We start from the raw sequence: 455,119 nt of genomic DNA, 5'->3' as shown, positions 1-455,119 counted from the left end.
GGGCAAGGAGAGAGTGGAGAACAACATGCAGAAGGGAATTAACAGACTTGCTGTGGTCAGCTGAAGCTGTGGTCCAAATTGAAGACAAATCCTTAAATCTTCATATTGGTGCTTTAATCAGAAATAGATCTGGATTGGCTTATACCAAGGGATGCTCTGCTTATATGTGTGCACATGCACGTGTAGAGCTAGATTATTTATAGGGATTTTGATTGTGAACGAGTGTGAAATTTATGTTCATATTTAAGTCAGACTCATTGTTGCATGAAATAATAGTTGGAAATCATTGAAACCCACATTTTTGCAATTTAATTAAGACAAATTCCTCCCTTGTTAACATTCTAACTTTCCACTTTCCTAGTTTCTGACATGTTTGATGCAGTCACACCTTTGGATATGAGTCAGTAATCTGAAAAGACTTTTCAGCTTATTTCTCTGTCTGTCTCTCTCTGCCTCTAACTCTTTCTATCTCTCTCTCTCTCTCTCTCTCTCTGTCTCTTTGTCTGTCTGTCTCTCTCCACCTCTCTCTCTACCTCTCTGTCTCTCTGTCTCTCTCGGCGTCACCCTCTCTGTATGTCTTGGCCTTTCCCTCTCTGTCTCTTTCTCTCTATCTCCTTCTTTTCTCTCTGTGTATCTATCTCTTAGCCCCTCTCTCTCTGACTCTATTTCACTCTAACTCCATCTTTCACTTCCTCTTATTTTTAACTTTACTTTTATCTCTCACTGGCAAATAGAGGAAATCAATATCAAACTCACTCTCTTATCCTATGAGATTTGATAGCTATGTTCTCAGCTTAGTTGCATGTAAAACCTTCTGATATGATTACAGCTTTTACAAGACAACTTGTCAAATTTGATTGACCTCAATCCCAACCAAGTAAAGGAAGCTGAGTTGAGGCCTTGTCTATTTAATGATCTGTTGGAACGTGAAGGCAAGTACGTGATTTATCAGCTTACCCAACGATCTGCGCCTCTCACTCTGCAGTTATCTCTCAGTGCCGTGCAAGAAAATCAACCTAGAGCTTTGTGCTGATATTCATGGAACAGTACAGGCCCTTCAGCTCCCAATGTTGCGCCAACCTTTTAACCTTCTCGAAGACCAATCTAACCCATCCTTCCTACATTCCCTCCATTCTCTCAATCATTCACTGGCCTTTCTAAGAGTCTCTTAAATGTCCTTAATGTATCTGCTTTTGCCAGGACCCCTGGCACTCCCCACTCTCTGTAAAGAACTTATCTCTGAATTCCCCCCTGTGCTTTCCTCCAATCTTGTTAAAAATATGCCCTCTTGTATTAGTCATTTCCACTCTGGAAAAAAATCTCTGGCTATCTACTCAATCCATGCCCATTATCATCTTGCTTACTTCTATCAAGTCACCTCTCATCCTCTTTCCTCATAAGATATAAAGCCACAGCAGTCAGAAGGGAAAGGGGGGTGGGGGAGGAGAGGCGAGCTGTAGTGATAGAAAATTTGTTGGTTAGAGAAACAGTAAGGAGGTTTTGTGGACAAAAATGATTCCCGGACAGTGTGTTGCTTCCTGGACGCCAGGGTCAGGGACGCCTTGGATTGAGTTCTCTACATTCTTAAGCATGAGAGTGAGCAGCTACAGTTTGTGGTCCACATCGTGACCAATAACATAGGTAGGAAGTGAGTTCAGGAGGTTAGATGCTAAGTTTCGATCAAGAATCAAAAGGCCGTGCATGGTCGGACTAATGATCTGAGCTGCGTGTATTTCAATGCAGGGAGTATTGTAAGAAAGGGGGATGAGCTTAGAGTATGGATCAACACATGGAATTATTAGTGAGACTGGGTTGCAGAATGGGCAGGACCAGCCACTCAGTGTTCCACAGTTCCATTGTTTAAGATATGATAGAACAGGGGTGTTTAAAGGGGGAGGGGTGGCATTCCTAATCAGGGAAAATGTCACAGCAGTGCTTAGTCAGGACAGACTGGAGAACTTATCTAGTGAGGTCTTATGGGTGGAACAGTGGAATAAAAAAGGTAAAAATCACATTAATGGGACGATATTAAAGACCAGCCAACAGTCTGTGGGATTTAGAGGAGAAAATTGTAAGGCAGACTGTTTCAAGAAACATAAGACAGTGATAGTAAGTGATTTTAACTTTTCACTTATTAACTGGAACTTCCATACTGCAAAAGACTAGATGGCATAGTTTGTCAAATGTGTTTAGGGAAGTCTCCTTTATCATTACATAGAAGTCCCAACTAGAGAGAGTGTGCTACTAGATCTTCTATTGGGTCTCCTATTAGAGCAGGTGACAGAAGTTTGTGTAGGGAAATACTTTGCATCCAGTGATCATAATGCCATTAGTTTCAGGAATATTATGGAAAAGGTTAGGTTTGGTCCTTGGGTTAAGATTCTAAAGTAGAGAAAGATCAATTTTGATGGTATCAGAAAGGATCTGTCAAGTGTGGATTGGAACAGGCTGTTTTCTGGCAAAGTTTTACTCAGTAAGTGGGAGGTCTTCAAAATATTTGAGAGTACAGAACTTATACGTTCCTGGCAGAATAAAAGCCAAGAATAGCAGGTTTATGGAACCTTGGTTTTTGAGAGATATTGAGGCCCTGGTTAAGAAAAAAAGGAGGTTCATAAAGCAGGAAGGAGTAAAAGAGGTACTTGCATAAACAAAATGAAAGAGAACACTTAAGAAGGAAGTGAGGAAGACTAATAGAAGACATGAGGTTGCTCCAGCAGGCAAGGTGAAGGACATTCCTAATGGCTTCTTTTGTTGTTGTTGAGTGCCATTGACCCTATGGATAGTGTAGTTGTTGCTAGGGTTTATGTGACAAGATACACAAGTAGATTGCCAGCCTTTCTTCCGTGCAGATACCGCGGCCGCCCAGGTTTGGACCCAGCTGGATTTGAGATCATGATCATCCGGCTTGGAGACCAGTGTGCTGATGCTACCACATGGCCCCACCTGCCCAACGGCTTCTACACATATATTAGGAGCAAAAGGATTCTAAGGGACAAAATTGGTTCTCTGGAAGATCAAAGTGTATGGAGCTGAAAGAGATGGGGGATATCTGAAGTGTATTTCTTTGAATCTGTATTTACTCAGGAGGTGGACACAGAGTCTATGGAAGTGAGGCAATGAAGCAGCGAAATCATTGTCCCTAAGCAGATTACAGAGGAGGAGAAGGTCTTGAGGCCGAGTAGGGTGGATAAGTCCCCAGGGCCTGAAAAGATGTTCCCTGGGACCAACAGGAGGCTAGTGCAGACACTTCAGAGACCCTAGCAGAAATAGTTAAAGCATCCTTGGCCACAGGTGAAGTGTCGGAGGATTGGAGGATAGTTAATGTTGTTCGTTATTGAAGAAAGGTTCTAAGAATAAACTAGGAAATTATAGACACAAAATAATCTGCAGATACTGTGATCAAAGCAGCACTTTCAGTACGCTGGATGAACTCAGCAGGTCGGGCAGCATCAGTTAGAAATGATGAGCCGACGTTTCGGGCCGAAACCCTTCGTCAGGACTGAAGAATGAAAGATGAGGAAGGATTTGAAGAATGCTTGTAGTTTCAGTTGAAAGACCAGTAATTTGAAAGACAAAGGGGTGGGGGAGGGGAAGCATTGACCTTTCAGGGATTTCATAGCCCTGAAAACAATGGGTAGTAGAAGAAGGGGACGGAACCATGAGGCAGCTGGGGGAGGGGGTAGAGTGAAATAGGGATAAAGGAAGGGAGAGGGAGGGAATTACCAGAAGTTGGAGAATTCTATGTTCATACCAAGAGGCTGGAGACTACCTAGACGGTATATGAGGTGTTGCTCCTCCAACCTGAGTTTAGCATCATTATGGCAGTAGAAGAGGCCATGTATGGACATATCTGAATGGGAATGGGAAGCAGAGTTGAAGTGGGTGGCTACTGGGAGATCCTGTCTGTTGTGGCGGACGGAGTGGAGGTGCTTGACGAAGCGGTCCCCCAATCTGCGTCAGGTTTCACTGATGTAGAGGAGGCCGCACCGGGAGCACCGGATGCAATAGATGAACCCAACAGACTCACAAGTGAAGTGTTGTCTCACCTGGAAGGACTGTTTGGGGCCCTGAATGGTTGCAAGAGATGAGGTGTAGGGACAGGTGTAGCACTTATGCTTACAGGGATAAGTGCCGGGTGGGAGATCAGTGAGGATGGACATGCGGATACATGTGCTGCACCCATGCTGAGCTCGTCAATTTCATCGACTTTACTTCAAACTTCCACCCAGCCCTCAAATTCACTTCCTCTATCTCGGACACTTCTCTCGCCTTTCTCGATGTCTCCGTCTCCATCTCTGGAGACAGACTGTCCACTGACATCTTCTATAAGCCCACTGACTCTCATAACTACCTCGACTATACCTCTTCCCACCCCGCCACATGCAAAAATGCCATTCCCTATTCCCAGTTCCTCCGTCTCCACCGCATCTGCTCCCAGGATGAGGTTTTCTGTTCCAGGACATCTCAAATATCCTCTTTCTTTAAGGATCGTGGTTTCCCTTCTACCGTCATCAATGATGCCCTCACCCGCATCTCCTCCATTTCCCACACTTCGGCCCTCACCCCATCCTCCCACAACCACAACAGGGACAGAGTTCCCCTTGTCCTCACCTACCACCCCACCAGCCTCCGGATCCAGCACATTATCCTCTGCAACTTCCGCCACCTTCAACAGGACCCCACCACTAAGCACATCTTTCCCTCTCCACCCCTCTCCGCTTTCCACAGGGATCGGTCCCTCCGCGACTCCCTTATCCACAAGTCCATCACAAATGATCTCCCACCCGGCACTTATCTCTGTAAGCATAAGTGCTAGACCTGTCCCTACACCTCATCTCTTGCAACCATTCAGGGCCCCAAACAGTCCTTCCAGGTGAGACAACACTTCACTTGTGAGTCTGTTGGGGTCATCTATTGCATCTGGTGCTCCTGGTGTGGCCTCCTCTACATCGGTGAAACCTGACGCAGATTGGGGGACCGCTTCGTCGAGCACCTCCACTCCGTCCGCCACAACAGGCAGGATCTCCCGGTAGCCACCCACTTCAACTCTGCTTCCCATTCCCATTCAGATATGTCCAAATATGGCCTCCTCTACTGCCATGATGAGGCTAAACTAAGGTTGGAGGAGCAACACTTCATATACCGTCTAGGTAGTCTCCAGCCCCTTGGTATGAACATAGAATTCTCCAACTTCTAGTAATTCCCTCCCCCTCCCTTCCTCTATCCCTATTTCACTCTACCCCCTCCCCCAGCTGCCTCATGGTTCCGCCCCCTTCTTCTACTACCCATTGTTTTCAGGGCTATGAAATCCCTGAAAGGTCAATGCTTTCCCTCCCCCACCCCTTTGTCTTTCAAATTACTGGTCTTTCAACTGAAGCTGCAAGCATTCTTCAAATCCTTCCCCATCTTTCATTCTTCAGTCCTGATGAAGGGTTCCGGCCCGAAAATAATAATAATAATAATAATAATAATAATAATAATCTTCCAGAAATAGTAGGGGACAGAGGGTCCAGTGAGATGGAGGAACTGAGGGAAATACATGTTAGTAGGGAAGTGGTGTTAGGTAAATTGAAGAGATTGAAGGCAGATAAATCCCCAGGGCCAGATGGTCTGCATCCTAGAATGCCTAAGGAAGTAGCCCAAGAAATAGTGGATGCATTAGTGATAATTTTTCAAAACTCGTTAGATTCTGGACTAGTTCCTGAGGATTGGAGGATGGCTAATGTAACTCCACCTTTTAAAAAAAGAGGGAGAGAGAAACCGGGGAATTATAGACCGGTTAGCCTAACGTCGGTGGTGGGGAAACTGCTGGAGTCAGTTATCAAGGATGTGATAACAGCACATTTGGAAAGCGGTGAAATGATCGGACAAAGTCAGCATGGATTTGTGAAAGGAAAATCATGTCTGACGAATCTCATAGAATTTTTTGAGGATGTAACTAGTAGAGTGGATAGGGGAGAACCAGTGGATGTGGTATATTTGGATTTTCAAAAGGCTTTTGACAAGGTCCCACACAGGAGATTAGTGTGCAAACTTAAAGCACACGGTATTGGGGGTAAGGTGTGGGTGGAGAATTGGTTAGCAGACAGGAAGCAAAGAGTGGGAATAAACGGGACCTTTTCAGAATGGCAGGCGGTGACTAGTGGGGTACCGCAAGGCTCAGTGCTGGGACCCCAGTTGTTTACAATATATATTAATGACTTGGATGAGGGAATTAAATGCAGCATCTCCAAGTTTGCGGATGACACGAAGCTGGGTGGCAGTGTTAGCTGTGAGGAGGATGCTAAGAGGATGCAGGGTGACTTGGATAGGTTGGGTGAGTGGGCAAATTCATGGCAGATGCAATTTAATGTGGATAAATGTGAAGTTATCCGCTTTGGTGGCAAAAATGGGAAAACAGATTATTATCTGAATGGTGGCCGATTAGGAAAAGGGGAGGTGCAACGAGACCTGGGTGTCATTATACACCAGTCATTGAAAGTGGGCATGTAGGTACAGCAGGCGGTGAAAAAGGCGAATGGTATGCTGGCATTTATAGCGAGAGGATTCAAGTACAGGAGCAGGGAGGTACTACTGCAGTTGTACAAGGCCTTGGTGAGACCACACCTGGAGTATTGTGTGCAGTTTTGGTTCCCTAATCTGAGGAAAGACATCCTTGCCATAGAGGGAGTACAAAGAAGGTTCACCAGATTGATTCCTGGGATGGCAGGACTTTCATATGAAGAAAGACTGGATGAACTGGGCTTGTACTCATTGGAATTTAGAAGATTGAGGGGGGATCTGATTGAAACGTATAAGATCCTAAAGGGATTGGACAGGCTAGATGCAGGAAGATTGTTCCCGATGTTGGGGAAGTCCAGAACGAGGGGCCACAGTTTGAGGCTGGAGGGGAAGCCTTTTAGGACCGGGATTAGGAAAAACTTCTTCACACAGAGAGTGGTGAATCTGTGGAATTCTCTGCCACAGGAAACAGTTGAGGCCAGTTCATTGGCTATATTTAAGAGGGAGATAGATATGGCCCTTGTGGCTACGGGGGTCAGGGGGTATGCAGGGAAGGCTGGGGCGGGGTTCTGAGTTGAATGATCAGCCATGATCATAATAAATGGCGGTGCAGGCTCGAAGGGCCGAATGGCCTACTCCTGCACCTATTTTCTATGTTTCTATGTTTCTATGAAACGTTGGCTCATCGTTTCTAACTGATGCTGCTCGACCTGCTGAGTTCATCTAGGAAATTATTCTGGTGGGCCTGACATCAGTAGTGCAAAAGGTATATGAGTATTTGGATAGACACGGACTGAATAGGAATAGTTTGTGTGGCTTTGTGTGTGGTAGGTCATGTGTAACTAATCTTATGGAATTTTTTGAGGAAGTTAACAAGAAATTTGATGAAGTCAAGGCAGTAGATGTTGTCTACATAGACTTTAGCAAGGCAGTTTACCAGGTCCCATATGGGAGGTTGGTCAAGAGGATTGAATCGTTTGGCATTCAAGATGAGGTAGTAAATTGGACTAGACATTGGCTTTGTGAGAGAAGCCAGAGAGGTAGTACATGGTTGCCTCTCTGACTGGAAGTCAATAACTAGTGGTGTGCCACAGTGGTCGGTGATGGATCCATTGCTGTTTGTCATCTATATCAACAACGTGGATGATAATGTGGTAACGTGGATCAGCATATTTGTGATTGACACTAAGATTGGGGGTGTAGTGGACTGTAAAGGTGTGTGCAACAGATCTGGACCACCCAGAAAAATGGGCTGAAAAATGGCAGGTGGAATTTAATGCAGACAAGAGTGAGGTGTTGCACTTTGGGAGGATCAGCCTGGGAAGGTCTTGCACAGTGAATGTTAGAGCACTGAGAAGTGCAGTAGAACATAGGGATCTGGGAATACAGATAAATAAATCCTTGAAAGTGGCATCACAGGCAGATTGGTTCATAAAGAAATCTTTTGGCACGTTAGCCTTCATAAATCAAAGTATTGAGTACAGGAGTTGGGATGTTATGTTGAAATTGTATAAGACTTTAGAGAGACCTAATTTGGAGTACTGTGTCCAATTTTGGTCACCTGCCTACAGAAAGATGTAAATAAGATTGAAAGAGTCAGAGAAAATTCAAGATTCAATGTACATTTATTATCAAAGTATGCAAGCAGTGTACAACCCTGAAATTCATCTTCCCCACAGACAGTCACGAAACAGAGAAGAACCCGTTCAAAGAACAACATCAAACATCAGGTCCCTCTCCCACCCTCTGTGCAAAAAAAACATGCAAATGGCACCCAAAAAAAGCAAAACGCAGAATCTAAAACACAAAACCAAAATTCAGTTTAGCTCATTTTCTGCAGGCTGTCCCAATTCAAAAACTGTTCAAAAGTAGTAATAAAAAAGAGTGAATACATCATAAACCTGAATTAGAGTCCAAATCTACACTCCGCATCTATTAAACCTTGCTCTGGCACCATCGACAGCATCAAGAGAGAGAGAGAGATCACTTGAACATATCAAGCAAGAGGGAGGGAGAGACCATCTTCTCTGGCAGCAGCAAGCGAGAGGGCGCTGAACACTCGTTTGCCTTCAATCTTCCTTGGTGCTTTAATTGGCAGGATTGGCGAGAGATCGAGTCAGTCATAGGCTCACGCCCCATCTCCTGGCTTCCCGTCCTTCCTGCTGCATGTTTTAGTCACAGTCTTGTGGATCACTCTTGGACACAGCAGAGCGTCAGGTCGTCTGATTGACCCGAAATTACTGCCAGGACGTAGGTTACAGGCTCTAACAGTAGCAGAACCACAAAAAGCAGATGTAAAAGAAGTGAAAGGAATGGCTTTGTGACCCATCTTGTTCATTGGTGCTATCTTCCATTGCTCATTTACAAGGATATTGCTGAGATTTGAGGACCTGAGGTATATGTTTGCCTATAAATGGTTGAGTAGTTTGGGACTTTATTCTCTAGAGAGTAGAATTTAAGAAGAGATTTAATTGAGCTATACAGCATTCTGAGGGGTATAGACAGGATAAATACAAGCAGGCTTTTTTCATTGAGTTCCGGTGAGACTACAGCTAGAGTTCATGGGTTAAGGTGAAATGTTGAAAGGGACATGAGGAGGATCTTCTTCATTCAGAGGGTTGTGAGAGTGTGGAACAAGTCACCAGTGGAGGTGATGGATGCAGGATTGATTCCAATATTTAAGAGAAATTTGGATAAGTACATCAATGGAGGGTTATGGAAAGCTATGGGTGCAGTTCAATGGGACTGGCAGATTAATAGTTTGGCACAGACTAGGTGGCTTAAAGGGCCTGTTTCTGTGCTGTAGAATTCTATAACTCTATGGCATATCCTCTAGTCCAGGCAGCATCCTGAGAAATTTCCTCTGCAGCCTCTCGAGAGCTTCCACATCCGTCCTATAATGAGGTAACCAGAACCGAACATAATACTCCAAATGTGGTCTAACCAGGGTCTTATGGAGCCGTTACATTACCTCATGGAACGTAGCTTGAATACTCACCCTTTTGTTGCAGGAGTAAGGGGTGTACCCATTGAATCACAAATAAGTCACTTGGCACGGGCTCTTGGTCCTCTGCCCAAATCTACCTCACATAATTGCCACAAATACCGTAGAATTTATATAAAAGTGATTGGTAAATCACCAGTGCCTTGGAGGTGGATGAAGTTTTTCTGAGTCTGGCATGGAAAGGTTCAGAAACCAATATCTAGTAAAACAGTATCATTCCATCTCACTCCAGCTATGGGAATACTGGAACTGCTGGCACTTCCCAATCCCCTTCTTGTCAGCAGTCTTTCCTTGAAGCAAACTCCCTTTGGTTTGCCTTGCTGTTGCCACGTATACCATGATACAGTTAAAAGTTTGCAGTTTGCAGTGTTCTGATTAGGCCACATTTGGAATATTGGTTGCCTCATAAAAGGAAGGATGTGGAAGCTTTCGAGAGGGTGCAGAGGAGATTTACCAGGATGCTGCCTGGACTAGTGGGCATGTCGGATGAGGATAGGTTGAGCGAGCTGGGGCTTTCCTCTTTGGAGTAAAGGAGGATGAGCAATGACTTGATGGAGGTGTACATGATTATAAAAGACATTGACAGTGGACAGTCAAAGACATTTTCTAAGGGCAGAAATGACTAATATGAAGGGGCATCATTTTAAGGTGGCTGGAGATAAGTTCCTTACACCGAGAGTGGTGGTGGGTGCATGGAAGGCCCTGCCAGGGGTGCTGATAAATGCAGACACATTAGGCCCATTTAAGAAACTCTTGGATAGACACATGGATGATTCAGATTTTTTATTGTCATTCTTCAGTACATGACTGTAAAGGAGATCAAAATTATTGTTACTTTGGGTCTGATGCAGCATAAAAAACAGTAAGCATAAAAAGAACAACTAAAAACAAAAAACACGATAAATGTAGATATAAAAACAATCCAATAAAACACAATGTACAGATGACTGTTTGAGTGTGGCCGTATACACATAAGATTAACTCATAAACATAGTCTGATTATCAGTACATAAAGTGACACTAGGTGCATGGGATATGACGGGTGTTGAGGGGCTGTGGAGAGGAGTGACTCGTGTATGTATTGGTGTTGGGTTAATAGCTGGAGATGTTGATCAGCCTGATGGATCATCGATTTTATTTTTTTTGTTGTGCACTGCCACTTAGAGGTAACAGTTTCCCTTTATTAATCCCAACTGGTCCTAGAACTGTATTGATAGTTGGCCATCATATCCAACAGTGACAGGAAACCTATGTGGGACAGCTTTGAAAGTGGAAAAAGCCATAGCACGGGGTTTGGAGGTCTGGGTATAGTAGTACAAACACATGTCACAACTGGGGTCTTCCTTGGCTGCATGACCATGGAGACTTCAGTGCCTTGTCAAGCCTTTCAATCTCCACAGAGTGTTGCAGTGCTGCCTTCCCGGTCATTGGATCTCGTCGTAAATCTCATGCACCCAGTCTGATGGGGCTGACTTTGCATGCCAGGACAGGCATATCCCTATCTCATTAGGGTATGAGGCCCACTGGCTACCCTCACCTGGTTTAGCCCGCCTATCAAAGTTATGTACTGGGGGATGGCCACTGATGCATGCAAACAGCTACTTGGAGCCACAAGTGAGAGTGGGGTCTCCAGATGGGACCAAAGGTTCTGCTGCCCCAGAATGGATATGATAAGATCCTGAGCCCCTTTACCAAAATGCCACCCTTCCTACCCTTCCCTGAACACACCATTCACCCCAGAATTGAATTAAACCCATCAATTAAATCATTCTCAATAAGACCATAAGACATAGAAGCAGACTCCATTTGGTCCATCAAGCCTGCTCCACCATTAATCATGGCTGATTTATTATCCCTCTTAACCCCATTCTTCTGCCTTCTCCCGTAACCTATCACACCCTTACTAATCACCTTATTATACCCAATGAATTGCCCTCCACACACGCGGGAGGAGAAGATGACAGCGTGCCGCGCGTGCTCAGCCCTCCAGTGAAAAATGATATCATATCTGTTAAATAGGGGCCGTGGACAATTCCAATTTGATGGATAATGGACGTGAAAGCACAGAGGAACATCTGGAGAAATTTCGGAAACGCCCGTTCGCTGCTGTCGTTTCTGTGTGGTCGGGAATCTTTCGGAGGGTAGGCCTCAAAATCCCCGGCCTTGCCTGCTTTTGGCGACCGAGAAGGAGGTCGAATCGTTCGGACAGAGATGGCGCTCAGTACTCGGTGTCGGAGAGCTGATCAGTGCTCGAAGTTTTCGGATGACTCTGAGTCGGATTGTGGTCAGCATGGTAGGGAGAGTTTTTCTTCCTTCTCCTGCCTGCGTGAGATGTGGGACATTTGAGAAACTTCGGACTTTACTGTGCTCATGGACTTCTTCATCAAGTTATGGTATTGTGCACTGTTGTAACTATATGTTATAATTATGTGGTTTTGTCAGTTTTTTCAGTCTTGGTTTGTCCTGTGCTTTGTGATATCACACCGGAGGAAATATTGTATCATTTCTTAATATATGAATTACTAAATGACAATAAAAGAGGACTACGTGTCTTCATAATCCTTCATAATCCTATCAATGCAATAAATTCCACAGACACCATCTATGGCTAAAGAAAGTCCTCCTCATCTTTGTTCTGAAGGGACATCCTTCTATTCTGAGGCTGCGCCCTCTGGTCCTAGACTCTGCCACAATAGGAAACATCCTCTCCACATTCACTTTCAATATTCTTACGTTCAAGGGAAACATGCTCCCTGCACAGTGCCAGCAATGTAAATAAATGTGGTTTGTCAGGCAGAATTAATGATGCTTCAGACTTCCCTTTGGGAGGGGTTGATGCAGAATTAAGTTTGGCTGCAGTAGTATTGTGCTGGGTGGAACATTGAGCCTCTATTGTGTACTGCTTTTGATACAGGTGAAAGCCACAAATAGGTGCTGATATTGAAAAGACTGATATATACTGTTAATTACATTGTTTAAATTGTCACTATATTTTGAATCATATTTCAACAATTATTCATTTGGCATGTGTTACCTGTGGAGTGCTGGGAATTTATTTTAAACATGTTTACAATTTCATTCCCTTTTTTGCATTGAGTTTGGCATAGGCTCTTGGTGCTTTCTCTGAGGTTTATTTGCATGGTGCTACCTGCCGTTACTTATTTACACAGCTCCAGGCAGTTTCCTTGCTGTAATTAAAGTTATTGCAAAAGTAACATAAATAATTACATAATACGACTGCACAGGGTCGGAAAAAACTACGGAAGGATGCAAATTCAGCTAGCTCCATCACGGACACTTGACTCCCCAGCAGAGAGGATATCTTTAAAAGGCAAAGCCTCAAAAAAGGTGTCACCCAGGGCATGCCTTCTTCTCATTACTATCATCAGGGAGGTGGTACAGGAGCCTGAAGACGCACAGTCAATATCTTAGGGCCAGCTTCTCCCCCTGTGCCATCACATTTCAGAATGGGGAATGAACCACCAACCTATGAATTACCTCACTATATCTGCTCTCTTTTTGTATTTCTTATTTAAATTAATTATATATGTTTATATATTATGCATTTTTGTGTATTATCTTTGTGTCACATGTTGACCAGTTTTAAGTGGATTTATTTAAGATATGAATTAGAAATCTTGTGTCCTGTTGAATGCTGCAGGTAGGCGGAGATGCAATGTATGTGGGTTGCTTTGCACTGCAAAAATTAGGTTTACTTGAAACTATTCCGTGAGGTCAGGGTGTTAAATATGTGGAGCAGAAGCAGAAAAATGTAGATCATATGTGATCTAATAAAATACCAAGGCATGATTGGAGATTCTTCATTCTCTTTTGCCAGTCCACCAATTTCATTGATTTCTATCTGGTCAGCATAATTGAATCAGATACTGTGAAGGACCCGCCATCAGAGAGGCTCACAGAAGCACGATATGGACCCAGTAGATTGGTTGGTAACTAAACATAAAGATAAGCTCTATTTGTCATATGTACATCAAAACATACAATGAAATGCATTGTTTGTGTCAACAGCCAGCACAGTCTGCATATGTCTTGGGGAAAACCTACAAGTATTGCTATGCTTTCAGCATCAACATAGCATGGCCACAAATTACTAAACCTTAATGGTCTGTAAGTCTTTGCAATGTGGGAGGAAACCACAGCACCCTGAGAAAACCCTCGCTGTCACAGACAGAGTGTACAAACTCCTTCCAGACAGCAGCATCTTTGAACTCCGATCACTGGTACTGTAAAGCAATATGCTAACCACAATGCCACTGTGCCTCCCTGTAGCTCCAATTTCAAATGTCCCTTGCAAATTTCCTGATGAGGGTCCCACCTTCATGATGATAAACTGATAAGAGTCCCACCTTCATGATGATAACCTGAGGAGGGTCCCATCTTCATGATGATAAACTGATGAGAATTCCACCTTCATGATGATAAACTGATGAGAATTCCACCTTCCTGATGATAAACTGATGAGGGTCCCACCTTCCTGATGATAAACTGATGAGGGTCCCACCTTCATGATGATAAACTGATGAGAATTCCACCTTCATGATGATAAACTGATGAGAATTCCACCTTCCTGATGATAAACTGATGAGGGTCCCACCTTCCTGATGATAAACTGATGAGGGTCCCACCTTCATGATGATAAACTGATGAGGGTAATATAGAGTGTATCCTCTGGAGGCACTGAGGAAAACATTCTTGAAACCACACAGTAGAAAGTTAACTTGTGTTTGATAAAGGTTGAGTCAAAGGGGAAAAAGTATTGAGCAAGATAGATTTAAAAGGAGTTGAGAGAGGTTGCTAATGTAAAACATCTAAGAAAGGAAAGATAGTATATGTATGTATTGAGAAGGGAAATGACAGGATATTAAAAATGTAAAAGGACCTAGAGCCAGTGGACTGAGGATCTGAGAGAATTAGTGGAGGTAGAGGAAGCTACATGGTAACAAGTGATGGCCTCATCACTGGAAGGAATTAAAGTTCAGGATACTAGAGCATTCAAAGTAAAAATGAAGGGTGGGAAGGGAGGGGTGCTGAATGCTCCCTTGTTCATGTTGTTGACATATCCTTCATCCAGTTTTCTGACGTATGTGAAGACTAATGGAAGTTCTCCGGTGGAATTTTGTTCTTTTGTACAGTACTTAATTTGATCCTGCCCTATCCTAATGACAGGGTTGGACATCAGTTAGCTAATAAGTTTGTTGTATACAGGTACTGAATATGAATACTTGAGAGCAGAGACAAAGTTGCCTTTTGATATTTTTGGTATGTTTACAATGTCATGCGCATCATTTTTGGCAGTGAATGGTTGAGTGTCTTTGTGAAGTAATTTCCTCATATCTACTGCTGTCAAAACATGTCATATGTTCCTAATCCAATAATATTCCACATGCTAGACTGCGGTCTCAAATAGTGTTGAATGCCCTCTGCTATGAAGGCTCACATTCAAAAGAATTTTCCTTGTAATGTACAAGGAGAATGTAAAATGAGAAACTGAAGATGAATCTTCCAGAATCAGAATCAGCTTTAATATCACCGGCATGTGAGGTGAAATTTGTTTACATAGCAGCAACAGTTCAATGGAATACATGGCCGGCTGCTGGCACAATGGCATGAACGCCAGACTCCGGAGCGAAGGCTCCCGAGTTCAAATCCAAGTCAGGCCACTCCCCCCCACCGAGCACGCTTTCCATCCGTGCGGGGTTGAGCGTCGAGCTAGCCACTCAGCCTCGTAAAAAAAAAAGGGTCGAGTCAGGAACATTCATATCTTGACCTGGTTAATCCTAAAGGAGACCAATCCTGACACCATGTGCCAGACAAGAATGGCTGACTGTCTGGTGCGACACGCAAAAAAAAAGGAATACATAATGTAGCAGAGAAAAAAATATAATAATAAATTTTTTAAAATACATAAATAAGCAAGTAAATCAATTACGTATATTGAATAGATTCAAAAAAACGTGCAAAAACAGAAATACTGTATATTTAAAAAGAAGTGAGGTAGTGTCCAAAGATCCAATGTCCATTTAGGAATTGGATGGCAGAGGGGAAAAAACTTGTCCTGAATCGCTGAGTGAGTGCCTTCAGGCTTCTGTACCTCCTACCTGATGGTAACAGTGAGAAAAGGGCATGCCCTGGGTGCTGGAACTCCTTAATAATGGACGCTGCCTTTCTGAGACACCGCTCCCTGAAGATGTCCTGGGTACTTTGTAGGATAGTACCCAAGATAGAGCTGACTAGATTTACAACCTTCTGCAGTAGCCCCTCCACACCAGACAGTGATATAGCCTGTCAGAATGCTCTCCATGGTACAACTATAGAAGTTTTTGGGTGTATTTGTTGACATGCCAAATCTCTTCAAACTCCTAACGAAATATAGCTGCTGTCTTGCCTTCTTTATAACTACATCGATATTTTGGAACCAGGTTAGATCCTCAGAGATCTTGACACCCAGGAACTTGAAGCTGCTCACCCTCTCCACTTCTGATCCCTCTGTGAGGATTGGTATGTGTTCCTTTGTCTTACTCTCCCGGAAGTGGACAATTAGCTCTTTCGTCTTACTGACACTGAGTGCCAGGTTGTTGCTGGGGTATTACTCCACTAGTTGGCATATCTCACTCTTGCATGCCCTTTCGTCACCATCTGAGATTCTACCAACAATATTTGTTTCATCAGCAAATTTATAGATGGTATTTGAGGTATGCCTAGCTACACAGTCATGTGTATATAGAGATTAGAGCAGTGGGCTAAGCACACACCCCTGAGGTGCGCCAGTATTGATCGTCAGCAAGGAGGATATTTTATCACCAATCCGCACAGATTGTGGTCTTCTGGTTAGGAAGTTGAGGATCCAATTGCAGGGAAGGAGGTACAGAGGCCCAGGTTCTGCAACTTCTCAATCAAGATTGTGGGAATGATGGTATTAAATGGTGAGCTATATTCGATGAACAGCATTCTGATGTAGGTGTTTGTGTTGTCTAGGTGGTCTAATGCCAAGTGGAAAGCCATTGAGATTGCGTCTGCCATTGACCTATTATGGCAATAGGCATATTGCAATGGGTCCAGGTCTTCGCTGAGGCAGGAGTTATTCATGACCAACCTCTCAAAGCATTTCATCACTGTTGATGTGAGGACTACTGGGTGATAGAGGTGTTTAATTTTCCTGCTGCATGATAGAGTTGTCTAATTCTCCAACTAGAAATTGTTTCACTAATACTGCACATTTGTATGGTTGACCATTTCATCACGAAGGTGAGACTCTCATCGGGTTATCGTCATCAAGGTGTGACCCTCATCAGGTTATCGTCATCAAGGGGTGACCTTCAGCAGGTTATCATGATGAAGGTCAGACCCTCATCAGGTTATTGCCATCAAGGTGGGACTCCCATCAGGTTATCACCGTGAAACCTCACTGCTTTGTCTCCTTATTTCTAGTTAGTGCAAACAATCGGCAAGGTGGACAATTATTCAACATTGAATCCTTCACCAGGGGACCTCAGACAACCTCGCCTATTGGATAGAAACATAGAAAACCAATAGGACAATACAGGCCCTTTGACCCACAATGCTGTGCCGAACATGTACTTACTTTAGAAATTACCGAGGGTTACCCATAGCCCTCTATCTTTTTCTGAAAGGATATTTGGAGGAGAAGCCTGCAAGTGTTGCCATGCTTCTGGCATCAACGTGGCATGCCCACAATACACTAAGCTGGACCCCTACATTTTTGGAGTGTAAGAGGAAACCCACACGATCACAGGGAGAATGTAGGAACTCCTCACAGACGGTGGTGGGAATTGAACCTTGATCGCTGGTGCCATAAAGCATTAACCCGTACTTTTTAGGATGTGGGAGGATGTAGAACACAGAATAGTTCCACGCAGGAACATTTGGCACCCAGCATTTTCCTGAGCTAATTAAGCTAATGCCACTTAATCCCTTCTATCTTTATATGCTTCATATGCCTCCATTCTCCACATATTCATGTGCCAGTCGAAGAACCTCTTAAATGCCTCTATAATGTCTGCCTCCACCAACATCACTGACAGTGCATTCCAAGCACTCACCATCCTCTCTGTTAAACACTAATTTGCCTCATACATCTCCTTTAACCTTCCCACAGTCACATTAAATCCACATCCTCTAATATTAATCATTTCAATCCAAGGAAAGATTATAAGCTGTTGCTTTTATCTATACCTCTCAAAATATTATAGAATTCTATCAGCTCTCTCTTGAACCACTGCTGTAGAGAAGGCAGTTCTAGTTTTTACAACCTCTCCTCATAGAACTTGAGAAATAAGAGAGCTCTTGGCCTTCCCACCCTCCTGGCTGAACTTGGCCCCTCTCACCTTGAGGAACCATGAGTTCTGTATCGTCTGAGTACTCCACTGAATGGGGATAGCAATAATCATACTTTATATCTAGTAACAAAAACTTGTTTTCTCTGTCTGAATCAGCAACTGTCAGTTTTGCTGCAGATCATCCATCTGTGCTCTTCACTCCAACTTTCTCTCTCTATCTGATACTTTAAGTACAGTGAATTTTGGTTAATTGCACCATCAGTTAATTGGGCAGTTGCTTATTTGGGACAACTCTTAAACAACTAAAAATAATTGAGAAAATAGCTGGGATTTCCTTCATTTATTTAGGATGCTATGCAGCTGAATTGGGGTGAGAGCCTATTTCCAAAAGTGTTCTGTCTGGGGTCATTCGCATGCACTTGTACGGCTGTTATACATTCTTAGGACAGTGATTTTTGTCACTGATAGTTGGTGAGAAATAAGCAGTAAGACAATGCAGAACTGTTTTGCTCAGTGCAGTTTCAGGCATTCAGACTTAGAAATGCTAGGAGCTGCCGGGAGTGAAATTAAAATGCTTTGACTACTTCAACAAGTTAGAAAATACAATCAATTTGAAGGTATTGGCAATCATTTTAAAAGTTACATTGAAAATGAAGAATTGGAGGATGCAATCATCGATAGCATTGTTTGAAGACAGTTCATTATCTACACTAGAATTCTGCACTGATTTTGTTCATTGACAGTCAATCAAAAGAACACAGCCATGTACAGGTACACTGAATGAATTCCTTTGTTGATAACTAATAGGAACTAATGCACAGTTTTATAATGCTGCAGTAGTATTGGTAATTTTCTAATTTATTCTATATTTCATTTTGAGGAAGTGTCTGTGGAAAAAGAAACAGTTAATGGTCTGGTCAAAGACGCTTCATTAGAATTAGTTTGTGTTAAATTGGATACAGCTGAAGGAATGGCACCAGGATTGTCATGGTAATAAGCTATTAGTGGTAGGTTAATGAGGGCAGTTTGAGAGAAAAGGAGAATATAGTATAGAGAGGCTCAGAGAGAAACAGATCACATATGAGGGGATATATAAAAGCAGTGAAACAGAGGGCTGTAGGAAATACAATGGATTCCAGTTAATTGGGACACATCAGGACCAGGACATTTTGGCTTATTTAACCAGCTGCTCCAATTAGCCAGTTTCATGGAAATAGAGAAAAAAGCATTAAAAAGACAAACTACTGTTTAACTGAGTAAAATAAATATGTATTTAAATGAAATACAAACAAATTAGAACACTACTAATACTACTACAATCCTGTAAAACTGTATTTGCTCCTTACAGTTATTGACAGGAATTTCTAGTATACGCTGCTGTGTTTTCATTGACTGTAAATGAACAAAAGCAGAGCAGACACCAGTGTAGATAATGGACTACCTTTATACAATGCTGAAATTTGATGGAAATCGTTAAAAATGTATAAAAAAGACAAACTAAGTTTGAACTAAGTGACAAAATTACATATTCAAATGACAAAGCAATGAGATCTTATGAAGAATAAATAAATAAATATGCAACAAATATTGAGAACATGAGATGAAGAATCCTTTAAGGTGAGTCCATAGGTTGGGGGTACATTTCAGTGGTGGGGTGAGTGAAGTTATCCCCTGTGGTTCAGGAGCCTGATGGTTGAGGGGTAATAATCTGCTGGTGTGGGTCCTGAGGCTCCTGTACCTTCCTGTTAGCACCATCAAAAAAAGAGCATGGCCTGGCTGGTGGGAATCCTTCACAGCACGCTGTGTAGATGTTCTCGGTAGTGGGGAGGATTTTCCATTCAAGGGCATTGGTGTTTCCATACCGGTCTGTGATGCAAGCAGACAATATGCTCTCCACCACATGTCTATAGAAGATTGTCAAATGTTTAGAAGTCATGCTGAATCCTCACAAACTTCTAAGGAGATAGAGGTGCCGCTGTGGTTTCTTCTTAATTGTACTTAGGTTCTGGGCCCAGGACAGATCTCTGAAATGTCTGAAGAATTTAAAGTTTTTTACCCTCTCTACTTCTGATCCCCTAATGAAAACTGGCTGATGACCTCCTGTTCCTCCCCTTGTAGTGAATAATCAGCTGCTTGGCCTTGTTGACATTAGGTGAGATATTGTTGTTGTGGCACCACTCAGACAGATTTTCAATCTCCCTCCTATTAGCTGATTCGTCACCACCTTTGATTCAGCCTATGACAGTGGTGTCGTCAGTACACGTGACTATAGCATTGGAGCTGTGCTTAGCCACACAGTCATAAGTATAAAGTGAGCAGGGGGCTAAGCACACAGCCTTGTGGTGTACCTGTGCTGATGGTAATTGTGGAGGAGATGCTTTTGCCAGGAGGAGGGAGGAGAAGATGGTGACGTGACGCAGCGCGCGTAGCCATTCTGAATGATATCGTATCTGTGAAGTAGGATGCCGTGCACAATCCTGATTTGATAGAGGCAGACGTGAAGAAGCACGGAGGAACATCTGGAGAAACTTCTGAAATGCCTGCTTTGCTGCCGTTGCTACTGTGCGATCGAGAATCTCCGGAGGGAAGGCCCCAAGTCCTTGGCTTTGCCTATTGCCTGTTGCCAGGGCCGGGGTCAAAGAGCTCGGCAGAGATGGTGCTCGGTGCTCGGTGTCAGGGAGCTGGTCGGAGGCTCGGAGTTTTCGGACGGACTCAGAGTCGGACTGTGGTCGGATGCTTCCGGGATGCTGCATCGGCAAGTTTGTGGCGCTGGAGGTTTACCGTCTGCGTGAGATGATGGGACTTTCGAGAGACTTTGAGATTTTACTGTGCCCATGGTCTGTTCTTATCAAATTACAGTATTGCTTTGCACTGTTGTAACTATATGTTATAATTATGTGGTTTTTGTCAGTTTTTCAGTCTTGGTTTGTCATGTGTTTTCTGTGATATCATTCTGGAAAAACATTGTATCACTTCTTAATGCATGCATTACTAAATGACAATAAAAGAGGACTGCGTGTCCTCATAATCTAATCTAATCCAAACTGACTAGTGAGGAATCTTGCAAATGAAGAAATCTTGAAGCTTATTGATTAGTTTTGAAGGGATGATGGTATTGAATGCTGGGCAGTAGTTGCTGATGAACGTCTGAATGCATGATTCTTTGCTGTCTAGATCTTCCAGTGTTGAGTGAAAAGCATCTGCTGTGGACTTATTGTGCTGATAGGAAAATTGGAGCAGATCCAAATTGTTTTTCAAGCATGAGCTGATATGTTTCATCACTAACCTCTCAAAGTACATTATCACAATGGATGTAAGTGCCTCTGGACAATAGTCATTGAAGTAGGTTACCACTCACAAACAATGGAAAATTTGCAGATGCTGGAAATCCAAACAACACACTCAAACTGCCGCAGCAACTCTGCATCCATGAAAAAGAGTATACAGTGATGTTTGCAGATGAGACCCTTCATCAGTACTGGAGAAAAAAGATGAGATGTGGAGGGAGGGGAGGAAGAAATACAAGATAGCGTAGGATAGGTGAAACCGGGAGGGGTGGGGGGAATGGTGAAGTAAAGAGCTGGGAAGTCAATTGGTGAAAGAGATAGAGGGCAGAAGGCCATGGAGAAAAGGGAAGGGACAGAGCAATAGAGGGAGGTGATGAGCAGGTAAGAAGATAAGGTGGGATAAGTGGGTCACCCAGGGACCACTCTTTATAATTCTACCCTCCATTCCCATTCCGTCATGTCAGTCCATGGCCTTCTCTATTGCCTCGATGAGGCCACACTCAGGTTGGAGGACCAACACCTTATATTCTGTCTGGGTAACCTTCAACCTGATGGCATGAACATTGATTTCTCTAACTTCTGGCATTGCTCCCCCTACTCACCATTCCCCATTCTTCCCTTTCTTCCATGGCCTTCTGTCCTCTCCCATCAGATTCCTCCTTCTCCAGCCCTTTATCTCTTTCACCAATCAACTTCTCAGTTCTTTACTTCAACCCCCAACCCCCCCACCCCCCACCCCACAAGTTTCACCAATCAATTACTACCTTGTATTTCTTCCTCCTTGCACTGACTTCTTATCTTTGTCTCCAGTTCTGATAAAGGGTCTCGTCGGCCCAAAATGTTAACTGTTTGCTCTTCTCGATAGATGCTGCCTGGTCTGCTGAGTTCCTCCAGCATTTTGTGTGTGAGGCAGGTTACCAGGTTCTTCTTAGGCATCAGTATATTTGAAGTCTGTTCTAGCCTATCGATCAGCACAGGTCTTTAGTACTTGGCCAGGTACCCCATCTGGGCTGAATGCTTTCTGTGCAGTCACCCTCCTGAAAGATGCTGTCATGTCAGTGTCACCGGGAGCTGTGGGAGTCCATTAAGTTTCCTCCATGTTATGACAGTCAAAGCAAGCATAGAAACAATTGAGAATTGTGTCAGATACACAAGTTGAATCATTAGACCTAGAGGATTATGAAGCAAGGCCGCACAAAATTGCATCACCTCTATTTCCTTCCATAAGTATATCAGAATGAGCATTGTACAGAAGAGTTTTCCCAGGCTACTGCCTGGATTTGAGGATATGAACTAGAAGTAGAGGTTGGACAAATTCGGAGTTGTTTTCTCTGGAGTGTTAGATACTCAGGGTTGACCAGATAGAATTTTATAAAATTTTGAGAGACACTGATAGTGAAGACAGTCAGAATAATTTTCCCAGGTTAGGAATGTCAAATACTAGGCAACATACAATTAAAGTGAGGGGGGAAAGATTAAGGCAAATGTGTAGGGCAAGTTCTTTTTACACAGGGATTGGTAGGTGCCTGGAATGGAGGTGCCAAGGATAGTAGTGAAAGCAGACACACGAAGAGGATGTTAGATAGACATATGTATATGTTAGGAGGAAGGGTAGGTATTGTTGAAGGGGCTTGGACAGATTAGGTGAATGGGCAAAGAAATGGCAGGTGGAATACAACATAGGGAAGTCTATGGTCATGCATTTTGGTAGAAGGAAAGCAGGCGTGATTTTTTCTAAATGGGGTGCGATTTTGGAAATTGGAGGTTCAAAAAAGGTTCAAAGGTTCATTTTATTGTCAAAGTATGCATGTACTGTATAATACAATTCTGATATTTGTCTACTCCAGATAGCAATTAACTACAGAAAGACCATGGGGGTTGTTGAAGGAAAAGACATCAACTCTCCTCTCCCTAACTGGTACGAGAAAGAAAAGAAACGAAACTCACAGACCCCCAAGTGCCCCCCTTGCCCACAACAAAAACCAGCCACAATAACAATCAACAATCCCCTACACATAACAATCCCCAACCCCCTCACTCGCAGGAAAGGACAGTGACAGTAGCACCAAACACCCAAATCCTCCTCTTCACAAAATATTAACAGGTCACCCACCCGCCAATTGTCCACAAGAAAGAAAACACCGAAGAACTGAAGGAAACCAATATAAAGTCCAATAGTCGTAGAATATGGGTGCAAAATGTCTTGAAAGTTTTAGTTCAGGATTCATTAAAGGTTAATTTGCAGGTTGGGTTGGTAGTAAGGAAGGCAAATGCAATATTGGCATTAATTTTAGAAGAACTAGAATATAAATGCAAGGATGTAATGCTGAGGCTTTATGAAGTATTGGTCAAACTGCACGGAATATTTTAAGTAGCTTGGTCCTTGTATCTAAAACAGAATATGCTAGCATTGGAGAGGGTCGAGAGGAGGTTTACGAGATGATTCTGGGAATGAAAATCCCTGAAAGTTGCCTCACAGGTGGATAGGGTAGTTAAGAAAGCTTATGGGGTGTTAACTTTCATAAGTCGAGGGATAGAGTTTAAGAGTCGTGATGTAATGATGCAGCTCTATAAAACTCTAGTTAGGCCACACTTGGAGTACAGTGTCCATTTCTGGTCACCTCACTATAGGAAGGATATGGAAGCATTGGAAAGGGTACAGAGGAGATTTACCAGGATGCTGCCTGATTTGGAAAGTATGCATTATGATCAGAGATTAAAGGAGCTAGGGCTTTACTCTTTGGAGAGAAGGAGGATGAGAGGAGACACGATAGAGGTGTACAAGATAATAAGAGGAATAGATAAAGTGGATAGCCAGCGCCTCTTCCCCAGGGCACCACTGCTCAATACAAAAGGACATGGCTTTAAGGTAAGGGGTGGGAAGTTCAAGGGGGATATTAGAGGAAGGTTTTTTTACTCAGAGAGTGGTTGGTGCGTGGAATGCACTGCCTGAGTCGGTGGTGGAGGCAGATACACTCGTGAAGTTTAAGAGACTACTAGACAGGTATATGGAGGAATTTAAGGTGGGGGGTTATAATGGGAGTTAGTGTTTAAGGGTCGGCACAACATTGTGGGCCGAAGGGCCTGTACTGTGCTGTACTATTCTATGTTTGTTCTATGTCTATGTCTTCTAAACGTATGAGAAGGATTTGATGGCTCTGGGCCTCTGCTTACCTGAGTTTAGAAGAATGTGGAAGATCTCAAGTATTGAAATGCCTGGATGACATGGGGAGGGTGTTTCCTATTATGGAAGAGTGTATGACCAGAGCCCACAGCCTCACAATAGAATGACATTTGTTTTGAACAGAGATGAGGAGGAATTTCTTTAGCCAGAGTGTGGTATATAGTATAGGCATCTGTTAGTCTCATGAGACCACAGATTTGCGCCTTGGAAAGTTTCCAGGGCGCAGGCCTGGGCAAGGTTGTATGGAAAACCAGCAGTTGCCCATGCTGCAAGTCTCCCCTCTCCACGCCACTGATGTTGTCCAAGGGAAGGGCACTAGGGCCGATACAGCTTGGCACCGGTGTCGTCGCAGAGCAATGTGTGGTTAAGTGCCTTGGTCAAGGACACACACGCTGCCTCAGTCAAGGCTCGAACTAGCAACCTTCAGATCACTAGACAAACGCCTTAACCACTTGGCCACGCACCAACGAGCCAGAGTGTAGTAAACCTGTGGAATTCATTGTCATAGATGGCCATGGAGGCCATGTCATTGTGTATATTTAAAGTGAAGATTGAAAATTTCTTAGTGAGAGTGTCAAAAGTTATGGGGTGAAGGCAGGAGAATGGGGTTGTGAGTGAAAATAAATCAGCCATGATCAAATGGCAGAGAAGACTCGATGGGCCAAATGGCCTAATTTAGCTCCTATGTCTTATGGTCTAATATGCAAGGAATGGAGAGATAGGAATCATGTATGAGCAAAAGAGATTTAGTTTAATTTGGCATCATGCCCAGCAAGAAGAACCTGTTCATATCCTGTCCTGTTCTATCTGGTTATCCTCATTCTGCAATATTGAAAGCTGGTGTTGGTGGCGAGCTCCACGTCCCTGGACTAGGCAAAGGAGGGAAATCCTGTTCAGGCTAGCACAGTTTTTAAGGGCTGCTGCCTCACATCTCCAACAACTTGGCTTCAATCCTGGGTACTGATAGTGTTCCACATTTTCCCTGTGTCTGTGTGGATTTTCCAGTCTTGTTGATGGGCAGCTGGGTTAACGAATGGTCCACTATAGATTGCCCCTAGTGCAAGTGGGTGACAGAGGAATCAGGAAACATTGATGCCAAGGGCAAGAGAAAGGGAAGATTTTACAGGGAAGTAAGTGGGTGAATGGGTCTGGCATGATTCTTATCAGGGCCAGCATAGACTCAATTGGCCATATGGACTCTTTATGTGTAAGAAGAAAAGTTTGGGCAACAGGTGTATCCCAATGCGGGTTGATAAGGGCAATGGTATTGGCAGTAATCCTGCTCCCCACAGCCTGGAATTGCACATATTGTAAACTGTTGGCTGTATAATAGTTTTCAAAAGGAGTGGTCAAAGCTTCAAGTAGCAGCTTTTGATGGGTTAACATCTGACATTGTCTCCATTGGCCATTTTGATGGGGAACATGGGAGCAGGAGTTATCCAAACCTGTAACTCCTGTTCAGTACTATTATTGAAGACGTACAATCTGATGTCAAGTCCCTTTATCCTTTGGTTAATAAAGATCTACCAACCCCAGATTTAAAATTTACTGTTCATCCAACATCAAAAAATTACAAATTTCTACCACCCTTCAATTACATTCATGAAAAGTGTAGCTTTCATTCTTATTTTTTTATTGAGATACAGTGTGGAATAAACCCTTTGACCTGCACTGCTCAGTGACTCATGTAATTAACCCTAGCCTAATCATGGGACATTTTATAATGACTAATTGACCTATTAACCACTACATCTTTGGACTGTGGGAGAAAACTGGAAGACAGCCACATACTCCATGGGGAGGATGTGCAGAGTTCTTACAGAGAATGCTGGGGTTGGCTTTGAACTCTGACACCCTGAGCTGTCATAGCTTCACGCTAAATGCTATGTTACTGTGGTGCATGTCTACTTGCTTTAGATTCCCCAAGCAACAGTACCTTCTCCCTACCCCCTCAATCTCTCAACATCTTAACAGCTCAATACAGTTTGAAATTTGTCTCACTGGGCAGTAATATAAACAACAATGACTAGAATCTGCAAGCACAGTGTACATTAAAGAGATGAGCTAGTGTTTATTTGGTTTTCCTTTATCCACAGGAACTCTGTGTTTTTCACTCCACTGTCAGGTGCACCAAACATAAATGACAAATACACTCAAGAACCTTTCTTTCCGTAGATTTACAATTATTTACATGTAACAGAATATATGTTCACTGACATTTGACCCAAGTTTAATAAAGTTATTAAAAATAAACTTGCTTCCTTTTAAAAAAAAACAAATATTAGAAGCTGGGTTAAGTGACATCACAGAATATATTATATACCATTACTGGGAGAAATGCACCAAGTGACGGAATTGTTGATGCACATTTTGCCAGGACACAATTCAGGTTTTTTTTTAATATTCTTTTAATAAAAGTAACAGCACAAACAACAAAAAGTTTCATTAAAAAAACACAACCAACTTTAACAAATTATACAACCTTTTGTTCCAAAGCTATTTATGACAGTGAAAGAGCCGTCTGGGTGTAGACCATTCTTACCTATTAATGGATTTAATATAAAATACAATGGAAGTAAAAAAATTATTCAGATGAGACTGGATTATTGTTAAAGAATCTCTGTATTGACCTGAATTGAGGCATGATAATGTTACAGAGTCTGTACACTTGCAGGTGCTAATATCTCCAATAGCTATATTTCTGATTAGAAATTCTTGGCGTATTATCTTTTGTATGTTGCCTTCCAGAACAGTATGCAGGATGTGGGAGACGATTTTAAACAGAACAGAAGTGCCAGTATGGACTATCAGATACAAAGGCTTGTTCCTGAGCCATGCAATGTTGTGATTGTGCATAATCCAGCTTCAGAAATTTTAGAGAACATCATTCATGCTCTGTGACATGTTTCAAAAAGAATTGTGCTTTTATATTCACTGCATGGCAGGTAGAGGGAAGTTTTTTTTTGATATTATCTCTGTTCCCTTTTAGAGATTTCTGCTCATAACTCATTTTTTAAGCCTTTGGATTTGAACTTTACTATGTGGTAGAGACATGGGCTTTAACATCCTGGCAGAAAGGCCACAGGCTAAACATCAACTCCATTCTCTCGTACCCGACTTGAACTTCTTCTGTATCTCTGACGGGATTGTGGCAGCGATGCTGGAAATTCTGGAATTCCAACCCATTTGGTGTAGCAACACAGGAGTGATGGGTTGGGAGGGGGTGAGGAAAATGGATGCTGAGATCTCCATGCTTGAAGGAAAAGTCTCGGGCAATATTATGATGACAGCAGCTGTAAAGAGTCTATAACAGCTCATGTCAGGCTAAGTTTGAGTGTTTGAGCACAGCACTGGGTGACTGAAGGTCTTATTCCCCAAGAAAAGGCATCAAAGGTGCCTGCAGGAGAGGGATAACAAATCAGCCATGATGGAATGACACAGCATATTTGATGGGCCGAATAGTCCAATTCTACTCCTATGTCTTATGGTAGATATTAATTTAATTTGCTGCCTGGGCTAAAGGGAATTTCTTATGAGGAGTGGTTGAGCGAGTTAGGGCTTTTCTCTTTGGAGCAAAGGAAGATTAGAGATCACTCGATAGAGATGTACAAGATGATCAGAGGCATAAATCGAGAGGATAGCCAGAGACTTTCTTCCGGGGTAGAATGGCTAATACAAGGAGAGATAATTTTAAGGTGATTGGAGGAAAGTATTTTGGGGATGTTAAAGGTAAGCTCAGATAGTAGTAGAGGCAGCTACGTTAGGGACATGTAAGAAATCCTCAGACAGGCAAATGTGTGTTAGAGAAATGGAGGCCTATGTATGAGGGAAGGGTTAGAGTAGGACCTTAGAGTAGATTAAAAGGTTGACACAACATCGTGGGCCAAAGGGAATTACTGTGCTGTAATATTCTATGTTCTATACTATGTTTGAATTTTGATTTGCCTTAAGAAAAGAGAGCAGTTGGACTATTAAAAGTTTTGGTTGTTGGAATGGTAAAGGGGGAAAAAGTGATAAACTGATGCTCAAATGCATTGTTACCGATTGAAGGTGCATCCATTTTGTCCACATTAATGCAATCTCCCTTGAACCCATTTGAACCCTGGAGCTTAGGGTCCATGCTCATCTCCAGCAAATATTCCAGAAACACAGGATAAAGCAACAACTGGTTAGTGTACAACCAAAATACTTTACAATGCCTTCAAGTTATGGAACAATTCAGGAGAATACTGCTCCCATATTAAGTACCTATATATCATACATAATGTCATGGGGACTTTGTGGTAAGTACAAGGAAGTTGAATTATCATACTATATACAGCCTACAATAAATACTGTCTGTTGTAAGGGTAGTTATACTTTATATTAAAGAAATTCTAATTTCTGAGAGCTTCATGTTTGCTGGAGAGGGGACGTGTGATGATTTCTGCGGTTTCGCGGTTTTTTCTGTTCTCTGACGGGCTTTGCTTTGAGCGGTTTGTTCAGGTTTTCCCTCTGGATGTTGGCTGGCCGCTGCCAATAGTCCTCGCAGTACTGGTTGATGAGTCCCATTTCCGGCTGGCTCAGTAGCTGGAGCAGGTCCTTATATCCCGGGTTTGGGCTCCTGGAGGTTCCAGGACTGCCAGCTTGTAGGTTGGCGACACCTGGTGAGAGCCCACCCTGTGAGAGCACAGCATTGACTGTGTCATTGTTGAGGACTCGGAGGTGCACTCGTGCCAGGACATGCTTGAAATTGTTCTCTGTGGCCGTGCATTGATACATCCCGGCATCTGTCATTTGCAGGGATCGGAGGAGAAGACCTTGGTCTGTCCTGAGGAGCCGCTCGTCTGTTTTAATCTGGGGAGCAATCAGAACCAGCAGGGTTGGGGTGGGGGGGGGAGAAGAAAAACAGTGTCAATGAAGGTTACTGCGGCTTGAAGTGTTCCTTCACTGAAAACCTTATTGAAAAATAACAAACTCAACTCTTTTATAGAACAAAGAACAGTATGGCACAGTAACTGGCCATTCAGCCTACAGTATTAAAATGAGAATCAGAATCAGGTTTACTATCACAGACGTACACTCTGGTCACTTCATCAGGTACACCCGTACACCTGCTCATTAATCAGATACACCTGTATACCTGCTCATTCATCAGATACACCTGTATACCTGCTCATTAATCAGATACACCTGTATACCTGCGTATTAATCAGATATACCTGTATACCTGTGCATTAATCAGATACACCTGTATACCTGCTCATTAATCAGATACACCTGCTCATTAATGCAAATATCTAATCAGCCAGTCACGTGGCAGTAACTCAATGCATGAAAACATGCAGACATGGTCAAGTGGTTCAGTGTACTCTTCAGACCAAACGTACGGAAGAAATGTGATCTAACTGATTTTGACCATGAAATGGTTGTTGGTGTCAGACGGGGTGGTTTGAGTATTTCAGAAACTACTGTTTTCCACGGATTTTCATGCATAATAGTCTCTCGAATTTACAGAGAATGGTGCAAAAAAACAAAAAACTTCCAGTGAGTGGCAGTTCCGAGGGCGAAAATGAGAGTAGTCAGGAAGATGACAGTAGCTCAGATAACCACGTATTACAACAGTGGTGTGCAGAAGAGCATCTCAGAATGCATGTGTTAACCCTTGAAGTGGACGGCTACAGCAGAAGACCACAGCAAGTTCCACTCCTGTACCTAATAACATCGCCATTGAGTGTATATCATGGAGTTTGTTCTTTTGTGGCAGCAGTATAGTGCAAGACATTAAAAATACTGTAAGTTGCAATAAAAAATAAAATAAATAGGAAAAGATGGAGTGATGGAGAGTTAATCGACTGTTCAGATATGAGATGGCAGAGGATGGATACCAACTGAAGTTAAATCTCTTCTGCCTGCATCTAATCCATATCCCACTGTTACCTGCATGTTAATGTGTCTGTCTAATGGCCACTTAAATGTTTGTTTCCATCACCAACCCTGCTAGTCCACTCCAAGTATTACCACTGTGTGTGTTTAAACACAAAATTTCCCCAGCCCAATTCCTTAAAGATTACCCCCCTCACATGCCATTGAGACTTAACCTACCCAAAACCCTGGTGATAAACATTGTTCCATTTTTATTTGAATTTTAAAATACATTTATTATTGGTTGTTCTATTAGGACCTGAAATGGTCTGTCTACTTGTGCCCAGTCTTTCGGTTAGTGTAGCTTGTAGTTAGAGTATTGGATGGTTACATATTTTAAAATTTTATTTATGTTATTTTTTATTTAGAGACACACAGCAAAACAGACCCTTCTGGCCCTTCAAGCTGTGTTGCCCAGCAACCCATTGATTTACCCTAGCCCAGGGGTCCCCAACCTTTTTTGCACTGTGTACCGGCTGATCGGGGGTGTGGGGGGTGGTAGGGTTGCCAATGGACAAGAGTAGCAGTCAAATACGTTGTGTTTACCCCAAGAAAGACTACAATGACCATGAAGCCTTGAGCGGGCACCAGTGCGCATGCGTGTACCTGCCGATTTTTTTTCTGCAAATCCTTTTTGGCATTCAGTGGAGGTGGTGGTGTTGGGGTGTTAATCACGACCGGAATATAGGTGATAAGTGGCTAATACACTCAATTTCATTTCTAAAAGGGTTTATCTAACGAATTTAATATTAAACACACAGTGCATATTTTCCTCGTATGAATATAGTGATAAGTCAATTATCAGGGGAGGACGGGGAGCTTGAAGTAAGTGTTGAATGAACTTCCAGTAGAAGTGATAGAGGCAGGTTCAATATTATCATTTAAAGAAAAATTGGATAGGTATATGGACAGGAAAGGAATGGAGGGTTATGGGCTGGGTGCAGGTCGGTGGGACTAGGTGATAGTAGCGTTGGGCATGGACTAGAAGGGCCTGTTTCCGTGCTGTAATTGTTATATGGTTATATAAGTAAGTCAATAGCATCATAACATTTTAAGTAACGTTTGGATATTAAACACAGCACATATTTTCTCCGTATGAACATATAAAATCATTGCAACACACCAATAGTGCTGAATCAGTGGGAGCCCTGGGATTGTTTTCCTGCAACAAGACGGTTCTATCGAGGGGACAGCGATACTCGAAAGGTGTTCCTTATGTCCATTCTATTCCGCAATTTAGTTTTCACTGCATTCATTGCAGAAAACTCCGCTTCGCAGAAAAATGTTGGAAATGAAAGCAACGTTTTCAGTGTTTTTGTGGCTATCTCAGGATACTAAGCCTTGACTTTGATCCAGAATGCTGGCAGAGATGTTATGTCAAACATACTTTTCAGTCTGCCGTCAGTTGCAAGCTCAAGGAGTTGATTTCCTTCCCGCGCTGACCTGGATGACGCATGGGTAATGACCTTGCATGCGTTCCAGTTCAACAGTGGCCGTGACAGGGAATGAGGAAAGGTGCAGCTGACTCATATCGCCAAATCATATCGTTTCCTCACGGCTTGGTAGCCCATGCTTCACGGCCCGGTGGTTGGGGACCGCTGCCCTAGCCTAATCACAGGACGATTTACAATGTCTAATCAGTATTCCTTTGGACTGTGGAAACTGGAGCACCTGGAGGAAACCCATTCACACATGGGAAGGAATGTACAAACTTGCTTCCAGCGGACGTTGGAATTGAACTCCGAACCCAGACACCCGAGTTGTAATAGCGTTGTGCTAACCACTGTGCTACCATGGCGCCCCGTTGTACAGTCAGCCCGGTCTGGACACCCAGCCTGAAGTCTATTCCATCGTCCAATCAGCCCTGTCTGGACACCCAGCCTGAAGTCTATTCCATCGTCCAATCAGCCCTGTCTGGACACCCAGCCTGAAGTCTATTCCATCATCTAGTAAGATTCTGGATAGAGAAGGATCCTCTCCATATAGCATGGTCATGTACACTTTCTGACACATGGGACAATAACCATAGATCTTCCAACTACTTTGTAACTCATTAGTGGATCCCACAGTAGAATGACTAGCATCTTCAGTCTCTGCAAGTGTGGGCAACTGATGTATTGTGGTCATATTCACAAACTCAGATTATCAGTATGTGTAACAGCAGCTGGAAAAATGAACCCCAGTAGAAAAAAATGAACGCTGGTCCTCTGAGATAAGTCTGTGCTGCTGAAATGGACAGCAATACCCAATGCACTCCACACCATGGTAACAAATTTCAAGGCACATGCCGGTGATAAAAAAAACCTGATTCTGATTCTAATAACGTAGCCTGGGGTTTTGGAATTTGATGTTCAATTCTGAAGTCATCCATAAGGAGTTCACACATCCTCCGTCAGGGTTTTCTCCTGGTGCTCGGGTTTCCTCCCACAGTCCAAAGATGTACCAGTAGTAGGTTAATCGGTCATTGTGAATTGTCCTGTGATCAGGATAGGGTTAAATCAGGGGTTGCTGCGTGGCACAGTTTGAAGTGCGTGTTCCACACAGTATTTCTAAATAAAAAAATAAGAAAATATCCCTATATTACAAGTCTAGCTTCAAGTGATAGATAGGATAGCTGAGCCACTTATTGGGTAATAATGTATGGACTTGCTAACCTGTGTAATAGTATTCATTAGGAACTTGGGGGGGAGGCAAGTGTTGTCTGTAAATTAGCCACTCCAAGTATAGCTTCCATATACTGTAGGAAGCACCACTTTGAACTCCAGTTCCCCTTCAGATAGCATCAGTATAATTATAGCCCTCTTGCAAATAGCTCACAATCATTACTGCCCTCCTTCTGATAGTTAACTGCCATTACTGGCCTCTTCAATCCCATCAATGTGCCTTTCGAGACAGTCCGGTTTCCAATAATTGAGTGTCGTTAGATAGCCCTGGCTGGCTGGAAACTGCCATGGACTTTCTATATAAAATGCTTCCTCGGCTTTAGTTAACCCCTCCAGTTAATGAACAGGAGTACTACTATAAATACAGGCGATCCTGAAAATGCTGGAAATCCAAAGCACCACACAAAAAAAATGCTGGTGGAACTCAGCAGATCAGGCAGCACCTATGGAAATGAATAGACAGTTGTTGTTTTGGGCTGACACCCTTCATCAGGACTGGATTGGAGGGGGTCCAGAATAAAGAGGTGGGAGGAGAGAAGGAGGACTAGCCAGAAGGTGATAGGCATGTGAGGAGAAGAGGTAAGTGGCCAGAGTGTGAAATAGAAGAATGGGGGAGGGGTGGGGGTGGGAAGAAAAGAAGAAACAAAAAAAGAAGAGAAGTACTGCCAGACTAATATGTCTCTGCAGCTGCCTGCTGGGGCAAGACGCTGGATTGGCCATTGACAAAGAAAAAATCACTTTTAAACTCAGCTCAAACCCTCTTGTCCCACTACCACAGCTGACTGGTTTTCAGCATAGACTCAGATCTCAGATTCATATTGATTTATTTATCACATGTACATTGAAACACACAGTGAAATGTGTCATTTGTGTTAACAACAAATGCAATCTAATGATGTGCTGGGGGCAGCCCGAAAGTGTCACCACACATTCTGGTGCCAACATACTATGCCCACAACATTACACGGGGGCAGTAAATATCTGGTACGTACTGCCAGAGGAGTGTGAAGGGTCAAATACAATCACTACAATCAATAGGCAAAGTGCAGAATGTGTATAAGAGGCATAGAGTGGGCAGCCAGGTATCTTCTCCCAGGGTTGAAATGGCTGATATAAGGGAGTATAATGTTAAGGTGATTGGAGAAAAGTATAGGTGTATGTCAGAAACACAAGAGATACTGCAGATGCTGGAAATCCAGAGTAACACATAAAAAATGCTGGGGGAGCAAAGCAGTAAGGCAGCATCTATGGAGGGGAATAAACAGTTGACTTTTTGGGCTAAGACACTTATTCAGAACTGATGAAGGTTCTCAGCCCAAAACGTTGACTGTTTATTCTCCTCTATTAATTCTGCCAGACCTGTTGACTTCCGTAGAACCATAGAACCATAGAGCCACAGAAGCTACAGCACAGAAACAGGCCTTTTGGCCCTTCCTGGCTGTGCCGAACCATTTTCTGCCTAGTCCCACTGACCTGCACACGGACCATATCCCTCCATACACCTCCCATCCATGTATCTGTCCAATTTATTCTTAAATGTTAAAAAAGAACCCGCATTTACCACCTCGTCTGGCAGCTCATTCCATACTCCCACCACTCTCTGTGTGAAGAAGACCCCCCCTAATGTTCCCTTTAAACTTTTCCCCCCTCACCCTTAATCCATGTCCTCTGGTTTTTTTCTCCCCTTGCCTCAGTGGAAAAAGCCTGCTTGCATTCACTCTATCTATACCCATCATAATTTTATATACCTCTATCAAATCTCCCCTCATTCTTCTATGCTCCAGGGAATAAAGTCCTAACCTATTCAACCTTTCTCTGTAACTGAGTTTCTCAAATCCCGGCAACAACCTTGTAAACCTTCTCTGCACTCTTTCAACCTTATTTATATCCTTCCTGTAATTTGGTGACCAAAATTGAACACAATACTCCAGATTCGGCCTCACCAATGCCTTATACAACCTCATCATAACATTCCAGCTCTTATCCTCAATACCTCGATTAATAGCTTAGTACCAAAAGCTCTCTTTACGACCCTATCTACCTGTGATGCCACTTTTAGGGAATTTTGTATCTGTATTCCCAGATCCCTCTGTTCCACTGCACTCCTCAGTGCCTTACCATTAACCCTGTATGTTCTACCTTGGTTTGTCCTTCCAACGTGCAATACCTCACACTTGTCTGCATTAAACTCCATCTGCCATTTTACAGCCCATTTTTCCAGCTGGTCCAAGTCCCTCTGCAGTCTCTGAAAACCTTCCTTGCTGTCTACTACACCTCCAATCTTTGTATCATCAGCAAATTTGCTGATCCAATTTACCACATTATCATCCAGATCATTGATATAGATGACAAATAACAATGGACCCAGCACTGATCCCTGTGGCACACCGCTAGTCACAGGCCGCCACTCGGAGAAGCAATTCTCAACTACCACTCTTTGGCTTCTTCCATTGAGCCAATGTCTGATCCAATTTACCACCTCTCCATGTATACCTAGCGAATGAATATTCCTAACTAACCTCCCATGCGGGACCTTGTCAAAGGCGTTACTGAAGTCCATGTAGACAATATCCACTGCCTTCCCTTCATCCACTTTCCTGGTAACCTCCTCGAAAAACTCCAATAGATTGGTCAAACATGACCTGCCACGCACAAGGCCATGTTGACTCTCCCTAATAAGCCCCTGTCTATCCAAATGCTTGTAGATTCTGTATCTTAGTACTCCCTCCAATAACTTACCTACTACCGACGTTAAACTTACCGGCCTATAATTTCCCGGATTACTTTTCGATCATTTTTTAAACAACGGAACAACATGAGCCACTCTCCAATCCTCCGGCACCTCACCTACAGCATTTTGTGGGAAGGGAAGATATCCGGGGTGCATGTTTTACATGTGAGATTGATGGGTAACTCCCGGACATGATCGAAAGGAAAGTATCCTCAATTCCAAAGTAATGATGTTTTAGCTTTGATCTATGGTATCCATAGCCAGCTCTGGGTCAGTAGTTAAGTGCTCTCAGGGCTTGGTCATAGAGGGTTGTGAGATCAAGTCCCCTTTAAGAAATATGAGCAGAGGGTCTAGTGAAAGATTGCAGTCTGCTGGAGGTACTTTCTGTGGGAGACATTAAACCTGCAAATGTCTTGGCCAATAATTATCCTTCAAGGGAAACATAATTTTTAGTTTATTGGAGGAAAGTATAGGGGGAGATGTCAGAAGTAGCTTTTTTTTTGCACAGACAGTGATGGGCACATGGAATGCCCTGTCAGGGCAGGTAAAGGCTGATACATTAGGAGCATTTAAGAGATTCACAGATAGGATGGATGAGTGAAAAATGGAGGGCTGTGCGGGAGGGAAGGGTTAGATTGACCTTGAAATAGGTTAAAAGATCTGCACAACATTGTGGACCGAAATGTTCTTTTTTTCTGTGATGAGGTTCTAATGAGTTCAGATAGGTTTAATATAGGTGTCTGTAGAGGTCATCTTGGGTTTGATGGGCCAAATGGCCCATTCCTGTTCTTTAAGACCCTATTGCCATGTCTCTAATGGATTGAATTCAAGAGCAGGGAGGTTATGCTGCAACTATACAGGGTACTGGTGAGGCCGCACCTGGAGTACTGTGTGCAGTTCTGGTCTCCGTACTTGGGGAAGGATATACTGGCTTTGGACGCTGTGCAGAGGAGGTTCACCAGGTTGATTCCAGGGATGAAGGGGTTAACCTATGAGGAGAGATTGAGTCGCCTGGGACTATACTCTCTGGAGTTCAGAAGAATGAGAGGGGATCTTATAGAAGTATACAAAATTTTGATAGGAATAGATAAGATAGAAGTAGGAAAGTTGTTTCCATTGGTAGGTGAGACTAGAACAAGGGGACATTGCCTCAAGATTCAGGGAAGAAAATTTAGGATGGAGATGAGGAGAAACTGTTTTTCCCAGAGAGCGGTGAATCTGTGGAATTCTCTGCCCAGGGAAGCAGCTGAGGCTTCTTCACTAAATATATTTATGATACAGTTAGATAGGTTTTTACATAGTAGGGGAATTAAGGGTTATGGGGAAAAGGCAAGTCGATGGAGCTAAGTTTACGGACAGATCAACCATAATCTTATTGAGTGGCGGGCCAGCCTCGATGGGCAGGTTGGCCGACTCCTGCTCCTATTTCTTATGTTCTTATGTTCTAATGTCTATTGCTGTGGATAGTACAATGTGAGAAGCTGCTATGAATGAGTTAAACTTTGAGCAATGATTGCTGCCAAACCTGGCAACTTAAGCCGAAAGAAAACTGAAAACTTCCCACTTATGCAAGATCCTTCCTGCTAGTGTGGTACATAGCCCCACTCTTGGTTAAGGGGAATGATAAGCACCACCCTTTCCATGTGAAAGGAAGCGACCCAGCCCCAGTACTGAGGTGAATCACTTCCTACCAAGCTGATGGACAAAAGTGGACAGCTTGGCCTGAGATGCTTTCACATCTGAGCAGGAGCCCTGCGTCAGCTGGGGAAGTCCTCTTTCCTGCCACAGGCAAAGGTTTGTGAGGGCAGCTCCTGTTTTGTAGAGTTTAGAAGAATGGAGATTTTTAAAAATCCATTTTCAGCATGTGGATGTCAGCAACGTTGACAGTTATTGTCGACTCCCAATTGCCCCTGTACTGAGCAGGTAGTTGAGAGTCAACCCCATTAATAGGTCTAGAGCCACATAATAGATCACACCAGTCAAGGCCAACAGATTTCCTTTCCTGAAAGTCATTAGTGAACTTTTTTTTAGATGGTTATTCTTACTAGGATTAGCTTTTTCTTAAAAAAAATCCCATGTTTATTTCGTAGGTCTTTATGGTGGGACTTGAGCTCAAATCACTGGAGTTAGCCACTGATAATACTTCCATAGCTATCTCATCCAAACATCCGTCCACCCTTTTTGCTGTAGGAATCTATCCCAATCTCCCAGTTGCCTTGTCTCTGTTATAACTGCGCTGATGATAAGAATTTCTACATCTTTATATACCTTCATTTTTCTTTAGATATGACTTTCTCTCTAACTCAAGTAGACAGTGCACTCAGATGAATCTCTGTTTCCTGCAGTTCTGTTCTAGCCAGAAGACAGATAGAGTTTCCTTGCCCTGAACTTCTACGACACAGCTTCCACATTCAAATGATTATCCTCCATTATTTGGCACCTATAGCAGAATTACACCTGCAAACATATCCTCTCCCCACCCCTTCCCAAACACCGATATAGTTCTCCATTTTTCTTTCATCCATGTGACCATCTAGGAGTCTCTTAAATGTCCTTAATGTATCTGCCTCACCCCTGGCCGCGCATTCTACACACCCTGCAATCTCTGAGTAAATCTGAGTAAAAAAAACTACCTCTGACATCCACCCTCCCCTCCAATCATCTTAAGATTATGCCATCTTTGGCTGTCCGTTTGATCCAGGCTTGTATACCTCTATCAAGTCATCTGTCATCTTTCTCTCCAAAGAGAAAAGCCCTGGCTTGCTCAACCTTTCCTCATAAGACTGCTCTCCAATCAGGTAGCATCCTCCGCAGACAAAACAAGTAATGTACGACACAATTTCTAGGGATAGGAATAGCACCTCATTCTCTGGTTGGATACACTGCACCCCTCTGCACCTAGTACTGCATTTCAAGTAATCACCCTGTTCTCTTCTCCCCATGAATAAGATACTATTGCTCTTTTTTGGTTCTTTCTTTTAGTTTCTGTCTCTGCTGCTTGTCCCTGCAACACATTTCCTCACTTAATCACTTATTAGCCCTTGACCCAAAATGATATCTTTGTTTCTCTTCGCATTGATGTTCTTTGACCAGCTGAGCGCAGTCAACATTTTCTGTTTAAAGATTTGAGTCTCCCCCTAAGGGGTCTGATACCCCTTTTTAGAGTTATGCCCCCTTGTTCTGTACTCAATCCTCCAGAGGAGATAAATTCTCAAAACAGTGATGAAGAAATTGCCTCTTTGTAACAAGCAACTGTATAACTTATTGTATGTCAAACAAGCTCTGCTTTGCAACTTAAGTCAGGATCAGTATAAAGTATTTATGATTTGTATTGTGTTCTGCCTCATTCTCTGTGTGGACCACATCAGGAGTTCTCTCCATTCTTCAGAATCATATTGTTACAAAAGGATACAAACATAAGGCAAAGCATAGAACCTCTTTCTGTTGTGAAGCCAAGTCTGAAAGAATGCTGGATAGATCTCTTTAAAATTGTGGATGTCAGATGTAGTGATGAAATGAAAAAATTAGTGTCATCAATGGGAGTCAAAGTGGGTGACAAATCAGTTGCTTCCCCCAAGCCATCAGGCTGATCAACACCTCCACCCATTAACCAACCCCACCACCACTACTTTATCTTTTCCTCACACAAACACGAGGAATTCTGCAGATGCTGGAAATTCAAGCAACACACATCAAAGTTGCTGGTGAATGCAGCAGGCCAGGCAGCATCTCTAGGAAGAGGTACTGTTGACATTTTGGGCCGAGACCCTTCGTCAGGACCCTCCGTCCTGACGAAAGGTCTCAGCCTGAAACGTCGACTGTACCTCTTCCTAGAGATGCTTCCTGGCCTGCTGCATTCACCAGCAACTTTGATGTGTGTTGCTTTATCTTTTCCTGTCAGACTCACTTTATGTACAGACATTCCTGTAGCTAGCATTACGTTATGTACATATAATCGGTATATTTGTACAAGTTCATCTTATGTATTTATATTTATTGTATTTTTAAATTGTGTTTTATGCTTATTGTGTCTTTTTTACACTGCGTTGGATCTGGAATAACAATTATTTTGTTCTCCTTTACAGTTGTGTATTGGAAATGACATTAAACAATCTTAAATCCTGAATCTTGAAAAAAGGACCGTCGACCATCACCAATAAACCTAATGAGGACTAATCTAAGGGGACACACTACAGAAAGTTGGTGTTAGGGTTAAGGTTGAAGCAGAGAGGCATTCAATGTTGATAAACACACGAGGGAGAAGGATATGTTGATAAGTCAAAGGAAGAGAAAGCTGAAGCTGAGCATTGATCAATAGGGACGAATGGCTTATTTCTATAAAATTCTTCTTCTTCTTCTGACTTTTAATGGGCAGTTGGCAGTCCAACTTATAGGTGCATTACCGCCACCAACGGGACTGGAGCATGGTGCAGAGAGTTGGGAAATAAAACTTCTACTAGTTCTTTATCAAATGAAAACTAAATTACCCCGAAAAGCCCTACATATTGTAAATAATGAAAGATAATATTGTGAATTAAATTAAAGTCACTCCCATAACCTAGTAAAGTTTTTAAAATGAAAAATGTCAACCCACAAAGCTAGTACTGCAGCCTGCATCTGCTTTCTTTCAACCTTGTATGCTTCACATTGTAAAAGAATATGTTCAACTGTTCCATAATGATGGCAGCACCTACACACCCCAAAGTGCTGTTTTCCATCAAGATATAAGGAATAATTAAGCATAGTATGCCCAATTCTATGAGTCAATATAATTCCTTCCCTTCTTGTCTTACCCCCTTCTCCCATCAATCCAACAGTTTGATGTATTCTGTACGGGTGTCTCCCCTTGTGTCCATTATCTCACAAGTGTTGCCACAATCCCCTAATTCTTAGCCCCAACAACCCCTTAGCTTCTGATTTGCTAAGTGGAAGGTCTATATCCAACTTTTAACAGAATTTTTTGGTCAAACTATCAACCCCTTCGTTCCCCTCAACACCTCTATGTGCAGGGACCCATAAGAAGAGACATGTAGACCAATACTATGAATATGAAATAAAGATTGAAGAGCTTCCTGCAGTAAATCTGACCTACTGCTAGAATGACCTGTTTTAAGACTAGTTAAAACTGAAAAAGAATCAGAACAAATTATAACTTTGCAAAGACAGATTTCCTCCACCCACTGCAAGCCCAAGATGATGGCAACCAATTCTGCTGTATACGCTGATAAATAGTTAGTAAGACAGTTCTTTATTGTTACCTGTAATTCAGGCACAAAAACACCCATACCGACATTCCCCGTTAAAGTATCTTTAGGTCTATCAGTAAAAATGGTTAACATGTCACAATAATTTTTCTTAACATACTGATGAACCAACAGACTCCTGGGCATATCAGAATCCTTTGATTTCATTGAATCACACAAACTAAAATCAACTAAAGCCATTGGAAAAAACCATGGTGGGATTACTGAAAAAGCACCAGTGGGACAAATTGCATAATCCAGTAAACCCATATTCCTTGCCTGATGAGAACCCAGCCATCCAAAGCTAAAAACACTCTTCTTGTCTTCCAACACTCTTTTAACAGGTGATCATTCCTCTGCCCCCTCAAGTTAACCCAATATGTTAACAACAACTTCAACCTCCGTAACTCTAAGAGTAATTGTCCTATTTCAACCAGTAAAGCTGAAACAGGGGACAACCTTGTCACACCACAACATGACAATGAATCAGCTGTTATGCACACCACCTATTAGATTTACCTCTTTCTTCCGGTCACTCCCATGTCGCTGGAGCACCCACTTGATGCTGGCTTGGGGAGATTTGGGCTGGCACTCCAGGAATGTGCTGCTCCCTTCCACACCATACTGCTCTGTCTCTGCTGTTTTCCTGTTGGCTGTCAACATACCGAAAGAATATTAGGACTCAAAGTGATACCATCCCACTTCACTAGAATGCGCATGGCTACTATTCCATAGTGTAGACACACAACATGCAACATACATAGCTACATGTCTCTGTGCTTTTCAGCTTGAAAAAGATCCATAACTATATCCATCTTAGCAAAGCTTTTTGACAAAGTTTTACATGGCAGAATTATTTAAAAACAATGGTCTTATTTTGTTGCTGAATCAGACAATTCAGCCCATTGAGTACCCGAATGAGTACTGAAGAGCTGTGCTGATCAACTGGCTGGAATATTCACTGAGATCTTTAACCTCTTGCTTCAGCAGTCTCAGGTACCCACTTGCTACCAGCTGGCTTCAATTATACTGAAGAACATGCTAACCTGCCTCAGTGACTATCGTCTAGGAGCACTAACATCCGCTGAGTGAAGTGCTTTGAGAGGTTGGTAATGAAACATATCAACTCCTGCATGAGAAGCTACTTGGATCTGTTCCAATTTGCCTACTGTCAGAACAAGTCAACAGCAGATGTCATTTCATTGGCTCTTCACTCAGCCCTGGAACAGCTGGACAGCGAAGATGCATACATCAGGATGCTCTTCATTGACTGCAGCTCTACATTCATCCCCTCAAAACTAATCAGTAATCTCCAAGACCTAACCTTCTTATGCAAATAGATCCTTGATTTCTTCACTTGTAGACCTCAGTCATTTTGGATTGGCAATAACATCTCCTCCACAATCACCAACAGCACAGGTGAACCACAAGGCTGTGTATTTAGCTCCCTGCTCTATTCGCTTTATACTTATGACTGTGAGGCTAAGCACAGCTCCAATGCCATATTTAAGTTTGCTGATGACACTACAGACACAGGCCGAATCAAAGGTGGTGACAAATCAGCATATCGGAGGGAGGTTGAAAATTTGTCTGAGTGGTGTCACAACAACAACCTCTCAAAGTCAGCAAGACCAAGGAGCTAATTATTGACTACAGGAGGAGGAAACCAGAGGTCCATGATCCAGTCCTTATTAGGTGATCAGAGGTGGAGAGGGTCAGCAACTTTAAATTCCTTGGTGCTTCATTTCAGAAGATCTACCTTGGGCTCAGCATGTACATGCCATTATGAAGAAAGCATGGCAGTGCCTCTACTTTCTTAGAAGTTTGTGAAGTTTTGGGATGTCATCTAAAGCTTTGGCAGACTTCTATAGATGTGCAGTGGAAAGTATACTGACTTGTTGAAACACAGTCTGGTATAGAAACACCAATGCCCTTGAACAGAAAAGCCAACATAAAGTAGTGGACATAGCCCAATCCATCATTTGTAAAGCCCCCTCCACCATTGAGCACATCTACAAGGAGCATTGTTGCAGGAAAGTAGCATCCATCACCGAGGACTCTTCCCACCCAGGCCATGCTCTCTTCTCATTGCTGCCATCAGGAAGGAGGTACAGGAGCCTCAGGACTCATATCAGCAGGGCCAGGAACCATTACTACCACTTGAACAGCAGGCCCTTGAACCAGAGGGGATAACTTTACTCAATTTCACTCACTCCGTCACTGAACTGTTCCCACAACCTTTAGACTTACTTTCAAGGACTCTTCATTTCACGTTCTTAATATTTATTGCGTTTTTTAAATTATTATAATTTTGTATTTGCACAGTTTGTTGTTGTTTACACATTGGTTGTTTGCCATATTGTGTGTGTTTTTTTCATTGATTCTATTATTTTTCTTTGTATCTACTATGAATGCCCCCAAGAATTTCAGGGTTGTATCTGGTGACATGTATGTAGTTTGATAATAAATTGACTTTGAGTCTGCTTTTCTATTCCACCTTACTAATCAATGTTCTGGATTAGTCAGGGTGTCAAAGTGTATGGGGAGAAGGCAGGAGAATGCGGTTGAGCAGGATAGCTTAGTCCTGTGGAATCTCACCTGCAACAGCCTCCCAGCTAAAAAAAATCTCACCAGTCATTATTGTGGGACTATCTACTGATTTTAAGGCTTTTCAAATGGAGCGAATTGTGGACAATTGGCAGATTCCCTGCACAGTTCAGAGATAGAAGCTCAATGCATCCAGCATTGTCAAAGACCCCACCCATCCCTCCCACAATCTCTGTGACCACCTGCCATCCGGAGGTATCACAGCACAAGAACCAGAACTGTAGGGCTGAGGAACAGCTTCTTCCCTCAGACTGTCGGACTGTTTAACTCCCTGCTGCCACCCCAGTACACGTGTACACCCTGTCTGAATGCCCTCCCACGCCCACAGACACACTCATCCTGCACTGGTCATCTTTTATTACTGCTGTTTCACATACTTATATGACTGCTTTTATTATAATTGAGTCAGTTACATTATACTGTCATACATAAGGTGTGAGGTGCATGTTTACGTTAATCTGTCGACCTTCAGACCAGACCAGTCAGGGCCTTGTGTTAATGTTATTTTGTGACTGTACCTGCTGATCATTACTATAGGTGCTGTGTGAGACTGTGGCCCAGAGGAACACTGTTTCACTTAGCTCTACACATGTGTCTGGTCGATTGACAATAAACTTGAACTTGAATTTGAGATGAAAATGTGCACATCTTTAAATCTACTAGCATGCTCGAATCCTACCTGTACATTACCTTTAAGTGGGTAATATTTCCTCGTGTTAAAGGTGCTATATTACTGGTTCCAGCACTTGATGTCACTAGTGTCTCAATGTAGCAGGTAGTCGTCTTCTGGGACCTAATCAACTCTCCAGGTTACATGCATTCCTCTCATTCACCTTTTGCTCTCACTAACAGCCGAAACAATGCTTACTTCGCAGAAAGGTCTCAACACTTACCATTAGAATTGTAACCTCGGCATTGTCGGATTGGATTGCCATGCCGTACATCTTGTCTTCGGCTTCGTCTGTCAAGGACAAAAAGAAACACGTTCTAGCAAAAGCCACAAAAAATCCGTTTGCAGATCTTAATTTATTATTGTTTCAAGTTAAAATTGTAATTGGCGACCTTTGATATACCCAGAGTCTGCATTAAAACATCCACAGATGGATTAAATCCCTCTATAGATCAGTGAACCTGCATTTCTAGGCCTTTTTTTCTTTCCTCTCATTTTGCACTCTGGTGCTGCTTAATTAGGTATCTCCTGCACCTAATAAAGTGTCCGCTAAGTGTACGTTCATTCTCTTCTGCTGCTGTCGTCCATCCACTTCAAGGTTCAACATGTGTGTTCTTCTTGAGATGTTCTTCTGCACCCATTGTCGTGTCGCGTGAGTTACTGTCACATTCCTGTCAGCTTAAACCAGTCTGCTCATTAACAAGGTATTTTCACTCACAGAACTGTCACTCACTGGATGTTTTCTGTCTTTTGCACCATTCTCTACAAATTCGAGAGACTGGTGTGCATGAAAATCCTGGGAGATCAGCAATTTCTGAGATACTCAAACCACCCCGTCTAATTCCAGTCAAAGTCACTTAGATCACATTTCTATCCCAGTCTGATGTTTGGTCTGAACAACAACTGAACCTCTTGACCATGTCTGTGTGCTTTTACGCATTCAGTTGCTGCCACATGATTGACTGATAAGATATTTTCATTAACGAGCAGGAGTACAGGTGGATCTAATAAAGTGCTGACTGATTTATTGGTGTCTCGAAATTTTAACTTTGGCTTTTTTTGGTAAAGGAAGGAAAAACAGAAATTGCATTTACAAGTGCAGTAAAATGCAAATGATGGTCACACCAAGCCTTGCACAGATGTTCTTGGCTGAATAAACTATTCTGAGTGTTAGAGTGGATTCTTTGGGGTAGATGATTTGTTTACACTTAAATGACTTTGGCCACCAGACTTCTATTTTAACTGTTTGACAAAGGACTGTGGATTGAATCCACCACAATGGGCTTCCTAAAAGGTGTGAATACCAGACGCTTCTGGCACCATAGTTTGACGAGATGCTGTCGTTTCAAAGACAGTATTATCTATACATTATAAATATTAATTGTCTTCTACATTAGCACGTAAAATGCCAAATAAATATATTGTAGATTGGATTGAACTAAAGGCTGTGGATACCAACCCAGACATGTTGGCCTTGGAAGGAAAGGATGAAATCTGAAGGTGTGATGTTTGTATGTAGCTTCAAAAGGAAGCATCGTCTAAGTATTGTCTATCACTTTTTAAGTAGCGATTGCCTTTGTGCTTAGCGTATAAATATCGAGCCCATATTGAGCTAGCAGAGCTTTCTGCGGAAAGCGTCTCTGTACGTAAGATGCCTGCTGTACCTTGTTGTGTCGAATAAAGAAGCTGCTTTGTATCTACCAGTGACTGTCTCTCCGGTGACTTCATCCACGCTACAACACTGAGCAGAATTAGGCCACTTGGGCCATTAAGACTGCTCTGCCATTCAAGTTTTCTTCTCAACTCCATTCTCCTGCCTTCTCCCCATAATCTTTGATGCCTCAACTAATAAAGAACATATAAACATCCACTTTAAATGTACTCATTGACTTGGCCTCTACAGCTGCTCCAGCAATGAATTCCACAGATTCATCACCTTCAGGCTAAAGAAACTCCTCCTTATTTCTGTTCCAAAGGGATGTCCTATTTTGAAATTGTGCCCCCTGGTGCTGGATTCTCCCACTATTGCAAACATAGTCTCCACATCAATGAGATCTACCCCACCCCCTTTCTTCTAAAGTCCAGTGAGTACAGAACAGGGCAATCAAGTGATCTTCATATGTTAACCCTTTTATTCCTGGAATAATTCTTGTGAACCTCCTCTGGATGCTTTCTAATGCCAGCAAATCCTTTCTAAGAAAACTGCTTACAGTCGGATCAATATTTAATAGCTTTTATTTATTTATGTATTGTTACATTGTGGAGTGGACCCCTCCATACCTTCGACCCACACCACCCAGCAACCCCCAATGTAACCCTAGCCTAATCATGAGACAACTTACAATGACCTATTAACCTACCAACCACTACATCATTGAATTCTGGAGAATTGAGTTCATAAGAGTGAAGATTGCAGAACTGAAGGTGCTGTATTTAAATACATGTAGCATTCAGAATAATGTCGATGAACTCGTGGTACAATTACAGATTGGTTGGTATGACATTATGGGCATCTCTGAGTCGTGGCTGAAAGAAGGCCATAGTTAGGAACTTAACATTAAAGAATAAATCTTATATCGCAAGGAGAGGCAGGAAGGCACAGGAGGTTACATGCCTCTATTGGTAAGATATGGAATTACATATTTAGAAAGAGGTGACATAGGGTCAGAGAATGTTGAATCTTTGTGGGAGGAATTAAGAAACTGCAAGGGTAAAAAAACCATTATGGGATCATATATAGGCCTCCAAATAGTGGCCAAGATGTGGGGTTGAGATTGCAAAGGGAGCTGGAAAGGGCATGTAATAAGGGTATTGTCACAATTGCAATGGAGGACTTCAAAATACAAGAGGTTTGGGAAAACCAAGTTGGTGTTGGATAGCAAAAGAGGGAATAATTTGTTGAATGCCTATGAGATGGCTTTTTAGAGCAGTTTGTGTTTGAGCTTTCAAAGAGAAAGGTTATCTTAGATTGGGTGTTGTGTAATAAACCAGATTTTATTAGTTGGCTTAACGTAAAAGAACACTTAGGAGGCAGTAATCATAATATGATTGAATTCATACTGCAGTTTGAGAGGGAGAATCATAAGTCACATGTATCAGTATCACAATGGAATAAAGGGAATTGCAGAGGCATGAGAGTGCAGCTTGCCCAGGTGGATTGGATGAGGATACTGGTGGGAAAGAGAAGTAGTTGAAGTTTCTGGGAATAGTTCACAAGGTGCAGGATAGATATGTCCCACAGAAGAAGAAGTTCTCAAATGGCAGGGTTAGGCAACTGTGACTGACAAGGGAAGTTGAAGATTGCATAAAAGCCAAAGAAAGGGCATATTAGGTAGCAAAAGTGAGTGGGAAGTTGGATGGTTGGGAAGCTTTTAAAATCCAACAAAACGCAACTAAAAAAACTATAACATTGGAAAAGATGAAATATGAGGGAAAACTAGCTGATAATATAAAGCAGGATACTAAAAGTTTTATCAGTTATATAAAAAATAAAAGGGAGGCAAGAGTTGATATTGGACCACTGGAAAATGATGCTGGTGAAGTAGTAATGGAGGACAAAGAAATGGAAGATGAATTTAATAAGTACTCTGCTTCAGTCTTAACTGTGGAAGACACTTGCTGCATGCCGGAGGTCCCTGAGTGTCAGGGGGCAGGAGTGAGTGCCATTGCTATTACAAAGGAAAAAGTGCTAGGCCATCTCAAAGGTCTAAAGGTGGATAGGTCACCTGGACCAGATGAACCACATCCCAGAGTCCTGAGAGAGGTTGCTGAAGAGATAATGGATGCATTGATCATGATCTTTCAAGAATCATTTGATTCTGGCATAGTCCCAGAGGACTGGAAAATTGCAAATACCACTTCACTCTTTAAGAAGGGAGGAAGGCAAAAGTAAGGAAATTATAGGCCAGTTAGTCTAACCTCAGAGATTAGGAAAGTGTTGGAGCCCATTATTAAAGTGAGATTGTGGGGTACTTGGAGACTAATGATAAAATACATCAAAGTCAGCATGATTTCTGTAAAGGGAAATCCTGCCTAATCAATCTGTTAAAATTCTTTGAGGAAATAACAAGGGAGAGGGAGTGAATGTCATATCATTAGATTTTCAGAAGGCATTTGATAAGGTGCCTCACATGACGCTGCTTAACAAGATAAAATCCTATGATGTTACAGGAAAGATACTGGCATGGATAGAGGAATGGGTGACAGGCAGGAGGAAGCTAGTGGGAACAAAAGGTGCCTTTTCTGGCTGGGTGCCAGTAACTAGTGCTGTTCCTCAAGGGTCAGTATTGGGACTGCTGCTTTTCACATTATTTGTCAATGATTTAAATAGCGCAATTGATGGTTCTGTGGCAACGTTTGTGGATGAAACAAAGATAGGTGGAGGGGTAGTATTGCTGAGGAAGCAATGCAATTTCTGCAGGACATAGACAAATTGGAAGAATGGGCAAAAAAGTAGCGGATGAAATATAGTCACAAATAAGAGAAAATCTGCAGATGCTGGGAATCCAAGCAACACATGCACAGCATCTATGGAAAAAAGTACGGTCAACATTTTGTGCTGAGACCCTTCAGCAGGACTGGAGAAAAAGAAGACAAGACTGAATTTAAAAGGTGGGAGGGGAGGGTGTGACGGGATCCTGAATTATCCCTATGAACTGTGCTTTTAAAAAGAGAGAGCGAGAGCTGTACAACACAAACACCTTGTTATTAGAGAGAGAGGCAAAGGCTGCTTTGAGATGGTGTTATGGTTTCTCTGCAGCATGTTTACACTTTTGCAAGGACACCGCCAGCTTCTGTGTTCTTACAGAGAGAGAAGGGAGGAGCTACTTGGACAGCTGGTGTTCAGCGTGGTGAGATAAATAGAAGGTCAGCTGGTAGACACATGGACACATGATCTTGGACACTGGATGAGCTTTGTTGTGCCCACAGAAAGGTGGGGTTTTAGAGGATCGATCAGAGGATCCGATCAGTGGCTCTCGCAGTGTGGAAAAGGTGTGACCGGTGGGAAGTTATCAGAGTGTCCAGCCCTCGCCTGGGTTGATAGCTTTGTCATAGAAAACAGTCCCCTTGTTGTGGTCACATTCGGTGACTTCTAAAGGATTTCAGAGGACAACGGGAAGATCGACAGCATCAGCTCACCTGAAGAACTAAACATCTCTCTCTCTCTCCATCACTACTTAACTAAGTACCACGGACTGAACTGAACTTTACTCATCACCGTAAGACTGTATCTATTTACCCCTAGGCTTGAAGAAGTTTGGTTTCTATATTTCCATACTTATATACATATAATCTTTGCTAACCTGTTTGATATACCTGAATTTATATTACTGTATTGCGTAATTACTAATAAATAGTATTAGTTAATAGCAATACCAGTCCTCAAAGTGTTTTCTATTTCTGCTGACTCTTTAACCCGTCACGGGGTACGTGACAAGGGAGAAACACAAGGTGATAGGTGAAACTGGGAGGGGAAGGGCTGGGAATTTGAATGGTGAAAGAGATACAGGGCTGGTGAAGGGGGATCTAATAGGAGAGGACAGAAGGCCATGGAAGAAAGCAAAACGGGGAGGAGGAGCACCATAGGGAGGCGATGGGCACTCAAGGAGATATGGTGAGAGAGGCAAAAGGGGATGGAGACTGGTAAAGGAGAGGGTGGTGGGGGGGGCCTTAATGGAAGTTCGGGAAATTGATGTTCATGTCATCAGGTTGGAGGCTACCCAGATGGAATATAAAGTGTTGTTCCTCCAACCTGAGTGCGGCCTCATCGCGACAGTAGAAGAGACCATGCATAGACATACCAGAGTGGAATTAAAATGAGTGGCCACTGGGAGATCCTGCTTTCTCTGGCAGATGGAGCATAGGTACTTGGAGAAGCAGTCTCCCAATCTACGTCCGATCTCACCGATATACAGGAGGCCACACCAGGAGCATCAGACACAGTATATGACTCCAACAGACTCACAGAAAGGACTGTTTGTGGCCCTGAGTGGTAGAGAGGGAGGAGGTGTAGCACTTGTTCTGCTTGCAAGGTTAAGTGCCAGGAGGGAGATCAGTGGGGAGGGGGAGGGGATGAATGGACAAGGGAGTTGTGTGGGGAGTTATCCCTGCGGAAAGCAGAAAGTTTGGGATGGAGAGGTAGGGAAAGATGTGCTTGGTGGTGGTATCGCATGAAAGTCGGCCTGTGAGACAGCAGGAGAGTTTAAAAAGCGAGCAGATTAATGGAGCGGGGGATGTAGTAGTGGGAGACAGAGTAGGATGGCTTTGGCTCGAGAGGCTTCAGCAAGCAGAGGCTGAGGATGAGCTTGTTCCTAGTGAGGTGAGGCCGGGTAAGCTCCTTTAATTAACCTAATTAACTTAGAAGTAGGTAATGGATGCAGAAGTTAGGGCAGTCGAGTGCTCCGTTTGCAGTATGTGCGAAGTTAGGGTGAGCACAATTGTTCCTGATGACTACACCTGTAAAAGGTGCATCCAGCTGCAGCTCCTGACAAACCGAGTTAGGGAACCAGAGCTGGATGAACTTCGGATCATTCGGGAGGCAGAGGCAGAGGCAGAAATAAATGGGAGTTACAGGGAGATAGTCACTCCTAAGAGTCAGGAGACAGGTAACTGGGTGACTGTCAGGAGAGGGAAGGGGAATAGACAGAATGAGCAGAGCACCCCTGTGGCCGTTCTCATCAATAGTAAGTATACTGTTTTGGATACTGTTGGTGGGGACGACCTACCAGGGACAAGTTGCAGTGGTCGTGTCTCTGGCATTGAGACTGGACCCTCAGCTCAGAAGGGAAGGAGGGAAAAGAGGAGAGCAGTAGTGATAGGGGATTCGATAGTTAGGGGGACAGATAGGAAGTTCTGTGGGAGTGATCGAAAATCCCGGATGGTCTGTTGCCTCCCTGGTGCCAGGGTCCGCAATATCTCTGATCAAGTTCTCGGTATTCTCAGGAGGGAGGGTGAGCAGCCAGATGTTGTGGTCCATGTAGGGACCAATGACGTGGATAAGAAGGAGGAGGAGGTCCTGCAAAGAGAGTTTAGGGAGTTAGGTGCAAGTTGAAGGACAGGACCTCCAGGGTTGCAATCTCAGGATTGCTACCTGTGCCACGTGCTAGTGAGGCTAGAAATAGGAAGATAATGCAGCTAAATACGTGGCTAAGGAGTTGGTGCAGGAGGGAGGGCTTCATCTTTCTGGACAATTGGGCCTTGTTCCAGGGAAGGTGGGACCTGTTCTGACGGGACGGGATGCAACTGAACTGGAGGGGGACTAACATCCTTGTGGGAAGGTTTGCTAGTGCTGCTCCAGGGGGTTTAAACTAGATTTGCAGGGAGAGGGGAACCAGAGTGTTAGAGCAGGTAGTGAGGTGGAGGAAGATAAAGGTTCATGCAAGAACTGCAAGTATAGTGCATGGAGTAAAGCCAGATCTAACATATAAAGAGGCTTTGAGGAAAGAGAAGCAGAATAAAGGGTGTAAAGGTAGTAAGGTAGAAGGGATAAAGTGCGTGTACTTCAATGCAAGAAGCATCAGGAACAAAGGTGATGAACTGAGAGCTTGGATACATACATGGAATTATGATGTAGTGGCCATTACAGAGACTTGGCTGGCACCAGGGCAGGAAAGGATTCTCAACATTCCTGGATTTCAGTGCTTTAAAAGCGATTGGGGGGGGGGGAGGTGGGGAGGGGAGGAGGGGTGACATTACTGGTCAGGGATAATATTACAGCTACAGAAAGGGTGGATAATGCAGCAGGATCCTCTTTTGAGTCAGTATGGGTGGAAGTCAGGAACAAGAAGGGAGCAGTTACTCTATTGTGAGTATTCTATAGGCCCCCTGGTAGCAGCAGAGATACCGAGGAGCAGATTGGGAGGCAGATTTTGGAAGGATGCAAAAATAACAGGGTTGTTATCATGGGTGACTTTAACCGTCCTTAATATTGATTGGCAGCTGATTAGTTCCAATGGTTTAGATGGGGCAGAGTTTGTTAAGTGTGTCCAGGATGGATTCCTGTCACAATATGTTGACAGGCCAGCGAGGGGGAATGCCATACTAGATCTAGTTTTAGGTAACGAACCGGGTCAGGTCACAGATCTCTCAGTAGTTGAGCATCTGGGGGACAGTGACCGCTGCTCCCTGACCTCTAGCATTATCATGGAAAAGGATAGAATCAGAGAGGGCAGGAAAATTTTGAATTGGGGAAGGGCAAATTATGAGACGATAAGGCTAGAACTTGCGGGTGTGAATTGGGATGATGTTTTTGCAGGGAAGTGCTCCACGAGGCAAGGGAAGAGATTGCTGAGCCTCTGGCAAGGATCTTCATGTCCTCGTTGTCCACAGGAATGGTACCGGAGGATTGGAGGGAGGTGAATGTTGTCCCCTTGTTCAAAAAAGGTAATAGGGATAGTCCAGGCAATTATAGACCAGTGATCCTTACGCCTGTGGTGTGAAAGCTGTTGGAAAAGATTCTTAGAGGTAGGATCTATGGGCATTTAGAGAATCATGGTCTGATCAGGGACAGTCAGCATGGCTTTGTGAAGGGCAGATGGTGTCTCACAAGCCTGATAGAGTTCTTTGAGGAGGTGACCAGGCATATAGATGAGGGTAGTGTAGTGGATGTGATCTATATGGATTTTAGGAATGCATTTGACAAGGTTCCACATGGTAGGCTTATTCAGAAAGTCAGAAGACATGGGATCCAGGGAAATTTGGCCAGGTGGATTCAGAATTGGCTCGCCTGCAGAAAGCAGAAGGTCGTGGTGGAGGGAGTACATTCTGATTGGAGGGTTGTGACTAATGGTGACCCACAAGGATCGGTTCTGGGACCTATGCTTTTCGTGATTTTTATTAACGACCTGGATGTGGGGGTAGGAGGGTGGGTTGGTAAATTTGCAGATGACACAAAGGTTGGTGGTGTTGTAGATAGTGTAGAGGATTGTCAGAGATTGCAGAGAGACATTGATAGGATGCAGAAGTAGGTCGTGATACACTTTGGAAAGACAAACTCCAAGGCAGAGTACAAAGTAAATGGCAGGATACTTGGTAGTGTGGAGGAGCAGAGAGATCTGGGGGTACATGTCCATAGATCCCTGAAAATTGCCTCACAGGTAGATAGGTATGTGGTGTTGGCTTTCATAAGTTGAGGGATAGAGTTTAAGAGTCGCGGGGTAATGATGCAGCTCTGTAAAACTCTGGTTAGGCCACACTTGGAGTACTGTGTCCAGTTCTGGTCACCTCACTATAGGAAGGATGTGGAAGCATTGGAAAGGGTACAGAGGAGATTTACCAGGATGCTGCCTAGTTTAGAAAGTATGCATTATGATCAGAGATTAAGGGAGCTAGGGCTTTACTCTTTGGAGAGAAGGAGGATGAGAGGAGACATGATAGAGGTGTACAAGATAATAAGAGGAATAGATAGAGTGGATAGCCAGCGCCTCTTCCCCAGGGCACCACTGCTCAATACAAGAGGACATGGCTTTAGGGTAAGGGGTGGGAAGTTCAAGGGGGATATTAGAGGAAGGTTTTTTACTCAGAGAGTGGTTGGTGCGTGGAATGCACTGCCTGAGTCAGTGGTGGAGGCAGATACACTCGTGAAGTTTAAGAGACTACTAGACAGGTATATGGAGGAATTTAAGGTGGGGGGTTATAATGGGAGTTAGTGTTTAAGGGTCGGCACAACATTGTGGGCCGAAGGGCCTGTACTGTGCTGTACTATTCTATGTTCTATGTTTCTATCCCATTGGAGAGGGTGAAAGTTGCAAACAATTATTTGCTGGACGTGGAGGCAGATGGGTGGTAGGTGAGGACAAGAGGAACTCTACTCCTGATAGAGTGGCAAGAGGATGGGATGAGAGCAGACATGTATGAAAAGGAAGAGATACGGTTGACAGCAGCGTTGATGGTGGAGGAAGGGAGCCCCTTTCTTTGAAAAAGAAGGATATCTCCTTCATTCTGGAATGAAAAGCCTCATCCTGAGAGCAGATGTGGTGGAGATGGAGGAACTGAGAGAAGGAATGGTGTTTTTGCAAGTAACAGGGTGGGAAAAGCTCTAATCCAGTTGCCGTGAGAGTCAGTGGGTTTATAATAGACATTAGTAGATAAACTGCCTCCAGAGATAGAGACAGAGAAATCAAGAAAGAGGAGGGAGGTACAGAGTTGAGAAATGCACGATAATGCATTTTGATAAAAGGAACAATAGTGCAGACTATTATCTAAATGGGGAGAAAATTAAAACATCAGAGGTGCAAAGGGATTTAGGAGTTCTTATGCAAGATTCTCAGAAAGTTAATTCGCAGGTTCAGTCTGTGGTAAAGAAGGCAAATACAATGTTAACATTTCTTTCAAGGGGAATAGAAAATAAAAGCAAGGAGATAATGCTGAAGCTTTACAAGACATTAGTCAGGCCACACTTAGAGTATTGTCCTGACGAAACAATACTCGAAACGTGAACTGTACCTCTTCCTAGAGATGCTGCCTGGCCTGCTGCATTCACCAGCAACTTTTATGTGTGTTGCTTAGAGTATTGTTAACAGTTTTGGGCCCCTTATCTCATTCAGAAAGGATGTATTGTCATTGGAGAGAGTCCAGAGGAGGTTCAGGAGGATGATTCTGGGAAGGAAGGGGTTAACATATGAGGAGCATTTGGCAGCTTTGGACCTGTACTCAGTGAAATTTAGAAAAAATGTGTGGAGATCTCTTTGAAACCTACTGAATGTTAAAAGGACGAGATAAGCTAGATATGGACAGGATGTTTCCTATAGTGGGGGTATCCAGAATTAGAGGACACAGCCTTGAAACTGAGGGGCATTGAGTTAGCATTAAAACTCGCTACACCAGTGGCACAATAGAAATCCGATCAATTTGCAGCATTAAAAAAATAATCACAGCTCCACTGTGCTTTTTGCAATGACCTCAAACTGTCTTTTTTTCACTATGCTCCTGTCAGGGGAGTGAATTTCCCTTTATTTACTATATGGGAACCTTCATCAGTGGGTTTCAGTTAGACTGACGAGTAAAATTATGCATTAGATCTCACTGCTCGCTGTGACAATGTTACTGTTGGGAAAGAATTTTAATAAATTCAAGATTCTAGATTATTTAATGCAATTTCCTGCAGACAAATGTAAAGAAAACAAAGTAATTGTTACTATAGATCTGATTCAACACAAAAAACACAAAAATAATTTGAAAAACACGATAAATATAAATAAAGATATCTTCTATAATTGATTGTTTATATATCCATAAAGTGAGTCTAGGGCATACATAACACAGAAACATAGAAAACCTACGGCAGAATACAGGCCCTTCGACCCACAAAGCTGTGCCGAACATGTACTTACTTTAGAAATTACCTAGGGTTACCCATAGCCCTCTATTTTTCTAAGCTCCATTTACCTATCCAGGAGTCTCTTAAAAAACCCTATTATATCCACCTCCACCACAGTTGCTGGCAGCCCATTCCACACACTCACCACTCTCTCTGTAAAAAACTTACCCCTGACATCCCCTCTGTACCCACTTCCAAACACCTTAAAACTGTGCCCTCTCCTGTTAGCCATTTCAGCCCTGGGAAAAAGACTCTGATTATCCACACGATCAATGCCTCCCGTCATCTTATACACCTCTATCAGGTCATCTCTCATCTTCCGCTGCTCCAAGGAGAAAAGACTAAGTTCACTTAAACTATTCTTATAAGGCACGCTCCCCAATCCAGGCAACATCCTTGTAAATCTCCTCTGCACCCTTTCTACATCCTTCCTGTAGTGAGGCAACCAGAACTGAGCACAGTAGTGACAGAGACCAGGGTCCTATGTAGCTGTAACATTACCTCTCGGCTCTTAAACTCAAACCCATGGTTGATGAAGGCCAATGGACCGTATGCCTTCTTAACCACACTGTCAACCTGCACAGCAGCTTTGAGTGTCCTATGGACACGGACCCCAAGATCCCTCTGATCCTCCACAATGCCAAGAATCTTACCATTAATACTATATATTCTGCCATCACATTTGACCTACTAAAATGAACCATCTCACACTTACCTGGGCTGAACTCCATCTGCCACTTCTTAGCACAGACATGAGGAAATCTGCAGATGCTGGAAATTCAAGCAACACACTCAAAAAATGCTGGTGAACGCAGCAGGCCAGGATGCTTCGTCCTGACGAAGGGTCTCGGCCCGAAACGTCGACTGTACCTCTTCCTATAGATGCTGCCTGGCCTACTGCGTTCACCAGCAATTTTTATGTGTGTTGTCTATAATCGCCAACATCCTTTTCCATAGTGAATACTGAATCAAAGCATTCATTAAGTAACTCCGCTACCTCGTCCGGTTCCATACACACTTTTCCAGTGTCACACTTGATTGGTCCTATTCTCTCACGTCTTATCCTCTTGCTCTTCACATGTAGAATGCCTTGGAGTTTTCATTAATCCTGCTCACCAAGGTCTTCTCATGGCCCCTTCTGGCTCTCCTAATTTCATTCTTAAGCTTCTTCCTGTTAGCTTTATAATCTTCTAGATCTCCATCATTACCTAGTTTTTTTAACCTTTCATAAGCTTTTCTTTTCTTCTTGACTAGATTTTCAACAGCCTTTGTACACCGTAGTTCCTGTACCCTACCGTCCTTTCCATGTCTCATTGGAATGTACCTATACAGAACATTATGCAAATATCCCCTGAACATTTGCCACATTTCTGCCGTACATTTCCCTGAGAACATCTGTTCTCAATTTATGCTTCCAAGGCGACTGATGGAAAATAATAAAGTAGTGGTGGAGTTAGTGGGTGGAGGTGTTGATCAGTCTTATTGCTTGGGGAAAGTAACTGTGTTTGAGTCTGGTGGTCTTGGTGTGGATGCTATGTAGCCTCCTCCCTGATGGGAATGGGACAAGGTCCATGAGCAAAGTATGTGGGATTCTTCCAGCACCTTTTGTATATATTTTTGCATATATAATAATTTTGTATTTGAATTCACTGGCAGGAAAATCAGCCAAAATTGCTTGGTATTGTGAGCCAGTAGTGCCAAACGAATGGAAATGAAGTTCACATTTCTACTGAGTGATATGAATAGAATCAACTTATTAGTAGCTGTAACATGGACTTGGGTTATTGCTGTCTTATTCATGACCTGTTAGTAGGTAAAAGAAAGTGTGGGACAAAAGAGGGCAATTTAATTCCTGCTGAGGAAGCAATGTGATTGCAGCAGGACTTTGACAAATTGGAAGAATGGGCAAAAAAGTGGCAGATGGAATACAGTGTTGGGAAATGTATGATAATGCATTTTGGTAAAAGGAACAACAGTCAGACAATTAACTAAATGGGGAGAAAATTCAAACATCAGAGGTGCAAAGGGACTTAGAAGTCCTCATGCAAGATTCCCAGAAGGCTAATTCACAAGTTCAGAATGTGGCAAATGCAACGTTGGCATTTATTTCAAGAGGAATAGAATATAAAAGCATGGAGATAATGCTGAAGCTTTATAATTAATCATTAGCATTAATCAGGCTGCACAGTTTTGGGCCTATTATCTCAGAAATGATGTATTGTCATTGGAGAGAGTCCAGAGGAGGTTCACGAGGATGATTCTGGGAATGAAGGGGTTAACAAATGAGGAGCTTTTGACTTGTACTCACTGGAATTTAGAAGAATGTGTGGAGACCTCATTGAAACCTACCGAATGTTGAAAGGACTAGATAAGCTGAATGTGGAGAGGATGTTTCCCATGGTGGGAGTATCCAGAACTAGAGGGCACAGCCTCAAAATCGAGGGGCGGCCTTTGAGAACAGAGGTAAGGAGGAATTCTTTTAGCTGAAGTGTGGTGAATCTGTGGAGTGCTTTGCCACAGAGTGTGACGGAGGCCAAGTCTGTGGGTATACTTAAAGCAAAATTTGATAGTTCCCTGATTGTTCGGAGCATCAAAGAATATAGTGAGAAGGGAGGTGTATGGGGTAGAAGGAGATCTGGGATCAGCCATGGTGAAAAGGTAGAGTGGACTCCATGAACTCAATGGCCTCATTCTGCTCTTTATGGTCTTATTGCTGCTCTCAGAGCTCAGAAATACGTTGCCCCATTTTCTGTACTTCTCCCAACTTATGAATCTCCTGAGATAAACTTCTATATATGCGATTCTGTAGTTGAAAACCACTCATTATAAGTGACATAGATCAACTATATCTCAGTGGTTGTGGGTAGCTTCTGACACAGAGTGCCTGTCTCATAACAGCCATGCAATTTCTAAATAAATTACATATGTGAGATGTTTTAATTTGGAAAACATTCAGTAGCCTAGGCTATCAAACTGGGTTGGAGACACAATAAAATAACCACACAATTCAAAATATCTTTCTATGATTAAAAAAATTGCTTTAAGTTGTTTCATTTAAGTGAAACAACCTAAAACACAAGACAGCAGAAAATAATTAAATGTGTTTAAGTTTGATTAAATAAAGCTTACAAATTACATGAAAATTTTTTGTCATGGCCATTTCTTTCCATTGGTGTCACTGAACATGCCAAGTCTGATCTGTCGCAGGGTCAGCTGTAAGATTTTCCAGCTTATATTTTTCAAGATTCACACAAAGTTTCACGATTGAACGCCTTCAGGCATGCATGGAGAGTAAATTGTCAGGGAAGATAATCTCAGTGGCCATTTCATTAGGTACCATTGAGTGTATGTTCGTGGTCTCCTACCACTACACTTCAATGTTTGACATGTTGTGTATTTCAGAGATGCTCTTCTGCACACCACTGTTGTAATAATCATATAATATAACCATATAACAATTACAGCAAGGAAACAGGCCATCTTGGCCCTTCTATTCCATGCCGAACTCTCACTCTCACCTAGTCCCACCGATCCGCACTTAGCCCATAGCCCTCGATTCCTTTCCTGTCCATATAGCTGTCCAATTTAACTTCAAATGACAATATCGAACCTGCCTCAACCACTTCTGCTGGAAGCTCGTTCCACACAGCCACCACTCTCTGAGTAAAGAAGTTCCCCCTCATGTTACCCCTAAACTTTTGCCCTTTAACTCTCAACTCATGTCCTCTTGTTTGAATCTCCCCCATTCTCAATGGAAAAACCCTATCCACGTCAACTCTATCTATCTTCCTCATAAATTTAAATACCTCTGTCAAGTCCCCCCTCAACCTTCTACATTCCAAAGAATAAAGACCCAACTTGTTCAACCTTTCTCTGTAACTTAGGTGATGAAACCCAGGTAACATTCTAGCAAATCTTCTCTGTACTCTCTCTATTTTGTTGACATTTTTCCTACAATTTGGTGACCAAAACTGTACATAGTACTCCAAATTTGGCCTCACCAATGCCTTGTACAATTTCAACATTACATCCCAACTCCTATACTCAATGCTCTGATTTATAAAGGCCAGCATACCAAAAGCTTTCTTCACCACCCTATCCATGTGAGATTCCACCTTCAGGGAACTATGCACCATTATTCCTAGATCCCTCTGTTCTACTGCATTCTTCAATGCCCTACCATTTACCATGTATGTCCTATTTTGATTAGTCCTTCCAAAATGTAGCATCTCACATTTTTCAGCATTAAACTCCATCTGCCATCTTTCAGTCCACTCTTCTAACTGGCCTAAATCTCTCAGCAAGCTTTGAAAGCCGACTTCATTATCTACATTATCTTAGTATCTTCTGCATACTTACTCATCCAATTTACCATCCCATCATCCACATCATTAATGTATGTGACAAACATTGGACCCAGTACAGATCCCTGAGGCACACCACTAGTCACCGGCCTCCAATCTGACACCCAGTTATCCATCACTACTCTCTGGCGTCTCCTATCCAGCCACTGCTGAATCCATTTTACGACTTCAATATTAATATCTAACGATTGAACCTTCCTAACTAACCTTCCGTGTGGAACCTTGTCAAAGGCCTTTCTGAAGTCCATATAGACAACATCCACTGCTTTAACCTCATCAACTTTCCTAGTAACCTCTTCAAAAAATTCAATAAGATTTGTCAAACATGATCTTCCAGGCACAAATCCATGATGACTGTTCCTAATCAGACACTGTCTATCCAGATAATTATGTATACCATCTCTAAGAATACTTTCCATCAATTTACCCACCGCTGACGTCAAACTCACAAGCCGATAATTGCTAAGTTTACTCTTAGAACCCTTTTTAAACAATGGAACAACATGAGCAATACACCAGTCCTCCGGCACCATCCCCGTTTCTAATGACATTTGAAATATTTCTGTCAGAGCCCCTGCTATTTCCACACTAACTTCCCTCAACGTCCTAGGGAATATCCTGTCAGGACTCAGACTTATCCACTTTTATATTCCTTAAAAGCACCAGTACTTCATCTTCTTTAATCACCGCAGTTTCCATAACTTCCCTACCTGTTTCCCTTATCTTACACAATTCAATATCCTTCTCCTTCTTGAATACTGAAGAAAAGAAATTGTTCAGAATCTCCCCCATTTCTTTTGGCTCCACACATAGCCGTCCACGCTGATTCTCTAAGGGACCAATTTTATCCCTCACTGTCCTTTTGTAATTAATATAACTGTAGGGAAACCCTTTGGATTTATTTTCACCTTACTTGCCAAAGCAACCTTGTATATTCTTTTAGCTTTTCTAATTTCTTTCTTAAGATTCTGTTTTCATTCTTTATATTCCTCGAGCACCTCATTTACTCCCTGCTGCCTATATTTATTGTAGATCTCTCTCTTTTACCGAACCAAGTTTCCAATATCCCTTGAAAACCACGGCTCTCTCAAACTTTTAACCTTTCCTTTCACCCTAATAGGAACATAAAGTTTCTGTACCCTCAAAATTTCACCTCTAAATGACCTCCATTTCTCTATTACATCCTTCCCATAAAACAAATTGTTGCAATCCACTCCTTCTAAATCCTTTCGTATCTCTTCAAAGTTAACCTTTCTTCAAACAAAAATCTCAACCCTGGGTCCAGACCTATCCTTCTCCATAATTATATTGAAACTAATAACATTGTGATCACTGGACCCGAAGTGCTCCCCAACATAAACCTCCGTCACCTGACCTATCTCATTCCCCAATAGGAGATCCAACACTGCCTCTTCTCTAGTTGGTACCTCGATATATTGCTGCAAAAAACTATCCTGCACACATTTTACAAACTCCAAACCATCCAGCCCTTTTACAGTATAGGCTTCCCAGTCTATGTGAGGAAAATTAAAATCTCCCACAATCACAACCTTGTGCTTACTACAAATATCTGCTATCTCCTTACAAATTTGCTCCTCCAATTCTCACTCCCCATTTGGTGGTCTATAATACACCTCAATAAGTGTTACTACACCTTTCCCATTCCTTAATTCCACCCAAATAGCCTCCCTAGACGAGCCCTCTAATCTATCCTGCCAGAGCACCGCTGTAATATTTTCTTTGACAAGCAATGCAACACCTCCCCCTTTTGTCCCTCCGATTCTATCACACCTGAAGCAATTAAATCCAGGAATATTTAGTTGCCAATCACACCCCTCCTGTAACCATTTTTCACTAATAGCTACCACATCATACTTCCAGGTATCAATCCATGCTTTAAGCTCATCCACCTTTCTTATAATACTTCTAGCATTAAAATAAATGCATTTAAGAAATTTTCCACCTCTTACTCTCTGTTTATCACTAACGGTGCAAACAACTTTACTATTTTCTTTTTCTTCCTTTTCCCCAACATCTGTTCCTACACTCTGGTTCCCCTCCCCCCTCGTGTCTAGTTTAAATCCACTGGAGCCTCTCTAGCAAACCTACCTGCAAGAATATTTGTCCCCCTCCAGTTCAGATGTAAACCGCCCTGCCGGAACAGGTCCCACCTTCCCTGGAAAACTGCCCAATTATCTATAAATCTGAAGCCCTCCCTCCTGCACCATGTCTTCAGCCACGTGTTGATCTGCTCTACCTTACTATTTCTAAACCTGCCTGCACCCGCCTGTGTGGTTATTTGAGTTACTGTCACCTTCCTGTGAGCTTGAACCAGTCTGGCCATTCCCCTCTAACCTTTTTCATTCACAGGGTATTTTTGCCCACAAAGCTACCACCTACTGGACTTTTTTTGTTTTTTGCACCATTCTCTGTAAACTCTAGAGATGATTCTGTGCGAAAATCCCAGGAGATCAGCAGTTTCTGAGATAGTCAAACCAACCCGCCTGGCACCAACAATCATTCCATGGTCAAAGTCACTTAGATCACATTTCTTCCCCAGTCTGATGTTTGTCTGATAATATATTTAACTTTGAACTTTGAAGTTTGAGGAGGTGGATTCGATTGCTTTTCCTGGCACCCACAGCAATTTCATATTAAGAGTGTTTGGCATCAAGTTTATAGTTTAAGGGCGTATAAGTTGTAAAGACCAAGAAAGAATCAAGATTGTTAAGCCAAAAAATGGGATAGGAGTGGGAGGAAAGGATGAATAAAACTCTGGAGGAACTCAGCAGGTCAGGCAGCATCCATGGAGAGGAATGAACAGTTAACGTTTCAGGCTGAGACCCTTCATCAGGACTGGAATGGAAGGGGGAGAATCCACAATAAGAAGGTGGGAAGGTAGGTGATAGGTGTCCTGAATCCCAAAACACGGACTGTTTTTCTCTCTGCATAGATGCTCCCTGACCTGTTGATCTCCTCCAGCGTTTTGCGTGTGTTGCTTCAGATTTCCAGCATCTGCAGAACTCTCCACACCCCTGCCCACCTCTACTTCATCATTTCCTGTCAGTCACCTTATGTACAGACTGTGCCTAGCGTCAATTTGTTGATATACAGCCAATCTGTGGATATGATCTATCTTAAGCATTTATGTTTATTGTAATGTTCTTTATTTTATTGAGTTTTTTTGTGTTGCATTGGATCCGGAGTAATAATTATTTTGTTTTCCTTTACACTTGTGCACTGGAAATTGCATTAAACAGTCTTGAATCTTGAATCTTCCCCACCCAACTCCCACCCCTCCATGTGCGGTGGTGGTACGAGTTCATCTTGTGCTCCCTCGCCACAGCACCAAGCTTCAGTGCATCCCTCAGCCTGTACTCCGGCAGCTTGGACTGGGCCGGTCTGTAGCATTCCCTTACAGACATCAGTGGAGAACCAACAGATTTCAAGTAGTCCAAAGTTGATGATCTTCTAAGCACCACTTCATGCCTGTCTCTTTGTGTGACCCCAGGAACAGCCCATAGCTGTTTCTGTTACGCTGCTGCTGAGGATGAACTGGAACATGGGTCCTTGCATCGGTTTCCACACCCTCTTCGCAAATCCACAATCTGCTTTGAGGTGGGGAAGGGAGTTCTTTTTCCTTGTAATTCATACGTTCTCTGAGGCGACCACAACCTTGTCGTGGTTTAGAGGTTTGTGTGCTTCAATGACCTGGAGAGCTATGCTGGCTGGAGTCAGGGCTTTAAGCTTTGACTCTTGGTATGGTCAGCCATGTCAAACAGGTCAAAGGGTAGAGGTCAGACTAAGAGTGGTCCACCAGTCGTCCAGGTTCAGGGGTCCAGCTCAGGACTACCAACCCTGACTGGTGAAAACAAAATTGTTATTTAAACAGCAATGAAGATTCCTTCTGTGTGGCCGAGGGCAGACAGAGAACGAGGAGCTTCATTGCTGCCCTAAACACCAGTGGCATAACAGTTAATTAATGAAGCAATGTAATAATTCACCCATGGAGCCAACACTAGGCTCTTTGTGGCTGGTATAGGTGTTGACAAATCCACAACCCACTTTAGCCCACGGAGAGACCCTCAGCCTCTTACCTTTTGGATGATGCCAGGTATCTGGAACAAGCCTTGCCATCCCAGGCACAGTATGGGTCCCTGGCAAGGCAGCAGTCAGCACATGCCTCTCCATAGACATCACAGCGGTGTAGGGTGACCTGGGTAATGCCTAAAGCAGAGCCAATGTACAGCTGTTGCTGTAAAAGAATAAAAAAAAGTAAGACTTAAGTCTCTGAAGAGGTTTAAGATTAGAGCAAGAAGGAGAGATGCTTCATAAATCTCCTATCCTATCCTAGCCCATCAGATTATTCACTTTAAGGCACAATAGAACACAGACATAAATTTAACATGTGGAAGAACTAATCAAACATGCATGATGTGCTCCACACTCAAGATGCTGAAGAAACTCAGCAAGTCCGACAGCATCTAAGGAAGTGTCCCTGATGAAGGTTGTCAGTCTGAAATGATGACTATTTATTCCAGTCAATAGATGCTGCTTGACTTAGAACATAGAACATCATTTAGAACAGTGGAGCAGAGTACAGGCCTTCTCTCTCCACATACCTACCACTCTGTGTAAAAAATGTACCCCTCATATTCCCCCTTATACTTTCTTTCAAGCACCCTAAAATTATGTCCCCTCATAATAGCCATTTCTGCTCTGGGTAAAACTGTCTGGCTGTCTAGTTGATCTTAGTCTCTTATCATCTTGTACACTTCTATCAATTCACTTCTCATCCTCCTTCACTACAAAGAGAAAAGTCTTAGCTCCTCAATCTATTCCCATAAATATGCTCTTAAAACCAGGAAGCATCTTCATAAAACCACTCTTCCATGTCTCCTGATTTTCTGAATGAGCCTACCATGGGGAATCTTGTCAAATGCCTTACCAAAAACCATATCACCACATTGACTACTCTACCTTCATCAATTTGTTTGTTACTTCCTCAAAGAATTTAATGAAGCTCATGTGACATGACCTGCGCCTCGCAAAGACATGCTAACTATCGCTAATCAGACTAGGCTTCTCCAAATGCTTGTAAATCCTGTCCCTAAGAATCCCCTCCAGTAATATTCCCACTACTGACGTAGCAATCACTGGTTTATAATTCCCAGCATTATCTTGTTCCCTTTTTTGAACAAAGGAATAACATTTGACACCCTCCAATCTTCTGGTATTACTCCTGTAGCCAGTGAGCATCAGAGATCATTGCCAAAGGTGCTGATTCTTTGCCCTCTCTCTTGGTTGCTAAGCTCCTCCAGCATATTTTGCGTGTTGCTAAGACTTCCAGCATCAGACAAATTTTTTTGTGTTTATGCCGAATGTGCTAGTGCTAATGCCTGTCACTGTATATCATGAACTCATTGGGAAATGTGCCTCTGAATCAGATGGTATGGCTTCAGAACCCCTCAAGAGACATCCATTTCCCAAACCCCAGGCTGATGCTTTCAAGCACTGCAGGAACTATAGAGGGAAGTAGATCCTTCATGTCAACCTGAGATTTTTTTCTGCTTGGTATCTGATCAGAAATACAGTGCTTCTGACAGAGCCACACTCCTCCTGAACAGTTCTGAAAAAAGGGCCAGCAATATCATGAAGGGTCTCACACACCCTGCTCATGGACAGTTGGACCTACTCTCATCAGGGAGGAGGCTACGAAGCGTCCACACCAGGACCACCAGACACAAAAGCAGTTACTTTCCCCAAGCAGTAAAGCTGATCAACATCTCCACCCACTAACTCAGCCATCCACACCTCCAACCAACATTACTTTATTATTTCCTGTCAGTCCCCTAATATACAGATACTCTTGTGCCCAGAGTCACATTATGTATGTACATAAAATCAATGTATATAAGCTATCTTATGTATTTATATTTATTGTGTGTGCGTTTATTTTAATGCTCCTTTACATTTGTATACTGGAAATGACATTGAACAATGTTGAACTATACGTGGAACTGTAGTGAGCTGTTTAGACCCATCAGCTTCACTATTCAATAAAAATGCAATAGGACTTCTGGTTCAGTGCTTTCTTAGCTTATCCCATTATTCAGTGAATAAGAATTTAAATTCTCTAAGCTTTATTAAAGAACATTTCAAGTTTTTGTTCCATTATTTAAAGCATGGAACTAATTCTTTAATTTGATTTTCTTCCATTAAACTGTACCACAATTTGAGAATTTAGGAATCAAACAAGTAACTGAGGAGTCCTCACCCTTTTGGAGGAGATCTTCATTGTCTTTACTTGGGTTGGCATCTGAAAGATTCAACACAGCAACTTATCAACACATGACAGACGCACAAAAGGTAAGCACAACCCCACTGGTTCAATTCAATTGCAACTTTAATTATGATTTTTATCTCTTCTAGTGCCTGTTGTAGTTAGGAAGATAAGTAACCTTGATTAACCTTCTTTCTCCCTGCTCCTGCTGGGATTTGGTATAAGGGAAAAGTATTGCAGGGACAAGGTGTCTATGACTCACTAAGTCTCTACTGAACATCACCACCCATTGAGACTAATCCTCCATTAATGTTCCCACATTCTCATCAGCTCTGAACTGTGTTTCTACCATCAGGGGAGAGGTATAAGAACTTGAAGACCCACACTCAACATTATAAGAACAGCTTCTTCCCCTCCTTTACAGCTTCATTTTTATTCCTCTTTTACTCTATTTATTTACAGTATTTATGTAACTTATGGTAATTTTTATGACATACACTGCACTGCTGTCACAAAACAATAAATTTGTTTCTATAAAATTTCCCAATTCTAATTCTGATTCTTATTTATGTATTTAGAGATAAGGGGTGGAACAGGCTCTTCCAGTCTCACAAGCCGCATCGCCAGCAACCCACCTCTTTAACCCTAGCCTAATCACAGGAAAATTTACAATGACCAATTAACCTACAAACTGGTACATCTTTGGACTGTGGGAGGAAACCGGAGCATTCCAGCCTCTTTTAAAATGCAGCAACTGTACTTCTGGCTAAGATCAAGAAAGTTAACAATGACCTTGAAGACCTCGACCTCTTCAAGAATAAGTTCCTCAGTCTCCATGTCATCTTTGGGCAACACGATCACTTTCTGCACTGTTCCCCGATCTGCAAAGGGAAAAGCAAATAGGAGGCTGTATGAGTTGCAGTGAAGGATTTCACCATTTCCTGTAAGCTCACTTGGGATATTATTGGGATGTTGGAAACTCAAGAAGGCAGCATCCATCATTACGAACCCTCACCATCCAGGACTTGCCCTCTTCTCATTGCTACCATCAAGGAAGAGGTACAGAACCCTGAAGATCCACAGTTAGCATTTCAGGAATAGCCTCTTCCCTCTGCTATCAGATTTCCAGATGTTCCATGAACACTTCAACACTACCTCGCTAGTTTTTTTTTTGCACAAATTATTTCATTATTTGTTGATCAATTGTTAGTTATAGTAATCTGCTGTGCCTGGACAGCCATAAAGCAACAATTTTCAAGATACTCCAATAATTTCTCCACCCTCCTCCCACCTTCTTATTCTGGCTTCTGCTTCCTTCCTTCCCAATGCCAATGAAGAATCACAGCCTGAAATGTCCTCTATTTATCCACCTGCATAGATGCTGCCTGACCTAATGAGTTTCTCCAGCATTTTATATGTATTGCTCTAGATTTACAGAATCTGCAGAATTTCTTGTGTTTAAAATTGCATGACTATTGTCAGTAACAACAAACCTAATTCTGATTTTGAATCGGAGAGCCATCAGACTTTCCAGCTCAGGGCATGCAATGGAGATTATGTGAAAGTCACAGGAGAATATACAATACTGACTATTGTCTATGACATAGAAGGTGGTTTTGATTTGACAAATCAGGTGGATGGCAAGCAATTCAGCTGCTGTTGTCAATATTCAGAGGAAATAAGGAACCCCCAGTTTAACAACATTCTGGGGGGGCACTACACTCTACATAAACTGCTTTGGCTTAAGGAGGAAACTTTGAGACATCTTCTCCAGAGGAACTATAAATAAGGAATTAAAATTGTTTATGAGGTTCTTGTCCCAAGAATATATTAAAGAATGTTTAGTCACAGTTCAGTTATTCTGAAATCAGTCCACGGTCATTTTGGACCAATATGGAGCGCAGTTGTGGCTGTTTTCTGAGACCTGTTTCTACTTATTTTAATGGAGCCATGTTCTGAATGGAATGCAGTTTGTAGTTGTTATTATCTTGTATGTTTAGTTCAAGCAATTGATGGAGAATTTCTACTCCGGTGTGGTTTAACACTCAGAGAACAGGGCTTCAAATCATCTCAGTCAAATATTAGTCTATGATATGCATCTTTAGTGGGGATTGATGGTTTGAGATTTCACTAAACTTTATGAGACAAGGTACTTTCTGATGAGGTCATCTTCCCCCTTCGCCTCAGTTTGACCTGAAGGTCTATTTTTGCTCCTTTTTGTAAATCAATATAGCCCCAATACAATTGTTTGCGATTTTCAGCGGCCTTTCATGTGACAATGTGTTCCGACACAGCAGACTATTTCTAATTTAATGATTTTAATACAATCTTGTTCTAGATTACCCTCTCAAGGAAACACTTTTACATTATTGACTATCCTATGCCCTACCTACAGCCTCCCATGTAACCTGGATAGGAAAGAGTTAGCTTTCCAAGTCGGTTCCATTACCTGTGCCAAGGAAAAGCACCTCATATCGTCCATCGGCGGCATCCACCTGGTCCACAGTGATGGTGGTGAATTCGTAGGCCACGTTAGTTCTGACCACTAGAGGGCGCTTGTGCACTGGGTAGATGGCATTGTACATGGTGGGATGGTTCCTCATGAAGTTAATCACTTCATCAGGGTAGTCTTTCGTAGATTTCATCGAGGGTGTGAAGGTGCCTCCAGGACACTGCAAAACATGATTGAAAGGAAAAATCCTCAGTACGAAAGTAGCAATGTTTTGATCTATACTATCCATACCTAGTACTGGGTCAGTAGGTAAGTGCTCTCAGGGTTTGGTCATAGAGGGCTGTGAGATCAAGTCCTCCTCTAGAAATATGAGCACATGGTCTGCAAAATAGTGCAGCATGTTGGAAGTGCTTTCTGAGGGAGACATTAAACTTGCAAATGTCTTGGCTAGAGTAACACACAAAATGCTGGAGGAACTCTGTGGCTCAGGCAGCATCTATGCAGAGAAGTAAACAGTCTAGGTTCTGGGCTGAGACCCTTCATTAGGTCCTAGGAAGGGTCATGAGTCCTAATGAAGGGTTTCGTCCCAAAATATTGACTGATAATTTCTCTCCATAGATGCTGGCTGACCTGCTGAGTTTCTCCAGCACTGTGTGTGTGTTATTCTGGATTTTCAGCATCTGATGAATCTCTTGTGAGTTTTGGTGAAAATTTATCCTTCAAGGGGGCATAATCTTAAGAAAGTATAGGGGGGATGTTAAAGGTAGATTTCTTACATAGAGAGTAGTGGGTGTGAGGAACGCGTTTGCTGAGGTGCTGGTAGAGACAGATACATTAGGGACATTGAATTGCATCTTAGATAGGCATATGGATGGCAGGGTCATTGGGAAAGAAAGAGTTAGATGGATCTTAGTGTGGGATAAAAAGTCAGCATAAAACCATGGGCCAAAGAGCCTGTACTGTACAGTAAACTTCTATGTTCTATTTTCTCAATGGAGGGACTGATGTCCATGAATTGGTGAATGGGGGAACTGATGTTCATGAGTTGGTGAATGGAGGGACTGATTTCCATGAATTGGTGAATGGTGGAACTGATGTCCATGAGTTGGTGAATGGAGGAACTGATGTCCATAAGTTGGTGAATGGAGGGACTGATGTCCATGAATTGGTGAATGGAGGAACTGATGTCCATGAGTTGGTGAATGGAGGGACTGATGTCCATGAGTTGGTGAATGGAGGAACTGATGTCCATGAGTTGGTGAATGGACGAATTTTGGTGATAATATCTAGGAATACTGAACTGGCATTGAGGAGTTTTAGTTGTTAAAGGGGAACCATTTAAAAGGCAGTTTATTGCATGTATCACTCTGTTTCATTATAAGAGATTGAAAAGGTTTGGTTTGTCACCAAAGACTCTAGCAAATCTCTACAGATGTACAGTGGAGGGCATTCTGACTGGCTGCATCACTGCCTGCCATGAAAGCTCAAATGCACAGGTTTGGAAAAATCTGTAGAGGATGAAGACTCAGCCAGCTGCATCATGGGAACGAGCCTCCACACCATCGAGAGCACCTTCAAAAGGTGATGCCTCAGGAAGGAGCATCTGTCATTAATGACCGTCACCATCAAGGGCATCCCCTCTTCTCATCAGAGGGGAAGTACAGGAGCCAGAAGACACACGCTCAATGTTTTAGGAACAGTGTCTTCCTTGCCACCATCAAAGTTCTGAATGGTCCATGAACCCATGAACACTACCTTGCTATTTTGTTCTCATTTGGCAGTATTTATTAATTATATATTTTATATTGTAAATTGTAGAAATTTTTTAAAATATACATTATTTATTGATTAGCTTATTTAGAGATACAATGTGGAATCGGCCCTTCTGGCCCTTTGAGCCGTACTGCCCAGCAACCCCTGACCACCCCGGTTTGACCCTAACCTAATCATGGGACAGTTTACACTGACCAATTAACCTACTGATCAGTATGTCTTTACACTGTGGGAGGAAACCGGAGGACCCAGAGAAATCCACGCATTCCACGGGGAGGATGTACGAGGTCTCCACACAGACAACACTGGGACTGATCTCCGAGCTCTGGCACCCCCAGCTGTAACAGCATCATGGTAACTGCTATGTTACCATGTGCCCTATATTGTGCCACAAAACAACACAAATATTCACAATGAACCTGATCCCGATTATAATTGAATGAGGTGTGAAAGGTCAGTATGAGTACATTTATTTGTCCTCAACATCAATATAAAATATTCTCAATCAATGCCAGAAAGGATACTCAAATTCCAATCTCAGTGATCTGAAGGAACAACATATCTGACACTGTAGAGTCACACCTGCTGAGTCTGGGTTTAGACACTACACACTCATTCTCTTAGGAAAGAAAGAAAGGCACTTCCAGAATGTGCCAATAAAGATAGAAAGTGTACAGTGGAGAGTCACAAGGATGTCGGCGGGACTTGAGGATCTGAATATATGGGAAAAGGTTGAATAAGTTAGGACTTTATTTCCTGGGGTGTAGGAAAAGGGGAAGAAATCTGATAGATGTATACAAAATTATGGGACATATAGATAGAGTTAATGTAAGCAGGCTTTTTCCTCTGAGGTTGTGTGAGACTAGAACTAGAGGTCATAGGTTAAGGGTGAAAGGTGAAATATCTAAGGGGGATCTGATGGGGTACTTCTTTACTCAGAGGGAGGTGTGAGTGTGGAACCATCTGCCGTGGAAGAGATGAATGCAGGTTTGATTGTAACATTTAAGAGAATTTTGGTTAAGTACATGGATGGGAAAGGTATCAGGGGTTATGGACCAAGTGTGGGTTCATCGGACTAGGCAGAATAACAGTTTGTCACAAACTAGATGAGACAAAGGGCCTGGTTCTACGCTGTAGTGCTCTTTGACTCTATGTTACAAGATGCTTTTAGGCCAGCAAAGGGCTTCTGGTGTACTATTACTCCAGTACTTGCCACAATAAAGTACTGCTAGCCACAGTAGCATAGTGGTTAGCATAAAGCTAATACAGCTTGGGACATTGGAACTGGGAGTTCAATCTGAGTATCCTCTATAAGAAAGTTTGTACATTCTTCCTCTGTGTGTGTAGGTTTCCTCTGGGTGCTCTGGTTTCCTCCCACAGTCCAAAGACGTACTGGTTGGCAGGTTAATTAGTCATTGTAAATCGTCCCGTGTTTAGGTTAGGGTTGAAATTGGGATTGTTGGAGGTTTGCTGGGATGGAACAGCTTGAAGGACTGGAAGGGTCTGTTCTGCACTGTATCTCTACGTAAGTAAATCTGGTTGCTGATGCTACTAATGGTGCAGGGGTTTAGCACAGCAGGTGCTCAGAGGGGTGTGGAGTCCTGAAGAAGGAAAGGTAATAACCGCTAGTTAAAACTTGGAAGCAAGAGGATGTTATTTAACTTTCAATTGGTCCTCCTATTAGAGGCAGTTTTCCCTCACTGAAAGGGTGCAGAGATTTACCATGATGCTGCCTGCACTGCAGAGCAAGATCGAGCGAGCTGGGGCTTTTCTCCTTCGACTGAAGAAGGTCGAGAGATGACCTGATGGAAGTGTACATGATAATAAATACCTCAGAGACCCCCAAACACCCCAAGTTAATAAATACCATAGATAGAGTGGACAGACAGAGAATTTTCCTTAGGAGATAAATGGCTAATACCAGGGGCCATAATTTTAAAGTGATTGGAGAGAAATATAAGGCGATGTCAGATGTACGTTCTTACACAGAGAATGCCCAAGAGCGGCGGTAGAGGTAGAAACATTAGGCGCATTTAAGAGACTCTTAGAATGGCACATGGATAATAGCAAAATGGAGGGCTATGTAGGAGGGAAGGATTACATAGATTTTAGAGGGGGTTAAAAGGTTGGCACAACATGACGGGATGAAGGGCCTGCGCTGTGGTATAGTGTTCTATTCTATAACTGCTACCTGGATTCTTCAGTAAATGCCCTCTTTCAGGGAGTGTGAACACCCTGGCTGTGAATTGTGCAGCGGGGAGGAAGCTATGGAGACGATGTTACAGAAAGAAAGGAGTTCCAGAGCATCAGTGGAGGGCAACAATTCTGTGCTGCCAGAAAATTGATTCTTTCTCCTCCAGACTGGCAGGTGGAGCATTATCACGAACCCTAAAGGGTAAATGACCATTTTGTATTTGATTTACAACCTTCCTGCACCCAGAGAAAGATCAGCCCATTACTCACGGTTCCGGGCCTGGGGTACGGTATTTTCCCGGTGTAAGGCATCCACTGGTAATTTGGTCCTTCCTTGTGGGCAAAGGGCCCGTTGAAGACTGTGCGGATGTCCGTCATAGAGTAGACACACACGGCTGACCCTTTAAAGACCGATCTGTTGACACAAAAAGAAACGGGCACCAAAATACCCAGTAAGAGAACAGAATCAGTTCAAGTTTTTAACAAGAGGAGTAAAGTTTCTGAAATGATCCCGGGAGTGTGTAGGATTAACACAGCAGCCATTACCATAAGCAAGGAATTTTGCATCAATATGCTGGTGCAGAAAGATCACATTAAAGGACTAGATTCAGATTATACAGGATTGCAATTCACCCGATTATCCCGATGGCACAGCATGGTAATGTAGCATTTATTGCAATCAGTGATCCCTGATTGGGATTCAAATCCCACCACTACCTGTAAGGAGTTTATATATTCTCCCTGTGACCGCGTGGGTTTCTTCCAGCTTCCTCCTACATTCCAAAGACATATGGTTAGGGTTAGGGCTAGTAAGTTATGGGCATGCTTTGTTGGTGCCAGAAGCATGGAAACTCGCTGATTTGATTGGACACAAACAACATACTTCACTGTATGTTTCAATGTTTAGATGTGACAAATCAAGCTAATCTTTGATATTTAGCCATGAGGAGTGACTCCCACTTCCTGCAATTTCACTGTAAGTATATCTCAGAGCTTTACTCTCTGATATATCTCTTAACAAATATATATTTGCTTTATATTTATATATATATATCCTGATTCAACCCTGGGCTAATCACGTGACCAATCACAATGACAATGTGGGAGGAAACTGGAGCACCTGGAGATTTGAGGATGTCAGGGTTGTACTCTGAACTCTGACGCCCCAGACTATAATACCGTTATGCTAACTGCTACACTACCATGGTGCCCTGTCAGAGCTTCCTGCTCTGGTTCTGCACTCAGGTCAGGAGTTTAGCACTGGAGGACCTGTGCCATTGAGGTAGGACACACATTGGTGTGACTGTCCCCAAAAGCAACATGATAGGACTCTGGAGCAGGCTGGCTTTCATACAACATGTCCCCGCTGAGGTGGCAATTGGTTCATCTTTCTTTTCCAGATGCAGTGCAGCACAGAATTGCAGACTATTGTGCATGTCTGGAAAATAATACTCTCCAGAGTTTACATGGATTGGAAGAGATCTCATTCAATTGTGCACAACTCTCTGGGGGCTTGTCAGGGCAGGCATTGTGACAATGCTTTCCCCAGTGAGGTAGTTTAGAACTAGGAGGCACAGGCTCGGAGTTAAAGGTTGAGCTGAGAATGAATATCATCTCTCAATGTGCTGTTAACCTTTGATGCTTTGTACCCCAGGGAACACATTAAGATTCAAGGCCTAGATAGATTTCTGGACAATTAGGAATTGAAGGGTTACAGGGACTGAATAGGAGAGTGGAGCGGACTTTGAGATCATATTGGCCATGACCATATTACATGGCTATGTGACCTATTTAATATCCAATTTTGTTTTGTATATTCTTACAATTGTATGATAGAATCGTAAAACACAGAACTTCATCTACCAATCAATACTGACCATCAATGCCCTTCTCCTTCCCATTCTCCCATTGTCTACTCTCATTTCCTATTAGGTTTCTTCTTCAGTCCTTTACCTTCTCCATCTGTCACCTCCCAGCTTCTCACTTCACCACCCTCCCCCACCCACCCATCTCCCCCCTCACCTGGCTTTACCTATCACCTGCCAGCTTGAACTCCTTCACATCCCTCCTCCTGCTTGTTCTGGATTCTTCCCTCTTCCTTTCCAGTCCTGATGAAGGGTCTCGACCTGAAATGTTGACTGTTTATTCCTCTCCATAGATACTGCCTAACCTGCTGAGTTCTTCCAGCATTTTGTGTGTGTTGTTTTGGATTTCCAGCATCTGCAGAATCTCCTGTATCTCCATTCTGACCCCATTCTGACCAGTTTTCACAAGATAAATATTCTTGATATCTCCCCAATCATATGGGGGTGGTGGTGGGGGGGAATAAACAGTGATGTTTTGGGTTAAGACCCATCATTGGGATTCCCCTCCATAGGTACTGCCTGACCTGCTAAGTTCCTCCAGCATTTTATGTGTTCAAATGCATTTAATTACCATTCAACCATGCATTAATATAGCTGAAAGAAACAGTGCCCCTCTGGTACCAAGGTGAAACACACATTACCAACTGCACACTGCACATAGCACATAGCACATACGGTTACAATTTCAGAAAAACATACAATCAGAACGAAAAAAATGCATAGGCCCAGTCCCTGAGAGGCTTGACTGTAGACCCAGTCCAGCTTGTTCTTCTGCTGAGTGAACACTGTCCATCAAGTACCCATTTACACCGATTCTACACTAATCCTATTGTTTAATTCTCCCCACAACCCGTCAACCCTTCTACCAGTCACCCGCACACTGGGGGCATTTTACAGTAGCCAATTGACCATATGTGCTGTACTATGTGCTGCTGGTAATGTGTGGTGCATCTTAGCCCCGGAGGAACACTGTTTCATTATACTTGAATGATAATTAAACTTGTACTTGCCTATTAAACTTCTTAGACACACCGACTTGCACATAGTTGGGACACGACCCCAAGCGCCCGAGGGAAACCCACCCGGTCACAGGGAGAAAGTACAATCATCATACGGACGGTGGGGTGGGCAGGATTGAACTTTCGTCGTTGGAGCTGAAAGGTGGCTGTGTCACTCCAATGGGGCTGTCTGTGAGGAGAACCGCTTGCTGACAGGGCAGGACTGTTAGTTCACAGCAGTGTCAGAATCAGGTTTAATATCACTGGCATATGTTATGAAACTTGCTGTTTTGGGGCAGCAGTACATTGCAATATATAATATTAAAAAAACTATAAAATACAGTAAGAAATATATATAAGAATTAAATTAAATGATAGTGCAAAAAGAGAGCAAAAAATATTCAGGAAGTGTTCATGGGTTCATTGTCCAGTCAGAAATCTCTTGGTGGTGGCAAAGAAGCTGTTCCTGAACAGCCCTGAGTGTGTCTTCTGACTCCTGTACCTCCTCCCTGATGGTGGCAATGAGAAGAGGGCATGTCCCGTGTGATGGGGATCCTTGATGATGAATTCTGCCTTTTTGAGGCACTTCCTTTTGAAGGTGTCCTGGATGCCGGGCAGGCTAGTGCCCATAGTGCCCATGATGGAACTGGCTGAGTTTACAGCCTTCTGCAACTCTTTCCAACCTTGTGCCCCTCCATACCAGGTGGTGATGTCACCAGTTAGAATGCTCTCCACAGTGCCAGCACAGTGCTGCTAAGTGTAGTCTAGCATGGGCACAATTAACAATGGGACAGGGCTCAATGCTCTGAATATTCGTCAGAAGAATTAGGATGGAGTTACTTGGGTGAGGGAGCATTATCCCAAACAGCTCATTCTGAAATAGTTACAATAAGATTAATAATGGGGCACCACGGTAGGGCTATTTCAGCTTGGGGTGTCAGAGTAGTTCAATCCCAGCCTTTTCTGTAAGCAGTCTGTCTGTAATCCTCCCCATAGGATGCTTGGGTTTTCTCCTGGTGCTCTGGTTTCCTCCCACAATCCGATTAGTAAATTAATTGGTCATTATAAGTTGTCCTGCGATTAGGCTAGGGTTAAATTGGGGTTTGATGGGGGTTGCTGGGCAACATGGCTCGAAGGGCAAGAGGGCCTACTTCATGCTGTAACTCTAAATAAATAAACAAACAAATAAATAAATAAATAAATCTACCCAAAATGGCTTCTTCTTCAACCCTTAATTGAACACATAGGAATGCAGAATTTGGCTAAATCTTTTCTCCCGGGTGCCTGTGATTATAGGGCAATATTTGTAGAGCAAATGTATTAATTTTCTGCTTTGCAGTATCAGCATTACTTTCTTCCTCTTCCCAGACTTGGCCTCCTTGTACCTACCCAGAGGCTGAGAACACGGCGTAGATGATCGGATTCTTTGCATCGTGGGTCTGCTGCACAAAGATGTCCTCTGGTGAGAGAGCAGAGAAGAAGTGTTAATTAGCTCTCAACTCCAGGCCGTCTGAAGCTGGACAGTGTATTTTTGGTCAAATTTCTGAGACATTCTACTCAATGACAATCTATTGATTGACACTGAATATTACCCCATCCCACCTGTGGTAAGGTTAACCTTAATGCTTCGCATCCCAATTCATTAAGTGAAGGAAGTTTTGATAGATTGGCAGCAAAATTCAATGGCAGCGTAGCGGTTAGCGTAACAGTATTACAGTGCTCGTGACTCAGGGTCATTTCCCACTGCTGTCTGTATGGAGTTTGTATGTTCTCCCTGTGACTGCATGGGTTTCCTCCAAGTGCTCCAGTTTCCTCACACACCCCAAAGATGTACGATTAATAGGGAAATTTGCCATATCTGTATAATTGGGTGGCTTGGAACCGCCGGGCTGGAAGGGCCTATTACCATGCTGTATCTCTGGGAAAAAAAAATTAAAGTTATCCAGCAACTCTAAAGCAACACACACAAAACTGCTGGAGGAACAGGTCAGGCAGCATCCATGGAAATGAATAGACAGTCGACATTTTGGGCTGAGACCCTTCTTCAGGACACTATAAAGGTGGTTTTCACATTCCCAAGGAGAAATGGTAGGAAATTAGCTGAGATACATGATCATTGCTAGTTATTGTGGTTTTACAGGAATTGTCTGAGACTCACCATCTGTTTTTCCATCCTCTTTTCTAATTGCCTGTCAAGTTTGCAGTCCCAAGTCTGTGACCTTTTGCCTCACTGTCTTTTCTGTGCTGTCATCAGAGTATTGCCAGCATTGTTAGTGCTGCAGGTTATTTTAGTGCCTTAAAGGTGTTATGTTGATGACTAGGCTCCTTCAGTGGTCCCAGTAATAACAGTGTGTTCCTTTAGCAGTAGACAGCTGCTCATATGATTATGCGCTACTTTCTTGGGATCCCTCTGCCTTTGCATAGATTCTTTACTTGAAACATTTGTCCAAATGAACAAGCTTGGTTATCTCAGAGAAAAAAAGCTAATAATAAATAAAATAACAATAAGCAATAAACAAAATGGATGCATCATGGCTTTATATGGCAGCCAGTCTGCTTGTGACCGCAAGACACTGCAGAGATTTGTGGAAACAGCTCACAGCACATTACAGGAACTACTATGGACTGCATTAATACTTCTCACTGCCTCAGTATACCACCAGTATAATCAAAAACCTCACCAACCCCAGGCATTCTTTCTTCTCTCCTCTCCCGTCAGGCAGAAGATGCAAAAGCCTGAAAGCACCTAATGCCAGGCTCAAGGAATGCTCCTGTGCTGCTGATATCAATCTCTTGATCTGATACGGTGGACTCCTGGCCTCACAATCTATCTCAGTATGATCTTGTACTTTATTGTTTACCTGCGCTGCACTTTCTCTGTAGTTGTTATTCTTATGTGTTCCTTTAAACTTCTCACCTTTCACCCTTAAACTTCTCACCTTTCACCCTTAACCCATGACCTCCGGCTGTAGTCTTACCCAACAAGTAGAAAGAGACTGCTTGCGTTTACCCAATCTACAGTACCTATTAAAACTATTCACCCCCCCCCCCCCGCCCCCGGGAAGTTTTTATGTTTTATTGTTTTACAACTTTGAATCATAGTGGATTTAATTTGGCTTTTTTGTCACTGATCAACAGAAAAAGACTCTTTTGTGTCAAAATGAAAACAGATTTCTACAAAGTGATCTAAATTAATTACAAATATAAACCACAAAATAATTGATTACTTAAGTATTCACCACCCTCCTCCCTTTAATGTGGCACACCAAATCATCACTGCTGCAGCCAATTGGTTTTAGAAGTCATATAATTACATATTGTGTACAGTTCTTGTCACTGAATTATGGGAAAGATGTCAATAAAATTGAGAGAGTACAGAGAAGATTTATTAGAATGTGACCTGGGTTTCATCTCCTGAGTTACAGAAAAAGGTTGAACAAGTTGGGTCTTTATTCTTCGGATCGTAGAAGGTTGAGGGGGGACTTGATAGAGGTATTTAAAATTATGAGGGAGATAGAGAGAGTTGACGTGGATAGGCTTTTTCCATTGAGAGTAGGGGAGATTCAAACAAGAGGACATGAGTTGAGAGTTAAAGAGCAAAAGTTTAGGGGTAACATGGGGGGGGAGCTTCTTCACTCAGAGAGTGGTAGCTGTGTGGATTGAGCTTCCATAGAAGTGGTTGAGGCAGGTTCGATGTTGTCATTTAAAGTTAAATTGGACAGCTATATGGACAGGAAAGGAATGGAGGGTTATGGGCTGAGTGCAGGTCAGTGGGTAGGTGAGAATAAGAGTTCGGCACGGACTAGAAGGGCCGAGATGGTCTGTTTCCGTGCTGTAATTGTTATATGGTTATATAATCAGTTAAATGGAGATCTGTTTTTGGAGGGCTGTGGGCAGTCAAGGTGTTTCAATTGATTGTAGTAAAAATACACCTGTATCTGGAAGGTCCAACTGCTGGTGAGTCAGTATCCTGGCAAAAACTACACCATAAGGACAAAAGAACACTCCAAGCAACACTCCGCCCAGACCAGTCTGCTTGATAATGCCAGCCTTTCAGCCAGAATTGGGTGTGACTGGAAGAGGTAGCAGCAGGTATGCCTTAGGCCAGGATAATACCATAGTTCATAGGAGCAGAATTAGGTAATTTGGCCCATTGAGTCTGCTCTACCATTCCATCATGGCTGATTTATGATCCCTCTCAGCCCATCCCCCTGATTCTCCCGATATCCTTCCTCACCCTGACTAATCAAGAACTTATCAACCTCCATTTTAAATATATTCAATGACATGACATCCACAGCAACTTATGGAAATGAATTCCACAGATTCACTACCCTCTGGGTAAAGAAATTCCTCCTCATCTCTGTTGTAAAAGGATGTCCTTCTATTCTGAAGCTCTGACCCCTGGTCCTACACTCCCCCACTACAGGAAACAACCTCTCCTCATTTGGTCAATCTAGGCCTTTCAATATTCAATAAGTTTCTAAACTCCAGTGTGTACAGGCCTAGAGCCATCAAAAGGTCCTGATAAATTAACCCTGTCATTCCCAGGATCATTCTCATAAACTTCCTCTGAACCCTCTCCAATGCCAGCACATCTTTCAGTACGGAGGCTCAATGCTATATACTGACTCAGACTGTGAACAGTTAGAGACTGTTAGCAAAGTGTGACAGAATCTCTGACGAGAGAGTTCAAAGAAGATGTCAACACTCAAACCTGATTATCTTGACCTAAATACATTAGATTAGTAGCTTACTCGTCCACTACTTTTCCTCCTGCCTGTACCTCCTCATTTAGACTGCATATCTTTGGCTTTAATGTGTTTGCAATGCTGTGTAACTGTGTATCAAGCTGGAGTATAACAAGGGAAAGTGAGACTTCTCTTTCAGTATTTTAACTATTCAAAGGCAGCCCATTACTTTAAAATAAATGTCTCCTTAATGGTTATTGGGTCTCCAGAGTCACATAAACTATTCAAAATACTCAGAAAAAAAGGTTGCTGATAGGTTTATTGATCTTACATAACAATTCTTTGTTTGAGCTCCCCGTAACTCCCAGGACACAGAATTAATGAGTCAGGAACGTGGACTGAGCCAAAAATCTTGAAGGGCTTTGCTGTGTGGTTGGTGAGAAATTAGAGCTAATCAGGATTGCACGGTGATGTGTATGTCAACATGGAGTAGAGAGTGAGTTTGTAAATCTGGCAGGAGCAAAGAATGTTGGGAATGGCGAGGGTGGAGCACCATGTGAGGGGTGTGGGACAGGTGGCAGAGAAGGAGTGCCAGGGGCAGGGGTGTGGTGTGGGTTCTGACACACCCAGCCCTGAGATACCAGATACCATCATTCGATTCCAAACAATTGGCTTATTGAAAATTATAGAATGTTTCTATGGTGCTTCCCATTCCGTCTCCTCTCTCTTCCCCTCTTCCCAACCTTGATTCCCCTCTCTCTACCCCATTCCCACAATAGACACCCATATCAGAATCAGGTTTATCATCACTCATATATGTCATGAAATGTTGTCTTTTTTTAAGGCACTAGTACAACGCAAAACATGAAATTACTACTGGACAGTTGTAGACACCCTAGTTATGTACAGTACTATATTGAAGATCCAGGCACAAACTCATTGGGTGTGTAACTACTCGTAAGTTATACAGAGTACAGAAACAGCACTTTCAACCCAACTGTCAGTGTTGTTTATCTTGCAGGCAAGTGTTAATTCTGAACTCACCTGCCTGTCGTGTTCCTTCACACCACATCAACTATCTTTTATTTATTGATTTCGAGATACACTGCAGAATAGACCCTTCTGGCCCTTCAGCAGTGCTGCTCAGCTACCCCCGAGTTAACCCTAACCTAATCACGGGGCAACTTACAATGACCAATTAACCTACTAACCAGTACATCTTTGGATTGCAGGAGGAAAAGGGAGTTATAGAATAACTTTTTGAGATATGGAATGGATAATGATTTATAGTATTAGAAATGTTGCCTTGCTAGTTTTCTGTAGTTTGAGTTGCTTCTTGACTTCTATATTCCATCCATCCTGTTGTAAAGCAATCATTATAATACTCGTGGCCATATCTACTTCAGGAGATATATTTAATGTGATCAAATTATTAAACTCACTACTTTTCACTTGACTCTGAGAGAGAAATAGTAATGTTATACTGTATTTTTAACAAAATGTATCTCCTCACACTTGCATCCAACTTCCAGCATTGTTTATTTTGTCCTTTCCGTTAGAAAAACAGTAGCAACTTCAGGACAGGAATAAGTATCCTCTGAATATGCTTCAATATCAAGTTCAAGTTCAGTTCAAGTTTATCATCATTCAATTGTACACGTGTATGGGACAACCTTCCTCCAGACTAAGGTGCACAGCTCACACACGTAACACAGTATTACCACTAGTAAATTAACAAATAGTAAGGCACATTTGTGACAGAAATTAAAAAGTAAACTGTATAATGCTACTGGCGCTTCATGCATGATGAGACTTGGGTAGTCACAGGGTGTTCACTTGCATATGCCCCTGAATGTATTTTGTTCATAAAACCTATCATGCTCAGACTTTATAGGAATGATTGACAAAGAAGCTATTATTATTTGTTAATTTCAACCATCTGATAGCTCTTTTTAGAGTAGACATGTTTATTATTTGTAGGGTTTGGCTCTGAACTTAAGTCTATGGCTTCTGGTCTGAAACTCCACAAACAGCTGAAATCCAGCCACTCTGTTTACAGTTTCTATTGCCCCTTAGAATAAGGTACAAAGCCTCTTATTTCAGCACATCTGCATATTTGGACACCTGTGTGACTCTGTCCCTACGTCTGATTCATTGATGTTCACAATGAACAGAAGCCATCCTACAGCAAACCTCATGGGACACTGCTGCCCACATTTAACCAACTGGAAATGATTTCCAAGCATTCGCAAAGGAAAATGCAAAGATTGTCTCTTCTGCATGGTTCAAATGTTTCCACTTTTCCAGTTACAGCCATGAATGTGTCAGATGTTGTTACTTTAAATCTGACTTTGGAAACATTTTGCTCTCTATAAATGACCTTGGCTGCGTTTATTGAAAAGGTGCTTCAGTTATGATGTTGTAGGACATTGGACTGTATCTATAATAAAAGAGTTAGCTTTATTTGTCATACGTACATTAAAACAGATAGTGAAATGTATCGTTTGTGTCGAGGAAGTGCAGGGGATAACCGGCAAGTGCCGCTATGCTTTTGGCGCCAACATAGCATGCCCACAACTTCTTAATCCTAACAAACCTCTTTGGAATGTCAGATGAAACCAATGGTCTCGGAAGAAACTCACGCAGTCACGAGGAGAAGGTACAGACTCCTTACAGACTGCATTGAACACCAATCTTAATAAGCAGCTGGCTATTGCTTAAAAAAGTTACGGTATCCACTGTGTCATCCCAAAAAGTTATATTTCCCTTCTCAACCAGGCAGAACAATGGTGGGGTGTGCAGGGGAGTGGACTGGGAGGGAAGATCAGTAGCAATTCACTAAGGGCTATCTTCATGCATCTTGGAATTATTCTATACAGAAAATACTGTAATATAAGGAACCACTATATTAGAACATAGAACATAGCACAGGAAAAGGCCCTTTGGCCCGCAATGTTGTGCTGAAACAATTAAATTAGCAATCAAATAGCTAACTAAACTAATTTCTTCTGCCTACACAACCATATCCTTCCATTTTCCTCATTCATGTGTCTATCTAAATGTCTTTTAAAAGTCCCTAATGTATCTGCCTCTACCACCACCAAAGGCATCGCATTGCAGACACTCACAACTAACTGTGTAAAAAACTTGTCCGTCACATCTCTGTGAAATTAACCCCCCTCACCTGAAAAGCATATCCTCTGGTATTAGACATTTCAACCCTGGAAAAACAATATTGCCTGCCTACTCTATAAAACAAAACTATTCTGTGATGTACTCCAGTCCCAGACCATTAAGAATTTTAAAATCAAGTAGGAAAACTAAAATCAATTCTAAAAGATTCAGGAATACAAAGCAGAGTAGCTAGTACAGGAATGATATGTTCCTCCATCCTGGTTTTGGTTAAAGGTCTAGCAGTGGTGTTCTAAATGAGTAGAAATTTGTCTGCAGATTGTTAGCGAGATGCCTTTTTTGAACTGCCCATATATGGAAGATGATTTTTTTTACTTGTTCTGAAACATTACCCTTGGTTCTAGGTTGAGATCTCAACTCTTCTGATGTACAGAATCTCTTCCCTAATCTGACTCTACATGAGCAGGGGTTTGCTGACACTCAGCTATTGCACCTGCTTTTAGCTCCTTCGCCGGGCCGGATTTGCATGGCCACAGAATGGAGCTATAATGTCTGGAAGGAAGAAAGACACTTCGCATTCTTTAGTCACAAGAAAAAACCGAAGATGCTGAAGACCTGGAGCAGTGCACAAAAGAATACTGGAAGAACTCAGCAAGTCAGGCAGCATCTATCTATGGAGGTGAGTAAACAGTCGACACATTGCGCCAAGACCCTTCATCCCTCTGTAGTGTTGCCTGACCTGCTGTGTTCCTTCAGCACTATTCCTGTGTTGCATTTTTTTAATTGGTTGTTTTTATAGAATGCTTTGCATGATAAAAATCTTCCTATAGTTTTCAGAAGATGTGAAACTACTTAAAACATTTTAATAATTCCAATTTTACCTTATTTTTTTGTTTTATTTCTAAATGATTGAAATGTTTAAAAGCAAACTGACATTGGCAGTGTGTCGGAAGAGCTCTATGGGAGGGATTAGCTATGGTGCACCTTCCTGCCTGTATTACATCACCGGCACTACCTTAAACCCTGACTCCCAGCTGAAATGGTAGCTCCTTTACTTCTGCTTCAACATGTAGTGACTTTATATTTCAGAAAGAGGCTTGTATAGAGATTGTGACTGACAGCACAATGCAGTACTGAGGGAGTCCTGAACTACTGGAGGTGCTGTGCGTCAGATGATCATATATACTGTATAATGTTACCTTTTGAATATTATTGGGATAATTTCACTCACCCCATCACTGAAGTGTTTATACAACCCATGGATGCACTTTCAAGGACTCGTCATCTCACGTTCTCGATATTTATTGCTTACTTATCAATTATTATTATTGTTTCTTTTTTCCCTTTTTTTTGTATTTGCAGAGTTTATGTCTTGTGTATACTGGTTGTCTGCCTGTCCTGTTGGGTGCAGTCTTTCATTGATTATATTGTGTTTCATGTATTTCCTGTGAATGCCTGCGAGAAATAAATCTCAGGGTTGTATATGGTGAGATATATATATATATATATACTTTGATAATAAATTTACTTTGAACTTTGAACTTTTGAAAAAGAAGAAGAGTCCAGCCTTCCCTCTACAGTATGTAATTGTCTATACTTTTCGCTTCCACGGTAAAGTAGCCAGTATAATCAAAGGCTTCACCCACTCACTGCAGATGTTCTTTCTTTCTCCCTTATTCATCAGGCAGAAGATCCAAAAGCCTGAAAGCAGGTACCACCAGGCTCAAGGACAAATTCTATACCACTCTTACCAGTCTCTTGAATCTTTCTTGTGGCCCTCCGTTGGTCGAGGCCAAAAATGGATGTTCCATCCTTGCTATCTATGTACAAGCCAGTACGCAAGCCAGGGCAATATGATATGGAGTGCGGGCTGGCTACCCCTCTCAATGCAGCTGGTGAATCCAAAGGAACAGCATAAACCGATATAGTTTGGCACCCAGCAGTGTCGCAGGAGGTGCCAGTTAGCATTAAACTCAATGTAGGATTGCCTTAGGGATTCCAGCTTCAGATTTTCCCTTGGGGCTTACTCCTGAAGACTTCCCCATGACTGTGTATAGCCGCAAGGCAACAGAGATTTGAGATCAGAGTTTTCCTTCTCCTAGATGAGCTGCCAACCACAGCTGATGAGCCCCATCTGCCTAAAGTGACTGGTTTTAAGGCACCAGGAACCTGCCTTCACCCCTTCTTCTGTCAGTAGTAACAGTTCTGCTGGGCTTAGTAGCTAAACTGTCCTTGAAAGCCTACCTCGTGAATAGACTCTAGCCTCACAATCTACCCCATATGAATTTACACCTTATAGTTTACCTGCACCCACTTTCTCTGTAACTGGTACACTTAATTCTTTATTGCTATTGTCTTCTCTTGTTCCATCTCCACGCACTGTAATGATTTGAACTTTATGAACAGTACACAAGATAAGCTTTTCACTGTATCTTGGTACATGTGACAATAATAAACCAATTCCATTCTATTTCTAGCAGGTTGTCTTTACAATGTAATGAAGCCTCAAAACTCAGTGTTAAACAGATTATCGGACTATATTTACATTGCTGCTTGTGGCTTGCTCTATAGAAATTGGCAGCCAGATTTTCTACAGCAGAAAATACATTTTAAAAGTAACTAGCATTAATGCCATTGCTATAATTAGTCACAGCGCTAAGCAGTATTGCATCCGTATTGTACTGTCTCAGTACTTTTATATTTGTGTGCTGTAGCACTTTTCTTATTCGCAGTTATTTTGTAAATAACACTATTCTTTGCATTTCAGGTCAGATGCTAAATGCATTTCATTGGCTTTGTATCTGTACTTGGCACAATGACAATAAAGTTGGATCTAATCTAATCTAATCTAATATATTCAGATGCAAAAGGCCCTGTATAATTTATTATTTCCTCAGCAAACACTCACATATTTGCTTTTCATCATGTGTGTTACTTATTCTCGCCTTAGTGTGTACCCTGATCAAGTTTTTTATCCTATTTTCTTCACTGTTTTGATAAGTAACACCATGAAAGTGTAATGACTTGAAACTGACTGGAAATTAGAAAAGACTAGTTTCACTCCGCAGCAGCCCAGCTGAGCCGGGGAGCTCAGTTTAGGGAAGCTGCAGGGGAAAGCACTCTAGCCAGTGGTCACACCATGGCATAATTGTACTCGGCTGTCTTGGCTCAAGTGACCAAAATATTCTCAATTGACAATATTCTCTAACTTAAGTGTCTTGTTAGGGGAGATTTTTCTTTGAGACTTGGAATCGTTTCAACAGGCTAAATAAATTTCTGTTGTGCAGTATATTCAAAACGATGCCAGAAAAGGGCCAGTAACATCATGAAGGATCCCACCCACCCTGTTCATGGACTGTTTATCCCACACTCATCAGGGAGGAGGCTATGTAGCTTTCATGCCAGGACCACCAGACTCAAAAAGAATTACTTTCCCCAAGCAGTAAGAATCTTCAACACCTCCACCCACTAATCCAACCCACATCACCCCCAATCATGACTACTTTATCATTTCCTATCAGAGTCACCCTATGTACAGATACTCCGGTGCCCAGCATTACTTTATTCTTTATGGGTTTTTTTGGTTTTTTAAAAATTATTATTGTGTTCTTTATATTATTGTGTTTTTTTTTGTTCTCCATCAAATTCATGGTAACAACTATTTCATTCTCTTTTACGCTTGTGTGCTGGAAATGACATTAAACAATCTTGCACCATGAGTCTTGAATCCTGAAACTTCTGTTGCTCCATTCAATTCCGAGTTGACGTATACTGAGGAGCCAGGCTTATTTGTTAACCATAGTGAATTTTTTACAGATGCTGCTGTAAACCACATCAGCTCATTGTCCAGGAATTTACTTTCCTTCTCCTTTACCCATCCCAGGATAACCATCAACACCAGGACTGGAAAATTCTCAACTTATTTTTTGGATACTGTAATGAATAAATACTTCTATGAAGAATACATTTCTTGGTGCAAAGGGCCAGGCCCATAAACAATGGAAATCATTTCCCTCTCATTTTCTTATAAACATTTATTTTATTGTTCTCTCTGTTCACTTCAGTTTTCGGAGTTCTGGATGAAATAGCGCGGTTTCAGTGTGCCTCAGGTCTGACACTACTGCCAATGATGCTCCTAAGCATCTGGTCTTCACAATTGAAACATAATATTCTAAGTGCACAAATTAACACATAGAACGCTAGTGTGGAAGTTGTAGTAAGGCAAGGGTTAAAGATAACATCCAGGCGAGGATAGCCTGGGCCAGTTGTAGTCCAGTGAGACCCTTGAAGTGAAACTGCTGGAGCCAACCTGCTTACTGCAGATGAGATAGGTGCAAATGAATATGGCAGAGAGCAATCAACCTAGAAGAACAGAGTTTTCCTTTACACAGTTGGGGGGGGGGTGCAGACAGACAAGGTAGGAATAATGGAAGGATGTGGAGTATCTTATATATAGAGTCTCTATATATGGGCCTCTATTGTGGACTGAGAGTGGCAAGGGGGCGGGGGAGGGGAATCATGGTTTGGGACAAGGGGAAGGGAGAGGGGAGGGAGTGGGAAGCATCAGAGATGCATTCTGTAATGATCAATAAACCATTTGTTTGGAATCAAATGACCCTGCCTGGTGTCTCATTTCTAGGTCTGCCTGCACCCGCGCCACCCCCAGCACCTGTCCCACACCCTTCCAGCAGCGCTCCACCCTCACCATTCCTAATATCCTTTGCTCCCATCAAGATTTACAAACTCACTCTCCACTCCATGTTGACAAAGACAGTACTGTGCAAAAGTCTTAGCACCCAGCTATATATATGTGCCTAAGACTTTTGCACAGTATGGTACAATTTATGGATGGTCAATGGAAGAGATTGCTGAGCCTCTGGCTAGGATCTTTATGTCCTCATTGTCCACGGGAATGGTACCGGAGGATTGGAGGGAGGTGAATGTTGTTCCCTTGTTCAAAAAAGGTAGTAGGGATAGTCCGGGTAATTATAGACAAGTGAGTCTTATGTCTGTGGTGGGAAAGCTGTTGGAAAAGATTCCTAGAGATAGAATCTATAGGCATTTAGAGAATCATGGTCTGATCAGGGGCAGTCAGCATGGCTTTGTGAAGGGCAGATCGTGTCTAACAAGCCTGATAGAGTTCTTTGAGGAGGTGACCAGGCATATAGATGAGGGTAGTGTAGTGGATATAATCTACATGGATTTTAGTAGGGCATTTCACAAGGTTCCACACGGTAGGCTTATTCAGAAAGTCAGAAGGCATGGGGTCCAGGGAAGTTTAGCCAGGTGGATTCAGAATTGGCTTGCCTGCAGAAAGCACAGGGTTGTGGTGGAGGGAGTACATTCGGATTGGAGGGTTGTGGCTAGTGGTGTCCCACAAGGATCTGTTCTGGGACCTCTATTTTTCGTGATTTTTATTAACGACCTGGATGTGGGGGTAGAAGGGTGGGTTGGCAAGTTTGCAGACGACACAAAGGTTGGTGGTGTTGTAGATAGTGTAGAGGATTGTCAAAGATTGCAGACAGACATTGATAGGATGCAGAAGTGGGCTGAGAAGTGGCAGGTGGAGTTCAACACAGAGAAGTCTGAGGTGGTACACTTTGGAAGGACAAACTCCAAGGCAGAGTACAAAGTAAATGCCAGGATACTTGGTAGTGTGGAGGAGCAGAGGGATCTCGGGGTACATATCCACGGATCCCTGAAAGTTTCCTCACAGGTAGATAGGGTAGTTAAGAAAGCTTATGGGGTATTAGCTTTCATAAGTCGAGGGATAGAGTTTAAGAGTCGCGAGATAATGATGCAGCTCTATAAAACTCTGGTTAGGCCACACTTGGAGTATTGTGTCCAGTTCTGGTCACCTCACTGTAGGAAGGACGTGGAAGCATTGGAAAGAGTACAGAGGAGATTTACCAGGATGCTGCCTGGTTTAGAAAGTATGCATTATGATCAGAGATTAAGGGAGCTAGGGCTTTACTCTCTGGAGAGAAGGAGAATGAGAGGAGACATGATAGAGGTGTACAAGATAATAAGAGGAATAGATAGAGTGGATAGCCAGCGCCTCTTTCCCAGGGCACCACTGCTCAATACAAGAGGACATGGCTTTAAGGTAAGGGGTGGGAAGTTCAAGGGGGATATTAGAGGAAGGTTTTTTTACTCAGAGAGTGGTTGGTGCGTGGAATGCACTGCCTGAGTCAGTGGTGGAGGCGGATACACAAGTGAACTTTAAGAGACTACTAGACAGGTATATGGAGGAATTTAAGGTGGGGGGGTTATATGGGAGGCAGGGTTTGAGGGTTGGCACAACATTGTGGGCTGAAGGGCAACATTGTGGGCTGAAGGGCCACATTGTGCTGTACTATTCTATGTTCTATGTTCTGTGTTCTACTATCTGTAACTGATAAGTCAGTCCTGGATAAAAAATAGCACTTTTCTGTTCTGGCTTCAGAATAGTGTGGTGATAAGGGTCACACTGTTATCATTGCGCTCAAGAAATTAAAATATGTTTGGGCCGTAAAAGTGTGTGTATGCTGTACCCAGTTATTTTAGTTATTTTACGTTACTATTAGTGAAGATACTAGCAGTTAGATGAAGTGCCAGCTCTAAGTATTTTCAGTGACCTTACCTTTCTCTCAGAATCAGCAGTGTTCAAGCCCTGTTTTAGAAGATATAGGTAGATAATCCATTACAGTACCAAGCAAATGTTGTTCTGATGTGCTGCCATTAGAAAGGTTCCAGAGGAGGTTCACAAGAATGATCCCAAGAATGGCAAGATTAATGTATGAGGAATGTTTGATAATTCTTGGCCTATACTCTCTGGAGTTTAGATGAATGAGGGGGAATCTCACTCAAACCTATTGTATATTAAAAGACCTATATAGAGTGGATGTGGAGAAGATGTTTCCAATGGTAGGGGAGTCTAGGTCCAGAGGGAACAGGCTCAGAATGGAGGGACATTTACTTTAGAACAGAAATGAGGATGATTTTCTTTGGTCAGAAGGTGGTAAAGCAGAGGTTGATAGGTTCTTGATCAGTAAGAGCATCAAAGATTACAGGGAGAAGACAAGACAATGGGGTTGAGAGGGATAATAAATCAGCCATGATGGAATGGTGGAGCAGACCCAATGTGGCCCAGTTATGCTCCTACATCTTACAGTCTTATGTCCCATATAGGATACTATCTACTCTCTCAAGATGCTGGAAAAGATTTTATGTCACTACTTCAAGACTTTTTCCCTCATGTCCTGCTCAATAATTATTATAAAACCAATATCCCTACTCCCCAAATAAAGGCTATATGAAATCTCATGTTGCTTCATATGGGGAATATTGAAATACCCATCAGGCCTGTCAGTATCCATGAAGAAGGAAATAAGAGTCAGTTGTAATGAAAGGTCATTGACCTGAAATATTAACTGTTTTCTTCTCTTTATAATTGTTTCCTGACCCCTGACTCCTTGAGTATATGCTTTATCTTGGATTTCTAGCATCTACCGTATTATATTTTTGCGTTGCAGTTAGCATCTAGCCCCACAAAGAGAATACTTGTGGAGAAGACTTGATGGGCTGAGTAGCCTGATTCTGCTCCTATGTTTTATACTAAGGAGATTATGCGGTGCATTACAGTATGTTAATTAGCTAACCCTTAATAACAATTCAAAAAGACCTCATTGACTGTAAAGCACTGTTGGGATATTCTGAGATTATGAAGGGCAGGATATAAATAGAATTCTTTTCTTTTTACTTTATATAACACTAATCTTCAGGAATAATCTTACTCTTCAAGACAGTAAGGTAGAAGGGCTGAAATGTGTGTACCTCAATGCAAGAAGCATCAGGAACAAAGGTGATGAACTGAATGCTCAGATACATACATGGAATTATGATGTAGTGGCCATTACAGAGACTTGGCTGGCACCAGGGCAGGAATGGATTCTCAATATTCCTGGATTTCAGTGCTTTAAAAGGGATAGAAAGGGTGGAAAAAGGGGAGGAGGGGTGGTATTACTGGTCAGGGATACCATTACAGCTACAGAAAGGGTGGGTAATGTAGCAGGATCCTCTTTTGAGTCAATATGGGTGGAAGTCAGAAACAGGAGGGGAGCAGTTACTCTACTGGGGGTATTCTATAGGCCCCCTGGTAGCAGCTGAGATACAGAGGAGCAGATTGGGAGGCAGATTTTGGAAAGGTGCAAAAATAACAGGGTTGTTATCATGGGTGACTTTAACTTCCCTAATATTGATTGGCACCTGATTAGTTCCAAGAGTTTAGATGGGGCAGAATTTGTTAAGTGTGTCCAGGAAGGATTCCTGTCACAGTATGTGGACAGGGCGACCGGGGGAATGCCATACTAGATCCAGTACTAGGTAATGAACCGGGTCAGGTCACAGATCTCTCAGTGGGTGAGCATCTGGGGGACAGTGACCACCACTCCCTGGCCTTTATAATTATCATGGAAAAGGATAGAATCAAAGAGGATAGGAAAATTTTTAATTGGGGAAAGGCAAATTATGAGGCTATAAGGCTAGAACTTGCGGGTGTGAATTGGGATGATGTTTTTGCAGGGAAATGTACTATGGACATGTGGTCGATGTTTAGAGATCTCTGGCGGGATGTAAGGGATAAATTTGTCCCAGTGAGGAAGATAAAGAATGGTAGGGTGAAGGAACCATGGGTGACAAGTGAGGTGGAAAATCTAGTCAGGAGGAAGAAGGCAGCATACATGAGGTTTAGGAAGCAAGGATCAGATGGGTCTATTGAGGAATATAGGGAAGCAAGAAAGGAGCTTAAGAAGGGGCTGAGAAGAGCAAGAAGGGGGCATGAGAAGGCCTTGGTGAGTAGGGTAAAGGAAAACCCCAAGGCATTCTTCAATTATGTGAAGAAAAAAAGGATGACAGGAGTGAAGGTAGGACCGATTAGAGATAAAGGTGGGAAGATGCGTCTGGAGGCTGTGGAAGTGAGCGAGGTCCTCAATGAATACTTCTCTTCAGTATTCACCAATGAGAGGGAACTTGATGATGGTGAGGACAATATAAGTAAGGTTGATGTTCTGGAGCATGTTGATGGAGAGGAGGTGTTGGAGTTGTTAAAATACATTAGGACAGATAAGTCCCCGGGGCCTGATGGAATATTCCCCAGGCTGCTCCACGAGGCAAGAGAAGAGATTGCTGAGCCTCTGGCTAGGATCTTTATGTCCTCGTTGTCCACGGGAATGGTACCGGAGGATTGGAGGGAGGCGAATGTTGTTCCCTTGTTCAAAAAAGGTAGTAGGGATAGTCCAGGTAATTATAGACCAGTGAGCCTTACGTCTGTGGTGGGAAAGCTGTTGGAAAAGATTCTTAGAGATAGGATCTATAGGCATTTAGAGAATCATGGTCTGATCAGGGACAGTCAGCATGGCTTTGTGAAGGGCAGATCGTGTCTAACAAGCCTGATAGAGTTCTTTGAGGAGGTGACCAGGCATATAGATGAGGGTAGTGCAGTGGATGTGATCTATATGGATTTTAGTAAGGCATTTGACAAGGTTCCACATGGTAGGCTTATTCAGAAAGTTAGAAGGCATGGGATCCAGGGAAGTTTGGCCAGGTGGATTCAGAATTGGCTTGCCTGCAGAAGGCAGAGGGTGGTGGTGGAGGGAGTACATTCAGATTGGAGGATTGTGACTAGTGGCGTCCCACAAGGATCTGTTCTGGGACCTCTACTTTTCGTGATTTTTATTAACAACCTGGATGTGGGGGTAGAAGGGTGGGTTGACAAGTTTGCAGACGACACAAAGGTTGGTGGTGTTGTAGATAGTGTAGAGGATTGTCAAAGATTGCAGACAGACATTGATAGGATGCAGAAGTGGGCTGAGAAGTGGCAGATGGAGTTCAACCCAGAGAAGTGTGAGGTGGTACGCTTTGGAAGGGCAAACTCCAAGGCAGAGTACAAAGTAAATGCCAGGATACTTGGTAGTGTGGGGGAGCAGAGGGATCTCGGGGTACATGTCCACAGATCCCTGAAAGTTGCCTCACAGGTGGATAGGGTAGTTAAGAAAGCTTATGGGGTGTTAGCTTTCATAAGTCGAGGGATAGAGTTTAAGAGTTGCAATGTAATGATTTAGCTCTATAAAACTCTGGTTAGGCCACACTTGGAGTATTGTGTCCAGTTCTGGTCACCTCACTATAGGAAGGATGTGGAAGCATTGGAAAGGGTACAGAGGAGATTTACCAGGATGCTGCCTGGTTTAGAAAGTATGCATTATGATCAGAGATTAAGGGAGCTAGGGTTTTACTCTTTGGAGAGAAGGAGGATGAGAGGAGACATGATAGAAGTGTACAAGATAATAAGAGGAATAGATAGAGTGGATAGCCAGCGCCTCTTTCCCAGGGCACCACTGCTCAATACAAGAGGACATGGCTTTAAGGTAAGGAGTGGGAAGTTCAAGGGGGATATTAGAGGAAGGTTTTTTACTCAGAGAGTGGTTGATGCGTGGAATGCACTGCCTGAGTCACTGGTGGAGGCAGATACATTAGTGAAGTTTAAGAGACTACTAGGCAGGTATATGGAGGAATCTAAGGTGGGGGCTTATATGGGAGGCAGGGTTTGAGGGACGGCACAACATTGTGGGCCGAAGGGCCTGTACTGTGCTGTACTGTTCTATGTTCTAATATTTTCTCATCCATTGCCATTGTATAGATTGTCACTAAGTCCTATTTTTTCATCATTCATTTCTATATGAATCTTGCCACATCAAGCACAATACTGGACTATAACATTCTGTAACAAAGTGTATTCTTAGTGATTACAATTTGAAGGCGCAAACACGAAGAATTCTGCAGATGCTGGAAATTCAAGCAACACACATCAAAGTTGCTGGTGAACACAGCAGGCCAGGCAGCATCTCTAGGAAGAGGTACAGTCGACGTTTCGGGCTGAGACCCTCTGTGAAGGTTTGACCTAGTAACAGCAGTTAATCCCTCGCTAACTATTGGTTTTGATTTGAACTCTAATCACAGAGGAATGAAATTCAGGCTTTGTTTAATGTTTTTCCTGATTCTGTTTTGTCTCTGTCATTGACAAAGCAATCAAATGAGGTGGAGGACAAAAATCTGCAGATTCGTTAATTTTTATCTGCATTTACAGTATGTACAAATTCTGATCCAAGCAGAACAATTCTTGGCAAAGCAGCATGCACTGACAAGGGCCCAATAACATATGACATACAGGCTTATTTTCCAGTAATAAATCAAGAACTCACCTTTGACACGATCAAATAACATGTGCAGACGCAATGTCTAAAGTAAGAAATCAAATTCTTCAGCTAGCCTCAAATTTGACGGGGATTAGTTCTTTTTCTGAATATCTGCTGTTTTTGTATTCCATTTGAGTTTAAACAGGACTTATTCCAAGTGTCTAAGCATGAAAATAGGAGAAACAGATCAGGCAGTTCCTCCTTAGTATGGTAGTTGGTACTTCTGTGTCCTCCCCGTGAAATGCATGGGTTTTCTACGGGTGCTCGGGTTTCCTCTCATCTTCCAACATTATTGGTTAGCAGGTTAATTGGTCACATGGGTATAATTGGGGTGCGGGCTCATTTGGCTGGCAGGGCCTGTTACCAAGCTGCCAGTGAAAAGACAGAAGATCTTATGACGTGAAGGAAATTTTGTATTCTCGGAGAGCTTATTTTCTTTAACACATCAGGTTTGTGGTGATGGGGTTGACTTGGCAGCTATCCTACCTCACAGTCAGGAAGAACAAACATCATCAACTGCAATGTCGCTGGTCACTGCCGGTCTCCATAGCAGGCAGGTAGGACCAGAAAGACCTGCATTTACATAGCACCTTTGACAACCTCAGGATCTCACAGAAGTCCAGTGGAAGGACATTTGCTGCTGTTGTGATGTCCATAATGGGGACAGTCTTGCCTTTGTAGATCCCAGCATTGTGAAATTGGCTAGATTTGAAGGATTAATATTGACTAAGACACCCCTACCACCCATCTCCATAACCTGTTCAGAGTTTTGAAAATATCATGAAGGTACAAGAACAGAAGGTGATGATAGCCACATCTGTGATATATGAGCATAATTTTTTTTTGCAAACTGTGGATTAATTTAGTTTTAAAACCAGCACCTCCTTATGTGCCTGCTAAAACTGAATGCCGATGGAAGTGTTGAGATGTGGGGTTGCTTCAATTTTCAACATGCAGCACCCATTCATTCCAGTGCAATAGAAAGGACAGGCTCAACATTCATGCTGCCTGATGTTGGAATGAGGGAGCTTCAACAATGCCCACTGCGAAGTAATGCCATTAGCACTGAAAGTTTGGATAGAACTGTTAGTGGTTTGCTTTTGAGGCAGGCTGCAATAAATCTCCAATACATGGCTGCTACATCTTGCACTGCATAACGATTTTTATTTTTGTTTTATTTTTTATTTAAACATAGAGCACGGAATAGGACTTTCAGTCCTTTGAGAAGCCCAGTAACCCCCAATTTTAACGCAAGCCTAATCATGTGACAATTTATAATGACAAATTAACGTACTAACCAGTACACCTTTGGACTTTGGCAGCAAACCAGAGGACCCAGACAAAACTCATACATTCCATGTTGAGGATGTACTAACTCCTTAAAGATGATTTTCGAACTGAACTCCAAATCCTGACATCTTGAACTGTAACAGCGTCATGCTAATTACCTCCCTACTGTGTCACCTAATTGCAAAGACACATTTATTTTAGAATCAGGCTGCTGTTTATGGACTACAATTTAGTGTTTAACACAATCATTCCTACAGTTCTAATCAAAAAGCTCCAAGACCTGAGCCTCTGTACCTCCCTCAACAACTGGATTCTTGACTTTCTTAACGGAAGACTGCGGATCAGAAATAACACCTCCACCTCACTGATAATCAACATGACACACCTCGAGGTTGTGTGCTTAGCCCACTGCTTGACTCCCTCTACACCCATGACTGTGCGGCTAGGTACAGCTCAAATACCATCTATAAACTTGCTGATGACACCACTATTGATGGCAGAATCTCAGATGGTGATGAGAGGACATACAGGAGCAAGATATATCAGCTAGTTGAGTGGTGTTGCAGCAACTTTGTACTTGGTCAGTAAGATCAAAGATTGATTGTGGGCTTCAGGAAGGGCAAGCTGAGGGAACACACATCAGTCCTCACTGATGGATCAGAAGTGGAAAGGGTGGGCAATTTCAAGATCCTGGGTGTCAACATCTCTGAGGATCTATCCTGGGCTCCGCATATCAAAGCAATTACAAAGAAGGCATATCAGTAGCTATATTTCATTTGGAGTTTGAGGAGATTTGGCACGTCACCAAAGATGCTCGCAAATTTCTACAGATGTACTGTGGAGAGCATTCTAACTGGCTGTATCACTGTCTGGTGTGGAGGGCCCACTACACAGGATCAAAAAAGTTGTGAACTCAGACAGCTCCATCATGGGTACTAGCAACTCCCCCCCACTCCCCAGCATCCAGGACATCTTCAAGGAGCGATGCCTCAATAAGGTGATATCCATCACTAAGGACCCATTACCAAGGACATGTCCTCTTCTCATTGCTACCAACAGGGAGGAGGTACAGGAGCCTGAAGACACATACTCAATGATTCAGGAAGAGCTTCTTCCCCTCCGCCATCTGATTTCTGAATGGGCATTGAACCCACGAATACTACCCCACTACTTTTTTAAAATCTCTTTTTGCAGCAGAATTTGACACCCAGCACCCTATGCTAACACACCATGTCCAATATAACTTTAAATCAAGAGAGCCTAAGAGTCAAGCAGTACCGAAACAGGCCCTTTGGCCCATCACATCTATGCTGACCATCATGCCTATCTATACCAATTCCATATCCCTCTAAGTTCCTGTCAAGATGTATCTTCAATTCTGTTATTGTTCTTGCCTCCATCATCTCCTCTGGCAGTTCATTCTAGGGTGCAAAGTATTCTCATTCGGTACCACATAGGTATCAGTTTGGGGTATTTGAAGAATTCAACACCTTGAGAGTTTCTGACAAATCTGTGCTTGTCTTTAAAGTTTCATATAAAGTGTTGGTTTGATTCACTATTAGTGCGGATCTTATGTTGCATTAGGATGCATCTGTGGCTGCCAAAATAGGGTATTTCTTTGTCCCCCATTACTAACTCTCCAGCATCATTTTCCAGGTGTTTGATATCCACTCTTGCCTCTCTTTTATTCTTTATATATCTGAAAAATATTTTTGTATTGATTTTGATTTTCTTACCTTCATATTTCATGTTTTCTATCCTTATGGCTTTTTTTAGATGCTTTCTGTTGGGTTTTGAAAACTTCCCAATCCTCTAACTTCCCATTATTTTTTGCTATACGTATTATATGTGCTCCTTTTTTCCTTTTATGCTGTCTTTGACTTCCCCTGTCAGCCACAGTTACCTCATGATGGAAAGCTTTGAAACAGGCCTTTCAGCACACTATGTTAATGCAGACTATCAGTACCCATCTCTCTTAATCCCATTACTCAGATCCTGAATGGCAACAATTTCTTTCCTCCCATAGATGGTGCTCAACCAGCTAAGTTCCTCTAGCGCTTTGTGTGTTGCCTTTTATGAACTGGCAGTTCATCAGCTCCCCTCGACATTTATCTATTTATTTAGAGGACCCCTTGTAGCCCTTTGAGCTGTGCTGCATAACCACCCACTGACTTAACCCTGGTCTAATCATGGGACAATTTACAATGACCAATTAACCTACTAACTGGTCCACCTTTGGACTGTGGGTGGAACCACGTGTGTACATGGGAAGGATTGCACGAACTTGCATACAGAGGATATCGGAACTGAATTCCGAACTCTGACACCCTGTGTTGTAATCGCATCACACAGACTGCTAAGCTACTGTAGTGCTTTTGTCAGCCACAATTAAATGTTATGAGAGCATCTGCCTCTGCTATTTCCTCAGCTATGCACTCCAGATTCCAACCACTCTCTGGATAAAAGTATTCCTCCTCAAATCCCCATAGCTACGCCATCTTGTTTTGGATATGTCTACTTTGCAGAAATGTTTCCTACTATCTATGCCCCTCATAATTCTGTGTACCTCTATCACAATCCCACTCAGAACTCCTGCCCAAAGGCAAAGAAACACATTTAATTCAGCAGCAAACAGTCTGCTGGCAGCATTCAGCGTATCAAGCAGAATCTGTGAGTGGAAAGGAATTGTGGACGTTCGGGGTCAAAACTCTGCACCAGAGGACTCAAAACATTTGTGGTTGGTTTAGGTCTGCGGACAGTGGTGAGGGAAGACAAGAGGAAAGTGTCTCAAGAGGGTGGGGTATGCATGGAATGAGCTGCCAGTGGATGTGGTGAATGCAGGTTCAATTGCAACACTTAAGGGAAGTTTTGATAGAAACATGGATGGGAGGGACATGGAGGGATATGGCCTGAGTACAGGTAGGTGCTACCAGGCAGAAGACCAGTTCAGCATGGACTAGATAGCTGAAAGGCGTGCTTCTGTGGTATGGTACTCTGTGACTCTATGTCAATAATTTGACAGATAAGTACTAGCACCTTTTGAATACATCCTGTAGAACTGAAGGACAAGCAGATTTGACAGGACTGAAACCAAAAAGAACAAAAAATAGATTTGGCCTGAGCCAGCCAACACCCAAGGACTTTTGTGACCCATTAATTACCAGCATCTCAATTCTCATAGATAATAGCAGTAATTGGTGACACATTACAAAATCTATACATTTGGTTTTATTAATGCCTGCAACAGAAAGTTAATCTTGCATAGCAAATGTGGTTCCAATATTTAAATAAATTACAATTTTTACACTACTGTGGCGCTTAAGAGAATAAAGAGCATCTGGGAACACTATTTTGGTAAAATGCATATTTTCCTCTTAGTATTGCCATGTGTGTATTTTGCTTAGTTGGAAGTGTATGAAGTAAATTTAGGATAATCTCTTCTGGCCACTGAAATTCACAGCAAAATATTCCAATCCCTGCAATTTAATAAATAAATCTGAATATGAATCTGAATCAGAATCTTTGTTAGTCACTGGGATTAAGATTAGCTTTATTTATCACATGTACATCGAAACACACAGAGAAATGCATCATTTACACCAACAACCAACACAGTTCGAGGATGTGTAGGGAACAGCCCACATATGTCGCCATACATAGCACGCGCACAATTTACTAACTGTAACCAATATGTGTGAGGAAACCAGAGTACCTGGTGGAAATCCACGTGGTGACGGGGAAATTGTACAAATTTCTTACAGACGGCAGAGGAAGTTTAACACTGATTACTGGTACTGTAAAGCATTGTACTAGCTTCTAAGCAACTATGCCACCTTCTCTGCTAATGTGTTGTCTACTACTCCATCATACCATCCTGCTGCAGTCATTTTGGTTCAAGAGATTTGGTACCACCATTTCGATGCCAATTCCAACAGGAATTGAATTTCTATAAAGGAGACCAAGACAAGTTTATGTTTTGTACTAGAATCCACCAGGAATTTAGTGTCTGGATTTTAATCCAGTGGAATATTCAGACTTTGTGCTGGACAGGAGCTTATGTTCTGTCACAAACACAAGAAAAGCTGCAGATGCTGGAAATCCAGAACAACACACAAAATACTGGAGGAACTCAACAGGTCAGGCAGCATCTATGGAAATGAATAAACAGTCAAAAGATCCTTCATCAGGACTGAAAAAAAGTTCGAGAAGTCAGGGTTAAAAGGAGGGGGGAAGATTCCAATAGAGTTTCTATAATGGGTTTGATATTTTTATGGGATTGCAAAAAAACATTCTGCGTTACACACACTGGAGGAACTCAGCAGGCCAGGCAGCATCTATGGAAAAAAGTACAATCATCATTTTGGGCCAAAACCCTTTGGTAGGACTGGAGAAAAAAAAAGCTGAGCAGCTGGGATTACAGAGGGGGAGCAGTGGGAGAGGGTTTCACTGAACTCCGGTCAAAGGGAAGATTTAAAAAGGGAAGGCGGACACCCCTGCTAAAACCTGGAGGAAAACACACAGAGGATGCAGAGGGGGATCACAAAGGCGAGGAAAGAGGACCGGGTCGAGACAACAGAGACTCATGGAGAAGAGGAGTTCAGTGGGTAATAAAATGGATGAGTTGATGGCGCTAGCCAGGAGTCAGAAAACATTTCGGGAGTGCAGTGTTATGTGTTCTACTGAAACAGGGCTGCACGAGGACACACCCGACCAAAACTTTTCCATGGAGGGCTTCCAGACCGTTCGGGTTGACCGGAAGTGCACTGAGAGCGGTAAGCGTAAAGAAGTTGGGGGCTTGTTGTTCTGGTTAACAACGGATGGTGCAATCCGGGTCATATTACGATCGAGGAACGTGTTTGTAGACCGGATATTGAACTTTTTGCTGTTGGACTCCGGCCATATTCCACCGAGATACAACACTGGGCGTCATGGGAGGTTGTTCCTGCTTGTGGCCATCGAACTTTGCAGCTCCTCCCGTGGAGGGTCAGACACCCTGAGCCAATAGGCTGGTCCTGGACTTATTTCCATCTGGCATAGTTTGCATATTGTTGTTTGATTGTTTGTGGTTTTTGTATTGCTATATATATGCTCTATTCTTGGTTGGTGCAGCTGTAATGAAACCCAATTTCCCTCGGGATCAATAAAGTACATCTATCTATCTATCTAAACTTCTTCAGGGTAGGCATCCCTGGAAGAGACTTCACAGAGTAGTAATCAAATCACAAACAAGAGAAAATCTGCAGATGCTAGAAATCCGAGCAACACACACAAAATGCTGGAGGAACTCTACAGGTCAGGTAGCATATATGGAAAAAATACAGTCGATGTTGGCTTTGCCTTCCTTTGATAAGATTCCTTTTATAAGATGGTGCTGGAAGATCACAGTGAGTAACTCTACAACTCATGTTCTCAATATTATTTATCTATAATTATAATTTCATTATTTTTGTATTTCTACAATTTGTCTTAATTTGCACATTCATTGCTTGTCCATCTTTGTTGTGTGCAGTTTTTCATTGATCCCATTGTGTTTTTTTGTATCTACTGTGAACGTCTGGAGGAAAAGATTCTCACGGTTGTAGATGGTGACATATATGTACTTTAATAATAAATTTACTTCGAATTTTGAATCCCAATGTATATATCTCTTGTTTATTCTGTAACCCCAGTGATTATATTCTATACAAACCAGGAAAATTGAAGAGTGTGCAGGGATCACAGTGGGGTTTACACTAGATTGTGAGGCTTCCTGCAATGGACTATCTATCTCTGTTCTTCCTGACTTGGAAATCTCCACAATCAAGACCAGGAGGTGGAAAATCAGAGTGATAATGCGCACCCTACGTTCCATTAGGTTTCTACGCTACAGCACGCTCAGAAGTTTAATGTTATCACAAACAAGAGATAATCCGCAGATGCTGGAAATCTGAGCAACACACAAAAGATGCTGGAGGAACTCAGCAGCCAGGCAGCATCAAAGCAGAAAAGAAAAGGGTCCTGCTGAAGAGTTTTGGCCTGAAACGTCGACGGTACACTTTTCCATAGATGCTGCCTGGCCTGTTGAGTTCCTTCAGCATTTTGTGTTTGTTGCTAAGTTAAATATTATCATCAGTTTTATGGATAATAACAGCAGAGAGAAAGCAAGATTGCAAATATGCTTCTATTCATTTATTTACAGATACATCGCAGAACAGACCATTCTGATCCATTGGGCTGCACCACCCAGCAACCTATCTTTTTAACCCTAACCTAATCGCGGGACAATTTACAATGAACAATTAACCTACTAACTAGTACGTCTTTGGAATGTGGGAGGAAACCAGAGCACTTGGAGAAAACACATGGTTTACAGGAAGAATGTGCAAACTCCTCACTGGGATTGATCTTAGAATTCTGGATTGGTCCAAACTTTAATAGTGTTGTGCTAACTGCTACACTGCTATGGTGCTCTATTTAGATGATACTTTACTTACTCCGTTGAGTGCCTCAACTTAATTCTTGATAAAGTATGAATTGTCTTTTCTGCTTAAGTAAATTGGTTTGGCTCAGCATTACAGGCCGAAGGGCCTGTTCCTGTGCTATACTGGTTTATGTTTTATGTAAGGATTGCATAGGGAAAACAACTTTAGCCACTTATCATTAAAAATTTCCTTTACCAATACAAAGCAATCTCTAGACAATCATGTGACCTTAAGCAGAGTGGTACCTGTTGCTTATCAAGACTTGGAGGTCTTTTAATTCCTCTACAAGTTTTCAGTGGCTTAGATGGCCCAGCCAGTGAGAAGGTTGAGCAGGGGATGGGTGCTACACAGGGCTGGTTGGGATGGCAGAAATGGGCCTGTCTAAACAGTGAGACTGAGAGCTGTAGACAAACATAGTACAGCTGACCCACTCGCACTACAAAAATAAAATCGAATACTTCCTGTCAACATGACAGCTAATGAGATCCTTCATTAGGGGTATTCTGGTTACCAAACGGAAGACGAACATGCAGTCACTGAGAGCTATCAGGAGGCCCCTCTGAGCAGTATCATCACAAAGCCCAACATATGCATCACTCCTCGACACCTCAGTGGTTGGCACAAGGCCCAGACAGACTAATGGTTTTCTCTTTAACAAGCAAGCTGTCAATGGCATCCGGTCACTAACTAATCCTCAGGGTAACACAATGTAGTTTTCTAAGGAGAAATTAAAAGTGGATGGCTGATTTTGTGGAAGTAAGTTGTTGAGTTCGGCTGCCCGTAAATCATCAACTGTTTTTAAATGCTTTGCTCTTAGATTTATTAAAAGGTTTTAGTGTTCCTTAGGGGGTGGGGTGGGGGAAGGGGAATCTTTTGATACTTGCCAGGAGGTCACGATGATTCCTGTTCCTTTCTTTGTAATGAGTAGCAACTTCTTTCTTTCCCGCCCACTGACATTTTGATGCCATTAATTGTGTTGATTTGCAGATGGTTCGGAACCTGTACCACTCTGTAACGCTTTTCTCAACTTCCCCCAGTTACAGGAAACTGACCCGTGCAGCTTAATTTATTTATCTCCTGTTTCCAAGTGGCTTGTCACGCTCCAGGAGGAGATTTTGTTAACCTCTATTCTAGTTAGTTTCACATACCTAACAGAATATAAAACCATTTACACTGCTATTTCAATGATCTTCAATGGCCCAAAGTATTTTGCTTCCAATCAAGAACTTGTGGACTCTTGTCAGTTTTGTGATATAGGAAATGTGGCAATGGATTAATAAGGTATGGCAATGATAGGATAATCTGCTTGCAATAATGATAGTTTCGGGTTAACTGCAGTGTTGTGCATTCTTACTGTCCTTTAGAAGGTGGACAAGCCCTGGCTTAATAACTCCTCCAGAGGAGAGGATGCCTGACAGTGTGACATTCCCGGGATATTGCAGTGCTCAGGCAGCCTAAATTTCCTTATCTAAAGCCACAAATTCAGCCTTGAGTGAACTTCTGCAGTGGAGGACATTAGCTATAGCATCAGGGTAACAGTGTTGGTCAGTGCCCGTACTAAATCACGCCACCTTGTTGGATTATTATCCCCATTTCATCTAAACAGCACAGTCATATTTGTGAACACCTTTCAGAGAATAGCAAGTCTCTGTAGACTGGCAATGTGCCTGCCAGTGACAACATTTGGCACTACAACCCAATGTCCTGATTGCTTCAGTGCTGTAATGCTCCACTCTATGGCTCCAAGTCTTGTTACTCTTAAACTTCTGGTGAGGCATATTAAAAAGAGACCATATTCTTTAACACGGTCCAGCTGAGTTATGAATTTCAAAAGCAAGTGATCAAATCCAGATATGAAACAGAAGCATAGCAATGTGAAATGTGCCACAGGCCCTCACTGTAAATCTACAATCTCAGTTTATTGGCATTCAACTATATATGTGTATACCACCAAACGAAACCACATTCCTCAGGACCAAGGTGCATAACACAGTGCAGATCATTCACACACATAACACATAAAGTAATATTAGCACAAGTAAATTAATGAATAATAAGGTGCATTTACAAGTTGTAAAGTAAACAGCATAACACTAGTAGTGCTTCATACGTGATGAGACAGTATGAAGAGATTTAATAGTGGTGACGGGGAGTTCAGTCTTACAACCTGGGCCTGGGGCAGGAAGCTGCTTCCCATTGTCCTAATGCTGCGGTACCTCCTGACTGATGGTGGGGGTGGGGGTCAAAGAAATGACTGGATGGTTGGGTGGGAACATAGACAATTCTAAGGGCTCTGCCTACGCAGCACTCCTGAATAATATCTCAAATTTACTTGTAGTTTAATCACATACTAATAGATTCCCCAAACTTGAGAGTGGATGGTTTTAACACAAGAGTGCTTTCACTGGTCCATATATGTTTGATCTTTCAGGGAATCTTCACTAGAGCATAAAAACAGTTGCTTTGGCCCATCTTGTCTATCCCAGTCTGGTTTTCTGTCTAGGCCTTTCAACCTGAACCCAGACTATACCCTCCATACTACACTCATCCATGTACCTGGCCAATCTTCTCTTAAATATTATAATTGAACCCACACCGACCACTTCCATTGGCAGCTCGTTCCACATTCGCACCACCATCTGAGTGCTAATAAATCAGCCATGAAGGAATGGTGGAGCAGACTCGATGGGCCAAATTCTGCTCCTGTGTCTTAAGGCCTTGGTGATCTGAAGGGCCTCTGTACTATATAACTTGATAATGATGAATCCTAATCCAGTGTCTGTTTGCAAATCCCCTTTCTGCCACTAGATGCTGCTGCAACAAGAGCACTAATGGCATCTTCCATTTCTGCTGCACCTTTAACCCAATAAAGTGAACCATGATGCTTGTTCATCTGTGACTGGTAATTTGCAACACTTACGCAGTTCATCAAAGTGTGTTTCAATTCCATCGGGTCCTGGGACTGAGCAGATGAGTCGAGCTTTGAGGAACGTGCTCCATTTATTGACAAGGCAGCAGTGACCCCCGTCATCGTTCTGTAAGAGAAATAGATTTAGGTGGCACAAATCTAATGAGTTTAATTTTTACTGTCCACATGGTGACTGTTTAGAATGGCAATGGACTTCCTGAATAATCATAGCAATCATTCTTTATTTCCTACTATGAGACCCATGCTTAAGATCATAAGAAATAAGAGCAGAATTAGGCTATTCGGCCCATCAAATCTGCTGCCATTCCATCATGGCTGATTTATTAAACCCCCTCAACACCATTCTCTGCCTTCTTGCTGTATCCTTTGACACTCTGACTAATCAAGATCCTATTGACCTCCACTTCAAATATACCCAATGACTTGGCCTTCACAGACATCTGTGGTAATGAATTCCACAGATTCACCACCCTCTGGCTAAAGAAATTCTTCCTCCTCTATGTTCTAAATGGTCATCTCCCTATTCTGAGACTGTGCCATCTGGTCCTAGACTCCCTCACTATACTCTCCACATCCACTCCATTATTACTTTCAATATTTGATAGGTTTTAGCGAGATCCTCCCTCAGTCTTCTAAATTTAACTTAACTCAATCAGTACATTTTTGCAATCTGTATCAGTAAAAGAACAAATAAAATGGGTTTATAGAAATAGCTTTGGTTTTATCTGGGAATAATCTGTTTGCATTTTGACACTGTTTTCACTCTTTCTGTGGTTGCTCACAATTTTGCGGAGTTTCAACTGCACACGTACCAGGCAGATCCTTCCTATCCGTGAATGGATCGCTGAACTCCCAGAGTCACTTGACTTCTCCCGGAAGAAGAAGTAGAGTTTATCGTCATTTCTCTCGCCACTGTCTGGGATCAACTGGGCATGAATAAACGTTGGATCTGAAGCGGGTAGAAGATGGAGGCACACAATGAATATTCATTCACAAATATCTTGCACTTCAGAGTACCCTGCCCTCTAGTCATCAACTGTGGCTCAACGGGTAGTGAGCTTTGTAGACAAGTGGTTTGCTGGCATCTACTGTCGATATTCACTTCTGAGCCATAACCACCTGTGATCAGTAGAAGTGACTGAACTGACTCTCAGGTGAAGACTGAATGTCTTTAGAAAGAGATGGGAGGTGTGTGCGGTGAAGTGAAGTTGTAGATAAAAATAAAGAAATTGAAGGAATTTTCAGTAATTTCAAACCTGAAAGCTTCCAGTTATTTGGTCAATTCTCTTAAATCACAAATCTAATGGGAAGCGGGGAGAGAGAAAATGAAATGGGGGCAAGATTCAGAGGAAGGAAATCAATGAAGAAAAAAAGTATGGACAAAAATTACATTAATAGAGTAATGGGATTTAGACAGGAATACCCAGAAAAATGAACGTAGAGTGGAATGAAGGGGAGAATGGGCAGGCAGAAATATAAAACTGTAAGAAAGAGAAGGACTGGAGTGGGACAAAGAGAGAGACGGGTAACGATGCAGGCTGAATGATAGACCAAGTTAGAAACTCAAGAGAACATATTCCCTGTCTGACGCATCTGACAGCAGTGACCCTCCCTACTCATTAATGTGTCTACTCTGCATGTTGAGGTTCTGTAGGGAACCTGGTTGAGACTCACTAGATAATTAGCCTCTAGTGTGTTTAACAAACGTGGAGGAGGTAGGAGAGAAGCTGCTGTTCTGCATGAGACTCTTAGAGTCCCAACCTGGGGAAGAATTTGGTACCTGGATTACATTCTCAGAAGAAACGTTTGTGGGGATTTACAGCTGAGGAATTTGCTTTTCTTTCTGAAGAGTGGTTAGAAGAAGATGAAACATGAAGAGACCAACTCAAGGAATTATGACAAAGTTTTGGTTGGTAGGTGAAGATAGCCAGTGTGGCAGGGGAACAGATCTAGTATCAGCCATTGCTGCTACTACACCTTCTGGCAAAGTATTCATAAATCCCTTTGTAATTGTTACTAGAGTGGTTCTTTCAATCACTCAAGGGCTGTGGCCTGACTGGTGTTTATTACCCATGAGATGATGATTTTGCTAGGTCACTTCAGAGGGCAGTTAAGAGTCAACTATGCAGGTCTAGATTCACACGTAGGGCCTGACTAAGCTAGGATGACAGATTTCCGTCCTTAAGGGGAAGTGAACCAGACATTTCATTTTTTAAAAATATAGATGCCATTACCACTCCAGGTCTTTTAGATGGCATTTTGTTTTCTGCCTTACTGGATTGATTTGTTGTGCAGGGACTTAAACCTCTCTCTCAGTAATTTGTGACTTTGTATAATTACAGTAATGACTATTTTGTAAAGATGAATATTAGCTTTATTTGTCACTAGTGCATTGAAATATTGAAACATACAATGAAAAGTGTCTTTTGCATAAGACCAATACAGTCCGAGGATGTGCTGAGAGCAGCCCACAAGTACTGCCATGCTTCTGGCGTCACAGCTTACTAACCATAACCTGTATGCCTTTGGCATATGGGAGGAAACCAGCACAGTCATGGGGAGAATATACAAAATCCTTACAGACAGTGGTGAGAATTGAACCTGGGTCACTGGCGCAGTAAAGCGTTATGCTAACAGCTATGCTACCATACCACCCCTTTAATGGTCAAAATCTGTTACTTTATTCTGGTCATATATACTCCACATAAAATTTGAATATGTATAGAACTGTGCAAAAACCTTAGGCATTCTAGCTATATATGTCTAAGACTTTTTATATTAAAATACGTATGATCACCTCTTGCTTGTAACAGTAGATAAAATTGAAGTAACTAAGATTGATTTTCTAATTCTTTCCTCAACTTAAATCATTTCTGATATAAGGGTCCTTGAAAAGTTAGTTGGGAACACCTAAACCAGAGAATACCAGCCTAATGTTGATATGATGTATTTTTATTTCATTACAGGAACTGTTTACTTCTGTTTACAGCAACTGATACTTGAAATCTTTTCACTTTTAACCAGTAACAATACATAACTCAGTAATCTTGACATGACTTTAAATTGACACAAGCAACCCTAGAACTGTGCCTATTTACACAGCTGCGCAAGGCTGGTATATTGTGCCAGTTATTTCCTGCTGTTGGACTTCATTTCGATCTTTATAACATTTTGCATGTAAAGGTTCCTGGAGCTGATGCTGGGAGTAATTTTAAGCTCCCTGTCTACCAACTCCACCATACCTCTCCATCATGGCAGCAAAAGTTGGACAAGATGTCAGTCAAGTCAGTCTTTCCTCTAACAGAGTGAGGTTTAAATTATCCCTTAGGCTCCTACAAAGGTCAAGAAAATCTACAGAGCGTTTGGCCGTACTTAATAATAACTTTATTTAGAGATCTTTTTTCATACAGCTGGATGTAGTTCAAGGTGCTTTACTTGGATAAAAGTACAAACATGAAAATAAAAGACAAAAAGATGTTGGTTAAAAGCAATGTTAAGTAAAAACGTTTGTAAATCGGTTTTGAGCTGGCATTTATAAGCGTAAACTGAGTCTGCATCACTTATAGTTTAAGGTATTGAATTCCACAGTTTAAGAGCGTAGTTCAAAAAAGCTGACCTGCCAATTATCTTTTGAGGAAGATCGTTTAAATTTAAGAGACTGGCTGAAGATGACCTGGGAGCTCAAGCAGGATTATAAAATGAAAACTATTCTGTGATGTATTCTGGTCCTAGACCATTAGAAGCTTTAAAAATAAGTAAGAGAACTTTAATTATAAAAGCTACAGGAAACCAATGCAGAGTAGCTAGCATAGGAATGATAAAGACCTATGTCCCACACTCACAATATGCATTTAATAATTCCAGATTGCCTTTGGCTTCTCTAATTATTCCAGAGGATTATTGCAGGAATTAATTACTTTGTGCTTGATTAAGTGTTTCCTGATGTAAATCCTTATCTGCCTTTTTATCACTTGGTACCAGCTGCAGGCATTGGTCATGGTTCAGTATAACTCAAGATTGACCTCGGCCACTCCTTAATTGTGGCAAGGGTGATGAAGTGTGCTGGTTTGCTTGGCAACTACCCTTACTCTAGAGGAGAGACGGCTCATACCACTGGTTTAACATTCAACTAGCAAAAGGGGATATTATCCCAATAGTTTTCACAAGGTTCTCTCCTTTCATGACGTACACACAGTCCAAACACACTAAATGAACTCAGCTTCTTGTTTGACTTTCTTCAAGCAATTTAAATTGGCTTCAGGCTTCCCAATGCCCTACTCTGGGATAATGGATAATGTGAAGAAAAAGAATTTCAGGATGTATATTGTATACATTTCTCTGACATTAAATGTACCATTGAAACCTTGGAAACATATGGTTCAGAACAAACACTGTGATGTTGAAAAGGCAGTGATCTGGGAATGCTAGTGATGTAGAATAAGCAGAGATTTGGGATAGTTTGTATTGAAGGAAAGGGATCAAACTAAATATTAGCCAATTCTGAATTACTGGACAAAATAGGGATTGAAACAAAAATTGACATTTAAATAACTTAGTGAGATATGTATAGCAATGTTACCAGGTGTTGAGTAGTACACAAAGTATTAAGAACATTATGCAAAATGTATCACTGTCTATTGCTCACTGTTGTATAATAACCATAAATAATGTATTATTTCTTTAAATCCATCTAGCTGCTGCCCCAGAGAATTCATAAGTCTGTAAGACATACCAGCAAACTTTAGCCATTTGGCCCTTTAAGTCTGCTCTGCTATTTCATCATGGCATATATAATCCTTTTCAATCCCATTTTCCTGCCTTCTCCTGTAACCTCTGACATCTTGACTAATCAAGAACCTATCAACCTCTGCTTTAGATATACTGAATGACTTGGTCTCCACAGCCATCTGTGGCAATGAATTCCACAGACTCACTGCTCTATGGCTAAAGAAATTCCTCCTCATCTCTGTTCTAAATGGATGTCCCTCTATTCTGAGGCTATGCCCTCTGGTCCTAGACTTCCCCACTACAAGAAATATCCTCTCTACATCCACTTGATCTAGGCCTTTAAGTATTCAGTAGGTTTCGATGAGATCACCCCTCATTCTAAATTTGTGCAAGTACAGGCCCAGAGCCATCAAATTCTCCTCATAAGTTAATCCTTTCCAGTGCAAATTTATTGAAGTGCATTGTTTACCATGACCAACTTGAAAATAGAGTCAACTGAAATGGACTTTGATATAATCTAATAAATTTATTATAAGGTTATATCAAAGACCATTTTAGTTGACTCTTTGGCAGTTGTGTTTGTGTGTATGTATTCAACGTACTACATAGAGCAGAACAGGATTTAGCGTTACTTGATATACAGCTATTTCTTATATAAGTTCTGTTGGGTGCAGTCTTTCATTGATTCTATTGTGTTCCTTGTACTTACTGTGAATGCCCGCAAGAAAATGCATCTCAGAGTTGCACATGGTGACATACATGTACTTTGATAATAAATTTACTTTGAACTTTCAATGTGCAGTTCCCTATTCAGCTAGGTGAGGGTTACCTTAAAATCTGAGCTCATTTGTGTTTAAAACATTGGCCAATCTCCAGTTGACTCTCAGTTTTCTTTGTGAATGTCAAGCATTTCCAGATTTCCCTTTGCCTTCTGTAAACGTGACCCTTTCCTGCTTATTCTGCATGCATGGAAACAAGTGGAAGGTGGGGTTTTGTTCACTGTGAGAGGCAATGTAATCATACCCTGTACAGGGTGAGTGACAGGGGTAACACCTTTTCCGCAGCTCATACCCTGGAAACAAGCTTCCTGCCCTGAAAGACTGATAACATTTCTATGCATGTTACTGTAAGGGAGTAATAATCAGCCATTATTTCACAAAGAAAGAAAGACTGATTTGTCCAGTCATCATGTTCAGCCTGGGGTAACAACCATCTCCACAACTGGGATGTGAAATTAGTTCATTTAGTTGTTTTTAGTGTGGTTTATAGAAGTGGCATGTCTTATCTTGCCAGTGCAAGCACTTTTAGATGACGTGTAGGCTTTTGGCTACAGATAGCAGACTTCATGTAGTTACAGTTCAATAGCTCATCCTTATCTGCAGTTTACTGGTGATATCTCAATGGAAAACCTACAAAAAGTATTGGATACAGCCCAGTCCATCACATGTAAAGCCCTTCTCACCACTGAGCACATCCACAGAAAGTACTTTTGTAGGAAAGCAGCATCCATCATCAAGGACCCCACCACACAGATCATGCTCTCTTCTCACTGCTGTCATCAGGAGAAAGGTACAGGAGCCTCAAGACTCACACCACCAGGTTCAAGAACAGTTGTTACCCCTCAACCATCAGCGTCTTTAACCAGAGGGGATAACCTTACTCAACTTCACTTGCCCCATCACTGAAATGTTCCCACAAACTATGGACTTTCTTTCAAATACTCTTCATCTCATGTTCTCGATATTTATTGATTATTTGTTTATTTATTTTTTCTTCTTGCATTTGCAGTTTTGTTGTCTTTTTGCACACAAGTTAAATGCCCAAACTGGTGCAAATCTTAGGCATCCTAGCTATATGTATGTGCAAAAGACTTTTGCACAGTACTGTAAATAGTTACATATGTCTACTTTGATAATAAATTTATTTGAACTTTTGAAGTTTGAAGTGGAAATCTGTCACGGAGTTACCAAAACTCTGTCATGTAAGTCAAAGAGACTCATAAAACAAGCAAACCTTGCAAAGGAAGTAACAAGTTTTATTAGAAAATCCTGGAGTAACTCTGCAGGGCAGGCAGCACCTGTGTCCAAAGTAAGAGTTAATACTTAGATGGAGGCACAAGAGACTGCAGATACTGGAACCTGGAGTGACAAACAATCTGCTGGTGGAACTTGGCAGGGTGAGCTGCACCACAGAAGCTGTTCGACCCACTGAGTTTCTTGAACACATTGTCTGTTAACCCAGGCTCCAACATCTGCAGTCTCCTGTATTACTCAACTGCAAAATCTCTGTGTGCCAACTCTGAAGGTTTTCTCCCAGTCCTGAGGCAGGGTTTTGAACAGAAACAACAACAATTCCTTTCCTCTTGTAGATGCTGCTTGACCAACTGAGAGATTCATTGTTGCTCTTGTTATTTCAGATCTATGATCTTGAGGACTGACTATATTGATGAGGATCATTAACCTAAAGCTTTATTTCTTTTTCTCTATCCTTGTATTCTGCCTGAACTGTTGATCAACTCCAAGAGTTTTTGTTGTTATTTCAGATTTTCTGTATCTACAATTATTTCTTTTTTGAGAATTAGCACATTAATGCATAATATTTGGTAGGAAGAGAAATGGGGTCTTTGGGCAGTTCATCTCTCTCCTGGGAAACAGCAAGATTAGCCTTACTTGTCACATGTACATCAAAGAATATACTGTAGTGAAATGTGTTATTTGTGTTAATGACCAACACAGTCTGGGGATTACGCTGGTGCCAACACAGCATGCCCACAAGTCACTAACCCTGACTCTAATGTCTTTAGACTGGAACACCTGAAGGAAGCCCACACAGTCACAGGGAGGACATCCAAACTCCTTACAGACAGAGATTGGAATTGAACCCTAAGCAAGAGAAATTCTGCTGCCGCTGGAAATCCAAGCAATACACATAAAATGCTGGAGGAGCTCAGTAGGCCAGGCAGCATCTATGGAAAAGAGTAAACAATCTGAAGGGTCTTGGCCCGAAACGTCGACTGTTTACTCTTTTCCATAGATGCTGAGTTCCTGCAACATTTTGTGTATGGTGCTGGGTATTGAGCCCTGATCGGTGATCACTGGTGATGTAATGTGATTCTGCACAAGTCTATCAGCAAATAACCCTACGCTGGTGGACAAAATGGGAACTATATACACAGTAAGCATCCATTATCTGAAGAATAGTGGAACTATGCATATAAAAATTGCCTTTATCTCAGTTATGTCCATTATCCTTGGAACACAATCAGAATCAGGTTTAATATCACTGGCATATGTCATGAAATTTGTTAACTTTGCTGCAGCAGTATAATGCAATACATGATAATATGTGGAAAAATACATAAGTAAATCAATTACAGTAAGTATATATATATTATATATATATAATATATATATATACACACACACATATTAAACAGTTAAATTAAAATTAGTGCAAAAGCAGAAACAAGAAAAGTGAAGTTGTGTTCATGGGTTTAATGTCCATTTAGGAATCGGATGGCAGAGGGGAAGAAGCTATTCCTGAACCACTGAGTGTGTGCCTTCAGGCTTCTGTACATCCTACCTGACGGTAACAATGAGAAATGGGCATGCCCTGGGTGCTGGGGGTCCTTAATAATAGATGCCGCCTTTCTGAGACATTGCTCCCTGAAGATGACTTGGTTACTAAGGAGGCTAGTACCCAAGATGGAGCTGACTAATTTTACAACTTTCCACAGCTTCTTTTGATCCTGTGCAGTAGCCCCCCACCCATCCCATACCAGACAGTAATGCAGCCTATCAGAATGCTTTCCATGGTACATCCGTAGAAGCTTTTGAGTGTCTTAGGTGATGAAACACCCAGGAACTTCAAATTGCTCACTCTCTCCACTTCTGATCCCTCTGTGAGGATTGGTTTGTGATGCAATGAAACAACACCAATCCTTTTCTTTTCTGTCTATTTACTACTTTAATATGATTACGTATGGCATGATCTATCGAGGCTGCATACAAAACAAAACCTTTTCACTGCTTCCCCATATGTGTGACCATACTGGACCAATACAATAAAATGTGCAGAAAATATAACCCTTCTTTGGGGAATATATTGAGACAACACACTCAGTAAATAATCCTTCCCTTGGGTATACACTGGAATGACACACACAAAGAAATCCTTCCTTTGGGCATACATTAGAACAATGCACACAGTAAATGACTGTTTTCCTGGGATGAAATGCAATACCTAGAGATAGTAACCCTTTTACTGGTGATACAGTGTATGAATACCCACAGTAAATAACCCATCTACTGAGATTATGGTTCTAGAATGCATACAATAAATGACCTTCCTCTGGGGACACAGGGACATAATGCTCACAGTGAATGGTTATTACCCTGGAAATTCATTGCAACTCTAGGGAGACGATGGCATGGTAGTGTAGCAGTTAGCATGTTGCTTTGTGGTGCCAGGCGTGATCACCAATTGGGGTTCGATTCCCACCGCCGCCTGTATGGAATTTGTGCATCCTCCCCATGACCTCATGGGATTTGTCCAGTGCTCTGGTTTCCTCCCACATTCTAAAGATGTACAGTTAAAGGTAGTATGGTATGCTTTGTTGCTGACATTTGCAGGCTGACACAAACAATGCATTTCACTATATGTTTCAACGTACATATGACAAATAAAGCTAATCTTTATAAAGCCAATTTGAGATTGTTAGATAGGCATGTGCGAGTGAAGCATTAGATTGATCTTGGAGTAGGCTGAAATACTGTCACAACATTGTGGGCTGTAGGGCCTGAATTGTGCTGTACTGTTCTGCGTTCTATGTGATACGTTCTATGTTCTGTGTTCCATGTTCTGTGTGCTGCGTTCTGTGTTCTATACTCTGCTCTATGTTCTGCGTTCTGTGCTCTATACCCACAGTAAATAATCCATATCTCAGGTATAAGGTGCAATGATTATACAGTGACGAATACTTTGAGAATACAATGGAGCAAGATAACCCTCATCTGGCAAGCACAGTCTATTGTCGTCCACAGTAATTAGCTCTTCCCCTGTGGATACAATGGAAATACGAGGGGCGAGAGTTGGACTGCATGTGCATGTAATGAGAGCTGTATAACTCATAACTCATAACTACTTTAGGCCATGAACTTATCAATCACCCGTGCTGTGGACATTTTCTGGAGGTCCAAGATCCGTATGCTCCATGACAGCTGGACTAAGTGTGTAAATGTAGGAGGGAACTATGTTTAAAAGTAAATGTGCTAGGTTTTCTAAAATTGACTCCTTCTACCTTAGGTCACAAACTTATCAATCACCCCTTGTATGTGCAAAATTAATAATGCTTCCTGTCTGGAAATATGATGGTTGGTTAGATGATGTAAACTGCACAAAAAAACCTGTGGGGGAGTGTTTTTAAATCAGTTAGACTGCTCCAGTTTCTCTATCTCTGACATAATAATCTCAGTGATGATAGATGCTCAATATCCTCTCTGCACAACAACACACCCAATAGGTCTGGGGTGTTGGATCCTGCTTTCTTTTGTTATACTTCAGGTTCTGAGGACAACACTGTCAGATGTCTTGGCGACTCACCATTTAACCAACGGGAATTGTACTGGTCAGTCCTCATGGCTGTTTGCTGGCCCATTGTGCGAAAGATGGCTGCGTCCGTTCCCATGAAGTCAATGTAGACACCTGCGTAGAGCTCACCGTCTGCCAGGAAGCAAAAGAATATTAGACTGAGAGTGAGAAGGGGTGTATGACAGAGGAATTAAGGTGATAAAAGCACTGATGTAATCATAATGCTTCGTAAGGCATTGATCAAACTCATTCGGAGTATTGTGAACAGTTTCGCACCCCATATCGAAGAAAGGATGCGTTGGCATTGGTCCAGAGGAGAATGAAAGGGTTAATGTATAAGGAGCTTTTGATGGCTCTGAGCCTGTACTTGCTGGAGTTTAGAAGAATGAGGGGGGAATCTCATTGAACCCTATTGAATATTGAAGGACCTAGATGGAGTGGATGTGGAGCAGATGTTTCCAAAAGTGGGGAAGAGGACAAAAATAGGACCACAGGACACAGCCTCAGAATAGAAAGGCATCCATTTAGAACTGAGATGAGGAGAAATTTATTTAACAGGATGGTGGTGAATCAGTGGAATGCATTGCCACAGATGGCTGTGGAGGCCAAGAAATTGTGTATATTTAAAGCAGACGGTGATGAGTTCTTGATTAGTAAGGGCATTAAAGGTTACGGGGAGAAGTCAGGATAATGGGATCGAGAGGGAGAATAAATCATTCCAATGTGGAAGGACAGAGAAAACCCAATAGGTCCAATGGCCTAATTCTACTCCTATGTGTTAGGGAGATCTGGTGCAGTATGCCAACCACCATAATCCCTGCATACAAGCTGTAATGTTCAGTAAAATGATTTATGGAATAAGTGGCTGTGGATACAATTACAGTCAATTCTAAAGCAATCTGCTTAATAAGTACATAGTAAAGTGCAAAAATGAATAGTTCTTCAATCATCCTTTGTCTCTCTGATTGTGTGAAATAGATTGAAATAAACTACAGTCTGGTATCAAATTACTCTGCCTTCCAAGCACAACCACAATGACTTTGACACATATTTTTAGAGGAAACACTAGAGACTGGCTTATCACATCATACTTTTAACTCCGGAATTTGGGTTTTAACCATTCCTGAGCAGGTGGGGATCATGTCTGCTCCTTTTTAGCTGATTCAGAATGAAATTAACTTGGGCAGCTGGAACACAGTCAATACCTTCATCAGGTAGGTTTGCCGAGCAGAACAAATAATCTGCTGTGTCCTGCTGGACAATCCTGTCAAGGTGTCCTCGCTCAGACTGAGCTGAAACAAGCTGAGCCTGGGACTTGGGGGATATCCACTGAAGTCAAAGTTTGCTGAGAAAATCTATAATGATGTTGCTGGGACTATAGTTCTTGAGTTATCGTGGAAGATTGAATAAGTTCGGACTTCATTCCCTGAAGCATAGGAGAATGAGGGGAAATCTTAAAGAGGTATATAACGTTACGATGGGCATAGATAGCGGCTCTTTCCTCTGCGGTTGGCTGAAGCCAGAACTAGAGGTCATCAGTTTAGGGTGAAGAGTGAAATATTTAAGGGGAATGGGGGAACTTCTTCATTCAGAGGGCGATGAGAGAGTGGAACAAGCTTCCCGTGGAAGAGGTGCACGTGGGCTCGGTTGTAACATTTAAGAGGAGTTTGGGCAGGTACATGAATGAGAGAGGAATGGAGTGCTTTGGTCTGGGTGTGCATAGATGGGACTAGGCAGAAAAAATGGTCAGTGGAAACTAGTTGGGGTGAAGGGCCTGTTTCTGTGCTGTAGTACCCTATGACCCTATTAAAAGGGAAAAATGCCAGAAACACACAGCAAGTCAGGAAAAATCCATGGGGGAGAAAACTGGGTGGGACAGTGGCACAACTAGTAAAGTAGCCTATAGTACCAGTGAACTCAGTTCAATCCTAACTTCTGGTGTTGTCTCTCTCGGGTTTGGATATTCTCCGTGTGACTGCCAGGGATTTCTCTGGATGCCCCAGTTTTCTCCCACATCCCAAAGATGTGTGGCTTGATAGGTTAACTGGTCACAGTAAATTCCCTGTAGTTGTAAGTGTGTGGTAAGGACCTGAGAGGCTTTGATGGGGAATATGAGGAGAATAAAATGGGATCAGTGTAATTAACTGCTTGGTGGTTAGCAAGGATTCTATAGGACTCTGACTCTAGGCTTCTGATAAAGGTTCCTGTATCAGAAATATACTTCTGGTAAAGGATCTTTTATCAGAACAAGAAAGATGAGAAAACCATTATGTTTTATGCTATATGTTAGAGGGAAAGGGTGAATAGAAAAGAGAGTTCTATGACAGGACACAGATCAAATCTGTTCAAGTAATGATAACTTCAAATGATGACTTTTAGAAGAGAAAAGTAAAAAAGGAATGAATAGAAAGTGAAATAATCTGTAAACAAAGGCCGATAAACTCAAACAGTTGAATGCGGTACGGGATCCCAAGAGTTGCAACGTGTCTAGTCAGAGGATTAGGTACTGTTCCATGAGTTTACATAGGGAGATGTTATTAAAACATAGGAGGTCAAAGATGGAGAAACCAAAGCCAGAATGGATGTGACGGGCAACTGGAATCTCAGGGTCCTCTGTACAGTCCGCAAAGATGCTCCTGATTTTCAATTAACTGCTATTTTAATTCTCTTTCTGAATGCCCAATCAATCTGAACTCTCCGCCTCTGGGTCTTGCACTCAAGAAGCAGTTCCCCATCATCCATCTGGGCATGTTGCAGCCTCAATATTGAATCCATCAGTTGCAATTATATTTTTTCCAGTACATTTTAGTTTCTGTTTATTCCTTTGTTTTTTTTCCCTCCAATTCTGTCAGGATTTAGAGTAATGTTTATCGTGACAACTTTGGTCTGCACCTTATCACAGAGCTCTCTGATCTCTTGACCCCTCCCTTTCTCTGCAACTTAAACACACACTTGTTTTCTCCTGTTCAAGTTCTTTTGAAAGGTCATTGACCTGAAACATTGACACTCATTTCTCTTTCTTGACCTGCCGAGTGCTTTTGACATTTTCTGTTTTTGTTTCAGATTTTCCAGAGTCCACGGTTTTTACGCTTCAGGTCCTGGAGGAATTGCTTGAGTGGAGGCAAAAAAAAATAGGAGCGTTCCATAGCTCTGACATCTCAAACTGTTTAATTCATGAGTGTCCAACAAGCAGGACAGGTTTACCTTGAGGAAATAATCTATAGAAACCAGAAAATGTGCAGGAGGTCAGTCAATATATCAGTCTAAGTACCTTTGAAGCCCACTTGCCTTTTCTTCTGTCTTTCCAGATACTAGCAAAGCTGATACATACATTGAGCATTTCCTGTTTTAAATCAGTTACGATCTTAATAAATGTGGTATAAGCATGGGGTATTCAGCTCAATCCTTCATGGAGTGGCTGATGACAGCCACCAGATGATCAATCAATTGAACAATTGAAGACAAGAAACCTTTGTTGCATAGTGGTTCTGATGAACTTTTGGGAGATGGGCTGTGGAAGCTTCCCAGGGAGTTCAGGAAATCGTTACATCGGTGGTGTCAGAATAAGCTCATGCTGCCAGTTCGTCTTCCTGTTTCAACTGATCTTAGCAGGACTGGGTACAATTACTGTCTGTGCCCCATAACCACAACAAAAATAGTGGGAGGAGGTTGTGGGCCAAACTGTCAGCAGTAATTGCTGGGGTGTGTGAGTGTGTGTGTGTGTGTGTGTGTGTGTGTGTGTGTGTGTGTGAGTGTGTGTGTGGTGTGTGTGTGTGTGTGTGTGTGTGTGTGTGTGTGTGTGTGTGTGTGTGTGTGTGTGTGAGAGAGAGAGAGAGAGAGAGAGACAGATCCCCCCCACACTACTCATGGACTGTTTGTCTAAGCCCATCAGGGAGGAGCCTACGTAACATCTACACCAAGACTACCAGACTCAAAAACAGTTACTACCCCAAACAGAGAGACTGATCAATATCTCCACCCACTAAATCAACCATGACTTTATTTCCTGTCAGTCATCTCATGTACAGCCCAGCATCAGTTTATGGACAGATACAGTGGATGCCAGGGTAGTGTGGCGGTTAGCATAACACGATTACAGCTTGGGGCTGTTGGCATTCAGAGTTCAATTCCAATGTCATCTGTACGTCCTCCCCGTGGAATATGTGGGTTTTCTTTGCGTTCTCTGGTTTCCGCTCACAGACGGAAGACATACCGGTTGGTAGGTTGATTGGTCATTGTAAATTTTCCTGTGATTAAGCTAGGATTAAATCAGGGGTTGCTGGGGCAGTGTGTCTTGAAGGGCCGGAAGAATCAATTCCACGCTGTATATCAATAAATAAATAAACAATCATTCAATGTACATAAGCTATCTTGTGTATTTATATTTATTGTGTGTTTTTTTATAAATGTGTTCCTTATCTTTTGTGTGTTTTTTTATGCTGCATTGGATCAAAGTAACAATTATTTTGTTCTCCTTCTATTTGTGTACAGGAAATGACATTGAATAATCTTCAGTGGCTGGTTAAGGCTGGTGTGGTGCAGGGCAGGAGGAAGTGGGAGTGGGGAGGGCAATAAGACAAATCAATAGAATTTAAAATACAAGCCAGAGCACACATCTGGAACAGCAATCTTCTTTCAATGCAAATTCCAGTCTGCATTCCAGGTGCTCATTGGTGAGTGGGCCTTAATCATGGACAATGACATTAGTTAAGCAAAAGTGCCTCAAATCACTCAAGCAAACACAGACAATTACACGATCATTTCTGTGACTGACATACCAATACAATTGCTTTCAATCTGTCCGCTGACAGTAACTCTTGCTGAAGGCTGTTTCAATGATCCATGGAATTCAGTTATTTACAGGCAGGATAACATTCATGCCCACCCACTGTGTACTGCATCCCCCTCTCCCTTTAACTTCTCTCCTTGCTTCCTTCCTCTTCTAGTCTGGACTCGTCAATGTACTGAGGAAGAGTAGAAAGAGACTCACTAATTAATGATGACACACTGTTGAGCTTGGGGTCATAGGAACACTTGCCCTTGCCGGATTCAACTTTTCCTGGCTCCAGATGGAAGATGTAATCCTGAGAAAGTGATGGAAAAGCAGAGACAGACAGACATAGAAGGGGGGGGGGGAGAAAGAAAGAAGAGGGAAAGAAAATATTTGTTAAAAACCTCTTTTAATCAACACTATAGACACCTTCATGTCTTACAAGAGACTTATCCATTTTTGATACAAGGGGTAAGATTGAGCTGAACCACGCACTGCATATAAACCAGGAGAAAATAAAAGAATTGAAATGCATCATTTATAGAGGAAACATGGTCTGGTGCCTATAAAAGTGAGGGACTATCACGGTAGGGTAGCAGTTAGCGTGATGCGATGACGCCTTGGGGCATCAGAGTTTGGAGTTCAGTTCTGATGGTGTCTTTAAGGATGCATGGGTTTCATACCAGTTAGTAGATTAATTGGTCATTGTAAATTGTCTCATGATTAGGCTAGGGTTAAATCAGGGCTGCTGTGTGGCACAGCTCGAACAGCTGGAAGGTCATATTCCATGCTGTAGCTCAATAAAAATAAATAAATATACTTCTTCATACTCTTTTAATAGCACAGGTACCCCTCAATGTGTGTGCACGTGGCCAAGTGGTTAGGGCGTTCGACTAGCGATCTGAAAGTCATGAGCTCGAGCCCCAGCCGAGGCAACGTGTGTTGTGTCCTTGAGCAAGGCACTTAATCACACAGTGCTCTGCGACGACACTGGTGCCAAGCTGTATGGGTCCTAATGCCCTTCCTTTGGACAACATCAGTGTCGTGGAGAGTGGAGACTTGCAGCATGGGCAACTGCTGGTCTTCCATACAACCTTGCCCAGGCCTGCGCCCTGGAGAGTGAAGAACTTCCAGGCGCAGATCCATGGTCTCGCAAGACTAACGGATGCCTTTACTTTACACTTCAATAAACTTTGTGAATTAGTGCTTCATAGATGCAGTGCTGTGAGGCAGTAGCGGTCGAAAATTTAGACACATGGGTCAATGCATCTAATTTGTTGCCCACATGTACTCCCCGCCCCCAATTGGATCTAAAATGGTAGGACATGGAACCGGGTGTGCTAACCCATATGAATGGGTTCTCAGTATATGAGATTTTTATGCAGACATGGATTCTGGGAAAATTTGCTGATTAAATTATCTGAAATTAATGTACTTTACTCAAACAATATTAACATCCATTGTACAAAAGCTAGTAAATATGGCTTATCAACAGAGAACCCTGATTAACAATGTCCTGCATAGACAGCTATTTACAATGGATAGTGCACACTCGGTACCTCCTGTACTGAATAAAGTGGCCACTGAGTGTACGTTCCTGGTTTTCTGCTGATGTGGCCATCTACTTCAAGGCGTGATGTATTGTGCATTCACAGATGCTCTTCTGCACACCACTATAATAACATGTGGTTATGTGAGTTTACTGTTGCTTTCCTGTCAGTTTGAACCAGTCTGGACATTCTCCTCTGACATCTCTCATTAACAAGGCATTTTCACCCAAAGAACTGTCACTATTTGATGTTTCTTTGTTTTTCGCATCATTGCCTGTAAACTCTAAAGATTGTTGTGTGTGAAAATACAAGGAGATCGGCAGTTTCTGAGATAGACAGACCACCCCATATGGCACCAACAATCATTCCATGATCAAAATCATTTAGTTAACATTTCTTCCCCATTCTGATGTTCGGTTTGACAAACAACTGAACTTCTAGATTATGTCTGCATGCTTTTATGCATTGAGTTGCTGCCTCATGATTGACAGATTAGATATCCACAGTAACAAGCATGTGTACAAGTGTATCTAATAAAGTGGTCACTGAGGGTATGTTGCAATTGGCTCTGTTACCATAGAGAAAATGTGAAAAGAATTATTTGATGTCTTCCTCTAATTTATTAGATGCTTTCATAAACACTTATTGATTAGGAAGCTGTATATTTTCTCTCAAAATTGAATTTTATCCTTTCTTTGTGGAGTAACTGTGAACTGCAAACACCTTCTTGCAACCCTGTAAGGATTTGTTAAATTGGCCCAAAAACATATTAAGAGCTTATGGCAGTTTGCATGCTAGATTATGAACTAAAATGCAACCTATGCAATTCTGCATAAAAAGTTTGCAATGACCTCATACCTGCCTGCTAATCATCAGGAAGAGTGTTATACCTTAAAGCACATCAGCCCAAGGCAGCTACAGAATAGTTACAGAAAAAGGCTGCTATGTATGTGAAGAAAAACATTGGGGAAGATGGAATAAGGTAATTGTTTGCATGTGTGGGATCTCACCCGAACGTCTGCCCAGATTGAGTCCTGTGTCATGAGTGGCTTCACACCATTGTATGGTGCAGTATAATTGCAGGGATAGAGACCACAATGCTGAATGCTCAAATGATCTGTTATTTTTAACTTTTTTACTTCATAAATTTTTTTGTTTTCAAGGGGCTGTGAATAGGGCAATCCAGTTCTGGGGATTCCTTTATCATGAGCTTTAAATCCTGAGGCTGGTCAAGTGCAATATTGGGTTTCAGCTGAAGTCTCTTTTCCCATCTCAGTGCTACAGGCTTCTGTTTCTCTTGGAATGATGAACAGAGGTAGAAGGTTGCACCTAAAATCTCCAATTCATGTCAACAATGGAGAGAACATACAGTATATGACTTTGAGCATCCTTTTTTGCATGCATGACTCCGGGAAAACATGAAATGTGGTAAGTGAATTGTATAGAGAAATGTCCAGACTAATTTGCAGAGACATGATTTCATCTTCAAATGATTGCTAGCATGATCTTTGCATTTACATGGGATTTTCAAACAAAGAAAAGGTACTAATGTGTGAAACTCTGAGTTTTTTTTTATCTTTAATTGTATATCTGATTGTCCACAGGAAAAAAAATCAGTAGGGTACACCAGAGTAGCACCACCTCAAGAGACAAACATTGGAAAAGAGGGATTAGAACTATTGTATGATAATGCATGGGCTATGCCCCATTTCAAATGGTAAAGAGTTGTGTTTAAAATTATTTTGTTAGTATTACACTTGTTAGATCCTGCATAAAATAAGTTTTAAACAAATATCAGCTCACATCAGATTGTAGTTGTCAGAATACACTGGGTCTGACCTGAGAAAATATGTTTGACAAGAAAGAGAAGAAAGAAAAAACATGTTGTATATCCCCAGGAATTCTAAGGTTCTGGAGATATAGAAATGTTTTGATAGTGTGATTTGGATTTATATTCCCTGGTAATTTCATGATGAGATTGGTTCTGTAGTGCTTTGGTATTTGTTTAAGGAGGGTGTTGTACAGGATTCCTCGAGTTTATTATAGCTGGAGGTAGGGGGTTGGTGGAGATAAGTTCTCACTACCTATTAAATGCTCCCAATGGCGTGCGTCTCAAGTGGCCTCTGACAATGAAGCCTAGCTCCTGGCCTTCACGTGTGGCTTCGGTACTAAGCCTGGCGGAATCATTTCGACTGACAGGAGAAGGGGCAAATGTGGGTTCCTGATGCCTTCAAACCAGCCGCTTTGAGCAGATGGGGCTCATCAGCCATGGTTGTCAGCTCACCTAGGAGAAGGAAAACTCTGATCTCAGACCTCCACTGCCTTGAAGCAATACCCACTCATGAGGAAAGCTAAAGGAGTAAACCCTGAGGAGAACTCTGGAATTGGAGTCCCTGCACTGAGTTCAATGCTGGCATCTCCTGCGAACACTCTGGTTCCAGACTGTATCAATCTCTGCCATTCCTTTGGATTCATCAGCTGCATAGAGAGCGGGAGCCTGTTAAATGGGCAACAGCTTGCTCTTCATACTGCCCTGGCTTGCATATGATGCTGGGACACAATATCATGGTCAACCCCAACCAATGGAGGGCCTCTCTATATCCAATATCACAGATTACAATAGTCTCCTTAAACTTGTAGTTACATCAAGCAGTTCACACTCAAGTTCAGATCTGATCTAAAGTGACATAACATAACATAGAGCTGCCAATGGAGAGAGATATTAGCATGCTGGTGTTCCTGTTGCTTTTTTAACTGTAACATGTCATTTATCATTGGGAAATAATATTCCCCAAACTTCTCATATAGTGATTGTGAACCTGTTTCAGTATTTGTCAAGTATAAACAGTTGAAACTCCATCCACACTTATTGTGCAAAACTTCTGACATCTTATACAGTTATCGTTATGACATCTGATTGGGGTGTAGAATTGTTATTTTTCTTGAAGTTTAACTTTGCAATGCATGCTGGTATTTTTATATAATCCCCCATATGAATATAATTGTTCAGTAAATTTTCCAGTAATTGTGGTATAGTTGCTGACATATTTTTCTAGAAATTTTTTAGCTTGAATTGCTAGTATCACACTACTTGAATCTGGCTGTTCTGTAGTTTAATTGTTATTATTAGAATTACTGTTATCTCTAGTCTGGTCTGTCCATTGTTCTCTTTGCCCTTGTAACATTTAATAAAATAATTGGAAGCAAGAAGTTTGTGTTTCATTCTTGACTTCCGAAGTACCTTTGGATTACAAAAGTATCAGGATCCAACAGGGGAGAACATTTGGATGGCAAAAGATTTCGTTCCTTCCTTCTACTGCTGGGAAAACTGAATCCACTGAGCATCCTATAGGGTAGAGAATTCCAATGATTTACAGACATTGAAATTCTACAGAGATGGATGTAAAGAAATCCATCCTTTACTGGTTCCTAACTGCAAGACATTTATTCAGCTAACAAATTGATTAGAACATGCTCAAGTATGTTCTCAGATGGTTATTGGGGTCTGGTATGTAAACACTTATACTCTTGAAAGGAAAACCCTACAAAAAGTAATAGATACACCCAGACCATCAGGGGAAAAGCCCTCCCCACCATTGAGCACATCTACAAGGACCGCTGCACTAGGAAAGAAGTATTTATTATCAATTACCCCCACCACCCAGGACATGCCCTCTTCTTGCTGCTGCCATCAGGAAAGAGGTACAGGAGCCTCAGGCCCCACACCACCAGATTCAGGAACAGTTATTACCCTTCAACCATCGGGCCTTTGAACTAGAGGGGAAAACTTTGCTAACCCCAGTACTGAACTGATTCCACAAACTATAAAGGCTCTTCATCTCAAGTTCTCAATATTTATTGCTTATTGATTTATTATTATTATTTGAGTGTTTTTTTCTGTTTTGTATTTGCACAGTTTGTTGTCTTTTGCACACTGGTTGTTTGTCCATCTTTGCTGTGTCTGGTTTTTCATTGGAGTCATCGAGTTATGAGTAAAGCACAGAACCAGACTCTTAAACTCATCTAATCCATGCCCAAACCATTTAAACTGCCTACTCCATCAACCTACACTGAGACCATTGCCAAACTTCACACTTGTCTGCATTAAATTCCATCTGACATTTGTTAGCCCATTTTTCTGGCTGGTGTAGGTCCCTATGATAGTCGTCCTCACTGTCCACTACACCTCAAATCTTGGTGTCATCTGTAAATTTGCTGATTCAGTTAACCACATAATCATCCAGATCATTGATATCATTGACAAACAGCAAAGGATCCAGCACTGATCCCTGTGGCACACCAGTAGACACAGGCCTCCAGTCAGAGGAGCAACCCTCTGCCACTACTATCAGGCTTCTCCCACAGAGCCAATGTCTGATCCATTTTACTACCTCATTTTGAATGCTGAGTGACTGATCCTTTTTGACCGGCCTCCTATGTGGGACCTTGTCAAATGCCTTACTAAAGTCCATGTAGACAACATCCGCTCCTAACCTTTATCCACTTTTCTTGTAACTTCCTCCAAGAACTCTGTAAGATCGGTTAGACATGACCAAACATGCATGAAGCCATGTTGACTATCCTTAATCAGCCCATGTCTATCCAAAAACTCATATATCTGGTCCCATAGAATAGCCTCCAATGACTTTTGCATAAATGATGACAGAATCACCAGCCTATAATCTCCTGGTTTCTGTTTACAGCCTTTTTAAAACAGTTTTAAACATTATGCTAGGTTCTATTAAACAATGAATCTATTGTGTTTCTTTGTTCTTACTGTGAATGTCCACAAGAAAATAAATCTTTGAGTAGTATAAGGTGACACGTATGTGCTTTCATAATAAATTTACTTGGAACTTTTGAACTTTTAATTTTGAAATAGCAAACACATTTCACCGGATGGCTTGCATCTGATGGTTTAGCAGGTGGTGGTCACTCACTGGCTTCACTTTTTGGATAGTGACTTCTACACACTCACTTTTGTAGATACTCGCAGTTGAGGGATTGTACCAAGCTAATGGGACTGTAGTGCTGAATGCCAAACCTCACATATGCTAGATGCTGTAATCACCATTTTTCCTCAAGTACTTGGCAAGAAGGCAAAGCCTCAGCTGCTAGAGAGCGCACTGCTGTTGTATAAAAGCCAGCATTGCTTCACTTCTCAGCCAAAGCCTCTGGGCCTGCAGTTCCCTTGTGTGCCCACTGTTGGCAGCACTGGACACAGAGATCTTCACTGGTAAAAATCATGGCCCAAGTCTGCTGAAAGATGCAGGATTTTGAGATAATTCATTGACAGGAGTGCAAAGATAATACCACCCTTGTCTTGTGGGCTGTGCATTTTAAAGACCGAGGGCTTGGAATTCTGTGGGAGTGTCACAGGTCCACTCTATAAGCACCTAGTAAAGGAAGGGTATGTCGCATCTGAGTTTCTCTTGTTAGCTGACGATTTTCCTCCACGCCTCTCTGACGTAGTGAGGATTCGCGTACGAGGCAAGTTACAGCAGTGGTTTGCCATTGCCTTCTGCCGGGTGAGCTTCCAAAGAGATCACCAGCTCGTCACTCAGCACGGATGGAAAGCGTGCAGGGGAGCCGGCTGGCTGGATTCGAACCCGGGACCTTTTGTCCCGAAGTCCGACGCTGATGCCACTAGAGTGTGGAAAGAGATATGGCTGGGGAAGAGTATTCTATAATCCAGTAATAGGTGTATTTTCCTCCCCTCCCAGCTAGAATAGAGGTGAAAATGATTTGGCAATATTTGGCAATTTATACAACAAATTGATTGTCCACGATTGATATTGACATTAGTTACTGATAATTATGGAAATTCACTCCAGTAAGCCTTTGTGTACCTTGCATCTTCATCTATCTATTGTTATACTGTACACACGTGGGGGCGGAGGGGGGAGTGTATTAACACCTCACACCTGGCCAGTATGTTACAGTTTAGGAATGCCTGTGTTACCATCTGCACAAACATGGTCCACAACAAGCATAAGTTATTTTCAGGTAAGGCAGCCACTGCTAACCAGGAAGAATCCATTTTATCTTCTAATTGGCCTTATGAATCATCCATTTCCACAGCTGCCTTTCCCAACCTTTACTCCCAAGGAATTCTCTGTCTCCCAGTGCAAAGGACAGTAAACATAGAACATAGAATAGTACAGCATAGCACAGGCCCTTCGGCCCACAATGTTGTGCCGACCCTCAAACCCTGCTTCCTATATAACCCCCCACCTTAAATTCCTCCATATACCTGTCTAGTAGTCTCTTAAATATTTCTAGTGTATCTGCCTCCACCACTGACTCAGGCAGTGCATTCCACTCTCTGAGTAAAAAACCTTCCTCTAATATCCCCCTTGAACTTCCCACCCCTTACCTTAAAACCATGTCCTCTTGTATTGAGCAGTGGTGCCCTGGGGAAGAGGTGCTGGCTGTCCACTCTATCTATTCCTCTTAATATCCTGTATACTTCTATCATGTCTCCTCTCATCCTTCTTGTCTTCAAAGAGTAAAGCCCTAGCTCCCTTAATCTCTGATCATAATGCATACTCGCTAAATCAGGCAGCATCCTGGTAAATCTCCTCTGTACCCTTTCCATTGCTTCCACATCCTTCCTATAGTGAGGTGACCAGAACTGGACACAGTACTCCAAGTGTGGCCTAACCAGAGTTTTATAGAGCTGCATCATTATCTTACACTGGCTCCTTCTTCCTGAAATATTAGTTCCTGAATAGTGTTCTGCACTGGTATCAGAAGGCCTCTCATGGCCAACAGCTGTACAGACAGGAACTCAAAAGGACTGGCCTTGTTTCAATTCTACCTGGAAATGCAAGGCACTGGAAAGAAATGATCTGCTGTCAGGTGAGAGATGAGCGCCACAGTAGCGCAGCAGTTAGAGCAATTCTTTTACAGCTTGACACATTGGAATTCGGAGTTCAAATCCCAGTGTTCTTTGTAAAGAGTCTGTACGTCCTCCCCATGGAACTTGTGCGTTTTTCCGGGTGCTCCAGTTTCCTCCCAGTCCAAAGGCATACTGGGTGGGTTAAATGGTCATTGTAAATTGTCCTGTGACTAGGTTAGTGCTAAATCAGGTATCATTAAATCAATCAATCAATCAATAATGGCCATATCTGAGAGGTTAGTTTGCTCTTGTACCTATTGGAATTTGAGCACTCAGGTATTGATGCGACATGTGTTGACGGAAATGTTTGGGCAGGTTGAAGTGAAGAAGATAAATTAAGAAGTTTGGCTCATATAAACTCTCTAAGAATGGAAGTGATGCTTCTGAGTTTGGGGCATTGAGGAATATTTCATTTGTACCACAGTCATAAATAACAAGTCTGTGAATCAGCCTTAATGGGCCACCATCACTGGAAGCCAGAACTAAGCCAGGCACTTTTTTATTTTTATTTAGATACACAGTGTGAATATGCCCTTCCATCTCTTCAAGCTGTGCTGCCCAGCAACCCCCCGACAAACCCAATTTAACCCTAACCTAATCACGGGATAGTCTACACTGACCAATTAACCTCAGGCATAGGAGCAGAATGAGGGCACTTGGCCCATTGAGCCTGCTCCACGATATCACCACGGTTGATTTATTTTCCCTCTCAACCCCATTCCCCTGGATTCTCCCCGTAACTTTTGATGCCCTTACTAATCAAGAACCCATTACCTTCTGTATTGCACAGTAGTATAGTGATTAGCACAACACTTTATAGTACCAGCGACTCAGGTTCAATTCCCGCCACTGTCTGTAAGGAATTTGTACATTCTTCTTGTGTCTCTTCTGTGTGTACAGGTCTCTCCCACAGTCCAAAGACATACTGGATGGTACGTTAATTGGTCATTGTAAGTTTACCCGTGATCAGGCTAGGGTTAAATGCGGGGTTGCTGGGTAGCATTGCTCGAAGGGCTGATCGAGGCTATTCTGCACTGTATCTCAATAAACAAACAAACAAATAAATAAATAAGCCCAATGATTTGTCCTCCACAGTCATCTGTGGCAATGAATTGTTTTAAGAGATTCCTTCTCATCTCATTCTAAATTGACATCTGAGGCTGAGGTTGTGCCCCCAGTCCTAGACTTTTGCACTATAGGAAACATCCTCTGCACATCCACTCTATCTAGGCCTTTCAATATTTGATAGGTTGCTTTGAGATTCTATAGGTTTCAATGTGATTCGACAGGCTTCAATGAGATTCGGTAGATATAAATGAGATTCAATGAGTTTCAATGTGATTTGATAGATTTCAATGAGATTCAATAAGTTTCTATGAGCTTTGATAGGTTTCATTGAAATTCAATCAATTTCAATGCGGTTCTATAGGTTTCAATGAGATTCAAATGGTTTCAATATGATTTGATGGGTTTCTATGTGAGTCGATAGGTTTCAATGAGATTCGATAGTTTTCCTGTCAAAGGGCCTTGGCTCAAAACGCTACTGTACTCTTTTCCATAGATGCTGCCTGGCCTGCTAAGTTCCTCCAGCATTTTGTTTGTATTGCTTCAATAAGACTCAATGGGTTTCTATGAGATGAGCCGCCTTGGCGAGCAGGGTAAAGGAAAACCCCAAGGCATTCTTCAATTATGTGAAGAAAAAAGGATGACAGGAGTGAAGGTAGGACCGATTAGAGATAAAGGTGGGAAGATGTGCCTGGAGGCTGTGGAAGTGAGCGAGGTCCTCAATGAATACTTCTCTTCGGTATTCACCAATGAGAGGGAACTTGATAATGGTGAGGACAATATGAATGAGGTTGATGTTCTGGAGCATGTTGATATTAAGGGAGAGGAGGTGTTGGAGTTGTTAAAATACATTAAGACAGATAAGCCCCCGGGACCTGACGGAATATTCCCCAGGCTGCTCCACAAGGCGAGAGAAGAGATTGCTGAGCCTCTGGCTAGGATCTTTATGTCCTCGTTGTCCACGGGAATGGTACTGGAGGACTGGAAGGAGGCGAATGTTATCCCCTTGTTCAAAAAAGGTAGTAGGGATAGTCCAGGTAATTATAGACCAGTGAGCCTTACGTCTGTGGTGGGAAAGCTGTTGGAAAAGATTCTTAGAGATAGGATCTATAGACATTTAGAGAATCATGGTCTGATCAGGGACAGTCAGCATGACTTTGTGAAGGGCAGATCGTGCCTAACAAGCCTGATAGAGTTCTTTGAGGAGGTGACCAGGCATATAGATGAGGGTAGTGCAGTGGATGTGATCTATATGGATTTTAGTAAGGCATTTGACAAGGTTCCACACGGTAGGCTTATTCAGAAAGTTAGAAGGCATGGGATCCAGGGAAGTTTGGCCAGGTGGATTCAGAATTGGCTTGCCTGCAGAAGGCAGAGGGTGGTGGTGGAGGGAGTACATTCAGATTGGAGGATTGTGACTAGTGGTGTCCCACAAGGATCTGTTTTGGGACCTCTACTTTTCGTGATTTTTATTAACGACCTGGATGTGGGGGTAGAAGGGTGGGTTGGCAAGTTTGCATGATGACACAAAGGTTGATGGTGTTGTAGATAGTGTAGAGGATTGTCAAAGATTACAGAGAGACATCGATAGGATACAGAAGTGGGCTGAGAAGTGGCAGGTAGAGTTCAACCCGGATAAGTGTGAGGTGGTACACTTTGGAAGGGCAAACTCCAAGGCAGAGTACAAAGTAAATGCCAGGATACTTGGTAGTGTGGAGGAGCAGAGGGATCTCGGGGTACATGTCCACAGATCCCTGAAAGTTGCCTCACAGGTGGATAGGGTAGTTAAGACAGCTTACGGGGTGTTAGCTTTCATAAGTCGAGGGATAGAGTTTAAGAGTCGCGATGTAATGATGCAGCTCTATAAAACTCTGGTTAGGCCACACTTGGAGTACTGTGTCCAGTTCTGGTCACCTCACTATAGGAAGGATGTGGAAGCATTGGAAAGGGTACAGAGGAGATTTACCAGGATGCTGCCTGGTTTAGAAAGTATGCATTATGATCAGAGATTAAGGGAGCTAGGGTTTTACTCTTTGGAGAGAAGGAGGATGAGAGGAGACATGATAGAGGTGTACAAGATAATAAGAGGAATAGATAGAATGGACAGCCAGCGCCTCTTCCCCAGGGCACCACTGCTCAATACAAGAGGACGTGGCTTTAAGGTAAGGAGTGGAAAGTTCAAGGGGGATATTAGAGGAAGGTTTTTTACTCAGAGAGTGGAATGCATTGCCTGAGTCAGTGGTGGAGGCAGATACACTAGTGAAATTTAAGAGACTACTAGACAGGTATATGGAGGAATTTAAGGTGGGGGCTTATATGGGAGGCAGGGTTTGAGAGTCGGCACAACATTGTGGACTGAAGGGCCTGTACTGTGCTGTACTATTCTATGTTCTATGTTTCTATGAAATTTGATAGATTTCAATGAGATTCAATAGGTTTCAATGTGATTCAATGGGTTCCTACAAGATTGGATAGGTTTCTATGAGATTTGATGGATTTTAATGTGATTCAATGGGTTTCTATGAGATTTTATAGATTTCTGTGAGCTTTGATAGGTTTCAATCCCTTGAGTGAACTGAAGTAGTTTGAACACAGTGAAACCATTGGTTTCTTATTCTACTGGATTATTGACAGATTGACAGTGTTCTTTCCAAAAGGAGTTTCACAATCAGATTTATAAATGATGTGACATTTGGTAGTAAAGCCATAAAATTACTATAAATTACAAAAAATAAAGACATAGTGTAAAACTAAGGGTTTAATGAGGTAGTGTTTAAGGGACCATTTATAAATCTGATTGGTGAAGATGTAGTTGTTTCTGAATTGTTGTGTGTGGATCATCAGGCTCCTGTACTTCCTTACTGACAGTTATAATGAGAAGAAGGTATGCCAGGTGAGGGTCTTTCTTTTCTATGTAATGATGGTAATGAAGGGACAGGTATTGCCTTGCTTGCAGCTACTTACCTCTGCCTTGCGCCCTCTGTTGACGTAGGTGCAGATAGGATGATAAGCTCCGGTCCCACAGACATAGAGGTGTGTACGGTTCCAAGGCTCAATGAGGCAGATGAAATTTGCACATTCACCCTGACATAATCAAAATAGAACATCATTAGCATTCCCCACATAACCATTTAAAAATATATTTTAAAAGGACATTTGAAAGGTGCTTTGAGAGGTTGGACAGAGCATACATTAACTCCAGACTCCCAGATAACCTTGAACCACTTCAATTCGCCTCCACCGAAACAGGTCTATGGTGGACGCCATCTTCCTGGTCCCACACTCATCTCTGGACATCTGGATAGCAAAGACGCCAATGTCAATGTAACTCTGTCTTCAATACAATAATTCCAAGCAAACCTATCTCCAAAATTCTAAACTTGGGAGTCAAAACCTCCTTTTGCAACTAGATTCTGACTTTCTGACCAACACGTAACACTCAGTAAGGATAAGCAGCAACACCTCCACCATGATTATCCTCAACATTGATGTTCCACAAGGCTGAATCCTCAGCACCTTACTCTGCTCCCTATAGACTCACAATCATGTGGCCATTTTCTTCTCTAACACCATCTTCAAGTTTGCAGATTATACCATGGCATTGGGCTGTATCTCAAATAATGATGAGTCAGAGTAGAGAAAGAGGATAGAGAGCTTAGTGACATGGTGTCATAACAACAACCTTTTCCCAAATGTCAGTGAAACAAAATAACTATTCATTGACTTCAGGAAAGTGGGGTAGCAGAGATAATTAATGAATACTTTGCTTCACTATTCACTACAGAAAAGGATCTTAGCAATTGTGGGGATGACTTACAGTGGATTGAAAAGCTTGAGCATGTAGATATTAAGAAAGAGGATGTGCTGGAGCTTTTGGAAAGCATCAAGTTGGATAAGTCTCCAGGACCGGATGAGATGTACCCCAGGCTACTGTGGGAGGTGAGGGAGGAGATTGCTGAGCCTCTGGCAATGATCTTTGCATCATCAATGGGGACGGGAGAGGTTCCGGAGCATTAGAGGGTTGCAGATGTTGTTCCCTTATTCAAGAAAGGGAGTAGAGATAGCCCAGGAAATTACAGACCAGTGAGTCTTACTTCAGTGGTTGGTGAGTTGATGGAAAAAATCCTGAGAGGCAGGATTTATGAACATTTGGAGAGGCATAATATGATTAGGAATAGTCAGCATGGCTTTGTTAAAGGCAGGTCGTACCTTACGAACCTGATTAAATTTTTTGAGGATGTGACTAAACACATTGATGAAGGTAGAGCAGTAGGTGAAGTGTATATGGATTTCAGCAAGGCATTTGATAAGGTACCCCATGCAAGGCTTATTGAGAAAGTAAGGAGGCATGGGATCCAGGGGACCTTGCTTTGTGGATCCAGAATTGGCTTGCAAGGAGTGGTTGTAGATGGGGCATATTCTGCATGGGGGTCGGTGACCAGTGGTGTGCCTCAGGGCTCTGGTCTGAGATCCCTTCTCTTTGTGATTTTTATAAATGATGTGGATGAGGAAGTGGAAGGATGGGTTAGCAAATTTGCTGATGACAGAAAGGTTGGGGTGTTGTGGATCGTGTGGAGAGCTGTCAAAAGTTACAGTGGGACATTGATGGGATAGAATATAGAACAGTACAGCACAGTACAGGTCCTTCGGCCCACAATGTTGTGCCGAACATCAAACCCTGCCTCCCATATAACCCCCCACCTTAAATTCCTCCATATACCTGTCTAGTAGTCTCTTAAATTTCACTAGTGTATCTGCCTCCACCACTGACTCAGGCAGTGCATTCCACGCACCAACGACTCTATGAGTGAAAAACCTTCTTCTAATATCCCCCTTGAACTTCCCACCCCCTACCTTAAAGCCATGTCCTCTTGTATTGAGCAGTGGTGCCCTGGGGAAGAGGCGCTGGCTACCCACTCTATCTATTCCTCTTAATATCTTGTACACTTCTATCATGTCTCCTCTCATCTTCCTTCCCTAGCTCCCTTAATCTCTGATCATAATCCATACTCTCTAAAACTGGGCTGAGAAGTGGCAGTTGGAGTTCAACCCAGGTAAGTGTGAGATGGTTCAATTTGGTAGGTCAAATACTGTATGATGGCAGAATCTAGTATTAATGGTCAGACTCTTGGCAGTGTGGAGGATCAGAGGGATCTTGGGGTCCATAGGACACTCAAAGCTGCTGGGCAGGTTGACTCTGTGGTTAAGAAGGCATACGGTGCATTGGCCTTCATCAACTGTGGGATTGAGTTTAAGAGCTGAGAGGTAATGTTACACCTTTATAGGACCCTGATCAATCCCCACTTGGGGTACTGCGCTCAGTTACGGTCACCTAACTACAGGAAGGATGTTGAAACTATAGAAAGGGTGCAGAGGAGATATACAAGGATGTTGCCTGGATTGGAGAGTATGCCTTATGAGAATAGGTTGAGTGAACTAGGCCTTTTCTCCTTGGAGCACCAGAGGATGAGAGGTGACCTGATAGAGGTGTATAAGGTGATGAGAGGCATTGATCAAGTGGCTAGTTAGAGGCTTTTTCCCAGGGCTGAAATGGCTAACATGAGAGTGCACAGTTTTAAGGTGCTTGGAAGCAGGTACAGAGGAGATATCGGGGTAAGTTTTTTATGCAGAGAGTGGTGAGTGTGTGGAATGGGCTGCCGGCAACGTGGTGGAGGCGGATGTGATAGGGTCTTTTAAGAGACTCCTGGAACGGTACATGGAGCTTAGAAAAATAGAGGGCTATGGGTAACCCTAGATAATTTCTGAAGTAAGGACATGTTCGACACAGCATTGTGGGCTGAAGGGGCTGAATTGTGCTGTAGGTTTTCTATGTTTCTATACTTCTAACATTAATGATGCTTAGGCCATGAGGGTTGAGAGCTTCATGTTCCGAGGAATGAACATCACCAACTGCCTGTTCTGACCAAGGAAGTTCATCAGTGTTCTACTTCCTCATGAGGCTAAAGAGATTTGGCAAGTTTGCTTTGACTCTCACTAATTTTTATTGATGTACCATAGAAAACATCCTATCTAAATGCATCATGGCTTGGTATGGCCACTGCTCTGCCCATGGCAGCAAGAAACTGCAGAGTTATGGATACAGTACATTATGGAAACTAGCCTCCCCTCTGTGGACTCTGTCTACACTTCCTGCTGTCTTGGTAAAGCAGCCAGCATAATCAAAGACATCACTCACTTTGGACACTCTCTCTTCTCCCCCTCCCCATTGGGCAGAAGAATCAAAAGCCTGAAAGCATGTTTCACCAAGCTCAAGGACAACTTCTATCCCACTGTTATAAGACTATTGAATTGACTCTCCAGGATGATGAGATGGACTCTCGATTCCACCATCTACTTTGTTGTGACCTCTGCATGCACTGCACTTTCTCTGCACTGTAACAACTTATTCTGTGCAGTTATTCTTTTAACTGTTGTTAAAGAGTTTACCCTTGTAATGAATTGATACAGTATGTGTGGATGGAATGCAAAACATTTTTACCGTACCTCACTACATATGAAAATAAAGTTCAAAAATCAAAGTAAATTTATTATCAAAGTATGTAAATGTCATCATATACAACCCTGAGATTTGTTTTCTTGCTGGCATACACAATAAATCCAAGAACCATAATAGAATCAGTGAACGACTGCGCCCAAAAGGATGGACAAACAACCAATTTGCAGCAAACTGTGCAAATACAAAAGAGAAAAAAGTAGTAAATAAATAAACAATAATATCAAGAACATAAGATGAAGAGTCCTTGAAAGTGAGTCCACAGATTGTGGGAACATTTCAGTGATGGGGCGAATGAAATTGAAGGAAGTTATCCCCACTGATTTAAGAACCTAATGGTTGAGGGGTAATAATTGTTCTTGAACCTGGAGGTGTGAGTCCTGAGGCTCCTGTATCTTCCTGATGGCAGCAGTGAGAAGAGAGTATGAATTGGGTGGTGGGGACCTTTGATGACGGATGCTGTTTTCCTGCAACAGAGCTCCTCATAGACATGCTCAATGGTGTGGAGGGCCTCTTCCTACAATGGACTGTGCTGTATCCACTATTTTTTATAGGATTTCCATTTTGTTGATGCTTCCATACAAGGCTGTGATGCAACCAGTCAATATACTCTCCACTACACATCTATAGATGTTGGTACTGTAAAGTATTAGATGTCATACAGAGTCTTCGCAAACTTCTAAGAAAGTAGAGACTCTGCTGTGACTTCCTCCTAATTGCACCGACATGCAGGGCCCAGGACAGGTCCTCTGAATTGATAATAGCAAGGAATTTAAAGTTGCTGACACTCTCCACCTGTGGTTCCCCAGACGAGGACTTGCCTGTGGACCTGTTGTTTCCTCCTCCTGAAGTCAATAATCTGTTGCTTAGTCTTGCTGACAATCTCCCTGATTCATCAGCATCTTTGATCTGGCCAACGTCAGTGGTATTGTCAGCAAACTTAAATATGACATTGGAGCTGTGCTTAGCCACACAATCATAAGTGTAAAGTGAGTAGAGCAGGGGACTAGGCACACAGACTTGTGGTACACCTGTGCTGATGGAGAGAGTAGAGGAGATGTCGTTGCCAATCTGAACTGACTGGGGTCTGCAAGTAAGGAAATCGAGTATCCAATTGCACAATGAGGTATTGAGGCCAAGGTCTTGATGCTTATTGATTAGTTTTGAGGGGATAGTGGTATTGAATGCCAAGCTGTAGTCAATAAAAGAATGTCCAGATGAATGCATCTTTGCTATCCAGATCTTCTGAGGTTGAGCAAAGAGCCAATGAGATGGCATCTAATTTAAATTAGTAAATTAAACTAATTTACCAATTTATGAATTAGTATTGAGGGCAGGATGGAGAAAGCGATGCTGGTTGTGAAAAGACCAATCCCTTGAGCCTCAGTTTCTGAAACATGATCTATAATGTCAAATTCATCAATGGAAAAGAAATAAAATTGCAGATGCTGGATTCTGAAACAAAGCTGGAAGATTGAAGCCAATGAAGCAGCACTGGTGGAAGGAGAAAGTAGTGAGTACTTCAACTCCATCATCCTTCATTGACTCAAATTTTCATTTAGTTTTCCTTTCCACTGATGCTGCTTGACTGGCTGAGTTATAGAATCATAGAAAAGTACCCGAAGCAGGCCCTTTGGCCCATCTAGTCCATGCTGAACCATTTAAACTGCCTAGTCTCATCAACTTGCACCCTGATCATAAATATAGATAATATTTTTCTGGTTGCCAAATACCATTCTTCACTTTGTCAGCAATAGTCACACTGCAAGGAACATATTAAGTGCTAACAAAGCATATATAAATGATTAACTGGGTAATACATTGTGCCTCCGTCAATTGTAGCAAAACTAGCTATTAATAACAAAAACTCAGGATGTAAATGTCTGATTTTGAAAAATTCTCAGTGGTTCAAGTTACAGGTTTGGTTATTTTTCCTGCAAGCTACTTGTCAGCTCTGTTAGTCTTGAGGGATGAGTGTATGGAGGGGAGGAGACATGAGAGTGCATGGACCAGTTCCAACGGTTAAAGCTTTCTTTGTTTTTGCACTGAACCTCTCCATGGTGGTGAGCCGCAGAGAGCTGTGTTACCCGAGAAGTGGAGCATTGTAGAAGAACATAAGAAATACGAGCAGAAGGTCATTTTCAGAACCTTCAGCATTTAACAAGATTCTGACTGATCCTAGGCAGGCTGCCTCTATGGAAGAAATGAACAGTCGACGTTTTGGGCCAAGACCCAAAACGACGACTGTTCATTCCTTCTCATAGGTGCTGCCTGTTCTGCTGAGTTCCTACAGCATTTTGTATGTGTTACTCCGGATTTCCAGCATCTGCAGAATCCCTTTTGTTTATGATGCCAGACTTTACTACATTCTCCTGCCCAAATACCATTTATTGAAAATGTCTCAGGCTTTATGATACTCAATGACTATATCTCCACAGTTTTCTGGATTAGAGGTAATCTGAGTATCAATGCTACTCCTCACCTCAGTGAACTTGAACCACAGCAAGATGGAGAAGAGTACCACAATCCTCTGGGGCACTGGATTGTCTGACACACAATCACTGGCAACTGGTCTCTGACCAGAAGTTATTCCAGGTTCTTAACTCTATAAGATGACAGATCAGCTGCAGCCATGATGTAAGAACACCATAATTAGCCGGTGCAGTGGCAAAGCTTTTTGGGCCAAAATTGACATGGCTCTGTGTCAACCGGTTTTCTCTTACGCAGTTAACAAATTTGCCTGTGTTACGTCTGTACTCTTCTATGTCCTATGTCCTAAATGCCACTTAAAGCTAGTGATTTTATTCAATACACCACTTCCTCTAGCATCACATTGTTGCCATTTAAAATACATTCCTCTTACATTCCCTTTAAATACAAAATAACCCACTCAAAATGTTGGAGGAACTCAGCAGGTCAGGGAGCATCTATAGAGAAGAATAAATAGTGGCATTTCAGGCAGAGACTCTTCATCAAGACTGGAAAGCTGGGAAAGTAAGGTGTGGGGAGGGGAAAAGGTACAAGTTAAAAGGTGATAAATGAAGCCAGGTGGGTGGGGAAATGAAGTTAGAAAGAAACTAAGAGGTGAAAGGTGGAAAAAGTAAAGAGCTGAAGAAGGTGGAATCTGATAGGAAAAGAAAGTAGACCATAGGAGAAAGGGAGGGAGGAACACCAGGGCGGAGATGATAGGCAGGAGTGGAGAAGAGGTAATAAGGGGAAACCAGAGTGAAGAATGGAAGAAGAGGGAAGGGGGGCAAAATTACTGGAAGTTAAATCTTTAAAACTTCTTTCTTTCCCTTTAAAACAATGCTCTTTTGTTTTTTGACACCCTTTGGTTTCCTTACTGGGCTTGGCATTGATTTTTGCCTTTGCTCCTGTGAGACGCCTTGCGACATTTTACCTCATAAACTGATCTACATAAGTACACCTTACGGCTGAGGAGTGTGACTGGCTGACAGGCAATTGAATTTACCAGGTGATATCATGTGTGCACAGATGACTGGCTGAAGATGGCTCTACAAACTTTCCCATGCATAAACACCAAGTCTGAATCCATTCTTCAGCTTCCCTGTCTTAATTCATAATAAACTACTACTTTGCTAGAGAGAAAATAAATATTTATTTCCAGCCAACAGAAACAATTTTTGTAAATCTGGAAACATTCATGAATGCAATGAGAGAACCTTGATAACCTGTACATATCCTATACAATTATTTGTACTTATCAAGATGTCTTTTAGATGTCTACTCTCCTCTTCTTCGGCCCTTTGTCATTTCCTCCTATCACTTCCAAGCTTCTTACTTCAATCCCCCTCCCCCACCCACCTGGCTTCACCTATCACCTTCTAGCTTGCACTTCTTTCCTCCCCACACCTCCTTACACTGGCACCTTCCACCTTCCTTTCCAGTCATGAAGAAGGGTCTCAGCCCAAAACATTGTCGACTGTTTATTCATTTTCATAGATACTGCCTGACCTACTGAGTTCCTCCAGCAGTTTGTGTATATTTCTCTGGATTTCCAATATCTGCAGAATCCAAACACAAGAAATTTGGCAGATGCTGGAAATCCAAAATATTTTGGAGATCCCCCAGCATTTTGTGTGTGTTGATCCGCAGAATCTCTTGAGTATATGATATACTGCTGCTTGTTATAGTTTATTGAAGCAATATTGCTGTTTAATACTTGTGATTTAATGAAATATGGTCATGACACAGGGCTTGCTTCGGACTTGCTAAAGAAATTCTTAAAGGTGCCAGTTTGGTATGATTCTAGTTTTTGTATCACAGGAGTTGAGGTCTCAAAGTCCAACCCATGAAAGCTCCTGGACTCATGAATGAGGAAGAGAATTCAGTGCAGCAATGATTGGTTCCTGAGGGTAAAAATTCTCTTTTGACTATGTTCACTAATTGTGTGATCTAATTGCAAGTGTGTCTTCAAACCTACATCTGAAAATCTGCTTCACTGAAAGGAATATAAGCAAATTTTCAGAAGCAGACTGAGCTACAGTGTTAGTTGTGCGACAGAAGACAGATAATGTTAGATCACGTAACCTTTCATTTCAAGATGCTTGGGGAAGGTATTTAAAAACTTGTAATACACACAAAATTCTGGAGGAACTCAGCAGACCAGGCAGCATCTATAGAAAAGAGAACTCTCCCTCTCTCTTTTATTTAAAAACTTACTTTGTTCTTTTGCTCTTGAGGAGAACGTTCAGGTAACCCGATCATCAATTCCAATACAGCAGATCAACATTTTCTGTCATGGCACCTTACCTGTTTGCACATGGTTATGTTCTTTAACAATAGTCCCTGTACTTGAAAGACAAATTGAAGGCTAGGACCCCTAAAGATGTGATAAACACAGTCTAACTGCTTTTTGTGATTGTGTGAATGGCAAACATTCTTGTACAACTTCAGGCAAAGGGAGGTCAGATAGGGCAAGCACTTACGTTTTGATCTTTACCAGAAAGAATACACTCATTTCGTCGCTGCTGACTGACAGACCAGTGAATCTGAAAGAAAGAAAGAAATTGGAATATTAGTTTAGTCTTTATTGAAAAAACTACAGATATTATCAGATACAAGGAGCAGCATGTCTGCACTGGTCACCGCTCATTCCTCACCAGTGCTCTATTTACATTCCCCAATGTCTTTCCATAATCCTACTTTTTCAATACATGCATTTACCCTACAACCATCAGATTCCTGAACTGCACAATAACTTCACTCACCTCAGCTCTGAACTGGTTCCATGACCAGACGCTACAACTCATGTTCTCGTGTGTGTGTGTGTGTGTGAGAGAGAGAGATTGTGTATGAGTGTGTATGTGTGTCAGTGAGTATGTATGTATGTATGTATGTGAGAGTGAGTGTGTGGGCATGTGTGAGAGTGAGTTTGTGAGTATGTATGTGTAGGAAAGTGTGAGTGTGAGTGTGTGTGAGAGTATGTATGTGTTTGTATGTGTGAGTGTGTGTTTGTGTGGTGAGTGTGTGTATATGTGCATGTGTGTGTGTCTGTGTGCGTGTGAGTGTGTGTACAAGTATGTGTGACTGTGAGTGTGACTGTGTAAATCTCTGTGTGTAAGAGCACATATGTGTGTATGTGTGTGTGAGTGGGTGAGTGTGTGTGAATGTGTTTATTTGCAAAATTTGTTTTCATTTCCACATTAGTTGTTTATGAGTCTTTGTGTATAGATTTTTAATAAATTGTATTGTACTTCCTTAGTTTCTTGTGAATACCTGCAAGACAGTGAATCTTAGGGTAGTGACATTTATACACTTCGATGGTAAATTTATTTTGACTTTAATATTGAGTCTTAGAATGATTCTTAGACAAGGTTGAAAGTTCAGTGTAAATTATGAAAGTATGTATATGCTACCATACACTACAGTCAGATTCATTTCCTTACAAGCATTTACAGGAACATAAAGACTTACAATATGACAAACCATACATAAAAAAACGTTTACAAACAATGAATGGTGTTTGGGATAATGGTGTTGCTGTCTATCCTTACTGATTGTGGTTTGTTGGTCAGGAAGACAATGAATCAGTTGTAGTCCTGGGTCTACATTGTGTGAACAAGCCCACAGCTTGTGATAATGCTAACACTGTCTTCTATGCTCAAGCATTGTCATTACACTCACAATGTTCAGACAGTATGATGATACATGTGTAATATTGCTCATAGCTTGCGATAACAGATGTATTGTGATAACATTCACACTATGCAATAACAGCACTGTGGGTGTACCTATTCCACATTCTGGCACTCCTTCTACCCCTTTTCTTCTCACCTACCCATCACCTCTCTCTAGTGCCTCTCCTCCTTCTCTTTTTCCCGTGGTCCACTGCCCTCTACTATCAGATTCCTTCTTCACTTCTTTACTATTTTCACCCGTCACCTCCCAGCTTCTCACTTCAACTGACCCAACCTCCCCTCACTTAGTATCATCTATCACCTGCCATTTTGTGCTCCTTCCTTCCTCCGCCACATTTTTATTCAAAGTTCAAAGCAAATTTATTATCAAAGTACATATATGTTACCATGTACAACCTTGAGACTCATTTTCTGGCTTCTTTCCAATCCTGATGAAGAGTCTCAACCCGAAACGTCAATTGATTAGTCCTCTCCATAGATGCTGCCTAACCTACTGAGTTCCTCTTGCACCTTATGTGTGCTTCTCAAGATTTTTAGCATCTGCAGAATCTCTTGTCTTTGCAACAATTTCTCACATCTTGTAATAATTCAAACACTGTGTGGTAATCCTTGAGTTATGATAATATACAGTGTGATAGTTAACACTGCAGTAATGCTCATATCTTATAATAACATGCTCACAGCATAATAACTAATAGACTGTGATTTGAGGGCACGTTGAGCGAGCTAAGGGTTTTCTGTTTGGAGTGAAGGATGATAAGAGACAACTTGATACAGGTATACAAAATGATAAGAGGCATAGATTGATTGAGTGGAAAGCCAGAGACATCTTCCCAATGTGAAAATGGCTAATACAAGCGGTTATAATTTTAAGCTGATTGGAGGAAAGTATGGGGGGGATGTTAGAGGTAAGTTTTGTACTCAGGGAGTAGTGAGAGCTACTAAGCCCAGTGAAAGCATTTCTACTGACAAGAGAAGGGGCAAAGACATGTACTGGTACCTTAAAGCCTGTCGCTACAGACACTTGGGGCTCATCAGCCATGGTTGGCAGCTTTATTGAGAGGAAGGAAAACTCTGACGTCAAAGCTCCCTTGCCTTGCGACTGTATGCACTCATGGGGAAGGCTTTGAGAGTAAATCCCGAAGAAAGTTCTGAAGCCAGAGTCCCTATGGTAACCAACGCTGACTGGCAACTCCTGTGACGCTGCTGGTGCCAAACTGTATCGGTCTCTGACGTTCCTGTGGATTCATTGGCTGTGTGGAGAGAGGAAGTCTGCTGCACGGGTAACAGCTTGCTCTCCATATTGCACTGCCCTGGCTTGCATACTGGCTTGAGTATCACATAGACAGCAAGGAGGCAACATCCATAGTCGATGTCAACCAACAGAGAAGCTTCAAAAGGCTCTATGCTTACAACTTGCGTTTGTGCACACATGGTGTGATAAGGTTCTCCCAAAAATGCTCACACTGTGTGTTAATACATTGTGTGAAAAGCTCACACTGTGGCAATACTCCAATGTTCTCTGACAGGATTTGCAGTATGTTATTGGTCCCACTTCATCATGATGCCATAACTTTCACACGCTGATAATGATCACATATCACCATTTGTCAGGCATGCAAAGCCAGACATCTCCTGTCTCCACTCAGTCAACAGGAGTCATCTGCCACTCGTTTCCAATTCATCACCTGCAGCCTATTACAACCCAGCTCTCCGCCACAGTCGTTGTTCACTCATATGAACCAGTCTGCCTCAATCATTAGCCCCTAGCCTTCAGTTACCTTGTTGCCTTGTTATATTAATATCCATCTTCTCTTGTTTTGTTCCCCTTATGACTTGTTATTTTGCAGTATGTTATTAAACTGCTAAATCATCTGCACTGCTCTGTATCTCGGTCAAGCCCCCGCTACATTTCTTGACACCCTGGACCCCATGTTGACAAGTTGTGGATACACTGAGAATGATTTTCAATAACTCCCCCACTGTCACTATGGTAGATGAGTGGGAGATTGTATCTGGGTCCTTGATCATACACTGTATATCCTGGGTAGCAGGGTGGAGATATGTCTCTACCAAAGGAGGTGTAAGGCACTTCCTCACTCTGATAGCCTGCAGGGCACCCTTGGGTAAGGTTTAGCCCCCGTTCAGGATTAAGTGAAGCCACGGCAGCAGCTGGTGGTTGGTCATATCACAAGTCATGGTACGTGAACATTGACACCAGGCATACAATCTCTGAAGAGTGTTGATAATGGCTGTGGTCACCAGTCTTGTAAAGACACTGCCCAGTAGAAGGCAATGGCAAATCATTTCTGCATAAAAATTTGCCAAGAATAGTCTTGCTCATTGAAGGACCATGATTGTCCATGTCACAAGATATGGCACACAATGATGATATCCTCAATATCATGATTTTCAAACCATGAAACTTTACTAATCAAATGAGTTAAAATACACAGTTCTGAGTTTTTCTTCATAGGTTTGGCTACTCAGCCTGGGTATTGTTTAAGTGCCACATTAATGGATCTTTCTATGGTTATACCTGCAGTAAGAATAGAGGCAATGAAAACAACTGATGAAAGTAGGGCAGTAGATATTGTCCATATGGATCTCAATAAATCACTTGATGACATCGTGCTTGGTAGTCTGATGGGAACCCAGGTGAGTGATGAATTGAATCAAAAATTAGCTTGCTCATAGTAGGCAGAAGGTGATGGTGCATTGATTATTTTTTGATTGAGAGATAATGACTAATAGTGTACCACAATGACTGGTGCTGGGACCTTTGCTATTCACGGTACATAGAAGTGATTTAAATGTGAATGTAGGAGGTATGATTAGTCCCTTGCAGATGAAATGAGAACTTGTGGTGTTATGGACAGCAAAGAAGATTATTTTATTTATTTTTTATTTAGAAATACAGCACAGTAATAGGGCTTTCCAGCCCAACAAACCCACACTGCCCTATTACACCCCAACTGACCAATTAACCTACTAACCTGTACATCTTCGGAGTATGGGATGAAGCTGGACCACCTGGAAGAAATCCACATGGTGACTGGGAGAATGTATAAACTCCTTCAGATAGAGGTGGAATTGTAGCCAGGGTCACTGGTTGTAATAGCATTACACTACCACTGCTCTACAGTGCCACCACCTATATAAAACTACAGCAGGATATAGATGGGTTGGAAAATTGGCTGGAACATTGGCAGACGGAATTTAATCCTGACACATGTAAGGTGATGCAGTTTGGGATGTTACTTAGGGTTAGGACACACAAAGTAAGTGGGAGGGCACTAAAGAACACTGATGAATAGAGACACCTAGAGGTCCAAGTCTATTTTATCCTGCAAGTCGCAACACAGGAGCATAGAGTGGTGAAGAGGGTATATGGCATCTTGTCTTCATTGGTTGTGGCACAGAATATAAGAGTTGGAATATTACATTGCCACTTTACAAAGGACATGGCTAGACGACACTGAGAATTGTGTGCAGTTCAGGTCACCACTCTATAGGAAGGATATGATTGCACTGGGTAGAGTGCAGAGAAGATTCATCAGGAAGTTGCCTGACAGGAGGACTTTAGTTTTTGGGAGAGATTGGACAGATTGAGTTTGTTTTCCTTGGAGTGAAGGAGATTGAGATGTGACCTGATATAGATAAGAGTATGAGAGTCGTAGATGGGGCAGACAGTCAAAATCTTTTGTTTCCCAGTGGTGGGAGTAATAAAAAAATGCTATAGTTTTATGGTGAGAGATAAGAGTAAGTTTTTTACACAGAGAATGGTTGATATCAGTGATTTAGAGCCAAAGAAGGTGGTGGAGATGGAAAGAATTACTATGTTTAAGAGCCCCTTAGGTGGGTGCCTTGAATAGGCAAGACATGGAAGGGTATGGATCTAGAAGGATGAGTGCTGATGAGCAAAAGTTTATCATGACCATGGTGGGCTGACTGGCTCACTTCAGCACTGTATAGCTCCATGACTCTGTAACTCTAAACGTTACAGAGTCATCAAAAAGCCTGCACTAGTTCATCTACACACACTGTACCATGCAGAGAGGTAACGTTTGTATTCCCCCAAATTAGATGCTAAACTTTCCAATATTTCTGTCCTTAACTTGGAGAGGAATTCCCTTATTTCTGTAAGTCACATGTTCAAAAAGACTGAAGCCATTCACACAAAAAGTCAGCCTTCGCTTGTTAAGTGGGCCAAGAGTAGAGGATTGAGGAGGTTTATAGAGCACTAAATTATTGTTTCTTACAGTAATACAGTAACTGCAGTAATTTATCTTCAGTGCAGATCCAGAGCTGCAATGCCATTTGACAACATTAAGGAAACATTCTCTATAAGAAAAAAAATAAGCTGTCATTCACGTCCTCACCTCTTCCCCTATTCAGAATCTGTAATTTCTCGACTCAGTCCTGTATAAGTAAGATAACTCATCTAGAAGCGAGTTGTGTGAACTACTGGGAGGATTTCTCTGACATATGATGACTCTGGGCCTGTACTCGCTGGAGTTTAGAACAGTGAGGAGGGATCCCATTGAAACCTATTGAATATTGAAATGCGTGGGTAGAGTGGATGTGGAGCAGATGTTTCCTATAGTGGGAGAGTCTAAGATCAGAGGTCACAACCTCAGAATAGAGGAACATTCATTTAGAACCGAGATGAGGAGGAATTTCTTTACCCAGACAGTGGCAAATCTGAAGAATACAGTGCCACTAGTGGCTATGAGGTCAAGTCATTGAGTATATTTAAAGTGGAGTTTGATAGTTTCTTGATTAGTCAGGGTGTTAAAGGTTATGAGGAAAAGACAGGAGAATGGGCTTGAGAGGAACAATACATCAGCCATGATGGAATGGTGGCGCTTGCTGGATGGGCCAAATGGCTTACTTCTGTTCCTATGGTTGTATGTTCCTATTTATTCACCTTTCAAGATATGGTCCTTGCTGATAAGACCAACCATTATGGTCTATACCTGGCTGTCCTTAGAAAATGTAGTTATTAAACCTCTGTTGTCCTTCTGGTAATGGTGCTGCCAAATTCTGGTAAAGATGTTCCAGGATTTAAACTGAGTAACAAACCTGGATAGCGAGTAACATTGAAATAAACTTGTAATGTTCTCTGATCTTTGCTGTTTTTGTTTTTCTTAGGGGAAGATAGAAAGGACTTGAGAGGGCCTAGGCCAAAGGAACCAGTGGTATCAAATTTGCCTCTTTATTGCAAGTCCTGGAGAAATAATATTCCCATCTGTTCCTATTTCTATGATTCATCTAATGAATATGAAAGAATATCTTCAAAAGGCAGTGTCTCAAGAAGGCATCATCCATCATTAAAGAACCTCTGTCATGGTCCGGTCCATGAAATCCGCATTCTGGTTCACGGTCTGGTCCAGGTTCCTTATTCCAAGTTTTCCGGTTTTCCCCAGTTTCTGTTGAGGCAGCTGATTCTCGTTTGGGCTGGCTTCATAAATAGCTTCAGGATTCAGCCTCTGGCTGCTGGATTTTTCCTGTCTGTATCCTTCTGTTGCCTCGTATGAAGCCTTGCCTTGCCTGTAACCCTCGCCTGTGCCGCTGTCTAGTTCAATCGCCAGAGCAAGATAAGGAACTGTCTATCGTTTTTTTGAACTGTCTCTGTGTCCATGGTTTTGCTAGGTTGGTCTGGCTGTTTGCTGCTACCTAGTGTTAGGAACCATCTGTGTCCATGCTTTTGCTAAGTAGGTCTGGCTGTCTGCTGCTGCCTTGTGTTGGAACCGTCTTGTCGTGTTCATCATTCTGTGTATGAGTCCTGGCCCTATGTCCTGTTCCCAAGGAGGGGTCCTGGCTCTGTGTTCCATGTTCCTGTCTCTCAAGTCCAATGCTCCTTGTTCCCGTGCTTGAGACCTCGGCTCTGTGTTCCTGTCTTTCCCTTGACCTAGTCAAGGCTTTGGGGTCCTGTCCGGTCCTAGCCACGATCCAAGAACCTTGTCCTGTCCAAGCCATGGCTTTGTGTTCTCGTCTTGTCCATGTGTCTTGCCCAGCCCAGGAGTACCTTGCCCAGTCCGGTGCTAGGGTTCCCTCGTCCTGTGCTGGAGTTCCCTTGTCCTGTCCAGGAGTCTCACATCCAGTACTGTTGCCTCTCCTCGTCCTGTAGCCACGTCTTGCCCTTGCCTAGTTCTGGAGTCCGAGCCTGAATGAAGTCCCAGGTTCTGGGTCCTTGCCCAGTCTCTGGTTTGGAGTCCATACCCAAGCCTCGAAGTACTCTAGCCTCGAAGAACCCAAGTCTCGGCATGTCTTCACCTAGATCTGGGGTCCGAGCCCAAGCCAAGACCTAGGTTTTAGGTCCTTGACCAGTCTCTGGCTCGGAGTCCAAGCCCAGGCTCCTAGTTCCAAGTTCCATGTCCTGTTTCCGCTATCCTAGTCGAGTCCTAGCCCAGGCCCTGTATCCTTGTCTCATCCAGGGCCTGTGTTATGTCCAGCGTCCTTTCTTCCCCGCTTCCCTTGCTTTCGTCCCTACCTCTAGTCCAGTTCCTAGTACTTCAGTGTCTGTGTCTTGCATTTGGGTCTGCTCCCAGTGCCCCCATTATGACACCCTCACCATCCAGGACATAACTTCTTCTCATTTCTGCTATAAGAGAGCCTGAAGACACATGCAGAACATTTTAGGAATAGCTTCTTCCCATCCAACGTCAGATTTTGAACTGGTCCATGAACCTTGAAATACTACCTCAACTAATTTTGCTCTCTTGTAGCACTATTTTTTTTTATATTTCTTATTGTTACCTTAAGTAATTTTTTTAGCCATTAAGAATAAGACCATAAGACATAGGAGCAGAATTAGGCCACTCAGCTCATCAAGTCAGCTGCACCATTTATCATCAGTGTTCTATTATCTCTTTCAACCCCATTGTCATGTCTTCTCCCTGTAACCCTTGTCACCCCGACTATTCAAGGATATATCAACCTCCCCTTTAAGCTTACTCAATTACTTGGCCTCCACAGCTGTATGTGGCAATGAATTTCAAATTGCACATTACTATTGCTGCAAAACTACAACCTTCACAACATGTCATGATAATAAAACTGATTCTGATTCTGAGCGAGTGTGATCCTTTATCAAAGATAACACTGTATATGGGAGGAGCAGAGGGGCCCTGCAGATACAACTTCCTCCTGTACAGGGGCCTTTGAACTATATGTAGGGTTATTCTACGTTGAGTACTCCACTTAACTTTGACAAACATCTATAGATGTGTGGTGGTGAGTATTTTGACTGGCTGTATCACGGCCTGGAATGGAAACACCAATGCCCTTGAATGGAAAAGCCTGCAGAAAGTAATGGATATGGCCCAGTCGATCATGGGTAAAGCCCTCTCCACCACTGAGTACGTCTACACATAACGCTGTCTCTGGAAAGCAACATCCATCATCAATGACACCCCCCCCCCACCCAGGTCATGCTCTGTTCTTACTGCTGCCATTGGGAAGGTGAGAGAGAAGCCTCAGGACCCACAACAGCAGGTTCAGGAGCAGTTATTACCCCTGAACCATCAGGCCTGGACCTAGAGAGGATAACTTCACTCATTTTCACTCACCTCAGCACTAAACTGTTCCCACAATCCATGGACTCTCTTTCAAGAACTCTTCATCTCATGTTATTGATATTTATTGCTAATTTATTTATTATTATTGCTATTATTTTCTCTTGTATTTGCACACTGCTTGTATGTCAGTCCTGTTGGGTACAGTCATTCATTGATTCTATTGTGTTTCCTCGTATTTTCTGTGAATACCCGCAAGGAAATGAATCTAGATTATACATGGTGATATATATGCACTTTGATAATAAATATACTTTGTACTTTGTGAATACATTCTTTTTTCACACTGTAAATGTTATTACAGTATTTGTATGTTCCTGAGACCATAAGATACAGGAGCAGAAGGAGGCCATTCGGCCCATCGAGTCTACTCCGCCATTCAGTCATGGGCTGATCCAATTCTTCCAGTCACCTCACTGCCCTGCCTTCTCTCCATACCCTTTGATGCCCTGGCTTATCAAGAACCTATCTCTGCCTTAAATGCACCCAATGACTTGGCCTCCACAGCTGCTTGTGGCAACAAATTCCACAGATTTACCACCCTCTAACTAAAGTAATTTCTCTGCATCTCTGTTCTAAATGGACGTCCTTCAATCCTAAAGTCATGCCTTCTTGTCCCAGACTCCCCTACCATGGGAAATAACGTTGCCATATCTAATCTGTTCAAGCCTTTTAACATTTGGAATGTTTCTATGAGATCCCCCCTCATTCTCCTGAACTCCAGGGAATACTGCCCAAGAGTTGCCAGATGTTCCTCATAGGGTAACCCTTTTATTCCTGGAATAATTTTTGTGAATCTTCTCTGAACCATCTCCAATGTCAATAAACACACATCAAAGTTGCTGGTGAACGCAGCAGGCCAGACAGCATCTCTAGGAAGAGGTACAGTCGACGTTTCAGGCCGAGACCCTTTGTCAGGATTAACTGAAGGAAGAGTTAGTAAGAGATTTGAAAGTGAGAGGGGGAGGGGGAGATCCAAAATGATAGGAGGAGACAGGAGGGGGAGAGATGGAGCCAAGAGCTGGACAGGTGATTGGCAAAAGGGATATGAGAGGATCATGGGACAGGAGGTCCGGGGAGAAAGACGGGGGTAGGGGGAACCAGAGAATGGGCGAGGGGTATAGTCAGAGGGACAGAGGGAGAAAAAGGAGAGAGAGAGAGAAAGAATGTGTGCATAAAAATAAATAACGGATGGGGTATGAGGGGGAGATGGGGCATTAGTGGAAGTTAGAGAAGTCAATGTTCATGCTATCAGGTTGGAGGCTACCCAGATGGAATATAAGGTGTTGTTCCTCCAACCTGAGTGTGGTTTCATCTTTACGGTAGAGGAGGCCGTGGATAGACATGTCAGAATGGGAATGGGATGTGGAATTAAAATGTGTGGCCACACATTTTAATTCCACATCCCATTCCCATTCTGATGGCTTTCTGTTTCCTCAACGCTACCTGCTCCTCCACCTACCTTTGTATCATCAGCAAATTTAGCCACAAATCCATTAATCCCATAGTCCAAATCATTGACATACATCGTAAAAACCAACGGTCCCAAAACCGGCCCGTGTGGAACTCCACTGGTAACCAGCAGCCAGCCAGAATAGGATCCCTATTATGTATATCATTCGTATAATGATATAAATGTAGATACTGCAAATACAGCATTATGTGGTTATACAGGGTTATATCCACTGTTATATATATAGTTATAGAAAGTGTTCATAGGATAATAGATGTAAATGCAATAAATTTTTTTTTATGATTGTTGTAGAGAATTTAAAAGCGATGGGTTACATCAGAAGTTAGTATCTTATGGGGTTAGATGATGCTGAATGCATGTATTGTATCTCTCCTGACATTTTTGCAAAAACAAAGCTGCAGATTTTGTTAGTGATTAATGAGCACAGTGTGCACAAGAAGAGCTGACTGCATCCTCTTACTAATAAAGGTTCCCGGTTGATGTTGTGGAGGTCCAACGAGACAATGTAGTCCTTGGTGCCCACGTACATGCGGTCATGATCTTCATCCATTAGCAGGATGCGGTAGTCTGTCGTGTTTTGCAGGAGGGTATAGTGGCGAGCCGTGTTTGAATGCTGTAGCTCTGCGGGGTGAGAGAAGGACAGACAGATTCAGTAAAAAGTGTGGAGACCTCTAAAGCTTAACTGTACACCAGTCACAGCCACACACACAAAATGCTGGAGGAACTCAGCATGTCAGGCAGCATCTATGGAAACGAATGAATAGTTGACGTTTTGCTGGCCAACACCCTGCTTCAGGATCAGTCACTGTTCCTTCCTGGAGACAGACTGAAACCTGCAGCCATCTAAGGTACTCTAGTGGTCTCACCTTGATTAAACTGTCCTTTTATATTATTGTACTGTACTCATTCAACAATCTCTTTTCACAATTGCTGCAAAAATTGCCCTTAAAATGAAACTTCTTTGACCTATCAAAGAAAGGGACAGAATAAAATTAAGCTGCTGTAATTAGCATCTGGTCTATTCCTAAAGGAAAATAGCTTCACTGCTGCAGATACACCGATAGCTTGGTATCACAGAGTACATAAGATGTCATCTTCTTTATGCATGTAAATTTAACCACACTTCTCAAAAAAAAAGAATTAGTGAGGCATTAACTGAAAAAGGCTAAGCAGATGTAATTTAACACCATAGAAAGTCAAGCATTTGTGTTTAATTTTTATATTATGTTCCAATTTGATAAAATTTATAGTTGAACTTATAAAAGAAAACTGCAGGAAAAGGTAGTTGATTGTAACAGAGAGATTCCTCAGAATCTGATTTAGAATCAGGTTTAATATCACTGGCATATGTTGCAAAATCTGTTGTGTTGCAGTAGCAGTACATTGTAATACATAATAAAAAATATAAATTACAATAAGACATATATATTAAAAATTAAATTAAATAACTAGTACAAAATGAGGGGAGAAATATGCTGAGGTAACGTTCATAGATTCATTGTCCATTCAGAAATATAATGGCGGAGGGGAAGAAGCATTTCCTGAGATGTTGAGTGTGGGTCTTCAGGCTCCTGTACCTCCTGCTTGATGGTAACAATGAGAAGGGGGAATGTCCTGGGTGACGGGGGTCCTGTAGTTGGGTTGAACTCAGAATAAAAGTGTCACCATTGGCTGGGCCAGTGTACTTAAAGATAAGATGCTTCCATACCAAATGACAAATTATAAGCTATCAGCCCATCAGATCTTCGTGCTGCGTCACCCACTCACAGACTCGAGAGGAAACATTAATTGGCCACCATGACCAGGATTTATTTACTTAGACACAGGGCACAGAATAGGCCCTTCCGGCCCTTTGAGACACATCACCTCGCAAACCCAAACAACCCTGATTTAACCTTGACCTAATCACAGCACAATTTACAATGAACAATTAACCTACTAACTGTTACGTCTTTGTACTGTGGGAGAAAACCAGAGCACTTGGAGAAAACTATGGGAAGGACATACAGACTCCTTCAGGGTTGCAGGCAGTAGAAAGCAATCCGAAGTGCTTTGGATATTGGAGTAGGCAGGCATTCATCTTTGGGGCAGCAGTGACTGAAGTATATGAAGGACGTAAAGAGAATTCAGTGTCTGAGAGAGAGAGGCCGTAGGGCACACTTGTGCTGGTGAACTGCCTATTCCAACAGATTCATGAAAATGTTATTTCCTGAGAATCATTCTAAGAAAGTTGTACTGTATGTGCTGCCACAATTTACAAACATCTGACACTAGACACAATGTGCACTTTGTGTCTTTCTAACATCTTCTCCCTTCCTTTCCAGTCCTGAAGAAGGGTTTTGGTCCAAAACGCCGACTGTTTATCCCTCTCCATAGATGCTGCCTGACCATTTGTTCGTCCAGCATCTGCAGAATCTTTTGTGTTTACAATGTGCATTGTTTAATAAAATAAGACTGGGAATCTTAAATATAGGACCTTTCTCAGTATATTCTTGCCTGCCTTTCAAGAAAAAAAAACCTGCCAACCACCCACTGTGTTTCTGTTGGGCAGACATTGCAGACATCTGCTTCATTTCTATGAAGTTTGTTCATCACAAAATAATAGGCTATGTTTATTCTGAGGGTCAGTCAGTCACCTAATATTGTGTGGTCAGTCAATCTCTTTGCAATGTGTCTTTGTGTTACTGTGAGGTCAGTTGTCAGTCATACTGCAGTAATTCCAGATGTTAACCTACCTATTTATGGGTGCTCTATGTTTCTGAGAGGGCCAGTCACTCAGGTCTGCTTGTGTTACTGTGGGGACCAATTGTCACTTTGTAATGGGGATATGTTACTGTGAGAGACAGGCAGCACATATAGTGAGTCTCTTCCCCCACCCAGACACCCCCACCTCCCATACTCAGCTCCTCTGAGAGAAATCCCTACTGCCAACTTACTGCCTTTAAACCAGATTCTGATGGTCAGTTTCCCTTTAAAGAGGCTCTAATGGTAGTTCTTCCTCCCTCTGAGGTCATTAGGAAACTCTTTCACCTGTTTCATGTCTATAAGCCATCAAAAATCCTCTGTAAAGTGGACCCTTGGTTGAAAATACCCTGCAGGCCAAGAGCCAGGAAGTTTCAATTGCGTAAACATACCTTACACAGCAGTTAATAGTAAAGATAATAATAACTATTATTTCTTGCATTACATTCATCATACTTTCACCAAAGAGCTCATTACAGGGGAACAGGAGAGCTATGAAATCTTAAAAGCAACCTACTTTGGCTGTAGGCATGAATGGGAGCTTTGTTGCAGGACATCTTGTTGAAAAAACCAGGATTTCTAACCCTGCAATTTAGGTTAATTTTAAAATACGAGCAACATACTTCACTGGGGTAAACGTGGCCTGGACTGAGCCACAGGCCCAGCTCATCTGATGCCTTTATGGGTGTGGGGCCTGTGATGTGGTTCTCAATGATACTGGCTGGGCTGCAGTACAATGAATTCGCAGTTCGGCTGCAACTGTTGGTCACAATGCCAAGAGGAAGGCCATATGAAGAATAAGGGACAGGAGAGGAACAGACTTAACGACTATTCAGGCTAACAGTGGGATTCAAAGCCACACCTCAGTTCTGTTTTCCCAACTAATCCCTTTGCTTTGGTGCTTAAAAACTTTCGAAGTTTCAAAGTATGCATACAGTTATATAACCCTGAATGTTGTCCTCCTGCAGGCAGCCACTAGCAAAGAAGCACCATTTCACCATCAAGGACCCCCACCAACCAGGACATGCTCTCTTTTCACTGCTGCCATCAGGAAGGAGCTTCAGGACTTATACCACAAGGCTCAGGAACAGTTATTAGTCATAGTCATAGTCATAGTCATACTTTATTGATCCCAGGGGAAATTGGTTTTCATTACAGTTGCACCATAAATAATAAATAGTAATAGAACAATAAATAGTTAAACAGTAATATGTAAATTATGCCAGTAAATTATCAAATAAGTCCAGGACCAGCCTATTGGCTCAGGGTGTCTGACCCTCCAAGGGAGGAGTTGTAAAGTTTGATGGCCACAGGCAGGAATGACTTCCTATGACGCTCTGTGTTGCATCTCGGTGGAATGAGTCTCTGGCTGAATGTACTCCTGTGCCCACCCAGTACATTATGTAGTGGATGGGAGACATTGACCAAGATGGCATACAACTTAGACAGCATCCTCTTTTCAGACACCACCGTGAGAGAGTCCAGTTCCAACCCCACAACATTACTGGCCTTATGAATGAGTTTGTTGATTCTGTTGGTGTCTGCTACCCTCAGCCTGCTGCCCCAGCACACAACAGCAAACATGATAGCACTCGCCACCACAGACTCATAGAACATCCTCAGCATCATCTGGCAGATGTTAAAGGACCTCAGTCTCCTCAGGAAATAGAGACCGCTCTGACCCTTCTTGTAGACAGTCTCAGTGTTCTTTGACCAGTCCAGTTTATTGTCAATTCATATCCCCAGGTATTAGTAATCTTCCACCATGTCCACACTGACCCCCGGATGGAAACAGGGGTCACCGGTACCTTAGCTCTCCTCAGGTCTACCACCAGCTCCTTAGTCTTTTTCACATTAAGCTGCAGATAATTCTGCTCACACCATGTGACAAAGTTTCCTACCGTAGCCCTGTACTCAACCTCAACCATCACTCAATTTCACTTGCCTAATTACTGAGATGTTCCCACAACCTCTGCACTCACTTTCAGGGACGCTTCAACTCATGTTCTTGATATTTATTGCGTGTTTGTTTACTTATTTGTTATTATTTCTGTCTTTTTGTATTTGCAGTTTTTTTTGTCTTTGGCACATTGGGTAAACACCTAAGATGATGTGGTCTTACGTTGATCCTATTATGGTAATTATTCAGTTGTGGATTTATTGAGTATGTCCACAAGAAAATTAATCTGGGGGTTGTATATGGTTACATATATGCACTTCGATAATAAATTTACTTTGAATTTTTGAAATTTGTTTAAATAAAAATCCTAGACAACAAAGACCATCAAACACCCAATGCATGAAAAAAAGAACAAAATCATATGAGCAACAAAAAGCGAGCAAATAGCACACAGAACATTAAACCCCTGAGTCCCCAGAGGAGAGTCCACGTTCATGAGCCGCCAAGGTGAGTGAAACTGGCCCAGAAGTCAATGGTCACAGGCCACAGCGACTGAGCCAGTTCAGTGTTGTGTCAATGGTCACAGGCCACAGCGACTGAGTCAGTCAGTTCAGTGCTGTGTCAATGGTCACAGGCCACAGCGACTGAGTCAGTCAGTTCAATGCTGTGTCAATAGTCACAGGCCACAGCGACTGAGCCAGTCAGTTCAGTGCTGTGTCAATGGTCACAGGCCATAGCGACTGAGCCAGTTCAGTGCTGTGTCAAAGGCTGCAGGCCACAGCCCCAGAGCCAGTTTCACACCAAAGAGCCTCGATCAAGTCGTACAAATAGTAAAAATGAGTAAACAAAAGCACATGGAACACAAACTACAGAAGTCCTGAAGTGACTCACAGCTGTGGAGCGTTTTCATCACTAAGGCCATTTAACATTAAACTGTGGAGTCCCTGAAAATGAGTCTGCAGCCACCACACGCTGAGGAATTGAACCCAAGCCTGGGACCCAAGACTCCTGCACCTTCCTCTGGCAGCAGTGAGAGGAAGACTGGTCAAACAAAGGCATTTGTTCATTTTCCGCTCTCATCCTTGTCAGTTTTAATCTTGCTCAACACTTTATTCAGTGAGGAGTAATGGACCCACCACGGGTTGGTGCTCTGCCATTCGGAACCAATGGCCATTGCTCTCATCCTCGTCAAATCCCCCAGGAAATCGCAAAAGCACCAAATCACTTAGTCGGTTCAAAAATACATCCTTGAAATGGAAATATAGGCAGCAATTGAGTGCAGCTCAGGAGAAGCATGTTTAGAAGGAGGAGGGTACCTAGTAGCTTTGTGATCTGTCTGCAGGATGTCGCCGCCAGTCACTTGCGCAATCTTGTCTGATAGCAATTGAATAGTTCAGGTGAATATACTCAAATAACCAACCAAGCCGCAGAGTTTTGGGATGTGGGATGAAACCATACCATTTGGAGGAAAGGTAAATGATCACAGGAAAACATGGTAGTGTAGCGATTAGCCCAGGGAATCAGAGTTCACAATTTAATCCCAGCATCATCTGTAGGAGTCTGTTCGCCCTCCCTGTGAAATGCATCGGTAATGCATCGGTTTTCCCTGGGTGCTCCAATTTCCTCCCACAGTTCAAAAACATATCGGTTGATTGGTTAATTGGTTAGTGTAAGAAGTCTTGTGACTATGCTAGGGTTAAGTAGGGGGTTGCTGGGCACGCAGCTCAAAGGGCCGGAAGGCCTATTCCACACTCTATCTCAATAGATAAGTTTTGCACATATAAACCTGGAGGTGAGACTATCAGGGAGAGGCTCAAATAGTTGCACCTTTGTGAGGGCCTCATGATTTATACACATCTGATTTTTGTGGTACTCTCAAACTGAACAATCTAAGAACCCACCCCTCGCTATTTCTCTTTTACACTATTTATTTTGTAGTTATACTAATTTTTTATGTCTTGATCTGTACTGTTGCCACAAAACAACGAATTTCATGCATTGCATGTCAGTGATAATAAATCTAATTCTGATTATGATTCTGTTTGTGGAGAACTTAACTCCTTCACATTCTAACCTCAATTCTGCTCTACACATTACATAAAAAGTCTTAAGTTTGGCAACAATAGCAAAGTCAATTGCATTAAGCAATCCCTGAATTGCATTCTGCTCTTTATATTTTTATATAATATTGGGAGCCTTTTTGGTCTGGACATTATACCATTTGATTCTGCAGCAGACAGACATCATTGTGGTCTTTAGATTCAAGTCCTGGAACTGAATGAGGGTCATTCTGGTGACCCTATTAGACAGAAGGATGGAGTAAGAGTCACCCTGCAGGGAGAGGGACAGAGATAGAGGGGCTTTCATCCATTCCATCTGGGTTAGGTTCAATCCCAAGTCTCAAGGGTGAAAGGTGAGTTTGATATATGGCATTACCCAGTTTCTTTATTTTTACAGCTGAGAATTAGCTCTGGTGTTCAAATACGAAACAAACTTGTCCAAAACAAACCATGGCATCCAGTGTATTCTCTGTGTTTATTTTCACAGTTTAGTCACAGCAAAAAGGAGGGGACGCACCTTTCCTCACTCTCAGACTTCCTTTATTACCCACCTTTCAGTTCTAATCAAGTATATTGAGTAAGAGGAGAGGGGAATGTAAACTGAAGGCTATTCAGGTGAAAACCAGCATAAAACATTATACAGCTCTCCAGCTTGAAGTTGCCTCATGTAATTATTTGCTGAACACTTATCCGCTAAACTATCCTTACATTCCATGTCTTCATTTATAACGTGCAATCACAATTTTTTTTAAATCTCTCTGACAAAAGCATAAATATGCTCCCTCTTAACAGGGGTCATGGTGGCTACAATTACTGTCAAAACACAATGCTGTACACAGAATGAAAAAGATAGCATACACACCATAAATTCCTGGCAGGCTTCCAGCTCAATTTATTACCTCTAAATTTTTATATTGATTTGTTTGAATAAAATCTGCTAAAGCATCGTGAAATTGAGTCACAGCACCAAGGAGGTATACTATTGTCCTCTTAAACGCCAGCAAAACAATCTCTCTCTTTCTCTCTCATACATTCTGCTGCTCAGCTTTGGAGCTTTGCAGGACTGGCGGAAGAACCAAGCACTGAATTGACTCTGTGACTGTGGACTCAATTTTAGGGACTCTGCGGTTGATGGGTTCATGTTCTCTGTGTTATTTGTTTACTTCGTAATTGTTTGCAATTTTTTTCCTTTTTTTGCACATTGATGTCTTTGTTATGTGGGGTTTATCATGGGTTCCAGTGTGTTTCCTTCTTTGTTGTAGCTGCCTGCAAGAAGACAAATCTTGCGGTTGTCTGAAGGATATAAATGTACTTTGAAATTTGATACATGAGTTCTTGCTTATGGAAAGTTTGTCACTTTAACATGACTATGAATGCAAAATACTGTCCTCTAAATACATATTCATACTCTGATTCCATACATACGATGGCCAGAGGTATACACTTCAATAGAACAAGTCCTAAGTCCATTTGAGGGGAAGGCCATGAGTACAGAGCTCGTGGGGGAGGAGGTGTTAATGGACTTAGGCTGGGTTACTGAGGAATAGTTTACATCAGCTGATAAATCTTCCAAATTAATGTCAGCTTATCAAATGTTCTTACATTGTCTGTAACTCCACAAACACTCTAGATGATTCCACTTCAGGTATAGACTCCCAGATATAGTCCAGAGTCAGGTGTGTTGTCATTGACATACAGTGTGTCATGAAACTTGTTGTTTTGTGGCAGCAGTATAGTGCAGTCAAAACAAATTACTATAAGTTACAAATAAATAAATAAACAAACAAATAAATGCTGTAAAAGAGGATTAGTGAGGTAGTGATCATGGACTGCTCAGAAATCTGATGGCAGAGGGGAAGAAGCTGTTCCTAAAGTGTTGAGTGTGGGCCTTCAGGCTCCTGTAACACCTCCCTGAAGGTAGTAATGAGAAGAGGGCATGTCCCAGATGGTGAGAGTCAGGGTCCTTAGTGTTGGATGCTAACTTCTTGAAACACCACCTCTTTTGGAAAATGTCCTCGATGGTGGGGAGTCTGTGCTCATGATGGATCTGGCTGAGCCTAGAACCATGTGAAGTCACTTACGATCCTATGCATCCTTCAGCACATACACAATCCCATTGCGAATACAAATGCCCCGGTATACTCGTGAATGCACTTGGAGATATTCTACAGCTAGTATATCTGGTGAATCAAAAGCCTCGATGACTGCTATACATGCCAGGAAACTTTGAACATACACACATATACACTACAGTTTGGAACATCGGAGTTCAGGGTTAAATTCCAGCTTCCTCTGTAAGTGAGTTTGTACGTTCTTCCTGTGTATATGTGGGTTTCCTCCGGGTGCTCCGGTTTCCTCCCAAATTCTGAAGACGTACTGGTTAGTAGGCTAATTGGTCATTGTAAATTGTCCAGTGATTAGGCTGGGGTTAAATCAATGGGCTGCTGGCCAGTGCAGATCGAAGGGCTGGAAGGTCCTGTTCCATACTGTATCTCCAAATACATGCATTAATACTGGCAGCAATGATAGCTACAGAGAGAGCGATAGAAGGTACCTTCTAAACTAACATTAATGTCAAAAATGTATCAGTTACTAGGGAGAGATATGCATATATGGGCAGCAAATATAGATAGAGGTGCAGAAATGTAAACACATTTTATTAGATTCAACTTTATTGTCATTGTGCCGAGTAGAGATACAAAGCCAATGAAATGCATTTAGCATCTGACAAGAAATGCAAAGAATAATGTTATTTACAAAATAACTGTGAATAAAAAAAGTGTTACAGCACACAAATATAAAAGTACTGAGACTAAATGTGGAAAATTTTCAAATGATGAAAATTAAAAATGCAGTCTGAATTCATTAACCCCCACCAGCTCTTTACTGATGACTTTCCCCTTAAACGGATCCAGGGTTTTCTCTGTTATCTGAGTGATGCCGTATATTGGTTGTTTTGGATTCATGCCACACAGCTGGTAAAAGCTCTTTCTACAAGAGAGTAGAATCTGCTTCTGATTCTTTGTGCATGAAAAGATTCTTTCACCACTGAATTCATTTCTGAAATAGCTTCAGGTAAGTCGATACAAAGCAAAGACTGACTATAACTCAGCAGATCAGGCTAGCACTTCCACCAGACCAGATCACTTCAATTACAGATACCTTAACCCACTTCATGCTGACAAATCTAAGGTTCCTCTTAACCAGAACTTTTAGTGAGATCATCACATTCATCACTTCAAAAGTCAATCAAAATAAACAAACCAATTTAAGCAATTCAGATTTTTACAAGATAGGGTGAAGGAACAAGGTTTGATTTTTTTTAAAGATACAGTGCAGAATAGGCCCTTCCAGCTTTTCAAGCAGCACTTCCAGCAACCCACTGATTTAACCCTAGTCTACTCACAGGACAATTTACAATGACCAATTAACCTACTAACCGGTACATCTTTGGACTGTGGGAGGAAACTGGATCACCTGGAGGAAACCCACATATTCCATGAAGAGGACATACAGTCTCCTTAGAGAGGACACCAGGACTGAACTCTGAAACCCTGAGCTGTAATAGCATCTCACTAACCTCTACACTACTGTGGCACCTCATTATTGTAGAATTACCGTAGGATAAAGCCTTTGTTTTGGAAAATGTTCTTTTTTAACAGGAGTATGGCTGCTAAAATTGCTCTGTAAAAGGCACAGGAGTATAAATCCTTTCTTTAAACGAGTAAATAATGATGAGTGTTTCACCTTACTAATAAACCTCTCAATAAAATTGAATGCAAATTCTCCTTAAAACAATAGTGCCGGAGACTAAGTCACTGGGTATATTTAAAGTGGAGGCTCATCTTATCTGTGTATGCCCATATAAGTATTTCAAAATACAACACAGGTTTCAGCCTCAAATGGAAGGACATCCTTTTAGAACTGAGATGAAGGGAAATTTCTTTCCCAGAGAGTGATGAATCTGTGGAATTCATTGCCACAGATGGCATGGAGGCCAAATCATTGGATATATTTAAAGCTGAGGCTGATAGGTTCTTGGTTAGTAACGGAGTCAAAGGTTACGGGGAGAAGGCAGGAGAATGGGGTTGAGAGGGATAATAAATCAGCCATGATGGAATAGCAGAGCAAACTTGATGGACCAAATAGCCTAATTCTGTTCCTATGTCTTACGGTCTTGTTAGAGTGATTTTTGGATTTAGTGTATATAGCAAATAACTTCAGACACCAATCTTCAAATCTAAATATAGATTGTAGATTAAATTTAAAATGCAGCTCTGAACAATGGGTTCCTAAAATTTTTGAATCACAGACCAGACAATGCTGATTAAAATTCATTTAGATGCTGTGGGTCTCTCTGTCTGTCTGTCTCTCTCTCTCTCTCTCTCTCTCTCGCTCTTTCATCTCTCTCTCTCAGACTGCTGGGGCAAACTGGCTTTGTTTCTCAGCTTCACAACTTCCAGGAGAAGGGAAGAAGGTCTGCTATTCCAATTTCCTGCATCCTTAACCCCGATGTTTGGTGCTCCATGCACAGCTGGTGAAATCTTAGCTCTGGGCACAGGTGTGTTGGCTGGCAGCATCTGTGAATCTATTCACCACGATGTTAAATCTCCTCAAAACCACAATTCCCACTGGAAGGAGCACACATCCTTCCTGTCAGGCAAGCACCACCTGTACAGGGGTGGGGAGCTGGGCAATGGAGTTGTCATGATCACACGGCCAGCAAGTGACCTTAAATCACTCCTGGGACTGATGTCAAGCATTGCACTGTACACAAATGACACAAACTACCTCGGATCATGGGGGGGGGGGGGGGAGGGGGAGGGGATGGACAGAGGTGAGAGGAACAAAGCTACTTTGTATGAAACAGCCAGGAGCGCAAGAGGAACCTGACCAAGAAAACTGCTGAGGGTCACCGTCTTTAATTGTCATTTAAGCCATACATACATTCTGCTGCTGAAAACAGATCCCTGCAATGATCAGTGGAAGAACGAGAGGTTTGTTTATGGAGAGCAGTTTATGTTCATGGATGGGGGGTGGGGGGGGTGGGTCAGAGTCGAGATTACGATCTTGCTCAGCAAGTGACCCATTGAAATCCTGAGATAGGAACAGTGGAGACTCAGATGGTCGCATTCCCCATCTGGGCAAGCTTCAAGCCTTCCAGGTGAAAAGACTGTGACACAAATCCAAATACAGAAAGAAGAAAAGGACTTTCACTCTCACACTGTCCTGTGGAATTTGATCTCACTTCCAGAAGTAAAACCAAATGTTTAGGCTAACCACATCCCCCCTCCACCGCCACACCACTGAGTTTCCCCTTCAGCCAGAGAAAGCTTTAAACCCCTCACCCTGGCCTGAATTTGAACCCAGGATCCTGGGGTGAAAGGGTAGTATCCTCATGGTATCTGCCACCCAAAGTGAAAGAGCTTAACTCCTCTTTGACATCCATTGCTTAACTGAGTTGGGGTTCAACGTGGCAGAAATAAACGCAAGCAGAGGCCTGTTCAGTTTTCCCGCACTGAGATATGCACTGACACATTTTATATAGATTAGTAGAAGGGAGCTGCTACAAGTTAAATAGGGATTAACAATGTGACGAGATGTCTGGGAGATTCTTGCCTTAAAACAGAAGTCAATGGAGTAAATTACATTAACACCTACAGAAACAAAATTAGCTTCAAGCAACTATAACAAAATGAATTTAACTGGCATCTTTATTGGAGTAAATATCAACGGGGCACAAACAGGAGCATTTTTAAGTGTCCCAGAGTCCCAGGGAAAGGCCCTCCAGCCCCACTGGTCATCGCTGACCAAGATTCCCATCTAAACTTATCCCACTTGCTTGCATTTGGCCCGTATCCCTCTGAACCTTTCCGGCCTGAGCCCCATTTCAATGTTTATTATTTATTTAGTGTTGCAGCCCGGAGTAGTCCCTTCCAACGATACAGCAACTCCCAACAAACCCCAGTTTAACCCTAGTCTAATCACGGTACAATTTCCAATAACCAATTAAACCTACTAACTGATACATCTTTTGACTGTGGGAGGAAACTGGAGCACCCGGAGGAAACGCATGCAACTCCACGGGGAGGACACACAGAGACTCGTTACAGATGATGTTGGAAATGAGCTCCAAACTCTGACACCCTGAGCTGTAATAGTGTTGCACTAACTATTATGCTATCATGGTGTTTATGTAATTGTCCCAAAGATTTCAGCTGGCAGCCTGTTCTATATATGAACCACCCTCAAATTCCTATTATAGCTCTCCCCTCTAACACTAAATCAATATCCTCTAGTTCTTAACTGGCCAATGGTGAGAAAAAGCACTGTAGATTCATCCTATCCACACCAGCCCCTCATGATTTTCTACACCTCAGTAAGTATTTTAGAATACAAGCCAGATTTCAGCCTCAGAATAGAAGGACGTTGTTTAGAACAGAGATGAGGGTGAACTTCTTTACCAGAGGGTGATGAATCTGTGGAATTCTTTGCATATCTGGCTGGGGAGACCAAGCCATTAGGTATATTTAAAGTGGAGGCTGATAAGTTCTGGATTATTCAGGGTGTCAAAGGTTATTCGGAAAAAGTAGAATGTGGTTGTTAGTTCATTATGTGCCGTGTCATATGACCTGGGTAACCATGGTCTTTCCCATGACTATGATTATTCTCGGCAAATTTTTCTACAGAAGTGGTTTGCCATTGCCTTTTCCCGGGCAGCGTCTTTACAAGATGGGTGACTCTAGCCATTATCAATACTCTTCAGAGATTGTCTGGTGTCAGTGGTCGCATAACCAGGACCAGTGATGCGCACCAGCTGCTCCAACAACCATCCGCCATTTGCTCCCATGGTTTCACATGACCTCTGATTGGAGAGGTGGTGGGGTGGGTGGAGGTTGGCTAAGCATGTGTTTCACCTTGTCCAAGAGTGACCTGTGACCTGCAGGCTAGTGGAGGGAAGGAGTGCCTTACTCCTTCTTTGGTAGAGATGAATCTTCACCCCACCATCCTAGATAGGGTTGAGAGGGATAATAAATCAGCCATGATGAAATAGTGGAGCAGACTCGAAGGGTTGAATGCTGCTCCGATGTCTTATGGTCTTCATTCCAAGGCACATAGGGAAAAGGACCAAACGTTTATTTAAATGAAGTGAAAGCGGCAGCAAGGAAATTGCAGAATTTAAAGATCTGGAAAACTGAAATTAGGAGTTTGATTGAACCAGATAAAAAGGAACATATTTTTATCTGATGATAACATTCAAATAGTGCTTCTCCTAATGGAATTCTTCACCTTCAGAAGACACCAGATGGTGTCATTATTCCTGCAGTCCACAGCTATAGAGGAAACAAACTGCAGTCACAGTGTGAGCAAACAAAAGGAGGGAAGCTCGCTGACAATATTTGAGCTAATGCACAGTCCTAACCATGTCATAGAGGCATGGAGAGATACAGCACAGAAACAGGCCATTCAGCCCATTGAGTCAGCACTGGCCATCCACCATGCATTTACACCAATCTGAAATTAATCATACATTGGGGTTAACAATGCAAATTTCCTGTACATTGCACATGAAGACTGAGGTAGGAACAAAGGCAGGCAATAAATATAAAGCGGGTGTAAGGATATGGTAAATGTATTTAGAGAGGGGAATTCTTCCTGTCAGGACAGGGATAATTCAGTGGTGTGGAGGCTGGAAGGCCAGACTCTAATTTGGAATGCCCCAAGGGAGTTGGAATGCAGAGTAACTTTTGATACACGGCACGGGTCACTATTTATAGTCAATACAGTCTCTGTGCACAGCAACATTATGAGATTTCAAGTGAAACCACTCACACTATAGAAATGTTTTAATAACCTGCAGAGAAAGATAAACCCGAAATCACTTCCATGAACTTCCAGACTGATGCTCTAACTCACAGTGACCTTATAATATGATGCAGCAACTTCCTAAAGGAGTTCATTACGCTGTCATGGCGATGGCCAATTTTAGAGAGTGGTAGTCCTCAGGTTATTTTGGTTGGCCAAAATCTTACTCTTGCAAACAGGTGATAAGAAACCAGGTGTTGGCTTTGCAAAGCCCCGAATCTATGGGTTATATTTATGTATGCATAGAGATGCATACAGAAGGGGGTTACAAACACAACACATGTGGGTATGAACATTTGCTTGCAGGGATGCCCCATCTCAGGGAGCGAATTTGAATCAAAGGCAATGAGCAAAAGGAAGATACTTTGAGGGTGAGTGCAGCATGGTAGCGTAGTGGTTAGCATTAAGGCTGATTTGTACTTCTGCGTAGTAGCCTACGCCATAGCCTACGCAAGTGGCCTAAGCTGCTGTGAACATTTATACTTGTGCATTGATGTGTCTGCATCACTCTGCAATTCACCTCCAAAACGCTAGTTGGCGGTGGGGTTTCTATGCCACTGTGTTGAGTTTCTTTGTGTTCAAACTCAACATGAACAAACTCAAACTTCAAACAATGGCGACTGAAACCGAAGGAGGATGAATTTTCTGTGCTTGTCCGGCCACTGAGAGACATGGACAAGGAAATGCATTTCAAATATTTTGGGATGTCGGCAGGTAGATTTGACGATTTGGTTCATCGTCTCCAACCATTTATTTCACATCAGGATACGCACAGTATACCCAGAGACTGGCAATCACCAATTGAGTTTTAGCTTCGGGTGGAAGTCAACAGACTGTAGCAGCCAGCTACAAACTGGCGTCAAGCACAGGGTCCGCCATAATTTCGGAGGCCTGTAAAGCTTTAAGGAAAGCAAAGAAAGCCAGAGTTTCTTCCCTGCCCTTCAGTCGCCCAATGGGAAGCTATTGCAGCATAGGAGGAAATGCGATGTTACCAAGTGGACCAATCACGGTTGTTGCGGTGTGCGTCGCCATGATGCGTAGTGACATTTTTGGGGAGGTGTGCGTCAGGCTACGGCGTAGGGTATGCGGCTATGCCATACCTACGGCGTCAATTTGACGCAGAAGTATAAATCGGCCTTAACACTTTACAGTGCCAGTGACCTGCGTTTCTTCCCACTGATATCAGTAAGGGGTTTGTACATTCTCCCTGTGACCATGTGGATTTTCTCCCACAGTCCAAAAGACGTATGGGTTAGTAAGTTAATTGGTCAGGAAGGGTCTGTTATCATGCTGTAGCTCTAAATAATAAAAAAAGTAAAATGACAAAGTGTGTTCTCACTATCCAGCAATGGGTAGACAGCTGTGAGCACCTGGAGGTAGTCGGTTTGGTGGGCCAATACTACTGTCCAGAGGAGAAAGCTATCTTTTTGAAAAGAACATTACATTGAATGGGAGAGCTCTACAATGGGTAGTTAAAAGTGCACAATGCTTCACCAACACCAGTCTACCCACCATCATGGTACATATACAGAAAGATGCTAGAATAGTGCCAGCCACATCATGAAGGATCCCACACAACCTGCTCATGGATTGTTTGTCCTACACCCATCAGGAAGGAGGCTGCATTGCTCTTTGTAGGGTCCTTCCGTGCCCAGTTTGTGGCTGCATTTCCTATACAGCATTGTTGACGATGCTTCAAAAGCATGTCATTGCCTGTAAAGTGCATCGAGGCCTGCTAGAAGGAATGTGAAAGGTGCTAAGTAAATGTAGGTCTTTGTTTTCTGGCTCCTTGCCTTTGCCGCATAGTACTTAACATCTTCCACTTCCTGGTATTGAGACCCAGCTGAGTCTATATGTAGCCTCCAGGCCATGGTGTTCTGCATTCTACTAAATCCCTTGAAAAAATATAAGTGGTTTTCCAGATGCAGAGAAGAATACAAGAAGACAAGAAAATAGGAGCAACAGTAGGTCACCTGGCCCCTGAAGTCAACCCTGCCATTCAACATAATCATGGCTGATCAACCCCCAGACCGCAACTCCTCCTCTGTGCCAAACTTCCAGAACACTCAATTCCCTGATATCTTGAAGAAAAACTTACCTACCTCCACTTCAATACTTTGAAGTTCTAATCCCCACGAATGTCTGAAGCAGAGAATTCCAGAGATTCACCACCCTCCGCTTCATTGAATTACCAGATTATAAAGCACTATTTTGGCTTGGAAGGAGGCCATTTGGCCCATCATATTCACGTCAGCTGTCCATAGTCCCGTAGGTTTCTGCACCCCCCTTCGGTCTGCAAATTGTTTTCCTTCATGCATGACCAATTTCCATCTGAAACCCTCATTGGCCCTGTTTCTCTCATAGTTTCCAGATCACAAACAATCCCTGCATAAAATATGGTTCCCCTCACTGTGTCTTTTGTTCACCACATTGAATATGTTTCTCCTGGCCCTTCAACCATCTGCTACTGAGAACAGCCTCCTTCTGTTTTCCCTGCCTAATCTTGTAAACCTCAATCAAATCGATAAAAAAAAGTTGTATATGTTCAGCAGCTTAGGCCATATCTGGGGAAAGATAAGCATAGCATTTCAGATTGAACAAGCTCCAGCAGAAGTGAGGGACATGTTAGTTTGTGAGTAAGGAACAGGGCAAAAGGAATCTCTTTAATAGGGTGAGGCCAGTGTTACCCAAGTGATCCCTATGTTTCTGAAATGGTCTGGTTAATTGACCAATGAGGAAAGCTAGGGAGTGAGAAAACAAACAAGGGAACATGTTAGAGCTGTAAAATGGAGGAGGTCTAGCTTCCAAAAGAAGAAAGCTAGAAATGAACAGCAGAACAGGTGGTGTCTGTGGAGCGGGAAAAACATGGCAAGACTGAAGATTGCTTAGTGTCATTTCCAGAACACAAGTGTAAGGAGAATGAGACAGTTGTTACTTCTGATCCAATGCAGCACAAAAAAAACCTCAGAAAAGATAAAGAACACCATAATAATAATAATAGTAAAAACACACAATAAGTACAAATCCATTGATTAATTGTATGCCAATAAAGTGACACGATGTTGTACTGACGGGAAATAATAAAGTGGTGGTGGTATTAGTGGGTGGAGGTGTTGATCAGCCTTACTGCTCGGGGAAAGTTACTGTTTTTAAGTTTGATGGTCCTGGCATGGAGGCTATGCAGCCTCCTCCCCGATGGGAGTGGAACAAACAGTCCATGAGCAGGGTGAGAGGGGTCCTTCATGTTGTTACTAGCCCTTTTCCAGCACCTTTCTGTATATATACCCTTGATGGCAGATAGACTGCTGCAATTTTACAACAGAACTGGACAATTCTGATACAACAGGAAAACAGAGTTATTGAAGTCACAGAGCTGAACAGCAGGAATACAAACTGTTTAGCTTAACTTGTCCATTCTGACCAACTAGCCCATGTAATCTAGTCCCATTTTCCTGCGTTTGGTCAATATTCCTGTAAACCTTTCCAGTCCAGATGCCTTTTATCTGTTATTATTGTACCTGCTTCAATTTCTCTGGCATCTCGTTTCATAAATGCACCACTGTGTGAAGGATTTGCCCCAGGTCCTTTGTAAATCTTTCCCCTCTCATCTTAAGTCTACATATATGTTCTAGCTTTTGATTCTCCTTCACTGGGGCAAAGACTGTGTGCATTTATTTTATCCCTGTCATAATTTCATACCCCTCAGTTAGCTCACCCTTAGTTTCCTATGCTTCAAAGAATACCTGAAGTTATTGAATTCAGTACTGAGTGCCAAAGACTTAGATGTTTGGGCACTGTTCCTTAAGTTTATATTGGACATAGCTACAGCAGTGTAGGGGGCCATGGAGCGGTGGACCCTTCCTTCTATCTTCGCTGTTCCAAAGAGAACAATCCCAGCTTGTCCAGATTAAACTTGCAACTGAAAGTTTCCCTTGGAAATATTCTTGAAAATATCAGGAAACGTAGAGGAGACTTGATCCAAAAGCAAAGCAGCAGAGGCGATTTAGTGACGAATGATAACTTTAATAATGGATTGCAAAAATAACAAGCCACAAGGGGCCACAAAACAAGAGGGAACAGATACTAAACACCACAGGCAACAAGGTAACTGAAGGCTAGAAGCAATGGTTGAAGCTGATTAGTTCAATAGCTGAACAAGGACTCTTCCTCTTTTGTGCTATTGGTGGTATCAGGAAGGTGCAACAAGGATGTGGGTGAGAGCCGGGTTTAAATAGGCTGCAGGTGATGAGTGGCAGATGATTCCCGTTAGCTGGGTAGAGGCTGGGAGGTGCCTCTATGGCTTGACAGAAAATATTTCTGCATCATCGCATCCTTCTGAAAATATAGTGACTGGATTTTGCTGCACGGTCCTAGGATTGTAATCTAACCAGCATCTATACTTGTGATATTTTGCCCTTCTGGAGGAAGAATTTGTTCCTAATTTATATCCCACTGCCTCAGGTAAAAGAGATTTCCTTTGTTGTGAGGACAGGTGGTCCAAAGTCAAATGTTTTGTAGCCCCTTGCATTTTATGTAAAATCAGTTTGATGCACATGCTCCTCAACGTTCAAATTAAGGTAACCACTTTTCTTAAGCTAACAGGTGCTGATTTACTACATGCTCTCAGCTCTGAAAGAATTTGACAACTAATAGCTTCCAGTTAAAGACAGTGAGTGAGGAGAGGGTAGTCAGTTCCATTTTACCCCTTAAGGAACATTTACAGTATTATTGTGGGAAGGAATGAATTAGAATCCAGATATACATAGAAAACTGGCAAAGGAAGACTGGCATCGTTCCATTCTTTGGCAACAAGATTTTCAGATTAGATTAGTTGTTCTGTACAATAAGATGACTTCAACCAGGATGACTTACACCAGCAAGGCATTGACCTGTGACAACTGAACACAAGCAAACCCCATGTTATAGCAAAACAACTTGGATGCAAGTGGTTGGCATTCGTCCCAACTTCAGAGCTTCAGCCATCCCTGTCAGTTCCAATAAGACTTCCTTCATAGATTTAGCAAAAGCTTTCCGCTTGAAAGAAGTGAACCTTTAAGAAGAGGAGAATGCAAAACTAGCGCAGCTTAGGATTGGAATGGAATGCAGTCATCGCTGGATTGGCCACCATTGAGCACATCTCAAGGAGCACTGTCAAAAGAAAGCAGCATCCACTATCATGGACCCCTATCATCCAGGCCATGTTCCCTGCTTGCTGCTGCTATTGGGAAGGAGTTACAGGAGTCTTACGCCCCACACCACAAGGTTTAGGAACAATTATTATCCTCAATCGTCAGACTCCTAAACCAGAGGGGATAATATCACTCATCTTAAAACTGAACTGTTCCACAACTTATAGGCTTACTTTCTAGGACTCCACAACTCAGGTTTGTTTTCTCACTTTTCTTTCCTTCCTTCCTTCCTTCTTTCCTTCCTTCCTTCCTTCCTTCCTTTCTTTCTTTCTTTCTTTCTTTCTTTCTTTCTTTCTTTCTTTCTTTCTTTCTTCTCTCTCTCTTTCTCTCTATCTATCTATATATATATATCTATATATATTTATTTAATATTTTGTACTTGCACAGTTGTCTTCTGATGCACAATGGTTGGTTGTCATTCTTTGAGTGTAGTTTTTCATTGATTCCACTATAATTCTTTTTCTATTGTAAATGCCTATAAAGAGAAGAATCTTAGGGTGGTGTGCGGTGACATATACGGAATTTAATAGTAAATTTACTTTGAACTTTGAGCATTTATTACCTGCCCATAATTATAGTTAAACAAACTGATTTATTTGGAGACTTCCAAGGGTAATTAAGAATCAACTGTCTTGCTGTGGAGATCTGGGGTAATATAGGGCAGAATTGGATGTGACAACAGGCTTCTTTCCCTGAAAATTATTAGTGCAACAACTAGGGTTTTTTCGTTGTACAATTCAGTAATCACAGCTACTACTGCCGGAATTTTAATCCAGATTATTGAATTTAATATCTCCATTTGCCTTGGATTTCAGTCTGTGCTCAAGTTTCTGAATGAGGAATCCAAAAACGCAATGTTTCCTACCCTGTATTACTATTGCAAGTTCATATCAGAGCCTTTGTGTTAGGCCATGGGGTGCTTACTTGAGTTCCAGTTGTGAAGATTGCTTTTTTCAGTTAGTGGAGATAAAATAGTGTTTGGACATATGTCTTGAATTTAGCAGTCACCTGTGTGCCCAACCCCACAGAAGCCTCAATGCAAGATCTAGGCTAAAACTCCAGTGCCATATCAAGAGTGTGCCACACTCTCAGAGGTGAAGTATTAAATCAAATAATCTGACAAACATAAAAGTTCCCAACGAACTATTTTGAGCAAGAGTGGGTTGTCTTTCCTGATGTTTTGGGAAATAATTATTTCTAAAAAAAAGATTTTCTTGGCCATTTGCACATCAGATTGCTGTGCATATTTGTTGCAGCATTTCCTAACCTAGCATATCCAACCTATCACAATGAACTTCAGAAGGTTACTGAATAGTCATTGGCAGTCCATCCACAAACAGGCCATGGCTTGAGGCGCCCAACAGCCCAAGGAATAAATAAAAAATAGGATGGTGAAGGGAAGAAAAAATACATTTATTTCATACTTCACAATACTTCAAAACATTCCAAAACACCACGCAACCAATTTGGAAAACTTTGAGGACCAGTCACAAGACTCTCAGAGGAGAAAAGAGACTGCAGATGCTGGAATCTAGAGCAGCATACAGTTAGCTGGAGGAACTTAGCAGGTCAGGCAGCGTTGAGGGAGGGAAATGGACAATGGACATTTTGGGTCAAGGACCCTCATCTGGGACAAATGCCGATCCAGATAAAAGGTCTTGACCCAAAACATTAACTGTCTATATCTGCCCATAGATGCTGCCTGACCTATTGAGTTCCTGCAGCTTATTGTGTGTTGCTCAAGATTCAGCTTCTGCAGTTCCACCAGCATGGTGTGTGTTGCACAATACTCGGTTTTCATAGAGTTAAAATTAATCTCGTTTGAAAAAAGCATAGCTCATCTATAAATCATGGATGGCAGGGTAAAATGCCAGAAAATCAATGTGCTGGGGGAGTGCACGGAGAAAATTAAGCAAGGTTACGAACACACAAGATAAGTGTGTTTACTTTTCATCAGTAGTTAAGTAGTTTTGCTGGTTGATAGGAAGCCATAACAATGTAGTTGGAGAGTAGTTTAGACATGAAAAACTTTAATCAGCAAACAGATTAATAGTATCGGTGACAAGCCAGCTTGATATATTGGGGGTGCCAATCAATAATTTTTGATAACTCTGTGTGTGTCCGTGTCCGCACGCAAGCGTGCATGCGTGTGGCTGTTTGCATATGGCTCTTGCACATACACTTAGTAACCATTTAATTAGGTGCCTCCCATACCTAATAAAATGACCACAGGGTATATATTCATGGTTTTTTGCTGCTGAAACCCATCCACTTCAAGGTGCAATATGTTACACATTCAGAGATGTTCTTCTGCATACCATGATTGTAATACGTGGTTATTTGAGTTACTGTCACCTTCCTGTCAGCTTGAACCAGTCTGGCCATTCTCCTTTGACCTCTTTTTGCCCACAGAACTGCCCCTTACTGGATGTTTTTGTGTTTTCTGCATCATTTCTGGTAAACTCTAGAGACTGTTGTGCATGAAATTCCCAGGAAATCAGCAGTTTCTGAGATGCTCAAACCACCCTCTCTGGCACCAACAATCATTCCATGATCAAAGTCACTTAGCTTATACTTCTTCCTTATTCTGCTATTTGGTCTGAACAACAACTAAACCTTTTGACCATAAGACCATAAGACATAGGAGCAGTCTTAGGCTATTCCATCATGGCTGATCCTGGATCTCACTCAGACCCATACAATTCCCTTCTTGCCATACCCTTTGATGTCCTGAACAATCAGGAAACTACCATCTTCCACTTTATGTATATCCACAGACTTGGCCTCGACTGCAACTTGAGGGAGAGCATTCCACAAATTCACCACTCTCTGGTTAAAAGAATTCCTCCTTACTTCTGTGCTAAAAGGTTGCCCATTAATTTTGAGGCTGTGCGCTCTAGTTCTGGAAAATTCCACCAGAGGAAACATCCTCTCCAGATCCACCTATCCAGTCCTTTCAACTTTTGGTAGGTTTCAATGAGATCCTCTCACATTTTTCTAAATTCCAATGAGTACAGGTCCAAAACTGCCAAATGCTCTTCATATGTTAACCCTTTCATTCCCGGAATCATCCTTGTGAACCTCCTCTGAACTCTCTCCAATGACAACACATCCTTTCTGAGATATGGGGCTCAAAACTGTTGACAATACTCCAAGTGTGGCCCGACTAGTGTCTTATAAAGGGTCAGCATTATCTCCTTGCTTTTATATTCTATTCCCCTTGAAATAAATGCCAACATTGAATTTGCCTTCTTTACTTGTGAATTAACCTTCTGGGAGTTGTACACGAGGACTCCTAAGTCCCGTTACACTTCTGATGTTTGAATTTTCTCTCCATTTAGAAAATAGTCTGCACTATTGTTCCTTTTACCAAAATGGATTGTCATGTATTTCCTAACACTGTATTCCATCACTGCAATCATATTGCTTCCTCAGTGCTACCTACCCCTCCACCTATCTTCATATCATCTGCAAACTTTGTTACAAGGCCCTTAATTCCATTATCACAACACTGACCCCTGAGGAACACCATTAGTCACTGGCAGCCAGCCAGAAAAGGCCCCTTTTATTCCCACGTGCTGCCTCCTACCTGTCAGCCATCCCTCTATCATGCCAGTACCTTTCCTGTAACGCCATAGGATTTTATCTTGTTAAGCAGTCTCATGTGTGGCACCTCATCAAATGCCTTCTAAAAATCCAAGTAAATGAATCCACCCCCTCCCCTTGTCCACCCTGCCTGTTACTTGCTCAAAGAACTCTAACATATTTGTCAGGCAAGATATCCCTTTACAGAAACCATGCTGACTTATTTTATCGTTAGTCTTCAAGTACCCTGAAACCTCGTCAATAATAATAGACACCAACACTTTCCCATCCACTTGAGGTTAGGCTAACTGGCCTATAATTTCCTTTCTTTTGCCTTCCTCCCTTCTTAAAGAGTGAAGTGACATTTGCAATTTTCCAGTTCTCTGGGACAATGGAGAATCAAGTGGTTCTTGAAAGATCATGACCAATGCATCTGTTATCTCCTCTCCTCACTCCTACCCTGGACCTCTGGCATACTGCTAGTGTCTTCCACAGTGAAGACACCAAGTCTGCATGCTTCTATGCATTAAGTTGCTGCCTCTTGATTGGCTGATTAGATATTTACATTAACGTGCAGATGTACAGGTGTACCTAATAAAGTGGCCACAGGGTATAATTTATCTGTGTTGTCAGCATTCAATAGGACACCGGGCCTGTTCATCAGGGATGCCCCCTGTCACCGGACACTAGTGCGGTACTTGTTACCGTTACTGATAATCGAAGTGGACAGAAGTGTCAATTGATGCTTTTAGCTGTACTCTGGTCAGAAATACAGAAGGTTTCAGAGAGGGTCCAATGAGCCATTAAGGCCCAGGGATCCAAAGTGTTGCTGACTAATTTAATCAGATGGATAAAAGGATGTTGCACAGATGGTGATCGATAAGGTCAGTAAGATTGCAGCGTGAAAGCGAGAACTGGTAGGAGTGAGCCAGAAGATTTATTTTGGATTCCAAGTTTAATGAAATTCAAACACTCCAAGCTAGATAATCCAACTTTATCAAACTTGAGACTCTCTTTTTTGGCAATGCTTTTTTCCCTCTGCAATTTAGCCCATGGGGAAAAGAACAAATGTCCACATCACCTTTCCACTGTATGGTGATGTTTTATCACTTAGCAGTGGAAATCTGATGCATCAGACTCCTTTAGGTCAAGAGAGAGAAGTGTGACATGCTCTAGCAATTCCCTAATATTAGCTTCAATCTTCAGGTATAAACAGGTGCACTTTAGTCCCACAATGGCCTAAATGGCAGAATTTATATCCCAGATAAGCTGCGCGATTTGGCTCTGTGCAGTGCTGGAGAGCTCTGAAGGCTGTGCTGCGATAAGACTGCTTGGTGTGTTCTCCATCTGTTGTCAGGCAAAGATTAACAACCATCGGGGCTTGGACCAGCTTTATTTCCCAATTACAAACTCAGTATTCACTCAAAAATTGTTATGTTTTACAGAGTGCCGCCGTTTGTCTCCAGTTAAATACTTCCACAGTCTGATCATTTGCTGTTGTCAGTGCTAGGTTTAACATGAGCAAACTGCATCAAATGGTTCATTTCCTTCCACGACCTTCAAGAGGTTTTCAGTTGAAGTCAGCGGGTGTCTTTTTTCCCTGACAGAGTGTGAAGAGAATGCTCTCATTCAAATAACTCTTCTAAACCTTACCAAGCACAGCCACTTTCAATGCCTCTATCTACTTTAGTCAACCAACAACGTAATAAGCAAACAATTCAGTTGGAGTGTGTAATGTGAATCTTGCAGCAGTGCCTCCAAAGTGAATGGTTGGAAGTGTTCTAAACACTTGTGCTTGTGTGTTCTTATAAGTAAATAGAAGGCATTTTAACAACTGGTGAGTGGACTGTGTGCTAGTAGTCCTCATAGGGTCATAGAACACTACATGACAGCACAGAAACAGGCCATTCAGCCCATCTAGTCAGTGCCAAATTCTTTATCTGCTTAGTCTCATTGAATAGTGTCATAGAACAGTATCAGCCCTAAATTTTCCTTCAGTCTGATTTCAGCACAAATAAAATTTGGACAATCCACTTATTATTGACCTCACAAGAAGTTAAGAATCCCTCTCTATGTTGAGTCTTTGTGGACGTTAGTGGGGCATTGCTGCTTGTCAATTGAATACGTTCCATTGTTTTAATATAACTGTCAGCATGGTAGCATAACAGTTGGCACAATGCTATTACAGTCGAGTTCAGAGTTCAGTCCTGGTGTCTGCTGTAAGGAATCTCTGTATGTCCTCTCAGTAGAACGTGTGGGTTTTCCCCCCACGGTCCAAAGACATACTGGGTAAGTTAACTGGTCATTGTAAATTGTCCAGTGATTAGGTTAGAGTTAAATCGGGGTTGTCAAGGGTTGCTGGGCGAAGCAGCTTGAAGGGCCATGTCTCTAAATAAAAAGTAATCTCTACATGTCCTTGTCTACACTTCCATGCATGCCTTTTCCTCAGTTTGTCTGTAACAGCATTAATTATTGATTGCAAGAAACAAGATGGAGCTGATCATAAACACAAGAGATTCAACAGATACTGTAAGGCCAAAGCTACACACACAAAATACTAGAGGAACTCAGCAGGTCAAGCAGGTCCTTTCATCAGGCCCAAAATGTCGACCTATATTCATTTCCATAGGTGCTGCCTGACTTGCTGAGGTCCTCCAAGGAACTAATCAGGGTGAGCAGCATCTGTGGAGGGAAAAGAATTGTTGATATTTTCATTTGAGGCCCTGTAGCTCTTGGATCTCTGAGTTTATGTTTAAGTGTACTAGTGACTCTCAATGCGTGTGTCTGCACACACTCATCTATCATTGTGTGAGGATGTGTGCTACATGAAAACACTATAACACCATATGACTTAGGAGCAGAATTAGGCCAGTCGGCCCATCAAGTGTGTTCCTTCATGGCTGATTTACTATCCCTCTCACCCCCATCCTCCTGCTTTCTCCCTGTAACTTTTGATGCTGCTTACTAATCATGAACCTACAACCTCAGCTTTAAATATACCCAGTGATTTGGCTTCCACAGCCGTTGTGGCAATGAATTCCACGGATTCACCACACTCTGACTAAAGAAACTCCTCCTCATCTGTTATAAAGCTATGTCCTTTTATTCCGAGGCAGTGACCTCTGCTCCTAGACTCAATCACTATGAGAGTGAGAGTGTGAGTGAGTGTGTATGTGTACAAGTATGAGTGTGTAACTGTGTGAGTGTGTATGTGTGCACTTCTGCGTGAGTTTGTATGTGTGCATGTGGCTGAGTGTGTGTGTGTGAGTGTATATGTCTATGTGTGCGAGCATGAGTGTGTGACTGTGTATGTTTGCATGCTCATGTGCGTGTGTGTGCATGTGGTTAGTGTGTGTGTGAGTGTATGTGTATGTGCGCGAATATGAGTGTGTGAATGTGTGAGTGTGTGTGCCTGCATGTGTGTGAGTATATGTGTGTGCATGTGTGTGGGGGTGTGTATATATGAGACTGTGAGTGTATGTGAGTGTGAGTATGTGTGTGTGCATGTGTCTGTGAGTGTGTGTGTGTGAATGTGTGGATGTGTGTGCGCAAGTTTGTGGGTGTTTTTATGTGTGAGTATGTGTGCATGCATGTGATTGAGTGTGTGTGTGAGTGTGTGTGTTTGTATGTGTGAGTGTGTGTATGTGTGTGTGTGAGTATGTGTGCTTGCATGTGTGAGTGTGTGTATATGTGTGTGTGTGAGTGTGTGTGTTTGCATGTGTGAGTGTGTGTATATGTGTGTGTGTGAGTGTGTGTGTTTGCATGTGTGAGTGTGTGTATATGTGTGTGTGTGAGTGTGTGTGTTTGCATGTGTGAGTGTGTGTATATGTGTGTGTGTGAGTGTGTGTGTTTGCATGTGTGAGTGTGTATGTGTGTGTGTATGTGCGTGTGTGAGTATATGTGTATGCATGCACATGCGTGTGAGTGTGTGCGCATGCGAGTGTTAGTGTGTGAATGTGTTTACGTGTGAGTGTGTGTATATGTGAGTGTATGTGTGAGTGTGTGTGGGTGTCATTGCATGTATATAAACATGTGCATGAACAGGGTGTGCATACATTTTTAATACTGTAGTAACGATTGCGAAACTAAAACATGATATCTGTGTGCGTTCGCATAGCATGGCTGACCAGCTTCAAGGGGCTGAATGGTTTACTCTTGCTTCCATTTACTGTGCCTCTGTGTCTGCAAGATTCCCTGCTCCTGTGCGCAGTGACTGCCCATGAGATCTCAGCAGTCCTGCCAAATATGAAAACAAACTGAGTTCGCAGTGGGGGAGGGGAGAAAAGATAAAAGGACACCAGATGGATACATTTTTCTGAAGAAGAAATGTTAAAGCTCCTGGCTGTAATCACAGTTTAAGAAGCAGTTTTGAATCAAGCTGTTGAGCTTAACAGGAAATAATTGCTAAAAGTGTTTAGAACCATCACATTATCTCTTTGGCAGCAGTTGCAGACTTATAAAGTGCCGTCAAAAGCAATCTCACCAAAATGCGCCATCATAGTTCTCCATAATAATCCCAAAATGCACCAGGATAATGCAAATTTGCTAAGGTAATTCATCCTGCACAAATACTGCAGCAAGCAATCCGTTTGAGGAACTCAGTGAATTGATCAGCATATGTAAGGGGTGGGAGAGAGAAGAATTGTGAATGCTTCGGGCAAAACCCATCCTGGTGCAAGATTTTGGCCCAAATTTTCAGCAGTTCCTCCCCCTCCCCTCCACACAGATGATGCTTGACCCACTACTCAATTCCTCCAGAAGATTGTTTGTTGCTCCATATTTTCTGTCTCTTGTGTCTCCAAGAGAAACACCACAATAGCAACAGGCCAGGCAACATCACTGGAAAGGAATAAATAGTTGCTATTTCGGGCCAACTGGAAAGGAAGGGGGAAGAAGTCAGTTGAAGGGTCTCAGCCCGAAATGCCAACTGCTTATTTCTTTTCATAGGTGCTGCCTGATTTGCCGAGTTCCTCCAGCATTGTGTGTGTGTGTGTGTGTGTGTGTGTGTGTGTGTGTGTGTTGAACCTGATTTCTACCCTGGGGTATTCCTGAGTACAGAGTTCAATTCCAGTGTCCTCTGTAAGGAGCTTGTATGTTCTCCCTGAGGACTGCATGTTTCAATAATGTTCCTCTGGTCTATTTTCGCCATAACCTTTGATTTCCTTACTGATCAGAAAATTTTCTATCTTAGCTTAAATATTTCCAAGGACTCTGCTATACTGTTCTCTGCAGCTACTGTAGACATTCCAAGGATTAAATACCATTTGAAAGAAAACAAATCTTCCTTGTCTCTGTCCTAAATGAGCACCCTCTGCTCTCTGAACATCATCTAGCCCAGGGGTTCCCAACCGTTTTTATGCCATGGACCTTGAGCGTTAAGCGAGGCGTCTGTTGACACCAGGATAGGAATCCCTGCTATAGCCATTGCCCTGTGTGACCTGTTAAGTATCTTCTGTTTCGATAAAATCACTTATAATTCTTCTAATCTTTCTTGATAGCACAATCTTTCTATTCCTGTGATAATATTCCATATCTCATACACCTCCCTTTGAAGTTGCAGGATACACAATCAACCTACCAGTCCACATGATTTTGAGAGTGCGAGGAAACCAGAACATACAAAGGAAACCGCTATGGTTACTGGGAGAATATATACATATATAAACTCCACATAAATATCTCTGTTAGTCAGGATTGAATCACTGGTATTGTATAGCAACATAGTCAGAGAGCCTGCAGAGAGACTTAGGTAGTTTAGGGGAATGGGCAAAGAAGTGGCAAATGAAATACAATGTTGGAAAGTGTATGGTCATGCACTTTAGTGGAAGAAATAAACGGGCGGATTATTATTTAGATGGGGAGAGAATATCTGGACCTGCCTCTTGGTTTTTTTGCACTACCTTACTTTCTCTTTCTATTTTTCTATTTATGATTTATAATTTAAATTTTTAGTATTTGTACTCCAGGGAGCGCGAAGCGCAGAATCAAATATCGCTGTGATGGTTGTACGCTCTAGTATCAATTGTTTGGCCACAATAAAGTAAAGTAAAATGCAGAGATGCAAAGGGATTTGGGAGTCCTTGTGCAGGATACCCTAAAGGTTAACCTCCAGGTTGAGTCAGTGGTGAAGAATGTGAATGCAATGTTGGCATTCATTTCTACAGGTATAGAATATAAGAGCAGGGTTGTGATGTTGGGGCTCTATAAGACAATTGTGAGACCACACTTGGAGTATTGTGTGCAGTTTTGGGCTCCTTATTTTAGAAAGGATATACTGGCATTGGAGAGGGTTCAGAAAGGATTGACTAGAATGATCCCAGGAATGAAAGGGTTACCATATGAGGAACATCTGGCAACTCTTGGGCTGTATTCCCTGAAGTTCAGGAGAATGAGGGGGGATCTCATAGAAACATTCCAAATGTTAAAAGGCCTGAACAGATTAGATATGGCAAAGTTATTTCCCATGGTAGGGGAGTCCAGAACAAAAGGGCATGACTTCAGGATTGAAGGACATCTATCTAGAGCAGAGATGCGGAGAAATTACTTTTAGACAGAGGGTGGTAAATCTGTGGAATTTCTTGCCACGAGTGGCTGTGGATGCCAAGTTATTGGGTTCATTTAAGGCAGAGATAGATAGGTTCTTGATTAGCCAGGGCATCAAAGGGTATGGGGAGAAGGCAGGGGAGTGGGAATGACTGGAAGAATTGGAAGAATGATTGAATGTTGGAGCAGACTCGATAGGTCGAATGGCCTACTTCTGCTCCTATATCTTATATCGACGGGAACACTGTAGAGAACTAAGCCACCCTCATGTTAGAGGAACAATACCCTATATTTTGTCTGGGTAGTCGCCAACCTGATGGCATGAACATCAAATTCTCAAACTTCTGGTAATGCCCGCCCCCTCCAGCATTCCCCATCCCTTTGTCCCTCTCTCAGCTTAACTCCTTGCCTACCCATTGTTTCCCTCTAGTGCTCCTCCCCCTTTTCTTTCTTCCATGGCCTTCTGTGCTTTCCTATTAGATTTCCCCTTCTCCACCCTGGATCTCTTTCACCAATCCCTCCTGCTGTCACCTATCACCTTGTGGTTCTCCTCCTCCTTCCCCCACCTTTTAACTCTACTCTTCATCTTTTTTTCTCCAGTCCTGCTGAAGGGTCTTGGCCTGAAACATCGACTGTACTCTCTTCCATAGACGCTGCCTGGCCTGCGGAGTTCCTCCAGCATTTTGTGTGTGTTGCTCGGATATCCAGCACCTGCAGATTTTCTCTTGTTTGTTCACCATACATATTGTAAAGAAGCTTCATAAGAACTGGTTGCTTTTAAACTTGGACTGGGGGCAGGCTGAGGAGGAACCTGATGCACAATTACAGGTCAATAAATGAACATGATTTGGTAAGGTATGGGATGTAGGTATCAGAGCTTTGGATGAACAATTCATGCTATGATGAAGTTGGAAAACTGACCAAGATGGTAATGGAATAATGAAGTCCTGCCTGATTCACATTGTAGGAAGCTATGGTATCGAGCATTTATCCCTTACAACCTTGATACCACGTTTATTGAAAGTCCTGCACAGGCAGTCACCTCCCCGTCTCCATCCAGCGAACAGGAGTCACCTGCCATTTGTTTCCAACTCATCACCTGCAACCTATTTAGACCCAGCTCTCATCAACAATCCATGTTCACTCATACAAACCAGCCAGCCTCAATCATTTATTCCTAGCATTCAGTTACCTTGTCATGTTAAGTATCTGTTCTCACTTGTGTTGTGGCCCCTTGTGACTTGTTATTTTGCAGTCTATTAATGACATACTATTCACTGTTAAGTCATCTCCGCTGCACTGCTTTTGGGTGAAGCCTCCTCTACATTCCTGACAAGGCACTCCTTCAATATCTTCCATTACACTGGTCAAGACAGACTTTGTCAAGCTGACAGGATGTTAATTGTTTAGCTTCAACTGTAGTCAATGAGATAATCAGCTATCCTACATGTAACACAGTCAACTCAGGTTTAGTCATCTAGAGAAGTTTAAAGTCATGCAAAAGCTTGAAGGTTGCAGTGAATTCATTCGGAATTCTAGCATGCTGATCTTTATCTAGATTTTGGCACCTCTTTTCTCATTACTTGATCATTCTTTCCTTTCATACAGAACTATTTCATCTTTACAATTTGCAAAATATCTTTCAAAGCTCACCGCAAAGCAGCATTTGTGAACACCGGTCTCTCAACTGAATTCAGAAATCAGACAAAGGTTTTCATCACATCCCAATGTTCACAGACCTTATCTGCAAAAACAATCATTGGCTTTTCATTTGCAATCATTTCAAAGTTCCAATGGTACAATTGTGCATACCTCAATGACTGTGGTCAGGACAGCTGTGGTTGGTTCAGCTCACAGAAGGTACATTGTTCACAAAATCATGTAACAATTACAGCAAAGATGGAATGCACCCTTGTAATTCATTCATCCGGATCAATCCTAGCATCTTTCACACTAACACTCAGATTGAAACAAGTCTTAATGGATATTCCTTGCTTTGGCTAATGTATCTGAAGATCTTCTCCATGAATTGTAAATAGAACCAGACACCTTATATTAATGGCATGGTCTGATCATTACACCATGCATTGGGATCTTCACCTATTGAAGATGGATTTGAACATGCGTCTGCTGATTGACACTTTGCATTTTTTATCTGGTCTAAACTGTCTTGATTTTTCAAGTTCATTCTGAGTTGCTTCAATGATTTTCATGAAACACACACATCTTTTCTGTGTGTGGCACAACAGATCAACATTAAGTTTTGTACCAGATTGTTTGCTTCACTTTCATAATCCAATGAAGTTCAAAGTAAACTCAAGGAATGGCACCTCATCTTCTATCTTATACATTATACCCCTCAGGACTCCAAACAGCAAATTCAACAAAAAATCAAGTTGCTGGTAGAACTCAATGGGTCAGGCAGCATCTGTGGTGTACTTCAAGATTTGTGTAAGTTAACAAATAAGGAGGGGATTACCAATTGATAGGCTTGAAATCCCAGCTCTCTTTCTCAGTAGTGCTTGAGATATTTTAGACCATAAGACATTTAAGCAAAATTAAGCCATTCGGTCTGCCGTGTCTGCTCTGCCATTCCTTCATGGCTAATTTATTACCCCTCTCGATCTCATTCTCTTGCCTTCTGCCCATAACCTTTGACTCTCTTAGTAATCACGTACTTAACCTCCATTTTAAATATACCCAGTGACTTGGCCTCCACAGCCGTCTGTGGTAATGAAATCCACAGATTCATCACCCTCTGGCTAAAGAAATTCCTCCTCATCTCTATTCTAAAGGGAAGCCCTTCTATTCTGAGGCTATACCTTCTGGTCCTAGACTTCCCAACCAAGAGACCAGTTGGGACATTGGTTTAGCTTGTAGATTGAAATCTGGCAACATCAGCAATGCAGTATCCCAATTACACTGATGCATCAACCCTGATCTTATGCATCAACATAAAATTTGAAGATTATGGTTGTAATCTCCAGGTCTACAGAGGCGATCCTTATTGGTCAGGAGAATATACTAACATTCTCCAGCATGTGGAAAGAATCACAGAGTCAGAGAGCACAGAAGAAGGCTTTTAGCCCACTAGGCCCACATCTTCCAAATCCCAATTACACTAATCTTATTCTAACTCATTTTTCCATCGACTCTTCTTCCTTGCTTTCTACCACTCATTTATACATAGTTGTCACTTAAAATGTGAACCAGCTACCATCCTACATATCTGTAGGATGTGAAAGGAAACTGGGGCACCCAAAGGAAACACATATAATCACAGAGAGGATATGCAAACTTCCCAGGGACACTTCCGAGTGTTAGGATGGAACCCGTGTCTCCAGAGTTATGAGGCTGCACCTCTACCAGCTGGGTCCTTCTCTGGTTGCTGGATAATCTGGGGAAACCATAGAAACTTGGCGGCATGGTAGTGTAGTGGTTATTTCAACACTTTACAGCACCAGTGACCTGTAAGGAGTTTGTATGTTCTCCCCTTGACTATGTGGATTTCCTCAGGTGCTCTAGTTTCTTCCCACATTTCAAAGATGTATGGGTAGGTAGATTAGTTATCACATGAATGTAATTGGGCAACACAGATTCATTGGGCTGGAAGAGTTTGTAACCATGCTGCATTTCCAAAAAAAACCTGAGGTTGAGTGGGGTGAATGCATTGTATGGTATGGTGGATTTTATCTTCTGGCTTGGATGTACTTTTTCTCATAGCATTCTCACCCAAATCTCAGGAGTTATTTCGTACAAGACAGTTCCTCACCACAACTTTTCACGGCTTTGCCACACTTCTGCTGCCGGTTATAAAGAATCAGCATGTCCATCCATCTTCCTGGTTGTGTGAGTCAGCAGGAGGGGAGATGGAAGAACAAGAACTAATGAATGGGGATAGGCAGAAATAATTATTTTTAATGCTGAATGCATTCCTGCTGAGCAAGTCAACAGCAGGCTACCTTGGATATGGTGGGAATGTGGTGGATGACTGGAGAAGGAACTGCCCTGCATGTAATTGCCTGTCTAGCTGGAGAGCAACCATTAATGAAACACAGTAAAAAATAGTTAATTATAAAAACTGACAGGCTCATTTCATCAAAATGTACTTGTAAACCCTTTCCAGGTAAGCACCATGATAGATTTCTTGGCTAGACTGCTTCGTGGCAGATGGTGAATAAATGCTCTGTGCTGTTGGTACAGGGGTAGGGAGCGACCAGACAGCTTGTGCTGTGATTTATAACGCAATAATCGACACACTTAATGAGGCACTTACATGCTCACAACCCACCTGGATTCAATCACTCCAGAAACGTTACATTACTGTCACTGTCGGGAGAAATTCTCTAAGCATCCTGACAATAGCTCAGAACGAGCAAGTTAATAAAACTGGGTTTAGGAATTCCTCTTGTGAAAATGAACAGAGAAAAAAAGTGTGTCTGGAGAGTAGCAATCTTTCTTTCACTCACCACATCCCTGACTTTATTTCCTAACTGTGTGTTTCTCTTAATTCAACCTGTATTATTTAAATTATCTGAAACATTCATATCTTTTTACTTTCAGGTCACAGGCCACAACATTAAACTGACCATTGAACATAATCAATGCACTCACTTTCAAGGACGCAGCAACTTATTTTCTCAGCATTTTTTATGTACTTATTTGTCTGTCTATTGTTACTTGTTTTTTTTGTATTTGCACAGCTAGCCTTTTTTGCACAGTGATTGTTTGTTAGTGTTTGTTTTCATTGATTCTATTGTACGTCCTGGTTCTACTGTGAATGCCCGCAAGAAAATGAATCTCAGGGTAGTATATGGTGATATATATGTACTTAGATAATAAATTTATTTTGAACTTTGAACAAACACGTGGCTGCACTTGTTACATAGTTTAGACAAAATTACCGAACAATATGATACATTTTTCAGGTGAAATTTCAGTAGTTAACCTAATTCCACTAAATCTGCTTGTAACATATCAGGTAGTCATCATCTGCTAATTCAGGCAATAAATGTGATATTTGGTAACTGATTCTTACTCTCTTCCTGACCTGGATTCCTGGCCACAGTTAGAGATTCATTTTCAATTTTCCATAAGGTTGTCCCGTGTGAAGACAGCGGGAAAGATTGGCAGACAACTGGTTGGCATCTGACCTGGATGGAATCTATATTTTCACTGTAGGCACACTCTCCCAGCTCAAAGGGTTAAGACCTTGAATTGAAGTAAGGTTTGTGGGTCACAGTACTCCAGAATACCCAGGAAGCGATCAGACTCAGAGTCTGAAGAGTCAATGTAGTCAGATTCTACATGGAACAACCAGGCCTGAACCTGCTGTGGACTTAGCTGACTAAGTTGCCTTGCTCAGTACCTTTTCTTTTACCTAGTGGTAGGTATTCTGTTTGCCAAAGGTACCCATGCAAACAGTGCTGGGCTTTACCAGCCACTTATCGGAATGAAGATTTACACCTGAATTCTACTCGTGGAGTTATAAAGAGCCGCAGCACGGAAGCTGGCCCTTTGGCTCTTTGGCCCTCTGACCATCCTACATGAACCTAATTCTCCCCGCGTTCCTTCGGCCCTCTGACCATTTACACTAATCCTATACTAATCCCATTCTCCCCACGTTCTCATCAGCTTTCCCTGAGACTTCTCCAAAGTAAATTTATGATCGAAGAATGTATACATCACCGTTTACTACCCTGAGATCCATTTTCTTGCAAGTATTCACAGTAGGACAAGAAATACAGTACTGTAGTAATTTGATGTATTGCACTGTACTGCTGCTGCAAAAGAAAAACAAATTTTATGATATAAACCTGATACCTGATTCGATATGGGTCTCTACTGTGGACTGAGAGTGGGAAAGGGGCAGAGAGACGGGAATCATAGTTGGGAAAAGGGGAAGGGAGAGGGAAGAGAGCGGGAAGCACCAGCAAGCCATTTTGTAGTGATCAATAAACCAATTGCCTGGAATTAAATTACCTTGCCTGGTGTCTCATGTCTGGGTGTGTCTGCTGCTGTGCTACCCCTGTCCCTGGCACTTGTTCCCTTTTGTGGTGCTCCACCCTCACCATTCCCAACATGCTTTGCTCCTGACAGATTCACACACTTGCTCTCTGCTCTTCGTTAACAAATACAGTACTTTAGCTCTTAGGCTTCCTAGCTATGTATATGGGCTTAAGACCTTTGCACAGTTCTGTACAATAGAATTAATGAAAAGCTACATGCAAGCAAAGACTGACAAACAACCAATGTGCAAAAGGACAAATTCTGAAAATACAAAAATAATATTAATAATAATAAAATATTATATATTATATTATATTTTTATTACAGCTAGGACAATCAATAATGACTATCTGGATATAATAATACAGGATAAACAGGCAAGAACAACTTACTTAACAGATATAGTCGTTTCAAACACACATAACGTACAGAAATTGATAAGTGGAAAACACCGAAATATGCTGAAAGACTTTGGAATATGAACAAGATACACATTTTCCTGATCGTAATATCTACAACTGGCATCATCCCAAAGTCACTACACAATAGCATTAAACAATTAGGACTACACAGTAATATCTGTGTACATCTTCAGAAAACCACAATACTAAACACCACTAGAATAGTTCAAAAGTTCCTAGCAATTGAGAAATGAGTGTGCTTGGCTATGCCTGTATCTCAGGTTTTACCAGCTTGAGTGGAGAAAAAATATATAAATAATAATAATAATAATAATAAATAAATAATACTGATGACATGAGCTGTAGTGCCGTGAAAGTGAGTCTATCGGTTATGCAATCATCTACTGAAGTGAGTGAAGTTATCCACACTGGTTCAGGAACCTAATAATTGAGGAGCAATAACTATTCCTGAACCTAGTGTTGTGGGTCCTGAGGCACCTCTACCTCCTCTCCAATGACAGCAGTAAGAAGAGAGCATGGCCTGGATGTTGAAGGTCCTTGATGATGGACGTTGCTCTCTTGTGGCAGCACTCCTTGCAGATGTGCTCAATAGTGGGGAAGGCCTTTTCTGTGGTGGACTGTTCTTTCTGTAGGCTTTTCTATTCCACACACGCACGTTATAGGAGCAACCCAATTAACCTACCAATCAGTGTGTCTTTGAATGCAGGAAGAAACTCCAGCGCCCGAAAAAAGTCGTGGTCTCAGTGAAAATGCAAAAAAATCCACACCAACAGTATCAGAGACCGGGATTGAACCTGATCTATGGAGCTGGAAGCAAGCTACTATACTTGTACTTTGAATTTGTACATGAACTTTGACTTCTCTAACTTCCGTTAATGCCCCACCTCCCCTTTGTACCCCATCCGTTATCTATCTATCTATTTATTTATTTATTATATATATATATATATATATATATGTTTTCTCTCTCTCCTTTTTCTCCCTCTCACTATACTCCTTGCCCATCCTCTGGTCTCCCCCCCCCTTTCTTTCTCCCTAGGCCTCCTGTCCCATGATCCTCTCATATCCCTTTTGCCAATCAACTTTCCAGCTCTTAGCTCCATCCCTCCGCCTCCTGTCTTCTCCTATCATCTCCCCCTCCCCCTCCCACTTTCAAATCTCTTACTATCTCTTCCTTCAGTTAGTCCTGATGAAGGGTCTCGGCCTGAAACGTCGACTGTACCTCTTCCTAGAGATGCTGCCTGGCCTGCTGCGTTCACCATCATTTTTTATGTGTGTTGCTACTATACTTGTGCCATCTTCATTTCCAACCCATCCAGCGGGCAAGTGACATTTACCAGGAGGTTTGTATCAAAGGACCCAAAGCATTGTTGAGGATCGTTACACCGCAGTCTCTTTGACCCACTACCATCAGGAATGAAATATAGGAGCATCAGGACTAGGACTGCCATTCGGGGTAACAACTGAGAGACTAATCAGTACACTGCCACTACCGAGATCTCGTTACTAGGGCAGCAAACTGTTTACTATTTACCTGTGCTGCACACTTCACATGCATTTTGAATTATATTTTATTAACTTATTTATGGTAATATTTTGTTTTATGTGCTGTGTATGATATATGTGTTGTAGGTGCACTGTGGTCTGGAGGAACATTGTTTCATTTGGTTGTCTGTACACACACACACACACACACACTCACACACACACACACACACACTCACACACACACACACACACACACACACTCACACACACACACACACAAACACACACACACACACACACACACTCACACACACACACACACAAACACACACACACACACACACTCACACACACACACACACACAAACACACACACACACACACACTCACACACACTCACACACACACACACACACAAACACACACACACACACACACACACACACACACACTCACACACATACACACACACACACACACACACACACACACTCACACACACACACACACACACACACACTCACACACACACACAAACACACACACACACACACACACACACACAAACACACACACACACACACACACACACACACACTCACACACACACACACACTCACACACACTCACACACACACACACACACAAACACACACACACACACACACACACACACACACACACACACACACACACACACACGCACACATTCAGATAACTAGGGGAATCAGATTTCCTCATGCTCTCTTCAGCGTTCAGTTTTAATTTATTTGTTTCTGTAAAGGCCCTCAAGATGTTTATCAACACTGATGGTATATAATTGTTTGCGTTTATAATAACATCTATCATGACATTTGAAATCTCTTCTTAGCTAGTGAGTGACTTTTGAAGTGTAGCCAATGTGGTTTTTGATAACAAATGAGGTAGCCAATTTGCACACAAGCTTTCAGAAATAGTGATGAGATAAAGAACCTGCTTAATCAGCTCTGGCAATGTTTATTGAGGGATAAATTTTGGCCAGAACGCTTGGCTCTCCACAACAAGTGTCATGTCATTTTTCACATCCATCAAAGCCAGCAGCTTGTTTTAGCATTTCGTTCACATGCTGGCATTTTTGATAATATAGCACTCTCTCAGTAATGGATAAAAGAACATGAAAATTTAAAAAAATGCTGATGCTGAAATTGGAACTAAAAATAGAAAATGCTAGAAACTCTCAACAGGTCAGATAGGTACTTCCTATACCGAATAAAGTGACCTCTGAGTGTATGTTTATGGTCTTCTGCTGTAGTCCATCCATTTCAAGGTTCAACATGTTATGCATTCAGAAAAGCTCTTTCACTCATTACTGTTGTAATGTGTGGATATCTGACTTACTGCTGCCTTCCTGTCAGTTTGAACTAGTCTGACCATTCTCCTTTGACCACTCTCTTTAACAAGATGTTTTCGCCCACAGAACTGCAACCCACTAGATGTATTTTTTTTGTTTTTGCACCATTCTCTGTAAACCCTAGTTACTGCTGTGCATGAAAATCCAGGAGATCAGCAGTTTCTGAGATACTCAAATACCCCATCTGACACCCACAATCATTCCATGGTCAAAGTCACTTAGTCATATTTCTTCCCTTTTCTGATGTTTAATCTGAGTAAATGAATCTCTTGACCATATCTGCATGCTCTTACACATTGAGTTACTGGCACGTGATTGGCTGTTTACATATTTGCATTAATGAGCAGGTGTGCCAATGTTTATCATAAAGTGGTCATTGAGAGTAAGTCTTCCTCCTGAAACGCTGATTCTGTTTTTCTTTCCATGCATACTGATTGACCTGTTGAGTGTTTCCAGCACTTTCTGCTTTTTTAATTTATTATTAATGTACAGTTGAATTGGGCTGAAAATTGTTTACAAAGTTGTGAAGAAATCACTTGCATTATGAACACAAGAGATTCTGCAGATGCAGAGCAACATGCACAAAATAGTGGAGGAACTCAGCAGGTCAGGCAGCATCTATGGAGGGGAATAAATTGTTGAGGGTTTAAGTTAATACTCTTCATCAGGACTGGAAAGGAAGGATGCAGGGCAAGAAAAAGGAGTTAGTTGGAGAGGAAGTAGTACAAACTGGCAAGTGATAGGTGATATCAGGTGGGGGGAAGTGGGTGCTTGGGGAATGGAGGTGAAGTAAGAAGCTGGGAGGTGATAGGTAGAAGAAGTAAAAGGCTGAACAAGAAGGAATCTTATAGGAGAGGACACTGACTCATGGAAAAAGGGAAGGAGACAGGCACCACAGGAGGTAATGGGCAGGAGAGAAGAAGAGAAATGCTAAGAGGGGTACCAGACTGGGGAATGGAAAAAGAGAAAAGGGGGGGGGGGGTGAAGAAATTGCCAGACAGAATAACAAGTGTTGCTACTCCAACATGAAAATGGTGCCATCATGATGATTGAGGAGGCCATGGACCGACATGTCAGAATGGAAATGGGTTGTGAGTTGTATTATGAGTTCCTTTTCACAGTATTGTTTAACAACAACAACAACCTTGCACTTAGTTTCTTTAAGACCAAGAAATTGATAGTGGACTTCAGGAAGGGGGGGTCGAGGGTACACACATTAGTCCTCATCAAGGGATCAGTAGTGTAAAGGGCGAGTAGCTGCGAATTTTTGGGTGTCAATATCTCTGGACATCTGTCCTGGGTCCAACATATTGATACAATTACAAAAAAGGCATGGCAGTGGCTATATTTCATTAGGAGTTTGAGGAGAATTGATATGTAATCAAAGACTCTAACAAATTTCTACAGATGTACCATGGAGAACATGCTAAAAGATTGCATGACTCTTGGATATGGAGGGACCACTGCACATGATCAGAAAAAAAGCTGCAGAAAGTTGTAAACTCAGCCAGCTTCATCAGGGTCTCCAGATACCCCGGCATCAAGGGCACCTTCAAAAGGTGATGCCTCAAGAAGGGAGGACCCCCATCACTGTATCACTCGGGACATCTCATTTCTACCATCAGGGAGGAGGTACAGGATTCTGAAGACACACAATCAACATTTCAGGAACAGCTTCTTCCCCTCCACCATCAGATTTCTGAATGGACAATGAACCCATGAACACCACATCATTATTTTTTGCTCAGTTTTTGCACTAATCACTTATTTAAATTTTTATATGTATTTCTTACTGTAATTTATGGTTTTTAAAAAATAGACAATAGACAATAGACAATAGGTGCAGGAGTAGGCCATTCAGCCCTTTGAGCCAGCACCGCCATTCACTGTGATCATGGCTGATCATCCACTATCAGTATCCAGTTCCCGCCTTATCCCCATAACCTTTGATTCTGCTATCTTTAAGAGCTCTATCCATCTCTTTTTTGAAAGCATCCAGAGACTTGGCCTCCACAGCCTTCTGCAGCAGAGCATTCCATATATCCACCACTCTCTGGGTGAAAAAGTTTTTCCTCAACTCCGTTCTAAATGGCCTACCCCTAATTCTTAAACTGTGGCCTCTGGTTCTGGACTCACCCATCAGCGGGAACATGCTTCCTGCCTGCAGCGTGCCCAATCCCTTAATAACCTTATATGTTTCAATAAGATCCCCTCTCAGCCTTCTAAATTCCAGAGTATACAAGTCGAGTCGCTCCAATCTTTCAACATATGACAGTCCCGCCATCCCGGGAATTAACCTTGTGAACCTATGCTGCACTCCCTCGGTAGCAAGAATGTCCTTCCTCAAATTTGGAGACCAAAACTGCACACAGTACTCCACATGTGGTCTCACCAGGGCTCTGTACAGCTGCAGAAGGACCTCTTTGCTCTTATACTCAATTCCCCTTGTTATGAAGGCCAGCATGCCATTAGCTTTCTTCACTGCTTGCTGTACTTGCATGCTTGCTTTCAGTGACTGATGCACAAGAACACCTAGATCTCGTTGTGCTTCCCCTTTTCCTAACTTGACTCCATTTAGATAATAACCTGCCTTCCCGTTCTTACCACCAAAGTGGATAACCTCACATTTATCCACATTAAACTGCATCTGCCATGCATCTGGACACTCGTCCAGCCTGTCCAAGTCACCCTGCATTCTCATAACATCCCCCTCACATTTCACACTGCCACCCAGCTTTGTGTCATCGGCAAATTTGCTAATTTGCAAATATTATGTATTGCTATGTATTGCCACTGCAAAACAACAAATTTCAGGGCATACTGTATGTCAGTGACATTAAACCTGATTCTGATTCTGAACATCCGTAAATGCAGCTCATTGAATATGCTGTCATACAATTCCAGAGACCTGGGTTCAATCCTGGCCTTGAATGCTGTCTGTCTGGAGATCTCCCTGGCACCATGTGGATTTCCTCTGGGTGCTCCAGTTTCCTCCCAGATCCCAAAGACATACAAATTCATTGTCTAATTTGCCAATGTAGAGAACAGATTACAGGCAATGTTACCTCCAATTTGTAATAACTGGTTTGCGTAATAATCTTGTGCTGTGCAATTTTTGCCCCATGACACTAACATTTACACACTGAATTTTTAAGTGGTAGTAAATCTGAAGCAATTCTAAGGTTAATAAACTACCAAGTCTAGTCTGTTGTTCGTTGTTTAAAAGAAATAAAATAACTGTCAATAAGAACTTTGATCTCCTCTGGGTTTGATCGTTTTTGCTCTCGTTCATCTGCACTCTCACAAAACATATGTAGCATGCCTGTGGCGGGTAATGAAAGATTTTCTCACTGGATCTTTTGCACACCATCTATATGTGATTTGCTTGCTAAGTGATGCTTTTAAAAAGTCAAGTTTCTGAATATCACTCTACTTGCAAATTCTCCTGCAACTTTTGCATCATGACGATACACGCAGGTAACAACAGTTTCGGTATCGAACATAAATATTTCTCATAGCTGCACGTTCCTGACCTCATGGGCATTTAGTGTAGCAGTTTCTATGTTTATTAAGCCATTTGACTTTAATTAAACTAGCAGTTCTTCTGTGCTTCCTGCCATTTGCATCTTTGGAATTCAGCATAGTGAATAAATAATTTCTTCAGTAAATACAGTATAAATAAACCATTTCTAAATCTACAGACAAATCATTATAAACTCTATGTTGTCAACACCGTCCGCCTCAGAAACCAGAAAAAGAAATTGATTGTGTACAATATGAAATATACTTAGTATGCCAACCACGCAGAGAATGACAACTTTTTGTGCACAATTTAAATTCCTTTCTGTGCTAGTAGTAAACGATGTGTGTGTGTGCACACGCGCACACCTTGGAGGGAATGTTGATTACAGAGAGAATTACCGGGCTGATGGGATTGATCAGTGAGCTGGCATAAACATAAGGGGTCAAATAGCTTTTTCCTATGTAGTATGGAAATATGGCAATTCACATTGACAACACTGAAGTTGGTTAAGGCACCGAGACAAATCCACAGAACTGTCACTCCTCTGTGTGCGCGAGTCCACAAGTTAGCACACACAATTCATACGTGCGTATGCATGCAGATACTTCACGAACCAATAAATCTTTGGCAAGTTTTATCTTTGGTTCATAGACATTTGCCGGAATAGATTCTTCAATCTAATAACATAACGGCATCCCTGCACACACACAGCATAAAAAAGGGAAAGATAAAGTAGGAGATTAATTCTCAGGCATTCTCATTTCCCGGCTGTTTTACAATGATTGCTGGAATGTGTGGCATTTGTGGCAATGATTATTGGAGTGCCAGGATTTGGCACCTGTTGACACTTGTGGGCTGCCCCCGGCACATCTTTAGGTTGTGTTGATTGCTAATGCAAATGACGCATTTCAATGTATGTTTTGATGTAGATGGTCGAGATTGTTTAATGTCATTTCCTGTACAAAAGTGTAAGGAAAATGAAATAATTGTTATTCTGGGTCCAATGCAGCGCACAAAATAAACAAAAGGCAAAGAACGGAATAATAATAATAATAATAAAGCACACAATAAATATGACTATTAAGACACAATGGAGTTAGTGGGTGGAGGTGTTGATCAGCCTTACTGCTTTGGGAAAGTAACTGTTTTTGAGTCTGGTGGTCCTGGTGTGGATGCTACATAGGCTCCTCTCTGAGGGGAGTGGGACACACAGTCCATGAGCAGGATGGCTGTAGATGTGACAAATAAATAAATCTAAATAAATGGATCTGAATGTAACTGAAACCTGATGTTACATCTGCTGTGAAGCATAATCTACGATCTGTCTTAGGTCTGATCCACTTGTTCTTTAGGAAATGGAGCATCATAGTAGAGTGGAAATAGTGACTTCAGCTGCCAGAAGGGTGGCTCGGTGATACAGATTTAAGAGAAATGGGCCAAATAAAGTCTGCATAGAATTGTGTTTGTGCAGCAAGTTATCATATCTGCAAAGCTCTGATTGACGGGAGGGTGGAGGTCCAGTCAATGGTAACTCTCCAACAGAAATAGAATGTACTAAAAATATGTACAATAAGCATAAAAAGATATATGCTGTTATTAATTGGGTAACATTGCTTTTGGGGCAAAGCAGAAGTGCAGGACTATTAGCTGGGGTTATTGAGAAAGAGAGGGGGATGGGACCGATGGGAGCTTTAAGTCAATGGGTTGAATGGCACATCTCCATGCTGTAACATTCCTGTGATTATTCTTTCAGACAACTTGTGAAGACGTGACAGACCAAGTGACTACTTCCGGTACTGATAGACTTTATGATTTACCTGAGCTCAACATTATTTTTACTTGTCTCTGGGAGTCTGCAGATGATCTGGAGACATGAGAATGACTCTCATCACTGACAAATAAATTTGAAATAAAAGGCTCGAAGCACTCCTAATGGTCATGAAGCTAAGGATATCAAGGATATCTTCCAAAGGCAGCATCCATTTTTCGGGATCCTCTGTGTCCGGAAAATGCTCTCTTCTCGTTACTACTGTCCGGAAGGAGGTAGTACTCAATATGCCACACTCAATAAAATAGGAACAGCATTTTCCTCACTGTCATCAGATTTCTGAATAGTCCATGACTATTACATCACTGTGTTGGCATGTGGCCAAGTGGTTAAGGCATTTGTCTAGTGATTTGAAGGTCACTAGTTCGAGCCTTGGCTGAGGCAACGTATGTGTCCTTGAGCAAGGCACTTAACCACACATTGCTCTGTGACGACACCGGTGCCAAGCTGAATCGGCCCTAACGTCCTTCCCTTGGACAACATCGGTGGCGTGGAGAGGGGAGACTTGCAGCATGGTCAACTACTGGTCTTCCATACAACCTTGTCCAGGCCTGCGCCCTGGAAACCTTACAAGGCGCAAATCTATGGTCTCATGAGACTAACGGATGCCTGTTACATCACTATTCCTCTTTTGCACTATTGATATATTTATTTTTTAGTAACTTATAGTGATTTGTTATTCTTGCCCTGTACTCCTTCCTCAAAAGAACAAATTTTATGACTTATTTCAGTAACAGTAATCCTAATTCCGATGTTGTAAAGACTGATCTGACTCACTGATGTTAGAAACATAGAAACATAGAAAACCTACAGCACAATACAGGCTCTTCGGCCCACAATGCTGTACCGAACATGTCCTTACCTTAGAACTACCGAGGGTTACCCATAGCCCTCTATTTTTCCAAGCTCCATGTACATATTCAGGTGTCTCTTAAAAGACCCTATCATATCCACCTCCACTACTGTTGCTGGCAGCCCATTCCATGCACTCACCACTCTCGGCATGAAAAATGTACCCCTGTCATCTCCTCTGTACCTACTTCCAAGCACCTTAAAACTGTGCCCTCTCGTGCTAGCCATTTTCAGCCCTGGGGAAAAGCCTCTGACTATCCACACGATCAATGCCTCTCATCATCTTATACACCTCTATCAGGTCACCTCCCATCCTCTGTCGCTCCAAGGTAAAAAGGCCGAGTTCACTCAACCTTTCTCATAAGGCATGCTCTCCAATACAGGCAACATCCTTGTAAATCTCTTCTGCATCCTTTCTATGATTTCCACATCCTTCCTGCAGTGAGGTAACCAGAACTGAGCACAGTACTCCAAGTGGGATCTGACCAGGATACTATATAGCTGCAACATTACGCCTCAGCTCTTAAACTCAATCCCACAGTTGATGAAGGCCAACGCACCGTATGTCTTCTTAACCACAGAGTCAACCTGCGTAGCAGCTTTGAGTGTCCTATGGACCCAGACCACAAGATCCCTCTGATCCTCCACACTGCCAAGAGTCTTACCACAAATGCTATATTCTGCCATCATATTCGGCCTACCAAAATGAACCACCTCACACTTATCTGGGTTGAACTCCAACTGCCACTTCTCAGCCCAGTTTTGCATCCTTCTGTAACCTCTGACAGCCCTCCACACGATCCACAACATCCCCGACCTTTGTGTCATCAGCAAATTTACTAACCCATCCCTCCACTTCCTCATCCAGGTCATTCATAAAAATCACAAAATGAAGGGGTCCCAGAACAGATCCCTGAGGCACACCACTGGTCGCTGACCTCCATGCAGAATATGACCCATCTACAACCACTCTTTGCTTTCTGTGGGCAAGCCAATTCTGGATCCACAAAGCAATATCCCCTTGGATCCCATGCCTCATTATTTTCTCAATAAGCCTTGCATGGGGTACCTTATCAAATGCCTTGCTGAAATCCATATACACTGCATCTACTGCTCTACCCTCATCAATGTGTTTAGTCACATCCTCAAAAAATTCAATCAGGCTCATAAGGCACGACCTGCCCTTGACAAAGCCATGCTGACTGTTCCTAATCATATTATGCCTCTCCAAATGTTCATAAATCCTGCCTCTCAGGATCTTCTCCATCAACTTACCAACCACTGAAGTAAGACTCACTGGTCTATAATTTCCTGGGCTATCTCTACTCCCTTTCTTGAATAAGGGAACAACATCTGCAACCCTCCAATCCTCTGGAACCTCTCCCTTCCCTATTGATGATGCAAAGATCATCGCCAGAGGCTCAGCAATCTCCCCCTTTGCCTCCCACAGTAGCCTAGTGTATATCTCGTTTGGTCCCAGTGACTTATCCAACTTGGTGCTTTCCAAAAGCTCCAGCACATCCTCTTTCTTAATGTCTATATGCTCAAGCTTTTCAGTCCACTGTCATCCCTACAATTGCCAAGATCCTTTTCTATAGTGAATACTGAAGCAAAGTATTCATAAGTACCTCTGCTATCTCTTCTGGTTCCATACACACTTTTCTACTGTCATACTTGATTAGTCCTATTCTCTTATGTCTTATCCTTTTGCTCTTCACGTACTTGTAGAATGCCTTGGCATTTTCCTTAATCCTGTCCACCAAGGCCTTCAAGGAAAAAAAATTACTGTCACTAACAGGTCTTGTCTATGTGTGAATCCAGGCCTACCAGTGAGGAGGGCTATTAATTTCTCATTGAAATGGTCTGTCAGTCCAGAAGACAATTATGACAGACCATACATGGTACCAATCATATTAGATGAGTCAGTAATGTGACTTCAACAAAGTCTGTCCATTTTATCGGTGGGTGAGTACCACTTTCGGGCAGGTAGAGCTCGTCAGCCATGATTGACAACTCATCTAGGAGAAGGAAAACTCTGATCTCAATCCTCTGCTGCCTTGCAGCTATACTCACTCACGGGGAAGGCTTTGGGAGTAAACCCCAAGGAAAAATCCAGAGCTGGAGACCCTAAGACAGTGTTACATTGAGTTCAATATTGACTGGCAAAGGCTACAGTGCTGCTGGTGCCAAGCACTATCAATCTCTGCTGTTCCTTTGAATTCATCAGCTGCATGGAGATGGAAGCCTGCTGCAGCTTGCTCTTCAAACTGCCATGGCTGGTGCATTGATTGAATGTAGCGAGATAGGATGAAACAATGGAGAGCCTCTCTGGCCTCTCTGAATAGAACTGGAGCATGGGGAGAGCCTGGCAACTGGACCTCATAGACTGGTCATGACACAACTACATGTATCTAGTTGTGTGGACTTAGGTATTCAAACAACTGTAAATCTTTGGGCTTGGGTTGGGTTCAGATTTGTAGTGGTTGAGCTGTGTCATGATTTAATTCCACACCAATGCAGATCTAATGGGGGAAGACTGGCTGCACCTCATTTATTTTTTAAAAAGAGGTTATTTTTATTGAAGTCTCAGAGAGTTCACCCTGAGTCACTGTAGGATATGGTTCAGATAATTCCGAGAGACAGGATTGGGTGGAAATAAATCTCTGATTTAAAATAAAAAAGCCAAGGTTACATAAAAGCAGATTAAAAATATTAAATTCATTGGGGAAACCTTCTGGCTTTTTCAAAGTCTGATTAAGCTCCTGATCACTGGATTCATTCCAAGATTTGTCAGGAAAGATTTTTTATTTGAACACCATGGCATTATCAGTAAGTAGAGGTTAAGAATCCCACTTTAATTTACTGCATTTTATCATTAATATGAATTCCTTTTGTGTGGGGGTAGGTGGATGTGTTTTAGTGGATACCTAGATGTTTCACTGGAATACAGTTAATTAAATTGGTAGTCCATTGATCATTGTCACACAGACAGCGTTGTATCTTAGTCTCTTTTAGTCAAAAGACTTCTCTTAATTCCTTCCTACTCCTAATCTCAATGATTAAAAAAAGGAACAAAAATCAGATAACTGTCTACAATGAGGAAGTGTGAGAGAGAGTCTTGTTTTGGCTTCAGTCAGAGGGTAGTGAATCTGTCAAATTCATTGCCATAGACGGCTACAGAGACCGTCATTGAAATATTTAAGGCAGAGATTGATAGGTTCTTGATTGGTGAGGGGTTTAAGGATTTTGGGGAGAAGGCTGGAGAATGGGGTTGAAAAAATCGGCCAGAGTTATATGGCAAAGCAGATGTGATGGGCCAAATGCCCTACTTCTGCTCCTGAATCTTATAGTCCAAAAGACATCAGGATTCTAGACTGCTGCAGTGCTGAACTGGCTGTGTGGATGTGGACTCATATTTGGGGACTCTGCGGTTCATGTTCTGTCTGTTATTTGTTTACTTTTTATTGTTTGCTCGATTTGTTCTTTTTTTCACACATAGATGGTATTTGTTGTGTGGGGTTTTTTAGCAGGTTCTATTATATCTTTGTTTTGTGGCCGCCTGCAAGAAGATGGATCTCAAGGCTTTATATAGTATATATACTTTGATAATAAATGCATTCTGAATTTTGAAAAGTTTTTGTTTTCTAGAAACTGATTCTTCTTCTGGTGAAGGGTCAACTGAGATAGCAGACCCTGTGAACAGCTGCTGATATAGGAAATACAGACATGCCACTGGAGTTAATTATTCACAAGGTGGAGGCAAACATGATTTACTGCTTTCCCAGCAGTTGTAAATGCTGTGGTGGAAACCTTAAGACAAGGTCACTTTTGTCTGTTGGTGGTATCCACTCATGTCACTGGACATTAATCTTTCTGAGTTTACATATGGATTAGGACGGAAACAAGTATTACCTGACGGCCCCTCTGTACTCCTGCATTAAAACCTTTGCATAAAATAAACACAATAATGCTTCTGTTAAAATAACAGAGAGGGATTTGGTACAATAGCAGGACTATACATAGGACTACAGAGAATCTGCAGTTTAGAAACAAATCCATGAGGGGTAACATGGCCAATAAGTTTCCTCTTTTAGATCCATTCATATATTCTTCTGCTCATTGCTCCAGTATCTAAGTTAACCTTCAGTGCTTTGGTCTCAATCATACCCATTCCATATCATGAGGAAAAAGTCCATAAGCCCATAAGATATAGGAGCAGAATTAGGCCATTCAGCGCATTGAATCTGCTCCGCCACCTCATGCTGGCTGATCCTGGATCCCACTCAACCCCATACATCTGGCTTCTCACCATATCCTTTGACGTTCTGCCCAATCAGGAAACTATCAACTTCTGTCTTAATTATACCCACGACTTGGCCTCCGCTGCAGTCTGCGGCAGAGCTATTCACAGATCCACTACTCTCTGGCTAAAAAAAAAATCCTCCTTACCTCTGTTCTAAAAGGTTTCCCCTCAGATTTGAGGCCGTGCCCTCTAGTTCTGGATACTCTTACCAGAGGAAACATCCTCTTCACATCCACCTTATCTAGTGCTTTCAACATTCGGTAGGTTTCAATGAGATCCCCTCACATTTTGCTAAATTCCAGTGAATACAGGCCCAAAGCTGCCAAATGCTTCTCCTATGATAACCCCTTCACTCTCAGAATTATCCTTGTGAACCTCCTCTGAACTCTCTCCAGTGACAACACATCCTTTCTGAGATATAAGGCCCAAAACTGTTGACAATACTCCAAGTGCGGCCTGACTAGTGTCTTGTAAAGGGTCAGCATTCTCTCCTTGCTTTTATATTCTACTCCCCTTGAAATAAATGCTAACATTGTACTTGCCTTCTTTATCACAGACTCAACCTGTAAATTAACCTTCTGTGAGTCTTGCACAATGACTTCTAAGTCCCTCTGCACCCCTGATGTTTCAATCTTCTCTCCATTTAGATAATAGTCCACACTATTGCTCCTTTTACCAAAATGTGTTATCGTACATTTCCCAACACTGTATTCCATCTGCCACATTTTTGCCTATTCTTTCATTTTGTCTAAGTCCAGCTGCGATTGTATTGCTTCCTCAGCACTATCTACCCCTCCGTGTACCTTCATATTATCTGCAGGCTATGCCACAAAGCCACCAATTCCATTATCCTAATCATTCACAAATAATGTGAAAAGTAGCTGTCCTAATACTAACCCCTGACCCTCGACACCACTGGCCACCAACAACCAATCAGGATTGGCCCCTTTTATTTCCACTTGCTGCCTTCTGCCTGTCAGCCATTCCTCTATCATGCCAGTATCTTTCCTGTAACACCATTGGATTCTACCTTGTTAAGCAGCCTCATGCATGGCACCTCATCAAATGCCTTTTAAAAATCCAAGTAAATGACATCCACTGCCTTCTGTTTGTCCATCCTGCTTGTTAATTCCTCGAAGAACTCTAACGTATTTGTCAGGCAAGAGTTCCCCTCACAAAAACCATGCTGACTTTGATTATTTTCTCATTAGACTCCAAGTACCCTGAAACCACATCCTTAAAAATGGACTCCAACACACTCACAACCACTAAGGATAGGCTAACTGGCCTATAATTTCCTTTCTTTTGCTTTCCTCCCTTCATAAAGAGTGGAGTGATATTTGCAATCTTCTAGTCCATAAGACCATAAGACAAAGGAGCAGAAGTCGGCCATTCGGCCCATCGAGTCTGCTCCCCCATTTTATCATGAGCTGATCCATTCTCCCATTTAGTCCCGCCTTCTCACCATAACCTTTGATTCCCTGGCTACTCAGATACTCATCAATCTCTGCCTTAAATACACCCAATGACTTGCCCTCCACTGCCGCCCGTGGCAACAGATTCCATAGATTCACCACGCTCTGGCGAAAAAAAATTCTTTGCATTTCTGTTCTGAATGGGCGCCCTTCAATCCTTAAGTCATGCCCTCTCATACGAGACTCCCCCATCATGGGAAACAACTTTGCCACATCCACTCTGTCCATGCCTTTTAACATTCGAAATATTTCTATGAGGTCCCCCCTCATTCTTCTAAACTCCAAGGAATATAGTCCAAGTGCGGACAAACGTTCCTCATATGTTAACCTCATATGTTAGTCCTCAGGAACAATGCCAGAATCAAGTGATCTTTAAAGATCATGACCAATGCATCTGCTATCTCTTCAGCTTCCCAATTATCCAACTTCGCACTCACGTTTGCTACCTTATTTGCCCTTTTCTTGGTTTTTATGCAGTCCTTAACTTCCTTTGTCAGCCACGGTTGCCTAACCCTGTCATTTGAGAACTTCTTCCGTGGGACATATCTATACTGTGCCTTGTGAACTCTTCTCAGAAACTTCAGCCACTTCTGATCTGCCGTCATCCCTGCCAGTATCCTCCTCCAATTCATCAAGGCAAGCTCTTCTCTCGTGACTCTGTAATTCCTTGAAGTCCTTCCTCAATCCCTAATAGATCCTTATTTTCAGACTTCCCTTCAAAACAAGGCCAAAGTCTAAATTTCCACCTTCTTCCCCAAATGAAATGCAACCCAGAAAGCAAAGAGACATGATTCAGGATGTTTAGCTTTTCCAGCCCACTTCAACATTATGCCACATACCTTCAACCACAAATCGAAATGAATTCTCTTCATGGCTGAATCAGCATGTCAGATTCTATTTGAAATCTTTTATCAAATCCACATTCTCTGCACTGGGGAGCACCCCTTTGAATAATATACTCTTGATCTATTGTTTGCCTTTGTAAATTATTTGTGTACCTGCACTGCACTTTCTCTGTGAATACAACACTTATATTCTACATTCTGTTTTTTTTTTCTTTTGTACTATTTCAATGTAGGTATGATTGGAATAATTTGTCTGGAAGGCATGCAAACATAAAGCTTTTCATTTTAACTTGGTACATGTGGCAAAAATAAACCAATTAATAGGTTCATTAGCCGTCAATTAGTGGATATCTTGGTTTTAATGATTATACAATCTTACGGTCTCTCCCACTATCTTATTGAATTTACTCTCCCTTCCTAATCTTGTCAGACTCACCTCTGCTGTGAAGAGGTCCAAGCCGCAACAGCAACCCTGAGTAGCATTAAGTTGCTTTCCAATGTATCTCAAATTTACAGTACAGTGCAAAAGTCACAGGCACATATATATATATATATATATATATATATATATATAGTTAGAACGCCTAAGATGTTTGCACAGTACTGTATTTGTCATGTGGAGCAGACAGCAAGTTTGTAAATCTGGTGGGAGCAAAGGATGTTGGGAATGGCGAGTGTGGAGAGCCACAGGAGGGGTGTGGGACAGGTGGCAGAGAAGGAGTACCAGGGGTGAAGGGTGGTGGAGGTGCAGACATACCCGGCCCTGAGACAACAGACAAGATAATTTGATTTCAAGCAATTAGTTTATCGATCACTGCAGAATGTCTCTCTGATGCTTACCACTCCCTCTGCTCTCCCTCTTTTTGCAACCATGATTCCCCTGCTCCCTACCTCCTTCCCACTCTCAGTCCACAATAGAGACCCATATCAGAATCAGGTTTATTATCATTTGTTTTATTTCTGTGCCAGCAGTACTTTGCAATACTTAAAGCTACTACAGTATTGTACAAAAGCCTTAGGCACTTTAGCTACATGTATGTGCCTAAGACCTTTGGACAGTACTGTGCTTCCCTGATTCCACAGCCTCCGAGTAAAAGGATGTCCTTTTAGGGTATAGATGAGGAGAAATTTCTTTTGTAGAAGGTGGTGAATCCATGGAATTTATTGCCATAGAGAGCTGTGGAGGCCAAGTCATTGGGTATATTTAAAGTGGAGATTGATAGGTTCTTGATTAGTAAGGGAATCAAAGAATTCAGTGAGAAGGCAGGAGAATGGGATTGAGAGGGAAAATACATCAATTATTATGGAGCAGACTCTATGAGCCAAATAGCTTAATTCTGCTCTTATGTCTTATGGTCTAATCATGATGTTAAGCTCTACTGGGATTTTCTTAATTTAGAATTAAAGGAGTTTTGATTGAAGAATTAAGGAAAATAAAGCACCTCACAAACATCAATTTTACTGGAGTCTAAGTTGCTTAACCTTCACTATCTCAAGTGAGTAAGTAATATGTTAAACAGAGAATAATTGTAGGTTGACTCAGTGACCTCTGTGTGTGCCTGTATGCGTGAGCGTCTGTATATCTATGAGTGTATATGTTTGCGTGCGTATGTCTGTGCGTGTGTGTGTTTGGAAGCCAGTAATCCCAATAATTGAAAAATCCTTTTTAAAAGTTTATTAACCACAGCACAAGTAAATAAATGTTAATTAATTACTGAAGTCTGTAGGCGGATTATCTGGATTAGATAACTCTAGTCTAGCTATTCAGGCTGTGGCATAACATTATGTGCTAGCCTTTCAACATAGTTAGATTTATCTACATAGACTTTATGGAGTCTATCTTGCCTTGTTCAATTGATAGGAATGAATTAATTAGTTACATAGATGGAATGAAGTCAAGTACTATCATTGTAATTGATGAATAAAGTTCAAAATTAGAAGTGTAATCTATCCAAAGATATTTGGTTTTATCAGTTGAAGGTGTCATGTTGCACCTCCTTCAGGATAAATGAGCAAGAGGTGCTGAGTGTTAAGAGAGGAGAATCACATTGCAGGGTCTTCCGATAAAGGATGCTAATTTAATTATACAGATTAAAGAAAATCTGCATTTCATTTCTTTTTCTCTAACCGAACAAGGAAATCTTTGTTACATAACACATCAGTTCAGCAATGACTTTCAGATGAAAAATTAAACTAAGCCTCAGCCAGTTCTCTCAGCCAGGCACAAAAGATCCTCAGGCATTCTTTGATAAAAGAACAGGGCAAAAGTGTGCAGATGGGGGCAGGGGCTGGGAATGGTGGCAGCAGAGAAACAGTTCTCAAAGTAAAGCTCTAAAATTGGTAAAAATATAAATTTCTATATGTGCCTCTGAGAAGAAAAGATCTCAGCATTCTGGCCAATATTTAATTTTTTGATCATATCACTGGCCATAATTGCATCCTTGTTTATGGGAGGTTGATGTGCATATGTTGGCTGGGGGACACTTGCATTACCACAGTGGGCTGTGCTTTGAACCGGTGGACCAGCATTCTCCACTTTCTGATAATGGCATGCAGTGAACAGCTCAGGACTGAGAAGCTGGTCAGAGCATTTCACCCCTTGACCCCGAGGAATAAATAGATTTATATCAAGTGCAGCCAACTGGAAAGGTCTTCTTTACTCATAAATTCCAGCATAAGATCTTCCAGGCCTGTGTAAATTGGTTTGCAGCTTGGTGGCCAAATATTTTAATTCTGATTCCCATTCCTGTTCTGACATGTCAGTCCATGTCCTCCTCTTGTGCCATGATGAGGCCACCCTCAGATTGGAGGAGCAACACCTTATATTTTGTCTGGGTAGCCTCCAACCTGATGGCATGAATATCGATTTCTCCATTAAGAAAAAAATCCCTCCTCTCTTCTTCTATTCCTCTCTCTGGCCTCTTGCTTTTTCTCACTTGCCCATCACCTTCCCATAGTGCCCCCCCTTCCTTTCCTTTTTCCTGCGGTCCACTCTCCTGTCCTATCAGATTCCTTCCTCTCCAACCCTTTCCCACCCACCTGAATTCTTCTATCACCTTTGGTCTAACTTCCTTACACTACCCCACATTTTTATTCTGGCATCTTCCCCTTCCTTTCTGGTTCTGAAGCAGGGCCTCAGCCTGAAACGTTGACTGTTGGTTCTTTTCCATGGATGCTGCCTGACCTGCTGATTTCCTCCAGCGTTTTGTGTGTATTGATGTGATCAGTGTCAATTTCTTTGCCCTAGTGGCATTATGAGTGAATTTCAGATAATTTTAATCGAATTTCTCAAACATTTTGGAACATTGTTACAAAATGCCTTCAGTTGCCCAGAAATGGCGCATTCATTTATCTCAGCAACAACGTGGAATAACATTGCAACCTAAAATATGGCACAATATCTCAAGTTGTTTGATAGTGATCTTATTAACCAAAACTCATACTGAGTCACATTCGGGGGAAGTATTAGGTGAGGCTAGATCTGCATTAAAGGGACCATAGAAACAGAGAGGTAAAGGCATAGAAATGTTGCAGTTTGAAGCAAAGACAGCAAGGCTAAGGATTCTTATAGGCAAGATTCTGCACATGTTGGAGATCCAGAGCAACACACAGAAGATGCTGGAGGAACTCAGCAGGTCAGGCAGCATCTATGGAAATAAATAAGGGCTGAGGCTCTTCATCAGGACTGATTATTCATTCCCATAGATGCGGTCTGATCTGCTGAGTTTTGCCAGCATTTGGTGTGTATGGCTACGAATTTGCTAATTTAGGGAAGACGTAAGGCTATATTTCCTTGGAACTGTCTTCCTCAAAGTGTGAATGCATTTGAATATATTCAAGGCAGTATCTTGGGGGACAAGACGGCAGTGCGAGCAGAATGCAGGCGAAATTACAGTCAGATTAGCCTTCACTTTATTAAATGGTTCAATAATTTTAACTGTTTACTTTCAGTTCCATTTCTATTATTCATATACACTAAGTGGCTACTTTATTAGCTATCTCCTGGAACAAATAAAGTGGCCACTGAGAGTACATTTGTGATCTTCTGCTGAAGCTCATCTACTTCAAGATTCAACATTCAGAGATACTCTTCTGCACACCTCTGTTGTCGCACGTGGTTATTTGAGTTACTGTCACCTTCCTGTCAGCTTGAACCAATCTGGCCATTCTCCTCTGACCTCTCTCATTAACAAGGCGCTTTCACCCACAGAACTGCCACTCACTGGATGTTTTCTGTTTCTTGCATCATTCTCTGTAAACTCCAGAGACCGTTGCACATGAAAATCCCCAAAGACCAGTAGTTTCTGAGATACTCAAACTAACCTGTCTGGCACCAGCAATCATTCTATAGTCAAAGTCATTTAGATCACATTTCTTCTGCATTACAATGCTTGGTCTGAACAACAACTGAAACTCTTGGCCATTTCTGCATGCTTTTCTACATTTAGTTACTGCTACGATTGGCAGATTAGATATTTGCATTAATGAGCAGGTGTACAGGTGTACCTAATAAAGTGGACACTGAGTGTATTTCTAATGTGGATCATTTGAAACTGGGATGATCAGGAGGTTAGAACTCCTTGTTTATTAGCATGATGCTGGGTAACATTGGTTTTTCTACCACTGATTTAAATACATTGTCACACTTAAATGAATAATACTTCAGCTCTATGATGCCCTGAGACATTGCCAGTGGGTGGAATGCGGTAAATAATTAGATGAGTGGTTTTGTATTTGCAGATTTCTAGAATACAATAGGTGAAATAAAGCGTGAGATAGACACATGATTGGGAGAATGGGCATTGGGTGAGGCCAGTTCAAGCTACAAACAGCAGTAGTTTAGCAGGACACTGGTACGGCTTGGGATGGAGTTTGGAGTTCAATTGCAGCATCCTCGGTAAGGAGTCTCTCTATGTCCACCCCATAGAACATGGCGGTGGTTTTTTTCCCCAGGTGTTCTGGATTCCTCCCACAGTCCAAAGTTGTGCTAGTTAGGTTAATTGGTCATTGCAAATTGGGTTAGGGTTAAATCAATGTTGCCAGGGGTTACTGGAAAGCGCTGTTTGGTTGCTGGTTGGAGGGTCGGAAAGGCCTGTTCCATGCTGTATCTGTAAACAAACAAATAAATAAATAGAACGGGCATTGGGTGAGAGGTACTAACAGCAGAAGGTTGTAACCTATTCTCTGAGCTTCATAAGAGCAGTGTGTCACTGAGACACATGCTGTGTGAGTGGGATTGTGACAGGAGTCAGTGATCTAAACCAGGTTCAATTCTGGCAATCACAGGGCAACACAGAAACCCAGTCAAGCTCTGTTTATAAGCAAACAGCCAATTAAGCATTTCCTCATTTTCAAAAAAAAATGTCCATCTGGTTACAACAATAAAGCAAAATTTACACTCAGTGGGCACTTTATTAGCTACCTCCTGTACCTAGTAAAGTGGCCATTGAGTTTATGTTCATGGTCCTCTGGTTAGCCCATCCACTTCAAGTTTTGACGTGTTGTGTGTTCAGAGAAACTCTTCTACACACAACTGTTGTAACATGTGGATATTTGAGTTACTGTCACCTTCCTGCCAACTTGAACCAGTCTGGCCATCTGCCTCTGAACTCTCTTGTTAATAAGACATTTTCCCCACAGAACTGCTGGCCACCATTCCCTGTAAACTCCAGAGTCTGTTGTGTGTGAAAATCCCAGGAGATCAGCAGACTCAAAGCGCTCTGTCTGGCACAGTCAGAGTCACATTTCTTCCCATTCTGATGTTTGGTCTGAATAACAACTGGCATGTCTGCATACTTTTATGTGTTGTGTTGCTGCCACAAGATTGGCTGATTATATATTTTCATTAATGAGCAGGTGTACCTGTTGAAGTGGCCAATGTGTTATAAACTGGGGTAAAACTATAAGAATCTTTAACTGAATGTGCTGTTCCTCTGCAGAACATAGGGTTCATTAATATTATCTCTTAGGGTTGAAGTACACTCAAGGTCAATTTGCTCAATGGTGCCATTGTTTATGCATTTGCCTGGGACTTCCTTAGGCTGGAGCAAGGGAATGATGCCACTTCCAAACAGAACAGTGATTATTTAAAACCCACTGCAAAGAACAGAATTACAATGTCATGGGTCATCCAGAAGGAAGTTATTCTCCCCTTTTCCTGGAGAACCACCCTGATCATGGAGGTGAATGCTGCACGCCTTTAGGTTTTAAGCTTTGAACATGACACCAAGCTGCAGCATATGAGCCACTATTCTTGTGATTTCCTGCTTCTCAAGCATCCTGCATGAATGGTAAATTGGAGAAAAAGAAATCAAAAGTAAGACATAATTTGAACCCTTTTCTTCTATTCCCCACTCTGGCCTCTTGCCTCTTCTCCTCACTGGCCTATCACCTTCCCTGGTGTCCTGTCTCCTTCCCTTTCTCCTATGGTCCACTTTCCTCTCCTATCAGATTCCTTCTTCTCCAGTCCTTTACTTTTCCAATCCACCTGGCCTCATCTAACACCTTCTACCTTGTTCTCCTTCCCCTCCACTCAACTGCCTTTTAATTCTGTCACCTTCCCCTTTCTTCTCCAGTCCTGATGAAGAGTTTCGGCCCAAAGCGTCAACTGTTTACTCATTTGCATAGATGCTACCAAATCTGCTAATTTCCTCCAGCATTTTGTATGTGTTGTTCTGGATTTCCAGTATCTGCAGAACCTCTTCAGTTTAAGACACAATTATGTCATCCATTACTCTGAATCACCCATTATAACATCCACTTCTTTTGAAAATCCCAGCTTTTGCCCAAATCCCACTTGTTACACATGAAAAGAAATTCCTCCTAATATCTTATCTAAAAGTATTTTTTACTAATCTGATAATAACTTTTGATCTAGTTTTTTTTTGCTAACTTTTAAGCAATACTTATGCTTTAGTGCATCTATACTACTTAGTGTTTGATATACATCAATGAGGCTCCTTCCCTTCTCTCCCATCTTTCTTTCCTATAGGGCTTATCTTGTCTAATTTATTAATGCAAAGATCTTTCATAGATTATTTCTTTTAATGTTAGAATGGGTTTTACTCCTTGTGCTCTCTACAATACTTTATATTGTAGAGCACAAAGAGTGAGTACTGGGCACATGGTAGTGTAGCCATTCACTCATCACTATTACAGCTCGGTAGCGGTCAGCTTGAGGCCATTACAGCTCAGGGAATTGGAGTTCCGAGTTCAATCTGACATCCTTTGCAAGGAGGTGGCTGCCAGTGACTAGTGGTGTTCCGCAGGGGTCGATGTTGGAACCACTTCTTTTTCTGCTGTATATCAATGATGGAATAGATGGCTTTGTTACCAAATTTGCAGATGATATGAAGATTAGTGGAAGGGCAGGTAGTGTTGAAGAAACAGATAGGCGGCAGAAGGACTTAGACAGATTAGGAGAATAGGCAAAAAAGTGGCAAATTAAATACAATGCTGGAAAATGCATGGTCATGCACTTCGGTAGAAGAAATAAATGTGCAAACTATTTTCTAAATGGGGAGAAAATCCAAAAATCTGAGATGCAAAGGGATTTGGGAGTTCTTGTGCAGAACGCCCTAAAGGTTAACTTGCCGGCAGAGTTGGTTGTGAGGACGGCAAATGTAATGTTAGCATTCATTTCAAGAGGTCTAGAATACAAGAGCAGGAATGTGATAAGGCACTGGTGAGGCCTCACCTTGAGTATTGTGAACAGGTCTGGGCCTCCCATCTAGAAAAAGATGTGCTGGCATTGGAGAGGGTCCAGAGGAGGTTCAGAAGGATGATGACAGGAATGAAAGGGTTATTAAACTAGGAACATTTAATAGCTCTGGGTCTGTACTCACTGGAATTTAGAAGCAGGGGCGGGGGGGAATCTCGTTGAAACTTTTCGACTGTTGAAAGGCCTAAACAGAGTAGATGTGGAAAGGATGCTTCCTGTGGTGGGGGAGTCTAGGACAAGAGGAGCTACCTCAGGATAGAAGGGCATCTATTTAAAACAGAGATGCAGAGAACTTCCTTTAGCCAGGGGGTGGTGAATTTGTGAAACTTACTACCACAGACAGGTGTGAAGGCCAGGTCATTGGGTCTATTTAAGGTAGAGCTTGATTGATTCTTGATTGGACATGGCATCAAATGTTACAGGGAGAATGTCAATGAGTGGGGCTGAGGAGGGAATAAAAAAGGATCAGCATGATGAAATGGTGGAGCAGATTCAATGGGTTAAATTGCCTAATTCTGCTCCTATGTTGAATGGTCTTATGGAGTTTGTACATCCTCCCTGTAGAATGTGTTGGTTTCCTCTGGGTGCTCTGGTTTCCTCCCACACTCCAAAGCTGTAGCGGCTATCAGGGGCTCCTGGGTGGTGCTGCTTGAAGAACCAGAGGCCTGTTCCATGTTGTATCTTAGTAAATAAACAAACCTGCTGTGATGCAATGACCAGAGCAAAACTTAATTCTGGTTTTGGTGGAGAGTGAGTGAGTGAGAGAGAGTGTGTGTGTGTGTGTGTGTGTGTGTGTGTGTGTGTGTGTATAAAGAGGCTACATTTTCCCCTTCTCTAGAGGTATGGACTTCCCATAGCCCCACCTCTCGAGGTTCCCTGTCTTTTGAGGCAGTTGTGTTACTGGTAACCTGGACTAACATGACATCCTTACCAGCCGATTGGTCAAAGTGCCATTCAATCAGTGTAACTTTCCCCAATACTTGTACAGAACCCTGCACTCTAAGTGGCAGCTTGTTGGGAATTTGGACATCCACCCCACTCAAGCATTACTCATGGATATCCATTTCGAATCGCACCAAATCTTAATCCCCGCACACCCATAATAAAGTACCTTAATTACAATGCACCTCCGTTTACAAACACTACTTGAAACACTGGCTTAAATACACAAATAAACCAATTAATCAAACCTTAAACAGCATTCACACACCATTTTTCAATGAGCACCCTACAAATGTAGCCTTTTTACTGGGGCTCGTATGCAGACTTGGCCCATGAGCTAACTCTGCTGACAGCCATGTGACTCAGCGGTGAGAAGGCCACCTTTCATAAACAATATACATTTGGGAATCACTATGATTTGGAGTTCAGCCAAACGTTATGATGTTCTGATTAAAGGAACCTCTAAATGAGCAAATGCTGTGTAAATATTACCCACACACAGTTATCGGTTCCCAGAAATGACGGGTCGTACACCAGCATGAAATTATAAAGAAAGCATATTTACCAAATTTTCAACTTTAACAAAAGTTACAGAAAAATAAAAGGATCCATTATAGTTAAACCAGTCTAATGTACACCTAACATTGGAGCTCATACTGGAGTAGTTGGGGGTGAATCTCTTTACTCACATGCTGGACCCACAGTCTGCGTGAAAGCACCCATCACATTCCAAACTCCCTTTGAAGACCATCTTGAATGAACTGGCTCTCTCAGGAGTATTGGCACTTTCTCCTTGGAGCCATTCATCCGCACAAAACACTTCTTGCAATGGGGACTCTCCTTCCAAAGGCGTTCTGCAGCATCTTCACTTGTGCCCTGCTCCACAGCTCCCACCAAAAGACCCCAAGCTAGAGCACTGTTCTTCAGAAAACTCTTCCCCACTGCTCACTAGAACATTCTATCATATCCCACCATCCTGTTTGGCTGACACACATTCCTAAATTGGAAAACGTTATCTTAGCTGAAGTCAAAACACACTTTCCAGCTGCTGCAAAACAAGTTTCTAATTCTGATTCCGACATTTGCAGGCTGCCCCCCCCACCACATTCTTTCGTGTGTTTGTTGTTATCGCAAATGATACATTTCACTGTATGTTTCAATGTACGTGTGATAAGTAAATCTCAATTCGAATCTGAATCTTCCAGGAGGACCACAAACTTGTCATAGGGTTTGAAAGCTTGCATGCCTCAATGACCCGGAAAGCTATGTTGGCTGGAGTCAAGACCTTATGCTTTGGCTCTTGGTAGGGTCACCTGTGTCAAGCAGGTCAAAAGGAAGAGAGGCCAGATTAAGTCTGGTCCACTAGTCCTCCAGGTTCAGGGATTCATTAAGTTCATCCTTGATGTACAGGGCTGTATCCACTACTTTAACAGTTAAAAGTAAACGTTTTCAACTGTAATGATGTGCCAAGTAAGAAACTGGAAACAAAGGGTTGACTAGCTACAAAAAAGTTGACATGTATAAGATTAGAATTAATTTCTCTGTTTTATTGTACGTTTACGGAAGTGTTAGTAAAACAATGGTATCAAAAGAACTTCTTGTAAATAAAGAGTAGAATTGGGACAATCTGTTCACTCATCAAACAAGATTACCAATGAAGTCAACAGAATTAGACCGTTACTAGACTGTTAAATATTATGCTCAAGCATAATATTTCTTTTTTCTCTGCAAAGGGAATGCAATAGTTGTGGAAGGTAGAAGAGGTGCTGGAGAGGAGGTGTTATTAATGTTGATCAGACTATTGCAGGGAAATGCTCTTTCATTAGAAATGTCAGCTGGGCCAATCTGACCATCATGACAATGCAATAATGAATTATTGCATCATAAGAAAGGTTAGCAAAAAAAGTTAGCTGTAGTAGCTGACTCACTCAATCTCATTCTAATGTTATTGATGCTAAAATGGCCATAACTCCTACTCCTCCATTCCTGATAAATACAAGCTTGATTAATCTTCCTCCTTGCTTCCACTCTGCATTGAAATCAAAACTGATCCAATACTGTAACATTCTTTTCCCGAAGCTTAAAACCACGGTACTTCTGTCCTTACTCAGCAATTACTCTTATATTCACTGGCTTTTCATGTCAAATTTGGTGCCACCTAATCTTTATTTATGCAGTGTATTGCCCTTTTCCTCTTACGAACTTCCATCTAGATTTTGAGTAGTCATGCACTATGATCCTTTATGTTGATCTGCAGTTCTAAACGGGGAACCGGCCCTTCCCTTCAGTTCCTGTACGATTAAACACAAACTGGGGCCAGTCATTACTTTGGCATTAAGTCAAGCAGTGATTAAAACACCCTCCGGCGGAACTAATGTCATTTCTCACACACCTTGGAGCTCATTAGTGCCTGCATTGAACAAAAGATAGGTTTTTGTTTGACATATTTTAAAATCAGAATAAGATTCAGGTTTAATATCCCCGGCATACATCATGAAATTTGTTGTTTTTGCGGCAGCTGTACAGTGCAAGACATAATAGTAAAAACTATAAGAGACTGCTTTTTTTAAATTTAGCGATACAGCATATTATAGGCCCTTTGAGCTGCACCACACAGCAAACCTGACAACTCCTGATTTAACCCTAACCTAATCACAATGACCAATCAACCTATCCAGTGTGTCTTTGGACTGTGGGAGGAAATTAGAACACTTGGAAAATCCATGCATTTCACAGGGATGACTGTGGATTAAAAAAAAATTAAATTAACTAAGTAGTGCAAAAAGAGAGGGAAAATACTGAGGCAGTGTTCATACGTTCATTGTCCATTCAAAGATCTGATTTTAATAACTTAATTTCGAACAGTTGTCAAATAGTACTTCCAATTATAATGATGGCCAGTAACATTTGCAAATCTAATCAAGACTACTATTGCCTCACAAGAGCAAGGTTCTGAGTAACTCTAGCAGGGATTTCACAACTCACTCACATGAAGACATGGACAATGCTCACACTGACACTGGCCTTCAATCAGACAACTCTTTTAGATGAAGATCGAGTAAAATGTTTCCCTGCTGGATGTCATTAGCACATTTACCAAGAAGAAATAGAAGAACAGCCAAAACTCATCATCAAGATGTTGTCCACTCTGATCTTTTTTTGGTACTCAAAATGGAAATACAGTCTCACGTTCACTGTTCCGGATTTCATATTATTTTAAAGTCTGTTATGAAAAATAATTGTTCTGTGGAACATTTTTGACATGGTACGTTAGTGCTGGAATGTATGGCAACACTTGCTGGCTGCCCCCAGCACATCCTTGGGTGTTAACTCAAATGACTCATTTCACTGTATGTTTCGAGGTATATGTGATAAATAATTCTGAATAAGAGGATATTCTGAGTCTCTCTCCAGACAAGATGCCACCAGAACAAAAAAGAAAATCCTCTCTTGTGCATTTTTAGGAATGATGTGGAAGGCTCACTCTCCAATCCGTACACCATTCTTATCTTAATTCATGCATAGAGACAGTAGAAAATATATTTGTGGAACAACAGTGGCAAGAAGTTGGTTTCCTGCAGATGACCACTAGTTTTTAGGGCAATTAAACTGTTGCACATTCACTCTCACCACTTGCCGTTAAAGACCCCATATCCATGGGAACTCTTCTGAAAATTGCTATGCAAGTCAATAGGGTAGTTAAGAAGGCATATGCAGTGCGGGCCTTCAACTGTCAGGAGATTGAGTTCAAAAGCACGAGGTCATGTTGCAGCTCTATAAAACTCGGTTAGACCATGCTTGGAGTATTTCAGGGCATCTCTTTATAGGAAGGATGTGGAAGCCTTAGGGAGGGTGCAGAGGAGATTTACCAGGATGCTGTGTGGACTAGACAGCATATTTTATTAGGAAAGAATGAATGAGCTATGATTTTTATTTGGAGTGAAGGATCAAAGATGACTTGATAGAGGTGTATAAGATGATAAGAGGCACAGGCAGAGTAGACAGCCAGAGCAGATATAGCTAATACAAGGGGTTGTAATTTTAAGGTGAATAGAGGAAAATATCAGTGAGATTTCAGTGATAGGTTTTTACAAAGAAGAGGGGTACGTGCTTGGAACATGCTGCCAGGGGTGATGATACAGGTGGATACCGTACATTAGGGACATTTCAGAGACTCTTAGATAGGCACATGGATGAAGGAAAAATGGAGGGCTATGCAGGAGGGAAGGGTTAGATTGATTCAGGAGTATGTTAAAGTGTCGGCACAAAATTGTGGGCTGAACGGCCTGTACTACTCTATGTTATTAGTCTCACCTTGTACACTCACTCTCCTGGGAATAGCTTCAAAGAAATAGAATGCTTACTTTTTACATTCAGGGACTTTAGTTTCTGAAATTAAATGTTTACATTTAACAAAAAAGGTCTTAAACTTGGACTTCTTCTAGGTATTGAGAGTAATTATTAACTCTGGTTGCAATGAATTCCCTCCATTTTTCTTTCATCTATGTACCTACCTAAGAATTTCTTATATGTCCCTCATATATCTGCCTCCACTACGACCCCTGGCAATGACTAATTATGATATTTATTGCACTTAAGAAGGATACGTTTACTACTTTTAAATTGAAGTGTATGTTTGCTGTCTGCTATACAGAATGTACAAATTAATACTAATTGCAAAGTATTTCCAGCTTTTTCTGTTTTCTTTCAGAATTCATTATCTTTTGCTTTTATTTTCTTGTGCTGTCTTTGATCTGTTACAGTCCTGTACAAAGGCAAACCTGGGCAAACTCTTTAATGGTGATCGCTTCATCTGCTTGATGGTGATCTCTACTTCTGCTTCCTTAGCAGATCATTTGTATTTCATGATTTTCTTTTCCAGAGAAATATTTCAACAAGTCAACTTTTTAGAAGTTTCAGGTACCAGGTTCTTGGAAATCTGAAGGTCTGTTGACATTTCAAGGACCATTTATGTAAATTGAACACAATGTGCTTCAACCAGAAAACCGACAGAGTGTTCTATATTTACTTCATTCCTCTCGAGTGCAGTCATTGGCATCTTTAAATCTGGAACTCATTTCTTGTGAGAAACTGTTTCTTCACAGCAAGATGGAATGGCACAGCCTGACCTCAGAGGTTACACAGTGAGTTGGTCCACTTCCAGCTTCTGCTAGATGTCCCACTTACTTTGCTCCATCATTGGTGGTTGTGAATTCAGCTGCTTGGTCTCTCCTGTAATTCCAGTCCTTTCCTTATCCTTTAAGTGATGCTTTAAATCTTCCTCTTTCACCAGACCTCTTCGAACATAGAACACTACAGCACAGTACACACCCTTCAGCCCACAATGTTGTGCCAATCTTTTAACCTACTCTAAGGTTAATCTAACCATTCCATCTGACATAACTCTCCATTTTTCTATTATCCGTGTGACTATCTAACAGTTTATTTGATACCCCTAATGAATCCGCTTCTACCACCTTGGTTGTCTGGGTATTCCATGCACCTCACCAATCCTTGTGTAAAGGACTTATCTCTGACTTCCCCCCTATACCTTCCTCCAGTCATCTTAAATTGATATTTGCTTGTATTTGCCATTTCCATCCTAGTAAAAAGTCTCTGGCTATCCGCTTGAACTATGCCTTTATCATCTTATATACCTCATATCCATCATCAACTCAGTATCAATTTTTGTCTGCTTTTGCCCTTGCGATAGAAGTGCGCATTGTTTCTTTTCTTCTCTCGCATTTTCTCATTCTCTCTCTTATCATACACACTTCTATGGGTTATTGGCTTAGAAGGGTTCATCATGGAATTAGAGAGATTTTATAGCTCAGATAGAAACCACTCAGCCCATTGTGTCTACACGTGACAAAAATAGAAATTATTTAGGTAATCCCACATTCCAGTTCCCAAGTTTACATGTTTGTATGTTACAGCTCTTCAAATGATCAGTCAGATGTACTCCCCACCATTGGTTGAACAAGTTAGGTCTTTAATCTTTGGAGTGTAGAAGGTTGAGGGGGGACGATAGAGGCGTTTAAAATTATGAGGGGGATAGATAGAGTTGACGTGGATAGGCTTTTTCCATTGAGAGTGGGGGAGATTCAAACACAAGAGGACATGAGTTGAAAGTTAAAGGGCAAAAGTTTAGGGGTAACATGAGGGGGAACTTCTTTACTCAGAGAGTGGTAGCTGTGTGAAAAGAGTTTCTAGCAGAAGTGGTTGAGGCAGGTCCAATGCTGTCATTTAAAGTTGAATTGGATAGATATATGGACAGGAAAGGAATGGAGGGTTATGGGCTGAGTGCAGGTCGGTGGGACTAGGTAAGAGTAAGAGTTCAGCACTGACTAGAAGGACCGAGATGGCCTGTTTCCGTGCTGTAATTGTTATATGGTTATATTAAGCACATTTACATGGAGTGCTGTCGCTAGAAAGCAGTATCCATCATCAAGGACTCCATTACCCAGGCCAGGTTCTCTTCTCGTTGGACTCACACCACCGGGTTCAGGAACATTTATTACCCCTCAACCATCAGGCTCGTGAACCAAAGGGGATAATTTCACTTGCCCCATCACTGAACTGTTCCCACAACCTATGGACTCATTTTCAAGGACTCTTCATCTTATGTTCTCAGTATGTATGTATGTTTGTATGTATCAATTAATTAGTTTATCTATTTATCTATCTATCATCTCTTTTTGCATTTGCACAGTTGTTTTTTTCATATTGTTTCTTTGCCTGTCTTATTGGGTGTGATCTTTCATTGATTCTATTGTGTTTCTTGTATTTACTGTGATTGCCAAAATAAACTGAAACTCAGGGTTGTATATGGTGACATATATGTACTTTGAAATACTTTTACTTTGAATTTTGAACTAAATGTGACACCAGTACCTGTCTCCACCAGTCTTTCAGGCAATGAGTTCCAGATTCCACCACAATTTTGGTGAAGGTATTTACTGAAATTCCATAAATCTACCTCTCGCTTTCAACCACTTGGATAGCACAGTAATGTTATGGGTTAGCGCAATGCTTTACAGTGTCAGGTGTAAGACCAGGGTTCGACTCCCGCCACTCACTGTAAGGAGTTTGTACATCCTCCCCATATCTGTTGTGCTTCCTCCAGGTGCTCTGGTTTTCTTCCACACTCCAGAGCTGTATGAATAGGTGTAGTGAGTTGTAGGCATGTAATGTTGGAGCCGGAAATGTGGCGAGACTTGCAGACTACCCAGCACCGTCCTCACTGATTTCATTTGTCACAAATGATGCACTTCAAAACATGTTTCAATGTACACGGGACAAATAAAGCTAGTCCCTCTCCCCATCACTGATGTGCTGTTATAAGTGCATTTGTCTGTTTGAAAGTAGCCGAGAAAAAAATTAGGATGTAATTGGACCCAAATATTTCCATACTTGTGCCTGTAATATATTAATGCTGCTGTGTAGGTCAGGCATCCCCTTTACTAGAATCAACATCTTTGATTCAAGTTCAAGGCTGCAGATTCACACATCTAACTCTTGACATGATCAATCCTTACACGCCTAATTCACTAATTCTTCTGCTGCTGGCATCCATGGATAAGCCTCATTAGACCCAAGGAGGATGAAAATGCTCCCAGCTTTGAACTTACATTGCAGAATCTCAACACCTCCTCAGTAATCGTGCCCACTGTGGAGAAACGCACATCATAAAGCTCCTCATTGCCAGTAATAGGCCTGGCGATAGCCTTAAAGGAAAGTGAAGGGTGTTATAGAGATGCAAGTCTTTTCTTCATTGAGAAAGGAACTATTTGGGCTATCAACGGTTAAGTCTGAACCATAATTTCTCAAATTACTACAGACTCAATGTCTAGAGTTACTGAAATAAAATAAATATCCAAACCCTTGTGTGAATATTGAGAGGATAAATTGATTATTTTACTGCATAATTTTCACTTTAAGATATTAAACAAAACAAATTCATAAATTGAGACATTACACCAAGATCTGAATATCTGATAGAAGCTTAATTTTTTATATGCGCTGACAGAATTATAGTTTAACTCTTGCACCTCCTTGTTACAAAGTTGTTCTCCCGTGCCTGATCCTGCAATTATAACTTTAGCTGAATATTCCAGCTAAGGAGTGAAAAGAGGAAAGCATTAAGTCTTAACTCTCACCTATGAAGGCTTTCCAGTAATCTCTTTACGAGAGAATTGCCAAAACAGAAAATTCTGGAAGAACTCCGGAGATAAGAGTAGCATCTGCATAATGATAAAAAGGTTAATGTGTCAGGCCTGAACAAGCAGTCATCTCCTGGTGTCCAACCAATTAACAGGAATCACCTGTCACTCATTTCCAATTCATCACCTACAGCTATTTTAACCCAGCTGTCATCCGTGATGGCCTAACTCACTCGATGCCAAGCCATGTGCGTAAATTACTATTGGTGCTTACAGAGCTAGATCCAAGAGGAAGCACACATTTGAGTGGGTGATTAAGAAAGAGATACAGGCTCCTGTTGGAAAAAACCTGGCTGGGCTCTGTAATATCAAAAGAAATTAAGAAAAAATCTCATCTGTTTTTCAATCACTTGATGTTCTTGTTCAATGGCATTTGTTAAAATTTTCCCCTTCAAAGTGCAGTCTTCCCCTACAATCCCTTGAATGAACTTCAAGGATTATATTCCTATGCCTTTTTAATGCTTCTCCATGGCTAAGTGAGTACCAGATTTATATAACCATATAACAATTACAGCATGGAAACAGGCCATCTCAGCCCTTCTAGTCCGGGCGGAACATTTATCTTGAGAGTGAGAAAGCAAAGCCATGCTCAAGATACTTGAGGATAAAAAAATCTGGTTTTGCACTTCAGAGCAGTACAGAGGGAATACTGCACTGTTGAAGGCATCACATTTCTGATAGCATGTTAAATCAAGGCAAACCTGAGCTATAAAAGATAACATGACTTTACTTTTACAAAGAGCTAATATAATAACCGTACTGCACTTGCTGGGAACTTTCTATGAGGAATTCGGCTGCTGCGTTTCTGACCTTAAAGACACTTCAAGTGCATTTCATCGGTTCAAAAGATGTGACTTTATAACCATATAACAATTACAGCACGGAAACAGGCCATCTCGGCCCTTCTAGTCCGTGCTGAACTCTTACTCTCACTGAGCCCCACTGACCTGCACTCAGCCCATAACCCTCCATTCCTTTCCTGTCCATATATCTATCCAATTTAACTTTAAACGACAACATTGAACCTGCCTCAACCACTTCTGCTGGAAGCCCGTTCCACATAGCTACCACCCTCTGAGTAAAGAAGTTCCCCCTCATGTTACCCCTAAACTTTTGCGCTTTAACCCTCAACTCATATTCTCTTGTTTGAATCTCCCCCACTCTCAATGGAAAAAGCCTATCCACGTCAACTCTATCTACCCCCCTCATAATTTTAAATACCTCTATCAAGTCCCTCCTCAACCTTCTAAGCTCCAAAGAATAAAGACCCAACTTGTTCAACCTTTCTCTGTAACTTAGGAGATGAAACCCAGGCAACATTCTGTAGCTGCCCTGGCCACCCTCAGGGTCGCTCGGCTCGCTGTCGTCTAGGGAAACAGCCTCGGCCCCGCCAAACTGGATAAATCGTTTGTGTGGATGCTGTGTGAGGTACCCCACCCCGCCCAAATAACAGACAATACACCAGATGCAATTAAATGATTTACAGTTTATAGATATTACTGGAACTATATAATTAAAAGAGAATAAAATATAAAAGGAAAATAAAAGGCGCCACACTTATCAAAGTTCAATCTCTTTGTGCACAAACAGTTGGAGCTCAAGGACCTTCTTCTTCACCCTGCGACCCCTCGGACCACCTCGACCGGCCGCCTGGGACCAACAACGGTGGTCGACCAGACACTTCACACCAGTCCGTCTCCGTCTCCTCGCCGAACGTCCCGCTCGGGGTCCGACCCCGTTAGCGGACTCACAGCACCTCATCCATCCTCTGTCTCACTCTCCTGCCTTCTGCCCCAAAACCCCGCGCATACAGTATCTTCAAATACACCAAAACCATAACAGCTATCCCAATTGGTTAATAACGTATTTCTTATCACCCTCTAAACCACAACAAGCTGCTAGCGCAAACTTTCTCAGCGTTTAACACAACAAAGCCGCATTCCCCAGATTAACATAACAAAGATGCCATTTTAATTAGCCTCCGCAGTAACATAAAAATCGAAACCCCCTTACAATTCTAATAAATCTCCTCTGTACTCTCTCAATTTTATTGACATCTTTCCTATAATTTGGTGACCAGAACTGTACACAATACTCCAAATTTGGCCTCACCAATGCCTTATACAATTTCAACATTACATCCCAACTCCTAAACTCAATGCTCTGATTTATAAAGGCCAGCATATCAAAAGCTTTCTTCACCACCCTATCTACATGAGATTCCACCTTCAAGGAACTATGCACCATTATTCCTAGATCCCTTTGTTCAAAGGGTGCTATATAAACACAAGTCTTTCCTTCTTGTTCCCCTTGTTACTTACTTATACCATCACTGGAACTCCACAATCAACATCATATCCATTTATCTCATCCATGTTTCATTCCTTGAAATATTAGAACACAGAACATAGAGCAGTACAGCACAGTGCAGGCCCTTCAGCTTACAATATTGTGACAATCTGATTATTTCTATTTCTCTTCTTATTTCAATGCATCTTTCTTCCTTCCCCCAAAACATCCTGTTCTGTGCTTCTATTTGGTGTCCTTGTTTACATTTTTTGTCCATCATTGTAGAGCTTTGGAAAGATCTTACGTACGAGAGAAGTAGTAGTTACGTGCATATGGGTTGCTTATCAATGCCCATACTCCATAACATCCTGCATTGATATAGCACCGTTTTACAGCAAAGGATGACCCAAGGCAACTTACTAGAGTGTTAGGGGTCTATAACGACAGATGGTGAAATCTTGGCCAAAAAGACAGGCTTTAAGGAATACCCTGAAGGAGGAGAGGGAGCAAGAGAAATGAAGTTGGTAGGAAATTCCAGTGGTTAGTCTTCACAATGGAAGACAGACATCAGTGGTGGAGTGAAGAAAATTGGTAAACAAGAGGTCAGAATTAGTGAAATGCAGAATTCTTTGAAGGCTCTAGGGCTGAAAAGTGAGAGATCTGAACTCAGGTACAAGAAGTTTAAATTGAACACAGATGAGGAAAGTGACAGGAGCTCCTCAAATATCTCCCCATTTAGAAAGAAGGGGGGGTCCCCCTTTAACCAAGCAAACTTTAATCAGAATGTCAATAGTAAATCATTTCTGTTCCTTTTGCAAATTAGCTGCTTGCTTATTTCTCTTTATTGATTATAAATCTAAAGGTGCTGAAAGCTTTGATTTTATTAGGTACTACCGCCTATTTCCTAGTGCCATTTAAGGTGTCATGTATGTATGGAACCAGCTTAGCTTCAGCTAACACAATGGCAAACACTTTTTAACAAGGATATAGTAATCACAGTACTTTGTTCAGAGGTTATGTATACTGGTGGTGTTTGTAGCAGGAAATTGAATATTGGTAGATTGTTCTTGAGGACGAGGTCACAAGGCCACTGTGTACAATCTTGATAAATGGTGCTGGTGGAATTATTCTCATTACTTTCCACTCAGAATGTCTGATGGCATTTGGTTCACTATTTGCCTTTCTTTTTTCTGAATGAGGAAATCTCAAAAGAACTGACACAATGCGCCATCGGATGTATGGGTCTCCTAAGAGTGCCTTTAATTGACTCTGCTCAATCAAGTTGCAACGCAGGACGGAACAGTGGTGCAGCAAAGAGCTGCTGTCACTTGGCTGCAGTAACCAAGATTTAATCGTGACATAGTGCAACACACTCAAAATGACAGAAGAATTCAGCAAGACTGGAAAGGAAGGGGTAGAAGCCAGAATAAAAGGTGGAAGGTGGAGGGAATGGAAGGAGTACAAGCTGGTAGGTGAGAGGTGAAGCTCGGAGAGGAGGGAGGTTTGTGAATGGGGGAGGGGGTGAAGTGAGAGCTATAGGAGGTAATAGATAGAAAAGGTAAAGGACTGAAATGTTGACTGTATATTCCCCTCCATAGAAGCTGCCTAATCTGCTGAGTTCCTCTGGCAATTTGTATGTGTTGCTCTGGATTTCCACATCTGCAGATTCTCTTGTGGTCATAACACTTCAGTCCGACTGTGTGGATTTTTCTTGCTCTGATGTCCTTTAACACTCCAATAATGTGTTGGTTAGTACATCAACTGGCCATTGTCAGTTGCACCAAACATTTCCCCATTCAGAAGAAAGTGGGATCCCTCCTTAATCAGATAGTACTGGGAAAGGAGCTGATTTGATGTCAATGTGTGGAGAGTAAAATGGAATTGAGGTAGAATTAGCATCAATGGTTCTTGATGGTCAGCATAGACTCCATGGGTCAGGGGCCTGCTTCTGAGCTTTGGAAATCTTCGACTCTTTGAACATAATTAAGAAGCATATCTTTGTTTCAGTAGGTGGCTGTTTGCCTTTAGTGCCGGTGCCCATAGCAACTGAAATGCAAGCAGACAACACTTCATTGCTACCATTAAGGAGGAGGTACAGGATCCTGGAGACACACAATCAATGTTTCAGGAACAGCTTTTTCTCCTCTGTTAGCAGATTTCTAAATGGACAATGAGACCATGAACACTACCTCAATATTTTTTCTTTTTTATTGCTCTCTTTTTCCACTACTTACTTCACCTATATATATATTTCTTATTGTAATTTTTAGTTTTTTATAATATATTGCAATGGATTGCTGCTGTATATCAACAACTTTCATGACATATGCCATTGATATTAATACAGAGATTATGTAGATGTAGGAAATCAAGTAACACACACAAAGTGCTGGAGGAACTCAGCAATCAGGAAGCATCTGAAGAATTGAATAAACAAGCACATTTGCAGCTGCTGGTGTACAAGAATGAGCTGTATATAGACCTGATTTGTAAACTATGTTCTACTGCGAGGGATAAACAGTAGAATACGATCAATCTTCCCTCAGACTCATCCAGCTTCATGGGCACTAGCCTTTCCAGCACCCAGAGCACCTTCAAAGGGCAATGCCTCAGATAGGTGACATTCATCATGAAGGACTCCCATCAGTCAGGACACGTCCTCTTCTCATTGCTACCATCAAAGAAGAGGTACAGCAGCCCGAAGATACATGCTCAACATTTCAGGAATAAGGAACAGCTTTTTCACCTTGGCCATGAGATTTAATTTTATATATAAAACTTACTGTAATGTATATATTTTTTATTATTCTGTATTGTAATGTATTGCTGCTGCAAAACACCAAACTTCACAACATATGCCAGGGATATGAAGCCTGATTCTGATTTTTCCACACTGTTACTGATTGGTAGACTGACTGGTCTACCAATAAAGGGTACTGGAGTTACCCTTTATGTTAGGTGGGTGGCTGGAGTATCAGGACAATTTGATGACTTGTGAAAGAAAATAGGTTATAAGGAAAAATAGGGGAATGGGACAGTTGAGAATGATACAAAGGCCAGCATTGACTCAGGGGGCCTGTCTCAATGATTTGAGAAACTTGAGAGCATAGATGGAGGAGGTTCTGCAGACGCTGGAAATCCAGAGTAACACAAACAAAATGCTGGAAGAACTCAACAGGTCAGAAGTTTGTGGAAAGGAATAAAGGGTCAACATTTAGGCCAAGATGGTTCATCATGTGTCTTTGAGCTGTGCTAAAGGGACGTTTAAGTAGGGACACAGACTGAATGTTTCCATGCTGTATATTGAATGGAGCCTGCAAGTGGTGGAGTCTGGTCAGGAGCTGCCTCTATGGTTCTAGTAAACTTATATATTGTACAACAACTTATAAATCACACTGAACAGGCATTATTCCATACACCAGAACTCTATTACTAGAGCTCAGTCCCAAAATTGCAGGCTTGGTGGGGAAAATGTAATGGATTTATTTATGTTACTGATTCATTGTCGGTGCCCAGAAATACTCCAGCACTCAGCGCTGACTCCTTCTGAACTCCACGGGTGGATTAGCTCCAGATTTCCTTATAACTTGGCTCCGAACACTGAATTTTGTTGGACTCAAGGAGCTGAATGTTTAAAGGAATAGTCTTCACAGTACAGTCAGAAGTATGAGCAGACAGAATCAAGTAATATCAGCAAACCCTGCCAAGTCCATTTGTTTAATTCTCAGTCTCACTACAAAATTTATGTACGATTTTGAAATTTGCCTCAAACCATATCATGACTATAAAAATGGCCAATAATTGAGGTCAGTATCAAATTATTCCCCAGTTCATTAGTTTCCTTGACTGTGCTGGGAACTGAAATAAGACGTTAAAGTTCAGGGTTGTTCTTCAAGTCCATGTAATGATGAGCCTGGTGAAGTAATGTGCTCCCACTTGGTGGTATTCCACTTTCTGGTTTTTCAATAAAGCAATTCTCGCCACAGTAAAATGCAATGATGTCAGACATACCCATATCTGTTCAAGAACAGGAATGATATAACTATTCAGGTTAGTATGAGGTAAAACATACTGTACATACTTTAATAATTTTACTTTGAACTTTAATTACGCAGTGTCTTGTATTTCTCTATAACATCTCTGTCTACTTCACATATATAGAACCATCATACAGAACATTAACTATTGATTTACAGGGGAATGGCTGCAGCACAGTGGGCCTCTGACTTTAAGTTATAACCCTTGTATGTAGTGTATATAGTTAGTCTGTTATGTTTCTCATTAATGATAACTTGCAAACCCACTCCAATACTGTTGTGGTATTCAGTTACCGCATGCGAAGGCTACATGACCAGCAAACTGACAAATATCACAAACCTTTTATTAATACATGCCTGGCCCCAAGATTTTGTTGCATGTGCGAATAAAAAACATTAAAACAAAAGAAAGACATAGTTGCTGTTCAATGTTAATATCTAAATTTATTAGATAAATGTCAATAAGTACATTAGTGATATTTAAGAAACTCTTAGATGAGCACATGAAAGACAGAAAATAGGGGATTATATAGGGTTAGATTGTTGTTAAGTAGGTTAAAAGCACGGCACCACATCGTGGGCCAAATGGCCTGTATTTATGCTGTAAGGTTCTATGTTTTTAATGTAATTTTTGGCATATTGTAGATAGAATTACAAGCTGACTGCTTGATTTGTTAAATGTTGGCAAGGTAGTAAATGTAACAGAGATTGAAGAGGTTGAAAAAGAAATATTTTCAGTTCCTATTAGAGAATGAAGAAGTACTGGCTTCAAGTCATTTGGCACACAAAGTTGTGAGGCCAAGTACGGTACTTGGTTTCAGAGCTTAAACCTCCAACTACACATCCTAGCATCTCATTATAGGCACAGTGCACAGTGTTGTTGGATCTAGAGATGAAGAAGCAGGAAGTCTTTTATATCATGTCCAATATTTGGAAGTCCAAGGAGAGCGAATATTTAGTTTTTCTGAGGTCTGAGCAGAATTACTTGGGAATTCCTACTTCCTTTCAGATGACTTCATAGGTGGTAAAATATGGAATGCACCAGCCTGTATTTTCAATATATTCTGCTTCTGGAGTATTGGGCTAACTGCCATGAGGACATGGTGCTGCTCCAAATATTAAAGACACAAGCTAAGGGAGTCCCTGTAGATGTGCTGTTTTCCAAGTGAGACATAAAATCTTAAACTTCAGCTGTTATCTTAAACAGACAAAAATGAACAGCAGTTATAATGGGTGACTTCAATCTACATGTAGATTGGGTGAACCAAATTGGTAAGGGTGCTGAGGAAGAGGATTTCTTGGAATGTATGCGGGATGGTTTTTTGAACCAACATGTCGAGGAACCAACTAGAGAGCAGGCTATTCTGGACTGGGTTTTGAGCAATGAGGAAGGGTTAATTAGCAATCTTGTCGTGAGAGGCCCCTTGGGTAAGAGTGACCATAATATGGTGGAATTCTTCATTAAGATGGAGAGTGACATAGTTAATTCAGAAACAAAGGTTCTGAACTTAAAGAGGGGTAACTTTGAAGGTATGAGACGTGCATTAGCTAAGATAGACTGGCAAATGACACTTAAAGGATTGACGGTGGATATGCAATGGCAAGCATTTAAAGGTTGCATGGATGAACTACAACAATTGCTCATCCCAGTTTGGCAAAAGAATAAATCAAGGAGGGTAGTGCGCCCGTGGCTGACAAGAGAAATTAGGGATAGTATCAATTCCAAAGAAGAAGCATACAAATTAGCCAGAGAAAGTGGCTCACCTGAGGACTGGGAGAAATTCAGAGTTCAGCAGAGGAGGACAAAGGGCTTAATTAGGAAGGGGAAAAAAGATTATGAGAGAAAACTGGCAGGGAACATAAAAACTGACTGTAAAAGCTTTTATAGGTATGTAAAAAGGAAAAGACTGGTAAAGACAAATGTAGGTCCCCTACAGACAGAAACAGGTGAATTGATTATGGGGAGCAAGGACATGGCAGACCAATTGAATAATTACTTTGGTTCTGTCTTCACTAAGGAGGACATAAATAATCTTCCAGAAATAGTAGGGGACAGAGGGTCTAGTGAGATGGAGGAACTGAGCGAAATACATGTTAGTAGGGAAGTGGTGTTAGGTAAATTGAAGGGATTGAAGGCAGATAAATCCCCAGGGCCAGATGGTCTGCATCTTAGAGTGCTTAAGGAAGTAGCCCAAGAAATAGTGGATGCATTAGTGATAATTTTTCAAAACTCGTTAGATTCTGGACTAGTTCCTGAGGATTGGAGGGTGGCTAATGTAACCCCACTTTTTAAAAAAGGAGGGAGAGAGAAACCGGGGAATTATAGACCAGTTAGCCTAACGTCGGTGGTGGGGAAACTGCTGGAGTCAGTTATCAAAGATGTGATAACAGCACATTTGGAAAGCGTGAAATGATCGGACAAAGTCAGCATGGATTTGTGAAAGGAAAATCATGTCTGACGAATCTCATAGAATTTTTTGAGGATGTAACTAGTAGAGTGGATAGGGGAGAACCAGTGGATGTGGTATATTTGGATTTTCAAAAGGCTTTTGACAAGGTCCCACACAGGAGATTAGTGTGCAAACTTAAAGCACACGGTATTGGGGGTAAGGTACTGATGTGGATGGAGAATTGGTTAGCAGACAGGAAGCAAGGAGTGGGAATAAACGGGACCTTTTCAGAATGGCAGGCGGTGACTAGTGGGGTACCGCAAGGCTCAGTCCTGGGACCCCAGTTGTTTACAATATATATTAATGACTTGGATGAGGGAATTAAATGCAGCATCTCCAAGTTTGTGGATGACACGAAGCTGGGTGGCAGTGTTAGCTGTGAGGAGGATGCTAAGAGGATGCAGAGTGACTTGGATAGGTTGGGTGAGTGGGCAAATTCATGGCAGATGCAATTTAATGTGGATAAATGTGAAGTTATCCACTTTGGTGGCAAAGATAGGAAAACAGATTGTTATCTGAATGGTGGCCGATTAGGAAAAGGGGAGGTGCAACGAGACCTGGGTGTCATTATACACCAGTCATTGAAAGTGGGCATGCAGGTACAGCAGGCGGTGAAAAAGGCGAATGGTATGCTGGCATTTATAGCAAGAGGATTCGAGTACAGGAGCAGGGAGGTACTACTGCAGTTGTACAAGGCCTTGGTGAGACCACACCTGGAGTATTGTGTGCAGTTTTGGTCCCCTAATCTGAGGAAAGACATCCTTGCCATAGAGGGAGTACAAAGAAGGTTCACCAGATTGATTCCTGGGATGGCAGGACTTTCATATGAAGACAGACTGGATGAACTGGGCTTGTACTCGTTGGAATTTAGAAGATTGAGGGGGGATCCGATTGAAACGTATAAAATCCTAAAGGGATTGGACAGGCTAGATGCAGGAAGATTGTTCCCGATGTTGGGGAAGTCCAGAACGAGGGGTCACAGCTTGAGGATAAAGGGGAAGCCTTTTAGGACCGAGATTAGGAAAAACTTCTTCACACAGAGAGTGGTGAATCTGTGGAATTCTCTGCCACAGGAAACAGTTGAGGCCAGTTCATTGGCTATATTTAAGAGGGAGTTAGATATGGCCCTTGTGGCTACGGGGATCAGGGGGTATGAAGGGAAGGCTGGGGTGGGGTTCTGAGTTGGATGATCAGCCATGATCATAATAAATGGCGGTGCAGGCTCGAAGGGCCGAATGGCCTACTCCTGCACCTATTTTCTATGTTTCTATGTTTCTATGAAACCCTGGTGCACTATTTTAAGAAGAATAGATGGGATCTTCTTAATATTTAGCCTACAATCAGTCCCAATGGTCAGTGGGATACTGCTGTCCATGGGAGCTTGTTGTGCTCAAATTGGCTGCCTGTGTTTGGAACCTTACAGTGGTCTGAAGAAAGCCCTTTAGAAAATGGTCAGAGTGTGAAAGATTCTATATACATACAAGTCTTTCTATTTTCTTAATAAGCATGGAAGGAAAATTGTTGCAAGTACACAGCTAAGAAGCAAACACAGGACAACATCTGTTTAAGGTCTCTCACTGACAAGAAAAGGAAGTATAATAAAGATAAGTGAACTTGTAAGTTGATGTGACCTGCATCAATTATTAAATAAAGGAGCTTAAAGATTGCTGAAGATGATATTTTGCTTACACACACAGTAAGTAACAGCATTGGTGATCTGACAATGTTGAGGGAAGGAATTGGCTATATTTCCTTAAGCTTTTAACCCCTTATGCCAAGACCTACACTAAATACAGAGGGAGGTGTTCACTGAAAGCTAAGGTGAATACATTTGGTGCTCATTCCAGTGAAGGAAATATTTTTTTTTGCACTTTATTTCAAAATCATGCCCATCCCAAGATGGAGCATTTCAGATGTAATGCAGGACTCCAGACTGTACATCTATTGGACCAGAATGACAAGTCTACTTTCACTGGTCAAACATCCCCAGGAGACAAGTAACTTTCAGTGGATATTAAAAACTTCTCCAGAATCTCTTGTGTTGTTGACATTAAAAACTTAGTTTCAAATGGTAAACCCATGCCTGCCAAAAATTCTATTAAGAATTAACGAATTTATCTCATTTTTCCCCCTTCAGACCATAAGGTAGAGGAGCAGAACTAGGCCATTTGGTCCTTTGATCTGCTCTGCCATTCAATCATTGTGGGGTTTTTTAAAAAACCCCCAACCACCACCACTGCCTTCTCCACATAACTCTTAAACCCCTATCCAATCGGGAGCCTAACAATCTCTGTTTTGATGGCCTCCATAGTCGCAATAGTTGTCGTGGCAACAAATTCCATACCATCCTCTGGATGAAGAGATCCTTCCTCACCTCAGTTGTAAAGGGAGGTCCCTTCATATTGAGATAGTGAACTTGTAATCTGGACTCTTGCACATTCACTCTATCCAGGCCTTTCAATGTTCAGTACATTTCAATGGGAGAAATCTGCCCTCTTCTTTCTTAACTTCATTGAGTGCAAGCCTAGAGACATCAAACTCTCCCTATAATTTCTTTTAAGAGAAAGGGCCAGACTAAGCCTCGTTAAAAGCAGACGTGCATGCACACATCCTTCAGCAATGGGGTTGGCACTATCAGGGGGAATCAACGTTACGCTTTCAATTTGTAACCCAGGTCTGTTGGGGCAATCACAGCTCCCTGACTACTGCTTGGCTGAGATCGACCAACTCAATACAAACAGAGAATTTCCTAATTGAATCTGTTAATCCTAGTGATAAAACACGATGGGGAAAATGGGGACACAGTCTCTGCAAGCAAGATGGTAGGTAACAGCAGAATGCAGATTCAAGATGAGGAGTGATTCAGTGCGTTATCTGACAAGTTGTGTGGATCAGGTTCAACCCTTGCAGCACTGGGCAAAAGAGACATGCACTGAAATTCCAATTTGACCATCATTGGCAGGGCAGTTGAAGACAACATGTAAATGTGTGCATGGGCATATGACTTAAAGTGTTTTATGATTATTGCAGGGGTAATATTGCTTCCCTTCCTTTCCCTGCCCATGGTTCTAGTGGAAAGTATGGGATGGGAATATTCAGTGATACTTTCAACAAGCTAGCACAGGTAATGATGGGCCAAAATAGCCTCTTCTGGTATGTGATTCCGTAACTTTGCATTACTGTCAGAGGAGGAACCTCCTGAGTGTATTACTGCTGCATGCTAATTGAGTCTTGCCTGTACTTGTACAGACAACTTTTGTACCTGTCCAATCATTGTGAAGAAATGCTTTGGTCAGGTGGAGATGGAAACCTTAACATTTCCCATCCTTCCTTCTTTTCACCGTCCCCGCAGGCTCCCCTCTCCAGAATGTAATCCTTCAACCAGTTTGATAAGATCTGTTTGATTAATATCTGTCTTTGTGTGTACTGAGAGTAATAACATTGCATACTGGGTTGAGGGAGGGGAACATGAGTACAGGCTAGTGTCAAAATGTGTGTGTGTCTGTATAGTCCGGAATAGTTGGGGGTGTGGTGTTGAGGGGGGTTCAGAACACCATTGGGAATGTGGTGCCATGGTGTCGTAGCAGTTTGTGCCATGCTATTACAACTCGGGGCATTGCATTTCAAAGCACAATCCTGGAGTCCTTTGTAAGAAGTTTCTGTATGTTCTCCCCTTGGAATGCAGGGGTTTTCTCCCACAGTCCAAAGATGTACCGGTTAGTAGGTCCATTGGTCAGTGTAAATTGTCCTGTGATTAGTAGAGCTAAATCGGGGTTGTCGGGAGTCAGTGGGCACTACAGTTTGAAGGGCTAGAAGGGCCTATTCTATGCTGTATCTCTAAGTAAATCAATTAATTAACAGGCAGAAATTCAATTCAGTTTTGTCTTGGTTACTGCAAGAGAAAGAGTTAATTTTGTGGCATAATTTTATTTGAGAAGATCTATTTATATTCAGTAATTTTTCAGCCTAGTTGGTTAAAAAAAGCACGAAGGGAGAGGCTGGGAGCAGATTGATGGCAGGTATTCCCTGCCCAGCTGTTCAAAGGCAGGTAGAAATACGCTGGGGCAAGTCACAATTTATCATCACTCATCTTTGGAGACTTTCAATAGCAATATACCAAATGTTACACTGATCAGTGTAGATAATCATTGAGTGCTTTCTGACTTTTGCAGTGTATGACTTCATTTTACAATTCTGGCGTAACTCATGTCCTCTATGTTCTCTGAATTTTCCCCTTTCCCAATTAATCAAGAAGGCCAAGGCTTCTCTTGTGCAAATCCCCCACAGGCCCAATGCCCAGCTTCTTACCTGCTGCAGGGCTCTACAGGGAGACGTGGGGTTGTGAAGGATTATCTACATTGGCCCACCCGGTAGATTTATATTGTGTTTTGCATTTCCATGTTGCTTCAAATGTTCTGTGCCAGCCACTGTGATTTTTGACACACTCCTTCAACATTTACCGTGACTGAGCACAACTGCACAATGGAGAGGTGCAGAGCTGTCAGATGATGCTGAGTACATGCAATAGCTGGTAGCATCCAGCTGCCTACATATCAAGCGCAGTGAGACACGCACGTTTTCCCTCCATGCAGTGTAGGCTGTTCGATCAGAGGGAGCTGACTGCACAACAGCTCATTGAGTCAGTCCCACTTTCAATCAGTGACCCAGTCACAGTTTTGAAGGATATAAACACCTTAACAATTTCTGAATTCCTAAAGTTTCCTGAGACTTCTTTTCCCACTCTACACAGCCTGTCATGTAACAAAGGGTTTTGATTTATTTATTTTATTGGGAGATAGAGCACGGAAATGTCCTTCCGCCCTTCGAGCTGCACTGCCCAGCAACTCCCGACAAACCTCAATTTAACCTTAACTTAATCACGGGACAATTTGCAATGACCAATTAACCTCCCTGGTATGTCTTTGGATTGTGGGAGGAAACCAAAGCATCCAGAGAAACGCACACATTCCACGGGAATGGCTCCTTACAGAGGACATCGGAATTGAACTCTGAACTCCGATGCTCTGAGCTGTAATAGTGTCACGCTAACTGCTATGCCACCATGGTGCCCAGTGTTAATGCTGCTTTTGTGAGTGATTCCTTCATCCCATGTACAAGAAACACAAGAGCACAACCTACATGCAAAAAAAAATGGCAGATGGAATACAGTTTTAGGAAATGTATGCTAATGCAATTTGGTAAAAGGAACAATAGTGCAGACTATTATCTAAATGAAAATTCAAACACCAAGCTGCAGGGGGACTTAGGAGTCCTTGTGCAAGACTCCCAGAAGGTTAATTTACAGGTTGAGTCTGTGGTGAAGAAGGCAAATGCAATGTTGGCATTTATTTCAAAGGGAATAGAATATAAAAATAAGGAAATAATACTTTGCCTTTATAGGACACTAGTTAGGCTGCACTTGGAGTGTTGTCAACAGTTTTGTTCTCCACATCTCAAAAAAGATGTGTTGTCATTGGAGGTTCATGAGGATGGTTCCAGGAATGAAGGGGTTAACATGTAAGGAGTGTTTGGCAGCTTTGGGCCTGTACTCATTAAAATTTAGAAGAATGCCTGGGGATCTCATTGAAACCTACTGAATGTTGAAAGGACTAATTAAAGTGGAAGTGGAGAGGTTGTTTCCTATGTGGGGGTATCCAAAACCAGAGGGAACGTCCTCAAAATTAAGGGGTGACCTTTTAGAACAGAGGTAAGGAGGAATTTTTTAGCCAGAGAGTAGCAAATCTGTGGCATGCTCTTCCACAGACTGCAGTGGAGGTCAAATCCATGGGTATGTTTAAGCCCGAAGTTGATAATTTCCTGATCAATTGGGGCATCAAAGGACTTGGCGAGAAGGCAGGTGTACGTGGCTGAGTGGGATCTGGGAACAGCCATAATGGAATGGTGGAGCAGACTTGATGGGCTGAATGGCCTAGTTCTGCTCCTATGTTTTGTGGTCTTATGGTCTATATCTGCACAAATCCCTGCATTAGTGCATAGTAGAAATCAAGCTGAGGTTGAATAAGTATAGGGACCAGTTTGGCAGGAAGCAAGAGTGGGTTAAGGAAAAGAATATTCAAAAGGGAAACAGAAAATGCAGGTCAATAAACACAAAACACTGGAGGAACTCAGCAGGTCAGGCCTAACCTGCTGAGTTCCTCCAGAACTTTGTGCTTGTTGCTTCAGATTTCCAGTATCAACAGAATATCTTGTATTCAGAAAATGCAGGTAGTTCTTAGCATGGGTAAATAGACAAGGAACACACAGGGATTTGGAGCACCGTGGTAATGTTGTAGTAAGTATGATGTTATTATAGTTCAGAGCGCTGGTGTTTTGAGTTCAGTCCCGATGTCCTCTGTAAGGAGCCTCTGTACGTTCCTCCTGAGGAAAGCATGGATTTTCTCTAAATCTTAACGTTTCCTCCCACAGTCCAAAGATGTACCAGGTAAGCTAACTGGTCTTTGCAAATTGTCCCATGATTCGGTTAGGGTTAAATCGGGGTGGTTGGGGTTGTGGGGCCAGAAGGGCCTATTCCATGTTGTATCTCTTAATTAAATAAATGTTTATATACTTTAATGTTACTTTACATTTATATAATTTTAATGTATATTTCTATACATATTTAGAGGGATATGGACCAATCCCAGGCAAATGGGACTAACTTATATGGGCATTTATTTCCATGTTTAATAACTCTGTAACTTCATCAGGTGGCATCCTTGCGGAACAGTGTTCATGTTTCAGGCTGTGAACTTAATTGGTTTTTACCTCACATTTCCATCATCTGCAGTAATTTTCTTTTGAATTATTGAGAAGGAGATGACAATAGGTTTAGAGGAAAGGCTCAGTGACAACTTTCTAAGGAAATATATCATCCTTAAAATAAACAACCACTTGCATTTTGTCCAACATTGGAGAATAATGTTATAAAATAAGGACATTAGGAGACATATAGTTGTGTACTCAATCACCACACCGGATATCAATGAAAGCATGTGAAATAGATGACCTTGTTACAGATAATGACATCTCAATAATTGAAACAAAATTTATGCAATCTCTTTCTTCAGTGCCACACCTAAACTTGCAATAGATATTTATTGATTTTATCTCGAGATACAGCATGAAATAGAGCCTTCCAGTCCTTCGAACCGCAGCACCAACAAGCCTCAGATTTAACCCTAGCCTCATTACAGGGCAATTTACAAAGACCAATTAATCTACTAGCCAGTACATCTTTGGACTGTGGAGGGAAACAGAGCACCTGGAGGAATTCCACGCAGTTCACAGGGAGAACGTTAAAGCTCCTTACAGAGGATGCTGGAGTTGAACTTCAAACTCTGACACCCCAAGCTATAATAGTGTTGCACTAACTGCTACCCAAACATAGATATACATAAATACCTTTGCTGCCTCTTCAGCCCCAAGGAATGTTGCCCTTAGAGAGGCACAGTTGAGATAATAAATAAAGGCTCTGTTTGTACTCCTGGCTGGAGATGAGAGTGGAGAGAAGGGAGAGAGGGAGAGAGGCATAATGTTTCAAGGAAGAGTAGTGCAGTTCACCGTTATAACCTGGCCAAAGTTCATCTCTTAGCCAATACCTAAAAATAAGTTATGTGGTAATAGTAACTAGGTGCATTGTGCACAAATTTATTCTTTGGCCTATTTTTAACCTATCGTTGATTTAGTTGTGTTTCTCAAATAGCTTGAACCACTTCCTCCTGAAGGATAGTGCAAACTCCCAAAGGGCCAAACTACTTTGTCATTACTTCTATTGTACAGAATTATCAAACGCTATGGAAATGATTCACAGTTTAATCTGGCTGAAGCTATGAGCTAAATATCAATTCACAGGCTATTTCAAGAATTTTGCGTTTTCTGGTGTCTTAGCCGGGTCCAAGTGCACAACAGAACTTTATCAAGTACACAATCACAGGAAGTGAAATCTCCCTGACATCAATATCTGGTCTTCAAGGCATAATTTTTAATTTTCCTTTTGACTGCTGTGACTTCCGCTGGGTACTCAGAAAATATTCATGTGTATCAGATCAAAGTTCAAAAGTAAATGTATTATCAAAGTACTTATATGTCACCATATACAACCCTGACATTCATTTTCTTTCAGGCATTCACAGTAGATCTATAAGAAAATGAATGTAGCATCAGCAGTAAAAACAACATTTATACACAAAATAAACACAAAGAAAGGTGCCAGAAGAAGGCCAACAATATCATGAAGGATCCCATCCACCCTGCTCATGGACTGTTCGTCTCAATCCCAATTTCTAGAATTATTAATATTCTGTAACTGAACTCAATTTACCTGCCTTAGTTCTAAATCTCTTTATAGAATAATAGTGTGGCTGGATAATTACAATGGCCAACACAAAATGCTGGGGGAACTCAGCGAGACAGGCAGAGGAATAAAGAGTTAACATTTCATGCTAAGACCATTCATCATGACTGGAAAGTAGGGGAAGATAAAAGGTCTTGGCCTGAAATCTCTCTCTGTCTCTCTCTCTCTCTCTCTCTCTCTCTCTCCACGGACGTTGCCTGATCTGTCATGTTCCTCCAGACTTTTGTCTGTGTTTTACTCTGGATTTCCAGCATCTGCAGAATCTCTTGTGTAACTACAATAGATGACAGTGTTTTTGTAGCTAAGGAGAAGGAGATGGGATTTAATGGAAATGGAGAGAATTACTGACAGGGTAAGGAGTAAGGATCTATTCCCCGTACAGAGAGAGGTCAGTGTCTCCTCCTCATAGATTTATATTAACTGGCAGAAGGATTAGAGGACATGAGAAAAATGGGTTCTGGAGCTAACCTGGGGTGTCCTGGACTAACTGGGATTAATCCTTCAATCCATTTTTGACTGACATGGACACAATAGGATGAGTGAACACCTTCTGTACTGTAAAAAATGTCTGTGATTTAATGACAAGCAAAGGTCAAAGTTCAAAATAAATTTATTATCAAAGTACATCTCTTAGATTAATTTTCTTGCGGGCATGAGAAACACAATAGAATCAATGAAAGACCACACCCAACAGGATGGACAAACAACAAATGTTCAAAGGATAACAAACTGTGCAAATACAAAAAGAAAGAGGAGAAAAAAAAAATAACCATAACAATAAATAAATAAATATTGAGAGCGGGAGATGAAGGGTTCATAAGTTGTGGGAACAGTTCAGTGATGGGACGAGTAAAGTTGAGTGAGGTTATCTCCTCTGGTTTAAGAGTTCCTGAACCTGGTGGTGTGTGTCCTGAGGCATACCTCACAATCACAGAGTTCTAGAAGACTTTGGCCTGTCTAGTCTGTGCCAAACTGTTAATCTGCCTAGTCCCATCAACCTGCACCCAGACCATAGCTCTCCATATCCCTCCCATCCACGTATCTATCCAAATTTCTCTTAAATGTTGAAACCAAACCTGCATTCATCACTTATTTTTTCTCTAGTCTTGCCGAAGGGTTTTGGTCCGAAACATCAACTGTACTTTTTTCCATAGATGCTGCCTGGCCTGCTGAATTCCTCCAGCATTTTGTGTGTGTTGCATCCATCACTTCCGCAGGCAACTCGTTCCACATTCTTACCACCCTCGTGTAACAGAAACTTATGAATCTGTTTTGAAATCTTCTATTGTACCTAGTCACAGACAGGAGGACAAACAAGTCTAGCCTGTGCAGCTTGACAGCAAATTTGAATGAGATAGCAGAGTAGTTTAAGTTTCTGAAACCTGACAAGACCACTGACCCAGATACACAATTCCAATACCCAGCTGCAGTTGGGATGTTTGAACTAAACAAAACACTTCTGGATTGATTGGCCTCAAACTATGCTGCTATACTTTTAGCAATTCTTAATTTGACCCTTTGCATCTGATCAAGTTGTCATAGAGAAAACCCAGTCTCATCTGTGTAAAGTGGGAAGAATATCCCCATTCCTCTGTAAGAATTCCAATGTTTGTTAAATATGTTTAAGGATGTTAGTCCACTTCCACAGAGCCTGTAACCAAAGAAAAATGAGAAGAAAAGATTTTCCAAGATTATTCAGAGTGGCTTCTGCCAGGAGTGGAGGACAACTTCTGGTCAAGATGGTGCCTGCTACAGCGTTCCTTTGATCAACGTCTTCTGGATAGATCATGAAACCATATATTTCACTTCTTTTATGTTGTTTACTTCTGTTTTTTTGTCTTGGATGTGATTCTGGAACTGTTGGAGGCTGTCATTTGTTCTTTGGGGACCGTTTGGGTGCTCAGTGCTCTACAGTTTCCAAGAGGATTCCGGAAGACCGAGGCAGTGTGCATGAACCTCATGTGGGCAGGCTGTGGGATGGCATGTGAGCCGATGTTTGACTCCATTTTACTGATTAAAGTGATGGGGCAGATTGAAACATTAAGGCAAATGCGGAAGTTTGAGATCGTTTGGGTGTTTCAGTTTCTGAGAGGATTCAGTATGCGTGAATCTCGTAGCGGGCAGGCTGCGGGACCGGGTGCATGCCAATATTTGAGTCCATTTCACTGATTAAAACTTCCATTGTTCACCGACTAAAGCGGCAGGGGCGATTGAATCATTGAGGTAAGTGTGGAAGGTACCAGAGAGGGAAGAGCTGCTGCTGTGCCTGGAGAGTGTTGTCCAGAATTCCTGCATTTTGGATGTGGACTTGGACTATAGACTTTTCTCAGTTTATAGTTTTTCACATTCTGTGTTTTTTTTGCCAGATCTTTCTCATTTTTTTTTGTGGGGAGTTGGATTTGGGGGTCGATGTGCCTGTTCCATTTTGTTCATTTTTTGTGCGGGAGGAAGGATTTTTGGGTTAATGTGCCTGTTCTGTTTTGGTTCACTTTTATGCAGGAGGAGGGATTGGGAAGGTTGATGTGCTTGTGCTATTTTTGTTTGTTTTTCTTGTGTGGGGAGGTGGGATTTGGGGGTTGATGATTGTGCTGCCTTTCTTTTTGTTCTTGGTTTCATGGCTATCTGGAGAAGAATAATTTCAGAGTTGTATACTTTGATAACAAATGAACTTTCCATCCATTGGTCCAAGATTGGTTTACCTCCAATAGATCTGTTAAGGACCTTGAACATTTTATTATGTTAAACATGCTCCATTAATACAAGTTATTGACTCTACCATCTGCCTTTTCAAAGATCCCAAAGTTTTCAAAGTTCCTAATGTAGGGGAAAAAACTTAAGTAAAACCTATTCACTAGGTCTTTCATGCTGCTTAGTGATGCAGTGCACTCCCCTACTAGAGCACGATGGGACCGATCTCAAGGATCATATCAGGTTAGGACTGGTTTTAATTTTATACCCTTCCAGGATCCTGGTGCAGTTTTCCACACAATGAACGTAATTCATTCCCTGAGGAAAACAACATCGATAAAGGAAGCTTATCAAAATCTTGATATATTTATGACTTCCACAGCCTTATTGTTCAGCCTTGACCCTTGCCCTCGACAGCCTCCATTCAGCAGAACTCTGAACATACAAATGACAGTTTTCCAGGGTATTTCTCCTGGCTCACTTTACTGGACAACGTTGCTGCTTTAGTGAAATCATGAGGAGTCTTTCCACCCCACACACCGTACAATAGGATTCAGACTTGTGTTCCTGTGCCTACCCCAAAGCCTGAGTAAATTGATTATCAAAGTATATATCTCTCATCATATACTTCCTTGAGATTCCTTTTCTTGCAGGCATTTACAGGAAAATAAAGAACTGCTGTAGAATTTATGAGAAGACTACATAAATAAAGACTGACAAACATCTAATGTGCAAAAATAGACAAATTGAGCAAATGGCAAATAAATAATAATACTGAGGACATGAGTTGTTGAGCCCTTGAGCTTGTAGGTTGTGGAATCTGTTTCGTCTCAAGGTGTGTGAAATTATCCATACTGGTTCAAGAGCCTGGTGGTTGGTAGGTAATAAATGTTCCTAAACCTTCTGGTTGGGACCTAAGGCTCCTGAACCTTCTTCCTGATGGCAGAAGTGAGTAATGAGGAGGTACGCCAGACCATAATCCTCCACCATCTCTACAATCTGTCAGATTCACACCAATGCAATTGAATTAGTTAGATGGCCTATTATAGCAACACACATAAAAATTGCTGGTGAATGCAGCAGGCCAGGCAGCATCTCTAGGAAGAGGTACAGTTGACGTTTTGGGCCGAGACCCTTCATCAGGACTAACTGAAAGAAGACATAGTAAGAGATTTGAAAGTGGGAAGGGGAGGGGGAGATCAAAAATGATAGGAGAAGACAGGAGGGGGAGGGACGGAGTTAAGAGCTGGACAGGTGATTGGCAAAAGGGATATGAGAGGATTATGGGATGAGAGGCCTAGGGAGAAAGAAAGGGAGGGGGAGAAGCCCAGAGGATGGGCAAGGAGAGGGACAGAGGGAGAAAAAGGAGAGTGAGAGAAAGAATGTGTGTATAAAAATAAATAGCAGATGGGGTACGAAGGGGAGGTGGGGCATTAACGGAAATTAGAGAAGTCAATGTTCATGCCATCAGGTTGGAGGCTACCCAGACGGAATATAAGATGTTGTACCTCCAACCTGAGTGTGGCTTCATTTTGACAGTAGAGGAGGCTGTGGATAGACATATCAGAATGGGAATGGGACGTGGAATTAAAATGTGTGGCCACTGGGAAATCCAGCTTTCTCTGGAGGACAGACCATACGTGTTCAGCAAAACTGTCTCCCAGTCTGCGTCGGGTCTCGCCAATATATAGAAGGCCACATCGGGAACACCGGACACAGTATCTCACCCCAGCCAACACACAGGTGAAGTGTCGCTTCACCTGGAAGGACTGTCTGGGGTCCTGAGTGGTAGTCAGGGAGCAAGTGTAAGGGTATGTTCTGCTTACGAGGATAAGTGCCAAGAAGGAGATCGGTGGAAAGGGATGGGGGGGATGAATGGACAAGGGAGTCACGTAGGGAGCGATCCCTGTGGAAAGCAGAGAGAGGGGGGAGGGAAAGATGTGCTTAGTGGTGGGATCCCGTTGGAGGTGGCGGAAGTTACGGAGAATTTGTATGTTGGACCCGGAGGCTGGTGGGGTGGTAGGTGAGGACCAGGGGAACACTATCAGTAGTGGGGTGGCGGGAGGATGGGGTGAGAGCAGATGTGTGTGAAATGGGAGAGATGCGTTTGAGAGCAGAGTTGATGGTGGAGGAAGGGAAGCCCCTTTCTTTAAAAAAGGAGGACATCTCCTTGGTCCTGGAATGAAAAGCTTCATCCTGAGAGCAGATGCGGCGGAGACAGAGGAATTGAGAGAAGGGGATGGCATTTTTGCAAGAGACAGGGTGAGAAGAGGAATAGTCCAGATAGCTGTGAGAGTCCGTAGGCTTATAGTAGACATCAGTAGATAAGCTGTCTCCAGAGATAGAGACAGAAAGATCAAGAAAGGGGAGGAAGGTGTCGGAAATGGACCAGGTAGGCTTGAGAGCAGGGTGAAAGTTGGATGCAAAGTTAATGAAGTCAACGAGCTCAGCATGCGAGCAGGAAGCATGAACCTGATGGCATGAACATTGACTTCTCTAACTTCCGTTAGTGCCCCACTTAAAGTGCTGTGCAGTTTTCAGGCCTTGAAAAACTTCCTACTCACAGCAATGCCTGGTCCACGCAGTAGTAAACAAAAATTAGAGGGAATGTTGGCTGTATCTCTAAATAAAAAGCAACTCTGCCAACTCTGCCCAAGGCCTTACAGAATTGCAGTTATGAATGCAGCCCAGAGGGAAAGAGAGAGAGGGACAGAGAGAGGGAGAAAGAAAGGGAGAGAGAGAGAGAGAACAGTAGTAACGACAGAAAGATTGACTGAAGAAAAGAAAGATACTTAGTGATGATAAATTTGGGGCTTTAGATTCCAAGGCTTCATCATTGATGTGTAATGTCATAAGGCCCAGATGTTCATTTTCACTGTGTAATGATGAGCCAGATGTTAATTTTCACCGTGTAATGATGACCCAGATGTTCACTCTCCCTGTGTATTGATGATGGAGACACCAGGGGAACTGGACTGGAAAAATCCATTCCAGGTAAATTAATATCAATAGGAAATTATTAGAGGTTTAGTCAACCAGCCAATTCAAATATATGGGTGAATGTGTCTCCCTCACGCCATCTGTTCAAGAAAGCTTTTAGAACAATTCCCCGTTGAAGTTACTGATGCTCTTCACCTAATTACAAACAACTGCAGGGTTGATTGTGGAAAGATGCAATACTGTAGATTAAACAACTTGAGCCTTTTCTGGGAGTCTTGGCCAATTGCTAACAATATTTTCTCATTTTTGGGCAAGATTTTTATGTATAGACATACTGATTTCAAACTCACTCAAGTAGCTCCAGCAATGCTGGAACACCCAAAATTTATCATCAGGTTGATGTTCAGCCAAAACCGAGAGACTGCAGATGGTAGAATCTGGCACAGCAGATGATCTGCTGGAGCAATTCAGCAGTCCAGAGAACATAAGACATAGGAGAAGAATTGACCCATTCAGCACATTGAGTGCGCACTGCAAAACTTTAACAGAATTTGTAGGGGTAAGAGGAATTGCTGATGTTTCAGGTCAAGAACTTGCATATTCATATTCAACCACAAAGGTGTGAAAAATAGTATCTGTTTATACAGATCAAATCATGACCCAGTGCATTGAGACAGAACAAGGTAAACCGATAACAATGTAAGATAAAGTGTACACGCTTTAGAGCAAGTGCAATACAGGTAATCAATAAAGTGCAAGATCCTAATGAGGAAGATTGTGAGGGCAAGAATCCATCTTATTGTGCAAGAGGTCCCTTTAAGACTCTGGAAACAGTGATCTAGAAGCAGTCCTTGAGACCTGCGGTGGTTGCTTTCAGGTTTTTATGTCTTCTGCCTGATGGGAGATGGCATAAGAGAGAACTTCCAGAGTGGGAGAGGTCTTTGACCATACTGGCTGCTTTACTGAGGCAGTGAGAAGTATGGACAGACTCCACAGCAGAGAGGTTAGTCTCCAAGATGTGCTGAGCTGTGTCCACAACTCTTCCTTTAATGGGACAGGCAGACGAAACCTGATTTATAATTGTATCACTACACACTGCCCTACACAGTCACAGCACACTGCTTCTTATACTGAAGGCCAAAGATTTCCTTCCTTCGCAAACTGAACAAAAAATATTATAATGGTCATTTAATTGGATCTGGCTTGTGTGTACAATGATGACAAACAAAGCTAATATTTAAAAAATATTGAACCTTTACTTTATTTACTTATTGAGATACACCACAGAATAGGCTCTTCTGGCCCTCCAAGCTGTGCTGCCCAACATCCCCCGATTAACTCCAGCCTAATTACAAGACAATTTACAAAGACCAGTTACCCTACTAACTGGTAAATCTGTGGACTATGAGAGGAAACCAGAGCACCCGGAGAAACTCATGCATACCACAGGGAGGACATACAGAGTCCTTACAGAAGGCACCAGAAATGAACTCTGAACTCCAACGCCCCGAGCTGTAATAGCGTTGTGCTGACTGCTATGATACTGTGGCACCAAGAGTTTTTACACTGGGGTTTTGTGATCACCTCTACATTGAAACTGGTATTGGTTTATTGTCATGTATACAAGACACAATGAAAATCCTTCCAGACAGATCATTCCATACGTTGAGAAACAGGAAATCAAAATACAGAATATAGTGTTACGGTTCCAGAGGAAGTGCAGTGTAGGTAGACATATAAGATGCAGGGGCCAGGAAAATGTACATTGGGAGATCAAGAGTTCATATTTTGAAATGTGGGAGGTCCATTTAAGAGTCTAATAGCGGAGGGATAGAAGCTGTCCTTGAGCCTGGTGATGCGTGCTTTTAAACATTGGGAGATCCTACCCAAAGGGAAGAGAGAGAAGACAGAATGACTTGGTTTCCCACAAAGCCAGGCTTCATTTACTTCCTGAACAACACACCACATGCTGGAGGAACTCAGCAGGTCAGGCAACATCTATGGAGGGAAATTAACATCAGCCACTGGAGAAGCAAGGCCAGCAAAAAGCATTTGTTACCACTGCAGCTTCCCCCACATAGAACCTGAGCATTCTCATCTCACAGTTGTTCATTAAACAGAGGGAGCACATTCAACTTTGCTTTACAGTGCCGGCTGTAATTTTGTAGTTCAAAACCTGCCACTGTCTGTAAGGAGCTTGTACATTCTCCCCATGCATGCCCACAGTGGTGGCCAAGCTCAGAGGACCTTTATCCTGGTCAGTTCCAGGTTTGCTGGCAGCTCCCAGCACTTAACCATTCTTAACCAAGGACACCAGCCTCTCATCTTTCCAGGACCTCATTGCCCTGAGGGATGGATTTCGGGAGCCTAGGGTTGTCCTCTCCTCAAACACCTTGCAACTTGCTCGCCACTCCAAACACACCCCGGGAGCAATACTCTACTAACAGTCACACAACCACCTCTACCTCAGTAGAGACCAAACAGAGCTGCTAGGAACAAGTTCTTAGACATAGACATAGAATAGTACAGCGCAGTACAGGCCCTTCGGACCACAATGTTGTGCCGACCCTCAAACCCTGCCTCCCATATAAGCCCCCACCTTAAGTTCCTCCATATACCTGTCTAGTAGTCTCTTAAACTTCACTAGTGTATCTGCCTCCACCACTGACTCAGGCAGTGCATTCCGCGCACCAACCACTCTCTGAGTAAAAAACCTTCCTCTAATATCCCCCTTGAACTTCCCAACCTTACCTTAAAGCCATGTCCTCTTGTATTGTGCAGTGGTGCACTGGGGAAGAGGCACTGGCTATCCACTCTATCTATTCCTCTTACTATCTTGTACACCTCTATCATGTCTCCTCTCATCCTCCTTCTCTCCAAAGAGTAAAGCTCTAGCTCCCTTAATCTCTGATCATAATGCATACTTTCTAAACCAGGCAGCATCCTGGTAAATCTCCTCTGTACCCTTTCCAATGCTTCCACATCCTTCCTATAGTGAGGTGACCAGAACTGGACACAGTACTCCAAGTGTGGCCTACCCAGAGTTTTATAGAGCTGCATCATTACATCGTGACTCTTAAACTCTATCTCTCGACTTATGAAAGCTAACACCCCATAAGCTTTCTTAACTACCCTATCCACCTGTGAGGCAACTTTCAGGGATCTGTGGACATGTACTCCGAGATCCCTCTGCTCCTCCACACTACCAAGTATCCTGCCATTTACTTTGTACTCTGCCCTGGAGTTTGTCCTCCCAAAGTGCACCACCTCACACTTCTCTGGGTTGAACTCCATCTGCCACTTCTCAGCCCACTTCTGCATCCTATCAATGTCTCTGTGCAATCTTTGACAATCCTGTACACTATCTACAACACCACCAACCTTTGTGTCATCTGCAAACTTGCCAACCCACCCTTCTACCCCCACATCCAGGTCGTTAATAAAAATCACATAAAGTAGAGGTCCCAGAACAGATCCTTGTGGGACACCACTAGTCACAATCCTCCAATCTGAATGTATTCCCTCCACCACCACCCTCTGCCTTCTGCAGGCAAGCCAGTTCTGAATCCACCTAGCCAAACCTCCCTGGATCCCATGCCTTCTGACTTTCTGAATAAGCCTACCGTGTGGAACCTTGTCAAATGCCTTACTAAAATCCATATAGATCACATCCACTGCACTACCCTCATCTATATGCCTGGTCACCTCCTCAAAGCACTCTATCAGGCTTGTTAGACACGATCTGCCCTTCACAAAGCCATGCTGACTGTCCTTGATCAGACCATGAGTCTCTAAATGCCTATAGATCCTATCTCTAAGAATCTTTTCCAACAGCTTTCCCACCACAGACGTAAGACTCACTGGTCTATAATTACCCGGACTATCCCTACTTCCTTTTTTGAACAAGGGGACAACATTCGCCTCCCTCCAATCCTCCGGTTCCATTCCCGTGGACAACGAGGACATAAAGATCCTAGCCAGAGGCTCAGCAATCTCTTCTCTCGCCTCGTGGAGCAGCCTGGGGAATATTCCGTCAGGCCCCGGGGACTTACCTGTCCTAATGTATTTTAACAACTCCAACACCTCCTCTCCCTTAATATCAACATGCTCCAGAACATCAACCTCAACCTTGTAGTGCAAAAGAGGAATAGTGAAGTAATGTTCATGGGTTTATGGACTTTCAGAAATCTGACAGCAGAGGGGAAGAAGCTGTTCCCAAAATATTGAGTGTGGGTCTCCATGTAGAGATGAGAGTCTACAGATCACTTTTACTGAACCTTAGGATATAATGCTCCGGCCTGGCTTCATCTGCAAACAAGCAACACCTTCCAGTAGCCAGAAGAGTGCAAGAGTGCAAGGGCTGTTATGCATCTGTACCTGTAAAGGCCAAACAATGAGGTGTTAGCTACAACTTACAACTGTGTAAGTGTGGTTGAGTGACACACACTATCCTTTGCACATGATATGAGGGAGCCTGAAAACTTTGTTTATTAAACAATGCTGTACACCACTGCTCAATACAAGAGGACTTGGCTTTAAAGTAAGGGATGGGAAGTTCAAGGGGGATATTAGAGGAAGGATTTTTGCTCAGAGAGTGATTAATGCGTGGAATGCACTGCCTGAGTCAGTGGTGGAGGCAGATACACTAGTGAAGTTTAAGAGACTACTAGACAGGTATATGGAGGAATCTAAGGTGGGGGCTTATATGGGAGGCAGGGTTTGAGGGTCGGCACAACATTGTGGGCTGAAGGGCTTGTACTGTGCTGTACTATTTTATGTTTTCTATGTTTCTATTATTAAATCACAAACAAGAGAAAATCTGCAGATGTTGGAAATCCAAGCAGCACACAGAAAATGCTGGAGGAACTCAAAGTCCTGCTGAAGGGTCTCAGCCCGAAACGTTGACTGTACTTTTTTCCATAGATGCTGCCTGGTCTGCTGAGTTCCAGCATTTTGTATGTGTTGCTGTGCATTATGAAGATGTATTTTAGAACTTTGTAACAAATGCATTAGAGAAACACAGAAAGGCAGCACAAATGCATTTCTAGACCAAATATATTTAATAAAAATAAATAAATAATTGATGGGAACTTCAGTAAGTTAATGCTTCAGCTCCTGGAGATTGTACTGTGACTATACAGGTCAGGATCATGATGAGTCTGAGATGGGCTTGTCTGGGTCATTAAAATTCCAGAGCTTTGGGATTTCAAGGTTAGGTTCCAAAAAACTGGAAATATGTTTGTGAGATCTCCAGGTCTCCGACTCAGCTTTATTTATCCCATGCACATTAAAACAAACAGTGAAATGCATCGTCTGTGCCAATACACTTAATGATTTGCTGGGGCAGCTCACAGTGTTGCCATATATTCCAGAGCCAACATAACATGCCCACGCAACACACATCAAAGTTGCTGGTGAACGCAGCAGGCTAGGCAGCATCTCTAGGAAGAGGTACAGTCGACGTTTCAGGCCGAGACCCTTCGTCAGGACTAACTGAAGAAAGAGTTAGTAAGAGATTTGAAAGTGGGAGGGGGAGATCCAAAATGATAGCAGAAGACAGGAGGGGGAGGGATGGAGCCAAGAGCTGGACAGGTGATTGGCAAAAGGGATATGAGAGGATCATGGGACAGGAGGCCCAGGGAGAAAGACAAGGGGGGGGGGAACCAGAGGATGGGCAAGGGGTATAGTCAGAGGGACAGAGGGAGAAAAAGGAGAGTGAGAGAAAGAATTATGTATAAAAATAAATAACGGATGGGGTACGAGGGGGAGGTGGGGCATTAGCAGAAGTTAGAGAAGTCAATGTTCATGTCATCAGGTTGGAGGCTACCCAGATGGAATATAAGGTGTTGTTCCTCCAACCTGAGTGTGGCTTCATCTTTACAGTAGAGGAGGCCGTGGATGACATGTCAGAATGGGAATGAGATGTGGAATAAAATGTGTGGCCACTGGGAGATCCTGCTTTCTCTGGCCACTGGGAGATCCTGCTTTCTCATGCCCACAATGTTTAGCAAAACAAGCTTCAACAACAAAAACAAAAATAACAACACAAACCAAAACAACAACAACAGCAAAACAAGCCCCTTTTCCATCCTCTCACCCACTCACACACACAGCAGGCCACCTCCGTCTCCAATACTTGGCTCCTTGATTTGGCCTTCGTAGCAATGCCAGTGTGTGTGCCTGTGTGGATGCACGTGCACGTTTGTGCCCAAACCCCAACTCTAATATACCATCATGATTATCTTCCTGAGGGGGACTGCAGTAATAAAATTTTTAAAAAATAGAGGGATTAATCCTAGATGATTACAATTTCCTGGGTTTAGAAGAGGTCCTGATGGCAAGGGTTGGTTTTGAATCAGTGGGAGAATATGCCCAGAGAACCCCAGTAGCATGGTTTCCATCTGGATTCTGTATCATCAGCTTTCTATCTTTCATCCTATTATTGACTGTTATAATCAACCTCCTGGCTGCTGTCACATAGAATCATAGAATCATAGAATCACAGACCCTTCACCCCATTTAGTCCATGCCAAATGACTATTCTGTCTAGTTCCATCAAACCTCACCTGGACCTTAGCTCTCCATACCCCTCCCATCCACGTACACCCAAACAGCTTTTAAATATTCCAGTGGAATCCTGATTCATTGCTTCTCCTGGCAACTCATTCCACACTCGCACCATCATCTGAGTGGAGAAGTTCCTCTCAGGTTTCCCTTAAATATTTCACCTTTCACCCTTAACCATTGACCTCAATTTATAGTCGCAGGTGGTGTAGTGGTGGATTTTATTTATTTATTTTGCAGTACATCACAGAGTAGTCCCTTCCAGCCCTTTGAGCTACACTGCTTCATCAACTCCACAACCTCAATTAACCCTAAACTAATCACGGAACAGTTTAGAATAACAGTAACGCTACTGTGGTGCCCAAGACACCACGGTGTCTGTATCAAGTCTCCTCCTCTATCTCTGCTTGTATCAGACAGTCATTTGGCATGCCTATGAAGATTTGTCAAAGGGAGATTAAGGCAGGAGCTGTGCCCCAGCTCATCCCCACTATGACCTCCCTTCTATTCAGTTTACTGCAATGTCAATGTCAGGATAGCCAGAGTTGTCAGGGTGTCAGAATCATCTCAGCTCACATCTTTATTCTTTCTTTGTTCCCTTCATCTCTCCACTACTTTTGTTTGCATACCGTCAAGAAGCAGCAGGGGAGATAAAGCTCGCTCACTAAGTGGTAATGAATCTAAAGTGAGAAGTGACCTGTGGTTCACAGAGACCTGTCTTCACTCGCTAACACTCAGGAACACAGTTGAGGTCCAATAACACAACGGGTGAGTAGGAGGAGGGGGTGTGTTGAGGAGAAAGTATTGGGCTGGGTGTGGAGGCATTCTTGGACATAATCTCTGAGCACTCTTATGAGCGAATTTGTGAACAATAAGAACTTAACCCTTTGGGAGCTAAAGCATAAATTCTACTTTCAGAGCTTGTTCCTTGTCTCAAATTATGGAAAATAGATTTCATCATTGTAACTACTGATGTCATTAGGAAAGAATTTTCAGCTCAGTAATCTTTGTGAAATGATCAACTGCTGTATATTTTTTTAAAATTTACTTGCTGGTATTTTTCCTTGCCAAATCATTTCAGTCCCCAACTTATCATGCAAGATAATTTCCCTTTTGAAATTGTGTCACTTCAAAAAAAGTTGCAATTCAAGATTCAAGATTGTTTAATGTCATTTCCTGTACACAAGTGTAAAGGAGAACAAAATAATTATTACTCTGGATCTAATGCAGCACACAAAAATATACAATAAGATAAAGAAGACAATAATTAAAGAAACAGAATAAACATAAATACATAAGATAATTCTTATATATATAAATATATAGATAGGTTGTTTGTCCATAAAGTGATGCTATTATTGTCTTCATTTTGTTTTTTGTTCTGCATCTGGAGTAACAATTATTTTGTTCTCCTATAGACGTGTGTACTGGAAATAACATTAAATATTTGAAGATGACAGGAGTCTGTTGTGAATGTCAGCATTTTAAAATTCTCCCCCTTGTCTCTCTCCTTTTGTCCAGCAAATTTCCCTGAACTCACTGTTCCAGCTGTTATCTAGCAGTCAATCTCATTTTAGCTGGTTTGTGATCCTGCTTTACCAGGCCTTGTAAAATGTCTGACTTTCTCCTCATTCTGAGTCATTCCACTAAATCCATCAAGCAGGATCTCCTGAAGGAGGAAGAATGAAGAAAGCTGATGCAATTTTAGCCAGGCTGGCTCAGGTTAGCTGGCTACTGCAACTGGAACAAATTTATATAGATCCATCATGGAGAGCATTATAACTAGTTGCATCACCGGCTTGTATGAAGGGGCCATTGCACAGAATTGGAAAATGCTGAAGAGGGTTGCAGACTCAGCCAACTCCATCATGGGCACTAACCTCCCCAGCATCGAGGACATCTTCAAAAGGTGATGTCTCAGAAATGCAGCATTCATCAATTAAGGACCAGCCATCACCCAGGATATACCCTCTTCTCATTGCTACCATCAAGGAGGACCTACAGCAGTCTGAAGACACACTCAGCATTTTAGGACAGCTTCCTCCCTTCCACCATTAGATTTCTGAATGAACAGTGAACTCATGAACACCATCTCACTATTTTTGCTGTCTTTTTTCATTACTTATTAAATTTAATTATATAATTATATTTCTTACGGTAATTTATAGCTTTTTATGTATTGCACTGTTTTGCTGCTGTGAAACAATAAATTTCACGGCGTGCTGTACTGCGCAGAAGTTTTAGGCACTTATGTATAGCTGGAGTGCCTAAGACTTTTACACTACTGTATGTCAGTAATATTAAACCTGATTCTGATTCTACTGACATGTTCTAACTGTCCTCTGAAACACCCAGCCTAACCATTTGGGTCAAACAATAAGCTGCTGAAGGATCTCAGTGGGTCAGGTGACATCTGCAAGAGAAATAGACAGTCGAAACTCTTCATCTGAACTGAAAGTGTAGAGGGAAGATAGCCAATATAAAGAGGTGAGGAGAAGGAGTGGAGTGAGACTTGGCAAGCGATAGATGGACCCAGGTGAGGAGGGGTAGATTGGCAGGTGGGGTCAGGTAGGGAAGGAAAGGGCAGAGATTGTGATGGAAATCGGGAGGTGATAGCTGAGGCAACAAAGAGGTGCAGGTGGTGGAATTTGATAAGAAAGGAAGATGAAAAGGAACAAAATAAGGGAAGGGCTGTGAGCAGATAGAACATTGAACAGAACAGAATAGTACAGCACAGGAACAGGACCTCAGCCTATGATATTTGTGCTGCACATCATGACAAACCAAATCACTTCTGCTTGTACATGATGGAGACAGTGGGTGTAGAGGATAGGGGAAGAGCAGGAATGTGTGGGTGAAGGGCAACTGTAATATGTGGGAAAGGGGTGGTGGAGGGTTGGGGTGGGGCAGAAGATGGTTGGAAAGAAAGTTTAGGTGGATAAACCTGGGCTCCAGAAGGAGAATCAGCTGGACATTACCAGGCCTCAATCACTCTCCTGTTCTTTGGGAAAATATCATTGATATCTTTAAAAGATTGTGGCCTAGATAATGTATTTGAACATTTAATATACATTTAGTGGCCACTTTATTAACTATCTCCTGTAGGTATCTCCTGCTGCTGTAGCCTATCCACTTCAAAGTTTGATGTGTTGTGCGTTCGGTGATGCTCTGCTGCACACCACTGTTGTAACATATGTTTTTTTTTGAGTTACTGTTGCCCTCTTGTCAGATTAAACCAGTCTGGCTGTTTTCCTCTGACCTCTCATTAACAAGATGTGTTCACCCACAGAATTGCTGCTCACTGGATACTTTTTGTTTTTCGTATCATTATCCTTAATTCTAGAGGCTGTTGTGCATGAAAATCCCAGGAGGTCAGCAGTTTCTGAGATTCTCAAATCACCCTAACTGGCACCAACAATCATTTCACGGTCAAAGTCATTTAGCTGACATTTCTTCCCCAATATGGTGTTTGGTTTGAACAACAACTGAACCTCTTGACCATGCGTACATGATTTTATGCATTAAGTTGCTGCCACATGATTGGCTGATTAGATATTTGCATTAATGAGCAGGTGTACAGGTGTACCGAGTAAAGTGGTCACTGAGTGTACACCTTAAGATTCTAGAGTGGAATATAGATGAGACCATTGCTGAATTGAGTTTTGATACTGAAGTAATATATTTAATAGATTGATAAGCAGATGTTGGTCTTCTTAATTCACACCACCATATCGCACCGATTCACAACAATCTCCCTTTACTCTTCCTGGATTGGCATCGACTACTTCCTGCCCCACCCCATGCTAGATTCTACCATACACCTACACTTCAGGGGATCAAACCAAGAACTATTCATTACTCCGAAAGCAAGCTGCAGATTCAAGCACATGTATTTAATAGCAATTGAAACAGAAGACAATCCCAACGGTAAAAAAGGCTCCCAATGAATCAACTTTCAAGAGTTCGGCTCAACATACAAGTCAAGTGCTATGAGCCCCAGAGACAAGCAGCACAGTTTAGAAATACAAGATTCAGATTGTTTAATGTCATTTCCAGTACACGTGTAAGGAGAATGAAATAATTGTTACTCCAGATCTCATACAGTGCAAAAAAACCCACAAAAGATAAAGAACACAATAATAAAATGAAAAACACAATAAATATAAATATGTAAGTTTGTATGCCCATAAAGTGACACATAAGGTTACTGATGGGAAATAATAAAGTAGTGGTGAAGTTAGTGGGTGGAGGTTCTGATTAGTCTTATTGCTTGGGGAATGTAACTGATTTTGAGTCTTGTAGTTCTTGTGTGGATACATAGCCTGCTCCCGAATGGTCACTCATTCTGGTGTTAAGTTTATATTTTTATTCAGTGTTTGTCTCAAGTCACTGAATGATTAAATGGCACCAAGATTTGCAGGCTGAAGACTTTGCACTGTGAGTGTGTGTGTGTGTGTGTGTGTGTGTGTGTGTGTGTGTGTGTGTGAGTGTGTGTGTGAGTGTGTGTGTGTGTGTCTGTGTGTGTAGGTAGAAATCCTAAGATGGAGAATATATCTTGACATTCAAACCATGAAGTCATGGGCGTTACATCAGTGTCAAGTCCTGCGGACATTAAGTACTGAACAAGGACACAAATAATAAGGTGTAAAACTGACCTAAAATTGATGCAGTTCCCCAGGCCTATACATCAAGGCAGCTGTCAGAGGAGAAAGAACAGACAGGCACCTTACGAAGGCAGCGTGGGGGAGGTAAAGTAATAATAGCGGAGGAATTTTTTTTTGCAATGGCTTCGAACTTGAAAGCAGTTTTCTTGTGGTTTTCTTACTGACTATTGCTTTTCTCTGGAGAGGGTCTGTTTTACAGCTTTCAGTGACCTGAACAGTAATCAGATCTGGAGAGTTACAAAAATGGTTGAATAAAAATTGTATTAAAACTCTTCAGCAGATGCTTCAGCAAATCACTGGGGCCCGTGTGATTTAATTAGGTTGGTTCTGGCAGCTCATCCTTCACAATCCTTCTCTAAAGCCATCCTCCCCACTCTGTAGTATCCTCCACGGGCTCTTGGCTGTGACCACATTCTTCATGAGTGAGTGATCACTGCTCGATCGTGGATCCTCTATTTAGGACTCCTGGCAAGTCAATGGTTTTTCACTGCATCTATTGCAGTGGTAATCACAAAAGGAGGACGATGTGTAACTGTGTTGTACCAGGAATCTTGGATCATATCCTGCAGTAGTTTACAAAGCCACATGATAGCGTATGAGGAAAGGAACACCAGCTGCCTGGTCAAAAAGGTAGATCACTTGGTACAGCTTAAAGAACACACAAGGTAGAAAGGTGGAAAGATTTTAGAAAATAATTTCAGTGCCTGTTGAAGCCAAAGCCTGCTTTTATGGTGGATAGAAATAACTATGTGCTACTTTGTTAATATGGGGGAAACATAATACAGGTTTGGGCTGTAATCTCTTAGAGTCATAGAGTACTATAACACAGAAACAGGCCATTCAGCCCATTTAGTCCATGTCAAACTATTAATCTGCTTAGTCCCATCAACCTGTAAAGCTCCTGTGCACGTAGCCTTTGATGCTATACAGCTGAAATTGGAGGTAGCTAGAAAAGGTTTATGAAATGTGACAGATTTTCTTTGTTGTACTGCATTTCAATAAAATCAAAAGTATATGTATTTTCAATTTTCATACTAAGTATACATACTATGCATATTACAAAAAAAACACTTAAAGTGCTGCACAAATTTCAGACCATGTAAAAATTTCCTGCTCAGAGCAATAGTTGGTTCATGCAGCTGCAAAGAAAATTAGAGGGAAAGTTCCCTCCCAACCATGTACTTACGTAAACTTCTTTCAAAATGTTGCAATTGAACCATTATACATCACTTACACTGGCAGATCATTCACACTTCCAGCATCCCGTGAGTGAAGACATTTCCCCTCATGCTCCCCTTAAACATTTCACGTTTCACCCTTAACCCATGACTCCTGGTTCTAGTCTCACTCATCCTCAGTGGAAAAAGCATGCTTGCATTTCTCCTCAGTACAGAAGAATGAGAAGTGATCTAACATCTAAGTTTGGGAAGGTAGATGTGGAATTGTTTGCCCTGGCTGCAGTGTCTAGAAATTAGTCACCAAGTTTTGGAAAAGTCATTCAGAATAGGGATGCAAAAAGATTTCTTCAGTTAAAGGATGGTGGTCCTTCAAATTTTGTGCACAAGTGGATTGTGGTGGATTAGCTACTGAGTACATTGAAGTCAGAGTTTGAAAGACTTTTAGATAGTAAAAAAGTCAATGTATATGAATTAAACCAGGAACTGGTTCTGAGATAATACTGAAGAGTATTGATAATGGCTAGAGTCACCTGTCTTGTAAAGGCACTGCCCAGAAGGCGGCAAAAGCAAGCAACTTCTGTAGAAAACTTTGCCAAGAACAATCATGGTCAAGACCATGATCAGCCACATCATACGACGCGGCAGAAAATGAATGAATGACTAATCAAGAACCTATCAACTTCTGCTTTAAATATACAAAGACTTGACCTCCACAGCCATCTGTGGCAATGAATTCTACAGATGGACAACCCTCTGGTTAAAGAAATTCCTCCTCGTGTCTGTTCTATGAAGACCCATATTCAAAGAGGGCAACCTTGTAGGATTTCAGATGCTTGACAATATCAAGGAGTTCCTTTATTGAAACATCTAAAGACACTGATATAAGGATGGAAATAAGACAAACATGTTTAATCCATATTGTTCATGCATTCAAGAAATCTTCATAAGGTACCCCAGCTGAAGAGAGGAGATGGATGGTTAATTGCACTGCTTGTGTTTTCCGGGGATAGGGAAGATAAAGATCTTAGCATTCCTTACATTAAATGATCCATAACGAGTGATGCTGACAAAACTCAGAAATGGACTCCAGATGACTTGGACTTGATCAGTCGAGGGAATCATGGGATCACAATTTATTTTAGAGTTTTTCGGGAAACTTCTCTTCCCTTTTTTTGCTAAAATGTGGCAGAGGTCAATTCTAAGGGAAGTGATCTATTACCGAGGATAATCCACTGATGGCCATTTTTAAGGCTAATGAAAATTTGGATATCTGAAGCATGATTCTGGGTATATCTTGCTGTGCTTGTAGATGTCTAATGTGAGAGGTGATGAATTTATAAGGTGAGAGGGGGAAAGTTCAAAGAAGTGCAGGGCAAGTTCTTTTTTTTTAACTCTGAAAGTGGTGGCTATTTGGGATTCACTGTTGGGATGCGAGGGGGCAAATATAAAAGGGGTATTTAAGAGGCTTTTAGATAGGCACATGAATGTGTTGAGAATGGAGGGATATGGACATTGTGTCGACGGAAGGGATTAGTTTAATTTGGCATTCAATTACTAATTTAATTGCTTCAGCATAGCATGGTTGTCCAAAGAGTCTCTGCCTATACTGTTCTATTCTGGTAAATTCCCAGCCACCAAGAAACTAGACCAGACAATTCCTGGCACGGTTCAGTTGAGCACTGATGTCAGTTCTCCCTTGTATTTTACACAGATGGTGATGTCATTGTGATATTATTTGTTTTGCAGCAGAAATTGGTTCAGAAATCTGAGATTTATGACCTGTAATATCAGCACATCATTCAAAAACAGCACATTATTTGGACAAAAATGAAAAAATGGATTTTTGTTTTATTTTTATTTAGAAATACAGCTTGGTAACAGGACCTTCTGGTCTGTGTCACCCAATTACACCCATATGATCAATTAACTTACTAACTGGTACGCCTTTGCAATGTGGCAAGAAAGTGGAGACTGTAGGAAAGGCACATGGTCACGGGGGGAGAACATACAAACTCCTTACAGACAGCGGTGAATTGAATCCAGGTCACTGGCACTATTATAGTGTTATGCTAACTGTGCCATCACCCAAAAAAGACATTGCTGGGCCTCATCTTTGTTTGTCGTAAATCATTTGTAGTTTTGTGGTGATAAAATAAAATACACCCTCCTCCCAAGGACAAAGCATCAAATTGAATTTACCAGCACGACCCTCAGGAGTATTACAGCCAGGTGTGGTGGGGCAAGTTTGTCTTATGGAATGGTACAGCACAGGAACTGGCCCTTTGGCTCACCATATCTAACGATGGCTACCTATCTGCCTGCAGGCGGTCCATATCCCTCTAGACCCAGTCTGTTCATGGGCCTTCAGAGTACCTCTGAAGCACTGTTATGATATCTGGTTTAACCAGCTCCCCTCCCAGTGCTGTTATCTGTGAAAACAGATTCCTTTGTAAATTTCCTTTGAACTTTCCCTCTGTCCAAACCTTTGCATCTAATATTTGACATTTCTACCCTTGGAAAATCTGGCTGACTATTTACCTTATCCACACCCCTCATAAGTTTATATACCTTTATTAGATCTCCCTTCAGCCTTTGATGTAAATTTACTGGCATAATTTACATATTATTATTTAACTATTTATGGTTCTATTACTATTTATTATTTGTGGTGCAACTGTAACGAAAACCAATTTCCCCCGGGATCAATAAAGTATGACTGTGACTACTATGATACTTCAAAGAAAACAATCCAAATTTTTCCAACATCTCATTAGTGCTAATACGCTCCAATCCTTGTGTAATATCCTGGTGAATCTTCACTGCACCCTTTCCAAAGCCTCCACATCCTTCCTATTATGTTGAGCACAATTCTCCAATGATCATGTAGCAGTTAGTGTTGTTCACCAGTGAACATAGACAGGGGCTTGATCCCCACCACCGTACATTCTCATTGTGAGAGTGTAGGTTTCCTCTGGGTGCTCCAGCTTCCTACTACTTTCCAAAGATGGATGGTTAGAACTAGGGTTAATTAGTTATGTTGTGGACATGCTTCGTTGGCATTTGTGGGCTGCCCTCAGCACAATCCACAAACTCCATTGGGTACTGACGGAAAATGACATATTTCACTGTGTATTTTTGATGATTTGACGTACATATGTCAAATAGAGCAAATCTTTTTCTTTAACAATGTGGTCTACATAATGTTTTACCCAGCGCAACATGAGGCTCAATACACAGACCGATGACTGCAAGCATACTGTATGCATTTTTTAGCCCCTATCCACTTATGTCACCACTTTCAGAGCCCTGTGGACTTGCATCCAGAGATCCCTCTGTTCATCAATTTTCCTAAGGGTGATACCAATTATAACGGTTAGCGAGACACTATTACTGATCAGGGCATTGGAGTTCAGAAATCAATCCTGACATCATCTGTAAGGAGTCTTTGTACGTCATCCCTGTGGAATGTGTGGGTTTTCTCTGGGTGTTCCAATTTCCTCCCACAGTCCAAAGATGTACCAGTTAGTGGGTTAATTGCCCACTGTAAATTGTCTCATGTTCAAGGGTTGTTTGGCTTGAACAGCCTATTCTGTGCTATATCTTAATAAATAATAAATCATTTATTAATTATGGGATACCTTCCTTTTGTATTTGACTCCCAAAAAATGAGACGTCATGTTAAGGATATTGGACCAATTATCCCAAGGAAATATACAAAACCCTTTCAGACATTGATAGGATAGATGCAGAAATGATGTTTTCCCTGTCTAGGATGTCCTGAATATTAGAATGGGAGTGGGAGTGGGCCACCCAGAACATTGAGCCTTCTCAGTCATTCATCACTTACCCCAGCAATGCTTTCCAGTGCTGTCTCCATTTCCATAGATATCCCTTAATGTCCAGAAATCTACTGAGTGAACACAATGGCTGAACCTTCATATCTTTCTGGGTCGGGATGCTTTCCTGCTCAACCTCCAATATCCATCAAAATAAATCACTCACAGGCATCTGCTGTGTCCCAAAATGATTCAAAGCAAGTCAACCTTGCCTTTAAGAGACTGCTGAGGAAGGGTAACAAGTTCCAAATCAGTGGTATATTTTATTGCCAAAAAGATCAAAGGTGAATTTCTAATACTCCTCTTCCCGAATTAACTATACAAGAGTCTTTTTCAATAGTTTCTTGTAGTTAGCCTGTCATGACAAGCTGGAACAGTTCTGATCTACCCAGCAAAATGGACCATTCTAATCAGAGAGACATACACACACCTCATAAGGTGATGTGTGTTGTCATTATATTTTTCTACTGTTTATTGACTGGTTCAACCTACAAATTGAAGTTTTCATTGAACAACAATAACCCTTTTGTTATCACATGACACGTCATTAGTTCTAGGTTAGTAACCTTTAATTAGACAGTTAACGTAGAAACAATCACTCTAGCACTAAAAAAACAGCAGTGACAGCCTAATCCTGGAGATTTAGAGAGCTATGCTGGCCAATTGACAGAATAGACTCTGAGATATAAAGAGAAAACTGCATTTCTTCTGTAATTCACTGTCTCAGCATGTTGCAAAAACACTTCATGGTCAATAAAGTGAATAAAATGTTTCTTGTGGAAAGCTCAAGCAAGAGAAAATCTGCAGATGCTGAAAATCGGAGCAACACACACAAAATGCTGGAGGAGCTCAGCAGGGCAGGCAGCATCTAGGAAGTGTTGACTGTACTCTTTTCCTAGATGCTGCCTGGCCTGCTGAGTTCCTCCAGTATTTGGGTGTGTTGCTTATGGAAAGCTGCTGTTCCAATATAAGGACATCAATGATAAAAGCAATCCACTTTGATATGCAAATCACCTAGAAAACTAATAAACAAGCCACCAGAGTAACACATTCAGACATATCCCAACACCACTCAATGTAATATTCAGATATTTCCCAATACTTCACAGAATAATGCACATAGATGTGCCAATGTTCCTCAATGTCATACCCTTTGATAAATTGACAATGCAATATTACTATATTCCATCCTTTGTTACATTTCCTTCAAAAATAGCCTTTAGGCATTTATTTATTTTGAGATACAGCACAGAACAGGCCCTTCTGGCCCTTTGAGCCACGTCACCCAGAAACCCTGAATTAACCCTAGCCTAATCACGGGGCAATTTGCAATGACCAATTAACCTGCTAACCACTACACCTTTGGACTGTGGGAGAGAGCTGGAGCATACAGAGATGAAAACACACATCCCATGTGGAGGATGTACAAACACCTTACAGAGGATGCTGGAATGGAACTCCGAACTCTGATGTCCGAACTGTAATATTGTTGTGCTATAACTGCTACACTACTGTGGCGTACTTGAGAGAACACATGTATTCCTTAGTAATATTTCAGCTATTTCTGCTAGCATCGTTTGTATGAGAAAAAAAATAGGAAATGAATTCTGCCTAAAGACCTGTGATACAAAAGCACCTTTCCAACTTCAGGTAACTATGTGACTTGCTGAGTGATTTCTTTTTCCACACAAAGGATGTCGTAATGTCTCTATTGCACCCTCCAAGGACCTCTACACAACTGCTGCTGAGTGTTCATAACCTGCTGGTAATACACAGAAATCGGTTTGGCATTCCTACAGACAGGCAGTGAAAAACTTGTTAATTGTGCAATTCTAAAGCAAATACATTAGAGCAACCCAGCTCCAGTGGTGAAGTCATTCTGTTCATTACGTCACTCCATTTCATTACAATATATATTTCTTAACTGGCCCCTATTCTTCACATTTAAGCAATTTGTTCTCCCATAATTTTTTTTCTTCCAATCCAACTTTATTTTCCTACTCTGCATAAACTAAACTATGTTCTTCGTTTTTAGATCTGTGCCCAAATAACAGAATTTTCCCCTAACTTTTGCCAAAAATATTATTGTGTTTCTCGTATTTTCTGTGTTCTCAATATTTATTTATTATTATTATTATTATTATTATTTCCTTTTTTGTTTTTGTTCCGTATTTTCACAGTTTGTTGCTTTTGTGCAGTTTGTTGCTTTTCTGTCCTGATGGGTGCAGTCCTTCAATGATTTTGTTGTGTTTCTTGTATTTATTGTGAATGCCCACAAAAAATGAATCGCAGGGTTGTATGTACATAGTGACATATATGTACTTTGATAATAAATTTTCTTTGAACTTTGAAAAAGTTGACCTTGCTGAGGTGTGGATCTAGTGACAAGGTGAGGATCTTCCCCATGGGGTCAATTTTATTTGTTATTATTTTCATGTGAACCACAAACTTATAGCCAAGTTATTTTTACTCTTTTCCTGATGTCCTTTGTGAATTGAGCATTAGACACTGGGATCCTTGGGTGACCATTTTTCTTGGAATTAGGAGAAATTGAATGTGGCAATAACTGAGATGAAAATGGGCCTGAAAAAGGCATTAAGGAATACAGAACAAGCATTCAACTTTTCAGACAAATGGACCCCCAAGTTTTGTTTTAAAGTGGGCAACTGTAGCAGCTACTTATGCATCAGTAACCAGTCACATTAGGGCTGCCGTAGAGATACAACAGAGTGCAGGAGGAACACAATGGGCCAGGAAGCATCTGTGGAGGGAAATGGACAGTCGACGTTGTGGGTGGACACCCTTCATCTGGACTGCATGAAGTGTCCAGATGAAGGGCCTCAACCCCAAGCACTGAATGCCTATTTCCCTCTGCAGACCTGCTGAGTTCCTCCTGTGGTTTGTGCATTGCCAATCATCCATGACAATTTAGGGAAGCTCAAGGTTCATCTCCCAAGCAATATGACAATGACTAGAGGGAAGTTAAAGGGGCATTAAAGTGGACATACTTTTTAAAAATTCAATTTATTTATTGGTCACATTGATGAATTTGAATGGAGCAAAATGCCAAAAGGATATATTCAGACAGCACCCTTTTATACATTTTTCCAAACTTCATAACCATGATTCATGACCAAGAACTTAGAACATTATAGCACAGTATAGACCCTTTGGGCCACAATATTGTGCCAACCTTTTAACCTACTCTAAGATCAATCTAACCCTTCCTTCCTATATCACCTTCCATGTTTTTATCACCCATGTGCCTATCTAAGAGCTTCTTAAATGTCCCTGTTGTCTCTACCTCTAACACCACCCCTGGCAGGGCATTCCACACACCAGCCAGTCTCAATGTAAAGAACTTTCATGGTTGTAATTTCTGCCATGTCAGAGACACAGCAGCCAAAATGTGCACAGCAAGCTCTTCGATCAGCAATATAATGAACAGATGATTTGTTTTATAGATATGATGATTGGGAGACAGCGGTGATAACCCCTATGCTGTCTCACAAAACAGTGCCAACACATGTTTTATATCTGATGGGGCCAGGGGTTAAAATCTAATCTTCAGAAGTGCAGTACTGTAGGGATGGGTCTGCCTTTGTTTTAATGCTGATTCTCTAGAGTGCCACTTGGATCCACAGTCTTCTAATTCAAGAGCAAATGAGTGCACAGCTGACAAAGCTTACACATTGGGCAAATCAAACTCATTCAAATCGGTAACAAAGTGATAACCTCCATTCCAGTTAGCACAGAAAGACCATGTGACAGGCAGTACTGTCCAAATGTCTCAGGCACATATATATATGTAATGTGTTCAGACTCTTGCACAGTACTGAAGTAATTTTATGTATTGCACAGTACTGCTGCTGCTGCAAAAATCAAGTTTCATGACATACCTGAATGTGAGTGAGAATAAACCTGGTTCTGATCTGGGTCTCTATGGTGGATTGAGAATGGGAAGAGGGCAGGGAGAGGGGAATCATGGTTGTGAATGGGGGAAGGGAGAGGGGAGGGAGTGGGAAGTTCCAGGGAGAGATTTGGCAATGTACAGTGGCATGCAAAAGTTTGGGCACCACGGTCAAAATTTCTGTTACTGTGAATAGTTAAGTGAGTAGAAGATGAACTGATCTCTGAAAGTCATAAAGTTAAAGATGAAACATTCTTTCCAACATTTTAAACAAGATTAGTGTATTATTTTTGTTTTGTACAATTTTAGAGTGAAAAAAAAGGAAAGGAGCACCATGCAAAAGTTTGGGCACCCCAAGAGACTTGAGCTCTCAGATAACTTTTACCAAGGTCTCAGACCTTAATTAGCTTGTTAGGGCTATGGCTTGTTCACAATCATTGTTAGGAAAGGCCAGGTGATGCAAATTTCAAAGCTTTTTAAATACCCTGTCTCCTCAAACCTTGTCCCAACAATCAGCAGCCATGGGCTCCTCTAAGCAGCTGCCTAGCACTCTGAAATTTAAAATAAATGATGTCCACAAAGCAGGAGAAGGCTATAAGAAGATAGCAAAGCACTTTTCTGGTAGCCATTTCCTCAGTTTGTAATGCAATTAAGAAATGGCAGTTAACAGGAACAGTGGAAGTCAAGTTGAGGTCTGGAAGACCAAAAAAACTTTCCGAGAGAACTGCTCGTAGGATTGCTAGAAAGGCAAATCAAAATCCCTGTTTGATTGCAAAAGACCTTCAGGAAGATTTAGCAGACTCTGGAGTGGTGGTGCACTGTTCTACTGTGCAGTGACACCTGCACAAATATGACCTTCATGGAAGAGTCATCAGAAGAAAACCTTTCCTGCGTCCTCACCACAAAGTTCAGTGTCAGAAGTTTGCAAAGGAACATCTAAACAAGCCTGATGCATTTTGGAAACAAGTCCTGTGGACTGATGAAGTTAAAATAGAACCTTTTGGTCGCAATGAGCAAAGGTACATTTGGAGAAAAAAGGGTGCAGAATTTCATGAAAAGAACACCTCTCCAACTGTTAAGCATTGGGGTGGATCAATCGTGCATCGGGTTTGTTTTGCAGCCAGTGGCACGGGGTGTCATAAGGGGGCATTGGGAGCAGACCCAAATGCAAAACACAGACACTGAAGTACTAGGAACAGGACAAGGTTTATCAAGAAGGCAAGGGGAGTCAGGAAAAAACAACGCTGGACATGGACACAGGCTCTAGATGAGACAAGAACACCGGGCCTGGGCTAGGACTAAGACTAGGAAAGCGTCACCAGGACAAGGAACTTGGAACTAGGAGCCTGGGCTAGGACTCCGAGCCAGAGACTGGACAGGGACCCGGAACCTGGGTCTTGACGGTCTCAGACCCCAGATCTAGGCGAGGACAAGATGTGGCTGCAGGACTGGACGTGGCTAGGCAACAGGACTGGACATGGAACTCCTGCACAGGACAAGGCACATGGACAGGATGAGAACACAAAGCCTTGACTTGGACAGGTCGAGGTTCTAGGACCTGGCCTGGACTAGACGAGGTTCTAGGACTTGGCTTGGACTAGACGAGGTTCTAGGACTTGGCTTGGACTAGAGGAGGTTCCAGGACTTGGCTTGGACTAGACGTGGTTCTAGGACTTGGCTTGGACTAGACGAGGTTCTAGGACTTGGCTTGGACTAGACGCGGTTCTAGGACTTGGCTTAGACTAGATGTGGTTCTTGGACGTGGCTTGGACTAGATGAGAGACTTCTGGACAGGACGGGGGAATCTTTAGCGCAGGATGGGGGGATCTCCAGCGCAGGGCTGGGCGAGGTACTCCTGGGCAGGACGTGGCTCTTGGACTAGATTTGGCTCGGTTCTTGGACTCGGCTTGATTAGGCTCTTGGGTATGGAGATGGGACCCTCCTTGGAGTGCAGGACTGGGACCCTTCTAGGACGCAGGGTCGGGAGCCCTTCTTGGATGCAGGGCCTGGACGACTGCTGAGAATACTTGCCGAGGAAACTGTCAGGGACTCAGATGGGGAGGGGAGGGGAACAGTCCAGCACAGAATCCTTGGTTTCCAGAGGTATTTATGTGCCAGCCCAAAATGAGAATCAGGTGCCTCAATTAAGGCACCCAATGGAACAAGGGAAAACAGGAAAACCTGGAATAAGGATCGATAAGGACCGTGAACCGGAATGCTGATTTCACGGACCAGACCATGACACAGGGAACATTTCACTGGTAGAGGGAAGAATGAATTCAATTAAATACACTGGACAACAAATTTTTTCAAAAGTGTTGCTTCCTCAGAATTACGTTTTGTTTATGATAGACTGCTTGAAGATGAACACAAATATTATTTCAGACTACTTGCATCACATAGGAATTTGGAGAAACAACAAATTAACTTTTATTGTCGATAATGTGTTTAATTGCATAATGGTGCTGATGCTTTGCAATAGTTCAACTAAGTTAAAAAATATTTTGTCAATGATTTTCATTTGTACTCAGTGTCTGAGGCTTCTCGCTTAAGTGTCTAACAATAATTCGCCAGCATTGATGGATTCCAGTTGCCCTGGTATCTTTCCTCCATGACTGCAATGTCCTGGTGAAACCTTTCACCATGCTCGTCACTAACAAGATTTGCTGGGAAGAAGTCTAAATGGGAATGCAGAAAATGAATCTTTATTGACATGTTGCATTTCATGGTTTTATATGCTTGAAGCATGCTTTCAACCAGCTGCATGTAGTTTGGTGCTCTGCAGATGCTGAGGAAAATTTCAACAACTTCCTTGAATGCCTTCCATGTGATTTTCTCTGGTCCCACTAGAAATTCTTCAAATTGCCTGTCATTGATGACCTGTTATTTGTGGACCAACAAAAATGCTTTCCTTAACCTTGGCATCAGTCATTCTGGGAAGCATCTGTCTCAAATATCAAAATCCTTCATAGAAATTTTTGTGCCTGGTGATAGCAAATTCCATCCTTACAGTCCTGAACCCAATAATTATTACTAAAACCTGTCCTGCTATGCAGCAGCCACACCGCCTAAGCATGGCCAAGCATGCCTGAACAAGATGGAAGACTTTCCAGCTTACATTGTAGACAATATTTCAATTGACTTGAATTATGAATTGAAATAATAAACATAAGTTTATTTTAAAAAATGGTGCATGATAAGGAAACTTCATGGTGATTTTCATGATCAGTAACCCAAAATTCATAAGATACACCAAAAGGTATTCAGTAAGCAAAATCGTTGTCCAGTGATACCAGCAAATTCTGGAAGCAAACATCACACCGTCTGTAAAAAAGCCGAAGATGAAAAGAGGATGGCTTCTACAACAGGATAATGATCCTAAACACACCCCAAAATCCACAATGGACTACCTCAAGCGGCGCAGGCTAAAGGTTTTGCCATGGCCCTCATAGTCCCCTGACTTAAACATCAAAGAAGATCTGTGGATGGACCTCAAAAAAGCAGTGTATGCAAGATGGCCCAAGAATCTCACAGAACTAGAAGCCTTTCGCAAGGAAGAATGGACGAAAATCCCCCAAACAAGAATTGAATGACTCTTAGCTGGCTACAGAAAGCGTTTACAAGCTGTGATACTTGCCAAAGGGGGTTTTACTAAGTACTGACCATGCAGGGTGCTCAAACTTTTGCTTTGGGACTTTTTCCCTTTTTGTTATTTTGAAACTGTAAAAAATGGAAATAAAAAAGTAATCTTGCTTAAAATATTAAAGAAATGTGTCATCTTTAACTTTATGCCTTTTGGAAACCAGTTCATCTTTTACTCGCTTAGCTATTCACAGTAACAGAAATTTTGACCAGGGGAGCCCAAACTTTTGCGTGCCACTGTATGTGTGAGTGTGAGTGTGTGTGTGAGTGTGAATGTGTGTGTGTGTGAGTGTGTGTGTGAGTGTGTGTGTGTGTGAGTGTGAGTGTGAGTGTGTGTGTGAGTGTGTGTGTGTGTGTGAATGTGTGTGTGAATGTGTGTGTGTGTGTGTGTGTGAGTGTGAATGTGTGTGTGTGTGTGTGTGAATGTGTGTGTGTGTGTGTGTGTGTGTGTGTGTGTTTCATTACTTACTGCATTTGCTGAACCATTTACTTTGTCACTGTGTGCCTCTCACTCTATTCTATATCTGGTATGCTTATAGCAGGTTTTGAATAACCTCCTGGAGAGGTTTTAGTTAGCTTATATGTCAGAACAAATGAGCCAAAAAAAAGACAATGAAAGCTCAACCTCTCCTCATCATCACACCCCACCACCACACACCTTCTCTCTTGACTCATGATGCAATGGCAAATTAGGTTATAAGGCAGATTTCCAGTTATAATCTTCCACAATTTGATACTGTCTGCACTGCAAAATCATGGAAAAGATCTGAAAGCAGTCATACAACCAGTCACTCTCAGTAGGTGGTTGTGTTTTATTCTTAGAGGCACAGCCCTCAAGTAATTTTTTAACGTTCACTAATATGAGATCAGTTTTTAACAGCCCTTTTAATGTGGGATGAAAATACATTTGTTGTGTTTTTGTTGGCAGGTGTATGGTTATGGGGAAGCAGGGATTCCTTAGCTTTCACTTTTCATTGGACCCTGCTGTTGAAGAAGAAAGCTCAGAACCGGACTGTTTGCTCCTTGACAAATCCTCTCATCGGTGATAGTTGATCTTCCTGTGAAATGCATCCACACCATATTCATCATTCCATGTGAAAACAGGCTTGATATTCTAGCCTATCATAGAGCAGTTAAGGAAAGAAATAATCCGTGGGCTCTCTTACGCAGTTGGAGAATAATCTGCAGGCTCTTTTATGCTATTGGAAGCTTGTTCTCCACCCCTCTGCCCCTCCAGTGACATCACACAAAATGTAGGAATGGTGATTCCTCCCCTCCAGTGACATCACACAAAATGTAGGAATGGTGATTCCTCCCCTCCAGTGATATCACACAAAATGTAGGAATGGTGGAAGGGGTGGTTTTACACTTCTTCTGTACTCATATGCCTTCCCTGTGCAACTCCAGTTTCCCTTACTTTCCACTCGTTTTCATAGACTATACCAATGACCCTGGTTCATGCTGAGTTCCAGAACCAAATATGTCACACATTAAATGCTGGAGGAACTGAACAGGTCAGGCAGTATCTAAGGAAAGGAATAAAGAACCAAGGATATAGAGCTATTCAGCTGGCCTTCTATGTTTTAATCTCACACTGAAAAAACGCTCTGGGTTATTGGATATATTTCTATGCCCCAGATTACAGCCTATGGTAGTGCTAATCATCTCAAATGGCAGGGTGTTGAGGTTTGCTTTTTGATCCCTGACGTTTAAACAGGCTCTTCCATGTAGGGGAGAGGATTATATCACATCTGCTTTACACCAATGGCAAACTACCACCAGGTTCAGAAACAGTTATTACCCCTCAACCATCAGACTGTTAAACCAAAGGAGATAATTTTATTGAACTTCACTTGTCCCATCATTGAAATGTTCCCACAACATATGGACTCACTTTCAAGGACTCTTCACCTCATGTTCACAATATTTATTTATTATCATTATTTCTTTATTTTTGCATTTGCACACTGGCCATATGCCCAATTGGTGCAGCCTTTCATTGATTCTATTATTCTTATTGGATTTATTGAGTATGCCCCAAGAAAATGAACCTCAGAATTGTAATGGTGACATACAGTATATGTTCTTTGATAATAAGTTCAGTTCGAACTTTGAAAAGGGCAATTTCAGAAAAAATGTGTTACAGCTACAGAGAAAGAATAGTGCAATTAGACAATAAGACCATGATGAGGTAGATTGTGAGGTCAAGAGTCTATCTTATCATACAAGGTAGTTTGATAACCTAATAACAACAGAATAGTACCTGTCCTTGAGCCCGGTGGCATGTGATTTATATCTTCTGCCCTCTGGGGAGCGGGGGGCGTGTAAGAAGAGAGAATGCTGCTTCTGGTTAGATTGTGCTGATGTGATGGAATTCTGTCTGTTATTTGGCCCATTGAGCTTATACTGGCCCTCAAAGCAACTCCGTCAGTTCCAATCCTATGCTTTATAACCTATTCTCTCTTACATGCCCATCAACGTCCTCCTAATTAGTCTCCTCCAGCATATATTAGAGATCATTTACAATGGCCAATGAGCCTACCACCCTTGAGATATGGGAGGAGACCCACAATTACAGGGAGAATTTGCAAACTCAACACATTTTGTTTTCCTAAACACAAGACATTCTGTAGAAGCTGGAAATCCAGAGTAATACACACAAAGTGCTGGAGGAACTCAGTGGGAAAGCCAGCATCTGTGGAAAGGAATAAAAAGTCAATGGGATGAATTGCCTCTTTCTATAAAGTATGAATATGAATCATAGGCACAATCTTATTCCTTGCTTATGATCTAGTTGGGTACCGGAAGGCTTGGCTTCTCTTCCTTCCTAGCAGCTGATTTTAATAGTTGTGCATATGAGCATTTCTTGTAACAGTGTTTGAATTCAGAAAGTGTGTCAACAGCTGGGGCCATGCAGGCAATGTGTTCCTATTTATCTCATTAGCCTTATCTGTACAATTCTGCTACACACCCTCAACGAGAGACTTCTCCATACATCCAATAAGAGACATCTGTCAAACAAACTGTGCAATCACAATGTGGTGGACATATTGTAGCAATTTCTCACTACAACTGCTGGAAAAGCCACATCAGCTTTCAGAGGTTTTCCAGGATTATTTGACTATGTAGGCAACAAAGGTGATAATAAATTTGGCTCTGATAGGGGGAAGGGTAAAGAAATAATGTTGTTTGATCTATATTGTACCATAAATATAATTCACAAGAGGGTTATCAAACAAAATCTGAGACAGGTGCAATGCTGATGATCAAAAGCTTGGTAAAAGAGCTCAGTTTTAAGAAACCACATGCACTTTAACAGAGGGAAAAGTGGTTGAGGTATTAGAAAGGTATTTCAGAGATGCATTACTGCATTTGGTAGATCTGTTTGCAGCCCGTTCCTTAGCTGGAGCCTTCAGCAATTTGGGCACCGAGGGAGAGAGGAAGAGGAGAGCCGTCCACAGTACCACCGATGCAGCAGAGAGGGCCTCAAGATGGCTGTGACTCAAAAGAGGGGAGCCATGGAGTCATAAGTAGCTAGCCATCTGGACACAAGCTGGGGTCTGATCAGCCCCAGCTGGGTCACGTGGAGGAGGTTGTATGATGTTGAAAGACTCGAAACACTCGATGATTCCAGGAATAACACTGAAGATGTGTCCAGAAACATCAGTAGATGTATGAACACAGTGATGTCAATTTGTATTCCTCTTTTGCTTACCAACTGGCCGTACCAGGCTAGTACTTCAAAGGAATGGCAAGTGTGTACACCAATATCAAAGGTGCTTGTCAAATGGAACTTTGCACCATTTCATTTGAAAGAGATTCCCAAGTTCCAATTTCTGGTTTTTGGGGTTTTACATCAGGTGTAAAAAATTCTACTGGCATTAATGGACAGCGAGTTTCCACACATCTGTAGTGGCAGAGAGAAATCTCAGCACGGTATGTCACACAATCCAGGTGATAATCCTCAGGTCCCATTGTTGCACTACACTCGATGTGATGGGACTTTGCTTGAAGGGGTAGATGTGCCTTGAAGACAAGGCATGACTGAGTCCTCAAAACAGGTGTTGAAGCCTGGTTTTAGGGAAGTGTTACACACTCCTTCTTTCTCAATGCAAATCTCTGGAATGATCTACAGTCCTGAAGAAGGAAGGATAGAGATGCAGATGGGGTGGGGGGATGGAACGTGGATACAAGGAAACCTCAGCAAAAGCATGCAAGGTTAATTTAGTTCCAGATAAGGAACAGTTATTACCCCTCAACCATCAGGGTCCTGAATCGGCATGGATAACTTCATTCACCTCAACAATGAACTGATTCTACAACCTATGGTCTCACTTTCAAGGACTTTACAACTCATGTTCTCTGTTTTATTTATTTGTTTATTTATTTGCATTTACACAGTTTGTCATCTTTTACACATTGGTTTTTTGTCAGTCTGTTTGTGTATGGTTTTCATTGATTCTATTGTAATTCTTTGTTCTACTGTGAATACCTGCAAGAAAACTCATCTTAAAGTAGTATACAGTGAGTCCTGACGAAGGGTCTCGGCCTGAAACGTCGACTGCACCTCTTCCTACAGATGCTGCCTGGCCTGCTGCGTTCACCAGCAACTTTGATGTGTGTTGGTTGATACGGTGATACATACGTAGTTTAATAATAAATTTACTTTGAACTTTGAACTTTGAGATTATTGGGAGTGAACCCTGTGGGTTTCCCTGGGGACCCAAAGGAGAAAGGGGAGTAATCTCAAATACGTTCTCAATGCTTAGCATCCACGTAAGGAGGATTAGCCTGAGTGTTAAGGCAGATTGACCTTTTAACGCCATCCTGACAGTCCATTATTGCACAAAGATCATCTGAATATTGGAGCCCAGACCACTCTCTCCTTGTAGAAGAGAGCTGGCATACCAAACACTCTATATGTCCACCAATGGGCTAGTAGGGGTGTCACCCTTCAGAAGACAAAGACTCAACATGCTTTCCTGCCCCAATGCAATTCAATATAATTTAGCTGAGCCGGTCTCTTTTTTTTTTGTATAATTATCGGACACACAAGATGTTTAATCCCATCTTTCTTTCCTTGTCTACAGCTTCAGAGGAGAGCTCAGAAGGACTACAGATGAATAAGACTCTGCTCCCTCCTCTTTTGTAGCCCTACCCCACCCCCACCATTATACCCGTGTCAGCCTTTACAATGTGTGCATTTGGTCACAGAGAGAACGGAATTCAAAAAAGAGTGTGTGCTTGGCCTGTCAGTCCTTCTGAGACTGAAATTATCCTTGATGACTCTGTGGGGTTGGCACACAATAATAAAAATAAAGTAAACAAGTTTGAAGAAATGCAAACTTATTGTAGCTGCCAAGGTTGGAGGTCGCAAAGTTCAGGAACATGAAATGTCTAAAGAAATGAAAGAGAGACTAGCAAAGTACAGGCAGATCACAGTCAATTAATCATTTTATATTACAAAAATCAGCTTAACTGTCACATGTACATCAAACATACAGTGAAATGCATCATTTGCATCAAGTTAAATCAACAAGCATTGTGCTGGTGGCATCCCGCAAGTGTCTCCATGTTTCTGGCCCCACATAGCATGCCAAAAACTCACTAACCCTAACCACATGTCTTTGGAATATGGGAGCAATCTGGAGCAGCTGGAATCCGGTGTGGTCACAAGGAGAATGTGCAAACCCCTGGTAGGAATTAAACCTGATTGGTGACCAATGGTGCTGTAATAGCATTATGCTAACTGCTACACTACTGTCCCACCCCCATGTAGGAGAACTGTAGCTCACTTAATCTGCTGGCCCATGTTACCATTCGCATTTCAGTGAAGCATAATGGCAGGAACTTCAAACTCAGGTATGGAAGCGTAAATATAATTCAAATTTCAAATTAAATTTATTATCAAAATAAATATGTCACTATATACAAACCTGAGATTCATTCTGTTGCAGGCATACTGAATAAATCTAGAATAGAATAATAACCATAATAGAATCAATGAAATGCCACACCAACTTGGGTGTTTGCACAGCAGGTAAATGACTCAGTCACTAATATTGAGGCCTGGGCTAACAACCTGATGACGTGAGTTCAAATCCTAGCATGACCATTGTGAACTTCAAATACTAACAACAGTCTGGAATGTACAACAATGACTCATCTTGGTAATGAACACAAAACTACTGGAATATGGTAAAGATCCTTCTGGTTCACTGGAAACTTTCATAGGAGCAAGTCTGCCACCCATAGGTACTATCTGTGTGAATCTAGTCTCACTTTATGTTGTTCAGTCTGTTGTTTTTTCATTCTCGCCAAACTCCATCAATTCTCCCGACCCATCCATATGTTGAAGTCAATTTACATCAGCCAATTATCCCACCAACCTACATGTCGTTGGGAGAAAACCAAGCTTCTGTAGGAAACCTACACGGAGACAGAGAGAGCATATAAATTCCACAAACGCGGCACTGTAGGTCGGGATTAATCTTGGGTTCATCATATTCATCGTCGTCACCTCCATCTTGTTAAGGAGGAGCTAGGGATCACCAAAAATACTGGTTTTGCCCAGATGTAGATCCTCTGTAGATGCCACAGCCAAGAATGCACACAGGTGCCTCTAATTCCCCAAGGATTTTCCTTGCATATCGATAGATGTTACAGGAGTGTACTAATTACCGATTTCAAAAATATCTCAGTCCTGAAAAAGGTTCTCAACCCAAAACATAGACTCTTTATTCCATAGATGCTGCCTGACTTGCTGAGTTGCTCCAGCATTTTGTGTCTTTTACTCTGGATTTTCAGCATCTGCAGAATCTCTTGTGTTTTACAATCTTAAATGAAATCACATTTTTAGATAAGGGACCATGTAAAATAATCAATTATCCCAATGAAGCGTCTTAGTCAGAAACATCAACTGTTTATTCCCCTCCATAGATGTTCTTTAACCTGCTGAGTTGCTTCAGCAGTTTTGTGTGTTGACAAATAGACACCACCTCCTCTTTCATTAACACAGTGTGATCTGGTTTCAAATATTGGCTCATCTATTATCTTGAGTTCATCCAGAGTGGTTGCCATTTTACCTCAACTTTATAATTCTCATCTTTTGTTTTCAAATCCCTGCATGGTTTCAACATCCTTTTCTATAATCTTCCACTGCCTCTACAACCCTGTGAGATATTGGCTTAACTTACACACTGCTGCCAAGACATTTACAAGGCAACGGGGGAGAGAGAGTGAGAGAGAGAGAGGGAGAGAGAATCACAAACATAAACACCCCAAGGATAATTCATCCGATTCATCCAATGGATTAAGGTGGAATGAAATATCGAACAGCTTTTTATGCATAAATGATATATGAATTTCAAAGTCCAAAGTAAATTTGTTATCAAAGTCCGTATCTGTTACCATATACAATCCTAAACTTCATTTTCTTGTGGTATACTTATTAAATCCATAATAGAATAATAACCATAATAGAATCAATGAAAGACCACACTAACTTGTGCAAAAGACAATAAACTGTGCAACAACATAAATAAATAAATAAATCATAAATAAGCAGTAAGTATTGAGAACATGAGATGAAGAGTTCTTGAAACTGAGTCCATAGGATGCTGGAACATTTCAATGATGGGGTGAGTGAAGTTATCCCGTCTGATTCAAGAGCCTGATGGTTGAAGGGTAATAACTGGTCCAGAAACTGGGGGTGTGATCCTGAGGCTCTTCAGGTGAAACAATTACTTGAAATTTATTCATTGCATGCTGTGCAAAGGAGCCAAACATTTTCATGAGAGATTAAGGAAAACCATTGTTAATTATTGGATTTGGAATAAATTAGTTGCCCTAATTTGGGAAATGAGAATCCGTGATGGATTGACTAAGGACTCATTCAGAAGGAATATCTCCATTTGTTTTTGAGAGAGAGAGAACTAGAAAATGAGAGGGAAAAAGAGGCTCTGCGAGTTCAGGACTAGCTTGGCTCTTTTCAGATAAATCTGACTCAAAATCCCATAAAACAATGGAAAATCACAATGATAAATTTCCTTTAGATTTGAAGAATTTGGAGTTAAAATACATTGGGTATAAACTAATGCTTTCAAGGTGTTTTCCTGATGCATAAATCAATATTTCTTCCCATCATGGGAACTCAGATTAGTCACTTGTCCTCTCTTACCCTCTTCCTCTCTTTTAATGACCTCACAGAGTCATTCCTGGAAGCCCTTACCTCACTTGTCATGTTTTAAATCAGATCACACTAATGAATGATCAACCTGTTCCCCTTTAACTCATCTTCCTTACAAACCCAATAATTAACAATGATCTTTCTTAATCTTCTGTGAAAATGCTTTGCTCTTCACAGTGTGCAATGTGAATAAATTACAGGTAATTGCTTCACATAAATAAATATTTATTATATTCCAGTGGTGTCTATTATCAGTTTCCTTTGTGTGGGAACCTTTGTTCTGTGAGTCTCTCAGCAGCCATTTTATCAGCATATTCCCCAGAGGGTGCCTTAAGCTTGGAGCCTGCACTGCTGGGCATGTCCTGTCTGGGATAGTCACCTCTTTCTTCTTCCCATTGACGTCAGGCACTAGATGGAACTCAAATGGTTTTGTATGTGATGAGATCCCATAAACAGCCTGATTCTTAAAGGAGACAGTTAAGGGCACAAATGAATAGTGGGAGTCCCTATCTGCTGCAATTACTGTTCTGCAAGGCATATTCTGATTGAGTGAGGAGGAAAGGATTAAAATTTGGTCACTTTTGGAGAGACATGTTAAATATACACATAAAGGACAAGTATGAGAATAGTCTTTGTGCTTTGACTCTTGATGATGCAATGCTTCTTGTAGCCTTTGCATGCCCACACTCTTGTGTAATTATTCAGTTTTATGACATCAACTCTTATATAAATTATATAATCTATAACAATTTTCCTTTTGGTTTGAAGAATTTAGATTTAAAATAAATTGGGTACAAGCTAAAGCATTTTGAGCAAAGAGTTTTCCCGGTGTACAAATCAATATTGATTGAAGAAATATTGATTTGTGCACCAGGATCAAGGCCAATACTGAGAGTGAAGGGAAGTAGTGTTCAGGTAGGTCAGTCCTGATCTTCTGGAATAACGGGAATGGATCAAGGGCCCAAATAGCTTATTCCTGCTTCCAGAACATCTGTCCCATCCTATTTCTTTTTCTTAATCTTTGCATGATCAAGATACGCTAACCCTGGGAGATGGATTCAGTGTATTTAGGTCTGGCCTTCATTGTTGAGAGCTCTCTGCTAGTGCAGTGAAGACAAATGGAATGGCCCTTTTCTCCGTGACAACTGGGAGGGGCTTCTTTTCATGTCAAATGGGACGGGTCCACTCTCCATGACAAATGGGATGGGCCTTCTCTCCTTGTCAAATGAGTCAGTACAAGGCCTGATCTGGACTCTAACAAGTTCTGGCCTGCATGCAGTATACATTGATAACGTCACTTCATCAGGCTCACCGCATCTTTTGGCGATAAATTAAAGGGGAGGAGGGAACAATTAACAGTTGGCCCAATACCATTACAGCATCAGTGAACAAGGTTCAATTCTTCACTGTCTATAAGGAGTTTGTATGTTTTTCCTGTGACCATGTGGGTTTCCTCCACGTGCTCCAATTTTCTCCCACATTCCAAGGACGTATGGTTGAGTAGGTTAATCTGTCACATGGGTGTAATTGGGTGGCACAGGCTGATTGGATCAGAACAGCCTGTTACGAATAAATGACTACACTTGCCACTGTTACCCATGTCCAGCAAATAAAGAGGAACTATGCCGGTTAGAATGAGCTTGGTTAGATGCCTGATTGAGTTGTACCTAATGTAGTGCCCAGTGCCTTTGTGAAAAAACAAAATCTAACATAGCCTGGTACTCCAGTGCAAGTGTAAGTGAATGTTACACTGTCCTGGGGTCAAGATATTAAGCTGATCGATTCTATTGTGTGTTTCTTGTATTTACTGTGAAAGCCCACAAAAAAATGAATCTCAGGGTAGCCATCCCACCCTGCAGAAACTCATTTCAGGGAGGTAGTGCCATCAATTTGCGGGAGACTTCCAGGAGAGGTGGGATGTCTGCAACAGAGTAGCTCCTGAGCAGCTAGCCAACTAGTTTAAATAACGTTCGCTATGCTAATGAATGAATGACACCTGTTAAACTCACCTCAACATGTCTTTTACAGTCTTAACCCACCATGGACAATAGAAAAGTCACTGTTGCAAACAGTGCAGTGAGCAACACTGTTATTATTTTTGACCCCTATTAGGCAGGGGTACACTTTAGTGTAGTCTGGGGTGACATACGGTTTACATTTTGTTTTGGAACACTCTGCTACTTTGACTTTTTTTGGAACTTTCTCGCTCTCTCGGTTGTGGTCGCTCTCACTCGTGCTCGCTCTCTCGTGCTTGCTTTCTCGCTTTTGCTCTCGCTCTCTCTCGTTTTCTCGCGCTTGCTTTCTCACTCCTACTCTCTCTCGCGCTTGCTTTCTCGCTCGCTCTCTCTTTCGTAGTCGCTCTCACTGGTGCTCGCTCTTTCGCTTTTGCTTTCTTGCTCTTGTGCTCACTCGCTCTCAAAAAAATCAATTTCCGGGACATTGTATATAATTTGCGGGCATCAGGGAGCCACTATTAATTTGCGGGAGACTCCCGGAACCTCCGGGAGAGGTGGGATGTCTGATATCGGTGACATAGATTGTACTTTCAATAAACTGACTTTGAACTTTTGATTTCTTGAATTGTAATATCATCAGAACAGATTATCAGCTCTTAACACATTGCTGTTTAAAGGAGCCAGCCATGCAGAAAATGCCACATTTTCTACATTCCTTCAGTGGTGCAGCTTGGAAGTGAGACAGTGATGCAGCTCACAGAGTTGCTGCCTTGCAGGTTGAGGGATCCATTTTACTCCTGGCCTTTGCAATGTGTTTGAATGTTCCATCTGTGATTGCATAGATTTCCCCCGGGTGCTCCGGTAACCTCCCTGAGTTATGCAGGTTGGTAAGCTAATTGGCCGTTGTAAGTTGCCCTTAGACTGTGGGTAAATGAGGGAATTTGATGTCATTAGTGCGAATAGTCCTTTGCCTATAATGAGAAGAAGATAAGGTTGGTGTAAACAGGTGCTAGATGGGATGAAGGGCTTGTTTCTGTGCTCTGTGAGTCTACAACTGTGAAGCTTTTACAACAGGAACTACACTTCAAAAGCACTAGCCTCCCCACCATGAGGAACATCTTTAAAAGACAATGCCTCAAGAAGGTGGCCTCCATCACTAAGGACCCTCACCATCGAGGACATGCCCTCTCTCTTCTCATTACCACCATCAGAGAGGAGGTACAGGAGCCTGAAGACCCACACTTTATGCTTTAGAAACAGCTTCTTCCCCTCCGCCATCAGATTACCGTATGGTCCATGAACCCATGAAAACTACCTCACTACTTTACTTATTTATTTTTTTATATTTTTCTAATTGTAACTCATAGTATTTGTTTTATGTATTGTACTGTACTGCTGCCACAAATTTCATGGCAACTCCGATTCTGATTCTGATTTTATTTCAGTTACTGTAAAGTGCTTGTTAATGTTCTGAGATTGTCATAAATGCTATACAGGTAATCCTTCTTTATTTTTCTATTCCTTGGCAATAAATATTAGTTCACCCAGGGGAATCAAAAGATGCCCTTCACAATATCAAAGGAGGTGGTTCATTTTCCTTCACGTTATTGTTTTTCCCCTGAATGATCCCAGCTTTCCGTCTATGGTTTAGTACCAATTGTATTTGATTCTTTCCACCAGCATCTCTGCGTTTCTCCTTTATCTCCCCAATGGGTCAGTGGCAGAGAGAGATAGACTCCTTTTATTATGGGATCAGAAAACACGCAATCTGTTTATTGAATCAATGATTGGCCCTTTCAAACAAGGACAAACATGCCTGTCAAGTGCTTTGCTACTCAGTGGCTATTGTTCCCAATGAAGTGGTTTAAGTAGGTCAGAGGGGGTCAAAATGGTTAACACATGGAATACCAACACAGCCCAATGAAGCACCTTGGAGCCTGGTGTAGTCATCCATTGTCCATTTTCACACCTAGCATTTGTTAAAGCCAATTAGCACTTAGCCTGAAAACAATGCACCCAGTATTCTTGAGAATGTACTTTCCTCTAGAGTTTAGTGTTGAACAGTCAAAGGAGGTGCCTCACCATCCGGAACATGACCCCTTTACATGCCTACCATCAAGGAGAAGGTACAGAGGCCTGAAGACATCCACTCAGTGTTTTAGGAACAGCTTTTTCCCCTCTGCCATCAGATTTCAAATAATCCATGAACCCATGAAGACTACCTTGTTATTCCTCTTGAGCACTATTTATTTATTTATTTATTTATTTGTAACTTGTAGTAATTTTTATGTCCTGCACTATACTGCTGCCATCACAACATACGTCAGTGATGATAAGCCTGACTCCGATACTGATAGCTCGCTTTTACACTCAGCTACACTCCCCTCCTGATGGTGGTGGTGACATTTATAAGAGGTCTTCGGGTTGCTTCTTGAGGGGGCTTGGAGGGAGACATAAGACCATAAGATGATGATATAGGAGCAGAATTAGGCCATTTTTCTGTCATGGCTGATTTATTACCCCCTCAACCCCATTCTCTTGTCTTCTCCATGAAACTATTTGAGCCCTGGCTAATCAAGAACCTATCAACCTCTGCTTTAAATATACTCAATGACTTGGCCTCCACAGCAGTTTGTAATCATGAACTCCACAGATTCACTACCCTCTGGCTGAAGAAATTCTTTTTCATCCACTGTTCTAAATGGGCATCCCTTGATTCTGGGGCTGTACCTTCCGGTCCTAGACTCCCCCACTGCAGGAAACGTCTTCTCCACATCCACTCTACCCGGACCTTTCAGTATTTGATAGGTTTCAATGAGATCTCCTCCTCATTCTTCTACACTCCAGCAAATACAGTCACAAGAATCAGAGGATGGGTTCCTTTGTGCTGGTTTTGAGTTTGTGCCTGGACTTAAGCATCAGATGAACTTCCTCTTACTCCTCTTTGATGGACCCCACCACGGACTCCTGGTCTTCACCACTTCCATCTCAGTTACCAGTCCAAAACTATGCCACTTGTACACAATTCATTTCCATAACCTGCTGGCACTGCTTCAACCCACATCCATGCTTTTGTTATCATTAGATCTAACAATCCCAGAACACTCCCATTTGCCCTCCTAGATAAATGTGCTCACCTAAGGGTCAACTTCCCACATATTAACTGGTTCCAAGTTTCTGTCGCTGGTTGCCACTCCACTATCTTCTCAAATTCACACTCCTAACACTTCCACAAGCACAGCACCCCCATACAATACTGTGCAAAAGTCAGGCGATATACTGTATATAGACTTTTGTACAGTACTGTAGTTGTCAATGTGAAGCAGAGAGTGAGGTTGTAAATCTGGTGAGAGCAAAGGATGATGGGAATGGCGAGGGTGGAGGGCCGCGGGACGGGTGTGGGACAAGTGTTAGGGAAGGAGTGCCAGAGGTGGGGAGTTTTGTGGGTACAAACACACCCAGCTCTTAGACACCAGGCAATATCCACTTGGCATCAGTAGACTGACAAAGTGTTCTGCATATCTTACATCTGCCTGCTCCAAATGAAAACCACAAGAAACCGCAGAGAGTTGTGGACACAGCTCAGCACATCATGGAAACCAGCTCTCTAGACTCTGTCTACACTTCTCACTGACTCAGAAAAGCAGCCTACATAATCAAAGACAAATCCACCCTATACATCTTCTCTTATCCCTTCTCCCCCACTGGGCAGAAGATACAAAAGCCTGAAAGTACATACCACCACACTCAAGGATATCTTCTATCCTGCTGTGTAACACAACACATTGTGTAATGGTTTGATCTCTTGAAGACAAACTTTTCACTGTATCTGCATACATGTAACAATGATAAATTGATTCCAATAGAGCAGACACGTTGTCATAGTCAAAGGAGAACAGGGGAATCAAGTTCAGGATGTTTTCAAATCTTCTTTGAAGAGGTGTTCCATTCCCACCAGTTCTTGGGAATCCCTGTCCCACCAGTGCTCAACAAGGGGAGAGTGTATTTTAAATGCAAAGTTCAGAATGGGATTGAGAAACTTGAGTCCATTGGAGGGAAGTTTATTGAAATTTTGTGTAAATGACTGAGTGTATAAATCTTCTGTCTGTTTGCCCCAACACGTTTCAGAATCTGAGGGTCCCACCACCTCAGAACCCATGGAACTGGAGATGAAATAAATCCTTCTTGATCCCAAGGTAATGCACAAGGAGATGCAAGTAAGAGGATTGTGTGTAAGTGAGTGAGTGAGTGCCTGTACATGCAGATGTGTGCAAGCAAGAAGGCAATCAGGGGCTTGTGCACATTGTTCAGCCCCACCCTTGGTCACTCCAAAAAGCATGTATTTACGTTGCACAATCTAGTTGCTAAGCATGATTGGAATATTTTGGGAACAAGCAGCTGGATTGGAGAGTTTACAAATTTGCCAAGTTTGCAATCCCATTCATTCAGAAGTGGGCAGTTGGAGTTCTCCATGTTAATCCAACCAAGTAACCTAGGCTGCTCACTTCAGTGATCAGACAGAGCAATGGATGATCCCGTTTTAAACATCAGCATAATAAATGGCTGACGACTACAGACTGGCAAAAGATCCAGTTAGTGTGAGTGACACACAGCCCTCCCCTCCTCTTTCAACCACCACACATTATCTCTCCATCTATTATTGTTAATTGTACTTAAACCCTTTATGATGACAGACATGTGGAGCATCCTACCAAGTGACATCTGACCTTTGTAAAGAATGCTAAGGGCCTCTGGCAATGAGAACTCAGTCAAATCTCTTCACAAATGTTGCCTTCTTTATGTGGTTGATTTGTTTCATTTTGGGTCTCTTTCCTACCCCAAACACTGTCAGGTACACAAGTCTATATTGTCACAGCAGATGATAAACTGCAGAATCATATTTTATATAATTTAAAAATTTGTCACTGCTCCTTCCTTATTATTGTTGTTAATGATACCAGTTTAGGATAATTTCATTTGCCTGCACATGCTCCATATCTCCCCATCCTCTGTCTGTCTGTGTGCCTTTTTAAAAGATGCTATCATATCTGCTTCCCCTTGGCAGAATATTCAGAATCAGAATCAGGTTTGTTATCTCCGGCATGTGACGTGAAATTTGTTAACCTAGCAGCAGCAGTTCAATGCAATACGTAATATAGAAGGAAAAAAGATAATAATAAATAAATAAATAAATAAATCTTATTCAGTATACTTTATACAGTATACAGTACGTATATTAAATAGATTAAAAATCATGCAAAAAAACCAAAATAATATTATTCTGTAACTCTCGCTCGCCTAGCGGCTGAAAAGTGAGGTAATGTCCAAGGGTTCAATGTCCATTTAGGAATCAAATCGCAGAGGAGAGGAAGCTGTTCCTGAATCACTGAGTGTGAGCCTTCAGGTTTCTGTACCTCCTACCTGATGGTAACAGTGAGAAAAGGGCATGCCCTGGGTGTTGGAGGTCCTTAATAATGGATGCTGCCTTTCTGAGACACAGCTCCCTAACGATGTCCTGGGTACTTTGTAGGCTAGTGCACAAGATGGAGCTGACTAGATTTACGACCCTCTGCAGCTTCTTTCTGTCCTGTGCAGTAGTCCCCCGCCCCACTCCCAAACCAGACAGTGATGCAGCCTGTCAGAATGCTCTCCACAGTACAACTATAGAAGTTTTTGAGTGTATTTGTTAACATACCAAATGCCTGCAAACTCCTAATAAAGTATAGCCACTGTCTTGTCTTCTTTATAACTGCATCAATATGTTGGGACCAGGTTAGATCCTCAGAAATCTTGACACCCAAGAAATTGAAACTGCTCACTCTCCCAACTTCTGATCCCTCTATGAGGATTGGTATGTGTTCCTTCGTCTTACCCTTCCGGAAGTCCACAATCAGCTCTTTTGTCTTACTGACGTTGAGTGCCAGGTTGTTGCTGTGGCACCACTCCACTATTTGGCATATCTCACTCCCTCTCGTCACCACCTGAGATTCTACCAACAATGGTTGTATCATCAGCAAATTTATAGATAGTAGTTGAGCTATGCCTAGCCACACAGTCATGGGTATATAGAGAGTAGAGCAGTGGGCTAAGCACACACCCCTGAGGTGCACCAGTGTTGATCATCAGCAAGGAGGAGATGTTATCACCAATCCACACAGACTGTGCTCTTCTGGTTAGAAAGTCAAGGATCCAATTGCAGAAGGAGGTACAGAGGCCCAGGTTCTGCAACTTCTCAATCAGGATTGTGGAATGATGGTATTAAATGCTGAGCTATAGTCGATGAACAGCATCCTGACATTTCTAGACATCTATCAGTCTTGGTGTAAAAAAACTTGCTTTATAACCTTCTTTGAATGTTCCTCCTCCCACCCCCCCCCCCCCACAACACTTTCAGCTATGCCACCTAGTATTTGATATTCCTATGCTGGGAAAAAGCCTCTGACAGTCTACCCATTAACTTTCCATATTCTATCAGGTCTCACTTCAGTCTCCGACATTTCAGAGAAAACAAACCAAGTTTGTCACTAATGCTCTCCATTCATTCAGTTTTTACAGCCTGGAAGTGCACCTTCAGCCCTCTTGTCCATAGTGACACTATAGGTAACATTCTGGTGAATATCTTCTGTACCTTCTCTGAAGCCTCCATGTACTTCCTGTAATGCAGAGACTAGAACTGCACAGAATACTCCAATTGTAGTGTCATCAGAGTTTTATATATTTGCAACATACTTTCCCAAACTTTCATACTCAGTATCTTGACTAATGAGAGAATACATACCATATACCTTCCTTTACACCTCTGCTGATCTACTCAATTTCTCTTGCTATCAAGCATACCATTTGGCTTCATAACCATGCTATACTTGTGTTCATTCATTGACTGGTGTGTAAAAGCTCTAAACTCCATTGTGAGACCTTGTCAAAATACACTCCAAGCCATAGGACTGATCCAGAGTCCAAGGAATGTTGGAAAATGACACCAATGTATCCACTATTTCTAGGGCCACTTCCTTAGGCACTCTGGAATGCAGACAATCAGGCCCTGGGGATTTTGTCAGCTTTCAGTTGCATCAATTTCCCTCACAGCATTTTCCTGCTAAAACTGATGTTTTTTTCATTTTACTCTCACTAGCTTCCCTCATAGTTCTAATGGGGTCTTTTATGTTTACCCTGTAAAGACTGGCCCAAACTACTTGATTAATTGACTTGTCATTTCTCTATTCCCCATTATAAATTATGTCCGTAAGGTTTCTTATGTGTCTTCACTAATCTTTTCTTCTTTCCATGTACTTGTAAACACCACAGAAATGGGGACGTTGAGGTCACAGAAAGATATGAACACTATGATGACAGTTTTGAAATCAAGGCATCACTGGATGGTGACCTATTATAAGCTTTTGTGTTCTGAATGCTCCATGAACCCATGAACACGACCTTTATTGCATCATTTATTTACAGTACTGCGCAAGTCCTAGGCACCCTGGTTATGTATACGTATCAAAGACTTTTCGACATATATATTTCCTTCACCCTCACTGTAGTAATTTTGTGTAATTTCACTGTACTGCTGCAAAAAAAAATACGAATTTCATGACAGATGTGAGTGATGATAAACCTGATTCTGATAAGAGTCTCTGTTGTGGACTGAGAGTGGGAAGAAGTCAGTGAGAGGGAAGCCATAGTTTGGAAGAGGGGAAGGGAGAGGCGAGGGGAGAGGGGACAGTGTGGGGAGCACAAGAGAGAAATTCTGTAATGATCAATATGCCAATTGTTTGAATTCAGATGACTTTGCCTTGTATTTCAGGGCCTGCCCTGACAACCCTTCTCTTCCATACTCTTCCTGTGACCCTCCACCCTCGCCATTCCCAACATCCTTTGCTCCCGCCAGAGTTATAAACTTGCTCTCCGCTTCATTTTAACACATACAGTACAGTACTGTGCAAAGTTCTTAGGCATCCTAGCAATATATATGTGCACAGTACTGTATTTTATTTTTATTGTAAGTTACAGTAATTTTTAATATCTTGTACTGTATTGTTGCCACAAACCAACAAGTTTCACAAGATATGCCAGTGGTAATAAATCTGATTCTGACCCTGATTGAATGATGGTGCTTGAAGATCTCATTGGCCTGGTTATGCTCCTTTCAACATGGTTTCTATGCAAAAACACCCCACTTGCTTGCCACCCCATCATGAGCACTAGCCTCCCCACCGTCCAGGTCATCTTCAAAAAGTGGTGTGTTAAGAAGGCAGCATCCTTCCTTAAAAACCCACATTGTGGATCTGGGACATGCCCTCTTCTCTGCTGCCATCATGGAGGAGATACAGGAGCCTGAAGAAACACACTCAACATTTTCTGAAGAGCTTCTTCCCTCTGTCACTGATTTCTGAATGGTCCATGAATATTACATTGCAGTTCCTCTTTTCACTATTGGAGAGCTGTTGAGGCTCTCAGCAGGTCTGCAAACCAACTCTTGCCTCGCGCTTTGTAACTGTGGCTGACAGTGGGCAATGACACAGAAAGACTCCATTTACTCTGGTCACACATTTGATTTCAACTTCCCAAGATTCATCAGCAACCTGCAGCCAGAAAGGAGTCGTCGATGAAATCTTGCCATTATTTATTTATTAGTGTAATGTGTCCTTTTTCAATGTATTGCAATGTACTGCTGCTGTACAACAACAAATTTCATGAGATATGCGAGTGATACTGAACCCTGATTCTGATCATGATCCTATTGTAGTCAATGAGAACCTGCTGTGCTTGAATTGGCTTCTGTGTGTCCTCTATTGGAACAGTGACTCCATTTCAAATGAATACACCGGCTATAAAATGTCCTGAATAGCCATGGGGAGAAAATGCCTGTATAAGTTGAAACCTTTAGCTTAAATGCTTGGATCTCCCTAGTGCCCAGATAAGAAATCTTATTGCTTCCAGCCCATAGATCACTGAGTGCTCAGCTCATTGTAAAGTCTGCAAAGTGCAGTGTTAAAATGAACAACTGTACAATATCCATCACAGGGTGAAATGTCTCCTGTACAAATTGATGGAAAATCTGCGCTATGTCTTGAGTTTAGTGACAATTAAATATTTGGAGATGAAACAGGAACTGAGTGCACATCAATTAGATTCTAGTCAAGAGAGTGAAAGCCCTAATTTGCAGATTGACTTGGATATTAGAGGCAGGAGTGCTCTTGAGTTGGCAGGCATCCCATTAGTGTACTCTCTCAGTGCCTGCTGCTGGCTGCTTGAGCTGTCATCTCATCAAGTGTGAACAGTCTCCTGGGACTCATAGGATCCTCACCAACAAACATGATCTTCATGTTGAGTGATTAGCTGACAGATCTGACAATGCAACCTTCATCAGTAGAATGTTCTGATTTATGCTGGTTCCCCACCCCCAACCCACATCCTCCTTTAAACCAGCAACAGGCACTTCAATGAAGTACCCTTACGTAATGCATTTGTGGATCAGAATTTTAAATATTAAATGGATGGAGTGTTTACTAGGCACACCAGTGCCTCTACTTCCTCGGGAGGCTAAAGAAATACAGCATGTCTCTTTGATCCTTGCCAATTTGTATAGATGTACCATAGAAAGTGTCCGAACTGGATGCATCATGGCTTGGTATGGCAACTGCTCTGCCCAAGACCACATTGAACTGCAGAAGGTCGTGGACACAGCTCAGCACACCGTGGAAACCAGCATCCCCTCCACGGACTCTGCCTATGCTTCTCACTGCTTCATTAAAAGCAGCCAATATAATCTAAGCCCCATCCTACCCAAATATTCTCACTTCTTCCCCCCCCACCCCCATTGGACAGAATATACAAAAGTCTGAAAGCTCATATTACCAGATTCAAGGACAGCTTCTGTCCCACTGTTATAAGACTATTGATTGGTTCCCTAGTACAATAACGGGGACTCTTGACCTTAAAAATACACCTTATGACTTTGCAGCTCGTTGTCTGCCTGCACTGCACTTTCCCTGTAACTTTAACACTTTATTCTGCATTGTTATTGACTTACCTTGTACTACCTCGATGTATTGATGTGATGATGTGATCTGTATGAATAGCATGCAAAACGAAGTTTTTCATAATACCTCAATACCCATGACAAAATGAACCAATTTACTAATACACCATTACTAGAATCGGTGAACAGTGATTGTATAAATCTTTTCTGTACCTTTGAAGTGCAAAGGAGAATCAAGACGGAGTATATATAGGCAACATATATGAAGAGAAGATTGCTGAAAGCAGCCAGTTAATATTAGATGTTAACTACATAGGCACTGAATATGCAATATAAAGTGAAACTGAATGTTACCATCTGCCTCTACATCTTGAACACTTCAGAGGCTGATCAAGAGATACTTGCATCCACAGTACCACCTCAGACACTGCTCCAGAGAAACAAAATGTCCTGAATCAGACTTGACATCACATTGCCTAGAGTTTGACTGAGGGGTGATCTTATTGCAGCACATAAGATCCTCATGGGAATACAACAGGATAGCTGTTGAGGTGCTTCCAATAGAGGTAGAATAAGGAGACATAGTTTCAAAGCAAGAGACTGGTAATTTAAAATGGAATTACATAGACGTTTATTTTTGCAGGGGGTCATGAATTTCTGAAACCCTTTACCACAAAGAGTTATGGAGGCTAAATCATTAGAAATCCTCAAAGTGAAGGGAGATACATTTTTGAAAGATTGAGGAACTGAAGATGATGGGAGTAGATGTGCAATGAATGTTTTGAATAGTGGGCATCACACATCAAAGTTGCTGGTGAATGCAGCAGGCCAGGCAGCATCTCTAGGAAGAGGTACAGTCGATGTTTCGGGCCGAGACCCTTCGTCAGGACTAACTGAAAGAAGAGCCAGTAAGAGATTTGAAATTTCAGTTAGTCCTGACAAAGGGTCGCAGCCCGAAACGTCGACTGTACCTCTTCCTAGAGATGCTGCCTGACCTGCTACATTCACCAGCAACTTTTATGTGTGTTGCTTGAAATTCCAACATCTGCAGATTTCCTCATGTTTGAATAGTGGGGTAGGCTTTAGGGGCCAGGAGGCCTACTCGTACCCTTACATTCTTGTGAATCTGCATGCCCACCCTTACAAGGTCAAGGTCTTCTTGCAGACCTGAAGTCTACCTTTAGCAGAAAATCAGGACTAGGGTTCTCTCTGAACAAAATGACTTAATCCCTGCATACCCTCATAAAGCAACAGCGAACCAACTAATTATAGTGCCAATAATGACATATCAAGCTGCCAGCAACGACTTGCTTTGAAAAACACACAAACAAAAGAAAAAAACTGCAGCATCAAGGTGCCGTTTATGATCAGGGACTGTCACATTTATGAAGCATTTTGAGAAGTGTATTCACAATAAAAACAACTTGCAGTAACCCTGGTGAGTTGGGTAGGAGTGTACGCTGAGAGCAGCCCATGGCTGAGGTGCACTGCCAAGCTGCTGATGCTGCAAAACAGATCCATATGTGTGCTGATTTGCAAGGGCAGCATGCAGTACAAAGAACTGCACCTCATAATCATTATAGGTTCAGATGGAGGGTGATAACTACATAATCTTCAATTCTACTTGCAGGTCTCAGCAAATAAAGTAGCCTGTAACTGGATGGAGCAAAGCCTAATCATCATTCAGATTTGGGCTGTTGCAGGATAGCAGCATCCATCGTCAGGGACTCCACCACCCAGGTTATGCTCTCTCCTTGCTGCTGCCATCAAGAAGAAGGTACAGGAGCCTCAGGATCTGCACCACAGGTTCAGGAACAGCAATTACCCTCACCCATCAGGCTCATGAACCAGAGGGGATAACCTGACTTAACTTCACTTGCTCCAGAACTGAACTATTCCCACAACCTATTGAATTGAACTGAATAGACTTCATTACTTACATCCTTCATATACATGAGGAGTAAAAATCTTTGCATTATGTCTCCATCTAAATGTGCAATGTGGTAATTTATAGTAATTTATAACACATAGTATGTACAACATAGAAATACAGTTGAGTCAGCATAAGTTAATCAGCCTGGTGGCCTGGTGGAAGAAGATGTCCTAGAGCCTGTTGGTCCTGGTTTTTATGCTGCAGTACTGTTTCCCGGATGGTAGAACCTGGAACAGTTTGTGGTTGGGGTGACTCGGGTCCCCAATGATCCTTTGGGCCCTTTTTACGCACCTGTCTCTGTAACTGTCTTGAATAGTGGGAAGTTCACATCTACAGATGCGCTGGGCTGTCCGCACCACTCTCTGCAGAATCCTGTGATTGAGGGAGGTACAGTTCCCATACCAGGCAGTGATGCAGCCAGTCAGGATGCTCTCAATTGTGCCCCTGTAGAAAGCTCTTAGGATTTTGGGGCTCATACCAAACTTCTTCAACCATCCGAGGTAAAAAGGGTGCATTTTTCACCACATAGCCGGTACTTACAGACCACGTGAGATCCTTGCTGATGCTTATGCCAAAGAACTTAGAGCTGTTCACCCTCTCAACCCCAGATCCATTGATGTCAAAGGGGGTTAGCTTGTTTCCATTCTTCCTGTAGACCATAACTAGCTCCTTTGTTTTTGCGACATTTGTGAGGGAGAGGTTGTTTTCTAGACGCCACTGTGTCAGAGCGATGACTTCTTCCCTGTAGGCCACCTTGTTATTGTTTGAGATTAGGCCAATCAGTGTAGTGTCGTTAGCAAATTTAATTAGCAGGTTGGAGCTGTGGGTTTTGACATAGTCATGGGTATACAGAGTAAAGGAAGGGGCTTAGGACACAGTCCTGAGGGGCACCTGTGTTGAGGTCAGAGGGGCAGAGGTGAAGGAGCCGACTCTTATCATCTGTCGGCGATCTGACAGGAAGTCTAGGATCTAGCTACACAAGGCAGGGTGAAGGCTGAGGTCTCTGAGCTTTGTCGAGCCTGGGGGGAATTATGATGTTGAATGCTGGACTGTAGTCCAAGAACAGCATTCTCACATAAGTATCCTTTTTCTCCAGATGTGTAAGGACGATATGTAGAGCTGTGGCTATTGCATCATCTGTCGACCAGTTGCATCAGTAGGCGAATGGTAGAGGGCCCAGTTTGGTTGGTAGCATGCTGCAGATGTTGTCCTTGACCAGCCTCTCAAAGCATTTGCTTATTATTGAAGTGGGTGTGACAGGACACCAATCATTCAGAAATGTTACCTTGGTCTTTTTTGGTACAGGAACAATGGTGGATGTTTTGAAGCAGAAGGGCACTCTACACTGGGAGAGGGAGAGATTAAAAATGTCTGTAAACACACCTGCCAGTTGTGCCGGGCACACTCTGAGTACCCACCCTGGGATGCCGTCCAGTCCCGCAGCCTTGCGACTGTCCACTCATTGGAAGCACCTGTGTACTCCAGCCTCAGATATGACAGGCTGCAGTTCGCATCAGTGGCTCTCCACAGGGGCTTAGTGTTGGCAACATTGAATTGAACGTAAAAACGATTTAGTTCATCTGGGAGAGAGGCAACGATGTTGGAAACTCCACCGCGTTTAGCTTTGAAGTCTGTGATTGTGTGCAGACCTTGCCATAAGTGTGCCAATGGACTCACTTTCAAGGACTCTTCATCTCATGTTCTTGATATTTATTGTTTATTTATTCATTATTATTATTATTATTGTTATTTCTTTTTCCTCTTCCTTTTTGCATTTGCACAGGTTGATTTTTTTGCAGATTGGTTGTTTGTCTTTCCAGCTGGGTGTGCTTTTTCATTGATTCTTTTGTGTTTCTTGTATTTACTGTGAATGTCCACAAGAAATTGAATCTCAGGGTTGTACATGGTGACATATATGTACTTTGACAAGAAATTTACTTTGAACTTTGATAAGTGATGAATTCATTTGTGCTACAAAACTGCCAGAGAATGACAATCTCCAACAAAAGTACATCTAGACTTCTGTCCAATACCAGTCCTGATGAAGGGTCTCAGCTCAAAAGTTCAGCTGTTCATTCCCCTTCATAGATGCTGCCCGACTTGCTGAGTTCCGCCAACATTTTGCATATTTCTCTGTATTCCAGAACCTGCAGAAGCTCTTACAACTATTATCATTGTCAAGCCTGCTACCATCAACAACCTCAAGATGCCACCTCTAACAATAAACACAATAGATCAGCCATGTAAATACCAAACAGTTCAGGAGCTGGCAGTGACTCATATCTTGAAACTCTAAGTAACACAAGAACCCGATAAAACACGAGGAAATAGGTATGGGAGTACATCACCAAGCCCCTCAAGTCTGCAATGTTGTATAACATGATCATGGCCGATCTTTTGTGGCCTCAATTCTTCTGTAAGTCCTGATGAGAGGTCTCAACCCAAAACAATTATAGTCTATTTGCCTCCATAGATGCTGCCTGACCAGCTGAGTTTTTATCTATTTAGAAATACAGTGCAGCATAGACTCTCCTGACCCTTTGAGCCACGCCGCCCAGCAATCCCCAATTTAACCTGAGCCTAATGATGGAACAACTTACAATGACCAATTAACTTACTAACAAGTAGGTTTTTGGACTGTGGGAGGAAACTAGAGCACATGGAGAAAACCCACATATTCCACAGGGAGGATGCACAGACTCCTTACAGATGATGCCAGAATTGAACTCCAAACTCTGATGCCCTGAGCTGTAATAGTGCACTAACTAATATGCTAAAGTGGCATCCAGTTCCTCCAGTTTTGTATGCTGCTCCACTTTTCCAGCATCTTCTGTCTATTGTGCCTCAGTATTTCTCTGCCAGTTTGCAAAAAATCATTCAACTCATTAAAAAAATCTCTCTCCAACTTAAACACTTTCAATTATCAACGCTTCGGCAGTTCTCCAATACCTGTTGAGGTCATTTATAGATGGGCAACAAATACTGCCCTGGCCACTGGTCCCAAAAGTTTATAATAAAAAGAAGTTGTACCAAGAAGCTCCACAAACACCAATGAAATACTAACCACGTTGTGCACCAGATTGGGCAACGAATCAACTGGGCCTCCTACGTGCAGGAGACACTCTCTTCTGGGCGCAGTATTTCAAGTGTGCATGTCTTCCATCATGGTGTGGCCTGTTCGTAGCTCCCTCACTGTAATTTGCATTACTAACATGACTCAGTAAAAATGTTTAATGATACTACTCCATTTTAGGTCTTACTGCATGCGGTATGTAACAAACCAGATTTTTAAAAGCGATATTTCTTGGCTAAGACCATTGGGGAAATACTCCTGCTATTTTATGAAGTAGTTCCATTGTGTATTTTATGTTTCCTTGAGGGGGTAGAGTTTGATTTGATGAATCATTTGAAACACGGCACCTTTGATTCATGGAGAATTGTGCTGCTGGTCTTGAATATACACATTAGCTTCTTGGCCCATATGTAAGAAAAGAAGTGCTGGAATTTGAGAGGGTCCAGAGGAGGTTCATGAGAATGGTTCCAGGAAATGTCAGTGTTGTCGTATTAGGAGCATGTGATAGTTCTGGATCTGTATTCGCTGGAGTTTACAAGAATGAGGGGGAGATCTCATTGTAAACCTTTCAAATATTGAAAGGCCGAGATAAAGGGGATGTGGAGAGGATGTTTCCTGTAGTGGGGGAGTCTGGGACTAGAGGGCAGAGCCTCAGAACAGAGCTAAGAAGAAACTTCTTTCGTTACAGGGTGATGAATCTCTGGAATTCATTGCCATCGATGGTTGTGGATCAAGTCATTGAGTATATTTAAGGTAGAGGTTGATAGGTTCTTGGTTAGTCAGGACATCACAGGTTATGGGGAGAGGGCAGGAGAATGGGGTTGAAAAGGATTATAAATCAGCCATGATGAAATTGCAGAGCAGACTCGATGGGCTGAAGGACCTAAATCAGCTGCTCTGTCTTATGGTCCTATGGTCTTAAGGGTAGAAAACTTGAAACTACAACCTTATGTGCATCGGCTACCACTGAACCTTGTGTTAAGTCTTTGAAAGTAATCTTAGGTGAGCAGTTATTTTAATGGGGTTTTCACCATTTCCAGAGCTGGAGAACAACTTTCTGACATGCAGATTGGCATCTTTCTATATCAAACAGAACTGTCATCCCTTCTTAATGTGGTTCATTTTTAAAAGTCTTCACATCCTTGACAGTCTATCAGATTTAGAGTTACTGTTTGACAGTCCTGGTGTTCCGACATACAGAGAATCCCCTCTTATGGAGTGACAAATTCAACACGTAGCACTTCTGTTCATGGTCCGCTTGCTGTATCACTGATCATTGAGCAACCTGTTGAGGGACGGTGCAGCGTGAGGGTTGGATCAGTATGCAGGGATCACAGAATGGAGAATTAGGGGGACAATCACAATAACAACTTGCATTTTTGTGGAGTAAAAAAAATTGTTTCAAAGGGATATTACCAAACAAAAGTTGACAGTTGAGCAAGGTAAGGATATGTTGGGGCAGGTGACAAAAGATTATTCAAATGGATGGATGAGCAATTGAGTGGAAGATAAGTTTTTGAAAACTGATTGTAAGATCGATGAAGAGGTAAATACAAGTTAGTGAGTGCCCCAGAGATCATTTGGAGCAAAAGCATCATTGCAATGAAGTTACACTGGCTTGATAATGTAACATGGCCTAATTTTCAATGTTCTAGTATGTATGAGATGGTCTTGAGGCTGCAGTTCAAATCCAGAGAACATGGTACAGGGCCCATTGTCTATGCAAGGGGAATAAAAGGCAGAAGTATCAAGATAGGTTTAGAATCATTGGTAGTGACTTGACGATCTGAACAGATTGGCTTCCACCCTTCTTCTAAATCATATGTGATGTTCCCATATATTCAAGTGAAGCCTATGGCAGTGAGTTAGATTGCTACGCAAAGACAGGGTAGTACCTTGCATTGGGCCGTGCTTCACCTGCAGTGAAAGTGCTTGAAAACATTTCCCATTGCTCATTGCCTCACCTGAATAAACGTACAATTAATTTGCCTCCAAAATTATTTCAAACACCAGCAAAGGTGGAACTAACAATAAATCCGTTGAAAGTTTGATCAAACAGCAGATGTGCTGCTTTAACCTAAGGGTAGACTGGAGGGCCGTGCACTCCAATTTCAGTGGCTTCCTTCAATACTCAGATTGACAATGGTGTGCATGTACAGGCTTATTGTTGAACTGTGGCATGGGGTTCACTCACTACGGCAAGGCAAAGGCTTCCATTCCTCAAGCACATGTGGAAAGACTCACTAGTGGATGTTAACCATCAAAAGTGAATGTCTCTGATCACAAATATTCTGTGTGTTGATTTACACTGACATGTCCACAACTGATCACAAGTAATCTATGCGTTGATTTACACTGACCTCCACAACTGATCACAAATCATCTTTGTGTTGATTTACACTGACAGGTCCACAACTGATCGGGTGGCTTACAATGACAGCCAAAGTGTATGGAGCCCACACTATACAGGGTTCAGATTTGGGAAACAACAGAGTCTGGTCTGATTTCCTTATTGTGGAGGAGTCATGGGCAAGATGAACTGCATTAGAGTTAATGAAGAAGTTAATTGTAATGATATAGTGAAGAAAGTGGAATGTATTTGACAGCTCTATATGAACAGATGCATCAGTGAGGGAAATAAATATTCAAAAAGTTAGCTTGAGTTGTACTTCACAGAGCCTTTCATCAGAGAATGTAAAAGAGTATTACAAAGGGAGAACAATTTAAGAATAATACACAAATGCATAGATCAGAGAAACTTGTTAACAACAGTGTTAATATACTGCATCAGATGCCCTTTCTGGGACCCAGCACATAGAGTCAATTGTAAGGAAAGTGTGCCTACTTTGTTATCTTCTTAGGAGGTTAAGTAGGTTCAGTTTGTCATGAGTCCTGATGTAGGGTCTCAGCCCGAAATGCTTACTGTTTATTCCTCTTCACAGATGCTGCCTTTCTTGCTGAGTTCCTCCTGCATTCTCTGTGTGTTGCTTTGGGTTTCCAGCATCTGTTCAGTATGCCATTAAACACTCTAACAAACTTGGTGCAACCACTCTGGTCCACAACGGTGCACAGAGGTGTACTCATTACAGATTACAGATCTACTTCTTGGATCATTCAGATGTATTGTCGAAATTATCCTGACTCATTACATCAAGATGAGGTGCAGCATTGAACTCTGCCCAATACATCACTGGCACACCTCTCCCCAGCACTGGAAATATCTACAGGAGGTGCTGCCTTAAGAAGGTTACGCCTATCATCAAAAATCCTCACCACTGAGCCATGCTCTCCTTCTGTAGCTCTCATCGGGCAGGAGGTAGTGAAGCCTGTGGTCCCACTCCACCAGCTTCAAGTACAGCTACTTCCCTTCAACCATTTTTTTCCTTGAACCAACTGGCAAAACCATAATTACTACAGTTTAACATTATGACCATTTTGACCTCCTTGCACTAGAGTTTATCTTTTTTTAGTTCTAATTATTTTTTCTTGTAAACATTATGTTTTTCTTGTAACTGCTGCTTACCAGGAGTGATTGATAAGTTCGTGGCCCAAGGTAGAAAGAGATGAGTTACTAACTTCGGACTTTCTGCATAATCATTCAAAGAGTTGACCTGCATGTGCATATAATGAGAGCTGTATAACTCATCTCCTCCTACCTTAGGCCACAAACTTATCAATCACCCCTCGTATATAATGCCCTGTGCCTTGATGCTACTGCAAACTGCACCTGTACCATTAATGCATTCTTGGGTGTGTTGGTTGTTAACAGAAATAGCACATATCCGATATACATGTGATCAATATATCTGAATTTCAATCTGTCTATACTCGCCACTTGTGCATATGATAAAAAAAATCAACTTCGACTTTGGCCAGGCAGCATCTATAGAAAGAGGTACAGTCGACGTTTTGGGCCAAGACCCTTCATCAGGACTAACTGAAAGAAGAGATAGTAAGAGGTTTGAAAGTAGGAGGGGGAGGCGGAGATCCGAAATGATAGGAGAAGACCTCTCCTGCATGCATGCTGAGCTTATTGACTTCATTAACTTTGCCTCCAACTTTCACCCTGCCCTCAAGTTTACCTGGTCCATTTCCGACACCTCCCTCCCCTTTCTAGATCTTTCTATCTCTATCGCTGGAGACAGCTTATCCACTGATGTCTACTATAAGCCTACGAACTCTCACAGCTAGCTGGACTATTCCTCTTCTCACACTGTCTCTTGCAAAAATGCCATCCCCTTCTCGCAATTCCTCCGTCTCCACCGCATCTGCTCTCAGGATGAGGCTTTTCATTCCAGGACGAAGGAGATGTCCTCCTTTTTTAAAGAAAAGGGCTTCCCTTCCTCCACCATCAACTCTGCTCTCAAACGCATCTCTCCCATTTCACGCACATCTGCTCTCACTCCATCCTTCCGTCACTCCACTAGGAATAGGGTTCCCCTTGTCCTCACCTACCACCCCACCAGCCTCTGGGTCCAACATATAATTCTCTTTAATTTCCGCCACCTCCAACGGGATCCCACCACTAAGCACATCTTTCCCTCCCCCCACTCTGCTTTCCGCAGGGATCATTCCCTACGTGACTCCCTTGTCCATTCGTCCCGCCCATTCCCTTCCCACCGATCTCCCTCCCGGCACTTATCCTTGTAAGCGGAACAAGTGCTACACATGCCCTTACACTTCCTCCCTTACCACCATTCAGGGCCCCAGACAGTCCTTCCAGGTGAGGCGACACTTTACCTGTGAGTCGGCTGGGGTGATATACTGCGTCCGGTGATCCCGATGTGGCCTTCTATATATTGGCGAGACCCGACGCAGGCTGGAAGACCGTTTCTCTGAATACCTACGCTCTGTCCACCAGAGAAAGCAGGATCTCCCAGTGGCCACATGTTTTAATTCCATGTCCCATTCCCATTCTGATATGTCTATCCACGGCCTCCTCTGCTGTCAAGATGAATCCACACTCAGGTTGGAGCAACAACACCTTATATTCTGTCTGGGTAGCCTCCAACCTGATGGCATGAACATTGACTTCTCTAACTTCCATTAGTGCCCCACCTCCCCCTCGTACCCCATCTGTTATTTATTTATTTATTATTAATTTTTTTCTCTCTCTCCTTTTTCTCCCTCTGTCCCTCTCACTATACTCCTTGCCCATCCTCTGGGCTTCTTCCCTCCCCCTTTCTTTCTCCCTAGGCTTCCCGTCCCAAGATCCTCTCATATCCCTTTTGCCAATCACCTGTCCAGCTCTTGGCTCCATCCCTCCCCCTCCTGTCTTCTCCTATCATTTTGGACCTCCCCCCCCTCCCCCTCCCACTTTCATATCTCTTACTACCTCTTATTTCAGTTAGTCCTGACGAAGGGTCTCGGCCCGAAACGTCGACTGTACCTCTTCCTAGAGATGCTGCCTGGCCTGCTGCGTTCACCAGCAACTTTTACGTGTATTGCTTGAAAATCCAGCATCTGCAGATTTTCTCATTTTTGTGTTTTTAACTTTGACTTTGGTTCTGACTTGTACTGAAAGGTGTGGAATATATTGAAAAATTTGACAGTGAGGGTTATAGCAAAGAGTGTAGGAGGAGGAGTAAAGGGTTATCAGAAAGTGTTGCTGTAAGGATTTAAAAGAAATGTTACCCTGAGGGTACATCAGAGTGTGCTACTCTTGGAGATGTATCAGATACTGAAAATGAAACCATATCTGGGAATGCCATGCAGAGGGGTGTATCAGAGGATGTTTACAGTGCGAAGTGTGGAATGTATCAGAAAGTGCTCAGGTGGTAAATAGAAAACATGTGTCGCTTTGTTATTCTGGCTTGAAGGATTCACATAATAAGATGTTTTAATGCCCAACTACTTCGGAAACACTCTATTGTTGATGGAGACCAACTCATACATGATGGAGACTGGTGAGGTGTGGGACAGGCAGCAGGGCCAGGGTGGGAGGGAGAACTGTGCAGTGTACCAGTGCGCTCTGCAGACACATTTGTGAAAATATGGGGCAACCATTAACGGCAGTGAGGGTAAAGAAGGTATCGCAGGTGTAATCGTGGGTCTTTCATTTAATAAACAATTGAGGCTGGGGGTAGAAGGAATGGAGGAGCAGACTTGATGGACCGAATAGCTAAATTCTGCTCATGTGTCGTGAGGTGTATACAAGAAATTCTCCCTCAGTTTGAACAGAGTCAGCACATTTTCTGACTTACTCCAACACCTTTAAAGACTTAATTAAGCAGCAGATTTGGAAAGTTATTGGAACTTACAAAACAATTTTAAGAGATTGTATCAAGATCAAGCAAACCAGATGCAGTTTTAATATTGGAATTCTTTAAATTCTCCACCATATCGGGTGCTCAGCAGGGAGTTCCTGGCAAAAGTATTTCATTAAAAATATATTTTTTGTATGGTTTGCAGCTACCAAGCTGTATTTTTAAAAATATTATGAATTACATGAGTGATCAAAGTGGCTGATGCCAAATGCCTGATAGTGAGATGAGCCAATCTGTAATCTGCAATGATTACATCTTTCGGCACCATTGTAGAGATGAGTGGTTGCACCCTCACTAACAGTAGAAGGAATGGATGAGGGGGACAGGTTCTCCTCTTGCTTCATGCTGATAAACTGGTGTTATGTTTAGCCATTGTTTATAGAAACCATCCAGATTACCACTTTCATTTCCCAACTGGTTTCAAGAATAGATGCCTGGTCAACAGTTTTTAATCCAGGCAATGAATTGAACTGAAGACACACACTCAATGTTTCAGGAACAACTTCTTCCCCTCTGCCATCAGATTTTTGAATAAACACTCTCTCACTTGTTTTTTCTCCCTTTTTGAGCTACCTATTTAATTTAATATTTTATGTATGCTTCTCATTGTAATTTACAGTTTTTTTATTATTTAGTGCAACATACTGCTGCCAAAAAAAAATTCATGACATATGCCAATGATATTAAATCTTATTCTTATTCTGATTCTGAAAATTTTAATTCAAAGAATTGAATGGATTTGGAATATAAAAAACTGGAGCTCAGCTGGTTCCTCAGGGAATGAAATCTGTTAGCTTTAACTTGTCTGTATCTGCACACTGTCTGATGCGTTTGACTATTTTAACTCTCACAATGCGCGGGAGCAACTCAGCAGGTCAGTCAGCATCAGTTGAAAAGATTAGTTGATGCTTCGGGCCGAAACCCTTCATCAGGACTGAAGGAAGAACTTTTAAAACAGCATCTGCAGATTATTTTGTGTTGACTATTTTAACTGTTGTCTGAAGTGGCCTGACTAACCACTCATTGCAGAAAGGGCATTAAATGCCAATCTTGCCTTTAATGTCTACATAAAATGAATGAATGAATGAAAAAAAAATACCAAAGAATACGTACAGCAATTCAAGTGACAGCTGAGGATGTTTGTGTGGACTTGATTCAGTTTCAGTGTGATATCAATGTATGGCAGAGTTTAGCCAGTTTCAGAATTTCAATCTTATTAAAATTTTGGCATTTCAGTTAGGCACTAGATTATGACAAATAATTTCCTAAAAATATGCCAGAGTAACATAGCAGTTAGCGTGATGCTATAACAGTTCAGGGTGCCGGAGTTCAGAGTTCAATTTTGATGTCATCAGTAAGGAGTCTGTACGTCCTCCCCGAGGAATGCGTGGATTTTCTCCAGGTGCTCCGGTTTCACCCACCGTAGATGTATTGGTTAGTAGGTTAATTGGTCTTTGTAAATTATCCCATGATTAGGCTGGGGTTAAATCAGAGGCTGCTGAGTGGCACGGCTCAAAGGGCCCGTTCCATGCTATCTCCATAAATAAATATGAAAATAAAATAAAACAAGTTTCTCTTGCACAGTTACTTTTGATCCTGACAACTAATGCAAATTCTTAATCAGTTTATTTTTCGGCTGCCTGTGCTTTAAAGTACTGCTGTCAATCAATTTGGCTCTCTACTCCTCCCTTCTCATCAAGTCAGTCAGTCTCCAGTCAATTCATGGTCAGAATGAATTGATTTTTTTCAGTGAATAACTCCTTTTAGTTGCTTTTCTGGGAGGTAAAGCCCTCCCTGCACATTCTCTTCTGCCTGGCAGATTTATTGAGTCCATATTGTTGTATCTGCTTCCATGTTTCTTTCAGTAGATTGGTAGAGTTGATGATGTGAATCCCAAGGGCCTGCTGGAAGCATTCCACAACTCCTAATTGCCCAGTTCTTGTCTGGAAGCAAGTTCCCAGTGCTTTTTTCTTAACTTCATACTCCACATCGCCAGTGTAATCTTGCTCACTTTTATCTAATGATAGTCACAAAAGTGACCTCCACACAGTGAAAATCCAGTCAATTAGTGGTCCATCCTGACATAGCCAAGTAGATTCATAGAGTCATGGAGCCATGGAGCACTGCAGCACAGGAGCAGGCGCTTTGGCCCAGCTAGTCCATGCTGAACTACTAACCTGCATTGTCCCAACCACCTGCACCTCGATCATAGCTCTTCATACCCCTCCCATCCCTGTACTTATCCAATTGGCTTTCCTTAGAGCAGGTATTGCATGAAAACAGTGAAACTAATCCACAACTGTCTGAAAGTTACCTGTCTCCATACGGCTTATTCTGTACATGCAGACCAGTTACAGAGCAGGAACTTTATTTATTTATTTAGAAATACCTCCCAGAATAGGCCCTTCTGATCCTTTGAGTCCCACTGCCCAGCAACCCCCAATCTAACCCTAATCTAATCACTGAACAATTTACAATGACCAATTATCCTACCAACTAGTACATCTTTGGACCGTGAGAAGAAACCAGAGCACCCAGAGGAAACCCAAGTATTCTAATGGGAGGATGTGCAAACTCCTCACAGAGGATGTTCTGAGCTGTATTAGTGTCATGCTAATCACTATGTTACAGTGACACCACTATGCTACCGTGGTGTGGAAATCTGGCATATGTCAGATAACCAAGGAAATTTGGTACATCTCTTAAAACTAAGGAAATTCATCATATCTGATAACTAAGGAAATTTGGCATATCCCCGATGACTCTCACTAATTCATATATTTGATTAGCTTTATTTGTCACATGTACATCAAAACACACAGCGAAATGTGCCGTTTCTGTCAAAGTTCAAAGTGAATTTATTATCAAAGTACAGATATGTCACCATGTATTACCTGGCATTTACAGGAAAATAAAGAAAAGCAATAGAATTTATTTTTAATAATTATATATAAACAAAAGCAGACAAACAACTGATGTGCAAAAAACAAATTGTGCAATTTGTAGGTTGTGGAATCAGTTCAGTGTTGAGGTGGGTGCAGTTATCCATGCTGGTTCAGGAGCCTGATGGTTGTAGAGTAGTAACTGTTCCTAAATCTGGAGGTGTGTGGGGCCTAAAGCTTCTGTATCCTCTGCCCAATGACAGTAGTGAGAAGAGAAGAGTTCTCAAGAAGTGACTAAAACAGTTTGAGGACGTGCTGGGGGCAGCCCATAAATGTCGTCATTCTTCCTGCGTCAATATAGCCTGCCCAAATTTACTACCCTTAACCCAGATTTTTACAGATATAAAATATAAAGTATTCTATATGGATGCATCATAACTTGGTATGAAGGCTACTCGGTCCAAGACTGCAAGACCTTTCACATACACCAGCCTTCCCTCCATGAACTTTGACTATATTTCATGCTGCCTTGGGAAAGCAGCTAACCTTCTCTTCTACCACCCCCCGACCACCTCCCATTGGGCAGAAGATACAAAAAATTAAGGATACATACCTCCAGCTGAAGGACAGCTTTTGCCCCACTGTTAAAAGGCACTTGAGTAGACTTCTTATACTTCAAGGATGATCTCTCAATCTAACTCCTCATACCCCCTGCACTTATTAAGGATCAATTTTGCTTCGTGCAAACTATCATGATAGTACTCTCTATTCTACCTGTCTGAGGCATCTCCGTGTTCTTAGGAAGGAGGGATACCAGAGATGGGTTAGTGTTTATGAGGATATGTAGTAGGGTCTCAACATCAACACGACGTCCTCTCCATAGACTCACAGTAAAGTTTGAGAGCCATTGGAGTTCTCAACTCAAGCAACACACATCAAAGTTGCTGGTGAATGCAGCAGGCCAGGCAGCACCTCGAGGAAGAGGTACAGTCGACGTTTCAGGCTGAGACCCTTTGTCAGGACTAACTGAAGAAAGAGCTAGTAAGAGATTTGAAAGTGGGAAGGGGAGGGGGAAGATCCAAAATGATAGGAGAAGACAGGAGGGGGAAGGATGGAGCCAAGAGTTGGACAGGTGATTGGCAAAGGGGATATGAGAGGATCATGGGACAGGAGATCCGGGGAGAAAGATGGGGGGGGGGAACAGAGGATGGGCAAGGGGTATAGTCAGAGGGACAGAGGGAGAAAAAGGAGAGTGAGAGAAAGAATGTATGTATAAAAATAAGTAACGGATGGGGTACTAGGGGGAGGTGGGGCACTAGCGGAAGTTAGAGAAGTCGATGTTCATACCATCAGGTTGGAGGCTACCCAGACGGAATATAAGATGTTGTTCCTCCAACCCGAGTGTGGCTTCATCTTTACAGTAGAGGAAGCTGTGGATGGACATGTCAGAATGGGAATGGGACGTGGAATTAAAATGTGTGGCCACTGGGAGATCCTGCTTTCTCTGGCGGACAGAGCGTAGGTGTTCAGCAAAGCGGTCTCCCAGTCTGCGTCGGGTCTCGCCAATATATAAAAGGCCACATCGGGAGCACCGGACGCAGTATATCACCCCAGCCGACTCACAGGTGAAGTGTCGCCTCACCTGGGAGGACTGTCTGGGGCCCTGAATGGTGGTAAGGGAGGAAGTGTAAGGGCATGTGTAGCACTTGTTCCACTTACAAGGATAAGTGCCAGGAGAGAGAGTTTTCAACTCTGTGGTTCTCTATGGTTCTCAGAACTCAGTTGAACCATTTATGTAAATCCCTCAAAGAGATTAAATCAGCTCTTAGATGTCCATTAGAAATGGCTCTCTGAGGCAACAGTCCTGGAGGGGATCCCATCTCAAAGGACAGGGCCAATCCAGGGCTTCCTGACAGCCGTGCTCCTCACAGGGAATATCAGATCACTGAATAACCCTTCCTATTAAACTGAAACTTGTGTTTGTTAGGGGAAAAATTGTTTGCTTGGATTTGTATTACATTGTTGTCAGTCACTTGATCAATAGCATGTACTTACATTACAAACCAAAACATTTACTAGCTTACATTAAATTTTCAATAGAAATTGGTTGCTCATAAAGTCTTGATACAAGTTTAGATCAGGTTAGAGCATCTGGATAAATGGAAGCTGCCAAATTATATATGGGGGAAATTTGACATTCAGCAAATATTGATCTTGTGTTTGTGGCCAGATTGTATTACCAGGTGATTGTAGAGTAAATTACCGGAATATTAACTCTCATGAGCATTCAGCTCAATATTCGTTAAAGGCATATCACTCTTGTTCTCCAAGAGCAGCATTAAGCAAGTGGGAAGGCAAGACATCATGAATCAAGCACATTCAAGTTCAAAGTTCAAAGTTTGCTATTACCAGAGTACGTATATGTGACCATATACTATCCTGAGATGCATTTTCTTGCAGGCATTCACAGTAGAATGAAGAAATGCAATAGAATCAATGAAAAACTACACAAACAAAGACTGACAACCAACCAATGTGGAACAAAAGACAAACTGTGCAAATACAAAAAACAAATAGTAAATAAATAAATAATACTGAGGATATGATTTGTGGAATCCTTGAAAGTGAGTCCATACCTTGTGGATTCAGTTCAGTGTTGAGGTGAGTGAAGTTATCCACTCTGATTCAAGAGCCTGATGATTGAGGGGTAATAACTGTTCCTGAAACCTGGTTTTGTGGGATCTTAGACTCTCGTCCCTGCTTCCTGATGGCAGTAGTGAGATGAGAGCATGGTCTGGACGGTGGATGTCCTTGATGATGGATGCTACTTTCTTGTGGCAGTGCTCCTTGTAAATGTGCTCAGTGATGGAGAGTCCTGTGATGGACTGGGCTGTTTCACCACTTGTATGCCTATTTTTTAGGCTCCTTCCACAAGCTTTTGCTATGGAACATCTTATCCAAGCACATAGTCTGCACCTAATTATTACTCAAGCCTGAAGAACCTGACTGTTGCAATTGTCACAACCTGGACTTTGCAGCCAGTGTGGAGGTATGGGTGTGACAGGGGCTGGCGGTGGAAGAGGGGTTGTTGAAGACTGGGACATTGGAAGAAGGTAACAGTGATGAGACACAAGAACTATCAACGGATTATTCTCCCCCTCAGGCAAACATTCTCTTAAAGGCACAGCACTCAATTGCAGGTCTAGGCAGGTGGATAGAGAAAAATATTTTTTTTAAAAGTTAAAATTGAAAAAAACAGGCTTAACGTAGGATTAATGCAAATGGATGTTTTATGGTCATTGTGGAATTGTTGGGGGGAGTGCTGAATGACCTGTTCCTTTGCAATGTGTCTCTATGTCTGTATAGAACATAAGAACATAGAACAGTATAGCCAACCATGTTGTGCGAATTTTTTTAACCATCTAACACTTCCCTCACACATAGCCCTCCATTTTACTTTCATCCACATGCTTATCTAACAGTGTCTTAAATGTCCCTAAAGTACCTGCCTCCAGCATCATCCTGGCAGGGTGCTCTAGGCACCCAGCACTCTGTGTAAAAACCCTATGGTACCTCTGACATCTCCCCTATAATTTTCCTCCATGCAGCTTAAAAGATGTTCTCTAGTAATAGTCATTGCCATCCTGGAAAAAGGTGCTGGCTGTCCACTCTATCATGCCTCTTGTAACCTTATATACCTCTAGCAAGTCACCTCTTATCATTCTTCACTCCAAAGACAAAAGCTTTAGCTCATTCAACGTTTCCTCATAAGACATGCTCTCTAATCCAAGCAGAATCCTGATAAATCTCCTCAACACCCTCCCTAAAGCATCTACATCCTTGCTATACTAAGGCGACCAGAAATGAACACAATATTCCATGTGTGGTCTGATCAGAATTTGATAGAGCTGCAGAACTAAGTTATGTTACAAAGACATGGAGCTTGCAAAACAAAATCTTTTTTGTTTGGCAGATGCTGGAATCTGGAGCAATACACAAAATACTGAAGCTTCTCAAAAGGTTGCAGAACCGCTATAGGAAAACAGACAGTTGATTTTTCTGGTTAACTTCCTTCAGAGTGGCCTTGACCCAAAAAGTCAACTGTCCATTTCTTTCCAGAGATGCTACCTGGCCAGCTGACTTCTTCCAGCATTGATTACACTTTGTTGAACCAATATTGAATTAACTGTAAAAGTAACTTTTCATCATTTGGTCTGAATCAGAGTGGTACTACATCTGGCCTCACTCTTGTGTGGGAACCATTTGGATGGGAAGGTGCTGAACAGCTGGAAAATTCAAAAAGCAACTTCTGCCCTTCATGCACTATATAAACTGAACATGCAAAAATGACTTTGCTGGTTTAGCAGCCAAGAAAAATACCAGCAACTCAGGAGTGACTAATAGAGGATATTTCTCAGATAGGATCATGTTCTTTCTAACAACACCCATGAGACTTCATCCTGTTGTCGTATGTTTCCACAGTTTGTCTGCTGTTGTCATATCCTTTCAAACGTTTGCCTTGCTTCCCGATCACTTCTCTCCAGTTTGACATCCACACTTCATTTTTTGACTCAATTTAGTGCTCTCATATATTCTCTCCTTAAAAGAAAGTCATTATTTAGAGTAGGATTTCCTGTATGGGAGTTATGGCACTCATGAACGAGACCCTGTAAATATTGACATTGTTCCAAGAGACTGGTGAAGCCCACGCAAACATTTGTCTGCACTCAGAGAACCCTCTGAAAATGTCCCAAGGATCAATGAGATACTCTGACACTCTTGCATTGGATCTCTTTCAAAAGGCCAGGGCTGGCAACTCAATAAAAAAGACAGTTATAGCTCGAGGAAGCAGAAATTTAAAGAAATAATGGCTTCTCATATATTGAATACCACAGATGTATGGCAAATGGAGAATATTAAGACATTGTGATAATGTATGTAGAAAAAGTGAAGAAAAAAAGATCCTATCAGGCAGTAGGTACCTTAGCATTAGGACAAGAACTATTAGGGTGGGAAACAACTTCTTCCCCCAGGCCATAAGACTACTGAACAACCTGCCACCATCCAGATCTCATCATGAATGAAGCACCAATAGGGTTATACTGTTTACTTTTTAACTTGTATCATAAATGCACCTTATTATTTACTAATTTATTTGTGGTAATATTACTTTAAGTGTTGTGTGTGTGAGTTATATGTACTGAGTTGTGCACCTTGGTCCAGAGGAATGCAGTTTCATTCGGTGGTATACATGTGAAAAGTTGAACGACACTAAATTGAACTTGAGCTTGAATATGGAATGGTTACGCTTGTTATCCTGGTAACGTTCATCCCTCAACATCTCTTACATTTTCATTATTGGGTGAATGGGGAAGGGAAGAAATGAGGTGGAAATAGGGGCCTGGTCTGGTAGAATAAAGTGAGCAAGGTAGGATTTAGAAGTGGCAAGCTGCTAGAAAGGTTGGAAGGAATGCAAAATCTACTCCTGAGAGGCAGAGGGTTGCATGTGAAGAAAAACAAAGGGCACTCCATCTATGTCTGTCGCTGGAATGGATAAGGACACCTGTGCGTTTTAAATCACTTCATCTGCCTGACCGCAATTTACTAATTTAAAATAAAACCTATTCCAGTAGCATCGTGCTTAGCAGATTGGCCTTGAACTGAGGAGTTTGTTAGCTGTCAGTCATCTTGGAAGGTTAACAGAGTTCTTTCACTGAAGGGCTTTTTATGGAGCAAAGTGGTGCTTACAACAATCAGAAACATTGTGGCTAACATTGGCAGTGTTTTCTTTTAAATTCCAGGTTTCAAATAATTAATTGAATTTAACCTTAGATGAGGATGTCACAGTAGTCTAATAGCACAGCTCTATTATAGTTAAGGTGTCAGATGTTGGAATTCAATTGCACCGACCTCGGTTTGAAGTATGTACATGGAATGCATGTGCTTCCTCCGGGTGCTCCAGTTTCCTCCCACAATCCAATGAGGTACTGGTTAGTAGGTTAATTGGTCATTGTAAATTGTCCTGTGATTAGGCTGGGGTCAAATCGGGGGTTGCTGGCTGGTGCGGTTCAAAGAACTGGAAGGCCTTTTCTATTCTGTATCTCAATAAATGATGGCATTTGAACACATGTTTCTCAATCAATGTCAAGTCAAGTCAAGTCACTTTTTATTGTCACTTCGACCATAACTGCTGGTACAGTACACAGTAAAAACGAGACGTTTTTCAGGACCATGGTGCTACATGAACAATACAAAAACTACACTGAACCATGTAAAACAACACAAAACTACACTAGACTACAGATCTACCCAGGACTGCATAAAGTGCACAAAACAGTGCAGGCATTACAATAAATAATAAACAAGACATTAGGCACAGAAGAGGGTAGTAGGTTGATGTCAGTCCAGGCTCTGGGTATTGAGGAGTCTGATGGCTTGGGGTAAAACTGCAGTTTCTGTTCTACTAACTTCACCACTCTACTACTGTACCTTGCTTAACTGCTTGAAGGCACACAGCTCCAGCCAGTGAGGACCAGACCCATTTCAATCGCAGTATATAGTGCTGGTGCATTCAACTGTGTCCCAGCAGTAATTGCACCCCCCCCCCCACCCCCAGGCCCATTTCACTCTCAGTATAGACTGCTGATGCATTCAGCTGCTTCGCAACAGTAACCACCTCCCCAGGGTGACTTTCAACAAGGAAACCCTTGTTTATTTTACTGCATCTTTAGCATGCAAAGTTATGTTTTTCAAACAGTCAGGGAATTGTTCACAGAAAAGTATTACGGACCTCTCTCGAAACATATCCAATACATCATGATATCAAAGAGTCAGAATAAAACTTCATGGAGGTTCCTTAAATAATGTGAAGTTCATTACTCAGAATAGAACTATAAATGTCTTTAGATCGCAGTTTTTTGATTAATCGGCTGACAGATGACAGAATGGCAGTTGGAGGGAGCCTGTTGCTGCTACTTCAGTCAAGGCTACTGTGTGTAATACGTTTGTTTCTTGGTCGGAGGGTTAACAGTTCAAGTTTCTGATCAGAGACATCAGGACAAAAGCCTCTCTGATTCTCTGCTGAGGTGTGTAGGGAGTTGTGCTCTGTGGGAGATGAACTGTTAAACTGAGATCTCTTTCCCTGCAACACTACCGTATTGCATAAAAAAAATCATGAAACATAATCAAGAAATAAATCCTTCAATCTTATCTCTGTTGTTTTTGGGTGATGTGTGTGTATCTTTGCTAAAATACACCAGAGACCTACATTGGACATAGAGGGTTTGGGATGTCTAGTAAACTTTAGAGGAGCTTTATTAATACGTCTTTCAAAAATAAAATAAAATTCTTGATCTGACATCTGATTTTTACCTTGTTATGATCTTGCACTTTATTGTTTCCAGCACTGCACATTTTCAGTTGTGTTTACACTTTATGTTCAAGATGTTGACTCTTTATTCCTTTCCATAGATGCTGCCTGACCTGCTGAGTTCCTCTAGCATTTTGTGTGTTACACTTTATTTTGCATTGTTAGTGTTTTAACTTTATTCTAGCTCAGTGCACTGTGTAATGTTTTGATCTGTATAAACAGTATGCAAGACAAGCTTTGCACTCTATCTGTGTACATGTGACAATAATCACATTTTTAAAAATTAAATTAAATAAGCAGCGCAAAAAGAAAGGGCAAAATAGTGAAGTAGTGATCATGGGTTTATTGTCTATTCAGAAATATGATTTTGAAAGGCACCTAATTAAAACAACTTAAGAATCTAATTAAAACTACCACCACTAAGGAAAAGATAACTGATAGCTGAAGATATCACAAGAAAATTTTGATTCCACTAAGTACTGATTACTAGTTCAACTTGACTAATAGAGAATTGCACAGACTATTGATTTCTGTTAAGTGTCTGCACCCACCACACCAAAATGGCTGTCGTCATTTGTAAAATTTACCTTGTATTTACTATCTAAATCAAGGTTAAAGCACCAGTTTTTTTCTTGGCTGTAAGTAGCTGAGCACCGTCTTGTTGGATTGAGTTACGAGCACTAATCAAACTGAAATGAACAAGTAGTAAGCACTGATGTAATCGATAGGGTTCAAATGGTGGCTATGTAACAGACTATGATAGCAAGGTGGAGACTGCTGTCTAATCGTGAGACACAGCTGTTTATAGCATTTATACACAAGCATAAAACTCTCGTTTAATCTACTGATTCAGATTACATTATCTGGCATGAGAACAAGGCTATTTGCTTCATTTAATTCATAAGATTAGATTATAACCTTGGAATCGTTTTGTTGCAATCATAAATTTAATTGGCAATGCATGCCACGGTGTTTCAACATTATGTTAGACTCAGGACTACACCTCATACTTTATCAACCTGGCATTTCCACTTTGCCACCTGAAGCATTTCTAAAAGTTTGCTCATTTCACATTAAATAATTCTCTAGTCTATGGCTCATTACTATTCCTGACGTTGGGGTATTGTGTGCATTCTGGCCACCTACCTACAGGAAATATATCAGGAAGCTTGAAAGAGTGCAGGGAAATTTACAAGGACATTGCCAGGACTTGATTACCTGAGTTATAAGTTGAGTGGGTTAGGACTTTATTCCTGGTGTGCAGGTCAATGAGGGGAGATCTTACAGAGATACTGTAGGTCAATTCATGGCAGTCCTTTTTCTCCTCAGGTTGGGAGAGATGAGTACTAGAGGTTATAGGTTTCAAGTGAAAATGAAAAAGATGAACTACTTAAGGGGAACCTGAGGAGGAAGTTCTTCATTCAGAGGGTGGTGAGAATGGGGAATGAGTTGCCAGCGGAAATGGTGGATGCAGGGTCAATTTTGGCATTTAAGAGCAATTTGGATAGGTATATATATGGGGGAGGTACGGAGGGCTATGGTCCAGATGTGAGCCGATAGGACTGGGCAGGAAATCTGGTTGACACGGACTTGATGGGCTAGAGGGTCTGTTTCTGTGTTGTAGTGCTCAATGACTTGATAACTCGATGAATCTAAATCTGATTCCTAAAGCCAACCAAGACAGAAAGCTTTCAGTAGTAGTCTGGAATAGACCGTGTTCAAGAACTCACCTGAGGATCTGAATGACCACACCAGGGCTGTAAAAGACATCATTAAAACAGCTGTTGATGAGTGTGTCCCCACAAAATTGTTCAGGGTTTATCGCAATCTAAAGCCCTGGATGACTCGAGAAATCTGGAATTCACAGAGAACCAGATCTGGAGTCTGAATCTGGAGCTCAAGAATGTTACCAGTACAATCTCTGGAAAGCCTGCTCAAGGGCAAAGTGGAGATTCAGGACTAGACTGGAATCAATGAGGGATGCTCAACACCTGTGGCAGGGTTTGAATGCCATAACCTCCTACGAAGGTGGCCGATTAGGAGAAGGGGAGGTGCAATGAGACCTGGGTGTTATTATACACCAGTCATTGAAAGTGGGCATGTAGGTACAGCAGGCGGTGAAAAAGGTGAATGGTATGCTGGCATTTATAGCAAGAGGATTCGAGTACAGGAGCAGGGAGGTACTACTGCAGTTGTACAAGGCCTTGGTGAGACCACACCTGGAGTATTGTGTGCAGTTTTGGTCCCCTAATCTGAGGAAAGACATCCTTGCCATAGAGGGAGTACAAAGAAGGTTCACCAGATTGATTCCTGGGATGGCAGGGTTTTCATATGAAGAAAGACTGGATGAACTGGGCTTGTACTCGTTGGAATTTAGAAGATTGAGGGGGGATCTGATTGAAATGTATAAAATCCTAAAGGGATTGGACAGGCTAGATGCAGGAAGATTGTTCCCGATGTTGGGGAAGTCCAGAACAAGGGGCCACAGTCTGAGGATAAAGGGGAAGCCTTTTAGGACCGAGATTAGGAAAAACTTCTTCACACAGAGAGTGGTGAATCTGTGGAATTCTCTGCCACAGGAAGCAGTTGAGGCCAGTTCATTGGCTATATTTAAGAGGGAGTTAGATATGGCCCTTGTGGCTACGGGGATCAGGGGGTATAGAGGGAAGGCTGGGGTGGGGTTCTGAGTTGGATGATCAGCCATGATCATAATAAATGGCGGTGCAGGCTCGAAGGGCCGAATGGCCTACTCCTGCACCTATTTTCTATGTTTCTATGTTTCTATGAAGCTAAATCTTGTGCAAGAGGGGATGGCAGAGCTTTGCTTCCAGATGCGCTCAATGGTTTCTATGCTCACTTTGACCACCAGAACAGGGAGGAACCACGGTGTACTCCCGTGGCTCCCGATGATCCTTTGGTCTCAGTATCTGAAGATGACATGGCTTCAAGAGGATGAATCCAAGGAAAGCATCTGGTCCAGACAGAGTATCTGGCCGAGTACTGAAGACCCTTGCTGATCACCTAGCTGGTGTATTCGCAGATACCTTCAACGTCTTGCTCTGGCACTGTGTGGTACCCACTTACTTCAAGCAGGCTTCAGTCATACTAGTGCCCAAGAAGACAATTTCCCAGTGGCACTTCCCAGTTCCACAGTGATGAAGTGTTCTGAGAGGCTGGTGTTGAAGCGTATCAGCTCCTGTCTGAGCGGGGACTTGGATCCACTCCAGTTTGCTTACTGAGGCAACAGATCTACAGCGGATGCTACCTGTAGGCTCTTCACGCAATCCTGGAACATCTCGACAGCAAAGATGCATACATCAGGATGCTCTTTATCTATTACAGCTCAGCATTTAATACCATCGTCCCCTCAAAACTAATCAATAAACTCCAAGACCTGGGCCTCAATACCTCCTTGTGCAATTAGATCCTGGATTTCCTCACTTGCAGACTCCAGGCGGTTTGAATTGGCAAAAGCATCTCCTCCACAATCTCCATCAGCTCAAGAGCACCACAGGGATGTGTGCTTAGCCCCCTGCTCTACTTGTTTTATACTTACGACTGTGTGGCTAGGTACAGCTCCAAAAACATATACAAGTTTGCTAATAACATCACTGTTAGGAGCCATATCAAAGGTGGTGATGAATCAGCATACAGGAGGGAGGTAGGAAGTTTGGCTGAGTGGTGTAGTATTCAGCTCAGTACATCATAGGTAAAGCCATCCCAACCACTGAGCACAACTACTTGAAATGATGCAGTAGAAAAACAACATCTATCATCAAAGATCCTCACCACCCAGGTCATGGTCTTTTCTCACTGCTGCCATCAGGTAGAATGTACAGGTGCCTCAGAACTCGCACCACCAGGTTCGGGAACAATTACTACCCCTCAATCATCAGGCTCTTGAACAAAAGGGGATAATTACACTCATTCTATTTCTGCTGGTCCCACAACCGGTAGTCTCATTTTATGGACTCTTTACCTTGTTATTTCATGCTTGTTATTTATTGTTATCTATTTATATCTGCATTTGCACATTTTGTTATCCCTTGATCCTGTTTACAGTTACTGCTCTATAGATTTGCTAAGTATGCCAGCAGGGAAAAAGCATCTCGGTGTTATATGTGGTGACGTGTACAGTATGTACACTGATAATAAATTTTACTTTGAACTTTAAATTTCAGGTTTCGAAAGTGTGTGAGTATGTAGAGAAAAACTTCGGGGATGGGTGGAATGTAGCTGTTTGTGTAGAAAGAAGTCGTCTGGCCTAACATACAGATAACATCAGTACCAAACAACATACCTGCAGTGTACCATCAACTGGATTATAACCCAGATTAATAATGAAATATCAAAGAGTATTCTCAGCATCAGTGAGGAAGTACATTTCCTGAGGCATTAAATAGAAAGGTGACTAACATCAAACATGTGTTCACTCATTTCTTGCTATGGCTGATCACAAAATTTTAAGTAAAAATGACTGCAAGCAAGTTACCAGTTATTTTGTCTGAAACTTCTGGAACTTAAATGCAGAATTCATATTAATAATTTGACTTTACCAAAGGGGAAAAGTGGCTGAGTTGCCCTTTGAGCTTTCTATGACTGACAGGCTAGGCACTGCTCAATCTTCTTTTTCCAAGTTGAATGGCGTAAATTGGCAACCATTGACATTGATCTTTTCTCTCATTAAAGTAATCAATTCAGAGAGACACACAGCACAGAAACAGGTTGTTTGGCTAACAGAGTCTGTAGCAAACATCACTATCAATTGACACTAATCTGATATTAATACAATTTTATTATCAGTCCCAGAATCCAGAAATGGCTCTTCAGCAATGGCTCCTCTGGTAATTCTATGCCAATTGCCAGCATGGAGGTTCTTACATGTGTGAGTCGCGGGCAAGATTTTCAACACAGGAGGCATGACAAGCACTGCCAGCTGTGTTCACAAAAAACATCCATCCAAATGTGGTTTCTAGTACCTTAGTGAATAAGATTGTGGAGATGAGCAGGGATATCCTGATTTTATGCCGTTGAGTGAAAAGGTTGACTACAAGCGAAGGAAGTAAGAGGTGGAATGGGGTGTTTGATGGAATCCTGTCTCAATGTTGCTTCTTCTAATCTCAATCACACTAAATCAGATTACCATGGTATACTCCAGTTAGAGTCGTAGAACAGAAACAGGCCTTTTGGCCCATCTAGTCTGTGCCAAACTATTATTCCGTTTACTCCCATCAACCTGCCTCCTGGCCATAGCATTCTATACCCCTCACATCCATATACCCATCTAAATTTCTCTTAAATGTTGAAATCAAACATGCATCCACCACTTCTTCTGACACCTTGTTCCACACTCTCAGCACCCTCTGAGTGAAAAAGTTCCATTTCATGTTCCCCTTAAACATGTCACCTTTCACCCTTAACCCATGATATCTAATTCTAATCTCACCCAATCTCAGTGGAAAGTTTTTTTTTTCATTACTGAACCAAAAATGCAAGTGCCTGGACATTATACACAATGTGAGTTCAAAACCCACAGATGAATAATTACTTACTTATGTTACTACAGTTCTTTTTGGGAAATTGCCAGATTATTATGAAAATCCAACAGTAGCAGAGTAAAACACTTGGCTGAGGAAGGACACAGAACATATCGCTGTACAAATAGGGAATGGGTACTTTAGCCCACAATCTTGTGCCAACCCAATTAAAATGTAATCAAATGGCCAACTAAACTAATCTCTTTGCCTACATAATGTCATAGAGTCATCGAAAAGTGCAGCACAGGAAACAGCCTCTTCATGCCAACTAGGCCATGCTGAGCCATTTAAACTGCCTAGTCCCTTCAACCTGCACACAGATCACAGACCTCCATTTCCCTACCATCCATGTATCTATCCAAACTTCTCCTAAATATTGCAGTCGAGCTTCCACGCATCACTTCCACTGGCAGCTCGTACCACACTCTCATAAGCCTCAGAGTAAATAGTCATAGTCATACTTTATTGATCCCGGGGGAAATTGGTTTTCGTTACAGTTGCTCCATAAATAATAAATAGTAATAGTAATATTACTATTAGTAAATAATAAATAGTAATAGTCATAGAAATATTAAATAGCAATAGAATAGTAATAGAAAATAGTAATAAATAGTTAAATAGTAATATGTAAATTATGCCAGTAAATTATGAAATAAGTCCAGGACCAGCCTATCGGCTCAGGGTGTCTGACCCTCCAAGGGAGGAGTTGTAAAGTTTGATGGCCACAGACGGGAATGACTTCCTATGACGCTCTGTGCTGCATCTCGGAGGAATGAGTCTCTGGCTGAATGTACTCTTGTTTCCCCTCATATTTCCCTTAAACTTTTCACCTTTCACCCTTAACCCGTGACCTCTGGATGTAGTCCCACCCAACCTCAGTGGAAAATGCCTACTTGATTTATCCTGTCTATACCCCTCATGATCTTGTATACCTCTAACAAATCTCCACTCAATCTTCTATGTTCCAAGGAATAAAGTCCAAACCCATTCAATCTTTCTTTATAACTCAGGTCTTCCAGACCCAGCAACATCCTTGTAAATTTTCTCTATACTCTTTCAGCCTTATTTACATCTTTCTTTTAGGTAGGTGACCAAAACTGTACACAATACTTCATGTTAGGCCTCATCAACGTCTTATACAACTTCAACATAACATCCCATCTCCTGTACTCAATACTTTGATTTATGAAGGTCAATGTGCCAAAAGCTTTCCTTCTGACCTTATCAACCTGTGACACCATTTTCGATTAATTATTGACTTGTATTCCCAGATTCTTGTCTTCTACCGCATTCCTCTGTGCCCTTCACAGTGTTAGACCTAATCTGGTTGGTCTAACCAAAGTGCAACACCTCACACTTGTCTGCATTAGATTCCATCTACCACTTTCAACCCATTTTTATAGCTGGTCCAGATCCTGCTACAAGGCATGATGCTCTTCCTCGCTATCCACTCTATCTCCATCTTGGTGTTAATTGCCAATTTGGTCATCCAGTTAACCACATTATCATTCAGATCATTGATATAGATGTCCATAATATTCCACTTTCCTTATATTCATGTACCTATCTAAATGTCTCCTAAAAGTCCCTAGTGTTTCTGCCTCTACCACCACCACTGGCAGCACATTCCAGGTACCCACCATTCTGTGCAAAAAACTTGCCTCTCACATCTCCTTTGAAATTACCTGTCACAACCATGGACTCAGCTGCAGAGTCTATGCGCCTTCGCAGGCAATCTGCACAGCGGATTCGGCAATTGCATTCATGATTATGCACACGTCAGCTAACTACTATTTCATTGTGGTATTTATCTCCCTTCTTTTTGCTGTAGCACGTCAGGACATGAGCAAAGCACAGAAACATTACGTTGGTTGTTTGCATTTGGCTTTGCTTGAAAAAGTGGACTATTGGGTGACACACACTGAAGACTAGCGGTATTCTTTTTATAATTAGTTATTCCTTTCAGCCACGATGTTTACATCTAGTTTTCCATTTAAAGGTTTTACTTAATGGCCCTGTTTGGCCTAGTGTTTATTGTTTTCCTTTCTCTTAAAACCTTGTTCACATTAAAGTCTATGAACTATCGACCCACTTCAATGTCTCTCTCTCTCTGCACTTGGGCCACATCCGAATGCACTGATAGCCAAGTGCAATTGCTGAATCTGCTGCGCAGATTGCCTGCGGGACTACATAGATCCTGCAGCAGAGACTGTGGTTGTGACATTTCACCCTCTCTCCTCAAATGATTTCTTCTGGCGTTAGATATTCTGTCCCTAGAAAGAGATATTATCTGTCCACTCTATCTATGCCTCTCATAATCCTATAACCCTCTTATCAGATCTCTCTTCAGGATCCACTGCTCCAGAGGAAACAACCTAGTTTTCCCAACCTCTCAATATAGGATACGCCCTCAAATCCAGACAGCATTCTGGTAAACTTCTTCTATATTCTCTCCAAAGCCTCAACCTTTCTATAATGCGATGATCAGAGCTGTTTACAACACTCCAGATGCAGCCGAACTGAGTTTTATAAAGCTGCAACATAATTTCCTGATTTTTAACTCATTGTCTCCACCATTACAGGCAAGCATGCCATATACTTTCTTAACCACCCTAGCAACCTATGTAGCTTAATTAACTTGTGATGCAGCACAGTGATACATCTGTATGTAAGGGGTTTCTTCTTTTATGTTACTGCATAGGCTAATTAAAATGGCTTCTTTGTTATGTTAACTGCTGAGAAAGTTCTCTTGCTAGCAACTTGTTTGGGTTATATTATTGATAAGAGGAGGAACGAACCAATTGGGATAGATGTTATTCTTTCTTGTGTGTCTGTAAGCAATTATGATGCGCGGGTTTTTGTGCAGAAGGCACGATGGGGAGAGAGAGAGAGAGGACGTGATGCTGTGAGCTGGCCAACGGGGCGGACCCCAAGCTGGAGTCCGAGGTGCAGGGTCTTCGGCGAAGAGAGGAGGCGAAGACAGACTCATGTGGGGCGTCTGGTCAACCACCGTAGTTGGTCCCTGGCGGCGGGTCGAGGTGGTCAGAGGGGATCGAATGATGAAAAGCCGACCCCGTTACTAGAGCTCCAGCTGTTCACCAAGAGGTTGAACTTTGATAAGTTTGGCACCTTTCACTTGCCTTTTATATTTTATCTCAATTAATTATATAGTTCCAGTAATATCTATAAATTGTAATCATTTAGTAGTATATGGTGTATTCTCTGCTATTTAACGGGGTGGGGTACATCACACAGCATCCACACAAACCTAATTACCCAGTTTGGCGGGGCCAAAGGCTGCTCCCCTTAGACGAAAGCGAGTTGAGCGAGCCTGAGGCTTACCAGGGAGCTACATGTAAGGCTACTGCCTCACTATAAGACCATAAGATATTGGAGCAGAATTAGGCCATTCAGCTCATCAAGTCTGCTTTGCCATTGTATCATAGCTGGTCCATTTTCCCTCTCAGCCCCAAACCCTTTTCTCCATATCCCTTCATGCGCCAACTAATCAAGAATCTATCAACTTTCTGTCTTAAATATACCCAATGACTTAACCTTCACAGCCCCCTGTCGCAACGAGTTCCGCAGATTCACCATGCTGGAGACCCAAGCTCAGTCCCGAGCATGGGTGCTGTCTGGGTGAATGTACACAGAAAGAAATCCACATGGGTTCCTTCTTGATGCTCCAATTTCCTCCTACATTCCAAAAATATGCAGGTCAGTAGTTAATAGCTTCATAAACACCACTCATGCTAGGGGACTCTATTTGTTCACGTTTTTTTATTGTTTGCACAATTTGTTCTTTTTTTTTGCACATTGAGTGTTTTACGGTCTTTGCTGCATGAGGGTTTTTTTAATGGGTTCTATTATGTTTCTTTTTTTGTGGCTTCCTGCAAGAAGACAAATCTCAAGGTTGTATATGATATACCTACTTTGATAATAAATACTTTGAACTTTGAACTATATTTTTGCCACATTCATTCGAGCTGCCAAAATCCTAGCTTTTGACAAAAATATTCATCTGTCACCAGAAGGTAAACACTGCAACGTCTTCCTGGAACTGGTAGTCTCAAACCATTCGGTGGCTTGATCAGAGACACATTGGAATGTAGACCCACTCTCACTGAAGTCAAACCTCTTCTCTACCCATCTTCATGGCAACAAGCTGCCAAACCAGGTCAAGAAGGATTCATGGTATTGAAGTGCATTCTGTCTCTAACTAACAAATATACTGCATGAAATGTGTGTGTATATGTGCAGGGGCAGAGGTAGTGTGAATGGTTATGTGTGTGTTTGACATGATCTGTCTCTAAGGGTAGCATGACACTATTACAGCTCAGGGAGTTGGAGTTCAGAGTTCAGGTCCGACATAATCTGTAAGGAGTCTGTACGTCCTCCTTGTGGAATGCGCGTGTTTCATCCAGATGCTCCGGTTTCCTCCCATAGTCCAAAGACGTATCAGTTAGTAGGTTAAGTGGTCATTGTAAATTGTCCCAAGATTAGGCTGAGATTAAATTGGAGGTTGCTGGGCCGTGCTGCTCGAAGAGCTTCTTCTGCACTGTATCTCAACAAACAAATAAATAAATGTATAGAAGGGAGTATCTGTCTCTAACAAAGTGTGTGTGAACGTAGACAAATATGGGACACTAGAGACTGCAGATGATGGAATCTGGAACAACACACAAGGCAACGGAGGAACCCAGCAGATCAGGCAGCATCTATGGAAGGAAATGGACAGCTGATGTTTCAGGTTGAGACCCTTCACCTGAACTGAAAGGTAAGAAGAGAGATAGCTGGTGTAAGAAGTTGAAGGGAAGGAGTTGAGCAAGAGAAGAGAAATGATAGATGGAGTAATGACAGGCAGGTGGAGGAGAGGACAGTGGAAACAGTACTAGAGGCTGGTAGGATAAGTGGATGGGACAAAGGCTACAGATGATAGAATCTGATAGGAGGGTGGGTAGGATGGAAGGTAGGTTTGATTAAGAGAGTTGGGGAGGGCAGATGGCAATAGTAGGAGGAGAGGACCCAGTGACAGGAGCGTGTGGGTGATGGGCAGATGGAGTAGGTGGAAGAGGGGAAAAAAACAGAGTGATAAGGGGATGGGCGGGTGTAGGTAAAACTGGGTAGATCAGGAGGAGAAAGAAAAGGGATGGAGGGGGAAGCAGTTTAGCTGAAACTGCAGAATTCAATGTTCATGCCATAGGATTATAGACTGCCCAGGCGGAATTGTTGTGAGAACTGGGAGAAAGAATTAAAATGGTTGGCAACTCGGAGCACCAGGCAGCCTTGGCCATACGTCAGTGGAGGTCTAAAAGTGTATGATCATGTTCTGTCAGTGCTTGTCTGAAGTGTGTGTGTGTGTGTGTGTGTGTGTGTGTGTGTGTGTGTGTGTGTGTGTGTGTGTGTGTGTGAGTGTGTGCGAGAGTGTGAGAGTGTGCGAGAGTGTGGGTGTGTGTGAGTGTGAGTATGTGTGTGACAGTGTGTATGAGAGAGAGTGTGTGAGAGAGAAAGTGTGTGTGTGTGTGAGAGTGAGTGTGTGTGAAAGTGTGGGTGTGTGCGAGAGTGTGGGTGTCTGTGTGTGAGAGTGTGTGTGAGAGAGTGTGTGTGTGAGAGAGAAAGTGTGTGTGTGTGTGAGAAAGGGTGTGGGTGTGAGTGAGAGTGTGTGTGTGTGTGTGTGTGAGAGTGTGTGAAAGTGTGTGTGTGAGTGAGAGTTGAGTGTGTGTGTGTTTTTAAAGTTTGGAAGTAAAACGATCTGAGAATTCATTTGTGTATGTGTCAGAAGGTGACTGCTTGTGTGTCATTAGCAAACTAAAAGTTTGAAGTTCAAAGTAACTTTATTACCAAAGTTAAAATAATGATGAACAGATTGTGATCTATTAATCACAGCCCGAGGGAATGATAGAAGCAGATACAATTGTCACTCTCAAAAGGGAAGTGAAAGAGGTGGGGGAATAGGGCTGGGACTGTACAGGCAATTCTTTCAATGAGACAGCACCGGAAGGAGATTGGAATGGATTTCTCTATGCTGTGAAATTCTCCGGTCCAGGATATACCCTTTCAGAGTTTAGCTACGAAGGCAATGTGCCACCCAGTCCCAACAGCAGCATTCTCCTGCTGTTACTCAGTTCCAGATTTTCAGCTCCTGAGTCATTTCCTGTAGAGTGAACCCCATTTGTTGGCAAATGCCAGTCACTCTTTTATCACAGAATGATGACTCACTTGGTGGAGGGATTTGGACGCTGAATCAGGGATGCAGGAAGAGCAAGCTATTGCTCCGTGACATTGTTCTGCATTTACCTCCTGTGAGTGACACAGTTATGGTTGATTGCCCATCACCTCCCTCTGGTGCCTCTCCTTCGCCTGATTGAGGGTTTGACAATGCTGACGATAGGTACCTAATAAAGTGGCCACTGAGTGTACGTTCATGCTCTCCTGCTGCTGTACTCCATTCACCTCAAGGTTCAACGTGTTGTACATCCAGAGATGCTCTCCTGCACGCTCTGTTGAAACGCGTGGTTATTTGAGTTACTGTTGCCCTCCTATTAGCTTGAACTAGTTTGGCCATTCTCCTCTGACGTTCCTCATTAACAAGGCATTTTTACCTACAGAACTGGTTTTTGATTTTCGCATCATTCTCTGTAAACTATAAAGACTGGTGTGCATGAAAATCCTTGAAGATCAGCAATTTCTGAGACACTCAAACCATTCCGTCTGGCACCATCAATCAAAGCCACTTAGGTCACATTTCTCCCCCATTTTGATGTTGGGTCTAAACAACTTAACCTCTCGACCATGCGTTAAGTTGCTGCCACATGATTAGCTGATTAGATATTAGCATTAATGAGCTGATGTTCAAGGTACCTGATAAATTGGACACCGAGTGTCCATTTTGTTGGATTATTTGAGGAAGATGTGGTGGGAATAACAGGGCACAGAAATGTAAAGTATACAAACACAAAAGAATGTTAGATACTGGATCAGTATGATTCAAAAGGATTCATTAACTTCCAGAATAGATTCATGTAAACTCACAACGGAAGCCACCATTTCCCTTCAGAATAGTGTAGAGCATAGCTCAGAGAGTCCTGTGCTGCTACAAGTTATTAGAGTCATGTAGTTGTACAGCACGGAAAAGACCCTTCAGCCCAACTCATCCAGGCCGACAAAGATGCCCTTTTAAGTCATCCCCATTTCCCCACTTCCTACTGAACCTTTCCTATCGATATACCTATCCAAGTGTTTTTATTGTTTTGTTAATGACATAGCCAGTTACTATAACACATTGCTCTGTTTTCTAGAAGATAGAGGTATGTTACAAAGGTTGGGAATGAGATTTTAACCATCTCAAAGTTAATCAGCCTTCCTGACCCCACTCCACAATTCTCCTCTGAAACTTCACCTGCTCATTTGAAGGGAACGGAAGTCTACTTTCCCTCTCCAGCAGATTTACTTTCAAACTGTCTGTCCATTCTCCCTGTCCAGCAAATAGAGAAAGTGTAGAGATGTTTTATCAAATTGAGGAGTTTAACATTAATTGAACCCACATACCAGGAATATTACTTGCTTCTTGTCCGAAAAGATTGGTTGTTCCTGGTGACTATACAGATATGTTTTATGTCTATCACCCATCAGTTCAGCAGGCTGCTTGCATGAGACTTTTTAAAGTACCCTTTAAGGGTAGTAAAATGAGGTAAGCTGTTTTATCTTCTTGGGAATATAAAACACAGTTAACGAGTTTGCAGGATTTCTACCATACATCTTAATCCCTAACAAGATGAAAGTGTGAAACAAAACCAAATTAACAGCTGAGGTGTAAAGGTGTTATCAGAATACCAAGCAGTTCCTAAAATAAGCTTCCCCTGAACTGAGTTTCCAATGCTCAGCAGTTTCCAGTAGTCGCTTTAATTTTATCTGCTAGAGTTGAGGGATTTATCGGGGTCAAAAAATACAACAGTGCAATATGCATCTATTATGTGTACCTTGTACTGTGTGTGACTGTTGGTACTGTGTTTTGCACCCAGAGGAACACTGTTACATTTATACTTTATACTTTATTGTCGCCAAACAATTGATACTAGAACGTACAATCATCACAGCAATATTTGATTCTGCGCTTCCTGCTCCTTGACTTACAAATCGATAGTAAATATTAAAAATTTAAATTATAAATCATAAATAGAAAATAGAAAAATGGAAAGTAAGGTAGTGCAAAAAAACCGAGAGGCAGGTCCGGATATTTGGAGGATACGGCCCAGATCCGGGTCAGGATCCGTTCAGCAGACTTATCACAGTTGGAAAGAAGCTGGCTGTACCCAAATCTGGCTGTACGAGTCTTCAAGCTCCTGAGCCTTCTCCCGGAGGGAAGAGGGACAAAAAGTCTGTTGGCTGGGTGGGCCGTGTCCTTGATTATCCAGGCAGCACTGCTCCGACAGCCTGCGGTGTAAAGTGAGTTCAAGGATGGGAGACTGGTTTGTGTGATGTGCTGCGCCGTGTTCACGATCTTCTGCAGCTTCTTCCGGTCTTGGACAGGACAACTTCCATACCAGGTTGTGACGCACCCTAGAAGAATGCTTTCTACGGTGCATCTATAAAAATTAGTGAGGGTTTTAGGGGACAGGCCAAATTTCTTTAGTTTTCTCAGGAAGTAAAGGCGCTGGTGGGTCTTCTTGGCAGTGGACTCTGCTTGGTTGGACCAAGTCAGGTCATTTGTGATATTGACCCTGAGGAACTTAAAACTTTTGACTTGTTCCACTTGCGCACCACCGATGTAAATTGGGTCGTGCGGTCCACTACTCCTTCTGAAGTCAACAACCAATTCCTTTGTCTTGCTGACATTGAGGGATAGGTTATTGTCTTCACACTATGCCACCAGGTTCTTAATTTCCTCTCTGTACTCAAACTCATCATTACCTATTGGCCGTATTAATAGGATTTCATTTATGGTTGAATGACAATAGTAGGTGCCACGGTAGGGTAGCGGTTAACACGACGCTATTACAGCTCATGGAGTCGGAGTTTGGAGTTCATTCCCAGTGTCCTCTCTGAGGAGTTTGTACGTCCTCCCCGTGGAATATGTGAGTTTCCCTTGGGTGCTCTGGCTTCCTCCCATAGTCCAAAGATATACTGGTTAGCAGGTCATTGTGAATTGTCCTGTGATTAGGCTACGGTTAAAATCGGAAGACGTGGCTCAAAGGACTGAAAGGCCCGTTCCACACTCTATCTTTTAATGAATAAATAAATAAGCTTGAACTTGAACTACAGGAATCACCCCTTCATCCCACAATATCAATACTCACTGTGATGCTCATTTAAACTAATCCCATCTGCCTGCACATGGTCTCTGTCCCTTCGTTCCATGGACGTTCATGTGCCTGTCCAAATACCTCTTAAGCAATGCTAGCATATCTGCTCCCACTTTCCCTAACTGTAAGTTCCAGGCACCCGCCACTCCGTGTAAAACAATTTTGTATTATAAATCTTTTTAAACTTCTCCCCTCTTATCTCAATGCTATACATCCTAGTGTCTGATATTTCCAGCCTGGCTCTAAACCCCATCTATGACTCTCATAATTCTACATATTTTATGAACTACTGAATCCTATCAGGCAAAAGTGGTAATTCCTGAACCCAAACAGATAACCTTGATGGGGATTAATCCAAGACCATAAGACCAAAAGACATAGGAGCAGAATTAGGCCATTCAGCTCCATGATTCCATCATGGCTGATCTCAGATCCCACTCAACCCCATACATCTGCCTTCTTGCCATATCCTTTGATCCCCTGACCAATCAGGAAACTGTCAACTTCCACCTTAAATGTACTCATGGATATGGCAGAGCATTCCACAGATTCACTACTCACTGGCTAAAAAAAATCTTCCTTACCTCTGTTCTAAAAGGTCGTCCCTCAGTTTTGAGACTGTACTCTCTAGCTCTGGATACCCCTACCATAGGAAACATCCTCTCCACATCCACCCTATGAACAATTAAACACAGTACCACTTTGGGCTCAGCAAAGAACAAAAACAACAGATCTTAAAACCAGAATCTCCAGTATCCTAGTAAATAAACTCAGCACCAGAAGATAAAGACCATAAGACCATAAGACATAGGAGAAAAATTAGGCCATTCGATTTATCAAGTCTGTTCTGCCATTCTATCACAGGTGATTTATTGTCCCTCTCAATCCCATTCTCCAGTCTTCTTCCCTGTAACTTTTGATGCCTTAACTAACCAAGAACCTACCAACCTCTGCTTTAAATATGCTCAATGGTTTGGTCTCCACAGCTATCTGTGGCAACGAATTCCACAGATTCATCATCCTCAAGCTAAGGAAATTCCTAAAAGGACACTTTTCTATTATGAGGCTGTGCGCCTTTGTCCTAGACTCTTCCACTATTGAAAAGGTCCTCTGCATGTCCTCTCTGTCTAGACCTTTCAATATTCGATAGGTTTCTATTTTGAAAAGCAGGCACGATCTACCTGACCCTTATCAGCTCTAAGGTAGCATTTTCATTGTACAAGGCCTTGGTGAGGCCACACTTGGAGTACTGTGTGCAGTTTTGGTCCCCTAATCTGAGGAAAGACATTCTTGCCATAGAGGGAGTACAAAGAAGGTTCACCAGATTGATTCCTGGGATGGCAGGACTTTCATATGATGAAAGATTGGATCGACTAGGCTTATACTCGTTGGAATTTAGAAGATTGAGGGGGGATCTTATTGAAACGTATAAAATCCTAAAGGGATTGGACAGGCTAGATGCAGGAAGATTGTTCCCGATGTTGGGGAAGTCCAGAACGAGGGGTCACAGTCTGAGGATAAAGGGGAAGCCTTTTAGGACCGAGATTAGGAAAAACTTCTTCACACAGAGAGTGGTGAATCTGTGGAATTCTCTGCCACAGGAAACAGTTGAGGCCAGTTCATTGGCTATATTTAAGAGGGAGTTAGATATGGCCCTTGTGGTTAAAGGGATCAGGGGGTACAGAGAGAAGGCAGGTACAGGGTTCTGAGTTGGATGATCAGCCATGATCATACTGAGTGGCAGTGCAGGCTCGAAGGGCCGAATGGCCTACTCCTGCACCTATTTTCTATGTTTCTATGTATTTCCGTTTATGGGAGCTTGCCATGCGGGAACTGGCTGCTATGCTTTCTATCCCCAGCCATCGAAACTCCGAGTACAGGCCCAGAGCCATCAAATATTCCTCACTAAAGAATGAAAGACAATTAATAAACCCATAGTTGGCCAAATTGCAACAGACAAACTAGTCAGAGACTGAACTTCAGCATGTAAAACTATCATTAAACTCCAGCAGATATGAGATTCTTTGATAAACTGAATTCTCAGGTAAAGATGTTTCTCATGTTTACACTGATGTCTAACTGATGTTTAGCTGATTTAAGCACCAAGCCAGATTAAAAAGATTAAGGTGTTGAAGCTGAGGGCAAAGGACAAAGCAGTGACCAGCTCACTACTCCGTAAAGCTTTACTGACCTCAGTGCTGAACTGGCTCCGCAGCTGTGACCTACAGCCATTGGCCTTTGCCTCAGTACTGGACTGCTGCCGTGGCTGTTCTCTCACTTCCAGGGACTCCGCTGTTTATGTTCTGTGGGTTATTTATTTAATTTTTATTGTTTACACAATTTGTTCTGGATTTTTTTGCACATTGGATGTTTCACAGCTTTGCGATGTGGGCTTTTCATGAATTCTATTAGGTTCTTTTGTTTTGTGCCTGCCTACAAGATAAATCTCCAGGATGCATATGGTTTACGTAGAAATACACGCAAATTCTGGAGGAACTCAACAGGCAGCATCCATGGAAATGAACCCTAGGTCTAGACACCTCAGCCAGAAGAGACATCTGCCTTATCAAGGTCTAAAAGACGCTAGTGCAATCACCTCTCATTCTTCTAAACCCAAGACAGCACTATAAAACATAGGTGAGTTGGTAATGGTTGAAAGCTTCAAGTTCCTGTATAAACATCACCTATACCATAAAGCCATTAAACATAGGAGCAGAAGTAGGCCATTTGGCCCATCGAGTCTGCTCTGCCATTCAATCATGGCTGATCCAATTCTTCCAGTCATCCCAACTCCCCTGACTTCTCTCCATACCCTTTGATGCCCTGCCTAATCAAGAACCTATCTATCTCTGCCTTAAATGCACCCAATGACTTAGCCTCCACAGCTGCTCATGGCAACAAATTCTCATCCCTGTTCTAAATGGACGTCCTTTAATCCAAAAGTCATACCCTCTTGTCCTAGACTTCTCTACCAAGGGAAATAACTTTGCCATATCTAATCTGTTCAGGCCTTTTAACATTTGGAATGTTCCTATGAGATTCCCCCCTCATTCTTCTGAATTCCAGGGAATATAGCCCAAGAGCTGCCAGACGTTCATCATATGGTAACCCTTTCATTCCTGGAATCATTCTCGTGAATCTTCCCTGAACCCTCTCCAATGTCAGTATATCTTTTCTAAAGTAAAGAGCCCAGAACTGCACACATTACTCCAAGTGTGGTCTCACGAGTGCCTTATGGAGCCTCAACATGCTCTTATATTCTATACCTCTAAAAATGAATGCCAACATTGCATTCACCTTCTTCACAACCGACTCAACCTTGAGGTTAACCTTTAGGGTGCACTGCACAAGGACTCCCAAGTCCCTTTGCATGTCTGGTTTTGAATTCTCTCTCCATCTAAATAATAGTCTACCCATTTAGTTCTTTCACCAAAGTGCACGACCATATAGTTTCCAACATTGTATTTCATTTGCCACTTCCTTGCCCATTCCCTTAAACTACCCAAGTCTCTCTGTAGGCTCTCTGTTTCCATAACACTACCCACTCCTCCACCTATCTTTGTATCATTGACAAACTTAGCCACAAACCTATTAATCCCATAGTCCAAATCATTGACCTACATTGTTAAAAAGCAGCGGTCCCAACACAGACCCCTGTGGAACTCCGCTGGCAACCAGGAGCCAGCTAGAATAGGATCCCTTTATTCCCACTCTCTGCTTTCTGCTGATCAACTAATGCTCCACCCTCACTAATAACTTCCCTGTAGCTCCATGGGCTCTTATCTTGCTAAGCACCCTCCTGTGTAGCACCTTGTCAAAGGCCTTCTGAAAATCCAAGTACACCACATCCACTGCACTTCCCTGACACTCTTGAGTATACTCCAGATGTCTTCCACTGTGAAGACTGATGCAAAATACGCATTCAGCTTCTCTGCTATCTCTGTGTCTCTCATTACAATATCTCCAGCATTATTTTCTATTGGTCCTATATCTACCCTCAACTCTCTTTCATCCTTTATATACTTAAAAAAGCTTTTACTATCTTCTTTGATATTAGTCACCATCTTCCTTTCATAATTCATATTTTCCTTCCTAAAGACCTTCTTAGTTTCCTTCTGTAAGTTTTTAAAAGCTTCCCAATCCTCTATCTTGCACTAGTTTTGGCTTCTTTGTATGCCCTCTCTTTTGCTTTTACTTTGGCTCTGACTTCACTTGTCAGCCACGGTAGTGTCCTTCTTCCCTTTGAAAGTTTCTTCTTATTTGGAATATATCTGTCTTGCACTTCCCTCATTTTTCATAGAAACTCCAGCCATTTCTGCTCTGCTGTCCTTCCTGCTAGTATCCTTTTCCAGTCAACCCTGGCCAGTTCCCCTCTCATGCCATTGTAATTTCCTTTATTTCACTGAAATACTGACACATTGTAATTTAGTTTCTCCTTCTCAAATTTCAAAGTGAACTCGATCACTGTTCCCGAAGGGTTCCTTAACCTTAAACTCTCTTAACACCTCCGGATCATTGCACAACACCCAATCTAGCATAGCTAATACCCTAGTGAGCTCAACAACAAACTGTTCTAAAAAGCCATCCTGTAGACATTCTACAAATTCTCTCTCTTGAGGCCCAGCACAGGCCTGGTTTTCCCAATCCACTTTCATGTTAAAATATCCAATGATTATCATGACATTGCCCTTCTGACACGTCTTTTCTATCTCCTGCTGTAATTTGTAATCCATATCCCGGCTGCTGTTTAGAGGTAGTTCTAATAGTTATTGACGGAGGAGTTACGTTGCCACATTCTTAGGTTGACTGTAAATGAACAAAATCAGCACAGACACCTAGTGCAGATAATGGAATACCTTCATACAATGCTTTCAACAATTACATCCTCCAAATCTTCATTTTCATTGTAATATTCAAAATGATTGTCAGTGCCTTCAAATTCTTCATAGTTTGTAACTTGTTGAAGAAGTGACATTGTTTAATTTTCACACCCAGCTGTTTCGGCATCTCCAAGCCTGAATGCTTGAAGCCAAAGGTTAGCAATTGTCCTTCTGATTATTTCTCACCAACTATCAGTGACAAAAAAAACACTGCTTTTTGAACACAAACGCATGCAACAGACGCTATTTATAAGCTGTTCACTCTAAATGCGGTGCAGTGTCTAATGGCCACACAAGTGCTCACGACTTACACTAGTTGGAACCTGTTTAACAAGAGACTCCCTCCTCAATTAACTGGCATAGTGTCCAAATAAACAAAGGGAATCCCGACTATTTTCTTTAAGAGTTGTCCCAGATAAGCAGTTGTCCCAATTCACTGATGGCCCAGTTAACCAGAATCCACTGTATCATTAAGACACAGCTTTTGAAAGGAGTTCAGAATCAGATACTGCTCAACAAGTTTGTGCTCGGCCCAAGAGGCACTCATCTGGGATTATATTTCAATAACATTACTATCGGGCCTGGTTTACTGGTTACAGTGAAGCACTTACATTGGGTTCAATGTCATCCCGAACATGCTTTGTAGGTGTATCCAATTAAAAGCTTGTTTACACAGAAGACCCCATTGCAAGGAAATCCCTTGGTCATATGGCATACCCTTCCTCTTCCCCTCCCCCCACCCTGCCATCCTACCCTGGCGAACCACACTAGGAGTATTTTTAATCTCCAGAGTCAATTTGTTATAGTTTCCTCTTTCCCAAGTAAACATGCCAGGACTGAGCACATAGTCAGTGGTGGTGCTGATGGAGGAAGGTTTTGTGCTCTATGAATGACGTGGTCTAATAATACAGCATACTCATCAGGAGGGGAAACCATTTGCAATTGTCTTTCTGTAGAACAGAGTTTTCACTGGTATCTAAGTCCTCCAGTGGAGGGAGTAAGATAAATTCACAAGTCATGACGTGGGGGTGGGGGGGTGGGGGTGCTGGACAGTGGTGAGCACCCAGATTGGCTGCATCATGGTATGGTATAGAAACACCAATGCCCAAGATTAGAAAAGCATGCAAAAAGTGCTGGATACAGTTTAGTTCATCACAGGCAAAGCCCTCCCTACCGCAGAGCACCGTTACAAGGACAGAAACAGGCCCTTCGGCCCACCAAATCTGTGCAGACCATCAACCACATGCAGTAAACAGACACTAATCCCGCGTTTTTATTATCCCCCAGATTCTTATCAACTGGCCCCAGCTTCTGCACCTCACCCACACATTGGGAGAAATTTACAATCAGGATCAACCTACAAACCTGCATGCCTTTAGGGTGTAAGAGGGGATGGAGGAAACCCACACAGTAATGTGGAGAACATGCGGAATACGTGGTAGGGATTGAATCCACGTCTCTAACACTGTGAAGCCAGATCTCTACTAGCTCCACTGTTGTGTCATGTTTCCCACACTTTAATGGTAACTACTCTTCTGAACACCATCCGAAGCTGTCATGTGAGAACAATTCATTTTAGACAATAGGGCAATCGATCACGCAAGTTGAGACTGCAGTACATGACCCGATCTCTCTGAGATCCTGGGCACTGGAGGCTGATGAAGACATTGTTGCTGAGTCAAAGGTCTAAATGAGGCCTGCAAAACTGTTGAGTGTTTGGATCTGAATAGCTTGCATACCTTGTTCCTGATTGATATCCAGTGTTGGCTTCCTGGGCATCCTAATTCCCCTTATTCCACTATGAACAAGATGCATTTGACAGCATGGAGATACAATCATGCTTGGTGACCCTGCTAGTCTAAGATGCAGACTGATGCTCCGTACAGTTGGCACGTAACTGTTCTCCAAACACTTCATCTTTTTTCTGGAGAAATTATCCTGCTTTAGTCTGTGCTTCCACTACAATTTTAATAGACTGCCTTCTAACCAAGTTGACTGCCTGTTTTTGTCAGGAAAGGTAGAGGAAGCTTGACCCAAAAGCATTGCAGCTAAGAGGTTTTAGCAGTAAACGATATTTTACTAATAACTGCAAAATAACAAGTCATGAGAGGTGGCCGAACAAGGGAGAACAGATACAACAAGGTAACTGAGGGTTAGGAGCAACTAGCTGGTTTGATGGGTGAGAGCTGGATCAAAATAGGCTGCAGGTGATGAGTTGGAAATGAGTGGCAAATGACTCCTGATAGCTGGGTGGAGACTGGGAACTGCCTGCCTATGTAGCCCTGACAGCTTTTTGGTAGACTGCAGGGAGCCATACACTCAAGCCAACCTCCAGGTCAATGTTAATGCAGGAATGGTACCTTTCAATGGAGAGACAAGAGACTGCAGATGCTAGAATCTAGAGGAACCCTAGCTCCTGCTGGAGGAACTCAATGGGTCAAGCAGCATTCAACCCGAAATATCAACAATACCTTTCCTCCCTCAGATGCTGCTCGACCTGCTGAGTCTCTCCAGCAGATCGTTTGTTGTCACCTTCTATCACTGGCAACATGTAATGTAACAGTTAGCGCAATGCTATTAGAGCTTGGGGCTTTGGAGTTCGTAGTTCAATTCCCATGTCTTCTGTAAGGAGGTTGTATGTCCTCCCCATGGAATGCAAGGGTTTTCTCTGAGTACTCAGGTTTCCTCCTACAATCCTAAGACGTAAGGTTAGCAGGTGAAGTGGTTATTGTAAATTGTCCCGTGATTAGACTAGGGTTAAATAAGGGTTTGCTGGGGTGGAATGGCTTGAAGGCCTGGATGGGCTGATTCCGTGCTATACTCAATAAGTAAATAAACAGGATAGAAGCATTGCTTACTACATGATTGGACAGACGCACAGACTAAAAAAGACAGGCTCACATTTAGCACAAGAGTTCAGTGATTGCTGTGATTTACATGATCCATTATGATGTGTGAAAGACTGGGCCAGGCCAAACCAAGCAGGCCCTGGAGAATTTGAGTCTTTTCCTATACCAGAAACCAGGAGTATGGTTTCATTTGCTACTGGCACCACAAATTCTGAGAGACATTTTCTCCAGGCATGTTGTTACCTATTTGATTACTTGAACACATTACACAGAAAATTTATAAAGAAGACTGAAGCACATTATGGAAGTTTTCTTCATTAAGAAAAACGTTAACAAAAGCATCTATTCCCATCTCAAATTGACAAAGTAAAAACATGAGCTGATGGAGGAACTCGGTGGATCGGGCAGCTGCTGATGAGGGAAAGGGACTTCGGGCTGAGGCCTTCCATTCAGTTCAGGTGAAAGGTCTTGACATTAAAAGTTGACTGTCCATTTGCCTTCATGGATACCTCTGTTTGGTTAAGTTCTTCCAACCTTTTGCTCCAGATTTCAAGGTTGGCAGTCTCTTATGTCTCCATCGAACTTGCAAGACTGGCAAAATAGGAGTCATACACATAGAAATAGGAGCACAGCCTACCAAACATTCATCTCATATTTATTTATTCAGATACAGCAGGGAAAAGGTCCTTCTGGCTTTTCAAGATGCACTGCACAGCAAACTTTAATTTAACCCTCGCCTAATCATGGGACAATTTACAAAGACCAATTAACCTACTAACTAGCACGACTTTGGACTGTGGGAGGAAACCGGAGCACCCAAAGAAAACCCACGTACTGTATTCGACAGGAGTACAGACTCCCTACAGATGAAACAAAATTGAACTCCAAGCTCTGATACCCTGAGCTCTAATATCATCGCTCTAACTGCTATGTGACTGTGACACCCATTATATTCTCTCCATATTCCCATTCCCTTCCCCCAGATTTTTCAACTCACATACTGACAATAAAGTCATTTCAATTCAATAATAGAGGTAATTAACAAGCCAACCAGCATCACTTTGGGATGTGGGAGGAAACTGGAGCTTTCAGGATAAAACCCATACCCTTACAGGGAGAATGTGCAAACTCCAAGCTGTCAGCACCAGAGGGCAGGATTGAACCCAAGACACGGGATCTGTGAGACAGCAGCTTCACCCTGGCACCCCAGGAGAATGGACATGAGAGATTCTGCACCAGCTGCCACCCCAGGAGAATAGAGTTGAGAGATTCTGCACCAGCTGCCACCCCAGGAGAATGGAGTTGAGAGATTCTGCACCAGCTGGCACCCCAGGAGAATGGACATGAGAGATTCTGCACCAGCTGCCACCCCAGGAGAATGGACACGAGAGATTCTGCACCAGCTGCCACCCCAGGAGAATGGACACGAGAGATTCTGCACCAGCTGGCACCCCAGGAGAATGGACACGAGAGATTCTGCACCAGCTGCCACCCCAGGAGAATGGACACGAGAGATTCTGCACCAGCTGCCACCCCAGGAGAATGGACACGAGAGATTCTGCACCAGCTGCCACCCCAGGAGAATGGACACGAGAGATTCTGCACCAGCTGCCACCCCAGGAGAATGGAGTTGAGAGATTCTGCACCAGCTGGCACCCCAGGAGAATGGACACGAGAGATTCTGCACCAGCTGCCACCCCAGGAGAATGGACACGAGAGATTCTGCACCAGCTGCCACCCCAGGAGAATGGACACGAGAGATTCTGCACCAGCTGGCACCCCAGGAGAATGGACACGAGAGATTCTGCACCAGCTGGCACCCCAGGAGAATGGACACGAGAGATTCTGCACCAGCTGCCACCCCAGGAGAATGGACACGAGAGATTCTGCACCAGCTGCCACCCCAGGAGAATGGACACGAGAGATTCTGCACCAGCTGGCACCCCAGGAGAATGGACACGAGAGATTCTGCACCAGCTGGCACCCCAGGAGAATGGAGTTGAGAGATTCTGCACCAGCTGGCACCCCAGGAGAATGGACATGAGAGATTCTGCACCAGCTGGCACCCCAGGAGAATGGACACGAGAGATTCTGCACCAGCTGCCACCCCAGGAGAATGGACACGAGAGATTCTGCACCAGCTGCCACCCCAGGAGAATGGACACGAGAGATTCTGCACCAGCTGCCACCCCAGGAGAATGGACATGAGAGATTCTGCACCAGCTGGCACCCCAGGAGAATGGACACGAGAGATTCTGCACCAGCTGCCACCCCAGGAGAATGGACATGAGAGATTCTGCACCAGCTGCCACCCCAGGAGAATGGACACGAGAGATTCTGCACCAGCTGCCACCCCAGGAGAATGGACACGAGAGATTCTGCACCAGCTGGCACCCCAGGAGAATGGACACGAGAGATTCTGCACCAGCTGCCACCCCAGGAGAATGGACACAAGATATTCAGTAGATGCTGGAAATCCAGAGCAATACACAAAATGCTGGAGGAACTCAGCAGGTCAGGCAGTTTCTACAGACATGAATAAACAGTTGATGTTTCAGGCTGAAACCCTTCTTCTGCACTGGAAAGGAAGGGGTAAGAAGCCAGAAAAAGGTGGTGGTTGTGGGGGGGGGTGTGGTGGAGGGTGAGGTGGATGCTTGCAGGTGATAGGTGAAACCAATTGAGGAGGAAGGTGGGTGGGTGGGGAGGGAGGATATTGCAAGAAGCGGGGAGGGAAAGGTGGAAAAAATAAAGAGCTGAAAGAAGGAGTCTGATAGACCATAAGACAAAGGAGCAGAAGTTGGCTATTCGGCCCATCGAGTCTGCTCCGCCATTTTATCATGAGCTGATCCATTCTCCCATTTAGTCCCACTCCCCCGCCTTCTCACCATAGTCTTTGGTGCCCTGGCTACTCAGATACCCATCAATCTCTGCCTTAAATACACCCAATGACTTAGACTCCACTGCCGCCTGTGGCAACAAATTTAAGAAGGGTATAATGGAAGAAGGGAAATGAGGTGGGGAACCAGAGGGAAGAAATGGGCAGGTTATTAGTATGGGAAGGAAAAGAAAAGGGACAAGGGGCCACAAAGTAGGGCAAATAATAAAAAGGGGGGAGGGAGGAACAAACTGAATGGTTACTGGGAGTTAGAGAAAGCGATGTTGGAGACTGTCCAGGTAGGATATAGGTGTTGCTCATCCACCCTGTGTTTGATGCAGGAGGTCATGCACAGACATGTCAATGTCAGAATGGGGAGTCGAATTGAACTGGATGCCCACTAGGAGTTGCTGCCTTTTGCAGCAGATAAAGCAAAGGTGTTAAACGAAGTGGTCCCTCAATCTGTGCTGGAGAACAGAATGCAGCAAAGAGAACGGTACCATAGGGTACCCCTTTCAAACAGCTGGCAGAGACGCCACCCGAGGATTCTTTAATGTAGCTAGGCTGAAAGCAAGGGTCTCACGGAAGCCTTCGGAGATGCAATGCAATACCACAGGTTGGAGTTAGGGGAGAGAATTTCAGTTTACAGGGAAATAATTGTGTAATTATTCTTCCCTTAGCCAACTGAAATAGACAGGAACTGGGACATAAATACACGCAGTGGCCACTTTATCAAGCCCAGTAGTGGAACCCAGTCTGGTCTTCTGCTACACTAGCCCATTCACAATAATGTTTGATGAGTTATGCATTCAGAGATGCTCTTCTGCACACCACTGTTCCAAGGCATGGTTATCTGAGTTGCTGTCGCCTTCCTGTCTGCTTGAACCAGTCTGGCCAATCTCCTCCGACCTCTCTCATTAGCAAGGCATTTTCACCCACAGAACTGCCACTCACTGGATGCTTTTTTCGTTTTCACCCCATTCTCTGTAAACTCTAGAGACTGTTGGGTGTGAAAATCCCATAAAATCTGCAGTTTCAGAGATACTCAAACCTGACACCAGCAATCATTCCACGGACAAAATCACTTAGATCACATTTCTTCCCCATTCTGATGTTTAGTCTGAATAACAACTGAACTTCTAGACCATGCCTGAATGCTTTTATGCATTGAGTTGCTTCCAAGATTGGCTGATTATAGATATTTGCATAAACAAGCTGGTCTTCAGGTGTACCTAATAAAGTGGCCACTGAGTGTCGATATTTAATAGACATTATAATGATGTCCATTTTTCTCATCAAACACAAAAATGAGGAGGGGGCATATTATATAGAGGCAGCTTTCCCACTGAGAGGTGAAAAATCCTCTGGATTAAAAATAGATTCATATCAAGCGTAGCAGCAGCAGCATATCAAGGGGCTCATCTCACCCATTTTGCACTCGACTATTCTTAGAGCATGCACTTGCTCAGGTATTCGATTCTTTTTCCCGGCCTGCTTTTCAAATGCTAATGATCACGGGCTGACAGTTAACCCCTTCCTGCCAGAGCTCCTCTCTAGCGTGCATTCCCAGTGGCAGGCCAATTGGAAGCAGGCTCACTTGACCATACTTCAGAGAATGCCAACACGTGAGTCACAGACACAAAAGCAAGTGAGCATTCATCATTCTGCAGGAATGCACAGTATAGCTGAAGTGATTCAATTCATTTGAGGGAAGGCGATACGGGTGCCAAAGGCATGATTTAGATCAGTGGTTTACTCATCTGAAATCTCCAGTGTTCCTGATGAGCCAACGTTTCACTTACATTTTTTTTTTGTCAGATACACTGTGGAACAGGCCCTTCCGGCCCTTCAAGCCGTTCTGGCCCAGCAATCCCAGATTTAACCCTAGACTAATCATGGGACAACTGAAAATGAAGAATTAACCTACGAACTGGTATGTCTTTGAACAGCGGACAGAATCCGGACTAACTGGAGAAAACGCACTTTCCGTGGGGAGGATGTACAATCTCTTTAGAGTTAACATTGGAATTGAACTCCTAACTTCGACATCTCGAGCTGTAATAGCATTGTGCTAACTGCTATGCTATCGTATCAAGATCTACGTTATGTTGGTGACCCCTCCACTCTATACCACACCTCCTTTGAGCCGTCATACTCCAACCTCCTGCTGGTGTTGAGCCTCAGTGGAGTACTACTGAACAGATGCCTGCGCCTCACCAGTGCCTTGGCTGAGTATCTACCTTCTCATTTTGGAGCCTAGATGCAGATGACACCCATAGGAAGGAGTAGGTCACATCCCGGCCAAGTGCCTCTGACATCTAGATACACTTTTCAAGAGGGTCAATCAGAGAGGAGAAAATGAGAAAGCCTGATTTTGATAGTGGAATAAAGGTTATGGGGATAAGGCAGGAACTGGATACTGTTAGTGGATGAGCAGCCATGATCACAGTAAATGGCAGTGCTGGCTCCTGCACCTATTGTCTATTGTTCTCCCCTTTGCCCTAATTTGTAGCTCAGAACAAACAGCAAAGATGCTGGAGTAATCATTGAAACTAAGAGAATTTACAGCAGACCATTTGGCCCAATTAACACATGCTGCATCATCTACCTTTCTCTATTGTCCCTCATTCTTCCTCATTTACTGCAACTGTCAGCATAACTGTCTATAGACACCACTCTCATTTCAGTACAATCGCATTACAGCTAATCGACTAGACTAGTAACGAGAGATCCAGACTGTTGGTCAGAAGACCTGAGTTCAAATCTTATCAGAGCAGATACAGAATTTACATTCTGTGGCCACTTTATTAGGTAGCTCCTGCATGGTCTCCTGCTGCTGGAGCCCATCCACTTCAAGGTTCATTGTGTTGTGCGTCCAGAGATGCTATTCTGCACACCACTGTTGTAATGTGTGTTCACTGGGGTTACTGTCAGCTTGAACCAGTCTGGCCATTCTGCTCTGCCCTCTCTCATTAACAAGGCATTTTCGCCCACTCAGCTGCTCCTCATTGGATTTTTTTCATATCATTCTCTGTAAACTCTAGAAATGGTTGCGTGTGAAAATCACAGGAAATCAGCAGTTTCTGAGACACTCAATACACCATTCATTCTGTTTGAGTGAGTTTTTGGGTGGATGATTCACTTAGAAGACCGGTGGCCAAAGTCATTTAAGTGTAAATGAATCATCTACCCAAAAACTTACTCTAACACATTCCATGGTCAAAGTCACTTAGATCACATTTCTTCCCCATTCTGATGATTGGTCTGAACAACAAATGAACCTTCTGACTATGTCTGCATGCTTTTATGCATTGAGTTACTGCCACATGATTGGCTGATTAGATATTTGCATTAACGAGCAGACATACAGGTGTAGCTAACAAAATGGCCACCGAAGTGCATACTTAAGGAATTAAATTATCCTGAAATGAAACGTCAGGATACTGGTGACTGTGAAGTTCAGAATCAGAATCAGGTTTATTATCACCGGCATGTGACGTGAAATTTATTAACTTAGCAGCTGCAGTTCAATGCAATACATAATCTAGCAGAGGGAGAGAAAATAATAATAATAAATAAAATAAAACATAATAATAAACAAGTAAATCAATTATGTATTTTGAATAGATTGTTAAAAAATGTGCAAAAACAGAAATACTGTATATTAAAAAAGTGAGGTAGTGTCCAAAGCTTCAAAATCCGTTTAGGAATCGGATGGCAGAGTTTCTGGATTATACTCAGAATTTATGCCCTTTGAGGAAGGAATCTTACTGTTTTCCCTTGGTTTTGCCAATGCGTTACTTCAGGAACAATTATTTATGGAAAAAATTTCTGTGTTTCCCAAGTTGTGCGAATGAAAAAACAATGTGTTTATTGAGTTTCCTCCTTAATGAAGCTGTAGTTAACTACTCTATGGTACCATTCCCTTACTATTCTCTGCGGTCAGAAGATGCTTCTGTTAATTCTTTTCCAGTGATAGCTGATACAATTAGATCACCTGAAACTTGGTTAAAGAGCTAGAATTAAAGGAGCTTTTTTAAAAAGACAAGGAGAGAAGGTTAGAAAGGCCATTCCAGCAAATTGGACCTTGGCAACTGAAACCTTGGCGGCTCACCATGACTCTCTACTATAGTCACATGTCCTTCCAGGGAACTTGTCTCCACTGCTATTTTGTGCTTACATCATAAACCCCCTTCCCCACCCATCCAGCTTCCCCCTCACTTGTTTTCACCTATAATCTGCCAGTTTATACTCCTCCTCCTCACCACCACCCCATCACCTTCTTACTCAAGTTTCTTGCCAGTCTTGATGAAGGGTGTTGGCCAAAAACGTCAACTGTTTATTCCCCTCCATCGATGCTGCCTGACTTATTGAGTTCCTCCAGCATTTTGTATGTGTTGCTCAAGAGATTAGATTAGCTTTATTTATCATATGCATATACATTGAAATGCATCATTTTCATTCAATGATCAGCACAATTTGAGGATTATGCTGGGGACAGCCTGCGAGTGTCGCCACGTTTCCGGCAACATCCTCAACTCACTGAGCTTAAGCCGTGCACCTTTGGGAAGAGGGAGGAATCTGGAGCATCTGGAGGAAACCCACGTGGTCAAGGAGAATTTCAGCATCTGCAAAATCTCTTAAACATCACACTGTTCCTACCTCTGGGATTTGAATCCAAAACTGACAATGACTTTCAACTAAACGATGGTATAAGGCGTTAAGATTCCAATAGTTCAAATAAAGGGTCTTTGACCTGATCATGTATAAAGTATCAGTAGCATCATGCTGCTTATTTTTAATGTGTATCATAAATGCATCTTATTATTTGTTAATTTATTTATGTGTGAGTTACATGTACTATGTTGTGCACCTTGGTCTGGAGGAACGCTGTATCATTTAGTACTACACACGTGTACAATAGAACGACAATAAACGGAACTTGAACTTGAAATGTTAACACTCTTTCAACAGATGCTGCTTGACCTGCTGAGTTTTTCCAGCACTATTTCGTTCCTATTTCTGGATTTAATTAGAATGTTTTTTCTTTCTACCAACAAATGCCAGGGACATTTTATTGGCTGCACATCTATAGAGTTGGAGCACTTACTGAGAAGGTTCAGAAAATGTCCATTCTATTCATTGTTACCACATTGCCTCCTTTTAAACAGCTTTTGTTCTTCTACTCCCTTTTGACAGACCTGTATTTTTCCTTTTCAGTCAGAAAGTATGTTCCTTTTGGAATGGTGCCATTAAGTCAGGCTCTCTCCTTTTCAGGCGTGTAATACAGAATTCTTTCCATTATTCCTAACTTAGGGCCAGAATAACTCCTTTGGTATGGTGAATGCAAAGACTATTATAGAAAGCAGGGCCTGGATGTTCGCAAGAAGTAGGAAGGGTGACTTTTCTCAATAGCTGTCATTCACTGGCTCGGCCTCGACTCCCAGGAGAAGCAGATGATTAGGGAGTGTAACATGGTTGTAGGTGCCATCATAAGACATTGGAGCAGAATTAGGCAATTCCATCCTAGCTGATTTTACTATCCCTCTCAACCCCATTCTCTTGCCTTCTTCCCATAACTTTTTATACCCTGACTAATCAGGAATCACTTTAAGTAAACCCAATGATTACACAATTTGCTGAGCATTTTGCATCATACAAATTCAGCAGAGTATTGGATGTAATGAGAAGATGAGTGAATGTACAAATATTGACAGTTATGAGTTTTCTTCTTTCACTTTAGGGAACCACACTAAACTAGGAATCAATACCCAATAACTAAATGCCTACTCCTGCAGCTTCAGGTACTGACTATAGGCATTGTTTGCACGATCTACACAGGTTTGAGGGAACTTGAAATACAGCCCCGTAGGAACATTCAGTTATCAGCCCCACCAAATAGTCTCTTTCTATCACGTGGAGGAGGTGATTACCAGATATAGCATCCTTCTCAGATGGATGTTTAGGACCCAATCACATCATTTGATGAGGTTCAGATGGGAACTCTCTGGAGTCTGGAAGCACAGGGCACATCCTCAAAACACGGGGATATCCCTTTAGAAAAGAGTTGAGGAATTTTCTCAGCTTGAGGATGGTGAACCTGTGTAATTCACTGCCATGGGTTGGGGGTGGGGATGTTGGAAGATGGAGATAGAAGATTCAGAAACCAGATACACAGATATATTTGCACATAGGACTTTCAAAAATCCAGCGTCTCTATTCTCCCCTTTGCTCCTTGGTGCTTTCCTTCCAAACGTTGGGAAACATGTACGGAGTGTGAAAATGAGATTTACGTACCTGATTCCCAAGTCTAGGATCGGATGTTGTGGCCAACTACGTTACAAAAAGGATGGGGAGAGAAAACAGGGGGGTTACAGGATCTGACATTAGTAGTGGGGAAGTTCAGACCCGGGCATCATAGGCTAAGGGTAAGGGAAAGCCAATTAGGATGTAGATGAGGAGAATTTTCTTCATCCAGGAGTGTGAAGAATAAGTGAATTTTCTACCACAAAATGTACTGAGGTAAGTAACTGACTAGGGGTGCACAGAGATCTGAAGGTTGTAGAGATTTATGCATGCATGTATGTATGTATTCATTTATTTGGAGATACAGTGCAGAGCAGGCCTTTCCTGCCCAGCAAACTACACCACCCAGCAACCCACCTAATCACTGGACAATTTACAATGGACAATTAAACTACCAACAGGTATGTCTTGGGATTGTGGGAGGAAACTGGAACACCCAGAGAACACCCATGTGCCACACAGGAAGAACATACAAATTTTCTCACAGAGGACACCAGAATTAAACTCTGAATTCCGATGCCTCGAGCTGTATAGTATCACGCTAACTGCTACACTACTATGGCAAAGGGGAGAAATCGAGAACAGTGCACTGAATTGTCATATCGAGTGGCAGAGCAGGTTCACAGAATCATAACGGCCGAACTTGTGCATGTAAACAAGTTGCTGACCTGAGCTAGGGTCATTTCTCTGTATTCACATAAACCATTTTTGTAGATGTACCTCAGATAGCCAAATAGCCTTTACAATTCTGAATATTCCATCTCCAGTCTAATCAATGTTTTGTTCCAACATAATATCCCAAATTTTACTCTATGCCCCAACCTTTGAAGGAAAACATTCTATATACCTTCTTCGCTACCCTACCTATACATGTGACCACTTTAAGGGAGCTATAGATGTGAACCCCATGGTCTCTGTGTTCATGAATCTTCCTTAGTACAATATCATTGACTGTATATGTCTGCCCCATAGCTGATTTAACAAAATGCATCACCTTATACTTACTGGGATTAAATTCCATCAGCAATGCTCCACCCAACTCTCCATCTGCTCTATATCCTTCCTTGCAATCCTCAACATCGCCAGCTTTCATGCCATCCACTAACTCATTAATCATTCCTCCTATATTCAGAACTATGTCATTAATGTATGTCATAAACACCAGGCGTCCCAGCACTGATTCCTGCTGTACACTACAGCACTGGTCACAGAGTCATAATCAGAAAAGCACCCTTCCACCAGCACCTTCTGCCTATCAGCAAGCCAAATTTTGATCAAATTAGCCTCCTTGCCTTCGATCCCATGTCTCTAAGCCTTCTGGATCAGTCTGCATTTAAATCCTGCCCTGCTCCTGCTTACCCACAAACACTTCACTGATCTCACTATCTTCCATATCCTTCTCCTTGGTGAGCAGTAGCACTTGGTTCCATGCGCAGATTTATCCCATTGTTCACTGGCTAAGTGGCCTGCCTCCTTTTGCTCCTGATGTCTTGGGATTCTCCTTTCTCTTACTTACCAACAGTATTTCACAGACACTTTCTTGTTCTCTGAGATTTATTTCTTAAATTCTCTCCTACACACTGTATATGCTTCAAAAGACTCCATTTAATCCTAGTTGCTGTTAGCTGCCATCTGTTTCCTTCATGTTTCCTGATCAAACCTTTGCATTCCAAGGTTCCCTGAACTTGCCATCTTTGCCTCAGGAGATCACTGTTGGCTCTGAATTCACTTTTAGACTCCCACTTGTCATTTGCTGCTTTGCCCGCCAGCATCTACTTCCAGTCTACTTTTGCCAAGCCCTTTCTTGTGCAATGTAAATCAGCCTTCCTCGAATTCTAGACCTTAACTTGAAGATCAACCTTCTCCCTTTCCATTACTACAGTAGCAAAGAAGTAAATCAATAAAATGATTAATGACTGTTCATTAAAATTTAGCAGGATAATTAATTCACTTTAAAACACATTTAGCAAGCAATTAATTTAAAATATTATTATCAATTAAAATTAAGTTAAGAAAAAGCAAATCAGTTCGTTCACTTGCCATTTTAATTAAGGTTGGTGACCCCATTGAAATGAATGAGTCTGCAATAGTTAAACAGCAACCACAGTTGGACTGGGTTTTAATTTTGTACCTGAGCAGATGACTAATTCCATGTGCTTCACTTTCAAAATTTTGCTGGAGGGTCATAAGAGTAACTCACAACAGGAAGTGTTTGGTAGAATTATTCCAAACGACTTGGAAGTGGCCATTACCTTGTTTTGCTTGTGGTCAGAAATAACAGTGCAATGTTAATGAATTTCCAGGCAAAGATATTGGAACTGCTGCCTGCAGATTGGGTCCATTCAAAGCACTAGTCTGGATCCCACACTATCAGGTTCCTCTCTGCACACCAACAGACGGAATAGCCAGCATGGAAACTTCACAAAACCCTTAGTACAAATTCAACCATCCCGACCAAATAATGTTATAAAACAACAAAATGAAGGCATTCAGATTGCCACAAATAAAATCTACCAATTGTGTTCAGGACTGGAAACCAAAGAAAGACATGATGCCTGCAATGAAACATAAATCACAATTTCACCAATTTTAGTATTAAGCAGCATCATAGCAAAGATGTATCATACCAATCTCCTGCACAATAAAGGCTCATTGTTCCCTCTCTAGCTCTTGATCCATATGGTACACTAACATAACCAGAATAGAGAGTCTGTGATTCATAAAGGCACACAACTCTAACCTCTGCTTCCCCATTCTACTTGGGTGATTTGCATCAACGTAACCAACAATGGAATTCCATATTCTTTATGAGAAATGAGCAGTTTCAAAGCCTTGCATTTGCCATCATGAGGCTAAGCACATTGGACTCATCTCCACGCTGTGATTCATGTCACTGAGGCAGTGAGCTGTGTGGAGGACAAATCCATTAATGCATATTGATTAAACAGTGATGAGAACAGTTGAATCCCATCATTTGTGCCAGCGCTGTGCCACCAACGTGACCTCTTGCATTGAATTGGAAATGCACATTGCTGTACCAAGTTGCTCAGAAATCCACAGCCCGACAAAATAAGGCTTTGATCTTTAAGACAAGGTTATGTCCTTGGTCCATACACTTCCCTGGGCAACAATGTGACAGATTACATGGGGAGACATGCCCTGTGAATAAACACTGTAAGCAAACTGCTGGTGTTTTTGCCCTTCTCAGGGCAAGGAACCTGGTCTGGAGATTAATTGCAGTAAATGATGCAGAGCGGCAATAATGTGACTGCTTGGAACAATCCTTGAGAAGAAAGGACCATGGTTATAACTCCAACATTTAGTTGTGTATTGTGCTATCAATCCTGCAAGACCATAAGGACATGAGACTTATAAGCAGAATTAGGCCTTTTGGTCCATTGAGTCTGTTCTGCCATTCTATCATAACCTCTCTTAACCCCATTCCCCTGCCTTCTCCCCCTAATCTTTGACACCCTTACTAATCAAGAACCTTTCAAACTCTGCTTTAAATATACCCAATAAATTGGCCTCCACAGATGTCTGTGGCAATGAATCCTTAGATTCACCACCCTCTGTCTAAAGAAATTCCTCCTCATCTCTGTCTAAAAAGATATCCCTCCATTCCAAGGCTGTGTCCTCTGGTCCTAGACTCCCCCACTGTAGTAAATACCTTACTTCAATTGAAACGGATGACAAATACCAGCTTCAACATTCAGAGCATCTGAGAGTTTGACAGGATGCTACTTGCTGCCTTTGTGAGGATAGCTCTATAATGCAATGCTTGCCTAATGCCAACGAACTTGTCAAACAATAAATTCTCTTGCCTTAAATCATTGCCAAACTGCTTCACGTGGTACTTGCACCGCTTACCTTTAAAGTTCAAATAAACCCGCGGGGCATTCTGCTGGTGACCTCCGGCACTGAAGCTCCACAGGACAAGGGCCAGGAACCAGGTGGTTAGAAGGTGGTCCATGGCAACCAGACTGTGCGATTACAAAGAACCAGGAGCCTTTAGACCTGCATCAGCATTGAGGTACAAAGGACGAGAAAAAACATAATCCCTCATCAGTTGAGTGGTTAGGCAAACAGCTCTGTGGTGATTAATTCCAGCTTTTTGTGGGTTTGTTGATACAAGACAGAGAAGTCTGAATGGCACCGTAACTTGAATATCAGCACAGTGAAAAATAAGGGAACTGGAGGCTCTATGCAGGGTGGGGTGTAAAAAGGGTGGTGTTGCGGGTGGGTTGGGAGGGAAGGGGGTGGACCTATTGCAAAAAGAACAACTCCCTGTGCAGAAAGCCGAGTACAATGGCTTTACAACACAGTCAAGGCACAGCGTGAAAACAGTTATCAACGCAATAATTAATCATTGTTTGAAGCATTAGCTCAGTACATGCAAATAATCCCTTTGAGTACATTAAGCAGATCTCAACTCCCCTATGAAAATAAACACTTATTATTGCTCCAGATCACTCCCTCTCCATTCTTATTCCAGCACTGCATTCTGCACTAACAAAGCTGTTTTGAGAGTCTATAAATTCCTACTTAAAAATATATTATTTATAGCAGATGTGCACCTCCTTTAAAGGTGGCGATGGGAGCAGCAGTGAAGAGGGTAGATGCACTAGCTGACTCGGCTCCCTTGATGTGAGCAGTCAGCTCACCCTCTCAAGCTTTCTGTCCCCAGATCCAGCAATTTTTTTCTTGTTGGTGTAGAATTCTAAATTCCCTAGACCAATAGATATGCCAGCTCTAATAAAGGATTTCATTAGGGATTTGAATCTCAGGCTAAGAAATGGGATGATTGGGTTCAGAAGCTGGGCTGTTAAAGCTGATTGCAGGAATATTCCCATTAAGGAACGGTGAGGGGAAACAATTACCTACAAAGAACTCAATGAATTAGATGAAAATAAAACTCAGAGCAATTTCTGACCAGGGAGAGTCAGTAACAGTGGGTGACCGAGAAAGGTTTCATTAATAGAACTCAGCAGAAATTCATGAAACTGCAGTGAAGACAGAAAATTTGATTCACCACTGTGATCACTGAGAAAATAGAAAAATAATCCTGACCAAGGTAATTTAAAAACGGCAGGCAACATTACCAATTGTTCAGTATGTTAAAGAAATTAAAAAGAGATCTTCAGTCACAGTGCCAACTCTAATTTAGACACAGAAATAATCCTCTCTCTCTCTCACAAACACACACACAGGGTGACACAAACACACACACTCATTGACAGTAACACATCCCCACAGTAACCCACATACACTATCAGTTTTAGTGACACAGCATACATACTCACTGACAGTAACAAACCTCACTGACCTATACACAAACTAACAGGTTAACACACTCACACACACACACACACACACACACACATTTACTTTCTCTCTCTCCCTCTCTCTCTTAGTAACAATACCCACACGGGAACAGATTCACACACACTGTCACACATATGAAATCACCCATGGTAACACACACATTCATAATGACAGTGCCACGGACCCATCAACACATACATGTACCTTCACACACACACACACACACACACACACACACACACATGCTTAGGCAGATGCACTGACTCAGTGCACTGATGCACACCTCATGGTAACATGCTGATGCACAGAAACTCATTAAAAACACAGCCAGCATGGTAATGTGCCTGCTATACAAGAGGCGAATTAACACTATAGCCAAGGCGGCATCCGTTTCCAAATTAACAGTCAGCTCCTATTTGACAAGGGGCATTCAGTGTCTGGGTACTGCCACAAATTACGTTTCAGGTAAGTTTGCCATCTTTGGTGAACCAAATTCACATTTAAGTTTTAATATTTGTACTTCATGTCAAGACTTCTTTGTTGAAAATTGAAGGAAGAAGCAGCTACTAAACCAATAAGCAGTCTGTGAAACCCCAAATGGGACACTTGTACCCACACTGTGGACAAGAGTTGGTTTTAATAATAATGTGATGAGGGTAAGAAAGCCCTTTTTCCTTAAAATTCCAGGTTCAAGTCCCCTGACCAGCAAAACAGGCACACCATTTGGATCTCTGTAGTAGATTATAAATAAAACCATGAGATAGGAGCAGTACTAGGCCATTCAGCCCTTTGAAAATGCTCCGCCATTCCATCATGGCTGATTTATTATCTCTCTCAACCCTATTCTCCTGCCTTCTCCCTGTATAACCTTTGACACCCTGACTAATCAAGAACCTTTCCAACTCCTTTTAAAACACACTCAGTGACTTAGCCTCCACAGAAGTCTGTGGCAATGAATTCCACAGGCTAAAGAAATCCCTCCTCATCTCTGTTCCAAAGGGACATCATTCTTATCTGAGGCTGTGCCCTCTGGTCCTAGACTCCCCCACTATTGTAAATATCTTCTCCACATCTACTCTATCTAGGCCTTTCAATATTCCATAGGTTTATCATATCCATTCTCATTCCCAAAGAAGCACATTTAAAGTTGGGTGTATTTAAGAGTATTTATTACTAGGTCAGTTTGATGTAAATGTCCGGCTTGGTAGGTTTTGATATAAAAGAATCTCAGACAAATAGGCACAAAAATCTTTCTTCCAGGCAAATAGAGAAAAAAAACTGACAATATTGTGCCTTTAATGTAGTGTTAATCCCTCGATGCCTTTAAACGCTGAGTTCTCGTTTGATAGAATCGCTTACTGACTTTGTCCCCCCCGAAAACAAGACCGAACAGAATGATCTGTTAAGAGTCAGGAGAAATCACGGTTTTTCAAACAACCCCGATAGCTGGGGAGCCGGGGGACCCATCCCGCACCCTGTCTAGTAACTGCACAAGCAGGTGGTGTTATGACATGCAGAAGGCTTTGGAATCCGGATGCGCTTTCCTAACCCACTAGGAGAAAGCAACCGGGGCAAGGGGGAGAAACCCTGCAAAAAAAAAAAACACCCTCTTCTACCCACCCACCCAAGAACATGCACCACTGAAGAAAGACAGTCTGGTGGGAAAAATTGGAGAGAAAATTAAACTCAAGTGGCATAAAGAACAGCATCTCCTCCCGCTGCCTGGAAAATATTCCTGCTGTGAGGATAACACAACTGTCAAGTACTCAGCATCGATATGCACACCCAAACCTTTGCACAAAATGGTATAAATATTTAAACAGTCTGGGGCTCTGTTTTTACGTTCACCTCAGTGTCCAACTCTCTTCCCACAGCCAGACTGTAGCCCGGTGAAGCGAAGCTGGACTGTTAACGATACGTTAGCAAAGCAACAATGTGCATTCATACTCAGCCTGTCAGCATAAGAAAATAAAAGCGACCTCTGGAATTTCATCAGTCACAGAATTTACAGCCACATGTAGACTTTGAAGAACAAATAACCACCCCTGCCATATCAATTTCTTTCACACAACGCCACATTGAGAAGCCTTGACTTTGTTTTATCTGAAACAGTGTATATTCACTCACACTCTTTCCCTCTCTCTCACACACACAGACTTTTACATGTATGCACAACCACACTTTCTCTCTCTCTCTCTCTCTCTCTCACACACACACACACACACACACACACACACACACACACACACACACACAGAAAGGCACAAGCTTTTGTGTTTCTGCACACTGACTCAGATTTCTGACTGGACAGTGAACACTACCTCACTATTTTTCTTCCTATTTTGCACTAATTATTTAATTTGTATACTATATATTTACTTATTAATTTATGTCTTTTTTATTATGTATTGCAATGTACTGATGCCGCAGATTGACAAATTTTACGACATATGCCGGTGATATTAAACCTGATTCTGATTCTCTCTCTCTCTCTCTCTCTCTCTCTCTCTCTCTCTCTCTCACACACACACACACACACACACACACACACACACAGATACAGATACATATACACACACACACACACACACACACACACACAAGGAAGTGAAAGCTTGGAAGCTTTGAGTGAGATACCTCTCAGCGACCACAGCTGCTTGTCAAGGAGCGCTCTCTGAGGCTAACTTTGCGGTGACGACGTGCCGAGGAATGTCTTCTTTTACTTTTGAAAGCACACAACGAAAGATAAAATAGGATAAAAAAAATTCTTAGTGACAGCAGCACGAGAAAGGAAACGTCTCTCCGGTGCACGCTTCTCTCAGCCGCAGTTCATCCAAAGTGATAAACCCACGCATAAAGCCAGCAGAGATCCACCACCTCTCGCAGGTAGATCTTCAGAACCAGCCACGGCGCAATCCTCCTGCCTTCTGCTTGTTAAAAAGGTTTCTCTGGTATGCAGATAAGTGGGTAAAACCTTGACTTTAAAAAAGGCAGAGTTTCTTTCTTTCTCTCTCTCTCTGTCTCTCTCTCTGTCTCTCTCTCTCTCTGTCTGTCTCTCTCTCTGTCTCTCTCTCTCTCCTTCCCTCCTTGCTCTGTCTGTCTCTCAACTCATTCACTCACTGATTCTGACTCTCAATTCTCTTAAGCTGCTCTGAAGAACATGTCAGGTGGCTGGGAAACCACAGACGTTTGCATAATCCAACCTACACAACAAAAGTTGTACTAGGAGAGGCTCACTGGCGCCGCCTCTGGGTGGCTTTTAGTATTTGCGGCCCCCTTCCTTCAGCGACAGAACGGTGAACCGAAGTCAGAGAACGAGAGAGCGCAGAACCCGAATCAGAATCAGAATCAGGTTTAATATTATTAGCATTAGTGGTGAAATTTGCTGTTTTCCAGCAGTAGTGCATTTCAATCCATAATAATAAAAACTATAAATTACAATAAATATATATTGTACAATAACAAATCTGGTGGCAGTGGGAAGCTGTTCCTGAAAAGTTAAATATACATCTTCAGGCTCCTGTCCCTCCTCCTTGATGGTAGCAATGAGAAGAGGGAATGTCCTAAGAGATGGGGTCCTTAAGACCATAAGACATAGGAGCAGAATTCGGCCATCTGACCCATGGAGCCTGCTCCACCATTCAATCATCCTTGCTTCTTTTTCCCCTCCTCAACCCCACACCCCGGCCTTCTCCCCATAATTTTGATGCCGAGTCCAATCAAATACCCATCAACCTCTGCCTTAAATACCAAGGCTGCCTGTCGTAATAAATTCCATAAATTCACCACCCTCTGGCTAAAGAAATTTCTCCGCATCTCCGTTTCAAATGGATGCCTCTCTATCCTGGGCCTGTACCCTCTTGTTCTAGACTCCCCCACCATGGAAACATCCTTTCCACACCTACTCTGTCGAGGCCTTAAGGAGGGATACCACCTTTCTGATGCATCACCTTTTTGAAGGCCAAAGCTGTTCACTCTTCTTTCACAGCAAGAAGAGACTTCTAATGCTGTCTTCCATAATCATCCTAAAATCCCAACAAAACCTGATGTAGAGCACTCAGAATCAATGGGATCAATACCTTTATTGGTTTATTATCGTCATTTGCACCAATGTACAGTGAAAAACATTTGGTTCTGTTCCATCTGGACAAGTCATACCATATATAAGTACATTAAGGCAGTAAAAAGAGAACAAACTGTTTGCAAAATAGTGTTGTAGCCACAGAGAACGTGTACTACACATTGGCAAATCAAATGCAAGGGGTCATAACATGTTAGATTGAGAGGTCCAGACTTCCTCTGCAAGGAGTGCTGCCACAAGAAAGCAGCATCCATCATCCATCATCAAGGATCCCTCCATCCAGCCCAGGTTTTCCTCTCACTGCTGTCTTCCTGAAGGATGTCTTAGGTCCCACACCACCGGGTTCAGGAACCGTTATTACCCTTCAAACATCAGTCTCCTGAACCAGCGTGGATAACCTCACTCACCTCAACCTATGTACTCACTTTCAAGGAATCTACAACTCATATTTTCAGTATTATTTATTTACTATTTATGTATTTATTATTATTATCTGTGTTTTTCTGTTTGCACAATCTGTCTTCTTTCATACACTAGATTTTGGTCAGTTTTTGTGTGTAGTTTTTCATTGATTCTAAGCTATTCTATTTCTTTGTTCTACTGTGAATGACTCAAGAAAATGAATCTCAGGTTAGTGTATAGAGACAAGTAGAGAGAATGACTGGAAGGGGAGTATTCCTAAGTGATGTTGGCTGCTTTCCTAGGACAGTGGGAAATGTCGACATTATCAAGGGAAGGGAGGCTGGCTGGGTTGCGTGATGGACGATGACAGAAGCTGATAATTGGGCCTGATTCAGGAGATGCGATGGAGCCTAGATCTCTGATTTTAAAGAAAAACACTTAAGCTGTGTTGTTTTTTTTTCCATTGAGATCTGCACAACCACAGCGTACGGCATTGGAACTAAATACCTCTCATTCCTCTACTCTTGTGGAAAGAAAGTAAAAGTTAATCCTGTTAAAAAAATTATCTCATTGGCCCCCATCCAAGTTACAATCTTAAAGATTAGAGGCAAGACCTTGTATTCATATGACACCTTTCAAAGTGACTCATAGAACTTTACGGACATTCAAGACTTCTGTATCTTGTCGTTGTTGTGTCATAAACAATAAAGATATAAGTCAATAATGTCATAAGACACTGTTGTGACCAGAAGCAAAAATGCAGCAATGAACACAAGAACACAGGCAAAGAGGAGAAGGTGTAGGCCACCAATCCCCTCACAGTTGCCCGACACTCAATTTGATCAAAACTAATATGCACTCACGCGCTTGTACTAGTTCCCCTCTGCCCTCTCTTCTCTGATCTTACAAATATTTGTCCACATCCACCTCAAATACTTTTAATAATCTGGTCCCATAATTCTCCAGGGTAGAGGGTTCCAGACATTCACTATCTTCCATGAAATGAAAGTTCTACTCATGTTCTCTATAAATGACTAGTGCTTTGAAACTATGCCCCCTCATTTACGAGTGCAAATCCTAACCTATTCAACATTTCCCTATAACTCAGGCCCTCAAGTCCCGGGAACATTCTTGTAAATTTTCTCTGTACTCTTTCAACCTTATTTACATCTTTCCTGTAGGTAGGTGACCAGAAGTGCACACAGTAAGTGGATTTCAGAAAGGGTAAGATGAGGGAACACGAATCAATTCTCATAGCGGGATAAAAGTGGAGAGTGAGCAATTTCAAGTTCCTAAGTGTCAATATCTCTGAGGACCTATCTTGGTCCCAACATATTGATGCAGTTATAAAGAAGGCAAGACAGCGGCTGTATTTCATTAGGAGTTTCAGGAGATTTGGTTTGTCACCTAAAACACTCGAAAACTTCAACAAATGTACCAGGGAGAGCATTCTGACAGGCTACATCACTGTCTGGTATGGCGGGGGGTTGGTGGGGGGGGGGGCTGCTGCACAAGATCAAAATAAGTTGTAGAAACTAGTCAAATTAGTCAGCTCCATCATGGGAGGACGTTTTAGGCAGTAACTCAGAAAGGAAGTGGTAAGCGTAGTATCCAGAGGATCTTCAAGAAGCAGAGCCTTAGGAAGGTGACGTCCATCATTAAGGATCCTCAGCACCCAGGACATGCCCTTTTCACACGGTTACCATTGGGAACGAGGTACAGAAGCCTAAAGGCACATACTCAGTGATTCAGGACCAGCGTCTTCCCTTCTGCTATCTATTTCTAAATGGACATTGAACCCATGAAAACTAGCTCACTATTTTTTTAAACTTCTGGTTTTTTCTCTATTTATTTTAATTTAACTATTTAGTAGACATATCTATACTTACTGTAACTCAGTTTTTTTCTCTGTATTTATTTAGCATCTACTGCTGCAGTAAAGTTAACAAATTTCATGACATATGCCGATGATATTAAATCTGATTCTGATTCTGAATGCTCTAAATTAGGCCTCACCAACATGTCATACAAGTTCAATATAACATCCCCATTTCACCTCTTAATCTCTACAGAAATCAAACTCAAACTGTTTTGCCTCTCGTGTCTCAGCAGGTTAGCTGTTTGACAGATGTTGGGGCAAAATCACCTGTTCCTTTACTTCCCACCTCATCTCAACCAAACATATTGCTGAAGGTTCAGACTAGACCATTTATTCATCTCTCTGAACTGTGGCCTGAAGCTGCTTTTCATTCTTTTCAAAAGTTAATGATCCTGCTGCTTTGAACACCACAGAACAAAGGACTGTGGGAGTCAGGTGAGAAAGTATAGCGGGCTGGAGGATGAGCCGTGATTTTGTTGGAGGTCGTGTGGCTTCCTCCTTATGGTCGTGTGAATCTTCACCATTTTCTATACTTCATTTAGATTCCTTGTGAAATTCCTTGATTAGCTCTGAATTTGAAATCTTTTAAAAATGTCTCGGCCACATGAGATGTCACTTCAACTCTTGGCTCATGATTAAATGCTGGAATTTTCCAGAATGACCTTTTCTTCAGCTAATTCCAGAAACCCTTAGTGAGTGAGCTCATTCGACTTCCACATGTGGGTTAATCAAAATATGTACAGTCAGTCAACAGCTATAGTCCTTTATTAATTAAAACTCCAAGGACATCCAGAAAAGGAAATTCTCCACCATCAACACTGCCCTCAACCACATCTCTTCGATTTCACGCACGTCTGCTCTTACCCCATCATCCTGCCACACTACCAGGGATAGGATTCCTATTGTCCCCACCTATCACTTCACCAGCCTCCATGTCCTGCACATAATTCTCCAAACTTCCACCACCTCCAACTGGATCCCACCACCAAACAATCTATCCCTCCCCCCCACTTTCTGCTTTCTGCGGGAATTGCTCCCTAGGTGACTCCCTTGTCCATTTGTTCCTACCCACTGATCTCCCTCCTGGCACTTACCCTTGCAATGTTATGGTCCGGTCCGTGAAGTCCGTATTCCGGTTCACGGTCCGGTCCATCGACCCTTGCTCCAGGTTTTCCTGTCTACCCTGCTTCTGTTCTTGTTGAACTCTAATTGAGGCATCTGATGCTTGTTGGGGCTGGCTGCATAAATACCTTCAGAGACCAGGGAATGGCTGCTAGATTGTTCTTGTCCTTACTCCTTGTATCCCTTCCTCTGTTTTCTGTTTCCTTGCCTGAAGCCCTGCCCTGCCCTGCCCTGCCCTGCCCTGCCCTGCCCCGCCCCGCCCTGCCCCGCCTTGCCTTGCCTTGTCTTGCTGGTAACTCTCGCCTCACCTGAGGTTCTCGTCTCGCCTTGCATTGCCTGAAGCCTTGCCTTGTCTTGCTGGTAACTCTTGCCTCGTCTTGCCTGCAGTCTTGTCCTGGAGCCACCCTGTACCTAGCTCCCTTCCTGTCTCTTGCCTCCGCCCAGGTAAGCCAGGCCGTCTTGCCGTTACTGGCGGTTGGTTCTGTCCCTTCCTGTCCCTTGCCTCCGTTGGGTAAGCCAGGCCGGTCTTACCATTACCTGCGGTTGGTTCTGTCCCTTCCTGTCCCATGCCTCTGTCGGGTGGTGAACTATGCCCTGCCCAGGAGTACCGTGCCCTGCCCAGGTGAACTGCACCCTGCCCAGGACGAGCCTGCCTAGCCGCAAGCCTGAAGACTCCAGCCGCCTGCCTAGCCTCAAGCCTGAAGATTCCAGCCTCTTGCCTCCTGCCAAACCTCGCCTCTAGTCTCTAGCCTCAAGCCTGAAGACTCCTGCCTCCTGCCAAGCCTCACCTCAAGTCTCTAGCCTCTAGCCTCAAGCTTGAAGACTCCAGCCTCCTGCCTCCTGCCAAGCCTCACCTCTAGCCTCAAGCCTGAAGACTCCAGCCTCATCTTGCCTGCCTGCCAAGCCTCGTCCTTGCCTAGTTCTGGGGTCCGAGCCAGAGGCAAGACCCAGGTACTGGGTCCTTGTCCAGTCTTTGGCTTGGAGTCCAAGCCCGGGCTCCTAGCTCTCTTGTCCAGTCCTGTTCTGGGTTCCCGGTTTTCGTGTCCATGTCCTTGCCCTCAGCCTGTATCCTAGTCCTGCTCCTAGTACTTCAGTGTCTGTGTCTTGCATTTGGGTCCATTCCCAACCACCGCTGTATGACATGCAAGCTGAACAAATGCTACACCTACCCCTATACATCCTCCCTCACTATCATTCAGAGCCCCAAACAGTCCTTCCAGGTGAGGCAACACTTCATCTGTGAGTCTGTTGGAGTCATATACTGTGTTCCCTGCCTGGTCTCTTGTATATCAGTGAGACACGACATAGATTGGGAGATCACTTCGTTGAACATCTACACTCTGTCTGTCAGAACAAGTGGGATCTCTCAGTGGCCACCCATTTCAGGTCCCATTCCCATTCCAATATGTCCATTCATGGCCTCCTCTACTGTTGGGATATGGCCACACTTAGGTTGGAGGAACAACACCTTATATTCTGTTTGGGTAGTCTCCTACCGGATGTCGTGACATCAATTTTTCTAACTACCAGTAGTGCCTCCCCACCCCTCCCTTCACCATTTCCCATCTCCTTTTCCTTCTCTCATGTTCTCTGTTATTCTGACCCCCACCCATTTCTTCTTTCTTCCATGGCCTTCTGTCTCTTTCACCAATCAAATCCCAGCTCTTTGCTTCATCCCTCCCCCTCCAAGTTTCACCTATTGCCTGGTGTTTTTCTGTCCCCTCTGCCCACCTTTCAAGTCTAATCCTCAGTTTTTTCTCTCCAGTCCTGCCAAAGGGTTTCGGCCCGAAATGTCGACTATACTTTTTTTCCATAGAAGCTGCCTGGCCTGCTGACCTCCAGCATTTTGTGTGTGTTGCTCGGATTTTCAGCATCTGAGATTTTCTCTAGTTTCAGAAAAGGAAACCTTTTGAGATTAGACCTTACCTTGTTTATGGTGACCTTCTCAGTCAAATGTCACTTACCACTTCCTGTCTGGGCTGCTACTTAAAACAGGATATCTAATCCCAATTTACCATACAATGCAGATACATTTCTGTTCAAGTCATTATATCATTATATATAGTATATTCGCGCACCATGGTTGTGTAGCAGTTAGCTTGAAGCTGTTAAAGCTCGGGGCTTTGTAGTTTGGAGTTCAATTCTGGCGTCATCTGTAAGAAGTTTGCAGGTCTTTTCCATGGAATGCATGAGTTTTCCCCGGGTGCTTTAGTTTCCCCCCACAGTTCAAAGATGTACCAGTGGGGAACTTGGTCATTAGACTAGGGTTTAATCGAGGTTGTTGGGGTGACATGGCTTGAAGGGCCAGAAGGAGCTATTCTGAGCTGAATTTCCAACTAAAATAATCACATTTAAGTGACTTGGTCAAAATGTAGATGGAAGTGTTAATGGGTGTAGATGACACAGAAAAAGGTGGAGTTGTGAACTGAAGAAGGACATTAAAGGATACAGTAGGATACGTATCTGTTACAGCAATGGGCAGAGGAATCTGGGTAAGTGTGAGGTGCTGTATTTTGAGATGTCAAATGTTCAAGGGGAAAGTATACAGCTAATGGTAGGACCCTTAAGAGCATTAATATACAGAGCGATCTTGGGGTCCACGTTCACATCTCACTAAAAGAAGCAACAGAAATAGATTTGATAGTAAAGAAGGCAAATGGTGTGCTTGTATTTATTGCTAGGGGAATAATCCAAAGTCGTATAGCAGTTGTATAAAACTTTCACCAGCCATGCTTTGAGTACTTCATTCAGTTCTGGATGTCCCATTACAGGATGGATGTGGACGTTTTGGAGAAGGTTCAGAAGAGACTCACCAGGACGCTGTCTTGATCAGGGAATATTAGCTATAAGGAAAGGTTGGACAAATTCCTATCGCTTTCTCTGGAGCATCGGAGGTTCAGGAGAGACCTGCCAGAAGTTAATAAAGTTATGAGAGGCAGAGAGAGGGTAGACAGCCAGAATCTTTCTTCCAGGATAGAACACCGAACATAGAACATAGAAATCTATAGCACATTACAGGCCCTTCGGCCAACCATGTAACCTACTCTAGAAACTGCCTGGAATTTCCCTACCACAGAGTCCTCTATTTTTTAAACTCCATGTACAGTATCTAAGAGTCTCTTAAACGACCCTATTGTATCTGCCTCCACCACCGTCACCAGTAGTGCATTCCACGCACCCACCACTCTCTGTGTGGAAAAACTTACCCCGACATCCCCTTTGCATCTACTTCCAAGCACCTCAAAACTATGCCCCCTCATGTTAGCCACTTCAGCCCTGACCAAAAGGCTTTGGCTATCCACATGATCATCATCTTATACACTTCTATCAGGTCACCTCTCGTCCTCCATCGGTCCAAGGAGAAAAGGCCAAGTTCACGCAACCTATTCTCATAAGGCACACTCTCCAATCCAGGCAACACCCTTGTAAATCTCCTCTGCACTCTCTCTATAGTATTCACATCTTTCCTGTAGTGAGGTGACCAGAAATGAACACAGTACTTCAAGTGAGGTCTGACCAAGGCCTTATATATCTGTAACATTACTTCACAGTTCTTGACCTCAATCCCACAGTTGATGAAAGTCCACACACCCATATGCCTTCTTAACAACATTGTCAACCTGTGCAGCAGCTTTGAATGTCCTATGGACACGGACCCCAAGGTCTCTCTGATCCTCCATACCATCAAGAGTCTTACCAATAATACTATACTTTGTCTTCAAGTTTCCCAAAATGAACCACTTGTCTTCAAGTTTCCCAAAATGAACCACTTCACACTAATCTGGGTTGAACTCTAATTGCCACTTCTCACCCCAGTTCAGCATCCCATCGATGTCCTACTGTAACCTTTGACAACCCTCCAGACTATCCATAAGCCCTCAACCTTTGTGTCATCAGCAAACTTACTAACCCACCTTTCTACTACTTCTGCGATTTATAAAAATCACAAAGAGAAGGGGTCCCAGAACAGGTCCCTATGGCTCACCGCTGGTCACCGACCTCCAAGCAGAATACAAACCATCTACAACCACCTTCTGTGGGCAAGCTAATTCTGGATCAACAAAGCAAGGTCTCCTTGGATCCAATGCCTCCTTACTTTCTGAATGAGTCTTGCATGGGGAACTTTATCAAATGCCTTACTGAAATCCATGTACACTACATCCACTGCTCTACCTTCATCAATGTGCTTTGTTACATCCTCAAAGACCTGTCTTTGAGAAAGCCATGCTGACTATCCCAGATCAGATAATGTCTCTCCAAATGCTCATAAATCCTGCCTCTCAGGATCATCTCCAACAACTTGCCCACCACTGAAGTCAGACTCACTGGTTATAATTTCCTGGGTTATCTCTACTCCCTTTCTTGAACAAGGGAACAACATCTGCTATGCTCCAATCCTTCGGTACTTCTCCCATCCCTATTGGTGATGCAAAGATCATCGGAAGAGGCTCAGCAATCTCCTCCCTCGCCTCCCATAGTAGCCTTGGGTACATCTTGTCCGGTCCTCGTGACTTATCAAACTTAATGCTTTTCAAAAGCTCCAGCACATCCTCTTTCTTAATGTCTATCTGCTCAAGCATTTCAGTCCACTGTAAGTCATCCCCACAATTGCCAAAGTCCTTTTCCCTGGTGAGTACTGAAGCAGAGTATTCATTAAGTACCTCTGCTACCTACTCCGACTCCATGCATACATTTCCACAGTTGCTCCTGATTGATCCTATTCTCACATAGCTCATCCTTCTGCTCTTGTAGAATGAATGGGGTTTTCCTGTTCACCAAGGTCTTCTTATGGCTCCTTCTAGCTCTCCTAATTTCATTCTTAAGCACCTTCCTAGTAACCTTGCAATTTTCCAGAATTCTATCAGTACCTAGTTTCTTGAACCTTTCATAAGCTTTTCTTTTCTTCTTAACTGGATTTTCCACATCCTTTGTACACCATGGTTCTTTTACCCTACCATCTTTTCCCTGCCTTAATACTCCCAAGTTCCTGCGTAGTGGTATCATATTTTCCCCTGCCCCAATTAAATGTTTTCCCAACTTGTCTGCTCCTGTCCTCTGCAGCAGTATGGTAAAGGAAAAAGAGTTGTGATCACTCCCTCCAAAATGCTCTCCCATTTGCTCTGACACTTGACCAGGTTCTTTTGCCAATACCAGATCAAGTACAGCCTCTCCTCTAGTTGGTTTATCTACATATTGCATCAGGAAACCTAATAAACTGCACCCTATGTAGAGATAATGAGAGGCATTGATTGTGTGGATGACCAGAGGCTTTTTCCCAGAGCTGAAATGGCTAACATGAGAGGGCACAGTTTTAAGGTGCTTGGAAGTAGGTACAGAGGGGATGTCAGAGGTAACTTTATGCAGAGATTGGTGAGTGCATGGAATGGGCTGCCGGCGACTGTGGTGGAGGTGGATATGATAGGGTCTTTTAAGAGACTCCTGGATAGGTACATGGAGCTGAGAAAAATGGAGGACTATGGGTAACCCTAGGTAATTTCTAAAGTAAGTACATGTTCTGCACAGCATGGTGGGCTGAAGGGCCTGGTTTTGTGCTGTAGGTTTTCTGAAACCCTTGCTCTAAGGAGATGCCAGTCAATATTCTGTAAGTTGAAATCTCCCATTACAACAACCTTATTATACGGTTACCTTATAAGGTAACTGGAGAATGCACCCTAACAGGTATAAGTAACAAGTAATTTCTGGTTTGTACCAGAGGCTTCCAGGGAAGACTGGATGGCAACTGAGGTGACGCTGGAGTGACAGCTGACCTCCAGGAAAGACTGGTATGGGCTCACAAGCTAGCAACCTTGTGGGCAGCACTCGCAAGAGGGCACCACTCAAGCTACAACTGGACATGAAGAGCAATACCCCCAGAGTCTCCCGAGGGGGGGGAGGATGAGAGACTCAACAGGACGGTCATACCGGCAATGGCCAAGACAGGAAACACGACTACGAGGAAGCTAAAACAAACAACACTGACCGGAGAGGAATTCACGGTAAGGTGTCATTGCGGGAAAGTCTGCAAAAACATCAGAGGGCTCAAGATACACCAGAGCAAGTCTAGATGTGGATCAAAGGTGACCCAAGTGCAGCACACAGACTTAATGTCCAGTGAGACGAAGGAGTATTCCGGCCAGTAAGCACCCCACAGAGCTGAAGATCTGTCCGCACCTGAGTCGCCTCAGCACCAAACAACAGACCTAGTGAGTTCCTCTTCGGCTACCCCAGTCCATTCGTCAAGGAAAGACAGGATCAAATGGCCTAGATCATCAGACAATGTCGCCTGGATGCAGTTCAATGATGATCTGGACGGAATCCTGGAAGTTGTCTTAGCAGGTCCAGTACACAGAAAGATCGACTCACTCACAGCCAGAGTGTACAATCTAGCTAAGGAATGATTTGGCCCAATGGAGCAGAAAAGCCAGCCGGAGTTACCGCGGCAACCAAATAGGAGGGAAACGGAGATTCGTCGTTTGAGAGGCGAATTAAAGGCGTTCAGCAAGAGGTTTAAAACCAGCTCACTGGCTGAAAAAGAAGGTATCAAGGACTTAACCAGTATGCTGTGGGAAAAGCTGTGCAAACTCCGGGGGGCGGAACATCTACGACAACAAAGAAGGACGAAAGAGGAAAGGCGAGCGCAGTTTGTGGGAGATCCATTCAGCTTCACCAGGACTCTTCTCGGCCAACAAAACTCTGGTATACTATCCAGCTCGAAGCCAGAGATAGAGGAGTTCCTGCGGGAGGCACACAGCGATCCACGGAGGGGTCAGAGACTAGAAACCAATCGGGCTGTGCAAAGACCGGAAAATCCATCAATTGAGCTGAATGTGAAAGAGCCTACGTGGCAGGAAATCCAGGACATCATCCGGAAAGCTAAAGCATCAGCTGCCCCAGGCCCAAGCGGCATACCTTATAAGGTGTATAAGAAATGCCCAAAGCTTCTTCAGAGGCTGTGGAAGGTCATGAGAAAGATCTGGGCCAAAGGTACTATTCCATCAAGTTGGAAATTGGCAGAGGGATGCTTTATTCCAAAGAAAGAGGTTTCTTCCACAATTGCCCAGTTTAAGACAATTTCTCTCCTGGATGTGGAATGTAAGATTTTCTTTTCTGTGCTCGCAAGTAGGCTGACTTCTTACATGACGCAGAACCGCTATATCAACACATCCATCCAGAAAGGCGGTATTCCAGGCTTTTCGGGGTGTCTGGAGCACACCTCGATGATTAGCCTTTTGATCCCTGAGGCCGAGCAGAAAAAAGGCGACCTAACAGTTGTCTGGTTAGACCTCGTGAACGCCTATGGGTCTATTCCACATGACCTCATCCTAGAAGGACTCGACCACTACTACATCCCAGTGGCTTTTCAAGACATGATCACCAGCTACCTAGGAGGAATCAAACTCAGATTTACATCAGCCCATTTCACAACTAGTTGGCAGGACCTCCAAAAGGGGATTCCAAAAGGGTGCACCATCTCCCCCATCTTATTTATTATGGGAATGAACCTCCTATTATCAGCAGCAGAAGATATAACCCACGGCCCGACGCTGGAGTCAGGCATTGTTCAGCCGGCTCTACTGGGGTTCATGGACAACATCACTATAACAACTGTGTCACATGTCCAAGCGAGATGGGTATTGGAAACCCTGGGTAATGTAGCCACTTGGGCGAAGATGTCCTTCAAGGCCAAGAAGTCCAGGTGCACGGTGATCAGAAAGGGCAAAGTTACTAGCAAGTTTAGCCTCCAAATTCAGGGTGAGGTCATCCCTTCCATCGAAGATAACCCGATAAAATGCTCGGGGAAGTGGTTTAATGTGTCACTGACAGATGGGGCCAATGTCACCAACGCTGTGAAGCAGGCAGACGAATAGCTGAAGGAGATCGACAAATCCGGACTTCCTGGTAAATTCAAGACCTGGCTGTACCAATACGGCCTTCTGCCCAGGCTTCTCTGGCTCTTCACACTTTATGAGTTCCCCATGACTGCCGTAGAGGGCATCGAGAGGAAAACCAACAAGCACCTGCAGAGATGGTTGGGAGTTCCCCCAAGCTTCTCTTCAGTGGGCCTCTACATTCGTTCTGGGCAACTGCAGCTTCCCCTGTCATCTGTTGTGGAGGAATTCAAGGTGGCAAAATGCAGAGCTTTATTAAGCCTGAGAGATTCCAATGACGTCTTGGTAAAGCAAGTAGGCGTTACAACCAGATCTGGGAACAAGTGGGCAGCCAACGCAGCTGTGGAGCAGGCAGTGTGTTCTCTGAAGCTGCGAGATATCATCGGCAACCCCTGCGTCGGGCGGCAAGGCCTCGGCTCAGTTCACTTCCAGAAGTGGGGAAACGTAAGCATAAGGAACAGGCGAGACATGATACAGGCAGAAGTATGGATCCGTGAGGAAGAGAAGCGGATTTCAAAGGCAGTGGAACAAGGGTCCCAGGGTGCCTGGACAAAATGGGATCTGCCTAAGCGCAAGATCTCATGGGCAGAGTTATGGAGACTGGAGCCCTTCCGTATTTCCTTCCTCTTGCGATCCGTGTATGACACCCTTCCTTCACCATTACATCTGTACACATGGGGGATGAGAGAGGACCCCAACTGTAAGCTCTGTGGACAAAAGGGGACACTGGCTCATAAACTGTCCGGGTGTAAAACAGCTCTAACTCAAGGACGGTATAGGTGGCGCCATGATAAGGTGCTTCTGGCTCTTGCTGACACACTAGAATGGGAGAGATGCAAGAAGAGGATGGCTGGCACAGATTTGAGGAAGGCCATCACCTTCATCAAAGAGGGAGCTAGTCCCTTCGTGACCAAAGAAACAAAGCCCAATCTGCTGCTAACGGCCAGGTCCTGGGAGATGAGGGTCGATGTGGGAAGGAGGTTGCAGTTCCCGGATGTGGTACACACAACCCTACGCCTGGACATTGTACTTTGGTCAACCGAAGACAAGAAAATAACTCTGGTTGAGTTGACTGTGCCGTGGGAAGAGGGATGGGAAGAGGCCCACGAGAGAAAGGCCTTGAAGTACCAGCCCTTAGTGCAGGAGTGTAAAGACAAGGGATGGCAGGCATGGTTGCTCCCTGTGGAGATCAGCTGCAGAGGTTTCCCAGCCGAATCAGCATGGCGGTTGTTGTCTGATCTGGGCCTGGATGAAAGGAGCAAAAAACAAGCAGCTTGTACGATGGAGGAAGAGGCAGAACGAGTCTTTTGTTGGATTTGGAGTAGGCGAGAGGAGGGAAATTGGAAGACAGGAGCAGATGGGCAGTGATTTGGCCACCACTGCTGGCCCACCAACTGGAGAGTGTCGTGGTTAAGGGTCGAAACACTTGGTGAAGGTTGGGAACCACCTGATGACATCTGCTCCTGGCTGAAGGCTACAGTTACCTTATAAGGTAACTGGAGAATGCACCCTAATAGGTGTATGTAACAAGTAAATTGCACTGTTCCAGAATCTGCCTTCCTATCTGCTCCTCAATGTCCCTGTTACATTTGGGGGGGGGGGTCTATAAAAAACACCCAGTAGAGTTACTCCGCCCTTCCTGTTTCTGACTTCCACACGCAGTGAATCAGTAGATAATCCCTCATTGACTTCCTCCTTTTCTGCAGCTGTGACACTCTGCCTGCTTAGCAATGCCACGTCCACACCTCCCTCCCTGTCCTATTTGGGACATCTAATGCTTGGCACACTCTGCAGCCATTCCTGCCCCTGAGACATCCAAGCCTCCGTAATGGCCACAACGTCATAGTTCCATGTACTGATCCACACTCCAACTAAGTTCATCCATCTTGTTTATGATACTCCTTGCATTAAAATAGGTACATCTCAAACCATCAGGCTGAGTGCATAAATTCTTTGTCATCTGCCTATCCTTCCTCACAAACTCCCTACAAGCTGTCTCTACCTGTGCACCAACTGCCCCATCCTCTGCCTCTTCACTTTGGTTCCCACCCTGCTGCAAATCTAGCTTAAACCCTCCCCAATAGCATTTTCAATACTCCCTACCAGGATATTGGTCCTCCTTGGATTAAAGTGTAACCCGTCCTTTTTCTACAGGTCACACCTGCCCTAGAAACGGTCCCAATGATCCAGTAATCTGAATCCCTGACTCCTGCTCCAATCCTTCAGCTATGCATTTATCCGGCACCTCATTCTATTCCTATACTCACTGGCGCGTAGCACAGGCCACAATCCCAAGATTACTACTCTTGAGGTCCTGCTCTCGGCTTCCTTCCTAACTCCCTGAATTCTGCTTTCAGGATGGAGATGCCAGACACTACAGGGCAGAGCTTTAAGGTGAGAGGGGAAGAGTTGAATTTGGATGCGGAGGCAAGTATTTTACACATAGAGTGATAGATACTCGGAATGCAGAGCCAGGCGTGGGCGTGGTTGTGGCAGCAGATACAATTATGGCTTTCAAGAGGCTTTCAGATAGGTACATGAATAAGCAAGGAATTTGGAGGAATGGAAATGGATGATGTGCAGAGAGAAAGGACAGTTTAATTTGGCATCATACTTGGTAGAGACATCTATGACCAAATGACCTGTTCCTGTGCTATACTGTTCTATATTCTATGTTCAAAACCGGTGAGGAAAGATGAACCAATAACCTAACTGAGGTTTAATTCCTTTACCCAGAAAACATTAAATGATATGCATTAAGAATAAAGACTTTTCTTGTGACTTAATCTAGAATCAAAACCCAAGGGCAATCTTTTTATATTTTTTGGCTAAACAGTTTTAATAAATATTTAGAAACAACTGGGTGGAAGCAATTGGTTTTCCTGATCCGGTGAAGAGCCAGGTTAAGCAACACAGAGCATTATGCCCTTCAAGACGCAGGAAGACAGGAGCAACCATGCTATGTGACATGACCAAAATTGTCAATATTATGTCTCTAAAATCTGATTTTAAAAAAGACAAACAGCAGGTACTCATTGTGCAGTCAGTCTTTAACTGCAGCTCAAGCATCTATGGAACCACTTAATAATATAAATAACAGCTGTGGGGGAGGGGGGTGGGGGAGCGGTACAAAAGTAACGGAAATGTTCTTTTTAACTGCCTGGGTTAGTGAGCGAAGCTTTCACGATTGATATTGAGAATTTTCTCTCAACAATTATTACTTTCTATTAATACTTGACATATGGTAAAGTGGTTGCACAGTGAAGAAACAGCAGTAAGACCCTTCACGTCAAAGTCAAATGTCAAATTTATTCCTGAAGATTCTGGAATTATCAGTGCAACCTGGATTCTGCAACACTCCTTCTCCCTAATGAAGTGGCCACTGAGTGTACATTCATGGTCTTCTGCTGCTGTAGCCCAAGGTTAGACGTGTTCTACATTCAGGGATGCTGTTCCACACACCACTGTTGTAATACATGATTGGTTGAGTTACTGTTGCCATCCTATCAGCTTGAACCAGTCTGACCATTCACCTTTGACCTCTCTCATTAACTAGGCATTTTAGCTCACAGAATTGCCACTCACTAGATTTTTTTTGGTTGTTTTTGCACCATTCTCTGTAACCTCAAGAATCTATTGCGTGTGAACATCCCAGGAGATCAGCAAGTTTCTGAGATACTCAAACCACCCATCTGGCATCAACTATTATTCCACAGTCAAAGTCAGTTAGGTCACATTTCTTCCCCATTCTGATGTTTGGTCTGAACAACAACTGAACCCCTTGACCCTGTCTGCATGTTTTTATACATTGAGTTGCTGCCACATGATCAGCTGATTAGATATTTGCATTCACGAGCAAGCGTACGCGTGCCTAATAAAGTGGCCACTGAGTGTATATGCCAATGGTGGGAATAGCAGAAATGCTGCTGTTTGAAAGTTAAAGTGAAAGCAAATGATCAGGAGATTGACAAGAATATTGGTAGAGCTCAGTTCTATGTGCAGAAGAGTTTCAGCAGAACCATTAACCACAAATAAAGTAGTGACTTTGGATAAAACACTGAAATCCCCAAGTCAGATATAAAGCGTATTTTCTCAAAATGATCAAAAGGTGAAAATACTAATCACATTAGCTGCCTGCACAAACACAACTTTATCATGAATGATTCACTCAAAGCATGAAAAGTGGATTAGAGGTAGCACAAACACTGCAACAATATTTAGTTAAGTTTCGACAGCAATAGGCTGTTTGATTGTTTTAGACTTAATTGCTTAAGATTGTTTAATGTTATTCCCTGTATACAAGTGTAAGAAGAATAAAATAATTGTTATTCCAAATCTAATGCAGCACAAAAATAATACACAATAAGACAAAGGACACAATAATGATACTCAAAAAGCACATAGTAAATATAATGTGTCCATAAAGCGACAGTAATTTGTACATAAGGTGACTGACAAGGAAATACTAAAGTAGTGGTGCACTTAGTGGGTGAAAGTGTTGATCCGCCTTACTGTTTGGGGAAAGTACTTGTTTTTGAGTCTGGTGGTCCTTCTGTGGATGCTACATAGCCTCCTCCCTGATGGGAGTGGGACAAACAGTCCATGGGCAGGGTGGGTGAGATCCTTCATGATCTTACTGGCCCTTTCTGTATGTATGTCCTTGAGGGCAGGTAGGCTGGTGACAGTAATGGGAAGAAATGTGATCTAAGTGACCGTGGAATGATTGTTGGTGCCAGACAGGCTGGTTTGAGTGTCTCAGAAACTGCTGAACTTCTGGGATTTTCACACACAACAGTCTCTGGAGTTTACAGAAAATGGTGCAAAAAACATAAAACATCCAGTGAGTTCTGTGGGTGAATATGCATTGTTATTGAGAGAGTTGAAAGGGGAATGGACAGACTGGTTCAAGCTGACAGGAAGGTGACAGTAATGAAATCACTATGCATTATAACAGTGGTGTGCAGAAGAGCATCTCTGAATGCACAGCATGTCGAACCTCGAAGTGCTACAGCATCAGAAGATCATGACACACAGTCAGTGGCCACTTTATTAAGTATAGGAGATAACTAATGAAGTGGCCCCCTAGTGTGTACAGTTAAGCTTTGCTCATCATGTGTGGTAAACCATATATATGTTGTAACTGGGTTAACTTTCTGGACACGCCCTTCTGCTGACTGCCCCTGTGGCTCCTCCCACAGATTCCTGAATAAAGGTGTTTCGCCTTGCCCCTCCCCCTCAGTCCGGGGGCAGACACTCACCCTGGAGGTCGTATTGTACATCTGTACATTTTAAAGCATGGAACATACACTGAGACCCAACAAATTAGACGTTGATCCGCAAACACCTGAAGCTGGAAACACTTTCGAACTCGGCTGGCCTGCTTCGAAGCGTACCTAGAGGAGATTAAAGTGACCGACCCCGTAGCGAAGCACAGAGTTCTACTCTCCAGGGTCAGTCCACGGGTCTATTCGCTGATCAGAGACCAACCGAGCTACAATGGCGCGATGAGCACCCTCAAAAGACAATACCTGCGGCCGATAAACAGCGTCTATGCTTGGCACCGCTTAGTGACACGGCAACAACAGCCCGGGGAATCAAGTGCTGAGTTCGTCCGAGCCCTACAGACACTCGTGCGGGTCTGCAATTGCCAGGAGCTGACGGCAGCACAGCATGCAGAACTCCTAGTGAGGGACGCCTTCGTCACGGGGACCAGGTCAGTGTACGTGCGCCAGCGGCTGTTGGAAAAAGCCGATCTTACCCTAAGTTCGGCGATCGAGCTGGCTGATACGTTGGAGGCTACTCTGCATAACTCTAATGCTCTTCAGGCACGCGATCCCCCGATGGCCTCGTGGGCACCGCAGACCCCGCAACCTGCTGGCAAATCGACCTCGGCTGCTGCCAGTCATGAGTCCACGAAGTGCTACTTCTGCGGACTTGAGAAGCACCCCCGGAGGCGCTGCCTGGCCCGAGAGGCTGCCTGCTCCAGCTGCAGAAAGAAGGGCCACTTCGCGAAGGTCTGTAGGTCCAGGCTGCGAGCGGGATCGAGCAGCGCCGTGTGCGAAGCATGGGGGTTGCCATCTTCCCTGTCGCCATCTTCCCTGCACGCTGCCACCACGTGCAAGACATGGGGGCTGCCAACTTCCCTGCACGCCATCACCACGTGCGAGACATGGGGGTGGCCATCCTGGTCGGCGCCACCTCCCACCGCCTACGACCAACAGGTGCTCATGGGGCACCCCACCACACCGGACCAAGACAGCGACCCAACCCTGGTGTCCGTGACCCTCGACCAAAGTGCTCCCCACCAGCTCGCAAGGTCAATGATGGACATCCTGGTGGAGGGGTGCAGGACGAGCTGTTTGACACAGGCAGCACGGAGAGTTTTATCCACCCGGACACGGTGCAGTATTGCGGACTCATGATACGGTCGGTAAGTCAGAGGGTCACCATGGCTTCCGGGTCGCATACAACAGACATCCGGGGGGGGGGGGGGTGTTGTGTAGTGATGCTAGTGGTGCAGGACACAGAATATCGAGACTTTACGTTACTGGTTATGCCTCAGTTCTGTGCCCCTGTGCTATTGGGGTGCGACTTCCAGAGCCACCTGAAAAGCGTGACAATGAAGTATGATGGGCCCCTCCCACCAATTACTGTCGTAAGTTCCCAGTTTTGTAGGAATACGTCACATACCCCGCTACTGACCACACACACACACACACATACACACACACACCGACCCGCACATCCCACCCAACACCATGCCAACTGCCGCATTATCGACGCCACTTGCGGCCTCTCCACCCTCAAGATCCCTCCCCCACTGCTGTTTACCAACCTGACCCCCGACTGTAAACCTGTGGCAACTAAAAGCAGGAGGTACAGCCCGGGGGACAGAGCTTTCATTAAGTCGGAGGTGCAGCGGCTGCTCAGGGAGGGGGTCTTTGAGGCAAGCACAAGTCCTTGGAGGGCGCAGGTGGTCGTTGTTCGGAACGGGGAGAAGAATAGGATGATCGTGGACTATAGCCAGACCATCAATAGGTTCACGCAGCTCGACGCGTACCCTTTACCCCGCATCGCGGATATGGTCAATCAGATAGCACAGTACAAGGTGTACTCGACCATAGACCTAAAATCCGCTTACCATCAGCTCCCCATCCGCCGGGAGGACCGCCCTTACACTGCCTTCGAGGTGGATGGCAGGCTTTACCAATTCCTGCGCGTCCCCTTCGGTGTCACGAATGGTGCATCTGTCTTCCAGAGGGCAATGGAACGGATGGTGGACCAGTGCCAACTGAAGGTCACGTTCCCATATCTGGATAACATCACCATCTGCGGTCACGACTAGCAGGATCACGAAAACCTCCAAAAATTTCTCCAAGCAGCCAAAGCTTTCAACCTCACCTATAACAAGGACAAGTGTGCGTTCGGAACCACCTGACTTGCTGTCCTTGGGGGTGTTGTGGAGAACGGAGTCATTGGCCCTGACCCCGACCGTATGCGCCCCCTGTTGGAACTCCCTCTTCCCAACACCCTCAGAGCCCTCAAAAGGTGCCTGGGCTTCTTTTCATGTTTCGCCCAATGGGTCTCTAACTACACAGACAAGGCCCACCCCCGGTCAAGTCCACCACATTCCCCCTCTCTGCCGAGACCCGCGTGGCCCTCAGCCGTATAAAAGGGGACATTGCCAAAGCAGCAATGCATGCGGTGGATGAAACCATTCCCTTCCATGTAGAAAGTGACACCTCCGACTTTGCGCTAGCTGCTCCCCTCAACCAGGCAGGAAGACTGGTGGCATTCTTCTCCCGTACCCTTCAAGGCCCTGAACTTCGGCACTCCGCAGTGGAGAAAGAGGCCCAGGCCATAGTGGAAGCTATTAGGCACTGGAGGCACTATCTTGCCGGCAAAAGGTTCACCCTGCTAACTGACCAGCGCTCAGTCGCATTCATGTTTAATAACCAACAGCGGGGCAAAATCAAAAACAATAAAATTCTGAGGTGGAGAATCGAACTCTCCACCTTCAACTATGACATCATGTACAGGCCTGGGAAGCTCAACAAGCCCTCCGATGCCCTATCCCAGGGAACATGTGCCAGCGCACAGATTGACCGGCTATACGCCCTACATGTAGATCTTTGCTATCGGGGGGGTCACCCGGCTTTTCCACTTCGTGAAAGACTGGAACCTGCCTTACTTCCTTGAGGAGATCAGGATGATGACCAGGGACTGCCAAGTCTGCGCAGAGTGCAAACCACACTTCTACCGACCCGAAAAGGTAGTGACTGAGTGTTGACTTTAAGGGCCCCCTTCCCTCCACCGACCGCAATGTGTACTTCTTAACGTTATCGATGAGTACTCGCGGTTCCCCTTCGCCATCCCTTGCCCCGACACCACTACCACGTCAGTTATAAAAGCCCTGCGCAAGCTCTTCACTCTGTTCGGATACCCATGCTATATCCACAGTGACAGAGGGTCCTCGATTATGAGTGACGAGCTGCGCCAATATCTACTGGCTAGGGGAATTGCAACTAGTAGGACCACGAGCTGTAATCCCCAGGGGAATGGACAGGTGGAGAAGGAGAATGGCACAGTGTGGAAAGCCACACTCTTAGCCCTCAGGTCAAAGGGACTGCCGGTCTCTCGCTGGCAGGAGGTCCTTCCCGAGGCACTCCACTCTATCCGCTCCCTGTTATGCATGGCCACCAATGCCACCCCTCATGAGCGGCTCTTTTCTTTTCCCAGTAAGTCGACCACTGGGACCACCCTACCAACTTGGCTGATGTCCCCGGGGCCAGTGCTGCTCTGGAAACATGCGAGGAGCAATAAATACTCCCCGATAGTCGAGAGGGTTCACTTACTTCATGCGAACCCCCAGTATGCCTATGTGGTTTTATCTGATGGGCGGGAGGACACGGTCTCCATCCGTGACCTGGTGCCCGCAGGAGTACTGGGCCCCTACCCTGAACACTCCGTGGTGACTATTGACCCCGTACCCACCGATCTATGTACCCACCAGACACTGTGCACTCCAAGCCCTACAGAGATGCCACACAACATTCCCATACCGGGCGCGACGCACACGCACGAAGGATTACCGACACCTAAAGTGCTGGCACCTGAAGTCAGGCCGGAGCCAGCACAACCGCCATCTCCGATGCAATCACCACTGGAGCTACGTAGATCACAGCGATGGACTCGACTGCCTGATAGACTTGACCTGTAAATATACTTGTTGTAAATATTGTCAGTCACTTCACCCTGCGGAACTCTTTTACAAAAAAAGGAGGGGTGAATGTGGTAAACCATATATATGTTGTAACTGGGTTAACTGACTGGAGACGCCCCTCTGCTGACTGCCCCTGTGGCTCCTCCCACAGAGGCTCCTCGGTATTTTACCTAACCTCAGTCTTTTGGAGTTATTGAAGGTGCTTCAATATGCATCTCATTGGCTTCAATATTGTACCAAACCCCCAACGGCTTTCAATGTGGTTCCCTTACATTGAGCACCTACATACCACCTTTCTGGCTTGTTCTTTGGGTCCATCTTAACAATTCGGTCTATGTATCGTCTCTTTCAGCATGCAAGGGACTCACATTCCTGAGGTGAGTGATCTCCATTATATTGGTAGCAATCTTCATCACTAATGTCACCCTTTGCATTGAATGTACTTGGTGTGAACATTGGAACTCTTCGCTATTGCCTTTTAACCTAACACAGTATTAACACTGACACTATCCACCCAAATAAAATCCTTCAACATTTTTGAATGAATCTCCCAATGTGTGCTGATTTTACAGCAATATTCAAATGTTAAATCCTGTGTATTTTATAAACTGGATTGAATTCGCTCTCCATTAAACAGTATATAAGCCCGTTCCACAGTACGCAATTCATGAAAACATTTAATTTAGAGACAGTTTCTTCAATGGAATTATTGAAACAATAAGGGTTTCAACCTTTGGCTTCTGCTGTGAATTTCTACAGTGTTCAAAGACGATGGATGAGGGTGGCTCTGCAATTTAATGAGATGATTTTGCATTGTAGAACACAAGGAGATATGTTGGAATACCAAAGCCTGCCTCTATCATAAAACTGAATTCTGCATTGTTGTATAAAGTTGTTTTGAGCAGGCAACCCTTTCACCTTCAACCCTAAATCTCAATGACACTGTTTGCACTGAAGAAGGTCTCCATGAATTCATTTAATCTGAACAACAACTGAACCTCTTGACCATATCTGCATGCTCATATGTGTTGAGTTGCTGCCACATAATTGGCTGATTAGATATTTGCATTACCTAATAAAATACCTAATAAATAGTTAACAGTCTTTGTTCATAAATATTAAGGTTCATACAATGGTTGAATTGTTGATTTGCATAGACTGGTGCTTATTCCTTCTACACTTGAATGTGAACTTGACTCCCTTTACTTTGGGTCTGCACATTGAAGTTATTGTAAGGAATGATGAGTTTTGAAACTCACCTGTCTCTGGTTGTTTGATATATTCCATGACTTTATTACTTTAATTCGTTTCAGTTATTTTCTTACATCCTTATTGCCAAAGCATTCTACATGCCCTTGGGGATTCTTGGTCTCTACTGGAGTTACTCAGAAAATGCAAAGTAATACACAGGAAACTCACTAGAATTTGCATCTTTCCATTGTTCTATCAATGCCACCCTCATCCATCGACTTTGAAGACTGTAGAAATTCACAGCAGAAGCCAAAGGTTGAAATCCTTATTATTTCAATAATTCCATTGAAGAAACTGTCTCTAAGTTAAATGTCTTCATGAATTGATTACTGTGGAACAAGCTTATATCAACGAATGATTGTGAAGCAACAAGTTTTGTGCCTTCCTTCTGATTTCTGAAAGAATCTTGGATCGAAACAGAATCCAACAAAACTTTAGAAAGAGTGCAGGGGACATTTACCAGGATGCAGCCTAGATTTGAGAATATGTCTTATGAAGAAAGGTTGAGTTAGCTAGGACTTTTCTCTTTGGGGCACAGGAGGATAAGAAGTGAGTTGATATATGTATATATGATAAATAAAACAATGGTAGAGTGGACAGCCAGCGACTATTTCCTGGGGTGGAAATAGTGACACAAGAAAACATAATCTTAAGGTGACTGGAGGAAAGTATGGGGGGATGTCAGGTAGATTTCTACACAGAGTTGTGGGTGTGTGGAAAGAGCTGATAGATGCAACTGCATTAGAGACATGTAAGAGACTCTAAGATAGGCATAATGATAAAAGGATGCAGGACGGGAGTTTGATCTTGGAGTAGGTTAAAAGATCGTCAGAACATTGTGAGTTGAAGGGCCTGCACTGTGCTGAACACCTCTATGTTCTATGTTCAGTGACGTATTGTCATAGGGGGAGCGCAATGAAGTTTCACCAGCTGCTTCAGGGATGGTGGGTTCACTGAATAAGCAGAGATTGAATAGATGAGGACTGTACTGTCTGGAGTACAGACTAGAGGAAGTATCATCAAAACATACAAAATTATTAGAGGATGATAGAGGAAAAATATTCTCCCTGCATGAGGACTCTAGAACCAAGGGGTATAATTTCAGAATAAAGTTGATTAGGAATGAGATGAGGAGAAATTACTTCATCAGAGCCTTCAGAACTGTTTTCCGCAGAGGGCTGTGGAGGTGTTTCTCAAATCACAGATGAATAGAATTCTTGGCATGAAGGGAATCAAGGATTATAGGCAAGGCATAAAAATGGCAGTGAAGCAGATCTTTGGAAGAATGGTTTGCCTCTTCCTGCTTCTATTTATCTTCTCAAGAACATTGAAGCAGCAGGTACAATAGTGATGTTCAAGAAGCTTTTAGAAAGGCAAATTAATATGCAAGTACTGGAGGGATATGTATCATCAACACAAAAGATCCTGCAGATGCTGGAAATCCAAAGCAACACACACAGAATGGTGGCAGAACTCAACAGGTTAGGCAGCATCTAAGCAAATGAATTAATAGTCTGCACTTCGGGCTGAGACCCTTCATCAGCACTGGAAAACAAGGGAAAGCAGCCAGGTTATGAGGGTGGAAGGAAGGGGAGCATCAAGCTAGAAGGTGATAGGTGGAGCCGGATGAGTGGGGAATACTGGGTGAAGTAAGAAGCTGTAAGGTAATAACTGGAAAAGACAAAGGGCTGGTGAAAGAATCTGCCAGGAGCGGAGAGTGGATCATGGGAGAAAGGGGAGGAGAAGAGGTAAGAGGCCAGAGTGGAGAAATGAAGAAAATGGAAAGGGGAGGGGAAAAATTACTGGAAGAAATGGAGGAGACGTATCATGTGCAGATAGATGGGATCAGTTTTTTTTGGCATCATACTCGGTGCAGACATCGTGAACTGAAGGACCTATTTCTGTGCTGTACATTTTTATGTTCCATGTTAATAAATACTTGCCTTTGCAATGCTTGTACGCTCCGTGATCAAACAAAGTCCTCCCCCACTCCCCCTTAATAGAACCGGAGTGTTCCTGGAGCGTGCTAACCTTTGCAGGCAGCTGCTCAGCTTGGTTCACTGCCAAAGGATGTCTCTAGTGTCTGGACAAGCAACTCTCTCTTCAATAAATAAAGTCACAGTGAGCTGGCTACCAGCCTGCATACCAGCATACTACCAATAGTTCTCAGATCCAGGGAGAAAACCCCAAACTTGCTTTCTTCTTATGAATGAAACACAATGCAAAAATATGCCATTTACAACTTCAGTCTTTCCATCAAAATGTCACCTGGTACTTTTGTTCCTTCTATGCACTGCAAGAGCAGAGATTGTTGGTGCCACCTAACCCACAGGGGTGGGGGAGTGTAAGCTGAAAAAACAGGTGCAGAAAGAAGTCACAGATATATCTGTCCTGGCTGGCCGGGGGACTGTGTTGGAGACATGAAACATACAGCAAACTAGTGACCCTTCTCCTGAACAAACTGCTTGGCAATAAACACCAGGCTCATTTCATTTTCTTTGCAACCAGATACCTCACAGCCCTCTCACTCTGTTACTTACCATATTTTTTTCAAAGCTACTTGAATTCCACTAAATTACAGGCTAGCTAATCCTTGGAATGAGCTACCCAGCCCCAGTCATCCTAGTGACACTGTAAAGTCTAGTATACTCAAGGGGGGCAAAGCTTTCTTCTCTGTCCAGAATGGGGGCTAAACTCCCAGAGTATAGTGAGACACTGGCACCACTCTGCAATCCATTACTGCAGGGTTTTCATTCCTAGTTTATGTACACAATATATCAAAATTAGCTTGAGCTTTCTCTAGGTGCTCCAGTTTATTTTCTCATCCTAAAGATGTGTGGTTAACCATCCACATTTTAATTGTTTCTTGTATGTTAGTGAATGGTGGAATCCGGATTGTTGTTGGGAATGAGTTGCAGAGACGGTTAGTGGGGAATGGGATAAATCTGTTAAGCAAACATAGACTCAAAGGGCCAAATAGCTTCCTTCTACATCATAAGGAAATAAGGAAAGAGACTGGTGTAGAATTAACGCTTCTAGTGGAACATACACTCACTGGCCACTTTATGAGGTACACCTGTACATTTGCTCGTTAAAGCAAAAATATATTCAACCAATCATGTGTCAGCATCTCAATGCATAAAAGCATGCAGACATGGTCAAGAGTTCCAGTTGTTTTTCAGACCAAACATCAGAATGGGGAAGAAATGTGATCTAAGTGACTTTGACCATGGATTGATTGTTGGTGCCAGACGGGATGGTTTGAGTATCTCAGAAACTGGGTGATTCTGGAGATTTTCACACACAATAATCTCTAGAGTCTGACAGAGAATGGTGTGAAAAACAAAACAAAACATCCAGTGAGCAGCAGATCTGTGGGTGAAGAGACCTAGTGAGAGTGGTCAGAGGAGAATGGCCAGACTGTCCAAGCTGACAGGAATACCTATGTGTTACAACAGCGGTGTGCAGAAGAGTATCTTTCAATGCACAACACATCAAAGCTTGAAATAGATGGGCTGCAGCAGCAGAAGACTACAAACATATAGTCAGTGGTCACTTTATTAGGAACAGGCGGTTCCTAATAATATGGCCACTGAGTGCACTTTAGTATAGAAGTGCTTTCATTTGGGAATGAGCCGCATACAGCATGCAAGGGAGAGAACAAGAGGATTTGGACCTGCTACACAAATTGCCAAGTTACTGTGACCTGAAAGGAGTGATTGAAGATTAGATCATTGGTGAGTATACTGGATAAAAGCAGAAGTTGTGTAATGAAGTGACATTTAATCAGCAATTGCAAGTCTCCAAGTGGGGCTGGGAAAGAGAGTGGAAAGATAACTGCTGATATGACTACACCAATTTCGTTCTGCAAGATCAAACAGGTCAGAGTTTGGGGTGGAAATGAACAATAATGTTGGGAGAAAGGTCAGTGGAACACTGAAATAGTCCCTTGCATCCTCAGAGTGCACACAATGATAGGCATTATATGAAAGCTCCTCACCATACAAGGTATTGATTTTAGTTCTTTTCTTTTCTGAGATATAATTAGAAAAGACTGTGATATTCCTGAGAATTGGTACATTGTGAACCACATTAAACCACTCACTGTGCTCAAACTGACCTCAAAATCCAGCTGACTTTGACACAGGTAACCTGATTCCCTACGCCCGCGCTGGCTGGATGCTGGGACCTTCTGTAGTTAAACGGCTACCAAAATAGCTTTTTTTTTAAAATGAATGTCATGTAGCAACAAGTCTTCTTAGATTACATTTACAATGCCTCAGCTTTCCGGAATTTAGCTCTGCAATAGTAAGTCAAAAGTTACTTGCCATTTACCAGCTATATCAAGAATCAGATTTAATATCTCTGGCATATGCTGTGAAAGTTGTTGTTTTGTGGTATATTGCAAGACATAATAAAAAAGCTATAAATTACAATACATTTATTGTACAATATGTATTTATTTATTTATAATTTAAATTAAATTAGTAGTGCAAAAAGAGAGGAAAAGTAGTGAGGTAGTGTTCATGGGTTCATTGTCCATGGGTTCATTGATGGTGAAGAGGAAGAAAGTGTTCCTGAAACATTGAACGTGTGCGTTCAGGCTGCTGTACCTCTCCCTGATGGCAGCAATGAGAAGGGGACATGTCCTGGGTACTGGGGGTCCTTAATGATGGATGCCATCTTTTTGAGATATTGCCTTTGAAGGTGTATTCGATGCTGTGGAGGCTAGTGCCCATGATGGAGCTGGCTGAGTTTACAATCTTCTGCAGCTTTTTCCTATCCTATGCAGTGGCCTCTCCATACCACTTGAGATGTAACCAGTTTGAATGCTCTCCATGGTATACCTGTAGAAACTTGCAAGTGTTATTAGTGACATAGTAAGTTCTTCAACTTCCAAATTAAATCTAGCCACTATGTGCCTTTGTAATTGTATCAATATTTCAGGCCCAGGATAGATCTTCAGTGTTCTGAGACGAGGCAAGAGAACTACACACCTTCACAGAAAGAGACGCAGTGTGACATTCTAACCTATGGGTTATACTTCTCTTGCCGACACTTTTCTTTCGGTGCACCTCCCCTGTCTGACCCTTGCACTTTCTTACAGCCTGACTTTCACAAGAACATTTTCTATTCCAATATCTTCTATTTCAAACAAAACCCAGGTTCATCTTTCCATTTAATTCTAACAAGACTAAAAAGACTAAACCCTTAGAAACAAACAACAAAAAGATTGTATTTAAGAACAAATGAGCATTACACACGTTTTTGGTTGTTTAAATTATTTGCTTCATTTAGGGATGACTTCGCCCGACCCTTCACTGAATTGCTCCCACAACCTATGGACTCACTTTCAAGGTTTTTTTTATCTCATGTTCTTGATATTGATTATTATTACTATTATTATTATTATTACCATTATTATTATTTCTTTTTGTATTTGCACAGTTTGTTGTCTTTTGCAAATTGGCTGTTTTTCCATCCTGTAGGGTGTGGTCTTTCATTGATTCTATTGTGTTACTTGTTCTTACTGTGACTGCCCACAAGAAAATGAATCGCAGAGTTGTATATGATGACATTTAAGTGCTTTGATAATACACTTACTTTGAACTTTGAACTTTGAATAAAATCCCGGGATATCTAGAGGCATCTATTTATTCAATTTATTCAGGTTAAAATAGCTCAGATGGAATAGCAGTCAACACTCATCAAGTGTCCCAGAGATAAGACCATAAGACCATACAATATAGGAGCAGAATTAGATCATTTGGCCCATCAAGTCTGGTCTGCCCATTTCATCATGGCTTATCCATTTCCCCTATCAGGCCCAATCTCCTGCCTTCTCCATATATCCCTTCATGTCCTGATCAATCAAGAATTTATCAACCTCTACCTTAAATATACATAAAGACTCTGATCCACAGTTGCCTGTAGCAATGAATTCCACAGATTCAGCACACACTGGCTAAAGAAATTCCTCCTCATCTCCGTTCGGAAAGGATGCCCCACTATCCAGAGACTTTGCCCCTTGGTCTTAGACTCTCCCACCATAGGAAACTTCCTGACATTGTATTCCATCAGCCACTTCTTTGCTCATTCTTCTCATCTGTATAACACATTATGTAGCCTCTCTCCATCCTCAAAACTACCTGCCCTTCCATCTAGCTTTGTATCATGTCTAAACTTTGCAACAAAGCCATCAACTCCATCATCCAAATCATTGGCGTATAACATAGAAAGAATCAATTCTAACACGGGCCCCCATGGAACACTACTAGTCACCAGCAGTCAACCAGAAAAAGCTCCCTTTACTCCCACTCTTTGCCTCCTACCAAAGATCTACTGCTTTATCTACCGCAAACACAAGGAAATCTGCAGATGGTGGAATTTCAAGCAACACACATAAAAGTTGCTGGTGAACGCAGCAGGCCAGGCAGCATCTCTAGGAAGAGGTACAAGTCGACGTTTCAGGCCGAGACCCTTCATCAGGATTAACTGAAAGAACCTGTTCTTTTCAGTTAGTCCTGACGAAGGGTCTCGGCCCGAAACGTCGACTGTACCTCTTCCTAGAGATGCTGCCTGGCCTGCTGCATTCACCAGCAACTTTTATGTTGCTGCTTTATCTATGCTAGAATCTTTCCTGTAATACCATGAGCTCATAGCCAGTTAACCAACTCATATGGTATAGATTAAATCAAAATTTTGCTGAGAGAAAAGTTTGCATTTAAATATCTCCTTGCATGGTCCTAGAATGTCCCAATAACAAAAAATCTACCAAATTGTATTCATAGTTGTTATGAAGGGAACGAGACGGCTAAAAGATACCAAACCTTTCTTCCAAATTTCACCGTGTGATCATTTGCGTCCATCTGTACACGGGAGCTCATGTGGAAGACAGTGCAGGACTAAAAATGGTGCCACTGTGAGAGGGATGTTGATAGGGTGTTTAAAAAGGCATATAGTATGCTTGCCTTTATTAATCAAGACCTTCAGTTCAAGAGTCAGGAAGTTATGTTGTAGATTTATAAAACTCTAGATAGGCCGCTTCTGGTGTACTGCATACAGTTCTGGTTGCCACATTTTAAGAAGGATGTCGAGTCTTTGGAGAAGATGCAAAGGAGGTTTACTAGAATGTTGCCTGGATTAAAGGACATGTGCTAAAACAAGAGGTTGGACAGACTTGGGTGGAGGCTCAGGGGAGATTTGACAGAGGTTTATAAGATTTTGTGAGGCATAGATAGAGACAGTCAGTACCTTTTTCCAAGTGTTGAAATGTCTAATAACAGAGTGCATACATTTAAGGTGAGAGGGGTAATTTCAAAGGAGACGTGAGGGATAAGTTTTTTACACTGAGAGTGGTAGGTGCCTGGAATGTGTTGGCTGGGCTGGTAGTGGAGACAGAAACGTTGGAAACTTTTAATAGACATTTAGATAGGCATATGAATGTGAGGGTAATGGAAAGATATGGACACTGTGTAGGCCGAAGGAATTAGATTAGTTGGTCATTTAATTACTAATTTAATCAGTTCTGTTGTGTCTGTGCACAACTACATATCACTTAAATAAGAGCATGCATGCAGTAGATGGCTTTAACTGGTGTATTCACATTGGAGCAGGAGAGAGAGAGAAAACAATCAGAATGTGTAGACAACAGTGCCTTTACAGACAGGAGAACAATACGTAGTACTAAAGAGAGGTCATTGCTCTAAAAGAAATAGATCAATACATTTTACTTCCTCTCACTTTAAATTAGTGCAACATGGTACTGTATGTGTACAAAACATACAATTTACCTTTCATAAACCCATATTCCAAATAAGTATGCTTTCACAATAACAGTCACTAACTCCACAGATGTAAAGGTTCAATTTTTTGGGTGGTGCTCTGTTTCCTGCAGGATAGCACCTCTGGAACTGTGGGATGGCATCAGGTTTGGAAGGTGTCTTGTCTGAGACAACATTCTCAGTTTCCCAAGTCACGATGTCGTCAGTGACATGATCATCACTGAGAGGTAAGTCCGGTAACTGTAATGTGCCCGTCGTGTTGGATGCAATAGACTCAGGTGCATTCATCAGTTGAGTATCCAGTATTTGGTCCAAAAGACATCTCCATATATGATCTCCAGCATCCACTGTGTACATCAGTGGTCCAGTTCTTGTAGCTATCCTACAGGGTGTTCCATGTGTCTTTTCGGTAATCATGCACTAGGACTTCCTGTCCAATCTCAAAGCTCCTTGCTGCTTCACTTGGCAACTGGCTGAACTGTTTATTCTGTACTTCCCTTCAGAAGTCTGGTTTCAGGAGGTCTATATGAGATCTCAGATTCCTGTTCATGAGCAACATTTCAGGTGTTTGATTTGTCCTTGCATGGATAGAGTTCTGATACACAAAAAGAAGTTTGTCCTCCTTGTGCTGTAGAGGAATGTCATCCTTGTCGATTGCTTTCAAGGATTTCTTGAAGGTTTGGATAAACCTATCAGCTAACCCATTCGCTGCTGGGTGATGAGGAGCTGACTTGAAATGTCTAATGTCATCTTCCTTCATGAACAGCTGAAATTCCTCTGACATGTATTGTGGTCTGTGTCACTCTCAGTTTGTTCTGGTGAACGATTTCATTAGACATAGGTGCAGAATTAGGCCACTTGGCCCATTGAGTCTGCTCTGTTATTCAAGCATAACTGATCCTTCTTTCCCCTGCTCAACCCCATTCCCCAGCCTTCTCCCCATAAGCTTCGATGCCATGTCCAATCAAGAACCTATCAATTTCTGCCTTAAATACACCAAATGACCTGGTCTTCACAGCTGCTTGTGGTAACAAATTCCACAAATTCACTACCTTCTGGTTAAAGAAATTTCTCCACATCCTTATTTTAAATGGATGCCCTTCTATCCTGAGGCTATGCCCTCTTGTCCTAGACTTTCCTACCATAGGAAACATCCTTTCCACATCTACTCTGTCTAGGCCTTTCAACATTCAAAAGGTTTCAATGAGATCTCCCCTCATCCTTCTAAATTCCAGTGAGTACAGACGCAGAGCCATCAAACATTCCTTGTATGATAATCCTGACATTCCCAGAAGACATTTCTGGTGAAGATAGTCCTCAGAGTGGACACAGTCTTTGCTAAGGTGGTTAACTTCATTGGTATAACTTCTGACCACTTCAACTGAGCATCCGCAGCAATCAGAAGCATGGAGTCCATGGATGACCCAGAAAAGTCAATATATACACTTTGCCGTAGTGATGGCAGCCACTCCCATGGATTTAACAGTGCCAGTGGGGGTGCATTTTGAAATTTTTGGCATCCTAAACAGCTTTTGGCAAATTCTTTGATCTGTTTATCTATTCCCTTCTCAAGCACCTTCTGATTAGCATTAAGCAGCTGTGACAATCTCTGGTTAGTGCTACCATTTAGGTTGCCATTGCCTGTTGATGTCACACTGAGAGCTTTGATTGTGTGCCAGTCTAGAAACATAGAAAACCTACCGCATAATATAGGCCCTTAATGCTGTGTCGAACATATACTTACTTTAGAAATTACCTGCGGTTACCCATAGTCTAGTTGGATTTTTCTCAACCATTCATATCCAAAAAGTGCTGGCCCTTTTCAATATATAAAGCTCTAACAGCTGTGTTTGGCCACCATACTTGACATTTACCTTCAGTTTGCCTTTGGGAGATCCTTTTGCACCTGTGTCGGTCTTCAGCATCACTGAGGTCTTCCCTAACGATATATTAGAAAACAGTCTGTTATAGTTAGCCTCTGAAATTAAAGACAAAGCTCACCGTGTCCAGTTCTATTTTCAGTTTTACTCCAGACACATCTGTTGTGATCCATATGATTTTGTGATCTGCTTCAGTAAAACTATGCAATTCTAGGCATGACGCTGTGTTGTCTGTTTCACATTTGGTCACTTTATGCATTTGCTTAGTTTTGTGTGTGAAACTCTTCACTCGGTGTGTTTTTCTTTTCCTTTGGTTGTGCTTTTTGTCTGACTTGCACACTCTCCCTATATGACCTTGTCTGTGACACTTTCTGCACACTTTTCCTTGAACCAACAGTCATTTGCATCATGGGAAGATTTGTTACATTGATGACATCTTTGGCTTTTTGCATCATTCAGGGACATTCACATTCTAACCTCCTTTTCTGTAATTCTGCTGCATCCTTTGCTGCAGCCTCTAACAATATTGCAATGATCAATGTCCGTTCTAAGGTTAGGTCTCTTTTGGACAGTAGTCTTTTTTGAGTGTTTTGACTATGCATGCCACATACAAGCATGTTCCTTAATGCATCAGAAAGTCTATTTCTAAAATCACAGTACTGGGAAATTTTGTGCAGTTCTATAAAGTATTCCAAAATGCTTTCATCTTTTGACTGGTTCCTTTTGTAAAATCTAAATCTCTTAGCTATTGCCAGTGGTTTAGAGCTCAAGTGATTTTGTAAAATTGTAACAATTTCATCAAATGTGTTGCTTGCTGGCTTTGCAGAGGTTATTAGGTCACATAAGAGCCTGTACCTTCTTGCACCAATTAAGCTAAGAAGTGTAGGAACTTTCTTTTGCTCTTCTACATTGTTTGCATTACAGTACAGTTCAAATTCATCAACTGAAGTCATTGGCACATCGTTTTCACTTTAAATTCAGTGTGTTTTTCACTATTACCCATGGGTCCTTTGGCTTTCTCATGCTATTTAACTCTCGTTGTTTTGTGCTGTGACTGTTGGTGCAGTTTGTGATGCTCTCTGACACTCAAGTTCATTCTCATCACCAATTTGCAGTATCTGTGCACAAATACATATCAATTAAATAAAAGCATGCACGCGGGAGATGGCTCTGACTGGTATATTCACATTGCTGTGAGAGAAAGAGAGACCAATGTGCACGTGTAGACAACAGCACATGTGCAGACAACTGGTCAATACATAGTGCTAAGGGGGGCAGCCATTAGTCTAAAAGAAATAAATCCATACGTTACGTGTTTGGCACAACATTGTGGGCCTTTGAATGTTAGGGCCTGTTCTTGTGCTGGGCAGTTCAATATTCTACGTTCTATTTCAGAGTGCTGTTACTGATTATGTGGTTAAAGTTAGCATGAAGACTTGACTGCAAAGAGTTGTAAAGTGCATACTGAACCTTAGAGGTAAATTATGAAGCATCCAACTCCTTGGCGTTGAAGAGGTTCATGACAGTGATTCCAGGAATGAAAGGGTTAATGTATGAGGAACTGTACTCACTGGAGTTTAGAAGAATGAAGGGGTACTTCATTGAAAACTATCAAACGTTGAAAGGCATAGATAGATTTGATGTGGAGAGGATGTTTCCTATGGTGGGAGAGTCCAGGACCTGAGGGCACAGCCTCAGAATATAAGAACTTACCTTTAGAACAGAGATGAGGAGGAATTTCTTTTTCCAAATGGTGGTAAATCTGTGGAATTCTGCTCCTGTGCCTTATCATCCTGACTTAATCATATTAAGGATCTATAAGTACCTCTATTTATTTTCTTCCTAACCCATCTCTCCCATATAGATTAATGCATTAATATAGTAACATACTTTATTAGAGAACAACTTCTCAAAGTGGCCCACCAATTTTTTTCCCAAAGTTCTAAACGTGATGAGATGAACGATTATTTTACTGGGTTTTAAGCCCTTGTTCAAAGGTCTTATAACGTGAAAGAAAATGACCCTTGAATTGAGAAGTAATGGGGAGAATCGATTTCCCTAATTTCTAGAAATTTCACCCTCCCTCTTTCTTTTTCTTTTCCCCATTCTGGCACCCTTCTCTGATGTATTTAATAATTCAGTAATATTTGAGTAATATTCTAAATATATTGTTTGATTAAGCATTCATTGTTGTGAAAATAATTCATCATTGGGTGGTGGGGTGGAGATAAGGCTCTACCAAAGGAGATGTAAGGTGCTCCTTCTCTCCGCTACCCTGCAGATCATCTGTGGGCAAGGTGTAGCACTTGCTTAGCCCCCAGTCAGGGTCATGGGAGCAGGTGCTGGATGGTTGTATGATCAGCTGGCACATATCACCAGTCCTGGTTATGTGACCACTGTCACCAGCCAGAAACTCTCTGAAGAGTATTGATAATGGATGGAGTCACCCATTTTGTAAAGACACTTCCCAGAAGAAGGTAATGGCAAACTAGTTCTGACATTTGCCAAGAAAAATCATGATCATGGATAGAGAAAAGAATAGGAACAACAGCATGAAGGGGGTCTTCCCTATAGGCAGATTAAAGACAGGTGAAAGATCATGATCACCCACGTCACATTACATGGGACATAATGATGATGATGACTGATTATATGAAAAAGCACATACGTGCAAGGCATATATTATTACGCCACCATGTGATAAGTGCGCGCCTCATTTAAAGTAAAAACGAATGTACACAAATTATCTCCCAGCTCCGTATTTTTCTTTTAATTAGTTTTTATGTTTTAGAGTTACACAGAATAACACCCTCTTACTCCTTTTCCTGAGCTGCCTTTAACCTACCTTCTCCTGCCTTTTCTCTCATGGCCCTCTCTCTGTTCCTTTCGGATTCCTTATTCTTTAGCTCCTTGCTCTTTCCTCCTTTCATCTCCCAGCTTCTCACTGTTCTCCCCTCCCCAACACACCTAGCTTCACCTATCATCTGCAAGCCTGAGTTACTTTCACTCCAACACCTTCCTGTTCCAGATTCTGCTCCCTTCCTTTCAAGTTCTATTGAAGGGTCTCAGCCGGAAACATTGATGTTTTTTTTCTCCCCATAGATACAGCTTGACCTGCTGAGATCTGCCAGTATTTTGTGTGTGTGTTGCAAAGTATACTGTGTATCATGTGGATGGGAATCAGCAATAGCTGGCATCTGCAAGAGACAAAAATGGTGCCAGAAAGTGGGAGGAGTGGCACTTCTACCAAAGGGTTAAGAAAATAATTAATTTAGAGCAGGTGCAGTCAAGCAGAGGAAGTTACACCATACAGTTGGAGTGCCACATGCTCAGAGAATTTGGCACAGATACCAATTGCCAGTGTTGCAGTCTCCTTAAATGTTAACAGTTAATAATCTCATTAATCAAAGCGATACGTTAAGCATAGGACTGCCTTATTGCCCAGTGTGACCCCTTGAACATCTACTAAAGGGAGATATCCTCAGTAATTGCACTAAGAATACATCAGTTTGCAAGCAGTTCTGAGAACTACACTGCTTGCTAGAAATTGAAATGTTAGCTTTTTGTGACACAATGAAGTAACAGTCAAAACAAATTAATTTTCTTGAGTTGATATTCCTGGTTTGAGATTTTATTTTGTTGAGAAGATGAAGCAAAAACTCAAAGAGTAGGAATGCAGTAGTTTTAAATGGGAAAACATACTCCAGGAGTGAACAATTGTACATAACCTGTCCAAAACCACCAGGTTCAGGACCAATTAGTACCTTCAACCATCAGACTCTTGAACCAGCACTTACCCCAACACTGAACTGATTCTACAACCTGTGGACTCACCTTCAAGGATGCAACAACTCATGTTCTCATTATTATTCATTTATTATTATTTGTGTTTTTATATATTCATACAGTTTGTTTTTTTCTGCATATTGGTTGGTTGTCAGTCTTCATTTATGTGTAGTTTTTCATTGATTCTGTTGTATTTCTTCGTTCTACTATGAATGACTGCAAAAAATTAATCTCATTTTTTCATGATGGGTAGCATATACATGCTTTGATAATACTTTGAACTTTGACACCATGCTTGGTGGTTTTGGGTCGCATGCAAAACTTTGGTTTACCTGTCTCTTTAAGGGCATACTTTCTAAAGAAGGAGTGCAACTAAGATTTGTCAGACTGGTTTCTGGAATGATGGGTTGCCATATGTGGTGCTACATTCGGTTTTGCCTCTCTGCTCCAGCATTTCAAAGAAAGGCAATCTTATCAAACATTCCAAATTCTTACAACTATCTTGGTACAGTGTTTCAACCCATAAATTCCTCTCCCCCACATAGGTCCTGGGTCCTGCATGTAAGCACCATTACAAAGAAAGCACAACAACACCTATACTTTCTTAGAGGTTTGCAAAGATTTGAATTGTCACCTAAAACTTTGACAAATTTTTATGGATGTGCGATGGAGAGTATATTGACTGGCTGCATCACAATCTGGTATGGAAACACCAATGCCCTTGAATAGAAAAGCCTACAAAAAGTAGTGGATATAGCCCAGTCCATTATGGGTAAAGTCTTCCCCACCATTGAGTGCATCTACATGGAGTGCTATCTCAGGAAAACAGTATCAAGGACCCCCACCATCCAAACCATGCACTTTTCTCACTGCTGCCATCAGGAAGGTACAGGAGCCTCATTTCTCACATCACCAGGTTCAGGTACAGTTATTATCTCTCAACCATCAGGCTCTTGGAATCAGAGGGAATAACCTCGCTCCACTACTGAACTGTTCCCACAATGGTTCAAAGGTTCCGTTGTTTTTCTTTGTTTTGTGGCTGCCTGCAAGAAGGTGAATCTCAAAGATGTAAATAGTTTCCATATTTTGATAATAAATATACTTTGAAATTTGAATACAAGAGTTGCTTGATAGACAACACACCTATTATAGCTTGTCACACGAGCCAAAACTCTCCCAGTTAAAACTGAGTGTGACATCATAGAACAGGTACATAGAGGAACATGCACAGAGGGAAACAGTTCAATATAGTTTTGATGCTGCCAGTTCATAACTGAAATCATTAAATGTCTTGGAAGTGTTTTTCTGTGACATGAAACTTGGAGTGTAAAAAGGGTTTGGGCTACAAAATGTACTGAGATTGCTTGGCTCAAGAAGATGAACTTCAGGATATTTAATATTAGAAGAGAGGCAATATTCAGGACAGATTGAAGGATGAGAGAGGATGTTCATGTGGAGAATAAACACAAGTGCCCATTAGATTTGGGTGGTGAGGGGAGATATATCTCCACCAATGGTGCTCCTTCCCTTCACTAGCCTGCAGGTTACCCTTGGGCAAGGTGTAGCACCTGCTTATCCCTGATCAGGGTCACCTGAAGCCATGGGAGCAGATGGTGGATGGTTGTGGGTGAGCAGCTGACACAAATCATCATCATCATCATCATCATCAGGTGCCATGCCCAGATTGAACTTTGACTGCCATGGCCCACATACTCCTGTTTCGGGTCAAGTGGATCAATTCATTGGTATTCATTTCCAGTTCTCTGGCTGCTGCCTCCATCATCATTTGTCTTTGCCTTCCTTTTGCTTTCTTCCCTTCAATCTTTCCTATAATTATCGTGCATTCTAACTCCTCTTTCCTAATCACATGTCCAATGAAGTTATGTTTCCTTTTCATGATCTCATACATTATTTCTCTATTTGCGTTTGCTCTGTTCATGACATCCTTGTTAGATATTCATTTCGTCCATGATATTCTTTGCATCCTCCTCAAAAACCACATCTTTGCTGCTTCAGTTCATTTCCTCATGTTACTAGACATTGTCCAACATTCGCAAGTATATATTGACACATATCACAAGTCATAATTATGCAACCATTGATGCCAGGGAGACAATTTCTGAAGAGTATTGATAATGGCTGGAGTCACCTGTCTTGTAAAGATACTGCTCAGAAGAAGGTAAAGGCAAACCACTTCTGTAGAAAAATTTGCCAAGAACAATCATGGTCATGGGAGGATCATGATCGACTGAGTCATACGACACAGCCCATAATTAATGATGGTGATGACCCACTAGATGGGGTACATGATCTGTTCCCTTCCACCGCTTCTCTCTAATGTATTAATCATCCTATCAAATGCAAGACAGCATGACTGTTATGAAGATATTGTATGAGGAGATAAGCAACACTAACTCTGATGGATAGGCCATGTTATCTGGATGCCGAACCCATGTATCCTCAAACAGGTTAATTAATTAATTGGGATACTGCGTGGGATAGGCCCTTCCAGCCACAATATCCAGCAACCCCTGATTTAATGCTAACTTAATCACAGTTTACAATGGGCTACTAACCTGCTAACCTTTATTCCCATATGAAAGAAGGTCCGTGAGCCCCTGTTGTGCAAAGGAAACACCTCAAAGATAACATCAAAATCAACCTGAAGAAATTCAACATGATGTCTAAAAACTGGGAAGACGTTGCACTCAGTGGAAGCAATCTGTTCCAGAGGGAGCTGTGGTACAGAGAAATGACCTCCACTGTGATGTAGAGAACAAACAGCAGCTATGAAAGGAGAGACTAAATAACCAAAACACAACAACTAACCACAGCCACCACCTACTTGTGCCCACACTGCAGCCAAATATGAGTAGCCTGGATCTGTCTCTAAGAGTTCCAGTTCAGTTTATTGTCATTCAACTGTACACATGTATACCGTCAAATGGAAGAATACTCCTCCAAACCCAGATGCACAACACAGTACATATAACTTACACACACAACACATAATATATTACCAGCAAAAAATTAACAAATGAGAAGTTGTAGGGTTCAGCCACCTGAGGACCCACCAGAGACACCTCATACTTCACAATGATGAGGAGATTAGAACCTGAGCCAGGTGAACTCACAGTGCCCAGGTGGTTGTTAATGGCAGGGCAGCCCCATTCATTGATGCGATCCAGCAGGGAAAGAACTGACATTCTTCCAAAATTGCTCTGTGGAAAGGGTAGTTCTTGGCATGTGAATAGGAGGATGTTTCCTTATGAAACATGCTAGGGATCTCAGTGCCATTAGTTGCCTGCTTTCAGCTGACAGCAATGCCCTTACCCTCGAGGCCTTTGTCACCGAGTTCCTAAATTCACTGAACTTTAGTAAGTGAGACGTTCCCAGAGATAGTTTGGATGTCAGGTGAGAGAGAGAAAGATACCATAACACAATTCCAGCATCTGCAGGTTTTAAAAACACAAACACATTCTGCAGATGCTGGAAATTCAAGCAACAACGTCAAAGTTGCTGGTGAGCGCAGCAGGCCAGGCAGCATCTCTAGGAAGAGGTGCAGTCGACGTTTCAGGCCGAGACCCTTCGTCAGGACTAACTGAAGGAAGAGTGAGTAAGGGATTTGAAAGTTGGAGGGGGAGGGGGAGATCCAAAATGATAGGAGAAGACAGGAGGGGGAGGGATGGAGCCAAGAGCTGGACGGGTGATTGGCAAAAGGGATATGAGAAGATCATGGGACAGGAGGCCCAGGGAGAAGGAAAAGGGGGAGGGGCGGAAACCCAGAGGGTGGGCGAGGGGTATAGTCAGAGGGACAGAGGGAGAAAAAGGAGAGTGAGAGAAAGAACATGTGTATATAAATAACGGATGGGGTACGAGGGGGAGGTGGGGCATTAGCAGAAGTTAGAGAAGTCAATGTTCATGCCATCAGGTTGGAGGCTACCCAAATGGAATATAAGGTGTTGTTCCTCCAACTTGAGTGTGGCTTAACAGGATCTCCCAGTGGCCACACATTTTAATTCTACATCCCATTCTACACCTACGCTCTGTCCGCCAGCGAAAGCAGGATCTCCCAGTGGCCCCACATTTTAATTCCACATCCCATTCCACACCTACGCTCTGTCCGCCAGAGAAAGCAGGATCTCCCAGTGGCCACACATTTTAATTCCACATCCCATTCTACACCTACGCTCTGTCCGCCAGAGAAAGCAGGATCTCCCAGTGGCCACACATTTTAATTCCACATCCCATTCCCATTCTGACACCTACGCTCGGTCTGCCAGAGAAAGCAGGATCTCCCAATGGCCACACATTTTAATTCCACATCCCATTCCCATTCTGACACCTATGCTCTCTCCGCCAGAGAAAGCAGGATCTCCCAGTGGCCACACATTTTAATTCCACATCCCATTCCCATTCTGACATGTCTATCCACGGCCTCCTCTAAAGATGAAGCCACACTCAGGTTGGAGGAACAACACCTTATATTCCGTCACGGTAGCCTCCAACTTGATGGCATGAACATTGACTTCTCTAACTTCCGCTAATGCCAACCTCCCCCTCGTACCCCATCCGTTATTTATTTATATACACACATTCTTTCTCTCACTCTCCTTTTTCTCCCTCTGTCCCTCTGACTATACCCCTTGCCCATCCTCTGGGTTTTTCCCCCTCTCCCCCTTTTCTTTCTCCCTGGGCCTCCTGTCCCCTGATCCTCTCATATCCCTTTTGCCAATCACCTGTCCAGCTCTTGGCTCCATCTCTCCCCCTCCTGTCTTCTCCTATCATTTTGGATCTCCCCCTCCCCCTCCCACTCCCACATTCAAATCTCTTACTCGCTCTTCCTTCAGTTAGTCCTGACGAAGGGTCTCGGCCTGAAACTTCAACTGTACCGCTTCCTAGAGATGCTGCCTAGCCTGCTGCGTTCACCAGCAACTTTGATCTGCAGATTTTTTCTTGTTTGTGACGTGATTTCTTAGTTTGTCCTATCTTCCCAAACACAGTTCATACACATTAAGCACCACACTAACAAAAAGTTTCTGTTCTGACATAAGACATCGGAACAGAATTAGGCCATTTGGCCCAACAAGTCTGCTCCAGCATCCATCACAGCTCATTTATTATCCCTCTCAATCCCATCCTCCTTTGTCCATAACCTTTGACACTCTGACGAATCAAGAACCTATCAAACTCAGCTTTAAATGTACTGAATGACTTGGCCTCCACAGCTTTCTGTGGCTATGAATTCCACCAATTCACCACTCTCTGGGTAAAGAAATTCCTCCTTGTCTTTTCTAAAGGAATGTTCTTCTATCCTAGTTGTGTGTGTGTGTGTGTGTGTGTGTGTGTGTGTGTTTTAATACCATAAGACATAGAAACAGAAATAGGCCATTCAGCCCATTGAGTCTGGTCCACCATTTGATCAGGGCTGATCCCAGATTCCACTCAACCTCATACACCTGCCTTCTCGCCATATCCTTTGATACCCTGACCAATCAGGAAACAACCAACTTCCACCTTAAATATACCCACGGACTTGGCCTCCACCGCAGTCTGTGGCAGAGCATTCCACAGATTTACTATTCTCTGGCTAAAAAAAATTCCTCCTTACCTCTGTTCTAAAAGGTTGTCCCTCTATTTTGAGGCTGTGCCCTCTAGTTCTGGATACTGCCACCACAGGAAACATCGTCTCCACATCACGCAATCTAGTCCTTTCAACATTCGGTAGGTTTCAATGAGATCCCCCAACATTCTTCTAAATTCCACTGAGTAGAGACCCAAAGCTGCCGAACACTCCTCATATTAACCCGTTCATTCCTGGAATCAACTTTGTGAACTTCCTCTGGACTCTTTCCAATGACAACACATCCTTTCTGAGACATGCATCCCAAAACTTTTGACAATACTTCAAGTACGGCCTGACTAGTGTCTTAGAAAGCCTTAGTATTATCTCCTTACTTTTATATATTATTCCTCTTAAAATAAATGCCAACATTGCATTTGCTTTCTTTACCACAGACTCCCCCTGTAAATTAATCTTCTGGGAGTCTTGCATGATGACTCCAAAGTCCCTCTGCACATCTGATAGAAATATAGAAACATAGAAAACCTACAGCACAATACAGGCCCTTCAGCCCACAAAGCTGTGCCGAACATGTCCATACCTGAGAAATAACCTAGGGTTGCCCATAGCCCTCTATTTTTCTAAGCTCAATATACCTGTCCAGGAGTCTCTTAAAAGACCTTATCTTATCTGCCTCCACCACTGTCGCCGGCAGTCCATTCCATGCACTCACCACTCTGCGTAAAAAACTTACCCCTGATATCTCCTCTGTATCTACATCTAAGCACCTTAAAACTGTGCCCTCTTGTGCTAGTCATTTCAGTCCTGGGAAAAAGGCTCTGACTATCCACATGATCAATGCCTCTCATCATCTTATACACCTCTATCAGGTCACCTCTCATATTCCATCATCCCAAGGAATAAAGCCCAAGTTGACTCAACCTATTCTCATAAGGCATGCTCCCCAATTCAGGCAACATCCTTGTAAATCTCCTCTGCACCCTTTCTATGGTTTTCACATCCTTCCTATAGTGAGGTGACCAGAACTGAGCACAGTACTCCAAGTGGGGTCTGACCAGGGTCCTATGTAGCTGCAACATTACCTCTTGGCTCCTTAACTCAATCCCACGACTGATGAAGGCCAATGCACCGTATGCTTTCTTAACCGCAGAGTCAACCTGCGCAACAGCTTTGAGTGTCCTATGGACTCGGACCTCAAGATCCCTCTAATCCTCCACACTGCCAAGAGTCTTACCAACCCAGACGGAATATAAGGTGTTGTTCCTCCAACCCGAGTGTGGCTTCATCTTGACAGTAGAGGAGGCCATGAATGGACATATCAGAATAGGAGTGGGACGTGGAATTGAAATGTGTGGCCACTAGGAGATCCTTCTGTCTCTGGCGGACAGAGCGTAGGTGTTCAGCGAAACGATCTCCCAGTCTGCGTCAGGTCTCGCCAATATATAGAAGGCCGCACCGGGAGCATCGGACGCCTTTATATAACACCAGCCGACTCACAGGTGAAGTGTCGCCTCACCTGGAAGGACTGTCTGGGGCCCTGAATAGTGGTGAGGGAGGAAGTGTATGGGCATGTGTAGCACTTGCTCCACTTACAAGAATAAGTGCGGGGAGGGAGATCGGTGGGAAGGGGTGGGGGGGAAACGAATGGACAAGGGAGTCACGTAGGGAGCGATCCCTGCGGAAAGCAGAAAGAGGGGGGAGGGAACGATGTGCTTGGTGCTGGGATCCTGTTGGAGGTGGCGGAAGTTACGGAGAATTGTATGTTGGACCCGAAGGCTGGTGGGGTGGTAGGTGAGGACAAGGGGAACCCTATCACTAGTGGGGTGGCAGGAGGATGGGATGAGAGCAGGTGTGCGTGAAATGGGAGAGATGCATTTGAGAGCAGAGTTGATGGTGGAGGAAAGGAAGCCCCTTTCTTTAAAAAAGGAAGACATCTCCTTCGTCCTGGAATGAAAAGCCTCATCTTGAGAGCAGATGCATTGGAGACGGAGGAATTGCAAGAAGGGGGTGGCATTTTTGCAAGAGATACGGTGGGAAGAGGAATAGTCCAGGTAGCTGTGAGAGTCCGTAGGCTTATAGTAGACATCAGTAGATAAGCTGTCTCCAGAGATAGAGACAGAAAGATCAAGAAAGGGGAGGGAGGTGTCAGAAATGGACCAGGTAAATTTGAGGGCAGGGTGAAAGTTGGAAGCAAATGTAATGAAGTCAACGAGCTCAGCATGCGTGCAGGAAGCAGCGCCAATGCAGTCGTCGATGTAGCGAAGGAAAAGTGGGGGACGGATACCAATATAGGCTGCGAACATGGATTGTTCCACAAAGCCAAAAGGCAGGCATAGCTGGGACCCATATGGGTGCCCATGGCCACATCTTTAGCTTGGAGGAAGTGGGAGGAGGCAAAGGAGAAATTAAGACTAAGGACCAATTCTGCTAGACGGAGGAGAGTGGTGATAGAGGGGAACTGGTTAGGTCTGGAATCCAAAAGGAGGTGGAGAGCTTTGAGACCTTCCTGGTGGGGGATGGAGGTATATAGGGACTGGACATCCATATTGAAAATAAAGCAGTGGGGGCCAGGGAACTTAAAATCATTGAAAAAATTCAGAGCGTGAGAAGTGTCATGAACACAGGTGGGAAGGGATTGAGCAAGGGGGGATAAAACAGTGTCGAGGCATGCAGAAATGAGTTCAGTGGGGCAGGAGCAAGCGGAGACAATGGGTCTACCTGGGTAGGCAGGTTCGTGGATCTTGGGGAAGAAGTAGAAACGGGAAGTGCAGGGTGTGGGAATGATGAGGTTAGTGGCGGTGGATGGGAGATCCCCAGAGCTGATGAGGTTGGTGATGGTGTGGGAGACAATGGCCTGGTGCTCCTTAGTGGGGTCATGATCGAGAGGTAAATAAGAGGAGGTATCAGTGAGTTGTCACTGTGCTTCAGCAAGGTAGAGGTCAGTGCACCAGACTACAACAGCACCCCCCTTATCAGCGGGTTTTATAATAAGGCTAGGATTAGTGTGGAGGGAGTGGAGAGCCGAGCATTCAGAAAGAGTGAGGTTGGAATGGGAACAAGGTGTGGCGAAGTCGAGATGGTTGATGTCCCATCGGCAGTTAGCAATAAAGAGATCCAAAGCGGGTAGAAGACCAGAGCAGGGTGTCCATGAAGAGGAGGAAGGTTGAAGACGGGAGAAGGGGTCATCGGTGGGGGTGGGAGAGTCCTTGCCGAAGTAAGCTCGAAGATGGAGCCAGTGGAAGAAGAGTTCCGCATCATGGCGCACGTGGAAGAAGAGTTCAAGAGTAGGAGTCCCAGAACAGGGCCGAGCCACGTCACTGGTGACCAACCTCATGCAGAATATGACCCATCGACAACCGCTCTTTGCCTTTTGTGGGCAAGCCAGTTCTGGATCCAGAAAGCAATTTCCCCTTGGATACCATGCTTCATTACTTTCTCAATAAGCCTTGCATGGGGTACCAAAATGAGCCACTTCACACTTAGTCCTGACGAAGGGTCTCGGCCTGAAACGTCGACTGCACCTCTTCCTAGAGATGCTGCCTGGGTTAGTCCTGACGAAGGGTCTCGGCCTGAAACGTCGACTGCACCTCTTCCTAGAGATGCTGCCTGGCCTGCTGCGTTCACCAGCAACTTTGATGTGTGTTGCTTGAATTTCCAGCATCTGCAGAATTCCTGTTGTTTGCACTTCACACTTATCTGGGTTGAACTCCATCTACCACTTCTTAGCCCAGTTTTGCATCCAATCAATGTCCCGTCGTGTTGTGATGGAAATGGGACAGATTCTTTGGGTTTCAAGACAAGGATTCTGGACAAGGTTTTAAAAATAAGGAGTTTATTTACAAGGGGAGAAGAGCTTGGGGACAACACAAGCGGCTACAATATTCGCACAAACTTGCTTAGAATAGACGAGCGTGGGAGAAGTCGGGTCGGCAGTACAATACACAAGAAAACAGTGTGGGGACAGAGTACAGGTACATATACAAGCAAGGGAAAAGTAACTACGATACCTGCCACCCCTTGACTATGAGCAGGCACGGCTCTCTGCTACAGGGACAACAATAAATGCTCCCAAAACCCTTTTCAGTGCACAGCTCACCATGTGTCTCCTGTGCTGATCTGCAGTCTTCAGCCCAGAGTGAAGCAGGGTGGTCCCTCGAGGATGGCAAAAAGGAGAGCGAGCCAAGCACATGTAGGTCACGGGGCTGGAGGGTCCAGCCCAGGTGATTCACCGGGGGGCCAATGGCTTGGTGCTAGATGCATTAATCCAATTAAGGTGACCAATGGTTACGTGTCCATTAATTAGTTGGGAGGGGTGAAATGCTGACTGGCATGTGGTGTGCCTTCCAACCAGGTAGAGAGAAGTGCTGAGCCGTGACAGGCACGGCTTTCTGGATACACACTAACCTCTGACAGCCCTCCACACGATCCACAACACCCCCAACCTTTGTGTCATCAGCAAATTTACTAACCCATCCCTCCACTTCCACATCCAGGTCATTTATAAAAATCACGAAGAATAAGGGTCCCAGAACAGATCCCTGAGGTCACCGACCACCATGCAGAATACTACTCTTCTACAACCACTTTGCCTTCTGTGGGCAAGCCAGTTCTGGACCCTCAAAGCAATGTTCCCTTGGATTCCTATGCCCCATTACTTTCTCAATAAGCCTTGCATGGGGTACCTTATCAAATGCCTTGCTGAAATCCATATACACTAGATCTACTGCTCTTCCTTCATCAATATGTTTAGTCACATCCTCAAAAAATTCAATCAGGCTCGTAAGACATGCTGACTATTCCTAATCATATTATGCCTCTCCAAATGTTCATAAATCCTGCCTCTCAGGATCTTCTCCATCAACTTACCATCCACTGAAGTAATTTCCTGGGCTACCTCTACTCCCTTTCTAGAATAAAGGAACAACATCCGCAACCCTCCAATCCTACAGAACCTCTCCTGTCCCCATTGATGATGCAAAGATCATCGCCAGAGGCTCAGCAATCTCCTCCCTCTCCTCCCACAGTAGCCTGGGGTACATCTCATCCGGTCCCAGTGACTTATCCAACTTGATGCTTTCCAAAAGCTCCAGCACATCCTCTTTCTTAATATCTACATGCTCAAGCTTTTCAGTCTGCTGTAAGTCATCCCTACAATCCCCAAGATCCTTTTCCATAGTGAATACTGAAGCACTCATTAAGTACCTCTGCTATATCCTTCGGTTCCATTCACGTTTGATTGGTCCTATCCTCTCACATCTTATCCTCTTGCTCTTCACATACTTGTAGAATGCCTTAGGGTTTTCCTTAATCCTGTCTGCCAAGGCCTTCTCATGGGCCCTTCTGGCTCTCCTAATTTCTTTCTTAAGCTCCTTCCTGCTAGCCTTATAATCTTCTAGCTCTCTATCGTTACCTAGCTTTTTGAACCTTTCGTAAGCTCTTCTTTTCTTCTTGACCAGATTTACAACAGCCTTGGTACACCATGGTTCCTGTACCCTACCATCCTTTCCCTGTCTCATTGGAATGTAACTTTGCAGAACTTCATGCAAATACCCGCTGGACATTTACCACATTTCTTCTGTACCCCTCCCTGACAACATCTGTTTTGAATGCATACCTCCAAGTTCCTGCCTGATAGCCTCATATTTCCACTTACTCCAGTTAAACGCTTTCCTAACTTGTCTGTCCCTGTCCCTCTCCAATGTTATGGTAAAGGAGATAGAATTGTGATCACAATCTCCAAAATGCTCTCTGACTGAGGGTCAGACACCCGACCAGGTTAATTTCCCAATACCAGATCAAGTACAGACTCTACTCTTGTAGGCTTATTTACATATTGTGTCAAGAAACCTTCTTGAACACACCTAACAAACTCCACCCCATCTAAACCTCTTACTATAGGGACATGCCAATCAATATTTGGGAAATTAAAATCTCCCACCACGACAACCTTGTTATTATTACATCTTTCCAGAATCTGTCTCCCTATCTGCTCCTCGATATCCCTGTTACTATTGGGTGGTCTATAAAAAACACCCAGTAGAGCTATTGACCCCTTCATGTTCCTAACTTCCACCATCAGAGACTCCGTAGACAACCCCTCCATGTCGTCCTCCTTTTCTGCAGCCGTGACACTATCTCTGATCAACAGTGCCATGTCCCCACCTCTTTTGCCTCCCTCCCTGTTCTTTCTGAAACATCTAAAGCCTGGCACACTAAGTCACAATTCCTGGCCTTGAGCCATCTGTAATGGCCACAACATCATAGCTCCAAGCACTGATCCACACTCTAAGCTCATCCACTTTGTTCATAATACTCCTTGCATTAAAATAGACACATCTCAAGCCATTGGTCTGAGGGCATCCTTTCTCTATCACCTGCCTATCCTCCCTCTCACACTGTCTCCAAGCTTTCTCTACTTGAGCCAACTGCCTCTTCCTCCGTCTTTTCAGTTTGGTTCCCACCCCCCCCAGCAATTCTAGTTTAAACTCTCCCCAATAGCCTTAGCAAACCTCTCTGCCAGTGTATTGGTCCCCCTGGGATTCACGTGCAACCTGTCCTTTTTGTACAGGTCACTCTTGCCCCAAAGGAGGTCCCAGTTTGAATAGCTGCCCCCTACTCCAATCCCTAAGCCACGATTGTATCCTCCACCTCACTCTATTCCTCTACTCACTGTCGTGTGACTACCTTTGTGGTCCTGCTTCTCAGCTTCCTTCCTAATTCTGCTTTCAGGACCTCCTCTCTTTTCCTGCCTGTGTCGTTGGTACCAATATGTACCACGACCTCTGGCTGTTCTCCTTCCCACTTCAGGATATCTTGGACACGATCAGAAACATCTTGGACCCTGTGTCACAATGGGGGGGGGGGTGTTGATGGCAGGCACAAATGCAAGACACAGACACTGAAGTACTAGGAACAGGACTTGACTGGAGTAGGGACGTGACAGGATTCAGACAAGGAGCAGGGACAAGAACGCTAGGACATGGACAAGACAGGGAACCTGGACAAGGAACTATGAACTAGGAGCCTGGGCTTGGGCTCCGAGCCAGAGACTGGACAAGGACCCAGAACCTGGGTCTTGCCTCGGGCTCGGGCCCCAGAACCAAGCAAGGACATGACATGACTACAGGACTGGAGGCTGGGGCCTTGAGGCTTGAGCTCCGACACAGGCTGGAAACTGTACATCAACATGGAGCCAGGACTTATCCCTCAAAAAGCCGGGACTCATCTTTAACACAACACCAACATGAGACAGGACAGTACATAGACATAGAGACTGGACTTATACTTAGACAAGCCAGGACTCAACTTCCCCACACCAAGGTGGGACAGGACCATCCATCAGGTAATGGCAGAACAGCCAGACTTACCCAACAGAGGAAAGACAAGACAAGACCGATACCCCCACAGGGCAATGGCAGAACGGCCTGACTTATCCAACAAAGACAAGACAAGACAGATCCCCCCACAAGGCAACGGCAGAACAGCCTGGCTTACCCCACAGAGGCAAGGACAAGACAAGACAGATCCCCCCCACAGGGCAACAGCAGAACAGCCTGACTTACCCCACAGAGGCAAGGACAAGAAGAGACAAACACCAAAGAACAACAGACAGTTCCATCTCTACATCAGGGTTGCTCCAAGTCACAGTTACAGCCAGCAACCTCAGCTGGCTATGGAAACAGCCAGATCCCTCCCTAGCTCGGAGTGGCTGATGACCACTCAGCTGGCCCAGGAAACTGCCAAATCCATACCGCAAAGACAGCTCCGACTACTGACAGCAAGGCTCCATGAGGCAATGGTTCCCCAGTCACAGCCTAAAGATGGCAAGTGGCCACTCCAGCCTTCCACCGGCAGGTTGCTCCCAGGGGATCTTGACGAGAGACAGAGACAGAGAGACAGAGACAGAGACAGAGACAGAGAGAGAGAGAGAGACCATGACACCCTGGCACCTAGGAGGCAAACTACCATCCGTGTTTCTTTCCTGCGTCCACAGAATTGCCTGTCTGACCCCCTAACTATAGAGTCCCCTATCACTGCTGCCATCCTCTTCCTTTCCCTACTCTTCTAAGCCACAGAGCCAGACTCTGTGCCTGAGGCGTAGCCACTGTTGCTTCCCCCAGGAAGGCTGCTCTCCCCAGCAGTACTTTCTGATGTTTGAACTTTCTCCCCATTTAGATTATAGTCTGCACTATTGTTCCTTTTACCAAAATTAATTATCATTCATTTCCCAACACTGTATTCCATATGCCACTTTTTTGCCCCTTCTTCCAATTTGTCTGTCCTGCTAAAATATTTCATTGCTTCCTCAGCACTATCCCTCCACCTATCTTTGTATCATCCACAAACTTTGCCACAAAGCCATCAATTCCATTGTCCAAATCATTGACAAACAATGTGAAAAGTATCAGTCCCAATACTGACTCCTGAGGAACACCACTGGACATTGGCAGTCAACCAGAAAAGGCCCCCTTTATTCCCATTTGCTGCCTCCTGCCTGTCAGCCATTTCTCAATTCATGCCAGTATCTTTCCTGTAAAGTCATAGGATTTTATCTTGTTAAGCAGCCTCATGTGTGGCACCTTATCAAATGCCTTCTGAAAATCCAAGTAAATGGTATCCACGGCCTCTTTGTCCACCCTATTTGTTACTTCCTTCAAGATTCTAACAGGTTTGTCAGGCAAGATTTCCCTTTGTAGAAACCATGCTGACTTTGATTTATTTTATCATTGGTCTCCAAGTACCCTGAAACCTCATCCTTAATAATGGACTCCAACACTTTACTAACCACTGAGGTTCAGCTAATTGGCCTCTAGTTTCCTTTCTTTTGCCTTCCTCCCTTCTTAAAGTGTGGAGTAACATTTGCAATCTTCCAGTCCTCCAGGACCATGCCCGAATCAATTGATTCTTGAAAGATCATGACCAAGGCATCTGTTATCTCTTCAGTAACCTCTCTCCGGATTCTGGGATGTAGTCCATCTGGTCCAGGTGACTTTTCCACCTTAAGACCTTTGAGTGTGCCTCATATTTTTTCCTTTGTAATATCAATGGCACTCACTCCTGCTCCCTGACACCCATAGACCTCTGCACACTGCTAGTGTCTTCCACAGTGAAGACTGATGGAGAGTACTCATTAAGTTCATCTGCCATTTCTTTGTTCCCATTACTACCTCACCAGAATCATTTTCCAGTTGACCAAAATCAACTCTCACCTCCCTTCTATTCTTTATATTACTGAAAATAAACTTTTGGTTTCCTGCTTTATATTATTTCCTATTCTGACAGCATATTTCATCTTTTCCCTTCTAATAGCTTTTTAGTTACCTTTTGTTGGATTTTAAAAGCTTCCCAATCATCCAACTTTCCACTCACTTTTGCTACCTTATATACTCTTTCCTTGGCTTTTATGCATTCCTTAAATTCCCTTGTTAGACACGGTTACCTACCCCTGCCGTTTGAGAACCTCTTCCTCTGTGGGACATATCTCTCCTACGCCTTGTGAACTATTCCCAGAAACTTCAGCCATCTCTGCTCTGCCAACATCCCCACCAGTGTCCTCCTCCAATTTGCTTGGGCAAGCTCCTCTCTCATGCCTCTGTAATTCCCTTTATTCCATTGCGATACATATTATGATCACTGCTTGCTAAGGATTCCTTTACATTAAGCTCCCTAAAATGGTCTGAGTTATTATACAATACCCAACCTAAGATAGACTCTCCCTGAGGCACAAGCTGCTCTAAAAAGCTACCTTATAGGCATTCGTGTGTGTGTGTGTGTGTGTGTGTGTGTGAGTATGTGTGTGCTGTATGTGTGCGAGAGTGTGTATGTGTCTGTTGTGTGTCTGTGTGTGTGTTGTAAGCGTCTTGTATGTGCTGTAAAGAAATTGTGTGCATGTGTAAGCATTATCTCTGATGTGAACGTGAGAGGTGCCTGTATCTCAAGTGTATATCTGGATGCCTGTGCATATCTGTCTCAATGGTGTGGGGTTTGTGTATACAGTTTTTTTTGTCAATATTGTGTGTGCGTCTGTCTTTCTGATGTCTAAGATGTTTGTGTGTCTGTCTTTGTGATGTCTATGATGTTTGTGTGTCTGTCTTTGTGATGTCTATGATGTTTCTGTGTATGTCTGTGACTTAGTGATGTCTATGCTGTTTGTGTGTGTATGTCTGGGTTTGTGATATCTATGATGTTTGTGTGAATGCCTGCGTCTTTGTGATGTCTTTGATGTTTGTGAGTGTGTCTGTGTTTTTTGACGTCTAAGATGTTTGTGTGTCTTTATGATGTCTAAGATATTTGTGAGTGTGTGTCTTTGTAATGCCTATAATGCTTGTCTGTGTCTGTGATGTCTATAATGTTTGTGAGTGTGTGTCTGTCATGTCTATGACGTTTGTCTGTGTCTTTGTGATGTCTATGATGTTGGTGAGTGTGTGTCTTTGTGATGTCTATGATGTTTGTCTGTATCTTTGTGATGTCTATGATGTTTGTGAGTGTGTGTCTTTGTGATGTCTAAGATATTTGTCTGTGTCTTTATGATGTCTATGATGTTTGTGAGTGTGTGTCTTTGTGATGTCTATGATGTTTGTCTGTGTATTTGTGATATCTATGATGTTGGTCTGTGTCTTTGTGATGTCTATGATGTTTGTGAGTGTGTCTTTGTGATGTCTATGATGTTTGTCTGTATCTTTGTGATCTCTATGATGTTTATGAGTGTGTGTCTTTGTGATGTCTATGATGTTTGTCTGTGTTTTTGTGATGTCTATGATGTTTGTGAGTGTGTGTCTTTGTGATGTCCATGATGTTTGTGAGTGTGTGTCTTTGTGATGTCTATGATGTTTGTCTCTGTACTTGTGATGTCTATCATGTTTGCCTATGTCTTTGTGATGTCTAAGATGTTTGTGAGTGTGTGCCTTTGTGATGTCTATCATGATTGTCTGTGTCTTTGTGATGTCTCTGATGTTTGTCTGTGTCTTTGTGATGTCTATGATGTTTGTGAGTGTGTGTCTTTGTGATGTCTATGATGTTTGTCTGTGTCTTTGTGATGTCTATGATGTTTGTGAGTGTGTGTCTTTGTGATGTCTATGATGTTTGTGAGTGTGTGTCTTTGCGATGTCTGTGATGTTTGTCTGTGTCTTTGTGATGTCTGCGATGTTTGTGAGAGTGTGTCTTTGTGATGTCTATAATGTTTGTGAGTGTCTGTCTTTGTGACACACTGTGATGTCTATGATGTTTGTCTGTGTCTTTGTGATGTCTATTATGTTTGTGAGTGTGTGTCTTTGTGATATCTATGATGTTTGTCTGTGTCTTTGTGATGTCTAGCTTGGTTGTGAGTGTGTGTCTTTGTGAAGTCTATGATGTTTTTCTGTGTCTTTATGATCTCTATGATGTTTGTCTGTGTCTTTGCGATGTCTATGATGTTTGTTCGTGTGTATGTTTGTGATGTTTATGATGTCTGTGTCTTTGAGATATCTATGATGTTTGTCTCACTTTGCGATGTCTATGATGTTTGTGAGTGTGTGTCTTTGTGATGTCTATGATGTTTGTCTGTGTCTTTGTGATGTCTATGTTGGTTGTGAGTGTGTGTCTTTATGATGTCTATGATGTTTGTCTGTGTCTTTGTGATTTCTATGATGTTTGTGAGTGTGTGTCTTTGTGATCTCTATTATGTTTGTCTGTGTCTTTGTGATGTCTATGATGTTTGTGAGTGTGTGTCTTTGTGATATCTATGATGTCTGTGATTGTGGCTTTGTGATGTCTGTGATGTTTGTCTGTGTCTGTGATGTCTATGATGTTTGTGAGTGTGTGTGTTTGTGATGTCTATGTTGTTCGTCTGTGTCTTTGTGATGTCTATGATGTTTGCCTGTGTCTTTGTGATGACTATGATGTTTGTGACTGTGTGTCTTTGCGATGTCTATGATGTTTGTTTGTCGTTGCGATGTCTATGATGTTTCTGAGTGCGTCTTTGTGATGTCTATGATGTTTGTCTGTGTCTTTGTGTTGTCTAAGATGTTTGTCTCTATCGTTATGATGTCTATGATGTTTCTGAGTGCGTCTTTGTGATATCTATGATGTTTGTCTGTGTCTTTGTGATGTCTATGATATTTGTGAGTGTGTGTCTTTGTGATCTCTATGATTTTTGTCTGTACCTTTGTGATGTCTATGATGTTTGTGAGTGTGTGTCTTTTTGATCTCCATGATGTTTGTCTGTGTCTGTGATGGCTATCGTGTTTGTGTGTGTGTGTCTTTGTGATGTCTATGATGTTTGTCAGTGTGTGTCTTTGTGATGTCTATGATGTTTGTGAGTCTGTCTTTGTGATGTCTATGATGTTTGTCTGTGTCTTTGTGATGTCTACGATGTTTGTGAGTGTGTGTCTTTGTGATCTCTATGATGTTTGTCTGTGTCTTTGTGATGTTTATGATGTTTGTGAGTGTGTTTCTTTGTCCTGTCTATGATGTTTGTCTGTGTCTTTGTGATGTCTGTGATGTCTATGATGTTTGTCTGTGTCTGTGATGTCTATGATGTTTGTGAGTGTGTGTCTTTGTGATGTCTATGATGATTGTCTGTGTCTTTATGATGTCTATGATGTTTGTCTGTGTCTTTGCGATGTCTATGATGTTTGTTCATGTGTATTTTTGTGATGTTTATGATGTCTGTTTCATTGTGATGTCTGTGATGTTTGTCTGTGCCTTTGTGATATCTATGATGTTTGTCTCACTTTGCGATGTCTATGATGTTTGTGAGTGTGTGTCTTTGTGATGTCTATGATGTTTGTCTGTGTCTTTGTGATTTCTACGATGTTTGTGAGTGTGTGTCTTTGTGATCTCTATGATGTTTGTCTGTGTCTTTGTGATGTCTATGATGTTTGTGAGTGTGTGTCTTTGTGATATCTATGATGTTTGTGAGTGTGGTTTTGTGATGTCTGTGATGTCTGTGATGCTTGCCTGTGTCTGTGATGTCTATGATGTTTGTGAGTGTGTGTGTTTGTGATGTCTATGTTGTTCGTCTGTGTCTTTGTGATGTTTATGATGTTTGCCTGTGTCTTTGTGATGTCTACGATGTTTGTGACTGTGTGTCTTTGCGATGTCTATGATGTTTGTTTGTCGTTGCGATGTCTATGATGTTTCTGAGTGTGTCTTTGTGATGTCTATGATGTTTGTCTGTGTCTTTGTGATGTCTATGATGTTTGTCTGTGTCTTTGTGATGTTTATGATGTTTGTGAGTGTGTTTCTTTGTCCTGTCTATGATGTTTGTCTGTGTCTTTGTGATGTCTGTGATGTCTATGATGTTTGTCTGTGTCTGTGATGTCGATGATGTTTGTGAGTGTGTGTCTTTGTGATGTCTATGATGATTGTCTGTGTCTTTATGATGTCTATGATGTTTGTCTGTGTCTTTGCGATGTCTATGATGTTTGTTCATGTGTATTTTTGTGATGTTTATGATGTCTGTTTCTTTGTGATGTCTGTGATGTTTGTCTGTGCCTTTGTGATATCTATGATGTTTGTCTCACTTTGCGATGTCTATGATGTTTGTAAGTGTGTGTCTTTGTGATGTCTATGATGTTTGTCTGTGTCTTTGTGATGTCTATGTTGGTTCTGAGTGTGTGTCTTTATGATGTCTATGATGTTTGTCTGTGTCTTTGTGATTTCTACGATGTTTGTGAGTGTGTGTCTTTGTGATCTCTATGATGTTTGTCTGTGTCTTTGTGATGTCTATGATGTTTGTGAGTGTGTGTCTTTGTGATATCTATGATGTTTGTCAGTGTGGTTTTGTGATGTCTGTGATGTCTGTGATGCTTGCCTGTGTCTGTGATGTCTATGATGTTTGTGAGTGTGTGTGTTTGTGATGTCTATGTTGTTCGTCTGTGTCTTTGTGATGTTTATGATGTTTGCCTGTGTCTTTGTGATGTCTAGGATGTTTGTGACTGTGTGTCTTTGCGATGTCTATGATGTTTGTTTGTCGTTGCGATGTCTATGATGTTTCTGAGTGCGTGTCTTTGTGATGTCTATGATGTTTGTCTGTGTCTGTGATGGCTATCATGTTTGTGTGTGTGTGTCTTTGTGATGTCTATGATGTTTGTCAGTGTGTGTCTTTGTGATGTCTATGATGTTTGTGAGTCTGTCTTTGTGATGTCTATGATGTTTGTCTGTGTCTTTGTGATGTCTACGATGTTTGTGAGTGTGTGTCTTTGTGATCTCTATGATGTTTGTCTGTGTCTTTGTGATGTTTATGATGTTTGTGAGTGTGTTTCTTTGTCCTGTCTATGATGTTTGTCTGTGTCTTTGTGATGTCTGTGATGTCTATGATGTTTGTCTGTGTCTGTGATGTCGATGATGTTTGTGAGTGTGTGTCTTTGTGATGTCTATGATGATTGTCTGTGTCTTATGATGTCTATGATGTTTGTCTGTGTCTTTGCGATGTCTATGATGTTTGTTCATGTGTATTTTTGTGATGTTTATGATGTCTGTTTCTTTGTGATGTCTGTGATGTTTGTCTGTGCCTTTGTGATATCTATGATGTTTGTCTCACTTTGCGATGTCTATGATGTTTGTGAGTGTGTGTCTTTGTGATGTCTATGTTGGTTCTGAGTGTGTGTCTTTATGATGTCTATGATGTTTGTCTGTGTCTTTGTGATGTCTATGATGTTTGTGAGTGTGTGTCTTTGTGATATCTATGATGTTTGTGAGTGTGGTTTTGTGATGTCTGTGATGTCTGTGATGCTTGCCTGTGTCTGTGATGTCTATGATGTTTGTGAGTGTGTGTGTTTGTGATGTCTATGTTGTTCGTCTGTGTCTTTGTGATGTTTATGATGTTTGCCTGTGTCTTTGTGATGTCTAGGATGTTTGTGACTGTGTGTCTTTGCGATGTCTATGATGTTTGTTTGTCGTTGCGATGTCTATGATGTTTCTGAGTGCGTGTCTTTGTGATGTCTATGATGTTTGTCTGTGTCTTTGTGATGTCTATGATGTTTGTCTGTGTCTTTCTGGTCTGCGATGTTGCTGAGTGTGTGTCTTTGTGTTGTCTGAGATGTTTGTCTGTATCGTTATGATGTCTATGATGTTTGTCTGTTCTTTGTGATATCTATGATGTTTGTCTGTGTCTTTGTGATGTCTATGATGTTTGTCTGTGACTTTGTGATGTCCATGATGTTTGTCTGTGTGTTTGTGATGTCAATGATGTTTCTGAGTGTGTGTCTTTGTGATGTCTATGATGTTTGTCTGTGACTTTGTGATGTCAATGATGTTTGTCTGTGTGTTTGTGATGTCTATGATGTTTCTGAGTGTGTGTCTTTGTGATGTCTATGATGTTTGTGAGTCTGTCTTTGTGATGTCTATGATGTTTGTCTGTGTCTTTGTGATGTCTACGATGTTTGTGAGTGTGTGTCTTTGTGATCTCTATGATGTTTGTCTGTGTCTTTGTGATGTTTATGATGTTTGTGAGTGTGTTTCTTTGTCCTGTCTATGATGTTTGTCTGTGTCTTTGTGATGTCTGTGATGTCTATGATGTTTGTCTGTGTCTGTGATGTCGATGATGTTTGTGAGTGTGTTTCTTTGTGATGTCTATGATGTTTGTCTGTGCCTTTGTGATGTCTATGATGTTTGTCTGTGTCTTTGTGATGTCTATGATGTTTGTGAGTGTGTGTCTTTGTGATATCTATGATGTTTGTCTGTGTCTTTGTGATGTCTAGGTTGGTTGTGAGTGTGTGTCTTTGCGATGTCTATGATGTTTGTTCGTGTGTATTTTTGTGATGTTTATGATGTCTGTTTCTTTGTGATGTCTGTGATGTTTGTCTGTGTCTTTGTGATATCTATGATGTTTGTCTCACTTTGTGATATCTATGATGCTTGTGAGTGTGTGTCTTTGTGATGTTTATGATGTTTGTCTGTGTCTTTGTGATGTCTATGTTGGTTGTGAGTGTGTGTCTTTATGATGTCTATGATGTTTCTCTGTGTCTTTGTGATGTCTATGATGTTTGTGTGTGTGTGTCTTTGTGATATCTATGATGTTTGTGAGTGTGGCTTTGTGATGTCTGTGATGTTTGCCTGTGTCTGTGATGTCGATAATGTTTGTGAGTGTGTGTGTTTGTGATGTCTATGTTGTTTGTCTGTGTCTTTGTGATGTCTATGATGTTTGCCTGTGTCTTTGTGATGTCTAGGATGTTTGTGACTGTGTGTCTTTGCGATGTCTATGATATTTGTTTGTCGTTGCGATGTCTATGATGTTTCTGAGTGCGTGTCTTTGTGATGTCTATGATGTTTGTCTGTTTCTTTCTGGTCTACGATGTTTCTGAGTGTGTGTCTTTGTGTTGTCTAAGATGTTTGTCTGTATCGTTATGATGTCTATGATGTTTGTCTGTGTCTTTGTGATATCTATGATGTTTGTCTGTGTCTTTGTGATGTCTATGTTGTTTGTGAGTGTGTGTCTTTGTGATGTCTATGATGTTTCTCTGTGACTTTGTTATGTCCATGATTTTTGTCTGTGTGTTTGTGATGTCTATGATGTTTCTGAGTGTGTGTCTTTGTGATGTCTATGATGTTTGTCTGTGTCTTTGTGATGTCTATGATGTTCGTCTGTGTCTTTATGGTCTACGATGTTTGTGAGTGTGTGTCTTTTTGTTCTCTAAGTTGTTTGTCTGTATCTTTATGATGTCTATGATCTTTGCGAGTGTGTGTCTTTTTGATGTCTATGATGTTTGTCTGTGTCTTTGTGCTGTCTATGATGTTTGTGAGTGTATGTCTGTGATGTCTATGATATTTGTGAGTGTGTGTCTTTGTGATGCCTATGATGTTTGTCTGTGTCTTTGTGATGTCTACGATGTTTGTGAGTGTATGTTTTTGTAACGTATATGATGTTTGTCTCTCTCTTAGTGATGTCTATGATGTTTCTGAGTGGGTATCTTTGGAAGTCTATGATGTTTGTCTGTGTCTTTGTGATGTCTATGATGTTTGTGAGTGTGTGTCTTTGTGATATCTATGATGTTTGTGATTGTGGCTTTGTGATGTCTGTGATGTTTGTCTGTGTCTGTGATGTCTATGATGCTTGTGAGTGTGTGTGTTTGTGATGTCTATGTTGTTCGTCTGTGTCTTTGCGATGTCTATGATGTTTGCCTGTGTCTTTGTGATGGCTATGATGTTTGTGACTGTGTGTCTTTGCGATGTCTATGATATTTGTTTGTCGTTGCGATGTCTATGATGTTTCTGAGTGCGTCTTTGTGATGTCTATGATGTTTGTCTGTGTCTTTGTGTTGTCTAAGATGTTTGTCTGTATCGTTATGATGTCTATGATGTTTCTGAGTGCGTCTTTGTGATATCTATGATGTTTGTCTGTGTCTTTGTGATGTCTATGATATTTGTGAGTGTGTGTCTTTGTGACGTCTATGATTTTTGTCTGTGCCTTTGTGATGTCTATGATGTTTGTGAGTGTGTGTCTTTTTGATCTCCATGATGTGTGTCTGTGTCTGTGATGGCTATCATGTTTGTGTGTGTGTGTCTTTGTGATGTCTATGATGTTTGTCAGTGTGTGTCTTTGTGATGTCTATGATGTTTGTGAGTCTGTCTTTGTGATGTCTATGATGTTTGTCTGTGTCTTTGTGATGTCTACGATGTTTGTGAGTGTGTGTCTTTGTGATCTCTATGATGTTTGTCTGTGTCTTTGTGATATCTATGATGTTTGTGAGTGTGGCTTTGTGATGTCTGTGATGTTTGCCTGTGTCTGTGATGTCGATGATGTTTGTGAGTGTGTGTGTTTGTGATGTCTATGTTGTTTGTCTGTGTCTTTGTGATGTCTATGATGTTTGCCTGTGTCTTTGTGATGTCTAGGATGTTTGTGACTGTGTGTATTTGCGATGTCTATGATATTTGTTTGTCGTTGCGATGTCTATGATGTTTCTGAGTGCGTGTCTTTGTGATGTCTATGATGTTTGTCTGTGTCTTTGTGATGTCTATGATGTTTGTCTGTGTCTTTCTGGTCTACGATGTTTCTGAGTGTGTGTCTTTGTGTTGTTTTACATGTTTCTCTGTATCGTTATGATGTCTATGATGTTTGTCTGTCTTTGTGATATCTATGATGTTTGTCTGTGTCTTTGTGATGTCTATGTTGTTTGTGAGTGTGTGTCTTTGTGATGTCTATGATGTTTGTCTGTGACTTTGTTATGTCCATGATTTTTGTCTGTGTGTTTGTGATGTCTATGATGTTTCTGAGTGTGTGTCTTTGTGATGTCTATGATGTTTGTCTGTGTCTTTGTGATGTCTATGATGTTCGTCTGTGTCTTCATGGTCTACGATGTTTGTGAGTGTGTGTCTTTGTGTTGTCTAAGTTGTTTGTCTGTATCTTTATGATGTTTATGATCTTTGCGAGTGTGTGTCTTTTTGATGTCTATGATGTTTGTCTGTGTCTTTGTGCTGTCTATGATGTTTGTGAGTGTATGTCTGTGATGTCTATGATATTTGTGAGTGTGTGTCTTTGTGATTTCTATGATGTTTGTCTGTGTCTTTGTGATGTCTACGATGTTTGTGAGTGTATGTTTTTGTAACGTCTATGATGTTTGTCTCTCTGTTAGTGATGTCTATGATGTGTCTGAGTGGGTATCTTTGGAAGTCTATGATGTTTGTCTGTGTCTTTGTGATGTCTATAATTTTGTGAGTGTGTGTCTTTGTGATGTATATGATGTTTGTCTGTGTCGTTGTGATGTCTATGATGTTTGTGAGTGTGTGTCTTTGTGATATCTATGATGTTTGTGATTGTGGCATTGTGATGCCTGTGATGTTTGTCTGTGTCTGTGATGTCTATGATGTTTGTGAGTGTGTGTGTTTGTGATGTCTATGTTGTTCGTCTGTGTCTTTGTGATGTCTATGATGTTTGCCTGTGTCTTTGTGATGTCTATGATGTTTGTGACTGTGTGTCTTTGCGATGTCTATGATGTTTGTTTGTCGTTGCGATGTCTTTGATGTTTCTGAGTGCGTCTTTGTGATGTCTATGATGTTTGTCTGTGTCTTTGTGTTGTCTAAGATGTTTGTCTGTATCGTTATGATGTCTATGATGTTTCTGAGTGCGTCTTTGTGATATCTATGATGTTTGTCTGTGTCCTTGTGATGTCTATGATATTTGTGAGTGTGTGTCTTTGTGATGTCTATGATTTTTGTCTGTGTATTTGTGATGTCTGTGATGTCTATGATGTTTGTGAGTGTGTGTCTTTTTGATCTCCATGATGTTTGTCTGTGTCTGTGATGGCTATCATGTTTGTGAGTGTGTGTCTTTATGATTTCTATGATGTTTGTCTGTGTCTTTGTGATTTCTACGATGTTTGTGTGTGTGCGTCTTTGTGATCTCTATGATGTTTTTCTGTGTCTTTGTGATGTCTGTGATGTTTGTGAGTGTGTGTCTTTGTGATATCTATGATGTTTGTGAGTGTGGTTTTGTGATGTCTGTGATGTCTGTGATGTTTGCCTGTGTCTGTGATGTCTATGATGTTTGTCTGTGTCTTTGTGCTGTCTATGATGTTTGTGAGTGTATGTCTGTGATGTCTATGATATTTGTGAGTGTGTGTCTTTGTGATTTCTATGATGTTTGTCTGTGTCTTTGTGATGTCTACGATGTTTGTGAATGTATGTTTTTGTAACGTCTATGATGTTTGTCTCTCTGTTAGTGATGTCTATGATGTGTCTGAGTGGGTATCTTTGGAAGTCTATGATGTTTGTCTGTGTCTTTGTGATTTCTACGATGTTTGTGAGTGTGCGTCTTTGTGATCTCTATGATGTTTTTCTGTGTCTTTGTGATGTCTGTGATGTTTGTGAGTGTGTGTCTTTGTGATATCTATGATGTTTGTGAGTGTGGTTTTGTGATGTCTGTGATGTCTGTGATGTTTGCCTGTGTCTGTGATGTCTATGATGTTTGTGAGTCTGTGTGTTTGTGATGTCTATGTTGTTCGTCTGTGTCTTTGTGATGTTTATGATGTTTGCCTGTGTCTTTGTGATGTCTAGGATGTTTGTGACTGTGTCTTTGCGATGTCTATGATGTTTGTTTGTCGTTGCGATGTCTATGATGTTTCTGAGTGCGTGTCTTTGTGATATCTATGATGTTTGTCTGTGTCTTTGTGATGTCTATGATGTTTGTCTGTGTCTTTCTGGTCTACGATGCTGCTGAGTGTGTGTCTTTGTGTTGTCTAAGATGTTTGTCTGTATCATTATGATGTCTATGATGTTTGTCTGTGTCTTTGTGATATCTATGATGTTTGTCTGTGTCTTTGTGATGTCTATGATGTTTGTCTGTGTCTTCCTGGTCTACGATGTTTCTGAGTGTGTTTCTTTGTGATGTCTATGATGTTTGTCTGTGTCTTTGTGATGTCTATGATGTTTGTCTGTTTCTTTATGGTCTACGATGTTTGTGAGTGTGTGTCTTTGTGTTGTCTAAGTTGTTTGTCTGTATCTTTATGATGTCTATGATGTTTGTGAGTGTGTGTCTTTCTGATGTCTATGATTTTTGTCTGTGTATTTGTGATGTCTGTGATGTCTATGATCTCTGTCTGTGCCTTTGTGATGTCTATGATGTTTGTGAGTGTGTGTCTTTTTGATCTCCATGATGTTTGTCTGTGTCTGTGATGGCTATCATGTTTGTGAGTGTGTGTCTTTATGATGTCTATGATGTTTGTCTGTGTCTTCCTGGTCTACGATGTTTCTGAGTGCGTTTCTTTGTGATGTCTATGATGTTTGTCTGTGTCTTTGTGATGTCTATGATGTTTGTCTGTGTCTTTATGGTCTACGATGTTTGTGAGTGTGTGTCTTTGTGTTGTCTAAGTTGTTTGTCTGTATCTTTATGATGTCTATGATGTTTGTGAGTGTGTGTCTTTGTGATGTCTATGATGTTTGTCTGTGTCTTTGTGATGTCTACGATGTTTGTGAGTGTATGTTTTTGTAACGTCTATGATGTTTGTCTCTCTCTTCGTGATGTCTATGATGTTTCTGAGTGGGTATCTTTGGAAGTCTATGATTTGTGTCTGTGTTTTTGTGATGTCCATGTTGGTTGTGAGTGTGTGTCTTTGTGATGTCTATGATGTTTGTCTGTGTCTTTGTGATGTCTATAATTTTGTGAGTGTGTGTCTTTGTGATGTCTATGATGTTTGTGTCTTTGTGATGTCTATGATGTTTGTGAGTGTATGTCTGTGATGTCTATGATATTTGTGAGTGTGTGTCTTTGTGATGTCTATGATGTTTGACTGTGTCTTTGTGATTTCTACGATGTTTGTAAGTGTGTGTCTTTGTGATCTCTATGATGTTTGTCTGTGTCTTTGTGATGTCTATGATGTTTGTGAGTGTGTTTCTTTGTCCTGTCTATGATGTTTGTCTGTGTCTGTGATGTCGATGATGTTTGTGAGTGTGTGTCTTTGTGATGTCTATGATGTTTGTCTGTGCCTTTGTGATGTCTATGATGTTTGTCTCTGTCTTTGTGATGTCTATGATGTTTGTGAGTGTGTGTCTTTGTGATATCGATGATGTTTGTCTGTGTCTTTGTGATGTCTAGGTTGGTTGTGAGTGTGTGTCTTTGTGATGTCTATGATGTTTTTCTGTGTCTTTATGATGTCTATGATGTTTGTCTGTGTCTTTGCGATGTCTATGATGTTTGTTTGTGTGCATTTTTGTGATGTTTATGATGTCTGTTTCTTTGTGATGTCTGAGATGTTTGTCTGTGTCTTTGTGATATCTATGATGTTTGTCTCACATTGCCGTCTATGATGTTTGTGAGTGTGTGTCTTTGTGATGTTTATGATGTTTGTCTGTGTCCGTGATGTCGATGATGTTTGTGAGTGTGTGTCTTTGTGACGTCTATGGTGATTGTCTGTGTCTTTATGTTGTCTATGATGTTTGTCTGTGTCTTTGCGATGTCTATGATGTTTGTCTGTGTCTTTGTGATATCTATGATGTTTGTCTCACATTGCCGTCTATGATGTTTGTGAGTGTGTGTCTTTGTGATGTCTATGATGTTTGCCTGTGTCTTTGTGATGTCTATGTTGGTTCTGAGCGTGTGTCTTTATGATGTCTATGATGTTTGTCTGTGTCTTTGTGATTTCTACGATGTTTGTGAGTGTGTGTCTTTGTGATCTCTATGATGTTTGTCTGTGTCTTTGTGATGTCTATGATGTTTGTGAGTGTGTGTCTTTGTGATATCTATGATGTTTGTGAGTGTGGTTTTGTGATGTCTGTGATGTCTGTGATGTTAGCCTGTGTCTGTGATGTCTATGATATTTGTGAGTGTGTGTGTTTGTGATCTCTATGTTGTTCGTCTGTGTCTTTGTGATGTTTATGATGTTTGCCTGTGTCTTTGTGATGTCTAGGATGTTTGTGACTGTGTGACTTTGCGATGTCTATGATGTTTGTTTGTCGTTGCGATGTCTATGATGTTTCTGAGTGCGTGTCTTTGTGATGTCTATGATGTTTGTCTGTGTCTTTGCGATGTCTATGATGTTTGTTCGTGTGCATTTTTGTGATGTTTATGATGTCTGTTTCTTTGTGATGTGTGAGATGTTTGTCTGTGTCTTTGTGATATCTATTATGTTTGTCTCACTTTGCGATGTCTATGATGTTTGTGAGTGTGTGTCTTTGTGATGTTTATGATGTTTGTCTGTGTCTTTGTGATGTCTATGTTGGTTGTGAGTGTGTGTCTTTATGATGTCTATGATGTTTGTCTGTGTCTTTGTGATTTCTACGATGTTTGTGAGTGTGTGTCTTTGTGATCTCTATGATGTTTGTCTGTGTCTTTGTGATGTCTATGATGTTTGTGAGTGTGTGTCTTTGTGATATCTATGATGTTTGTGAGTGTGGTTTTGTGATGTCTGTGATGTCTGTGATGTTTGCCTGTGTCTGTGATGTCTATGATGTTTGTGAGTGTGTGTGTTTGTGATGTCTATGTTGTTCGTCTGTGTCTTTGTGATGTTTATGATGTTTGCCTGTGTCTTTGCGATGTCTATGATGTTTGTTTGTCGTTGCGATGTCTATGATGTTTCTGAGTGCGTGTCTTTGTGATGTCTATGATGTTTGTCTGTGTCTTTGTGATGTCTATGATGTTTGTCTGTGTCTTTCTGGTCTACGATGTTGCTGAGTGTGTGTCTTTGTGTTGTCTAAGATGTTTGTCTGTATCGTTATGATGTCTATGATGTTTGTCTGTTCTTTGTGATATCTATGATGTTTGTCTGTGTCTTTGTGATGTCTATGATGTTTGTCTGTGACTTTGTGATGTCCATGATGTTTGTCTGTGTCTTTGTGATGTCTACGATGTTTGTGAGTGTGTGTCTTTGTGATCTCTATGATGTTTGTCTGTGTCTTTGTGATGTTTATGATGTTTGTGAGTGTGTTTCTTTGTCCTGTCTATGATGTTTGTCTGTGTCTTTGTGATGTCTGTGATGTCTATGATGTTTGTCTGTGTCTGTGATGTCGATGATGTTTGTGAGTGTGTGTCTTTGTGATGTCTATGATGTTTGTCTGTGTCTTTGTGATGTCTATGATGTTTGTGAGTGTGTGTCTTTGTGATATCTATGATGTTTGTCTGTGTCTTTGTGATGTCTAGGTTGGTTGTGAGTGTGTGTCTTTGCGATGTCTATGATGTTTGTTCGTGTGTATTTTTGTGATGTTTATGATGTCTGTTTCTTTGTGATGTCTGTGATGTTTGTCTGTGTCTTTGTGATATCTATGATGTTTGTCTCACTTTGTGATGTCTGTGATGCTTGTGAGTGTGTGTCTTTGTGATGTTTATGATGTTTGTCTGTGTCTTTGTGATGTCTATGTTGGTTGTGAGTGTGTGTCTTTATGATGCCTATGATCTTTCTCTGTGTCTTTGTAATTTCTACGATGTTTGTGAGTGTGTGTCTTTGTGATCTCTATGATGTTTGTCTGTGTCTTTGTGATGTCTATGATGTTTGTTTGTGTGTGTGTGTCTTTGTGATATCTATGATGTTTGTGAGTGTGGCTTTGTGATGTCTGTGATGTTTGCCTGTGTCTGTGATGTCGATGATGTTTGTGAGTGTGTGTGTTTGTGATGTCTATGATATTTGTTTGTCGTTGCGATGTCTATGATGTTTCTGAGTGCGTGTCTTTGTGATGTCTATGATGTTTGTCTGTGTCTTTGTGATGTCTATGATGTTTGTCTGTGTCTTTGTGATGTCTATGATGTTTGTCTGTGTCTTTCTGGTCTACGATGTTTCTGAGTGTGTGTCTTTGTGTTGTCTAAGATGTTTGTCTGTATCGTTATGATGTCTATGATGTTTGTCTGTGTCTTTGTGATGTCTATGATGTTTGTCTGTGTCTTTGTGATGTCTATGTTGTTTGTGAGTGTGTGTCTTTGTGATGTCTATGATGTTTGTCTGTGACTTTGTTATGTCCATGATTTTTGTCTGTGTGTTTGTGATGTCTATGATGTTTCTGAGTGTGTGTCTTTGTGATGTCTATGATGTTTGTCTGTGTCTTTGTGATGTCTATGATGTTCGTCTGTGTCTTTATGGTCTACGATGTTTGTGAGTGTGTGTCTTTGTGTTGTCTAAGTTGTTTGTCTGTATCTTTATGATGTCTATGATCTTTGCGAGTGTGTGTCTTTTTGATGTCTATGATGTTTGTCTGTGTCTTTGTGCTGTCTATGATGTTTGTGAGTGTATGTCTGTGATGTCTATGATATTTGTGAGTGTGTGTCTTTGTGATCTCTATGATGTTTGTCTGTGACTGTGTGATGTCTACGATGTTTGTGAGTGTATGTTTTTGTAACGTCTATGATGTTTGTCTCTCTCTTAGTGATGTCTATGATGTTTCTGAGTGGGTATCTTTGGAAGTCTATGATGTTTGTCTGTGTCTTTGTGATGTCTATGATGTTTGTGAGTGTGTGTCTTTGTGATATCTATGATGTTTGTGATTGTGGCTTTGTGATGTCTGTGATGTTTGTCTGTGTCTGTGATGTCTATGATGTTTGTGAGTGTGTGTGTTTGTGATGTCTATGTTGTTCGTCTGTGTCTTTGTGATGTCTATGATGTTTGCCTGTGTCTTTGTGATGACTATGATGTTTGTGACTGTGTGTCTTTGCGATGTCTATGATGTTTGTTTGTCGTTGCGATGTCTATGATGTTTCTGAGTGCGTCTTTGTGATGTCTATGATTTTTGTCTGTGTCTTTGTGTTGTCTAAGATGTTTGTCTGTATCGTTATGATGTCTATGATGTTTCTGAGTGCGTCTTTGTGATATCTATGATGTTTGTCTCTGTCTTTGTGATGTCTAGGATGTTTGTCTGTGCCTTTGTGATGTCTATGATGTTTGTGAGTGTGTGTCTTTTTGATCTCCATGATGTTTGTCTGTGTCTGTGATGGCTATCATGTTTGTGAGTGTGTGTCTTTGTGATGTCTATGATGTTTGTCAGTGTGTGTCTTTGTGATGTCTATGATGTTTGTGAGTCTGTCTTTGTGATGTCTATGATGTTTGTCTGTGTCTTTGTGATGTCTACGATGTTTGTGAGTGTGTGTCTTTGTGATCTCTATGATGTTTGTCTGTGTCTTTGGGATGTTTATGATGTTTGTGAGTGTGTTTCTTTGTCCTGTCTATGATGTTTGTCTGTGTCTTTGTGATGTCTGTGATGTCTATGATGTTTGTCTGTGTCTGTGATGTCGATGATGTTTGTGAGTGTTTGTCTTTGTGATGTCTATGGTGATTGTCTGTGTCTTTATGTTGTCTATGATGTTTGTCTGTGTCTTTGCGATGTCTATGATGTTTGTTCTTGTGTATTTTTGTGATGTTTATGATGTCTGTTTCTTTGTGATGTCTGTGATGTTTGTCTGTGTCTTTGTGATATCTATGATGATTGTCTCACTTTGCGATGTCTATGATGTTTGTGAGTGTGTGTCTTTGTGATGTCTATGATGTTTGCCTGTGTCTTTGTGATGTCTATGTTGGTTCTGAGCGTGTGTCTTTATGATGTCTATGATGTTTGTCTGTGTCTTTGTGATTTCTACGATGTTTATGAGTGTGTGTCTTTGTGATCTCTATGATGTTTGTCTGTGTCTTTGTGATGTCTATGATGTTTGTGAGTGTGTGTCTTTGTGATATCTATGATGTTTGTGAGTGTGGTTTTGTGATGTCTGTGGTGTCTGTGTTGTTAGCCTGTGTCTGTGATGTCTATGATATTTGTGAGTGTGTGTGTTTGTGATGTCTATGTTGTTCGTCTGTGTCTTTGTGATGTTTATGATGTTTGCCTGTGTCTTTGTGATGTCTAGGATGTTTGTGACTGTGTGACTTTGCGATGTCCATGATGTTTGTTTGTCGTTGCGATGTCTATGATGTTTCTGAGTGCGTGTCTTTGTGATGTCTATGATGTTTGTCTGTGTCTTTCTGGTCTACGATGTTGCTGAGTGTGTGTCTTTGTGTTGTCTAAGATGTTTGTCTGTATCGTTATGATGTCTATGATGTTTGTCTGTGTGTTTGTGATTTCTATGATGTTTTTGAGTGTGTGTCTTTGTGATGTCTATGATGTTTGTCTGTGACTTTGTGATGTCCATGATGTTTGTCTGTGTGTTTGTGATGTCTATGATGTTTCTGAGTGTGTGTCTTTGTGATGTGTATGATGTTTGTGAGTCTGTCTTTGTGATGTCTATGATGTTTGTCTGTGTCTTTGTGATGTCTACGATGTTTGTGAGTGTGTGTCTTTGTGATCTCTATGATGTTTGTCTGTGTCTTTGTGATGTTTATGATGTTTGTGAGTGTGTTTCTTTGTCCTGTTTATGATGTTTGTCTGTGTCTTTGTGATGTCTGTGATGTCTATGATGTTTGTCTGTGTCTGTGATGTCGATGATGTTTGTGAGTGTTTGTCTTTGTGTTGTCTATGATGTTTGTCTGTGCTTTTGTGATGTCTATGATGTTTGTCTGTGTCTTTGTGATGTCTATGATGTTTGTGAGTGTGTGTCTTTGTGATATCTATGATGTTTGTCCGTGTCTTTGTGATGTCTAGGTTGGTTGTGAGTGTGTGTCTTTGCGATGTCTATGATGTTTGTTCGTGTGTATTTTTGTGATGTTTATGATGTCTGTTTCTTTGTGATGTCTGTGATGTTTGTCTGTGTCTTTGTGATATCTATGATGTTTGTCTCACTTTGTGATGTCTATGATGCTTGTGAGTGTGTGTCTTTGTGATGTTTATGATGTTTGTCTGTGTCTTTGTGATGTCTATGTTGGTTGTGAGTGTGTGTCTTTATGATGTCTATGATGTTTCTCTGTGTCTTTGTGATTTCTACGATGTTTGTGAGTGTGTGTCTTTGTGATCTCTATGATGTTTGTCTGTGTCTTTGTGATGTCTATGATGTTTGTGAGTGTGTGTCTTTGTGATGTATACGATGTTTGTCTGTGTCTTTGTGATGTCTATGATGTTTGTGAGTGTGTGTCTTTGTGATATCTATGATGTTTGTGATTGTGGCTTTGTGATGTCTGCGATGTTTGTCTGTGTCTGTGATGTCTATGATGTTTGTGAGTGTGTGTGTTTGTGATGTCTATGTTGTTCGTCTGTGTCTTTGTGATGTCTATGATGTTTGCCTGTGTCTTTGCGATGTCTATGATGTTTGTTTGTCGTTGCGATGTCTGTGATGTTTCTGAGTGCGTCTTTGTGATGTCTATGATGTTTGTCTGTGTCTTTGTGTTGTCTAAGATGTTTGTCTGTATCGTTATGATGTCTATGATGTTTCTGAGTGCGTCTTTGTGATATCTATGATGTTTGTCTGTGTCCTTGTGATGTCTATGATATTTGTGAGTGTGTGTCTTTGTGATGTCTATGATTTTTGTCTGTGTATTTGTGATGTCTGTGATGTCTATGATGTTTGTCTGTGCCTTTGTGATGTCTATGATGTTTGTGAGTGTGTGTCTCTTTGATCTCCATGATGTTTGTCTGTGTCTGTGAATGGTATCATGTTTGTGAGTGTGTGTCTTTATGATGTCTATGATGTTTGTCTGTGTCTTTGTGATTTCTACGATGTTTGTGAGTGTGCGTCTTTGTGATCTCTATGATGTTTTTCTGTGTCTTTGTGATGTCTGTGATGTTTGTGAGTGTGTGTCTTTGTGATATCTATGATGTTTGTGAGTGTGGTTTTGTGATGTCTGTGATGTCTGTGATGTTTGCCTGTGTCTGTGATGTCTATGATGTTTGTGAGTCTGTGTGTTTGTGATGTCTATGTTGTTCGTCTGTGTCTTTGTGATGTTTATGATGTTTGCCTGTGTCTTTGTGATGTCTAGGATGTTTGTGAATGTGTCTTTGCGATGTCTATGATGTTTGTTTGTCGTTGCGATGTCTATGATGTTTCTGAGTGCGTGTCTTTGTGATGTCGATGATGTTTGTCTGTGTCTTTCTGGTCTACGATGTTGCTGAGTGTGTGTCTTTGTGTTGTCTAAGATGTTTGTCTGTATCGTTATGATGTCTATGATGTTTGTCTGTGTCTTTGTGATATCTATGATGTTTGTCTGTGTCTTTGTGATGTCTATGATGTTTTTCTGTGACTTTGTGATGTTCATGATGTTTGTCTGTGTGTTTGTGATGTCTATGATGTTTCTGAGTGTGTGTCTTTGTGATGTCTATGATGTTTGTCTGTGACTTTGTGATGTCCATGATGTTTGTCTGTGTGTTTGTGATGTCTATGATGTTTCTGGGTGTGTGTCTTTGTGATGTCTATGATGTTTGTGAGTCTGTCTTTGTGATGTCTATGATGTTTGTCTGTGTCTTTGTGATGTCTACGATGTTTGTGAGTGTGTGTCTTTGTGATCTCTATGATGTTTGTCTGTGTCTTTGTGATGTTTATGATGTTTGTGAGTGTGTTTCTTTGTCCTGTCTATGATGTTTGTCTGTGTCTTTGTGATGTCTGTGATGTCTATGATGTTTGTCTGTGTCTGTGATGTCGATGATGTTTGTGAGTGTGTGTCTTTGTGATGTCTATGATGTTTGTCTGTGTCTTTGTGATGTCTATGATGTTTGTGAGTGTGTGTCTTTGTGATATCGATGATGTTTGTCTGTGTCTTTGTGATGTCTAGGTTGGTTGTGAGTGTGTTTCTTTGTGATGTCTATGATGTTTTTCTGTGTCTTTATGATGTCTATGATGTTTGTCTGTGTCTTTGCGATGAGTATGATGTTTGTTCGTGTGTATTTTTGTGATGTTTATGATGTCTGTTTCTTTGTGTTGTCTGTGATGTTTGTCTGTGTCTTTGTGATATCTATGATGTTTGTCTCACTTTGCGATGTCTATGATGTTTGTGATTGTGTGTCTTTGTGATGTTTATGATGTTTGTCTGTGTCTTTGTGATGTCTATGATGTTTGCCTGTGTCTTTGTGATGTCTAGGATGCTTGTGACTGTGTGTCTTTGCGATGTCTATGATATTTGTTTGTCGTTGCGATATCTATGATGTTTCTGAGTGCGTGTCTTTGTGATGTCTATGATGTTTGTCTGTGTCTTTGTGATGTCTATGTTGTTTATGAGTGTGTGTCTTTGTGATGTCTATGATGTTTGTCTGTGACTTGGTTATGTCCATGATTTTTGTCTGTGTGTTTGTGATGTCTATGATGTTTCTGAGTGTGTGTCTTTGTGATATCTATGATGTTTGTCTGTGTCTTTGTGATGTCTATGATGTTCGTCTGTGTCTTTATGGTCTACGATGTTTGTGAGTGTGTGTCTTTGTGTTGTCTAAGTTGTTTGTCTGTATCTTTATGATGTTTATGATCTTTGCGAGTGTGCGTCTTTGTGATCTCTATGATGTTTTTCTGTGTCTTTGTGATGTCTGTGATGTTTGTGAGTGTGTGTCTTTGTGATATCTATGATGTTTGTGAGTGTGGTTTTGTGATGTCTGTGATGTCTGTGATGTTTGCCTGTGTCTGTGATGTCTATGATGTTTGTGAGTCTGTGTGTTTGTGATGTCTATGTTGTTCGTCTGTGTCTTTGTGATGTTTATTATGTTTGCCTGTGTCTTTGTGATGTCTAGGATGTTTGTGAATGTGTCTTTGCGATGTCTATGATGTTTGTTTGTCGTTGCGATGTCTATGATTTTTCTGAGTGCGTGTCTTTGTGATGTCGATGATGTTTGTCTGTGTCTTTCTGGTCTACGATGTTGCTGAGTGTGTGTCTTTGTGTTGTCTAAGATGTTTGTCTGTATCGTTATGATGTCTATGATGTTTGTCTGTGTCTTTGTGATATCTATGATGTTTGTCTGTGTCTTTGTGATGTCTATGATGTTTTTCTGTGACATTGTGATGTTCATGATGTTTGTCTGTGTGTTTGTGATGTCTATGATGTTTCTGAGTGTGTGTCTTTGTGATGTCTATGATGTTTGTCTGTGACTTTGTGATGTCCATGATGTTTGTCTGTGTGTTTGTGATGTCTATGATGTTTCTGGGTGTGTGTCTTTGTGATGTCTATGATGTTTGTGAGTCTGTCTTTGTGATGTCTATGATGTTTGTCTGTGTCTTTGTGATGTCTACGATGTTTGTGAGTGTGTGTCTTTGTGATCTCTATGATGTTTGTCTGTGTCTTTGTGATGTTTATGATGTTTGTGAGTGTGTTTCTTTGTCCTGTCTATGATGTTTGTCTGTGTCTTTGTGATGTCTGTGATGTCTATGATGCTTGTCTGTGTCTGTGATGTCGATGATGTTTGTGAGTGTGTGTCTTTGTGATGTCTATGATGTTTGTCTGTGTCTTTGTGATGTCTATGATGTTTGTGAGTGTGTGTCTTTGTGATATCGATGATGTTTGTCTGTGTCTTTGTGATGTCTAGGTTGGTTGTGAGTATTTTTCTTTGTGATGTCTATGATGTTTTTCTGTGTCTTTATGATGTCTATGATGTTTGTCTGTGTCTTTGCGATGTCTATGATGTTTGTTCGTGTGTATTTTTGTGATGTTTATGATGTCTGTTTCTTTGTGTTGTCTGTGATGTTTGTCTGTGTCTTTGTGATATCTATGATGTTTGTCTCACTTTGCGATGTCTATGATGTTTGTGATTGTGTGTCTTTGTGATGTTTATGATGTTTGTCTGTGTCTTTGTGATGTCTATGATGTTTGCCTGTGTCTTTGTGATGTCTAGGATGCTTGTGACTGTGTGTCTTTGCGATGTCTATGATATTTGTTTGTCGTTGCGATATCTATGATGTTTCTGAGTGCGTGTCTTTGTGATGTCTATGATGTTTGTCTGTGTCTTTGTGATGTCTATGTTGTTTATGAGTGTGTGTCTTTGTGATGTCTATGATGTTTGTCTGTGACTTGGTTATGTCCATGATTTTTGTCTGTGTGTTTGTGATGTCTATGATGTTTCTGAGTGTGTGTCTTTGTGATATCTATGATGTTTGTCTGTGTCTTTGTGATGTCTATGATGTTCGTCTGTGTCTTTATGGTCTACGAAGTTTGTGAGTGTATGTCTTTGTGTTGTCTAAGTTGTTTGTCTGTATCTTTATGATGTTTATGATCTTTGCGAGTGTGTGTCTTTTTGATGTCTATGATGTTTGTCTGTGTCTTTGTGCTGTCTATGATGTTTGTGAGTGTATGTCTGTGATGTCTATGATATTTGTGAGTGTGTGTCTTTGTGATTTCTATGATGTTTGTCTGTGTCTTTGTGATGTCTACGATGTTTGTGAGTGTATGTTTTTGTAACGTCTATGATGTTTGTCTCTCTCTTAGTGATGTCCATGATGTTTCTGAGTGGGTATCTTTGGAAGTCTATGATGTTTGTCTGTGTTTTTGTGATGTCTTTGATGTTTGTGAGTGTGTGTCTTTGTGATATCTATGATGTTTGTGATTGTGGCTTTGTGATGTCTGTGATGTTTGTCTGTGTCTGTGATGTCTATGATGTTTGTGAGTGTGTGTCTTTGTGATGTATACGATGTTTGTCTGTGTCTTTGTGATGTCTATGATGTTTGTGAGTGTGTGTCTTTGTGATATCTATGATGTTTGTGATTGTGGCTTTGTGATGTCTGCGATGTTTGTCTGTGTCTGTGATGTCTATGATGCTTGTGAGTGTGTGTGTTTGTGATGTCTATGTTGTTCGTCTGTGTCTTTGTGATGTCTATGATGTTTGCCTGTGTCTTTGCGATGTCTATGATGTTTGTTTGCCGTTGCGATGTCTATGATGTTTCTGAGTGCGTCTTTGTGATGTCTATGATGTTTGTCCGTGTCTTTGTGTTGTCTAAGATGTTTGTCTGTATCGTTATGATGTCTATGATGTTTCTGAGTGCGTCTTTGTGATATCTATGATGTTTGTCTGTGTCCTTGTGATGTCTATGATATTTGTGAGTGTGTGTCTTTGTGATGTCTATGATTTTTGTCTGTGTATTTGTGATGTCTGTGATGTCTATGATGTTTGTCTGTGCCTTTGTGATGTCTATGATGTTTGTGAGTGTGTGTCTCTTTGATCTCCATGATGTTTGTCTGTGTCTGTGATGGGTATCATGTTTGTGAGTGTGTGTCTTTATGATTTCTATGATGTTTTTCTGTGTCTTTGTGATGTCTGTGATGTTTGTGAGTGTGTGTCTTTGTGATATCTATGATGTTTGTGAGTGTGGTTTTGTGATGTCTGTGATGTCTGTGATGTTTGCCTGTGTCTGTGATGTCTATGATGTTTGTGAGTCTGTGTGTTTGTGATGTCTATGTTGTTCGTCTGTGTCTTTGTGATGTTTATGATGATTGCCTGTGTCTTTGTGATGTCTAGGTTGTTTGTGAATGTGTCTTTGCGATGTCTATGATGTTTGTTTGTCGTTGCGATGTCTATGATGTTTCTGAGTGCGTGTCTTTGTGATGTCGATGATGTTTGTCTGTGTCTTTCTGGTCTACGATGTGCTGAGTGTGTGTCTTTGTGTTGTCTATGATGTTCGTCTGTATCGTTATGATGTCTATGATGTTTGTCTGTGTCTTTGTGATATCTATGATGTTTGTCTGTGTCTTTGTGATGTCTATGATATTTTTCTGTGACTTTGTGATGTTCATGATGTTTGTCTGTGTGTTTGTGATGTCTATGATGTTTCTGAGTGTGTGTCTTTGTGATGTCTATGATGTTTGTCTGTGACTTTGTGATGTCCATGATGTTTGTCTGTGTGTTTGTGATGTCTATGATGTTTCTGGGTGTGTGTCTTTGTGATGTCTATGATGTTTGTGAGTCTGTCTTTGTGATGTCTATGATGTTTGTCTGTGTCTTTGTGATGTCTACGATGTTTGTGAGTGTGTGTCTTTGTGATCTCTATGATGATTGTCTGTGTCTTTGTGATGTTTATGTTGTTTGTGAGTGTGTTTCTTTGTCCTGTCTATGATGTTTGTCTGTGTCTTTGTGATGTCTGTGATGTCTATGATGTTTGTCTGTGTCTGTGATGTCGATGATGTTTGTGAGTGTGTGTCTTTGTGATATCTATGATGTTTGTGAGTGTGGTTTTGTGATGTCTGTGATGTCTGTGATGTTTGCCTGTGTCTGTGATGTCTATGATGTTTGTGAGTCTGTGTGTTTGTGATGTCTATGTTGTTCGTCTGTGTCTTTGTGATGTTTATGATGTTTGCCTGTGTCTTTGTGATGTCTAGGATGTTTGTGAATGTGTCTTTGCGATGTCTATGATGTTTGTTTGTCGTTGCGATGTCTATGATTTTTCTGAGTGCGTGTCTTTGTGATGTCGATGATGTTTGTCTGTGTCTTTCTGGTCTACGATGTTGCTGAGTGTGTGTCTTTGTGTTGTCTAAGATGTTTGTCTGTATCGTTATGATGTCTATGATGTTTGTCTGTGTCTTTGTGATATCTATGATGTTTGTCTGTGTCTTTGTGATGTCTATGATGTTTTTCTGTGACATTGTGATGTTCATGATGTTTGTCTGTGTGTTTGTGATGTCTATGATGTTTCTGAGTGTGTGTCTTTGTGATGTCTATGATGTTTGTCTGTGACTTTGTGATGTCCATGATGTTTGTCTGTGTGTTTGTGATGTCTATGATGTTTCTGGGTGTGTGTCTTTGTGATGTCTATGATGTTTGTGAGTCTGTCTTTGTGATGTCTATGATGTTTGTCTGTGTCTTTGTGATGTCTACGATGTTTGTGAGTGTGTGTCTTTGTGATCTCTATGATGTTTGTCTGTGTCTTTGTGATGTTTATGATGTTTGTGAGTGTGTTTCTTTGTCCTGTCTATGATGTTTGTCTGTGTCTTTGTGATGTCTGTGATGTCTATGATGCTTGTCTGTGTCTGTGATGTCGATGATGTTTGTGAGTGTGTGTCTTTGTGATGTCTATGATGTTTGTCTGTGTCTTTGTGATGTCTATGATGTTTGTGAGTGTGTGTCTTTGTGATATCGATGATGTTTGTCTGTGTCTTTGTGATGTCTAGGTTGGTTGTGAGTATTTTTCTTTGTGATGTCTATGATGTTTTTCTGTGTCTTTATGATGTCTATGATGTTTGTCTGTGTCTTTGCGATGTCTATGATGTTTGTTCGTGTGTATTTTTGTGATGTTTATGATGTCTGTTTCTTTGTGTTGTCTGTGATGTTTGTCTGTGTCTTTGTGATATCTATGATGTTTGTCTCACTTTGCGATGTCTATGATGTTTGTGATTGTGTGTCTTTGTGATGTTTATGATGTTTGTCTGTGTCTTTGTGATGTCTATGATGTTTGCCTGTGTCTTTGTGATGTCTAGGATGCTTGTGACTGTGTGTCTTTGCGATGTCTATGATATTTGTTTGTCGTTGCGATATCTATGATGTTTCTGAGTGCGTGTCTTTGTGATGTCTATGATGTTTGTCTGTGTCTTTGTGATGTCTATGTTGTTTATGAGTGTGTGTCTTTGTGATGTCTATGATGTTTGTCTGTGACTTGGTTATGTCCATGATTTTTGTCTGTGTGTTTGTGATGTCTATGATGTTTCTGAGTGTGTGTCTTTGTGATATCTATGATGTTTGTCTGTGTCTTTGTGATGTCTATGATGTTCGTCTGTGTCTTTATGGTCTACGAAGTTTGTGAGTGTATGTCTTTGTGTTGTCTAAGTTGTTTGTCTGTATCTTTATGATGTTTATGATCTTTGCGAGTGTGTGTCTTTTTGATGTCTATGATGTTTGTCTGTGTCTTTGTGCTGTCTATGATGTTTGTGAGTGTATGTCTGTGATGTCTATGATATTTGTGAGTGTGTGTCTTTGTGATTTCTATGATGTTTGTCTGTGTCTTTGTGATGTCTACGATGTTTGTGAGTGTATGTTTTTGTAACGTCTATGATGTTTGTCTCTCTCTTAGTGATGTCTATGATGTTTCTGAGTGGGTATCTTTGGAAGTCTATGATGTTTGTCTGTGTCTTTGTGATTTCTATAATTTTGTGACTGTGTGTCTTTGTGATGTATATGATGTTTGTCTGTGTTTTTGTGATGTCTTTGATGTTTGTGAGTGTGTGTCTTTGTGATATCTATGATGTTTGTGATTGTGGCTTTGTGATGTCTGTGATGTTTGTCTGTGTCTGTGATGTCTATGATGTTTGTGAGTGTGTGTCTTTGTGATGTATACGATGTTTGTCTGTGTCTTTGTGATGTCTATGATGTTTGTGAGTGTGTGTCTTTGTGATATCTATGATGTTTGTGATTGTGGCTTTGTGATGTCTGCGATGTTTGTCTGTGTCTGTGATGTCTATGATGCTTGTGAGTGTGTGTGTTTGTGATGTCTATGTTGTTCGTCTGTGTCTTTGTGATGTCGATGATGTTTGCCTGTGTCTTTGCGATGTCTATGATGTTTGTTTGCCGTTGCGATGTCTATGATGTTTCTGAGTGCGTCTTTGTGATGTCTATGATGTTTGTCCGTGTCTTTGTGTTGTCTAAGATGTTTGTCTGTATCGTTATGATGTCTATGATGTTTCTGAGTGCGTCTTTGTGATATCTATGATGTTTGTCTGTGTCCTTGTGATGTCTATGATATTTGTGAGTGTGTGTCTTTGTGATGTCTATGATTTTTGTCTGTGTATTTGTGATGTCTGTGATGTCTATGATGTTTGTCTGTGCCTTTGTGATGTCTATGATGTTTGTGAGTGTGTGTCTCTTTGATCTCCATGATGTTTGTCTGTGTCTGTGATGGGTATCATGTTTGTGAGTGTGTGTCTTTATGATTTCTATGATGTTTTTCTGTGTCTTTGTGATGTCTGTGATGTTTGTGAGTGTGTGTCTTTGTGATATCTATGATGTTTGTGAGTGTGGTTTTGTGATGTCTGTGATGTCTGTGATGTTTGCCTGTGTCTGTGATGTCTATGATGTTTGTGAGTCTGTGTGTTTGTGATGTCTATGTTGTTCGTCTGTGTCTTTGTGATGTTTATGATGATTGCCTGTGTCTTTGTGATGTCTAGGTTGTTTGTGAATGTGTCTTTGCGATGTCTATGATGTTTGTCTGTGTGTTTGTGATGTCTATGATGTTTCTGGGTGTGTGTCTTTGTGATGTCTATGATGTTTGTGAGTCTGTCTTTGTGATGTCTATGATGTTTGTCTGTGTCTTTGTGATGTCTACGATGTTTGTGAGTGTGTGTCTTTGTGATCTCTATGATGATTGTCTGTGTCTTTGTGATGTTTATGTTGTTTGTGAGTGTGTTTCTTTGTCCTGTCTATGATGTTTGTCTGTGTCTTTGTGATGTCTGTGATGTCTATGATGTTTGTCTGTGTCTGTGATGTCGATGATGTTTGTGAGTGTGTGTCTTTGTGATGTCTATGATGTTTGTCTGTGTCTTTGTGATGTCTATGATGTTTGTGAGTGTGTGTCTTTGTGATATCGATGATGTTTGTCTGTGTCTTTGTGATGTCTAGGTTGGCTGTGAGTGTGTTTCTTTGTGATGTCTATGATGTTTTTCTGTGTCTTTATGATGTCTATGATGTTTGTCTGTGTCTTTGCGATGTCTATGATGTTTGTTCGTGTGTATTTTTGTGATGTTTATGATGTCTGTTTCTTTGTGTTGTCTGTGATGTTTGTCTGTGTCTTTGTGATATCTATGATGTTTGTCTCACTTTGCGATGTCTATGATGTTTGTGATTGTGTGTCTTTGTGATGTTTATGATGTTTGTCTGTGTCTTTGTGATGTCTATGATGTTTGCCTGTGTCTTTGTGATGTCTAGGATGCTTGTGACTGTGTGTCTTTGCGATGTCTATGATATTTGTTTGTCGTTGCGATATCTATGATGTTTCTGAGTGCGTGTCTTTGTGATGTCTATGATGTTTGTCTGTGTCTTTGTGATGTCTATGATGTTTGTGAGTGTGTGTCTTTTTGATGTCTATGATGTTTGTCTGTATCTTTGTGCTGTCTATGATGTTTGTGAGTGTATGTCTGTGATGTCTATGATATTTGTGAGTTTGTGTCTTTGTGATGTCTATGATGTTTGTTTGTGTCTTTGTGATGTCTACGATGTTTGTGAGTATATGTTTTTGTAACGTCTATGATGTTTGTCTCTCTCTTAGTGATGTCTATGATGTTTCTGAGTGGGTATCTTTGGAAGTCTATGATGTTTGTCTTTGTCTTTGTGATGTCTATGTTGGTTGTGAGTGTGTGTCTTTGTGATGTCTATGATGTTTGTCTGTGTCTTTGTGATGTCTATAATTTTGTGAATGTGTGTCTTTGTGATGTATATGATGTTTGTCTGTGTCTTTGTGATGTCTATGATGTTTGTGAGTGTGTGTCTTTGTGATATCTATGATGTTTGTGATTGTGGCTTTGTGATGTCTGTGATGTTTGTCTGTGTCTGTGATGTCTATGATGTTTGTGAGTGTGTGTGTTTGTGATGTCTATGTAGTTCGTCTGTGTCTTTGTGATGTCTATGATGTTTGCCTGTGTCTTTGTGATGTCTATGATGTTTGTGACTGTGTGTCTTTGCGATGTCTATGATGTTTGTTTGTCGTTGCGATGTCTATGATGTTTCTGAGTGCGTCTTTGTGATGTCTATGATGTTTGTCTGTGTCTTTGTGTTGTCTAAAATGTTTGTCTGTATCGTTATGATGTCTATGATGTTTCTGAGTGCGTCTTTGTGATATCTATGATGTTTGTCTGTGTCCTTGTGATGTATATGATATTTGTGAGTGTGTGTCTTTGTGATGTCTATGATTTTTGTCTGTGTATTTGTGATGTCTGTGATGTCTATGATGTCTGTCTGTGCCTTTGTGATGTCTATGATGTTTGTGAGTGTGTGTCTTTTTGATCTCCATGATGTTTGTCTGTGTCTGTGATGGCTATCATGTTTATGTGTGTGTGTCTTTATGATGTCTATGATGTTTGTCTGTGTCTTCCTGGTCTACGATGTTTCTGAGTGTGTGTCTTTGTGATGTCTGTGATGTTTGTCTGTGTCTTTGTGATATCTATGATGTTTGTCTCACTTTGCGATGTCTATGATGTTTGTGAGTGTGTGTCTTTTTGATGTCTATGATGTTTGTCTGTGTCTTTGTGCTGTCTATGATGTTTGTGAGTGTATGTCTGTGATGTCTATGATATTTGTGAGTGTGTGTCTTTGTGATCTCCATGATGTTTTTCTGTGTCTGTGATGGCTATCATGTTTGTGAGTGTGTGTCTTTATGATGTCTATGATGTTTGTCTGTGTCTTCCTGGTCTACGATGTTTCTGAGTGTGTGTCTTTGTGATGTCTATGATGTTTGTCTGTGTCTTTGTGATGTCTAAGTTGTTTGTCTGTATCTTTATGATGTCTATGATGTTTGTGAGTGTGTGTCTTTTTGATGTCTATGATGTTTGTCTGTGTCTTTGTGCTGTCTATGATGTTTGTGAGTGTATGTCTGTGATGTCTATGATATTTGTGAGTGTGTGTCTTTGTGATGTCTATGATGTTTGTCTGTGTCTTTGTGATGTCTACAATGTTTGTGAGTGTATGTTTTTGTAACGTCTATGATGTTTGTCTCTCTCTTAGTGATGTCTATGATGTTTCTGAGTGGGTATCTTTGGAAGTCTATGATGTTTGTCTTTGTCTTTGTGATGTCTATGTTGGTTGTGAGTGTGTGTCTTTGTGATGTCTATGATGTTTGTCTGTGTCTTTGTGATGTCTATAATTTTGTGAGTGTGTGTCTTTGTGATGTATATGATGTTTGTCTGTGTCTTTGTGATGTCTATGATGTTTGTGAGTGTGTGTCTTTGTGATATCTATGATGTTTGTGATTGTGGGTTTGTGATGTCTGTGATGTTTGTCTGTGTCTGTGATGTCTATGATGTTTGTGAGTGTGTGTGTTTGTGATGTCTATGTAGTTCGTCCGTGTCTTTGTGATGTCTATGATGTTTGCCTGTGTCTTTGTGATGTCTATGATGTTTGTGACTGTGTGTCTTTGCGATGTCTATGATGTTTGTTTGTCGTTGCGATGTCTATGATGTTTCTGAGTGCGTCTTTGTGATGTCTGTGATGTTTGTCTGTGTCTTTGTGTTGTCTAAGATGTTTGTCTGTATCGTTATGATGTCTATGATGTTTCTGAGTGCGTCTTTGTGATATCTATGATGTTTGTCTGTGTCCTTGTGATGTCTATGATATTTGTGAGTGTGTGTCTTTGTGATGTCTATGATTTATGTCTGTGTATTTGTGATGTCTGTGATGTCTATGATGTCTGTCTGTGCCTTTGTGATGTCTATGATGTTTGTGAGTGTGTGTCTTTTTGATCTCCATGATGTTTTTCTGTGTCTGTGATGGCTATCATGTTTGTGAGTGTGTGTCTTTATGATGTCTATGATGTTTGTCTGTGTCTTCCTGGTCTACGATGTTTCTGAGTGTGTGTCTTTGTGATGTCTATGATGTTTGTCTGTGTCTTTGTGATGTCTATGATGTTTGTCTGTGTCTTTATGGTCTACGATGTTTGTGAGTGTGTGTCTTTGTGTTGTCTAAGTTGTTTGTCTGTATCTTTATGATGTCTATGATGTTTGTGAGTGTGTGTCTTTTTGATGTCTATGATGTTTGTCTGTGTCTTTGTGCTGTCTATGATGTTTGTGAGTGTATGTCTGTGATGTCTATGATATTTGTGAGTGTGTGTCTTTGTGATGGCTATGATGTTTGTCTGTGTCTTTGTGATGTCTACGATGTTTGTGAGTGTATGTTTTTGTAACGTCTATGATGTTTGTCTCTCTCAGTGATGTCTATGATGTTTCTGAGTGGGTATCTTTGGAAGTCTATGATGTTTGTCTTTGTCTTTGTGATGTCTATGTTGATTGTGAGTGTGTGTCTTTGTGATGTCTATGATGTTTGTCTGTGTCTTTGTCATGTCTATAATTTTGTGAGTGTGTGTCTTTGTGATGTCTATGATGTTTGTCTGTGTCTTTGTGATGTCTATGATGTTTGTGAGTGTGTGTCTTTGTGATATCTATTATGTTTGTGATTGTGGCTTTGTGATGTCTGTGATGTTTGTCTGTCTCTGTGATGTCTATGATGTTTGTGAGTGTGTGTGTTTGAGATGTCTATGTAGTTCGTCTGTGTCTTTGTGATGTCTATGATGTTTGCCTGTGTCTTTGTGATGTCTATGATATTTGTGACTGTGTGTCTTTGCGATGTCTATGATGTTTGTTTGTCGTTGCGATGTCTATGATGTTTCTGAGTGCGTCTTTGTGATGTCTATGATGTTTGTCTGTGTCTTTGTGTTGTCTAAGATGTTTGTCTGTATCGTTAAGATGTCTATGATGTTTCTGAGTGCGTCTTTGTGATATCTATGATGTTTGTCTGTGTCCTTGTGATGTCTATGATATTTGTGAGTGTGTGTCTTTGTGATGTCTATGATTTTTGTCTGTGTATTTGTGATGTCTGTGATGTCTATGATGTCTGTCTGTGCCTTTGTGATGTCTATGACGTTTGTGAGTGTGTGTCTTTTTGATCTCCATGATGTTTGTCTGTGTCTGTGATGGCTATCATGTTTGTGAGTGTGTGTCTTTATGATGTCTATGATGTTTTTCTGTGTCTTGCTGGTCTACGATGTTTCTGAGTGTGTGCCTTTGTGATGTCTATGATGTTTGTCTGTGTCTTTGTGATGTCTATGATGTTTGTCTGTGTCTTTATGGTCTACGATGTTTGTGAGTGTGTGTCTTTGTGTTGTCTAAGTTGTTTGTCTGTATCTTTATGATGTCTATGATGTTTGTGAGTGTGTGTCTTTGTGATGTCTATGATGTTTGTCTGTGTGTTTGTGATGTCTACGATGTTTGTGAGTGTATGTTTTTGTAACGTCTATGATGTTTGTCTCTCTCTTTGTGATGTCTATGATGTTTCTGAGTGGGTATCTTTGGAAGTCTATGATTTGTGTCTGTGTTTTTGTGCTGTCTATGTTGGTTGTGAGTGTGTGTCTTTGTGATGTCTATGATGTTTGTCTATGTCTTTGTGATGTCTATAATTTTGTGAGTGTGTGTCTTTGTGATGTCTATGATGTTTGTGTCTTTGTGATGTCTATGATGTTTGTGAGTGTATGTCTGTGATGTCTATGATATTTGTGAGTGTGTGTCTTTGTGATGTCTATGATGTTTGACTGTGTCTTTGTGATTTCTACGATGTTTGTTAGTGTGTGTCTTTGTGATCTCTATGATGTTTGTCTGTGTCTTTGTGATGTCTATGATGTTTGTGAGTGTGTGTCTTTGTGATAACTATGATGTCTGTGAGTGTGGTTTTGTGATGTCTGTGATGTCTGTGATGTTTGCCTGTGTTTGTGATGTCTATGTTGTTTGTGAGTGTGTGTGTTTGTGATATTTATGTTGTTCGTCTGTGTCTTTGTGATGTCTATGATGTTTGTCTATGTGATGTCTATGATGTTTGTCTGTGTCTGTGATGTCGATGATGTTTGTGAGTGTGTGTCTTTGTGATGTCTATGATGTTTGTCTGTGCCTTTGTGATGTCTATGATGTTTGTCTGTGTCTTTGTGATGTCTATGATGTTTTTCTGTGTCTTTATGATGTCTATGATGTTTGTCTGTGTCTTTACGATATCTATGATGTTTGTTCGTTTGTATTTTTGTGATGTTTATGATGTCTGTGTCTTTGTGATGTCTGTGATGTTTGTCTGTGTCTTTGTGATATCTATGATGTTTGTCTCACTTTGCGATGTCTATGATGTTTGTGATTGTGTGTCTTTGTGATGTCTATGATGTTTGTCTGTGTCTTTGTGATGTCTATGTTGGTTGTGAGTGTGTGTCTTTATGATGTCTATGATGTTTGTCTGTGTCTTTGTGATGTCTATGATGTTTGTGAGTGTGTGTCTTTGTGATATCTATGATGTTTGTGAGTGTGGCTTTGTGATGTCTGTGATGTTTGCCGGTGTCTGTGATGTCTATGATGTTTGTGAGTGTGTGTGTTTGTGATGTCTATGTTGTTCGTCTGTGTCTTTGTGATGTCTATGATGTTTGCCTTTGTCTTTGTGATGTCTAGGATGTTTGTGACTGTGTGTCTTTGCGATGTCTATGATGTTTGATTGTCGTTGCGATGTCTATGATGTTTCTGAGTGCGTGTCTTTGTGATGTCTATGATGATTGTCTGTGTCTTTGTGATGTCTATGATGTTTGTCTGTGTCTTTCTGGTCTACGATGTTTCTGAGTGTGTGTTTTTGTGATATCTATGATGTTTGTCTGTGTCTTTGTGACGTCTATGATGTTTGTCTGTGTCTTTATGGTCTACGATGTTTGTGAGTGTGTGTCTTTGTGTTGTCTAAGTTGTTTGTCTGTATCTTTATGATGTCTATGATGTTTGTGAGTGTGTGTCTTTTTGATGTCTATGATGTTTGTCTGTGTCTTTGTGCTGTCTATGATGTTTGTGAGTGTATGTCTGTGATGTCTATGATATTTGTGAGTGTGTGTCTTTGTGATGTCTATGATGTTTGTCTGTGTCTTTGTGATGTCTACGATGTTTGTGAGTGTATGTTTTTGTAACGTCTATGATGTTTGTCTCTCTCTTTGTCATGTCTATGATGTTTCTGAGTGGGTAGCTCTGGAAGTCTATGATTTGTGTCTGTTTTTTTGTGATGTCTATGTTGGTTGTGAGTGTGTGTCTTTCTGATGTCTATGATGTTTGTCTGTGTCTTTGTGATGTCTATGATGTTTGTGAGTATATGTCTGTGATGTCTATGATATTTGTGAGTGTGTGTCTTTGTGATGTCTACGATGTTTGACTGTGTCTTTGTGACTTCTACGATGTTTGTGAGTGTGTGTCTTTGTGATCTCTATGATGTTTGTCTGTGTCTTTGTGATGTCTATGATGTTTGTGAGTGTGTGTCTTTGTGATATCTATGATGTTTGTGAGTGTGATTTTGTGATGTCTGTGATGTTTGCCTGTGTTTGTGATGTCTATGATGTTTGTGAGTGTGTGTGTTTGTGATGTCTATGTTGTTCGTTTGTGTCTTTGTGATGTCTATGATGTTTGCCTGTGTCTTTGTGATGTCTAGGATGTTTGTGACTGTGTGTCTTTGCGATGTCTATGATGTTTGTTTGTCGTTGCGATGTCTATGATGTTTCTGAGTGCGTGTCTTTGTGATGTCTATGATGTTTGTCTGTGTCTTTGTGATGTCTATGATGTTTCTCTGTGTCTTTCTGGTCTACGATGTTGCTGAGTGTGTGTCTTTGTGTTGTCTAAGATGTTTGTCTGTATCGTTATGATGTCTAAGATGTTTGTCTGTGTCTTTGTGATATCTATGATGTTTGTCTGTGTCTTTGTGATGTCTATGATGTTTGTCTGTGACTTTGTGATGTCCATGGTTTGAATGTGTGTTTGTGATGTCTATGATGTTTCTGAGTGTGTGTCTTTGTGATGTCTATGATGTTTGTCTGTGACTTTGTGATGTCCATGATGTTTGTCTGTGTGTTTGTGATGTCTATGATGTTTCTGAGTGTGTGTCTTTGCGATCTCTATGATGTTTGTGAGTCTGTCTTTGTGATGTCTATGATGTTTGTCTTTGTCTTTGTAATGTCTACGATGTTTGTGAGTGTCTGTCTTTGTGATCACTATGATGTTTGTCTGTGTCTTTGTGATGTTTATGATGTTTGTTCGTGTGTTTCTTTGTCCTGTCTATGATGTTTGTCTGTGTCTTTGTGATGTCTGTGATGTCTATGATGTTTGTCTGTGTCTGTGATGTCGATGATGTTTGTGAGTGTGTTTCTTTGTGATGTCTATGATGTTTGTCTGTGCCTTTGTGATGTCTATGATGTTTGTCTCTGTCTTTGTGATGTCTTTGATGTTTGTGAGTGTGTGTCTTTGTGATATCGATGATGTTTGTCTGTGTCTTTGTGATGTCTAGGTTGGTTGTGAGTGTGTGTCTTTGTGATGTCTATGATGTTTTTCTGTGTCTTTATGATATCTATGATGTTTGTCTGTGTCTTCGTGATGTCTATGATATTTGAGAGTGCGTGTCTTTGTGATGTCTATGATGTTTGTCTGTGTCTTTGTGATGTCTATGATGTTTGTCTGTGTCTTTGTGATGTCTATCATGTTTTTGAGTGTGCGTCTTTGTGATATCTATGATGTTTGTCTATGTCTTTGTGATGTCTATGTTGGTTGTGAGTGTGTGTGTCTTTGTGATGTCTATGATGTTTGACTGTGTCTTTATGATGTCTATGATGTTTGTGAGTGTGTTTCTTTGCGATGTCTATGATGTTTGTCTGTGGCTTTGTGATGTCTATGATGTTTGTGAGTGTGGCTCTGTGATGTCTATGATGTTTGTCTGTGTCTTTGTGATGTCTATGATGCTTCTGAGTGTGTGTCTTTGTGATGTCTATGATGTTTGTCTGTGTCTTTGAGATGTTTATAAGGTTTGTCTCTGTATTTCTGGTCTACGATGTTTGTGAGTATGTGTCTTTATGAAGTTTGTCTGTGTCTTTATGATGTCTATGTTTTTTGTGAGTGTGTGTCTTTCTGATGTCCATGATGTTTGTGAGTGTGTGTCTTTGTGAAGTCTTTGATGTTTGTCCGTGTCTTTGTGATGTCTGTGATGTCTATGACGTTTGTCTGTGTCTGTGATGTCTATGATGTTTGTGAGTGTGTGTCTTTGTGATTTCTATGATGTTCGTCTGTGCCATTGTGATGTCTATGATGTTTGTCTTTGTCTTTGTGATGTCTATGATGTTTGTGAGTGTTTGTCATTATGATGTCTATGACGTTTGTCTGGGTCTGTGATGTCCATGATGTTTGTGAGTGTGTGCCTTTGTGATTTCTATGATGTTCGTCTGTGTCATTGTGATGTCTATGATGTTTGTCTTTGACTTTGTGATGTCTATGATGTTTGTGAGTGTGTGTCTTTGTCATGTCTATGATGTTTGTCTGTGTCTTTGTGATTTCTGTGATGTCTATGATGTTTTTCTGTGTCTGTGATGTCTATGATGTTTGTGTGTGTGTGTCTTTGTGACGTCTATGATGTTTGTCTGTCTCTTTGTGATGTCTATGATGTTTGTGAGTGTGTGTCTTTGTGACGTCTATGATTTTTGTCTGTGTCATTGTGATGTCTATGATGTTTGTCTCCGTCTTTGTGAAGTCTATGATGTTTCTGAGTGTGTGTCTTTGTGATGTCTATGATGTTTCTGAGTGTGTGTCTTTGTGATGTCTATGATGTTTGTCTGTGTCTTTGTGATGTCTATGATGTTTGTCTGTGTCTTTATGGTCTACGATGTTTGTCAGTGTGTGTCTTTGTGATATCTAAGATGTTTGTCTGTGCCTTTATGATGTATATGATGTTTGTGAGTGTGTGCCTTTGTGATGCCTATGATATTTGTCTGCATCTTTGTGATATCTATGATGTTTGTCTGTGTCTTTGTGATTTCTATGATGTTTCTGAGTGTGTGTCTTTGTGATGTCTTTAATGTTTGTCTGTGTCTTTGCGATGTCTATGATGTTTGTCTGCCTTTGTGATGTCTACGATGTCAGTGAGTGTGTCTTTGTGATGTCTACGATGTTTGTGAGTGTGTGTCTTTGTGATGTTTATGATTTTGTATGTGTGTGTAGTTGGTCTTTTTGATCGCCATAATGTTTGTCTGTGTCTTTCTGACGTCTGTGATGTCTATGATGTTTGGCTGTGTCTGTGATGTCTATCATGCTTGTGAGTGTGTGTCGTTGTGATGTCTATGTTTTTTGTCTGTGTCTTTGTGATATCTACGATGCTTGTCTGTGTCTTTGTGATGTCTATGACATTTGTGAGTGCGTGTCTTTGTGATGTCTAAGTTGTTTGTCTGTGTCTTTGTGATGTCTATGTTGGTTGTGAGGGTGTGTCTTTGTGATGCCTATGATGTTTGTCTGTGTCTTTGTGATATCTATGATGTTTGTCTGTGTCTTTGTGATGTCTATGATATTTGTGAGTGCGTGTCTTTGTGATGTCTATGATGCTTGTCTGAGTCTTTGTGATGTCTATGAGGTTTTTGAGTGTGTGTCTTTGTGATATCTATGTTGTTTGTCTGTGTCTTTGTGATGTCTATGTTGGTTGTGAGTGTGTGTGTCTTTGTGATTTCTAAGATGTTTGTCTGTGTCTTTGTGATGTCTATGTTGATTGTGAGTGTGTGTCTTTGTGATGCCTATGATGTTTGTCTGTGTCTTTGTGATGTCTATGATTTTCGTCTGTGTCTTTGTGATGTCTATGATGTTTGTCTCTGTCTTTGTGAAGTCTATGATGTTTGTGAGTGTGTGTCTTTGCGATGTCTATGATGTTTCTGAGTGTATGTCTTTGTGCTGTCTATGATGTTTGTCTGTGTCTTTGTGATGTCTATGATGTTTGTCTGTGTCTTTATCGTCTACGATGTTTGTCAGTGTGTGTCTTTGTGATTTCTAAGATGTTTGTCTGTGTCTTTGTGATGTCTATGTTGGTTGTGAGTGTGTGTGTCTTTGTGATGTCTATGATGTTTGTGAGTGTGTGTCTTGGTGATGTCTATGATGTTTGTCTGTGTCTTTATTATGTCTATGATGTTTGTGAGTGTGTGTCTTTGTGATGTCTATGATGTTTGTCTGTGTCTTTGAGATGTTTATAAGGTTTGTCTCTGTATTTCTGGTCTACGATGTTTGTGAGTGTGTGTCTTTATGAAGTTTGTCTGTGTCTTTATGATGTCCATGATGTTTGTGAGTGTGTGTCTTTGTGAAGTCTATGATGTTTGTCCGTGTCTTTGTGATGTCTGTGATGTCTATGACGTTTGTCTGTGTCTGTGATGTCTTTGATGTTTGTGAGTGTGTGTCTTTGTGATTTCTATGATGTTCGTCTGTGTCATTGTGATGTCTATGATGTTTGTCTGTGTCTTTGTGATGTCTATGATGTTTGTGAGTGTGTGTCTTTGTCATCTCTATGATGTTGGTCTGTGTCTTTGTGATTTCTGTGATGTCTATGATGTTTGTCTGTGTCTGTGATGTCTATGATGTTTGTCTGTGTCTTTGTGATGTCTATGATGTTTGTCTGTGTCTTTATGGTCTACAATGTTTGTCAGTGTGTGTTTTTGTGATGTCTAAGCTGTTTTTCTGTGCCTTTATGATATCTATGATGTTTGTGAGTGTGTGTCTTTGTGATCACTATGATGTTTGTCTGTGACTTTGTGATGTCTATGATGTTTGTCTGGGTCTGTGTGATGTCTATGATGTTTGTCTGTGTCTTTGTGATGTCTATGATGTTTGTGAGTGTGTGTCTTTGTGATGTCTATGATGTTTGTCTGTGTCTTTATGATGTCTATGATGTTTGTGAGTGTGTGTCTTTGTGATGTCTATGATGTTTGTCTATGTCTTTGAGATGTTTATAAGGTTTGTCTCTGTATTTCTGGTCTACGATGTTTGTGAGTGTGTGTCTTTATGAAGTTTGTCTGTGTCTTTATGATGTCCATGATGTTTGTGAGTGTGTGTCATTGTGAAGTCTATGATGTTTGTCCGTGTCTTTGTGATGTCTGTGATGTCTATGACGTTTGTCTGTGTCTGTGATGTCTTTGATGTTTGTGAGTGTGTGTCTTTGTGATTTCTATGATGTTCGTCTGTGTCATTGTGATGTCTATGATGTTTGTCTGTGTCTTTGTGATGTCTATGATGTTTGTGAGTGTGTGTCTTTGTCATCTCTATGATGTTGGTCTGTGTCTTTGTGATTTCTGTGATGTCTATGATGTTTGTCTGTGTCTGTGATGTCTATGATGTTTGTGAGTGTGTGTCTTTGTGACGTCTATGATGTTTGTCTGTGTCTTTGTGATGTCTATGATGTTTGTCTCTGTCTTTGTGAAGTCTATGATTTTTGTGAGTGTGTGTCTTTGTGATGTCTATGATGGTTGTGAGTGTCTGCGTGATGTCTATGATCTTTTTCTGTCCTTGCGATATCTATGATGTTTCTGAGTGTGTGTCTTTGTGATGTCTATGATGTTTGTCTGTGTCTTTGTGATGTCTATGATGTTTGTCTGTGTCTTTATGGTATACAATGTTTGTCAGTGTGTGTTTTTGTGATGTCTAAGCTGTTTTTCTGTGCCTTTATGATATCTATGATGTTTGTGAGTGTGTGTCTTTGTGATGCCTATGATGTTTGTCTGCGTCTTTGTGATATCTATGATGTTTGTCTGTGTCTTTGTGATTTCTTTGATGTTTCTGAGTGTATGTCTTTGTGATGTCTTTAATGTTTGTCTGTGTCTTTGCGATGTCTATGATGTTTGTTCGTGTGTGTCTTTGTGATGTCTATGATGTTTGTGAGTGTGTTTCTTTGTGATGTCTATGATGTTTGTCTGTATCTTTGTGATGTCTTTGATGTTTGTGTCTTTGTGATATCTATGATGTTTGTGAGTGTGTGTCTTAGTGATGGCTATGATGATTGTCTGTGTCTTTGTGGTCTATGATGTTTGTGAGTGTGTGTCTTTGTTAAATTTATGATGTTTATTTGTGTCTTTCTGATGTCTATGATGTTTATCTGTATCTTTGTCATGTCTACGATATTTGTGAGTGTGTCTCTTTGTGATGTCCATGATGTTTGCGAGTGTGTGTCTTTGTGACGTCTATGATGATTGTCTGTGTCTTTGTGATGTCTATGATGTTTGTGAGTGTGTGTGATGTCTATGCTGTTTGTGAGTGTCTTCGTGATGTCTATGATGTTTGTGAGTGTGTGTCTTTGTGATGTCTATGATGTTTGTCTGTGTCTTTGTGATATCTATGATGTTTGTCTGTGTCTTTGTGATGTCTATGATATTTGTGAGTGCGTGTCTTTGTGATGTCTATGATGCTTGTCTGTGTCTTTGTGATGTCTATGATGCTTGTCTGTGTCTTTGTGATGTCTATGTTGGTTGTGAGTGTGTGTGTCTTTGTGATGTCTATGATGTTTGTCTGTGTCTTTATGATGTCTATGATGTTTGTGAGTGTGTTTCTTTGTGATGTCTATGATGTTTGTCTGTGGCTTTGTGATGTCTGTGATGTTTGTCTGTGACTTTGTGATGTCTATGATGTTTGTCTGTGTCTTTATGATGTCTATGATGTTTGTGAGTGTGTGTTTTGGTGATGTCTATGATGTTTGTTTGTGTCTTTATGATGACTATGATGATTGTGAGTGTGTGTTTTCGTGATGTGTATGATATTTGTCTGTGTCTTTGTGATATCTATGATGTTTATCTGTCTTTGCGATGTCTATGATGTTTGTGAGTGTGTGTCTTTGTGATCTCTATGATGTTTGTGTCTTTGCGATGTCTATGATGTTTGTGAGTGTGTGTCTTTGTGATATCTATGATGTTAGTGAGTGTGTGTCTTTGTGTAGTTTATGATGTTTATCTGTCTTTGTGATGTCTATGATGTTTGTCTGTGTCTTTGTGTTATCTATGATGTTTGTCTGTGTCTTTGTGATGTCTATGATATTTGTGAGTGCGTGTCTTTGTGATGTCTATGATGTTTGTCTGTGTCTTTGTGATGTCTATGATGTTTGTCTGTGTCTTTGTGATATCTAGGATATTTGTGAGTGTGTCTCTTTGTGATGTCTATGATGTTTGTCTGTGTCTTTGTGATGTCTATAATGTTTTTGAGTGTGTGTCTTTGTGATATCCATGATGTTTGTCTGTGTCTTTGTGATGTCTTTGTTGGTTGTGAGTGTGTGTGTCTTTTTGATGTCTATGATGTTTGTCTGTGTCTTTATGATGTCTATGATATTTGTAAGTGTGTGTCTTTGTGATGTCTATGATGTTTGTCTGTGTCTTTATGATGACTATGATGTTTGTGAGTGTGTCTCTTTGTGTTGTCTATGACGTTTCTCTGTGTCTTGGTGATGTTTAAAAGGTTTGTCTGTGTATTTCTGGTCTACGATGTTGGTGAGTGTGTGTCTTTATGATGTTTGTCTGTCTCTTTATGATGTCTATGATGTTTGAGAGTATGTGTCTTCGTGATGTGTATGATGTTTGTCTGTGTCTTTGTGATATCTATGATGTTTATCTGTCTTTGCGATGTCTATGATGATTGTGAGTGTGTGTCTTTGTGATCTCTATGATGTTTGTCTGTGTCTTTGCGATGTCTATGATATTTGTGAGTGTGTCTTTGTGATGTCTATGATGTTTGTCTGTGTCTTTGTGATGTCTGTGATGTCTATGACGTTTGTCAGTGTCTGTGATGTCTATGATGTTTGTGAGTGTGTGTCTTTGTGATCTCTATGATGTTTGTCTGTGTCATTGTGATGTCTATGATGTTTGTCTGTGTCTTTGTGATGTCTGTGATGTTTGTGAGTGTGTGTCTTTGTGATGTCTATGATGTTTGTCTGTCTCTGCGATGTCTATGATGTTTGTCTGTGTCTTTATTGTCTACGATGTTTGTTAGTGTGTGTCTTCGTGATGTCTAAGATGTTTGTCTGTGTCTTTATGATGTCTATGATGTTTGTGTGTGTGTGTCCTTGTGATGTCTATGAAGTTTGTCTGTGTCTTTATGATGTCTATGATGTTTGTCTATGTCTTTTTGGTCTACGATGTTTGTCAGTGTGTGTCTTTGTGATGTCTATGATGTTTGTCTGTGTCTTTGCGAAGTCTATGATGTTTGTTCGTGTGTGTCCTTGTGATGTTTATGATGTTTGTCTGTGTCTTTGTGATGTCTATGATGTTTGTCTGTGTCTTTGTGATGTCTATGATGTTTGTGAGTGTGTGTCTTTGTGATGTCTATGATGTTTGTCTGTGTCTTTGTGATATCTTTGATGTTTGTGTCTTTTTGATGTCTATGATGTTTGTGAGTGTGTGTCTTTGTCATATCTATGATGTTTGTGAGTGTGTGTCTTTGTGAAGTTTATGATGTTTGTCTCGGTCTTTCTGATGTCTATGATGTTTGTCTGTATCTTTGTGATGTCTATGATGTTTGTGAGTGTGTGTATTTGTGATGTCCATGATGTTTGCGAGTGTGTGTCTTTGTGACGTCTTTGATGTTTGTCTGTGTCTTTGTGATGTCTATGATGTTTGTGAGTGTGTGTCTTTGTGAAGTCTATGATGTTTGTGAGTGTGTGTCTTTGTGATGACTATGATGTTTCTGAGTGTGTGTCTTTGTGATGTGTATGATGTTTGTCTGTGTCTTTGTGATGTCTATGATGTTTGTCTGTGTCTGTGATGTCTATGATGTTTGTGAGTGTGTGTCTTTGTGATGTCTACGATGTTTGTGAGAGTGTGTCTTTGTGATGTCTTTCTTGTTTGCCTATGTCTTTGTGATGTAAATGATGTATGAGTGTGTGCCTTTGTGATGTCTATCATGATTGTCTGTGTCTTTGTGATGTCTCTGATGTTTGTCTTTGTGATGTCTCTGATGTTTGTCTCTATCCTTGTCATGTCTATGATGTTTGTGAATGTGTGTTTTTGTGATCTCTATGATGTTTGTCTGTGTCTTTGCGATGTCTATGATATTTGTGAGTGTGTCTTTGTGATGTCTATGATGTTTGTCTGTGTCTTTGTGATGTCTGTGATGTCTATGACGTTTGTCAGTGTCTGTGATGTCTATGATGTTTGTGAGTGTGTGTCTTTGTGATCTCTATGATGTTTGTCTGTGTCATTGTGATGTCTATGATGTTTGTCTGTGTCTTTGTGATGTCTGTGATGTTTGTGAGTGTGTGTCTTTGTAATGCCTATGATGTTTGTGAGTGTGTGTCTTTGTGATGTCTGTGATGTTTGTCTGTCTCTGCGATGTCTATGATGTTTGTCTGTGTCTTTATTGTCTACGATGTTTGTGAGTGTGTGTCATTGTGATGTCTATGATGTTTGTCTGTGTCTTTGTGATGTTTATGATATTTGTGAGTGTGTGTCTTTGTGATGTCTATGATGTTTGTGAGTATGTGTCTTTGTGATTTCTATGAGGTTCCTCTGTGTCATTGCGATGTCTTTGATGTTTGTCTGGGTCTTTGTGATGTCAATGATGTTTGTCTGTGTCTTTGTGATGTCTACGATGTTTGTGAGTGTGTGTCTTTGTCATGTCTATGATGTTTGTCTGTCTCTTTGTGATGTCTGTGATGTCTATGATGTTTGTCTGTGTCTGTGATGTCTATGATGTTTGTGAGTGTGTGTCTTTGTGATGTCTATGATGTGTCTGTGTCTTTATGATGTCTATGATGTTTGTCTGTGATTTGTGATGTCTATGATGTTTGTCAGTGTCTGTCTTTGTGTTGTCTTTGATGTTTGTCTGTTTCTTTGCGATGTCTATGATGTTTGTTCATGTGTCTTTGTGATGTTTATGATGTTTGTCTGTGTCTTTGTGATGTCTATGATGTTTGTCTTTTTCTTTGTGATGTCTATGATGTTTGTGTGTGTGTGTCTTTGTGATGTCTATGAAGTTTGTCTGTGTCTTTATGATGTCTATGATGTTTGTCTATGTCTTTTTGGTCTACGATGTTTGTCAGTGTGTGTCTTTGCGATGTCTATGAAGTTTGTCTGTGTCTTTGCGAAGTCTATGATGTTTCTTCGTGTGTGTCTTTGTGATGTTTATGATGTTTGTCTGTGTCTTTGTGATGTCTATGATGTTTGTCTGTGTCTTTGTGATGTCTATGATGTTTGTGAGTGTGTGTCTTTGTGATGTCTATGATGTTTTTCTGTGTCTTTCTGATGTCTTTGATGTTTGTGTCTTTTTGATGTTTATGATGTTTGTGAGTGTGTGTCTTTGTCATATCTATGATGTTTGTGAGTGTGTGTCTTTGTGAAGTTTATGATGTTTGTCTCGGTCTTTCTGATGTCTATGATGTTTGTCTGTATCTTTGTGATGTGTATGATGTTTGTGAGTGTGTGTATTTGTGATGTCCATGATGTTTGCGAGTGTGTGTCTTTGTGACGTCTATGATGTTTGTCTGTGTCTTTGTGATGTCTATGATGTTTGTGAGTGTGTGTCTTTGTGAAGTCTATGATGTTTGTGAGTGTGTGTCTTTGTGCTGTCTATGATGTTTCTGAGTGTGTGTCTTTGTGATGTGTATGATGTTTGTCTGTGTCTTTGTGATGTCTATGATGTTTGTCTTTTTCTTTGTGATGTCTATGATGTTTGTGAGTGTGTGTCTTTGTGATATCTCTGATGTTTGTGAGTGTGTGTCTTTGTGATGTCTATGATGTTTGTCTTTGTCTATGTGGTCTTTGATGTTTGTGAGTGTGTGTCTTTGTGAAGTTTATGATGTTTATCTGTGTCTTTGTGATGTCGATGATGTTTGTGAGTGTGTGTCGTTGTGATGTCCATGATGTTCGTCTGTGTCTTTGTGATGTCTATGATGTTTGTCTCTGTCTTTGTGAAGTCTATGTTGTTTGTGAGTGTGTGTCTTTGTGATGTCTAAGATGTTTGTCTGTCTTTATGAAGTCTATGATGTTTGTGAGTGTGTGTCTTTGTGATGTCTATGATGTTTGTCTGTGTCTTTGTGATGTCTATGATGTTTGTCTGTGTCTTTATGGTCTACAATGTTTGTCAGTGTGTGTCTTTGTGATGTCTATGATGTTTGTCTGTGTCTTTCTGATGTCTATGATGTTTTTGAGTGTGTGTCTTTGTGATATCCATGATGTTTGTCTGTGTCTTTGTGATGTCTATGTTGGTTGTGAGTGTGTGTGTCTTTCTGATGTCTATGATGTTTGTCTGTGTCTTTATGATGTCTATGATATTTGTGAGTGTGTGTCTTTGTGATGTCTATGATGCTTGTCTGTGTCTTTATGATGACTATGATGTTTGTGAATGTGTCTCTTTGTGTTGTCTATGACGTTTCTCTGTGTCTTTGTGATGTTTAAAAGGTTTGTCTGTGTATTTCTGGTCTACGATGTTGGTGAGTGTGTGTCTTTGTGATGTTTGTCTGTGTCTTTGTGATATCTTTGATGTTTAACTGTCTTTGCGATGTCTATGATGATTGTGAGTGTGTGTCTTTGTGATCTCTATGATGTTTGTCTGTGTCTTTGCGATGTCCATGATATTTGAGTGTCTGTCTTTGTGATGTCTATGACGTTTGTCAGTGTCTGTGATGTCTATGATGTTTGTGAGTGTGTGTTTTTGTGATCTCTATGATGTTTGTCTGTGCCATTGTGATGTCTATGATGTTTGTCTGTGTCTTTGTGATGTCTGTGATGTTTGTGAGTGTGTGTCTTTGTAATGCCTATGATGTTTGTGAGTGTGTGTCTTTGTGATGTCTATGATGTTTGTCTGTCCCTGCGATGTCTATGATGATTGTGAGTGTGTGTCTTTGTGATCTCTATGATGTTTGTCTGTGTCTTTGCGATGTCTATGATATTTGTGAGGGTCTGTCTTTGTGATGTCTATGATTTTTGTCTGTGTCTTTGTGATGTCTGTGATGTCTATGACGTTTTTCAGTGTCTGTGATGTCTGTGATGTTTGTGAGTATGTGTCTTTGTAATGCCTATGATGTTTGTGAGTGTGTGTCTTTGTGATGTCTATGATGTTTGTCTGTGTCTGCGATGTCTATGATGTTTGTCTGTGTCTTTATGGTCTACGATGTTTGTTAGTGTGTGTCTTCGTGATGTCTAAGATGTTTGTCTGTGTCTTTATGATGTCTATGATGTTTGTGTGTGTGTGTCTTTGTGATGTCTATGAAGTTTGTCTGTGTCTTTATGATGTCTATGATGTTTGTCTATGTCTTTTTGGTCTACGATGTTTGTCAGTGTGTGTCTTTGTGATGTCTATGATGTTTGTCTGTGTCTTTGCGAAGTCTATGATGTTTGTTCGTGTGTGCCTTTGTGATGTTTATGATGTTTGTCTGTGTCTTTGTGATGTCTATGATGTTTGTCTGTGTCTTTGTGATGTCTATGAAGTTTGTCTGTGTCTTTATGATGTTATGATGTTTGTCTATGTCTTTTTGGTCTACGATGTTTGTCAGTGTGTGTCTTTGTGATGTCTATGATGTTTGTCTGTGTCTTTGCGAAGTCTATGATGTTTGTTCGTGTGTGTCTTTGTGATGTTTATGATGTTAGTCTGTGTCTTTGTGATGTCTATGATGTTTGTCTGTGTCTTTCTGATGTCTTTGATGTTTGTGTCTTTTTGATGTTTATGATGTTTGTGAGTGTGTGTCTTTGTCATATCTATGATGTTTGTGAATGTGTGTCTTTGTGAAGTTTATGATGTTTGTCTTGGTCTTTCTGATGTCTATGATGTTTGTCTGTATCTTTGTGATGTCTATGATGTTTGTGAGTGTGTGTATTTGTGATGTCCATGATGTTTGCGAATGTGTGTCTTTGTGACGTCTATGATGTTTGTCTGTGTCTTTGTGATGTCTATGATGTTTGTGAGTGTGTGTCTTTGTGAAGTCTATGCTGTTTGTGAGTGTGTGTCTTTGTGATGTCTATGATGTTTCTGAGTGTGTGTCTTTGTGATGTGTATGATGTTTGTCTGTGTCTTTGTGATGTCTATGATGTTTGTCTGTGTCTTTATGGTCTACGATGTTTGTCTGTGTCTGTGATGTCTATGATGTTTGTAAGTGTGTGTCTTTGTGATGGCTATGATGTTTGTGAGTTTTTCTCTGTGATGTCTATGATGTTTGTGAGTGTGTGTCTCTGTGATGTCTATGATGTTTGTGTGGGTCTTTGTGATGTCTTTGATGTTCGTTGGTGTATGTCTTTGTGATGTTTATGATATTTGTGAGTGTGTGCCTTTGTGATGTCTATGATGTTTGTCTGTGTCTATGCTGTCTCTGATGTTTGCCTGTCTTTGTGATGTCAATGTTGTTTGTGAGTATGTGTCTGTGATGTCTATGATATTTGTGAGTGTATGGCTTTGTGATGTCTATGATGTTTCACTGTGTCTTTGTGATTACTATGATGTTTGTCTGTGTCTTTGTGATGTCTATGATGTTTGTGAGTGTGTGATGTCTATGATGTTTGTCTGTGTCTTTGTGATGTCTGTGATGTTTGTCTGTGTCTTTGTGATGTCTACGTTGTTTTGTGAATGTGTGTCTTTGTGATGTCTATGATATTTGTGAGTGTGTGTCTTTGTTATGTCTATGATGTTTGTCTGTGTCTTTGCGAAGTCTATGATGTTTGTTCGTGTGTGCCTTTGTGATGTTTATGATGTTTGTCTGTGTCTTTGTGATGTCTATGATGTTTGTCTGTGTCTTTGTGATGTCTATGAAGTTTGTCTGTGTCTTTATGATGTTATGATGTTTGTCTATGTCTTTTTGGTCTACGATGTTTGTCAGTGTGTGTCTTTGTGATGTCTATGATGTTTGTCTGTGTCTTTGCGAAGTCTATGATGTTTGTTCGTGTGTGTCTTTGTGATGTTTATGATGTTAGTCTGTGTCTTTGTGATGTCTATGATGTTTGTCTGTGTCTTTCTGATGTCTTTGATGTTTGTGTCTTTTTGATGTTTATGATGTTTGTGAGTGTGTGTCTTTGTCATATCTATGATGTTTGTGAATGTGTGTCTTTGTGAAGTTTATGATGTTTGTCTTGGTCTTTCTGATGTCTATGATGTTTGTCTGTATCTTTGTGATGTCTATGATGTTTGTGAGTGTGTGTATTTGTGATGTCCATGATGTTTGCGAATGTGTGTCTTTGTGACGTCTATGATGTTTGTCTGTGTCTTTGTGATGTCTATGATGTTTGTGAGTGTGTGTCTTTGTGAAGTCTATGCTGTTTGTGAGTGTGTGTCTTTGTGATGTCTATGATGTTTCTGAGTGTGTGTCTTTGTGATGTGTATGATGTTTGTCTGTGTCTTTGTGATGTCTATGATGTTTGTCTGTGTCTTTATGGTCTACGATGTTTGTCTGTGTCTGTGATGTCTATGATGTTTGTAAGTGTGTGTCTTTGTGATGGCTATGATGTTTGTGAGTTTTTCTCTGTGATGTCTATGATGTTTGTGAGTGTGTGTCTCTGTGATGTCTATGATGTTTGTGTGGGTCTTTGTGATGTCTTTGATGTTCGTTGGTGTATGTCTTTGTGATGTTTATGATATTTGTGAGTGTGTGCCTTTGTGATGTCTATGATGTTTGTCTGTGTCTATGCTGTCTCTGATGTTTGCCTGTCTTTGTGATGTCAATGTTGTTTGTGAGTATGTGTCTGTGATGTCTATGATATTTGTGAGTGTATGGCTTTGTGATGTCTATGATGTTTCACTGTGTCTTTGTGATTACTATGATGTTTGTCTGTGTCTTTGTGATGTCTATGATGTTTGTGAGTGTGTGATGTCTATGATGTTTGTCTGTGTCTTTGTGATGTCTGTGATGTTTGTCTGTGTCTTTGTGATGTCTACGTTGTTTTGTGAATGTGTGTCTTTGTGATGTCTATGATATTTGTGAGTGTGTGTCTTTGTTATGTCTATGATGTTTGTCTGTGTCTTTGTGATGTCTATGATGTTTTTGAGTGTGTGTCTTTGTGATGTCTTTGATGTTTGTCTGTGTCTTTGTGATGTCTATGATGTTTGTCTGTGTCTGTGCTGTCTATGATGTTTGTCTGTCTTTGTGATGTCTATGATGTTTGTGAGTGTGTGTCTCTGTGATGTCTATGATGTTTGTGTGTGTCTTTGTGATGTCTTTGATGTTTCTGAGTGTAAGTCTTTGTGATGTCTATGATATTTGTGAGTGTGTGCCTTTGTGATGTCTATGATGTTTGTCTGTGTCTATGCTGTCGCTGATGTTTGTCTGTCTTTGTGATGTCAATGTTGTTTGTGAGTATGTTTCTGTGATGTCTATGATGTTTGTGAGTGTGTGTCTCTGTGATGTCTATGATGTTTGTGTGTGTCTTCGTGATGTCTATGATGATTGTGAGTGTGTGTCTTTGTGATATCTATGATGTTTGTTAGTGTGTGTCTTTGTGATGTTTATGATGTTTGTCTGTGTCTTTGTGATGTCTATGATGTTTGTGAGTGTGTGTCTTTGTAATTTCTATGATGTTTGTCCGTGTCTTTGTGATGTTTGTGATGTCTATGATGTTTGTCTGTGTCTGTGATGTCTATGATGTTTGTCTATGTGATGTCTATGATGTTTCTCTGTGTCTTTGTGATGTCTATGATGTTTGTGAGTGTGTGTCTTTGTGATGTCTATGATGTTTATGAGTGTCTTTGCGATGTGTATGATGTTTGTCTTTGTCTTTGTGATGTCTATGATGTTTGTCTGTGTCTTTATGGGCTACGATGTTTGTGAGCGTGTGTCTTTGTGATGTCTAAGATGTTTGTCTGTGTCTTTATGATGGCTATGATGTTTCTCAGTGTGTGTCTTTGTGATGTCTATGATGTTCGTCTGTGTCTTTGTGATATCTGTGATGTTTGTCTGTGTCTTTGTGATGTCTATGATATTTGTGAGTGTGTGTCTTTCTGATGTCTGTGATGTTTGTCTGTGTTCTTTTGTGATCTCTATGATATTTGTCTGTGTATTTGTGATGTCTATGATGTTTGTGAGTGTGTGTCTTTCTGATGTCTAAGATGTTTGTCTGTGTGTTTATGATGTCTATGATGTTTGTCAGTGTGTGTCTTTGTGATGTCTACAATGTTAGTCTGTGTCTTTGTGATATCTGTGATGTTTGTCTGTGTGTTTGTGCTACCTATGATGTTTGTGAGTGTGTGTTTTTGTGCTGTCTATGATGCTTGTGAGTGTGTGTCTTTGTGAGATCTATGATGTTTGTGAGTGTGTGTCCTTGTGATTTCTATGATGTTTTTCCGTGTCTTTGTGATGTCTGTGATGTCTATGATGTCTGTCTGTGTCTTTGTGATGTCTATGATGTTTGTGAGTGTGTGTCTGTGTGATGTCTATGATGTTTATGAGTGTCTTTGTGATGTGTATGATGTTTGTCTTTGTCTTTGTGATGTCAATGATGTTTGTCTGTGTCTTTATGGCCTACGATGTTTGTGAGTGTGTGTCTTTGTGATGTCTAAGATGTTTGTCTGTGTCTTTATGATGTCTATGATGTTTGTCAGTGTGTGTCTTTGTGATGTCTATGATGTTAGTCTGTGTCTTTGTGATATCTGTGATGTTTGTCTGTGTCTTTGTGATGTCTATGATATTTGTGAGTGTGTGTCTTTGTGATGTCTGTGTTGTTTGTCTGTGTCTTTGTGCTGTCTATGATTTTTGTGAGTGTGTGTCTTTCCGATGTCTATGATTTTTGTCTGTGTATTTGTGATGTCTATGGTGTTTGTGAGTGTGTGTCTTTGTGATATTTCTGTTGTTTGTCTGTGTTTTTGTGATGTCTATGATGTTTGTCTGTGTCTTTGTGCTGTCTATGATACTTGTGAGTGTGTGCCTTTGTGATGTCTACGCTGTTTGTGAGTGTGTGTCTTTGTGATGTCAATCATGTTTGTCTGTGTCTTTGTGATCTCTATGATGTTTGTCTGTGTCTTTGTGATGTCAATGATGTTTGTGAGTAGATGTCTGTGATGTCTATGATATTTGTGAGTGTATGTCTTTGTGATGTCTATGATGTTTGTCTGTGTCTTTGTGATGTCTAAGATGTTTGTGAGTGTGTGTCTTTGTGATGTCTATGATTGCCTATGTCTTTGTAATGTCTATGATGTTTGTGAGGGTGTCTCTTTGTGATGTCTATGATGTTTGTCTGTGTCTTTGTGATGTCTAGGTTGGTTATGAGTGTGTGTCTTTGTGATGTCTATGATGTTTGGCTGTGTCTTTGTGATGTCTATCTTGTTTGTGAGTGTGTCTTTGTGACATCTATCGTGTTTGTGTGTGTCTTTGTGATCTGTATGATGTTTGTCTGTGACTTTGTGATGTCTACGATGTTTGTGAGTGTGTGTCTGTGATGTCTATGATGTTTGTCTGTGTCTTTGTGATGTCTATGATATTTCTGAGTGTGTGTCTTTCTGATGTTTATGATGTTTGTCTGTGTCTTTGTGACGTCTATGATTTTTGTGAGTGTGTGTCTTTGTGATGTCTATGATGTTTATCTGTGTCTTTTGTGATGTCTATGATGCTTGTGAGCGTGTGTCTTTTTGATGTCCATGATGTTTGTCTGTGTATTTGTGATGTCTATGACGTTTGTGAGTGTGTGTCTTTGTGATGTTTCTGATGTTTGTCTGTGTCTTTGTGATGTCTATCATGTTTGTCTGGGAATTTGTGATCTCTATGATGTTTGTCTGTGTATTTGTGATGTCTATGATGTTTGTGAGTGTGTGTCTGTGATGTCTATGATGTTTGTCTGTGTCTTTGTGATGTCTATGATATTTGTGAGTGTGTGTCTTTGTGATGTTTATTATGTTTGTCTGTGTCTTTGTGATGTCTATGATGTTTGTGAGTGTGTCTCTTTGTGATGTCTATGATGTTTGTCTGTGTCTTTGTGATGTCTATGATGTTTATCTGTGTCTTTGTGATGTCTGTGATGTTTGTGAGTGTGTGTCTTTGTAATGCCTATGAAGTTTGTGAGTGTGTGTCTTTGTGATGTCTATGATGTTTGTCTGTCTCTGCGATGTCTATGATGTTTGTCTGTGTCTTTAATGTCTACGATGTTTGTTAGTGTGTGTCTTCGTGATGTCTAAGATGTTTGTCTGTGTCTTTATGATGTTAATGATGTTTGTGTGTGTGTGTCTTTGTGATGTCTATGATGTTCGTCTGTGTCTTTATGATGTCTATGATGTTTGTCTATGTCTTTTTGGTCTACGATGTTTGTCACTGTGTGTCTTTGTGATGTCTATCATGATTGTCTTTGTCTTTGTGATGTCTCTGATGTTTGTCTTTGTGATGTCTCTGATGTTTGTCTCTATCCTTGTCATGTCTATGATGTTTTTGAATGGTTGTCTTTGTGATCTCCATGATGTTTGTCTGTGTCTTTGTGATGTTTATGATATTTGTGAGTGTGTGTCTTTGTGATGTCTATGATGTTTGTGAGTGTGTGTCTTTGTGATTTCTATGATGTTCGTCTGTGTCATTGCGATGTCTTTGATGTTTGTCTGTGTCTTTGTGATGTCAATGATGTTTGTCTGTGTATTTGTGATGTCTACGATGTTTGTGAGTGTGTGTCTTTTTCATGTCTATGATGTTTGTCTGTCTCTTTGTGATGTCTGTGATGTCTATGATGTTTGTGAGTGTGTGTCTTTGTGATGTCTATGATGTGTCTGTGTCTTTATGATGTCTATGATGTTTGTCTGTGATTTGTGATGTCTATGATGTTTGTCAGTTTCTGTCTTTGTTTTGTCTTTGATGTTTGTCTGTGTCTTTGCGATGTCTATGATGTTTGTTCATGTGTCTTTGTGATGTTTATGATGTTTGTCTGTGTCTTTGTGATGTCTATGATGTTTGTCTTTTTCTTTGTGATGTCTGTGATGTTTGTGAGTGTGTGTCTTTGTAATGCCTATGATGTTTGTGAGTGCGTGTCTTTGTGATGTCTATGATGTTTGTCTGTCTCTGCGATGTCTATGATGTTTGTCTGTGTCTTTATGGTCTACGATGTTTGTTAGTGTGTGTCTTCGTGATGTCTAAGATGTTTGTCTGTGTCTTTATGATGTCTATGATGTTTGTGTGTGTGTGTCTTTGTGATGTCTATGATGTTGGTCTGTGTCTTTATGATGTCTATGATGTTTGTCTATGTCTTTTTGGTCTACGATGTTTGTCAGTTTGTGTCTTTGTGATGTCTATGATGTTTGTCTGTGTCTTTGCGAAGTCTATGATGTTTGTTCGTGTGTGTCTTTGTGATGTTTATGATGTTTGTCTGTGTCTTTGTGATCTCTATGATGTTTGTCTGTGTCTTTGTGATGTCTATGATGTTTGTGAGTGTGTGTCTTTGTGATGTCAATGATGTTTGTCTGTGTCTTTGTGATGTCTTTGATGTTTGTGTCTTTTTGATGTCTATGATGTTTGTGAGTGTGTGTCTTTGTCATATCTATGATGTTTGTGAGTGTGTGTCTTTGTGATGTCTATGATGTTTGTCTGTGTCTTTGTGATGTCTATGATGTTTATCTGTGTCTTTGTGATGTCTGTGATGTTTGTGAGTGTGTGTCTTTGTAATGCCTATGAAGTTTGTGAGTGTGTGTCTTTGTGATGTCTATGATGTTTGTCTGTCTCTGCGATGTCCATGATGTTTGTCTGTGTCTTTAATGTCTACGATGTTTGTTAGTGTGTGTCTTCGTGATGTCTAAGATGTTTGTCTGTGTCTTTATGATGTTAATGATGTTTGTGTGTGTGTGTCTTTGTGATGTCTATGATGTTCGTCTGTGTCTTTATGATGTCTATGATGTTTGTCTATGTCTTTTTGGTCTACGATGTTTGTCAGTTTGTGTCTTTGTGATGTCTATGATGTTTGTCTGTGTCTTTGCGAAGTCTATGATGTTTGTTCGTGTGTGTCTTTGTGATGTTTATGTTGTTTGTCTGTGTCTTTGTGATCTCTATGATGTTTGTCTGTGTCTTTGTGATGTCTATGATGTTTGTGAGTGTGTGTCTTTGTGATGTCAATGATGTTTGTCTGTGTCTTTGTGATGTCTTTGATGTTTGTGTCTTTTTGATGTCTATGATGTTTGTGAGTGTGTGTCTTTGTCATATCTATGATGTTTGTGAGTGTGTGTCTTTGTGAAGTTTATGATGTTTGTCTCGGTCTTTCTGATGTCTATAATGTTTGTCTGTATCTTTGTGATGTGTATGATGTTTGTGAGTGTGTGTATTTGTGATGTCCATGATGTTTGCGAGTGTGTGTCTTTGTGACGTCTATGATGTTTGTCTGTGTCTTTGTGATGTCTATGATGTTTGTGAGTGTGTGTCTTTGTGAAGTCTATGATGTTTGTGAGTGTGTGTCTTTGTGATGTCTATGATGTTTCTGAGTGTGTGTCTTTGTGAAGTCGATGATGTTTGTGAGTGTGTGTCTTTGTGATGGCTATGATGTTTGTCTGTGCCTTCGTGACGTCTATGATGTTTTTCTGTGTCTTTGTGATGACTATGATGTTTGTGAGTGTGTGTCTTTGTGATGTCTATGATGTTTGTCTCTGTCTTTGTGATGTCTACGATATTTGTGAGAGTGTGTCTTTGTGATGTCTATCTTGTTTGCCTATGCCTTTGTGATGTAAATGATGTATGAGTGTGTGCCTTTGTGATGTCTATCATGATTGTCTGTGTCTTTGTGATGGCTCTGATGTTTCTCTTTGTGATATCTCTGATGTTTGTCTCTATCCTTGTCATGTCTATGATGTTTGTGAATGTGTGTCTTTGTGATCTCCATGATGTTTGTCTGTGTCTTTGTGATATTTATGATATTTGTGAGTGTGTGTCTTTGTGATGTCTGTGATGTTTGTGAGTGTGTGTCTTTGTGATTTCTATGATGTTCGTCTGTGTCATTGCGATGTCTTTGATGTTTGTCTGGGTCTTTGTGATGTCAATGATGTTTGTCTGTGTCTTTGTGATGTCTACGATGTTTGTGAGTGTGTGTCTTTGTCATGTCTATGATGTTTGTCTGTCTCTTTGTGATGTCTGTGATGTCTATGATGTTTGTCTGTGTCTGTGATGTCTATGATGTTTGTGAGTGTGTGTCTTTGTGATGTCTATGATGTGTCTGTGTCTTTATGATGTCTATGATGTTTGTCTGTGATTTGTGATGTCTATGATGTTTGTCAGTGTCTGTCTTTGTGTTGTCTTTGATGTTTGTCTGTGTCTTTGCGATGTCTATGATGTTTGTTCATGTGTCTTTGTGATGTTTATGATGTTTGTCTGTGTCTTTGTGATGTCTATGATGTTTGTCCTTTTCTTTGTGATGTCTATGATGTTTGTGAGTGTGTGTCTTTGTGATATCTATGATGTTTGTGAGTGTGTGTGTTTGTGATGTCTATGATGTTTGTCTTTGTCTTTGTGGTCTATGATGTTTGTGAGTGTGTGTCATTGTGATGTCCATGATGTTTGCGAGTGTGTGTCTTTGTGACGTCTATCATGTTTGTCTTTGTCTTTGTGATGTCTATGATGTTTGTGAGTGTGTGTCGTTGTGATGTCTATGATGTTTATCTCTGTCTTTGTGAAGTCTATGTTGTTTGTGAGTGTGTGTCTTTGTGATGTCTAAGATGTTTGTCTGTGTCTTTATGATGTCTATGATGTTTGTGAGTGTGTCTTTGTGATGTCTATGATGTTTGTCTGTGTCTTTGTGATGTCTATGATGTTTGTCTGTGTCTTTGTGATATCTATGATGTTTGTGAGTGTGTCTCTTTGTGATATCTATGATGTTTGTCTGTGTCTTTGTGATGTCTATGATGTTTTTGAGTGTGTGTCTTTGTGATATCCATGATGTTTGTCTGTGACTTTGTGATGTCTATGTTGGTTGTGAGTGTGTGTGTCTTTTTGATGTCTATGATGTTTGTCTGTGTCTTTATGATGTCTATGATATTTGTGAGTGTGTCTCTTTGTGTTGTCTATGACGTTTCTCTGTGTCTTTGTGATGTTTAAAAGGTTTGTCTGTGTATTTCTGG

General features: G+C 42.0%; 1 protein-coding gene across 1 annotated transcript; it reads right to left on the bottom strand.

The window, feature by feature from the left end:
* Positions 1 to 26,362: 26,362 nt before the first annotated feature.
* sema3fb (sema domain, immunoglobulin domain (Ig), short basic domain, secreted, (semaphorin) 3Fb) lies at positions 26,363 to 348,772 on the bottom strand. Its single transcript, XM_072280824.1, has 18 exons — positions 348,239 to 348,772; positions 344,147 to 344,293; positions 151,885 to 152,045; positions 141,159 to 141,221; positions 132,660 to 132,779; positions 120,399 to 120,492; positions 115,421 to 115,540; positions 105,904 to 106,040; positions 105,083 to 105,197; positions 76,747 to 76,816; positions 72,765 to 72,909; positions 68,526 to 68,748; positions 66,869 to 66,957; positions 66,071 to 66,112; positions 63,891 to 64,048; positions 44,336 to 44,403; positions 41,355 to 41,488; positions 26,363 to 29,130 (listed from the first exon to the last, which is right to left on the bottom strand). The coding sequence occupies exons 2-18, from the start codon at positions 344,247 to 344,249 to the stop codon at positions 28,687 to 28,689; spliced, it is 2,286 nt and encodes a 761-aa protein (XP_072136925.1). The 5' UTR covers positions 344,250 to 344,293; positions 348,239 to 348,772; the 3' UTR covers positions 26,363 to 28,686.
* Between the last annotated feature and the right edge of the window lie 106,347 nt (positions 348,773 to 455,119).

This window comes from Mobula birostris, chromosome 16 (assembly GCF_030028105.1).
Source record: "Mobula birostris isolate sMobBir1 chromosome 16, sMobBir1.hap1, whole genome shotgun sequence".
Classification (NCBI taxonomy): Eukaryota; Metazoa; Chordata; class Chondrichthyes; order Myliobatiformes; family Myliobatidae; genus Mobula; species Mobula birostris.
Note: the sequence above shows the minus strand (reverse complement) of the source record. Positions and strands in the feature narration are given on the sequence as shown.

What these genes read in the sequence shown, in the direction of transcription:
- sema3fb (XM_072280824.1), bottom strand. Translation starts at nt 344,249, where the DNA reads ATGGACCACCTTCTAACCACCTGGTTCCTGGCCCTTGTCCTGTGGAGC. An exon ending in ACAGAGGGCGCAAGGCAGAG is followed by an intron (nt 120,493 to 132,659) that starts GTAAGTAGCTGC and finishes TCACTTTCTCAG; the next exon opens with GATTACATCTTCCATCTGGA. An exon ending in GCCGTGTTCTCAGCCTCTGG is followed by an intron (nt 72,910 to 76,746) that starts GTAGGTACAAGG and finishes TTGTGTCAACAG; the next exon opens with ATCGGTCTTTAAAGGGTCAG.